The sequence below is a fragment of the Meriones unguiculatus genome, chromosome 11 (genome assembly GCF_030254825.1).
Source record: "Meriones unguiculatus strain TT.TT164.6M chromosome 11, Bangor_MerUng_6.1, whole genome shotgun sequence".
Lineage (NCBI taxonomy): Eukaryota > Metazoa > Chordata > Mammalia > Rodentia > Muridae > Meriones > Meriones unguiculatus.
This window is the reverse complement of record NC_083359.1, coordinates 90,719,031-91,187,467: the sequence shown is the minus strand read 5'-3', so window position 1 is coordinate 91,187,467 and position 468,437 is coordinate 90,719,031. Positions and strand designations below refer to the sequence as shown.

The 468,437-nt window shown below is 44.6% G+C and overlaps 5 protein-coding genes and 1 long non-coding RNA gene across 17 annotated transcripts; 3 read left to right on the top strand and 3 right to left on the bottom strand.

Annotated features, from left to right (window-relative positions):
* Nucleotides 1-45,821: 45,821 nt before the first annotated feature.
* Nos1ap (nitric oxide synthase 1 adaptor protein) lies at nt 45,822-333,319 on the top strand. Of its 8 annotated transcripts, none has more exons than XM_060364643.1 (12): nt 45,822-46,358; nt 124,347-124,418; nt 242,071-242,163; nt 257,097-257,170; nt 285,279-285,387; nt 295,156-295,297; nt 304,045-304,211; nt 305,650-305,835; nt 312,932-313,151; nt 313,930-314,082; nt 328,893-329,220; nt 329,870-333,319. In XM_060364643.1, exons 1-12 carry the CDS (start codon nt 46,254-46,256, stop codon nt 330,363-330,365), a joined length of 2,145 nt encoding a protein of 714 aa, XP_060220626.1. In that variant the 5' UTR covers nt 45,822-46,253; the 3' UTR covers nt 330,366-333,319. The 8 variants fall into 8 exon arrangements, with proteins under 8 accessions (XP_060220626.1, XP_060220627.1, XP_021496300.2 ...); XM_060364644.1 differs by having other exon boundaries at nt 45,823-46,358; nt 257,112-257,170; XM_021640625.2 differs by having other exon boundaries at nt 45,831-46,358; nt 312,932-313,097.
* LOC132646392 (uncharacterized) lies at nt 262,074-271,858 on the bottom strand. Its single transcript, XR_009584634.1, has 5 exons — nt 271,610-271,858; nt 266,620-266,699; nt 264,312-264,416; nt 263,672-263,728; nt 262,074-263,361 (listed from the first exon to the last, which is right to left on the bottom strand). It is a non-coding gene; the product is annotated as an uncharacterized LOC132646392 (long non-coding RNA).
* On the bottom strand, nt 319,937-322,971 carry Spata46 (spermatogenesis associated 46). The gene is made up of 3 exons (XM_060364649.1): nt 322,858-322,971; nt 321,173-321,269; nt 319,937-320,549 (listed from the first exon to the last, which is right to left on the bottom strand). Exons 1-3 carry the CDS (start codon nt 322,969-322,971, stop codon nt 320,011-320,013), a joined length of 750 nt encoding a protein of 249 aa, XP_060220632.1. The 3' UTR covers nt 319,937-320,010.
* Nucleotides 333,320-345,474: 12,155 nt separating the features above from the next.
* Sh2d1b (SH2 domain containing 1B) lies at nt 345,475-366,678 on the bottom strand. 2 transcript variants are annotated; one of them, XM_060364642.1, is made up of 5 exons: nt 366,431-366,678; nt 358,206-358,292; nt 353,730-353,793; nt 350,921-351,080; nt 345,475-348,819 (listed from the first exon to the last, which is right to left on the bottom strand). In XM_060364642.1, exons 1-5 carry the CDS (start codon nt 366,562-366,564, stop codon nt 348,782-348,784), a joined length of 483 nt encoding a protein of 160 aa, XP_060220625.1. In that variant the 5' UTR covers nt 366,565-366,678; the 3' UTR covers nt 345,475-348,781. The 2 variants fall into 2 exon arrangements, with proteins under 2 accessions (XP_060220625.1, XP_021496298.1); XM_021640623.2 differs by lacking the exon at nt 358,206-358,292.
* An 18,308-nt stretch (nt 366,679-384,986) lies between these two features.
* Uhmk1 (U2AF homology motif kinase 1) lies at nt 384,987-406,490 on the top strand. The gene is made up of 8 exons (XM_021640611.2): nt 384,987-385,428; nt 387,578-387,870; nt 388,463-388,654; nt 390,935-391,029; nt 392,503-392,579; nt 392,715-392,813; nt 394,559-394,647; nt 399,818-406,490. Exons 1-8 carry the CDS (start codon nt 385,161-385,163, stop codon nt 399,962-399,964), a joined length of 1,260 nt encoding a protein of 419 aa, XP_021496286.1. The 5' UTR covers nt 384,987-385,160; the 3' UTR covers nt 399,965-406,490.
* Nucleotides 406,491-434,068: 27,578 nt separating this feature from the next.
* On the top strand, nt 434,069-466,730 carry Uap1 (UDP-N-acetylglucosamine pyrophosphorylase 1). Of its 4 annotated transcripts, none has more exons than XM_021640613.2 (11): nt 434,069-434,264; nt 440,983-441,305; nt 447,475-447,679; nt 449,235-449,410; nt 451,174-451,346; nt 456,465-456,658; nt 457,133-457,273; nt 458,198-458,386; nt 459,551-459,598; nt 465,080-465,146; nt 466,156-466,730. In XM_021640613.2, exons 1-11 carry the CDS (start codon nt 434,182-434,184, stop codon nt 466,246-466,248), a joined length of 1,692 nt encoding a protein of 563 aa, XP_021496288.2. In that variant the 5' UTR covers nt 434,069-434,181; the 3' UTR covers nt 466,249-466,730. The 4 variants fall into 4 exon arrangements, with proteins under 4 accessions (XP_021496288.2, XP_021496287.2, XP_021496289.2 ...); XM_021640612.2 differs by having other exon boundaries at nt 459,548-459,598; XM_060364641.1 differs by lacking the exon at nt 434,069-434,264 and adding an exon at nt 434,407-434,804 and having other exon boundaries at nt 459,548-459,598.
* Nucleotides 466,731-468,437: the final 1,707 nt, after the last annotated feature.

Below are 468,437 nucleotides of genomic sequence, written 5' to 3'. Positions count from 1 at the left end.
GGCAGGCCTTGCCCTTCCCTCGTTCCCTCTTCCTTGTTCAAAGTTAGATTACATTCCTAAAGCTAGCCAGCGAGGTCTATTCCCTTATTTGGCCACTTCCTCCCTCTGAGGCTCTCCACCAAAGTCCAACAATTAAAAGCCCCCCCTTTGGCTGCCCTAATTAACCTGTGCGATCAAAATCAAACACTTCATCCTAACACAGGGTTTCCCTGTTTACCTTTATAAACTGCTTGTGTACCACAACTGTCTCTTCTCCATCCAGAGGCTGTCCTTTGGTGCTTCTGGGGCAAATATCCCTCCCCCCAACTCTCCCTTGTTTCTTTTCCCTTCTCCCTCATCCTCTATCTCTTGTCTTCATCTCTAGTCCCTGCCCTCTGTCCCCCTGGGGCAAACAAATCTTTGTGCTGAGAACTTGGGCTAGGGGTCGTCTTTGCTGAATACCAATTCCTTCAAGTTCAAAGACCTAAAAGGTATTCTACATCCTTGAGAAATCTCAACAGCTTGTTCCTAACGCTAAACAAAGAGGTTGGGATAATTTAAGTAATCAATCAAGCCGGCTCCAGCTTGGATGTGATGATAGTTGACAGAAGTGTAATGTTACCATTTATTATTACCATTATTATTATTTCAGTGCTAAGGAGCCAACTCAGAGTCTCCTGGATCCTGGACAACCTTTCTGTCACTGAGACACACCCTTGATCTCAGTAATGACAAATATTAGGGTTTTAGTAAAAAGATAAATGTTTATGGAGAAAAGTCCAAGCCTCTGGACTTTTGCAGGAATGCTATACACGTACCTTCCTACAAACACCGCCAAATCTTGTCTGAAACTAGATGGGGGCTAACACTGTAAATGCAGTTTTCATTTCTAGTTGAGGACAGGCTAAGTCCAAAGTGATGGTCAGCAGCTAGGTGTGGGCAGGAGCAGGGAAGTGCTACACAAGAAGCCTGGGGACCATAAGGCGGAATAACACCAAGTCCTTAAAGAAGAGATATGTCATGTCCAGTAGAAGGCCAGTAAGTGTTTCATGGACGAGTAAGGCAGAGAAGGGCCATCCTGGTGAGGAAGTTTCAACAGGTAGAAGACAGGTCAAGATGCAGGCAGGATCTGGGTAGACGGCAGCCTTAACCTTCACCTTCCCATTTCAGATGGCAATCACCTGTCAGGAGAGCTTCCCCCGACTCTGCCTCCAGGGTGGTTCTTCTGTGATATGCTCCTACACACTCCCAACCACTCCAACTGGTGGTTGGGAGTGTGTATCCTTCATGCCCGTCCTCCCCGCTGTGACCCCGCAGGGATTGTGCTGGCTTTGCTCACTGTTATATCTCAGAGCTCCACCAGTACCTAGAACACTGTCTTCCTTTGCTATTGCAGTGACAGAACACTGTAACCGAAGCAACTTATAAAAGAAAGCATTTAATTGGGGCTCTCAGTTCCAGAGGGTAATGGCGTCTCTGACCATCATGGAGAGGAGCACAGCAGCAGGCAGGCATGCCATGGGACCAGTAACTAAGCGCTTACTTACATCCTGGTTTCTCAGGCAACTGGCAGAGAAAGAAACTGGATCGGGCACAGGCTTTTGAAACCTCCAAGCCCATTCCTAGTGACACGCCTCCTCCAATAAGGCCACACCTTCTTGTCCTTCCCAAACAGTTCCACCAACTTTAGACCAAACATTCAAATATACAAACCCATGGCAGGGCGGGGGAGCATTCTCATTCAAGACACCACTGGGCTCAGCGGTCACTCAATGAATACTGTTTGAATGAACGGGAACTACAAATAGTCCAAGTGGATGTATTCCCCATTACCATCATCAACAGCATCTTTGTATCCACTAGGATGCATTTGACTGGGATATTAGAGAATCCTTACCAGCAACGACCTAATCAAGTACACATTTCCCCTCCAACAACACAAGTCAGCTGTGGAGCTGCTCAGTCATACAATCAAGGAGCCAGACTCTTTTCATCATCTACACTATCACTGCTCGGGTATTACATCAATCATACACCAATCAGGATTGGTGTAAGCTACCCATGATTGATTTGGCTACCCATAACTAGGTACTCAATTTCCTTCTGTTCTGGTCAACAAATAAAATAAATCTGCAAGGAGTTTTTTTTGGGGGGGGCATATTCTATTTTGATGAAAGAACAATAGGAAAGTGGGCTTTCTGGTGCCACCCCCCCCCCCCGCTCTCTTCTCTTTGAATATGGTCATGGTGCTCAGAGCTATAGTAGCTGTGTGTGAGTTCATGAAACTCTTGTTTCTCGTCTGGAATATCGCTTTTTCTAAGGTTCACTTTTTTAAAGTGTCTTTTAACTGTTCAGCCCTATGGTCCTGCATAGAATATGACTAAAAGGGTTCCTGCCAGAGAGCTTTTCTTTCACGTAATGATACGAAGTACAAACCTTCTAAACGGCTCCATTCTCAAACCAGGTCCCTGTTCTCTGTGTTCTTCCTCCATCTTAGTATCTTTCTCAGACCATGTGGCTTTCCAGATCCTCCTGTAAGGGATTTGTTTGTTTTTGTTTGTTGTTTCTGGGTTTTCCCCCCTCTCTCTAGAAAGGCCCCAGTTTGAAGAAAGGTCAGAGTATAGAGAAGCCAGTTTTTTTTTTTTTCTTTCTGAACTCAGCTCTTTTAAGAACGTTTAATTTTGTTTTATTTTGGTTTTGATTTTTGAGACAGAGTCTCACTCTTGCCGGCTACAGAACTCAATATGTAGACCAGTCTGGCCTGGAACTCACAGCAGTGTCTCTGCCTCAGCCTCTGCAGAGCTGGGATTGCTGGTGCGAGTCACCATACTTGCTTTCTTGGTTCTTCTCTCTCATTAATGCAGCACACAGCCAGGTCAGCGTTTTTGGCAGTCAGATCTCACAAGTGATTCACATTGATTTATTTTTTAATGTAGTTTTCTTCTTTTCGAATGTGAGTTTTACGTTGGTTTCCTCTCCTCTCTGCATTCCAGTGATTTTTGTTTGACTCAAGTATGGGCTTTTACATTTTTAACCACTGAAAAATATGGTGGGTTTGGCTCATCTTTTTCATCCTGTTGAAAGCTTTCTTTCTTTCTTTCTTTCTTTCTTTCTTTCTTTCTTTCTTTCTTTCTTTCTTTCCTTCTTTCTTTCTACCTTTGTTTGAACTTTGGTTGAGTTCCAAATTAAATAAGCACAATTTCTGTCTTCATTCAATTCTTTAACAAAAGTTCATTCACATGGGGTTAGTTTTATAACATTTCACCCATCATAAGAAAAGTCTCTCCTCATTTATTTCTCTTTCCCTGCCTGCCTCCCTCTCTTCTTCCATCCCTCTTTTCCTCCCTCCGTCCTTTCCTCTTGTTGGATCCCAGGCCTCACTCTGACTAAGCTTGTACTCTATCACTAAGCTACCAACCCCTTTCAATACTGATGCCCAGGCTACATGTCTTTAGTGCATCTACAAGCATTTCCCAAAAATTCTTTGTGATGAGTCTTTCAGAAATCTATATCCTGTGGCATCCTTCTACCTGGTAATCTAGTACCCTGATCTGAAGATACTGAGTTAGTTTGGCTTTCGAACATCAGAGTCACGTACTGTAGACTCCCCAAATCTCTTACTAAGAGCCCGTTGATTCCATGTCCCTCGCCCCTCAGCATGCGAGTATAAAGTAAATACGGCCCTCCATGCCTAACAGATGAAGTCACCGAGGCACCAAGACAAGAGTCTGCATGATGGCAGCTCTGCACTGAGTGCTAAGCCTATGCCAGGCATCAAGTGATGTTCAATCCTGGAGTCGATGACATCATTTCCTCTTACAAATTCGGAAATAGATTTGAAGTGGGACACACTGTGGGAATGTTCAGCAGGGTCTCTGAAGCCCCGAGCATGCCACTTCATCTTCCAGAGACCCGGGACCCTTCCCAGTTTTGCCTGCCAGCATATCTCTAGGTTCTGGGGGTTGCCCAGCTACTTGAGCCATCACCCACTCCCCAGCCAAGTTTGCTTCTGGCAGGAGCATCTGTTTTCCAGTTTACCCAGGAGCCCCCTGGCTTTCCTCTGAGACGTCTGCCTGTTGCCAGCCAAGGCTTCATTTGCCAGGTGGGGCTGGTGGCTAGAAATGACCCGCCACCCCCATGTGTAATTTAGAAAAAGCACCTGCCCCACAGCAGCAGAATCAAAGAGCGGAGCAAATTCCCAGGAGCTACATCATTCTGCCATCTCCCTGCCCTGGCTGACTGAGAGTCGGAGCCAGGCCAGGGAACTGCAATAAACGCTAGGGAGGGAGGGAGGGAGGGAGGGAGGGAGGGAGGGAGGGAGGGAAGCTCAGCCGAAAATGAGGTCTTTCTTCCCTGTTCCCTCTGCTTTGCTGCTTTCTCGTCTTGTTTTGCCCTGGATCTTCTGTGTTCTCTCTCCTCCCGTTCAGCTTAACTCAGTCCCTGAATATATACATGATGGCCCAGGCACTCTGATTCACTGAGCATGGCACAAGAGGGTGTGGGCCACGGGGCCTCCCTCTGACTTCAGGAGCTCATGTTCTATAGATTCTGAATGGCTCTGCAGATGAGGTACTTTCTGCACAAGCAGGAGGAGCCGAGTTTGGATCCTATCACTCAAATGAAAGGCTGGCACAGTGCTGTGTGCTTATAATTCCAACACCGGGTGGCAGAAACAAAGAGAATCCTGGAGGCTTGCTGGTCAGCCAGGCCAGCCAGCTAGTGAGCTCCAGAACGGTCCTGTCTCAAAATACAAAATGGAGATAACGTGGATAATAGAGGAAGACACTCAATACCAATGCCTGGTCCCCACCATATGTACTCATGTGCGCACACACACAAATTATTCATGTGGGATCCTAGGAACAGGAACAAAAGAGGTTCCCCCCCAACACACACACACACACACACACACACACACAGAGCAGATTTTTTTTTTTAAGTCAAGTGAAAGTATGTTTCTTCTCTGGATTTATCCATTTTTTGAGGACCTGTGCTTTGTTTTTAACCCGTGCCAACCCTGGAAATTTCTCTCTTTTTATTAAACCAAGTATTACATAGTAAAATGTAAATTTTAAGCCAATCAAAGTAAAATCAGCACGTGCCTATCAAGCACAAATCATGTTTTCAATAAAGACAATGCTGTTTAGGTTCTGGATTCTGAGCCAAAAATATGTTGCCAGAATTTCTGTTTTCTCACGTGTTCTGTGTATACCACAAGAGGACATTATTTGTCTCTGTCCCCTGAGACAACATGCCCAGGTGGATATTACCTTGGACAGACTCACCCTCCCGCCTTAGTGAATCTGCTCCCAGCCCAATGTCTCCCCACCCTTCTTGACAGCTCTGATTTCAGAGAGACTCTAGAGCTAGGCTCTGCTTTGTTAGTGATCTTGGGTAACTCACTTCAGAGATCCAACTTGGCCACCTTCACACTGGGGTTGGGGGCAAAGCTGTGAGAGAGGGGGTGCTGGCCATGTTGCTATGTAGCCTGACTTTCTCGCTAGCACCAGGACAGCAGGCATGGGGCACGGGCCCCTATGTTTGAGCAGGGAGGAAGTGAGCTTTCTATGTGGGCAGAAAGAGAAGAAAAATGAATAGAGGTTGGGCATGGTGGGTTACACCTGTACGCCAAGCATTCAGGAGGTGGAGTCAGGAGCATCAAGAGTTCAAGGCCAGCCTTGGCTACCTAGCAAGCTTAAGGCTAGCCTGGACTACATGACACTATGTCTAATTAGAAAGAAAGAAAGAAAGAAAGAAAGAAAGAAAGAAAGAAAGAAAGAAAGAAAGAAAGAAAGAAAGAAAATAAAAAGAAAAGTGAGATGGAGAAGTGGTGCTTTAGTCTCTTACCCTATTGCTGTGATAAATAGAAAAGAAGCTACTTTTAGGAGAGAAAGTACACTCAGCCCACGGGTCCAGATTACATCCTCTGTGGCAGAGAAGTCACAGTGGCGGGGGCTTGGCGGAGCTGCTCTCTTTACATCCACATTCAGGAGACAGAGATCAGTGGGTAAGCATTCAACCTCCCTCCTTCTTCTGCAGTTCAGGGTGTCCCGGCCAAGGAATGGTCCTGCCTACTGTAAAGATGGGTCTACCCACATTGATACAGTGACCAAGATTGCTTACTGCAGGCATGCTTATAAGCGGACAAATAACATTAGCCGTACAGGCATTCAAGACTTAGTTGATCTCAGTCTTTTCTGAAACGTGCTGTATGTACTTTGTCTAGCATGGGCTCCAGTGTTTGCCTCTAATGGCTTGTGATTGTCTGTGAGTCTCAGTTTCCATGTTAATGTCAGAAGGCTGAGATACACATTCAGGGTAACCTGGACTACATAATGTGACCCTGTCTCGAAAAACAGTGACAAAACTAAAATAAAGTTCTTCTCTGCTTCCTTTGTGCTGTGATCATCCATGAATATTTCTTTATCCTTTCAAAAGAAACCCCATCTCCTCCAATTTCTCCTCCTTCTCTTCTGCCCTCCTCCTTTTCTTTTTTCCTTCCTTTCTCTTTCCCTTCCCTTCTTTCTTTCTTTCTTTCTTTCTTTCTTTCTTTCTTTCTTTCTTTCTCTCTCTCTCTCTCTCTCTCTCTCTCTCTCTCTCTCTCTCTCTCTTTCTTCTTTCTTCTTTCTATTGTTTTGGGACAGGGTTTTAATCTGCAGCCTAGGGTGCCCCAGAATTTACTGAGTAGACTAAGCTGGCCTGGAACTTACTGTTCCTCCTGCTTTTGCTTCCTCAGTGCTGGGATTACAGGAGTGAACCATGCCCTGCCCTCAGCCAAACCAATAACTCCCTAAAGCTACAACAATGCCTGGGGGTGATCTCAGAGCCTATGCCACGGAACCAGCTGCCAGCACTTGCCTTTGCTGACAAGGCAGCCAGACACTGATTCCCAGGTAACTGCAGCCTAAAGGGTGGGGGACGGGGTGTGAAGGGGGAGTGTCCTCTCTAGAACACAGCTAGCGGCAGGGTGGAGCAAGGAAGGGGATGATCGAGTGATCGAGAGTGGGACCAGCACTCCCACCTAATCCTGGGTCCTGAGTAAAGTCATCTCACTCCAGACAGAAAGAGACCCAGCTATGTGTCTAAGAGCTAAAGTTCCCATCCAGGGAGACCCCTGAAATAGAAGCCACACGACTGAGATTGGGAGGTACCTATGGAGCTTCATCCCCAGCAGGCACCTCTTCTCCTTCCTCTGGAACCTGTTCTCCTTTTAGAACAACTCATCCTGCATGCCCACCCCCATTCTAACCTTCCATCACTCTCTGATTTCACTCTGTGCACCTATTTTTCTCTCTTCCTCACTTCTGTCGAGGAAAAAAACAAACAAACAAACAAACAAAAAACGACTAGGGTTTTGTTATCAGAAAGTGGTGCCTGTGGTTCCTGGGCAACTGTGTTGTTCAAGGACTCAGTTCCTTCCCCGGAGCGTCTCTTTATCCTTTTCTTAAGGACCTAGACGTGTATGCCTAGAAACGCACTGCCTCCGAGTACCTGCAGGGGAATCCTACAAGGTGCATAGTGTCCCTTTAGTTGGACAAGGTGTGGTGGTCTGAATAGGAATGGCCCCCATAGGCTCATAGATTTGAACGCTTGGTCATTAGGGAGTGGCGATGCTTGCCAGGGATTAAGAGGTGTGGCCTTGTTGGAGAACGGTGTGTCACTGGGGGGGTGGGCTTTGGGGTTTCAAATACTCAAGCCAGACCCAGTCTCTCTCTCTTCCTTCTGCCTGCAGATCCAAATATAGAACTCTTGCTCCTCTAGCACCTGCTGCCATGCTTCCCACCATGGTGATAACAGACTAAACCTCTGAAACTGTAAGCCAGCCCGAATTAAATGTTTTCCTTCATAAGGACTGCCATGGTCGTGGCGTCTCTTCACAGCAATAGAACACTGACTAAGACAGGAGGCTTTTAACAATTCATTCGACCCTGGAGGGCAGCTCGTTTTGTCTTTCCAACCATCATACAGGGTAGATATGACCTTCAGGTTGCAGGTAAGGAGAAACTGGGGCTGAGAGCTGGACTCAATTATTGAAGACAAACTCAAACTGGAAAGTAGGGAGCCAGCTGGTTTGTTTCTGAGATGTAGTGTAACCTCCCTGGTCCAGAATTCTCTGAGGACCCCATCGAGGCCACAAACTCGTAATTCTCTTCCTTCAACCTTCTCAGTGGTAGTTTTGCCCATAATAGCTTAACCTAAAAACAACTCAAATATAGCCGGTATAGCTAGTGACGGAAACAAAGCCAAAAAAACAGTGTGCTGAGCCAAGAATAAAAAGTAAAAAATAAAGACCAGACAAAATTAAAACAATACATACTGAGGATAGTGTGCAACTTCCTGGGGCTGAAGGAACACTCTGTGTCTTGATAGGGATGGCATTTACTTAAGTGTGCTTATGGCTAAAAGTTGATACACTTACAACTTGTGCATTTTTCATCTGAATTTTCTTATTGTCATTTAGAATCCCCACAGCACACCTGAGGCTTCAGAGTGTCCTCTGCCTTGGCCTGCAGTTGTGTCCAAGGGGTGGTCCCCAGACTCAGCTGAACTGCGTTCCACAAACTTGTTGAAGCTGGCGGAAGCTGCCGCGTGAGGCCACAGCATCTCCACAAAGTGAGGTGGAGAAGAATCCTGGATTGAGGAAAGAAGCCTCTACATCTGATTCCAGACTCAGCTCAGGCACACTGCTGGTGAGGACGACACCAGCTGTCAACCAGACAGGGGCTGAAGCTAACACAGAACCTCCGGAAAGGTCTGTGAGGCATTGACTAGGTTGGAAGTAAGAAGGATTTTCACTGTGGGCAGCGCCATTCATGGACCTGGGTCCCGGGCTGAATGAAAAGGGGAAAGCAGGCTGAATACGCATTCATCTGTCACTGAGCCCTGATTGTGGGCGCAGTGGGACCAACTGCCTCAAGCCCCTGCCACCATGACTTCTTATCACAGGGGATTGTAACCTTCAACTATGAGCTAAAGTAAGACTGCTCTTATGTTGCTCTTATAGGGGGTTTGTCACAGTAACAGGACAACTAATACAGTTGCTACAGTGCCCCAAGGCCCTTGGGATAAAGGCTTGGTCCCAGCCTGTGGTGCTGTTGGGGATAGGTACAACTTTTAAGAGGGGGACCAGAGGTCCTGTGTTCAATTCCCAGCAACGACACGGTGGCTCACAGCTATCTGTAATGGGACCTGATGCCCTCTTCTGCAGTGTGGGTATACATCAGACAGAGCACTCTGTCATTTAAAAAATACAGACACTAAAATATATTTTATATTTTTGAAAAATATATATATACATATATAACCCAGGCGGTGGTGGCATTCACCTTTAATCTCAACACTTGGGAGGCAGAGGCAGGCCGACAGATCTCTGTGAGTTTGAGGCCAGCCTAGTCTACAGAGAGAGTTCCAGGACCACCAGGGCTACACAGAGAAACACTGTCTCAAAACCAAACCAAACCAAACCAAACCAAACCCAAAAAGATGGACCTAGTGATAGGTCTTCCGGTCAGTCGGGGAGAGTAGAACCTCCAGACCCTCCCCTTTCTCTTTCCCATTCTAGCCATGATGTGATCAACTTGGCTCCACTCCCACCATGATTTATCACCTGCCCCGCAAACCTGATGTTTGAAAGCAACATGGGCGAGAGCCTCTAAAGCTGTGAATCCAAAGAAGACTCTAAGTGGATGAAATTGGATGTTTGCCTTAATGAGGCTTAAGCAGACTCAGTGACTCCGTATCTGCTACGTTGCTCAACTCAGCAGCACCCCTAAGTATGTGTACCTACTGCCCAGCAAGATGAAAGGACTCGGCACTGTAATCCTCCCGGACTGGGCTGCAGTAGGGTGAAGGCTCAGGATGGAGGAGCCTGCCTCTGCCTGACATTCCCTTGGAAGATCGGTACATGGGTATGTGGAAAGGCATGAGTTACTAATGGGCTCGCATTTTATCTGAAAAGGAGACCGTTTTCACTGTTGTGAATTGTTGATACTACGTGCATTATTGGGCGCTTGTCAAACGGGGTTTTGTCATTATCCGTATTTTTTAAAAGAAAAACAAAATGAAGCTAAGAGCAATGAGTGAGTTTCTCCCACAGTAGGCAGAGTCATTTTATAACTTTCATCCCCTACTTTTGCTGTTTCTTTTTTTCTGCTCTTGCAGTCTTCATTTGTGGTTAAGGGTCTTATTCTACTGGTAGGTTTTGATTCCTTGCGGATTCAAGTGTGTCTGTTACACAGTTTTTGTTTTGTAAGAGGCCGTGAGGCTTACAGAGAATACCTTTTGGTTCTAACAAGCTCTCTTGAAAAGTGAAGAACATGATATGGTCTTAAAGGAAAAGAAGAAAAAGAGGGGAAATGCGTTAATAAAATACCACGCTTGCATTCCACTCCACCCCTCATTTTGACATCCTGTTTCAAATCTTTCTGTGTGGCCCACGTCTGAGGCTAGCTTTGACTCCAGTTCATGCCCTATCCTGAATGCTTGCTTGGCTTTTAAAAGCACCACACCCACATACTGTCGGTCTTTCTACAATTTCACACTTAAAGATACTCTAACCACTGCATGCAAAATGGCAAACCTACACCCAAAATAGCTGACTGTAGCCTGTGGATAGTGAGATAGCTCAGCCCAGGAGAGCTGGCACCTGGCCCCAGCATTAACACTTCAGCTGTGTGAACTTGAGAAGCCACTGGCCTGAGAACTTGAGAAGTCCCAGACCTCGATTTTGTATACTTGCTAAGATATGGGTTTGACCAAATGATTTCCAAGTGGCTCATTTAAACTTAAGATGCCAGATTTTTTTTTTTTTTTGAGACAGGGTTTCTCTGTATAGTCCTGGCTGTCCTGCAACTCGTTCTGTGGACCAGGCTGGCCTCAAAGTCAACAGAGAGCCACTTGCCTCTGCCCCCCCCCCAAGAAATTAGATGAAACGTGTATGCAAGATGCCAGGTTCTTTTTTTATTATTATTATTTTAATTGTATTCCCATGTCCGTAGTTGTACCCTAGAGAGAGAAATTAAGACCATGCACCTTGGACACGGGGCTTAGGGGCCCTTAGACCTGGATCTGACTTGAAATCCTCCTCAATTAGGACTAGCTCTCATGATAAAAACGTCCCCCTTTCTCCCTGCCCCCCAGGCACCATAGAAGCCTCTGGAGGAGGGAAGCAACCAACATCTTTCCAGCTGTGATACCTGTGAACCACAGCAGGGGGCAGCATAAGATGCCAGATTCTCCAGCAACACGAAGAAGCTTGATTTATTGGTCCTATTGCATGTTCGAAAACACAGTGGCTTTCCACGTAGCTTCCCACAGAAAACTAAGGCCTTGTATCCGTATTTCTGTGGAGCCATCAGATGCTGCACAAAATGTTAAATATCCGAGGTGTGAAAAGGGTGGGTAACCTGTATTTTCATAGTATACTCCTCAACGACTCTGCGTTCTATGTGTCTTTAAATTCTGACCTGACGGATTGGATAGCTGCTGCGTGCCAGGTGTGTGTGTGTGCGCGCAGGGGTGAGTAGCAGGGCTCCCCTGAGGCTGGCTGCGATGGGAGAATTTTCCGGTCCGCTCTTGGTGGACATCTCCTGGTCTCGGGTGATCCTGGTGGCTGAGCTGTAGCTGGGCTGCTGTAGGCTGGGGGCAGGCTAAGCCGTGACAGCAGCATGCACGACTGTGTCACTTCCTGGATGTTTTACGACCTCTTGCCCTTTCTCTAAAGCCTTGCGGGGAAACGGATGTGCTTTTCTTCACGTCGCAGGGGAGAAAACAGAATCCCACGAAGTAATTAAACGACGGCTTGTAGTCCACCTTAGAACACATTCACACCTGTGAAGTGAGGGCTCGTTCAGCAGGTCTCTAGCGTGCGAGGTTCATGTTTCTGGGAGCACTTGAAAATACTTCGGATGCTGGATACTTGCTGTTAATTGTAACAGCTCTTTGGATTTGTTGTTGTGCTTTTCATTTTGAAGGGTGTTAGGGAAACAACACGTTGGGGGTGGAGAGGTGACTCGGTGGTTCAGAATGCATACTGTTCACAGGGCATGGCGGCACACACTTGTCATCCCAGCACTCGGGGAGGCAGAGACAGGCCTCTGTGAGTTCCAGGCCAGCCTGGTCTACAGAGCGAGTCCAGGACAGTGAAATCCACACAGAGAAACCCCGTCTCAAAAGAACAACAACAAAACAAAAGAATGCATTTTGTTCTTGCAGAGGACCTGAGTTTGGGTCCCAGCATCCATGTCTGGGCATTCACAGCCTTCTGTATCTTCAGCTGCAGCAGACTGTCTGGCCTCCTCAGGCCCTACACTCACATGCCCTCCCCCCCACACAGAAAAACCCCACACATGTACACAGTTTAAAACAAACAACCTCCTATCATTTTAAAAAAAGAAAAGAAAACAGAACACAACACTCATAACTCCATGGTGATTGTTTGCATCTAAATTTTTGAAAAGAACTGATTTAATGTCTAAAAACCAAGGTCTGTCTATTGTTACGGAAGCATGGGACAAGCATTTGAAACCCTTCGCAAACACCTGAGGTTTTGAGACGGCTGAACCCAGGGTGTTTCTTGATCCAGACAAGGCTGGATCATGGTCTCCCTAAGTCGCCAGTACTTCATTCCACCCCTTGGGCAATTGGTACCCTTCGAATGCGGAAAGAAGTAAACTATTTCTACAGAATATGCAATAATAGGGAAAGGCTCAGTTTATCCTGCTCCCAGTGTCTCCATCCCTCTGTGTGTCCTAGGCACTCAGGGCTTGTTTGGGGAGGGGGGAGGTATCTGCCAACATTTTCCCTGAGTGAATGGCTTGCCATAGGTTGCACGGTTGTTGACCTGCAGATGTGTTAGTTAGGCCAGTACCGGTATTATTTGGGTTTGTATGTGTATGTGTGTGTGCGCATTTGAATGACTTTAGGAGGATGTGTCTTAGCTACCGTTGTCTTGCTGTGAAGAGACACCATGACCAAAGTAACTTAGGAGAGAAAGAGTTTAAGTTTGCTTACAGTTTCAGGGGGCTAAGCGTGACTACCATGGTGGGAGGCATGACAGAGGCAGGCGTGGCGCTGCAGGCAGGCACGAAGGCAACAGGTAGAGAGAGAAGCTTGACCTGGCATGGACTTGTGAAACCCCAAAGCTCACATCTTCTTCAACAAGGCCACATCTCCTCCAACAGGGCCACGCCCCCTAATCCTTCCTAAACAGTCCACCAACTGGGAAACAAACATCCAAATATATGAGCTTGTGAGGGCCATTCTCATGCAAATCACCACAGGGAGCATACTCTGCTTTGCCTAGCCTTTTTCTGTCCCTGTAAGATCAAACTTGATAATTACATTAGCTTCCCCAGTGGCTCAAAAGGCTGGCTCTTCAAACATAGAATTTGGTGGCATGCTGCTCGGATTCCTAGGGAGCCATCCACAGCGTCCAGCAGGCCTTTGAATCTACAGTGCAAAAAGAATTTCTTACTGCAGGAGAAAGCATGGCAGGACGGAGCCCAGCCAGCAGATGGCACTCCCACAACTTTGGAAGATTCTTCGGCAGCTCAGTGGCTGCTTAGCAGTTTTCAGCCTTGGGGTATAGTGACACCTGGTGTTTGGTGTCATTTTCCAAACCCAGCAAATTGCCATCCGACTTCATTTTTTTTCCTATTCCAACCGGTTTCTTCTCCTTCCCCCTCATTCATCCAGGTAAAGGCAGCTGCAAGGCAGGAAAATTCACACGAATCCTGAAAACTCCTATCTCGTGCCCAGGTCTACCGGTGTGACTGTGCTATTTTATCAATTTGCCACTTCCTGCCTTGGAGGTTTATAAGCTCATCTTCCATTGTATAACTTTTCTAAGGCATTTCCTGTGGCTTAAATGTCCCCAGCAAAACCCTCCGCAGAGGGAGAGGGGAGAGTGATATAGCTATTGGAGTGTTCGGGAGATCTTCCTCAAGAGGGTGCGTCTCCCCCACCCCCTTCATTCGAGGAAATTTGGATCTATACACTGAACCAAGTCTGAGAATTCATTCAAGAGCCATGGTTCTACTCCGGTGATGAGTTAACTTTCAGTTGGTTAAGCCAAAAGGTTTCTTCTTATCAGTCAGGTAAAAATGTAGTAGACTCTCTACCCATTTCACCTCTAGGAACTCTGTGATCATCTAGCGCAAGCCAGGTCTGGTTATCGCTTTGTCTCTGCTGTCTATTAGGACAGCAATGCCTGCTTTGTCACTGATGGCACGTGGGTCCTGTCACTCCAAGAGCAAATTACTTCCACTGTATTTAGATTTCCAGAGTCGGGAGCCCACGTGCCTACTCTAAACCAAGTGGGATCAGGTATCTTCAGTTCACTCGGAGTCACCACCTTTGGATCATGTCAAAGAAAGGAGGAGACATTTCTCTCTTCCCCAAAACTAGGGCTCAAGGCTGGGTCTCTTCTAAACTGGACTGTTTCCATGAATTCCGCCTGCCTCAACTGTAAGCTCCTGCTACTGTTTCCTCCTACTTGGAATACCCGTTTCCATAAATATTCTCCTGATTTCCGCTCAGTCAGGCTTTTTTTCTCCTTTGATTAATTAATTCTTATATCCAGGGTCCCAGAGTTTGGCATGGTGGCACACACCTGTAATCCTGGCACACTGGAGGCTAAAGCAAGAGGACCACACATTTGAGGCCATCCTGGGACTCATAATGAGTTTGTTTATATTGATTTGTTTCATCATTGCTTCTGTGCATTTGTTTGTTTATTTGTTTGTTTGTTTGTTGTTATTTTTGAGACAGTGTATCTGTGTAGTCTAGACTGGCCTCAAGTTCCTGAAGTGCCAACCTCGTTCACCTGGTGCTGGTACTGTGTGTGCCTTACCACTTTCAGATGATACATAGCAAATTTGAGGCCAGCCTGGGCTATATAGTAAGACCTTAACACACACATACACACACACACACACACACACACACACACACACACACACACACGGAGGAAGGAAGGAAGGAAGGAAGGAAAGAAAGAAAGAAAGAAAGAAAACAGATCTCATTTTTTCCAATCAATGGCCTCAATTTTTTAATAATTTTTATTTTTTTACATTAATCACAGGTTATTTACTTTGTATCCCAGCCGTAGCCCCATCCCTCATTCCCTCCCAATCCCACCATCCCTCCCTCATCTCCTCCCTGCCCCTTTCCAAGTCCACTGATAGGGGATGACCTCCTCCCCTTCCATCTGACCCTAGCCTATCAGGTCTCTTCAGGACTAGCTGCAATGTTCTCTTCTGTGGCCTAACAGGGCTGCTCCTCCCTTGAGGGAGTGGAGGGGGTCAAAGACCCAGCCACTGAGTTCATGTCAGAAATAGTTCCTGTTCCCCTTACTAGGAAACCCACTTGGATACTGAGCTACCATGGGCTCTATCCGAGCAGGGGTTCTAGGTTATCTCCATACATGGTCCTTAGTTGGAGAAATAGTCTCATAGAAGACCCCGTGCCCTGAAATATTTGGTCCTTGTGGAGCTCCTGTCCCCTCCAGCTCTTACTAATTCCCTCTTATTTCATATAATTCCCTGCACTCTAATGGCCTCAATTTAATAGCAGACACCTCACAAGGTTCTGAGGTTCAACTTTAATTATAATTCAGCCAATCACATGAGGAAGATGCGGTCTTTAATAAAGAAGTCTCCCTCCTCGCTCTTCTCAAGTTTTTGGTCCATAGACTGTCTGAACCAGGAACTGAAACCCTCAAGCTCATCTTTTTCTCTCAGCAATCTGAGAGCAAACTGACAGCGTTACTTTAGCACTTAACTCTCTGCTACAGTTTGGTATGTTCAGCATCCCCAGTTCCCTAAATGTTTGGAGGTCTAATATACAGAATCACTGTTTCTTCTCTCTCTGTCTTTTGCTCTCCCTTCCACTCTTTCCCCCTCTCTCTCTCAGTCCCCCTCTCTCAGTCCCCCTCTCTCCCTCTCTTTCTTTCTCTTCTCTCCTCTCTCCCCTCTCTCTCTCTCTCTCTCTCTCTCTCTCTCTCTCTCTCTCTCTCTCTCTCTCTCTCCCCAGAGGAGCAGAAGTCCTTCTCTGTCTCTTTCTGCCTTGTTTCCTTGAGACAGGGTCTGTCACTGAACCCAGAGCTAGTGTGGTAGCCAGCAAACCCAGCGATCCTCTCACAGAGCTGGAGTTATAAGCACACTGGACTATGCCCAATTTTTAAGGTGGGTGCTGGGGATTTGAACTCGGGTCCTCATGGTTGCTCAGCAAACGCTCTTCGCCACAGAGCTTCAGAGGGACAGAATCTTACTACCTAGCCCAGGCTACCCTTAAACTTTGCATCCTCCTGCCTCAGCTCCTCAAGTACCGGGACTGTAGATATGTTCCATCAGGCTTGACTTCCTTTCCTCTTACAAGTGATGGCTTAAGAATGTCTGCTGTAGTTCCGGTGTGTGGTTTAAATTTTAGGCATAGAAACTGAGTTCTCAGTGCAATACTGTTGAGTAACGAGACCTTTAAAAGGCAATTAGATCCTCAGGGCTCTGCGAGCCTTGTTATTTTGGGAGTGGGTTCATTGGTTACCCCTCCACCCCACCGTGCTATGACACAGCCAAAAGCGCCTCACTAGATGTGGTTCCCCGATCTCGAGCTTGCTAACTTCCAGAGCCATCAGACAAACACATGTCAGCTTTTAACTTATTTTACTTTTATTAGGCACAGGGTCTTATTAGTAGCCCAGCTCGCCTCTGCACTGTGAGCCTGCCTCAGCCCGCCAGGCTTCGACTGCAGTTATGTACCATCCTGGCCAGCTTCTCCCATGGTTCCTAAATGATCCAGTCTGTGGCATTCTGCGTAAGAACAGAAAACTGACCAAGACAGTGCTCCACACCGATATGTCGTGGTTTTCTATAAGCAGCCCAGGCCGTGAGCTAGCCACATTGGCTGTACAATTGCGATTGGTGACCTTAGCCACTTTGAAACTGAATAAGATTGGAAAAATTAGTTCCAGAAACCACAAACCCAACTCCAGAAACTTGTCCTATTAATGCTAGTCTCCAGAACTCTCCTGGTCCAGAATCTGTACTAGCTGGGACTCTTCTGAGAGGCAGAATGGATAGGCAAGATGGGTAAGACAGGTTAATCGTGTAACTTATGTTAGAGAGGCTGAGGAGTCCCACAATACATCACCTGCAATGTGGCTCAGTCTCAGTCCGAAGTCTTGAGACCTGAGGGAGCCCACAATGACTTGCCGCCTGAAGTCAAAGGTCTGACAGCCTGGGGTTCTGGTGTCCACAGGTGATAGTTTGCTTTTCTCTGTTTACTCTGTCCAGGCTGGGCTTCCTCAGTTTATTATTCCAAATGCCAGTGTCATCCAGAAACATCATCACAGCTAACCAAAAATAATGCTTTGTGCTCTTTATCGCTATGAGGGCGATCCTCCTGACGATCAAAATAAAAAAGCAAATTCTGACATCCGTTCAGTATGTAAGAAAGACAGTGACAGGCTCGGGGCTCTAAAGCCTAGCTAGACCCACATGAGAAAAGGAGAGGGCCGACTCCTGCAAATTGTCCTCTGACCTTCACAAGCACACATATGCGCACGCGTGCGTGTACACACACACACAAACACACACACACACAAATATAATTTTTAAAAGGTCCTCGTACAGACCCGGCTCCATCTTAACACAGGCTCAGGAGTGGCATGAGGCACTGAGATGAAAATCAGCAGTGTTGAGGCACTGAGAATGGGGAAATCCTAATTGTGTCAGAACAGACATCAGCCCTCAGGAACACTCAGCTAAAGATTTCCCCATTTCCTTCACTAAAACTCATGAGGACTGGGAAGGTTGCTCAGTAATAGGGTGCTTGCCTGGGAGATACCAGGCCCTGGGTACAGAAATCTAGTGTTGGCATTCGTTATTTTCTGTATAAAATATATAACAATAAGGTATATAAAGTAACAAATTATGTCTTACTTTCATATGTTGGTATGAGTTGTTACTTTCAATTAATCCTTACAATCCTGATATAATCTCTCCAAATGTTATGAATAATCCTAGGACCAGTGGATCCCATCTTGACCTGTCAATCAAGGTTGTTTTCAGAGAGGGTAAGCCGGGGATTGTAAGTGCCTCTTCGCCGCTGAGTTTTGTGCAGGGTGATAAGTATGGATCTATTTGCATTCTCCTATGTGAAGACATTCAGTTTACCTAGCACCATTTACTGAAGATATTTTTTTTACTTTTCTGCCGTGTGTATTTTGGCTTGTCCAAAGTCAGAGGTCCATAGGTGTATGGATTTATATCTGAGTCTTCAACATTGATTCCATTGATCAAATTGTCTGTTTTTATGCCAGTACTATGCTCTTACAATGCTATTACAATGTCTGTGTGCTATAACTTGAAATCTGGTTGGTGGTACCTTCTACAGCTCTTTTATTATTTAGGATTGTTTCAGCCATCTTAGTTTGTGTGTGTCTGTTCATATGAAATTGAAGTTTTTATTTTTTTTAACTTTTTTGAAGAACTGTGTTGGCATTTTGATAGGAATTACACTGAATCTGTATATTGCTTCTGGTAAGATGGCTATTTTTACAATATTAATCCTACTGGTCACGAGCATGGATGATCTTTCCATCTTCTGGTGTCTTCTTCAATTTCTTCAGTGTCTTCAAGTTTTTATTATACATGTAAGTTTTTCACTTGCTTGGTTAGAGCTATCCCAAGTTTTTTTTTTTTTCCCAGTCTACTATGAAAGGTACTGTTTCCCGATTTCTTTTGTAATTTGCACACAGGAAGGCTACTGATTTTTGTGTGTTGATTTTGGTCAACGTCTGTCTACTTGTAGACCTGAATAAATCTAAAGAGTCAGACAGGAAGGGGACGGGCACAATATGAAGACAGAGACGTCAAGCATTTTATTCCGTTTTAGTCATTCATCAGATTTCGTCATGCTTTACTGGAGAGGCAGTGGTTTTGGCAAAAGCAGCCTTTATGTCTTTGCTAAACATTGTAGGGAGTTGTTGCAACCTGCACACCTGGTGCGTAAACACCAGCAAGCTGGTGGGAAGCTGATGATGGGCTCCTTGGCTCTGCAACCTCGAAAGTCAGTGATTTGCAAGTCAGCTAAGAGCAAATCCTGGTGCATGCAGATGAGCCCAGCCCTCGGGAGGCAGAGGCAGAGGCAGAGGCAGAAGGATGGACACAAGCTCCAGGCCAGCTAAAGCTGCATAATGAGCCCTTCTCTCAAGACAAAACAAATCATGAGTGAGTGCTGTCTGTGGTTGTGCTCTGACAGATCCTCCGTCTGAACCGACTGTGTGGCTTACCAAGGACATTTTGTGGGGTGCAGTTTTTCTTCATCCGTTTGTCACTTGTGTAGTGACGGTATAATCAAGCATGCCTGGACCGTAAGCATTCTGGGCTTGTCACCTAATCTGCGTTTTGAGACAATGTTGGTGAAAGCAAACTTTTAGTGGGTAACCGATCAGAGGTTAGCATTGTTTTGCGTTTTTCCTTTTCTGGTGGTCCCTAACCATCTTACCTCCAGGTTGTTGGACGCACTGACATGCTGAGGAGCACACATCTGGAGAGGGTATGAAGCATGGCACCTTACATACCTTGGCTTGTGTGTTGCTCCCATAAAGCCTTCTTCCTTCACTCCTGATGTCAGCAAAGCCCTTTTGTGAGTTTCTCAGGTCACATTAGCAAATCATACAGGAGGATAGGTGACTGAGGAACCCCTCAGTTGGGTAGCTTAGTTAGATGAACTGTGAATATCTGGGGAGCTATGAGAAAGATAGGCACAGAAAGGGACCGCAATACTATAGGACTGAAGACCTTGAACTAGAGTCTGATGTAAACTCTGAGTCACTAGAGTTAAAAGCTCAGGACACTGGTTGATGTCAGAATTGGTTGGTGGTGAGAGAGAAAAGAAATCCCACCAGTATCACTGAGGGAAACTGTCATAATGTTCATCATTAAAAAGCTAAATAAAATAGCCTCTAGAAGATTGAACTGGTATATAGATAATTTACCTGTCCCTTAAAGGAGACGTAACTCTTACCTCACAGGCCTTTAATGCCAGCACTTGGGAGGCAGAGCCAGAGAGATCTCTGTGAGTTCAAGGCCAGCCTAGTCTACATAGTGAGTTTCAGGCCAGTCAGAGCTATGACCTAAGACCCTGTCTCCAAAACACAACAAAGTTTAGACTATTGCTAAAGGGAAGCTATTGACATAATCTCACAGTGTAGTATTCTGAATGCTCAGCATCTAACAGAAATATTACTAAACATACACACACACCCCAAAACAAACCTAGGAAAATATGATTCATCATCCAAAGGAATATTAGTCCCAGCACTTGGAAGGTTGAGGTAGAAGGGTCACAAGTTTGAGGGGAGCCTGAGACACAGAACTAGACCTTATCTCAAAGGCAAGCAAAACAATATAAAATCAGTCAATAGAAATGGACCCATCTAATTGGAAAAAAGAAGATAGTGTAGCACTCAGTGTGTAAATAAAGGAATGTTGAGAATTTTAATGTCGGAGCTGGGATATAGATGAACTGTTAGAGTCCCTGCTCTTGTGCTCAATGTGCCCAGTACTGAGGCGGAGAGTGAGAAGGGGCTGGTAGCTTGCTTTGGTCTCAGCTACTACGTGTGGCTCCAATAGACGAGGGTAAAAGTGAAGATGGAAGAGCTCATGTCATACTAAGCTATACATCTGACCAGCCCAAGAAGTCAGGGGTAGAGTGATAACGGCTCAGCATCCCAAACAGGGCAGCTGCACTTGGCATGATAAGGAAGTGTTTCTGAAGTGACCTCATCCTAACCAGGCAGCTATTTTTAGACTCTCCTCCCTTGTCCCTTATGTGTGTGTGTGTACAATCTCTCCCCTTTCTGTCCCCATTAATATACTTATTCTGTTTTAAGAAATGAAAGTTACCTGACTCTAGAGTAAATTAAAGCCTTTAAATGTATGTAATTTTGTTCTTTGATAAATAGAAAACTTGAATATGGGGGGGGAGCAGACTCACTAGCGCTTAAAGCACATTTAAACATGAAAAAATTTGCTAGCCAGCGTACTAGGTACTATAGAACAACGATGGATAAACTTGACAATGCAGCAAGAAGGACCACCTGAAGAGAATGTCAGAGGAGAGCTCGGGGTGTGGGGAGGACCACAAGATAATCAGCGAACTTTCCCGAACACAGTGAGCTGCAGGATGACAGCGCGGAGCCAGGCACACCCGTAGCTGCAGCCACAGGCTGAGCAAGAAAAATATGTCAAACTACAACGACTGAAAACTTCCCACGTAGATGAACATCACAAAACGAATGATCTAATGAACTCCCAATAGAACACGTACATATGCACACCAAACAAAGGACTGTGATGATTACACCAATGAATAGGAAAAGAGAAAATCTTGAAAACAACAACCAGAAAGAAGACATATTCTATACTGTGATAGAAAGATTTTTTTTTTTTTGAGATAGTGCCTTATATGTCCCAGGCTGGCCTTGAACTCTTTCTGTAGCTGAAGGTGACATTGAACTTCTGATCCACCTCCCAGCTGCTAAGATTACAGGCATGCATCACAATACCTGGTTTAAGGTAGTGCTGGGGATCGAACCCAGGACTTTGTGCATGTCAGGCAAGCACTCTACTCACTGAGCTACATTTCCAGCCCCCATCCGAGTTGACCCCAACTTCTTATAACAAACAACACAGGCCAGGAGATGGTATAATACATGACTTAGAGTATGAAAGTCTCTATCCCAAGCTAAAATTCTGTACTGGCAAGAACAAGGTGGGAAAGATGGGAGAGATGGAGAGGAGGGCAGTGACCAATGTGTTTGGGGGTTGTTGTGACTCTGGAAGGAAAAAAATGGATATAAAACTGATATGGTCAGGAGGCTGAGGCTGCAGGATTGCTGTGAGCTTGAGGCTAGCCTGGGCTACATGGTGAAAACCTAGCCCCCACAAAAATAAAATCTCAAGAAACGAAAGAAAAGGAAATTTTGCTGGCATTTAAATCTCATCGGAATTTTTAATTTTAGTATTTTCATCTTGAAATTATTCTAAAGGTCATGTGTAAGGTGTTCTAAAGGAAGAAAGGCTGATGTGATTTTAGGGTTCGCATTCTCCCTCGCACTTACGATTGTGAGGTTCTTGATGATAAGCTGAGTGGTAGCACTGACTGTGTTATCTTTTATTTCTTTGTAGTTTGTCTCTCTGTTAGTTTACTTGAGGCAGAGTCTTGGTGTATTGCCCAGGCTGGCCTCAGCATTAGAGCAATCCACCTGCCTCAACCTGAGCCCTAGGATTACAGGTCTTCACTACCACACCTGCGGTAGCACTTGATTCTTACTTCGATGGTAATAAAGTCAGGTATGTCCTGACATCAAAATGACATTGACCCACAGCTGATGTGATCATGCTGAATTCTTTGTAAAGTTCAAAGACTAAGGTTTTCTTCCACAAGGATAGCTTAGGCTGTAAACTCAGTTATTTTTCTTTATCATAAATGCATGATTCATATTTTAAAAAAACTTCTAAAATAGTATTGATGGAAACAAGTTGATTATTTTGAGTTCAGCATAGCTGGGGATAACTCAGTCCTGCTCTCTTTTCCTCTCTTTGAACTAGCAGGGTTTAATCCTATATACAGTGTTGGGCTATGCCTGTGAAGACCAGCAAACACAGGCTCAAGTCTTGAAATCTCTGGAAGTGTTTGATTGTGTGTTGACATTCCAGATAACACCCACTATGCTTTTTTTTATTGTGTGCTTTACTTTTCAAACTGAAATGGAGGCTTGGGAATGTGAGGGAGTTCACGGTCAGCTTGGTACTGACCAGCTGGACTGTGACTGGACGGGATGCACGTGGCTCACGATGCCAGTGCTCCAGCTGCTGTGCCCACCAGCTCATACATCTGCTCGTCTTCCGTAATCATTAGGGCAGGAGTTTATATTTTAGCAGCGGCAATGGACCAGTTAACTGTGTATCAGAAGACATAACTTAGAGAGACCGACCAGCAGTCAGGAGCCCTGGCTGCTCTTTCAGAGGACCTGGGTTTGACTCCAGCACCCATACTGTAGCTCACGACCATCCAAGGGGATCCAATGCTCTCTTCTGGCCTCCATGGGCACTTCATGCCAGTGCCACACAGACATACATGCAGGCAAAGTGCCCACATGTATAAAAAGAGAGAAAACTCGCTGTGGAAGCTGTAGCATGTCACAGAGCATGCCCTTTTGCCCACACGTCTTTACTTACAAGTGTTTGCTGTAGTGAGTCCTATCATTCCTGGATCCTCACTGGGACTCCTCTTGGATGTCCTGTTGTTGCCCTGTGCCATGGAGATCCTGCAGCTCTGGATCTGCAGGACTGGCCCTTGCATATGCTCTGTAGTTTATAGATGGGTAGATGTTGGGGTGGGCCAACCCAAAGCCCTAGACCTGTGCCCAGTGGCAGCTGAGTTGGCTAGCCTGCCAGCTCTCCTGCTCCCACACCACCAGGTGAGCTTTCCATCACTGCCCCACCTAGCTCACCCAGTGCTGAAGTCAGCGAGGAGCAGGGTCATGCCCTCAGAGCCAGCTCACTCTACCCTATGTCACCAGAGCCAGCGCTACCATGCTGCCTGCCCAGTTGAGGAGCAGGGCCAGCTCTCCTGAATGCCATAACCAGTGAGGAGCAGGGCCAGCTCTGCACAACCCTTGGACATCAACATGATGCCAGGTGGCAGCCAAGACCAGGGTCATTCACATGACCTTTGGCGGTAATATGAGCCACAGACATGGACATCAACCCTTGCTGCTGCATGGTCACAGGCCCACACATGGCCCTCAGTGACAGCATGTGCCAGGACTTCAGGTGGCAGGGGAGGCTACTCACATCAGGCTGTTCCTCTCCACCCTCTCCTCTCCAGTCCTGCCTCTCTTCATAGTGCTTCCTCTCCCATCTCTCTGCCACATAACTTGCACATCATAGTGGTGCCTGCTACGAGCAGGCCACATGGCCGGAGGGCCTCTGGGTGTTTCTACTTGTTTTTAATTTATACAGAGTAACAGGTTTCATCATGGCATTTTCATACACTTGTGACATTATATTTTTTTATGTATTTATTCATCGTCTTCCTCCTTCCCTTTCCCATTTCTCAGGCCTCTCCCTCACTGATCCTTTTCTCCTTGCTAAGCAGTCCCCATTTTTACTTTCATGTCATGTCACATGTTCTTTCCTTTTTTCTCTGTCCCTTTTAATTTCCTTCCTAACCTCTCACAGTCCCTTTCTATTATTTTCTTTTTGCATTTTCGTGTGTGTGTGTGGTGTGCAAGTATGTGTTTATATGCGTGCGCGTGTGTGCGTGGGCACACGTGTGGGGGTGTGTATGTAGATTCTCATGAATGTGTGGACCCAAGTCTGAGGCGAGGTCTCTCAATAAAGCCCAGAGCTTACCTATATGCCTAGTCTCCATATCCAACATCCCCAGGAATCTGGGGATTCCTTTCTGCCTTGTAGAGCTGGAATTACAGGCAAGCCACCATGCCTGCCTGCCGTTTATGGGCTCCGGGGATACAAACTCTTCTAGGCCTCATAATTTTGCTACACTTGCTTTAATCACTCATCTGTCTCCTTAGCTCCCCTTTCTATTTTTAAGACACGCACATATCTGGAGTCCATATATGAGGAAAAATACAGCAGAAAATCTAATTAATTATATATTCGAGCTTTGGTTTTCTCAGATTTTTTTTTGCGCAAGTTATAGATTGTGCCATAAAAATCCACCCTAGGACACATAAAACAGGATATGTTCAAGCAAAAATATCAGTGTTTCCAATTTCAGTCACGGAAACTTCTGTTGTTTAAAATTATTGATGTTAAAAGTGGCATAGATCAGTTATATGGCTTTTTATAATGAGTGCTCATATCCTTCTCAGTAACATATTGAAGTCTTTCTTCTGTAAGTGCCGTGTTATTGGCAAGGTGTAGGAGAAGACTTGTTTCTCATCTGGACTGGACTGTAGCAATGAGGAAAGTTTACTCCCTAATATAAATACAGAGAAGCCTTTTCTACCAGAGAACTCGGTGGCTACTCACCAGATCTGTATAAATCGTCAGTCTGGCTAAAAGGAAGCCAGTAAATTCTTGAGGCTTCTGGTAGTAATGAAAAGCCTAAATTTTTCTTTTTCTTGGATGCTAACAGAAATCATTTTCATTTCTATTAAGTTGAAAAAAAACTGGCTCTGGGGAGTTTTTACCCACTGGGTAGAGTGATTGTCTAGAATGCTCGAAGTTCTAGGTTCCAGCACTGCATAATCACGTGCCTGCCATCCCAGCACTCAGGGCGTGGAGGCAGGAGCATGAAAAGTTCAAGGTAATCCTATACCAAGTGAGTTGGAGGCCAGCCAGGCAACATGACACTCTATTTTAAAAATAAATAAACAATAAATAAAGCCAAAATACATCATCTGTAAATTATCACCTCTAGATAAGTTATGGCAAACCATGTTTCACAGCAGAGAGCTTTTCAAATTGCCTGTGAGGTCTCGTATTTTAAGAGCTGGATGCCAGAGGCCCCAGTTCAGTTCTTTGGGGGGCTGGTGAAGGCACTAGAGGGGGTGAGGATTTCTTTCCCTCCCAAGCTGGTTCCTCACACCACTTCTTCCTTTAGTACTGAGGCCACATCCGGTTATCTGTCTTTCTCAGCTCCCCAGCTTGGGGAGCTGATCAACTGTGGTGTGCCCCCGTCGCTTGTTGTGCAAATCTATAAAGAAACAGAACCTTCACCAGGAACAGTATCAGTCTGCTTTCTAGACCGCCACACAAGCTTCCTTTGTCCCTCCCGTCTTTTCAGTAAGCCCTGAAGGGCAGTTTGGTCTACCTGTTGTCCCAATATTTGTAACTTCAGTGGCAGCTTCAGCTTGGTGGCTACAGAGGCTCCTTATGGTGCCGGAGATAAGGCCTCATTGGCCCGCCCTGCCCTGGGCTGTCTTCCATACTGTCTGTCTGGCTGCCTACTCACCTCCCCACCTACCTACCTGCTTATCTATCCACCTTGAGATAGGGTTTCATGTGTCCCAGGTTGGGACCTTGAATTCGTTATTAGCCAAGTATAAATTTTCATTTCTGATCCCCCTGCCCCTACGCCCCCAGTTCTTGGACTACAGGCCTGAGCCGCCACACCCAGTTTCTATGGTACTAGCAACAGAACCCGAGGCTTCCTAACCTAGGCCTTCAATTGAGCTGTATCCCCAGACCGAAAGAATAGCATTTCTATGACAAATACTGTTTTGCCTTCTCATCTCTCACATCAAAACTTCAGTGTCTACTTTTTATGATCCTTCCAAACATTGAGAATCCCTGACGGCAAACAGCTGTCCAGCCAGAGAATCCAGTTGCAGTGAGCAGTGCATGCAAATGGAATCAGGTGACTAAGCAAGCCCCCCCCCCGAAAACTCTGAGAAAAGGTGAGGCGTGCTGATGGCCTGAGGGGGACTAAGTTTTCTCCTCCCTGGAAAACAGTCACCTGACTGAATACAGAGAGTCTTGCGGGAGGGGATAGCTGGATAGAGCAGGTCCCTGAGTCATCATTTTATTCCTTTTCTAAAAAGCTTAATAAACTTTATTTTTTTAAAAAAAACATGTAAATAAAAAACATCGCACACTGATAATAACCAGACTCAAATACCTCTAAAGCAGCAGTTTTCAACCTGTGGGTTTCCGACTCCTTTGGGGGTGGGGTCACCCGGGGGGCATTGAAAAGTACGTATTTGTATTAAGATTTATAACAGTAGCAGAATTACAGTTATGAGGTAGCAATAAAAATAATTTTATGGTTGGGGGTCACCACAGCATGAGGAACTGTGTTAAAGGGCCATGGCTTTGGGAGGCTGAGAACCATTGTTCTATGCAGATCTTGTCTGAGTTCTTCACTTCTCAGTTTTGTCCCTTGAGGGCACCAGAGACTGTTCGGCCTTACAGAGCCGGTCACTGAAGTAGTGCTTGAGGAGACCAGGCTGCAGACAGCTGTGTAATTGTGAGGTCCACCCGGTGCCAGGCCTCTAAAGCCATCCCCACAGTCAGTGGATCACTCTTCAAATGTAGTGCTTCCAATCCCCTAAGTAATAAGGAAAGCCAAGCTTGGCGGAGCAGGCCTGGAGTTCCGGCTGCTCCGGAGGCTGAGGCAGGAAGCTTGCAAGCACAAGGCCAACTCAGGCACCTTGCTTAAGACCTGATCTCAAAAGAAAAAGCACAAAAGAGGTCTAGTGGGACAGTGGTTTAGCACAAACAAGGTCCTGGGCACCAATATGTTTTTAAAGATAGTGACAGTAAGGAATACTGGCAAATGATAGAAACAGCACAGGTCCTTGTTTCCTGAAGCCTTTGAAAGCACACCTGTCCTGGGCACTCTCTCAGCATAACTAGAAATCAGTTATGCCAAAAGATGGCTGGGATAGAGGAGTGACAGCTACATTGACGATAGACGAATATAAACCCCAGGAGCTAGAGTAAGGGTGGAGAGCTTGGAAGACCTCAGTGGAACACAGTACAATTGTAGCATGCCCAGGGCTGCCATCTCACTCCCAGCTCCCTGGAAACACGGGCATTGGTCACAGCTGAGCTTTCTCTTCACACCTGAGTCACACATGATGATGCTCTGCCCCGCAGCGACTCATTGGCGTGAACAGGGAAAACTCGTGTATACAGCATTACTCCCGAGTGAATGAATGAGTCGAGTCAACCAGATGAAAACAAGCCGGCGCTGTAGGGCTGGCCCCGGCTGAGGATGGAAAAGGAACACATAGGCCCAGACCTTAGGAGGGAATAATCGCTTCCGTGCCAGGAGAATGTGCAGGCAAGCAGGGCACCCCGGTCATTGCCCCAGATTCAATCTGTGCACAGGTTGGATTTAGAATCCAGGGCATCGCAAAGGACTCAAGAGAGCATGTGGGCAATGTGCTATGAGCAGCGCATCACAGGACAGGGGGGTGGGGGGGAGGAGTTGTGAGATTCTGGCTTTGGTGGTTGTTGTGCCAGGGACAACATGAAAACTGGGTTTCTTGCCTTGTTGGGGTTCCGTGCGGAACATAGGGCAGCAAAGCAGGAATGATGTTAGGAGAAGAAAATTGCTCAGAGGGTCATGGAGTCAGTGGGAGGGCAATGGGGCCTCTGGGAGCCTGTCTAGAAGGCATTGCCATCCCAGTGTATCCTTCACCACAGTCCCAGGGGAGCCGTATGGAGGCAACTTGGGTTTCCTTTGGTCTCGGCTTCACAGCTGTTCCTCTTTCCGGAAGGCTCCTCCCACAAAGGGAAGGGCAAACAGGTTCACAGAGCAGGTGATGGAACCTGAGGACTAACGAGAAGGAATGCCCGAGGAGGCTGCTGTGGACGCGCAGGGCCGGCCTGCCTTTGATCTACCTACATGCAGGGCTGGCCTCCAAACTTGAGCCCACCGTTACATTTACTTGATCTTGGAAAAACAAAACAAAACAGAACAACAACAACAAAACAATCTCATTATCCACCCGGGTCTCAGTTTCGTTGTCTACACAGGGAAAACCATGATCAACTTTCCCTCACAAGCGCTCATGAGGATCAGATGAGGTGAGAGATAAAAGGGGGCTTTGTAAGCTGTAAGGGGTGGTTGACACCATGAAAGGCAGAAGCAGTGGGGACGGGTCAGAGTACCGTAATCAGAACTCCTCCCACTCTGTTTTAGAGACCCCTGGGGTCTGGCCAGAACCAGTTCTCTTGGGTGACGGCAGGTGCTGACAAACTGGGTTTGTTAGTGGACTCAAGAGACTCCGTGTGGGGCTTGAATCCTTGCGCTTGTCTCCTATGGTCTGGCATGGTAGGCCGGCTGTCAGGAATCGCTTGTTGTCATAGGCTGGGGGTTGGGTGGCCGAAGGAAGCCAACATATACAGTCTGTAGTTCCATGCTTTGCACAGGAGAATCCCTTTAACCTTGTTTGGTTTCCTACAACTTATGGGATGACCAACAGCGGTGACCAGAAAACCATTAGGGCCATCAACACCTCTATGGAGCACGGGGCAACCCCACCTACATTACTGTAGATGAAGAGCCAGGTGGTGTAGACACTCATAGGCAAGTCTAGTCATAGGGCCTAGGAGGAGATATTCTGTGGGCCGTGTTAACAAACGGCTACATCTGGGTCTTGTTTGATTGTTTGGGGGCTGGGCTGTGAGCACACATGCTGGGGGGGGGGTTACGCATCCAGTGGCCTTGGACTTGTTAGGTAGCTGAAGACAACCTTACTCATGATTATCCCACCTCTACCCCTCCCCCAAGAGCTGGATTACAGTCATGTGCCAGTATGCCAGGGTTTAGGCAGGGTTGGGACGGAGCGTAGGGCTTTAATACGCTTGGTGAGCTAATGCACAGCCCTAACCTAAAATCCATCTCTGAAAGACTGGGTGGTCTTTCTTGCATGTCTGAGGTGAACACTCTGCCCGTGGGCTCCGTCTCCAGGTCGTAGGAGGGGCTCCCATCTAAGCGTGCCACTGATGCCGTCATGGTGTTCCTTTGACAAGTGTTAGTTAAGAGCTATGTACTTATAAGTGACGCATGATGTCACTGTCTTAAGGCGTATATTTTGGTAAAATATACTTAACAAAATTTATCTTAGCCTTTTCCTTTTTTGGAAGATCAGATTCATGTTTATCAGGAAAGAAAAAAGGAAATCCACTTTGCTAGAGTTCCCACAACATAGCACAAAACTCCCAAGTATCTGACCTTCAGTTGTGTGTTGGGGGACAGGGCAGTGAATGTAAAGCTGTGTCTCCAACAAGCTGAGAAAGAGGTAGAAGGCATAGTCCTCCCCACCACAGGCCCCAGACTCAGCCCACTCTCCAGCCCTTGAGCTCTGCAAGCTCAGATGCCAATGTGCTCCTGGCCCCAGATCTGCCTCTTCACCACAATCGCCCTCTGTCCTGACAGGGTTAGTACAAACATGTGTTCTCCACAGACCACAGACAGGCACTTGAAGGAGACGCTTGTGTCATGCTGTGATACAGCCAGAAGCCACAGACTATAACCACTTCCAAGATGGTGTTGGCTGCTTGCTCATCATTGTCAAGTACCTGTGTCAGTTTAATATACAGCATTCCCAAGTTTATAAAGGTGCCAGTTTCTTTCTCTTTCTTTCTTTCCTTCTTTCTTTCTTTCTTTCTTTCTTTCTTTCTTTCTTTCTTTCTTTCTTTCTTCCATCCTTCCTTCCTTCCTTTCTTTCATTTTTTTCTTTCTTTCTCTCTTTCCTTCTTTTTCTTTTTCTTGGTTTTTGAGACACAGCCTCACTATGTAGCACTAGCTGGCTTGGAACTTGCAGGCTGGTCTTGAACTTGCAACAATCCTCTTGTCTCTGCTCTTGAGTGCTGGGATATTAGGCCTGTACCACCAGGTGCAGCTGAGAGTTCTCTTCTTTTTCTTTTTTCTTATCTTTTATTATTCTATTTTTATGTGTTTGGTTGTTTTGCCTGCATGTATTTCCATGTACCACATTTATGCCTGGTACCCACAGAGGCCAGAAGAGGATGTCTGATCCCCTGGAACTAGAATTACAGATGGTTATGAGCTGACATGCGGGTGCTGGGAACTGAACCTGGGTCCTCTGGAAGAGAAACAGTATTCTTGGAGTGATTTCTCTAGCCCCCCCAAATTCTTTTACTTTTAGAGTTAGTTAATATTATTTGTCATATTGTATATCTACAACACATTATACTTATCTTTTCATAGATACTTGAATGGCTTTTACTTTTTGGTTGTTGTGAATAACACAGCCTAACACAGTATATACATCACATACATATAACACATTCTATATATGTATATATGTCTATGTGTATGTGTGTGTGCATGCGTGCGTGTGTGTGTGTTAGGGCCAACTTGTGGGAGTCGGTCATCTCTTTCTATTATGTGTGTTTCAGGAATCAAACTCAGGTTTTCAGCCTTGGTGACAGGTACCGTTCCCTCCTGAGACAGCTCACGGTCCTGGCTTTAAAACATTTTAAAATGGAAAATTATAAGCATAAAAACTTACACAATGATGGCAACAACAAAGGGAATTAAAAAAAAAAAACCTAAACTCAAATAAACAAAATGAGCTGCTACATACAACAGTAACTCACAATCTTGATTTGCCTGTGTTTCCACCTGCTTTGTCGGACCCTGTACCATTGTGAACCAGATACTATCCAAGCAAAAGCTGCCGCGTGGATGTTGGAAATGATGGGATGAGCTGAAGTCTTAGTATGTTTTCATTATAAATCAGCTCAGCAATCTCTGGCATCCAGTGTTGTGAGCCTAAGTGAGATAAAGGCTTTTTTTTTCCTGTTCTGTTCTTCGGCGCAGTGGAAGGTCTCGGAGTCTCCTCAAACGTCACCTATCAGTGCTTGTCTTTTCCTTTCTCTCCTTGTGGGGCAGCCACTTCTTTTCTCCACAGAAGCAAGTATTAATTAATAACCCTGAGTCAGCAGAGTGTGTCCCTCAGAGCTCAAGGAGGGGTTTGTGCTGTGAAATGCACGCTTTGAGCCTTTCGTCTTGAGATGTGTCCCTGCAGAGTGTGGGTGGGTGACTGGCTTTTGCTGTTGGAATCCTGTGTGTGTGTGTGTGTGTGTCTGCCCTTTGCCTGCCTGCCTGTCTATTACACGTATGTGTACAGTGTGTCTAGCGTTTACATGTCTGCAATGTGTGTCTGTAGTATGTGTATACATGTGTCTACACTGTGTGTCTACACCATATGTGTTTACAGTGTGTCGTGTATGTATGTCTGTGTGTGTGTGTGTGTCTACATGCACAAATACAGACACATTGACTTTGCTTGCCCAGAGCACTGCCATTTTTTTTTTTTCTATAAAGAATTGATCTCAAAATGAGCAACTATGTTTTCCTATCTCTTTCCCTCCATCGGTTAAAATATATGAGTGGAAGGCATTTGTGAAACTCTTCTTCCTTCTCTGGCCAGGTGTGTACAGTCACAGGACAGAGGGCTAGGCTCAGGGGAGTTGTGAGGCCCACTTAGGCCCCCCTAAACCTCTCTGACCAAGGTCTGGAGTTAACTTGGGAAAGGCCCAGGAGCTCACAGGACAACTGAACAGGGCTCATCTGGTAGAGCAAAGGTCAAAGCGTACCTGTGAAGGTGGCTGGGGTACGCTGGCCTCAAGCAATGGACTGATAACAGCATCCTGATTGGCTCTTCACTCTGTCCAGATGGTCTTGTCTGTTTTTGCTTTTGGAAGTAATATATTTCTTCAGTGCTAGACTCAAAGACTGCTTCTTCCATGACACTTTCCCTGCTTCTCCATCCCCAACCATGCCACCCTCAGCTGCTGTACACAAAGGGTGTAGAGCATCCTCCTGCTCTCATTCCTAATGACCCAGCTTCGACTCTCTTCCTGTTTTGTTTCTGTGCCATGTGGCTAGCTAGCTACCAATCCTTGTTATTTTGACAGGGCCTTGCTGTGCAGCCCGGGCTTAAACTCATGGCAATCCTGCCTCAGTTACCTACTGTTGGGATTACAGGCATGTACTACAACTCTGGGCATGATGCCAGTCTCTTAAGTCCTTCTTTAGATCAAGGTGAATTCCTTGAGAAGTTACATTATCTGTTTCTTTTTATTGTTCAGAGCAGAGTCAGCAACTAACAGATATCTGTTGACTATGTGGCCAGATGTCTGACATAACAACGGCATCTGGTAGGCGCTCACTAAATGCATGCAGAATGAGGTAGCACTGATCTCCAGGCACCTGGTAAATATAAGAAGTTTTTGCCCTATCCTTGGAATTCAGCTTGAAACCAGCTTTGTGTAATCCTTCAAGCAATAAAATCCGTCAAAATTTCCATGGAAGTAACCATAAAGGCACCTTGAGTATCTGTTGCCCAGGCCTCAGATGGAGTCTCGGGTGAATTTAATATGTGATATTTGTTTGTTATTGGTCTCCAAGACATTCAAGAACTTGAACGTCACAAAATAGTGCACATTTGCTTACTTCAAGACCATCTCAATTAGAATAGGATCGGCCAGGAAGTTTCTTCCCATCCGCAGGATAGGTATTGATTTTTACATTGACGGTTTGATTGTGGTTGTGTGTACCATGATGCTGCGTGGAGGTCAGAGAAAAACTTGCAGGAGTTGCTTCTCCCCCTCTCCAAGGAAGGTTGCAGGGGTCAAACTCTGGTCATCAGGCTCGGAGACGCTTGGAGACAAGTGCTTTTATCTGCTGAACCATCTTGCCAGCCTGATTGTTTATCTTCTGTTTTTGTGGCCCAGGGTGAACTCGGATCCACTACGTGCCTTTAACCACTGGGCCTTCTTATAGGCCCATCCCTGCCCATCTCTTAAACACCTTCATCATCCTGAACAGAAATTTTGTGCCCAATAAACTGTACCTTATTTAAGGGGGTGATAGAGCGTCTGTCATTGCACTTAGCTTCAGTCCTCAAGGTGGAGCCGTGCTGAAGCAGCCTCCAAGATCTCCCTCCTTTTTTTTTTTTTTTTTTTTTTTGCTATAACTCTGTTACATGTGACACCATGTAGCGTGGTCATCACCGTCTATCCATTCATCCTCCAATTGACAAGCTTAGTTGCTTTTTACTTCTTGGAATGGTCTGGGGGATAATGGTGCCGTGAACACAGGTCTATAAGTACACACCCAGTAAATGCCTCCGTGTTCTGAAAGGAGTGCGCTTCCATCACCCTCCTCGCTTGCTTTTTGTCAAAGTGTATACCCGTGGCAACTTCCGCTACCTCGGATATTTGATCCAGTAGCTGATTCGCTCCCACCATGGTAAAGACTCTTCCTGGGTGTGGCAGATGCACAGTATAGGAAGCCATGGCTGTTCTCTTGTTATCTCAGGAGAGGCGATGGGGGCTGCTGGGAGATATGTGGGCTGCGGTATCCAGTGTAGACAATCAGATTTGGGTTTGGAGATCCTCCTCACCCCGAGCCCTCACTGTCCTAGCAGTTAGGCTGGGATGCTTTTCCGAAAAGGTATGAACACGAGGAACATTTGTTCTGAATTAAACTTGGCTGCAGTGAAAGTGTTATCACCTACGTGAAGCTCAGGTTACAGAGGTTGCCTTCAGCCAGTGAATGGCACGGGGAGATCGCTCACAGAGGTGGAAAATTCTGAGGCCTCTCCAGCGTGATTGCAAGAAAAATGCTCCGAGTGGTGTGGAGAGGGGCCAGCTGGTGATGTCAAGGGATTTATAAAAAAGATTACAAGGCCTTTTAAGGGAACGAGGCAGCTGCTAATGATGGAAAACTGCTAAGGCTGAATCTGAATGCCTGCCTCCGCTGGCCGAATATCCTGAGGTGCCTGTAACTGTGGAAAAATATATTGTGCCACCACCTTTGCGTGAAGTTCAAAAGATAACACCCGAGTGTGCGGAGCAGAACCTGTTCCTGTGTAACCACTCGGGGCTCTTAAAGCCCATGAAGCCCGAAGTGGGGCCCTGGCTCTCTAAGGGGGAACACACCTGGTCGACTGACTGCACACCTGTGCCTTCCTTTCTTGTTTGCTTTTAAGTTTTATTAGTACTTACCATGCCAGGATGGAATCCAGGGACTTATCCTAGGAAGCGCTCTACCACCGAACTGTGCCGTTAGTGCCTTCTTTTTTTCTTTTTAGCACTCTCATATGTGTGTTTCAGGTGGTTTGGAGGAAGCCTGTTTGTTCATTTAGTTAGTTTTCATGGTGGCTGGAATCAAATTCAGGGCTTTGTACGTGCTAAGAAAATCACTCAAGTCCTTTACTTCTACATCTATTTAGAACCCAGTTCTCTCTCTCTCTCTCTCTCTCTCTCTCTCTGTGTGTGTGTGTGTGTGTGTGTGTGTGTGTGTGTGTGAATGGTGGAGGAGGCACGTGGGTAAGAGGTCCAAAGACAGCACTGTGGAGCTGGTTCTCTCCTTCTACCTTTACATAGACTTTGGGGATCAAGCTCAGGTCATCAGGCTTGAGTGTCAAGTCTTTTTACCTGCTGAGCTATCGCAATGGTTCCATTTATCTATTAAAACAGCAGTGGCAACAAAAATAGATTTAAACTGTCTAAAAGCTTTATATTGCCAAAGAGAAGTCTTCAAATAAAATATTATGTGCTGTACCACCATCACATTCCCAATTGTCCCTACAGTCTTTTTACGACCCTTGTATCATCTGAAGAATGTGGGTTTTATAAAGAGAAACGAAGATCCAGTACAAAGCCATGGGACAGATTCAGCGGAATAGACAGGCCCCAACTTTATAAATTTAGCAGCTGGTTTTTCTTGTGTTTTAAATAGATAGCTAATGAAAACAGTTCCAGATTTAGGAACAGCGCAGTTTAGAGGGCTGAAGGTAGAGGCCTTAATATCAATCTTCAGCAGAGGAACTAAACAAGAAAATTCTTTGTTAAGGGGTGTGTGTGTGTATGTATGTGTGTGTGTGTGTGAGACAGGCATGGGGCATGCATGCACCTCTAAACTCAAGTCCAGGAATTCAAGGCTAGTCTAGACAACTTTAAAAATACACCAAACAATTGACCACACAAATAGAACGCAACTTGTTTCTCAATGAAAGAGACCAAAGCTACAATGGAATCAAAGCAAAAATAAGAGCTATCTGGAAGCGAGCAGTGAAGAGATATTTTCAGGTCTGAGATAAATGAGTTGAACTGATCGAAATGGTCTTTTCATCAGCTTTCATCTGTAAATATAAAAGACAAACTCAAGATTTGTCAGGCCACTCTGTAACTTTTTTGTACTGAAAATCCACTCATTTCCTTTAGTGTCAAAACCTTTGTCAGCGGTGATGGTGGTGGCTGTGGGGATTGAACCTAGAACCTGGTGGGTGCTTGTCAAATGTATTCTTGAGCTGCCTTCCATGACAATAGCTTCTATTTTTTTCTTAAAACAAAAAATCAAGGCCAGTGGATATATACTATTTTTCCTCTCTACTTTCCCTTCCCTCTCTCCCTACATGCCTTCTCTCCCCTCCCCTCCCCTCCCCTCCACTTCCCTTCTCTTCTCTTCTCTTCTCTTCTCTCCCCTTCCCTTCCTTCCTTCCTTCCTTCCTTCCTTCCTTCCTTCCTTCCTTCCTTCCTTCCTTCCTTCTTCTTCTAATAAAATGGTAGTGGGGTGTGTGTGTGTGTGTGACAGCATTCTGGGTCATAGCTCAGTTCAGACACTTCTCATGAAATACAGTCAGCGAACCAAGTTCTGAAGCCCTCTCCCTGGCTGTCTCCAGCAGCTAGCAGCTTTATCACCAGTTACTCCCAGGAGAACCTCCTTCCTGTGAGCTTATCTTCCCACAGTCCCCTAAGGATATTTTACAGATTTAGTGTCTCCAAAGACCCCGTCTCCATGTCTGCTGTGCTATCAAACTCCTTTCCCCCTTTCAAACTCGACTCAAGCCAGACCTGTTCTTTGAACCTTACTTGACCGTGGGGCCCCAGTGATTTTCTCCCTTATCGTGCTATATAGAAATGCTGCCTTTCACTTTTATGCTTGGACTACATGCCACCTTCTGCACTTCAAAGTCACTTTCATCAAGGGTGCGATTTCTACTGGTGGAAAAATCTTACAGCAGGGACACTTGATAAAAGGGATGCTACTGTTATTGATCACCAACTAGTGAATCAGAAAAGATTTCTTGATAGAAATACAGAGTGGGGCGAAGAAACACGATTATTAAGTTTAGTGTGAAAATTAAGCTTGTGAGTTAGAAAAGCATGGGGTGGTTATACTATCTACGAGAGAGTATTGGATAAACCTACACAAGGAATGGAATTCTAAACATGCTAAGAACTTAACTTTATTCTTCAACTCAAAATTCTTAAGACTTTGTCCCCTTTCTCACCTCTCCTAATTCCTTACCACTGTTATGCAGCTGACCTCAGACCCAGGGGCTTAGGAGTCCACTTTCTCTCTAGCCTCTTTAGTTGCTGGGACCACAGATATGCACCATGGCACCCAGAGGCCATAACCTTTGATACATAGCACTTGTGTCATGTGTTTCTGGTCCAGGCATGTGTGTGAGAAGTTACTACAGGAAAAAGATGCTCCAGCCAGATGTATTCCCTGCTTCCCACTCACATTGCCTTCACCCTTCTTACTTGGCCTGGACCCACAGGCTATTGGGGAAAGCTAAGTGTCTCAAAGGCATTCCCATCAGGAAAGTGGATTTGACAGCATATTTGTTTTATAAAAACAGAATATGCACATACTTTTGTAGAAAGAGACACATTTCAAAATTATTGGTGGTGTAGTATTGCAGGTAGAATACATAAGTCTCCAACACAGTCTGTGGTAGCTTTAGGATACATTTTCTCTTTCTTTCTTTCTTTCCTTTTTTTTTTTTTTTTTTTTTTGACAAGGTCTCAACCAACTAGCCCTGGCTGGCCTTGAACTTGTACTAACCTTGTTGACTCAGTCTCTCTAGTGCTAAAGGTTATAGTCATGAGTCATTCATACCTGGCCATTTGTTTCATGATGAGTTCCAAGCCAGCCAGAGCTACATAGTGAGACCCTGTCTTACTAACCCTTTCTAATCCAAGTTTGGTCTGGGATGGTCTTTGCTCTGTGAGATGCTTTCCCAATAAGAAAGATTACCCTCTTGGGTGTGGTGGAGCACATATTTATCGGGAAGATTATTGAGACTGCAAAGCCACCCTGGGCTATTCACTATGTAGACCATGCTAGCCTTACACTAACAAGATCTGCTCGCTCTGCTTCCCAAGTGTTGGCATTAAAGGTATGCACCACCACACTGGATAACTATGCAACTGTGTTTCCCTAAAGGGAAATGACTTAATACCTTTTAGGTAAAGATTTTTTGTACCTATGTAATTTTATATATATATTATATATATCAGAAGAATGTGTCAGATTCCCTGGAATGGAGTTACAGGCAGTTCGGCACAGCCCTGTGGATTCCCTGAGAGAGCAATAAGCACTCCTAACCATTGAGCTATCTCTCCAGCCCCAATCACAGAATATATTCATTGTTATCCTCTAAGATGGGTTAATGATTTCTAGCTCTGGATTCCCTGCCAACGCTGTCAGGTAAAATGGCACTGTGGATGTAGGTACAGCACTACCTACATCCAAAGTAATGCCACTTAGGAGGTGCTTGACCAGGAGTTAAGGTAAACTGGAGCAATGTTGTGAGATCCTGTTTCAATAGGAAATGGTACTTTGAAAAATAATTTGCGCCTTTTGAGCCTAAGTATTACCCAATGGTGGGAAGACTATGCTGTCAGTGTATGATATTTTATGTATATCATAATTTGCTTTGCTCTATCCATCCATGTGTATCAGTTACTCTTCTGCGGCTAAGATAAAATGCCATGACCATAAACAACTCACATAAGAAAGAGTTTGATTGGGCTTATGGTACCAGAGGGATAAGACTCCATTATGATAGAGGGATGGCGGCAAGCTGCAGGAGCAAGAGACAGAGAGAACCACAAACACAAGCAGAGAGAGAGAGAGCTGGGCGTGGGGCACGGCTGTGAACTCTCAAAGCCAGTCCCAGTGACTGCTTGTTCCGGCAAGCCTCCACCTTCCAAAGATTCTGTAAGCTCTCCAAACAGCTACACCAAAAGGGGACCATGTCCTCAAATATGTGAGCGTATGGAGAACACTTCTCACTAAAACTACCACACAGGGTCTCACTCTCTGCTCCAGGATGGACTAGAACTTGTGACAGTCCTTCTGCCTTAACATTTCAAATGCTGGGATTGCAGGCTGAAGTCATCACAACTAGCTGATGATAAGAACATTTTAAGCTTTTTCTATGCTTGATAAATTCTAAAATTAAGTCTTTTTGTTGTTGTTGTAAAAACAAAAACAAAACTAGCTAGAATTTGCAGAGATTTCTCATGGATGCCTTCTCTGGGCTTGAGTGACCCATGATCATTGTGAAGCAGAGCAGCCATGCTGACCTTCAGGGGCTGTGGCAGCCATCATGGGGACAGAATAGAACTGAACAGCAGGGAAATGAGGATATTACTTTTTCTTCTTGGAGGAGGGGAGGGAGAGCCACAAGAGCTCCCAAGGACCCCCTCTTGATGTTATAACTACCACTGTCTACTTGCTCCAGAACCTAGAAACGCTCATGTGTCTAAGGGTTAGGAAACTGAGATAGGTTCCAATAAACCAAACCCAAGGATTCTCGCCTTGATCTGTGAGCTTCTCCCTATTTTTGTCGAATAGCCATGTCTTTTACATCTCCCCAGGAGAGTCATGAGATACAATGAAGCCCTCCCCCAAACCCCCATTCCAGTGTGACTGGTGTATGCTTTGATATAGGATCTTTTGTTCTGTGGCTATGAGTTCATGCCACCTCTTCTGTGGTAGAACATGCCATTTGGGGGGACTTCAGTCCACATTCCTTGGTGTTTGTCACTCCTGTTTAGCTCAGAGTAAGCTATTTTCTGACTTCAGGATGAAGCCTGACTAGTCCAGCAATGGCTGCCTCACACTGGAAGTTGTTCAGTCTATAAGGCTTGATCCCAGTTCGATGCTAGAGGTCTAGAGCGTTGCTAGTCTTCAGCCTAATCCTGAAGAAGTTAGTTCTAATATTGATGAAAGAATGCTGTGGCAACAGGACAGATGAATTTGGCCAGCAAGAGTGAGAGCAAAGCTGGGCTGTCGTGACACAGCCCTTGAGAGGTAGAGGCAGGTGAATCTCTGAGTTTGAGGCCAGCCTGGTCTACAGAGTGAGTTCCAGGACAGCCAGGACTATACAGAGAAGCCTCGTCTCAAAAAATCAAACCAAATGAAACAACAACAACAAAATAAAACAAAAGGGTGAAAGCAAGCAGGAAAAGAAAAGCTTCATTCTTCTGTATTCTTTTATCTGGGCTGCCATCAGAGTTGCCACACAATTTTCAGGTGGGTCTTCTTGCTTCAGATAATCCGATCAAGAGGATCCCTCACACAATAGGGCCTAGAAGCCCCGTCTGGGGTTTGGTTGAGTCCGTATTATGCATCACAAGATTAGCCATCACAGAGTGTCGGGGCAGTATTTAGAAAGCTAACACACATTTTTCATTTTTGTTGGCTGTGTTCATGCAAGGATTCCAGGGACTTACTGCTTCTCCATCAGTGCAAAAGATGTCCTTTTCTTAGCCTCGCTTTCCTCTTCTGTCAAACGACAATATGAACAGTACGCAGTTTGTATGGCCTAGTAAGAATCCACTAGCAAGTCAAAATATCCCCACAAAGTAGAAGTTTTGGGCAAGTTCGGCTTTTGAATTCCAATGTTATAAAAAATTTAGATTTGCTGTGAAATCGCAACTCATTTATTTATCACTGATACGAGTACTGAGCTGCTGGGCAGGTGTTCTGCTGCCCAGCTCCTTTCAGGTAAGGACTTTTTAATTTTTTTTTTTTTTTAGGCAGGGTTTTACTTACTATGTTGGCTCGGAACTTACTTTGCAGATTAGGCTGGCTTTGAACTCATGGAGACTCATCTGCCTCTGCCTCTTGAGTACTGGGAGTAAAGTTATGCAACAGTGCACACAGCTCGATTTTTTAAAAATTTTTTATTTGACTTTTATGTGTTGCAGTGTTTCGCCTGCATGTGTGTCTGAGAATCACTATCATGCCTGATGCTCACCAAAGCCAGAAAAGGGTGTTGGATCCCCTGGTTCTGGAGTTCCAGTTGGTTGTGAGCCATCATGTGGGTATTGGTAATGGAATCCAGGTCCTCTGGAAAAGCGGCAAGTGCTCTTAACTACTAAGCCATCTCTACAGTCCCTTATTTTTACTTCTTTTTTTTTTCACTTTTTCATGTTTTATAACTTATTTACTTTATATCCCAATTGTATCCCCTCCCTCATCTCCTCCTAGTCTCACCTTCCCTCCCTCTTCCTTTTCCCTAGACCACAGAAAAGGGGAGCCCTCCTCCCCTTCTATCTGATCCTAGCCTATCAAGTCTCATCAGGACTGTCTGGAGTCTCTTCCTCTGTGGCCTGGCAAGGTTGCCCTGCCAGGCGGAAGTGATCAAAGAGTGGGTAACAGAGTCCATGTCAAAGGTAACCCTTGCTCCCCTTACTCAGGAACTCACATGGGGACTGAGCTGCCAATCAGTTACATCTGAGCAGGGGTATAGGTCCTCTCCATGCATGGCCCTTGGTTGGTGCATCAGTCTCTGCTGGACCACCTTGCCCAGATTTGTTGGCTTTGTTGGTCTCCTTGTGGAGCTTCTGACCCTCTGTGTCCTTCTATTCCCCTACTCTTCCATAACACTCCCTGCACTCCACCCAAAGTTTGGCTATGAATCTCAGTATCTGCTTCAATGCCCTGCTGGGTGAATCCTTTCAGAGGACGTCTATGGTAGGCGCCTATCCTGTTCCCTCTTTTCAGTGGCTTCTGGTGTCTATTTTATTTGCCCTTCCGAGTGAGAATTAAGCATTCTCCACAGGGTCCTCCTTGTTTTTTTTTTTTTTTTTTTTTTTTTTTTTGCTTCTTTAGGTCTGTGGATTTTAGTATGGTTATTTGCTAATATCTGCTTGTAAGTGAGTATATGCCATGTGTCTTTCTGGGTCTGGGTTACTGCACTCGGGATGATTTTTTTTTCTAGTTCCATCCATTTGCTTGGAAATTTCATAATTTCCTTGTTTTTAATAGCCAAGTAGTATTCCACTGCTTAAATGGAATTGACTTTTTTTTTCTTTTTCTTTTTTTTTTTTTGAGCCATGGTCTTGCAACATAGCCCAGGCTGGCCTTGACCTCTTGACCCTCTCCTGCCTCAGCTTCTTAGCCTCCTGTGTACTAGAATTACTGGCATTTGCTATCACACAGACTCTATAATTAATTTTTAAACACAGTTGGGGGCTGGAGCAATGGTTCAAAGGTTCAAAGCACTGGCTGTTCTTCCAGAGGTCCCAGGTTTGGTTCCCAGCACCCACCTGGCAGTTTACAACTGTCTGTAACTTCAGCCCCAGGGCAATAAATGCAGTCATGGTGCGTATACATACATGCAGGCAAAACACATAAAACAAAATGAATAAATCTTAACAAAATAACTAGACAAAATTAGCAAAGGGAGTATTTTTATGAATAAGCAATTCTATATAAATGAAACATAATTCAAATTACCTTTTAATATGTAACAATTAAGATACAGAAGGGTTGACTGGGGGTGTAGCTCAGGGGAACAGAGCTTGCCTAATGGATATGAGGCCTTGATTCAGGTCCCTCGCACTGAAAATAAATACATTTTCTTCTTCATGAAAATACATAGATAATACTAATACAAATGAGTTCCTTGTGGTCATGCACACTTGCAGCCATAGCATTTGGTGAGGCTAGAGGCGGGAGAATCATGAGTTCCAGTCAGTCTGGGTTATACAGCAAGAGCTTGTTTCAAAAGCTGAAACAAGGTGGGCCTGGTGACACAGCTCTGAAACTGAAGCAGTTTTGAGACTGAAGGTGTCACATACACAGGTACTGTCTGGGCTACCTAGTGAGAGGGCCCATCTCAAAATAAAAACACAGACACTGAAACAACCGAAAAATAGAGAACAAGAGAAATCAAGCTTTTATTTGCTTTTTTTTTTTTTAACGGACTCGGAAATTCTGAGGTAATATTCAGTTGTATTCTAAGGTATTAACAAAAAGATTGGTATCGCTTTAAAAATATTAAAAAAGGAAATCACTGTGGATGTCCATTGTTTTCTGAAAGAAGGCTGTTTGCAGGCCTGTCTGGTGCTGACGTTATAGAAGGCAGAGGCCAAATCAGAACAGGCTCTGCTTTTTGGAACATTCCATCTCTCTGAAACAGGACGAACACGGGCTGACAACAATACACACCGAAACAGGCTGTAAACCTCGAATTTCACATGTGTCCAATTTGCAAATAAAAGCTTTGCAAGGTCAGTCTCTACCTTCTGAAACAGGGTTGACCTGGATGGGATTCTGGCTCTTCTCCTTTGTATGGGTGACCTGGGCAGGTTTCGAACCCTCTCTGTGCTTTAGTTTTTCCGTGCAATCTGTTACTTTGGGGCTGATACATATGTCATGTGAGGCAATGTTAAGATGCTAAGGACAGTGGGAGCTACACCAGAAAACTAATGAATATTAGCCGGTATTATTATCCAGCCTCATAAATGATTATTGGGTGTCTTCTATGTACTACTCTCTATGTGACTTTTCAGGCCTCTTGCCTTTTCGTGTCATGTCTAGACACAAGGTGTAACAGTCTTAGTTACGAAATCCTGCTAAATTCATCTGTCCAATTAGTTTAAGGTTAATCTAAAAGGAAAGGCCTCTTAGAGTCAGGGAACATTATTAATTTGGGGTAGAACATGAGATGTAAATAAAACAGTTCTTTAACTTCTTGCCTTTAAGTTTCTCAGTTACTGTGCCAGGTTTTACAAAGTGCATTTCTGATGCATATTAAAGCCACGGTGACATTCAAAGAATCAAATATGCCTGATTAGAGCTTTGGGTCTTGTATTTATAAAAAGGTTACTGGTGCATTTCCTCCGTGCAAATTATTTTTGGCTCTTACTAATATTTACGAATATAATAAAGTCGGCGCAGCATAATGTATGTGATTAATTTGTCCTAGTCATTGGCTCGCTTTTATTTAGGGAGATAGCCCAGAAAGATGTTATCTCTTGAAGGAAATTTTTGCAGACAAGGAACAGCAGTATACAGCAAAAGGTTGGCTGTACTTTCACCCTAGGAGACAAGATAAGAAATATCATCACGGCAATAATGTATTTGCTTGCATAAATTTATCACGGAGATGACACAGAATGGTTTCTTTGGGGATGTTTCATGGAGATGTCAAAGGTAGCCTGTGCAATAAACAATGGTCTAAGAATGGTTTGGGTGGATTTGTCCACAGAACATTAAAGGCCGGGTTATTCTGGGCCTGGTTGATGCAGGCCTGTAATCCCTGTCACTGAAGAGGATGAGGCAGGAGGACTGTAGGTTCAAGGCAAGCTTGGGTAATTTAGGGAGACAGTTTTCAAACAAAAAGAGAGGGCTCAATGGTAGACTTAACTGGCGAATAAATCCAAACCTAAACTAAGACAAAACCAAACAAAACAGACATACTTGTTACTTTTCTTGTTGCTGAGATCACATACCGGACAAAGCATGGCCTAAGGAAGGAGGATTGTTTGGCTTCACTATTCCAGTGTGGTCTAGTGGTCTGTCACACTGGGGAAAGCCTAGTGGCAAATGGTCACAGTGCAGCCACAGCCAGGAAGCCGAGAGATGAAGGCCGGTGCGCTCCTCACCTCTCACCTCAGTCAGCACAATGGTGCCAGCCACCATTAGGGTAGATCTTCCCATCCCAGTTACCCAGTATAGAGACTTGCTCACAGATAGATCGGAGGGTTTTCTCCTAGGAGATTCTAGATGTTGTTAGGTTGGCAATAACAGCGATCACAATGGGTCACTACAACAGAAGCAGTTCATGTCTGTCTCAGGGGTCTCAGCTTTGATACTAGCTGGGCTGGTTGCTGTTGGGGAGTCTGGAGCCCCAGGAAGAGGCAGACGGCAGCCACTCTGTATCTGAATGTTAAGTACTCGATATACTTTTTCTGGGGAGACACAGCAAACTCCTACTCATCCCAGGTAGGAAACTCACTACAGACCAAAGTATGGACACTACTGAAGTCCAGCTTGGTTAAACCAATGACTTTTACTGATGTTACTTACAGGAATCTGGGTGAGAGGTTACTTACAGAAACAAATGACTCAAAGACAGCTGCATCACCAAGGCCCACCCCAGAGTGGGTGACAGCTCATAAAAGCTGGGAGCCTGGAGCACACTCTGAAGACCCCTGGCAGCTCAACAGGTCGGAGCGTGTCCCTTCCAAATGACCCTGATCTAAACTCCTTGAAGGCCATTGGGCTGTTTTCTGTGTCTTCCAGGCGGCTGCTGGCCTCAGTCTTCTTAGGAGCTTTTCTCCGCGGAGAGTCTTCTTGGCAGCTCAGCTTCACATTACATGAGATGCTCTGATTTTATTGTTTACTGCAGACGGGGAGGGGCTTAGAGGAGCTGCCCAGTTTCAGGGACTTCCTGAAGTTACTTGGAGTTGTTTACCTTCCTATTTAAGGAGCTTCCCAGCAGGATGGAATGTTTCAGTCTTAGAGGAAAATGTTACACAATGCTGTATCTATGAAAATTTGACAGACAGTGAATATGGTCTCTAAATCCTCCTAGGACTATGGCTGCTTCCTTTGCTCACTATTAAGAAACCTCATGGAATTTTGGAAACCTTTTTTTTTAAATCAATAGTCAGTTATAGAAGGACATAAGGCCTTTCTGGAATTTCATGTCCTTCAGTGCTCCCTTTTCAGCCTACTCCAGTTCTACAAGGCTGACGACTTTTAAATATTTAAATGCTTCCCCGAGGCACCCTGCTGTACCCCCTCCTCCCCCAAATGCAAGCCACACATCCAAAGGGACAAAAAGCACTGGAAAGAGTCCCCCTTATTTGCGTTTCGCAGGGATTTCAGAACTATTGCAGGCCAGACCAAGGGTGTCTGGGACAGACCTCAGACCTTTCTGGGAAACAAAAACAATAAACATCGCTCCTCTCCCGCTCTCAAAACAAAACAAAACAAAACAAAAACAAACGCGAAGCGCTGCTGTTTCGCTGCTACTAGCTGAGCGGACCGCGCTCTCGCCACGGTCCGGTCCCGAGATCCGGCCAGGGCGAAGTTCCCGGGTCTGGCTCAGAGCTGCGGGGACTTTCACCTGCTGGGTGCGCGTGGGGCGCCCGGCGCGGGGCGGACGCGGCGGCGGCGGCGGGCGGGGCTCTGGCGCGCGCGGGAGGAGTCGGCCCGGGCCCGCCCCGCAGGAGGAGCCGCGGGCTGGCTGCCGATCCGGCGTCTCCGTGACAGGCACCCTGCTCCGCCGCCACCGCCGCCGCCGCCGCCGCTGCCTTTCTTCCTCGTCCCGGGCCGTGCGCGCCGAGCTCGGGATCGGGCTCCCGGTCTAGCCCCGCTTCGGGCCGTGCGCCCTCCGCTCGGCGTCCCGCTCCGGGGCTCCGCGCCGCCCGCTCCCGCCTGCCCGGCCGCCTGGCCGCCTCCCGGTAGCCAGAGCGCGGCCACCGAGCTGCTCGCGCCAGCCGCATCCGCGCCGCCCCTGCCGCCCGGCCCTCGGCTCCGCTCCGGGTGGCCCCCCGCCATCGCCTGGCACCCAGGCTGCCCACCGCACCACCCGGGTCCTCGACGCCGCCTCGCCCGGCCCCACTGTTCCCTCCCCCAGGTCTCCCCAGCTCTTTTTCGCCGCCACCACCGCCGCCCCTGGAGCAGCGGGTCCTCCGCGGGTCACCATGCCCAGCAAAACCAAGTACAACCTTGTGGACGATGGGCACGACCTGCGGATCCCTTTGCACAACGAAGACGCCTTCCAGCATGGCATCTCTTTTGAGGCCAAGGTGAGGGGCCACGGGGAGGGCAGTGTCCCGGAGGGGGCAGGTCTGGGTGGATGGCATGCCAGCGGTCCTGGACCCAGAGCAGGTGGGTTAGGCCTTTCTCAGCTCTTGGTCAGCTGAAAAGAGCACCTGCAAAGTTTGAGGTGTGCTGCCTAGAGCCCTTCTTCTCCCACCTGCAGACACCCCATCCTTGCCCGCCAAGGCTGGATTGAGTTACTTCCCGGAGAAGCCTGAGCAGAGCAGCCTGGATGCCTGCTTCTTTCTGAAAGCTTTAAGGAAGCGCTGGTGTTATTTACCTGCTGGGCTCCCAAGGGAGAGGTGCTTTCGGGAGGTCTTTTGAAAGGAGAATGCCTGTTTCCTGATCGGTTAACATACACATATATATTTTTAAAAAAATTCCAAGTGGCTGGGTCTAGGTGTTAAAGTTACTTCCCAAATGTCTGCTTTTGCACGACTCTTTAGCATGTGCCAGTCATTGGTGTGTGTGGTGGTGGGCTGAAACCTGTTTTCTCGTTCTGTGCGACACTGGTAAACCTCAGCAGTTGCTGATGAAGAATTTAGCGACTGGAATTTGCAGGGCCAAGGCCAAAGCCACCCTTGGGGGGAGGGGGGAGGAGTGGGAAGCTGCGCGCTGGACCAGCGGTTGTGGAGAAGACCTGCAACCCTGTGAGGGCGAGGCACCTCTCTGGTGAGGAGTTCTGGCTTCTGAGACTGCAGTGGAGTTTGCCACTGCTGTTCCCGGGAGTGGTTTCCTACTCCCCCACCTACAGCCTGAAGAAAGACGCAGGGACACTCAGCACGCACAGCACAGCGTTGCTTGTCACTGAGTGAAATTTAAGTTTGGGTGGTTTTGAGAACAGGACTTTTGACGAGGAGGCAAACTCTCTGTCCTCCTTCCTCAGTGACCACAGGTATTGTGCAAGGACCGCCATCAGGTGTCTTATTTCCTTCAACTTGCAAAATGTCTTTGGAGTGTCAGTTAGATGCCCGGAAGGCACCTTAGATTTCCTCCCCTCTTCTCCAGCAGGTTATGAATTGGTGAATTATTAACCCCCACTCCAAAAAACAACTTTTCTCAGTCGTATGCAAGTACTAGAGCTGTCGCTCCTTCACCCTGTTGATATCAGACTCTGTCTTGGAAGGCACAGCTGGATTGCTGGGCACAGCTGGAACCAGAGGGGAGCTGTCAGCCAAGATCTTATCTCTCTTCTCTATCACAGAGTAGATCTGGTTGGCCTAATTATCTGGGATGCTTGGGCTCATGTGTGTCTTGGCCTGTGGATTTGGTAAGCCGAGTTTTAAAAGTATAACTTCTTAAAATTATGCTTCTGGTTTACTTTTCTTGGATTCACATGCACTAAGAAATTGGCTTTTGTCTTGCTTGGTTCACCAGTGCTATATTACAAATATTTTAATTATGCCTGTGTGTGTTTACGTGCATATAAATGAAGGTCCTTCGGGGTCCAGGGACATTGGATCTCCCTGGAGCTGAAGTTATAGACACGTCTGAGCTGCTTGGTGTAGAACTGACTGCTGGTCCTCTGCCAGAGCAGTGTGTGTGCTCATAACTACCAAGTTATCTCTCCAGCCTCATCAGTGCAATTTTTTTTAAAGAGCTAGGGTAAAAGACTAATCAGATTTAAAGTTTTCAAATTCTTTTCTCACCGGCCACTGCCTAGGTAGGTGTCAAAATCTAAGGTGTGTACATAGGAATTGCAAGAAAAGACCAATTTTTAGTATAAGCTGCGGTTGGAATGCTGAGGCAGGGGGTTTGCCAGGAGTTAGTGGCTTACCTGGGCCACCTAGGCCTAGCAGAGAAAACCACCCAACCAACCAAATGATAGTTTTGGACAAAATAGTCCAATTCTTCTATAACCAGTAGAAGCTTGATGTATTTAGGGGGAAATGTGTATGTACCTTTAATGGGCATTCAGGTGACCTGACGAAGGTGATTGCAGACCTCAGGAAATGTTGTGCTTGAGGCTTGCCTCCAACTTCCTGGATCCCACTCTTTTTTTTTTTTCCCCTGTAGTACTAAACATGTAATTTCTTTTCTGAGCAAATGCCTGGGGGCTGCGTGGTGCAGTTTCTATAGTAACTCTCTGGATTCACAGACAGTGGTGGTCAATAGGAGGAGGAGGCAGGGCTGGTCTGAGTTGTGTTCCCTGTGCAGGTGTGAAGCAGAGTGGGCCAGCGGTGGGGTGGCGGTCAGCGTCGAGCAGGGTGCAGTAAAGAAGGGACAAGAGCTTCCGTAGGCAAAGGCCGACTTTATGGACTGGGTTCTGACTTCTTGCTCTTGGTAGCAGATGCTGCCATATTCAGATCCTCTGTCAGCCAAGACCTGTGCAGAGGTGGAGGCAAGAGCTCATCTCCCTGTGTGTGACACCCATCCCCCCACCCCTGCACCCCTGTAAATGCCTTCTATAGCTAGCTTCCACCTCTGATGAGCAGTGTCTGACCCTAGGAATGTGCCACTATGGGGATTTCAGGGTTAAAGCCACAGGCACTTGCTCCTTGTTTTGGAAAAACACAAGACTGTGAGATGCAAATGCATCGTTGCCTTGTTAGGTACCTTAGAAAATGAGCCCAAGATTTCCTCTTCCAAGGGCTGGCAGTTTTTCAGAAGCAAGACCGGATGGAGTGATTCTCTGGATGCATGCCTCTGGTTTTTCAGAGCTCCACAGGGACGGGTTAGGTGGGAAGGCGTGTCCCTGGCTGAACTTCTGTGTACTTAAGAAACGCACATACCTTCCGGGATCTCAGTTGGTAGAGTGCCTTGCCTAGCTTGCATCCAGCCCTGGGTTACATTCTCAGCACCACCGATCCCAGTGTGGTGGTGCCTGCCTGCACTCCCAGGACCCAGGAAATGGATGGAGGAGGATCTGGGTACCTGAGAACCCTGGGTTCCTGCCTGCACCCCACCCCAAATGCATGTGACAGTGACACCCAGTCTATATGTTTTCACCTGCGAGGCCTCATCTAAGTCACTACTTTTCTACCAGACATGTCTCCATACGTCTGTATGAAGTAGGCTATAGGCTCGGGGAGGCTGAGGCCTTCCATGGTCCTTACTGCCAGGTTGACAACACTAGCTTAAGTGCTTGACTTCAGACTCTTAACATTCAAACTCTTAACATCCTCCTAATGCTTATATATTCTGAAATTTCTTTCAGTGTCTTCACTGTATGCTGATGATTATTGCTTTGCATGGCACTTTCACAAAGACTTTTTTTTTTGTAGAAATAGGTACATTAGTGTTGTCTGTTTTTCAGGAGAAGAACTTGCAAAGCAAGATGAGACTCAAAGAGCTTGCAAGCATCAGATAATGGAAAATATTTTGTATCAGTCAGGCTTGGTCACTGAGATGGAACGCCCTATTCATACGACTTAAAGAAGGGAAGGTTTCTTTCAGCTCATGGATTCAGAGGTTTCAGTCCAGGGCTCCAGCTGGTGGTTCTGGTGGCCCTCCAGGATGGCTCACGCACCTGACATGCTGCTAACAGGAGGTGTTCACCTGCCCACAGAAGCAGACGCACCATTCGGTGGAGAGCTCCGTACTGCCCATCGGGATGGTGGGGACATGTGGCGGAAGTCATCCATCTTTAGGCATACAGGAAGCAGAGAAGGTGGTGGTGAGGAGGCTGGGGACCAGACACAACTCTAAAAGGCACGTCCTCCTTGTTTCCTTTCTCCAGCTAGAACCCACTTCTTGAAGTTTCTGCCAACCCCCAAAGCAGCGCCACCAGCTGGGGATGAAGATTTCAGTACACGAGCCTGTGGGGGACCTTCCCTTTCCAAACCATACATATTTATTGAACACTTATGTACCCTACGTTTTTCTAGCCTCGGTTGCCTTTGCTCGCCACCCTCCAGGGCATTTAACCTCTGGTCTGTGGCTGCCTTACCTACACCTGAAATAGTTGCTCCTTCTATACTCCTGGCAAACACTGTCTGGACAATGCTCAGGTTGGCAGAACTGAAAGGCACCTCAGCTATCTAGTGTAGACTCGCTTTATGGATGGAAATTGAGTTCCGGAGGGGAAGTCTTGACCCAAGGTTCATAACCATATAATAACAGAACTACCACTAACCTCTGGACACGGTTATCTGCTGCTGTCTAACAAACAACCTTAAGACTCAGCCTGAGCGAAATACACGGGCAGGGCTTGGCTGGGCTGTTCTTCTGGTGCCCACGGTGAACATTCTGTTGGGCTAATCTCTTTTGGTGACCAGATGGAAAGCCCCTTCGCTTACATAGTTTGTGCTTTATTGATCCACTGCGTGGCTGTGGTATAGTATCTGGTATATAGTTCTTCGTGGCACGGTGGGTCTTTTGTTTGGTAGTTGGCTTTCCAGAGGGGGTGTTGTGAGAGGGAGGATACTGTGAAGGCGTGGCCTTGTGAGCTCTACGGCCTCTCTTCGGCTACGTTCTGTCGATCATAACAGACTGTAGGGGATAGAAATAGATTCCACTTCTTTTGATGTGCGCCATGTGCATATACATACGTGTCAATCCAGAGTGCTGTCCCTCAGGCATTGTTCGCTTTTTTTTTTTTAAGATTTATTTTAGTTGTGTGTGTGTGTCTGTGAAACACATACATGCAGTGCCAGGAGAGGCCAGAAGAGGGCATTGAATCTTCCGGAGTTATAGACAGTTGCCATGTGGGCGCTGGGAACTGAATCCGAGTTCCCTGCCAGAGAACGTCTGTTCTTAACAGATGAGCCATCTTTCCAACCCTCTACCTCGTAGTTTTGAGTCATCCAGTAGGCAGGCCAGGTTGACTAATGGGCAGGCTCAGCAATCTTTTGTCTCTGCCTTCTCAGCCCCGGGATTACAAGCTTGTGTCGCAATTCCTGGCTCTTTTATAGGGGTCCCGGGGATCAGCTCTTTATGCTTATGTGACAAACACTTTACCAATGGAGCTGTCACCCAGTTTCCCAATCCCTCCTTCTTAGTGAGGGAGCATCAAAGTCAAGTTGCAAAATTGATTTTAGGGTGAGAGATCATTCTGATGCGTAGAGTTTCATCGTTCTTATAAAAGCAGATGAGCCAGATTGTCCTGGGATTTGATGGATAAATCTGTTTCTACCTTAGTGTAAATTTCATGACTTAATGGCATTTGGTTATGGTTCATTTGCCCAAAACATCTTAGTCCTTTTTAGTGATCAAAATTGTGCAGCCATGTGTAATGATGGCCCATCACATATATATATAGGACCCTAATTAGACTCAACTTACTGTTTGTTATTGCTTATTCATCATGGTGCTTCGGAAACGAGAACATTCAGTGCTGTCACTGGCTGTAATTACCCACCCCCTCTTCACACTTGTCACCTGGATGTTGCCTGTAGCTTCTTGGAGACCTTTTAGCTATTATTATACTTGATGCCCAAGAAACATGCTTTTTTTTTTTTTTTTCCTGCCCTACACTGAAAACTTGATTTCAGATACTTTTCTTTTTCCCTTTTTTTTTTGGGGGGGGGGAGAAGAACTTCCTCTTTCTCTCTACCTACCTTCCTTCCTTTCTTTTTTTGGGGGGGTGTGGTGTGTATATTTGGGTGCATGTGGGGACCAGGGGTTGGTGCCCTCTGTAAGGGTATGTACATGGTGAATACATGGTGGCAGGAGCTTGAGGGGACTGGTCACACGTGCACCCAAAGGCAAGAAAGAGAAAGCAATGATTATGAATACGTGCTTCTCGGCTCTCTTCTCTGGAAGCTCAGGACCCGTGCCCAGGGCGAGGGCTGCTTGTCCTGGCCACATTTTAGTCTCCATAACGCCTTTGCCTGGGTTTGCATCCCTCTGCCCCTGTGTCCTCAACGGTGATGCATGAAACGTGTTGCATGCATAAAACTGGAATGAATGAATGAATAAATGAATGAATGAATGAATGAATGAATGTAATTTCTTAGCTGTTCCCTCTGAGGACTGCCAGGGTCCTCCCTGGCCACCCCTGTGTGGGAGATGCTGTGTTGGTGCCTGTCTCCTACCCACTGCTCCTCCTTCTCCTGCAGTCCTTGGTCCCCAGTTCTTGAGGCACCCCTCTGTCATGCTGTCTGACATTCCTCTCACCCCAGTTTACACCGTGCTACTGCCCAGTCAGCTTTTTTTCCCCTCGGATGAAATGAAACCCCTATGATTGATGTGGGGTGGATTAGAGTTTCAATTAGAACACATGTTTAACTTCAGGAATAGGTAACTGTCATTTACTAATTGTTCTTTATGTATGTTTCTTTTAATGGATGGCTCTCCCTCCTCCACCTCACTATTTATTTTCTTTACTTTGTTATTTTATGTCATATAAATTTGTATGGCAAGAGTGCCTAAGCTTAGAGTCAAGAGCCCACACTGTGTTTGGCTTCAAACCCTGGCTCTGTCCCTTACTTGTTATGTGACCTTGTATGAATTCCTTAACATCTCTCATCTGGAAGGGAGGTTCCACGTACTATACACGCCATAAGGTAGGTGTGAGGGGAAGGGAACTGTCCCCGTAAATGCCCAGCGCAGTGGCATAGAGTCCAGTGCTGTTTCCATTAAACTAAATTCTACAGTTTGCAGCTTGTTTCATTTCTTTAGTCCGTGCATGGTTTAAGCCACAGAATAGCCACGCACAGTTGTCTTTTCTAAATGTGAGGTTTGGTAATGCATTATCTTCATCATACATGCCTACTTAAAAAAAAAAAAAAACAAAACAAAAACCCAGCTCTGGAATGACCCGGATTCCACAAGTTGCAAATCAGACCGCGAGACTGCTGTGTGGGCTTAAAATAACTGTCAGCTTTCTTGGAAGGGGGCGGAGAAGGGTTAACCAGGTTCTGGTGTAAGCCCCCATCACATTTGTTCCAGGCTTTTAATCCCTGTTATGATTAAAAAAATCACAGCATCTTAAGTATGGCGCGTTGTCTTCACTTGCCTTTGAGTTTCTTGGGTAAATATTTTTTTAAGCAGAGCTAATCTAAGCAGAAGGAATTTTGCAGCACGGGATTAATTAATACCTTGCGATGCTTACATTTCCCTTTTCGGTTTTTATGCTCAGCACCGTGTTTACTTTTAAACATCAGAACAGCTGGCTTTAGAGTTGTTTAAAAAGGCGCGTCTAGCAAGTTCTGTGCCCACAGAAAGCTAAATCCCCATATACCCATGCCTGTAACCCAGATGATTTTCTGTGGTAGGATTTGGGTGTCATCTGAGAACGTAGGGCAGTGGCTATGACCCACTTAGTCTGACTTTTAAAATTAATTCTCTGTGTGCATGTGTATGTGTGTATATGTGTGGTGTGTACTTGCTTGATTGCGCTTGAGCACATCTATGCACATACTCTGTCTGTGCATCCGATAACTTTTGGGAATTGGTTCTTGCCTTCTACCCTTGTTTCTGCCTTGATAGCATACTCCAGGTTAGCTGGCCCATGAACTTCCGGCTGGTTCTCCTTGCCTTTACCTCCCATCTCTCTGTAGGAGTGCCGGGATTAGAGATGTGTGTCACCAAGCCTGGCTTTTTATATCAGTTCTGGGAGTTAGACTCATGTTGCCAAGCTGGTGCTACAAGCAACCACTTTTCGCTGCTAAGCCATCTCCCTGGCCCCTACCCCCACTTATTCTTGGAGCCACCCCCTCGGGAGGGGACAGCGACTAGTTCAAATGACAGCCTCGAGTGTTGAAGGAGATGGGATCCTCACGCCCAAGGGTCTGTTGGCCTGTTAGTCGAGAAGAGAGCACATCCCGCCAAGCACAGTGATTTGAGAATGGACTGATTTCTGTTAGCCTGCGTGTGTCTGTTTGGGAGAAGAGAGGATGGGCACGGTACCGAGAAAGTGTCCGCGATGAATATGTCTACCTTATGGCACGTACCTGGGTGTACCCTTTTGCCCATTTTCACTGTAAACTCTTTTGCTCTGGTCTCTGGATGGAAGACACATGACCCATGTGGAAGCGCTTACTTCTTTCTTTTTTTTTTTTTTTTAAGTGGAAGATTAATGTCTCTCGTGGGCCAATGACAGCTAACGTATTATCTCATCCTCTGCTGTTTCCCATAAGCACACACAGCCTGAACTGGAACCACATTTTCAAGGCGGCTCTCTGATGTGTGTGGATTTTCTCCTCTTAATTTGGCAGTAAACACACACTCTGGGCACCCCATAGCCAGTGTCTGGTGGCAGCTTTGCCTTCGTCTTCAAGGTCACTTGAATGAGGCGCCTTCCTTGGGGTCAGGAGTTTTGCAGTTTTTGACAAATGAAGGGAGTTTTGCCTGTAGATGCCTTTGATCAATAAAGCAGCTGTTCTCAATTGTTGGCCTTACAGCAGAATAATCAGAAATTAAAAAATAGAGAATAAAGCCCTCAGGCTCAGGCTTGCTGAAATAGCGTGGACAGACTGTTTAAAGTTCTCTGGGCTGTTCTGATCGAGGGCTTGAGCCATGGCTTTAGAGCAGTATTTCTCAGACGTACTGCTCGTTGGAATCTCTGGGCAGGTACATGAAGCAAGAGGGAAAACTACTGATGGCTGGTGGTACGGTTTGGGCTTTGGGTCCTCAAAAGGTCCATGTGTTGAAGGCTTGTCTCTGACCCGTGTCACTACAGAGAGGTGGTGGGACCTCTTGGAGATCCGGTCTACTGGAAGAACGAGTACCAGAAAAGGTGACCATGAAGGTGATATGGGAACGCTGGCTCCTTACTCCCTTTCTCTCTCTGTTTCCTGGCCGGATGAGGTGCCACCTGCACTGTGCCCGTGCAGACCCTGAGCAACAGCTGATCAGCTGACCAGTTGACTACGGACCGAAGCTGCGACCAGAAGGAAGAGCTTCGGATGCCTGTCCTGCGATCGCCAGCGAGCAGAGGCAGGAACACGTCTTGAGTGGTGCTTTGTTCAGGGGCTGGCAGTCATGAAGGTGGCAGGGGAGACACTGTCTTCACATCCTGCCTCCAGCTGGCTGGCCTTACAGGGAGCGGTCAGGGCAGTCGGCCATCTCCTCCCACTCCTCTGGTCAAGAGCTCAGACGTGACTTTAAGACTTGTGATGTCTTTGTCTCTTTTGTTACCATCCTTGGTACCTTTTCCTCAATTTCTGCACCTCTGGGCTTTTGGGTCACCGAGTCTGGTGAGTGCCCACAGGCACCCACCCCGTGCTTCTCCAGGTGCCCCTGAACTGGAGAGTCAGAACAAAGACGCTATTAGCAGCCTATGCATGTTAAACTGATACAGCAGGCGTGTGTGGATTCTGTTCTGTGGTGTGCGAGGCAAGTGTGCCTTCATTCATCTCCTCACCTCCTCTCAAAACCCCTGAAACCAAGAGTCAAAAGAAAGCATCATTTAAAAAAAAAGAAACAAACAGTCGATTATCTCAGATATTTTGTAACTGACACCAAACTGACAAATACAGCTGAGTAATCCTGAAGATTTTAATTCATAGCATGGGCTAGCCTGGGGCACTGTGACTTGTCTTTTGATTCTCTGCTGACACTTTGTATTTTTCATTAGTGTCAGGGGTTTTCATAAGGAGTGAGGTGTTTCCAGTGGAGCCGTCACCTTGAGACTGTGGTCTGCTTTATCTTTCCGCATTTGTGCTGAGATGATTTTTTTGGTTCTTGGGGTGAGGAGGACGATGTTGTGGAAGTGGTTCTTTCCTTCCACTTCTGCATGGGATCTGGGGAGTGAACTCAGTCGTCAGGTTTGCATGGCAACCATTTTGCCTGCCGAGCTATCCACTGGCACCTGAGGATTTTGACTCAGCAGTTGTTTTTGCTTTTATACCCTGCTTTACCCCAAATGGTGCCTTCCCATTGCATAGAACAGTTCTCGGTGTATTAGATATATCCAATTCGGCTGTTGAACAGGCAGAAGAGTGAATGGGGTTGGTATCATTGAATTCTCAGCGCGTTTTTCTTGGGTACCTTTGTCAGGAGTGGAATCCTCAGCATGCCTCTTCTTTTTTTTTAAATGTAATTTAAAATTTCTGTGTATGGGCATTATGTCTGTGCACGCCTGGTGCCTGTGGAATTTTGAAGAGGGAGCTGGTTCCCTAGTTGTGAGCTCCTGTGTAGGTGCTGTGAATAGAACCTGGGTCCTCTGGAAGAGCAGTCAGTGTTCTTTTGTTGTTTTTAGAGAAAGGGTTTCTCTGTGTAGCTCTGGCTGTCCTGGAGCTCACTCTTTAGAGCTGGCTGGCCTTGAACTCAGAGATCTGCCTGCCTCTGCCTCTGGAGTGCTGGGATCAGGGTGCACCACCATGCCCAGCTGAGTTACTGTTCTCGACCACAGAGCCATCTCCACGGCTACCCAGCATGGCTCATCTGCAGTGTACTAGCTTTGCCTCCTGTGCCCAGCCCAGTTGTTGAAGATGGATTGATTGTACTTTACAAAAATGGTTTCTGGAGAGGATGTGATGTTAGACTCTTGCTCCCAGGCTTTCTTCCCTTGGCAGGGGTTGAGGCTTTCTATGGTGAGGCTCCCACTTGTCTTCTAAAGGTGAGCAGGCTTGTGATCTGAAGCCAGCTTTGTCGTTGGAGGCCTCAGCTGCTGAGGTTCAGCCTATCAACTACTGGTTTCTCTCTTTCCTCCATCTGTACGTGTGTTCCTCTCTGAATTGCCACTTTAGCATCTGGTTGATAGTCTTAGATGTCCTTGTGTACTTGAGTAGCATCGGCCTGTAGAAATGGTTCCACTTTTATGCTTCCCGCAGCAATGGCATGTGGCAGCTGCAGAGACACACAGAGGTGGCTGAGGTTTAGGGAGGCTCCTGCTTTTTTGGAGCGAAACCAATATCCTTAGAGATCTGGAGGTGTCAGACATCTTGTGACAGTGATGTGATGCCTCTTACTGATTCTTTATTTCCCTTCTCCAGCAGAAGCTGGAAATTGCTTTCCATTAAAAATATGCCAGAAGCACACACTGGAGGCTACTGACTCACCTCTTCTAAGTGAGGAGCCTCGGAGCCTTGGATGTGTCACCTGGAAAGCTGTAGTGTCCCGAGTCCCCAGTTTATGTTTTCCTTCCGTAATAAGAACTTTTAGCAGGGAGCCGGGGCTGAGGGCTACAGTGGGGACAGGGGGGCGTTCTGCATTGGCTGCAGAACCCATCCTAACCCTTGTTGCATCTATAGCCTTGAATAAGTCCCTTCCACCCCTTTGAACCCCACTCCCCTGATCATAAATAATGGAGTCGAGTCAGTATCTCAATCTTAGAGTGAGGCTCTGAGGTCCCTCTCTGGGGTACTCTGATTCTCTCTGTGTTCTCTGCAGACCATGTGCCCTGGCCCTGGTCAAGTGACATCCACATAGCTTCACACCCACAGCCTGGCTGACAGATCAATTAGAGCAAACAGCCAGAGCCCAGCAAGGCTGCACAGTGCTCACAGCCCGGGTCCCTGGGCTGTGTAAAGTGCCCTTAGTGAGGGGAAAGATGTGTGGTATTTCTTCCTCTAGCTCTTGGTCAACATGTGGCTCTCGCAAAAATTCATGCAGGCTGAATGGCTTCTCTTAAGTTCTCAAATATTTATACCGTTTATTGCTTCATGGTGTGTGTATGTGTGTGTGTGTATGTGTGCATGTTTGTGTGTGTGTGCACGTATGCATGTTTGTGTCTGTGTTTTGTGTGTCTCTGTGTGTGTGTGTGTATCCATGTGTGCGTCTTAGTCTTCAGTATTTCCCTATAAGAGCCAAAAGGGGAATTTTGAAAAGCAACAGAACTCCATTGGGTCAAATTCCACAGAAAGGAAAAGTTAAAAAAAAAAATTCTAGATAGCATCTTGAATTCTGACAAGTTCAAGCAAAAAGAGGCCTGTGCGTGCTTGCCACCCCCAGGGGCTGCCCCAGAGGCAAGGTCTTGACCTTAAGTGATGGCATTTGTAGCCCACAGTTCAAAAGCCTTGCCCTTATCCTTATCACTCCAGAAATGGACTTTTGTATGACAGTGTTTACAGTCTAACTGAACCTTATGATCATCTAGGGAACTTACAAAATATGGATCCCCTTGCACCCGGGGCTGCTTATTTCCTGCTCCTCCTGGGTGTGGGGCTCACATTATACTTTTTAGAAAGGTTCCAGGGTGATTACAGCATGCATCTAGATAGCTGCTGGTGTGCATGTGCACAGAATAGGGGCATTTATGGGCAGACCTGGGTTCTTCAGCTTGTCAAACCTGATTTATTAGTCCAGAGTGGCCTTTTTATGAATTTACAATGGGATACATAATTGCATGAGATCCTGGATATTCTCAGTGGTTATGAATTCAGCCCTTATCTCCCTGCAGGTATGGGGGTGCTGGTTGGGAGAGGGATGGCATGTTGTTTGGGAATGTGTAATGGCAGCAGGCCAGGGAGGCTTGGTGTGTTCATTGTGTAGTGATTCCTGGTGGGAATCAGTCTGCAGAGTCTCTAGGTCAAAGCTCTCTTCTGCAGTCTTGATTAGACACTGGGAGCAATTACCTTTTAAAAACATGTTATTGATTGATTGATTGATTGATGTCTCACAATATAGACAGCTCATGCTGGCCTCCAACTTGGAATCCTCCTGCCGTAGCCCCCGGGGTATGATCCCTCCCTGCTCTGGGTCTGTGCCTATATATCCAGGGTTGAGTGATACTCCCTTTTCTCTTGGGATAATGCCAGCCTTGATTTCTAAAATTTAATTTAATTTTTATTAATGCCAGGGATCCAGTCTAAGCCCTTTCTCATGCCTTTGTTTGCATTTGTAACTACATAGTCTAGGAACTGATCTGCTGGGCTGGAGGATTTTCCTCTCTCCCTATTATCTGTTCTCTCTTGTTCCTCTTTTTCCTTTTGCTTCCCGTAGACTTTGTACGCCTTTTTTTGTCTCCACCCCAGAACCACCCATTTCTCTAGGAAGACCTGGTATCTCTTAAAACAGTAGTGCAGAAGCACCATCTTGGGCACCAGGGATGCTCATTTTTAGTACATAGCCGCAGTCCTCAGAGGTGAAGCTAGGAAATGACAAAGAAATGCATGTGCTAAGAAGGGCATTAGTGAGTAGACACTGATGCTTCCAGATAGAATTTGAGTCTAGAAATTTGATACTCTTTTTCTTCTTTACTGGTTCCTTCTTTCACACCAAGAATCCTAGTTTTTGTGCACATAGGAGGAAGTAACAATTGAATATCCCATAATCACCCATTTGCTTTTTCCTGTAACACATAATTATCACTCTCAGACTAATGATACTAACATCAGTATCAGTTATGATTACTGAAAACAGTTTGAATACTTTTTTTTTTTTTGCACGTGCCACCTATCTTCTGCCATTTAAAAAGTGATCATATGCTGAACCTTGTGGTGTAGGCCTGTAATCCCAGCAAATCTGAAGGCTGAGGTTGGAGGATTGTAAGTTTAAGGGCAGTCTGGGAAATTTAGTGAGACTCAGTCTAAAAAATGAACGAAGGAAGGAAGGAAGTAAAGAAGAAAGGAAGGAAGAAAGAAAGATAGAAAGGACAGATGTACAGACTTGGCATATGGTGTAGAGTTCAGTGGAAGAGTGAGGACTTAGCAGGTCGGAAGCCCCAGGTTCAGTCTCTAGTACCATCCAGAAGAAAAGAAGAAAAGAGCATTGTTGAGATGGAGAGATGGCTCAGCGGTTAAGAGTGGATTCTGCTCTGGTAGAAGACCCAAGTTTAGTCTGTGGCACCCCACTGTCTATAACTCCCGCCCCGGGGGACCTGCCACTCTCGTCTCGATTCTGTGCATCTGATGTAATGTGCATCTACACACTAATATGCACGTGGCCACACTCACACACGTACACATAATTCAAGAGTAACAGCGATAAATACCAAAGAATGATTATTATTGGGGTCTGCCATATATTATTGGGGTCTGCAGAATGGCTCCCTAAAACCCACTGTTCCAACAGTCAGGCTGGGGAGCTGGCTCAGTTGATAAAATGTCTGCCCGTATAAGTGTGAGGACCTGAGGTTGGACCATGTGAAAAAACCAGATGCTGGGGAGGCAGAGACTCCTTGGAGCCTGCGGGCCAGGTGATCTGGTGGAACTAGTGAGCTCCAGGTTTAGAGAGAGATCTCCCTGTCTCAAAAGATGAAGTAGTGGGCGGCTGAGGGAGACATCCAACACAAGATCACGCAGAGTGGTGCTTATGGGAAGCCGTGAAACCTTTCAAAAACGGAACCTCACTTGGAGTGCTGTTCCACAACTAATTCTAATCCATGGGAAGGAAAGGCAGGAGGATCAAAGTTCAGGGTCATCCTAGACTTCAGAATGCGTTTCAAGCCAGTTTCCGTGACTAAGAGCACGGAAGAGGGCGCCGAGTTCACTTCCCAGCACTCATGCTGAGTGGCTCTCAACCACCTGTATCTACCGCTTCAAAGACCTGACACCTTTTCCTGGCCTCTGAGGGCACTGCACTCACGTGGCACACATTCACAGACACGCATGTACACATAACTAAGCATAATGCATTAGAGAAAAGCATAAATAAGTGGGGCCTCGTGGGACGCGTTTCAGGGATTGGAGTAATGCCCTCGGAGGGTCCTCTGGGACTCTGTGTGCTCTGTCTCACGTTCATATCCTGAAGGTGATATGAGCACTCAGCTTTACTCACGTTCTGGCCTTTCTGGGATAATTCATGCTTGTTCCAGGCCCCAAAGCGGCAAGGCCAAATTACTGCGACGGAAACACCCAAGACTGTGTGTGAGCTGAATACTGCTTATGAAAAGTTTGTCTCACGTGTGTGTTACAGTACGTGGAAAACTAGCAAGTCTTGCCATTATGAACAAAGGGCTGGATAGCGGCCCTTTAAACAGGCCTCCACTCTCTACTCTGGAACCAGTGCCTGTTACTGTGCGTGGCAACAGACTTTGCGTCCGTGATTGTGTTGAGGGTCTGGAGAAAGGGAGGCTGCCCTCCCTCCCCCCAATTATCTGGGTGGGCCTTAAATAGCTCCTAGTTGTCCTCACAAGGAAGACAGAGGGAGATTATACACAGAAAGAAGTGTAACCATGGAGACCGAGGTTGGGGTGGTTCTGTTACAAGTGAAGTTGCAGGAGGAGAGGCAAGAAGCGGACCCTCCCCGGAGCACCTTCAGGTAACACAGCCTGCCAACACCTTGGGGTTGGTCAGGTAAAATTGGTTTTGGATTTCTGACCTGTGGGAGGGAAAAAGAATGAATTCTTAATGTTGTAAGCCACTGACTTTGTAATGAGTTGTGGTGGCACAGTGCTTGCCCAGCCATTTCCCCAGGACCACATTAAAAAAAAAAAAAGTCTCCTTTTTAACCTTCATTTAATTCTTCAGCAATTATGTACTTAATGTTACTAAAACCTGGTCTGTGTTTGGTCATTTTGCTCATGTAGAGTTCTTCTCTGGTAGCCATAAGAAGGGCTTATGGGGATAATAATCCTTTTATTTTTCTGCATATTATTAAGCTTTTGTCTCTGAAAGGTCAAAACCACTGGATGTAAAATCTTTTATTTTACATTTTCCTTCGTGTTTCTTCCTCTTCAGTTGGTAAAGCTTTGTAGTATGATTTATTTTGTGTGTCTGGCCCTTTAAAGGATCCCCAGTTGGCCAGTCTTTCTCCTACCAGGCCCCGTTATGCAATGAGAAGATAGTATTTTAGAATGGATCTTCTTAGCACACAAACAAAGTTAAAAAAAAATTAAAGATTTATATAGAAAAGATTTCTGATTTAATTATAGAAGGAAGAATAAGACTTTGTCAAAACTTTTCCTTATAATTCACGAGCTTTCGGGGGGAAAAAAGGCACTGACAGGATGGTCCTTTAAAGAGCATTACTTTTACCAGAGGTGAAATGGAGTCTCATGTAGCTCAGGCTGGCCTACACTTGCTATGTAACCAAGGCTAGCCTTGAACTCCCGACCTTCTCAAGTGCTGGAATTTCAGGTGTGCACCACCACACTCAGTCCTAGAGAGTACCTTGAGACAGTTTTAGCTGGTACCCCAGATGTACAGTGTGTGCCTCCCGTTCCCACGATGGAGAGGAAGCTTAGACGCTGGCACGGGTTTGGTAAGGCTGTACCGCTGAGCTGTAGAGCCAGTGCAGCGTGCTCTTTTCTACGTGAAGTTTCAAATCCTTCTGGTTTTTATTTTTTGGAAAGCTTTCTCAAATCACTGGGAAGTTTTGTCCTTTGCTTCAGTTTTGTTCCTTAGGGATGTCTCTTGTCCATGTGTTGGTCCTTCACTTATCTTCAACGTTGGCCATTTTAAAATCTCTTCATCTCTTCCTATAATTTTCGTTAAAATTTCCCCCATGTTTCAGATGTCTGTTAGGTTTGATTTTTTTCTTTCATTCCTTTTACTGTAATATTCATCTCCTTGACCCCTTTCCCCCACTACTGGGTATCAAACTCAGGGTTTCATAACTTAGGTCTTAGTTTTTATTTCTAAACTAACTTTTCCAACTTCCATTTATTTTTTTTGAAATCTGTCATTTTGCTTGTGAATTTTCCTGATTCTAATTTATGTTTTTTTTTTTCTTCCAAGCCTTGCATAGTTTAAAATATTTATAGGCTGTTTTAAAATATGTTATATTTCATGTGCTTTCTAAAATGCCTTCCTGGCATGCTTTCATTGTCACATTGCTGGAGATATAATTTCATCCCTTGGCTTATCTTTTCCTTATAGAAATAGTTATAGATTTGTTGCTTTCCTGTTAATATTTATGTAGCTAGTTTTTATGAGTTTTTTTTTTTTTTTTTTTAAAGAGTCTTGAGTGCTGCAGAAATGACTGAGTAATTAAGTTGTTGCTCTTGCAGAGGACCTGGGTTTGGTTCCCAGCACCCGCCTCACATCTCACAACCACCTTTAACCCCGGGTCCATGGCTTCTGATGCCCTCTTCTGCCTGACATGGACACTGAATACACACAATTCATAGGCATAGATGCAGGCAAAACACACTTATACACACTGAAGAAGAGGTCTTGGTTTGGTGATTTTTCTAAACTTTACCAAGATTCTTTTTATCTTTTTCATGTTCATTATAAAGCTGTTGGTCTGGGGCTGGAGCTCATTTGTCTGGTATGTATAAGGCCCTGAGCCAGTGGTTCTCAGCTGTGACCTTTTACAGCTCCTCATGTGGTAGGACCTGAACCATCAAGTTATTTTCATTGCTGTTTCATAACTGTTATTTTGCTACTGTAATGAATCGTAATATAAATTCCTGATAGGCACATGTTCTTAGCTGAGAGCTGTGAAAGTGTTGTCCGATTTCTCAGAGTGGTTTTGACCCACAGGTTGAGAACCGCTGCCCTGGGCTCACCATCTTGGGAAAGAGAACAAAATGGTGGCCCTGCTTTCTTAGTCCATCTCTCACATTTATCTGTGTCTACTTTGTCTTTCCTTACTGTCGCCTGGCTGCTCACTTCTGATTCTGTTACTAGCCATTTCTCCTCAGAATGGTGTTCTGTCCGAAGGACTTGGTTCTGAGGGCTCCAATGGGTGGACACTCCAGCCCTTCAGGCCATACTGTGGGTCCCTGCATTTCTGTGTGCAGATAGCTATAGCTTTCCAGTTCCCTCTGTTGATTCTTTTGGGGTTCACCCAAATCTTCATGTGGCTCATCACTTTGTTTTTTCCTTTACCTTATTATTATTATTGTTTTGAATAGTGCTGGTAATGGGCCCAGAGCCATGCCAGGCAAGTACTCTCCCACTGTGCTGCATCCCAGGCCTCCTGGCCATTTCTTCATCTCACACAGACAGCAGTATCACACTGGCTGCTGGTGATTTGCTTGTAATTTGGGGGTTGAGCTAACACCTTGTCACATTCAACATTTTTTGAATGTTGTCTTAGTTTTTAGTTTCGCTTTGTTGCTTCATTAACATCTTTGTTGGGATGCAGAAGACTCCAAATGAATATTGGCGTGTCACGTTTTAAAAATTTCCCCATAGTGTGGCAAATCATTGTTTGAGGTTTTAAGTTTTGTTTTGTTGCCTGTTGTTGAAGCAGCAAAAGATGCAAATATTTACATAAGACATTTTGTAAGTCCGTTCTGCCTGCTTGGACTTCCTTTTTCTGTTTGATTCATGTGCCCTCCTTCCACAGCTCACAGAAGGCACTTTATACAGCTCAGGAGCCCATGGGGTTCAGCAGTCCTGCCGGCTGTTTGCTCTGATTGATCTAGTGTGTGGGCATGTTGATGGAGGCAGGCTTCACTGGGTCAAGGGGCCATGGTTTACAGAGAACATGAGAAGAGTCGGAATCCCAGAGAAATAGAAGAGATTCACTGAGGAGACCTCAGAGCTTTATTCTAAGTTTCAGGTTCTGAGTCAACCCCATTATTTATAGATGGGGGACTTGGGACTTGGATAGAGAGAGGTGTAAGGATCTTGTTCAAGGCTGCTAACGCATCAGGCAGTAGGATTGGCTGTTCAGCCAGTCCAGCTTCCCTCACCCACGCTAGACTGCCAGACCCCAGGCTTCCTGTTGAGTAGTTGTTAAATAGACCATTGTGAAGAGAAGAGGGCTTGTGCAGAGTAAATTGGAGTGTATTCACTCTTTTGTTTTAAGAAGTTCAGAGTTTCAAGTAGTGAGTTTACTTAAAATAGAGGCGCACATAATTTGGTGTTTGTGTGGAGTAATTATGGAGTGGGTTGGTGGATTTCCCAAGCAGTCTTACAGCTCTTCCATGGTAGAAGCAAGGGCAGGACCCAAAGGCCTGGCTGATGGAGTCCCAGAAAACATTAGCTCCACCAGGTGGCAAACATGGAATTGGTGACGTTTCCAAGGAATGGATTCTTACTGATGAACAGTTTGTGGCAGTTGACCTAATGAATTGGCCTATGTCTGTCAGCACCCATTCTGTCTCAGTGGTCTTGTTTCCTTGGTCAAGAGGATAGTAATCAAAGATGACAGCTGTGCCATGGTGGTGTACGCCTTTAGTCCCAGCAGAGGCAGAGGCCAGCCTGGGCTACAGAGTGAGTTCCAGGACAGACAGGGCTCTACAGTAAGTTCTGTCAAAAACAAAACAAAACAAAACAAAAACCCACCAGAAGATAAGAATTCATATTTGTGTATCAGTGCCTAATATGCGATTTGTGTTCAGTCTATATGCACTGAATGAATCTGTTTGCAAAAAAGGAAAAGATGAACAAAGTCACTGACCATGAGTGCATTATTGAGTATTAAGTTACATAAAGTCTGGGAAGAAAGTATGGGAGGCCTTTCTGTAGAACACAGTAAGGAGGATTGGTGTATTAAGCCCTATTCTGTACTCCCGGTGCATGCTTTATTCAGCTTCATTACTCTGCGAGAGATGTCAGATGAGAGGGAAGATCACAGGAGAGGTATACCTACTATTACAGTAAAATGACTCCACTAAGAGGCCTGCGTTCTGTTGCTTTTTTCTCCTCTTTCGTTTTCCTCCCTCTATACTAGCAACTTTTCTTTTGCAAGTTTTCAGACAGTTCCTATGGTGGTTTTGAAGAATGGCCTTATAGGCTCACATGTTTGAATAGTTGGTCCCCAGATGGTGGAAATGTTTGGGGAAGGATTAGGAGGTGTGCCATTGGGGGCAGGCTTTAAGGTTTCAAAAGACTTTTGCCATTCCCAGTGTCTTTCTTTCTTTGCCTTCTACTTGTGGGTTATGATGTGAGTTCTCAGCTGTTCCTGCCATTATGCCTTTGTTCCATGTCTTAGTCAGGGTTTCTGTTGCCATGAATGGACACCATGACCAAGGCAAATCTTATAAGACATAACAGTTAATTGGGGCTGGTTTACAGACTCAGAGGTTTAGTCCATATCGTCATGGCGGAAGCATGGTGGTATGCGGACAGACATGGTGCTGGAGAAGGAGCCACATCTTGATTTGCAGGCAGCAGGAGGAGACTGGGCCACCCTGAGTGTAGCTTGAGCATAGGAGACCTTGGTGATACACTTCCTCCAGCAAGGCCACACCCACTCAAACAAGGCCACACCTCCTAACAGTACCACTCCCTATGGGCCAAGCACACATGAGTCTGTGGTGGCCATACCTATTCAGACCACCACAGTCCAACATCATGGACCCTCTGAAGCCATAAGCCCAAGTTAACAGTCTCTTTTATAAGCTACATTGGTCATGGTGTTTTATCACGATAACAGGTACATAGCAAAGACAGTTCCTTTACTTGAGATAGTGGTTGTTGTTGTTGTTATTATTATTATTATTATTATTTTTACCTGTGGCTAAAATTAAAATTTAGCTGCTGCAGAGATGGCCGTGATAAAATTATCCCTCATCTGTGATCAGAGGACAAATGGAAATGCGTTAACTTGGAAGAGAATTCCATTCCTGCAACCAGTGCTTTCTGAGTACTGAGGTAAGCCAGGTCCCACACTGGGCGCTAGGGATGTAACCTTGGAGATGAGGTTATCATCAAGGATCATGCAGTGCAGATATGGACAGGCAGTGTTGGGATGTTCTGTGGATCTTTCTGACTTCTCCATACAACAGGTGACAAAAAAAAATTTTTTTTTTCTTGTGCTTAGTGAGGTATGCATGTCTTTAGTATGTGATATCTCTTTTGGGCTATATTCAGAGTAGTGGAAGAGATAACATGCACATTCTTGAAAAAAAAATTAAGAGGCAGTAGAGGGCTAGAGAGATGGCTCAGCGGTTAAGAGCACTGGCTGTTCTTCCAGAAGACCCAGGTTTGATTCCCTGCACTCACATGGTAGCTCACAACTATCTGTAATGTCACCTCCTACACACATGCAGGCAAACACCAACATACAGGAAATAAAAATAAATAAGTTTTAAAAAGAAGCAGTATAAAGGAGTTAATAAGCCAACATTAACAGAGATCACAGCATAGTTTTCTGTCCTTTAAGACCTGTATTTCTGATGATGGTGACCAAGAAGATGGAGTCTAAGATTCCTTCAGGGAGCTCCATTACTCTGTGACTTCTTATGAACTCTGGATGTGTAAAGGGCTCATCTGTAACCTTCCTGGCTCCCCTTGTGGCCCGTCACCCCAGAGTTTCTATCACAGGAGAGACTCCACTCATGGCAGGTGTTCTAAAGGACTCTGAGCTGATGGGTGGGGCCGAGGGAGGGAGACTTTATACTCTTTTGCCTCACCCTGCAAGTAACCTTGGTGCTCTGATGTGGTCTTCACAGCATCATAAATGGCTTGGCTATCTGATCCTCCTGCCCCGTGCTCCCAGTCTCCCATAAACACTCTAGTCTCCCAACACGACAGCAGAAGAGTTGGTAGAGAACACGGCGTTTGCTTGTTTTACAGATCTGGGTCTCATTTGAATGTTGGTGGTGTGGGCCTAGTCAGACTTGGCAAACTCTTGCTTGATTTATTCTTCCCCTGGAGCCCACAAAACCTGTAAAACAGAGTTAGAGAAGCATTCCTTAATCATGCTTGGTAAGGCTAGCCATGAGCATAGTCTCACCGATGGATGGATGGCCTAGTACACACATGCTCAGTGTCTAAGCTGGGGCTACAGGCATTGGGCTTGACCTGGCCAGGAGGCGGACACCTGACCGATTCCTGGATATTTCCAGGCCATTTCCTTTCTTTTCCTTTGCACAGTTTGAGACTCTGCCTTTAAATGGTGAAAATGAGTGTAGCAATTTACCTGAGATCACACAATTGCCTTAGGGTTGAGCAGAGAAGGACACATCCCTGTCTCTGTCTCATTGATGGTCCCTTCCAAACTTGGATTCGGGTGTCAAAAGTGTGGGCCAAGTATTTCATCCATTCTAGCGCTGCTGAATCTAATACCAGGTAGCCACACGACTCTTTCACTTTTTGTAGGCCTGTCGTCCAGTCCCTGCAGCAGTTAATACAAGTCCATTCCATTCATGTTCCCTGTGGAATTTTTATAGGTGTCTTGTGTCATACAAATGAGTCTCACCTAGTCTTCTGTTTTCCAGATTCCAGTGCAAGTACTTGCTAATAACCCAGAGTTAGGGCATGCAACTTCTTCCAGCAGAGACTTGATTAATGACCTAAGGCTAGGTGCTGTGGACTGAATGTTTATGTGTGTGTGTGTGTGTGTGTGTGTGCGTGTGTGTGTGTGTGCAACAAATTCATATTCTGAAGCACTGATCCTAGCCTGATGGCATGGCGTTCAGGTAGGACTTTTGATAGGTAATGAGGTTCTAAGTGTGCTTGGTGGGGTGAGGATACAGTGAGTGAGCGAGTGTATCTACAAGCTGGGAAGAGCCTTTGCTAGAGACCGAGTCTGCTGGCGTCTTGATCTTGGACCTTCTGGCCTCCAGAACTATGAGGAACAAATGTCTGTTGTGTAATCCACAAAGTCCATAGTTAGAACATCGGAAGCTAAGATGCGTAGGGGCTGTGCATATATGATCTGGCATTGGAAGAGAAAGTTGGGAGATGGGGCAAGAATGTGATAATGGGTGGTTAATTTAGACTGTTTTATTGTCATTTGTCCTGCGCTTGTCAAATTCTTTAGGGACTATTCAGGTCATTAACACATCTATAAATCCTGTACTTGGGGTCACATATAAGATGGAGGATTTTGGTGCCTGGACACCTGTGTTCAGAGGTCAGGCAATCACCTGCTCAGCTCTCGTTTCTTCTCCTTCCTTCCGTCCATTTGTTTTGAAGCACAGGGAATTGAACACGGTGCCCCATGCGTGGTAGCGAAGTAATCTACTACTGAGCCTCAGCTTTAGCTCCTTTACAGACAAAAACAGTAATAAAGCTGCCTCACGAGATTGGGGGGGGTGTTAAATAATGTGTTCACCTCCTCCTTCTCCATCTCCTCCCCTCCTCCTCCTCTTCTTTTTTTCTGGTTTTTCAAGACAGGGTTTTCCTGTGTAGTCTTGGCTGTCCTGGAACTCTCTCTGTAGACCAGGCTGGCCTGGAACTCACAGAGACCCACCACCCTCTTCCTCCCTGAGTGCTGGGATTAAAGGCATGTGCCACCATTGCCCAAGCCCCACACCAAAGGCTCTCAGGTAGTGCCTGCTAGCCTCAAACTTGCTATATAACTAAGAACATTCTCTTTAATCTTTGTTGATGAATGTCAATTAATATTCTTTTTTAAATTAAATTTTTACTTTTTATATTAATTACAATTTATTCACTTTGTATCTCAGCTGTAATCCCCTCCCTCCTCCCCTCCCAGTCTCACCCTCCCTCCCTCATTTCCTTCTATGCCCTTCTCCAAGTCTACAGATAGGGGAGGTCCTCCTTCCCTTCCATCTGACCCTAGATTATCCAGTCTCATGAGGACTGGCTGCATTGTCCTCCTCTGTGGCCTCGCCAATTAATATTCTTAATTGTTAGTAAGTTTTAGGGCTATCTTTCACTCATTCCTTTATTCATTTCAGTTTTCTTGTGCTGACATTTAAAGCGACAATTAGTGATTTAAAATTTTCATTAGTCAGTGGTATTAATCAAGGGCTTCAAGCAGAGATATTAGGGTTGTAAATTATTTTTTGCAGAGAGCTGACTTTTTTGAGATAAGATCTTGTTTTGTAACCTAAGTGGCCACGAACTAAGGACCTTGGCCTTGGCCCCCTGGGCGGTAGGGTTAAGATATATACCTCCATGCCTAGTAAGAAGATAGAACTATCAATGGAGACACTGATGGGCCTTCTGTCTTTAGCATCTTGCTTCTACTTATGTAACTCCAAGGATGTCAGAGTCCTTATTTTCTACAACAGAACATTTTATGTAGATGTTGTAGATATGGCTTTTGCTGTTAGAAGATTCCTTCCTTAGTTTGAACTGGTGCCTTCTATAGAACTTTGTTAGCACCACAGTCACACCTTAGGCATATGGTATAGATAAAGCTACAAACATCTGAGCATGGTGACACACAGCTGTAGTCCCAGCACTCTGGAGGACGAGGCAGGTGAATCTCTATGAGCCTGGTCTAAATAGTGAATTACAGGCATGGCAGGGAGGGATACATAATAGACCCTGTCTCAACCAAACAAAACACAGAAGAAATTACACACCCAGAAGCGAACATGCATAATTTGAATCCCTGTATATTCAGTTATCATTTTGAAAAACACGTATGTGAATTTGGTGTGATGACATGTTCCTATAATCCCAGAACCCTGAGACAGGAAGATATATGAATTTGAGAACAGTGTATCTATATGGTAAGACTCTGACGAAAGAAGCTTGCTTACCATACTTTAATTATTTAATAGCACACTTACTCTTTCACATTTTTTTTGTGTGTGTGTGTGTGCGTATATGTTTTGGTACTTGTGTGGTATACATATGCATTTGTATGTGGGTATATCACACATGTACAAAGGCTTCGCCTGTCTCTACCCAGCACTGGGTTTAGAGATGCACATTACCACACCTAGTTTTTATATGAGTGCCGGGATTGGAACCCAGGTCCGCCTGCTTGGGCAGCAGTCTCCCGGGGTCCCAGCAGTGTGCTTTTGAGGTTTAGCTTTGTATCTTTTTCTTTTATTGTACAAATTGAGTATTACGTGATGAGTTGACGTCAGGTTCTTCAGGCATGGGACTTTACAGATGAGGTCAGACTTTTAAAAATCCATTTTCCTTGCTCTCACAGCTGGAGGTGTTTAGGCCTTAACTTGAAGTATAGGGCCAACAGAGCAATGCCTCCATATGTGGCCAGTACACAATTTATTCTACCTGTGAGAGTATAAGACTGGAAATAGTTTTTTAATACCAATGAACTGGAATAGGCCATCACTTTCTGGACTGGCCACGACTTCAGGCTTCACCCAAGGCACAAATTCTGCCGCTGATGTCCTTCAACAAACCCAGCTACCAGCTCAGCCCAGCTAGCAGCTCTGCATCTTTCATTCATTTCTTTTCACTGCTAAGTAGTGTTCCATTGTGTAGGGTATACCGCAGTTTATGCGTTTCTTTTCTATTAGATTTAGGTTATTTTCAACCTGTAGCACATCGCAGTAAACCTTCTTATTTTAGTTTCTGCATCTTCATGAACACCACGGTAAGTTTTTAGGCATGGAGTTGGGGGTTAGAGTGGGTGCGTCCTCTGCTTCCTCCATTTCTGTGGAGGAAGATGTATTAATAGGATGAGCATCTCTGCTGCTTTGAGCCAGACACATGCTGCCACTTGGTTTTGTCAGCCTTAATAGTTTTTGCCAACATGCTTGATGTGAAATACCTAAAAGTGATTTCCTAATTGTCAGTCAGTGGAAGCGCTTCATTCATTCTTACCTTTATTGGTCATTAGTTTTCTTTTTCTTTTTATGCAACTTGTTCTCTCTCTCTCTCTCTCTCTCTCTCTCTCATCATCTGTCTTTTCTTGATATGTGTCATTCTTTAAGTGCATTTTTGTTTTTTGTTTTTTTTTTTGAGGCAGGTCTCAGTGTGTAGCCCTGGCTGGCCTGGATTTTGCTGTGTAGATCAGGCTGTTCTCAGGCTCACAGGGACCCACCTGCCTCTTCCTGCTTGGGATTTGGGTGGGATGCCAGCAGGCTTCTTTTTTTTTTCTTTATTAATTACACTTTATTCACTTTGTATCCCTCCCCCCCCCCCGTGGTTCCCTCCCTCCTCCTGTCCCAATGCCTTCCTTCCTCCACCCTCTGCATGCATGCCCCTCCCCAAGTCCACTGATAGGGGAGGACTTCTTTTCCTTCTTTCTGATCCTAGTCAATTAGGTCTCATCAGGAGTGGCTGCGTTGTCTTCCTCTGTGGCCTAGTAATGTTGCTTCCCCCTCAGGAAGAGGTAATTAAAGAGCAGGCCAATCAGTTCATGTCGGAGACAGTCTCTGTTCCTATTACAATGGAACCCACTTGGATACTTAACTGCCGTGGGCTACATCTGTGCAGTGGTCTTAGGTTATCTCCATGCGTAGTCCTTGGTTGGAATAGCAGTCTCAGGAAAGACCCCTGTGCTCACATTTTTTGGTTCTGTTGCTCTCCTTGTGGAGTTCCTGTCCTCTCCAGATCTTACTGTTTCCCACTTCTTTCTTAAGATTCCCTGAACTCTGCCCAAAGGTTGTCCATAAGTCTCAGCATCTACATTGATAGTCTGCAGGGAAGAGCCTTTCAGAAGTCCTCTGTGTCAGGCTCCTGACTTGTTCCCTCTTTTCTCCTTCTTCTGATGTCCAGCCTCTTTGCCTTTCTGGATAGGAATTGAGCATTTTAGCAAGAGTCCTCCCTCTTGGTTAGTTTCTTTAGGTGTACAGATTTTAGTAGGTTTATCCTATATTATATGTCTATATGAGTGAGTATATACCGTATGCATCTTTCTGCTTCTGGAATAGCTCACTCAGGATGATCTTTTCCAGATCCCACCATTTACCTGCAACTTTCATGATTTCCTTGTTTTTTATTGCTGAGTAATATTCCATTGTGTAGATATACCACAATTTGTGCACCCATTCTTCCACTGAGGGGCATCTGGACTGTTTCCAGCTTCTGGCTATTACAAATAAGGCTGCTACAAACATGGTTGAGCAAATGTTCTTATTGTGTACTTGAGAATCTTTTGGATATATGCCTAGGAGTGGTATAGCTGGATCTTGAGGAAGCGCTATTCCTAGTTGTCTGAGAAAGCCCCAGATTGCTTTCCAGAGTGGTTGTACAAGTTTACATTCCCACCAGCAGTGGAGGAGGGTTCCCCTTTCTCTACAACCTCTCCAGCATGTGTTGTCTCTTGAGTTTTTGATCTTAGCCATTCTGATGGGTGTTAAGGTGAAATCTTAGGGTCGTTTTGATTTGCATTTCCCTGGTGGCTAATGAGGTTGAACATTTCTTTAAGTGTTTCTCTGCCATTTGTTATTCCTCTGCAGAGAATTCTCTGTTTAGCTCTGTACCGCATTTTTTAATTGGATTACTTGATTTTTTGCTGTTTAACTTCTTTAGTTGTTTATATATCAGGCAAGGCTGTCCACTCTCTCCATATCTTTTCAACATTGTTCTTGAAGTCCTAGCTAGAGCAATAAGAAAATTGAAGGAGATCAAGGGGATACAAATTAGAAAGGAAGAAGTCAAAGTATCACTCTTTGCAGATGATATGATAGTATACCTGAGTGACCCCAAAAACTCTACCAGGGAACTCCTACAGCTGATTAACACCTTCAGCAAAATGGCCGGATACAAAATTAACTCAAAAAAATCAGTAGCCTTCCTGTATACAAAGGACAAAAGGGCTGAGAAAGAAATTAGGGAAACAACACCCTTCACAATAGCCACAAAGGACATAAAGTACCTTGGTGTGAACCTAACCAAGCAAGTCAAAGACTTGTATGAAAAAAAAATTTCAGTCTCTGAAGAAAGAATTAGAAGAAGATATCAGAAGATGGAAAGATCTCCCATGCTCATGGCTTGGCAGGATTAATATAGTAAAAATGGCCATCTTACCAAAAGCAATCTACAGATTCAATGCAATGCCCATCAAATTACCAACACAATTCTTTACAGACCTGGAAAGAAAAATTCTCACCTTCATATGGAACAACAAGAAACCCAGAATTGCTAAAACAATTCTCTACAGTAAAAGATCTTCAGGAGGTATCTCCATCCCTGATCTCAAGCTGTACGATGGAGCAACAATACTAAAAACTACATGGTACTGGCATAGAAACAGAATGGTGGATCAATGGAATGGAATAGAAGACCCTGACATAAATCCACACACTCATGGACTCCTGATTTTTGACAAAGATGCCAAATCCATTCAATGGAAAAAAGACAGCATCTTCAACAAATGGTGCTGGTCTAACTGGAAGTCTACATGTAGAAAAATGCAAATAGATCCATACTTATCACCCTGCACAAAACTAAAGTCCAAGTGGATCAAAGACCTCAACATAAAACTAGACACACTAAACTGCTTAGAAGAAAAAGTGGGGAATACCCCTTGAATTCATTGGCACAGGAGACAACTTCCTGAACAGAACACCAACAGCACAGGCTCTAAGAGCAACAATCAATAAATGGGACCTCATAAAACTGAAAAGCTTCTGTAAAACAAAGGACACTGTCCTCAGAACAAAATGACAGCCTACAGATTGGGAAAAGATCTTCACCAACCCTATATCTGACAGAGGGCTAATAGCCAGCAGGCTTCTTAATTGTATCTTTCTATGCTTTTAGTTGGATTGGCTTTTAGGTGCCTTACAGTTTTGGTTGCTACAATCTCTGAGGAATTTGGATTTTTCTTACTGTTGGGAGCACTTTTCTTCCTGGCATTTGGTGACTTCACCATGAAGTCCCCAAAATGCTTCTCATTTTAAATGTCCCACATGCATGCTTGTCTTCTCTATGCTGAGAAGACCCTTAAAGTCTGCTGACCTACAGACCCTTAAAGTTAAAACTAGAAACATGAGAGCCAGCCAAGTGGGTAAAATAAGGCATTTGGTTCCAAGCCTGACTGCCCGAGTTCCATTCCTAGCAGCCACATAGAAGGAGAGAACAGACTTCCCCAAGTTCCCCTCTGATCTCCACAGAGGTCCCATGGCATGGCGTATGTACTGGCACACACACATACATAGTTTACGTGTATATAAAATATACAAAAGATAAAAAAAACCTAGAAACACTGATTATTTTTATCATGAATAGATTATGACCATGTGAAAAGATGCTTGGCTTGACTCAGAGTGATTCGGATCATTCGAAGATGGCATATCTCAGAAACAGTGGGGGCTGGACAGCTTACCAAGCAGGCCTTGAGGCCTTGAGTTCAATCCCCAGCACTGTGTGTGTGTGTGTGCACGCGCCCATGCGTGTGTGTGCTTGTATGCGTATGTATGTGCGTGTGCGTGCGTGTGTGTGTGTGTGTGTGTGTGTGTGTGTGTGTTGGGGGAGGGGAGCACTGTATCTGCAATGGAGTAGTCTCTAGGCAATGTTAGGTGAACAGCACAAGATAATATTTATCTTAGAAGAGACTGTGTGGCTTTGTTTACTTCTTGTTTGTTTTTAAGAAATGGAAGAGTGAGTCATTTAATCAGAATAATAACAAAAGGCTGTCCTTAGGAGAAAAGAGCCAGCAGTCTGGACGAGGGGATGTGATGTGCTCTTCCCCAGCGCACTTGGTTTTGAAAATGTAAAATTATACATAATTTTAAAATAAAAAGCAATGTCTCTGAGAAAGACATACTGATATAACTGTTTTGAGGTGTTTGGCGTGACCCATCAGAGCAGAGGAACTCAGCCTCCTGGCTTCAGGACACCCAATGCAAAGATCTGCAAAGATCTGCATCCTCAAATAGCATGCCAGTATGATTCCGAAAACACTGAAAACATTTTAGACTGTTTTCCAGTTGTCACTGTTGGTGACAGTGTTGGTGTTATTCTGAGATTCCTACACGCTTTGCAGGGTAAACAGCTAATTATACTGGCAGGAGGAAGGAAATGCTGACACAAGGACAATGAGGTGACGGAAATCCCACAGTCCTGAGTTTGAGGGCTCGTGGTAGGAACTGGTGAAGCATTTCATTATTTTTTAAAAAATGCTCAAGTTCTGACTACTGGCAAGGCTCCAAATGACCGACCCCGGAGCAGGAAGCCTTCCTTTGGGCCAGGCTGTGATTGACAAGGATCATTTCCCAAGAAAAGCAGCCAGGACTCTTTGGAGAAGTGATGGCTTTCCGTTCTGGGACAAGAGGTAGGATGTGCCTGGAGCTTCTTGTCACACTAGCAAGCAGGGAATCCATCAAGGTCTTCCAAGGTCGTGTTGAAGAAGGCTTTAAAACCAACTTGGAGAGGTTTCTGCTGGCCAAGTGGAGACAGTTTGGGCATCATTAAATTAGCATGGCAATGAATTGAATGATATCCAAGAAAAAAGTTAGTCATTTTGTTGGGTGCTTGGACATTAAACTCATTACTTTGACAACTAGCAAATAAAGGGAAAGAAAGAACTCCCCTAAATGCCTTGGGAGGTGAGGGTAAGTGTGAGAAGAAGAGGGGAGAAACAGGATCGCCATGGTTCTAAAATCCCTGAAATAAATACATGGATGTAGGTAGTGGTTCAAAGACATTAACAACACATGGAGAAGCTAACTAGGCTTTGTGTGTCTCTGGATTAAAAAAAAAATTATTAATTTATTTGTGTGTGTATGTGAGGTCAGAGGGCAACTTGTGAAAGTTTTCTTCTTCCATCAGATGGATCCCTGGGATTAAACTCAGGCCATCAGGCTTGGCACTGAGTGCCTTTCCCCACTGAGTTATTTTCCTATGCCTTTTGGATTTATCTTGGCTCCCAAATGCCTTAATCTAACCAAACCTTCAGACTTAGGTTTTAAAAATTGTTTGTTTATTGAGACAGTCTCATTTAGCCCAGGCTGTCCTTGGACTTTCTGTGTAGCCAGGGCTGGCCTTAGACACTTGGTGCTTGCACCTCTAGTCCAAGTACTGGGGTTGCAGGCGATGCCACCACACGTGGCCAGTATACTGCTTAAAGGATCTACAGTGAAGAGAGGACACCCCCAATCCTACCAAGGGAACACAGTCAGCAAAACTCAGGTTATAGAAAACCCACAGGGAAATGATCTGGGTTTTCTCAGAATTGCCTAAAGTAAATTATCGAGAAGAAAATTCAAGATGAGCCCGAGGATTAAAAATAGATGAATTAAGCAGTTGTAGTTTGGACTTCATTTGAATATTAATTATAATGATTATATAACCATGTTTTTTGAGGAGGCGAAGGGAAAGCTGGGCCCTGATAAAAATGAAGGATAGTGGTAGTGAGGCTGTTTAAGGGTAGATCATAGCTCTGTTGGTAAAGCATTTGTTGTGTAAGGATGAGGACCCCAGTTTGATCCCTAAAATCCACATAAGAAGCCGGGTGTGGTGATTCACATTTGTAACCTCAGCACTGGAGAGATGGAGACAAGTGGATCATTGGGGCTCAATGACCAGCCAGCCTAGTCAAATGGGTGGACGGCGTCTGAGGGGCATTGCTGTTTGGCCTCCACATACGTGCACAGGTGCGTGTGCTCACACACGCCCGTGATCTTTATCTTGTACATTTTGAATTCCTTACTTTTGAAATAATTTGATACCTGGGATTGTCCGTAAGGGCTGAAGGGCTGAAGAGTTGGGGAGCAGAATGGAAAAAAAAACTAAAATAAACGGCTCTGAGTCGGTGGCGACTGAAACTGGGTCACCACTGGGGTGACCATTTACTGCATTTTCTCTACCTTTGTGTGTATTTGAGGTTGTCCGTGGTGAAACATGAAATGAAAATGGAACACTTGGAATAGATCTGGCTCAAACAGGGACTATCTGAAAGGCTCTGTGTAAATGGTATGGAACTTCATGCCATTAGAGACAAGTTCCTGGAGGGAGCAGAGCACACACGGCTGGCTTGGAGTTGTTCCTGTTTGGGTTCACTGGTTCAATGCTCACCAGGAGGTCAGCTCATGCTGATGGGAGGCAACCCAAGCCCGCATTCTCAGGAGGCCTTTCATTAGAGGACCTCTCGCTGTGGATTTTGATTCTCCTTTCCTCTGTTTAGTCTGCTGTTGTTCCCTCCAGCCAGCTACAAACTGCATGGTCTCTCCCGGTGGCTTTTCCATCCCTGAGTTTCACAGGTCTGTTGAGGGGCTCTGACCTCGCAACAGCTGGGGTTCAATCCTGAGTCCTTCCATTGCCCTGCACTCTGCTTCTTTCTTTGCATTCATCAAGTAGGTCAAATTCTGTATATTCTCTTTGTAAGGAGGGTGCCTGTGTTTGTTGCTGAGTCTCTAGCATGCTGTTTAGAGTTTTGTGCTAAGTCATTTATGGACCACTGTGGGCATACGTTCACTAGCTAGCCTCTCTCTCTCTCTCTCTCTCGCTCTCTCTCTCACTCTTTCTCTTTCTGTCTCTGTCTCTCTTTTCAGTATAGAGGATTGAACTCAGGGCCTCCCACATTCTGTTACTGAGTTGTATCTGAGAACTACTTTATGTTTTTATTATAAGATAAGTTCTCTCTGAGTTGCCTAGACTATCCTTGAATTCACTGTGTATCCCTGAGTGGGCCTTAGAACTGTGATCCTTCTAGTTCAGGCTCCTGACTAGCTGGGATAATGGGCTTGTCCTACTAGGCATGATAGCCAGAGAGCTTTGAAGATGTTCAAGAAAGTGAGCAGAGCCCGTAGGACCCAAAGAATATTAAACTATAGACAAGAAGTTTTTATATTGAACTCCAGTGCTCTGGAGTTTAGGAAGCTTTTCATATAAATGTACTGTCTCATGCATTCCTCCTTCGCACACCTGCGCTCAGTGATGGGGTTGGTTACTCATGTTTGAGACTCCAGTCATCATCAGCTGACAATCACTTCCTTGCTGTGTCTGCTTTGTCATACTGCCTCCTTCCCTTAGCAGAAGTTGAAAATATCCTTGGTGATGCCAGTGGGTGATCGATTGTATGGCAGAGGCCACCACAATTATTGCTGTGGCCAAATGAGTAGCAGTTGCTACTGATATCAACTCAGAATATAACTGTGCTCCAGGGACACTGGGAACTTGAGTCCTTAACCCTAACCCTCTTTAAAATTCTGTGGTACACATATTAAAATTACATTAAGTAGCTGGGTGTGGTGCACACATCTGTAATCCTAGCATTCAGGAGGATTGTTAAAATGGAAGTTAGCCTGAACTATGTAGCACTCTCAAAAACAAACACCACATTATCTTTGTGACTTTAGGTAAGATGAAATACTTACCCAAGTCATGGCATTAATGAACATCAGAGCCAGGATTTGAACCCAGGGGAATCCGATGCCAAGGCCCAAACTACAGCCATGAAATTACTCACAGACATTCATTCAGATAAGATCTATTGAGCATCTGTCTCCTGTAGTCCAGGTACCAGGAATACAGTCATGAACAAGACAGATAGTCTTTTGTTCTAAACAAGTTCAGAGGCTGATAGGAAATGAAATATTTTTTAGGCAAGGATAAATGGTTTGAAGGAAATAAATCTGGGCCAAATAACACAAAGTATTCAAGGGATATGACTGGGGCTACTGTTTCTGGTTCACTCGGGATTTCTTTAAGTTAGACATGACTTGAATGTTCTAGACAGACGGACCAAGTGGGAAGAGGCTCTGCAGTAGGAGCTGGTGTGTTGTGTTTGGAGGAGAGAGTACAGGGGAGAAGGCAAAACTATTGTAGTCAGGGTTGCGTGTTCAGTGATGAGGGTAGATCTGCAGGGATCCCTGAGATTAGCCTTGGCTGTGGTGAGGAGTGCTCCACCACTGTTGAGGGGTGCTCCACCTCCTTTCCACCCTTGACAATGGGGGAGAGCTCATTGACCTAGGATGGAACTCATTTCTGAGAAAAAGACTCCGTCCCACAAGAATGACGTGTTTTATTTAATCTCAAGGCTTTTGGGTCTCTAGTCTCAAAATTAATAGGATGGTATGAACAGCGGAGGCCTGGCTCACTTGCAAGCGTGAAAACCGTTTTAGGGTCTTAAATGATGCCAGTTGAGAGCAATGTCAACAGAGCAACTTGGTTGCCAGCAAGTCGTTGCAGCCAGAGGCTTTCCTGATGGATGAGGCACAGAGAGGCTGATGCTTGCCAAGTCGGAGGATGAAAACAGACACAGAACTTTTGGATGCTGCTGTCTTCCGTCATGGTTGTCAAGAAGTTCCCCTCTTTCTCATCAGCCTGACTGGAGTTGGGAGAGAACTTGGACCAGTTGATCTCTGAAGTCTTCCATCCTGTAGACCTGGAAGCCTTATTGTCCAGACATCAGTCCATAGGCAGTAGACATGGGTGGTACTAAAGATTCAAGAAAGATGCCAAAGGATGTCCCTTTGGCCTGCCATCCATGGTGGTATCTCCTCATGTCCCTGACCCTTCTCACTGTATTGCAGCTAGGGGGCCCCTGAATAATTCTGGGATATTTATTATGCTACCTCATTTTCCCACCTAACTGGTAGTCAGCAACTGCACTTTTTAGAGGTGCTTCATAAGGAGCGTGTCTGCCTCTTTGGTGGTTGGGGACCCCAGTGATAGTCTCTGAAGACGTACTGTTGTGCTTTAGAATTTCTCGGTGTGACCACAGAGGTACTGTGCAGTGCCTGGGTGCCAGAAAAACCCTAGAGGAAAGGCTTATCACCTCAGGAGTTTCTGGCGGATGATATTTGAGAATCTGTCATTGGGTTTGACTGCATAGTCCAGGCTACTTCTTTCAGTCATGTTGGTCTCCCATTAATACATATCTAAACATGTTGGGGAGTTTAGAACAGTGGCTCCCAGAAGGGCTGTCCCTAGCTCAAGTTTTTCTTTGCTTGTGCTTTTAACATCAGTGTTACGTATGAACTTTTAGACAGGTTTTCTTTCCTCAGAGCTTGTAATCTAGACATTCTGACACAGATGCACATTTAAAAGATAGACACCCTAAAGACTATTGTTTTGTCAGTCGTGTGCTAAAGCTGTCATTTATGAAAAAGAAACATTACGTTTTTCCTCTTTTGCTATTAGAGTCTTATCACTTGTCTTAAGTACAGTTGGACTTACAATAGAGACCGAATGGATTAGTGTTCTAAACAGGTTGGGGTAGACCAGTAGTCCTCTGTATTAGTTACTTTTCCCACTACTGTGACAAAACACCTGACAAAAATAAACTTAAGGATTTATTTTGGCTTGTGTTTGAGGGCATGTCCATCATGGTAGTGACATGGGTGTCAATCATCTTGTCACCTTTTGTCTCTAATTATAAAGCAGGAAGAGATGAATGCTAGTGCTCAGCTTATTCCCACCCCCGCCCCACCCCATTTTCTGCTTGCTCCAGGATGCAGTCTGTGAGACAGCACCACCCACATTCAGGATAGCTTTCCCTCCTCAGTTAAACCATCTTGGAAACATCCCCAAAAATAAGCCCAGAAGTGTGTCTCCCAGGTGGTTCTAAATCTGTTCAAGCTGACAGTGAAGATTAGCTCTCATTCTACCTTTCGCTTACATTGTTTGTGTCCTTAATAAAGCTATGGAGTGACTTGCTTGCTATGCTCCAGTGAAATGATAGAGGACTCTAGCGGGGCTGAAGCCACCAGTGCCTGGTGCTTTGTTAGCTGTTCTGTTCTCCATTTTTGCATGGACATGTAAGGCTGGCGAGTACGTCAGGAAGTGGATGGTGTCACAGAGGTCACTGAAAGAAGCAAGTTGACAGGATCCTAGTGCCCATAGACAAGGATGAGAGCACACATGTACATCTATTCCTGAAGGCCTTGGGGGAGGTGACATTTGGGGCCGGCAGCAGGCCTATGGTGGGTGATCTTGGTTCCTGTAGTGAGCACAGTTGCTTCTGAAGGAGAAGGACTGGCAGACGGCCAAGCGTGACTCAGTTGGCAGGACATCCACATACCAAGTGCAGAAACGAGTCTGGGTGCTCGGTGCAGCCCTGTCAGTGGGATGTGGTATAGTGTGGGGCTTAGGCTGTCTGGGAGGGCATCTTCTACCTTTGCACCCTTATCCTCTTAGGAGGCAGGGCAGCCACAATGGAACACTTTACTTGCCCCTAGTTGCAAGAGATGGGGTAGTAAATATGGTTTTGTTTGCTAGTGCATAGCATTTATACATATACAAAGAGTTTGAATGGGAAGGCCTGCAGTGGCTTTCACTTTGGGTGCAGGTGGTGGGAGAGGCTGGACAAGACCATCCTGATTAGCTGGCATAGCACTCAGGCTTCAGCTAGGGGAATGGACCAGTGGGCAGTGTTTATGGAGAGACATACAGGAGGGAGTTGTTGTGTGACAAGGCACAGGACAGTGCATCACACAGGAACATGGGGCATGAAGGTGAGCTGCTGTCTGTAGGTGGAGTTCCTTCAGGGGGTTTCCCATGCTGCTGTGCAGCCCTTCTGACCGAATCAGGCCTATCCAGATCATCACGGAGAGCCTTCTTCTACATCCATTGACTAGGGTTCCTAATCACATGGATAAGTACCTTCACTGGCAGCAATACCTAGACTCCTTATTGTTCGGCTGATTGACAGGGGCCTGTACCCTCACTAGCTTGACTCAAAGTCACCCCTATACCCTGTATTAATCTTGGGAATGGGATGCATTCACCCCCTCCTTCAACAGCCTTCCTGCTAAGACTGTTCTACTGATCTTCCCTGGCTCCACACACCCAGGATATTGTTCATTCGTCTGTTTAATTCAGCCTTTGTCTAATTCAGCCTATTCAGTTGTAGTTCTGTTTCTCAAGTGTGCTTCAATTGTACACCTAAGACCTCTTCCCTAGAATGGGTGGAAGGTGTTGCCAAGGTGGCATATCAGTTAATTTTCTTGTTGCTGTGACCCAGTGTCGGACATGAAGCAAACTAGGAAAATAAGAATTTATTTTGGTCACAGTTTGAGGAGATACAGTCTGTCTCGGCAGGCATGGCTGCAGGTGGTTCACAGTGGCAGCAGAGTACAGCTGAGAGCCCTCCTCTCCTCCTATCTCAGTGAGTCGGGAAGCAGAGACAGGGTAAGAGAAGGGACCTGGTTCCAAACCTCAGGGCCCTCCCCTACATCAACTCCCTCCTTCCAGCTATGTCCCATCTCCTAAGAATACCCCAACTCCCAAGGGAGCCCCCGCTCCCCGCAGAGTCCAGCTATTCAAATGCATGAACCTGTGGGAACATTTTGCATCCAAACCATAACAGATGGGTTGGCATCATCTTCATATTTGTCCCCTCCTAATCTGTGTCTGGGTTGTAGTGTTCCGGGTGGCTTCTTCTTAGAAACCAGGGACTTAACCCCAGCTTCTAGAATGGTCCAGTTCTTTGTTTATCTTTTCATAGAAGCAGCAACAATATATTTCATCTGTTAGCATTTACTCTTTCATTCAACAGCCGTTCTCCCGTGTCTCCTGTGAGCGGGATATTGTTCTAGGTTACATCAGGGGACGCAGCAGTGAAAAAGACAGAAGTAACCCGGGTTAGTTCTGAGAATTGCAAGCTAGCCTCAGTGTTAGAGGTGTGGGTAGAAGCAGAGGAAGGAGACTAATTATAATAGAATAAATAAAACGAGTAAGGTAATTTCAGATAGAGTTAAGTGCATTGTAGAAGGCAAAGCGGTTTAATTTGATTCTAAATTTGGTAGCTGCTTTCTGAGTGTAAATGTTTTGTGGCTGCATGATGCAGAGCAAATGGCTTTAGCCCTTAGAACCTCAGTTGCAATGTTAATAAGAAAGGACACAAATCCTTTTTTTTGAGCTATCCATTGTGGGAACCATAGCACGTGTTTATGAAGGGGTCCTGGGAAGATGAATTATCTGGAAATGTCGTTCCTTTGGGGTAGTTAGAGCTTTCCTTTAGAATGTGGACTATAGAACTGCATGAAATGTCACTGTAGTCCTTGTCAGAAATACAGACCCACTGAGTCAAATGTGCGTTTTACTAAGATCTTCCAAGTGGGCCTGATACTTAGATTGAGAAGCACTTCAGTGAAAAGCTGCTGGCAGTTTAGATGTTGGTAGAGTAACCTAGGTCTAGAACAATGCATTTGGCAGGGAAGTGGGGGTAGGCAGTGCTGGGCATAAGAAGAGAGTGAGTTCTAAAGGTAGTTTGATTGTTTATTTATTTATTTATATATATATTTATTTATTTCCAGAGTGAGGCCAGTCTCTGAAGAATGGACTTAAAAGGAACCAACTTTTGGGGCTGGAGGGATGGCTTAGTTTTTAAAAGCATTTATTGCTCTTGCAGAGGACCCAGGTTTGGTTCCTAGCACCCACATGGAGGCTCACAACCATCTATGACTCCAGTTCCAGGGGATCTGACATCCTCTTTTGGCCTTCACTGGCATTAGTCATGCATGTGGTACTCTGAAATACATGCACGCGAAAGATTCATACATATAAAAAAAAAATCTAACCAACACAACCGCCACCACAGAAATCAACCAAGATTGCAGGCTTATCAAATCGTAATGGCAAGTATGAAGGTTTTAAAGTCTGAGACTTTACTGTCTCTGCACAGAGTGCTTCTCTCTGAGTCGTCTCCGTGTGCCAGATTGATTGAAAGGAGCAGTTAGTTGGGATTGATCTTCACCAGAAGGCTGTTCCACCTGCTGTTGCTAGATAATTCACCCCGTGTCCGGAAATGTCTCCTTTAAGGTCTTTGATTCTGCCTTCCGCAGGCTCAGCCTGTGACCTGTGTTACCTTCTGCGGAAGTTCGGAGTTGGCAGGCCACGGCCTGACCATCTTCCTTGGTAAATGCCGTCTCATGTCTTACGTAGACTGCACCTTGATGCCCTGCGGCAGCAGAACTTCAGTCACCTCTGCCGAGTGCTTCAGAGCAGGATGCTTCCGGTACATTCCTGGGGTGGTTAATCTTACCCAGGAGGTGGAGATTTTTGCATACCTCATTCTGCAGGGGGTGGTCCTGTCCTTCAGGTTCTTCTCTTGTCCTTTTGAGACCCATCATACTAAAGATCTTACTTCATTCAGCTCTGCCTTTGGGCTCAGCATTGCTCTGGTCCACTCTAACTCCTAATGACAGCTCAGAAGGATCTTACATGAGGTGGTAGCTTTATATGTTGGGGTGCATGACCTAGGGATCAGTCCTGATTACAGAATCTGTGGATATGAGAGTTCCTCCACCTGAAATAGTTTTATGTCCCATTGTGGATGCAGAAGATGGGTAAAACTCCGTCTTTGGTACAGATTCAGGGCGGGTTGTGTCTAAGAAGCTCTATGGGGGAAGGCTTCCCTTTTCTCCCAAAACTTCTTTCGTAGATGCAGTCCTCTCGAGAGCTTTCAGTTCAGTTTTCTCCGATGGTCCCGGATAGATGTATGCCCTTCTAGGGCAGGGGAGCCTTTATTCCATTGTCTGAGTCTGAGTTAAACCCACTTTGTCTAAGTTACTTGGGCCCTCATGATGCTTCCTGAACATACATGTGTCTCTCAAAGCACCAGAGACCAAGAGGGGAGCTAAAAGTGCCCCTATGGATAGCATTTTGAGGTTTTCTTGGGTTTAATCTAATGATCAGAAAATGCTGGCTTCAGTTTCCTGGGGACGGGAGCTCATTTCACGCACCATCTTCTGTCTCTCCAGATAGCATGAGTTTTCTTACCTCCGTCTTGTCGTCAACAGATTGATGCTGGCCAGTTACAACTAGATTTGTGTGTGGATTTACTTGATGCTGCTTAACGGATTACAGCCTGTGCCTTACACTTTAGCACACACACACTCTCTCTTCCTGCTGGAGAGCTTACTGTCATTTCTTTTTTCTTTCTCTAGACAGGAAGCACAAACTGAGCCACCCAGTTATCCTGTTGAGGGGAAAGTAGAGGGACATAAAAAACCAGGGGTCAGTTGATACTCCCTGACAGAGAGATCTTAAGGGCTTCCAGGGACCTCCTCAGCTACCCCTCGGCCCGGGTGGCTGGCCTCTTTTCTCTTTTAGATATACTGCTGAGCCCAGTGGTGAAGGAATGTGTCATTGTGCATCCCATAATAAAAAGAGCTGGTGCCCTGCCAGGCTGCAGCTAGGATGCCCTTAAGTTCTTCCTGTGAGGAGACCAGCTATCTTTCCAGCTTTTCCAGGAAGGCTCTGAGCAGCAGAGAGAGGAGAGAGAGAGAGAGACACACACACAGAGAGAGAGAGAGAGAGAGAGAGAGAGAGAGAGAGAGAGAGAGAACATGCATCCAAGGATCTTCCACTGCCTTAAAGACCCTTTGTGGTTGCTGGCTGTCTGATGGACTAGCCCACATATCTGTCCTTTGTTTCTACTGTCGTACCATGCATCAGTCAAGACAACTTCCTGTAGCTTCTCTGTGCGGGGCAGATTGCATTGTCTTTTTCACAGTGTTAGGAGAAGAAGCAGATGAAAAGATTGTAAGATGTCTCCTCCATCCCAAATGCTTACAGAGTGTGTTGTTTTGCTGATACTACAGTCAACTCTTTACTTAAGAACAAAACCGCTCCTCCGTAGGGTTTCTGTATGACTAACCACTATCTGTGAGAGCTTTTACACACCCCACTGTTGTGTGAACTGATCTTGTAATCGTTCAGACTTTAAAAGCTGCTTGTACCTGTTACGGACCCCGAATGTGGCTGGGGCTGTGCACAGGCCGTGGTAGAGGTAGAGGTTGCACATCTCCTGCAGGAAGGTCTGAGTTCCTCTGAGTCTTGGCAGCTTTAGCCTCTGTCTCAGTTAGGGCTACCCATTGCTGTGATGAAATGCCATGAGCAAAAGCAAGTGGGGAGGAAAGGGTTTACTTCATAATCGTCACTGAAGGAAGTCATGGCAGGGACCTCACGAAGGGAAGTAACCTGATGGCAGGAGCTAATGCTGCTTACGGGCTTGCTCCTCATGCTTGCTTAGCCTGCTTTATTATAGAACCCAGGACCACCAGGCCGGGATGGCACCACCCATAGTGGGCTGGGCCCTCTACCATCAATCACTACTTACGAGAATGCCCTAGAGGCTTGCCTGCGTCCTGATCATATGGAGGCATTTTCCTAATTGAGGTTCCCTCCTCTCAGATGACTATAGCTTGTGTCAAGTTGACATAAAACTAGCCAGCGCAGCCTCTCCTCTCAGGAAACTACCCCTAAACAGAGTTTAACATATCATTTCAGGAAGCATATGGCTCCTATAGGAAAATTCTAGATTTTTAGATTTCTAGAACCCTAGAATGGGGGTCACTCTTCTTGATGATACGCATAGTCTTATAACCTACCATCATTTACAAGATTTTGGGGGAGTTAGAGATACCAGTGTTTTTTCTTTAAAAATATTCCATCTATTTATTTAGTGTATGCAACACTGTGTGTGTGTGCGTGTGTGTGTGTGTGTGTGTGTGTATGTCAGAGGAGAACTTGAGGGAGTTTCTCTTCTCTTTCCACCATGTGGATTCCAGGAATCATACTCAGGTCTTCAGGTTTGGTGGCAAGAGCTCGAACCTGATGAAGCATCTCACCTCGCCCAGGCGTTTTCCTTTTAAAGAAAGATCTAGAAACTAGAGCACTCTCTTGCCATATCAACCAAAGAGGGGCTACTCCAGGACTTTTGGCAGGAATTATTCTTGTAGCCTGTGGGACAGCACAGGCACTCTGGAGAGTCTGTGGACACTTTCCAAAAAGGGCTTTACTTTCCTGGTTTACAGACACAAGCCAACGTGAAACCTGATTAACTGGCAAGGATTTACTAGACATAACTATGCCGGCATGGCGCCAGGGTGAGATGGCACTGGGGTGTCTCTGCTTGAAGCTCTTGGCCCGATAAAAGTGAAATCCCTGCTCAGTTCACCCTACATCCTACCAAAGCCCCAAACAAAACACAACAAAAACAACAAATGGCAGAATGTAAGCAAAGGACTTGTGTTGCCGCTGCTCTTTTTGTTTTTATGCTTTGTTTAAAAGTTGCTAACACAAAGATGGCTCAGTTTAGAAGAAGTAACAGAGACCTACTTGCTTGGCTTTTTTTTTTTTTCTCAAGGAAGAGGGTTGTGACTGTCTTCCCAAATTTCTATGCAGTTCTACCTTCCTCTTCAATGGTGGAGCGTTTGGCGTCTAGGCTTGACACCTCAGTCTTGTTTCTCAAGGTACTGAGGGCAATAACAGGGATTCTTAATGAAACAAGGGGACTTGTTTACAGGGACACTTGGAATTGCCTGGACCTGTCCTCTGGGGACTTAAAGTGTGAGGCATATTAGGGATCTTTGGCTCGCCATGACGGAAACGGATGGTGAGGAGGAGGCAGAATGGGTCGGTAACAGCCTGTACACAGCACAAGTGAGAAAAATACAATCTGATGTGAGTGGTGGGATGTCCTTACGCTGCTGGTGGTGGGGGAAGGTTCCCTCAACCTGGTAAGAACGCTGTTGGGTTTTAGGTAGCTGCGTACGCCTTGAGTGTGGGCTGTGGGTGCTTTCGTATAGGTGCACGGATCAAGGCGCTTCATCCCATCAGCCTTTCACACCCTTTCATCCAATCAAGCTGTCAATCTGAGAACCTACCCTAAAGAAAGCCTAAATGCGGCCAGTTGCTTTATATTTAAAACATATATTTACATTCATTCGGTTTTATCAGTGTGATGATGGGAAGCAGAAATAACAGCTTGAATGTTCACACCCTAGGAATTATTCCTTAAGTGAAAACTCATTTGGCTGATGGAAATCTATGCGGTCACTTAGCTCATTGGCAGGTAGGAAACAAGGACAACACTGGCAAGCTGGCCCAGGAAGCAGGCAGAGGATTGGTCTAGATTTTCTCCTTCGCTTTTAAACACGTTCTTGATAGTCACTGTGTACAGTTTCCCCAGCGTTGTCTCTGTACCTTCCCCTCTCCTGACCGCCTCTCTCGGCAGTCTGCTGCTGCCCAGAGCATCGATGCCTCTGCCTCTTCCCCTGGGAGTTTGTTTCTCTCGGATATGGATTTCATGCTGGCTAGTTTTGCGTCACCTTGACACAGGCTAGATAGAGTCCTTTTAGAAGAGGGAACCTCAGGTGAGAAAAATGCTCCCACCAGATTGGTCTGTGGGCAGGTCTGTTGGCTATTTTCTTGATTGACATGAGAGAACTGTGGGCAAAAGTGCCACTTTTTGGGCTGGTCTTCTGGGTGCTATAAGGAAGCAGGCTTTCCTCAGTGATGGACTGCTTCCTGGAAGGGTAAGGTGAAACAGACCCTTTCCTCCCCAAGTTGCTTGGGATGAGGTGGTTCATCACAGCAATAGAAACGGTCACCGAGACAGATTCTGGAAAGAGCCCCACGCTAAGCTGGAGATGCAGCTTAGTTGGTGGAGCATGTGCAGTGCGAGCCTGTGAGTGTAATAAGCACAGTGCAAGTAAAAGCTAGGCGTGGTGGTGCTTGCTTGTAGTTCCTACCTTGGGAAGCTGAGCACAGGTGGGTTTCTGAGGCTCAGCTGGCCAGCCACGTTAACAAGCTTTAAAAAAACAAGGGGAGACGGGGCTGGAGAGATGGCTCAAGAAGTCCTGCAACAATTCCTAGCACCCACATGATGGCGGCTCCCTACTGTCTATAACTGTGGTCCCCTGGGATCAAGAATCCTCACCTGGTGTGCAGATGGACATGCAGACAAAACACCCATATACATAAGTAAATCTTAAAAATATAACAATCCAAGATGGGTGTGTTCTGAGAATGAAACTGAGGTTGATTTCCTGCTTACACACACACACACACACACACACACACACACACACACTCACACAAGACCTACACTGGGATTCTCTTTCACCCACACCTCTGTAGGAGCAGGGTTCCCCACGGCATGCAGGCTGAGTCTCAGGCTTTCTTCTGAAAGCTCAGCATCTTCCACCTCTTTCCATTTAGAAAAGAACACTGCCTTTGACCGGTAATGGATCCATTCATGGAGTCTGAGAGCTTTAGTCCAACCTCTTCGCTTTGCTGATGAGGAAATGGAAGAAGCCGCGTGACTTGCCTCAACTCTGACAGCTGGTGGTGATAGGAGCAGCAACCCCGCTTTCAGAGTAGTGCAGCGAAGACATGGTCCTTTCTTTAGTTAGCTCTGTTGCTACACAGAGGTTTTTTTTGGGGTGAGGGGTATTTGCAGAGTGAAGCCGTCCTGCTCAGCACCATACCTCCTCATATATGTTCGGAAAATGTGCTCAGTAAATGTTAGTGTCATCACAACAGTGATGGAGAAAACGAGCGAGAATTCCTTCTTCCTTTTCCTACCGCAGAGGAAGGACTCCTTCTGTCGTTATATGGACTGTGTCAGGACCTAGCACCTCACCTTCCTGTGGGTGTGGATAGGTGCTCAGGTAATGTGTCCACACAGGGGACATGAAGCAACAGTAAAGTTTGCAGCCGGGGCAGACAAACTCATTCATGAGCGGTTAAGGACATTTGAAGCGAGCATGTCACGACCCAGGGGAATGTCTGTTTCAGGACAATCTAGTATCTAAAAGCTAGAATTATGGACATGTAAATTTGGTTGAGTATCAAAATCACAAAATGGTCTCCCCCTTTACAAAACACTTGATTTCTGGGTGTGTTTAAATACAGAGCTCCAGCTGACTACTTTGAGGTTATTTACTGACATTTTCCCCTACGTGATAGTTAGCAAAAAAAAAAAAAAAACAAAAAAAAAACAAACCAGTAGTATAAAGCAACACACACACACACATATTTAAATTTATAATTGAGGTAAATCATAGTCATCGTCATTATCATCCTTTTGTGTTTTGACACAGGGCCTCATATAGTCCAGGCTGGCCCTGAACTTGCTACACAGCAAAGGCTAATCTTGAACTTCTAATCAGCCTGCCTTTACTTCACAAATTCTGGGATTTCAGGCATGTGTTACAACACCCACAGCTCCCCACCCCAAATATTTTGCTGTTTCAATATCAAAATACATGATTCTAAATGCAAAGCTATTTTCATGGCATATTCAGAGACTGTGCCGCTCTGTAGCCCCCTTACCTGGTAATACAAACATGAATGTATTAGTTTGGGGCCTTCTTAGTGTCTCTCTTGCAAACCTGGCTCTTTTCATGTCCTCCCTAAACCTCTACGTACTGCTGCACCCACCCCCTGCCCCTGTAGTGTTTTGAAAGAGGCTCTCGGTTAGCCTGGGCTGGCCTTGGATGGACGACTGATGCTCCTGTGAGCTGGAACTTAAGGCATGGGCTACCACACCCAGCGGGGTTTTTTTCCTGTTATTTTGAATTACAGAGAATAGTAGTTGCCAAACAGGATGAAGAACGACAGTCTTCACTTAGCATTTAGCTTTCCGTTTCCTTCTGTTCATCAGTCTACGTGCACATACACTTTCTTTCTCCTTGAACCACTTTATAAGAAGTTTAACTGTGTGTGGGTGTGAGTGAGCCCGAGTGCATGTGTGTGTACCACATGCTCGAGGTGCCTGTGGATGTTAGAGGAGGACATGGGATCTTCTGCATCTGGAGTTGCAGGTAGCTGTGAGCCCACCCCCGCTGCAGGGGCAGGGCACTGAACTCAGGTCCTCTAGAAGAGCAGCAATATTGCCCCAGCCCCTTCCTGAACCACTTGAAGGTGAGTTGCTAACCTGAGTTTCTTTGTCCCAAGAACAAGGGTGTTTTCTTACATGCTTATAGCACTGTCGTCACGCCAGGAGATGAAGAGGGATGCCAGACCTGTTAGTTACGTTTCTGGTTGCTCTAACAAGGCCAGCAAGATGGCTTGATGGGCAAGGTGCCTGCTGCCAAGCCCGAGGACCGGAGTCTGGTGCCTGGGACCCGTGTGGTAGGAGGCGAGAACTAACTCCTGCAAGGTGTCCTCTGACCTCCACGCTCGCGTTGTGACACGTATGCCCCCTCCCCCAAATAAATGAAATTAATCTGAAAAAAAAAAAATCGAACGCTATCTGACAGAACAACCTCAAGGAAGGAGAAGTTTATTGTGGCTCACAGTTCTAGGGTTCAGTCCATCAGGGCAGGAACACTACAGGTGGCCTGTTTGGATTCCCCAATGTGAGTGCTAAGACCCAGACTTCAGTCCTCTGCGGTACCTGTTCTTAACCACTGGCCAGCTCTCCAGGAGCCCCTGCCCCAGATCTAAATTATATTTCTCTTAATTGCAGTTCATTTTTCCCAGTAGTATTCGCAACATTAGTTTTTTCCACTTATTAGAATAATGGGCTTTATTATACATTATATTTCCACATGAATCTTGGGTTTTTATACTGTTATGTTACATTGCCTGTCCTTGGGGACATACTCATTCAATTGAATTGAAAATGCTATCTCCAGTCTCCCATGGTTTAACTCTGATCACGGAGTCTTCATTCCTTACACACATTTACAAAAATGTCATATCATAATGAAATATTCAACGTTGTATTAAATATTGATAATTTCATTCATCATCATTCAACAACTCTTAATGAAAACTCCTCATCCAAATGTCTGTACTCTAAACCTGTTTCTTTGTGCTCTTTCTTTAATTGGCGTTTGCTTTCCCTCCTTTTCGTTATCACCCGTGCTCCTCCTCTCTTGTCCTTATTTAAATGTCTGCCGTTTGCAAGGTAATTTGTCAGCAAGTGACAGCACACAGATTGTGTAAGTGGGGGAAGATTTGCTCCATGGTTGACCCCTGTCTCCTCTTATTGCTTGAAGAAATGCTTCTGAACCCAGGGGTCTCCTGAGAGTTGGAGCAGTCTGGGACTTCTTTACTGCTGCTGGTCATTTTGGTGGCTGTTGAGACACTCCAGGGTGGGTCTGCTGAATCCTTTGATTCTTTCTCCCAGTCTCTGGAGAGTCTCATTTTCCTTTGGTAATCCTTGGCTTGATTTCCCGCTTTTTTCTGCACACAGAGATTTATGAGGACTTAAATGAATTATGCTTTTTTTTTTGTAAGCTGAATTTACCAGTTTCTGTGAATTTTAAAATTGATTTTTAGATTTATTTATTGAAGCGCATGAGTGTTTTGTCTGCACATATGTATGTATAGCACATGTGTGCCTGATGCCTGTTTGGGTTCCCTGGAACTGGAGTTACAGGAAGTTGTTAGCCACTATGTGGGCACTGAGAATGGGATCCCAGCTCTCTGCAGGAACAATTGCTTTTAATCATTGAGCCATCTCTCCAACCTCCTTATTCACTTCTTTACTTACTTATTTAGGCAGGGTCTCATGTATCCCAGGCTAGCCTCAAATTTGCTGTGTAGCCAAGGATGGCCTTGATTTCCCGATCCTCCTGTCCACACTTCTTAAGTGTTAGGATTACAGGTGTGTACGAACCATCTTGGCCAGTTTTATACAGTACTGGGGATCTCATCCAGGGCTTCTAATACGTGTTGCAAACACCCTAACAAATTAAGCTACATGCCCAGCTGTCTGAGTGTTTGTTGAGACCGTGTCTTACTCCAGGCTAGCGTGGAGCTGACTGTGTAGCCCAGTCCCATGAGCACTCTCATGCCAAGTGCTTTGAACTCTCGGCTGCATTTTCTGTGTTTCTGCCTCCTCCATGATACCTCATCTGCCAATTCTAGCCCTCTGTGGTGCCCCTTCCTTGGAATTATCTGTCTTCTCGTTTGGCCTACGGTCACACATGCCTTCTGACATCATCTAGTCGTTTTCCCTAAGTGCTGTCTCTTTTCAGTAAGTAAAGCTGGCCTCTGTGCCGTCCAACTTGATTTTACGCAGCCCTCTCCCATCATTGCCCATTGGCCTGCAGTTCAGGCTTCCTATGCTGCTCAGGCCAGTGTTGTCACCGCAAGGGCTCCTAGCATGCTTTCCCAACATTTATGGCTGTCTTGTTTTCTGCCTCAGATCAAATGCTGCATCGCTGACATTGTGTCTGACCTCAGCCTCCTTACAAAGTCATGCCATCCCTTTTGAGTCCTCAGTGCGCTGATGTCAGTCTTTGAGGGTCCTCTAGCTCTTAGGGGTTGGAAATTCTCTTTATTAAGCTTCTGTCTCTTGGTAAGTGCAGTGTTGAAAAATGAATGAACTCAAATGTTTCCCAGGCACAAGAGTAACCTCCTTCCCTTTGAAAACCCAAGCAGTGTTTGGAGAACGCGTGACTCTACAGAACACAGATACCATGCTAATAGTATCTGTGATTTGATTTATTGTATTAATTCTCCCTATCTAAATGGCATGTCACTTAAGGCCAGCAGCCTCTCTAACTCCCACAGTAATGAATGTAATTAATAAATTGCTTGAGACGTCCATGCGCTAGCTGGCTTCATTGTGTAGCCTAAGCCTTCTGGAAGATGCTGTGCTGGATGTGGTGTTCCTGTACAGCTGCCTGCACCACCAGGTTCACCTTCTAAGTGTCAAATTTATCACAGTGCAGCAATGGCTACCATCTCTTGAGTTCCTGTGCTGACAGTGGCTCTAATACAAACAGGCTGATGCTGAAGGGGCCATTTTCTCTATTCTGCAGATGAGGAAACAAAGGCACGGAGAGGTTAGGAATTTGGACCAAGGTCTCCAGGCTCCTGAGCGTCAGCAGTGTGGCTTGAATACACGTTAGCGACTAGTCTTCTCTAGCAAGTTCAGGAATGGGCTTGTTTGCCTCCATGCTTTGCACCTAGAAGTCTCACGGTATCTCAGCTTTGGTACCGCAGGCACTGAGTCTTCAGTCTCCTGCTCCAATTCTTGGGCAGTAATGCTATGACCCTTCTGGCACTCTCTGCAAGCCCTGTTCCTGCTACTTCCCAAGAAAAAGGGGAACAGGCAAGGATATTAGAATGTCTCTGTTGTGGTTCCCATTAGGGCAAGACATTGGCCACGGCAGGGGAGAGTCTTTCTAGAAGCTTCCTTTTTATTGAGCAGAATGAGAACCCTGGGAGATTATACACCCGACTGTGGGGGCAGCTTCTCCAGGCAGGTGCTACACTGGTTCCATGAGAGTAAAAACGTTGCCTCAGGTGTGCCATGCATTTAGTGGGTGAACGGACTGCTACTCTCAAAATCATCTGGGGGCTGAACAAAAAATGATACCATTTAGGTTTCTCTCTCGACCTACCAGATTAAGATTTTCTAAGTTAGGACAAGTAGATCAGAATCCTAGTCTGTACCCCAAACCCTGTCTTTTTGTAGATAAAAAGAATTTACGATTTGGGGATGTGGATTAAAACATAGGAGAAGAAAAAAAAAATCTTTCCTATTTTCTTACATTATTTAACAACTAGAAGAGTTTCCTCTTCAGACTTCTAGGGTAGAGGTCAGGGAAGACAATGGGACATGTGAGCATTCAGGGCTTGTATATATTTTATGTTTGCTTAAACATTTGAGCGGCTGCTTGTGTTCTGTCCCTGGTGTCAAGTATGGGGGCTCACGATATCTCTTCAGTCTTGGGGCCTCACAGTGTAATTAGAAGTAGATACTTAAGCATGGAAGCTCCTCAGATGGCAGTGGATGCTGCAGTTAACTGACAGGGCCCAATAAGGTGTGACGTGAGCACAGCAGGGATGGTAGGCTCTTCAGCGCGTTTGCTGTAGAGGTAGGTGGAGGTTAGAACTGTGTCTTCCCACTGAGAGCTGCTTTGGTTGTGAATGGCCCAATCCAGGTGCTGTGTCCCCGCAGGGACATTTCCCTGTGTGACTGGAAAGTATTCAAAGGTGATTTAAATACCGCCCAAGCTCTACAGCATGTTGTGTGACAAAGCTATTCTCGGGGAGATGCAGATACTCACCCTGGATAGGAGCCCATGACAGAACAGAGTAGGGATACTACCAAAGCCCAATTTGGTGAACCAATGAATTGTATTAGGGTATCTGATAGGAATGTGGGGGAGGGGTTACTTGCAGGAGCTGAAATGACTGACTCAAAGATTGCTGCATCCCGAAGCCCACCCCAGGATGAGCGACAGCCCACAAAGCTGGGACCCTGGAGTATGTTGTGAAGCCTGCTGGCAGCTCACCAGGTTGGAGAGCCTCGGCTGGTCTAATCCTCTTTCAGGCAGCTGGTCTGGTCTCAGAGTCATCTTTGCCTCACTGTACAACAAGCGACAGTCCTTTTCATGGGCCTCTTGGACCATTCTGTGGGTTCGAGTACTGTCTGGTGGCATCTTTCTTTGGGATGTGATTAAGATAAATGGAAGAGGAAAACAATTTTCTCCTTTGCACTTCATTGGACACTTTGGGGGAAGTGTCTGTATTTCTCTGCTCCATCAGCTTCTGGCCTGTTGGATTAGAAGCAGCCATGTTGCTTGGATGAAATGAGAGACTGTGCATGGAAAGACTTTGAAACTGGAAACCGCACAACAAAGAGTACTTTAAATGACCATTGTCATTTGTCTAGTAGTGATGGCACACGTGTGTATCCTAGATGTGTGGGCCCAGGCTTGCATAAGAAGGTGGGTTGAAACCACATGACCATCATAGAGGATTATGGGAAGTTTTCAAGAGTGGTCGTTGGAAGGCAAAGGTTATAGGACACTGGACTCTGCCAAATACTGTATGTACCATGACAAATGCATTAGTCCTACCCGAAAAATGATAGTATCTAGTATCTTGGACTTATGTGGAAAGAGATTCTATATATCAGTTAGACCTCCTGAGGCAAGAGACTCTCATGAGGGCAGAAGTACTTCCGGGGAGGACAGGGTAGATGGATGCAGAGGGAGTTACTATGTAAATCATTTTCTGGCCACTTTAATCACAACTCAGGGAAAATTACCTTAATGGAGAGATAGTCAAGAAAACCCAGAGTCCTCCCTGAGTGGCCGGTGTGATGGAACTAGGAGCCTTGCCTTTAATTACCCAGAGTTGAGCTCGTGGGAATGTGACAATTATTATTCAATAAGATAACTTCATAATTATTCAGTTGAGTTCCAGCTCATTACAGTAACATGGAAAGTGATGGTAACCCTATTCTGAAGCCTTGCCACTGATATAAATGCTCTTCTCAAGTCACTGAAATGGAGAGCAGAGCTTCCCAGCCCATATCTCCGCATGAGTCCTGAAGCTATATGACACTGGGGGTGGCCTCTAAGCCCCTTCAGTGTACCTTGGTTACTAGGGCTCTGGGGCCATTATAGCACAAGATCCATTTCTAGAACTGGTACCCCATTCTTGTTGGGACTCCCCACTTTCTTTGAATCCTCACTTCCCTGTTTGCTCTGGCCATTCTCTTTGACCTATATGTTGTTGTTGTTGTTGTTGTTGTTGTTTTCCTTTTTCTTTGCGATCGCTTTTGATTGTCATGGAAATGTATGTGTCAGTGAGGTCTAGTGTGATAGTATTGGTATAATATAATATTACCTGTCGGCTTAGATGTCTAATCTATGGCTTAAAGTCCTCTTGAGTTTATTCTGTCACAGCTGTGGACCTAATTTTCTTCTAGGTGTGTATTTTTATCTTATTCATTCTGAGCACAACCAAGACTAGTAGATTTCATGTCCTTTTTTTGGTTACTATTGTGCCTGAATTCAGAGACTATTTATAGCTTTCTTTAGAAGTATATAAATAAAGGCAGACTATACACCCCTGTTTCCTTGTTCGAAAGCAGTGGTTCTCAGCCTCCCTAATGCTGTGAGCCTTTAACACAGTTCTTCATGCTGTGGTGACCCCCAAACACAAAACTATTTCTGTTGCTATTTCATAACTATAATGTTGCTAGTGTTCTAGATCATAATGTAAATATTTTTGTAGAGAGAGGTTTTCCAAAGGGGTCATTACCCAAAGGTTGAGAATCACTGTTCCAAAGTATGATTTAAACTTTTTATTACATTTGCTTAATGTATATGTGCATGTGTGTGTACGTGCGTGTGTGCATGTACGCACCTGCCTGCCTGACATGGTACATACACATCTGGAGATCAGAGGAAAGCCCACAGGAATTCAGTTCTGTCTCTGGGCTGTGGAGATTTAATGCAGGCCGCCAGGTTCCGTGGCAAGTCCCTTCACCCTCTGAGGCATGTTGCTGACTGGAAGTATGATATTTTATATGAACAAGATTCATTAGTAAAAACTGTTGATGCTTTTTTTACATGATGGATTAACCTGTCCACTTCTAGCTTATGGGTGATTCACACATTGTTAGCATTCTGCTGTGACATTGGGTGGTCTTTGGTATTTTATGGACTGTCTTACAAAATGTACCAAAGAAATACGTTGGAGCTGGTATTTATTGCCTTAATCTTGTTGTCTACATTGGGAAGTTGCTAACTAAATGTTTTTTACAGCTTTCCCTTAATTGCAGTGTGGTTAATTCCTCTCAACTGCAAGGAAGCCAAGGTATTTATAGATTGTTATTATTTTGTGGTTGGAAAGTAATCAGCTTTCACTGGGTGCCAGGAGCATGCCTGACAAGAAGGAGAACATAGAATCAGATATAGTCTTGCCCTGTGAACTTCATGTGAGATGGGCTAAGTGGGGAAGAAGGAAGGAGAAGAGGTGGTTTCACAAAATTCGTTTCTCAAAAGAAGGAAAGATGATGAACGTGAGTTCAAAAGCACACCAGAATTCAACTCAGGTGACCCAGCCATCAAGCCAGTATTTGTGATAAATCTGACTCAGTAGAAGAGTGAGTCAGAGCAAACCCAGGTATAACCAATAACTTATCTCAAAGTAAGACTATAGAGGTGTGAGTGGGGCAGAAGAAGAGAGTTGGAAAACAGCTGGTACCCCTTTGCTGTAGGGGAATCCTGAAATGTTGGGTTCTTCTCCCTAACTAGAGGCTACATTGGTGGACTCTGACTTTCTAGACATCCCCTCATCCTGTTCCCAATGCTCTTGTCCTGGTTTAGATCCTTCTTACCTCCCACTGATGCCACTCTCATTTTGCTCTCTCTGACCCATCATGCATGAAGCAGCCAGATACATCTGCTCCAAGTGTGCTGCTCAGGGCTGGAGAGAGAGGTAAGTGGGTAAAGGCAACTTGAGAATCTGAGTTGGGTTGCTAAGACCCAACTCCCACAAAGTTTGTTGCACAAAACCCTGAATGGCTGCCTGCGATTTCAGTAAGGATGTTAGGCCCTCCTGCCTTGCCCTGCTCGCCTGTTCTGCCTCATTTCGCTGGTGAGCCAAAGGCTGGTAGCATCTAAACACATCAGTGAGTCCTGCTGGCCTAACTTTTGTTTCTGTGTGTGCTGTGCATCTGCCTAGAACGGGCTCCTTCCTCTGTTTCTACCCAGGAGTGACTACTCATCCTTCAAATTCAAAACCGTCTCTCCGAGCACCTCTGGCCATTACCCAAGTGAATTAGGTGCTTGTCCATTCGAACTTGTGCTGGCCTTTGCAGCTATCACCTTATCACAGCCGTGACCCTTGCAGGCTGTCACTGCTGAAGCAGTGTCTATCTCCTGTGTACCGTTAGCACTTAAAAGACTAGTGTCCTTTCCCCCCAGCTTTGTAGCAATCATTGCTGGCTCCAAGAAGGACCCGGCCATGTCAAGCTGCCAGATCCTCAAGGACACAGTGTGTATTGAGAATCTGCAAAGATTTTCAACCTTAATATACTGCAAGGAGAATAGGCTTTTGGAATCATGAGAGGATGTATTTATCTCTCATTCTGGAAGAGTTCCAGTACTGGAGGACAGGAACAGTTGGTACAAATGTCCTGGATTTGTAGATGTCATCTTGATATGGGGACACCTGCTCTGGGTACAAAACTGGCATTTTCTTTGGATCCTGAGAAGCAGAAGCCTTCAAGTCTCCTAAGGGAACAGCAGAGCCTGTGTAGGTGGATGGTTGCCCCAGGTTCACTTTGTAACACAATTACTGTGGCCATCTGGGGATCTTCCTTAGAGCATGAGGATGTCTCGGGCACTTCTGAGTTTTGGAAACTCGGGGAAGGGAAATGATTTCAAGACTGCACGGCAAACGGGCACACATCCCTTTGAGAGCACCGCAGGTGTGTTAGTAAGTTAACATGGTGGAGCACGTTTTCTTTGACCTGTGCAGATCTCCTAAATAGGTGTAGGAAATGATATGTTATAAATAGACTTCTTGTTTTGGAGACAGGATTTTTCCTATGTGGTTCAGGCTTGCCTTAAACTCAAGATCCTTCTGCCCCAGCCTTCTGAGTGCAAGGATTAGAAACATGAACCAAGATGTCCAACCAAGTATTGTAGTACAGGAACCTGGATCATGATCTTCCCATCCACTTACTCATGCCCTTTGTCTTTGTAGACCTACCGTATCTGGACAGAAACAAAATGCAAGACACCATGCTTTCCTCATAGAGCTTAAATCTCACCAATTACTACATTGTATGGAAAGCGGAGAACTAGCTTGCCAGGTTTAGAAGTGAGAATGTAAAGTTAAAGCTTGAGATTCTGTTCAGTGGTCTGATCCCTGAGCTTGCTTGCTCATTTTCCCACTGTATTTCGTGTGTGTGTGTGTGTGTGTGTGTGTACCCCCTCTCAATTGCTGAAGTGTGTGTAAATATTCTCTGTATCTTTTATTATATCTAGTTATTGAGAAGTCCCTTTTAGCCCTTCTGGGATTAAGACTGCCCTTCCATCCATACCCCGCTTTTGCTAAGAAATGTGGATTATCAAGCCAACTAGAGTTAGGCTGGAGTTCAGCAGCTCCAGATCTGCTGCTGAGGGATGAGTGACTAATGAAAGCACCGGGGCTTGTTCCTGGACTCTCTGAGATTCCGCTCAACCTGGTCCTTGACCTTGACCCTCCATGCTTGCTATCTCCAGCCCTCTCAGAGTTTGGGTTTAGGAATGAAGGTGAGAATTGAGATTTAGAGTCTGTGTTGTGGGTTTTCTACTTTTGTGATTGGGACACACCCCCAACCCCAGAAAATTAGCAGGCAGAGCATGATTCACAGTTCCCCACAGCCTTCTGCAGCAAGGCCAGTTCCCTACATTTTCCATCCATTCATCTCCTCTTGGTCAGTGTCATCCTCCTAGCCACACTGATGAGCACATTTGAGTGCTGGACCACTCTTGCCACCCCCAGGACTGTTTCTTTTGTACTTTGTCCTCTGTACTTTTCCAGCACTATTGATTTGCCATTCTCTTGCAGTGTATTGTGTTGGCCTGTGTGTCTGGAAGCCTTTCTCTCTATCAACTGCTCTGAATTAATACCTATCACCATGGTTTCTAGGAGTGCTGTACAGGATCAACACAATGTGATTTTGCTATTGTGTTTTTTGCTCTAACACGGAGGTGGTCTGGGAACTCTAAGACCCTTGGAAGTAAGCCATAGCGCTCATTTTTACAACTTTACTTTATTTGGGGTGTTTAGGCCTCTACCGTCATCTCCAAACCTTTCTCTCTGGTCTCTTCAAACTGCTACTCACCATATGGCAACACCATATGACACAGCTTCTCTTTCTGGGCTCTCATATTTATATTCTGAGTCCTAGAACACACCCCTCTCTGTGCTACATGAGGCAGGCCATTACAGCTGGCAAAGGCCCTTCCCCGACCCACACGAGATAATTAACAGCAGTGGACAAACATAACTGAGTTTTTAAAGAAACCAGAACAGAGCTCTGCTTTCTCCCACTTGTCCTCACTTTTCATCCCATCCATCTCTTAAGTCCTCATGCCCCAGCACCCATTTGCTTGCTCCGCATTCTTCTCTCCAGCTAATGAAAAGCTTCTTCCTCCTTTTACCATGGTTACTGAGGTCTTTCTTAGTCTACACTTATGAACCGCTGCACGTGCAGTTGGGTGTTGCTGTGTTGTCATGTATGTAGAATGTTACGGTTGCTTATCTCTGTCTCCATCTTGTATATTTATCTGTGAATCCAGACAGGACAGCCTCCTTAACTGAAAGCAAGAAGCAACGGTTCTGCTTGGATTGGGGTATGCATGCAATCACATGTTGATCTGTGAGAGAGGCTAAGTATATAAGGGGAAGCTGGGATGGTCTTTGAAGTCACTCTCTATTTCTGATAGTTGATGTTACTTGCAAACCCAAGGAAGACTGTGGTAGGCAGCTCCCTCTTAACTATGCAATGTGTTGACTTGATATAGCACATATATACTAATTAGCTGCCAGCTGCCACAAAACTCATCAGATGAGGACCAACAAGATGGCTTAATAGGTAAAGCTCCTGCCACCAGTCCTGATGGCCTAAGTTTGATCCCTGGGACCCATGTGACTGAAGGAGAGAACCTGATCCTACAAGTTGTCCTCTGACCTCTACACTTCTGTTGTAGGCATGTGCACTTCTCTGCAAATATATATATATATTCATTACATAATGAATGATATATATATTATATATTCATCATTATATAATGAATATATAATATATAATTTCATTTATATAATGAAATCAATAAAATCCTCATCAATTGAAAGCTACTGTAGTCCACTTATTCTCATAGTTTCCATGGGTTGGTTTGACAGGAGGAAAGTAACTGTGTGGTTCTTGCTCGAGGTTTTTGGGAGATTATATTTAGTCTGTCCCTCTATTGTGCCCCGGGGCAGGGTGCTGATGGGATATGTGGTTTTCCTTTGGTTAGGTTTTGTAAATGTGGGTACAGTGACCCAAGAGGATAAGACTTTGTAGAGATGGGTTGGGTAAAGTTCTGGGAATTTGTATGAAAATATAAGAATTTATATTAATATGGTTATTAATAATTTAGTGCTTAATCCTTTATTTTCTTCATTTGTTCCCTATAGCAGATCCAGCCTTGGCAGGGGGTGAAGAAGCTGGTGTGACTGAATGCTAGTTTTCAGAGGGCATCCTGTAATCCTGGCCAGGCAGGGCCTCGGGTCGGGCAGTACAGTCCACTGCCTTGTTGTTATGAGGAAATATCCAAGGTTGGATTATTAATAAAGGAATGTGGTGTAGCTCAGAGTTCTGGAGGCTGGGAAGTCCAAGGGCATATCTCTGATCAGCATGCTGGAAGGGCTTGCCTGCAGGGTTGCAAGGAGGCACTGGGCATCACATGATGAGAAGGAACAAGTAAATCAGAAGAGCTTTTAGAACAAAGTCACTCCCACAACAGCACATCCATTGATCCATGAATTGGTAGATGCATTGATGGGGGATGGGGTGCCACGCCTTTCTCACCCAGTCTCTTCCCAGAGGCCCTACCTCCAGCTACCACCAAGGTGTAACTTTGAGGGTTGAGTTTCTGACACAAATCCTGGGGAACAAATGTTCAGAGCACAGCCAGTTTGGGTCATCCCAAAGGGCTGTTCTTTCCCTCTGGGACTCTCCCTTTATCCCCATTTCCTTGCAGAGCACAAGGAAGATGGGTGTGTGGCAGTGCCTTTGGTATCTCTGGTAGGTTAGGAGTGTTTCACTCCTTTGCTTCTGGAACCATTTAGGGCAGAGACGAGAGGACACCTTGTCCTGGCGTTATCTAGGGCTGGAGATTCCTGCCATTTGAGAATTTCAGTGCTCAAAGCAGGATGTGGCCTGGAAAACTGGACTAAAGTTGCTTCCTGTTGCAGCCCTGGGCCTAACTGTTCTTGCCCTAAGGAACTTCCCAGTTCAGGAGAGGTAAGTATGTAGCTGAGGCTTCCCATGACCCAGAGCCCTGTTTGGAGATATTGCAGCATTTCCCCTGACCCAGTAGCTGTCAATGCCTGGCTAAGGTTTGGCCTCAGCCTTTCCATGTCAGTATCGTGCTCTGAAACTTCCGTAATGCCAGGGGTGGGGTGATTCAACACCACAGGTTCTAACCACCAAAGCACCATGGGTTTTTGTGTGGTACCGGGCCAGACGCCAGCCCAAGCTCATGGCTTGCTTCCTGTTTGTCTCTGAGGGTGAGCTTTTCCCTGTCACCCATCCCAGGGACGAGCCTCGCCTGTGAGTGACTGACAGGTATTCTGTGACTGGCAGTAGCTTCAGAGCAGCAAGCTATGTTCTGTGTTAGGGGCAGTGGATATTTCCTCAGGGGCTCCCTTCTGAGGTTTTGCTTGTGTGGGATGTGCATAGTGACAGTTGAAGAGACTTCTCGTGAAGAGGAGAAAATGGGCTGTGGCTTCTGGTGGGATAAACGAACAAGAACGGCTGATGGAGATGGCATTTGGTTCTGTTGTAAGGAAAATGAGTCTTTCACACCCCTCCATAAAAGTTTTTGGTTAAGATATCAGTTTCTCCTTAAAATTGTCTTTTCCTTTTCCTTTTTGAACCAGTCATGCTGGTCTGGACCCTTGCTGTTGATGCTTGGTGTCTTGGAGTAGGAAGCAAATGGTGTGCTTGGAGGCTGTTTTTAAGACAGGCCCGGCACAGCACTACGTAGGTTTCCAAAAACATTTCTCGTTGTCCCAGAGAACACTCTTGTCTGTGTCTCTCTAGGATGGCGTCTTTCTTCTATGCTCGGTTCTTACAGAACTCATGCCAGATGCTCCTGTCATTTTTAAGCCCTGCTGTCTCCACATTTCTGTTTTCTTTTCTTTAACAACTATGAAGTGCTCTGCAACTTTCTCATAAAGGAAGTAGGGTACCGGGGTGGTGGCACTGCCATCCTTTCCAGCAGGGTCTCATTTAGCTCCGGTGTTAGTGTTCTTTTGTCTTGACAGATAAGTGAAAGAGATAGAGGAGGAGAGACATATTTTTGGCTCAAATCGTGGTCACTTGGGTTTGTTGCCTGTTTCTGGGCCTGTGGTGTGTCAGTGTGCCATGATGGCAGGGCACAGGACAGGATGACCGTTCACTTCCTGGCAGCCAGGAAGCAGAGAGGGAGAGAGGACAAGAGATACCCTTCAAAGGCATGTCCCCAGTGACCTATTTCTTCCATCTTGGCAAGCCCTCATAAGTCTCTGGCACTTCCCAATCATTCCATCAAATTAATTCATCAACGAAGCCAGAACCCTCATGGTCCAGCGACTTCCCAAAAGTCTGTCATCTGGCAACTGAGCCTCCAGTCCTGGAGGCTTCGGGGGCATTTCAGATACAAACACTGCTGGGCACAGCAGGGACACAGCTTCACATGTGGGCTGTAGCAGCCTATGGGATTGATTTCTGAGATCTCTGATTGGGTGAGGCTGGGGTTTTGATTAATGTTACAGGAAGAATTTAAGGGTGAGACAGGGAGAGCAAATTTGGGATTTATTAGGTAAAGAAAAGTATGCTGTTTAATATGAAACAAAACACAACTCGCACTTTGCATTTGCGCATGGGCGTGGAGATGCGTACACACATACACAGGAGAGCATAGTAGTATATAACAAGGAAGGGTGTAGACCTGCTTCCAAAAGGAGAGAACTGCAATAAGTGTCATATATGTGTATATGATACATATATGATTTTACATAGTTTATATGCTGTATGTTATTTGTATATAAATATATAATGTTTTATATAACATTTATTTGAGTAGAAAATATTTGAGGCTATTAAAAAATTGTGTGTGTGTGGGTGGGTGTGTGTGGACTAGCAACTGGCCTCAGATGTCTTTCTTAATTGTTGTCCACGTCTATTTTGAGGCAGGTCCTTTCATTCTGAACATTGAACTTGCCGGTTTGGTTAGTTTGGCTTGCCGGCTTGCCCCCTGGGAAGTCCTCTGTCTCCATCTAACCAGTGCTGGGATTTCAGGCAGCCCGCCATGCCTACTGGACATTTACATGTGTGCCGAACCATCTCCTTAGCCCCCATTTTGGATTTCGGTATCTTTTGACGTTACAGTGTCCAAAGGATTTAAAAGATTAAGTAGAACTCTTTTGGTTACTTACTGTCTTAAGATTACCGCTGGTGTGATAGAACATCACGACCAAAAGAAAGCTGGGGAGGAAAGGGTTTATTTGGTTTTGTTTCCGCATCACCATTCATTACTAAAGGAAGTCAGGACAGGAACTCAAAACAGGGCAGGATCCTGGAGGCAGGAGCTGATGCAAAGGCCTCGGAGAGGTGCTGCTTAGGCTTGCTCAGTGTGTTTTGTTTTGTTTTAAATAGGACTCAGGACCAACAGCCTAGGGATGGTACCTCCCACGTCAGTCACTAATTAAGAAAATGCTCCTCAGCCCCATTTTGTGGAGACATTTTCTCAATGCTAGCTCCCTCCTCTCTGAGGACTCTAGCTTGTGTCAAATTGACATAAAACTTGCCAGGACGTTTACTTTTATCAAATGAATTTTCTGTAATGTGTGGGATCAAAAAATGGTTTATAAAGATTAGTACATATTTTAGATAAGAAATGTTTACAGTAAGTTTGCTGATTCAAAAAGGATAACAGGTGAAAAAAGTAAAAAGAATTCTTACTACACACAGGTCAGAGAGAAGTCAAGATAAAGCTGGGCGCAGTGGCGCACGCCTGTGATCCTATCACTCAGGGAGGCAGAGACAAGTGGATGTCTGTGAGTTCGAGGCCAGCCTGGTCTATAGAGGGAGTCCAGGAGAGCCAGGGCTACACAGAGAAACCCTGTCTGTGTAGACAGAAAGAAAAAAAAAAGTGAAAAAAAAAGAAGCAAAAATATATATTTTGGCTGTAAATATGGTTCATGATCTTATTTGTAATATTTCCTTAGAAAAATAGATTTAAAGATGAGAAAGGAATGTTGATGAGGTTAAAATTAAAGGTCATGCACATATTGGCTTAAATGTGGTTTAACATTCCTGGTTGAAGTATCTATCAAAAAGAAAGAGGTGGCAATGATGTGAGACACTGTAATCTAAGTCATTTTGGTCAGCTGTGTCAAAAAAATTTTTTTTGAGAAAACATAAAACTATAGTTTGATAGATACATAAGATATATTAGATATATGTGTACTTTTTTTTTTTTTTTGAGATAGGGTCTAACTGATATAGCCTGGCTGGGCTGGACCTTACTCTGTAGATCAGACTGGTCTGAAACTCACAGACATCCATCTACCTCTGCCTCCTGCATGCTGGGATTAAAGGCATTCACCATCATGCCCACTGCTGTGTCAAAATTCTTAACTCTCAGCCAGATCCTTAGGGCAAAAGTTATACTTTCCCTTCCAATGTTCCCTAAAATTTCTCTGTCTTTTTATCCAGCCTCAAAACCATAGCATTCGATTTCATAGCTGAGAAACTGAGGTAGCAGCTGTCTCTAGCTCACAGAGCAGCCGGAAGTAGCTGAGGTGGATTTGGAGGTCTCTAGGCTGACGACATGTCTGCTCCATGGTATGGTTGAGGGGAAGGTTTTTATTATAGATGTGAGAGAGAACAGCCAGAGGCATCTGCAAGTGTCCAGAGCAGAGAGAGAAGGAAGCAGACTGAACATGGCCAGCAGACTGGACCTGGCCGTGTGAAAGAAACAGGAGCAGAGAGGTGGGGGTGGGGAAGAGGAATGGGGTTGGACTGAAAATAGCAATGTGATAAGGAAAAAGAATGGTTGGAGTGAGGGAAGCCCGTGAGCTGGAGGAAGTTTAGGGTCGGGAAGGAGGTGAGAAGGGCTAGGGTGCTAACGTGGACTTTGAATTACATAGCAGGTACTGGGGATACTGAGGGAGCCTGGAGGCCAGCATGCGCTGTGCTGTGCTCATAGGCACCACAGATGACCATTTGCTCCTTCTCCCTTTTGGACTTTGGGGAAATGGACCTGACTGGAAGCACTAGCCTTCTGCTGCGATTTTGTCTGGTGTGGTATTTATAGCACTGGCTTTGAGGCAGGGTCCCTGCCTGGGTCACAGTCTCAGGCCACAGAGATTGAAACGCTTGCTCATTAGACACCAGCACTGGGCCTTGGAGTAAAGCAAGAGGTAGGACTGAGAAACTTGGGCCAGGACCTACCTTCCTGGGTGTCTTCCTTTCATGCCAGGGTCATCTGTCTCAAGAATACAGTGTGCCCCTCACCATTGCTGGCCACTCTTTTTCCATTGATTAGACTTCGTTATCCTATTCTTAACCCTTTCCTTCCCATCTTTTGGAAGGAGGAATGGCCCCCTGGCTTCCTCTTTCCTATTGGTTACGTGGATTGCACCACTGGAAAACTCCTTGCAGAAGTATGTGCTGTTTTGTGATGATGGTTATGTTAATAGGCGTGATTAAGCCCTGTGCTATGAGGACTCCTGGGTGGGTCACTGTAGGAAGTTGGGCAACAGAGGGAGTCTTTACAGTGTGGGAGGCGTGGGACTGCCTGAAGGCAGGTAAAAGGATGAGATACCATCTTAAATGTTCTTGCTTAAAAACAGGAAAAGCAACTGCTGCCTTTCGTTTGGAGGATGGGCCAGGCTTTGGACCAGATGCTCAGGGTACGGTGGTACAGAGGGACGCTTAGACTTACCACCGAAGTCTGTCTGGGGAGAGACATTTAACTGAAGCAGATGTTAACTCTCAGGGCTCTGCCAAATGGGACCAAAGAGAGCCCGGAAACCTAACCCAGACAGAAAGCCAAGAGAAGCTGTGGGGCAAGCATTGTTGCATAGTTGCCACAGTTTGACTCCACCGCGGCTCTCTCAGGAAGATGATGCTCTTCCAATCCTATAAAAGATATTAGGCCCAAACTCCTGTCCAGATCCAATGCTAAAGCCCAAGCTTTTTCCGCCATTGCTCACTAACTCCCTGGAAGTCTTTAATCTCAGCCCCTGGAGTTCTCTGTGCGGGGAGCATTTGGTCAGAACATATTACGGCTTCTGCGCTGTGATTTCTGGCATCTCTGTCTCTAAATATTCTTTCTGCTGCCCAGCTACTTAGTTCCAGAAGTCCTGATGACCAATGACTAGCCTCTGAAGATACTTGATTCCTATGAAGTGCTAATCAACCAGTTGAGTGGGTGGTGAGTGTCAGTAATCCCAGAATTCGGGAGGCTGAGGTAGAAGGGAGAGTTTGGGTCAGACTGAGGAGCTCCAGGTCAGCCTAGGCTACGGAGTGAGACCCTGTTTCCAAAGTAAAGCAAAACAAAAAGAATAAGTAAATGTAACAGGGGCAGGGTGAGCCCAAAGTACATTAATTTGTGCTCATTCAGGGTTTGGGTGGTCCTGGATGGAATCAGGGCTGGTTTTTTATGCAGAGTACCTTCTTTGGCCCTGTGTTGGTTAGTTTTAAATGTCAACTTGATACAACCTAGAATCAAGGTAGAAAAGAGTCTTAATGAGGAATTGTCTAGGTCAGGCTGGCCTGTGTGTGTGTGTGTGTGTGTGTGTGTGTGTAAAACTGTCTTGATCCTTGGTTGATGTAGGAAGACCCAGCCCATTGTGGGCAGTCCTGCTGCATGGGCCAGCTTAGGATCTTTTGAGTAGCCAAGTATTAAGCAAGCAGCAAGGGTGCCTTTATTCTCTCTTTGCTCTTGATGGGTGGATGCTTGAGTTCCTGCCTTGATGTCCTCAACTGGGGAACTAAACCAAATTAACCCTTTCTCTCCTGTGGGAAACAGTCCAAGAATGGAGTTGTGTGAGAAAACTCCAAGAGCATGAGGCTTGTGACCTCGGTTCTTTTCAGAACACAGACTGGTTCTTGAACTGTGTTTTTGTGATCCTCCCAAGTGTACCAAATAGGAGTGGGTTTGCTTCAGCTGCTGTTATTCAAGTGCCTCAATGGAAAAACATCTTTTTGCCGCATATGGCTTGTCCGTGAATGCTTCATTCAGGTGATTCTTCTTAACCCTCAGAATATAAATTATCCGATGCTCTGAATAAAGTTGGCTATTGCTTGAGACCATAGCCTGCTTTGGTTCATGCCATCAGCTACAGTGCTAAACACTCCCCTACGTTTCTTTTTGTCAAGATGTCTTATCAGAACCACAAAGATAAACCTAGAACAAGCATTCCCTCCTCGGTTCCCCTCTCATGCTTTCTCCTCCATCCATTAGCATCTTTTCTTACTGTCAAGCACTGCTGCCTTCTGTACCCTGGCCTTCCACAAGTGATGGCAGCAGTCATGTTTGACAGGGCAGGTAGCGAGAGTGAGTTTGAATTTTAGAGATGAGAACATTTGCACTGCAGAGAAGAGAAGCCATGAGCACCACATTGACAGAGAAGATTAAGTCCACAGAGACCCTGGTTTGCTTGTGCATGGGGAATTTTGTAGGTAGTCTCATGATGTAGCCCAGGCTAATCTACCTTCCTTCCTTCCTTTCTTCCTCCTCCTTTTTTTTTTTTTTTCTTGTTATGTTACCCATGAAGGCTTTGAACTTGTGATCCTCCTACTTTTACCTCCCCGGTGGTTGGAGTACCTGTGTGTGCCACAATGCTTGGCAACATGTTTAAGATCTCCGTCTAACGCTGAAATTCTACTTCCCTTTCTAAATTCTTACCACAGTATGAAACAACCCCTAGTTTAGTCACTGCCTTTGAGTATTTGAGATTTATTAGTTGGAAAGTGTGTAATGTTTTTAATTCTCTCAGCGTGCCTTTGAAAACATGCTCTTGCCTTGAAGATTGGTGCTGGTAAGAAGGAGGTCCAGAAATGGACCCAGTTGGAGTCACCTAAGGCAGTCTGAGAGGAGGCACAGTGGCTGGAGAGTTTGTTCTGGAACCTTCAGTGTGGTGTAGAAATAATCCTATCTGTGAGCTTCTGTCCCGTTTACTACATCAGGGAAGAGACGTATGAAATGGGATCACTTTCTGTGAGTATAAAAAATATACTCATAATCTTTAGGAGAGGAAAATACATCTGGAAGAGCTGAGATTGAGAGTAGTTATGGCTCGGCTCCCCATGAATTATTTATCTGGTGAACTCAAGCATCCAGATGACGGCCGGCAACACAGAGAGCCGCAGAAGGGATACTTAGTGGGCGGAATGGAGGGAGGCTCAGAGTCTTTACTTGGAAAAGCACTCTTCAGAAGCTCGCAAAAAACCCATTTTGGTTGTAGCTGCGTTTACTGGTTCACAGAAAATGGGTAGAATGTGTGTGTACGTATGTGTGTGCGTGTTCTCACGCATGCACATTCATCTATATGGACGCACACACGCATCCGTATGGGTATGTATGTGCATGCATGCATGCTTGTATGCACATGTGCATATCGGTATGTGTGTGCATATGTGTGTTGTAGCTCCATGGAGATATAATTCACTTAGGACATTTAGCTTTTCAAGTGTATACAGTTCCATGGTTTTAGTGGTGTAACACAACTATGGAGTCATCACCACTAGAGAAGCTTATGTTCCTGCAGATGCTCTGGCCAGCAGGGAAATGAACCACGGGACATGAAAAAAGAAATCTGGGTCAGCCCACGTAGTTAGCTGGACAGTTTCAAACTTCTAGAGTCTGAAGTAGAAGTTTCAAACTTCTAGCCTGATAAATTCCAGGTAATTTATTTTAGACAGATTAAGTACAGTAAGTTTTGGAAAAAATTTGGTAACAATGATCTCAATCCCATGTGTACACTAAAGTTTAAGGCATGACTATATTGAATCTCTTTTGCAAAGTATATGTGAACTCTACCATGAAGATAGACTCTCTAGCTTAAGGGCCTAGGATCTGGTGTGGTCTCTTACTGAGAGAGCGTAGAGGTCACCAAGTTATAAAGCCAGTGTCTCCCCTAACTATCGGTCCTATCGACTGAGAAGCAAAGCTCAAGCTAAGTGTCGAGGGAAGAAGAGTCTGGGATCAAAAAAATAGTCCAGGGGATTTGGGGTGTGGCCTGGCCAAACACTGGTTGCCAGGCTGTAAACTACATCCACTCCCAGCTTTCTGGGTGCAAAGCAGTTATATGCCTCCCTTCTTCGGAAGAGACAAGTCTGTGAGCTTTCTCTAGTTTCTATGTGAGCATGAGGCCCTTGTGTCCTTCTATGCCACCCAGTTTTTAATTTGATAGATGTTTGGATTGTCTCTGGGTTGGCTGTTTTGAATAAAGGCAACATGGTTTTTGTGTGGCTATATGTCTTCCATTTCTCCTGGATTTTTAACTATGAGCTGAAATACTGGTTTGTATGTTAACTCTAACATCTGGGGGCCTGCTAGTCAGTTTCCCAAAGTGACTGCACTACTTCTCATATATAAGGATTCTGCTTCCACAGCCCTGTGAAGTCTGTTTTTCTCTTTTGAAAAGTTGGAGGTTATTAAAAAGAGGCTTTCATATGGACTTAAGTACAAACTTTAAGAGAAGGAGAGAGAGAGAAATGGAGGAGCACACACACACACACACACACACACACACACACACAGGACCGGCCTAACTCACTTTGTCTGAAGCCTTATTTTACTGCATCTGTGAAGTGCATCATAGTGCTGGTGCTGCTTTGAGACAGGTCTTGCTATGTAGCTTACACTGGCCTTTCACTCACCATGGACCACAGTCTGCCGTTGAGCTTGTGGTCCTGTCTTGAGTTGTGGGGATTACAGGCCTGCGTGTGGAGCCTGGTCTCATGGTGGTTTTGATTTGCATTTTCCAAATGACTGATGGCCTGGCCTCACTGTTGATGTAGCTCATTGGAGAAGTGTTTGTTCATGTTCCTTGTTTCTCTTTTCTTTCTTTCTCCTACTTTTTTTGGAAATGCTTATTATTATTTTTTTTTTATTGTTACGTTATGAAGAGTGTATTTTGGAGCTGTGTCCCTGAGGAGATGTGATTTGTAAAAACTTTGGTCCTGAGGTTAGAGAGATGTGGAGAGATGGCTCAGTTAAGAGATGGCACAGGGTGCTGAGTTCGTCTCTCAGCACTTATGTTGGGCTTATGATTATTTGTAACTCCAGCTCCACAGGATCTGCCTCCCTCTTTCTGGCCTTCAAGGATGGATGTGAATACACATCCTTTTCTCTCACACACACCCAAAATATAAATGAATAAAAATAAAAACTTAAAACTTCTGTCCTGTTCCATTGTTTTTCCACTCTATTTAAAAATATTTTCGTAGATTTGTGTTTGTGTGTAAGAGAAAGGGGGTGGGGAGAGAGAGAATGGCACAGCACATGGGTGGAGGTCAGCATGAGGGTGTTAATACTTTCGTTTTATTGTGTGCACCCTGGCAATCCAACAGATGTCTTTACCTGCTGAGCCGGCCCACATTTTCCCGATGTCTCGAATTCTGTTGAAGCTGTGGTTTTCATTTCAGCTAAGTCAAATTTATCTTCTTCTTTTGTCCTTTGTTCGTTGACGTATCCAGGCAACCATTCACTCAGATTCTGTTTTCTTCTAAGCATTTTATATTAAATGATACATTTTGAGTTAGTTTTTGTAGAGGGTTTGAAGGAGAGGTCCAACCTCATTCTCTTGCATGTAACTGTTCCGTGCCAGGCTCTGCTCCTGTCAGGAGTCAGTTGATGCTCTGGATGTGGTGGCACAAGCCTGTAATTGCAGGATGGGGAAGCCACGAGTGTTCTAGGTTGGCTTACTATTGCTGTGTTGAAACCCCATGACCAATAGCAGCTTGGGGAGGAAGAGTAGCTTGTACCTTCCACAGCACTGTTCCTCATGGAAGGAAGTCAGGACAGGAACTCAAACGGGGCAGAAACCTGGAGGCAGGAGCTGATTCGTCATGGAGGTGTGTAGGTTACTGGCTTGCTCACCATGGCCTGCTCAGCCTGCTCTCTTGTAGAACCCAAGATCACCATTCCAGTGGTGGTACCACCCACAACTGGCCGGGCCCTCTCACATTAATCACGAACTAAGAAAATGCCCTGAAAGCTTATGGAGACATTTTCTCAGTTGAGGCTCCGTCCTCTCTGATGACTCTAGCGTGTGTCAAGTTGACATAAAACCACCAGGGTCAGGAATTTAAGCCAGCCTGGGTTGCATGGTGAGAAGACAAACACACACATACCTAGCTGACCATGACCATGAGGACTTGTTTCTGGACTCTTATTCTGTCCATCTGCCTGTCCGGCTGTGTGCAAATGCCACCACTGTGTTAATTGCCACCATCAAATTAGGTTTTGAATCCCCCCCTGATGTCTTTTTTCAAGATTGTTTTCTTTATTGCAGGTTCCTTAAATTTCCACATGAATGTTAGGATTGGCTGGTTAATTTTGCAGGAAAGACAAGTGAGATTTTAATAGGGATTACGCTGACCCGGTAGACCCACGTGGAAAGTATCTTATCTTCATGGTTTGAATCTAACTCACAAGCATGGGATTCCTTCCTATTGATTAATTTCTTCTTCAGTTACATTTCGTAATTTTTCCTCCATGAGTCTTGATAGAATTTGTCCTGAATATTTTGTCCTTTTTGATAATGTAGCAGATGTAATTATACCCTTAATTTCATTTTGAATCCTCTCATTGGCTTGATGCTTTACTTTTGGTAGATTCTTAAGACTTTCTACGTATAAAATTGTTACCTGTGACTATGGATCATTTGCTCTTTATTTTCTCATCTGGGTGGTTTTAATTTCTTTTCTTTCTGAATTTACCCGAGTCATGTCTCCACTCCTGTATTAAGTAGAAGTGATGACTGTGGGCATCCTTGTCTTTTTCCCTTTACTTTGTAGCCCAGGCTGGCTTCAACCCCTGATCTGCGTGCCTGGGTCACAGCTGTACATCATCACCTGCCATTCTTCCTATCTTCCCCCTCTCCATTTTTTTTTTTTCCTAATGGAAAGATGCTTAATCTTTCACATTAGATTTGTCATGGAGTTTTCATAAATGGCCTTCATGAAGGTTGAGGAATTTCCTTCCTATTTACAGTTTATTGAGTTCTTTTTTTTAATCATGAAAGGATATTGGATTTCATCAAATTCATTTTCTTTGTGTTTTGAGAGTAGCACGTGGTCTTTTGTCCTCTCGTCTATGAAGTGGTATCTTGCATTTATTGATTTTCATATGTTGAACAAACCTTTCCTTCTTGACATAAATACCTCTTGGTGATTGTATATAATCCTGTTTATATGTTTATACATTGTCCAGGCTGTATTTTCTTGAGGATTTGGGATAGTTACTGCTAAAGGTATTCGTGCCATTCTGATGAGGGGAAGAAAGTACCAGAAGAATCCTAAAAGTCAGCTTTAGAGACTCAGCAAGGTGTAGCAGCTGCGTGGGGCCATGACTCGTAGGGTCGCCGCTGCTTTTTAGCTTACACACGGAAGGGTGTAATTAGTGGTTTCTCTGATCCAGGAAGTGTGTTGAATTCTTAACTTAGTGCAGCACATAATAGACTTTAGGGAGGCTTCTAATCAAGAGAGCTTACAATAAAGAAAGCTTTGATGTTTTCCTGATGTTACCTGCTGGTTATCTGGGGTTGCTGCTTACACGTAGGGCTTTGTTTAGCGTCAAGTCTGACGACTGATGAGTAACGTACTGTGGACCTCGCATCCCCAACCTTAGGAAAACTTCCTGTTACAGCCCGAAAGGAGGCAAGGTAAGCCGAATCCATCCTGCAAGCAGCACCACACTCTGCCACTCTGAGGAGGAGGCCTGGTGAGTCAGGCCATTTGTCAGTTGTCTGTGTGGTCTGGTCACTGGTGATGCTATCTGTTTGTGTCCTTCACCTCATTCCCTGGCAATGCTCTGCGGTTCTGTGAAGTCCGATTTCTTGGCTTCGCCCCTCATCTCACTTCTCCGGCATTCTGGGTCACTTGGCTCTATGCTCTCACTAGTCCATGCTGATTCAAAGGGGGATTGTCGTAAAGCCACAGATCATGCGTCCTCATGGTCTCGTCTGGGAACTGAGTAGGAATATAGAAAGGGAAAACCAACATCTCCAAAGCCAGACCGAATATTGGCAAACAGAAGGGAGTTGGACACCCAATTCCCTTCCTAACATTAGGTGATTGGTTAGTTGTTATCTGTCAGGAAGAGACACAGTGGTCAGTTTCTGTAAATGTGTAGCTCCTGCTAAGCTGGCCATGCTCCAGTAAGACCACACAACTAAGAATATTTTGGGCACTAAAAATTGGTCTTGAAGGAGGAAAAAAAAAAAAAAAACAACAAAGCACCCCTCCCCCAACACTCCTCCCACAAATGTCACAGTGTGGGGTGGATTGGGATGGGGAGGGGTAGATCTGGAAAGAGTTATGGGGTGAACATGATCAAAACAGGTAGAAAACTTCCCTCTCAACTAATTAAAAAGATTAACATCTCCCTACCATTGTATATTTTATAAATGATGCAACTTTGATTCTCTTAGTTAATTCTTATTTATATAATTTCTCCCTGTCTCTCTCTGTTGTCACAGGGAGAGAGGGAGGGAGGGAGGGAGAAGAGAAGAGAGGGAGAGAGAGACAGAGAGAGAGAGAGAACCAAAGAATTGTATAAACCAAGCAAGTGTTCTACCGTTGGCTTCCATGTCCAGCAGCTACTGTCTAATTTGTTCCTAGGACGGCTCTAGCATGTACACACACTAGGTGTGTGTGTACATGGGTAAAACAGGCTTAGAAACTTGAAAACTTGGACTTTGGCCAACTAGAATGTTGGTGTTGCCCAAAGCCAAATATCTTGATTCTGATTTGCAGAAGAAGAGGTCATTCTCAGCGCTGTTCTGGCGCCTCCTCGTTGCTTGCTTCCTTTGGTTTCATGCTTCTCAGGACAGTGTGGCTATCTCTCCCCCTCTGTCAGTGACAGGGCTCCATATTCATTGCTAAGCATCTTAAGTCCATCCTGATGGAGCCAAATAAGTTTCCTTTGTCCTTTCTCCATATACCTCAGTGCTCCACAGTTTTTACTAGTTTTGACCTCACTAGTATTTGAATGTCTGCACACATGTCCTTCCTTATTCAGCCTAATTTGCATCTAATGCAGCGAATCAGGAGTCATTGGGGCACTGGGCCGTGTTCTTCCTGATTGCTTTTATTTCCTGTTGGAGAATGGGCTGGGGGAGGGGACCCACACTGCTCTCTGAGTCTGCCACTCACAAGCCATGCTTCTATTCCTTCCCTGAGTCACAATTTTCCCCTGTGTGAAAATGAAGGGTTAGCTCAAACGCTGTTTCAGGCTACTTAAGCTATTGACCTAGCTTCCTGCTTCAGGTGTTCCTGCTTCAGGTCTGCATTCCTGGGTTGTCTCACAGGTGGTTTAATTTCTGTGCAGCATTCATCAGTATTTCTCTTCCCCATGCCTTGAACTTCCTCCTCTTCTCTGCCGACCAAGTGGGAATCCCAGGTAGGTAGGCAGCTCTCTGGGCAGGTGGAAGGTGCTGCCTGCTGAGGATGCTGCCCTGCCTCTGTGACAGGATCCAGGGATGTTAGTTGCACGGCTGAGGCTTGTATTCAAAGTCTGAAAATCCAGAGCAGTTTTTGTCTTGCAGCTTTTACCTGTCAAGTCCTCATAAAGGATAATCAGGCTTTTTGCAATGGTGACTAAGAGGCAGTCCCTTGATAGTTCTGTCCTGCCTCTGTCCCTTTAGAAAGATGCATAGCATTGGCCTCCAGACAGGTCAGCACAGTTATTTTGCACAGAGTCCCTGAATATTGAGGAGTAAGAAGAAGGAATCAGCTGTGACCTCTGCAAACTCATTGGCCCCACTGTGCTATTACTGATGTGACTGTCACATCAGGCAGCCATCAAACAATGCTTTTTTTAGGTGGCTGGAAGAAAGACAAGTGCTTCAGCCTTCTTTAACTAGAAGTATAAAGATGTGTACAGCTACATTTGAAGCTTTCCAGTGTGTATGTGCAATTGTGCATGTGTTCGTGCGTATTTGTGCCTATGTGTGTGCACGTGTGTGTGTGTGTCCATACACCAGTGTGCAAGGGAGAGTTGGCGAGGACTGGATACTGAGGCTTCATCCTGATTGAAGCTGAAAGAAAGAATTATTGTGTCCATCCTATGTCTCCCCCGGTCCCCTGCGCCTCAGCACCCAAGGACCAGCCTCCCAGGCCTCTGAAGTGGGAGTGAGACCCTGCGTGCAGTACTCTTTTCCTCTCTCCCCCCTCCCCCCAGAGTTACTAGAAGGTCATTTTCTGAGTGTGCTCTGGAATCTGGGCTGCTCCGGCCACTGCAGTTAATGCTGCTTTGTTCCATGCTAAATGAGGCGAGAACGTCGCCCAGGTCACATTGGTAATCCGGCTCAGCAGGACACTGTGCACAGAGCTGTGCTGTAGGCTGGGAAGGACTTTCTCTTTGGAGCAGAGCCACTGGCCTGCAGGAGTGTGTCCTTGGGCCCTGTGCTTGACTGCTATGGGCTTCACCTCACCGTCACTGATTCAGTGGGGCTTTTTCTTGTTGTTATTGGGTTTTTTTTATTTTCTTTATTTAGTTTGGCTGTGGGGTAGAGGTTGGGGCAAGGGTCTCACTGTAGCCTAGGCTGGACTAGTTCACTGTGTACCAAAGGCTGGCCTTGAAGTCGTAATAACACTCCTGTTGTGGCCTCCTAAAAAGTGTGTGTCACCATGCCCAGCTCAGGGGATGAGTGAGTCTTCTCTTTCAAGACCCTGTTCTAAGAGCTGGAGTACAGAATAAGAGCAGAGTCCCTGTTGGGGCCCACGCTACATTGGAGAGGAAATTAACCACGTGAACCCGATAGAACGCTCCTGGTGGACCACGCTAACTGTGGAGAAGGATATGAACAGGGCAGCTGAAGGAGAAGCGTTAGCTGGGATCACAGTAGTAAGCGTTCATGAGCTCTGGCAGGATGGCCCTACTGAGCGTGTGACGCTTTCCTCTCCAAGTAACCTCGGTGTAACTCCTACAACTCCCTGTGGTTCTACTCGTTAGTAGGGTATCAGTACAGAGGACAAGTCATGAAACTCACCGAGATGGGTACATTCCAGCTGGAGAGTTCTAGCCACACGCAGGCTGTCACGTGGCTTTATGCTTGTGTGTGTGTTCGAGAGAGGAGAGGGTGTGGCCAGGACACCAGAGGGGTGTGAGGAGATGGGCAGTGAGTGCATGGGACAGAAAGCAGAGCTGGCTCCGGGGTGAGGGTGGGGGCTCAGGGAAAGAGTTGGGAAGAATACAGTGGAGTGGGTCCTGCCCTGGAAATTGGAGACTCCGGAGAGATCTGGCACCTTTTCTCGAGTCCTCTGTAAGGGGAAGGGCTGTTATGACATCTTGTAGCACTATGCTATGACTGCACGTAAACTCAGCTGAGCAGTTTCAGAGAGACGAGAGCTGGGAATAGAGCAGCACCGTGAACTCTTATGTTTGGCCCATTAATAGGGGCCATTTTTGTTTTCAAAATAGGGTTTCTCTGTGTCGCCCTGGCTTTCCTGGACTCACTTTGTTACAAGGCTGTCCTCAAACTCACAGATATCTGCCTGCCTCTGCCTCCTGGAATGCTGGGATTACAGGCATGCACCACTGCACCCAGCTGTCATGCTTGTGCTGACCAGTCACTTTTTTTTTGTTTGTTTGTTTTGTTTTTAACAGATCCATGCTGGAAGATTCTGCTGTTTTCCTAAAAAGAGTTGACTTGGTTGCCCTTTAATGCTAATTCTGTCTCCACTGAGGGCAACTATGCAGCCATCTCATCATCCTTTTTGGACGATTCTGTTAACTCAGAACCATGTGTCCCCGAGAGTACTTCCTCTCCAGCATTGGAGACCTGCCAGTCTCAGCGTGGTTCAAATTATTCTAAACATCCGAATTATTACTATTTTAATTAATAGTCTTTCTTTTTAAAAATCCATTTTAGGTTCACATGGAAAACATGGGCTGGAGCAGTTTCCAGACGCCCCTCTTATTAACAATTGTATTAACATATAGTTGACCAGTGTGGGTGCCTGTTAGAAACAGCCTTAGCTTACGTTATACTTTGCTCTGTATGTTGTCCTTCCTTCTTTCTTTCCTTCCTTCCTTCCTTCCTTCCTTCCTTCCTTCCTTTCTTCCTTCCTTCCTTCCTTCTTGTTGAGTGAGAGTTTCTGTTGTTTGTTTTTGTGAGGCTTGTTCTGATACCTGCTCTTCCGGTCATGTCAGAAACAGAATCATATGCAGTCTTTGTCTTCAATTGAATTTTGACCTTGTCCCTGGAGACACCTGGCATGAGCTTTGTCAATAAATAGAGGGAGCCTCTAGAGGAGCTTAATGGCAGACGTCACAGGGGTCTGTGTATAATAAGTGTTCCACAGGTGGATAAGCCAAGGTGTTCTGTCTTTCTGCTGTTTGCATTATCAGTCACATGTTGGGAGACACTGCAGTTCATCACAGTCTACAGGAGTTAATTTCCAGAAAATAGGGTGGAAGCAAGATGATGGAAGTATGTTATGAGTCAGTCCTGGAGTACCAGGCTAAAGTTGCTGTAGTTGAAGTTCTTTGGTAATCTCACATGCAGTTAATTCCTGCTTATCTGAAACATGAAGCCACAAATAAATCATCTGTCAGTCTCTCAGCTCATGATCACTCACAGAGTTTACATCTTTTTAAAAAAAACTTCCCCTTTTCTTTTTCGTTGAGACAGAATCTCATTCTGTAGGCTAGGTTGGCCTCACACTCACAGTAATTCTCTTGCCTCAGCTTCCCAGATGCTGAGATAAGTATGAGTTACCACACCTGATGGCGGTGGTGGTGGTGGTGGTGGCGGCGGCGTCTTCTTCCTCTTTAAATGCTTTCCTTTTGGGGTTTATGGATTTTTTTTTATTTTAGATATTAATGAAGAAGTTGTAGGCTGTGGTATTTTTGAACTCCTTTGTTTGAGTCCTTTCTCTTCTCCGCGGTGGCTCTTCTGAATAGAGGCCCTGTGTGATGTTGGGTAGCAGGGCTTCCTGGAAGGAGGACACAGAAATGCTATAGATGTACTGAAGGCTGAGTGATTAAAAATCTGCCAGCAGCAAGGTTTAATATACTGCCATTCTTTGGTAAACTGGGAATTGTGTGTGGTACAAGGATCTGGCTTGGTCGAGCTCAAGCATCTGGGTGCCAGGTATATTATAAAGACACAACAGGATGGGAGGGGATGACTGACGGTGAGTTGACGAACAGTGAGGTCAGTGTCGGAATTCCAGGCAGAAGCTAGGGTTTAGGCCTTTCTTTTAATCTCTCCTCTAAGCAGAGATTCTCCCATGAGCACCCGGGGCAGGTCATTCTTGTGAGACTGCAGTCAGTTGAGTTTTGAATATCTTCTTTGTGTCTTGACCTGTGGTACAATTTATAGACATGGTCAGTCCATGAATACATGGATTTAGTCACATGTTGGTGCTGTAAAAGAGAGTTGTAGGGGTTGTCAAGGTAAGAGCTCGCCTTTTTTAGAAGTCAGTGGTGGAGAGGAAGAGAACCAGTCGAATTAGGCAGAGAGAAAGAGGGAGAGAGGGGGAGAGAGAGAGAGAGAGAGAGAGAGAGAGAGTGTGTGTGTGTTTTGTGTGCAGGGAGGAGCATGCTCAGAGGAGGTAAGGTATATGTGAGGAACTCCTTTGAGTAGTTGGAGAATCTACTGGTGTGAGGTGAAGCTGGACCACACAAGGCCATCTTGTGGCTGCTGTTTGTCATCCTCAGAGCAGATAGAAGCAAGCATAGGAGGTTCTTAAAGGTTTCTTAAAAAATAATTTTATGGGTATGAGTATCTTGCCTGTATGTATGTCTGTGTACCATGTGCATGCCTCATGGCCACAGAAGCCAGAAGAGGGCATCAGCTCCTCTGGAACTGGGATTATAGATGGTTATGAGCCATCATATGGGTGCTGGAAATAAAACCTGGATCCACTGAAAAAACAGCCATTACTTCAACTGCTGAGCTGTCTTTCCATCCCCAAAATGTTGAGAACAAATCTTGGTTACTCATAAGCCATCTTTATTTGGGGAGAAGCCCTTCAAGGATGAAGCCTCAGTTTCAGGCTTGAATGATTGGGGGCTCTTGCTTAGGTGAGGAAGGCTAGGAGGGTGAGAGGGATGAGGGAAGTGAGGGGAGGGATTGATATGGGGAGTTGAAGGAAAGAAAACAAGCTGCCATTTTGAAAATTATTCTTCTAATTTCCAGTTGTTGATCAAGTCCCCTTTGTTATCCTATGACTCTTTGGAACTCAGTATCCTGTAGAGGATGCAGGTAAATGGAAGGACATTTCTGGTTGGTAACCCCACCCCATCCTTTGACTGGAGAAAGGGAACAGTTCTAGCGTGATCCTAGCAGGAAGTGAGAGCAGCCACCATCTCTGCGGTTTGTTGGCTCAGCTGGGGGACAAGGTTTAGCTTGGGAACCACCTTCCTGGCCTAGAGCGGGAGGCTCCCAGCTCAGTTCAGTTTGTTATAAAAATGGCTCAAACTTGATCAGCAGGATGACCTGGACTTGTAGCAAGTGGGCCTGATTGTAGACTGTCTCACAACTTGCTCGGAGACAGAAGCGTTAGTTGGGGGGCTGGTCGTGGTTAGGTCAGGTACGGAGAGGCTCAAGTGTCTGTGGAAGAAGAGAAAGTTGTTTTACCCATCACACCTTCTGCTTCCGCCTGAGGCGATGGCTTTCTGACCTCTCTGCCTCCCTGGCATCATGGCTCCCCTTTTGATTCATGTTGTTTGTGTGGATATTTAGCTTTCGTCTGGGAGATGTAGAACCGAGTCCCGCTCAGTGTAAATCCTTCTCATCAATTCAGTGCAACTTGATAGAGCCACGCTAGCTCCTGCAGGCGTGTTGTCCGGAAGGCAGATTTGTGATTTTTCTCTACAGGGCAGGAAGTGGGTGAGGAAGGGAGAATAGGTGTGTGATGTGAGTGATCACACTCAGGGGTGTGCAGTACGAGTGGGTGTGTGTGTGTTGGAGATATGGCACCACACACATGTATACAGCAAGTGTGTGTATAGGTGTATGCTTTGTGCATATACCAGCTTGGGTGGGGTCTGGTGGAATGAGGCAGCCCCTTGTAGGGTGAAGATGGGTGTGTGAATAGGGGCCCTGTCATTACGTACAATTTGTGTGCCCCCTTGTCAGAAGACCTCATCAGAAGCTGGAGGGCTACCTCTCCTCTCTGTCTATGTTGACTGCCCCCTCCCCCATTTCCTTACTGTTCCAGTATTATCTGTCTAGTAGCACCTTTTCTCAGGAAGGAGAGGTGGATTGGGGCAGAGTAGCCCAATGGGTCCCCTTTGGGTGTTTGAGTTCAGGCTCCATGGTCAGCAGCCGATTCTCAGACATGTAGCTTCCCTTCCGGCTCAGGCTCCTCTACAATGGGTGACCTTGCTCAGTCCCGAGACCTTGGCCTTCACTTGATTGTAGGAGGAACTGAGTCCCAGAAGGTTTGTGTTTCTGACTGCAATGGGTTCAGCGAGGATCAGCATGGGACACATAGGAGATGGATCCTGGAAACTCCCCCTGGGCTGGAGGGCCTTTGAAGTTGAACAATCATGAATGGCACCATGCCAGCTCTGGCTGCATAGGTCACTGACATATTGCCAACCTTGCAGCTCCAGCAGGGTTCACTGGGGAGAGTCGCTAGTCGCAGAGAAGCCTTGATCACATATTTGATCCTGGGCTCTGTTGCCTCAGCAGGGTCCAAGGTCCTATGCCTCTAAGCCCATGTGCTGGGGTGGGCTCCCCCAGGGGCCAGACTGCAGCGCGCCCACGGCTTACCAACCAACTCATCTGCTGCCAGGAATGTCCTTCTTCAGTCAACACAAGCTTTTGGGTCTGTACCAGGGGAAATCCGTTCGTTCCCAGTGTCACTTGTGAAACCCTCTGACCGGAACCAATTCTTAGCTCCAAGTGTTGGGAAAAGCTTTCTTTTCTTGTACCCACAGGAACTATCGTCTTTCAAACATGACTGTTCCTATCTCTATCAATGCAGTCTTTGCATAGGTACGCAGCAAGCTCTCCAGGGCTGGCTCCTTGGCTAACCCTTGGATATGTAAATGAGGTGATTGGGGGAAGTGCAGTGATCCGGTGTGAAGGATCTGTCAGGAAGGGTGGCCTTATGTTGACTCTGCCTCACCTGTAGGTGTGGACACAGACCCCTAGGTTGTGTTTAAAGTCCTGAATAATACCACCTTTTCCCCCTTGGAACTAATTGTCTGAACTTAATGCCCATGGGTAAGCAAAAAAAAAAAAAAAAAAGGAGACTGGTACTGACGTGTTGCAAGTTGTGACTTAATTCTTCTGTTTGCTTGTTTTTGCATTATTTGAATAGTCGTTAGCAAGGAAATACATGTTAAACATTAACCTGAATGCCGTGTGGTTTGGTGGCTAGCTTTAAAGTATAATCAGGGGCAGGTGTGATGGTGCACACCTGTAATCCCGACACTCAAGAGGCTGAGACAGAGAACAGGTGATTTTGAGGTCAGCCTGAATTAGATGGTAAGCCTGTCTCAAAAGCCAAAGACAAATAGAAAATACAATTGGGTAATTTTTTGTACATAAAAATTATTAGTCCATTTTTTAATGTAAAAAAAAGATATTAGCTCATTTTGTTCTCCAATCAGGAACTTAACAAAATGTTGGAAGTCTCCGATATGTCTAGGGATAACTCGGTAAAATTCTAATAAAAAAAAAAGAGCAGCCGGATGTGGTTTTTCAAGCTGCAGTCACAGCATCTGGGAGTGTGAGGCAGGAGGAGTGCCATGAGTTTCTATACCAGCTTGAGCTACATAATGAGTTCTAGGCCAGCCTGTGTTTGAGAGTGGAGCCTTACAAAAATACAAACAAAACCAAAACATAACCAAAAAGACCCCAAACAAACAAGTAAACAAAGAAACCCAAACAATAACAACTCCCAAAGTGTCTGTCTTTCTCTTAGTGCATTTATTTTTGGCAAGCAGTTTTATGTCAGAGTTCTTTGTGCCTGTGTGTTTAATTTATTTGGTCTTACAGATGAAGTAATTGAAAGTAGAAAAAAGGAAAAAGCCACTTACTGTGCCATATATACAGTGGCAAGAATCTCTCCAAGGAGCCTTTCTGAATCAGATCCTGCTTACCCAAAGGGCTTTGCTACATTAGGAACAAGATGAAAATGGAAGCAGTAATTTCTGGTTAAGCTGTTTATTTTTTATTAACAGCTAGAAACTATTTCAAAACCAGAGGATACCCCCTTGGGGCTTTTAATTTCCTCATCTGTAAAATGGGGGTGGCAATAAACAGTGTGGCCTCAAAGTCTTTGTATGCCCAATGGTCTGTGATTGGGGACATTGCCCTTCCTCCTCTCAATCTGCCTTTGCTTCTTTTCCACAGTACGTGGGAAGCCTGGATGTCCCGAGACCCAACAGCCGGGTGGAGATCGTGGCTGCCATGCGCCGAATCCGGGTGAGTGGTCAGAGGTGAGGCTGTGTGTGAATCTGGAGTTCAAGCTTCCTTGCTGCTGGCCCTTTGAGCCAGACCTGAGAGCCAGGATGACCTCTTCACCCTTCACCCTTGCAGGACCCAGAGGCCATATTCCTATATCATCAGGGAAATTCTTGTGAACTGCAGTAAGGGCCAAAGGTTGAAATGGATGTGATGGCCGAGCGTTGTCATCCTCTCTCTCTCATGTCCTGCAGCTCTTCCACCTGAGACACGTGTGTGCTGACTGGCCTGGCAGTAAAGGGGAATGGTAAAATGTAGGGCAAAAGTTTAAAAAGCACCTAGTAACTGCTCAGAACGTTTTTCAAGAGGTAATTTATTGTGGTACAGAACAGGAGCTTTGCTTGAAATTTTAAGACTGGGCGGTAGATTTCAACAAAACTTCCTTCCTTGGTCAGTTTCTGGACGCTTCAGGATGTAGGAGCTTTTTGTGCGTGAGTGTGCGCCTGCACATGTGTACGCACCCCCACCCCCTCTTCTGGAAGAGTCGGTGTGTGTGGCAACCCCCTGCCCTCTGACTCTGGCCCGTGGAGCAGGGATTGTGAAGGAACTCTTTTCGGGAGCTCTGCGCCAGGACAAGAGAACCGTGGGCTTTTGGAGGTGGGCTTGGGATTGCTCGGGTGTATTGTAATATGCATCGTAGAGGGAGGTGGTGTTAGGATGTCTGGCTTGGTCATCTCCGGGTGCATCCTGGCTTAGGTCATTGTTCTTTGAAGTCGTCTGTTCACCCAAATGGAAAACAAAGGACGGGTATTTGCTGGTGGCCTTCTGCGTGGCTCATTGATGCTTCCAGTCCTTCAGCCTTTCCTTCGTTACAAAGTTGACTTACTTGAGACCACTATTGTATACGATGATACTATTTTCATGGAGCTGGTAATAAGGAAATTTGAGGTAGTTTCGTGTGACTGAGTGGTCACAGCATTAGAGGATCATGTCATGTCATTTTCTAGGTCAGCCTGAAGCTCAGAGGAGCATATGGAGAGGCCACGGAGGCCGAGGAATGCGCCTGTCATCTGAATGCGCTCTATCGCTTGCTAGCTGGCCTCATGGAAAAGCTCCCCTTTTGGCTGTAGATCGGGGCTCAGTCTTTCCCGGCCTCTGTACCTCCTCCTTTGCCCTGCTGCATGGTAGAAGAAGCCGAGATCTGTGTCTTGCACGCTGCTGCGATAGAAAGATGGGCGTGGACTTGCCCATACTCCGGGGTGTCCGCCAAAGTCTTCTTTTGTGTGTGACTGACTGATGGGCACAGAATGGCTGTTGCTGATACTACCGTCACCGTGAAAGCAGTATCTTCACCAACAGTAATAGCTACTTCTGTGTTGGGTGCCTTATTTTTTTAGATGTCTTGATATTGAATATTAAAATACTGTTTTATTATTATTTATAGCTACTTTAGGTGGGGTGAGGATATTCTTAGTACATTTCATGGATGAGGACCTGGAACCTTAGGCAGGTTAAGCACTTCTGGTAAGGATGCTGGTCACAGGCAGCCCAGGGGTTCATACTCAGGCCTCTAGTGTCCCTCCAAGGGTTTGTTGGAACGCTGATTATGAATTTTGACCCTAGTTGATGAAACCAAAGGACTGGGCCATGGCACCTTTCTGGCAAAGGAATCCGTGGCAGGCAGAAACACAGCTTAAAATGGACAGAGGCACAGGAAAATGTTACCTGGAAGTTAGGGCAGGCCAGATACGGCCTGGCACTCTGTGGTCACAGGATCTGCAGGAATCTGGGCCTGGAATGTGGCCGTCTCTTTTTCTCTCATTACCTGCCAGCTCTGGCAGCGGCGTTCCTCTTCCTACAGCCCCCTCTGTGGGAGCTGCTTCCAGTGCTTAATGAGCAGCTCATTACACGAGAGGGGGGAATTAATTGGTCAGAAAGTTGTTTGGGCTGGCTGTCCAGTTGCTTGTGTGGACTGGCTGCCGTTAGCGGCAAGCACTCCGATTGTGTGTCTTCCCCCGCGAGCCCCACAATTCACTGCTAGGTCCAGGCTGCTATTTTCTTCTTTCTCTTTGCCTTTCAAAAGCTGTTTGGGCTGTAATTACAGCTGTCAAGAACTAGGGCATGGGATTTCTGTGTACAGGACTGTAGCTGACACCGTCCGTTTATATTGAGTGGTGCCAGGCTAATTCTGGAGAGGACACTGCAGGCTTTGGTTGCTGGGTGCTCTGCTGGGCTGAACAGCCCCAGGCCCCAGGGCTTGGCCAGAGCAACAGGTAGTCCTGAGAGCAGCTATTGATAGGGACCACAGAGCCTCACAGGTGAGATGTGAGTGGATTGCCGGGGCCTTTGTTTTATTTCATTCTGTGGGAGGGGCCTCACTCTGTAGCCCATCCTGACCTTGAGTTGGAGATCTCCTTGCCTCTGTCTCCCGAGCGCTGGGGTGCAGGTGCGAGTCACCATGCCCATCGTTGCCTGACTCTGTAGATCTCATCTTCTGGTCCTCTCTGGAGAGCTGTGTTGTGATGTGGTGGTAAAGAGTCCTCTTTTTTCCAGAGGATGCCTTCAGGGAGTGAAGGGATCTGTCTGAAAGTGTCTGGAGAAGTCCTCTTGTTGGGAGTTGGGGCTCTGGTAGGAGGGTGTATTGTTGCCTGTCTCCATCCCCATGTCCCGTGTGGCCTCAGTTAAATACATACATGCTTCATCCCTGGCTGCTTTGCTTCTTCTGAGCCCTCTTTGTTTATCATTTGGTTCTTCACCTTCTCCATATTCTTTTCGAACTTATGATATCTGTCTTAGACATTTCTACCTTTCCCCTCTTAATATGCTTCTAAGAAATGGATGGTAAAAGTACACAGCATTAAAATTTGCTTTTAAAAGGTACACAGATCAGTTGTTAAGTATATTCATACTGTTGGCATCTAGGATCTCTAATCTTTTTTTTTTCTTCTTATAAAATGGAAACTTTATAACCAATAAATACAGTCTCCCCTCCCTCCAGCCCTAGGTGGCCATCTTCCTACCTTCTGTTTCTGTGATTTTGATTACTCTAAAATGTCACAAGAACGGAACCTTGCGGTATTTGTCCCTTTTTATTGGTATAATGTCATCATGGTCCATCTATGTTATATGATGTCAGAATTTCCTTTTTTTTTTTTTTAAGGCCTCCTTGTATTCCTCTGTATGGACAGACCACATTTTCTTATGTATCCCTCTATTGATGGGCATTTGTTCTTATCCTTTAGCTGTTGTGAATAGCATTGTGTGTACACTGGACTACAAATGCCTCTTTGAGAACCTACTTTGATTTTTTTTTTCTTGCCTATATCCCTTCAGAAAATCCCTTCAGAAAAGGGATTTCTGGATCGAATGGTAGACTAAATATTTGAGCTGGCATCTAGGCTGGTCTTGAACTTGTGGGCGTAGATGATCCTCTTGCCTCCACCTCCTGAGTAGCTGGGACCACAGGCTTGCCACTGTGCTTGCCAGTAGCTGAGTTCTCTGAGGAACCTCCAACAGACGTCTCATAATGCTTTCATTTTGCCTCCCTACCACTGACGCACAGCAATATGTACTCTGTACATTACTAGTGAAGGGAAGAGCTAAGAAGGTAGATGCGCAGCTGGGGGAGACAGGAGTGCAGAGAGGTGAGCCAGGGCTGATGAAGTGCTGGGGCTGGGTGGGTTCTAAGATGAGAGTGTCACAGCTCTGAGAGGTCCGGTCCTGGAGGAAGGGGCCACATCCTGTCACAACCATCTGTGGCTCTACAGTGTCTAACATGATGACCAGCCACCCTGTAACCTTCATTCTCAGATACCAACACTAGCCCCTGCCGCTTCGCCTTAGTCTCTTTGGGAAGGGCACTCAGTATAGTCAAGAGGGCTCTCAGCAAGGAGTAATGAGAGTTGGGCTTGAGTCTTCCCCTTGACTTAATGTGTGACCTTGGCAAAGCAGCTGACAGCTGTTAATCTCAGTTTCCTCATTTATAAAAGACAGCATGCTACTTTTCATCCTGTCTCCCTGGTGCTATTGTCGGATCTGGGATGGTGCGTGAAAAAATGCTTTATAAACCATAAAGGGCTATTTATATTCATCGCTATCATTTTTATACCTTTCCTTTGGGTTTCAGAGCATTTCCTACGTGCAGATAAATACCATGAGAGTTCTGGCTGCTTTTGGCAGCCAGCTGCCTTATCTAACTGCTTTTAAGAGCCAGTCTCTTTAGTGAGAGCATTTCTTCCTTGGGGAAGCCATCTTGAATGGTTCTTCTTGTCTGCTCACACTCCTGCTACAACATTCCCCATCACTGGCAGCATACAGGTGACTGTATTCCTAGTGTCCAGCACATGACCCTGACCTCCCATTGGCTTCTTTGACTAGGGATGGGGCATATTTTGGTCCACTCTGCAAATGGCTTCCAGAATGATGCAGTATGGGATCAGAGTTTCCTACCTAACGTGACTTGATTTCTGGCACGTTAATGTGGCTGCACAGGAGGTGTATGTGGTCAGTGGCTTGGTAACCAGGATCTGGCTGTGTCCACCTCCTCCTCCTGAAGCTGCCATTTTTGCCAGCTTTCCCAGAATTTTTCTCAAGGAAAACCAAAGGATGGGAAAACATAAAAGGCCCTGGGTACTTTCTTAGGAGGGCTTGCTTGCTCAGTAGCTCATCAGGGGCTGGCGGCTTTATGCAGGTAGTAACTGGAGTCAAGGGTCCCCATGGTTGTAGGTTTCTAGCATGGCCTCTTTATCACCTTGTAACTTTCTCCCTGAGCAGCTTGCCTCCGTTAGCACCGGGGTCCTATGTCATTAAGTGCTCTCCCTTTTGCCTCAAGTTCAGAGTCTTCGAGACGCCACCACGGTTGTGTTAGCTTGGCCGTGCTACTTCGCAGGATGGAGTAGCCAGTCACTCTAAATGTAAAGGCTTATAATAACTCCAACTGCTCATCTTGTAGTTCCGGGCCTCGGAAACCTGGAATGGGGAACCGCCAAGGCACTGGTAGGGCTGTTTTCCTGCTGGAGGCCCCAGAGAACAGTCTGTCCCCTGCTGGTCCAGCGTCCCGGTAAGGGGATCCAGCCTGTGGCCCATAGAGCACTGTCAGCCGAAGGTGTCACCTCTATGGAGGTGACCCGACACGCAATTATAAACTTAAAACATGATGAGGTTTAAAACAAATTGTTGTTAATCTAATTGCCTAGTCTTCACGTGTGAACTTTTCACGTAACAACATGGTGTCACATGTCAAAAGGTTAGGTATGCCCAAAGGCTGCCCATGATTTTGCCGAGTGCCTCCTGTCTGTCTTCAGGGCCAGCAGAGCTGCCACTGTGACCTCCGCTTCCCGTCACCTCGTGGCCTCACCTTCTGATGGGGACCTTTGTGGTCAGCTCTTTCTCCTCCATTTTCTCCCAAGAGTCTCAGATTATTTCCCCTCCAAGGTTCATCATCTCATACCTGCAAAGTCATTCTGTCGTGTAATGTCGCACCTTTAAGGGACGGAGAGGCATCATTTTGCCTGTCCCAGAGGATCAGAGCATTGGGCTCCAGCAGGAATTGGGAAGGTCTCAGCCTTACGGAAGTTCTCTAGTATGAGATGAAGCAGAATGAAATTCAGATTCCGTTTCTTCTGCACGAGATCCGGGGACTTTGGACAAGGCCCTCAACCCGTCAGTCAATGTTTAATCATCAACAAAATGAATATGGTATCTTTTCAGTAGATTGATTTAACCAGATATGTGTAAATGCATACAGAGGTGTCTGACACTTGGACTGCGTACCCTGTGTGCTGTTCCCATGCTGAAGCTACAGCTCAGTGGCAGAAGACTTACCTTGTGTGCACCAGGATCTGAACCTGCACACAAACACCCGAGAACCATTAGCTTATTAAAGACATGAGTCCTTTCAGTTTGAGACCAGTTATTTTCTTTAACCAGTTTGGAGATTAATGTCTCTCAAAATAGGTTCTCTTGAATCTTAGGGTCGTAATCTTAGGAGTTTGAGAAGTTCTCCATCAGACTTTCAGAAAGTTGTGTTCTCGTTTGATCCTCATGTGCACAAAGTCAAGCCAGCTTATTCCGCGCCTTTGAAAGGGTTTTTTATCCCTGACCAGCTCATTAGCTATTATGCTCTGCCACTGAGTTTGTCTGCTTGTGTCTTCTGGTGTGGACACCGACCGATTCTTTTGTCATGGTTTATGCTCTAAAGGAGAACAGGAAGGCTCTTAATATGTAGGAAATGAATTCCCATAAGGCAAATGGACTCATGGGCTCTTTGCACAGGTAGGAGCCAGGAATTAAGATTTTGTAGAGTCAAGATGGAAGAAAGTGAAGAGTGGAGCCAGAGCCTGGCATACAGGCTGTACAGAGGACTGGCAGTAGCCCACGCCCTGGCATGGCCATCTGGGTGGCTTGCAAAAAAGTGTTCGTTTTTGTTGCTTGTAGTATCCCTTCTGACTTGCTGGTACGTGCGCGGTCCTGGTGGCGAACACCCTGAGTATCACCACTGAGTCTGCTTATGCTGGACTCTGGAGAGCTCTTGTGAGGTGCCCCCCGTGCCTTCCTGTTGAGAGCAGTGATGTGATTTCAGTGTGGAGTCTTCTCTGACTTGTTTCAATTTATTCGTTATACAATACAACTTGTGTTTAAATTATAAATCTATATAGGGCCTGTATGCATAAATAGTTTATATCTAGATGTAGGTTTTACACATTTAAATGACATCATGATTTTCACCAATACTTTTTTGGGCAATGACTTAATTGAGATCTATTTCATATGCCATATAACTTATGCATCATATACTGTACAATTTTAGCAGTGGGACTTAGTATATATTCATGTAAGTGCTGTACAAGTGTCATTATAGAACTTATTTTTCTCCCCGAGGAAACTCTGAACCTCTATTGAATTTTTAAATTTTTTGCAGCATTGGAGATGAAACTCAGGACCTTCTGCATGCTTGACAAGTGTTCTACCACAGACCCATGCACTTCTAGCCAACTCTGTACTTTTTTGTTTATTTATTTGTTTGTTTGTTTTAAGACAGGGTTTCTCTGTGTAGCCTTTGCTGTCCTGGGACTCAATTCATAGACCAGATTGGCCTCGAACTCAGAGATCTACCTGCCTCAGCCTCCCAAGTGCTGGAGTAGCCTAGCTCGACTCTGCACTACTTTTTTTTGTTGTTTGTTTGTTTGGTTGGTTGGTTTTGGTTTTTTGAGACTGCAATTCTCTGTGTAGCCTTGGCTGTCCTGGACTCAGAATCACAGGCTGGCCTCAAACTCACAGAGATCCCCCTACCTTTGCCTCCCTAAGTGCTGGGATTACAGGCGTGTGCCACCACAACCCGGCAACTCTGCCCTTCTAACCTCTCATCTTCCAGTCTCTCTAAAGTGCCCAGCCCCACATACCCACCAATTCACTTTCTGCCTGAACAGATTTGCCTGTTTTGGGCATTTATTATTGATATTCTCATAAAGTATGTGGACCTTTCTGTCTGGCTTCTTTTAGCGTTTGCACAGTTCATCTGTGCTTTTTTTAATGTATCAATATCATTTATTTTTATTATTGGCTAATATTCCACACTATACTTTCTATATACTAGACACGAGCCAGTTAAACGCTGGATGTTTGCCTTTTGCTTTTCTTTAAGGGGACTTGGTTGTGTTTAAACTTAAGAAAAAACTTAGCAGAGTTTCAGTAGAGTATGATGGGAGTGTACAGATGTCTTCCTTTCAACCAAAGGATATAAATCAGCATCCCCAGGTGGGCGGAGGCAGGCATTCTCATCGACAGAAACATTGGTGCACAGATAGCCGACTTTAATCCCCCTCCCCCCACCTTACTCATTAGAGGAAAAAGTATTAACTCCAAGCCAACATTATTTTAGGTTCTGGAAAGACAGAGTCTTAGAAAGTGAAATCCCTGCCTGGATGAAGCTTACATTCTGATGACTGAGAAAGAATAGAAGGAGAGATTAGAAATACAGAGTCACATGTAAATCCTCTGCAGAATGATAAATTAGGACCCAAGGCTAGGTGGTGCTGGGAGGTGGGCTGAGTACTGTTTTTTTTTTTTTTTTTTTTTTTGTACCGATAGCTGGGGAAGACCACTTGGCTATGTCTTTAAATACGTGAGTAAGCAGAGGGAGTAAGCCATATGGTTCTCTGAAGAAAGAGTGTTTCACACAAAGGGACAGTGAGTACAAAGCCCCGAGCAAGGATGGGCTTTCTAGGTCCAAGGAGCAGCCTGGAGGGAAGATGAATGGTGACGTATAAACCTGAGGAGGAATGGTAGGTTAGCTGTAGGATTTTTTTTTTTTTCTGCAAGTCACATCTCGAGAGAATGTGGTTCACTAAGAGCTTGAGTACCTGGACTACGTATGAATAAACACATTTATCTTAAATTTGAACCAGAATGAAAAAGCGCTTAGCTCTGTTCCAACAGTGAGGAATTCAGGAATGACCCCCCCCCAAGTTTTTTTAAGACAGGGTCTCACTACGTAGCTCTTGCTGTCCTGCAACTTATTGTATAGACTGGGCTGGCCTTGAGCTCCCAGAGACCTGCCTGCCTCTGTCTCTGCCTCTTGAGTGCTAGGATTGAAGGTGTGAGATAGTACGCCCTGGAATGCTTTTGTTCTGTTCTGTTCTTTTTTTGTTTTTAACTGGGGCAGAGATTACTTTATTACAGCCCAGCGCTGTCAAAGCAAAACACCCAGTTGCTCTTAAGTAAGGTGCCTGGCTCTATTACAGCAGTGCATACCTAAGAGAAAGCATTGATGTCGTTGAGTTTCCACAGAATGCCAGACTACATCCTACTCAGTCCAGTTTCTTATAATGATTCTCTTGCTTCAGCCTGCTGAGTAGTTGATGCTGTTGGTTTACACCGCCGAGCCTGGCTAGTGTGTATCCTTTAATCAAAGTTTGTCCACTCTAGGAAGGAGGGGTGCCGAGTGCCAGTTTGTTACTACTACACTAAGAAGCCTTTGGGGACCCTTTGTTCATCTCTCTGGCATTGGCAATTAGTGACATTGGGCACCCTCGCCTTAATGACTTCTTTGTCTTTAGAAACATTCGTATATAAATAGATTTTTCATTTTAACCACGTGTACGTATACACCTTAGTGGGCTTAAATATACCATAATACCTTGTGTTCTTCACCACTGTCAGTATCCCAAGCCTTTTGTTATCCCTGCCATAAACTGTGCTCGTTAATCAGTAACTCCATCTCTGGCCCTGGAACTCTGTCCTGTCACTTGTCTCTTGAATTTATCCATTCTAGAGACATCACACAAGTGAAATCTTATGCCACGTTTGTCACTCGTTCCTGTTTATTCCACTGAGCACGATGTTTTCAGGGTCCATCTGTGTCATGGCGTGTATCGTCAGTTCGTTCCTGTGTATAGTTAAGAAGTGTATTCTCTTGGGATTTCTGTGAGCCAGCCTCTGACAGCCCAGGCTGGTCTCCTGTGATTTTTCTGTACTTAGCACATGACATGGGTTTTGATGAATGGCCAGAGTGCTCCTGGGAGAATATGCACCCTATAGTATAAAGATGCTAATTGCCTGGGTACCACAGTGAAGACTCGGCTTCCGAGAAGCACACTTCGCTGATCTATGTGGAGAGGTTCCCATTTGCGGCCTTCATCTTCTTCACAGTTTCTTAGGTGGGTTTTCATATCTACTGTGACTTGATCTTGGTTTCCAACAACCCCGTAAGGAATGTACTACTGCAGTTGTTTTGTTTGTGTGTTTGTTTTTGTTTGTTGTTTGTTGTTGTTGTTTTGACATGGGAGGGGCATAGGAGTGATGTCACTTCTCCATGTTCCTGTCCTTGTGCAGCCTAAGCAGGCCTGAGTCTAGATTGCACTGTACCATGTTGCTTGTCTGGCCTCAGGCAGAGAGCACTTCAAAAGTATCAACGACCACCACTCTGTGTGGATTTGAGTGTAACCATGACCCTGCTCTATAGATGAGACCACCTCATTTTACAGATGGTAGAGCAGAGGCAGAGAATGGTTAAACAGCTTGCTCTAGCTCAGAGCTGGTGAGCAGGGGACCTAAGATTCACTGCAGAGACCGTGAATGGTGCTGCTGTGATGGGGAACCAAGAACAGAGTCTGGCTCGGCAATCCCACAAGAGCAGGCTGGTTGTCCTCATTTTCCAAGTGTCTGGCCAGACAGCAGCATCTGTGTTCCTGATTTTGTCTGTCTTCCCTCTGGGAACACTGCCAGGCAGTGCATAGCACTAGATGTAAATAAGGCCATTATTTGATTTTTATAAACTTCTTTTTAGAGCTTGAAATTCATGTATCCTGTGTGGCACTCCCTCCCTGTGCGTTCTAAAGCCATCTTGCATCCAGCTTGTCAAAACCCAAATTCATTGTTTCTGCAGAAGTTTCTCCTCTTTGCTTTGAGCTCTTCCTTGCGTTTTTACTTATGCCAGTGAAAGTCATTTTACTCACTAAGAATGTAAGCTTTGAACCTCAGGGTCACCTCTCCAGATTTTACAAGAGCCATTCTTGCCAAATTGCCTTCTAAACAAATATTTCTCAGATACGTAGATCCTTCTCCACCTCTGCTAGTAGAGGGCAGCCCTGTCATTTTGTTGCACAGATGGCTGCAGGGGTTTGGGGTGTAGCTCAGTGGTAGGGAGTATGCTTTGCAGAGGAGCCTGTATCTGTGTGCCATGGGCTAGCATCCTTTTCACCCATCCTTTTCCCTGCTGCCCAGCTTGTCCCAGTAAAGGTAGTCCTATTGGCACTGTCCTGTTTACAGCTACTTGTGATGTCTCACCATTTTCAGATTGGACTCTGAGATCTGTGCAAGGTGTATGTTCAGGCTTCTGCTGGTAACTCAGGCACGCCCCAGGAAAGGTTGGGAGCATCTTCATATTCCCTCTCCCTTCTTCCTTCTGCCTAGGAGGCACTCCCTTCTCTGGGTGGCTGAAGCCTCTCTCCTTAGGACCCAGTTCAGTTTCGGCTTCTTCTCCATAGCCCAGTTCCAGTGTTCATTTTTGTCTACAGGTTTGTTTGCTTGTTGTTTTCTTGACACCTCCAAAGTAGCTTTCCTGTCTTTTCTGTCCCACCACACTCTGTAGAGACAAGTGGCTTTCCCCAGCTATTGTGGACATTGGAATATTTTCTCTGAACGGTTTGTAGAGTTCAGTGAGAGACCTCACAGAGGGCTTTGAAAATTGACAGGTGTGTATGCGTGGTGGCTGGACACAGAGTGCAACAGGAGTTGGCAACCCAAGCCCTTTATTCAGGGCCCTGGCTAGGAGAGGGTTCCCTGTCTGGTGGTCTTCCCCCTGCTTGTCTCTGTTGCCCCGTCAGGTCTGGATTGAAAGCCTGCAGAGCAGAGACCTGCTGACCCAGTGTGCACCGTGCAGCGCCCAGCCCTTTGGTGTTTAATCAGTGTCAGCAATACTCCATAGCTGCTGTTCCTCATGCTCCCCGGGCGGCGTGAGATCTGCTTCCCTCGAGAGGCCTTTAAAGCACTCGATGGTTGGCAGTGGGAATGACAAGTGGCTTCTCCACATCCCTCTCCACCCTGTTGTCACAGTGGCAGTTACCCTGTTAATGTGGTGTTAGTGGTGTGTTAGCAGGGTGCCGTCCTGATGAGAAGACCCGGCACCTGCTCTGTTATCCTTCCTCTCATTTCCCTAGGGCTGGTCAAATCCGAGAGCCCACGCCTACCTTTGGCCTCCTGAAAACAGTCGCTGAGGGAGCATGGCCTTGGGTCTCGCCCCCTTAGCTGCCTGGCTGAGCCCCAGGCCTGGACATAGGAAGGACTAGCAGTGGACCAGGGAGTCAGTGGTTTGGGTTCTGGCTTGGTCAAGATGTGTGTCCTAAGTGGGTTACTGCAGTGTGGGTGTGAGCTGAGGACGGTCTAGTGTGGCTCATTTTATTTTCCTCTACAAAAGCAGGCCTCTCCCCCCCCCCCCGACTCTCACCTTCATTGTGCTCTCTGCCTTCCACGTCATGTATCTCCCATTACCTCAGCCTCTCCCAGAAAGGTGGGACTCCCAAGTGGTCCAGATGCTTAACTGCTGTCACGTGTCCTTGCCAGTAGTCACCTTGTCCTCTGCTGCCTTGTTCTGTCACTTGTGGAGTCAAATGTGTCTTTGCTTATTCTGGCCCAGGAGAAGCTGGAAGGGGTGACAGTTGAGTAATGATGGGTATATGTGAGTTGCAAATATTTTTAAAAATGGTTTTAATATATCCTCAGAATTTTAGAGATATGAGCCTAAAAGCCATACCAAAACAAACAAACAAACAAACAAAACAAAAAACCAGGAAACAAGCAGGAATGGAGGGGTTTCTTTTAAAGAAATAGCTGTCTATCATCTACCTATCCATCATCTACTATCTATCAGCCTATCAATCATCTGTATCATCCATGTATCTATCATCTGTTACCTACTTATCACCTATATATTTTGATCATCTATCTATCCATCATCTGTCATTTATCTACCCAATCTATTGTCTATTTATCATCTACCTATCCATCTACCCATCGATTATCTATTTATCCTCTATCTATCTATCTATCTATCTATCTGTCTGTCTGTCTGTCTGTCTGTCTGTCTGTCTATCTATCTATCTATCATCCATTCATCTATCATCTATTTATCTATCATGTAGCTGTCTATCTACTTATCTGTCATCTATCTTTTTTCTATCATCTGTCTGTCTGTCTGTCTGAACCAGACTCACTTTGTAGAGCAGGATGGCCCAGAACTCTCAGCCGTTCTCTTGTGTACTGAGATTACAGGCATGAGCCATGTATGCCTCTTGGTGTGGCTGTGTTTTCAGGCGACCTGCTGAGCTATATCAGAATTTAAGTCTCTAGTTAAAAACCCCAGTACCGCGCATATCTTTGACAGCAGGTGTTATAAGAGAGGTACTGCTCTGTGCATTTTCCCCACAGTTAAGTCACTGAGCTTAGGGAGTTGGTTCAGAAGAGATGGTTCATCAGCTTGCTCAACATTGCTCCATTGGTAACTGCCCAGGATCTGGGATCTAGAACTTGGCTTCCTGACCACTGTGCTACCTCTCTAAGGTAAGGCAGAAGTAGCTGCTGCATCACACCATTGGGAGCCTCTGCTGCTTGGACAGTGCATGTCAGTCACTGTGCTTGCCAAGTGTGGCGGTGACCTCTCCTTAGGCATAGAGTCAACACTAGCCTACATTTGGTCTATCCGGTTGAAACTAGTCCCAGCTCTCCACACTTCTTTGGGCTGCTTGTTGAGCTGGCCTGCTCGGGTATGGATTTCCACACCAACCTGTTTCCCTTGGGCTACAGCCAAGCTTTGTGACATGAGCTGGTACACCTGTGGGGAGAGCTGATAAACAGAATCAGGTTAGGAAGCTGAGTGTTGGGACTCCTGCTGAGGCTCAGGGACAGGCAGGGGCCTGGGTCCAGAGAACACATTCTTTCTAACCTCTCCCTTTTCCTTTCCTTCCTTTTTCCATTGAGAAACCAAAATGAGGGGCTGGGCTCATGGCTCAGTGGGTAGAGTGATTGTTGTATAAGCATGAGGGCCTGAGTTCAGATCTCTGGCACTCAGGTGATTGACATGCATCCATTAACCCCAGTGCTGGATGAAGGTGGGTCTCTCCAGCTTTCCAGCCAGCTAGTCAAGTGGCATGCTCAAGATTCAGATAGTGGAGAGTCCCTGTCACAAAAATGGAAGGAGTGCTGGGGACATAGATCACTTGGCAAAGTGCTTGCCTCTCGGGCATGAGGCTCTGAGTTCAATTCCCCATACTTCATAACCTGGGCATTATGTGACACACCTGTAATCCTAGCACGAGGATCAGGCATTTAAAGCTATCCTTGGCTACACGGTGAGTTCAGGGTCAGCCTGGGTTACAGACGACCCCGCCTGAAACGAAATAAAGCAAAACTAGAAACACTAAACCAGCACAAAACAAACAAGGTGGAGGATGGCAGAAGTAGATGGCTGCTTCTGGCCTCCAAACGCGTGCCCACTTCTGAGCATGGACTCATACGTGTTCCTCCCTCAACAGAACGAGATGAGCCAGGGCTAGGCACGGTGGTGTGTCTGCTGTCCCAGCACTGGGGAGGTGGAGGAAGGACGATCATGAGTTTAAGACAGCTCTGTGCTCCACCACAGAAGTCTGTTCCCCAACAGAAAGGGGGAACTAAGATGAGGTCCTAGTGAAGGTGACATACCGAGGAGGCCTCCTAAGCGCTCTACTTCCCGTCTGTGGTAGGATAAAATGTTCCATGCTGCAGGCAGGAGGCTCTAGAGGATCAATTCTCAACCTGTGAGTCACGACCCCTTTGGAGGGTCAAATGACTGTCTCACAGGGGTCACCCAAGACCATCAAAAAACATAGATCTTTATGTTACGATTCTTAACATTAGCAAAATCAGAATTATGAAGTAGCAACAAAAAGAATTTTATGGTTGGTTGGGGGGTCACCACAACATGAGGGACTGTATTACAGGCTCACAGCTTTAAGAAGGTTGGGAATAGCTGTGTTAGGGGCTCACACAGTGAGGGGTTGAAGAGAATTCAGGCTTGGTTCATGCTGTCTCTGGAATGGCTTAGCCCTGGCTAATGTAAGGATTATAGCAAAGATTTTTCCCCCCCTGCCTGTGTTGGGAGCATGGCGAGGGCATGTGTTCTCATTGGACTTACAGGTAAAAATAAAAGACCGACTGGCTGGGATTTCTGAGTGTTGGGATCCTCCCTGCCTAGAGAGAAACCATAAGGCCCCCATGTGTGAGCTTTAGAACAGCACGAGCCTTCTCTTGCCAAGTGACTTGCCCTGATCTGGAGCCCTGGTTTGACTATCCCCCTCAGCACCTGCCCGCCTCTGTTGGACCCAGCCGTCCTCAGTTTTCTCACTTACAGCAATCCTTCCTTCAAACCTGATTAGATGTCTTTCTTGGCTTACACATCTGGTCTTCATTTAGCGGGGATGACACTTAATTTAAGTGCTAGTTTGGCTGCTCCTAAACTAAACAACCAAATCCTGCAGAGAGGCTGATGGGGAGTTGGTAGCTGGATTGTTTATTGAAAGAGATCATATTGATTTACGATTTTCACTTAAGAAATCTATTCCAGATTCTCTGCCTTTAATTGAATGGCTGGGCACCCCGATAGCTCCTTTAAGAGGCCGCTTCCCATTCCAGAGAGAGGGGAGCTTCTCTTCTGTGCCTGGGCTTGCATCTAAATGTCTCCAAAGAGCAGTCAGGCAGTGGAAAGCTGGGAGCTCATCTTATCCACAGAGGACCCCACTTTTGGTCACCCGCTAAAGCCTTAGGTCTGTGATGCCTCACTTCAAAATCCCTCAGGGGCTCCCCCTTTCTTGTGAGTGGACTGTGGAGTCCACACGGTCTCTACAATAAGGGGTCTCCCTGGGCTAGTGCTCTTGTGCCTGTCCAGAGTCACTTGGCCTTATGGTTCTGCAGTTCTCAGAATGAATTTCTTACTCACCCTCCAGGGTGACCTATTTGCTTTGACCTTCTTCTACCTTTGTGATTTTTCCTTTTCTCTGCAATCTCTCTCTCTCTCCGCCTCCCTCCTTTCTTCCCTCCTCTTGCCTGCTGATCCAGTTCCTTCAAAGCCCATCTCACACTGCAGACATTTTCTCTCAAGTCCTTCCCGATTTCTCACCTGCAGGTTGTTGCCCACTCCATTTTTCTCCACGGTTGTGTCAACCCGCACTGTATTATGATTTTAATTCCAGAGCTAGGGCCTTAATTAGCCCAGGCTGGCCCTGAATGTGCTCCGTAGACCAGGATGAGCTTGAATTTCTGATTCTTTTGCTCGGGTTGCTGGGATTACAGGGACATGCCACCGTGCCTAGTTTATATGGCACTGAAGACTGAACCCATGGCTTCAGGCATGCTAGGCAAGCATTCTAGCAACAGAGTTACACTCCAGCCCTGGCTGCTGTCTTGTCCCTGTGTGAAACCATCTGACAGTGGTGATCCTGTGTTCGTGTGTGTCCGCTGGAGGCACGGAGCTCAGGAAGCGGTAACTAAGATTCCCTGAAGGTTTTCTATTCTCAGGACTCCATGGCTGGTTGCTTTTTACGTCAGTGGTTCTCAACCTATGAGTCAAGACCCCTTTGGGGTTGTCAAATGACCCTTTCGTGGGGATTGCATATCGGATATCCTGCATATCAGTTATTTACACTACCTGATTCATAATTCGTAATAGTAGCAAAATTTCAGTTGTAAAGTAGCAATAAAAATAAATTTATGGTGGGGGGGGTCACCACAACATGAGGAACTGTATTAAAGGGTCATAGCTTTAGGAAGGCTGAGAACCCCTCTTTTATGTCTGTAAATCTCCTGGAGGGAGGGAAACACTTTGATCAATGCTGTTTGACTGATAAGGTAACTAGGACAAAGGGCAAATAGCTTGCTGAAGGCCACAGGGTGTGTGTGTGTGTGTGTGTGTGTGTGTGTGTGTGTGTGTGTGTTAAAGTAGCAGAGCTGGGGACTCCTCCAGGATTATATATGGTACTTTGACTGTAGTCTCTTGGTCTCTGTGCTATGTAATTTCTTTCATCACAGGCACTTGTTCTGCACATGCTCATAAAGAAAAATTGTACTGATGACGAGACAGGAAGATGAGCAAGAATAGAAGCAACGAAAGGGGAGAGGAGAAGGAGAATGTGAGTGATCAGGTAGATGACCGGAAACCCAAGAAACCACAGAGCAGAAGAGGCCAGGCTGCTAAGAGGGTAGTGCTAGCCCTGTGGGGAAGCTGTGGCTTTAGCCAAGCCTTTGGAATGAGGTGGAGTGTGTGAGGTATTGGGATGGTCAGCCTGCTGGTGCTGCGGGGACGCAGGAAGTGTTTGTTATTGTCCCTGGTTCTGCCACACTTCAAACGGTCACTCCAGATACTCCGAATGTGATGGCTGGAGTGGTGAGAGACAGAGACCAAAACTCAACAAGTCTCTCTCTGGTGAGGAGGAGTCGGAGAGCTTGTGGCTTGCTGTGGATCCGTTCTTAGGGCAACAGTGCTGGCCATTATCAATTTTACTGCTCTGGGCAGCCTCCGTGCTTCATCTCTTCAGCCAGAAGATGTTCCTGGGACACTGGTCTGCTCATTATCACCGCAGCCTTGTCTTTCCAGAATGTCATGTAATTGGAACTACAGAGGGTGTAGCCCTTTTCAGACCTGCTTCTTTTATTTAGCACTGTATAGTCATCATTGTCTTTTGTGGTATGAGAGCTGTCGTTTTGGTTACCAGGAAATAGTCTAGATGTATGGCAGTTTATACAGTCGCCCACTGAAAAGCCTTTAGTTGCTTCCAGAATCTGGTGATTATGAAAGCAGCTGATATAAACACACATGGGCATGTTTTCTTTTTTTTTAATGGAGATACAAATCAATTAGGTAAACACCTAGAAGACTCTTTCTCATTTGAATATCCTTTTAATGTCTCCTTTCCCCTAGTGCTACCAGGGCACTATCAGCACGCTCTGAAAATTGGTAATTTTGCTATTGACCTACCTACATACTCATCTATTGACCTATCTTTCTTCTCCATCAGTAAGAGGCAAATGTTGTCATGTCAGTGAACTTTAAACCTTTTTTTAAAGTTACATTTATTTATTTGTGTGTGACTGTATATAGGCACATGTGTGCCACATTGCATGTATGGAGTTCAGAGGACAACCTGTAGGAGATAGTTCTTTGAGTCCACCATGTATGTGGTGCCTGGGCTCAACCTCAGGCTGTCAGTCTTGGCAGCAAGCACCTTTACCCACAGAGCCATGTTGCTGGCCCAGAGAACTTTTTCTTTTAAATCCAGTAAGTGATGTGGGGAGAAGGGAAATGCTGTGAATGGATCTGAGGGTGACCATTTGGTTAATGAACCTTTCAGTCCCAGACAATGTTTTCCGTCTTCTTTGGTCTTTGGGCCGGTAGCCCTGGGTCCGTTATGCCAAGAATGACTCACTCACCTTGTGTGACTCAGGAGAGGAACTGGCCTTCACATGACCCTTTCAGGTCCCTGGACCAGGCTGTGATGGCAGGTCTTCCGGGTAGGATGGAAGGGAAGTCTGCCATTTGGGCAGTGGGCATGGGCATGGTGGCACTGACCCCGGGGCTAAGTGACTGCAGTTTATCCTGGCTGCTGGCTTTCTCACATTTCCATTTCCCGGCAGGCTGCTGCCCCACAGTTTCAGATGTTGACATCCAGAGTTTGCCTACTCTTTTATTTATTTATTTTGGCATGCTCGGGGATGGATTTTTAATTGTATAAAGGTGGATTATTTTCTCTGCTTGATAAAAATGAATAGACTAGTTTTTAAGAACAGCTTTAGGGACATTACATGGAAAGCACAGAGGAGTCCTTTAGATCTCTCCCATGTCCAGTCTCCCCTGCTACTGCCATTCTGCACGCAGGTGATACAGGGTTACAATCAGTGACCCTACAATGACCCACTGTTATCACCCAAAGTCCGTGTGTCACATCAGGTTCACACTTGTTGTCACATTCCCCGTGGCTTTGGACAAATAGAGGATGGTGAATGTTCAGGGTCAAAGGTCTGAGCAGAGAACTTTCACTGCCCTAAAACTTACCCTGTGCTCTACCTACCCTTTCCTTCGCTCTCCTTCCTGCCCTCAGGCTACTACTGATCTCTTCACTGCCTCCATACTCTGACTTTTCCAGAAAGTCACATCACACACAGAAAGTAGTCTGGCAAACTGGCTTCCTTAGAGTAAGGTATGTTTAAGGTTCCTCCATGTCTCTCCACGGTGACATGAGTGTCACTTTGTGTCTCTTGAGCCGTGATTACTACTTCATTGTTTGATATGCCATAGTTTATTTATCCATTCACCAGCTGAGGAACGTGTTGGCTGCTTCCAAGCAATTATGAATAAAGCTACGGCAAACATCTGTATGCAGGTTACTGTGTGGGTATAAATTTTCATTTCATTTGGATAAATATTAAGGCTTATGGTCTTAGGGGAAGAATGTGTTTAGTTAAATGCTGTTTTTAAACTATTCATACTTTAGAGGTGACCAATGCACACAAAAAAAAAAAAAAAAAGAAAAAAAAGTGAGCAACTTTGACCTGAGGCAGAGTTAGTCTTTGTTGTTGTTTGCCAATAACACAGTCCTACACACCAAATAAATAATAAAGAAAATAAAGAGGTTTTGAGGCCAAAGTTGGAGGGGCTACAGGTGGCTTTCTGTGGCAGTCCTGAGGTGGTACAGGGCATCATGTGACAATAAGCCGTGTGAGTGTGTGTGTGAGTGTGTGTGTGTGTGTGTGTGTGTGTGTGTGTGTGTGTGTTAAGCTATGGGGATTCCACTCTGATGACTTTATCTAATCCCAGTGACATCCTACAAGCTGGTCTCCAAACGCAGGCTGTGTGGCTCCTATAATCTGTGTCTCAGTCATCATGTTGGACTGGAAACGTGATAAATTCAGTAGCCATTGCTACTACTTATTCCTTAGTACTGCTGAAAATGCAGGAAGGAGAGAAGTTTCTAGCTTTCCGGCCTGTTGGGAAAAGCCCTGGAAACTAGTAACTGTTGTGCAGGGCAGAGGGAGTAAGGTGCTACACAGTCACGCAGGAAGTGGGAATACGCCCCACAGAGCATCCTGGGAGGTCAAGGCAGGTTTCACAGAGGCTCCGGCTAAAAAGGATAGGTGACAAAGAAGAAAGTCCAGACCGAGGGCACATTCTGGGCCTATAGAAGAGAGCGCAGGGAGACACGGCAAGCATGTGCTTGACATTTGATTGTTGAGTTGATAAGGTCACAACTCTACTGACATGTCTGTTGGGAGTAGAGTTTATCCTGCTGATGGCAGGGAGTGACTGAGATGTTTCTATCGGAGAAGAAACATGGCGAGAGTTGCATGCTCTTGGACAGTGTTTGAGGGCAGATGAAGAAAGAAAGACTGTAGGGGCTCAAACGAGAGCCTTGGAGTAATCATGGAGAAGATGAAGTGAGAGGGGAGGACCAGGCTTCAGAGTTTGGGTCTCTGGATTGTGATGTGTTTTGGAAAGCAGCAGTGGCCCCAATAATTATGTGCACAGTCAACTTCTGAGATGCCCTGGTGCATCAGGTTCTCAGCTGTGTGATGTAAAACTCCATTTTAGCAGAGCGAGCGCTGCTCCTGCAGGCAGTATAGACCCGAAGAGCCATGTTGTAAGAGGAATGTGTGGGTGGAACTGCAGGAGCCAAGAGTGGCCTCTACAGACTTCCTGCAAGGAAGTGAGGGTTATTTCCCCACACTACCTTTATGTTTCTGTGACAAAATTCTGGATTTATTTTGACTGACAGTTGGGAGGCTCTAGGTCCATTATAGAACAGAAAGCATGGTGGAGCTCGTGGTGGTGGGAGCAGTACCAAGGCCTGGGCTATGACCTCTAAAGACTCGCTGCCGAGTTCCCTACCTCTGTCAGTTAGACCCTTCCTCCACATGGTTTCTAGCCTTTCAGAATCACCCTAGCCACTGGGGAGCAAGTGATGAAAATATGAGCCAGTAGGGGATCCAAGTCATAATGGTCTTGTAGCTGCAAGGAACTGAGTTCTGCCAACAACCATGTGAGCTTAGAAGATGCCAGGCTCTTCAATGAAACACAGTCTCGTGGACACTGCAATAGAGCCTTGCAAGATCCTCGGTAAAGGACCCAGAAAAGCAACGTTGGGAAGGCTGACCCAGGGAAACCGACAGATAATAAATGTGTGTTGTTTTAAGTTATGAAGTTCGTGGCCATTTAGTTTTGAACGATGCGAAACCAAAGCGGTCCCTATTCTGTGAGTTTCCCCCCGCCCCCAGCACCAGCATCTATTTTTGTGCTTTCTTCTCTTAACCAGGGCTGAGCTTTCATATCTCGCGGTACAATTCAAAGTCCATCAAATACATTTCAAAGTCAAATTGCAAATCTTGTGGAAGGCATAGGATTATAGATAGTCAATAAAAGGATTGCTGGAGACTGCTCAAACCTGTCCACAGATAAATGAGAACTGGGCAGGGTGAGACCCACACATAATTGGTGAGAAAAACATTCAGCGTGCTGACAAGAAGCCAGCTTCAAAAGAGGAGGATTTGAATATTTTTGAATATTAAAACACACCTTTGAGAAAGCCCTTACATAACTTTTGTAAGGATTATCTTCTGTGTGGGAATGTTGTCATAGACAGAGGTTAAATAAAGGATGTCACGTAATCATGCTATGTCAGAAAAATTACAATAAATCAATAGTTAATTAACTCAGCCCAGTCTACAAATTTAGGCAAAAATTCAATATAACCTACATGTCCCATATTTTAAATAACGATTTCCATTTAAAATACCTCATTTGCATAATTCTCTCATTTGAAAAGATTAAGCGTCTCTGTCAGCTCTTTCAGTTTTTACATTATTTACTGGGAGGTGGTCCCTGTGTTTAGAGGCATCTCTGGGGCTTGGTGGTGGGAGAGGGAGTCCAGACTGCCCAGCTTCTTTCATCCATGGCCTCTATAGGCAGCAGTGCCTCAGATGATCCGCAAGCTCTGTTAGACACACTCCTCATGCCAGGCAGGAAGGTGGATGGACTTTCTGCAATGGGCCGAGATGAACTAAGTGTGTGCAAACTGTGAAGTTTCCTTTCTGCCTGCTCTCCTGAGAAGACCTGCTCTCCCAAAAGACCGGAAAGTTCATGGATTGACATGCAAGCTCTCCTGGTTTATGTTTGTGCTGGGCTTGTGGGTTTCACTGTGCTTCTGTGGACGCTGCTGTTTGGATCCTCAGAGCAATGGACTGAGATGGTTATGGGGGCCGTCTGCTTCCTTTATTTACCAGAAGAGAAAGCTAAGGTCTAGGAATATAAGAGTTAAAGTCTTCCTTACTCTGAATGGAGCAAGAGAGAGAGACAGAGACAGAAACAGAGAGACAGAGAAAGACACACACACATACACACAGAGAGAGAAAGAAACAGAGAAGTAATTGCCATATTATGGCAGTTACCATTTATAGTGTCTGCTCCCTGCCAGGCACTGTGCAGGGGGCTGTCATATGCATTTTTTATAGTGGTTACAGTATAATACTGTCAAGTTGGTGTTTTTACCGTGTTACAGGTAAAAAAGTAGACTTAGGTGTGTTGCTCGCTGCTTGGCGAGAGAGGAAGCTGAGATTTAAGGCCCGAGTTTCCTGACTCCAGTACCTCGTTCTTTTTCCCACATCATATGGTGTTCTAACAGTCATTTCTGCTCTACCAACACTGTGTCCAGCACAGTTGGGAAGGTCTCCAGAGGATGCCTGTACAGAGCTGACAGTCTTTTTTTTTTTTTTTTTTTTTTTTACAGTAGTTCCCACGACTGACTGATTGAGAGCATTGGATTGAGTTAAGAAGTCATAAGTCATGCTCCTTGTGCACAGTGGGGACCAGATTCTAGCCATTGACTAATCATGATAGTCATTGTACAGCTTGGTGTAGTAGTATATGCCTGAAATCCCAGCGCTCTGGAGGCTGCAGCAGGAGAATTCAGAGTCAGAGGCCTTCCTGGGCTACAAAGAAAAAAAAATAGTTTTAATACAAGTCCCACTCCCCAAACAAAACAAAACAAAACCCCAAAAGCAGTATCTATACTGTTTGATATTGCTGCTGTAACAAGTTATCACAAGCGTAGCAATTCAACAAGCTTATTGTAAGGTTCTGTACCTTAGAAGCCTAAAGGTCCCACTGGGCTAAGATCAAGGTGTCCGCAAGGCTGTATTTCCTTCCACAGCTCCTCGAGAGGGTCTTTTGCCTGGGGTTTTCCGGCTTCAAAGGATTACTGGCATTCCTGGCTTATGACCCCTTCCTGCATCTTCAGATCCTGGGCTGCTGCATCATCCTTCTACAGACCCACTTCCTCTGCTCCTCTCCTGCCTCCTTTTCCACACTTAAGACTTCTTGTTTTTGCATTGATCACCGGATGAACCGGAGTAACCTATCTTCAGGTGCTTAACTCAACCCCAGCTCGTCAAGTTCCCCTCACAGCAGCGGGTTCCATGTTCTCTGTCCCGAGAGTGAGCGTGGGAGTATTTTGGGAAGGAGGAAGTGCAGCCCCAGCCATCCAGGTCTCTGCATTAGCTGGCAGCTCACGTTTTTCCTGCGCTAACCTAATGCTGCCCTCCTTCCCAGGACTCATTGCTCTAAGAGTACTTGAGTCTTTGGTCACTACTCTAGTACCTTGAGGGACTCTAGGGTCTTGATCCGGGCCCTCTAAACAGCCAGTTGGGTACAGGGCAGGAAAGTAAGGAGGTGGCTGAGTCGGAGCTGTGTCCTTAAACTTGAGCTCTCACGTTAACTGTCCATGTGCGGTGGGACAGATTGCATTGGTTTGTGCTCCTGATTTTCTGTAGGAGCATTCCCACCCACTTCCAGAGCCGCTAGAACCTCTAGATTATAATCCATGTTCTAAAGGAGCATTACCACAGTGTGCACACGGTAGAAAAGCAAATATAATGAGGGGGGCTGCCACGGGTTTAGTGATGAAAGAGCCACCACCATATGCAAGCACAGTGTAGGAAGAACATACTTGGGTATCTCCTCCCAGTACCAGATTCCAATTCTGCGTCCTTGGCTAACACCTCCTACCCCCTCTGAGGACACTGAGCCTGTGTGGTTCCTCCTGGCTTCACCTGTGCCAGGTCCTGGGAAGGGAGTCAACTGATAAGCTCAGCCTGGGAGCCAGGGCAGATCACTCCCCTCCCCCCCTTCATTCTTAGTTGCTTTTCTTAACTTTTTGTTGATATAGTGTGTGTGTGTGCGTATGTTAAGAGAACACTGGTAATTATGGCATCAAGGCAGGTCTGTATCCAGCAGCATTTGTTTAAGCTCCGTGGATGCACACAGCAAAGCCACACTGTGGTTGGCACTTTGTTCTAGTGCCTGTCGCCGGGCAGAAATCTTAACACTGGTGCGCTTGCCTCTGAGATGCTGTGACAGTCTCCCACGCACGGGTTTTTAAAGCCTGTGAGATGTTCCATGGTACATTTAATTATTTTTAAACAGCAATTTCTGTTTGCTTTGAGGCAAAGCCTGAATCGCATTTCTTTTTTTTTTTTTTAAAGGTTTATTTATTTTTTTGGAAAGAAGAAATGCAGCTCTCCCCTGACCTAACGTAGTCACTGGGTGCTTTGCATTTTCTTGCTATGGCCTGTGTGTTTCTGTCCCCTCCCCCAAATTCATGTGTTGAAACCTCAGTTCCCAGTGAAATAATATCAGGAAGTAATATGTAGGTTCATGCACCATTGCCAAGGCAGGACTCTTAGGAGGGGCTTGGTAGTCTTATAAAATTAGAAGAGACCAGAGCTAACTCTTTTGGCTGTATGGAGAGACAGTTTGAAGGTGGCTATCAGGTTGTGGTGGTTTGAATAAAATTCACACCCATAGGCCCATAGGGATTGGTACTGTTAGGAGGTGTGGCTTTGCTGGAGTGGGTGTGGCCTTGTTGAAGTAGTTGCTGTAGGTGTGGCCTTGTCTGTCACTAGGGGTGAGAGCTTTGAGTCCCAGAAGCTCAAGCTAGGCTTAGTGATTCACAGTCTCTTCCTGCTGCCTACAGATCAGGATGATAATGAACTGAACCTCCTAACTGTGAACTAGCTCCAATTAAATGTTTTCCTTTGTAAGAGTTGCCATGGTCATGGTTTCTCTTCACAGCAATAAAACCCCAGCTAAGACACAGGCCCTCGACAGACATTGAACCTGCCAGCATCTTGATGTTGGCTTTTCTAGCCTTCAAACTCCAGAAGTGTTTGTCGTGTGAAGCACAAGTCTGTGTTGTTTCTGTTATAGCAGCAGACAGATACTTTCAGCTCATACTTTTTGCAAACAAAGTTGGTGATACATTCCCATAACCTCAGTATCCTAGCATTTGTGAGGGTCAGGAGTTCAAGGTTAACTAAGGTACAGAGCATAGCTGGAGGCCAGCCTACACTACATAATACTGTCTCAAAATCCAAACAGAAAATAAAATAGATGCTGCAAACATAGAGTGTTTGTTTTAATAAAAATGCGATGTTTCCACCAGAATATTTTTTCATCTTTATTCACCTAATATTTACAAAGTAATTTTATGTCATTAAATGTTTCTAGCATCATTTCTTTTTCACATTTTAAATAGCTGCACGTACTTTATTTTATTAAAATATATTAGTATGTACGCACATTTGTGCATATGTGTGCTCATACATGTACATACGCATACGCATGTCTGATGTGTGTGTAGGTCAGAAAACAACTTCGCAGAGTTGGTCCTTTCTTTGTAACCTACACACGGGTTCTGAGGATTAAACTCAAATCATCAGACTTGAACCTCAACTCTGCCTGCTGAGGGTATTTACCAGCCTCCTTTTGTTTTACTAAATTGAAATAATTTACTTAACCAGGCTCCACCGTTTGATATTTAGCTTGTTTCTAGTTTACCATAGACCATATTTTTTCTGGTTTATCATTGGCCACATTAAGAATTATTTCTTCAGAATAAATTTCTAAGTGGAAATGTATTCAAGGGTTTGCAAAATTCTAGGCCTTTTGCCTCCCTATCATGTCCTCCAAGTGTGTGACAATGCTGCCCTCCCTGCCCCCTCTCCAAAATGCAGGGCGTGAAGAGGCACAGACTCTGGCTGAGCATGGCGGATTGGAGGGATTCAGGCAGCCTCTTCCTGAGCTGGAGTCTGAGTCAGAGCGAGCCTATGGTTGCGTCACACCCAGAGCTGTGACCCTTTCCGTCTTGATCACTTGGCTCCTTGGCGTACCCTTTGCCAGTTGACCAGAGTCTGAGACGCCATGCCATGCTTGGAACTGAAGTCAGGCAGGCTTTTGCCTGATGGCAGCATACATTCTCAGTCATGGGAGATCAGAAATAAGGCACCTTGGAGGGTTCTGGGCACCATGTAAGATGCGTGGGAAAGCATCTCTCGTCATTGTCCCTGGCATGTCATCCTTCTCACTGTGAGGAGTGTTTTTCCTCACAAAGGGAATCAATCAGCAATGGTCAAAGTCCTAACCAATCTAATCACCCATTGACTCCTCATCTTCTGGGTATAGAAGGGGTTGGTCCTAAAAATTGGCACCAATTTTCACATTTAGGCCATCCGCAGAAACAGCCTCTACTCGGGTGGCAGGCTGCAGTTGTCATATAGAAGCTACTACTTTGCATCAGCAAATAACCCTTTTATAATCATTTTGTAAATTATCTGTGGCCCGCTGGGAGGCCGCTTGGTGGACTCCTCCACAAACTCTGCCTAATGAGATCGTTCTTCCCCAGATTTCTGTGGCTGCAGCCGGGCTCACCTGCTGTCTTCTTACAGGCCAATTTTATAATGCTTGATTAATGCTCTGTTGCTAATGTTTTATATGAGACCCAGATCACTGGCTTTACTGATTATTTTTTTAAGAGTTACAGGGCCAGAAATCATATTAATGGGCTCTGAGGTCCCTGCCGTACGGCCTGTGTAATCTGGCTGTCTGTTGAGTCTTTGGGAAAAGTGAACAGAGAAAGTGTGAACAGAGACGGTGTGTGAGGATGTGTGGTGGAGTTATAGACCAGCTTGGAAGGATGGTGACTAGTCCCAGTATGACAGACATTTCTATTCTATTCCTTCCCCCACCTTCCTTCCTTCCTTCCTTCCTTCCTTCCTTCCTTCCTTCCTTCCTTCCTTTCTTTTCTTTCTTTTTTGTTTTGTTGTTGTTCATTTGTGTGTGGGGGGGTTTGTTTGTTTTCTTTTCTTTCTTTCTTTCTTTCTTTCTTTCTTTCTTTCTTTTTTTTTTGGAGGACAACTTTTTACTCTGTAGCACAGGCTATCCTAGAAGTCGCTATGTAGCCCAGGCTAGCCTTAGCTTCCCAAATGCTTAGATTATGAGTTTAAGCCACCGTGCTTGGCTTCGGTTTTCATTTTCAAGTTATTTTTGGTTGATATTGAAATGAGCATTTTTGGGAGACACACAGAGTTTGCACTTGCACCGTGTTATAGTTGTGCATCGGGATGCTTACATCCTGCCCTTTGGTCTTCTGGGGTTGGGGACAGAGCTGAGTAGCAGGATAAATGCCCGGTATATCAGAGAGTCTGCTGTTGATTGCACACTGGTGAAAAACAAAAACTTAAAAGAGACCTGACAACGAGAGGATGGTCTTTTCATGCCGAACATCTCGTCTATTAATAACTACCCAGTAATTATCACTTGAAACAGGCATTATGAGAAACCAAAATAATGTGCTTATCTAAGCCGGCTTCGCCAGAAACAAGGAAAGCATTTAAAGTTCTTATTGACTAATGATTTTTTTTTTTAGCGGAGGTGGCATCGTTTCTGTTAGTGATCTGCTAATTCTTTTCTCTCTTTGTTCATTTTATGCAGCTAAAATGGCCTTGAACTCTTAATCCTCTTGCTTCTGCCTCCCAAATACTGGGGTTACTAATTCATTTTAAAAAATATTAAACCACTTACTTATTTGAATATGTGTGTGCACACACATGGGCCATAGCAAGCAGGGAGGTCAGGGAATGTCTTGGAGTGGGTTCCCCTTCTGCCATGTGGGACCCAGGGATTGAATTCAGATCACCAGGCTTAGCTTGGTGGAAGTAGGTCATGACTCCTTTGCTAGGCAGGCTGGCCTAATGGGCAAGCCCCAGATCCCAGCAAGAGACCCAGGCTCAAGAAACAAAACAATAAACCCAAGGTAGATAACTGGTGAGGAACAGTGTTTGAGCAATGACAGCGCTAAGGTTGACTTGTGATTTCCACACACTTGTACACCCCCTTACGAACACACATGTATACGCGCACACACACATACACTTAGACACACACACACACACACACACACACACACACACACACAGGAATATGCATCCAGAAATAATAATAACGGAGCAAGGACAAAAACTACTCAAAGGCCTTTTCTGCATGCTGCCTCTGCTTCATCAGCCTAGCTTTCGTCTTCCTGGGGTACTGTTGCCTTCCCAGCTGCTCTCTGAGCCTTCTCCTCATAGGGAGGAGGAGGTGTCTTACTCGGTTGAAAGCATCTCTGCCTTGTAGAGGTTTGTGCAGGGAAGGTCGTAGCTTGTTTCTTTTCTGTTTCTTCCCTATCACCATAGAACTCAGATGAAAGGTTCCAGCTAGGAGTTGTAGTGGGATAGCCCTGTATCCTCTCAGGACTGTTACTTTGTATTCTTTGATTTACTGAGTGGCTTGAGGAATCTGCGCTTGGCCTGGCAGAGAAGATAAGGGATTCCAGAAATTCTTGCTGCCTTCTTCCAGAGAGCTGGCCACATTCCCCTGCTCTGTTTGCCCCTGTAAGGAGGCCTGGGGGCTGGAGAGAGCTGAGCTCAGATTGACCCCGAAATTGACCTCTTTGTGTTTGGCATCTGCTCTTGATCGTACTGATCAAGATTTATTGGCCAATTAATTTTAATAATGGTGATGATGATACTAATTATTGTCATTGCAATGGCACCACTCATTCAGCCTCGGCATTGTCCTATTCATTTAGAATTAGATAATGTAAGCTAAAGTGTCTGCAAAGATTCTGGCTTGTGGTTTTTTGCTCAGCTGATCAGTTTGGTGTTACTGCTTCTCATAGATGTGTGTGTGTGTGTGTGTGTGCGCGCGCGCACGAGCGTGAGTGTGCTTGTCATCGTAAAAGGAAATTGTTAGGGGTATCTAAACAGTGCCTGTGTCTTTAAACTGAGAATGTGGTTCACTGGTGGATGGACTGTGTGCGGTTTTTGTGCAAGGTGCTTGCACGCACATGCACACATACACGTGGACAGAGAGACAGAGACAAAGACAGACACACACAGAGACACTCAGAGAGACACAGACACATACACATAGACACACAGACACACAGACACACACACACACACACACACACACACACACTGGTTGTAAGTGTGATGTAAGTTTACCATTGTCAGGCTCACCTGGGACTTTGCTAGATACGTGGAGCCTTGGGCCCTACCCAGGACCTGGAGCTTAGCGAGATGTACTCTGACAGGTCCTTCTGAGGTTTGCTTGTTGCATCATCTAAGCCTTCAACTGGGATTCTTTTCAGATTTTTGTTTGCTCTTGTTTTTGAGGCAAGACATTCCTATGTAGCTCAGGCTAGCCCCACACTTGGGATCCTCCTGTTTCACTCTTCCAAGTGCATGTGGGCTTTGGGATTTATGTGATGCCAGGATGAACGCCGGTACTCTTTTAAAAACGACTTACTTGTGTGTGTAACACACGCTGTGGTGTATACGGGGAGGTCAGAGGACAACATTCTCTCCTTCCACCGTGTGGACCCCCAGGTGTTGAACGTAGACTGTCAGACTTCAGGGCAAGCACCCTGACACCCTGAGCCAGCTCACCCAGCCCAGGTAGTTGCTACTCTTAAGATGGTTCTGTTGGATGGGGGAAGGCCTCTAGAGAGTTCTCCAAGGGGTTGTGTGTGTGTTCACTGATGGTGTGAGCCGGATGGAAAGGTGACATTTTGATCAGAGCACAAAAAAAAAAAGACCTAGTGAAGCAGGCTGAGGTTGAAGGAGAAGGAAAAGCCAAAGGGCTGCTGAGAACTACAGGTAAGTACATATTAGAGCAACCAGGGGAAGAAAGAGCCTGGAAGTCTAGTTTTACCTGCACAGCAAGGCTGCAGGCCTACGGCAGAGGGTCTCTAGGCCACAGCCACAGTTGCCCTTTGGTGGTCTGTGTCCCTGGGAATGGCTTGTGCTTAGCAGCCATGGTACCTTTCTTCCCTTCTGCTTCTTTCAGGTGATTTTGCATCTGCTGTGTTTGATTTTTAAGCTTAATGCACTGCAGAAGTCCTGATGTACTAGTCCTTGGGGGCCTGCAAGCTGTGACTTTATATAGTCGACAGACGAGCCTCTGAAGTTAGCTGGTCTGGTTTCTCTGCCTTCTATCCCACCACTTCTGAATATCATGGATGTGTCAGCGTGTGGAGGAATCAGCTAGTCACAGCTGATGACATTGCTATGTTGAGAGAGTTCAACTTGACCTTTGAAAACACTTGGGATCTTATTAGGATTGTTCTAAGTATGGTAGTGTCTTGATTGTAACTGGAAAGATGATGGTAGGACTTCAAGGAAATTAAGAAACAATACTGAAGTGGCCAGAACAGAGATACAGCCAGGATCCTGTGGCTTGTTCTAACAGGAGTGTTAGATCCCTATTTTACACAGACCTCTGGGCATGAGGTCTGGTGGTTTACCAGCTGATCAGCTGAGGCTCCTTAGATCCTTCACTTTATATTTATTTCCTTATAAACAGGTAGTGGAAGCTGGCCTTGAACCCCTGATGCCCCTGCCTCTACTTCTAGGTGCCGGAACATCTGGCTTAGACCTCCCACTTACATTCATTTTGACAACAGGTTGTCTATTGTGCATGGGCTTAATTAAGATGGATTTGAGGATTCCTCCAGGCTGAAGAGGAGGCCAAAGAAGGTGACGGGAAATAAGATTCTGTGCCATGCTGCATGAGTGCGTGTGCCCTGGCTTTTATAGCTGTTGGGCACGGGACTGTTGAGATGCTCTCAAAGAGATTAACAAGGAGCGGATGAAGGCTGGAAAGGAAGTAGGTGTGCAATCAAGTCAGAGTATCGGGAGGGGAGAGTGTTGGAGTATCTGTGCTGGTGGATAATATTAATTTGTTTCCTTTTTTTATCGTTTCATAAATGTTTGTCTGTCTTGCTGAATAGCAGCCAAGATTGTGGATTCCCACGGCTTTCATTCGTATCTGTTTGGGTTGTCTGTTCCTTTCCTTGACAATTCCCCCAAGGAATCTCACCTGCTTTCAGAAGGGGAAATGGAGAAAAGGAGTGTGTCTTAGAACTGAGACCTTTGTTTCATAGCTGGGGTTGTCCTTCCCTCACCCTCTGGTGCCTGAGAACAGAAGCTCCTTCTAGTGTTCTGTTCTCTGAACCTAGACGGATATTTTTTCCTTCTTTCCTTCCTTCCTTCCTTCCTTCCTTCCTTCCTTCCTTCCTTCCTTCCTTCCTTCCTGCCTCTTATTCTTCCTCTTCTTTCCCTCCCTCCCCCTTTCCTTCTCACCTCCTTCCCTTCCTTCCATCCATCCATTCTTCTCTCTCTCTCTGATTAAGAGGTTGCTTTTCTATCTGAGCTATTGGCAAGGCTTTGCTTGGGGACCAAGGCAAAGCTGCTAGCTCGCTGAAGTGTGACACAGCTGCCAAGGCTGCCTGTCTCACAAGTTCTGTGGAGATTCAGGGCTGACACTTTAGCTGGTGTCACATGACAGGATGCTTGTGGAGTTCCCCATTGGCATCCTTGAATGAGAAACCCAGGAGCATCGTTCTGTTTCATTTCTCCTTTCCTTTCTTCCTTCCTCCTTCATTCCATGGATGTATGTATGATATGTGCACATGTGTGCATAGAGGATGTCCAGTGTCCTGCTTATCACTCTCTGCCCTGTGCCCTTACTCTCACTGAACCTGGAATTAGGCTGGCAGCCAGCAAGCCTCACTGTTCTTCCTGTCTCCATGCCATGGCACTTTTGTCACACTCATGTCCCTGCTGCCATGCCTGGCTTTTTACGTGGGTACTGAGGATTTGAACTTGGTTCTCCTATATATCCACTGAGCTATCTTCCTAGATGCCCAGCCCCTTCCTCATCATTCTCTCCCTTTTTGCATGCCCTGTTCCCCAGACAGCTTATTCTGTAGCCTAAGCTAGCGTGTAACTCAGTGTGTAGCTCAAACTGGCCTTGAACTTGCAGCCGTCCTCCTGCCTCAGCCTCTCAAGTGCTGGTTTTAATAAGTGTGATCCACCATTGTTCTGTTTTTTAAGCACAGTTTTCTAGTTTCCCAGTGACCACTTCCCTGGATTGTCCTCTAGTTCCTTTTTTTCTCATCTGATAAAAGAAGGCACTCAAGCAGCCATTACCAGTTTTCCAAGCATGGATAGTGTGCTGTCTGCTCTGTCTGGCACAGGTTGCTGAGGGCCTGTCTGGGCCTTGCCCCGTGCAAGCCCATCTCTATCTGAGGGGTCTCCCCCTGTAAAACTAACTTCAGTTCTTTCAGTGCCCTGCTTTGAGTCCTTTTCTCAAAGGATGCCGTGGTTTTCTTCCCTACTGATTCCGTGTCTGTGGAAGTGTCCTCGCAACCTCTTGCGGTTTGTGCTGTGTTCCAAAGGGGACGCTTGGGTATGAAAACGCTCCTTTTTTCTTAAATAATCTCACAGATCATCAAAAGAATCACATAAAAACTGCTCCTGGGGCTTGGCAAGGTTGCTGTGTTCCCTTTACCTCTGGTCTGGGATTGTCGGGCTGAGATGGTGTCTTGCCAACAGCCCTTGGCTGTCCGTGGGGACAAGGATGGAAAGAGGAGAAGGGGAGGGAGGTGGGTACTGGAACGCTTTGAGGAGGTAGAGCTGTGTTTTTATCCTTGAGGTATTTGAAGCCGGGTTGGCATACTGTGTCCTGGAAAAAAGCAAACTTTCTGCAGCAGCAGTTGGCTGTTGAGCCATGTCTTGGAGGATCGCTTGGGTACATGGTGTCAGGCCTAACCCATCTCAGGAGTGTGTTTGGGTTGGGATTTCTGTGCTCTATGCCACTGGCAGAGGAAATGGCAGATGTAGTGCTGTTTCCTGAGTTCAGAGGCTGCCACTGAACTCAGAAGTTCTGTGATTTTTCTTTTTTAAACATTGCTTCTTGCCTAGTGCATAGAGGTAAAATGGTTAACTAGAGAGTCCTTCAATTCACTGAGGTAATGTCTAACCAAGGTGTTTGGTGTTGGATGCTATGGTGGGTGCCAGTAAACCTAATGCTGGGGAAGCAGAGGTGGGAGGACCTCTTGCTGGCCAGACAGTCTAGTAGAACTGGAGAATGTCAAGTTCAGTGAGACTCTGTCTCGAAAATAAAGTGGACAGCAGTGGAGAAGACAGCTCCACACAAGTGCCAGGACTGCAGGCTTGTACCAGCATGCCCAGTTTCTCTGATCCTGTGAGAGTGGTGCAGGGTTTTACTATCTCATATGTCCCTTGTGTTATCTGTTTGCTGCTCCTATCATCATCCTTCAGTTACCTGGCTTGTTCTCTCTCTCTCTCTCTCCCTCCCTCTCTCTCTCTCTCTCTCTCTCTCTCTCTCTCTCTCTCTCAATCTCTCTCTCAGACCCTTAAGAGTTCTGGTGACTCCACGTTAACCATCATATTCCACCATCTCTAATATCTGGCACAATATCTGGTCATAACCATTGTCAAATTAGTTCAGCTAACAGACTAAGGGGCTAGGGGTAATGACAGTGTCTGCAATGGAACAGTCTTTAGCATCGTACGAATACGGCGCTTTGAAGACAGCTGTCAACACCTAAGTATTTGGTTTGGTTTGGTCACAGCTCTTTCCCAGTTGTCACATTTAGACATCAGTTCTTTGCTAAGTAGGGAGGAGGTGTTTCTTCCAAGCATTCTTGTACTTGGGAAATGTGCCTGGCTCAAGGAACTACAGGACTGAAATATGGAAGGGACGCTCATCTTCCTAGATGCTGGAGTCATCTCATGATGAATTTTCCCCCACTATTTGAAGAGTTCATACCTGGCTAAAGATTGGAAGGAAAGTGTGGTAAAATAAAAACCTCTCATCTGGCTCTTGGTCAAGGGTGACATGCCTGGTACTTACCAAGGAGATAGGAATGACCAATAGCTCACTGAAGCTTACCCCTGCTTGCGGCTTACACCTGAAGACCCATGCGGCCTTCCTTTTTATTAGGCCTGTTCGTACCAAGCTTGTTTCTCAACTAAACTATAACTTATTAAGTGGTCCAGCTGACCTTTATTGAGACTAGACGTGTAGCAGGGAACTCTGTCTCCTGGGGGGACTTCTTGGTGTGGTGGCTCCTGCACTTGGGAAACGAGACAGGAGGATTAATGTCAGTTCAAAGCCAGCCTAGGCTACAGAGGGAGACCCTATCTCAAAAGTGCAAAAGGAAGCTGTGGTATGCAACACACAGCACCTGCTTTGTTAGTGTTTGGGGCTGATGTCTGCCCTCAGGAATGTGTGGCCTGGTCTGAGCTGCACCTCTGTGGCAGTGGCAGTCTGTGTGAGCATGTCTGTATGGGTGGGGATGGATCATGGGGTCAGGGAGTCGGGGGAATACATCTTCTGACAGGAGAGGATGCCAGCTCTCAAGGGGGAACTTGCAGGAGCCAGGGGCAGGAGAGATGCTAGGCAAACCTCCCATGACTGTGTCAGTTGTAGAAGGGTAATTGCAAAACAGATAAAACTGACTTGGAGAGGGAAAAAAATGTAGTATCATATTCTATTATAAAATAGACATTTAAATAATCCCAAGCTTCACAGAGTAATAGTGGTTTGAAAGGATAGTCTCCCTGTCCCTTAGCAGATGGCAGGGAGACATTTATTGTATGAACAAATCTAGGACACAGAGTGTTGGAGGCCTCGCCATGGTTTGACTTTTTATTTTTTATTTTTTGTACCTACTTCAGCTCCTGGTTCATTCTAACTGAGACTCGAGAACTTTGCAGAGTGGTTGGGTTAGAGTTTCTGGGCTGTTCTCCTTTTCTTCTCCTGTGAGGAGTTGCCTGCAGAGCTACGAGTATATGCATATTTACTGACAAGTGAGGAGAAAAGAACATCTGGGGCAGAGTCCATTCGTTGAAGTAATAATTAACTGCCTACTAATGGCACTGCCGTGTGTGTGTGTGTGTGTGTGTGTGTGTTTGTGTGTGTTTATAAAGGCTCAAGAAACAGTCCTCCCTCAGTGAGAGTTTTTAGGCCAAGGCAAAGGCCACACACAGACAGACTTGAAAGATGATGTTTGAACCAAATTGGATGAAACAGTGGAGGAAATGCCTTGGCTTTGAGCAGCCATGTTTAGCCCCTTCCCTTGGTGATTTCTCGTGCAGTAGAGGGTGCACATACAGGGGTGTCCTGCCCAGTGTGTGTGTGTGTGTGTGTGTGTGTGTGTGTGTGTGTGTGTGTGTGTGAGGAGGGTAGGGGGAATGGAACTGAGGTTCTTGGTAATGGCCACACAGGCTATGGATTCCTGCTGTGGCTGGATCTCAGTTGAGAATCCTCAGATCTGAGTCTATGCAATGAGCACGTGAATTGAGACTGCTCTGGTCAAAGAAATTAATCTTAAGATCCAAGTGAAGTGCTTTTTGATTGAAAGCCTGCAGAGAAAGATCCTGGAGCACAGATGAGCTGTAAGGCTCCTCAGGGCTCGGCTTTCCCAGCCATTTGAAGGCCCAGGAGAGAGGAAATGCTTGTTTCTGCTCACTTAGCAGCAGGCCCATAGGCCTGAAATTCTGAAATTCTGTCTGGAGTTCTTTTCCAACTACCAGGCCCTGTCAGCCATGTTGGAGTGGGCAAGCAGAGATGCCCAGGCCTCTGGTATGCCCCAGCAGGATGAAAGCACTCACCTTCCTGGCTCCTGCACTGCATGTTAGTGTCTGCAGCTTAGCTTTTGTTTCCAGGCGGCCATTCTTCAGGGCTGGGCCTGGAGGGCTGTGCTACACCTGCATCCTGAAGTGTCTCCGCCAGGCTGCCCTGACTGTGCCTCAGTGCTGCTGTTGCTGCTGCTCTGTGGCGAAGGGAGGTGTCTTGGGCCTGGTGGCTGGGTCCTGGGGTCACCTCCTCCAGGTTTGACCTAGAGGGAACATTTTAAGAAGCTATGAGGGAAGGATGAGCCTAGGGTGTGGGAGAGAGTGAGTCTCCTGTAGGGGCCTCGGGAGGGAGTTAGGGGAGCCAGGGAGAGAATGCCACTTTAATTACACTGTGAGCTGTCAGGCCTATAATCTTCCCTGATGGTCCTTCTTATTTTCCAGTCACCAGGGCATCTGCATATGAGTCAGGGGCTAAGAGCCGAGGCTTAAACTGTCTGCTCCTGGTGAAGCCGCCTCCAGTCTAACCTTTGTGATCCTGCCCTGTGTGAAAGGAGGGGGCTATGGTAACAAAACTGACAACCAAGGGAGTCAGGTCAGGCAGTTCTAGGCCACTTTTAAGAAACTGGAGCCAAGGTCAGCCCCCAGAGATGCCCGGAAAGAATGCAGGGCTATTCCTGCTGCCTTGACTTCTGGGAGGATGGCTGTCAGGGGCCTGGGACACTTTATTTCTCCTTGTGGGCATTAGAAAGGCACATGCCAGATCGCGTTCCGCCTACTAAGGTTGGATTTATTGTTTTCATTAATTCATCTATTAACCTGATGCTTGCTGAGTCCCTTGCCTACGTCAGCCTTGGGCCCTGAGAGGGCTGTGGCAGGCTTGGCTTACCTCCTGCCTGCCTTCTGTGCTCACATGGAGCCTGCAGGGCACTGTCTGGCCAGTGCTGCTCTGTTGAGATGCAGCCTCTGAGGTCACAAAGGAACGTGCCTTCCCCAAAGGGCCCGTGTTTCCCCAGCTAGCAGAGTAACAGATGAAAGGCAGAATCGGGGTTCGATTTCTGATTCGCAGCCCGCAGAGAATAGCCACATAACCAACACGGACTCATTCATTAAATATGGCAGAGCTGTTCCTCGCGGCATCTTTCAGGAGAGCCTTCTAGCTTCCTGCCTCAAAGCAGCCACGACTTGGAAATTTCTCCTACCTCATCGATAGCAGTCTCAGCCACCATTTGACCATTAGAGTTCCTTCTGGGTCTAGAATCGTGTGGGTCTCGAAGCAGGAGACAGGATGGCTTTGCTCTTTCACGAGAAACCTGCAAAGACGCTGTCATTAAAGAAAGACTGGCCCTGCTTCTGGGTTTCTTGCTGTAGGTCTGAGGTTGGGGCTCTGTGCCCCAGTACCCAAGCGGTGATCTGTGGCAGGTGAGTACCGCTCTCCTGGTAACAGCAGGCTAGCTGGTGCACAGCAGGTCCCTGGGTTAGGCCGGTCTGCGGGACCTTTTCCAGGGATATACTGGGTGGCCTAAGTCCATCCCCTTTGCTTCGTTCCCTGTTAGGATTTCTCCCAACTGTGACTCCAAGTCTCTGGTGCCCTGGGGCTCATGGTTCTGTCTGTGAAGAATAGTTGGTACAGAGCAGGTCCCTAGGCAAAGAAGATGGACATCAGAAGAAGAAGAAAACAGGAAACAAGCTAGGAACCTGCCACAGACGGCCTCTGAAAGGCTCTGCCCTGCAGACTATCAAAGCAGACGCTGAGACTTAATGGCCAACTGTTGGGCAGAGTGCATGGAATCTTATGTATGTAAGAAGTGGGAAATAGTAAGATCTGGAGAGGACAGGAACTCCATAAGGAGAGCAACAGAACCAGAAAATTTGAACACAGGGGTCTTCCCAGAGACTCATACTCCAACCAAGCACCATGCATGGAGATAACCTAGAACCCCTGCACAGATGTTGCCCATGGCAGTTTAGTGTCCAAGTGGGTTACATAGTAATGGGAAGAGGGACTGCCTCTGACATAATCTGATTGACCTGTTCTTTGATCACCTCCCCCTGAGGGGGGAGCAGCCTTACCAGGCCACAGAAGATGACCATGCAGCCACTCCTGATGAGATCTGATAGATTAAGATCAGAAGGAAAGGGAGGAGGACCTCCCCTATCAGTGGACTTGGGGAGGGGCATGCGTGAAGAAGAGGGATGGAGGGTGAGATCGGGAGGTAGGAGGGAGGGCCTTATGGGGGGGATACAAAGTGAATAAAATATAATTGATAAAAGTTAAAAAAAAAAAAAAAAAAGAAAGACCGGGAGAAGGGTCAGCACCGATTGTAGGGCCGGGCAGAGCTAGGCTCCTCTGCACCGGTTATTGTCCACACTGCCTTACTTTAATCTTTTAAACCTGTGTAAGGCCCTGTAGGTGGAGTCACCCCCCCCACCCCCCTTTGCTGAGGATAAGCAACAGGTAAGTGGTGGAGCAGGCTGAAGCTTCTGTCTTAGGTTTTCCACTCTGATTTGCAGCTGAAGACATGGACAGAGCGGTGAAATCATGAGCTTGAGTGGTTCCTGGGGTTTCTCTAAGGACTGCTTAGGAGAGGGGAGCTACTGGGGATTCTGAAGTTGATCCTAGACACGTGTATGTGTGTGTGTGTGTGTGTGTGTGTGTGTGTGTGTGTGTGTTTTCATCCTTCTTAATTCTCCAGTAAACTCATCCTAAAGTGATTGCAGAGAAACTGCCAGTCTCAATAGCCAATCCCCCAGGGATTTCTCATTCCCAGGAATATAACTGAACAAACTCGGTTTCACATGTACCATCTTGTGGCTGGATTTGAGGATGATTGCAGCAGACCTGGCCTAATTGTTTAATTTACCACTCGGAATCAGGGGCTAGTTTTTCTCTGTGCAAAGACAAAGACAGTGAAATGCAAGTGAATGCTTTGGTCCTAATGTCCAGAAAGCAGTCTATGCCGGAGGCGTCAGGTACTAGTGGAACCAGAGTGCCATGCCCAGAGCAGACACCGTTCATAACTGGGATGGCTTTCAATGTGAGGTCTGGGGAACTCAGCCCGCCCCTGCAGTCTGCCCATCTGTGTACTGGGAGAAGAAATGAGGCACTTGTTCTCCCATCCCCGACCTCAGGGCTGCTTTAGAAAGCTGAGGTGTTTCCAAGGAAGGTGGCATTCATCCCCACGGCCTTTCTACTGTTCATTTTACAGGCCCAGAATGTGTCATGCAACCGTCCCCTGAGCCTCACTCCAGCTCTGCTGAGGATACAGCATTGCCCTGGCTCATCTTAGAACCTCATTTCCTACCAGATTATTCCGAGACAACAGAGGTGCCGTCTGTGACTCTAGGGCCAGAGGCCATTCCTTTGCAGGCCCAGGCAAGCAAGTGAAAGCAAATCTCCCCCTGCCCCCAACCACCACCACCACACACACACAGCACTCCTGTGTGTTGTGAGGCTCTGGACCTCTGGCTTTGGGAAAGAGAGAGGATATCTTCATAGAGTTTGAAGCCTGGGCCTTCTGAAGGAAAGTATCTTTGGCTGAGTCTCGGGCCCTGAGTAGCTTTCTTCCCCTCCTGAGTTTGGGTTGTATTAATCAAGATGTGCATCTAAAACAAGAGAGGTGAAATTCAGTCTTTCTGGATATAATTTACCTTATATATTTGTATACATTATGTAATAATGTATATATAGTGTGATGAGGTAGGTCGGCATATTTTAGAGGGTAACACCATATTAGAACAGGTTCAGAGAAGAACTGAAGAGCTCACTCTGGTCTGCGAGCATGGAAGAGGTAGGGTAGTAATTGTAATGTCAGGTTGAGGCCATTAGCACACCCATGTCTGAAATGTGTCAGCGATGCTTACAGTGGTGTTGGAGGCTTTAAGCAGGTGGCCTTATGGAGGGAGCAGTCTGTTTCATCTAAAGAGATCTGCCGCTTTCATTTTGAGGGATATCTTGTTTGTTGTATTTCATTGCAAAGTATCTGATGAACGAAAAATTATAATGAAAAGACAGAAGACCTGCAATGTCTTATGTAGAAGCAATCACTACCTGCGTTTGATACAGTGTTTCTGTATTTTGCGTTTTGTTTCTCTTTACAAAGTTAAAGTCAGAATATAGGCACTTTGAATCCTTTTATTCACGATCACAGGCATAGTCTTTAGCATTAAATTTACTAATTTGTGGGAAACATACATTTTAATGGTTTCATTAAAAATTTCATTAGTATTTTATCCTAAAGCTGTGGAGTGATTTTATCTAATCATTTCTTCTAGTGTGGGTCATTAAGTTTATGCCCTAGATTGTCTTTTTACAGTAAACATAGTCATGCATAAATTTTTGCATGCATTTCAGATTATTTCCTCCAGCTAAATTTCTAGAATCTAATGTTCAGAAATAATAGCAACAAATTAAATTTGTTGACAGATCAAAGTATAGGAACAATTTAAAACTTAGTATACAATGCTATGTGGTTTCACAGAAACATATCAATTTTTTTGTTTTGTTAATAAACTAGTTGTATCTCTCCAGGCTGTCGAGATGGCCCGAGTGTTAAGAGCCCTGGATGCTCTTCCAGAGGCTCTGGGTTCGATTGCTAGAACCCAGGGGATCCAGTACCCCCTTCTCGCCTCTGCAGGCACCAGGCACCACCGTACACCTAACATACGTGCAGGCAAAACGCTCATACGTGTAAAGTAAAAATTAAACAAATCTTTTCAAAAAATGCTTTTCTCCAAATAATCAGAAGATTTAACCTTAGCTGATTGTGAATAAAAAGGGGCCACCACTCACCTCTAACCCCAGCACTTGTGTAATCACGGTCTTTAGGAAGCTGAGGCAGGAGGATCACAGGCTTCATGCTAGCCTGGGCTACATAGTGAGACCTTATCTCAAGTAGTAAACAAACAAAACCTGAACTAAAAGGCCGATTCTGGAGTATGTCGTCGTCATTAGCAGGCACAAAGCTAGTTTAGCACCCTGGCTGTTTGGATACAGGGCCTCAAATAATGTTTGCAGAATTCTGCGGTTCGCTTACCTCTGCAGGAAGGGCTTGTTGGTATGAAGTGTTTATGTGGCCTTGGGCAGGGTGGCAGTAGCTGAACTTGAGTCAGCAGGCAGTCTGACACAGTCAAATCTTGCCAAGGAAATGCTCATTTCTTTGGATCTAATAGGTCTGTTTTCTTGATGTGAACAAAATTGTTTTTCCTGTGAAATGTTTTATGAGCTAAAGGAGGTGGATCCTTGGACCTCATAGTGTTCATTGGGCTACTCATCTCTTGCTTGTTTGGTTTTATGCTCACTTCTCCAGCCAGTGAGGGATTTCGGTGAGCTCTGGACCAGGAGTTAGAGGAGTGGATTCTAATCAGGTCCCACCACTGTTCCATGCCTTAATTTCATTGACCAAAGCATAGAGAGAAACAGTTTTTTTGGGGTATATCCTCCAAAATGCTTCTCCTTCTTTTCCTCCTCTCTCCTTTCCTCCCTTCCTCCTTCTCTTCTTTCCTTTCTACACTCCCTTTCCTTTTTCTTCCTCTGAGATAGGGTCTCATGGACCTTACACTGGCCTTGAACTTGCTAAAGTAAACAAAAGTGAAAATGGTTTTGAGCTACTCTGATCTCCGTTTTTCCATGTCCCAACTACTGGAATTCCAAATGTTTGCCCCATACCCAGGTGGTGTCTTCGTTTAGCAGTTTTTAAAAGGTGAGATGACAGCATCGTACCAAAAACAGTAGAGAAAGGAGTGTCAGGACTACACAGGGAAGCTGGTCAAAGATGCTGTGGTGGGTTTTTTTCGGGAGACACAGGAAGACAGATGTGGTCATGGACACTGGGAGGAGAGCTGGCCACGTGGCTGAGAAAGGCAAGATGGTGATGAACACATGGCTCTAAGAACAGACTGATGGAGCATAAGCCGTTCTGGGAGCCATCAGATTGGCAAGTGATTGGCTTTATGTGGGTTTTAAAGGTACTAAGATTAGGGTAGCTCACAGTCTGCCTAATATAGTGCCCACAGCTTAAAAATAAATCATACCCTCTCTGTGTCAGTCCTTGGGGAACTAGCTGCTTAGAGAAAACTGCGGTCGTAATAATTTCCTATATTAATTAATATAGAGAGACTAAATTTTCTTTCTACATCACGCACTAGGACTTTAGCTCCTGTCTTTGAGTGTCTTTTCTGAACATTTCCCCATCGTTTAAAGATGCTGACAACACCTCTGCCTTCCTTAGGAGATCAAGTGACAAACGGTCATGTATGTAACTTGTGGGTTTCCTTAAGTGTTGATCACCCAGCTCTACCTTGCTTCTGAACGCATTTTCCCACCTGTTCAACACCTCCGAAGACTGAGTCTTTTTTGTTGTTTAAGAAGCACAGAAATCATTTTAGGAGCATGTGAAGATAGTGAGGCCCAGGAAATTCATGCCACATTCCAGGTGGGGCATATACCTGTGATCCCAACACTCAGAAAGCTGAGGCAGGGGGATGATGTGTTTGAGGTTGGCCTGAACCACACAGTGAGACCTGGTCTCAAAAGACACATGCACATGCACACACACACACAAATCAGCATGCCACAAAAGCAGAGTAGTGGTTTTTTGTTTGTTTGTTTGTTTTTGTATCATTTGTCACAAGTCCTTGAAGCTTGGGTTATATTCCTCTATCCTTCCTCCCTCCCTCCCTTCTTCCCTTCTTCCCTCCCTCTTTTTAATTTTTTTTCCTTTAAAAATTTTTAATTGGGCTAGGGAAATGGCCCAGGGATTAAGAGAACTGGTTGCTCTTTTAGAGAAACTGGGTTTGTTTCTTAGCACCCACATCATCCCCTGTAGTCATCTGTAACTTCAGTTCTAGGGGATCCAAGGCCCTCTTCTGGCCTCGGCAGCACAAGACGTGCAAATGATATATAGACCTACAATCAGACAATACACCCACAGAGCAAATCAACCAACCAACCAACCAACCAACTAACCAACCAACCAACCAACCAACCAACCAACCAATATCTGTCTATCTATCTATCCATCCATCTATGAATAAATAAGAGCCTTTTCATTTGTGTGTGTGTGTGTGTGTGTGTGTGTGTGTACCACCACGTGTGTGCTCCTGCACTTGTGTAGGACTTGGTTCTCTCCTTCCACCAATTGGTTCTTCAGAGAACTCAGACCCTGAAGCTTGGGTCCTACTTTCACTTTTATTTTGATTGAGGCAGAGTCTCCTGTAGTCCAGCCTAGCCTCAGACTTTGTAGCTAAGGTTGACCTTAACCTCCCGGTCCTTCTGCTTCCACTTCCCAAGTGGTAGGATTATAGCTAGCTTAGGTTTCCTCCTCTTCTGCCACAGTTGTCTGAGCGCTCCTATAATGTCTTGCCCTGCTCCACCTCCACAATGACCAGCCATTAGTGGTTCCTAGGCCTGCAGACTTCCCCTCGGATCTTCAGGGGGCACATGGAAATGACCTGGCCTGTTTTCCCCCTTCCTTCCCCACTGTTCCCTCTTGATGTTATGAGCTCACCTGCCTCAAGCCTTCCTGTATGTCACACACTTTTCCGACGCCCGGGCAACCCGGAAGTATTAGGTCACCTAATTAGCATGTTCCTATTAGCAGGTTCCTATTAGCATGTGGTGTCTTTTGCTTCTCATATGGGCATAGCCAGTCACTCACGGAGAGATTTGGGATTGTGCTGTGTGGACATGTGACGACTGGCCTGGAACCCAGGTCCAGCCACTTGGCCATTAGATGTCAGAGTGGTGTAGCTGCTGAGTTCACAGTAGGAGGTGGAATGGAGATACCCAGTGTCCTCTGCCCTTAGGTACCACCCTGTGCCCTTCTGTCTTAGGTGCATTCTGTTAGAGCCTCTTGCCCCATTGTGTGCGGGAAGGCCTTTTGGTCCTTGCAGCTGCTTTCATCGGTTTGAGTGGCATTCGAAAGTGGGAGGGGCGGGTATGTCAAGCCCAGGCTTTCTGATTTCCTAGAAACCATTATGTATCTGAATCACGGGTTGGTGATGCTGCAATTATCTGCAGACTCTACGTGCACATGTGGCTGGGGGTGCTTATGTGGGACATGAATGCATGGTAATTTGCTTACAGAGTAGGAGTAGGGGGGTTTGAGGAAAAGCCGCTCAAAATCATCCCAGATTTTGTTGAATCCGATTTTTTTTTTAAAGGACCCAGTTTTGGTGGAGTTGCTGTTGTTTACAAAACCTAATATCTATTTTATTTTGTTATTTTTTTTCAGACCGTGTTTTACACTGTAGTCCAGGCTGGCCTTGCATTCCTGCCTCAGTCTTCAGTGCTAGGATCAGAAACATACGCTGTCCTGCCAGGCTCCCTTCAACTAGAAACTGAATAACAGGAGGACATAGGAACTGCCTCTCAGTTTACCACAGACTTATGGCTAAGAGTCACATTGCTAATGAACTGGTCTTAGTGACAAAGCCTTGTGACGAATTAGGATATGAAAAGATTATTGAGTCCCAGACAGGATGTTGGTTCCTGGTGATTATTCATCCATTAGTTGAGCAAACATTTATTGATTACTGTGTATCAAGCATGCCTGCGCCTGAATACGCATCACCCCATTTTCAAAGGCGCTAGATGAATTTGTGCTCTATTTTAGGAATGTTTAGGAATTAGCATTTCCTTGATTATGGATGCCTGCGTGTTCAGTTCATAGGAGCGGAGCTTACTTGTGTCATCAGTTTGCAGGATGTTGCACTGAAAACACGTGTGTCCCTCTTTGCCTAGCAGCACACCTCTGCACTTTTCAGGTGGACTGTGACCATCAAGTGAATGGGGACAGGAGACAGCAAAGTTAAATGGGTTTCCTTCATTCTAACCAAGCACCGCTCTGGTACGGCTGCATTCACTTTTCCATTTGCATTTTCATGCAGAATAATATATGTCCAGGAAATCTTCAAATCTCATCTCTGTTGGGTCTTTCTTAAGGGGCCCCAAGAGATATGTTGACAGGTGACTGACACAGAGATCAGTTTGGGGATTGTAGGTGTGCTAGGTCAGCCCTGTTACAACTGCCTGCATGTGTGTGAGCCGACTTGCAAAGCAGGCCTCACTCTGTGGGCCAGCTGGGGCCTTGCATGTCTTTCATCGCTCTTTGTTGGTGTCAGGAGTAATAAAGGTTTGTATTTGGCTGTGTCATATTGGTAGAATCAGTGCTCCTGCTTGTGCAGTGAAGACCCCTCTGGGAAGGACCTGGCGACCATCTGTTCCCACTTAGAAAGGCCAAGCAGGGCCAGGAAGCTTCCTAGGGAATGCTATACCAGAAAAGCAAAACTGGAAAGAATGGGGAGGAAAGGAAAATGCTGTATGTGTCAGAGAGGGCAAGAGCTAGAGAGCAAAAGAGAGGGAGGGATAGCAGGAGACAAAGTGATACAGAGAGAGACAGACACATAGGAGAAACGCACCCAGAGGGAGGTTTGGCCAGGGGCTGGAATGGATAAAGAAGTGTTTAGTTCAAGGAACTCTGGAGAGAGATGGGGCTTGGGTATCTTAAACCTGTTCCCATTAGGCAAGCTCCACATGCCCAGCTCCAGCCTAGCCCGATCTTCCGTTAAAAGCATTGAGGAGGGAAGGTGAGGTAGGCAGTCTTTTCTATTTTCCAGGTTTCTGTTTTGTAGATTTGAAGTTTTATTCACAAGGTGGTAGGCCAACCATCTCATTTAGTTCAGGAGACGGCAAGCTAGCTCTGGACAGAAGCTCCGTGCTCTCCCGTCTCGTCTGTGAATTGTTATTTGAAACAAATCCGCACTCACCTGTGACTGCTTTTGCACAAGGGTGGAGGCGCGTGGTTGTGCTATGTGTCTCCAGTCTGTCCTGCAAAGCCCAAACTGCTCTGCCTGAGAACTTGGCCAAGCCTTGTTAAAGTAGGAGGAGGGGTTCATTAATTTCCCCTAACTTCCATATATGAGTGAAGTTTAAAGCCCACTGGTGTTTACTGAGTTAGTATTGTCAGAGTATCATGTGCCTTTATTGATGCTCAGGGATTGCAGTATAGAAATGGGAACGATTTATCACATCACATTAACTAGAGCAGTAGGACCGCCAGGAAGATGGTGTAGACAGACAGACTCCCCTGGTTTTCCTAGTGTTTGCTGCTAAATATCCCCAGAATATATACAGATTAGACTAAGAAGGTTCAGAATGGTAGATGGAAGATTGGCTAAATACTTTGAACCGTTAGGAACAGAAGGCTGATAGATCACGTTTTTCACCCTCTTACGTATCTAACACTGAGAACAGAAGAAGGCGACATCTCAGAAATGACGTAAATCACAGATTCAGACTAAAACAACTAAAGCATAACCAGCAAACAAAGAAAAAAAGATCATAAGTGCTGGAGAGATGGGTCAGCAGTTAAGATGCTTACTGCTCTCACAGAGGACCCAGGTTCAGTTCCCAGCACCCATATAGAGACCCCCAACCACCTGCAACTCCAATTCTTGGGGTCCAGTATCCTCTTCCAGCCTGCACCAGCCACATACAGAGCCCACATACATGAATTCTTACAGGCTCATATATGTAGATATACATTTTCTAATATATATATATATTTTGTAAAGATTCTAATTTTATTTTAAATTATGTGTGTATGTGTATGAGTATATGGTTAGGTGCGTGTGTGTGTGTTTATGTGCAACTGAATTCAGGTCCTTTGCAAGAGCGGGATGTGCCCTTAATTGCTGCACCATCTCTTCAGGCCCAAGCTTCGGTTTCTTTAGTTGTGAAATGGAGATAAGGCAAGGGGTCTTATGGTATGATTGCTTGGATCTAGTGAAGTTAGACCGTCAGGGCCTCCTATAAATGGTAGGAATGCTGTATAAATAGAAGGAATTAAGCAGCGCCCATTTGTGCTGTCGCAGCTGCTGCCAATACATGCCTTGTAAAAACTACCCTATTATTTAGAGACTGAGAACTGTTTGGATGGTGGCAATGTACTGCTTTGGGAAAAGCAGTTGCTGGTGGGATTTTTATCACATAATTAGAGAGTATGTTAAATGTGCTAGTGAGAAGTAGCTGCACTTGGCTGCCCGGCTTTAACACAAGCCAGGGTTTGCCCTTCATCCCCAAGGACGCCCTGGGATGCAGTCCTTGTCCTGGCTTCTCTTGTGGCACTAACTTCTGGCCAGCAGAAACCCTAAGAAGTTCTGGGTATGGGGTCGTGCCAGTGCCACAGTGGTCTTTGAGATGCTTTCACATCTGGTTACTTCGTCCATCTGAGTACTGGGCAGCCACTGCATGTGCCGAAGAGCAGAGCAGAGCACCTAGGGAGGAGTACGAGCCATCAAGATCCCAAGTTCATCTGTTTAGGCTGCTTCTCTGTTGGCGATTAGCTAATTAATTAATTAATATTTCAGGTTCTCTACAGTGTTACAGTGAAGAATGAGATACTACAGAAAAATCATTAAAGCAACAGGCTGGCATGGAGTAACTGCTCAGTGAATGGGAGTCTTTATCTCATTTCCTAGTCATCAAGTTCCTCTCTTGTCGAAGGCATGAGTGGCCGAGGTGGGAGGAACCATCTTCTGATTCCGGCTAGCCTTGGCTTCTGCCAGCTGGCTGTGGGGTGGGAAGAGCAGAGAAGAGTGTGTTTCATGGGTTGTCCCGTGAGGCCAGGGATGCTATGAATGCCACATAGCTCGACCTGTTCACCTCCCAGACTTCCCATCGTTTTTTATATGCCAAGATCAGGCCTGGCCCTTTCTTCCTGATTGATGCTGTCGATTAATGCTGGCTGTAAGTAGGCACACATGTCTCAGTCCTAAAGTGCTGTTGAACTGTGGATCGTATCTCTTCTTATCTGGGGTGGGCAGTGGGGAGATCAGGTTCCATACATCCCAGGCTGTCCTTGAACTCACTGTTCACGTGCACAAAGGTGAGGATGACTTTGGGCTTCTGATCTTCCTCATTTCGCTTCCTGAACACTGGCATACAGGGCAAGCACTCCATCGAACACGGAAGTGCGTCAACTCTGATTCGGCTTAGCCATCATTCCTTAAGCGTTCTCACCCCTATTTCTACATTTTGGACCAAATAATTCTTTCATGTGTGATGTCATCTTGTATACTGTAGGGCATTCAGTAATACTCCTGACTCCTGCCCTTTGCCCTCTGCCCTCTGCCCTCTGCCTCCTAATGGTACCTTCTGGTTGCGACCATCAATAAATGGCTCTCAAATTTGTCAGGTGTTCCCTGGAAGGGCACAGTCCCTTCCCTGGCTGGGAAGCATCAGTTCACTGTATTTGGGACACTGCATGTGTCCGGCCTCCTTACCTATGTTATGCATACCTGAGGAGGACTTTCTGCTCACTGCCTCTGGACCGCAGAGTCGCTGTCTAATGTATGTTTGATGACTCGATGCGCTCATCTTCCTTTCCTGGTTGAGCTACCTTCACAAGCCTAGCAGAACTGACTGTCTGTGGCAGATGGTAGGGACTGTCTGCATAGAGGTCCTTAGAACAGTGGTTCTCAACCTGTGGATCACAACCCCTCCAGGAAGTCAAACAACCCTTTCAGAGGGGTCAACAAAGACCATCAGAAAACACAGAGATTTACACTACTATTCAGAACAGTAGCAAAATTACGGTTATGAAGTAACGACGGAATATTTTTAATTAAATGTGTTTATTTTTATTTTATGTGCATTGGCGTTTTGTCTGAATGTATGTCTGTGTGAGGACGACAGACTCCTGGAACAGGAGGTATAGGCAGTTGTGAGCTGCCTTGTGGGTTTGGGGAATTGAACCCCATCCTCTGGAAGAGCAGCTAGTGTTCTTAACCACTAAGCCATCTCTCTAGCCTGCAATATTTTTATGGTTTGGTGGTCTTCACAACGTAAGGAACTGTATTAAAGGGTCACGGCATTAGGAAGGTTGAGAACCAGTCTCTTAGGATCTCCTGGCTGCCATTTTGCTTTCCTTATGGGCTGAGTCCCATACATTCAGAATGCAAAGAAACGAGGCATTTCTCGTAGTCCTTGTCAGATTTACTTTGTCAAGGATGAGTGTAGAAGCAAACTCCTGGAAAAGTCCATGTGGACTTGGGCTAAGCTGATTGTTCCCTTTGAGACTGGGTTTCACTTTATGAAGGAAGAGGTATAAACTCAGTGATCTCTGTGAAGTTCAATGAACAGAAATTTCATTCTGAAGACCTTTTCTTTTATATTCCCGGAAGAGAACCTGATAGAAGAGTCGCACCAGGGTTCTCCTACATACCGTAAGGGCCGGCCTTTTACTGGTTATCTTTCAGTCCTAAACAGACTGTCATACAGTGAAGATCCTAGGGTGTCTCTGTGCCCCGAGAGTAGAACCTGGAGAAAAGAAGCCAGCTTTTAGATAGATGTAAATAGAACTTTGTAGCCATCGGAATTGGGGGACCTTCCATCACTTGGGGTGATGTAGTAGAGGCTCCTGGAGGCTTGTAAGCAATGAAGTGATGCGACTAGCTGACTTTAAACCCTTTCTGGTCCTAGGGGTTTTAAAATGTTATATGTTAATTATATATATTTAGTTTATGTGTTAATTCTAGGGAGGTGGGGGGGATCTTCCTGTCGGGAGATGAATCCTTTGTAGGGATAGCTGCTAGTGTTCAGGTTTTAAGGGAAGGCACCCATGACCGCAGGTGTGGTGATCCTTGCTTTACTACTCTAGGGGTGTACACCAGTCTGAGGGCCTCAGGGCCACAGGGGCCCTGTTTTACCTGTAAGATTGTTTTTGAAAAGGCAGTTAGAGTGGGGAATAACCTGAAGTATAGGGGCTCAAGGGTACATTGAGTTAACACTGGTCTGGTCACTTCATTTGAACAGTGACCGGCCCCCACCTCAACCTGTAATAGCTCCAACTGCCTCATTCCCTGTGAGCTGACTTGCCTCACAGAGCAGCAAGCAAAAGCTTGTTTTCCCTGCTATCTACTGCCTGCCTCCTTATAGCTATAAATCTTTTGTCATAGGAGGTAGCTGGGACCAAGAGTCAAAATAAATCTATTTTCTGTGAACATTCTTTCTCCTGGGCTCATGATTGTCTCAGCTCTGAGCTGTCAGAGGCCAGCCCTCTTCTGTGATGCCCTTGGTTTTCACGTACGTGTTTCTGTAGGACGCCATAGAGCACCTGTTCCACTCTGTAATTGACTGGACATGGTTTTGCTACTTGTAATTACTTCTAGGTAATCGCCATCTGCCAGGCTGCAGCAGTGGCTCCTCATGAGTGTGGTTCTCACACACTCAAAACTAATGCTTCCTTGAATGTGGACTAGGAGGTCACTTTAATTCAGACCTAGGGAGAAGGTGACACGTCCAGATGGCGGTGTGACACCGGCTGTCCTCCCTCTACCCACTGCCTTTCTTTCATCTCTGTTGTTGTAGACAACCACCATGGCACAACATCTGAACTGACGATCACCCAACCCCCTTAGCTGGGTCCCAACCTGTCAAGCAAGATGCCAGTGTGCATTGCCGCCCTCGAGCCTGGAAAGTTTGGAAGAACTTTTTAAACTTCTCCTTGGCTGTCTCCTATTTTACTCTCATGGTGTCTATGGGAGACTGTTCCTATGCTTCCTCTCCACTAAGCATGTATTTCTATGTGGAAGTGTTGAAGGTATGTTTGGCTAGCTTTGGAAGTGAGGTTGAGTGGCGCTGGAGACTTGAAGAGATGGTGACTGGTTGGTTCTCCTGGCTTGGCTTGGCCTGCCATGGACCAGTGTCTTGAAGAGTAGAAAGTTATTTTCTCATCCTCAGGGAGGCTGGTCAAATTGAGGTGTTAAGTAGGGTTGGTCCTGGTAAGGATGTTTTCTGTGGATTGCACATGACTGACTTCTTGCTGTTTCTTCACCATATGCACATGAGGAGATGAGGGTTGGGGGATAGACGTCTTAGTTCTTAAAATTATATATATATAATAGTGTGTGTGTGTGTGTGTGTGTGTGTGTGTGTGTGTGTGTGTGTGTGTGATTCTCTGTGAGGGAAGGCATACATGCCATGGCAGGTGTGTAAAAGTCACAGGACAACTTAGTGCAGTGAGCTCTCTCCTTTCACTTTTTGTTTGTTTTTCAAGACAGGGTTTCTCTGGCTGTTCTGGAACTCCCCTTGTAGAGGACCAGGCTAGCCTGGAACTCATAGAGATCTCCCTGCTTGTGCTGGGATTAAAGGCATTTGCCACCATTGCCTGGGTTTCCTTTCACTCTTACATGGATTCTTGTTATCTAACCCAGGTCATCAGGCTTATGTGGTAAGCAGTTTACCTGCTGAGCCATCATGCCAGCCTTCTCTTCCTATTCTGATAAGCTTGCAGCCTTACTAGATTAAGACTTTCCCCACTTTATTTAATCATTGTTTCCTAAAAACTTAGGACGACATTAATAGACATCAATAGACAGATTCCAGGACATGTATAATTTAGTCCATGTTATTTTTTGTTTTACTAGAAAGCACTAACCTACTTTCTAGGGCTTAAAACAAACAAACAGCAAACTTAGTGAGGCTATTCCTATTAGTATCCTGGTTCTCTCTTTCCCTGGCATTTTCCTTACTATATGGGGAGCCTCTTTCCTTCCTCTCCATTTGATTCTGTTCTCACAAAATAGCTGACCCTTACCAGGAGAACTGGTAAGTGTGTAGGTTTTCTACATGACCTGCCATGGACACGTAGAAAGGAGGCAAGCTAAATTAAGTGTCCAGCTCTGAATCATCCTTGACCCCCAGGAGCAGTTAATGTTTTAAGTTAGTCCTTATAGTCTCCCTCTTCTTAAAGATTTTTTTTTTTAAAGAAAAACAAAGACTCTAAAAGATGAAATGGTTGGAATGAGATACAAAGAATAACTTAGCCTAGCCCCTCATCTCTGGTTCATGGTATAGCGGTGAACTTTTAGGCAAATTTGTGGAAGGTGATGTTTTGAATCGTTTGTCAAGTCACCCTTCCTGGCACTGGTTTATGTTTGAAGGGACAGTAAGAGGTGAACAAGTCCCCAAGCCAGCCTTCGTTATTCGTCTTAGTTTCACAGCTTGCTGAAGTTATAAAATATCACGACAAAAGCAATTTTAGGGAGAAGGGGTTTATTTGACTCGCAATTCCTGGTTACACAGCCCATCATGGTGGGACAGTCACAGAGACAGGAACTTGAAGCCGCTGGTTCCTTTATGTCCACAGTCAGAAGAGAGAAACGAGTAGTTTGCATTCCGATGCTTGGCTGGCTCTCCCATAGACAGGCCATAACTCCTGCCTGGGGAATGATCCTTCCCTCTGCCATTCCTGTAATCAATAGAGTCTCCCACAGTACTGCCCAGAGACCCTTCTCCCAGGTGGTTCTAGAGCTTTGCTAGGTAACACTGACTGTCGCAGTATTATTCTTAGCCACATTAAGAAGTAGGGGCTTCGTGACTACCAGGTGTCTGAGCAGGTCTCTGAAAGGTTTTACCTGTTACATTGAAAGATCAGTTAACATTATTTTTCATTCAGGTGACAATACCTATTTTGTATCTATCTTGGACGCTAGGATGGAGTGGTGAAAAAAGTCAGCTTGCACCACCTGCAAGGAACATAGTCCATCAAGAGCTGCTCAAAAAGAGGGAAAGCATGCCTGGTACTGGGAACCTAGCTGATCACTCAATGCTAGTGAATTCATGGTTATTGGAGAAGAATCTACAACCATTACTTTACTAAGCCAGCATAGTCTGTAACAACAACCTGCAAACATTTGTCCTTATATGCAGAGAAGTGTGGTCTTCACCCCACATGAGGAAATTTCTCTTTGCAAAGAAGACTGCTACAGAAAACCCACAACTAATCACAACGTAGAGATGTGCTTCCCAGTCCCAATGGGTACGCCTCCAGACACTGCTCTACCCGAGGCTCAGGGAACATTGAGGAAGAGGGGCGAAGAGATTGCAAGGGCCCAAGGATCCAGGAGTATGCTGTGAGATTGTTTCTCTAAGGAAGGGCAGAAGCTGCACACCCATAAAATCTCACCAGCCTGCCTGCCCAAATGTCAGCTGAACCAGGACGACACTCATGGACATGGTGATGTGGACCAGGAAACTCCCACAACGGCACAACCCTACACAGAGAACTATAAGCAACTGTGGAAAGCTCGGAGTAGGAGAGATGGTCCTCTCCAGGGAGGAGCACACCAATTGGTTGTCCAGTGCCAAATGGTCAGCCCTGAAAACACACATACAGATAACATTATATAGACTGAGCATGTTGTGTTTAGGGATACACACACACACACACACACACACACACACACACACACATGTATTCATTCAATAACCATTAATGAAAAAGAACCATGAAATTGGAGGAGGGGGTTGAGGTGGGTGGTCATGTGGAAGGGTTTGGAGGGAGAAATGTTATAATTATACCATAATCCCCAAAATAAAAAATAGCAAGGGTGGGGGGGAAGAAAATATAGTTCACTTCTGAACATCTGTCTGCACCCTCCTCACACACATCCTCATTGACTGTAAAGATAAATCTTCGAGCAGCTGAGGTTTGCAATGGGTGATTATGTAGGCTCTGACTTCCCCTTCTTCCCCCCAACCTGGTAACGGATGTGCGTTTAGAAATGGTGGTGAAACAAGAGGGCTACAACGAGACGCTGGATGGTAACTGTGAAAGCTTGGGTTTATTTCAGGCAGATCCGTTCAGGAGACCTAGCCGTGGGTGGAGGTCAGGGAAGGAGCAGTGGGGTGAGGGAGAGGATGGCTTATGGCGTGGCCATGAAGGTTATCCTGTCCCCATCCTGCTTCTGTTCAGGTTGTTCTTGCACCTTGGCCCCTCCCTGGACTTTGGCTGTTGTTGTATAAGGAGCGAACCTTATATAAATACAGCATACAGTTCATGGACAATACCAGTTACTGGGAGTCTGGAGATTCCTTTGAAAGCTTCTTCATGGCTACTTTGAGCTTAAAGCCACAAACTACAGATTCTTGCCCAGTGTAACCATTTCTGAACATCCCGTGACATGGCACAATGCAGGCAAAGCGGGTGGTTGGAGCCCCTGACCTCATGGCAGATTAGGCTGCTCACCCTAGTTGCCAGGAATCTATCTATACCCAGGCCTGGATAGCCTGGAACTCTAGCCTGTTTCCACAGCCCTTGATTAGTTCCATGTGTATTTAAATAGTATTTAAGTGGACTGGCAACACTCACTCACAGCACCGGTGAGATAACCATCATTTCCTGCACCAAATCTTCCCCCCTCTCATAATTGACTTCTTTGTTTTGCGCTTTTTGTTCAGTGGTGGATATACTCGGGTACTGCCCGCTCACAGAATGTTTGCATCATAGGAGTCTCCCATTGACCCTGTGCAGGCATGTTTGCTGACACATTTTGCAGCTGGAGTTGCCAGAAGCGGGAGGCAGAGCATTCTGCCTTTACCTGGATTGCGTGCTTTAGTGAAAGAGGATGTGCCAGCCCCCTGATTGGCATCCGATTGTCCCATCCGCCATCCTGTCCAGCGAATTGGATAGTTTTAAAGTTCACCACTGGATGAATTATGAGCTTTCTTGACTTTGGTCGGGATGCCTGGAGTCTGTCCCAGCTTGGGCAGGTGCTGTGCCAACCTCCCTGGCAAGTACCCATGCCAGCGGATTTTCCTATTGACCCCTAGCTCTCCTTTGGAAATACCAAGCGTGGATCTCTGGAGAAGGCGCTGCCACTGGTGTAGTTCTCAAAGGCCGCCTTTGTCCAGAGGAATGCCTGTCTCAATGGAGCCTGATAAATAGCCAGCTCATTCCTCCTGTAAGCTGAAATGAGAAAGCCTGGCCTGCTAGGAGTAACTCTACTCGTCTCCCCTCAGAGTCTTTGTTCAAGGCTATTTAATGAGTATCTGTTTAAGTCCATACATGCAGTGCAGTGCCAGGCTCTGTAGTGGGGGACAGAGAAATAGAAGTTTGTAGTCTCTGCCCTCTAGGACCTAAGACGTCTTGGTGGAGACATGGTTATGTACATGGAGCCATCAAAGAACATATAAAATGGAAGTCAATCAAATGCCAAGTAAATGTGTTGTCCTCTTCTGTTGGTTTTTGTTTTGTTTTGGTGGTGGTGGGTTTTTTGGTGTACATCATGGGCTTAGTTTCCCTCCCCCACGGTTTTCAGAGAAAGCCTTTTAGCTCAGTCCTTTTGTTGGATCTTTCATTCATCCATTTGTTCATTCATTCATTCATTGTCAATGTAACGTATATTCCTTGCCAAGCTCTGTACTAGATGCTGGAGAGGTGAGCATGCAACATGGCTCTCTCTAAGCTCACAGTCCAGTTGGAGGTCAAAGGAGAAAAGTAAGGACACAGCAGAGCAGCCATGGCTCTACCTGCAGGAATGACATGGTATGTGAACAGAAAGATGAGCGAGCTGCTTTGCTTCTAGGTTTTGGTTTGACTTGATAATTTGCCTTCTCTTCAAAGTAGCTCTCAGCATCTCTCTTATCTGCCCACCTTTCAAAGGGCCAAGAACCTCCATTTTCTGCCAACCCACTGGTCTTATTCATCCTGTGAAATCCTCTTCTGCGTTAGTCATTGCATATTCCTTTGCCTCTCATCTTATAGCAGACATTTACTGATTTTTCTTGTGCCTATCAGACACCTTACCGAGCTATCATTTTGCTTAATTTTAATATCTGAATCTGTTTTCTTTCATAAGGAATGGTTGACAGCTCATGGGATTTCTGTTTCTATGTTTAGGTTTGTCTATTTCTCTTGCATGTTGTAGTTGCTTGCCTCGAGCCACTAATAGACCATTGTTATTAATGAATTCTTAGCATTATTTTGGATTGTCACTTTTTCTTCTCTCTAAGGTATATCAGTGGTGGAGCACCAAGAATAGAAAACAGTATTCTGGTTTTGGTCCCTGTCCACTAGGATATCTTATGTTTTCCGTAAGAATTCTCCCAAGGATTCTTGAGTGCCCCTGGTAGATGCCTCATGGACAGCTAACCAGTCCCAGGATGTCCTCCCTGAAGCCCCAAGGTTCGCTGTGTCTGATGCTTGCCAGAGTTGAGGCTAGCACCCTGTTGTGGTCCTGGAACTGCACCGTTTGAGACTGGCTTGCCGGGATGCTCATAACCCTCTTGTGCCCTCTATTGAAATGGCGTCACCTTATCCTGCAGCACTGGGCTGGATTCATCGCTTGAGCCCAGGGCTATTGTTGTCTGTGGTTCCCAGACTTCCCTTTGGTCTTTCCTTGAGATGCAAATGTAAGAAGCTGGATGCCAACCAGATGGCAGTCTGGGTGGCTAGTGATGTGTTATGCTTGGAACTGCCCTGTGTCTGGCCCAAGCCTGAGCATCCAACTCTCTTGCCTCAGAAGAAGAGATGCTTCCAACAGGTTCTCCTGTCCATCATCTGGATGGTTCTTGACAGAATGGCTCCTTGGACTGTTCACTTACTCTCAGATCGGCCTGATTCTTCTGGTGAATGCGTTCTAGGTTCAAATGAGATACTGGAACCTTCTTGAAGAACATTTGGAAAACAGAGAGGGAAGAGGACAACTCACTCTCTGTATTTTGCTTGCATTGCTATCAGCCCTTCTAATGCAAGTATTCACTCTGTGACTATCCCATGCTCCTTCTAGACCATCCACTGGGGTGTGTGTTTGCGTCCAGCCTCTGGGGTATTTGCCCGTGTGTGGTACGGTGCAGAGCCCTCATGTGCACCTCTGTTTCTTTCTCTGAATACTCCGAATGCCCCTCTCCCATCATCACTCTTGGGCCCAGTGACATTTGTTTACATTCCATTGCCTCTGCCCTGTGCTCATTCCCGAAATGCCTTTGGAGGTTGTGCTCATTAATGGCTCACTATTCTGAGCCACCAGTTTCCCATTTCTACTCTCCCTTCTCCCTCCCCTCCCCCCGCTGGGTACTTTCTCTAGTTGTTGTGAACTGGGCCTACCTGCCAAGAGAAAAACCTAAAGTGGCAGGACAGGAGGAAGTCTAGGTTAGGGCTGGGGCTTGTCTTGGGGTCTGAGCAAGGTAAACTCAGTCCATATTAAACCTGCAGAGAAAGAGGTACTGCTGACGGGGCGGGGGAAACACTGATAACATTGATTTTTTTTTTTAAATCCTCTCTCTCTCTCCCCCCTCCAGGGACTTTATGTTGGCTAGGCTAGCCTTGAACTCATGATCATCCTGCCCCAGCCTCCTGAGGAGCTATTTAGGCTTGTGCTGTCAAGTTTGGCTGAGGTTGTTTTTGCCCATGCCTCAATCACTGAACTCTTCCCCACTAGAGTGGACCTGATATCTTATGGCTGGAATCTTGGAGACTTTAGTTTCAATTATAGTCTGATCTCTGTCATGTAGCCCTGTTAGATACCTTTGCTAAGCTTTGCTTGACCACTGTGGTTTAGTTTGTTCGTTTGTCAAACGGGAGTATAAACCCACACGTGTGCTCGCAGACAGCATGCGCAGCCTGTTGTCATTCTAGGAACACCACGGCGTGTAAGAGAAAACTAATCATATCACAAGGAAGTGTCAGGGTTAGGATGCGAGTATTAGAACATTGCCCGTGGAGCGCAGCAGCCCCAGTTCACATCTTGACACTGCCATCTTTAGCTCATCTTGGGTGAATTCCCTGAGTGCTCTTCGCTGGGACTCTTCTCCTTTCACATGGGTAAGGTGGGGTAACAGTGCTCAGCTCATCTGTATTGTCGCTGTTACCATCTCTCAAGGTGCTTTGTCAACAACCTTGGTTGGCTGTTTATGGAGAAGTCCCAAGTGACTCGGAGAAAGGAAGGGAGTTGGTGTCCGTTTGGTGCTCACTGCGTGATGGCACAGCTTGATAATGTCCGTGTTTTATCTCCCTTAGCAGAAGAAGCTGAAACTCCTCAACTCCACATCAGTCCCGTTGTGTTGTACTCTGCTGATCTCCATTCGGGTCCCCAAACCTGTGCTGTCAGCTTCTGGCTCATTCACTGCTGTGATCTCATGAACATAAGTGCCCTGATTACACTCCATGCCACTGAGGCAGGAGAGGCCCAATGGTACTGACTCAGTGACGGCAGAATGAAGGGCACAGCCCCCACTTTCACCCCTGGGTTATAAATGATCACCTGTACCCCTTTCCCTGCATCCTTGTCCCCTTTCCACCTGTTTCTGTGGGTAAGTCAGTGCTGCTTTCTGCAGTGAGCCTTTGGCCACTCTGCTGCGCAGTTTGCTGAATGCCATCAGCTTCCTTCTAATCTGTGGAGAGGGTACTAGGAGTAACAGTAACTACTGCCTCAAGCTCCTGGGGACTTTCTACATGCTTGTTTATTGCGTACAGCCAGCCATGAGATAAGCAGAGTCATTCTTATGAGAGACCGTTATTTACCTTTCTCATCGGTGTATCGCGATAACTGTCAAAAGCAACCTGAGGGAGAAAGGGGTTACTTTGGCTCATAGCTTAGGAAGAGTTGTAGTCTGACATGGTAGAAACAGACAACAGGAGAGAAATGGGGCATGCCTGTGAAATTGCAGCCACCCATTTCCTCCAACCAGACCGTGTCTCGGAACGGTTCTACAGCCTTCAGAAACGGCATCACTGTGATGTCAAACACATGGGCCTTGGAGCTGGGAAGGGGGTCCATCTCTGTTAGAACCGCCACAGAGTTGAAGACACTGAATCTCAAGGAGATGGATTAACCTCAGGCTAGCAAAGCTAGCAAGCTGCTGAGTGGGGTCTGCTTGTAGTCCGCTCCGTGCTCGGCAGTTCTGGAATCCTCCGAGACCATCAGAATAGTTCACCGTTGGACTGACTTAAAAGGTGAGCTTCCAGGGAAGATTGTGTTCGAGCTGGTATCAGGACTTCACCAGTTGAAAAGCGGTGCAGTAGAGGAAATGACTGATTACTTAAGGTCTTGCTCTGGGATGACGAGAAGTCTCTTGACCTCACTAAGCCTCAGTCTCTCCATTACACTGTAGGTCTCAGTTTAATGAGTGTGCCACTGTGATGGCGGCACGTTGGCCAAGTCCCATTGGTTGTACCTTCAGCCACCATAGTAAGGGTTTTGAATGACCATAGTTGCTATTGTACTATTGCTTTGACTCCTCCCATCCTCCAGGCCCCGGCCTGACAGTTATCATTTACAGATCTTGTGGGAGTATCTTCAAGACTTATTACAGGTTTCTTGGCCTTGGAGAGATAATCTCACGTTTTCTGTGTTCCAGCAGTAGAACCAGTCTAAGGTCGGTTTCTCTTGCTGACTTGTCTGTTGCTCTTTCAGGAAGGGAGTGGAAGAGGTTGACAGGACCATCTAGAGGACAGTCTCCCCACCCCCATCCACTGGTACCTGGGGCTGCTGACCAAAGACAGGTGTGGCTTCAGGTGCTAAGCCTCCCACCTTGCTTCTCCAGCTACTCTGGAATGTCTCTTTTCCACCCGGGCCTGGCTTGTTGGTGTCTGCCATTAGAACAGACTTTCCATTACAGGCTTTTAGCTGTCTTAGGACATTCACCACCATGCCAGGGGAAAGACTCAGGTGCGACTAGCAGCAGGGAGAAATCCTGAGGGACTGGGTGACAGTGCAGGTGCTAAGTGACGGCTGGATTCCTAAATCTGTTATTTATCAGCCCCCCACATAAACAACTCTTCAGCTTTCAGCCTTCTTGTAAAGTGGGGATGAGAATACCTCACCTACCTCACTGGGTCACTGTGGTTCATGACTTGAAGAATGTCAGGAGCACTGGACAGTGGGTGGCACTCTTGTTTATTCTGTTTATTATACTTGCAAAATTGGAGGTTACTAGTAATCTGCCTCCAAGGGTCTGAGGAGTCATGCTGAAACCACTAATGATATTTTTAGGTCTTGGATTGACTCGTGGTCTGTCTATATTTTATCTTATTGGTCCTAGAGGTTGTGTCCTTCTGTTTAAAAAGCAGCCATCCTTTATTTGTTGCTCTACCTAGGATCCAGGATTGTTTTTCATTCATCATTTTGTCTTTCTCCCCATTCCTTCCCTGATCCATCTTTCCCTCCCTCTCTTTCTCCCTCCATTCTTCTCTATCTATCTATCATGTGAGAGTGTTTGTGTGTGTCAGAGAGAGAGAGAGAGAACATGTGCAGTGGCATATATATGGAGGGAGGTCAGAAGACAGCTTGCAGGAAGTGGTTCTCCTTATGTCGTGTAGGTAGGTCCTAGGGATGATCTCAGGCCGTCAGCTTTGTCCTCTGAGCCATCTCTCAGGCACCCTTTCCTTTTTAAAGGGGTACCACTGAAGGCATTCTCAGGAAACTGCCTGGGTGCAGTAATTAGTCATTCACACAACTGCTGGGCAGTGTTAATTTGCAGAGCAGCCTGTCACCCGTGGGAAGCAGGGAGTGCTGAGAGAGCAGCCCCACACAGCCACAGCCTGCCATCAAGGACACAGGGCCCTCTAGGACTGACTGTGTTAAGCTTTAGTCTGTGATCCTCCTGACTTGGGCTGTTACTGGAGGGAAAGACTGATGGCTTGGAAAAATGTTGCCTGTAACTTCACACGCAGGAAGCAGCTTTAATCTGCTCGAGCCCCTGGGGAAGCGTAAATATTGACACATGAAGGGAAGAGCGGCTTTTTCATCCTGTGGATGTGAGGGAGGGATGCCGTGGGACTCTTCCTTCAGCAGAGTTTCAGACTTCCATTCCAGGCAGCTGCTAGGTGCATGCTCATATGAAAGGTCTGCCCCTGAGATCAGTGTTGTAATATGGGTGACCAGGAAGCCTTGGTATCCAGAGTGGGTGCAGAGCCCGTGGTTCTGGGTGGTCCATCAAATGGCCCTTCCCAGGCCCTCTGCTGTGTCCCTGAATGTGCCTTTCCAGCTAACTGTGAATTTCCACACCTGGCTTCCTCCAAACACACTTATTCCTTCCCTGGGGGCCTCATCCCCAGAATGCCATGTTATTTTACACATGTGTATTGTTTTTCTTTAACATACATTTTAAGAACGTTTGGGCAAATGAGAGGACACGCCAGTGTGAGCCTTTATTTGAATATGTGTATCAGTAATAGGTCTTATTATCCGGAATAGGTTAAACTAATAATCAGGGCTCTGTTCTGAACAAAACATAACAAAATCCCTTTAAACACTGTTCTTACATTTGGAGGTGGTGGTTAAGTTAATTGTGTGGTGTTAACCTATTCACGAATTCACAATGAAAGCTTGCTAGTTTGTGTTTCTCTCTCTCCCTCCTCTGTGTGCGTATGTGTGTTTCTCTCTCTCTGTGTCTCTCTCTCTGTCTCTTTGTTTTTCCTCTGTCTCTATCTCTGACCCCGCTCCCCCTGCACCCTTCCAAGCCTGGCTTTATCCCTCATTGGTTTCTTGATGTGGAAACAGGTTGCTAAGCCTCTCCAAGCCTCGTTTTCTGACATTTTCAAGTGGAGAACATTAACTAACTTAGCATCATTAACAACTGTTAAATTTAAAACTCATGTTGATATTTTAACATAGTGTTTGAAACACGAAGACTTAATGAATGTCAGCTACCGAGTTTCTCAAACATAATAAGATCACAGTATATACATATTTAAAGCTTCATTTCTCTCTACTTAGTTATATATCATACATACACTCCCATGTTGATACATACAGACACTCTATCCTTTTCTAATGGGCTCATAGTGTTCTGATGTATAAATAAATTTATAATAATCTAACCATTCTCCCATTAAAACTCTCCGCCATTATAAAAATGTCACGATGAATTCTTGCCTGTTGTTGCACTCTGTATTTTTATAGCTTTGTCCTGAGATGGAGAATAGTGGAATTAGACACTCTGGCAACATGTGTACCCCTGTGTATGTTGGGTTGCCTGTGTGTTAGGATGAGGACACCCTGGGATGCTATTCCTCAGGAGTGATCCCCTTATTTTTTGAGAAAGAGTCTCATTAGCTTGGAGCTTGGCTATGGGGCTAGACTGACTTGTAGATGGCGTCTGGGTACCTGTCTCTACCTTCCTTGGCTGGGATTACAGTGATAAGTCACTATGTCAGGCTTATTTTTAATGTGGGCTGTGGGGGTCCAACTCAGATGCTCGGACACTAAGCTGAGTTGTGACTGAGTGATGCCGATTTTGTTAGGTATTCTCAAACTATTTTTTTAAAGTTGCGTGGAGCTTTGAGCTTCTCAAAGCACAGTATTTGCCATCATCAGTGCTCCCCTTCTGCATCACTGTCAAACATGGTAGCAAATGATATCCCTGATGGACAGTCTACATGTCAAAGACACTGTGACGACTTGTTCAGAATGTACGAGCTACAGAAACTTTAGGATAATGGTACTAAAGGCCAGCGTGGTGGTGCCAGCTATAACCCTAGAACCTAGAAGTGGAGGCAAGAGGGCAGGGATTTAAGACCTGGTTTCACAGTGTGTTGAAGGCAAAGCCTGAGATAGCTAAGACCAGATCTCAAGAACTAAAAACAAACAATGGGGGATAAACAAACAAACAAAAAGATTCTTAAACTATATCTAATACAGTTCTGTTTTTCTCCGTACAGCTATGATTTTAAACAAACCAACCCACAAACGCCTTGTTTACAATAGAGAGAATATACTCAGGGAATTCTTGAGCTTTTGACTTCGAGGTGGAGTTTGGAGATCTGTCTCCTAACCCATGTCATACCTTCCTTTCCCCAACATTTTTTTTGGGGGTCCCATATTGAAAAGGAACCAGAGAATCCCAGTTGAGGATTGAAAAACAATGAAGATCTAACTTTTCCCATGCAGCCACAGTATAGACTTTACACAAAACAAGGTGTAAGAAGGTAAGAATGGGGATGGAGGCTTCAGTGATTACCATCCAGGAGGGCCTCTAGGGACAGATAGAGCTGAATGTTTGGAAGGTCTAGGGAATGGGGTGGCAGGGATAAGGTGTAGAGGAAATTTCAAGAACTTGAAGATTAAACTCTGAGCCCAACTAAACAGTGACTTAGGAGGAGAAATTCCCATTTTTACTTGTCATTGCTTACATAAAATATTTTGGTTTTAGTCATCTGTCATTACATTCAATATTATTTATTGTTAAAATTTTATAGTCTCAATTTTGTAGATGGAGTATGGAAAGTTAGCAACATGCCAAACCGCATGTCCTGTGGCTCTCCACACCTGTCCCATTGCTCGCAATGTAGGTGGTTTGGAAGACAAAGGCTAAAGATGATTGGGAGGACGAGCCAACATCAATATTTCGGTGCTTTTCGTGAGAGTGTGGAATGTGTGAGATTTGTTTTGAATCCAAAGACTCCCTTTACTCGTGCCTAGGTGCCTGGGGTCATGTGTTTTCTGCCAGGCTCATTCACTAAGGGCCACATCTTGTTCAATTTTAGGAAGTGTGTGTAAACAGTGAGTTTAATTTGTGGTAGATGGCAGTTTTCATTCTCAGGTTTAAAGGCTGTAGAGTCATTAACGTGTAATTAACTTTGCCATCCTCACACTTTGTTGAAGAGCACAAGAGTGTTTGGAGAAAAGAGAGAGAGAGAGAGAGCAGAACGTCTTCAGTTCACAAGACACAGCTTGTGACACTTGGGGTGTTTGTAGGTAGGAATCTGGGAGACAAGGCAAAGAGAGCTTCCTCCATCCTTCTCTCCTCCTTCTCTTTGTTTCTCCCTCCTTTCCTCCATCTATCTATTTCCCCTTATATCTCTCCCTCTCTCCTTCTCCCTCTTTGCCTCTCTCCTTTCCTACCTGTCTTATGGATTCTCTTATCTCAGCTTCCTAAGCAGCCCAAGCCATGTTTCTATGTATACAACCACGCTTCGAAGAATTGATTTTAATAGTTTCTTGCTGGTTTTGGCAGTCACACGTTCTTCCTTACTTTAGGAATGAGCATTCGTGACTTCATTACTTTTCTGAGAATGAAAAACTTTTTGGTAGAGGGGATCAAAAATTGTTAAGTGAGAACTTAAGATATTATTTCGTGTTTAAGGTCACTGAGCTTCATAAGAATCACTCTTAACCCTGGAACCACAGAAGCTGGGGAAAATAGCATAGAGAAAAATAAGCGCCGTGTTGGAAGCCAGCAGCTCCAATGTGGAGATGAATTACCCTTCTGATATAAACCCCAGTTTTGATCAATGAGAAATGAAATAACATTTCTGAACAAGAAGATAGGAAATGCTGTGGACCCGCCACTATAGTCTGTGGATTATGAAGCCTGATTTAATTTAGAGTGACTTTGCTAGGGAGTAAGAGAAACGTTGGGAAGACATTAGGGAATTGGCTGCCTTGTTGCCACCGTGACCGATTAGACTTTGCATTAACATGTTGGCTGAGGCTGCTGTTTCTTCAGTTTGCAAGTTCCTGCTTTATCTAAGTGATTCTAGTGATAAAGGCTCGGTCCTGGAGCATCTGCTTGAATCAGGGTCTCACTGTGTAGCCCAGGTTACTTAAGATCCCCCCCCCTCATTTCTTATCCAGGAATCTTGGTTCCCAAAGGCCCAGAGTACCGTCATCAATACAACCAACGCATGAGCACTCACAAAAGAGTACACCTCGCCTTTACACCCTCATCCTCAGGGCTTCTGCTCCGTTGACCTGGCATCCTCTACTGCAAGGGGTGAACCCGCGCCCCCTCCCCCACCTCTAAGGCTTCATTTGCTGTCCACAACCTGTGAACCAGGCCTAATAGTGCCTACAGTGCCTCTCCCTTAAGATGGTTTGTATAGCCACTGTCCTGGAAATGCTTTTTATTCACCAGGAGTTAAAAAACACGGCATTCCTTTCCCGGAGGCCATCCGAGGGCCACCAGTGTTTCATACGGAGCCAGCATTGTCCCTTGTTTTGTTTCCTCTGCTCTAGACTCAGAGAATCCAAGTTACAGATGGGAATTTGCAAACCTCTGAGGGTGGGGGCTTAGGAACCAGGACTCACAGAGGCTTGCAAATCCCCCCCCCCATGTCCTGCCCCATCTTTGCCATTCTCTGGTGGTTGCTGATTGTGCCTTCCAGGGTAGGGAAGGCCCGGGAGACCCTTCTGCCCCAGCCATTAAGGGTTCATAGCTCAGACTGTGCAAAATGATTTAAAGTAATTGATTAAATGTGTTTTCTGTTTGAAAAGGCACATTATAGAGGAACTGGAAAAATTAAAGCCAAATAAAAAATATTTTTGCTTTTCTCAGCTATTCCTGATACCCGCTCTAGTGACAGGCCCCAGGGATCTGAATACTAAGGCAAGCATTCCTTCAGGAGGTGTGACATTTCCAATGGTTATAAGTGCTATGGAGACGTAGCAAAGTGGGCAACAGGAGACTGACAGTTCCCTGACTGAGTCAGGACATAGCATAAAGACCTAGAAAAGTCATAACTAACTTTAAAATATCCAGTTTTCAAAACACAGACTGTTTATCCCCAACCACAATGCTCTGAAATGCTCCCCAAACTGAAACACGAAACCCAGAAAGGTTCACATCCCGGATCACTTTAGATTTAAGGCGTGTGGATTTGAGCTGTTTAACTGTCAATGTCTACGAAAACAGCGCCAGATCCGAAAAACTTGCTAATCTGAAACACTTCTGGTCTTAGGTGAGCATTTGGATCCCTTCATCTTGTATTTACCGTCCCCTGTAGGCCGGTTCAGTCATTTTCCTGGCTCTGGGCTGTATTTCTTTCTAAGCTCTGCAGCTAGTTAGGGAGCAAGTGATAAACACCCCCATTAGCACTCTCTGTCTTTGGAAGCTCGTGCTGCCCTCTGGGAGCTCTTAACCTCTCTCCTCTTTAATCGCCTCTGATGACAGGCCTTGTGTGCTTGCTGCTCTTAAGGCTTCTGTCTCCCGTGTACTTTATACGCCTCAGCTTGTTTGTTTGTCCGTTTGTTTTAATTCCCAAAGAGCAGTTTGTCTGGCAGGGGAGCAGGAGGGAATATGTGGACCCTGAAATCATACTGTTTCCTTTCTGGTTGTGCGGGGCTCAAGGGGAAACAACAGGATACATCTAGGTTGATAATAATGAACACGAAACATCACATATACACTGTGGTCCATCACCTATAGCTTCAACATTCAGAATCATCACCTAACGTCACAGAGTCTATATACTTAACATCATAGAGAAAACTTCTAATCTCCCCGCTGAGGCCCTTTTATCTAGTATATCTATATCTACAAAATGTATTCATAACTTTAAGCATCCAATTGTTTTGTACTTAAAATGGCCACATTAACCTTTCTTGGTAGGACTTCTTCTTTGTTGTTGTTGTTGTTGTTATTTACTTGTTTTGTTTTCTGAGACAGGTTTCCAAGACCTGGCTCTCCTGGAACTCGATCTATAGGCCAGGCTGGCCTCGAACCCGTAGATCCGCCTGCTTCTGCCTCCCGAGTGCTGGGATTAAAGGTGTGAGCCATCACCACCCAGCTTCCTGACAGGTCTCTTGAAGGTGGTAGGATCTGTACACTCGAATAGTCTTTCTTCTCATCTGAACCCACAAGGACAACTTATTTAAAAAGCACTCAGAAGTGATTTAAACATCAAGTAGGTTCAAGGGCAGGGATGGTGAGGGAGAACCTCACCATTCATAGTAAGATTTGGTGATAAACAGGACTCCTGTGACCCAGGGAGGAAGCAGAGGTAACTGTGAGAGTCAGACCCAGGAACCCTGTAGCACTCAGTGAGCTGTCCAGTGTTTTCCTGTCCATATTCCAGTTGGTCCTAACCATCTACTTTAGAGCCCTGTTCAGAGTTCCAGAAAATAAAAAGGCTATTAATGTTTATTATTAGTAGGCTATAAGTATTATGGCAGATATTAATTATTCTGCTATCAGTCAATGACAGACAGATAACTGTTGTATTTTTAATGTGCCTTAAACCTGGGGCTGGGCAGAATAAACCTCCTAAGCTACCCTGTTACCTCCCAGACCCACATCCTATGCGTTTGCATTAATCGTTCCCATCCAATATCCCCGTAAATATTTGCTTATGCTTTCCGTATGAGGCTGCTTCTCTCCACGCTGATCCTCAGGGCTGTGTCCTCCAGCCACGTGGCTCTTTCGTCACCTAACCCCTCTCAACTCCCCTTTCTTCTTTTCTCTTGTCCCTGTCTCTGCCCTTCCCTTGATCCTTCTGTCTTCCAAGCCCTCGAACCTTGGCCACACCCCCCTCACTTCTGCCCTGCCCAGGTATGTAGGCCTTTTCTTTAGTCAATTGGGGATAATTGTGGAGGCAAGGATTACAGTGCATTTCTTGAGGCGCATGACAGTGTGATAGTCTGCTCGTAAAAAACAGCAAACAGACCTCAGGGAGCAAAATAATTCACACTCAAATACGAAGCGCCAGACCATGCCTTTATAGTTCACAGTTGCATATTCAGATTTATAAGGGCCAAAATAATATTAGCAGCTAGGGAGGGACAAATGAGATCAAAACAAAACAAAACAAAAAAAACCCAACATCTTGGCAAAATGAGTTTTCAAACAAAAATCCGGTAACACTCAAGGAAATCTGCTATTTTGAGAAGCCTATGGACACCTCAAAGAAAGAAAATAAAAAGCCAAGAAAGGAAAATGATGCTTCAGTCTAAAAGACATCTTGAAAATTCATACATTAGGAATATCAGAGAGACAGAAAGAGGAACATTTCTCAAATGAAAATAGAAGCTATTGAGCAAGAGCAGACCAGCATTAAGGAGGTAGTTCCAACTGGGAATCTCTGAAGTGAGAAGTGCAGAGTTGGGAGTGGAACCACAGGGGAGGCTACAAATCAGAAAACAGCCAGGGGCCAGCACAGAGAAAGAGCCGGGCAAGTTTAAAAGAGGATGTGGCTGGAGGGACAGCTCAGCAGTTAAGAGCACCTGCTGCTCTTACAGAGGACCCAGGTTCTATTCCCAGCATCCACAGGGCGGCTCACGACATCCAGTGTCAGGGGATCTGATAACCTCTTCTGGCTTCCATGGGTATCTGTGTACACACGGTACACCTGAACACATTTAGCCACATGAACATCAAAAAATCTTTTAAGAGAGAAAAGGCATAGATGTAGATGAGTCTCGGACATTTCACTATGAATGGCTTCTTAGATTTCCTCTGATTGGGCTAGCCTCATTGATACCATAATATTACTTCCACTAGGAAGGTACATCTGCCTGCGGTGTGTGTAATCACTGTCTAGAAGAGGCTGTAGCCGTGTTACCAAGGGAAGGCAAGATGCCATACTGGAGGGCAGAGCAGTCAAGCGACCTCTTTTCCTCCAGGTAATTCCCAGTGTGGCTGTGACAGTGAAGAGGCTTTTCAGTAGGTGTTGGGAGCTTTTGGTTGTGTCAGTGCACGTGGTATTTCGTAGTCCAGGGCTAGCTCAGGAGGAGATACTCTGGGGGGAAATAGTTTCTCTCCGAGAGATCGAGCAGGCTTCTGGTCAGCTGAAGGAGATGGAGGTTGTTTCCTGGATCCCACCTGCCTGCCGTAAGCAAACAGAAGCCTTCCTTGAAGGGAGCTGGCGTCCCTTAGAGCCTCACACAGTGGCGCTACTGGCTGTCATAGGCAATGCCTGTCAGATATAAACCACCATCCGATATCTGAGAGGGTAGTAAAACCAAACAGTAGAAAACTGAGAGGAAAAGAAAACAAATGAGACAGACTTTTCAGGTGAACCCCATAAATTGCAATGTTCCATTTAAAAGGAAAAAAAAGTCTTAATAAATGTTCCTGTTGGTAGTTAGAGTACCCAGAGTAACAGTATATATTTCCTGCTTTAAGTTACTTTATTTTAAAAAGTATTATTTTTTATAAATGTACAGTATTATGTTTAACCTCCCCCTGTTACTTTCTTGTTGCCTGTAGTACCCCCTGCTGGCCCAGCCTTGCCTGCAAATATCCCCCTTTCTGCTTTCATGACATACATAGGAAAGGGAAATATATACATTTCTTTTTCTTTCACTACTTTTTCTTGTTCTCCCCTCCAAAGACTGCTTCTTTCCCCTAAAAACCAAATCCTAAATTCTAGATTCTGCATTTGGGAGGAAACAGAATATTTGACTGTCTGAATCTTACTTCCACTTAATACATTGATTTCCAGGCCCATCCACTTTTTAGGAAGTAACATAATTTATTCTTCTTTATGGCCAAAAATCATGCCCACTCCTGCATTATCTGTATATATATTGATGGGCATCTAGGCTGGTTCTGTCTCTTGGCAATTGTGAATAGTGCCGTGGGTGTCTCTGTCTCATTGTGGGTAGAATGTCTTCGTGGCACACTGACTTGGAGTCTTTTAGGTGTAGACCCCAGGAGCACTGTAGCTGGGTCGCATGATGGTTCTGTTTTTAGATTTTTGAGGAATCGCCGTACTGATTCCCAGTAATGGCTGCATTGCATATGCTTCCATAATTCTTTCCCCCTGTATCCTGACCATCATTTACCCTTTCTCCTCTTGATCATAGCCATTCTGACCGCACTGAGATGGGATGTCCGTGTGGTTTCAATTCTGTTGACTTTTTGTCTCTAAACTTTGAGACGAGATCTTACTATGTAGACAAGGCTGGCCTAGAACTCGTGGAGATCCCCCTGCCTCTGTTTCCCAAGGTCTAAGAGTAAAGGGATCCGTCACCACACTATTTTTTCCCATGCATTTATTAGTCATTTATATACCTTCTTTTGAGAACTATCCACTCAGTTCACTTGCCTGTTTGCTGGTTGGGTTATTTCCTCTTCTGGATTTATCCTTTGGAGTTAGACATTCCAGGTATTAATCTAATGTCTGATTTCTGGTTGGCCAAGATTTTCATCCTGTGCACTTGTCCTTGGCTTTGCCGAAGCTTTTCAGTTTCATGAAATACCATTTGTCAGTTCTTTCCTTTTCAGAAGGTCCTTTTCCTGTGTCCTTGCCTTTGCTTGTGGCTCAAAGGATTTCCCTTATGCGTTCGTTGAGCCGTTCCAAGGTTTCAGGTCTTTGATCCATTTTTTTAATTGATGTTTTTACAGAGCTGGAGACACGGCTGGCTAAAGTTTTCTTCTTCTGTGGGTCGATTCTAGTTTTCTCACCCTGATTTGTTAAAAAGGCTTTTCTCCAATGTATGTTTTTGGCACCTCAGTCAACATCAGGCGATGGTCTCAATGTGGGCCAGCTTCTAGTCTCTCTATTCTACCGTAACTGGTGTGACTGTTTTGGGGTGAGTGCTGTTTATTTTCTTACTGTGGCTTCTGTAGTATAACTGGAGAGCAGACACTGTGATGCCTTCAGCATTTCTCTTTCCACCTACAAGTGCTTTGATTATTTGGAGTCTTTTGTGTTTCCATATGAATTTCAGGGTTATTTTCTATTTCTATGAAGAATGTCATTGGAATTTTGATGGGAATTGCATTGAATCTATTGATTGTTTTCCGTAGCATCACCATTTCATAATGTTAGTTTTTCCATCTTATTATTAGAGGTCTTTCCATCTTCTGGCACAGTAGTTCTCAATGTTCCTGAGTCTGCGACCCCAACCATAAAATTATTTTGTTGCTACTTCATAACCGTAATTTTGCTACCATTATGAATTTCAGTGTAAATATCTGAAACACAGAATATCTGACACTCAGCCCAAAAGGGGTCACGACCCAGAGGTTGAGAACTGCTGTTCCAGGGGCGTCTTCAAGTTGTCACTACAGAGGTCCTTTCACCTCTTTTTTAAAGATGTGAAGTGCCCCCCCTTTTTCCTTGATTTCTTTGTCAGTAAGTTTGGCATTAGTAAATAGTATAACTGCCGATTTGTGTATGCTTATTTTGTACCCCGCTACTACTTTGCTGAAAGTATTTATCAGATCCGTGGGTTTTCTGATAGTCTTTAAACATCTTTTAAGTATAGGTTTTACTGTATTTGTCTAGAAATAATTTGACTTCTTTTTTTCTATTTTCACCACTTCTATCTTTGTCTTTTACCTTACTGTGCTAGCTAGGACTCTAGACACTATTGAATAAAAGTCTTATTCCTGATTTCAGAGGAATGCGGTCAGGCTTTCTTGCATTTAGTGTAATGCGGGGTACAGGTTGTCGTGTTGAGCCTTTATGTTGAGATGTGTCCCTCCCTTCCAGGGTTCTTCAGAGCTTTTACCAGGAAGGGAGGGTGGTGCAATGACCGTATAATTCCTGTCCTTGAGTCTAGGACTTACACCCACTGTTAGGGTTATGAGTTTGCTTGTGTTAAATTGTCCTTCCATCACAGGATGAAACCAACTTGATCATGGCGTATGTTTTTTTTTTTTTTTTCTTGTGTTGACTTGTTTATATTTTATTGGATATTTTTACACTTTGTTATTTAGGGAAAGTCATCTGTACTATGTATTCTGTTGTTAACTGGGTGTGGTGTCAAATCCTTTTTAATTTTGGTTGATTATTGTTTTGCATTTTCTTTTTCTTCTTTTTTTGTTTTTGTTTTGGTTTTGGTTTTGGTTTTGGTTTTTTGAGACAGGGTTTCTCTGGGTAACCTTGGCTGTCCTGGACTTGCTGTGTAGAGCAGGCTGGCCTTGAACTCACAGAGATCCTCCTGCCTCTGCTCTCCAAGTGCTGGGATTACAGGCTTGAGCCACCACACCCACTTGTGTTTTATTTTCTGTGGACTATTATTTGCAGCATTGTTTGTATGCTAGGTTTGTTGTGTGTGTGCTGCCCCAGGTTTCTGTTTTATTTGTTTTTTCCCCATTTCTGCAGTCACTTTTCTTTCCCTAACATCACCTACCATTTCACACATATAGAGCATCACCCTCCCATCATAAGAGCTAAAGTATGTGCCTGTGGAAGGAATGGCAGGAACCACTCATTAATTTGACTCTGTAAAGATTTCTGAATGTAAACTAATCCCAGGGGGGTAGGTATGTGTGGAAAACTCATAGTTACTGTGGGGACCTTAAAGTTAGGGGGAAGGAAGTGAGAGTCATTGAGAGGAAATAAAGGCTACATTGCAACTGTGTCTTTTCCTCCCTTAGCAACTTAATTCTCCTCATTATCACCTATATCTAGTGGGGTTCAGACCATAGCATACTTTTCTTTCTTCTTGATAGGGCCTTGTTACATAGCTCAGGTAGCTCAGTACTCATTATGTAGCTTGGGCTAGCTTAAATCTTGTAATGTTCCTGCCGTAGCCTCCTGAGTGGTGTGTTACACGCATTCACATGTATGCTTTGAAGGAAATTTTAATATGAATAATTATTAACCAGTAAATGATAATGAACCCACAGAAGGGCTAAAGAGAGCTATAAAATGAATGTGTGTGTGTGTGTGTGTGTGTGTGTGTGTGTGTCTTTGCTACAGCCTAGGCATGTTTTCAAAAGGTCTATGTAGCACCCCAGTCTGTGGCCCTTTGGGGATACAGTGGAATCTTTAGAACCTGAGTCTTGGTAGAATGAAGTAGGTTCACAGTGGCATGTCCCTGAAGAGGCTAGTGTACATCACTTGTAATCCCAGCACTGGGAAGGCCAAGCTAGATGGATCTTTGGGCTCACCGGCCAACAACTGTAGCCAAGTCTAGATCAGTGAGAGATACTGACTCAAAACAAAAACAAACAAGGGTGGGTTGTGCCTGAGGAATGGGCCCTGAAGTTGCGTTCTGACCCTTCTAGTTTTGCTCATACATATGTACGACACACACACACAAAGGCTTGTGTTAAATCACAGAATACAGATTTGCAAGTAGCAGAATGTCAATATTTAACAACATAAAACTCTAAACAGACATTTTGGTGTTGTGAAAGACAGGATAGGAATACACCATCACATCAACAGGGGCTCATGTATTCTGAAATGTTCTCTAATGAGACCACAATGAAAGTCACATGAAGTCCCTGTTCATAGCGCAGAGCTGTTATTTGTGACTCCAAGCAGATGTCCCTCTTTGGGGGTTCAAGTCCTTGGCTTTCCACTGTTTTGAGCAGAAAAGGATATAAGGGGCAGTGCCGTTGCTGTTGTAAGCCATCGCAGGAGGCCTCACCTCTGGGTTTGTGGGTAAAAGATGGCAGCCAAGTCCGCTCCAGCTAAAAGTTGCTCAGCGATGGCTGGCTTGGAATGCTTGGCATTGTTCATTTCCTTTCTTCCTTGGGGATCAGGAGATTAAAAGGCTGTTATTAGAACTGATTTATTTTGCCTCTTTTAAATAGAGCATTTTATCCTCTCTTTCATAAAAAAAAAAAAAAGTAAAGATGCTTTTGTGTTCTCCTCGGGGAAGCCGAAGATGGGAATGTTGTGATCTTTGGTGGGGTGTGCACTGGTTGGTGGGTCTGCGCACAGCTGTGAGAAAGCGTGCTCATTTTGTCGCGTTTCCTCTTGTGCTTTGATTCCGTACCTCGTCTTCTTGCTGGTTTGTCCTGGAAAGGCTGAAAGAACATGAAATCAGTACTGAATCTGAGTATACTTTCTTTAAAAAGCATTATATAGCAGGCGCTGTTCTAAGTGCTTGTCATGAATTAAATCATATGATCGTCGTAATAACCCACCGTATGTAATTGTTTCCCCCTGTTACATATGTGGTGAGCCGGCGCACAGAAGTTTGATGACTTACTAAAGAGCACGTAGCCTGTAGGAGGGTGTGACGCATGATTCCAATATCCAATCTGTCTCCAAAGACTGTGCCCCTAAGAACTAAGCTGTTCATCACATGCTACTCGCCTCCATAGAGAGAGACTTCCTGTCTGCTGTTGGAAAGCCATGAAGCTGAACAACAGGTGCTCTCTCCCTTCCGTGTGTAAGGTAGACCATGATAAAGACCATGCATGTGTGGAGAGCCAGAACCCAAGGCAGAGTGTGACAGGGCGCTATCATTCCTGGGTTCACACAGTGAGAGGCGTGGCTAGCAGACCTTGAAAAAGTGTTTTTTTTTTTTTTTTCTTTTCTCTTTTCCTGTAGATGAAGATGAGGAAAAGCTGTAGGCTGAGGGAACAGCATCCAGAATTGGGGAAATGCCAGGTACAGAGACTTAGCAGTGAGCTGGCCTCGGGAACAAGATGGAGTTGAAGGAACATAAGCAGGAAGCCAGGATGCGCTTACATTGCAGGAAGCAAAAACTGAGTGTCTGTGCTGAGACAGTAGGAAAAGTCAGTTTGTTTTTGACACGGAGTCTCACTGTGTAGCCCAGGCTGGCCTTGAACTTGAAATCCTCTTGCCTCAGACAACCAAGTCCTCAGGCCTTTGGCTCCATATCGGGCTCAAATCCAACATTTTTGGATCTGAGGATGGCCTTGTGAAAGCTGTGTTCCGAGAGGTCTTTTTAATAGAACTTTTGTTCTGTGAGGTTAGCAAGATTATCCTGGCATCTTCTCTAAGTGGCCCAAGGCCTCTATTTTCTAAATCCCTTCCAAATGAGGCCTGTCTGTTCCTCTCTCTCTCAATCTTCGTGATTGTATGCCCCAGTCCTTTCTAACTCTGCCTCTTTTCACGGCGCCGCCCTGTTCTCCATTGTATTTCTAGTCTGGTCCCAAAAGATTCCTTCCCACCGTGGGAAGAATGGATGCTGCTCCTACAAGGGTCCAATCCAGAAGCCTCAGGGTGTGTGTAGAGCTCCACAGAACAGCCTGTCTACACCCCTGGACCTCACTCCTGAAGCTAACCATGGTGCATGTTGCATTTGTAACCGTGTTCTTCCTGGGGTCCCCACAAGCTGTATTTTGCCAGCAGCCGCTGAGGCAAAGTGCACTCTGGTTCCAGCCCATCTTTGTCTTGCTTTGTGTGCAGTCCTCACAGGCCCCAAGTGTGTCTTTTACGTCATTGCCAACCCGTTCGTTTAGATTCTGGTGACACTAAGGGCTCCTTCCGGGATCCCTAACTATGTGGAGGAAGAGGTGTGACACAGAGAGGACGAGCTTTGTTTATTTATTATTATTAAAACTTGGCTTAATTTTTGTTGTTGCTGTTGGCAAGTGTAACGCTGTTCAGCTCCTGGTGTCGCACTTTTGGGACTTCTCTCTAGAGAAAGATTGACCCAGTGATGTTGAATTTGAACTCGGTCATTTCCCCTGCAGCAGCCTCTGTCGAGACATCATCGTACCATGTAGCAGTTAGCATAACTTGCTGGGACCCTGCTTAGGGCTTCTCCACATTCTCCCTGGGCTCCAGGCTGGGGGTGCTGTGGCACAAGCCCTCACTGTCCTTCTCTGCCGAATTCTCCCTGGCTCCTGTATCTTCATAGCGCCCCACCCCCCACCCCGACACACACACCACTGCACATACCTGTAGAAGGCCCGCCAGGAGTTTCGTCAAGGCTGAACTGTCAAAGGCTCTCTGGTCTGTGTTTCAGGCTCTTTGGAGTGTGGGCAACAGTGCAGAAACATGCCCCATAGGGAGAGCAAAGCTTTGATGGCAGACAGATGCAGTCATTGCTTGGCTTAATTAAAACCAGACTTATGTGCCTGCCAGGGTGATTAGAGGCAAGGGGTAGTTATCCACACACACAAAGGTAATGGTGAGCGGTTCCTGGCATTCCATCTTTTGGTCCATGGGGGGCCAGGATGCAGGGAGCCTCACCCACTCATGAAGTGAGCATTTTCGTGTCACACCCCCTGCAGACCCTTAGGAATCCATGTCTGTGGTCAGCTACGTCATACCTGCCCTGTTTGCTGAGTGAGTCTCATGGGAATACAGAACTGGAAACCTGGAAGGGACTCAGGGTCGTCATGCCCTATCCCTTTTGCGATGAGAAATGAAGGCCACAGATGCTCTGTGACATTTGGTGAGGAGCAGAGCCAGTCTTCATGTTACTTTTCCTGTCCCAGCATAGAGTCGTGTTTCCATTGTTAAATACAGATTGATTACATCACCCTTCCATGCCACGGGTGTTTATTAGTCAGTCACTGTCAAAGTCTTTGCTTTTGTTGCTTTTTATAAAATTTCCCCTTTATTGGGTTCCTTTGTACCTTGAAACTTTATATCAGGCCAATCCAGTTTCATACTCCCTGTGTGTGTTGCTAATGCCGAAAATAGTTCTGAATACCTGCTCCGTTCCGGGTACTGTGTGGACACTTTCCACACAGTGGCCAGTTTAGAAGCTTATAGTATTGACCCCTTATAAATGCTTGCATCGATATTAAGTGCCTTATAAAAACCTCATCATTTGTTTAATCCTGAGGGAAATGTGAGCTGGCTAACCCCTCACAACTTGCCACTCACGTTTTTAAAGACAAAGGGCACTGCTTGAGAGGCTGCCCAAGGATATCCAGACCGCTTTTCACTCCTGGGTGCCTAATAGGACGGCAGATGCCTGGTTGTTCTTTGGTAATCTCTGAGGAGGCAGAGCTAGTTTCCCTTTCATCCTGTCTCATCTTTTCATTCTCTTTCTTCTAATCTTGCTTTTCCCTTTATAGATTTATCTCTTTCTTTTTTGTTTAAAAAAAAAATTATCTATTTATTTGTGTATGTATGTGCATGCGTGCGTGCGTGCATGTGTGTGTGTGTGTGTGTGTGTGTGTGTGGTGTTTTGGGGAGAGCACACAAGCCATGGATCAAGTGGAGTTGGAGGACATTTTCCATCTTTACATGGCTTCCAGGGATGGAACTTAGGCTGCTGAGCCCCCTACTTTAAAGAAAGGGGGGAGGGTCTTTCTCTTTTTCTTTGGCCCAGGCTGGCCCTGAATTGTAATCTTTTGGCCTCAGCTTTCTAAGTGCTAGAATTATAGGCTGCTGTATTTGCTTCTTTGCTTTCTAGAAAAAAAAAAAAAAAAAAAAAGCTCCCAGCCATTGGGGGCAGGGATGTTGTTTCTCTGTTCTGCTTGTTTAGAAGTGCAGTCTGTATAAAATGGAACCCGTAACTTGAGACCAGTCCACTTCCACAGAAAAGCCTGCTATCTGCTGTCCCTGGACTGAGCTCTCACTGACTTGTGCCCACCTTCACCCTCAGAAGCACCTCATCTGGGTGAGCTGCTGCTTTCTCAGGAGCCGAGATGATTTCATCTTGGTGGTGGCTTGTCCATCAGTTCCGGACAACTGCAGCTCTCACAGAGGTGGGGGTCTGGTGAGGGTAGCACTATAAACATCTTTGACCTGCACTTACTGCTGAGGCCAGCTCGCCTTTGCCTTGAGGGCTCTCAAATCTTTCCTTGTGGCAGGAACTCCTGAGTCAAATGTTTTCAAGAGCTTCGGGCTGAAAGCCAGCATCCCTTACGTTAGATTGATGTTGGGATTTTAATTGGGTAAATTCTCATTAGGTTAAGGCTGGAGATTGTGTGCGTGGGGGAGGGGGCCGTGTCATGTCTTGTAACATTGCTTTCCAAGAGCAACACTCCTGTTAACCTGTTTGGCTGTGAAATTGGAGTTTGGAAAGGTAGTGCAGTTTTTAGGGTTACAGGTTAGACTGCTTAGGCTTGGTCGTCAGCTCTCTGCCAGTCACTCAGTTACTTACTCTCTCTTAGGCCAAGCCACTTTCTCTCACTGTTTTCCCATAGAGGTTTATGCATGAAGGCGTGTTGTGTCCCATTTTCAGCTCGGGGACTGGTTTGTTGAGGGTACTGGTAGTGTTAGTCAGTTTTGCTGTTACTGTAATGAAATACCCGAGACAGGCTGACTTTATAGAGTAAGATTTGTTTAGCTCATAGTTGTAGAGATTCAGAGGTATCTGCACTGGTTCAGTTCTAGCAGAGACCCTCTCTGCTACATCACATCATGGCCTGTACAGTATGGAGCAAAAAAAAAGAAAAAAAAGAAAAGAGAAGAAAAGAAACTGCCAATCAGGAAGTCTGGTACAGGCCTTTTGATAACCCTTGTGCAAAAACTACCAAAGGGATCTCTCTATAGCTCCTGCAGGGGGCCCAGTGACTCAGTGACCTCCCATTGGGCCTCACCTCTTAAAGGTTTCATCGTATCCAACCAATGGCACCCTAAGGTCTGAGCCTCTAACACATGTGCCTTGGAGGTTCAGACAGAACTAATATCCCAGCGTTGTTCCAGCTTGGTCTTACCAGTCTGGTGATTCTGGCTTAACTTTTTTACCAGTGCCCAAAGTGAACACAGGAGATTGTCAGGCGGCCGGGAAGACTGAAAATTAAAGAAATAAAGCATACATGAGTCTTTTATTACTAAAACAAATTTTGCGTGGACACATCCGTTTCAACCCTTCATCCCCGAAAGGGAGACGTTGTAAGCAGATTGCGGCCTGAATAGTTTGAAAATGAAAAAATTCTAAAATAAAGACTTTTTGTGGCTGTTATTTTTGGTTTTTATTAGAAATAGGAGTCCTTTGAAGAGAACACAAGCGAGATTAGAGTGGTTTGCAGTCTTCTTGTCTGTCTCTGGGGTGAAATGAGAGAATCAGGGTGCATAGCTACGGTGCAGGGTAGCTTGTGGTAGGTACCTTGGTGGTAGAACCATGGGAATATTGGGCCGGGCCTGAAGGAAGATCACATTTCCCTATGCAAGTTTTTTTGTTTGTTTGTTTTGTTTTGTTTTGTTTTAACGAAGATGTTTTCCTTGACTCTTGTTTCTAACAAAGGTGTTGACCTTTGAACATCTGTGACCTGCAGAACATCTGTCTGAGAGTCCTGCCTGTCTGTGTTCTTTTTAGAGCAGGGCTTTTCATCCCTCCTAATGCTGCAACCCTTTAATACAGTTCCTCATGCTGTGGTGACCCTCAACCATAACATTTTTTTGTTGTTACTTTACTGCTGTAATTTTGCTACTGTTATGAATTATGATGTAAACATCTGTGTTTTCTGATGATCTTAGGCAACCCCTATGAAAGGTCATTTGACACCCTCCCCCCTCAAGGGGTCTCGATCCACAAGTTGAGAGCCACTGGGTTAGAGTGTCAGCTTGAGCGACAGTAAAGAGAGATGAGGGAGGTTGGCTGTGGGAGCTAGGGAAGGTTGTCTCTTTTGGGGAGTTAGGTCCGTCCCAGGATGTGTGATAAGAAGAGAGATGTAGGATTAGATTTTATTCCTGACTGACTTAACCTTTCCCTGGGTATCTTTGGGCAGGCCCTGGTGGAAATGGAGTCCACAGCAGGGGCTGGGGATGGAGGTAGGGGCAGGGTAAGAGATCTGAAGGGGTAAGAGAGGTAGAGAGGACGTTCTCCTAAAGTGACCTGCATTTAAATTTGTTGTCTCCATTCCTTATGTGACCTTACTTAATACTGCAGTATGCTGGTGCTAGTGTCCATTATGTTTCTCCCAAAACTTCCTTCTTCCTCTTTGGGCTTCATGCCTACCAAGAGCCAATTGTGAGTTCCTAACCCTGCTTGTACCTGTCAGGTTTGCTGTTGTAATTGAATAATTATTATATATGAGTGACACATGAATGAGCACAGTAGCAGGCCTTCACTGATCACACTCCCTCCTAGGCACCCTTCTAGAAGCTTCCTGTGTATCCCTTACATTTGCTGTGTTTACAAAACCAAGTTGAGTGCTTGGAACACAGTTGGTAAAAGTGAATTGCTGCGAAAGAAGTTGCCAATTAGTTCATGGGTCAGGAATAAAGAAAATAACCGTGAAAGCTGGAAGGAAATGAAAAAACCATGGAAGGGCCCTGTGCTTGGATCACTTATTAGCAAATGCCTTTTAGCTCTTAATTCACTTGAAAGGATACAAGACTCAAAAAGCCAACACGCTTTTTGTGCAAGGAATATTGTGAGAAGTCATTTTGTACACGTCCACAGAGAAGACCTCTAACCTAAATCAACACTGCAGCGAATGAATGTATGTTCAGGCTCTCTAGTAATGTTTAAAGGTATACACATATTATTTTCAGTGGCTCTCTGCTTTAACATTTGTTTTGATTAATGTGCGAGCTTTTGTGGGTCATGCAAGTCAAATCTGGTGTGAGTGGTCCCATGGCGGGTGGGCCTGGTGCCTGTAGTGTGATCTGCGGAGACGCATCTGAGCCAGTGTCTCTGAAGGAACCATCTGGTTGACAGATCACGCTACCTTAGCACAAGCCTTCCTTTTTCCCTTTACTGGGTTGGATTAGATTTCAACATGTCAGGTATTCTTAGAATTCAGTGGACTGCACCAGCCAATGGTTTAGAGCGCTGTTTTGAGTGTAATGAAAATTTACATGTAATAACTCCACTGTTCACCAAAGGAATTTATTTGTTTTTTCCAATGATCTGATCCTCTGAAGCAAGTGTTCATCAAATCTGCAGTGTGCCAAGGGCTGTGTTGAGTCATAAGGACTCAAGAAAATTCATCATGTTCTCATTGACTCCAGGTGACCTGGGAATGTACCTGGTGGAGTCCTATACCTCTAGCTGAGAGAAATGGGACAGGGGGAGCCATTATGAAGGGTGAGAGCAGCAAGAGTGGATCCCATTAGAAAAAGCAAACCCAGAGGAGCGGGCCACGTCTGGAGGAATTCTGCAACTCAAGGAGAATAACAGTAGCCTGGAGAGTGATTTGCCTTCACATTATATTCATTTGTGTCTGTCTGGTTTTATTCTCAAAATAAGTGCAGGAGTTAGGAAGGTCTCCATATTGCTAGCTAACACGTGTGGACATGTGTGGAGAGCCAAGATCAGTTATATCTAGTTACACAAACCTAGAGCTCCCAGCTCACATTTTGGTGCCTCAGTTGGTACCTTTCCAGACAGAGTTGCGTCTTGCTACCCACTTGCCTGCCCCACCCCAGAGGCACTAATTGAAACCCATGCCCTTAGCAGTACAGGAGAGTGTTCTGACTGCTTTATTGTCGTGCCTCAATGAGTGACATCTACTCCCCGCTTCACAAATGCAGGGCCACACAAACTCTGTGTGGTCAGGACTCCTTCCTGAACCAGTGTGCAGCCAGTAGATTTGGGCGTTTATGTTGAGACACAGTGCTTACCTGGTGGAGAGGCCTGGGATTCCCATCTCTTACTCCTGTGAGCAGTGCCGAGAAGCACTTTGGAGGTGGAGGCAGGAGTATCAGGAGTTCAAAGTCACCTTTGTCTACATAGTGAATTTGCAGCCAGCCAAATGAAATCCTATCTCAAAAAAAAAAGAAAGGAAGGAAGGAAGGAAGGAAGGAAGGAAGGAAGGAAGAAAGGAAGAAAGAAAAGAAGAAAGAAAGAACAGCAAAAAGCCAAACCATGACCACCAATAACAAAAAGCACCAAAATCTATTTGTTGAGTGTCTAGTATGTATGAAACTCTGCTAGGCTTCGGAGCTATGGTAATGAACACATTTCCTAGCCTCAAGTGGATGAGGACTTTTAAATCATTGAAAACAGCCCAGAGTGAAATTTTGTAAATGTGACTGGCCTTCATGACTTGCTTCCAGCCAACAAAATGCAACGAAAGTCTGTGGTTTCTGAGCCTAGCTCTCATGGCCAGGCTGAACTGTTCACTGTAAGGAATACGAGCTGCTAAGAAACCCATTGGCCGGATCCAGACATGCTGGGGAGGCCATGCACCCGGCATGCTGGCGGCAGCTCCAGCTGGGCTCTCGGTTGACAGCCAGCATCCTCAGCTAGCTCATGAGTGAGCCATGCAGGACATCCAGCTGAGCACAGCCTTCAAAGAGTGAGGTCCCCGCCAGGAGCATACTGTGGCTTGTGGCTATGTGAAGACCCCAGCGCAAACCGATCAGCCAGGCCTCTCCGAGTTCCCAGCCCACAAGTGTGAGCCAAGTAAAATGGAGCTGAGAGCCTAGGTGCATGAGCTGTATGAAAGTTACAGTCAGAAAGCTGGGGTCTCAAAGGAAGAAGCAAAAAGAATGGCGTGGATAGAGCTCAGTGGTAGAGCACTTGCTTAGCCTAGCATGCACGAGGTCTTAGGAGCCACTGTCAGTAACACATACAGGTGTACACACACACACACACACACACACACACACACACACACACACAGAGCCATCTCAGCTCCACGATTTGAAGGGAGCAACAACCTATGGGACTCAGTAGAGAAATGACTCAAATTTTGAGAGGATTGCTTAAATCTTTCCGTATAGTGGTGAGCTTTGAATGATTTCCCCACTTTTAATTGGTCTTTGGGAAGGAGGAGGCAGGAAAAAGCAGAAAGAGAAAAGGGGGAAGGAGAATTCTCTAAAGGAGAGGAATTGATTTTTCGTGCTGTTCTATGCTCAACACCCTCCTCCCCCACGCCCCTGTTCACCACTGCACATCTACCCAAGTGTAGATCTGATGAAGGAGAAATCTGACCAGATGGGAACTTTTCAGGTCTTATATGGAGACCACTGCACTAGCCTGAAAGCTGTGGGTGAATCTTGCTCACGATTTAGGCCTGACTGTCATGGGTTAAACTGAAAGCCTGCAGTAGTTTTGCTGCTACTGCTGGTGGTGGTGGGGTTCCATGCAGGTGACTGTGGCAAGGAAAGGGCTAAATAGGTAAGAAGAGTAAGTGATCCATTGTTGGAGAAGAGCTCTCTGCTCTGAGAAGCAAGTGGGTTGGGAGTGTGAGGGCTAGTGGGAATGACCTCCCACAGAAAGAACCCCTCTGCCCAAAGATTACAGTATTCGCTTCTAGGACCTGTGTCTCAACTTTGCCTCTGATTTCCCAGAAACATGCAGATGGGAGCCTTCCCTTTCCTTCACAGGAGAAAAACAGGGAAGAGAGAAGCTGCTGTGAGCACAGTGCCTTCAACCTGTCGGCAGGAGACAGAAAAACAGTGTGGTCTCCTTCCAGACCACCTGCCCCGAAGAACAAAATCCCTCCATCCCCACCAGGAGCTGGCCTTCTCCTCTTCCCCCATTAAGTCAGGCAGAAGTCAAGAGGCTTTCCTCAGGGGTAGTCATCCTGGGGTAGCTGGGAGGATCACTTCCGAGAGGCAAGGCATTCCTGCTGACTGTACTTTAATGAATGTTTCTAATTTTCAGTTATTTTTTGAGATGGAAGAACCTTCCTCATGGACTGTCCATGTTAGCTGGCTGCTTCTCCTTGCAGGAACCCACAGGAGCCATTTCCCACCTCATTAAACCTGTGAAACAGCTGTTGCAAGGATTGTTGAAAGATCTCTTTCCCCTCCAAGGGGCCATGAGTGGCATAAATTGATGAGGCTTCAAGGCTGGCACTGACTGGTCAATAGGGAAGCCTGTCCTTTGACTGAGCACTGCCCCAGGGCCTGCCATGGGGAGGCCGCTTCCTCCGAGGACTCTACCTGGCTTTTCAAAGGTACCACGTCATTGACATAGTTTCCCATTCAAGTTGGAAAACAGCTCTACGAGGCCTGGAAGGATTTGTACCTGCTCAGCTGTGACAGTCAAGTTTGCTCCAGAATTCATGTTTCAGATGCAGAAGGGAAGATAGAGAAAAGCACGATATGGGATTCTCAGATCACTTAGAGCCAGCTACTTTGCAGACATTCTCAGAGCTATCCTGTTGAACATTTTGTGAAGCCCCTTAAGCACGTGACTTAGGACACCGTCATGACTGCTCTAAGAATAAACCATCATGGCACTGTGCATCCTTGCTACTGGAGAAGAATTTACAGATGACCTGAAGATGACTTAAGCTAGCTCCCTGTGTTCTACAGGGAAAGAACTGGGCTCTGTTTGTTGCTTTAATGGAGCAGAAGGTAAAGATAGGGTGATGGAGGAGAGGAGACCAGTAGGATGCTTAGGTTGCAATATAAAGCAGGCAGTTGCTGTAGACATAAGTCTTAAGGACTTGTCTCTAAAATACATAAGATACTTGGAACTCAATAAGAAATGATTTAGAAACTAGACAAAGGATTGGTGAGACAGCTCAGTCGATAAAATTCCTGTGCAAGCAGGAAGACTTGAGCTTGATCCCCAACACCCAAGTGAAAAACTGGGTGTGGTGGCTCCTGCTTGTAATTCCAGCATGGGGGAGATAAAAACAAAACAAAACAAAACAACAACAACAACAAAACAGCAGGAAACTTGGGGCTTACTGACCAGCGGCTTAGCCTAATTGATGAGCGCCAGGTCTAAGGGACAGATGGTGTCTCAAACAATGAAGTGAAGCATTCCTGAGGGTCAACACTCAAGGTTGACCTCCTATAGTTATACACACACACACACACACACACACACACACACGAATACATTTTCCCTGTACACACTTAACCCCTCACTGAACTGCAGTACACACACACCGCACATACACACGTGCACAAAGAAAATAATCTTTTAAGGCAGACAGATGGTTTGAAAAGACACTTCACCAGAGAACATACATAGATTACCATTAAACACTTGCAACAACTCTCGGCATCATTAATCATAAGAAAAATGAAAATTAATGAGGTACTACATGTAGCTATAAGATGACTAGTGATTAAAAACATGACCATATCAGGTACCGATGAGCATGTCGAGGAGGTGAGACTTTCAGGTCCTGTTGGTAGAAATGCATGGGGGAATGGCTACTTTGACAAACAACTTAACAGTCCCTTAAATGTTAAATGTTCGCTTACCATGAGACCCAGCCACTACCTGAGAGCAAGCATTTGTCTATGCAGAGAGTCCTCCATGGGTGTTCAGTAATGGACAAGGCTTGAAGCAACCCAGATGCCCACAACAGCTGCCTTTTTGACGTTACCTTGATATCCCACCAGCTAGTCAGGTTCAGTAGAGAAATGGGTCCGACTGGGAACATCTGTTTGGGCAAAACTATTAGGTTGATTTGGGGGGGTGTCAAAATGTCATTAAAATAAATATTTTCTTTGGCAGCAGAATTGGCAGTCGTTTTCTTTGCATCTCCCAGTTGGATTATTTACTGATGATGGATAATGATGGACCTTGTGTTCCTCCTAAAAATGAAAGTTTTACAAGAACACATCTAATTCCAACCACTCGATCCTTTTACTTTTTACCAGTATTAAAATAAACAATAGGGAAGTAGAGGTGCCGTTGGCCATTATTGATCGCTCCTGAAGGCGTCAGGCCAGATGATCTTGTGGCTGGAATTCTTTCTAAAGAGACAAACAGTACTGCAGGGGAGGAAAGGGGTGACGGATGGCTGTCTCCCACGTGTGATATGGCTAGGCATTTGGTGATGTGTGCAGATTACAGCCCTTTTGTAATCCACCTCTTAGCTCCGAGTGTATGGAGATACAGGAAATAAGACACGATACGATACAGTCTTGTCTTCAGAAAACCTTTACATTCCAGCAGAGAGGAGGCAATATGGCTGCAGAGGACAGAATGGAATGATGAAGACCGTGGTAAGGATAGAGACTGAATGCTGGCCACCAGGCGAGGACAGTGGCAGAATCCTTAATAAAGAACGGGTGGGGTTTGGTCAGGAAACACTTTAGCATTTTTTTTTTTCTAGATGTCTTAGCATGGTTTTTGTCTAGAACTACTAGAAAAAAATTACCATTCTTCCTACCCCAGCCTTTGTGGTGTGGTTAGGGAGAGAAGAGGTCGCTATACAGTTGGATGTCGACTACAGTGTTATATGGTGTAAGTATGATAATTCCGCAGTGAGGGTCAGTGAATATACCAAGGGTATCTCACTGGGCATGGGATGCCCACATGCTCACTAATAGAATTGTTAAACTGAAGAGCCACCTGGCGCTCCCTTAACGTGTTAAACATACACCCACCACATGATCCTACCTTTCCACTCCTTGGTATTTTCTCAAGAAAAATTAAAGCGTAGATAGGTGCCAAGACCCATACATGAGTGCTCATGGCAGCTATAACTGGCCTGAACTCTCGTGCCTCTTGGTTCTGTGACTGGGCAAATCACTGGATCCCTTGAACTGAGATTTCAAAACTCTTATGAGAAGTCTGGTCTATGTGTCAATTCCATCCTAGCTCTCTTTTCCGTGCTAGGTCAGGACACACCTGGGCAGGAAGGAGCATGGCCAGTATGTCCTTACTGGAGAGGGAGATGTGCCTTCATGGAACACAGAAGCTGTTGAAAGAAATGGTGCCCGTTGTAAGGCTGGGAGAAATCGTGGGACTGAGGGCTTTGTTGGTCTCTAGAAGTTCTTCTTAAAGCTGAGTTAGAAAATGAATATCAGCTCCCTGGGAACAAGGACATTCGCTCCCTCAGCTATTGTCCATCAGCAAGTCCCTTTCATTGTGTGTGCGAGGTTCCTGCTGACCACTGGTAGTTATCAGAGGGGACGTGCACATAAGGGCTAGAACTCCTGGCGTTTTGGATTGTCCTGGTTCCTGCCTTCCTGGCATCTAGAATTAGTCAGCGTCACCAATCCATGTTTGGAAAGGCACTAGCTCTCCCTGCCTCTTTCTCCCATTACCCCTTCAAGCTGATCCTCTGAGACAGACTACTGATCCAAGAGGAGTCCCAACAATGCCCAACAGTGTTATTTGAAAGAGAAACATAAATAAGGAACCAGAGGGACTGTACCGTATTTTCTTTTCTCTGCCCCATCCAGTGGCACCTGAATGCTCGCTTTGTCTGGCTCCTAGAGTGCCCAGGGGTGAGTAACCATTTCTTGAGCAGACCTGGTAAACTGCAGTTCCCTCCAGGCAGCTTTGGGAGTGCAGGTGCCAGAAGAGTAACTTATCTACATAAAAGACAAGAAAAGTCTGAAAGTTTGTTGGGAGTGTGTGTGTGTGTGTGTGTGTGTGTGTGTGTGTGTGCGCATGCATGCATGCATGCATGCTTTGTGTTGGTTGTGTTCATGCTGTTTGTATTGAGTGCATGGTTGTGAAATGCCCCTATATGATCATATAGAAGCCAGAGCTGGATGTTGGGTATTTTCCTCTATTGTTCTCCACTCTGCTGCCTTGAGACATGGTCTTTCATGGAACTAGAAGCTTGCTCTTCTGGCTAGGCTGGCTGGCCATCATGCTTTTGGGGTCCACCTGTCTCTACCACTTAGAGTGGGAGTCAAAGGCATATTAGCAGTGTCTGGCTTCTCATGTTGGAGTTGGTGGTTCAAACTCAAATCTGCCTGTATGCTTGCACAACAAGCACCCTCACCCACTGAGCCAGCCCTGGAAGGAAGTTTATTTTAGACTTGGGTTTCAGCAGTAGAGTTTCTAGTCTGTTCCTGCACTTCAGAACTTCCACAGCTTCCATTTCCTGACAGGTCTGTCAGATACCTTCATTCCCTTTCCTCACCTGAAATACTTCTTATCCGATTATTCCAGAGTACCTACACATGATGTAATATGTGGACTTAGTACCTACATATAATCTAATATGTAGGTTTGGTGCCTGTGCTACACATGACCTAGTTGTATTGATAAAAAGGCTGTGAACAAATAATCCCTAATCTCCACAATTTTGATATCATATTAATTGGTTGAGTGAGTCCCACCTGCTTTTTAAATGGAAACTGTGTGCCCACACTCCCACTCCATAATAACATCTCACACACACACTTCAAAATTTAAAAAGGATTTTAAAAGCCAGTGCTTGAGAAATAGTATTATAGGGTAGTAGCAAAAAGTCAAATGAACTTCTCAGAGTGTTTGCCGCTCTTTTACTGGAAATGAGTTTCCAACAAGGAAGGGATTAGGCAGACAGGTTGCCTCATTTCTTTTTTGTTTTTAACTCTAACTCTTTATGGGTTATGATGTGGGCCGTTCTGTGTCCCATGCTCTAGTGCCTTTGCTACAGGTCTTGTTGACAGGACTAACAGATAGGCGGAGGTCATTATCAGGTGCCACTTTATTCACCCCAACTCCACCAACACAAATAACAACAAACCGTCAACACTCATGTCTCTGGTTCATTTGCTTTGGAAATTAGACATTTTGTTGTTGATGCCATTGAAGTCTTCAGGGACCTATCTCAATATGTTTCTTTCATCTTGACTTAAGTCCAACTCTTCTTGTTTCCTTCTCCATCAAAACAGAGTGCCCTCCTTTCCCTTACTGTCAGGGGGTGATGAACAATAAATGGTAGCAATAGTTTCTATGGTAACAACATCTGACTCATCTCCTTGGAAACCTGCATAAAGGGCTTCCATCTCCAGACCAGCTCAGTTCAACTTGGACGGGCTTTGTTCCCTTGAATGGATCAGCATGGGGGAGCAAGCGCTCCCTCGGGCTTTGGCCACTACAGTTTCCTTTGGCTCCTGATGTGGGTAGCATTTTAGGTATAGAGTCGGATTTGACCAGAAGTGGGGGATGGAGGGGACCGAGAGTGCATTCTTGAACTAACTCATGGTGGGGATACACTTTTCCTGGTCCAGCCCCAGATCTCCTGCCGAGTTAGCCAATAGACATCTCACTCTTTTGGATGCTCACGTGACTCAACCCAGCCTCCCACAGTGACCGTCTATGGCTCAGAATAAAGAATATTCCATCTGAACACAGATGAGCTGGGCATTTTGGCATGGTCATGAAGAGAGTCCTGAAATCGGCACTGTCGGACAGCTTGTCAGAGCCCCTTCCCTTACAGAGTCCTTCAAATGGAGCAGTTTGTTACTTGAATGGAAGCAGAATGGTTTCCAGCAGCTAAGAGGATTACTTTTCACCATCCACACCAAATAAGAACTGTCAACATTTCCACTGTATTTTATATTTTTACAGATCATTTTCACATGCATGAGCTCATGCACTCAACTGTTGAACACGTTTTAATTTAAAACCACAGTCCACTGGAAATTGAGATTGAGTAGTGAGAGGGGAAATGGGCCTAGTTGCTATGCTAAATGAAGGTAGGGGTGAGGAAAGTGAATGATAATTCAGTAAGTACAGATGAATATGAACATTTGACCTAGATTTGCCCTCTAGGAGAAGGGACTGTGGTAGTCATATCTGTGATGTCCCCTTGGGGACACCTTCCTTAAAGTGAAGGATGAGGAGTAGTCAGGAAAGACTTAGAACTTGAAGACTTTCGAATAGTTTACACGAACTGTTGACAGCTATGGGATGTGACCCTCCAGGACTTTTGCAGTCAAAGACCTATCTGTGACCACATGCTGGTGCTGACAGCATGGATGGCCTGAGTCAGTCTGAAAAATAATCATAAGTCATACCCTGTATCAAAGAAATAATGATTACCATCTTCGGGACAATGTCAGCTGCTATGGAGGCTATAAAATAGTTGAATAAGAAGAGGAAAAAAAAACCTAACAGAATGAATGGATGCTGTATGTGGACATCTGAGACAGTTTACTCTTCCCATATGGACAGTGACCAATGACAAGTCTGTGTGTGTGTGTGTGTGTGTGTGTGTGTGTGTGTGTGCACGCGCGTGCTAAAATTTGGCCAAAGTGAGTCCTTCTAATTGTCTATAGATTGAATTCCCATTAAATGTACTCTAAGTAACTTGAAGCTAGTTTGTTTCTGTAACAGCAGGCCAGAGGGCTGGAATTTCCCATAAATAGCCTGGGATAATATGCCAGTTGTATATATAAGTGGAGAGATGTGAGTATTACCACTTATCCTGTTCTCATTGGAGGCTTGTGGGTGTGAATTGGGCTGCAAGAAGGCAATTAGAAAGGACCAGGGGTGAGAATATGTCAAGGGAAATGCAGTAGGGCCTTTAAAATGCCATGCAGAGCTTGAAAGGCTTGGGCCCCTGAGGAGGAGCTGGCAAGTGGACTGTACTGCCACCCTCCTGGGCATGATGAGAAATACGAGGCCTTATAAGAACATGGACGTGTTTAATATTACATGAGGATTGGACTAGTGAGTGAATATAAAGTAAGGATTTGAGGATCGAGTCTCTCAGTTACAAACTAGTATTTTATAACATGCTATAGTTTATGGAACATTACCAGTTTTGCTGTAAGTATAGGCCACTATAAACTGGAGAGATCATGACATTTTACTAATATTACCTTGAGGTTTGGTGGATTTTTGCAGATAAACAAGGTGAGGCTTGGTAGGTATAACTGACTTCCCAGGGCTCACACAGCTGGTAGATGCCTGATCTAGGCTTTTGCTGGTCCCGTTTGGTGTGGGCATTCTATAACGCTATCAAAAGCTGCTCCTCAAAGGGCCTTTTAAAAACGCTGTCGGAGCTCAAGAATAGTGCAGGCTGTGCTCAACTCCCTTGGCACTGTGGGGTCAGGATGGTTACTTGGCATTTGTCAAGCAGAGCTAAAGTCCGAGGCCACAGAAATGGCTGTGAGGGAGCTCACTAGGGATTCCCAGTGCCCTAGTGAGCTTTAATTGTCAGTTTTGATACAAGCCTGGAGTCATCTGAGAGGAAAGCCTTAACTGAGGAACTGCCTAGATCAGATTGGCCTGTGGGCATGTCTGTTGGGGATGGTCTTGGCTGTTAGTTGATGTGGTAGGGCCCCACTGTGGTCAACACCACGCCTCGGCTGGTGGTTTTGAACACTCTAAGAAAGCCAGCTGACCGGCTAAGCAAGCAGTATCCTTCCATGGTCCCTGATAGACATTTTAGGCTGTGGAGTGAGGTCCGAGTGGTGTGTAAAATAGCAATGAGTTGAGGTTCCTGCCTTCACTTTCTTAACAATGAACAGACTGTGACCTGGGGAGTTGTAAGGCAAAAGAAAATTTTTCTCCCCCAACTTGCTTTTTGGTCAGAATACTTTGTTATACCAATAGAAATGGAAGTAGGACATGGGGCTTATAGAATAGAGTGGTCGCCCTCTGCATTTTGTTTGTTTGTTTATTTGTTTTCCATTTGGTACTGGGTCTTTCTGTATAGTCTGGGCTGGCCTAGAACAGGTAATCCTCTGGCCTTAGCTTCCATAGTGCTGAGATCACAGGCATGTCCCATCACACTAGGTCTGGGAGCTTTCTATTTCTTCTCTCCTCCTCTCCTCTTTTCTTCCTTTTCTCCCCCTCCTTCCCTCTTGTACCCTTCCCTTTCTTGTGAGTGTATGTTATAAAAGTGTATGAATATGGAGGCCAGAGTCAGCCTCCAGTACTGTTCCTCAGGAGCACTTTTATTTTATTTTTTTACTCTTTAAAAAGCACTTTATTTTTGCAAGTTTATTATAATTTATCCACGTTGTATCCCAGCAGTAGCACCCTCCCTCATCCCCTCCTAATTGTGCCCTCTCTCCCTTTTCTTCTCCCATGCCCCTCCCCAAGTCCACTGGACAGGACCCCTCACTGGGACCTGAGTCTTGCTGATTCAGTGAGGCTGGCTGGCCAGGCGGCTCCAGGAATCCTCCTCTTTCTGCTTCCCCAGTTCTGGGATTGCATATGCTTCCCACCACACCCAGTTTTTTACATGGGTGTTTGATGGTTGAACACAGGTCCTCATGCATTCATGGCCAGGCACTTTGCTGACCGAATTATCTCTTCAACCCCTTTGAGAACTTTCTTTGATGACAATGGCTCTTTCACAGGAAGCCAGGGACTACAAATTTCTCCATTCACCCATTCCATATGGGTCTGCCCACACAGGCAGTTTCCCAGACCCTTTCCCAGGCAGTTTTCTTTTCTCTAATACAGTGGCTCTTAACCTTCCTAAAGTGACCCTTTAATGTAGTTCCTCGTGTTGTGGTGACCCCCAGCCATAAAATTATTTTTGATGCTACTTTGTAATTATGATTTTGCTACTGTTATGAATCATAATATCTGACATCTGATACACGGGATGTCTGATATAAGATTCCTATGAAAGAGTCATCCATCCCCAAAGGGGAAGCAACTCGAAGGTTGAGAACCACTGCTCTAATGACTTTTTCCAACTGTTTTATGCCCAAAGACCTGTGGGCCTGAGGAGGAGTGTGGGGAACATGGTTTAAATGTGGGTTATTTGCTGAAACAGTAATTTATTTTTATTTGTTTGTTTGTTTGTTTGTTTTTGCAGGGCAGGTAAGGAACTGCTCTGTGTTGATAGCCACATTCTGTGTTTTCCTCTCTCTTAAATTCCCATTGCTGTGTATAAAGTGCTCATGGCGCGAGCCAGCCAGGGTAAGCGCTGTATCCAGTGGCCTGGAACAAGCAAGGTCAACTGAATGCTTTGGAGAATGATTTCTGCAGGGTTGTAAGCTCACTGCACACCTGAGATACGCTGCAGCGGCGTGGGGCCGGGGAGCCGAACAGCCTGCCTGTGATTCTTTTCTTTTTTTCTCCGTGAGCAAGCAGGCCCAGATATGAGGGGAGGAATAAGATAAGAAGGAATTGGCCAAATGGCAGGAGCAGTGATGAGACAGGCAAAACGTCATCTACCCCTTCCAGCCCGCAAAGACACACTGACACAGTTCCATTCCTCTGCCTTCTGGCTTACCTACTAAGCCCTCCTGCAGCTGTTCTCCCTCTCCTGACTTCTGAATGGAACAGATTTAACTCCCCCACCAAGGTCTTTGTAAGCATCCCAGCTGCTCACGAGTCCTTGAGATTTCCAGGTGCTGGCCAAAACTGCAGTGGTTGTGAACCTTATTTAATGTCCTGTTTCCTCTGTAAATAAACTGTCCTTGAGCCCCAGGGTGACTCACCTTCCACAGACACAGCCAATCTTCCCCCTAACCGTTCACTTACCTTCTTCCTCTTTTGCATGCTCGTTGCTACTCCCCTCTTATAGACTCGCTCACACATGCGCGCGCGTGCGCACATGCAAATGTATGGCTTGGTGGAGCAGCAGGGACTTCTGCCCCTTAAGGGTGGAGTGGTTGGGACCAGAGAGATGGCTTGTCTCCCTGCACCCCTTATGAACCACAGCTGTCTGTAACTCCAGTTGCAGGAGATTTGATTGATGCCTCTTACGATTCCTGCAGGCTCCTGTACACAATTGTATATGGATATACTCAGGCACACACATAAAGTAAAACAAAAGTATGTATTCTAAAAGAATGGAATGGTTGATGATACAGAAGTCATGAATTCTTGGGGTCCCTTATGAAGGCTGAAACTTGAAATTTCAAGTACTTAGGATTCCTTTACTCTGTCCTCTTAAAAAATTTTTTTTAATTTTTTTGTGTGTGTGTCTGTGTGATATACATCCCATAGTACACACATGGTAATTATAAGACAGCATATAGGAGTCGATTTCCTCCTGTGTGAGTCCCAGAGATTGAACTCAGACCACTAGGTCTGATAACAAATGCCTTTACCCAGTGAGCCATCTCACTGGCCCCTGACCCTCTCACCTTGAGCCAGACATCCAGAATTGCTTGTAAATGGGCTCCTCCTTGAGAAATCACTTCTAAATGTAATCCTTCAGTCACTTAACACTTCTAAATCTTCCATCACATTTGGGATGCCAATCTCTATTCTCTGCCCTTCATTTTGGAGCCAGCCTCTGCAGGTAGCCCAGGATGGTCTTGAAATTATAGTCTTCCTAGCTCTGTCTTCTGGGTGCTAAACGACTTGTCTTCTTCTACAAATTATTTCTGGATGAAACTAGCCTCAGTTCAGCCTTTTCCTAAGAATTAATCAGAGGATAAAGCTCTTATAGATGAAAGGGCTAACTGAAGAAATAAAAGAAGAGAAAGATGGATGAGCCTAAAGAGCATTAAAAATTTAACAGTACACAACCAGACACCCTTAAATTTATGATAACTTTTGTTGGAGAATTGATTATTAATTGATTAAGTTACTCATTAATTAATTAGAGACAAGGTCTCTCTGTGCAGCCCAGGCTAGCCTGGAACTTACTTGTGTAGCCATGAATTTGTGGAATCCTCCTGCCTCAGCTTCTCAAATGTGAAGAAGATTACGTGTGTTAGCCCCCTCCATGCCTGGCTGGAAGGGTATCTTACAGATGGGCTTGCCTAAGGCCAAGGAGTTGCCATGTTGTGGGGAGTAGGAGGGAAGACAGGGAGCTTCTCTGATGCTCTCTGCTATCATTTTTCTGAGTGCTGCTACAAGTGACTCAGGAGGAGACAGAAAGCCAGACTCAAGTCGGGCACACATACGGAAAGACAGTACCTCCTGTAGGGGCGGTGGCCATCTGCAGCATCCTGAGGCCTGGGTAGCTGTCCTGGTCCCATGGATCACCATGAGTGTAGCCTGAGGTTGCTGGACTCAGCTTAATCTTCAGCTTCTAAGATTTTCTTCATTACCATAGCCATTTCTTTTTTTAATCCAAATTTCTAAGAGTGTATTTCCTGCCGTTATCAGGAAATACAAGCTTGCTTAATCAAGCATGTCAGATTTATTACCCTGTTTTTGTTGTTTTTTATTTTCAGATTGTCTGTAGATTGTTCCATGGCTAAATTTTTGGCAAGCCACCCCCCCCCCCCGTGATTTCCTCTTGAATAATGCTACTAGCATTCCGTCACTATTGTGTGGGTATCTAGAGCTTTCTACATATATCCTCACTTCCTAATCTTCTCCTGCCTTCAAAGTCTTCTGTTTCTGGTAAACAGCTAGTCATCCTATGTCATCACACAGTATTTATAGCAGTGGAATGTCTCTTAAGTTTTGCGAGAACAGGAACCACGTCTTCATAATTTTACATATTTTTGTTTTATAGGCAGCCTCCTTACCAGTAGGTCCCTCACTATAAATATAACCTGGAGAGATGGCTCCATCCACCCTCTTACTTATCATCTCTGTTTTCCATGGAATCTACCACATATCTTTTTCTGTTTATCATGGTGATAAGACCTGTGGTGGTCAATTTTATATGTACACATGACAGTTCTGCGTATCGTAGAACCCTTTCCCGGTAACCTTTGTGGTAAGGTTTAGTCCCACCATTGCTGATATCAACAAGAAAAGGAAATCTCTGATCGGTGGCTTGATAGGTGTCTGCTAGTAATTTTCGTCATCTGGACTGGCATTTTCCCTGTGGCCACAACCCAATTTCACTCTTGTCTTTTCTGAGTTAAATTGCTTTTGGGTGACTGGTTTGCGCAGTATTTCCACCCTATTGAAAGGCGATCCCACGTTCAGAAAGGCATTCCTAGGATGTGTCTGAAGTTGTAAATCAGACTGTTAGTTATAAACCCTTGAAAGGATGAACTGGTTTCCCTCTAAGCTCAGCAGTCTGTTCCTAACAATGCAGGCAGACACACTCATGTTTGAATAGACAATCTTAGGATGTGGCTGTGCCTGACTCCCTCCCCCTTGGATCTGTCAGTCACTGTGACTATTTTAGAAAATGTTTTGTTCAAAGTTTATGTAACAGTTTGACTTTGCCAACCGGTGTATGAAACTTCATAAACAAAGTTCTCTTATTCAGTATTTGTGATTGTGATTTTTGGTTTTGCTTATTATTGTAGCATTTAGCTATATATATGAGATTAGTTTTTAGTTGAACTGCCAAAAATTCATTAAAATATACTTTGAATTATATTAAATTTGCAGCATGTATATGAGTCAAAAGGGACATTCAAATATTTGATGTTTTAAAAGCCATTCAAGCATTATGGGCACTGGGGAATTATAAGTATTATCTTAAGAAGAGAATTTTTTTTCATATAAATCTGGATTATTTGAGGTACAATATATTCTATCACAGAAGGAAATTTAGCAGTTACCATTTCTATTTGTTTGTAATGTTTTAAAAATCTACGTGTTTTTTTTTTTTTTTTTTTTTTTCCTCTCTCCCAAGAAATTAAGAGACACTCAAAAGAGCACATTAGGTAATAGCTTACTTACTCTGGTTCAATTGTTCGGGTTCTGTCTTCTCTGAGGATCTCTTCTAGTCTCTCCTCCTTTGAAAATGTGATGTTGTTTCTATGGAAACAATGATGTCATGGCTATGAATGGGACTTTGGTGACCACCAAGGGTGCCATCTATCAATGCTAGTGATAGGGCCCAGCTTTCCTTACGAAGTTTCCAATGGGGGTCTGCTGTCAGAAACGTGAAATACGTACAAGTAAGAGATTGTATAGTAATTCCAGGCAGTTCATGTGGAAGTATTTGTTAAGCTGTGTGTGTGTGTGTGTGTGTGTGTGAGAGAGAGAGAGAGAGAGAGAGAGAGAGAGAGAGAGAGAGAGATTGAGAAATACATCCCACATCCCAGTAGATCGTCTGGGCTCCCATATACACAGGGTGGGAACCGGAAACCTGTAAATCTGTGTTCCCAGCATCTGTGGGAGGAATGGGGGACATGTATATGCCTATTTGGCGTATGACATTAGCACCAGTACACATGGGAGCTTTGTAAACGCAGGTAATCTGTAGGTATTAATGCAAGTAGATACCATCTGATTTAACTCACCCGAATGTGTATTTCTCTATGTAGATGGAATTGGATGAATGCTACATTTAGGTGGAGACCATTTACTTAATCACAAGCACCCATCACTTCTTTCTAAGGAGTGTGGTGCTGTTCATGGGAACTGCAGCGGTGATGCCACCTCTTTTGACACCTCTCTTACAGAGCTAGATTCCCCTGTCCTTGCCATCTAGATCTTGGATGTCACTCTTTGCATTTTAATTGGAAAAGGTAGCATGTATTTTTCGTGGGAATGAGTAAAAGTTCATTTTGAACCGGACCTAATGCTTGCCTGTCTTGATCGGTTCCCTTTATGCCTATTCTAGTTTTTTTTTTTTTAAAAAAAACATGAGACTGATAGCAATTGTTTGTATATTAGTTTTGAAATACCTTCTTAAGGGTCTCCTTCAAGTTTCAATCAATAATCGTTTCGTTAGAATTCATTGCATTTCTAAGGTGACTGCTTTGAGAGTTAACACCTATTTGGTCACATGAAGTCAAGAATACTTGATGGAAATAAATCCCCGATAAACAGAGTAAATATCATATCAGAGAATGAGGCTTTCTGGATAAGCACAATTTCCGGGTGATAAAATGTCTTCCTTTAAGCGCCAGTCCTATCTGTTAAAGTAATGCTCATTTAACTGAAGTCTTTTGTTTTCTGTCATACTCTTCTTAAGCCAAATAGGCCCTGATATTTGTTGCCGTGTATACATGGCAACGAGGACTTTGAAGGCAGGATTAAGAATCTTGTGATGAGATTAGCCTTGACTATCCAGGTGGGCCCAAGATAATAAGAAAAGTCCTTACAAAGATGAGGTCAGGGAGACATAAGGCACTGTCAGGACAGATGTAGATCTGGAAACTGTGCTGCTGGCTTTTGTGATGAAAGGAGGAGCTGGAAGCTACAGAATACAAGCGTCTCCTAGGAGCTGAGTCAGAAAAATAAGTGAATTCTCCCTGGGAGTCCCCGGAAGGAGGATCTCCCCATCCAGACTGTTTTACACTCTGGCCTTCAGAAGCAAACGAGAATACATCTGTATTGTTTTAAGCCAGTGACTTCATAATGCTATTTTACAGTGGCAATAAGGCGCTAATACATTGCCCTTCTTCCGACCTTCTGCAGTAGACAATATGGTTAAATTTGTTATCAATATGCCACCTGTTCAACAAAAGCTTGTTACATTGTGTGGCAGGGGTCCAGAATGGAAAAAGGTAAGCATTATGACCCCAGATCTTGCTTTAGGATGGAAATAGTCCAGCTGCAAGATTGGGCCGGGAAAAGACAGCAAACTGACCATTGCAATGCAGGGTATTGAGGGTGGAGGCCGAATTATGAATGAAGACTAGAAGCAATGCACAGCAAGGTGACTGTCTTATGGGTGGGGTCATGTTGATATGTGTCTGACAGGATGAGTGTGTATATGTGTGTGTGGTCACAGTGGCCATGGAGTCCAGAGAGGTTTCCTTGTCTGATAAAGTTCTAGATAGGAAAGGGCATGTCAAATAAAGCAAGAAGTACAGATTCCTCTCCTTTGGGGACTGTGACAACTGCATTGATTCCTGTGGTCATCTTTGCTTCTTGTCCTTCAAGTTGAAATGTCACTTGTGGGTAAGAGAAGCACGGAAAATATAAAGTAGAGTTAAACCTTTGTCCAGTGTATTTTCCATTTTATCCAGAAGAAGGAGCGATTCTGAAATCAGCTCCATTCCCGGACGCTGGAGATCCTCAGAGCTCTCCTATTAAAATCGTTCTGTAATGGATTGTGTTGCATACCAGCATCATTTTATAATGGACTCTTTTATTTTTTCTCCCCTCCCCCCCTTGGGAGAGGAACTTTATCATGGTAATAGTGCAGTAACATTTTGATGAGAGTTTTGCTAGTTCATAGAATGAGAATGAGGAACAAAGAATCATATTTATACTAACCTACAATTTTTTATGGAGGGAAAATAGGCCATCTGATTCTCTAGGAATATACAGCTCCTTTTAATTACAAATTATGTAGAATGGTTTAGAATGCTTTTGTTCCTACTTAACAGTTATTATCACATTCGCCATATTTACTGAGTACCAGTTAAATACAAAGCATTGTAAGTGCCTGAGACCCAAAGGTACCAGTAATCTTAAATACAACATAAAAATTATATTTAACCGTTTAACCACTTATTGAGCCCTTAAATAAACCCACTACTACTAAGCTTCTCATTTACTTATTCAGATTTTACTTCTTGCCTTTTTCATCTTAAATGGATTTTCAGTCACTTCTTTCTTTCTTTCTTTCTTTCTTTCTTTCTTTCTTTCTTTCTTTCTTTCTTTCCTTCTGCAGAAAATCTTGGTAAAGTAGATGGCCCTGCCCCACTCTCATCAGACCTACAGGATATGTTCAGTTCTCTTTCTTGGATTCTCAGGACCAGATTGTTAGCATGGATTTTGACTGTCTCTTTAATTTTTTTTTAACTTTCTCTGTTTATCACACTGTCTGTTTATCACATTGTCTCCTTTCGCCATCCCTCCCATTAATTTAAACTGTATAAAATTTCAGGTTGCCTTAGAATGTTTGGGTTTTTTTGTTTTGTTTTGTTGCTGCTGAAACAGAATGCTACAGACTAGGTAATAAAGACGAGAAAACCTTTCTCATGTTCCTGGAGTCAGGGAAGTCCAAGGTTAAGGTTCTGGCATCTGATGACAGGCTTCTTGCTGTTTCTTCACATATTGGAGGCGAAAGACAACAAGAAAGGCCTTTTAGAGTGGCATTAATCCACTGTGTGCTAGTGCAACCTAACTGCATACTGTTAGGCTTCACCTCTGTGGTTACACTGGGAATTAAGTTTCTGTCATGGATTTTTAGGAGCTGCCTTCAAACCATAGCATGGGTAATCAACCATGCAGTCTACAAAATACCATTTTCCTATTGTTTCATGGTGGATATCAGCAGCCTATTGCTATCTATACATTATTTGTATCATTTCCTCTCTCTTTAAAACCACTCCGCCCAATTTCAGATAATTTGCAACTTTCCACAGGCTTCCAGAAATCGTATTTCTGACTTAGCTCTCTTTTCTGACTCCTAGATTTCTCAAAGGCATCTCAAAATTGTTGTGCCAAAATCAAACTGTTTGGCCTTCTTTTTTTTTGAGACAGTGCCTCACTCTGTAGTCCGGACTGGCCTTGAGCTTGAGATATCTTTCTTCATTAGTCTTTGAAGGGTCGCCATCGCAAACAGGCACCACCAAGACTGATCCAAAATCAAGCCCTTCATCTTCCCCGTAAGTCTGGTTCTAGTTTCCCTGACCTGGTGCCTGATGCTGCCCGTATGCAATTGCGCAAACCCCCAGACCTCCCTCTTGGTTCCATCCTCTTGCCCCTGTGAGTATCCTACGTAGGTACTCCTGGACCAGTTCTTGAGTTCAGCTCTTTCTGCCCATCTCTACATGCCTAAGCATTTTGTGTGACTGGACTTCAGCAGTAACATCAGACTGGTCTCCCTGTATCAGCCTTGCCCCCTTAATGACGGAAGCGAGGAGAACCTGCCTCTGTCAGAATTTTAGCGTCGCAGACCAACACTGGTATGGGTAACTATACTTGAATTTCTCCAGATGGCCTCACCAGTGTTAGGGAACGTCAGGAAAAGTGTTCACAGCGAACTAGTGACTCCTCAAGCTCTCTTGTGTTTCTAGAATATTGACAGTGAAGGTCCCCTCCCCCTGCCCCATGCCTGGAGTAACTGAACAGTCCCAGAGGATGAACCAAAAAGGAAGCTACAGAACCAAGATGTTTGGGTATATAGTGAAGGGCCTCTGGGAAAGAAGCCCCGCCCCTAGGTGGAGGGCAGGGTGTGGTAGCCACGCCCTATAACAGGTAGGGACTTGAACAATCAGATTTCTACTTCTGAATGAAGAGGACCCAGTAAGTCCACAGGTGCCCTCTTTCAGGCAGAAGACACATGGGGATGGATTTCTTTTCCACACTGGTATGCTAGAGCATTAGCGCCCTGCCCCGCCATACACACACACCTTTCTGGCTTAGATGGGGCCTCCGTGTATCTAAAGAATCAGGAGAGGTTTGGGGGTGCCCCGCCAATGAGGCTCACTGACTTTGAGAAGCGTGAGCCACCTCGTAGCCAGTTTCTCAAGGTCGCCGTCGCTTTCAGGTCCTGACTGCACCCGTTCGTGCTCAGGCATAAAGATCCCTGTGTTGAAATTGGATTTGCCTTTACTCTCCGCTGTGACTGGAGAGGTTAAGTGATGAGGAGATGTCAGATGAGGGACATACTGTGAAGTGGTTTTCAACATTTTAAGAAATGGACAAACAGTGAAGTTAGAGAAAATTAGTGCCTATTTTTAAAACTGGGATCTAAATGTAATTGGTTGCAACTGAGTACCTTCCTAATTGCACATTTTTTTAAAAGCAGGCTGGGGAGAGGGAGTAGTTGAAATGAAGCTCCTTTTAGCCTGGAGGAAAAGTTTGGGGGGGCATAATTATTCCACACTGATAAATTGTTAAATGGCATAGTATTGTGGGAATTACTTGGTCCTGGAAGATACTCGATTTGGACTGAGGGTGTACTACAAAAACAAGTTGCCTGTTAGAGGTAAATTTTCAAAGAGCTGTCACTACTATTTTCCCTTTTTCAATTTTCTTCTGAAAAAGTAGGAAATAGAGCCATTTACCTGTGGTTCACTCAGTAGCTTCCCTACCTGAAAGTCATTAAGCTCTTAGGGAAAGAGAAATGGGCTACAGAGGCTGAGTCCAGGGTCTGTAGATGGAAGAGAATGGCCTTGGATTCTGGGAACTACTGGGCAACCACCACTGATCAAATACATAGATCCATTAGCGCTGAGGTTTTAGGCTCTGTTCTTTAGAGTAGCTGTTAGAATAGCCAGACAGGTTAAAAATAAACAGAAGGGAACAGCAGGGTGGCTTTTGGAAGACCATCACTCTTCAAATTAAATGGCAGCTACCCAAGGGGCCACCCACCAGACCCTCCTGCCTGTGGTCTTCCTTTCTTTAGGTATGGATAATGCTTAGAAGCCTGGGTTTATAGTTCTTGTATGCCTTTCTTGCCCCACTGGGGACAGCTGGGCTCTGAAATGCTTCCTTGATTCATCCCTTTGCTTCTTCATAGTCTTAACACAGCAGCCCCAGCCAGCCACCTACGTCAGAGGAAGTCCTTGTACTTGGTTGCAAATTCTATGAATAGGCACTGAAGAGGACAAGAGGCTGACCTTACATAACACCTACCTTCAAAAGAACATGTGTATCTACTTTCAGTGAGACGTATGCTGGTTATAAGGAGGAGAAAGAACCATGTTAAGAGCAGGAAGTACAGATAGATAGATAGATAGATAGATAGATAGATAGATAGATAGATAGATAGATAGATAGATAGATAATAAATACATACATAGATACATAGATACATAGATAGATTCATAGATAGATACATAGATTCATAGATAGATACATAGATAGATAGCATTATTCGTTATTGTAAAGCTAGCCTCCTGTGTACTAGTTGCTACTATTCCTTCAGGCTGTGATAGTCAGAGGAGGTCTTATTTGAAATAGAACTGTAGGATGTTTTAGATGGACTAGGAATTTGAGGGCATTAATTGCTAAGTCCAAGTATAGACATGGAAAAAACAAAGAACCCTCAAGACAGACGGAATACAGTAGTGCATTTGAACCACTGCAACAAATCAGTGTGTGTGTGTTTTTTTTTTTTTTTTTAATCTTTTTATTTTTAAAGGGAAAGGCTTTTGTTCAACAAAATATTGCAGGGAATTTCCTACACATAAATGCTAGGACAGCAGCTTTGGTTGAGGAGTAGGATGCAGAGAGCTACTATTGGTGCCAAGGTCTCAGCCCCAGCAGGGTCTTTGAGGTCCTCTGAACTCACACGGGACACAGACACAGTGTAGAAGCCACATGTTGTGGGGAGCTGCTTGATGAGGAAGAGAACACTGATTGTGTCCCGTGGTAGTGTTCAGTACCAGTTCTGATCATCTTGTTTAGGCAGTATATGGCGGGGAACATCTTCTGTCAAGTCCTAAGATGCAGTTTTAGAAAGATCAAGATGGGGAGGGGTGCCCCTTCTTCTGACACCCAGCATGATCTGTGGAATATTCCCAAAGGTCCAGTGAGGGCAGAGTGGCTTCTTTTTCACACTGAAATGCAATTATGTGTGGCTGGAATAACTTATGGGGATAAACTAAGGGCCAAGTTGCTAAGCACTAGATGATATTAAATCGGGTAATAGTATGAGAGTGCCCTGATGTCTATGAAAGATCAACGGGTTCACCGGCTAACTTTTGTGAGGACTGTTACGATGCTGTTGTGGTGGAGTGGGGGAGAACTGGTGGCCTTCGGATGAGAGAGGCCCTGTTTGTGCTGGTTCCCAAGGCTTGAGCTCAGCTCTGTACCCGTTATCACGGGCAGCCATCTCTCTTGCCTCTCCTACTGATAACTTTCATGATTTCCTCCAACAATTCTGTCTTAATCTGCTTGGATAAAAAAAGCACAGTAGGCAGGGTTAGCCAAATAGCAGGCATTTTTTTTTTTATAGCCTGGAGGCAGGAAGTATATTGGGAGCCAGCAAAGTTGATTTTGGTGTGGGCCCTTTTACAGGGGGCCACCTTCTTGCAGTTTCTTCACATGGCTTTTTCTCAGCCTAGTGCTCCTCCTCCTCACTCTCCTTTTCCTTTAACCTCCTCTTCACCAAGACCTTAGGAGTCCCCTCTTCCCAAACCTAGTCTAAACCCAGTTACATTCCAGACTTGCAGCCTCCTTGAAACTAGGCCACCAACATGGGGATTTGAAGGAACACAAAATTCTACCTCCTAAAACCTGCTTTCCCCTTGTCTCACGTGTGGAGGATAGGAAGGAAGTTCTTTGTGTGTTCCAGAATGCTGGCTGAAGTATGGGGCTCAAGCTCTCAAGCTCATAGATCCCATGTCTTCTGAGCTCCACAGAATGAAGCACAGACACCTGATGCTCTAGGTAGGAGAAACATGCAGAGGCAGCTATTGGGAGGGATTGGGTAAGGAAGGACTGGATACACCAGACTGCCCCCTTCCTCTGTAATCTATAATCGCCCAATGACTTCATCGGCTTCAACCCTGAGGACCTTCCTTCCACTGTCTGCCATGACACACATCTATTATTTAATGTGCTCTTTTGTCTGAGCTGTGTGTCTCTGTAAGAGTTTGTTTAACACACAACTCAGTGATGAGACAGAGATGTTCAGAAGCCAGTTAGGCAGTCTCTCCAGTGTTGCTGTGAGCAAAGCTGAGGTGGATGAGGCATCTCCCCAGGAAAATTAGACTGGACAATTCCTTACACACATGGAGATGATGGAGTTCTTTGTATGGAGTCTTGGAACCTACAGAGACATGGCCAGACCTGATGGCAACTCCTTGAGGTAATAGTGTGTCCCTCCATAATGGCTCAGTGGCTTCCTGCAGAGGATGCCGTAGTCATAGCTTGGTAGCAGATTGGGGTTGGGGGTGTAGCAGAATATTTTGATGACCTTCAATGCTCTGTATTCTCTCCCTGGGTATCTTGTCAGTACCTGGACTGACTGTATATGTGCTGGAGGGGACCCAGTGTCCAGGAAGTTTCACCAATCTTCTTTAGTGGTACTCTCTTTAGAGAGACTCTGTAAACCCTGATCTTGACCTTGGAGGCAGCAAGGCCAGAATTTTCACTGTAGTGTCTGCTGTGGAGGGCAGGGTACTCTTCAGCCTATGCTAGGCTTGGCAGCCTGCGAGCTTCCTGAAGAATAAGGAGGTCCTGGGAGGTGCTCCCCATCCTAATGTGGCCCAGCTGCATTCTCACTTTGTTTTTGAAACGGGCACAGTAAAATTGATTTTATGGCTATAGTTTTAGAAAGTTTAATCTTTGAGTTGTGTAATACCCCCCTCCCACAATGTCAGACTACAGAATATTCCCTCATCCTAAAAATGTCCCTGGTGCTGTCACTTGGTAGTCATGTCTTTTTCCTTCCCCTAATCCTTAGCAACTGCTGGTGTTGGTTTCATTCAGTTTGTTTTTGTAAGTCTTAAACTCTCAAATTGAGAGATTTATATATTTGGTTTTTTCCGTCAGAGGATTTTACCTGCAAGCATTCATGCATATCATGTGTGTCCCTGATGCCATTGGAGGTCAGAAGAGGGCATCAGATCCCCTCGATCTACACCTCCAGATGGCTGCAAGCTACCATGTAGGTGCTAGGAGCCAAACCCTGCTCTTCTGCAAGAGCACTATGTGCTCTTACCTGCTGAGCTCTCTCCATGCTGATCTGGTTTTTCACTGTGGTTTTGTCCTTTGGAGAATGTCAGCCAGCCAGAATCATGCAGAATGTGGCCTGTTGAGACCGGCTCCTACCAAGGAGTATGATGTCTTTGAGCTATATTATGCTTTCTAATACTTATATCAATAGTTCTTTCTTTTGTATTAAAAGTTTTACCTGTTACCCAATTCCCTTGTAACTTTCTGTAGTTATACCATGTGTGAACTGCATCGTTTCCATCTCATTCCATAATAAATATTTCTTGAAAAATTATTTGAGACAGAGTCTTATTATATTGCGCAGTCTAACCTCAAGCTTGTGATCCCCCTGCCTTGACTTTCTGAATGCTGGGATTACTTGTGGGCAACAATGGCTCATGGGTAAAATCTGACCCACTGCCCTTTTTTTTTTTTTTTTTTTTTTTTTTTTTCTGAGACAGGATTTCTCTGTAGAGCCCTGGCTGTCCTGGAATTCACTCTGTAGACCAGGCTGCCCTCGAACTCACAGTGACCCAACTGCCTCTGCCTCCCTGAGTGGTAGGATTAAAGGCATGTGGCACAATGCCCAGCTAGCCCACTGCCCATTTTTTCAAATAAACATTTATTGGTACAGGGCCATGTTCACTTCTCTGTGATTTGCTGATTGTTGCTTACATGTCTCTGTGGTAAACTTACATTGTCACACCAGAGAAAACATGGCCCTCAAATTGTAAAGTAACAATTTATAAGAGAAAAAAAAAATGTGCTAGCTGTGGCTGGTACTTGGCATGGGTTGGAATAGACACTTTGCTATGGTTAAAACCGTGTCCTGGGGCTAAAGAGAAAGTCCACTTGGTGAAGTATCTGCTGTATAAGAATGAGGATCTCAGTTTGGATCCCCAGCACCCACATGAATAGCTGGAGGCCACAGAGCATGCAAATTAGGTGGATCTCTGGAGCGCACTGGCCAGCCAGCTTGGTAGTCAGGTTTAGTGAGTGATCTATTTAAAGAAAATAAAGTAGGAGTGATAAAGGAGAGCATGTGGTGTTGACCTCTACCCTACACACACACACACACACACACACACACACACACACACGCGCGCGCACACATACTTGCATGCTCACGTGCACACACCCACAGGGACATGAACACTCACCTCTTCTACTCCCCTTTGAAAACAAAGGATGCTGCTGTTTTTTTCTACCCAAACATCCAGGTATCTTTTTACGCAGGACCATAGGTTGTCATAGTAATTTAGAGCACGCAAAAATCTGATGTAAGCTTGGAGCAGCCTAGGTAAGATGGAGGTTCTGTGTGATGCGTTGCATCACTGTGAGGATGGGAAGAGACAAGGAGGAAGGAGTGATTAGGTAACCTCTTCGCGGTTTCTGTGGTCTGCTGGAACTTTCATCACTAGTTGTCCTCAGACTTAGCTGCATATTCAGATCACCTTAAAAATTACATATCTCCCTCAGCACCCACGCTACCAATTCAGTCAGAATGTTTGGGAGTGAATCTGGACACCAGCATTTTCTATTTCTCACATGGTTCCAGTGCTCAGTATGTTTTGAGAACTTTTGTCCCTTTGACCCCAAGGAAGTATTGCCAGCTACTGACAGTAGGTGAATTCTAAGCTTGGGAAGCAGCCTTGCCTCTGAGAACTTGTGACATGGCTGCTTTTATCTTCACCATGCATGTATCGGGGCTGTGTGAGTTTAGTCATTTGTGTGTTAGAGTCTGACTTTTGGCTGTTTCTGACAAATCGCCTGTGCTATGTGTTTATATCACTTGGAATATTGACATACTCTAATGCCTGGATCATAGAATGTTAGCAGCCAACAGCCCTAGAGGCTTGCTACTCAAAGCTGGTTCTTACAGTGTCAGTGTCACTGAGACCTTGTTAGAAATTAAGGGTCCTTAGATTCCCTCGATACTGAACAGCTTATAGTTTAACAAGGATCCCTGGAGAGTCATAAGGGCCGTAACAGTTGCAGAACACAACTTTAAAGAATGGCGTTAAGTGTGTAAGTTGGTGGTGGAGCATGTATCAGTCGTACTGGAAGAAACTGCTTTTCAGAGACTGGGTTGTTCTGTAAGAGGCTGGATGACTGGCAGCTCTTTTGACTTCTAACATCCCTCGCAGTTCTTATTTTATTATAGTCTGCCTTGTAAGTTCTTCGGCATCTCCTTAGAATCCTTCCTTTATCCTGTCTTCCTTTCTACCCTGGGTGTTCACCAATTGCCTCCTCCGCCTGTCTGGAACTCTCAAGATCCTAAGAGATGGACACAGTCTACTGTCTTACTCTTTCTTACCTTCAGAGTCAACGTTTTAAGGACTTGAGAAGGACTTTAAAAGGAGTCCCAGTGAATGTTCAGTGTCTATAAATTCCTCCTGACTCTTCTTTCCTGGGCCTCTGGTACAAGGTGCATAGTACATTCTTTGTGTCCCCATGTGGGTCTTCATTGAAAGCACTGCTGTTTTTTCCAGGCAGGGGATTTAGAGACCATTTTCATCCTGCTTCTCAGCCTATAACTTAACGTTTGATACATGTTCCTACTCTTTCCTGGATTTCTTGTTTCCAGCGTCTATCCTTCTGAATCATCAGGGCTGGTGCCAAGATCATGTTCAACATCTGCCTCTGTTTTTTTTTTTTTTTTCTTTCACTCTTTAAAAAAAGGAAAGAAAACCCTTAAGCGTGAGACTCTCTCCTGCTTCCACCAGCATCAAGTCCCATTTCACGTTTCTTCTGTATCCGCATCCTTTTTCTCCATCATTGTCGCTTGCTTCTAAAGTCCATCCGAGGTCATGAAGCTCCTTCATTTCTTTGTTTCCGCACATTTACCTTTATTTCCTCAAATGTGCCCATCCTACCCTTCCTACCAGTGTTCTGGAGTTTGCATTTTTCAAGGACGTTTCTCAGATACAGTCTAAACCAATATACTCACCCCGCAAAAGGGAAATTGATACCCAGAGAGGTCGGAGAGCTTGTGAAGGTTGTATGAAACAGTAAGAATGTTTGTTAAGAAATTCACAAAAGACTTCTAAAAAAAGAAAAAAAGAAATTCACATTAGGGCTCAATGTGGCTTTGTCATAGAACTTCATGAAAGTTTTTCCACTTAACTTCAGAAAGTGTGGGATGTGTGCGGTGCATGTTGAGAAGTCCTGGAGACCATAAAACATACCTTTTATAGACAGAGGGCAATCAAACCTTAAAGACAGAAGGATCCATCATTTGTCTTGTGACCATTTTTTGTCATGCCCCCCCACACCCGAGGAAGAAAACCTTAAATCGTGGCTCCACTAACCCTTGGGAAAGTTATTCTTCCTGTGAGTGTGTAGCTGTGAATCATCCCTGCGAGCCATGCTGTGTTCCCCCACTTCTGAAAGACAAGCTCGATGTCTCATCTCCCCATTTGTGTGATACATCCTACTAGCCATTTCAAGAAAAGTCTGGCCTGCGTATCACAGGAGAATGATGGAATTGGCCAGAGTTGAGTTAACTGTTACGGTTTTAGATTGTCCTCCGTCTCTGCCTCTGATTTTACTTACAGAAAGGGACTCTAATGCAGTGAGCTCTCCCTGCTGCTGAGCCGCACAGCCATGGGGGGTGGAGGGCTGAACATCTGTCCTGAACACGTGCACACTTTTTTTTTTCTCATTAGTCCCTAAACAAACACGTACAGCAGCTGTTTCAAAACGTTTACATTGCATACTGGATTGTAAGTCACCCGAAGACGATTTAAAGTAGGCAAGAGAACTCGCAGAGGTTATGCTCTTGTGTTGCACTGTTTTATGTGAGGGATTTCAGCCCTTGTGGCTTTAGGGGATCTGCAGAGGATCATGCGGCCAACCCCTACAGAGTGAGGGATGCCTGTCACTGTGTCTAATGGGCTGTGGGGGGTGGCTAGAAGGAAAGGCAACCTGGAAGCACCGGGTTATTTTTAGCACTGGTACTTACCTTGCTTCATAAATCAGTCCGCCAGGCCCTCAGTCATTCGGGATGCTTGTTTGGCTCTCCATGACCTGTCAACATGCTCCTAGATGGGGGTGGGGGTGGGGTGGTTGGAGAAAAAAAAGCAATGGCTGTATTTCAGGGCATGTCTTGTGTTTTCACTACAGGGAGCAGCTGCCACTCTGGAACTCCCCTGAGTACACAGCCCAGAATTGCCTGTGCTCTGGGCTGCCTGTGTCTTTCCTCTGAGAGCCTGCTTAATTTGCCCTCTTCCATCATTCTGGTCTCTTGATGCCGTGAAAATGCCTCCAACCCCCCCCCCAAAAAAAATCTGTGTTTGGACAAACTTCTCCCCCACCTTTTCAGTCTTTGAGACAGCAGTGAACTTGGCTACTTCCTGTCTGGAAGCCATCTACGTTCAGAAGGTCCTTTCACCGAGTTTTCCTGACCTTGTTAGTATTCTGTCCTTTCCCCAGGTTATTGGCGCTTGTTCCTGAGTGTTGAAGCAGCAAAAGAAATGAGGGCAGGCTGTGTTATTAGGGTGGGAAGAACTAGTTGGAAGCACATTGCAGCTTTCCGTGTAACAACCCAGAAATGTCCCTGGCCCTATAATTTCCAATGAGTTCCTCCTCCTCTTCTCGCTTCCTGTTTTAAGATAGGGTTTCATGCACATCAAAGAACTCGTTAAACATACACTGAATGAATAGAGATGTTAATGAATAATTTTATTTCCTGGAGTAGTGATATGGGGCCAGTGAAAAGACAGATGTCAGTAAAAAGCGCAAAGCTAAGAATCAAGAGACGTGAATTCCAGGCTTGGGCTTTCTGCAGACGGACCTGAAGAGAAGTCTTGTATCAGCCTGACACACCAGCCTTTTCATCTGTGTGAGGGAAACCTTGGTCAACATTTGTTAATCCAAAGTTTTCAGACATAGGTTCCCTCTAGAACATTTTTAATGAGGTCTTACAGGCATACAAAAGGTATGAGACTGTGTGTGTATGTGTGTGTAAGTGGGGGGGGGGAGGAGTGATGTGCTGTGTGTGTGTGTGTGTGTGTGTGTGTGTGTACCTGTGCAGTACCATCTAACAGGATTTGCTTCTAGCATATTAATCATGATTTTAGCAGCCTTGAGTTTAGAAAATGGATGATGGCAGATCACAGTGGTCCTGTCTTAAGAATCTGTGTTTTAACTGTTACAATAATAGACATATTAAAAAGTAATATACATACGATCCAGATACATTGCTTTCTTCCAAGGCAACTCTTTGTATTGCTTTTATGCAAGCTTAGTTATATGAGTTTCTCATAGCCGTGATAAAAGCCTCCATCAGAGACATCTTAAAGGAGGAAAGGGTTGTTTTGGCCTCAGGGTCTTAGTGATTTCAGTCTATGGCCAGCTGCGTCTCTTAGTGTGGGATTGAGGCAAAACGGATGACCACAGCAAAGAGCATGCTGCCTACCTTGTAGTAGTGAAAGTGAGAGGTTTGCTTGTAGATTTGTCACACAGGACACTTGATGTCATGGGCAAAGGGGGAGCTTCTGGGCCAATTGAAGATAGCTGTGGGCAGGTCTTAAAATGATCATCTGAGGTAGCTAGAAGGAGGACCATCTAAAAGTCACTCGAACCTGTCATGGCTGAAGTGATGTTTCTAGGAGTCATTGCAGATAGTACAATGTTAGTGTAATGAATCTTGTGACTGGAATACACACATCTCCTTAGGTCACCAGTGGCTGTTTAAATCTCTTGCCTGAAATCAATGGGCTAGACTGGAGTTCCCAAACAGGCTTTATATTTTCCCGGTTTCATTTCTCTTTTTCGTTACTTTGCATTTTAATCCCCTCTGCTGAGGATTGAACCCAAGGGCTTGCACATAGTGTTCTACTACTGATATATACCCCTAGCCTTTGGTTATTGTTTTTCTTGTTTTTGAAGCCAAGTCTAGACTCTAACTTGCAGCAATCCTCCTGCTTCTCCTTCCCAAATGCTCAGTTTCAACTGTGTACCATCACACACAGCTTTCTGGTCCTTGTTTTTGAGACAAGTTCTTACTATGACACTCAATCCTGCTTAAACTTGGAGTGTTACCCAAGATGGCCTTGAACTTGTGATCCTCTTCCCTCAGCCCCCCGAACACTGGGATTATTGTTGTGTGCCACTATCTCTGGCAATCAGAATTTTGTATTCAGCCTAGATCGTGGGCTCTGTGAAAATGGTGGGCTGAAGTTGTGATTGGTGCTGGCTCAAGGGCCTTAGAAATGATGAATGTCGTACTTGACTTGGAACTGATAAGATAACAGCAAATCTGTTCTCTGTCTCTCTCTGGTTCTGCTGTCAACTGGCCAGATGTGGAGGAACAGTCAACAGTGCTCAATCAACCAGTGGAACTCTCTACTCCCAACTCCTTTCATCATTTGAAGCTCTAACATGAAATTAACCTTATTTACGTTCACCCAATATATAATCCCAGTCAAGTATATTTACAGAGGAAAAATGTGTCCCTTACACATGGCTGGGCCCTCCTGTCTTACTGCCACTCACATAGAAACAAAAGAAAAGCAACACTGGTCTCTATACCTAATGCCCTGAATGAGCATCTCTGAGATTAGGTCTGGCATCTTTCCTGCTGTTTGTTGTTATTGAGTGTTTTGTTTATTTGCAATGTGTAGTTTAGAACTTGACTCTAGTTCCCCTTGGTTTACAGAGCTGAACTGTAATTCTATCTGCCATGAAAAAGATGAATATCCTTTTAAAAATAACCTCACTGTTAAACACCCTTTTAAGGATTTTGCAGATGATAGAAATTATTTATATATAGTTTTGTTCTCTTAAGATAATGAAAAGTTGTAGCTTTTTATTAGGCCATTAAAAACTCTTGTTATATCAACACTGCTCAATCTCTCAAAAGTAAAATTGAGACCTTGTAGTAACTCAGCCCAAAGTTCAAGGCTAACAAATAGCTTGTTTTCCTTATCTGCCTGTGGCTGAAGTAGGTTGTGGTAGAGTTGAAGCTGACAGTGGAAAAATCAGTTCCTCTGTCCAGCTTCCCTAAGAATCCTAATAGATTCCACAGAGCATACCTGGTGTCTGTGTCAGTCTCGGTCTCAGTGGTGGTTCTGTGATTTCTTATAACTGACCCATAGGCCACCAAGATGTACAACAGTGTCAGGACCATGGCTCCCGGGCCCCTGTCTCTCAGGTTCTCATTTCATAGGTACCGGAGCCAGAACTAAGAGAAGCTGGGCTCTCTAGACGACAAGAGTTCATCTGCGAGCCTATTGCCCTCCTCATTTGTTCTAACTAATCCCTGTAAAGCTCAAGGTTCTTAAACTTGGTGTGTCCCCCTTGGTGGCCTTGAACTTGTGATCCTTCTTTTCCAGTCATGGCAGCTCTGAAGCTTTTCATTTGCAGGAGAGCGCGATGGGCATGTAACAGAGACTGTTTGAAGACGACCACATCCTGTTCATTTTGTGGGTTTGTTGGTCGATTTTTCAGACAGTGTCATGCTGTGTAGCCCTGGCTGGGCTGAAAGTCCCTCTGTAGCCCAGGATGGTCTCAAACTCACCATCCTCCTATCACAAAATCACTAGATGTTGTGATTACAGCCTGGCTAGGTTGGCTCTTATTAAAGTCCTTACAGCGTGGTTTGGTGTCCACGTTGTCAGTTAACTTCTGGAGATCTTATTTTCCCCTTGTATACAGTGTCCTCTTTTCTTCTGTGAATAACCACTGTTAAATTATATCAGCTCACTTATGTGACCTTTGTTTATCTCCCTGCTGAGGCTTCGTGCTGTTTCTTGTATAAAAATATATGTACGTCGTATTTCTTGCTCTCAAGGAAGGCACGACCTTTGGTGGGAACAAGTAAGCAAATCATCCACATTGGGTGGTAAACGGAGATTTTCGTTGACTGTAGTACCTGGGCTGGTGGACCAGCTCTACAGGGGATATGACAAAGGGCACCAGCCTGAAAAAGTGTCCCGTAGCAAAGCCTGAGCGGATAGCTCAGGAGCAAGAAGGGCTTGGCCAGCAGATGGGCCTTCAAGGCACAAGGATTTACAGGTGTAACTATGGGAGGTGCTGCTCTGGGTGGCACATTCACCTTGCTGGCTGCATGTGGAGGGATTCTTCCGTGAGTGGAGTTAAGGCAGACTCTCTGGGAACAGAGCTCCGTTTGCTATACGAGGCTTTCGGTCTTACACCTTGGAGAGCTTGTTTGGAGGTTCCAGCAAGGGCTCGCAGCTACTGTCTCCCTTCGGCTGGAGGCTGATCCTTCTCTATTTAGTGAAGGTCTTTGTACTCCTCAACTGAGCACACGGCCTGGGGAGGGACACACATGGAGTGGTGAGGGAGGATGGGGGCACACCGCCGGCCAGATCACCCAGATCAACCCTGGCAATCCATGGGGTGACAGATGTCACAGGCTGATCACCCTCACACCCTGTTTTGTGTCTGTGCATTGTGGTAAAGGATGTGTCACAAAAAAATTGTCATCCTAACCATTTTTAAATTTAAAACTGTGTGGTGGTGAGTATTCTATTGTAAACATGGATAGCATTTGGTGTGTCCATTTATCCATTCATGAGCACGGTTTGCTTCTGCCTTTTGACTATCGTGAATGATGGCTGTTATGAACATGGCTGCACGTGGGTTTTTCCATATCACTACGTGTGTTATTAAACTCTCCATAAGTGCAAATGCCTTCGTGAAAACCCTTTATGTGAGAGCCATCTCTTCAGAGGTGTTCACAGTTTGTGGTAGGCATGTGCTCGTGTTGATGAAACCAAAACTACTAAGCGGGGTAAATGCCCAGTAGCATGGCCACAATTCACCAGCAGATTTTCCATGCCTAGAGCTGGGGAGAGGCTCAGTGAGCAAAGTGATACCTCTACAAATCTAAGGGTGTGGTTCTGATCTCAAGCCCTAGGGTAAAAAGAAAAAGAAAAAGAAAAAAAGAAAAAGAAAAAGAAAACACGTGTGCCCACTCTTGTAATTCCAGTGCTGGTTGGGGAGGTGGAAGGAGGAGGACCCCTGAGGCTTGCTGGCCAGCTAGTGTCACTGAATCATTGAGTTCCAGGTCTGTCTCAACAAAACAAAAGCAACAAACATGGAAGCCTGGTGTGGTGGCCCACGCCTTTAATCTTGGCACTCAGGAGGCAGAGACAGGAGGATCTCTGTGAGTTTGAGGCTACAAAGTGAGTCTCAGGATAGCCAACACATACACACATACACACACACACACGCACACGCACACACACACGCACACACAATAGGGGTAGAGTTGTGGGGTGGAGAGGAATCGTTTGGCCAGTTGCAGAAGGCAAAGCCACAGGCTGCTCTAGAAAGGTAGCAAACCCAGGGCTCGCCCAGCAAGCCAGCCACTGTTTGCCTTTGCAGACCAATTCCTTTCTTCCTGGTGAAGTGAGTCACCTGTGAGCACCTGACTCCTCAGCAGGCCATGGCTCACGTCTGTAGAGAGAAGGGCCAAAATACTTGCCATCAAGTTGATGGAAGAAGTGAAAAAGTACAATCTGTAGAAAAATCAGTATTGGCGTCCAAGGATTCTTCAGGGAGCAGTGCATTGCTGTGAAAGTCAACTGGTGAATGTGTGTGGAGTGTCTTAGAGTCCCAACCCAGGTTCTGGATCTGAAGTCACTCTAGTGTTGGGTTCTTTTTTTAGTGGCTGTCAATCTCAGCTGTTTCTGACTTCCTGCTTTTGATCTACCTGTCCTTCAGCTACCTGGTCTGAAACCAAGACAGACGGGTTTAGGAGGCAGGACTGGGAATCAGTAGAGGCTCCGGAAGCAGGCTGCTGGTCTAGAGGCAGCTCTGGCGTCTAGCCAGTGTTCTTGTTCCTGTCACTCCTTGAGTGCTTCCTTCTGAGTCCTTTGACATCCCCTAGCCAGCCTCTGCTTCCTGGGCCTCCCTGACTGACACAGCATGCTAACGTCCAGGGCCTTTATTTCAATCCAAGGTCCCAAGGCTGTTTATGAACCTCAGACACTTTCCCTTGGACATCCCAGTGTTGTGTGGTTGGTGTTCCAGGACTTTATATTGTTTGGTTCCCTCAAAGGTTGGCTCCACAGGGTTTAATGTGGCCAGCAAAGTGAGGGTATCGGAACAGTCTGGCCACAGTGGGTGAAAGGCCTGGACTGTTGGCATGTCCTATGATGCTGGCCAGAGCTACAGCTGGTGGCACCAGTAATTTTGTTTATTCTTCAGCCCCTGGCAACTCCTGGGCACATTGGATTCCTGTCCCAAAGAACACAGATGCTTCCTCTGAGCCAGCTTACCCAAACAGCACTCTACCTCAGAGCAGCAGTGACTGGGAAAAAGGGAGACTTGTTTCTGAGAGCCCCTCCCGTGGCTACTCCGTTATCCTCCTCTCCTCTCCAAATCCATTCGTTCTCCCCGTGATGTGCATGAGAGCATGGCTGTCTAAGTGAAGTGTGATTGCCCCGTAAAGAAGTGGCTTAATGATAAATATTTAAGCATTTTTCTTCCAGCGGAAGCGGAGCCTCTTTCTAATTCTGCAGGTGGAAATTGGTTGGGACATCAGGAGGCGGGTGGAATAATGCAGAGTGTGACGAAGCTCAGAGCCCTTAGCAGTGGCACGCAGGCAGTGCCAGCAGCTGTGATGGGACCTGGAGGGCCTGCTTTCTGCTTCTCTCTCGTCCCTTTCATTTTGAAGCACCTCAGAGCATTCTGCCAGCCGTCAGCAGAAGCACCTGTGTTGACAATGTCATTGACTTCTGGGAGAAAATAGGGTCTCCCTTTTTTGTGTACTTATTGCGTCCACGGACCTGTAAGAGCCGTGCATATGGGAGTAAGCGCCGTGCATATGGGAGTAAGCGCATGCACGGTGATGGAAGCAGGCGAGGCTTTCCAGTTGTAAGAAAGCTGTAGTTCCAGTTTGTGACTTTGTTGTTGTTTCACATTTATTTATTTGTGTGTGTGTGTGTGTGTGTGTGTGTGTGTGTGTGTGTGTGTGCCACCCTGTGCAGCATATTTTGCGTTTACGATGAAGGAATTAAAAGACATAGTCTAACATCAAAAACACGAACTGTAAAAATACAGGTAAGACTCAGAAACACAGCAGGGAGCTAGCTGGGCCCTCCTTTCTAGGCTTGGCTGATAGGTCGTTTTTGGTCGACAAGATGCTTCTCAAGCTAGGAGGCCTCTGTGTGTGCAGCTTTAGCAGGCGATTAATTATCTGAAATCAGGGCTGTGGTGGGGAAGTGTTCAATGGGCTTGACCTTAAAAGTATGGGACCTGAGTTTGACCCTCAAAACCCATGCAAAAGGGTTAGGCAAGGTGGCGTGTTCTTGTAATCTGAGATGGGGCTCCTCGGATCCCTGAGGTTCACTGGCAGGCCAGCCTGCTCAGCAAGTTCTAGGCCAGTTGAGAGGCCTTGTCTCGAAAAAACAAGGCAGCAGTCTTCCGAGGAATGACCCCGGAGGTTGACTGCTGGTCTTCACATGTGCATGTATGAATGTGCGCCTGTACCCAAAAATAGACACCCAAATATAACAAAAGTGAAGGTAGAGGAAATGGCATATTACCTGGCAGAAATAGAAACTTGGTATTTCGGCTTCAATTTTGTTGCTATAAAGGATTAAAAATAATAATAATACTGTGAAAGTGGCATCCTTGAAGGATCCAGAGACAGAGAGGCAGTTGAGGCTGTCCTGTGTGAGACATGTTTTACCCCCTCTGGGTCTTCCTAACTCTTGTGCGGCTAACTCCGGCTGGAGTTCATTGGCATGCCTCTTGAGCGTGCGAGTGGCTGCAAGAGCAGCCTTCACTTTCAGGACTCACTCGGAAAGGGGTGCAGCTAGAAGGTGTGTTTATTCAAGTCCAAGTAAGCGGAGGTAAACGCAGGTGTGGTCAGGAACTGTGCCTGGCTCACCGCTCCCTGTCGGCATAAGGCCAAGGTCAGCTGTATTATGAGTTGCCACGGCTGTTTTTTTTTTTTTTTTTTTTAAACCCAAGGTCATTCTAGTTCACCCAGCCTGCAGCTGAACAGAATGCTGCAGTCCAGGGACGAACTGACTTGGAGTCATTCCCCAGGTGCCTGCTAAGCAGATCCAGTTCTGTCCACCCTTGGCAGGCGCTCTTGCTGCAGAGCTGGAGGGCACTGTGGTACGAAGCTGAGCTCCTGTCCCAGGGCAGGCTCCCATCCCCACCCTTCCACAGACAGACTGCCCTCTTCTTTTTGGCTTTTATTCTCCATCCGCTTTGGATTCTGACCGAAGTAGGCGTTTGTTCTCCCTCCTGTGTAAATGCTGCCCCTGGTTTGCTCTTCTCCCAGGCCCCCAGGAGAAGAAGCAGTTGGGCAGGGTGGAGTGATTGGGGCTGGGGGATGGGACCTTCAGACCGAGAGATGTATGGTGTTGAAACCTAGAGATAATTCGGCTGTGATCCGTAGCGTATGCTGACAATAGAAAGAGTGATGTACGGCCTTGTCTATAAGGAGCAGCAGCGTTGTGTGTTAAACAACAAACAGGACAGTTATCAAAATCTCCGTGGAAGGGACAGACTGTAGACAGTCAGAAACTATTTGTCTCATTGTTTTTAAATTACATGTGTGTTTATATGCATAGAGAAGGGACAGACTTTTGACAGTCAGAAACTATTTGTCTCATTGTTTTTAAATTACATGTGTGTTTATACGCAGAGAGAGGTCAGAGGACAACTTCATGGAGTTGGTTCTCTCCTTCCACTTTTATGTGGGCCTGGGGCTTGATCTCAAGGCGCCAGGTTTGCTTGGCAAGTGCCTTTACAAGCCCGGTCTGGCTCCAACTTGCTGTCTAGCCCAGGATGACCTTGGTTTCTGCTCCCCCTGCCTGCAACTCCCAAGTGCTGGAATTACAGGTGTGTGTCACCACACCTCCAGCATGGCAGGCGGGCACTCTTCCGGCTGAGCCTCATCCCCAGCTTGGCATCCCTTGAGATCTGATTGTTAAATGGTGTGGCCAGGGAAGGAAGGCTCTGGATTCTGGCAAGGTTTTTCAGTGTGGGTTGTGTCGTCATACCGCTGGGGTGCATTACTTTGATTCCTATCAACGTACTCACTGTCGAAAGGGTTGACTTTCGGATCTTATCAGGGAGCTTGGAGCCTTTAGCCAGCCTTTGACGACACTGGGTGGTGTCAAAGTTGGAGGTCTTGTCTCCAGAGGGGGCTGAGGCTGCTGATAACTTTAGTCTGTAACATGCATGTTTGATTGAGAACTTCCCAGGTAAAAAATTTTATGCGGTGATACTAAGATGGAGACCAAATGGAAGTGCTTTTATGTGTTCCTGTTTTGGTTTTTTTTGAGACAAGGTATCATTCTGTAGCCCACTTGAGCCCGGAGCTCACTGTGTAAAGCAGGCTGACCTCACACTCATGCCAACCCTCCCTCACCAGCCTCTTGAGTGCTGGAATTACCGGCATGGGTCTCCGAGCATCTCAGATGGGTTTCTACTAAATTGAAGGAGTACTCAGAATGAAGTTCCTTAAGGAAGATGATGAATTAGACCACCAGAAATAGACATCTGTACAAACATTTTAAAAAAGGCTGCGATTGGGGAAATGTAATGGAAAGACGTGGGGTATAGGCTGAGCAAGTATTGTGCGCCAGTGTGGAGTGGTCATTGGAATAGCCTGTCCAGGACTTCAAATTTGAGGGTAAAACACGGAGGTATGAGGTAACACAAGCTGTATGAATGTCATTGGTCTACCCCTCCCCCATCCATTCCCCATCACCGCCATCTTACAGCTTAACAGTCTTCAAACTGATGAGACTGTGGGTAGGTTTGGAGACTGACTCAAAGGAAAAGGAATTTGGGGATGGAACTCGTGGAAAACAATTTAAGATTCACAATGATTTTTTTCTTACGTAAAAAGCTCTGGTGTGAAGGTTGGTTCTGGTCCTTAATCTTCACCGGGGGTGGAATGACGTGCCAGTAGCACGTCATTTGGTTGGACACAAGGAGTATTTGCCTGACCGTGAGTCATTAAATGGCAGAACGGATTATTTAGGGAAGGTTTTGATATACAGAGGAGACTTTCAAAGCAGGCTGTTACTTGTGTCTCATTGGAATGGCTTAGGTCTGTCTTCTTAGGGTGTTTTAGGTATGTCCTCTTGGTCCTAGGTGATGGCCAGGTGGAGAAACTGATGACTTCTCAGTGCCCTGCTCTTACCTGTAGGACCCCCCCCCAGGGCCCCCCTGCAGTTGTCCACATGTCCGTACATCCCCAGAGGTGCTTCTTAGGCTGTGGACTGCATAGCTCTGCAGGCCTTGTTGCCAGGCCGGAGGCCGGCTATGATCCTGCAGACAGGCTGGTCTAATCGGAACCCACTCCTCTGTTCTCTCTTTGCAGTATGAGTTTAAAGCCAAGAACATCAAGAAGAAGAAAGTGAGCATCATGGTATCTGTGGACGGTGTGAAAGTGATTCTGAAGAAGAAGAAAAAGGTTAGTGACTCTGAACCAGACACTGGCAAGCTAGGCGTGGGCTGCATCTAGTTTTCCTTTTAGAACGTTATCTAGTGGTCTCTTCTTTGGCCAACAGTAATGTTGCTAAAGCCACAGCTGGAGCAGAGAGTGAGGCAGAGGCTAGTGGCCTAGTGGGACTGTTGTTGCTCAGAGTGGGTCTTAATAGCTCATAGCCTGTGGGTCATTTCCCAGCATCCTCATGGTCAAGGCCTCATCTCTATTTGAATACCTTTAAGTTTTGTGTGTGTGTTGAGACAAGGTCTCACTAGGCAGCCTAAACAGGACTTAAATTTGCAGGCCTCCTGCTTCGGCCTCCGGAGCATGGAGATGACAGGCATGTTGTCACACCTGGTTTGTCTGAGTCTCCATAGTTGGAAGTAATCCCACATTAAGTGATACACATTGAGCAAACCTCAAGTGAAATCCAAACTGCTTCGGAATTTGGAACTGTGGTGGTATCAAGTCAATAGTCCCAAGGTTCTGATGTTGGAGCATTTCCGAGTTCAGATTTTCAGTTGGGTCAAGTCTGCATATTCTTTGATTAGTATCCCCTCCCCGAACCCTCTGAAATGTGAAACTTACCAGCGTTAAATGTTTTGGAGAGAGATCAACCTGCAGTTAGGGAGTGTTGGGATTCAGACCCAGGACAAGCGGCTAAGGTCCCCATTTAACCAAAGTGGACCCGGCCTCCATGTTCTCCCAGCATCCTTCAGTCTCTACCTGTTACAGGGCATGGCTGGCATACCCTGCCCTCTGCCCTAAACTTTCCAGCCCAGGGACCGGGCTTCCCCTCCCCCAGAAGCTCTTCCCTCTGTAATCTAGACATTATGAATTTTGGTCTCTCTGTCTGTCTGTCTCTCTCTCTCTCTCTCTCTTGCTCTCTCTCACTCTTTGCATTTCCTCTCTCCTCCCTCTCTGTGCTCACTGGCTCTCTCTCTCTCTCTCTGCTCCCTCCACCCCATGCTTTTCTGTCTCCTTCTGCATGGTGACTTCACTGACCCCTTTCTGTGATGTCTGTGAACCTGCCTGAGGGCTACCCCTAATAAACCTGCATTTATACTTTACTTTGCCTTGAATTTGCCCATTTTACCTATGGAGAATAGTTTTCATCTCTAGTGCTGTGACTTGGATTTGAACCCAGGTTGCTGTGGCCGCAACGCAGAGTACTAACCACTGGATGATCATAGCAAGCCACACAGTTCATCATCAGAGAATACCTGTAGGGGAGCACATGGGAAGAGACAGCTACCTGGAGCAATACTCAGCCCCACCACAGGTGCCCCGCAGCCCTCATTTATGTGACCTGTGGCTTTCTGTCAACAGGGACCTCCTTGGTGCGTCCTCTCTACCCCGCATCTCTGCACCTTGAACATAGCCATGGGAGAGGGTTAGAGTGTCTTCCTCTGGGGGGCTCTTGAGTAAGAGAATAAGCAAAGGGATTTCTGTTAAGTGTCTGGGATTGGAATTCTGAGTGAGATGATGTTAGATTGAGTAAGACTTCTTTTCGGAGGGTGTATGGTGGCTGGAACCAGTACAACCCATATTCCTGGTTCAGGGAGGCTGGTTTCTGTCATGTGTTACGTTGCTGTCCTCGGCCTTTCACATGAGGGGAATTGGTGGCTTAGCACCCTCCACTGATAAAATCATTTGTGGATTTTTTCCAGGTGACAGGATGCTTTCACAGCCATTGTCACAAACAGCCCTTTAATCAGTCACTATGGTCATTTCCTTGGCAGGTGATTTCCTCACAGACTTTTCCTCATCTCTCGCCAGGGACTGAGTTATTAGTCTTTTAAGCCGCAAAATCCAGGGAGCATTGTAGGAAAGGGGGCGGGAAGATTGTAGGAGACTAAGAATGGGGAAGAGTGGCCCAAAATCTATCTTCTGGATGTGCTGCAGGTGAGGAAGCCATGAACACACTGCAACTTGGCTGCCTGCACACGCTCTACACAAAGACTCAACAGGACGGGAAAGTAGGAGGATGTGAAAGGAGAGACAGGTCAACAGGAACAGGAAGGAGGCAAGAGAGGGTGGTGGGGGTGAATATGATCATAATATATATGAGTGTAAGAAATTGTCAAAAATAAGAGAAAAGTATGTAATAAATTTGTTCCTCTGACCTTACAAAGGGATCCAGACTTACAGCTTTGAAGTTATGACCCTCAGGATGCTCAGTAACATTGATCAACTCAAGGTGGTAGGTGTGTAGACTGGACCAATAATTCCTTAATCCACTCTGAAACAGGATTGTCTTCTGGACCATGATCCTGACAAGCATATTATTTCCTATCAATTTGAGGCAGAGCACAGGAGAAGGCAGATTAGTACAGGGTTGCTGAGTGGACACAGAAGCCGGCCAGTTTTTAAGGTAGGAATGTTGGCTATACCAGAGGTTCACAATGACTTTGTTAGGGGGGTTTACAGTTTCTCAAGTCTATTTGACAGTCCTGGCCCATCATGGCTGAATGACTTATGTTCATCTATGGCTACCACTCCGAAAATCTCCCCGCTCCACCTCACTGTGCATATATATTACTTCTCATTAGGGCCTTTAGACAACTTAGTGTGTTTCTGCCATTGTCCACTATGGAGTCTTGTCCTTAATGTATAGTCTTTACTTCTAGTCTCACTTCCGGCCCTGCCTTGTATCGGGTGGCATGTGTGGTGCCAGCTCCGTCATGTATTGAAAGACAGGTTAGATCACACAATGACAAGGGCAGCAGGAGGCTGGGGTGTTTCCTGGGAGAGAAGCCACCGCTTGTTTCTCTGAGGACATGAAAGCTAAGCTAGAGCAGCATGTCCCTGAGGGAATCCTGGGGACCTGTGACTCACTGTGAAATTGCATGCTTGGTAATCTCTAGCGTTTGCCCTCCTGCCCTGGGAAGGAGGCAGGGTAGCACATCAGGTCTGCATCTGACTCTTCCCATGCCAGCTTCGGAAAGAGGAGCCTCCTATCTTGTTTCCTCCACCCACGCCTGGTGTCCATTTCAGGGCCTGGGCTGTGATGTGGATAATGCCTTTAATCACTGCGTGCACATTCTCCCGCCTCTGGCAGATGACTGCGCATTAGCAGCAATCAGCCTTTTTGTCATCTGCTCCCCATGTGACAGTCCTGGTAGCCAAGAGCTCTGCCACCAAGCTCAGGCACATTCTCTCTCTCTCTCTCTCTCTCTCTCTCTCTCTCTCTCACACACACACACACACACACACACAGAGTTGAGAAGGGTGTGACATGTCACAATGTAAATGTTCTGTATTTCTACAAGGAAATGGAACAGTCAGTAAGTGCCAGGAGTGGCCACCGTGGTTAAGGCCCGGCCCTCTTGCCAGCTAACCACAGGCAGAGCAGCAGCACAGCTTATGCTCAGCCTGGCATTCCTGCTTAGTACTCAGTAACTCACTTGTAAAACGTTGCATAGTCGTTCTCTCTCCTGCAGGAAGCATGTCAGTTTTCACTGGGTCAGCGTGACATGCTGGAAGGAATCCTTGGCAGAGGCAAGAAGACCTGGGTTCTGGTCCTGGCTCCCCCCTTCCTGGCCTTATGTTCTGAGCAATTCCTTTTGAGCTTTGAACTATGAAATGGAGAACTGGCATAGGGGGGGATTGCTGTAAATTTCAGTTCAGATCTCAGCACGAGCCATGGAGCCATGCATTTTAATGCTTCTATATAAATCCAGGTCACCTGTATGTATGCAAGCCTCTGACAACCGATTGGGCTACAGAAAAAGCAGACAGACCTCAGAGGCTACTGGTTGGCCGTATGTTTCCCATAACTGATCAGTGGCAAAGTTCTTCCCACCAGAGGAGACATGTTTTAAAGGGGCCCCTGCCTCCTTGTGAGCTTTATAAGGGCAGGGCTATCTTTGTGAGCTCAGCATTTTCCTGGATGGCCTGACACTTCTAGATTGTTTTCATGAACTGTGGCTCTTGGCTGGATGAATGTTATTTGTGTATGGTGGTGTCATGACATCCAGAAAAAATTAGCAGTGGGATATAGTGATATCCCACTATATATATGAATATATATAGTTATTTATTTTTATTGTATATACATTGGTGTTTCCCCTGCATGTCTGGCTATGTGAGGGTGTCAGATCCTCTGGAACAGGAGTTATGGATGGCTATGTGGATGCTGGGAATTGAACCCAGGTCCTCTGGATGAACAGCCAGTGCTCTTAGCCACTGAGCCATCTCTCCAGCCCCATAGTGAAGTCTTAACGTGTTGGTCATCACACTGTACTTTCTGTCAGTTTAAAAGACTGAGCAGGGACTGGAGAGATTACCAAGTTCAGTCCCCAGAACCAGCGGTAAAAAGTTGAGCAAGGGGCTTGAGAAGGCGTCAAGGACAAAGAGCTTCCTGTGTAAGCCTAAGGACTGGAGTTCAAGGTCCCTAACACTCGGGTAAAATCCAGACAGGCACCTTGACTGTCTGTAACTCTAGCACTCAGGACACGGAGACAGGCGTCCTGATTCCAGCTGCACAAGCTGGAATCAGTGAGCTATAATTTCAGTGAAAGAATTGGCCTCAGTAAATAGGGGACAAGAGCAGATGCCAACTTTGGGCTTTTATGTGTATATGTACGCAAATGCACACATTCACCCACATACACGCAAAACACATATGCACACATGCCACATATGCATGCTCCACCACAAATACAGCTGAGCTTGGCACAATCCCAGCAATGGGGAAATGGAGACAGGTGCATCTCTGGGACTTGCCAGAAGCCAACATAGCCACCTTGTTGAGCTCCAAGCCAGGCAGAGACCCTGTCTTAAAAACTAAGGTGGACGGCTCCTGCTGATGGAAACACCTGGGTCTGACATGTATAAGAATGTCACGCGCGCGCGCGCGCGCGCACACACACACACATACACACTAAAGAAGGATCGCTGTTTAGTAGCAGGATTTGTTCAGGAGACTCAGATCTTCGTACACATTCCATTAGCACAGGCAGTAGCCAGATACGTTACAGCCATGTCATTGGCTGCAAAACTGTCTTTTGGTTTTGTTAACAAGCATCTAGGAGTGCTCTCTTCCTGAACTGATGCCAGCAGATCATGAATCTTAAGTTGAATTAGTACGCTAAGGTAATTGGCTTTCTTTGATGTCTTCCAATCAGGACATCATTTTCAGTGTTCAAGGAGGCCCAGATATTTATCTTTTCTGTGTATCTGATCGTGGTTATTTATTATAACCCTGGAATCACACTATAGCACCATTTGCTGGGGAGTAGACTCCTCAGATTAACCTTGAACTTCATCCAAGGGATTTTTCTACTAAACAGCTCAGTTCCACATGATTTTTTTTTTTGGCAAACCACTAACTTTGTTGGGATTCTCTAAGGTGACAGATTATAATGGCTTCAGCGTTCTAATGAACACATACCACAGATCCACCATGTTCTGGGAACCCTAGGATTGGATGGGTGCGTAGAGGAATTATGGGTATGTGTGTTTGATTTTCACTTTGTTTTGGTTTTGCTCTCTCTCTTTACACCTTCCAAAGTAGATGAAGTAACATGGTAGAGAAGACATGTTCCCTTCTCACTACAGACCACACACAGGTGGGGAAAGAGAGATGGGGGGAGAGAGTATATATGTTGTATGTATATGTTTTGTACATGTGCATACACATGCATGGAGGGCAGAGACCAACGCTGAGAGTCTTCTCTCATTCTCCACCTGATTTTTGAGATACGGTTTCTCACTGATCCTAGAACTCACCGATTCTGCCAGGCCGATCCCTTGCCTCTGCCCTTCAAATGCTAATGTTATAGGCAGCTATTCTCTGGTGCCTTGTATGTGGGTGCTGGGAATCCAAATTCAGGTCCTTCCTGCTTATGGAGCAGGCACTTTGCTGACTCAGCACCTCTACAGCCTAAATAGAGCTATTAATTCTTTTAAAAAATTATTACATTAGTATGTGTATATATATGTTATTTGTCTGCCTGTCTTTTTGACTGTCATCTGTCTAGGAATCCAGAGTCAGGTTGTTATGCTGCCATAGCGTGTTTGACGGTAGCCATTGTCTCAGCCCCAAATTAAGTATCTCTTAAAAGCATTTTTATCACTTTTGTGTGTGAGCATGTGTATGTGTTTGTCAGGCTTGGTGGCAAATGCCTTTACTAGTAGACTGTATTGCCTGCCCTAAATGGGCCTGAGTTTACTTCTACACTGTGTCACAGCTCTTGGAAAACTGCATTAGAGTTGTTTTGTTGTATTTTGGGTGCTGGAGGGTGAGTCCAGCTCCTCATCCGTGTTAAGCACTGTACCACCAAGTTGTACCTCCATCCCCACAGCAGAGTGATTTATCTGTTTCCCCACCTGTACATGAGCCTCTGGTGGGAAGGGCACATGTCTTCTCTAACATGTTATTTCGTCTGCTTTAGAAGGTGGAAAGACAAGGAGCAAAGTGATGGCAGTAATTACGCACACATGATAATGGGATCAGCTGCTAATAATAGTGCTGACATTGAGTACCTACATTTTTCTAGTGGTGTTTGATGCACGCCGAATTCCTAAAAACTCACGTACCCCACAACCTGAAGGCCATTCTGACGCTCTGTTGCCCCCACCCCACCTGTTTGTTATTGTTCCAGACCTGGGGATTGAACTCAGGACCTTACATCAAACAGGCAAGCATTCTACCACTAAACTGCATCGTCTGCAAAACACAGTCTTTGACTCCTGGCAAAAGGCCATCACCTCACTAGGAAATTATCTTACCGTCCAAGTGACAGTGCTAACTATGGAAACAAAGAGTTCTTTCTGATCTGTTAAAAAAAAAAAAAAAGATTTACAGAGCCAGAATTTAGAAGGACTTCAGGTTGATTAATGTGGCAAGAGAAGTTGAGAGCTGGCCTACCAGGTCGTTAGTAACAGGGCAAGAGTGTGAGTCCACAACCCAAAACTAGTACAGCTGTCTTCCTGTTGGGTCCTGTAGGACTTTATTTTCTGCAAGTTTTAAAATAACCGCATGAACAATCCCAAACACTGTGGGGGCTCCCTAGCACCCCAGTTTTGAAATGTACTGTTCTATAGCCATACATTACCCTGAGTGTGGGAGACAGCTTTGTTTTCAGTCTAATAACTGTTCACCTAGAAACATGGAAAATATGTCAACCAGGGTTTATGTAGCCTATAGTTTATATAGCCTTGCTAAGCCTTTTATTTTTATTCTAAAATAAGTCACCATTGATGTCTGGTGAGTGAGTAATACCAAACTTCAGACTTTAGGATGCACTTACCTATGATCTCCAATGGGGACAGCAGATAAATTTCAGTTCGCATTCCTTCTCTGCTTCTGGGTTTTTAGGAGAGGGCCCTTCAAAGATGCCATACACATTTCTAACATTCAAAATAATTAGACCATGGTGCTAATTATTCTTGACTTTGTTTTCTCTCATTCCAGATCTCACAAAATATTTCCTGGTGTGAGCTTTTGGAATGACAAAAAGCCCATGGCTTTCCATGGAGGATCTGAAGTAAATTCAGTACATAAAGGCATGAGGGCTCTGGTGTCATGGCTGTACAGCAGTCTCACAGAAGCACTGCAGGCCCTTCATCACCACTCTCTGTTGAAAGCGAGACCTTCCTGTGGAGCAGTGCAGAGGAAAGGATTTTTATTTCATCACCTGAAGTAACAAAGAGAACAGGGTTTAGGAGTGGAAGATAAGGTGGGCTATTTACAACAGGATGAAAGGGCCTTGGAGGGAAATCACCTGCCCCCGGAGCCTCCCTGTTCAGCTTTAAAGTGGGAGGCCAGTTTTGATATGTAAATGGAAGTGTAATGCAGAAGCTGCCTACTTAAATACTTCAGAGGGGCCTGGAGATTTAGCCCAGTCAGTGGAGTAATTTGCCTGTCGTACGTGAAGCCTTGGATGTGATCTCCAGCACCACAGGAACCAGGTGTTGTCCTGCACACCTGTAGTCTTAATATTTTAGAGATAGAGGAGTGAGGATGCGAAGTTTAAGGTCATCCTTAGATCTGTATAAGCTCAAGGCTAGGCTTGGCTACAAGAGGAATTGTCTCATAACAAGACAACAAAAACCAGTGTGTGTGTGTGGGGGGGGGGTGATTGGAGAGATAGCTCAGCAGTTAGGGTCACTTGTTACTCTTGTGGAGGACCCAGGCTCCATTCCCAGCACCCACACGTTGGCTCACAACCATCTGTAACTCCAGTTCCGGGGGATCTGGTGCCGTCTTCTAGCTTCTACAATCACTAGGCATGTAGTGATACACATACATGTAGTGATACACATACATGTAGACAAAATACTCATACATACAGAATAAATAAATCTAATTTTTTAATTAAAAAAAAGGCACAATGTTCCTTTCATAACAACTAGGAAATATCCGAGAATAAAACTTGAGACAGGTGGGGCCTGGAGAGATGGCTCAGTGGTGAAGAGCAGTGGCTGCGCTTTCAGAGGTCCTGAGTTTAATTCCCAGCGTTCACACGGCGGCTCACAACCACCTGTCGTGGAATCTGATGCCCTCTTTGGGTGTGCAAACATACATGCAGACAAAATACCAATATACATACATAAATATAGAAATCTTAAACGAGATAGAAAGACTTTTTTTTAAAAATTGAGACAGGTAATGCTGAGTTCCCTGTCTTGGTGTGTGTTTGTTTGTTTGTTTGATCTGACCCATTAGTCTGAGAAGAGGTTAGTGCCAGGCAAAGGCCTAGAGGGAAAAATGTGAACAGCGCCAGGGAAGGCTATGACTGCCAGATGCCCGGGGCCACTTGCTTAGAGTCACTCGGACTGCCGGGTAGCCTCAGAACAGGCAAGCTGTCCTCAGAGGCCTCCCCCTGTTCCCGGGAGGACTGTGTTTGTCCCCCTCCTCAGTCCCAGGTTGGGAGCAGCCCAGCTATGTGTCATCCCTGCTTGACACTTTAAATTATTTACTTATTTTTATTTTATGTGCATTGGTGTTTTGCCTGTATGTCTGTGTGCGGGTGTTGGATCTCATGGGCCTGGAGACAGTTGTGAGTGGCCATGTGGGTGCTGGGAATTAAACCCGGGTCCTCTGGAAGAGCAGCAGTGCTCCCTTAATGGCCTAGCCATCTCTCTAGCGCCCCTGCTTGATTATCGTGGTGGGCTGCAGCATGCAGCAGCCAGGCAGAGTTATTTGACACTCTGGACCTGGAACTTATTACCGAATGCTCTGTGCTCACGCCTTCCAGTGTACGGATTTGAGCCTTCCTTTGAGTTGTACTACTTTTAAAACTACTGTGGAAGTTGAGGACAGAGGTACTCAGTCACCTTTGACTCTAGTAAGAAGGCAGGCAGATCGATATGAGTCTAAGGGCCAGCCTCATCTACATAGTGAGTCCCAGGCCAGCCTTTGCTACATACTAAAACCGTGCCTCAAAATAATTAAATAAACAAAATTAGCCTAGAAAAATAGGAACTTAAGAAAGAAAGTGTCTAGAGAGGTGGTTAGGCTAATGTGTGCCGGAAAAGGCTGCACAGTGCCCTGGGAGGCAAGCAGGGGACAAGGAATCAAAGGCAGGAGTCATACACCAGAAACTGCAGAATGGGGGTGTGGCCAGAGGCTAGGTATTTGCATGCACCTGCTCCACACTCTTGGCTCGCCTCCTTTCCATCATCTTTGCAGAGCTAGTGAGAGGTGAATGTTATCTTCCTGGGAACTAATCAGCCTTGCCTGCCCCACCCCCTTCTGCTGTTCATGCTTGTACTCCCAGAGGGGCCATGTGAGATGTGCCTGGGGGTAGAAGGAGGCTGAAGGCAGCCCTGCTGTTCCTCCATGCTATGAAGGACACCTTGTCCTCAGAGAGCTCCCAGAGGGGAGCTGCTACAGGGTTAGAGGCCTGTGCCCCCCCTCCTCCATCCTTCCACTCCAATCTAGACTGGGAATGTCTTCATTTCCTGCCTGTCTCAGAGACCACAGCTGGGCCAGGCAAGAGAGTAGCGGAACTAAAAATGCCCTCACAGCTACCAAGAATTGAAGCCCTATTTTCAAGCATTTATGTAAGGAGAAAGGGAGGGACGGAAGGCTGGCTTTGGGTACAGCTTGGAAGTTATGTGGGCTTGCTGAAGATGGAGGAACCAGTTTCGCTATGGTTACTGTTTGGTTATACCTCTGTAGCCTAAGCCTGAAACTAATGTATGATCTCATAAAGCCCACTCTTCCTATCTTCATTCTATCATCATCAACATTTTTCTTTTTCTTTATTCTTTTTCTTTTTTTTTTTCATGAAAAGAATATTTCCATTTAGAAGAGTAAGAGGGAACTGGCTTATCTGTATTGTTGTCTATTTAACTTGACAACACTTGCAACGTAGAGGAGATGAGAGAGATACTTCTCCGCTTAAACTGGGGGTGGAGCTCTGTGGTAACATCCTGTAGGAGTCTCTGGGTTCAATCCCTTGTGCTGTGGAAACACACACCCACAGGGTTCTTCAGTTAAGAAGCTGTTGACTTGATCGGAGCCTCCCCCAGATTAAGCCATTCCTAACACTGCATGGTTTCTAAATTGTCCCTGGCAGTGGGGTAAGCATGGTTCTAAGAACTGGGAAAGGTTCCTGACCTGCTGACCAGGAGCCACACCTTCCCCTGGTGGGTCCATTCTTTGGAATGCTATTTGAAAGAGGTGGGAAGGAAAAGCACCCTTCCATCCTGATGCTCTGGGAGTATTAGTGGCACATGGAAGACACTGGTTCTAAAGAGAAAAACCAAACAACAATAACAACAACAACAGCAAAAACACCTGAATTAGCCTTTTAGATTCTTGGACAACCAAAACACTGCGGAGGCTGCACTTTCCCCAAAGCCTTTGAGTTGCCTTGATCGCTTCTTGCTCTCTTCATGGGGTTTAATGGGGTTTTTTCAAAAAACAAAAATAACTAGAAGTACGTATTGTTCAGGGTTTTTTCTCCCTTCTAAGGCTATGCTCTATGGATGTGGGGATAGCTCCTAAAATGAATTTCTGATTTCTACGGACTCTGCCAGCGCTGGCTGATCCCCTTGAAATCCATACAAGATGCCTGGAGCCTGGCCTTGCCATCCTCCTTTCCAAGAATGCCAAAAAAGGGAAATAGTTTCTCTGCACTGTTTTCCCTCCTTATTCTGTCCTTTTAATGAGGGGATTAGTTGCACTCTTTAGAGTTGCAAAGAAGCACCCTCCCAGGTTTGTCTCTGACACTGGAAGGATATTGCTGGGCAGAGAAGAAACACAATCTCATGCCCAATTTTGATCTCAGCACACAGCTCCTTTGGATAGAAATATATGCAGCAGGTCACAGAAACCATCTGCCATTACTGGGGCTCAGAATCTTGAAACCAGAAATTAAGTGGTTGTGGGCAGAGATTTCTTCACATCTCATCTCTTCCAGACTCAACGCTGAGGAAGCTGGCAACCCAGATATGCCGTTGGGGGGACATGCAAGCCCGCTTTCTAGCCAGGAGGAAAAGATTAACTTGGCAAAGCAGAGCAGTGCTAAGCAGAACTACTCTTCCAGGCAAATGCTTAGAAAACGAAACTTCTCCAAAGCGTCACCACTGAGGCCAACCTGGCCAAGGAGAGCCCTGACTCCCCGCACTACTGGGCTACCATCAGGCACCCTAAGAACACCTTCAGAAAAAGGCGAGAGCCAGACTTGCATCCTGGCCAGCTGGTAATGAGGGTCTCCTCCCTGCACCTCACCTTGTTCCCTCTGGGATGTCAGGGGAGGCCTTTTGGGGCCTGGGTACCATCATTGCCAGGAGTAATAAGACTGAGCTGATATGCAATAACTGATGGAGGACGCTTGAAAGTAGGCACAAGCATTCTTGCTTCTGTGAGCAGGTGGGAAGCTGGAACTGCACGCACAGTAGCAACAACAGGAAGTGCCCTTGGGTGTCTGCAGAGGCCAGTGGGAAAGCCACCACTGCTTTCCACTGTTGGGACATGGTTGTGGGATGACAAGGTCCTGGCTTTCAGCTGAAAGTCCCTTCCCATAGAAGGATAAGAAAAATCTCACTTAAAAAAAAAAACTTTACTATAAAAAACATCATACACTGAAATTAACCAGAGGGCTGTACATCTTGGTGAGCTTCTTTACAGCTAAAATAACCACCCTGAAGATGCAAAGGTGAGAGAACAATCTCATTCTGAGCAGAAGACCAAATTACCTTTATGCCAGGTGTGTTAAAGTTACCTGACAAAGACTTTAAAGGGACCAGTCATTAAAATGTCTCTATGAGCAGCCACAAATACTCTTGTTTTGATTTTCACTTTGAGATCATGCCTTAGTATATTGCCCAGTCTGGTCTTTAACTCCTGGGGTCAGTGGTCTTCCTGCCTCAGTTCCCCTAAGTGCTCAAGACTTTAGGCATGTGGAACCATGTCTTGCTTCTGTCTTTGAATGAATAAAAAAGTAGGAAGTAGAAATATAAGGAATTAATATGAACCAAATAGAAGTCTTAGAACCCAAATATTTGACAGTTGGAGTGAGTGCATAGGAGAACTCAGAAGCAAGTAGTAGGTGCTTTATAAATATTGCTGGTTGAGTTGAAAGTGTAGGAAGAATATATTGTGACTACAGATGTGGCTTGATTAATGTTCATGTCATAAAAAATTCACCACCTCCAAATCAAATCACATTTTAAGGATAAAATTATATTTTGCTATTTAACTGGTGCTCATAGTAAACATTTGCGTGTTGAAAATAAGCATTCAAGTGTTTGGAGTTTTTTTTTTTAAGATTTTCTTATTTATTATTTATACAGTATTTTGCCTGGACACCAGAAGCACCAGATCTCATTATAGATGGATCTGAGCCACTATGTGGTTGCTGGGAACTGAACTCGGGACCTTTGGAAGAGCGGCCAGAGCCATCTCTCCAGCCAGTATTTAGACTTTAAACCCTGGAAATGTTTATGTTTGTTAGCTGGAAACAAGCTCCAATGGATGCCTGTACGGTTATGAAGCAACTAATGAATGTGGTGAACCTATGGGTGCAGAGTGGCGTCATGACTAGAACACGGAAGGGAATGAGTTTCTCCATGCTGACCAGGCCACAGATTACTTCAAAGAAGTAAGGTTTGAGGAACAAGCGTCATATAGGAAAAACAACAATGAAAATCAACTATGGTAGCAAAAATCTTGAAAAATGTGTCCAGTAAAGGTTGTTTGCAACCCCTGGGACTTAGTGTAAAGAAGTTGTGAACCTGCCATCTTCATGTATCTGAAAGGATTCTTAAAAAAAAAAAAAAAAAACTTAATGTTTCCCCATTCTGTGCTATTCTTAATAGGCCATTAGAATGTTGGAGGGCAGTGAGTAAGCCAGTGTGAAAAAGAACCTTTAAACGGTAGTGACAGTTCTAACTGAAATTTTGTTGTCTGTAAAGCTGTTGAAATTGATTGATACTGATTGCTTGTACACCAGCCTAAATCTACCTCCAGTGTTGGGTTGATGTTATGTCTTCAAGGATTAAGAGTCAACAACTGTGATTACTTGTACAGGATCAAGCCAGCCATTTTCCAGGCATGGAGAGATTCATGAAGTTTCTGTCCTTAGCTGAGGGGCTATTGGCATCTGATGGCTGCTAGGAAAGGGAGAATCATGATCCCAAATACGGTTCTATACCTATGCACATATAGACATCGCTAGGTGGACTCGGTGGATAGAAATAAAAGAACGCATTATGTTGGGAGGGAAGAGTGATAGATGGGAGAAGTGAATGGGAAAAGGGGTAAATTTAATCAAAACACATTACACTCATGTGTGAAATCCTCAAACAAAAATTTAAAGGAAAAAGTATGTGTGAGAGAGAGAGAAGGGGGGAGAGAGACAGAAAGACAGGGAGAGAGAGAGAGGGAGTATGTGTGCACACACACACTTGGGAGAAAGAGAGAAAGAGAGGGAGAGAGAGAGAAAGAGAGAGAGAGAGAGAGAGAAAGAGAGACATTCTCTGGGTAAAGCTGCTTGCTTCTTCTGATGTTACCCTCCGGGCCTGAATATGATCTCTGCAGTCTCCTGGAGAGCTTCCAAAACCCCATGTTTGGAGAGTGGCCAGCCACCCTGTGCCTTCTATTTACAGCTCCACTTTGCTAAAAGGCCTCGTTCGTTAATGCAGTGTTTCCCCCTCTCTTGAGTGTTTTTGTCCACAGATGGGTGCAGTCTTCCCCAGTTTCCTGGACAGCACCCTGAATCTGTGACAAAGAACAGGAAGGGGTGGAGCAGGATCCTCTGTCCCTGCACTGGGGACTCGGCCCGAAGGGAGGTGGTTGGTTGTTGACCTCAGGTGCTGACCTGTTGACCTCCCCCCACAGTGGGGTGCTGCTCACTTCTTCAGACACTTCAGTTTGAGTTTGCTCACCCCCATTGCTGTCCTCATCTATAGCTGCTTCAGCAGTCTCTTTTGTGGTCACTGGAAGTTGGTCACAGCCCGAATGAATGCCCTTTTGTGATTAACTGCACATGCACTAGTAACGGTCCCTGACTTACAGGTGAAGTCCCCGTCCCTTCCCAGAGGAGCCTGGGGTGACATTTCACTTGTGTCTGACCGCATCCTGCACACATTTTGAAGTTTTACCTTTGCTCCCTTCTCTGTTTTATTCTTCCTCTTCCACCCCTCTGGATTGATATATGGCCTCTTTTTCCCCATCTCTTAATTTCTCTAAGGTTATTTAGAGTCTGCATGTGCTCCCGTGAGGCCTTCTTGGCTTTCACCCGTCCTCTGTGCCTAGAGAGACACTTTCCTAAAGTGCTTGGAGGAAACTGATCAGACCAGACACATGACATTTTCCACTTGTCCTTTTGAGGCAATCAGCTCTGAGCCTCTTAGAGGAAAAAAGCCAGGAGCAGAGTGCATGTGTTTGCATACGCATTAGTAGCACAACCTGTGCCCTGGTCCTGTCCCGAGGACAAGCCTAACTTATTCATTTACAGCTTCTTTTATTGCAGAAAAAGGAGTGGACATGGGATGAGAGCAAGATGCTGGTGATGCAGGACCCTATCTACAGGTAAGAGCCTGATCCAGTGCTCAGAAGGATGCTGAGCCCCGGGGACCCTTGTCGTCTCCTGGAGCCATCTCTCATGCCGGTGGGTGCAGACCAATTTCAATAAAGTACTAATGCCTTTCCCCTCTGAGACCTGATACTTTTGTAAATGTAAATATCTCTAAGATAAAATGTTTTTCTGGTCATGAATTGCCCTGAGGGAGGCTTGAAGGATTTCTCCTTGATACTGAATTCAAATGGCCACATTGCCTTTGGAGACCTTTTCAATTTGTGATTTCTTTGCTACTTGAGATTTCATAATTGCATAGATATTGATCATGAGACGTGAGATAACTGAGTTATCTCATCCCCCATGCTTTCAATTTCCCAGTGGCTGTCTCTTCTACTTTCCTTCCTCTTTGGAATCTGAACTTAGTGAAGAGGTTTTGACCATGTGAAAAGCAAAATGTCCCAAATGAAACCTATAGTGCAATGCGTGGCCCAAATGCTTACGATCCTCCAAAATTCATCTGTGGAGCTCTTAATCCTCAAGGTCATAGCACTGGGATGGTATTTGGAGGTCATGAGGTCATGAGGGTGAATGTTTGGGATTAGTGCACTGATAAGAGAGGCCCCAGAGAGCTGTTAGCTTCCTCCTATCACCATATAAGAACAGGGCTTTTGGGTGCCATCTCCGAACTAGAAAACAGACATTTATTAGACACTGAGTCTGCTAGTCCCTTGATCTTGGACTGCCCAACCTCTGGAACTGTGTGAAGTAAAATGTTAACGTTGCAAGCCGTCCAGCTTACGGTGTGTTATTAAAGCAAATTGAACTGACATACACTCAGAAGTTGCTTTCACAGTTAGATTGGTATGACTTCCATGGAAGTCAGATGTCTGCCACTCATATGTTCTCTCTAGAGAGGAGAAAACTAGTAGTAATAACACACAAAACCTGGGGCTTTCCCCAGAACCGTGCCCTGACCCTGACTTGTGGGCATCATTCTTCTGGTCTGGATTTTGCAGATCAACTCCACCCCTTCTTCCTGTTTTCTCCACTGGGAAAGTAGTCCTTTATAGGAGAGTTGGGAGACCCAGAATTAGAGTTTTCTATCTGCCTGCCCTCATCTTATTGCCATGCATATGGCGATGAAGTGGATAATGGTTCTTGAATAGTTGTTTTAGTATGGGAATGCAACTTGTTTGTTTGCTCATTAGCTAATTGATTAATTCATCACCCTTGCTATTAGACTAATAAGGCTCTTTAAGGGAGAAACCATTCCCTGTTCACTTTTGTATATGTAGTGTCAAGCCTATGCCTGACCCAGATGAGGCCCTTAATAAATGTGCAATAGGTGGGTAGATGAATACATTAAATTACTATATGAAAATTAGCATAAGTTATGGTAATTCACAAACCTGGGACAATTACTTTCTACTTGATTGATGAGAAAAGGTTTACGAAGTAGATTGACTCAGAGCTGGGCTAAGAAGATATAAATAGACAAACCACTGCAGTGTGCATTTTGTAAAAAGGAAAACATTACTTTATGTGATTGTGTGCTGTATGCTGTGTGTGTGTGTGTGTGTGTGTGCCAGCCACATGGGTGCATATGCCCACAGAGGCCAAAAGAAGGCATCAGGTCACCTGAAGCTAGAGTAACACTGTCAGATACAGATGCTGCATACTCGGGGCCTCTGGTAGAACAGCAAGTAGTTTTAACACTGAAGCATCTGGTCAGCCCCCAGGAAGAGGGTTTTGTTTGTTTCTTTGTTTTTGTGGGATTTTTGTTTCTTGTTTGCTTTTGTTATTGGACCACCATATATAAATTAAAACAAAGATGACCTTTTGCAGATGCTGCTCATGATTTCTTTTCTTTTTTGGGGGGGGAGGTAGGGGGACAGGCTCTCACTATGCAGCCCTGACTATCCTGACCCACTATCTAGACCAGGGTGGCCCTGAACTCAGAGAGCAACACCCGCCTCTGCCTCCCAAGTGCTTAGATTAAAGGGGAGCATACTATGCATAATGATGCCTGGCTTGTTAGTGACTTTGAATTTTGCCTATTCTTGATTGGAAGGACTTTCCCCATTTCATATACTCCATTCAAGCTGCTTACTTTTAAGGAGGTTTATTGAGGAAGAGTGACGTAAAAAATGAGAACTTCTTTAAAGCGGATGACGTGGCAAATTTTGATAAATATGCACATTTGTGAAACCTTCACCTTAGCCAGATAGTAGACACTGTTGTCACTCCCCAGAGTGACCTTGTGCCCTTTTCTACTCCTTGCTCATCCCACTCCATCTTCTGCTAGCCACCACGCTCCACCATTGAATTGTGAGAGGCTTCTAGATAACTCTTTTCACATTTGTGATCGGCAGATCTCTGAGTTTAAGGCCAACCTGGACTACAGAGCAAGTTCCAGGATAGCCAGGGCTGCACAGAGAAACCCTGTCTCAAAAACAGACAAACAAACACACACCCAGGTAAATACTTTTTAAAATTGTGGTTTTGAATTTTATGTAATTAATTATTTAATTAATTTATTTGATTAATTTATTTGACAGGGGCTCATCATGTAGGCCAGGCTGGCCTCAAACTTGCAACCCCTCCTGCCTTGGACTGCCAAGCAGAGAGGCAAGGACCACTATGTCTTATCAAAGTTTCACATTTTGAGGGAAGTCAGATTCATCCAAAACCTTTTGACTCAAAAGCTTTCTGTTTTCACCTGCAGGTGTGGTTGTTAAGGGTTTCACGATGATGTGACTGATTGAGTTTGGTTCCCCGTGAGGGATCTAAAGTCTTCCCCTCCATTTCCCTCTGTCCACTGCTGCTTTATTACCACTACCCCTGGCTCCTTTTGTTGGAGATTATTCTTCCTCCACTGAACTGGCTCTGCATCTTTGTTATAAATTAGTCAGTCATGTCTTTATGGCCAGTTTCTATTCTGTTCTTCTAATTATACTGATTTTTGAAACTGCATAGTAATGGCCCTCCAACTCTCTTTTATTTCAGAGTTTTCTTTCCATTTGCATAATATATTCTTTCCCATCATCTGTTTATTTTTTGAGGAGGGGGGCATCAAATAAATTTAAAATTTTTAAATGATATTTTCTTTGCCCCAGAATGCTCTTACCCTGCTCTCTCTCTCTCTCTCTCTCTCTCTCTCTCATTCTCTCATACAGTATTTTTTAAAGTATTAGAATTTTATAGGCTATTTTATATGCTATATTTACTTCCACAGTGTGGAATTTTATGGTTCTTAATAATTATATCATGTTATCATTTATTTATATAACTAACTGTGCCAGCTCTTAGCTGATGGTGTTTTCTAGACTTGTAGGAATATTTATAGCAATTGCTTTGAGTTCTGTCTTATGTGTTCTTTAGTGTTATTTTTCTTAGCCAAAATACAGAAACCATTGTTAACTGCAACTTATTTGAACCTGTTTGGGTTTTCAATTTTGAGAATCAGCGTTCAGGGAGAGCCTCAGAATGACTACAGGGAGTATGTGGTAAGGACTTGCTGTGGAATTTAGACTTGCTCAATCGAATGGGCATTGCAGGTGGAAGGTCAGTGCATCCAAGAACAGCCATGCGCCTGGGCTAATCTGCTAGATTTCACCTGCAGAGGGGCAGGTTCCCCAGGAGGCTGCTGGCTCTTCATGGTGATGCTTTTAAGGTTGCAGTAAAGCTTCTGATATAGTACCTGGGTCCACTGCTGTTTGTCAGATTGGACAGTTGTGAAGGAGAGCTGGATACAGGGGCTTACAAAAGCGAGGACCTAACTCCAAAAACAATAACTCGGGTACCACGGTGCTTGTCCTTCCTATCACTAAGCACTGATGATCTCCAGAGGAGAACAGCTGAGGTCTCGCTTCCACTGGCCAGATTTCCCACCAGTTTCTCTGATGGGCAACTCCAAAAGGGGGCTTTAGAGGGAAGAAAAGCCAGGGACACACCGGGCTAGCTTGGCTGAGGTCTCTCAGTAAGAAAGTACACAGTGTATCCTAGTAGCCGGCTGGCTCTCCCTCCTCCTTTTCTGTTGAGTACTGATTTAATGAGAACATTTTATTCTAAGTCAGACATAAAGCTGTGGAATAAAACTCAGATAGGCCTGAAAAATGAAGAGTGTGTGGGTTTTTGTTAGATTTTACTTCCATCATGAAGATGCTTATTCTACCTTTCTTTAAATGACATAGTTTCTAGGAAAAAAAAATAATTTCAATCATGTATTTACCTATTTCACACTGTGGAAGCCATTGCCTTTGAATTTTAGCATGGCTGCCTGGGAATCACCTCTCCTACTCTCATTGAGCCCTGGCAGAATTGGCATGTTTGACCACATCAGTTCCCAGTGCTGTTTATATTGTTGGTACCAGAGACTGAACTACAAACAACCCCACCCCTTCTTTTTTTAATGCTAGAGAAGTATATGACTGAAAGCCTTCAGAAAGGATACTGGAGTAATTCTCTACCTCTTTAAATGACCAAACTAGGTAGATTTGTTCCCAACTGGTTTCTAGACACTTCTTAGAAATAGCATTATAGTATATATATTCTAGCATTGATCACAGTTTAAGGGCACAGTCCATTAGAGCAGAGAAGTGACAACAGCAGGAGCTTGAGACAGCTGGTCGCATCGCTGGTCACATCATGTGCCACCAAAAGCCAGAGAGGGCTGAATGCAATACGTTGGCTGACCTGAATTTCCTTTTATGCAGTATCTAGGGTTCCGAGCCTCCTACCCACAGCAGGCAAGTCTTCTCTCCTCAAATAACATCATCAAAATAATCCTCCACTGGCGCACTTATGGGTTCATCTCTCAGATGGTTCTAGATCTAATCAAATTGACAGTTAAAAGCCGGGCAGTGGTGGCACACGCTGTAGGCTTTGATTTTTTTAAACTTACTTTATTTGGGGTTCACAAATACCTCTATCTTCCTTCAAATCCCAGGACCCTAGGTATATAGACCTTTTTAGACTTATTTCCTTGAGGCAATTCCACTCCTTGACATCAGGATTCCAACAGCCTAGCAAATGGCAAACATCACCAGCCAACAGCCAGGGCAGCATGATCAGCAGCAGCCTCCTTGAAGTGTTCGTTGAAGCGTTTCTCTCTAGGAGCGTTCTTAAAGCGAAATGACCTCTCTCTTTCTCTGGGCTCTTATTTATCTTTTCTCAAAGTCCATACAAGGTTGTTTTTCAGCTGGCAAAAAACCATGTTCCCGCCCCTACCACCCTCCACATGAGACACTTTCCAGATTATGGGTAAAGGATTCCTGCATCCCACACTTGGGATTACAACAAAAACATATTTACGTAACATAACCAAAACTTCCACTAGAGCACGCCTTTAATTTCAGCACTCAGGTAGAGGCAGGCAGATCTCTGTAAGTTCAAGGTCAGCCTGGCCTCCAGAGCGAATTCTAGGACATCCAAGACGACACGGACAAACCGTGTCTCAAAACAAACAAACAAACAAAAACAATTGTAATTAATCATCACAAGGCCCCAACCCTCCCTGAAGACTTTTATATAAAGGATAGTTGATTGGAAAGGGAGGCATTTTCTTCAGTGGGTTGTAGCCACTGGCAAGGTGCATACACTCCTGTGAACAAAGTCTCACTCATGTACCTGTAACAACCCTAAAGAAAGTCTTTGGTTCACAAAAGCAAATAAATAAATAAATGACATGTAAGTAGAAGAATGGGGTTAGTGAAGGCGGAGGAGGGGGAGGGTGGGATCAGGAGAAGATGTACAACAAAGAATAATCGGAATGTAAATGAATATCAGCAGAATATATCATGTCTTTGTATTTAAATGTCAAAAGCTAATAAAACTCACTATTATGCATAATTAATAGATGCTAATTGTATGAGTCAAGGTTCTAGGAACAGAACTGAAGTTCTGCCCCACTGGGGAGCCAGGGAAACAGGTGGTTTTCACTGTTTTTGGTCACCTATCAGAACTGGTTGATAAGGCCCTATTACTGAAGACACCGGCTTCCGGCTTGCTCAGCCTGCATTCCTTTAGCACAGAGGACCAAGAGCCCAAGGAGGGCACTGCCCAAAGTAAGCTGGGCCCTCCCACATCAAGCACCAATCACCACAGGTTTGTCCGCAGGCCAATTGTTCGGGAGTATTTTCTTAAGTGAGGCTCCTTCTTCCAAAATGACGATAACGTGTGTTGAGTTGACAATTTGGCAAGCCTAGACTCACAAGAGAAGAAAATCTTAATTGAGGTTTTGCCTAGATCAGGTTGATCTGTAGGTGTGTCAGAGGGGGATTGGTTTTGATTGTTAATTCGTACTGTGCACAGCACCATTCTCTAGGCATGGGGTCTTAATCTATATAAGAGTAAAAGGATAGAAAAATAGCGCATCAGCAACATGGGTGTATTTGTCTCTCTGCTCTTGACTGTGGTTGTGATGTGACCAGCTGTTCCCAATTGCTGCCACTGTGACTTCTTAAAGTAACAGTCATAAGTTGGAGTTATAAGTCAAATATAGCCTTTCTCACCTCAGTTGCTCTTGGTCATGGTGTTTTAATGCAGGCACAAAAAAGAAACTGGAACAGCTGCAAAGAAGCACACTTTTTAGTACAGTGGAAGTCAGAACACAGTGGATTATTGTTAAGAATATGTTAAGTGCCTGTCAAGTGCTAAAGCTTAGAAAGAGCTCTTAAAACATTTTAACTATGAAAATCAAGCAGAGAAAGATCCATCAAAATGCCTCATCCTTCTTTCAGCACCAAGGAGAGTTACAACAGAATTAAAGGCTGTGTGAGGGTCTCTGGGTGGGTGGTGGAAGGAGCTCTTTCAGTGAGGCATGTGGATAGACCCTTTCAGTCATTTGGCAGTGGAAGAAAGAATCGTGATGTGATGAATTGAAACTTAATGATGAGGTGAAGCCGAAATCTATTTTAAGAAGAAGAGATAGTAATTCACTCACAAAGAGAGAAGGAATGGTTCCCAGGGGACAAAGATTGGCAGTCTGTAAGGTATATAAAACTTCAGAGTGTTGCTATTTTGGGGCATGTAATTACATCAATTCTGAACTCAGATATCTAGGTAGGATCACGTGATTATGAGAGATGGTAGATGTGCTAATTATTAGTCACTCTGTTATTTTACAAATCCAAAGAAAGAAGTTTTCAGTACCCTTAAAACTCTCCGGAATTCATATACTGTCCCTCTAGAATCAGGGATGATTCTGCATCCTGTCTTAGGGTTTCATGCTGTGAAGAGACACCTTGACCACAGCAACTTTTATAAAGAAAAAACAAAACAAAACAGTTAATTGGAGCTGGCTTACAGTTTCAGTGGTTTAGTACATTATCATCATGGTAGGAAGCAAAGCAGAGTGGAGGCAGACATGGTGCTGGAGAAGGAACTGAGAGTTCTACATCTTGATCCACAGGCAGCAGAAGGAGAATGTGTGCCGTACTAGGCGGAGCATAGGAGCCCTCAAAGCCTGCCTGCATAGTGGCACATTTCCTCCAACAAGGCCACAACTCCCAAGCATTCAAACACATGAGGCTATGGGTCCATACCTATTCAAATCACCACACTTCACTTCCTGGCCCCCATAGGCTTGTAGCCATAACATAATGCAAATTGCATTTAGTCCAACTTCAAAAGTCCTCATAGCCTATCACAGTGTTAATAATATTTAAAAATTTAAAGTTCAAAGTCTCTGAGATTCATGCAATCTCATAATTGTAATCCCCTATCAAATCAAAATCACAGCTCACACAGATCACACACCTCCAACATAGAATGATGCAGGATTATACATTACTGGTCCAAAATGTTGGGAAAGAAACACAGTGAGGAAATACTGGACCAAAGCAAGACCAAAACCCAGCTGGACAGACTCCAAACTCTGCAGCTCCGTGTCTGATGTCAAAATGCTCTTCAGATCCCCAGCTCCTTTCAGCTTTGTTGACTGCAGCACACTTCTCTCTGTTGGGCTGGTTCCACTGGTTTGCAGCTTTTCTCGGCAGGTACACAGCTCTGGCATCTCTAACATCTTGAGGTCTCCAAGACAATCCAGGCTTCACCTTCACAGCTTTGCATAATGGCCTCTCTGGGCCTCCATTCAGGGGCACCCCCTGCCCCTTCCTGGCCTCAGTGGCTTTCCTTAGTGGAAGAGAGAGATTCCAAGACTTTTTTTCTATCCTTAACCATATGGCCGAAGCTGCCAAATTTTGCTGCTTGCTGGGGCTGGATCATGGCCCCCTCATTCAGTTACATCTTCACCAGCTCTCCATTTTTCCATGGCTTCCTTCACTGCCTAAGCTTGGCTATCCTCTGTAAGACCAGGCTGACCTTGAACTCAGAGATTTGCATGCCTCTGTCTCCTAAGTGTTGGGATTAAAGGCTGTACCACCATACCTGGACCTAAACTGTTCTTTAATTTCTTCTCACAAGCAGTTTAAGTTGGGTGGGATCTTGCCCCAAGGTCACCACTCCCTTTATTCCATTTAATATCTTTAATATGTTTTTCTCCTTGAACAGAAGATTTAGCTCCATTCCACTTCCTGGTGCCCCTTTTCTCTTTGAACCATACATTTGGTATTTTTCCTTGTTCAGCTTGCTCCTTTTCATTAAAATGTTCTTCATAAATACTAGTAACCACACAACAGAGTCTATACTAAGTTGTTTTGAGATTTCTTTGCCAATGCAATTAATATAAATCTCTTCCCTTTAGCCTTGGGCAGACTCTTCATACAAGGGCAAAAAGCAGCCACACTCTTCACCAAAATATCATAAGAACTATCTCTAGGCTATGTATAAAATTCTTTTCCCCTGAAACTTCTTGAGCCAGGCCCCACATTTCAAAACATCCTCAGCACCACCATATTCCATGCTTCTACTAATATGTCCCATTAAACAGCACTTAAAGTGTTCTACTGCTTTCCCAACCTAAAGTCCCCAAATCTACATTCCACCAAAAAAAAGCATGGCCAGGGCTGATCAAGAGCAATACCCCAGTCTCCTGTACCAGCTTCTGTCTCAGTTCAGGTTTTATGGCTGTGAAGAGTCACCATGACCATGGCAACAGTTACAAAGAAATAACATTCAATTGAGTTGGCTCATAGTTTCAGAGGTTCATTCTGTTATCATGGTGGGAAGCATGGCTGTGAGCAGGCAGACATAGTGGTGAAGGAGCTGAGAGTTCTACCTCTTTATCCAAGGCAGCAGAAGGAGACTGTCTGCCACACTGGGCATAGCTTGAGCATAGGAGACCTCAAAGCCCTCCCCCACAGTGACATTTCCTCCAATAAGGCCACACCTCTTAATAGTGTCACTCCCGATGGGCCAAGCATTCAAGCACATGAGTCTGTGGGGGCCATTCCTATTCAAACAACCACACATCCTTTCTCTGTTAGTCAGATTTCAATCACAATGGCAAATACTCAACCCAGGTTACTTATGAAGCAAGATGAGGTTTATTTTGGCTCACAGTTCTGATGACTTCATTGCTTGGAACCTCTAGTGAAGGTTGCTTATCACTGAAGCTTACGATGCAGTCAGTGGCCACATCTTGAGCCAGGAAGCAGAGAGAGAGAGGAAAGAGAGAGAGAATGTGTGTGGATTCCATAGTTCCCTTTGGAGGTCATCAACATTAACCTAAATAACCTCCTATAAGACCCCATTTCCCAAATTTTCCCCATTTTCCATTACCAACCAATGGCCTCACACCAAAGACCATGACTTTCCATATGAATTGTTGAGAACAAAGCCACACCATAGCACCTTGCTCCAGATCACCACAAGCCCTTAACTCAAACTCTGGCATGCAGTCCCTTCTTTTTATTCCCAATGGCCTCTGGGAGGATCCCAAGCTACACAGGATCCTAAAAGGTCAAGGAAGGAGGTGTAGACCTGGAGCTTGATCCAGGCCTTGCTTATGACATCTCCTAAGTGACAGCGTAGCTATCTGCAGCTTCCTGGACTGTTTCTAGAAGGATGAGCACCTTCCTCTCCTCCTGCTCTTACCTCCCATCATTTGGGTTCTTATGGCGCCTCTGCTAAATTGGAAAAACTGATGTGAGGTGTGTGAAGGCATCCCAGCCTAGGGATTTCTCCGTAGCTCTCCTATGACATTTCTGGACAGCTCATTTGACTGATATAATTTTTCTATCACTCTAACCATGAGTAACGCTTCATGAAGAGTTCATGTTTTTATTTCTTCTGGCTTTGAGACCTTTCCTTGACAGTGTCTCATGCATATGCATGAGTCAGAATAACTCACCCAATTTTCTGCGTGGAGAACATTATGAAGAGAACTGAAGGGGAGGAGGACACCATTCATTTCTGTCTGTCTTTTACCGCCCTGGGGCTGTCCTGTGATCCCTGCCTTGGATCCTTGGCACCATCAAAATAAGTGAGTAAGTCAATAAAATCTTCAAAATGCTCATTTCAGAAAGGCCATTATGCTTATTTATCCTCTTCATGGTTGTCTTAGTCAGTGTTCTAACGTTGTGAAGAGACACCACGATCAAGACAACTTTTAAAAGGGAAGCGTTTAATTGAGGGGCTTGCTTACAGTTTCAGGGATTTTGTTCATGGTTATCATGGCGACAGCGAAGAGCTTACATCCTGACCCACAGGCGATGGTCAGCGAGAGTGAGGCTGGGACTGGTGTCAAAGCCCACCCTCAGGGACACACCTTCCTACTCTTCCTGAACAGTTCTACCCACTAGGTACTAAACATTCAAATATGTGAGCCCGTGGGAGCCATTCTCACTCAAACCACCACATTGGCCCTGTCTCTTATTCTTTTTGGTTGCCCAAAGCACAGCCCAAGAGTGGCACAAAGAGTGGCCTGTCTACCCACTGCAGAGTGAGTAGACAGGCATGGAGGAAGGCTGGCGCATACTCAGCATCCTCTCTGGGCCTGGCCTTATGGGGCATCTTTTACACTAATGATGAGAAATCCAATTAGGCCAACTTTAGGAAACATCACATAATTAACACTGTCTTCCAGGAAGAAGATTACCCTGTGGAGGAAGAAGCAGGGAATTAGGGAGCCAGGCTGGGCCCAGCTCTGCTGTGAAATGACTTTCATTACTCAATGCTTCACTTTTTCTTCTTCTTCTTCTTCTTCTTCTTAAATATGCAAAGAGAATTGATTTAGAGCTTGTGTGCGGCACTGAAGAATCTCAGATGGGAAAATGTGTGCAAAGGGAAAGCCCTCCCTCCCTGCTGCCAGGCAGTCATTGGCCTAGGCGTCCATTGAGTGCACTTGACAGTCCCTAGGGTGTTAAATATCATTGAAAATTTGATTAAAGTTGGAGGTAGGGGAGACTGCTTTTGTATGCTTCCAGCCATTCTCTTGCCTCCCACGTGCTAGGATCACAGATGTGAGCTACTTTGCCTAGGTCAGAATTTTCAATTTTAGGAAAATTTGTGAACTTTACTGTTCTTTTCATGCAAAGAAAGTTTGCCATCAGTTCTACTTCTCAGGACAAGTAAGAGCTGGCAAGCAAAAACAAAAATCAAAGAGATCTGGTTTTCTTAACATTTTAGTGTTTAAATGATGATGGATTTTACTTCGACAATCCAGGGGCCATTATATCTTGCTAAAGGAGGATTTGTTATTGAAAACAAATCAACCTTGTGTTGATGGGTTTCAAATAGCTTTAAAGGAATGGATTTGCATAGGAGGTAGGTAGCTCTTAAGGTATTCTCAGTGTCCTTAGAACCTTCTGGATTATGAGGAAGTTGGCCTAAGGTCTGGGTTTCACACCAGTCTAAAGAATAAGCAATAGGTTGGTACTATAGTGATAAGGCTAACTGCTTTCTAGAGACCAAGTAATAATATCTCATGAGAAGGGCTACCATGACCAAAGTTAAAGGCAAACGAAGACTGTCCTTGACTTGGTGGTATGGTCCCTAGCTGGCAGGTCTTTAATATTGATAGACAACTTCTAGGGTGGCAATAGGCAATGTCATTGCTTAGCACACAGTGGCCACGTAAGACACCTGTCATTGAAAAACAGTCCAGACCCTCTTACAATGCCCTGTTTTCTGGCCTGGTAAGCTCTCTCTGGGCTCTTTCTTGTGTCTTAGCACAGTTGGGAGCATGGCTGGATTGTAACCCAGGGTTTTCTTTCTGGAACAGTTACACATAGAATTCAAGGATGAAGGGATGGGATGGAGGTATGGGAGGATAGAATGAGATGGGGCATGATGGAGGATGATGGGATGGGATGGGATGGGATGGGATGGAATGATGTGTTGGAATAATTGGATGGGATGAAGGCTGGGGTGGACAAGAAATGGGATGAGATGGGATAAATATGAGTTGGCCTGTCAGGCTGGAGAGATGGCTCAGTGGTTAAGAGTATACTGTCTGCTTTCCTAGAGGTCCTGAGTTCAATTCCCACAACCATATGGTGGCTCATAAGACCCAGATTCAAAACAAGGCTACACAGAGAAACCCTGTATCAAAAAACCAAACCAAACAAAAACAACAACAAAAAGAGTTGGCCTATCTGCAAGGCCTATGCCTTTATTCAGAGCCTTTGAGATTCTGCCATTTGCTGGCAGCAGTCAAGATCAAGCTATGATTAATATAAGTATTCTCTGTGTTTGACTTAACATTTCTTCCTGTCAGATTCTTACTCATCTTCCAAGGTTTATTTTAAATATCATGCCCAACAGGAACTCCCGATTTCATCCCTACCTTTAGAGTGGAGATCTGTTAGCTTTTCCTTTGCTTTTTGTTTTTTTTTTGAGACAAGGTTCTGCTACAGTCTTGCCTGGCTTGTTACTTGCTCAGATTGGCCTCAAACTCAGCAGCAATCCTCCTGCCTCAGCCTCCTGACTGCCGACATTATCAGCATACACCACCATTCCCTTGTCTGGTTTTTCTTCGGCCCATAATTCTGTGCACCCTTTAAGATAATCAGCGATAGTTGTTTATCTTTCGGACACAATTTAGTAGGGACCGTATTTGAGGGCCAGCAAGATAGCTCAGTGAGTAAGAACACTTGCTGTGTAACCTGAAGACCTGACTTCAGTCCCTAGAACCCATGTAAAAGTGATAGAGAGAACTCACATGCACTGTGGCAGGCACATACCTACACACGCTCCCTCCCTCTCTCCCTCTCTTCCTCCCTCCTTATCACTCCCCCCCCCAAGCAGCAGTGATTAGTAAAATAAAATTTTAGGAAAATGGGACTATAACCTACTGATTTCCAGGATTCTTTGATCTCTGTCCTACACATAATAGTGCTCAATTCATATTTGTTCAGTTTAATTGATTTTTTTTTCTTGAATCTTTACAAAATTCCCTGAAAGCAGGAATGATCCTTTTGCAAATTTTGGTCTCAGATTGAGTAAACAAGTGAAGTGACCAGTGAACCTCTAAAAGCATTCACCGAACACTGAGTGTCTCCCCTGTGTGAACGTGTTTGGCAAGGGAAACAAACCTAATGTTAGACCAAGAGATGCTGTGTCCTAACAGAGAGCAAGCAGCTGACCAATTACTATTTCAAAGAACTTTGCGGTGGAAACATGGAGAAACAGGAGTCAAATGAGCCTGTTTACTGCTGCTCAGGGGATCCAGCACCTCTTATTGCTGTGGGATTAACTGCCAGGCCGCAGGCTGCCTTTGAAAATGTCCACCCTCCCTCCTGTAGCTGGCTAAGGCCTGTGGCTGCACAGTTATCAATTTCACCTGGTTGTATATTATCTTCACCTCTGACTTCACCTCCTGTTCTGTTTGTTACAATTTCACTGGTAATTCATGACATTCAGAGAATAGATGAGAGGGTGAAATCATAATAACCAGTAAGTGGGCTCATCTTGATCTTACTAATGGCCCTAATAAAATATTTTCTTCTGGAGGGGATGAGCCCTGGAATAGAAAAAGACCCCCAGAATGACAGCTCCTGATAGTCATGATGTATACGTAGGATCATTATCTACTATTAGCGCATAATTAATCTTTGAAGATGGGGGAAGCTATAGGTAATTTCCTCCTATACTTGGGGTACTCATCCAAATAGTAGAACAGCGGCCTGGTCAGTCAGTTGTGATACCCAAATCTTGATGTGTATATGTGTGTGAATGTACCCATGTGTAAAAATTTTATTAGGAAAAGAGCTAAGCCCAAATCTTCCCAATTGCCTTTGTTCGCTGAAGGAAAGACAGAGCCCTAAGGAAATAATTAACCCTGCCAGACACCTCAGTTGATGAAGAAGAATTTGATAAGCTAAATGTAAAAGAGAAACTCCAAGTGCTCAGAAGCCAGGTCCCAAGAAAGCCTGTGGCGCCTGCCTCCTGGTGTATCCTGCCCCATATTTATATAAGCCCCAGTTCCTCGAGAGCTCAGTGGCAGGATGAGCCAATCTACATATCCTCTCTAAGAAGACAGCAGCAGAACCTTCCGGATTCCCCATGCTTTCCTTCAGACCGGAATCAGGCCTGCTAGCTCTCCTCACCTTCAGAAAAGTCAGCGAAGCAGTGGACAGGTGAAGTGCAGACCTGGGCAATGAAGTCATCCTTGGCTTTGATCGGGACACTGTCCTCAGAGCCATGTTGGCCTCCCGCTTCTAGCAGCGCCACTCAGATTCCCACATCAGTCAGCTGCAGCTCCCTGTCAGGGGTGGGCGTGCGGGAAGCATGGCTGCTTCAGAAGGCTGCCGAAGAGCTCTCTGAGGAGGGGAGAGGAAGTCTAGGCATGGGTGGGACTAGCGCCTACCCTAGTGGCAGGTTGTCTCCTTGAATTTGATGTGAATCCTCCACTTGGACCCTGTCTTCTGCTGCCTCTCTGAATCTTGAGCCATCATATGCCCTGATATTACTCTGGGTCCTGAGACTGGTTTGTTGTTGTTGTTTGGTTTTGGTTTATTTGTTTTATTGTTTCTGTCTCTTTGTCTCTCTTTGCTGTCAGTCTGTCTCTGTCTCCATCTCCCTACCGGCCCCCAGGTTGTGTGTGTGTTTGTGTGTCTGTCTGTGTGTATGCCCAGCATCTTTTATGTGCGTTTTTGGAAATGAACTCAGGTTCAAGCAATTTATCTACTGAGCTGTTGTCCAAACTCAATCCATCCTTCCTTCCTTCCCTCATTCCTTCCTTCCTTCCTTCCTTCCTTCCTTCCTTCCTTCCTTCCTTCCTTCCTTCCTTCCTGCCTTTGTTTTTGTTAACATACTCCTTTTTTTTATGATCAGGTAAATTGTTTAATAATCACACTTTTATGCTCTACACAATTTTTTTCTTTTTTAATTTTTTTTACTTATTACAATTTATTCACTTTGTATCACAGCTATAGCCCTCTTCCTTGTCCCCTCCCAATCCCATCCTCCCTCCCTCTTCTCCTCCCATGCCCATCTCCAAGTCCACTGATAAGGGAGGTCTTCCTCCCCTTCCATCTGATCCTAGACTATCACAGGACTGTCTCAATTGTCTTCCTCTGTGGTCTGGTAAGGCTGCCCCCCCCCCTGCCAGGGGGAGATGATCAAAGAAGCAGCCACTGAGTTCATGTCAGTCCCTGTTCCCATTGCTAGAGAACCCACTTGGAGACTGAGCTACCGAGGGCTACATCTGTGCAGGGGTTCTAGGTTATCTCCATGAATGGTCCTTGGTTGGAGTATCAGTCTCAGAAAAGACCCCTGTGCCCAGATTTTTTTGGTTCTGTTGCTCTTCTTGTGGAGCTTCTCTCCCCTCCAGGTCTATCTCCCCCTTCTTTCATAAGATTCCCTGCACTCTGCCCAAAGCTTGTCTATGAGTGTCAGCATCTGCTTTAATACCCTGATGGGTAGAGTCTTTCAGAGGCCCTCTGTGGTAGGCTCCTGTCCTGTTCCCTCTTCTCTCCCTCTTCCATTTGCCTTTCTGAATGAGGACTGAGCATCTTACCCAGGGTCCTCCTTCTTGCTTAGCTTCTTTAGGTGCACAGATTTTAATGGGGCCTTCCAGGTTACTGCTCTGAGATCACTCTGGTGAAGAACACCAGCGGTGTCGACGCTAAGTCCACTTCCATCAGCAAACCCCTGTGATCTCTGAGAAACACTTGGCATTGCCCTTTAGTTCTCCTGGACCCTTTCTGAAGTGGTCTCTTCTGTGAGGCTCCTTCTCTGGTCCGCCCCCGGCTCCCCTTGCCCTTCCCTTGCTGACTCCTCTTCTACCTGCTACGGAGAGACTATTGACAGGACTCTCTTAGTGTCTTGAATGGGAAGTGTTCCCTGCAGGTCTGTGAACACTTGGTCCCAGCTGGTGGTCTTGTTTTGGACCTTTAGGAGGTGGGGACTGGCTAGAGGAAGTGTGTTGCTAAAAGCAGGACTTTGAAGGTGTAGGTCCTCCCTCGTTCTGGTCTAGTTCCCTGTCCGCTACAATGGGAGGGGCCCCAGTTGTACGTCCTTGCCAACCACACCTCTCAAATTTAACACTTCCGTCACCGACCACACTCTATCCCAGCCTTTCCATCATCGTCATCTTCCTCGTAGCGGAGTCCATCTTCTTCCCATTCCCTAAGTCATCTACGTCAGATTCCTCTTTCCCCATTACGTCAGGAGTACCCATGTCTAGCTCTTTATCCCTGCGATTGCAGCTTTTGCCTTAGGGCTTCGGCATTTTTCGCTCTGTCTCAAGGCACTCCATCTAGCCACGTAGACTGTATTTCTGCATATTCTCAGCGTGTACCATTCACCCTGCCCCTGCGGTTGGCATCCGACTTGATAAACTCAAATTGTCATGACAGCCCTGGAGAAAACCAAAACCTGGGAACTATAACTCTCACTGTGTCTCACAGTTGTAAGCAGAAGATCTGCGCAGCCTTTCCATCTGGCGAGCCCCAGGTCCTGACTCCTCCTGTGCGCTCACTCACTGCATGTTACAGCAGCCTCTTCGTCAGCAGGCCGTATGTTATCACCCTCCTCCAGTTTATCCATTTATCCTAACTTCGGCTACCACGTTGTCCTGCTCAGAGCTCCACCAGTGCCCTCGGCCCATGAGGTCATCCCTGAGCTATGCAGCTGGCTTCACCACTGTCAGCCCTGACAACTGTCTGGCCCCAGCTCCTACTGGTCCTTGGTATACCCTGGTGTCTCCTGCCCATGAACGGACTGCATCTCGTGACTGTGTGTCTCTCCTCATTCAGTGTCTACTCTGAGGACTGTTTCCTTCTGTTGCTGTGACTGCCAGCTTTCCACGGCCTCCCATAGACATGCTCTCCAGCTCTTCCTACCATCTTCCCTACCTAGAGAGGCTGATTTTGGGGGTTTCATTATGGAGTTCCTGCAGTGGGGCACACGGTTCTCTGAATTCAGAAATTTCCCATTGCCCTGTCTCTGTAGGTCTTAGGGTGCCCAGGGACCTGTTCTGTCTTCAGCGGTGCCTTTTCCTTTATCAGTAGTTCCATGTTAATTCTCCTCAGATTGTTCAAGTAATGCAGTTGCTTTCAGGACCCTGACCAAGGTGCCCACACCCCGGGCCTCCCCCTTATGGTCTTATTCTCTAGATAATACCGTGGGTTTCTGCTCCCATTTTGCAGTTGAAAAGACCAAGTCTCAGGGTGTTAATTAGGTTTGATGAAGTGGTGGAGATGCTGTGTGGCGTGTGGTTCTGTTCTGTCTGTCCTTCTGCTATTTTCTCTACAACATAGCAGTCTCTGTGTGCATGTGGGGAGCCAGGGGTTGCAGGTTCACACCTTTGTGTATAGTTTTCACTGGGAACATCCATCACTGATGCTTCTCTTAATGGGATACTTGAGGGACCGTGGTCACTGTCTTGCAAACAAGAGGAGAAACTGTCCATGAAGAAAGGAGAGGAATTTGCAATTTTCTAGGCAAGGGCCCTTAACATGTATCAATCAGATAACATTAATCTCTGCTTTCTGGTTCTGGCCAGAAATCCTGTCTCTGAACAAGAGTCTTCAGGAGGTGTGAGTTCCTCAAGAAGTATAGAAAAAGCAGGGATTGCCTACCACAAATCTGAGCAAGCACAGTGTGTAGTCTATGTTGGTTTTTGTCTCTGTGACAAAGGACAGGGACATAGCCATGGGCAAAGCTTTTGGCTCAGTGTCAGCTGGCTCCATTGTTTTGAGGACTGTGGCAAAGCAGAAAGATCATGGCAGAAGGGCATGGGGAAAGGCTTCTCATTTGTGGCAGTCAGGAAGCAAGGAATGGGGATGGGGGAACAGGGGGAGAGGGAGGGAGGAAAGAAGGAAAAAGGAACTGGAGACAGGTTTCCTCCCAGAGCATGCCTCCAGTAACCTGCTTCTTCCAACTAGGTTCAACCTCTTAGTTTGTGTCATCACCCCACAATGTCATCGAATTATGAATTTGAGGATTGATCCCTAACAAGGTTCAAGTTCTCATGATTAAGTTGCCTCTGAATCTTGCTTCAGGACCAGGCCTCCAACACCTGAGCCTTTGGGAGATGCTTCCTAGCCAAACTCTAACACTGCCTGAGAGGAAAAGAGAATTGGCAGGTTGTATAAGTGGATTTGGGTCTTGACAGCCAACAGCAGGTGAAGTTATTTTAAAGACATTTTGAGTGTTGGAAAGGAGTGAAAGCCTTGAAGTATATGAAAAGGATTTTTATATGTTTTTTTTAAGGGATGCTGACTGGGTTTTTTTTTTCTTTCTTTTTTTCTTTCTTTCTTTCTTTCTTTCTTTCTTTCTTTCTTTCTTTCTTTCTTTCTTTCTTTCTTTCTTTCTTTCTTTCTTTCTTTCTTTTTGCCTGCCTGTCAAGTACAGAACAAGAAGAAATTAACTTATCACGCACTTGGCATTTAGGGAGGACTGTGTGATGCTTTGTGGTTGATTCAAGCAAAGCAGGGGAGATTTTAGTGGGACATGAGAAAGAACTTGTTAACAGCTGTGAAATTAAAACATAAATTAACCGCTGAGATAGGCCACGAGGGTGCCTTAACTAGACTTTCAAAAGATAAATATACATTTGCCTGGCTCTCAGTAGACTTTAGAACTCATTAGAGTGTTTATTTCTTTCTCTAGGTGCACAGTAGATATTTTGCAACAGTAATGGAGACATTTATACATTTGTTCCTTGAGGGGACTTTATAAGCCAGCCCCTGTGTTTTCATTTCCATGCTTGCAGTTGAGGAAATGAGCTTGACTGTCAACGTTTCTGCCAGCCCTGGGATCCCAGACTTCCTTCTATAGGATACTGTGGCAGGTGACACATATCCCACTCATGGTGACAAGCAGACACTGGACAGTGTGTCACAGTACTTATATGTCATGTGGAAGTTCCGTGAGGGACTTTCCGGGGTTCATCCTCCTCCCTGCCCCCCTCCTCCCCCCGACACACACATTTCATGCCAAATAGTAGCCTCGGGAAAGTGAAATCTGAAGAAAGCATGCTTCTGTTTTGAGCAGGAGGGATAAAAGATGGAAATTAAAGTAACTGCTAATAAAAGAAGAAGAAGAAAAAGCAGCCAAAATGACAGTGGGCACTGTTAGTCCAGGAGACAGAGAAAGATAAGCAGACCAAGGCAGTAATGAGAGAAAAAACGATTGATGCGAAGGTAGGGCAATGTTATCTAAAGATTAGACTAAAAATAAACAAGTGGCTTGGGAAAGAGAGCAAGAGACAGCCCGGAACCAGCACACGAAGCTGCGCTGACGCTGGAACACTGTGTGGGAAGAGGAAAAGGCACACCAGTATTCCAGCAGTGTCTGAGGGTGGGGGCGAGGGCTGTGTTCCTTCCTGCAGGCGCTCCGGTGCGTGTGGTCTGCTGGCAAAGCGTAGAGGGCTTTGGACTCCCTCTGACCCGGCACCTGTTCTGACCTCTTCCCAGGCCACTGTGAGGACAGCACCTTCCCCTGGGGGATGGGTCAGCAAGCTTGTTTGAGATGTCTGGGAAGCCATTGTTCCTGAGTGCAGAGTCAAGCCGAAAGGATCACGCTCTTGGTAGTCAAGGTCACCCAGCTGCTCTGCGACTGTTTTCCTGGTTTGCAGTTTCTCGCCTCACACTTGCTGTCCTGGAGATTTCCCTTAAGAAGATGACTCGATTATGTCTCTTCCAACCGTAGGTTACTCCATCTCCTATCTGTCCCCGTGGTCTTCATTCTCTGCCCTGAAGGATGCCTTTCTCGAGTTGGGAATGCCCATGTCTCACAGAACCTCCAGAGAAAAGTCTCTCCTCCTGCTGTGATCCGAATGTGACTTGTCATTGATCCATCCCACCTTAAACTCTTGCAGAAGTTTGATCCCTAAAATACCGTATTAGTGGTATTGAGCGAAAACCTAACTGACAATGATGTTTAGAAGCAGGACTTTGGAAATGATTAGGTTAGATTAGGGTAGACTCCCCCCATCCCACCCCCCCCACACACACACACAGCATAAGAAGGTGCTTCCTAAGGAGAGGGAGAGAAACTAGGAAAGGTACGCAACTTTTCCAGTATGGTTGCACAGCCAGAGGGGATGCTCACCAGATCATATGCTATGGTGTCTAGACATCCGCCTGTGGAGCTCTGTGGGTAAGGCTGAAGTATGACATATCCGGAAAGCCATCTGAGCTCACTCTATTACCGTGGACTCCCTTTTCTCAACAGGGTTCTCTTCCCACCCTGATCTGGGTGACCCCAGATTTTCTAAGGATCGTCATATGGGCCTTCCGGGAAGACCCTTTCCTGATGAATATCGTTCAGCTAGAGATTCCTGGGCACACCCTATGCTAATAAGATGTTTGGTGACTTGACTTCCCCTGAAGATCTTCCCCACCCATAGGACAATTAAGCACAATACTCTCCTTCTTGTGATGGGGTAGTACTACTGCATGTAAATGAGGCCCACTACCACTGCAAGTAAATCAAATATCCCTGACCCCAGCGAATCAAACACCTCTACCCTTGACATCCCTCCCACTGCCCAAAGTTTATAAATTCATGATTTCAAATAAATGTGCTGGGGATTGCATACCGTGTGATACCATCAGCCTTCCACCGTGGTGTCTTACTGGACCTGCCTCTGGCCCACTGGGCCTGGGCCTTGCCAGGCCTGTGTCTTGGCAGCAAGCTGTCCAGGCATGGTCTTTCACACACACCTCTGCAGCAGCTTAACCAAAAGCTGTAACGCTTTGGTATCACCATAGGCTTTGAAACAGGAGTTTCCACTGCCACAGACAATCTCATTTTAAAAGAGCTAAATTGTAACACTCCGTGGAAACTTTCCTACCCAGCCTAGCTCATGAGGCCACCAGACATGTATGTGGCCACACATGTCTCCACCTGCCTGGCCTTTGTTCAGGCTTATGCTTTAAACTTTAATCCAATAACCCAAAAAAACAATGAATGAGCTTCTTTGTGCTCTACTTGATATTTCTAGGTTGATTTCCAAAGTTATAGAATATTTGTATATGGCCTACCATTGCTCATCCTTGTCTAATATGGACATTACGTCCACTCTAAATGATGTTTTTGCTGTTTTCACTTCAAAGATTAAGAATGAAGACTGAGAGAAGGAGCAGGGTTTATGCAAAGGCTCTTGGCAGGTCCAGACTGCTGGCCTCAGGTTCTTGCTTATGGCAGGGTTGGGGTGACTTGGATGAGACCTAACAGGGATTGATGAGGAAGAGAGTAGAGGTTTCTCTGTGAGTCTGGTATGGAGAGGACCCTAAACAGAGATCTGACAGAAAACCTTGCAGTTTTAGACTTTCTACATTCTTTGCAGCCAGTCTTCAGACTCAGCAGACAGTCTCAATGAAGATGAGAGGCATTGGAGGAGGGATATGGCTATATTGATTAAGGTTCTGTAGGAAACAGAGCCAACAGAAGGTATATATATGTATGAATATATGTATACACATTTATATACACATACATGCACACACACTCAAACACACATGCACAGATTTATTATAAGGAATTCACTCATGTGATTCTGAAGTTTGAGGATTCCCAAGATCTGTGCTTGGGACGCTGAAGACCCGGGAGAGTTGCTGTCTGGTTCCAGCCTGAGTCTGAAGGCCTGAGAACCAGGAAAGCTGATACATAACTTTCACTCCAAAAGCTAGTGGGTTTGCAACCCTAAAAGCTGATATTTCAATCCAAGTCTAGACACCAGAAAAGACCAGAGTTGTAGCAATGTTCAGGCAGGAGGAAGTCCCTCTTAGTCAGCCGTTATATTCTATTTAGGCCTTCACTGGGGGCCCGTACACACTTGGAGGGCAGTATGCCTTGCCAAGTCCACTGTTTAAAATATTAGCATCCCGAAACATTCTTAGAGATACACCCAGAACAGTGTCAGACCCATGGATCAAACAAGCTGACACACAAAACTTGGTATCAAACTGACCATGCCATTATAGAGTTCAGAGAGAGAAAGAACATGGTAAGAAGTGGCATTGTGGCTAGAGAGATGAAAACTTGAAGTTGAAGGTACAGCATAGTTGATTCAGGGCTCTAGAATATAAGACTATCAAGAAAAAATCGGATAGCTGTGTAGATTTTTAAGGAGTGTCCATTGGGAGGTACAAATGGTGAAAACAGGGCTTTGAAACAAGTACAAGAGAAAAGTCTTTAGTGAGCTAAGACTCTGGACACTGGAATCATGGGAAAGGCTGAAGATGAGGGAAAAAGGATAAGAAAGAAAAAGTTAGTGTGTAGGGAATGACTTTCAAATTTTTCCTCCAGTTGTCTCTATTCCTTTTTTTTTTTCTCCCTTGCAGTCAAGTAGAGAACTGATCTTCAAGTTAGAAACACTAGAACATATGTGATTTGGAACAACAGATTTTTATATATGTAATGTATAAAATGTATTATATACAATATTTATAAAAGCAATGAAGGTACCTCCTTTCAGTGTGCCCAGACCTCAGTCCCTCAAATGCTGAAAAGCATGATTCCAAAATGCCATTTGGTTGCCTTTGTAACATTGTGAAGCACATATATGAGAATAAAAGAAGTTATCCTGCCTTTAAAAGAGGGGGACATCTAGGTCCAGGAATGGTGGATTTGTCATTACCCATAGACAGAATCTGGAAGACACTGTTGTGCAGATGGTTCGTGAGAGGTTGGAAAAGGAAACAATGGCCATTGGGAGCCAATCCTAGAAGCCAGGTACCCAGATGTACTCAGCAAATCTGCCTCAGAGCAAATATGCATAAGAGCTTTGAAGCTGTGGGTTGACGGCCATGTGAGCCAGCAATGAGATGCTGTAACTAAAGAAGGTGGAGGGAGACTGATGAAAATTCAGCTCTCGGGCATAGAAAATATTCATCATAAGATATTCTCTGTGATGCTAGGTCGCTTTATGAAAGTGCATTCGGTTCTGTGAGCTACATTTCAAAGAAGTCAATGGTAAATTGTTACATGTATAGGAAAGGTTAACAAGGAAGGTGATGCTTCTGTTTACTGAGCGAGCAGCTTATTATGTATTGGGCATGGGGTTAAATACAATATACATATGTTTATCCTTCAGATAGTGCCAGATAGAAGTCGTTACTGTGCTGTTTTAGATGCAGGAACAAAGGTTTGAATCATTTGAATGTCTTGCTTAAGCCCAACAGCTAGATAGTAACAAACCTATGGCTTGAGCCTGGATCTTACTCATCCTAAAGCTCATATTCTTTCCATAGTACCAACCTGCCAGTGCAATAGGAGATCTGGAGATAGGCTAATTGAACTACTGAAGGAAGAGGAAATCATTACCTTTAAAAAGGAATTAACAAAATAAATATCAGTGTGGTAGTTGGATACAAATATTGAAGTCATTGACAACAGGGGAGAAGCTTTAGTTAAGGTTCCAGAGTAGAGAAGTAAGGTGGAAAACGTGACTTAGTCTGAGCAGCTGCCATTTATCAGCCACTTTGTAAGTCCGTCCTCTGCATCCTTTCTTTCAGCACTGTGACTGAGGGTCAGCAGTATGACCACCCCCATTTCACAGCTAAATAGCAAGGATGCAAGCAGAGAGGATGTGGTTAAGCACAGAATCCTTGCAGCTGGTCAAATGCAGAGCCTCTGCCGAAATCTAGGTCTGCCCTACCCTAGGGCCAGTGTACGTACCCACTTTCCATCACTGGATTCCTGGGGTAGATTTCCAATCAACATAAGGGAACGTTTCCAAATAATTAGAACCTTCCCGACAGAGAATAGATGCTCTCTCAGGGAGTGAGTTCACTATCACTGACAAATCTTGACTGGCAGGGATGTTGGTTTCCGAAACTGTTGTCCTAATGGTTGTTGGGGTTTGTTTGTGTGGTTTTTTTTTTTTTTTTGTTGTTGTTGTTGTTGTTGTTATTTTTTTAATGTGAAATTCTATCTTTATTCTTTAACTATCATCCTCAGCAGAAATATAAGTATGCTTGTAAGGAAAGGAAGGTATTGGTGGTAGGCCTTATGGGTCATTATCGCTTCTGTTTACCAGAATTTCAACATGGTGATAAACAGCAAATGTAGTTTAGCCAAGACGCTGTGTAGACCTCATTTGTTTTGAAAAGTATATGAACATAAGAATATGTAACGGTTCATTGTTCTGTTTCCTTAAATAAGTGACAGTTATAAGCCTATGCATATTATAAAAAGAAAGCAAGTATTCATTGTATTTGATGAGGAAACTAAGCCTTACAAACCTTAGAATTATTACTACTTCAGCATCCCACCCTTGATAATTGTGGTGAAGGATGAGAAGACTGACCAGGATACTTTTTAGAAGCACGTTCAGAACCACCCTAGTCTTAAAAATAAAGATAAAGGCGGAGGGAGGCAAATCCATAAAAACATTTTTCCTCTCTCCTCAGTTTTGATGCCCCCTCATCCACAGTTCTTAAGCAAACCAAGCAATGGGGAATAAAGGCCCTTGGTGTGTGTTTCTGTGTCTAGAAGTCTAGGGCTGAGCCTTAACTACTAGACTTAAATCATTTGCTGAGGAATGGGTTCCTGTGAGAAAGCTTCCTACTTCTCGGTTCTGCTGGTAGAAAGTTTCCTGTGTTCACCAAATAACTATTTTTGGCTACATAGAGATTGCTTACCTTTGATAACAACACGTGGCACTTCTGAACTCAGATACAGCAAGCAGAGTGGTCTCCCGAGAGATATGGTCCAAACAGAGCAACGGCTTCCTGCACAGGTCGTCACCAGATGATCTAAAAAGGATCTTTGTCTGTTAAGGTTACATTAACCTTAGCTCACCGCTGGCCCTGTACGCTTTTCACATCTCTGGTTCTTGTTGGCCTGCTGATTCACATTCATCTCTGCCCTATCGGTTTTAAATCCAGTGCTCTTTCCTTAAGGGTATTACATAATAAATTAAAACCTTGATCAAAGGAGTTTTATGTGCAATGCATCGGAACTAACTGGTCCTGACTTCCTGCAGGGAAAATGAGTAGCTAGGCAGACTACATTATAGATTCTCATTAATGATGGTGGGAATACCTGTCTCCCAAATGCCAGTCACTGTGCTGGCCCTGGGAATGCCAAGATAGATCCTTGTTTCTTCAAAGAGCTTCTGTATAAATGTCATGGTGTGATAGATGTTATGACACAAATGAGCCCCAGGGATTTGAGCAGCTCAGACTGCTGAGGGGAAAAGAAGGTTTCTCTTGATCCAAGTCTTAAAGGATCCTCAGGGTGTCCCCAGGGTTTAAAAACTCAAGGTGTGTGTTGCTAGCTCTATTGACCTGAGTAGGTCAGGACTCTGGAAGGAGATGAAAATAGGGCAGATATTGCATGCTAAAAGGTTTGGGCTCTATCCTGCAGACCATCGGAAACCTTTACATGGTTTTTGGATAAAAAATAGTGGAGTGTTACACATTTTTAAAAAAGACTACTGCTAGTGCTGTAAAGAATGGGTTGACAGGAGGGTAGGAAATAGACACACCATGATGGAAAATATTACAACAATCCTGATGAAAAATGAGAACAAAAGTAGACCACGGAAGGGAGAAAAACAAATGTAGAGACACTCCGGGAGCATGTACCAAGAAACTCGCTCATGAGGCACGGGTATTGGCGAGAGTGAAGGAAGGACTGAGGGCTGTTCCCTAGCTTTCTACCTGGAGTGGATACCAGGCCCCTTGGGATTGGGCTGAAGAGAATGATGGGAGGGGCTGATGGTGAACTCAGGTAGAAGACGGTGAGTTTGAAAACTTGAGAGTCTTCAGGAGGGAGGATGGTCTAGGAGGATAGCTTCATGAGCCCAGAGTTCAGTTAGGAGAAACTGAGGCTCTGTTGTTGGCTTCCGTATTCCTTTGATATAAACAGTTTGGCATAGTCAGAAGGCTAAGGGGGGTCGTATGGGCCAAGCAGCCTCGGATTAGCTCTCTGAGAAGCCATGTTGTCTATTGGATTATCATTGCAAGATAGTAAGTATGTGAAGTGCACAGAGAGGCCTTGGAAAGAGTTTAGCAGAGGAGTTGTGGTCCCCTTTCCAGGATCCTTTGCAATGTTCTTAGTCCACCCCAGCCTGCCGTAAGTATTTTCTCTGGCACTTCGGTGGGTAATCCCAGCTTTCAAACTATTTAGAAGCAGAATTGGTAAAGAGAAGTGAAAGGGCATGTTACTGAACATTTCATCTTCTTGCTAAGCATGCAAGATGTATCTATGAGCAGCCCCACTTTGTAGACAATGCATTTAGGCTTCTAAGTGGTTGCATCATTTCTGGTGTAGAAAACAACACACTTATGAAACTGTAGGCACTAAATTCCATCCTTTCCCCCGTGTACATAGCAGTAATTTTCTTTTAAATGGGCCTGTTGTCAGGTGTGGCCATAGACATCTATACACTTACAATTCTATAACTCAGGAGGCTGAGGCAGGAAGACAGATATGAGTGTAAGGGCAGCCTAGGCTATGTAGGAGTTTCAGAACTCCTATTAAAAAAAAATAAGGAAAGAAAGAAACTTACCTATCAGAGTTTCCAATGCTGTTAATATTGTTTTTGAGAAAAGAGGAAAAAAGAAAGATTTGTGAAAAGCTTGGGGCGCCAGTGGAATTCATCAAGAGAGCTATACTCCAGATGACTCAAAACTAACCCCACTGACCTCCTCCGCTCTCCATTTTATGCTCCAATACCACACTGGACCAGGTCTTGTTAAGACCCAGCCTCCAGGACTTCGCTTATTAACTTTTCCCTTTGACCTCTGCCTCCACTTTTGTCCCTACCTCTTTAAACTCCCAGCCTCAAGTCCTTTTAGCAGCCAGAGGAAACTTTCAGTTCTAAGTACAAGGAAGTTAGTCCTCTACTCAGTAGCCTCCAGTAGCCTCTCGTCTTCAACTTAGAAAACGAGCTATGAACTTTATCTGTGTTCTGACCTTTGGGTGTTCTGTGATCCTGTTTTGAGTCATATTGGCCATTTTTCAAGGCTTTTTAGCACCTTCTTGTGTTCTGTGGGGCTCGTAATCTTTCTGTTTCCTCTTCCTGTACTGCCTTTACCCAGCAATCTTTGTGATGGCATTGTACATGTCATTCTAGGTCTCTGCATCTCCGTGACATTGTCTGGCCATCTTTTCTGAGACAGCAGCCTCCATCATGCTCTGACCATTAGTTAGGTGGAGTTTTCACCACAGCACGTCTTACTTGTATGTTGACATCTACCCATGAGCCCTGTGAGCTCAGGAGTTCTCGGTCTGCTGCTGCTGGGGTCACACCTGGCTCTCATGCTTTCAAAGAATCATGTGATGAATTTGTAGAAACCTGGTTCACGTAGATGGGGTGGGAAAATGGAGTCACTATCGCCAAGAGCCCTGTAATGTTGCAAACATCTCACATGGTCATAACTGTTAATTTTCCAATTAACTCCTTCTTTGGAAATAAATGCGAGCAGGTCTCAGAAGACTTGTGTACATTTCTTTGGGTTTAATGTAGATTTATTAATCAGGCAAAGAAGAGAAACTTTTTGCCCTCTTCCGACAGACAAGTTACCAAAAATGGGTTTGCGACCTTGGGAAGGCGTCAGTAACATTGTGGTTTCCACACCTTACCAAGCCTGTGCTTCCAAATCTGGACGTCGCTCACAGGGGCAGCCATGTTTATAGAGCTTGTGGAAAGTGCCTCCTGCACAGTGGCTTTTGATCCCACAGGAAAAGGACTTCCTTTGATAGCTTGGCACCAGTGAGCTCTGCCTTCTGCCTCTTGTGATTAGAGGTTTCCTGTTGACACTCTGAACTAAATACCACATTCAGTGCGTTTTTCTGTTGTTCTTTCTCCAGGATCTTCTACGTCTCTCATGATTCCCAAGACTTGAAAATCTTCAGCTATATCGCTCGGGATGGTGCCAGCAATATCTTCAGGTGTAATGTCTTTAAATCCAAGAAGAAGGTAAAGGGGTTGTTGTTGGTCCTTGACTGTTTTTCTCTCGTGGGCTCAGCACAATCTATTATGGCTTGTCTTGCTGTTGAAAGTTTGGAGATAGATATTTTAATACCAGACCTGGTAGCACTTTGTCAGCCATCTATCATTACTCTTATATGACGAAACCCTCCTTGATTTTAGTGTCATCTGAACTTTGTACATGGTTACATATAGTCATAGAGTGATAGTCCATTGTTCTTTCTTTTGGAGAGAACCAGATAGACTGGACCAGTAATGATGATGACCTTAGGTTGCAGTAGGAAAGAAGCATTAACTAAAGTGACCCTTCACCCCAATCTTGCATGTAAATCAGTGGATCATCTCTTTTAGTAAATTATGATATGGGGACACTAGCTTAGGTTAGGATATGATACTGGTTGTCATGGAAAATTATTTTAATATGACAACCTTGACACTGAATAAATGCAATTTTCACACTTCTGTAGAGTTGTCTTTTTTTCTCTGCCATTCCTCTAGGAGCCTGACACACAAAAGTGGGTTTTGGGATGCCTCCCTGGGGAGTAAAAAATCTAGAATTTAGCCCACCCTCCTACAGTAATCCAGAATTATGGTAAGCGGATTGTTACCCCACTAAGTCTCAGATTCTTTGAAGATATATTGAGGATAGACAAAATTGGCATTTTCTTCTTAAAATGTTTATTAGCATATAGTAATTATACAATTAGACATAATAATGAGATTTCTTATGACATTTTCATACATGTACATAATGTATTTCAACCATATTCATTCCAGTTATCCTGTCTTGTTCCCATCCTACTTTCTCTAATGCTCTAAAAATCAACGTTTTCTAAAAGTAAATGTATTTCCTAACATTTATCACCTAAAATGTTTTATGTTAAAACTACTGCATTTAAAAGTTCCTGAGAGGCCCTGGAGTTAAAGAACCCCTTGGTGTTTTGTTTTTTGTGTTTTTTTTTGTTTGTTTGTTTGTTTGTTTTAATCTAGCATTTCACAAGCTGATTTGGCTACAGAACTATTTTTCCTCATACAGTCTGTGTTGATATCCTGGGAACATTTTTCCAGAAAAAAAAAAAAAAAAAAACTTTGGAAAGCACTGCTGCCATTTCTAAGGTCTACTCTTCTAGAAAGAAGCCATTGCACCTGGCCTCTTGGGAGACTTCAGTCCCCGTTCTAAACATTCCATCTTCTGCCTTCTGGTGTCTTCCATAGATTCGTAGGTACTTTGTCATTATCAAATGGGAGTAACATGAATAATGCTTGACAAGGTCAACATGTACAAATAGAGATGTTTCTTGGTTTATGATGGGGGTTATATCATAATACGTTCATATTAGGTTGAAAATATTATAAGTTGAAAATTGTTTAATATATCCAGCATAGCATACATCATTGCCCAACAGCACAGTACACTGGGGACTGGGGGTCATTTCCAGGAGCTGTTGCCGGACGCTACTGCCCAGCATCACAAGCATTTCCTGGTGTACACTGTTAGTCCAGGAAAAGATGACATCGGGAAGTACCATTTCTGCTATATATGTATAGACTTTGCACTATCATATAGTCAAAAGAATACCAAATCAAACCATCTTAACTCATACCATATAGCTGTCTTGTCATGCAGAGAATTATACATTGCTAACTAACCATACTCTCTAAAGGGACTTGTGTCCTTGCCCTCTCTGTTTTCAGGCTTTTTATTTATTTATTTATTTATTTATTGGTTAATTGATTAATGGACTGATTGATTGTACTGGGGATGGAGTTTAAGGCCTTTACAAAGGCTGTGTCACTGAGCTAGCTCTCAGGCCCTTTCAAAGTCATTGGATTTAAACAATGTATTCGATGACAGTTTTACAAAGCGCTAGAACTGGAAGGAAGGGTAGCAGCTAGAAAACCAGCAGTAACTTCTTTGGTGAAGAGGGGGAGACGTAGGCAGACTTGACTTTTATGTAACCATACAGACGAAAGGGGAGGAGATGTGAGTGAGGCCAGATTCGGCTGTGTATTAGAGAAGACAGGGGAACTTGAGTAGGAAGAAGGAGGGAAAATAAGAGTCTCACGATGTCCCAGTTTAGGGCCTAGGAGGATGAAAGGCCCCGAAAAGGAGAGGAAAGGAATTCAAAGTGTCCCTGAGGGGTGTAACTTGGACTGTCTGCAGTGTTTTCTAGGGTGCCACCCAAAAGTGCAATTCCCCTCCCTTGTTGAGTTCTTCCGTGGGTAGTGACAGCAGTCCTGGACACAGACTGTCTACAACTTAGAGATCTGAGTTATAAACAACACATAGTCATCTACGAAGTGCTTCAGTTGTTTATCTCATCACATCTTTAAAAAGCATGTGAGGAAGGTTAAAAAAAAAAAAGGAGCTCTTTATCCTCGTTATCATAGATTAGTAAGTCGACACTCAGCCCAAGTGACGCGTCAGGTTCTCCTTCAGGGCAGTGGCTAGAACGAGGGAAACATGCAGAACAAAGGAATTTTGAGCAAGGAACACAGGTAAAGGAGCGAACCGACGCTGTGCTCTGTTTGCTTTGCTGTGGGGTCTAGTCTGGGGGCACAGGCAGGCTGGGGAGCCCTGCTGTCAACCCACAGTGTGGGAATGGCCGCCACCTAGCATGTGGTTCTTAGAGTTAGGCACTGCCAAAGGACAAGCCCTCTGCCTCCCTTCACGCCCGGTTTTAGTCACCCCTTGTAGCTCTCAGAGCGGTCTCATTCTCCGACTCTTCTCTTTTCTCTATTCTTTCACCCTTACCTTCTGAGTCTGTAGCTAACTTGTGGGGTGGGTTCTCAGGCCCTGGCCTGGCCTGCAGCTATGCAATTTAGAGAATTTATTTCCAGACCGCCCGGACTGTGAGCTCTGGTGCTTCTGGACTCTAGACAGGAGGACCAGTTTCCAAGCCAGAAAAGAACAAGGAATTGTTCAGCAAAGGAAACCCAGTTTGGGAGGGGTGGGGAGTGTGTCTGGGAGGTTTTACACACCATCCTGGTTGGCCTCCAAATAAGTGTTTAACTTTCTTACAAAACCCTTCTGGTTTCAGGAGATAATAGCTTGTGAAGGCGTTTCAGTTGGCAAATCATGGTTATGTTTAAGAGATATGGGAGAAAGGGCTGTAGATAGACTCTGAGGAAAAGCATCTCACAAGGATGTTTATGGACCAGTAGAGTCACATTGGAGACCTATTGGTGGAAAAGCCAGCGAACGGATGCTCTCCCGAGATTCCAGACTGCTCACAATCTAAAAAGCCTTGAGTAAGTGTCTTCCTGTGTCTAGGATTTAGTTACCACTGTCCCCCACCCCACGCTGTCCCCTGTGTACCTCTGTGTGACTTGTTTCTCCGTGGCGGACCTCTAATGCAGCGTCACCCTCACCATGGAGAGTGGGTTATCTCTTTTGCTGATTGAGAACTCTGTTCAGGCTTCTCCGTCTACCTGTTGTAAAGAGTCTCCATCCCTTGCCTCCAACACGATGTTGTTCTGTACCTCCGGATCTTCCTCTAGCCACGCCCAGGCCTGGCCATTGCGGTTCTCAGATTGGAGATTTTACCGTACAGCTGTTTGTCTTTTCCCTAGTGGGCTCTCGCTGGAAGCTAGCAGACTGTCACGTGGCTGCCACATGCTGCCTGTACCTCTCTTGTCCTTGACGGTCTAGGTTGTAGCTCTCTGTTAGGTCCAGTGCTATCTAATATGTTTTGAGTACTTGCTGTGTACCTGAGACCGCTTTGTCGTGTATATATGACCTATTTCTGTTTTGTTCTCGTGGTTGCCTTTTAAGGTTACGCTCCTCACTTTACACATGGGAAAATGGAGCTGTGAGGCAGCACTTGACTTATGTAAAGTCTCGTGATGAATGGGTGGAATTGCAGCCGAACAACCATGTCTGCTTGGTTGTTCAGACTCCGAGCGACAACTTTGTTTCATTGTCCTTGGCTCATGAGAAAATTATATAACTAGCTGAGTGTGCTAGCGCATGCCTTTAATCCCAGGCCTGAGGAGGACAGAAGCAAGCAGATCTCTGAGTTCAAGACCAGCCAAGGCCACACAGGGAGACCCTGTCTCAAACAAACAAACAAACAAACAAACAAACAAAAGTTCAAAAAGTAAAGGAGTGGGGAAGAGAGAAAATTATATAACTGAAGTGAAGCCTTGGTCCCTCCCCAAGGCCAGTTAGTAGTGTCCTTCACTGTAATCGCTACTTAGGTATAAAGAACAGGTATAAAGAACTCCTTAGCTCCGAGTGCCCAATATCACTGTGACGTAGATCCCCCTGCCGACCTCCGACAGTATTTTTATATGGTAAACAGTGCTTTGTTCCCATTTAATATTGGCAGAGAAGGGGGGGCCCAGGACAGTACACTCTCCTTGGTCACACAAAGAATACATAATGCCACTAAGATTAGAACTAGGGCTAGGACTGCTTCCCAGCCCAGGGCTGTGACCACTGTCCCTGTGGCATGCAGGTGCAACCCCAGGGGCACCTCTCTGGGCTTGAGTTTCTCCTGCCATCAAACAGGTGAAAGACATGTTAGCAATGGTGGGAACTCGTGTGTGCTGGGAACTGGTGCTTCTGATCTTTAAGGAGCAAACTCTGCGTGTGGATTGGGATGAAGAGAACTTAGCCCCCTTCCCAGTGGTGTTAGGAAAGAGAGAGAGCTCTTAATGAAGACTTCCTGACAACTGGGTCTCTCCTGGGCTTCCCTCCATGCGGGATATCATGATAGGATCGTTTGCAAGGCTGTTCCCCTCTGGAGCAGCCTCTTGCCTGACCTCTTGACCTGTCCTGTGGTGTGGACATCACCCTCCTGGCACTTACTTCTTCACAGCCCCAGGAAGGTGCAGTTGGTGCCTGGTGCCCATGGCTGTGCTTATTAGCACATCACCATGGCCTTTGTTAGTGATTAGCAGGAGCTGTGGGGGAGCTCTACCAACCGCAGAGTCGACTCCCCTTCACCACTCTTTCCCTGCAGTCACACTTCAGTTGGCTTGGGAAAGGAGAAGCGGCTTCCTCCTGTCATGCTCTCATCAGCACACCAGAGGCCACAGCTGGAAAGCTGAACTGTCCTTTAGAGTTTACAGTAGATGTGGAAGGATGATGACAGTGAGGTGCTAGAGAAGGGCATGTGTCTGGTGACACTGGGAAAGGTGAGTCAGCTTGTCCGTTGTCCCCAGCTGCTTATTGACAGCCCTGAGATTACAGCTAAGTCTCGGAAACCCTGTGACCCGTTATTTCCTGCCGGCGTTGAAAGTCAGATCCACTTTGAAAGTAAACTTTTCTATACTGGGCAGTCCCTCTATTAAATGACATTATCAGGCCATCACTAACGCAGTGGACAAAATCCTGACCCATTCATCATTTCAAACCTTTAGCACCTTCCACATAGATGTCCACATAGAAATATATCCATGCTTCAGCTTGCAGTCATTTGATAACTCTAAACTAAAGGTACATTTTATTTTACTTTATTTTATTTTGCATGTATGGGGCATGCGGAGGCCAGAGGTCAACCTTGATACTGTTTGTCGGGCGCTACCCAGCTTGTTTTTTGAAACTTGCTTAGGCTAGAAGAGTTGGCCAGCAAGCCCTAGGGAGACATCTGTCTCCATCTCCCCAGCGCTGGAATTAATTATAAACTTGGGCCACCATGCCTCATGCTCACACTCTTTTTCTCTCTTCTACCCCGTGTGTGTGTGTGTGTGTGTGTGTGTGTGTGTGTGTGTGTGTGTGTGTGTGTGTTCTGGGAATCGAACTCGGGCCCCTCACGCTGATGGGCAAACTCTTTACCCGCTGAGCTATCTCCTTAGCTCCTTACTGGGATACTTATAAGGAAGACATTAAAGAAACATGGTGCTCTGCTCTGTTTCTGTTAGGATTCTGAGGTAGTTGAGGTCAACATTAAGGCACTGCAGTTTATTGCTGTGGCAGATGAGAATTATAAAATTCATTGCACGACTGACTTCGTGGAAGTCAATTCCCTGGAACTCAGGAGTACTTGGAAGACAAATCCCCAGTGCCCAGAAGATGGTGAAGTGGGAATCCACAGAGTGGAGGCAAGGGGTGGCGGCCCAGTAGCCAAGCCTTCTTTGACAGAGTGCGCCCTCACTCTTTTTCCTCCTTCTCGTCACTGGCCACGTCATCTTCTCTCTGTCTCATGTGGACCTTGCTTTCCTTTGTGCTTTTGTTCTCTGCTTTCCTTGCTCATCTGCTGGCTCTTAAATCATCTCTACAAGATGGAAAGGAGAGGGAACTTTGCCCGGGGCAATGAAACTCAGAATAGCAACAACAGTTACCAAGTCAACTTTAGGATCTGACTGATCCAACCATGTTTTCTGTGTATACAGCCCTGAAAAGAGGTCCCGAGTTCATACAGCCACCCAGAAACAGGCTCACTTAGACTGGGAAGATGAAAATGGTACTAAAAATGGCTTTTCTGTGGACCAGTCAAGTACGGGAATCAGCATCACTTAATTTCTGTCTTCCTAAAGCAGGGTGCCCTATGCTCACAGAGAACAGTGTTATTTTCATTGCAGCACTTTATCAAATACTGAAACCTGCTCTGTTGAAGCCCACATTGAGCATGATGAGGAGAATAGCTATTCATTGCATCTTGACTTGGTTTGTGTGTTAGGGTGAGGAGTGTCCTGGCCTGGGAGAGGGCTTCTATCAAGTGCACAGAGAGATGGTTTAAAGAAATACTGTGCGGCGGGATCAGAGGCATACGGTTCCGAGGTAGCTTCCCTTCCACGCCTGTTTTCACACAATTGCCTGTAATTGGCACTTCCAACGAGTGTCGGTGCTCTCCATCTGCAGCTGAGAGCCACTCGGATGCTACATAATCCTTTCCAGCTCTGAAAACATCAAAGCAGCCATATTCAAGCTAATCTTGATAACCACGAGGCCACACATGCTTTGAGCTGCTCAGCGAAATTGGCTGTCGGGCAGGACAACTTGGTCTGTGTGCCATCCACCACTTTCAAGGGATTATGTAAAACTAAGCTGGATTTGTACAAAAATCCTGCAGCATAACGGTGCTCTCTCTCTCTCTCTCTCTCTCTCTCTCTCTCTCTCTCTCTCTCTCTCAATCTAGCAAATCCCAGAGAGTGGCCAGATCTCTGAAAGCTGGAAAAGGCTGTCTTCCTAATAGTCCACTTTCTGGCTCCCCTGAATGCCTGTAATCTTTAAACCTCCACTTTGAGCTCCAAATGTCATGAGATCTGGGCAGCTGCTTCCATGTGACCCAGAAGACCTAGAGTATTCACGGAAACCCCTGAAAGAGCTCATTTTAAAGCTTCTCTTTCACCAGGCTCTGCCTCTTAGGTTCGGACGTGGCGTGCTGTCAAGTCTCAGCGCTTATGACTCCTGCATTTCAGGGCAGCGAACAGAACCAGCTTTCTTGCCTAAGACCCACCGAGTGGGGTTAGCCTGCAGAAAAGAACCCACTGGACTGTGCAGAGAGTAGCTGTGAGCGGATCAGCCCCTGCTGGCTGCCTTCCGGTCATTTACTCCTAAGGTCCTCTTCTAACGTGCTCTAAGAAGACTTCTCAGTGGTGACAAAGGGACAGTCCTGTAGGTCAAGGGGCATCTGGACTCAACATTGTCATTGACGAGTAGTGTTAGGAGCCTCCTAGCCCCCTTTGACCTCCAGAGTGGTGAATGGAAAGGACAGTCCTTTATGTGTGTAGTCATTCTGCAGAGCGGCCAGGCCAGTTTCAGGGTCCCAGGTCACCTCCACAAGAACACTGGGCTTTTCGTCAGACATGCTACCATGACCTTTTTTTTTATTGTGAATGGAGATGTCGCCTTTATTTTAAGAAGACTAAGAGGAGCTGAAATGAAGCCATTTGACACCAACTGTGTATTCAGCAGCTTCTAGGAGGAAGCCGTTTGGCTAGCTCAGAGCTGAGAGGCACCCACCCTTATGGGTTTTCCTCTTATGCTATGGAAAGGAGACATGTGGCTATCGCCCTTTTGACCCTAGGACAGATAAAGAAAAAGAGATTCTCTTAGGTTCTTCACACTTCTGCTATTGATTAAAAAAAAAAAAAAATCTAGCCTATCATGAGCATCATGAGCTACCTTTTTCTTAATTACCATTTGATGCAAGGAATTTTATAATAAGAATGAAGGTTTTTATTTTTTATTGTATTAGTGTGTGCGTGTGTGTGTGTGTGTGTGTGTATGTGTGTGTGTACATGAACACACACGCTGATATACATGTGGATGTCAGCAGTTTGCAGGAGTTGGTTCTCTCCTTTGACAGAGTAGGTCCTCACGATTAAACTCAGAACATCCCCACTGAGCAAAGACAAGGTCTGGCTGTATAACCCAGGCTGGCTTTGAATTCCTAATCCCCCTGCCTCTACCTCTCAGGCACTGGGATTACAGGAATATCTGGTGCTCCACCTATCAGAATAAAGCATTTCTTGCACACCACTGTACGGGGGCCCTGTGGGAGTACTAGCTTGCATATCCTCACAGGTCAGTCCTCTGTGCAGTGCTTGAGGTGCATTGAGACACACGTGCTACTAACTCACATCCCAAGTGAGCTAAATGGGAAAACGGTAGTAAGGGGAGGATACAACTTGCCCCTTCCAGCTTGGGGGAAGGCAAGACCGGTAACCCATAGTCGGCACTTTCTACATTTTCAGGGGAATCAGATAGAGCGCAGAGTCAGTTGTTGGTTCTAGAAAATGCACTGAAATTTAAAAGTCCCGTATGTATTCGATGTTAAAACCAGCACTCTTCCTTACAGCCATTTTGGGCTTCTAAACAGCTGAACCTCTAGATGTACCTGCACCTTTGTTCTTGCTGAATAGAGAACAGAGAGCCCAAGCCTGAGGCTTGAAGTGCTCAGTTCTGAGGGTATCCACTGGAGTAATAAAAGTCCTCCTGATTGCCTAGAAGCCCCCCGCCCCCACATTGGGCTCTCAGAGCAAGACGTTAAGTAGCAGAACAAAAGCAAGGGAGGAGCCGTACCATGTCCCAGAATGTCATTGCTCAAACCAGGACCCTGGAGCTTGACCCCTATTTTCTTTTAGTAGTTTTATGGCTTCAACCCTCAAGCCTTTAACCTATTTGAGTTCATTTCTGCATATGGTACAAGGTGGGAGTCTAGTTTCACTCTACGGCCTGTGAATGACCAGTTTTCCTAATACCTTTTATTGAAGAGAGTCTACCTCTGTGTGCACTCGGTGGGCACACCGGGGTAGGCAGTGTCTTCGAGAAAGGCTAGGAAAAGGCGTGCCTCTACTCTCTGCTGGCCACCATGGGTGTGTGTGGATGCCAGTATTCAGCTGGCTCTGTGGTCACCCTTGCCTCCTCTCCCCCACAGAGCCCTGTCTGTGGGAGCTCCTAGGAAAACCTGCCCTTTGAAGTAAAGAGGGCTGAGTACCTCCTAGTTGGATGGGCTCATCAAACTTGTGATAGTGGGTGGTGAAAGATTCTCAAGGATCAGAACTACTCCTACACTAGAAAGGACAAAGGACAAATGAGGCCAAGAAGTCCGGTTCTAAGTCCAGAATTGGAACACTTGACTCTGGCACTTGTCTTCCGCTGATGACTGCTTCAGAACTGTGGTGACATAGTTGCTATTTCCAGAGCATGCATACGTCTGAGAAACCCTGGCTTTTTTTTCACCCCATTCCTTCTCTGGCTGCCTAGGTTTCTGGCCACCTTGCTGTGTCCTCAGCTATGCTAACCTTGTTGTGTCCTTGGAGTCTGTGCATCCTTCACTCTTTCTTTTCCTTCTTCCTTCCCAGAGTCAAGCTATGAGAATCGTACGGACAGTGGGGCAGGCCTTTGAGGTCTGCCACAAGCTGAGCCTGCAGCACACACAGCAGAATGCAGATGGCCAGGAAGATGGGGAGAGCGAGAGGAACAGTGACGGCTCAGGAGACCCAGGTAGGCACCACAGCTGCAGAGGGAGAGGACACAGTATGGGCTGGTGAACCCTCCCCAAAGAGCCAGGCTCTTACGTTACCTAAAACTAATTTCCATAATTTCACCATGACATCAATTTCAGTTTCTTCTTTTGTTCTCTTTTTGTTTGTTTTGGCTTTGAGACGAATTCTTGCAGTGTAGCACAGGCTGACCTTGAACTTGAGATCTTCCTGCTTCAGCTTCCTACACGAGAGATAGTGTTAATCAATTCCAGGAATAACCAGTCAGAAATCATATCTACTATAATTTCTTCTATAGAAAGTCCATTAAAATGACAATTTGACAAAGATAAGTTATTTAAGAATAGATTACGTATTCTGTTTGAAAAACAGAAGGACATAACAGTATTGACTGTAAAACCCGCACATCATAAACATGAATTCCATGTTTTACATGGCACAGATTTCTAACAGCAAAGGCAACATCTAGGGAACCTTTGGTACTCACATACTACATTATTCAAAATGGTGAAAATGGTACTCAAAGGAAAATACAAAGGTTCAGTTATTTGCATTAGTAGATGAGATATCAATTAGATGAATTAAGCATTCGGATCAAAGAGTTCAAAAACCAAGGTGGAGCAGAGGCAGGAGAATCATGAGTTCCAGACCAGTTTATTTTATAGGTTTTTTGTCTCAAAAACAAATAAAAAAGAGTTAGAAAAATCACAAAAATAAGTCTTATAGTTAAATAGCAGTATCGCCATGTGTTTGGGTAGACAGACTCTTAGTTTGTGTTATAGCTACAAAGCTACATTTAATAGCACTTAGTCATGTGAAAGTTCTCCTCTTCTAAGTGTCTGCTTTCGAAAAATATCTCGTAGTGTGTGCCTTGGAGTCACATTGTAATTGCATGAGCTGATATATTTTAAAAGGCCAAGTCTGATACCTAGGACATAGAAAGCACTGGACACACCTTAGCTGTTACTGTTTGAGCACAAAAGTGCAAAAATTGTAAAAACAAAAGTAGAAAATTTCTAGAAAACATGAGTAACAGAGAACCGACTTTTTATATTTGAAAAAATATTCATCTATATGTGAACAGGTAACACTGTATCACTGTAAAGTACCTGAACAGCTCAAAACAGGAGGTCAGAGCCTGAGCCAGGCACATGTGCTAATTTATTACAGAATCCCTGGGGAGAATAATGTGTGAATACCTATGAAACTCAAAAATCTATATTTCTTTGACTCCTAAATTATCCTCAGACATAAGATGTCTAAGCCTGTATTCTAAAGATAGATCCATACATGTGAAATGATGAACATTCTGTATTGTTACATAAGTGAAGAATCAGTTATAAAACCAAAGGGTTATAAAAGGCCTAAGTTTCTCTCTCTCTCTCTCTCTCTCTCTCTCTCTCTCTGTCTCTCTCTCTCTCTCTTTCTCTTTTTTTAATGAGTCTCACTATGTGGCTCTGGCTGTCCTGGAACTTGCTATATAGACCAGACTGACCTGAGACTTACAAAGACCTGCCTGCCCCTGTCTCCACTGCCCCTCTGCCTCTGCTTCTGCCTCTGCCTCCTAATGAAAGGTGTATACCAACATTTAATTAAACTGGCTATGAAGTCACACTTAAATACAAGTAGTGAACTGTTTGCACCGCGAGTAGAAACAATGAACCAGTTGTCTGTGAAATGATATAAAGCTGTCTTAAGATACCCTGTTCACTTTTTGAAAATCCGGTTCTAGAACTGTGGCTATGCTTGCTACCAATTACATTTTATTATAAGAACATAGGAATAGTTACCGGTATATACATGGGTTTATGTGTGTGCTTCATGTGTGTGCATATACAAGCTTACTACGCATAGAATCTTTACAGCGTGATGCACAAGACAGTGGAAACACGGATCCTTCTGTAAAAGGGAGCTAGATGGCTGAGGCGGCAGGAAGATTTACTCCCCACTGTATTTACAACTTTTCTACCCTGGACATACATTAGGACAACCTGACATTTCATCTAGTGCCCCATTTCTGTGTGACCACAGGGAGCCGCCATGCTTTTTGCTTGTACCAACCGATGACGCCCTCTGGCTAATGCAGGCATCACAGTGATCTTGACTAATAAAAATGATCACTAGAAAGAGCCTTGTGTTTTCCTGTGTGTCCTGGACCACTTGTGGCTTATAGTGGGCCAAGGTACTAATGTAAAGTTAAAACCTTTACACCTCTGTGTACTTAGGGACTGGGGTTACAGGTAGACTTTGGCAAACACTTCCCACGCCTCTGTAGCTATGAGTGGAGAACACAGATACAGAACGGGTACCGTTCCTGGCCTCTCCTGGATGCCCAGTGAGGCCTATGCCAGACCACTTTGTGCAGAGAAAGGAAGCTGTCTGCTCGCTTCTGCGCTGTAAGATGCTATAGACTGCTGGCTGAGGAGATGGATTTCTTGCCTGTCAGCACTCCTTCTGTATTTGTGACTGTGAAGGTATGTGCATGCACATGTGTGTGCGTGTGTATGTGTATGCTCTGTACATATGTATGGAGGTGAAAGGCCAATCTTCGGTGCCGTTCATGTGTATGTATATGCTCTGTACATATGTATGGAGGTGAAAGGCCAATCTTCGGTGCCGTTCACTTTTTTGTTGTTTGGAGACAAGTTCTCTCACTGGGCTTACCACCTAGGCTGTGGTGTTGGCCAGCAAGCCTCAGGGATCTCCCTGTATCCTTCTCAATGCTGGGAGTACAAGTGCGTGCGCACACACACACACACACACACACACACACACACACACACACAGCCTGGTTTTTTTCCACGTGGATTCTGGGGACCAAACTCCATTCTTGCAAGCACCGAATAGACTGAGCCATATCCCCAGTCTCTATCAAAACTTCTTGCCAATTCCCCGCCACCTTGTCAGTGGAGGGTGGCAGCCCAAATCTCAAGAGTTTGCAACCCCACACTCACCTGTATACAGATACACAAAGAGATTACAACAAGAAAGTAAAGGACCCTGTGTCTGGTGAAGCCGTTTACTCCTAGAGTAGAAGGGGCTAGACGCAGGATGGTACCCAGAAACAGAGCATCTGAAGACCTTCATTTTGACATAAGTCCTGTCTGAAGCTTAAGGGGTTGGTATAATTTCCAAGTGGCTAATCAGCTCTGTCCCTCAGCCGCTGGCCAGGGACGTCAGGCTGTCCCCAGGCTGGCCCGTTTATGAGACCTGCCAGTGGTCTCTCTTAGAGGCAACTCTAAGAAGTGGGTCTTATTTTCTGCTGTAGAAACAGTGCTCTGCTGTCAGCGCCAGGCCCTGCAGCTGTCTGCTGGGAGAGTTGATGGGATTTCCTGGCATGCTGAGGAGGAGACTCCGGGTGATCCATGGTGTTCTCGATTGGGATCACTATTCTTTTGCTTTCAGTCTTATTTCCCTCCCATGTACCCCACAGGCTTTCCTTCCTGCTCTGGGCATTTCATGTACCTTCCAGCCATTGTTAATGCTGTACCCTCTGCCAGGTGGCCGAGTGTCCCCTTCATGCAGACTTCCTCCTCATCCTGTACTCCCTTTTTCTCCTCTGGGAAGCCGGCTTTCCAGCTCTTGCTCTCCCCTTCTTTTCCCTTCCTCTTTCTGCGGTATTCCTCCATCCTCATCACTCCTGGATGATGCCACTGGCATCAACCCTCAGCCGTCTGTGTACCAGGCAGAGAATGCCCTCTATCTATAATGGGCTGTGGGTCCTGGGAACATAGGGAGCTCCTAACACAACAGATACTTGTTGAAGAAACAGATGCTTGTGCGGCCAGTGACAGCAGGCCTATTAGTCCCTGTCACCAGTCATCTGTAAAATGCTTACTCTATGCCGAGTGTCCAGATGAAGAGATTTCAACAGGAGTTACTTTTAAGAAACCTCCTTGATGAGAAACGATGACACTTGGGCTGGGGGAATTAATAGGATTGAGGTGATAAACACGCAGAGAGAGCTCAGAGGGCTGAACTGAGTTTTGCTGAGAAGAGTCTAGCGTGATCACTCCCTTCTGGATGTAATATAAAAGTCAGCAACACTCACCTACCCTCCAGTCATAATGAGCACCACTACTTTTAATTCAGGGTCTCTTTATGTAGCCCCGTCTATCCTAGAACTTTCTATGTATACCAGGCTGGTATACATCAAACTCACAGAGATCCACCTACCTCTGCCTCCCAAGGGCTAGGATTAGAAGCATGCACCACCACACCTGGCCTATTCTATTGCCTTTTTAGAGACAATTTTTTTTTAGTTCACATTAATACACATGAGATGTCGGCTGCAGAGCATTTTCCATATACCTTAAAGAGGGTGTAATTATGGAGTTGGTGTTCCACAGGTAGTATCGGGTCCAGGAACCTGGCTCGTTTTTATCATCGTGACATAAACTGGCATCACCTGGGAAGAGTAACCTGCATCAGATTGCGCTGTGGGGCATTTTCTTGATTTCCTTGTTTAATGGTTGATGTGGGAAGGTCCAACCCACTGTGGCAGTGCAGCCCTGGGCAGGTGGTCTCTGGTTGTATAAGACAGCACGCTGCCAAATGGTAGTGGTGGCGCATGCTGTTAATTCCAGCACTTGGGAGGCAGAGGCTGGCAGATCTCTGAGTTCGAGGCCAGCCTGGTCTATAGAGCGAGTTCTGGGACAGCCAGGGCTACACAGAGAAATCTTATCTTGAAAAACCAGAGAGACAGACAGACAGGCAGGCAGAGACAAAGAGAGAACACACTTAGGAGGCCAGTAAACAGTGCTCTTGCATGGTTCCTGTCTGCTTCTACTTGAGTTCCTGCCTTGGCTTCCCATGGTGATTGAGATATGTAAGTGCAACAAACCTTGTCCTCCCCAAATTGCTTTTGTTCCTGGTGTTTGTGACAGCAATAGAAAGCAAACTAATATACCTAGCATGCTTTCTTCAAGGTTTAAGATGTCAGAGATTCGTCAACTGTGTCTTTTCAAGGTCAGCTGAGCTTGAGTTGGCACACTCAAAGTCATGCAGGCATCCCCGGGTGAGGGAGGGAGGCAGGCATCTGCTGCTACAGACGAGGATGTGGCCTTGGAGTAACGTGAGGGGAGAAGTGTGCATGACATTTCATTTGTGTGTTTATATTACTGTGTGGATGACTGTGTGTTGTGTGACTTTCCCTGCAGGGACAGAAACAAATGTTTATTCAGCCCAGATGGGAACCTGACCACAAAGAGCAATTACACCCAAGACTGGTTTAGTAAACCAATGAGTTTATTGGGATTCCTGGCAGGAGCGTGGTTGACTTAAAGAAAGCTGCATCCCCAAGAAGACCACCCCAGTTCCACTGAGAAGTCTTCTGTCCCCAGCGATCAAAAATAGCTTGAAATAGCCACGTAGAAATCTCTTCCCACCTCCCCATCTCTGTGTGTGTGTGTTTAATGGGAGGTTCATTTTAAGTCAGTTTCTTGTCAGTTTTACATGACAAGAAGCCTGGTAAATCAATGATTGGCAGTTTGGACCCCCAGGGAAGGGTGAGTTTGCGCCTGAAGGCCGTCTGCTGGTGGAATTCCCTCTTCTTCATGGAGACTAGCCTTTGTTCTGTTTGAAATTTCTTCTCCATAGATGAGCGTACTCAAGTACAGCGTCTGCCGATTTAAATATTACTTGCAACTGCAAAAGAAACTTCAAAGCAACCTCTAGAATCCATGTTCGGCAGTAGCCTGGGTTCTGTGGTGGCCTGGCCCTTTAGCAGCGGCTGTTGGCTGTTACAGAAGTGAGGTGCTGAGAGGTCACTGGAGTGGCCAGCTTGCTACAGAAGGCAGTTGGGCTTTCATTGCGGCCCTACCCTTGAGCTCTCAGGGATCTCCAGCAAACTGCACACCGTTGGATGCTGGTTCTCTTTCGAGGCGCTGAGAGAGTTCGGGGAAATGAACCCAGGGTCTGGTAGGTAGCACGCTCCCAGTGCTAGCAGTGTAGCTAGGGGTCTGCATATAGCACACATGCACACAGGAATGGACAGGGAGGTCTCTGACGGTCACAACACGTATGAGTGATTGACCCAGCTTGCCTGCGGCTGTGACGCTGAGTTTACTTAAGTGCCAGCAGTTGGTACCATCTGGATCTGGGCTTGGGACCCTTTCTTCTTCAGGAAGGTTGCTCAGTGCCTTCTCCTGGACACTTCCTTTACACCTCCAGCGTACCTTCTGGGTGTGTATAAACTGCTGGCAACATGTGTTCTCTTTTCCCATCTGTTTTCCCCAGAAGGATTTTCCTCTGAAAGTCCAGAGGAAAACGGATGGTTTCCTGTGGGGGATCTGCCTTCCGTGTTCGGGAGCATTTCTTTGAATGCAGTGTTTATCTTTCCAGTGGAGCCCTGCTTAGGATGGCATGGCAGGCCCTTTATTGTACAGAGGAAAGTTATTTACACTTGGAGATTGCCAAGGGCAAGGGCTGGAGGCTCCCCTGGTTTCTTTGATGCCAGTGCTTTCTCTTCTGGCACTCAACAGGGGTTCTCATGTCATTATTCACCTGCACCCCTGTGTCTCCCCTCTCCTCCCCTGCCCTCCGCCTGTCCTTCTTCTCTCCCTCATTCTTCTCCTGCTCCCCATGCTATTGGGCGGGTGGGTGGGGTATGTCTTTTGTATCTTTTGGCAACAGCTGCCCTTGGCTGTTCCCTGAGGCTCAGAGCAAGGTGGGGGCCACACCGCTCTCAAGGCCTCACTGCCTGTTTGCAAAGCATACCCCCTTTCAGAATCCTCCTGGAGAGGGTTTCCCGGGAGAGATCCTGTCTCCTTGGCACTACGCCTTCTCCCATGTAGCAACTGTCCAGCATGTGTGTGCATTGGGAGATCTCTGGAGGGGCTTATTCAAAAGAAAACCTGCTAGGGGCCAGCAGTAGAGCTCAGCAGGTAAAGATGCACGCTGCCAAGGCTGACATCTTCAGTTCGATCCCTGGAACGCACATCGCAGGAGAGTCACGGTTCATCCATGCAATCTTCTCACCTACATAGGTGCACCATGGTACACACTACCCCGTATGCATAAACACACATGAATAAGTGAATGCAATAGAAATAAGTGAGAAGCTGGGCATGGGGACGACACACACACTTATAATCCTAGCAGTCAAGGAGGCTGGCCCAGGAAGAGTGCAACGAGTTTAAAGCCAGCTTCGAAAAACCAAACATATGTACATATATGTATTCATGCATACGTAATTCCTGTGTGTGTTTTGCAAGAATGCCTAGTCTACTCCAAGCAAATAAGTCTGTATTTTAGTAGCGAGCCCCCAAGCCCTAAGTCAGAGCTGCCCCCATCATATCTGCAACGTTGTGTCCTTCTATCTTCTCCCATCTCTTTTCATCCATGGGAACCACCATTATATCCTCTATTTCTGTCGGCCTGACTTCAGTTTTAGACTCGGATTTCCATTCTTTCTCCTCTGTCTCTACTATCTGCTCTCAAGTGTCCCCTGCAGACCTGTCTTCTACCTTTTCTGTAAGTGTTCAAGTTTCTCCTGGAGGTGGTCCCTGGGGTCTTTTCTGACTTGGGCTTATGGCTTCAGGCTGAAACTTTCTTGATCTCCCCATCCGAATGCTTCATCTGCTGAGTCCTGAGCTCCTGTCTGCTGGTTTACCAAGGATCAGAATTGCCCTAGCAGGCTGCAGTCAGGATGAAGCTCCTGGAGCAGCTAGGAGGAAAACCAAGCATACTGTTGACTTGTAAATAAAATTAAAAAAAAAAAAAAAAAAACCTTAACCAAAACCCACCAACCCCTAAGCAACAATCCCTGAAAAACTCCACCCCCAAGAATCCCTATATAAAGCCTGCTCAGTTCCCTGCCCCTTCTCTCCCAATAAACGTCCTGTGTGAGATTTGTTGTACATTGTGACCCTGTGGTGTTCCTTGGTTCCTGACTGCCAGGATACCTTTCCCTTCAGAGCTGTAACCCTTCCAGGAGGAAATCTTCCCCTCCAGAACTGTACCACCTCCATTAAGGAAGCCTTTCCCCTCAGGGATGCAGCCTTCCCCGTCAGAGCTGTAACACTCACACACTTGTTCTGAAAGGCAGATACATGCCTGACAACTCACTGTCTGGACTAGCTCCATCATGAGGGAAACAGCACTCTATGCACCCTGCCTTCACCGTCCCGCTCTATCCTGCTGCTTGATCTCTAAAATGACTGACAAGCTGTATTTGAAGGCAATAGTGGCAAGCCTAGAGCACCACGGTGGCACGTGGCTGTACTTGCAGCACTCAGGAAGCAGAGACGGGAAGAGAGGCATAGGTTTGAGGCCAGCCTTGGCTAGGAGTGAGGTCTGGGCTATCCTGAGCTACAGAGGGAAGCCCCATCTCAAAACAACAAAACACAGTGATGAAACCTAGTCCCAAATAGAGGGTAAGGAAATATTCTCTGCGGACCTAAGAGAGTAAGTGCCAGGCTGAGCAACTGAGCCCTGAGCTGGGCTGAGGTAGAGATGACAGTCCTTTTCTTCTAGAGTCTCTGCAACTGGGTGGTAGAAATGTACCATGCCGTGGAGCTGGAGCTGTTGCTTCCAGCTTGAGGAAATGTTCATTTGTTTCTGAACTTAAGGATGATACTGAACAGAAGTATCAGCATGGGTTGAAAGGCATATCCGTGTCTCGAACAAAAGGATGTATGAGATGTTAGGGAACCCGTGGCCTGCCTGGGCTTGACTGACTGAGAACTAACGTGGTAAAGAGGGATGTTGTTTTACATGTCATGGTTCCCTTCCCTGTTGTCCCTGCAGGCCGCCAGCTCACTGGCGCCGAGAGGGCCTCCACGGCCACCGCAGAGGAGACGGACATTGATGCTGTGGAGGTCCCACTCCCTGGAAATGATATCCTAGAGTTCAGCCGCGGCGTGACTGATCTGGATGCCGTAGGGAAGGAAGGAGGCTCCCACTTAGACGCGACGGTACGTTGTCCGGTGCCTCTGAGAGTACAGTGTCACAGCTGGAGCTTTAGGCCAGCAGTTGCCTCCGTGGCTCCCGCTGCTGCGGCTTCACAGTGACAGAGCTAGGGGTGTTGCCCTGCCTCCTAGAGGAGTCTGACTCTCACAGATTCAGGGTCCACATGCCAGCCCTGACATGTGTGAGGGTGGTGTGGAGTTCATTCCTGAGGTGTGCCGCCCACCGGGGAGCTCATCAATGCTCTGTCCCTTTTCCACATACATCTTCTTGTATTTGTGGGGGGCTCATGCAGAAGTCCCATGTGCTTTAGGTAATCACATGACTTAGCTTTAAAAAAAAAATGTCTGCTTGAGCCCTCTCACCTTGTCTAGTGGTTGTGTGCCTTCAAACCCCTTGGCTAATAGGCCTGTTAAAACTGGAAATAAGCTCGCTGCATGTTAGAAACTGAGACCACATTAAGGCAGACCTTATGTCACCTCCAGCCCAGCATTCCGTGGGTGGGAGGAGCACTGGGGTGGGGGGAGCTTCTAATATAATCCAGGAAATGAACCCCAAGAGCCCCAAGACTAAACCCAAACCTGAAGACAACTAAACTAAGAAAAATTAAAACCAGAAGGGAAGTTCCTGGCCCTGAACCCAACCCTTGGCTTCCCACGAAGCTCACTGGCATCTTTTTTCATCCTTCATCTCAGATTAGGCCGGTTCATGAGGAAACACCTATGTAATTTGGCACATAGTGCTTCCTGTTTCCTCTGATGCCCCATTATTTCTCTACAAGGGGCAATAGGCTTCTTCCTGCATATCCGAGGATCAGCAGATTTGCCAGAGATGGAACATACCTCTATGACACTGGACATACAGGAGCCATCTGAGTGAAAGTGCCCACCGTGAGAAAGGGACAGCAATAGAATAGATTGCTTATGTTATGGTCGCCCAACTAACAGAGGTCCTTTGGGGTCATTTTTTGTGATGTCTAAATGTTCTTCCCTCACTGTGAGAAGAGGAGGGAGAGGGAAGAACATCTAGCCCCTAGATGTTCCTCTAGAAGAGGAAGTGAAGGACAGCAAAGGGAAGAACTAAAGCAATTTCCTGCTTGTTCTCATAGCGACATGATATGTAGCTGTGTATACAGACATAGATTCTAAAGCTAGGACCCCAGTTATATATCTCAGCAAGGTATATAATTGGAAATGAGGGGTACGAAACAATAGTTTATCAGCTGCCCTTGTGGCAAATGTTACTAAGGTATGGAGATAGAATTTTCTATGTGGTCCAAGCCCGGTGTGCCTGCATTTCGTACCTGGAGCCATGGCTATGTTATTGAAGACGGAGCATCTCCAGTGCACGGGTGTCACCCATGTACCCATTGCGAATATTCCAGTGACTATGGGGTCACCAAAGGTGGCTTCTGCCTATGAGCTGTGTTCTGTCTTCTCTTGCCAGGTCTCACCCCATCTTCAGGAGCCCATGCTGACAGCCTCCCCTCGAATGCTGCTCCCTCCTTCTACTTCCTCCTCGAAGCCACCAGGCCTGGGCACGGGGACGCCCCTGTCCACCCACCACCAGATGCAGCTCCTCCAGCAGCTCCTCCAGCAGCAGCAGCAGCAGACACAAGTGGCTGTGGCCCAGGTTCTCCTCAGCCTCCTCCCTTCTTCACAGGCTCCACTGTCATGGGCTTGACGCACCTTCCCAAGCAAGGGGCTCAGGGCAGGTGTAAAAACCTAGGGAGCTCTAAAGAATCGCTCATGCTATGGGATCATTGCTTGTTGGGGTTCCGGGAAGTGAAAGGGGAGGGGGACAGATGGGGACTACAGTGAAAATGAAAAAACACATTGGTTCCCCATGTATCCCTCGCTCTGAGCTAGGCTTGGCTGGCTTGGCTGAATGTTGTTGTATAATGACTTGAACTTACCAAGGGGCGGAAAATGTTTGCAGCCCCATCCTCCCTTCCGTACCCTGTTGCCTTGTGTTTGGGGTGGGAAGGGGTGCCTTTGGAGTTAGGACAGGTGCAACTGTGATACAGCTCTTAAAATGGCTCAAAGTATGAATCTGTGCCCAGCATCCTTGCCCAGACTGATGCTCTGGCATCCCAAACACTCTTGACCACAGTGGGTACTCAAGCCTCCACCAGTGACCTACTTATTTCAGACAGCATTTGATTAGGAATTCATTACAGTAGCAATGAACTTACAGGAATTTAGGTAGATGATCTGAGCCTTTTGAGAACTGGCTACCTCTTAGCATCCCGATGGAGTCTATACCCTGAAGTTGGGCTGGGCGATATAGCTACTTTGTGGGAGATTGGGCTGATTGCCCTTGCTGCTTTTGGCAGACATCCTTCTGTTTGATTTCCACGGAGGACAGTAGTCTGAGGTCTCTCTGTGTTATGGGCAAGTCAGGGAATGGCGAAGACACATGTTCTCAGTTTGAAACCAGAGCCGGGCTAGAATGGGGACTTAGGTGGGTAGGTGCAGGTGATCAGGAGGGTGGGATGGCTGGAGCATTGTCTGGAAGGCTGTGTGCACCAGCACTCTCAATCTTCTAGGCTTGACTGTGTGTTCGGATTGTCCAGGTTCTGCAGGACAGGGAGCAGGCGTCTCTGGGGAGAACTCGCTGATCTTTCTTGTGTGTTCTGCTCATTCTTCTCCTGGCTCCTGGGTGAAGGGAATTCCTCTTGGCAGAGGGATCATTTCCTCAGTACACCTTCAGGAAGCACCCAGCAGCCTACCCTTAATAAAATCTGCTAGGGGTTGGCTTTAAAGAGCCCTCTTGTCTTCTAGCCTTGTCTTCAGGTACCTTCACTGATTGTAACCGAGGTGCCAGCCTTTTGGGTCACTTGGCTGAACATTTCAGGAGAGTTGGAATCAGTGGGCTGCTGCTCCAACATTTAGAGCCTCAGAGGTGGGTAGGGGATGTGAGATCTGACTCTGAAACCAAAGGCTATGCCATGCTGGTGGGATGAGTTTCAGGTGTATCGAAAACAATGACAGAGGAAAGGGGATCTCACTAATGGCTTAATCTTATATTTAGAGAAGAAGAAAAAATCATTCTTTGTTAAATGAAAGAATCTAATCTCTGGCTAATGATAGAATGGCAGTCTGAGACACTCCTCCTCCTCAGGGTGGGGGATGACAGGAACACAAAGCCTGAGCATTTCAGCCCTGGCCCATCCCGAGGCTCAGCGTTTCACACTGAATAGAGATCCATCCTCTAAGTAATTTTCTTTCAGCATATCAATTCCCAAGTAATTATTTATCCAGGACTAGATCTAATGCACATGCTTATTATCAGAGGGCATCTGGATTGGACGTCTTGGCTACACACTCCAGAGAACCCAGTTGCAAGCGTCTAATGTGTATACAGTGTTGTGGCAGTGGAGGGGAGCACTCAGCCAGACTCACAACTTAACACAGGTCTCCCTCAGTTGAGACGAAAGCCAAGAGTGGGTCTCTGGCGTAGCAAGTATCTGTCTCAACAAAACATCCATGCCCTGCCCTATTCTAATTGCCTCTCTCTCGGAAGACAGGGAGTCTAAGAAAAGGGAGCACTATAGTGTTGCGGATTCGTTTCCTTTCTCTGCGTTCCGGGCATTTTTACCAGGTTGGTCAGCCCAAGCCTCTCATGTCCTCAGAATCTATTGGCTATAGCTGGCAGTGCACTGCTGGACTCTCCGTTCAGGCAGTGCTATGATGGAGGGCCACCACAGGGCGTTACTGTCCTGTACTGACACAATGACTTTGAGTGGTAGACTTCTAGATCTTTCAGTCAAGCTAGGCTTGAGGTCATTTGTTGGCTTCCTGAACATAGTCCTCCACCTGTCCTTGCCACTCCCCCTAGTCTGTCTCTGACCACCTTCCTTCTATCTTCATCTTGTCTTTACTGCCAGGGACACAGGAGGGTACAATTGCGCCTCTCAGCTGACTCCAGGCTCCCCGGTCTTGCTCGTGGGTCAGTCTTTAAAACCAGCCTCTTCTTCATGCTCTCTTCCTCTGTAGGGTTTGATCCAAGGACTTTCTGTTAATATCTCCATCCATGGGTAAAATCAGTTATGTAAGATATGCAGGTGGGTTGATGAGAGGTTATCCTGGCATCTTTCACACACCTGCCGCAGACCAATTGCACATCTGGTTCTTTCACAGGCTGATGAGTTTCTGGTGGGAAGTAAGCTTTTACTTGTTCCAGAAGAGTACTGCTAGCAAGCTTTAACATCTCTGTCCTTCATTGAACTACCAGTAGTCCTCAGAATTCAGTAGATATAACTGTCATCCCATGGTTTTGGGTGAGAACGTAGTTTCCGTTTCTCTTGAGTTTCCAAGCCTTCCTGTAATACTTCTCAGCTTAAAATCTAAGGGTAAGGCCCCAATTTCATGCAGATATGTGTGCTCTTAAAGTCACTTGTCGTATTCTTTATGTCCCCCCCCACACACACACACACACTGCATTTGCTCTCAAACACCGATCTAGTTTGGTTTTGCCTTTAGGACCATATTTAGTTCTTTTTGATGCTGCCATGACTTTTTCTCAGAAAGACCTCTTCCGGCCTCACCTCAATTCTTTCAGAGCTGATCTTGAACATGCCTTCCTTGGTCTTAAACACATAGGGTCAGAGATTATGGTAACTAACCGCTCAGTATCCCCAGGTCATTCTTCAGTGTGTAAATAGTGAATTACCCCAGTCCCTCGGAAGCCCTCCCAGCCCAGCATGAGGCTTTGCCTGGCTGCATTAGCTTCTGCTTTCAGAGGGACCAGAAGTTCAAGGGTGTGGATGAAAATACAGCCACACCTTGAATCATACCCGGGATGTGTCCAGTGCCTGCGTAGCTGCATGCTGGGCCTGCCTGGCTCCAGGATTGTGGCTGACAACGGTTAAGTGGGCCAGGTCTGGTTGTCATTTGCCAAGCTCTAGCCAAGCCCTCGGGAAAATGATAGTGATGCTCATTGCTGCTATTTAAAGACCTCCTCTACCTGCTACTTCTGCTTATTTAGGGACAAGTGATTTGTTACTTACGCTTTGTGGTCGTGTGTGCCGTAGTTAGAGAAACAGTGCTGAAAACGCTCTGCAGCCTCACCCGGGCCCTCCATGTAGCGTCTGTCCTTGTGGCTTTTCCAAGTCCCCAGCCCTGCCCAAGTCCCTGGCCTATGCATGCTGACAGCGCTGCCTGCCCCTGCTTCTGTCTGGTATGGGAAAAGGGGCGGGAGGGGGGGGGCAAATTGCTCCGGTTATCTCCACTGCCATTTCCATGTGCCTGCCACTCCCTAACTTCAGCCTGGCCCTGCCCCCACTTCTGATGGAGGAGCTGGAGTCCAGGCAAGTAGGCCGGAGAGTGAGTGGGACAATGGTCTGAGGTGGCTGGGTGGGTTGAGGGCAAGTGTCAGAGTCTGGGGAGCAGTATGGCGCCGGAGTGAGCAGGGATGGTGTTGCACATGTTGTTCCGGGATGGGCATGCAGAGCTGGACGCCAGTACTGAGTATGGCCATAGTGCCGAGTTGCCGCGTTTGTGCCACTGGCTTAGTCTCGAGTGGAATAGTCAATGCTCATGGTAGCCCAACTCCGAAGAGGAGACATTCATGCCTTTTCAGAAAGTACTGTGGTCAGGTTTGTGGGGCGGGGAGAATGTTCAATTATTTGAAAGAGTGCTAAAGCTAAGTGTCCATGATAGGAGGGGAGGGCGGGGGAAAAGGTCATCCCTTCCACTCCTGCCCAAACCAAGGGTGATGCTACCACCACCTCATTTGAACACTCCAGGTCTAAGTAAACCTGGCTTCGGAGTGTGGAACAGTCTAGGTCGTGTGGCCCTCACTAGGCCTGGTTTGAGTTCTGCAGCACAGAGTGACATAGCTGAGGTCTGATCCTCAGGCCTGATGCCACTTGATGGCTGCAGGAGCAGGAGGCTCATTAGTGCTAGCTGGGCAGTGACAGTAGTGTGTTATTTCTGTGCTCATGAAGCCTAAAAGCATCTGAAATGATATGGCTGTGCACTCACAGAGGTAAAGTTCTTATGTAATCTGGGACAAGAGGCTCTTACACTCTGGGGTGTTTGCTCATGGCACTTACTGCCAGTGGGTTTTACCAGAAGCATAGTATTCAAGGGCATTGATGGTGCTCCGCCTTCAGACCTTAGATACCTGCCAGAGAAGCATCCAGCTCGCCCCTGACTTCTACAAGAAGGAACAACTTTTTTCTTTTGTTCTCTTTCCTAATTCTCAGAAGTCACCATGGAGACCCGAGGACTTTTTTCAAGTGACCCTTTAGCAAGAGGCCCCTAATGTTTACAGCTGTCCATCTGAATCCAGAATCAACTGCCTCATGCCCTAGCGAGCCTTCTCTGTTGATAGATGGGGCAGCTGAAGCCTAAAGAAAATTGCCAATAGCTGTTTCAGAAGTAAAGACTCTGACACCCAAGCTGCTGGTACCATGCTAGCTAATGGTCTAGTCTGTTGGGACGCTGGGATGCTGGTACCCCAGGGTTTCCCAGGTGTATAGGGAGCTCATAGCAGATGTTAATTAGTGGTGTGCGGCCATGTTGCATATTTCTGCCTTACATTTCTGTTTGATCCTGAAGTAAGTAGAAAGCGAAAGATCTGATCAGTAGATGGTGGATTCCTCTCCCTGGTACTCTAATTTCATGTAAGTAACAGAACTGGCAGGAAGAGTTTTGAGCTTGCTTGTCTTAGGGGGGTATAGGTGGAGGCTTCCCACAGCCATTTTCCTGTTTCTTAGATTCAGAGAGATTTAGGGGACTCGGGTGAAATTTCTCCGTGCCTCATTTTCCATGGAAGATAAAGGTTTCCCGGCCACCCAACATCAGAAACTCAGGCTACTACTGACACTTCTTTTCCTGGTCTCACTCCTCTTCAGATTCCTCCTGTGAATATGAAACAGCAATGGGGGCCAGAATCCTGATCAAAACAAGAGCTCTGTCCTTAGCAGTCCTTTATGGAGGACAGATTTTTCTTTACATTCATTAGGCATCATCTCCCTGGGGAAAGATGAGCCCAACCTTGAGGATCTACTAATGGAAAGTGGCGGTAAATCTCATTAGTAGCTTTGCTCAGTTCAAAGCAGAGCCAACTACAAGGTCAGGTCCTAAGAACTGGGCAGAGAGGGAAGGATCCACTGTACTGGAGTTTAATATTCTTAGTTCTGTGTCCTGAGAAAGCAGATGTGGAGGCCTGTAGGAGCCTCGGTCAGCCTCAGAAAAGATGTGAATTTCTGCAGCATACTGCTTTTCAGAAACTGAGAGCATTTGCCTAAAAAAGACCCAGTGAATGCTTCCTGCTTTTTCTTGCACCCATTACCCCACCCATCCTGGTTCTTTGTTAGCACCATGGTGTAGGTCCAGGAAAACCATCTTCCCTATAGTCCGACTTGGTCCCAGGCGACCAAACTCATCCAGTCCCTTTCTCAAGAGCCTTCTAAAATCCTCCCACTTCCACTTCCTAGTTCAAGAGTCATGCATGTGTGAACACTGACCCTGTGGCTATTTTCTTGAAGCCAGAGTCCTGGATATAATATCCCCCTCTCTTCCCAGTGGTTTCACCACCATTCAAGGGTTATACACCAGGGACAGACATGTAAGCACCATTGGCATAGAGCCTGTTGAGTGTGCCATGGCAGGCCCCTGTACCTCAAGGATACAAATAGAAGAGGTGTTCACTATAAACAAAAGGCTCAGTTTTTATATGGTTGGCAGAAGAGCACTTGTGTGAGTCATTCAACAAGCACTTAGCTCCCTCCAAGGAGGACTCAAGGTTCTACGGACAGCCATTGGAAATAAGAAGAAAATAGGGAGGCAGAAAAGCTGGTACCCGCACATGAGAAGATAAGGTCTATTACAACCAGTTCAGTAATAGCAATGTATAGTTCTACTTCCTGTGTCTTGTCGAACTGATGTTCAAGAAACTGGAATGAAAGATTATATGGTTATGGGTGGAAGGTAGGGCATATTGTGATGCCAATATATTGGTCAATATATTAGCTTTTTTGTTTTATTTTTTTACTGATTTTTGAGACAGGGTCTTACAACGTCTAGACTTCTTGACTAACCTCGAAGTTGCTATGTAGACAAGACTGGCCTCAAAATTCTCCTTTTTTTCCAAGTGTTAGGATTACAGCACATACTAACCATACCCGGCTACTTTTGTTTTTTTTTAAAGATAAAGGTAAAACTGGGTCCAAAGCCACACTCCTGCAATCCTAGCACTCTAGATGCAGAAACAAGAGAGTGACTTCAAGTTCAAGGCCAGCTCGGTCTAAACAGCCATTTCTAGGCCAACTAGTGCTATATTTCAAGACGCTGTCTCAAAACAAACAGAGATTAGAAAAGTGTGCCTCCTTTAGCATGACTGTGCTGTGTTGGGCCTCAATGAGTTCTTAAAACAGGAATGGAGGGCAGTTTATCTGTGGGGCATTGCAGGAAGGGAGATAATGTCTACCCTACCTCTTGCGTTTGATGTGGGACCCAGACTGGTGCCTGAGTCACATCATGGCCCTTGAAGCATATAGAGAGGTCCACAGGGCAGGTGACCTGTCTTCTCTTGCTACTGTTCCAAAATTACAAATCCAGGTACCCAGTTTTCCATTCAGGGTTTCTTCCTCTCAACTTGAATATGGACAGGGGTGTGTCTGGTCCTGGCCGTCCACTGGCCACTGTCATTTATATTAATGTCCCTCTCTTTCTTTGTCCCCTTCTCCTCTCCTCTGCCTGCCTCCTCCTCTCTGCAGGTTCACTTGCTGAAGGATCAGTTGGCTGCTGAGGCTGCGGCGCGGCTGGAGGCTCAGGCGCGGGTGCACCAGCTCCTGCTGCAGAACAAAGACATGCTCCAGCACATCTCTCTGCTGGTCAAGCAGGTGCAGGAGCTGGAGCTGAAGCTGTCAGGACAGAACGCCAGTAAGCCAGGGTCCCGGCCAGCCTCGGTGCCTGTGCACAAGCTTCGTAAAACAAGTGATTTCCGTGACCCCTGGGGATGCTTTGCTTGGAGCCTTGGTGGCACCCTTACAGTTCAGAAGGACAGGCAGCGTGGTCACAGTCTTTGCATTTCATGAATAAGAACTGCAAGGCCAGAGTACGTCTTGGCTGTCCTCTAGCCACTACCCAAACCTGACCTTGAAAGTCCCTGGGAGACACTGCTGCATGTTCCTCCACTCTCTCCTTGCAGGGAGCTCAGCCACTCTATCTCCCAGGGAAGCCCGTTTCTCCCTCGGAGGGATTTCCCAACGAAAATATACTGAGCCCATATGGGGTATCGTGTTGTGAACTCTGCAGGCCCCACAAACTTTGTAGTCCTTCATTCTTTTCACTCCGACCCACAAACCCTCTAGCAGCTCACTATCCTATTGCGCAGAGAAACGTCTGTCCATTTGATTGATAAGGTAGCTGAGTAACTTTGGCCAGCTCTGCAGGTCAGTAACTAGACTGTGCAGTCACTGGTCTGAGATTCTTTGCTGCCTATATATGAGCTGCCTCCAAGCGTTGCTGGGAAGGCCAATGGGTCGGTACTGGGCATGCTTGAAGTCTGTGTTGACTGCGGGCTGACAGGGACTGCATCAGGTGCTTCAGGGATAGAAGGGAAGGAATGCGGGGTTAAGCTGTGCTGCTCCAGATTCCCTTTGAGGGACAGGCATTGTCAGAACCAGGCCTTTTCCAAACCACAGGGGTTAATAGCTCACATTTTTGAAGCCTTGCCTAACACTGCCTCTCCTTCCCCCTTGTCTCCCTGCAGTGGGCTCCCAGGACAGCTTGCTGGAGATCACCTTCCGTTCAGGTGCCCTGCCTGTGCTCTGTGAACCCACCACCCCTAAGCCAGAGGACCTACACTCACCGCTGCTGGGCGCCGGCTTGGCTGACTTTGCCCACTCAGCGGGCAGCCCCTTAGGTAGGCGTGACTGCTTGGTGAAGCTGGAATGCTTTCGTTTCCTCCCACCGGAGGATACCCGGCCCGTGGCGCAGGGCGAGCCGCTCCTAGGTGGCCTGGAGCTCATCAAGTTCCGAGAGTCAGGCATCGCCTCAGAGTATGAGTCCAACACGGACGAAAGCGAGGAACGTGACTCGTGGTCGCAGGAGGAGCTACCGCGCCTGCTCAATGTCCTCCAGCGGCAGGAGTTGGGTGACAGTTTGGATGATGAGATCGCCGTGTAGGTGCAAGGCAAAGAGCTGGCGGAGGTGGCAGCATGATGCCAAGGGGGTCAGGTCTGCCTGTGCCTGGCTGGGGATGCCCAGGGGGAGGCGCTGCCGACATTAACACCCAGGGCAGAGAGTGTAGGGTCTCAGAAGAGGTTCTGGGTTTTGCTTTGAAAGGTAAATGGGGGCGGGGGGGAAAACTGGATTCTCAGACGGGAATTAGCGCCTGAGTTCTGCTAGTGACTGAAGGGGGTGCGAGCAGGGCTTTCCAGGGCCTTGGGACGGGGTTCGTCTTCAGAACCACAGCTCTGGAAGGCCTGCTGCTCTCACCATTACAGTCAGGTTCTAATAAATCTGTCCCGTGATGCCTCAGTGACCCTCACACTCTCCTGTCTCTGTGGTGCAGACCATAAAGGGAAGCCATTGGAACCTTGTCGGGTACTTAGTTTTGGGATATCAGGATGATCCAAGTTGCCTAACCCTCCCTGGAGCTAGAGGAGAATTCCTTCCCCAGGCGCTGGCTGAGATTGTAGAGGCTGGATGCCCTGGGCTGCTGGGAAAGTGAGGCTATGCCTTTCAGTGAGCATGTTGTTGATCAAAGTCACAAGTCGCAGTGGATAAACAAGGAATTTTCTCTATCTCCGTGTCGGATGTTGCCGCAGAGGAAGCTGGGAGTGATAATAGGATTCTGGACCTGCTGTGAGAGCCCAGGGGAGGACCGATGGTTTGCTGCAGCTCACTTAGATCCGGTTCTTAGTTTGGAAACCCTTCCCCGACCCATCTCCTGCCTGCAACCCAGCTCATAGAAACAAGGCTAAGAACTCCCCTAATGCCCCTTTTTCTTGCCTCAGGGGCTGTGCCTGCCCAAGCTTTGGCAGGGCTATGCCCCTGTGCTAGTCTCAAAGACCCAGGGCCCCCTGCCGTACCTCTCTCCCTACCCCTCCACTGGGCAGCAGAGGTCAGTTTTCAACTGCAAAAGAAGAAGAAATTGAGGTAAGCTGATAGCTGAGATTGTCTACCTTTCAGAATCACTGCCACTTAGAACAGATCAGGGACCACAGCCGTGCCACCCCAGCCCATCTCTTTGTGGGTCGTGTGCCTTGAGCACAGGTGTTCAAAGTGCAACTTTACTCTCTTACCATCCAGGCCTTGCCTAGGGGTCTCCATTCAGTTCTAGGCTGGTGAGGCCCATGAGAAAAGTTCCTTTCCCCCTGTAAGACCTTAAGTGGGTAATGGATTGTTTTTAACCGTGAAGAGAGAGCTAAGACGGGGGTCAGAGTCGTATGATGTGGGGAGGGGCCAAGCCGTAGGCCAAACTGCAGTGTTATCAGCTAGGAAGGACGGAGCTGCCCAGATGGAGTGCTTCAGCCCCAGCTTTGCACTGAAACAGGCCTGATGGCAAGCATGGCCCTTTCTTATAGCCACAGTGGGATTTCTTTTAAACTAAGCAGTCAAGTTAAAGGAAATTAACATAGCTTTACATTATTGCTCCCTAGTGCACTCAGAGCATTGATTGTAATAAGATGGGTTAATGGGCGTGTGTGTGTGTGTGTGTGTGTGTGTGTGTGTGTGTGTGTGAGGGAGGTATGGACGTGCTTTTAGACTTGTGGAGAATGACTAAAAAGATCTCCAGGTGTTCCGATAAACAGAGTTGTATCCCTTTCCCACCCTGTATCTAGTTGAAGAGCTGTAGAATGCTGTTTGTTAATTTTCCAATTAACAATTGGAAGGAGGTCCAGATACACAATGAAGGGAGAATTCCAGATGTGAGGTCCACGAAACTGAAGGGGCAGCCGGCAGGAATCAAGTTAGGCTAACTTACTCAGTTCCAACCCAGGATTCCTTCAGTCTAGGACCTTTGGATCCAAGCTTTTGTGTATCAGAGAGTGGGTGGTCTGTTTGGTTAAGGTGTACTTGTTCAAGGTTAAAATCTGAGACAAGTGGAGGTGTGTGGACTGTGGGTAAAGAGGGCTATTGCCTTTATAGGGAAGAAGCATGTGGATGGGATATGGGTTTTAAACGCCTGTGAAGGAAAGGGAAAAATGAAAGTGAGATGGAAGAAGTGGAGAGAATGGTTAAGGATGGATGCTGACTTGAGACTCGTGTTAAGACTTTTGCTCTTGCTCTCTGCCTTCTTTTACCCTGTTTCCCTGGTTAAGGCCTGCCTTGGAGAATTCATTCATGTGCCATATCCTCCCTAGTAAGAACCAAATCTGGACACACTTGGAAATGGGAGACAATAGAATCTAGGGGCCTTGTGGGGTCACGAGCCAGCGACCTTTCATCTAGGCCAATGGACAGGACAGGGAATGCTGCAGACCTGATTCCCCAGCAGCGGCATACTCCTTCCTTGCTTCTCGTTCTGCTAACTCAACTCTGCCTTCCTCCTTTTCATCCTTCTACTCTGACCTATATGGAGGACACACGGACACCAGGGGTTTCCTTATTGGAGCCTGCCCTGGGTGCCAGAAAGCTCTTGGGCACACAAGGCTTCGCAGTTGCAGAGGCGAGACGGAATTTCTCCGCACAGGATGAACTGCATTTGGGAACTGAAAATTATATTCCTTATATTCCTGCTTATATCAATGCTATCTCTATCTGTAAAAAAAAAAAAAAAAACCTTTCTGAAACTCACTCCTCTCAGCTGACCTTGTTTACAAGTTGTACTTCCTTTATTTACTCTCTGCTTGATGGCTCTCCCACCCTCTAGCCCTCCGCTTTCTAAAACTGCTGTGTCATTGACTGTTGGATCAGCTCTCTGGGAAATGATTCTGTTAATGAAAGTGCACTTACTCCCTGGATGTTGTCACTAGTTAGTGGCTTTTGCTAAATAAACCTTTCTTATTTCTAAACGCTTTCCCATTGTCTCTACTTGCTTCCTCTATTTAACCTGCTCCTTCTGTCCCCTTCCCTCGCACCCACTTCCTAAGCCAGGTAATGTCAGTTCTGGGACAAGATACAGAAAGAAGTCATGTGTCCCAGAGGTTAGGACCAAAGCGGACCCTCGGTTGCAGCGTGTATGGGCCAGCTCTGCAGGATTAGACTGCCCACTGCTATTAACTGGAAATAATTTTGCTTCCCAAGGGGACATTTGACAGCCTCGGATACTTCATTTCTCTTAACTAGGGGTAGATGCTTTGGAGATATAGAGGGCAGAAATCAGAGATCCTACCACACATAGGACAAAGCTCCAACAGAGAATTATCTCTCCCAAGGGCATTAAAACAGAGATTGTAATGCCTGAGCTAACACACAGTTTTTTTGGGACCCCAGGTGTTTTCAGACTCCAGACATCATTAGAACATGAGAGTAGCAGCAGTGAGTTTGGGGCATGAAAACAGCATGTCATTGTTTCTGCCATAAGCTACGATGAAGATGATACAATTTCACTGACTGCTGTACTCCGTGTCTGAGGGTTCCTACTTGGTAGTTGCCCAAATGGGCCCATTCCAGCCATGTTTATACAGGGAACAAAACTCACTCCTCCCATGATCTTCCAGGAAGGACCATAGCATGAAGGAGTCACAGAGGAACTCTGGCACATGGAGGTATGGGCCTCCCAGCACAGAGCAGAACTGCGAGAAAGGAAAGAACGTTCCAGAAATGGCCTGCAGACTCTCGCAATGAAGCCAATGGGGTGGGGGGCTTTTTTTACCTCCCAAACTGTGACTTTTGGCTGTTCTGGAGGCAGGAAGCTTGTTAAGCATGGCGCCTTGTCATGCCCAGGCCCAGAGGGGAGTCTGGGAAGGGTGTTGACCAGGTCTATGCTTCCCCCGTTCTCTGACATTGAAGTGAACCAACCAGGCTGTTTTCTCACCTGCACACTGGCACTGTATATGCCACGTGCAGCTTTCATGAGGACATGGGAGAGAGCATTGTAAAAGCCTCGGCAGAGAGTACCTCGGACTGCCCCAGGGGACTGTCAAGTTCGCTCTTAATGTACCTCCTCCTCCCCGCTCCTGTGCTGCTAGGTACAGGCATCTGCCGGGCATCTTTTCCTGTGTGTTGAAACTACATGGGGCTGTGTCCAAGAATTTTTCCTGGGGTTTTGATAATAGTACGTTAAATGCAAAATGTGGGAAGCCCCTTCCTGTCCTTAGAAGATCCTGAACACCAGCTGGAGAGTGATGAGCATAGCATAAGTGATGGTCCCTCAGCTGGTCTCCTATCATCTGCTTTTTCTGTTGGCTCTTTGGGGTGGGTGATGCAGAGGCCCTGAAGCAGGGAACATGGAGTTGACAGACAATCAGGAGCCAGTCCCCTAGGCAGTGGTGAAAGCAAGAGGACCTCTCCTGTGTGTGCTCTCGCTGTACTTGCTAAGGAGCCCTGTCAAAGGGACAGGACACGCATGCACAGCCATTCACATGTAAGCAGCCAGCTTCCCGAGCCCAGTGGCTTTTCTAGTCAAGAAGCAGAGTAGGTTGCTAGAAAGGCCCGCCAGTCACTTCTCTCTCTTGGCAAGTGGCATCCAGGGAGTGATGTCATGGTTGCTTAGAGACCACCTGGCTTCTGAGTGGCCAGGTTGTGATCTGCAAATCTCGGCTTGTGAGGCTGACAGTCAGACTCTAGACTCTTGCTAAGTAGAGAGGACACAGACAAGGCAGTGAAAAGCAGAGACTGATGAAGGGCCAGGGTTGTCCTCATAACATGTTAAGTGATAGGGGTTTGAGCAGAGCATTTCTCATGCTGGGGAAAGATAAGAAGCATATACGATATTTTGGTAACACAAGGATAAACAGAAGCAGCTCTGCTAAAACCGTAAAGTCAGGCTCCAGGAAGAGTCGCTGTATATGGTGGGAAAAACAAAGGAGAGACCTACACGCACGATTGATACCCAGTCCCCAAGAGGAAATGCTGAGTCATCTTTGTGCTTCAGATTGGCATAGAGGCTTGCCCTGAAATGAAGCAGGGGTCGGGACTGTCCCTGTGGCACATCGTGTGGTGATAGCATGTAGTGTTGGCATGACTCAAAATAGCCATAGAAAGCTCTCCCTGGGGTTAAACGTGATTCTGCCTGCTTCAGCAAGAGGTTCATGTAGTGGAGATGGCCCACCTTCCTTGTGTCTTCCCTGCCTTAGGCTGAGAGTCAGGTTGTCCTCTCCAGAGGTTTACCACCCTCACGAGGTTAATAGCTAGGATGCCTGCAGGAATTCCTTCCCTGCCCTTTGTCCTCAGTGTGGGTAAGAACTGATCCCTGTAGATCACCACTCTGAAGCAGTGGTGTTTATCTCTGGACTTCTCCGATCCTAACCATGGAGGCTGCTTAGGGCAAAAGCTAGCTAGGCTCTTACCCCAGAGTTTCTGAGTGAGTAGGTCTGAGTGAAGTCTAAGAATTTTGTCTCCTCTTGGTTCCCAGAGGAGGCCACCACTGCTAGTCTCAGTACCTTGCTTTAACGGCCACTTAGAGGGTATTCTCAAACTTCTAGTATTGTGTTTATCTTGAAAGGGAGAAAGAAAAGGGAGAGGCAAAGAGATGGGTCTGGTGTTGATAGACAACCACTAATTGAAGGTGATGAAGATTCCCTGGGTACCAAGAGGAGCGGCACATGATGGGGGTGACCGGACTTGACAAAAAAAAAAAAAAAAAAAAAAAAAAAGAAAGGCTATAGCTAACTTCAATTTATTGTTTCCTCCCTAGAGGCATAAGTAAGCTTCATCCCTTTTTACCTGATGTGTCAGTAGACTATTTGAAGGCCTGGCAGCTGCCCAGGGAGATCCTATCTCCTGGCCGGGCCTTCTGCTCCTTTCCCCAGAGGGTTTTGAGCTTACGGTAGTATACCTTGCAGCTGAAACCTTCCTTGAAGCCCCCCTTGATGTGACTCTTGAGGGAGTGCAGAGTGGGGTACATGCGGCAACAGGCTGCACACTTGAAGCCATTCTGCTGGGCTGGGTGCCACTTGGAAGCCATTAGGATATCCTGGGATGTGATTGAATCCAGGCCATGCTTGGATTTCTTGTTGGACTCCCTGGGGTATGTGTTCTCTTGGGAGGAGGAAGACGAGCAGACACTCTCAGCCAAATCCTCAATAAGGCAGGTGTCCCCTCTTCCCTCTTCCCGGTCCACCTCTGGGAACCCATAGGCCTCCAGGTGGCTCTCTTTGTCTGTGCATACAAAGTAGCTGTAAGGGGAAAACCAGGGTCGGTAGATGGTACAGTTCCGCCTCAGCTGCTCCCCGTTCTGGGTGTCCCCCAAGTCTGCAAAGGAAAGGGTAGGGTCTGAGTCTGGCGCTAAAGGTGGTGAACAGTGAAGCAGAAGTGGCTAGAGGCAGTCAGGAGAAGCAGACAGACAGACAGACAGGACTACGCATGACCTCGGGGGAATTGTGCTCCACCTTGATGATGGCTAAGAGACCACAGGGGACCACGGGATGGAAAAAGACAGCCTAAAAGACATCCATTCCTGCTGCGTTCTTTTTTTCTGCTGTTGAAAATGCACGTATCTGTAAACATCAGATGTCTGGGCAGGAGACTGGCCCTTGCATAAAGACACTGTCTGACTTCTGACTTCTCTGAAGACAGGCAAGAACAGGTAGACATCTGATACAGTCTTTCTGCCACCAATGGTTTGACCACCTTTCCAGCCTCAGTGCCCATCCTGATCCCTCCAAAGACCACTCAGCTAGGAACAGGCTCTTCTCATGGGCTCGAGGGAAGGGACTTGGAAGGCAAGACGCCTTCATGGGCCTGTGGACCTCTACTGAGACGGGTACAGGTACAAAGGCAGCATGCGGGGTGGACTTGCCACATCCCTCCCTTAAGGGTACCACGCCTGTTCCTCTTTAGCTTCTCACATGCCCCTGCCCAAAGGGGAGAAGGCCTCAGATAGTAAGGGCACTTAGCTATGCCCCCATGCTGGAGATCACTTGCTTGGGTTTGGGGGGGGGGGTGCAGGATCTGAGCTGGGCTGGACACCTCAGTGAGTAACATTGTCCTTTGCAACATCTGTGTTACCAAAGAAAGAGTGGTGAGCTGAACAGGGTTGTGAGTCCTCTTTGGAGGACTCCCAAAGACAGGCTCTGGAACCTCACCTTCTGTGCACTCTCAGGGGTCTCAAAACTAATGAAAAATGGACACTTCTAAACTCCAACAAGCAGGCCTGTTAAAGGTGTTGTTCCAGGGAGTCACAGTTAGAGCAGCTTCTTCAGAGCTGCAAACAAGGTCCTCCAGAAATCAGGCTATGACTTGGCCAGGCCAGGGCCGGGAAGCAGTGAAGATCATATCTAGCATGATTTCAAACCTTATTACTGAAGACTTGTTTCAGTCATACCTTTCTCCTTGGCCCACCGCTCAACTGATGCTCCTACTCATCCTACTCATCACAAGTACCTTCACTTTCACAGGACTCAGGGACACAGGTCCCAGGATGGAAGCCCACACAGGCATTTTACATGGTCCCTTTGGGAATGAGAAACAAGCCAGGTTCTCCAATTGAAGGATCTCAAGTCCTCAGTCAGAGGGGCCGTGCGGACCCTTGCTGTCTGTTGTACGCTGAGGTAGCTACTAAATCTCCGATGAAAAGTTTATGGCCATCTAGGGTTTGAGGTTAGCTCAGTGGTAGAGCATTCACGGAGCATGTGTGAGGGCTTGGGTTTGATCCCCACCACAAGGTGGCTAGAAAGTAGAAAGTAGGAAGTAGATCTGCCTGAAACCCCAGGGCAATAGCTAGGCTTTTAGGAGAGAGATTTTAAAATGTTCTCTGTAGAAGCAAATGTATGTTTAGGAGAACTCCACAGCAGTCCAGCTCAATGCCTGTGTACATGGGAATTCCCTAGAACTGGTTCTTGACTGTGGGTCATGACCCTTTTGGGGATCTACTGACCCTTTCACAGGGGTGTCACCTAAGGCCATCGGAAAACACAGGTATTTACATTACCACTCATAACAGTAGCAAGAGTACAGTTATGAAGTAGCAACAAAAGCAATTTTATGGTGGTGGTGGGGTCACCACGACATGAGGAACTGGATTAAAAGGTGGCAGCATTAGAAAGTTGAGAAGCACTACCCTAAAGGATCTTGTTCTAAACAGGCTCCTCTCTGTGGAGCCTGAGAACCTGCCTTTCTCAGCTTCCCTGTGATGCTCACGTTGAAGAGCCAGGGTCACGCTTCGGTTGACAAGTCATGTGTCTACCTGTGTACCTCACTGTGATCATCAGTTAGCCTATTCCTTGCCACTTACTAATTTTTTTTTTCCTCCAGTTTAAGACCAAGTTAATGAGAGCACAGGCTCTCTATGTAGACAGACCATCACCTCAAGATTTCGTGTAGGTGCAGGCCCTGCCTGAAATGTGACAACAAATATATTCCCATCTGTCCCTTGCCAGAGACTGTGAAACAGCAAAACTTACCAGTAAAGCAGTTTTGGGTTGGTTTTTGTTGTTGTTGTTTTTTAACTTATATTCTCACCCTATATAATTTGGCTTTTTCAACCAATCATGATCCTATGGCATGATCTGACAGGATCATGTATTTAAAAAAAAAAACTCAGATTGGTTTAACGAACAACTCCCACATCTTTGTAGTTCCCAGGGACATCGCATTTACCTGGCAAGCTGGTGGCAAGTGAGGACGTAATGTCAGGAAAAGCAGTCAGGGCAGAGGAAGAGATCCGAGGTCTAGAGATGCTGAGGAGTGAGAAGTTCTCCATGTTCTGACCCACTGCAAGGTAACAGAGGTCACACAGCTCATGGGAAGCTGGCCAGATCGTCTAGGCAACAGACATTCTGAGTGGAGCTGACATCACAAGGTCCAGCGGTTCCATTAGCCAATAGGTTACAAGTTTGAAAGATGATGAAAAGTTGTGTACAAGACTTTTCCCCTTTTAAAACTTAACTCCTTTTTGTTTCCTCTTTAATGTTAAATTTTCAATTGGTATATAAAGGATCAGCTGTCATTGTAGAATTTTTGAGCAAAGTGTGTTTTGTTCAAAAAATTTTTTTTTGTTCAAAAAGATTCTCTTCCCATCTCCACCCTGCTCTAACTTCCTAACCCCCATGACCTTTCTGCTTTTGTGTCATGTGTGTCCTTTTGTCCTTTTCCACTTTCCTTAGCATCTCATATCTCTTTTTTTAATTATCTCTAATTTTCTAGGTTTTTTTTTTTTTGCTTAACCCACTTTTACACCTTTATACTATGTATGTATATATCTATGTATGTATATATTGTGAGTGTGTATACACATATATCTATATACATCACAAACCAGAATCTGCTCATGAAAGATCCAGTTTTAATCTTTCTGAGTTGGGTCACCTTGTTTAATATCTGTGAAAGAATAAACTTACTTAGATCCACTTTCTTTTATTCTGTGCAAAGGTCATTTCAGAGTAGATCAGAGACAATTACAAACCAGGAATGCTGGAATTGCTAGAGGAAATATAAGAAATACACTTAAGAAAGAAGAAAGAAAGAAAGAGAGAGAGAGAGAGAGAGAGGAAGGAAGGAAGGAAGGAAGGAAGGAAGGAAGGAAGGAAGGAAGAAAAGAAAGACACTTCAAGATATGGCTGTATACAAGAACTCTATGAGCAGAACTCTACTGACTCAGGAAATAATCCCAAGGACTACATAAAAATTAAAAGCCAGTACATATCAAAAGAAACTATCAGTGGGGAGCCAACAGCCAGTAACTTGTCATTGGCTGTCTTGGCTGAGAATAGCCAGCAAAAAGGAAGAATATTGTAGAGCCATATAGGTGGTGCTGTTGACCACCTATTTTCTGGGTGGTTGCCACCTCTTCTATGTGTATATAACTGTGTTCCCACCTCTAGAACCCTCTTTCCTCCTTCCTTTTGCTCTTCTTCCTTATTTTCCTGGCCTCTACCACTCAGAGTTTTGTTTTTGTTTTTGTTTTCTGCTTGTGTTGTTTGGGGGCATTTTTTTTTATATACTTTTGGGAAATAATTTCTAAAATTTGCAAAAGTTAAAATTTGTTCCATATACTGTAACTTTTTATCACATTTTGTGTTATCACTTCCTCCACCTACCATCGTGTGTGTGTGTGTGTGTGTGTATGTGTGTGTGTGTGTTCAGTCACTGAAGATGAAACCAGGACTTTGTGTATGAGCAACAAAGTCCAATCCTTAAGTGTGTTTTGTTTGCTTATTTGTCTTCCGAACTATTTGGAGGTAAGTTACCCTCTATCATTTTATACCTACATACTTCATATATTTCCTAAGATTGGGGACCAGGTATTGTTTCTAGTAGTTGGTGCTCTTCTAGGCAAGCGGCTTCCTCCATCCTGTGTTGCTCATTGTAAGGCACTATGCTAATGAGACTGTAGACTCCAGGGCCACCTCATCTCTCTGCCTTCTTTCTGCATATAACAACCTGGCAACCTAGCCGGATGAATAATAAAAGGTGATTGAGACACTTGGAAGAGAAGATGCAGGTGCCCCATTCTGGATCATCATGCCCCATCCACTTAGATACGTAGAAGTGCTGTGGGCGTAAATGGTGATGTGTTTACACTGGCTACAAAAGAGAGTCCACTCCTAACCTCCAACTGTGGCCATCCTGTAGCTCATGTCTGAGCATTAATTTCCCAGCTACTTAAACGTCTGCAGGAATGAGAGAACCTAATTTCTCCCCTTGGCTGGTTTAGAATGCTAAAATGTTTACAGTGAAAATTAAACTTGAATGTTTTGATGCCTCTGAGGTAATATGGCCATTTCGTTTGGGTCACCATGGTATAAAGCAAGCTCGTCAGGATGCATAATTTTGAATCCCCTTCTCCATCAGCTGCCTGTGTGATGGGTAGACTCTGCCACCTGGCTTTTCCATACTGTTTCTTTAGACCGAGACAGAATGATGAATGTCTTCCAGTGTGTAGCAATTTACGCGTGAAAGGAGCCTAGATGTGAGCTATATGCGCAGGACCCAAGGGACTTAGAAGGGTTTCTATTGCCAGCTATGTAGATGAAGTTCTTGTAAAGGGGGTGCAAAATGGGAGGGAAATTGGGAAGGCTGCAGTAGTGTCTTTTTCTTGTCTTGGAATTATGAACCTGTTTTTATTGAGCTATCGGAGAGTTTGTGGGAATTTGGTTATTTCCAGAGTTTACTGCGCTCCTGTGTGGCACAGCCTTTTTTCATGTGTTGGTGCTGATGGCTTAAACAGGAGATAACTCTCTAAAAGTGATTGGTCACTACATAAATGTGTCTTTCTCTCGTTTGTTTCCCACCTGCTTTTCGAGCCCTTTTCTTAAACAGGTAAGATCCCTGCTTTCTTGTGGATGACTTATCTTCCCAGATGCCCTCCTCTGCTTGAGTTTGTGCATGACATGTGGTGCTATCGGGAGGGCCTCCCCAGCTCGGGTCCGGTCATTTGTCACACCATCACCATTGTTCTCTCCATCACTAAGCCTCTATAGTTGTGAGGCTGAAGGGACAGAGTGTGAGAGGCTTGTCAGCAGGAAAGATGCCTGCTGTGGGGACGACAGAGGCCACCTTTGCAGAGAAGACAACTTTTTCCCCCTAGCATGACCTCACAATCCTTTGCAACCGCTGCCACAGAGAGGGCTTGGGTGGTTTCTGAGACTGTGCTCACAAGTCTGGAGATGGTTAGAGTGATTTCCTTCTCCTATCGGCCTATCAATAAGATATAGTTAAGAATTCACATAAAGGTCAAATTCAGTTAAACTGATTTATTAAACGCTTATTGTTATGGAAGGCCCTAAGCCAGGCCTTCTAGATGATAGAAGTGCTCAAAGGTTCTATAGCCCCTTTCAAGGGGTTTCTCATCCCACTATATAAACAAGGTGTATTTCCCAGAAAATGTGAGATAATGGTAAAGAAAGCATATACTAGACTCACTTAAATTACTGAGGAATTTAGAATCTTTTATAGACTGTGTCATAAAAAGTCGAGATAGAAGTACAGAAAATCCACACAAGGTATCATCTAAAGTTGCTTGTTAAAGGCATGTTTTGAAAGTAATAGATGCTTGTAATTTACAAATCAGTTTGATGGGCAGTTTTAGTGTTTCCACTTTTAAAAATGAGTGTGCTTAGCTGGGCGTGGTGGCGCACGCCTTTGATCCCAGCAGGGGAGGCAGAGGCAGTTGGATCTCTGTGAATTCGAGGACAGCCTGGTCTACAAAAACAAGTCCAGGACAGCCAGGGCTATTACACAGAAAAGCCTTGTCTTGAAAAACAAAACAAAACAAACAAACAAAAAATCAAAGAACAACAACAAAAAGTGGGCTTGCTCTGAAAATAGAAAGTTTACCAGAGAAATACGAGGTCCAGCAAACCGTGGAGAACTTGCTTCTCCTCACACCTGTGGAGCCTTGCATGCAATGGGCCTTCTGCCCCACACACTCTCTACATGGTGGGAGATAGTGAAATTAATGTCCACCTCTGCCAGCTTGCAGAGTGCACGAGACAATAAAACAAGGATCTGGGTCATGATAGGCAAACTATGTCAAAGTGGAGGACGTGGCAAGACGCACTCTTAAGAGAATGGTCAGGAGCAGCTGTGGGGTAGGCTGAGAGCCCTGCCAGGGTGATAGAGCACATCTGGAGTCTAAGCAGCTTGGGGTTTGTCTCGAATTCCCTGGCATATTCCTCCCACCACACAGTAGTTCCACCCCTGGAGACCCAAGGAGCTGTCGGCCCACATTCCACAGAGAAAATGTGTCCATGGTTTCAAGACGGGGCTCAGAGGTGAAGACCATGAAAGTCATCCCCACTCTTCCTCCCGTGGTTCTCTCCCTGCTACCCAGGAATCCTTGGAATACAAGTTATCCAGGTGTTTGACCCAGATGGAATCTCTCAAGTCAAGTCACAGAAAGTGAAGCATTCCCCCTGGCCTGGAGCTCAGCAGTGCAGGACAAGAGACTGAACATAAGGACTTAGCCTCGGGCAATCTTTGGAAAGACTTAGTGAGATAGACCCTTAGCAGGTATATTTACAGTGAGAGCCCAAAGATCACATACAACCTCTCCCCGCCTGGATAGACAGCAAAGCTAGAACAATGGCCATGGACAACTCAGGTGCAAAGTCTGGCTGCTTTGAGAATCTAGATGGGTTTTCAGAGAATATATGGACAGCCCAAGTGTCCTAATTAGAGTAACTATTGCGGTGATGAAACACCTTGACAAAAAAGCAAGTTGGGGAGAAAAGGGTTTATTTGGCTGTTTTCACATCCATAGACTATCACTGAAGGAAGTCAGGACAGGAACTCAAACAGGGTGGGAACCTGTAGGCAGGAGCTGATGGGGTGCTGCCTACTGTCATATCCCCCATGGCTTCCGCAGCCTGCTTTCTTATAGAACCCAGGACCACCATCCCAAGAATGGCACCACCCACAATGGGCTGGGCCATCCTCCACCTGTCACTAAATTAAGAAAACGCTCTACAGGCTTGCCTACAGCCCTATCCTACAAAGACATTGTCTTATGGAGACTTCCTCCTCTCTGATACCTTTAGCCTGGGTCAAGTCAACATAAAAGTATCCAGCATAGAGTGTGTGGGCAGCATGGCACAGAGCCTGCAGCTCCAGCCGTTTCAGCAACAGACTACCATCTTGTCCTTCATAACTCTCCACAGGCAAAGTGAATGTGGGCATTTTGTTCGTTTGTGTACTACTAGGCCCAAGCTTGGTGGTGAAGAGACAAACGCAAAGATGCATGAAGTGCGGCCTCAGCCTTGAGAGTGTTTCCCTCCCAGTAATCTAGCCCCTCAAGATAACCGTTAAAGCACCATACAGAGGTCCCAAGAGGGTCATCTTCTATTGCTATCCCATGTCCCTAGTAGAGGAAAAAGCTATAAACTCTGGATCAGAAGACCTGAGTTCTAATTCCAGCCAACCAGTAACTAGTGCTGTGACATCAGGTCCACAGTTAGTACTCTGAGCCTCTCTCTAGTCTAATGAGCTCCTTCACTAGGTTATCATGGGAGGCAAGTGAGCATGTCTTTGCCAGGACATTTGTGCTTCGCCAGTAGCAAGTTCCTGTCCATGTGGCACACTGGGTCTGACTGACTGGCCTCTGTGTCCACAAGCTTTTCTACTTTGCCCAGTTCTACTCCACAAGACCTTAGGAGCTGCTGGCTCAGATTTCATGGAGAGAATGTGTCACACAGGAGGCCAAAAGTAGGGAGCTCCCAACCCAGAATCCTCACCTGCCATTTCCTGCAGCAGCCCCTGTCCCCGGTGCCTGAGAAAGAGCGTGGCATGTGCTCCCAGCAGCGTAAACATGTCATGTTTCGCTGCTTCATCCTCATTTTCTCTCTGCTTCAAAGGGCCTGGTGACCCCAAGACCAAAGAAGTCAAGGAGGTTCGTTTAAGGGAATATGCTTGACTTTTCATGACTAGACGCAGTCACTGGTTAGCCCCCGATGGGGAACAACTGGAATTTTTGGTCTAGTGTCCTATCACAAAAAAACAAACAAACAAACAAACAAAAAACTATCCTGGAAAGTTTAAAAATACCTTTACTGGAAGCTTCCAGAAAGTTGTGGGGTGCTAAGCTTTGGATGTGATATAAAACTAAAACTAAGAGAGCCGAGAAACAAAGTCCAGAGTTCTAATCCCTTCCACTTACATGTACCCTTCTTTTTCCTTTGTTCCTAGTTGACCACAGCATGTTTGAGAATTTGAACACTACCCTCACTCCAAAGCTCCAGTCCAGCCATTCCTTCCCCCACCTGTCCAGATCTTCGGCCCCAGGCTCCATCAGCCCTGGCTCTGCAGAGCCAGGAGGACCAGGACTGAGGGTGGGCAGCAGCCAGCACCTTAAGAACCTGGGCAAAGCCATGGGGGCCAAGGTCAATGACCTCCTTCGAAGAAAGGAGTCCTCAAGCCTGGGCAGCGTGGGTGTGATGGAGATTAATAAGACCGCTGGGGCCCAGCTGGCCGGTGGGGAAGAGCCAGCCTGTGGAGCCTGGCTGGAGGATGAAAGGTGAGTCCTCTCATCCACCCATTATCCCACTTCTAGATGTAGGAACATGGACAAACCACAGCACGTTCAGGAGAGAATAAGCCCAAGGAAGGGATGAACATTTGTCAAGAAATACAGGGTTAAGCCTGGGTCTTGACAGCCCACTTCAGCCTTTATAATTGGAATTTGAACCCTGGTATTACCTGAAAGTTCCCCACGTGGGTTCTGATGCCAGCTGTTCCTCAAGACTGCTGCTATAGACTGAGTGCCTGATAGGGAAGAAGAAGCCTGATGTGGCTACTTCTGTCTCCATCAACAGCACCTTTCTGGGCCTTAATTCCAACACCTGTGACCATGAGCTCATGTGCCTTTTAATGGGGCCCAGCACTTGAGTTCTAAGATGAATCAGCGCCCTGGGTTCTTTCTCTAGCCTCACAGAGGCAACACTGTACCACTCTGAGCACTGAATAAGGAGGGAGCAGCCTCATAGTTAATTGTTGTGTTGAAGTTGCTAAGATCTACAACCTAAATCCAGAACAAGAGCTCAATAGAGGAAGCACTTGCTAGGTTGGGGGACTGAAGAGGCAGCTGGAGTAGAGAATTTAGAATGTGTATAGACTGGTATCTCACTGTCCATAAAACCTAAGTGCTTATTGTCATGGACTTTCAGGTCAGTCCAGGAAGCTTTCCCTCTGCTGGATCCTCCACCTCCCATAACCCGGAAGCGAACCCCTCGGGCCCTGAAGACCACCCAGGACATGCTGATTTCATCACAGCCGGTCCTAAGCAGTCTAGAATATGGGACAGAATTGTCACCTGGGCAGGCCCAGGACTCTCCACCCACTGCTCAGCCTGTCCCTGCAGATACTTCCCGGCCAGAGTCTACCATTGAAATGGGAGAGAAGGGCGAGGCTCTGCCCAATGGCGAGGTGTCCCTGTTGGTACCTGACCTAATACACAAGAACAACCAGGAAGAATCCAAGCTAAAGGCAACTGAGTGCAGAAAATCCTCCTCCCCTGGCCCCATTGAGAGAAATGGCCTCAAACTCAGCTTGAGCCCCATCAGCCTGGCTGAGTCCTGGGAGAAGAGCAGCCCACCTCCACAGACACGGACCTCCAGCTTTGACAATGAGGGCCTTCACCCAGACCTGCTGTCCTTTGAGTAGGGTCTCTTGTCTTCCCTGCTGAGCACCCTCTTCACTTTGTTGTCCACTACACAGACATCCTTTGTTCCAACTCTGCCACGTCCTCACCCTCCTTGCAGAAGGCACCCCAGAGTCCACTCTCTACCTGAGATGTTTCGGGACCAGATGGCCACAAGTAGTCCCAGTTAAGGAGTCTGCAGAATGGCGAAAGGATGCAGTGACGTGATGTCTCAGATCCTGCTGTTCTGCAAGCTTCCCTGGCTGCTGGCTGCTGGCTGCTGGCTGCAGCTTTGGCTGCTAGAACTCATGCTCCCTCAAGCTTGTCCCAGCTTCCTACTGACTTACAGGGCCACCAGCTGAGGAGGATGGAATCCTCTTTGCCTGTCTGCTCGGACTTATATGCTGTCTTTTCTTTTACCCCCAAACTCTGATTCTGTCCCTTTCTTCCATAATGGTCCAGGGACACCCTCCCCCTCCTCCCACCCTGAAGGGGATTCAGCTAGGGAAAAATGGTAGGCTTTGGCTTGATGATGGGACCTGGCCTGGAAAGCTACACCCTGACCGCAACTTTACCATAGTCCCTTCAGCTGTGTGGACCCCTGGCCACCATCATCTTTCCCCTGCTTCCAGCTTAGGGCCAGAGGAGGTGCTTCTGAGGCTTAAGGCCTTGAGAGTTTCCTCAAAGGTTGAACCTTGTCACCCAGGGTTTTCTCATCCAGTTTGATGCACCCCTACATATCTGGATAGGCGCTCAGGGTGATGATACAGGCAGCTGTGCTGGGGTTCCTTGCTATGTGTGGGTGAAGACGGGCAGGCAGGTCCCTGCAGAAGCAGCAGAGAATGTTCTGATGTTCAGAGAGGAGAGTATGGGAACACAGAAGGGTCCTACAAGAGCCAAGAGCAGAGATCCTAGGGAAGTGGAAAGTGAGGACTGAGAAAGGCATTGCTGAAAGTCAGAGCAGCTTTTCAGGCCACTCCACACCAAGAGTGAGACAGTGCCGGGGCCTGGGAACAGTATGTGTGAGAGCCAGGGCGGAGCATGTCAGAGACTGAATGTCGTGAGGACTGTGTGGGCAAAGCAGTTGCCGTTAAGTGAAAGTGCTTCTTTGTGCTTGTGCTGAAGTTGCCTGAATTGCTTGCAGCACCAGGCCGGCCCGGAGATAGCTGGAACCTCGGTCCTTCATTCAGGTAACAGCGATCCTCCTCTGCTTCTGCTATCGGGATCTGTGTAAGGAACCAGCGAGGCTTATCAACCCTTCACCAGTGTCTGCCTTCCAGGTTAACTTGCTTTGTATTCCTTTCTCCCTCCAGGGACCCTTTCATGCTGTCTTCCTGTGGCCAGGAGACTCTGTAGTGATACCATTCACAAAGGCCTTTGTAGCCAGAAGACATCCCTATTCTCAAACGAGGAGGCCAGAGCTCCACAAGGAGTCTGGGGATGGTGCATTCAGCCAGGGCTGCCCTTGCAGCAGTGCTCCTGTCCTGCTTCCCGTGGCCTTCCCTCTTCTGCTCGCTTGGCTTCCCATCTGTGACATGGGAGACACAAGTCTCACTTCCCAGTTGAACATCACTAGCACACTGCCCTCCCCTCAACCAGCAGACCTCTGAGCTAACTCCAGAAGAACCAGCGTAGGAGGCCTCAGCCAGATCCCTAGGATGAGGTTTCCCTCTGATATACTCACTTCTGCCATCTCTGCCCTCCGACCCTCTTCTCTCATCCCACCTTCCATTGCCGCAGAGGGCAAGGCTTCATCTTGCGCTCCCTGCAAATTCCTGTCTCTTCCTTTCAGATGGGAATCCATGCTTCCAGGAATCTGAAGACCCTGGTGGAATATACAGGGCTGTTAGCACATAGGTAGCACATGTGCCTTGCCCCAAGGGCATCCCAAATATGTGATCCTAAAGTCAGAGAAGCCCTGAGGACTAGCATCCCAGAATAATGTGGGATATTTCCCAAAACAAAAAGTTCAGGCTGTCCACCAGAGAGGAAGTCTGATGTAATCCGAGCTCTCCATACCAGGGTCTTGGTTGGTGCCTCTGATGGGAAGCTCAGCAGATAGCTGTCCTCTCTGAGCCTAGGTTGACTCAGCATGAGGCTTGGCTTGCTTAAGTGTCCAGGATACTGCTTGGAGCCCTGGCCCTCAGGCCCAGCGCTAAGCAAGAGACCCCATCACATTTGTCCCAGGACCCCTGAAAAGGGATCTTCTAAGTACTTTCGACTTGTACTCAATGTTGACCTAGATACCATGGATGCCTGCATCAACTCCTAGGATCTTGACTCTCCCTGCTACAGGAGTGATCCTGCTACCTCAGGAGGTCCTCCGAGACTGAGCCTTGTCTTAGATGCTGTAGATACTGCCTGGTGCTAGGGCCCATGTGTTTCCCAGGGACCAGCAGGAACAAGTTCTCCTGGGGGTTTTGACTCATGTCAGCTCTTCCATCTAGCACCCGATCAGGCCCGCTGGCCATCTCAGCAATGTAGACTGCAGCACGGCAGCCTTCACAGTGAACCCAGATCCTCTGGGGTTTGGCCTTTGGGTAGCTTGATAAGCATGGGGCGGAGGTAAGCCAATGGGGAGGAATGAAGGGTCTAACTTCTGTATCTGTTTAAAGAAGCTGGGGCCTTGAAGCCACCTTCTCCCTGCTTCTTTCCAGCCCTGTTGTATAGCTCTGTTCAGCCCATAGCTTTACCCTGATAGATCACAAAGTGAGCTTCCAGAAACATGAAAAGAAAGTATCTCCTCCTTAATCCTAGCCTACACTTTTCTCTAGAAATGTATCTGTGAATGTTCTGTCTCTGGGTAATATGAAGACATGTGTTTTTAATCCATCATCTTTTAAAGAACAAGTTTGGCCCCTATTTGAAAGAACAAGATTATATAGTTCTATTCTGAGTATTTTTTAGAGAGTTCATATTTATATTTTTAGAGATTTTTCTTGTAGAAGGAAATTGCATAATAAAATGATAAAATGTGTCTTGCTGGCTTGTCTTTTTACCTCTTGACTGGTGGAGAGTTCTGAAGTCCTGGGTTCCTGGAGGATACCTGGGTTGGGGTGGGGCTATGGCATTTTGCTTTGCAAACCCGAAAGACTCAGGAATGAGGAATCTGGAAGAGATAAGGAAGAAAAGTGCTACGAACAAACCTCCAGCTTGAGACTGTTAGGGTAATGAGGGTGAGTTAGGAAGGGCCATCTTTTATGTCGCTGGCTGGCTGGCTGCTGTGAGGGTCTCCACATGTCTGTTTCTGGATCATCAACATGATGTGTACACATCCAGCCCTCCTTGGGAGAATACTGTAAGGAAACAATGCTCCTTGGATCCTCCTTGAAGATCTTACCCTAGGGTCCATAGCCGCCTTCCACTGCAAAGGGATGCAACAACATCCTCGCGTGTGCATCCTTCCCCACAGGGACCACAGTAGCTCGCTCGAAGGGAGTTAGCATCAACAGTTATTAGAGAATACTCAAAGCTGTGGACTTTGGGGAACCCTCCCCCCGACCCCCAGTGGCTGCTTGAACTGGGACAGTCCTTGATGTTGTTTACTGAACAAGAGCTGGTGTCAGATTTCAGGAGCCGGAGGAATCACGCTCTAGAGCAGCAGTTCTCAACCTGTGGGTCCACAGGTCCACCCTTCACAGGGCTCACCTAAGACCATTAGAAAACACAAACATTTCTATTATAATTTATGACAGTAGCAAAATTACAGATATGAAGCAGCAGCAAAAATAAATTTATGGTTGAGGGTCACCACAAACAGAAATTGTATTAAAGGGTCACAGGATTGGAAAGGTTGAGAACCACTACCCTAGAGAGTCAGCCAGGCCTTTGACTTTCTCAAAAGGAAGAAGGGGAGGAAGGGGGCTCCTGTTGTGTTCACACGGCCATTCACATGACCAAAGGGGAAAGATGGGGGAATCTTTCTGTCTAGACCCAGGGTTTAGAGTCTGTAGTCCAGCATGCAGAAGCTCCCTCGTTCTGAAACAGGGGCATCTCTACATGAGGTGAAGGCTCTGACCTTTTCTGCATCTCACTGCAGTTTCCCAGAGGTGGCAAAGAAGAGGAAAAGCTAGGCTTAAGCTAGCTTGCTTTCCCCGCTGTGGGGCACAGCTATGTTATTCCAAGAAAGCATGGTAACCCAAAAAACCAACCCAGCGGTATTCCATGCATGGGAAAAGGCATTGAAAATACTTACAATAGCAACATTTTTCTTTAAGTGTGTGCTTCAGTGAACTTTCTTTAGACGGCCTCTCCCATTGGATGGCTCTGGATCTGCTTCTGTCATCAATTCAGGTGTGAAATGTGCCTGTTTCAAGCTCTCCTTTCCCACCACTGGGTAAAGTTTTTATTTCATTTTATTGCCTACCGTCAAGTATGCAGAAATGATTATGAAAAAAAAATGTAGGGAACTTTTTTAAGTGTAGAAATGGGTATGTAGACAATACTTTTTCAATGCTGTCCTCTAAGCTGAGCTACTAGTCCAGGAACTAGAGGGGCAAAGGTGCATTTTTATTCAGACACTGGTGACCAGTGGTACAGGGCCCTGTTCGCTAACAGTGGATGAGGATGCCATGCCTACCCTGCAGGTATTATGCTACCAAGATGTGTTAGAACACAGGCAGAACCACTCAAAGCAGGCCAATCAATTTCAGTTGCAAGAGTGTCTATTTCCTCTGGGCTTACGGCAACCACTAAAGGACACTGACAGTCTACTGGAGGCTGTGGAAAATTCTAGTTGGCTCCCGGGCTCTGTGCAATCCTGGTAGAGAGTCCCAGTTGACATTCAAAGGTAATAAGAGTTAGTGCTTCTAAACCTGCACCCCAGATGCTGATCCAGACTCAGAAAATGCCCTCACCGATTTTGGAATCCCTCTGAGGTATGTAAATGTTAAGAATGTTCAGGACCTTTGTATGATGCTTTCATTGTCTCTTCATTCCCTGCCACCCCAAGCCTCTGGGTTTCCCAGCTCAGCCTGTTCATAGTGATTATCTCTGAGGTTTTGGCCTCCGGGGTCTCCTAGGCATCACTGAGTAGTGCTCCCCACATGTCCTCCCAGGTTTAGAGTGTCTCGCGTGAAGCACCTCCTACCGTGACTCTCTCGGGAGTAGGGACAGGTACAGATAGCGTCTGTGGGCACATTTACGGCCTCCCTAAGTCCAAGTGGCATGTCTGCTTTCCATCTCCCGAGAAAGCTCCCCGTAGAAACTTCCAGTCGTCCAGGGAAAGCCCTGTGGAGGTCTTTACTCCTCTGGTGAGCCTTCCTCCCTGCTGCCATTTGCTCCAGGGGCCCATGGTGAAAGCTCAGGCTTCTCACCAAAGCCGACTTCCTACTAATGAGAAAATTCCTCCACTTTCTGTATCTAGGGACCGACCCTCTTGAGACACAAGTCTTTGTGTCCAGCTTATCTCCAGCTGCTGCCATGATGAATAGCCCAGCCCAAAGGAGCCTGGGGAAACTCTACCCCCAGGAAACTTAGTTATTAATACAAACAGGGAAACAGGCTTGAAGAAATATTTAAGGACCAACTCGAATACAGCAAGCTGCATTCTCTCCCGTGGGAGTTGCTTAAGATTATGTTGGTTGCGTGGAGCAGGAAATGTGGCCTGTGTTTCCCTTTGCTCTAGGAAAAGAGAAAGGCCCACAAATAAAACCTCCCTACAAACTGCAGCTTTTTTAAAAAAAAATCTCCTTTTACTGTTTGAACAATCAGCTGTTCCCAGTGCCATCTGCTTAGCTACCTCCTTCCTTAAACGTCCCTCTGTTTGCCACCTTATCTATCCTAAGCTTGTGCGTCTTACGTAATTCTGGTCCTCCCAGTCTGATGCTTAAGCACATCCAAGTGTTCAGCCCACACCCAGGGGCCAACTCCCAACTCCCCAGGAAGTTTGGGACTATCCCAGCAGCTGAGGAGTAATAAAGAGAACAGCCTGGACTTCTGAGGCAGAGGGAAGGAAATCCCATCAGCTTGAGCACCATGGATGAGGCCCCCATGCCTGCAACAGACAGGTCCAGGGTTGTATTACCTTCCCAGGCACTTCCTGGTTCTGGGTAAATTGTTACCCATCAGCCTTCATGGCTTAGCTTAGTCCTGGGTGCTCTGTCTGGGACAGACAGCAGAGCCGAAGAGTGTTCTGTTGTCGGGGAGGGTTTTTCTCTGGGAGCTTCATCTACTGGAGATGCTGTATTGGCCTGTGGGGGGTAACTGTACAGCTCACATGAAAGCCTGGCTGGAGTTAGGGGCCTTGGCAGGATCCCTCAGTTATCAGCCTGTGACTTCGGGTAGTATATGTTGTGAGACGTTTCTCTGTGCTCTAAACCATCGTCTGCCCAGTCCCAGCCTATCTACTATTCCAGGTTCATACACTACCATTCCATCTCTGCCCCAGGACCCCAAATCACCCAGAATTGCTTCTCTGCCTTTGTTTTAGTTTCGATTATTATTATTATTATTATTATTATTATTATTATTATTATAGGATTTCAAGCCTAGGCTAGGCTTGAACTTGCAGCTCTCCGATCTAAGCCTCCCAAGTGCAGGGCTCGTAGGCATTCACCCCCACAGCTGCCTCACCTACCTTTACACCTTCCTTCCTTTCCTCTGATTTCGTCAGGCTGTGGCAATTCATCCTTCACATTTCCACCAACACTTTCCCCTTCCTCTCTTTCCTTTGCTGTTCCTACTCTGTTGTGCTTTGAATGTGAAACCAGGCCGGGCTGAGCTATGCCTTCCCAAATAGAGCCATCAGCTGGGAAACCAAGTATTCAAACACTTAGCATCCGGGGAGTATTTACATTCAGACCACACCCACCCCAGCTCACATTTTTGACCAGGTATTCTCCACACGGTTTGCTGAGTAGTACAGCCTTCTGCGTCACTCCGAAAGTCTCTGAGCACTTTGGGCCAGGGGTCAAGCTTGGGAAAGATGTGCTTGAAGGGAACTAAACTTAAGAAACTTGCAATTTGGTTTGTGAGAAGCAGATGAGACCTGGCTTGCCTGCGTTCAGAGCAGACCAATGCTGCCTCTTCAGCCTGCCTTCCTCAGTGTCTCTATCTGGAGCAGCCTCTCAGGGCCTGGTTGTTCACTGAACAGGAGACGGTGGGCGGCTGTGCTCAAAATGGAAACTAATGGGTCAGTAAGTAGTTCATTTATGTCTATCCAGAGCCTTCATGAACTCTGCTCCGTTCCCTGGATAGGTAGGCATGTGCCACCTTGCTGAGGAGTGCCCAGAAACGTGCTGATGCCGAGTCTAATGCAAGTATGCTAGGCACCTGCTGATGTCCGATAGCTACTTACACCACTGAGCTCCAGGTCTTAATTCTCCCGCTTGCCATTCCAGGCATTCATCGATGCTTAACTGTATCTCCAAAGCTCCTGTGTAGTTACTGAGCAATTATTCTGATCAATTTGAACAAATCATCTCATTTGTAATCTTATTAAGCCCATTTTCCAGTTATAAATAGTCTTTTACTATGTTCAGAAAAAATTCACACATGTGATCCCGCTAATTCTTGTATCTCCAGAGGAAATATTTTGGCAGCAATGGAGGGAGGAGGTTGAACCTTACAACTGCTGAAAAGCAAAATGAACCCCACAAGGCCAAGGTTTTCAGCAAGGATCACTCATCTTCCCATCACACCATTTTAATGCACAATTCCAGAAACATCTTTTTTAGTTTAACCTTCTCCAAGAATAAATGCAATTTCCCTAAAGACTGAATATTCATTCAAAATAGGAATTTAGAAACCCTCTTCTCTGCCCCCTCCTTTTTCCAGAAGAGGAAACAGCAGACTACGATTTTTAAGTGGTGTGTGGCATCCCCTAGGAATCTTAGGGAGTGCCCATGGTAAGCCCTTTGCAGTAAGAGTCCTTATCCTTGGCTTCTAGGTATCCCAGAGCAGAGCTTTAGGGGGTTTAAGCACTGACATGATGCCGTCCATGTCAGTCAATAACAAAGTTGCTGTTAGTGTCTCCACAAAAGATGCGTTTTTCAGGGTGTTAGTAAGAAACCACTTACCTGGAGTTCAAGCATTCAGCCAGGCCCTGAGTCCTGTTTGACAAACACCTGCCGAGGAAATCGGTCAGGTTTTGCAGGTACCACAGTCACTCGACAGTGCTTGAAAAATACAAAAGTCCTCATGGTACTAGTTTTCTTGGTGGCTGGCTGACCCCTTGTGGATTGATTTAAGATCGCAGTTTCTCATCCCTTCCACAAAAGGAAGATTTTCATGACAAAAGCAACATTAATAAATGCTGCCCTCTGCCTAGAGTTGGTGGTACTTATGCTAAGATCATTCCATGGGTAGTTTGTAGAGGAAAGAAGAAGAAGAAGGAGAAGAAGAAGAAGAGGAGGAGGAGGTGGAGGAGGAGGAGGAGGAGGAGGAGGAGGAGGAGGAGGAGGAGGAAGAGGAAGAAGAAGGAAAATAGCACTTCATAACTAGACATTCTGGATGAAGAGATAAAATAATAGGGAAGAAAAATCTTGGAATAAAAGTATAGTGCCGGGAATGGTCATGAAGGAAATATACTGCCTACATGAGGCAATCTGTAGGGAAAGAGAAAATAAAAGGACAGTAAAAGCAAGGAATGAAGTTGCCACCAGCCTGAGGGCAGCCAGAGCTACATAGCAAGAGCCTGATTTAAAATAAATATAAATGACTGGCTTCGAAATGACTAAGGTAGAATTGCTTAATAAAGAAGAGAAAGGTAAAAATAAGAAATAGAGTAATGAATGAGACAGATCTGTAGCGGCAAAAGAAGCATTACAGTAAGAAAAAGGATGTCACGTCAATGAAAACGAAATGGCAATCATTATGGAAGAATCACTGCAAAAACAAAAGGTAATACAGCTGAAAATAATTTAATAAACCAATTATTTATTATTTAATTCGTAATAAAAGGTTTCTCTTCATGAAAGCCTCAAGCTTAATTATGCAAAAATAGTAACATTTTTAAGGAACAGCTAGGGAAAGGTGCAAAGCTTTAATTCATTTTTTTTCCTGTATTATGGCTCAGATCTGGAACATTCCCATGTTTTGTTGAGCTGCCTTATTTTTTTAATATACTTTTTACATGTAAGGGTGTTTTTGCCTACATGGATGTCAGCATGCCACATGCATATGTGGTGCCCATAAAGAACAGAAGAAGGTATTGACTCCCTGGGAACTGGAGTTTCATATGGTTTTGAGATGTTATATGAATTCTGCAATTTGAACCCCATCCTCTGAAAGACTAGCCAATGACTTTAAGCACTTGGCCATCTCTCCAGCTCACGTGTTTGAATACCTGGTCCCTAGTTGGTAGTACTATTCTGGAAGATTATGGGGCCTGGCTGGGGGAGCCTTTAAGGGCTATGGCCCAGCTTTGCTTCTGGTCCCATTTTCTCTGCTTCCAGATCTGCCAAGTGTAAAGAACCAACGTGGCTCCCTCCTATTGCCATGTCTTCCATGTGATGGACTAAATATCTGGAGTAATGAGCCAAAATAGTCCCTTTCCCTTTAGGTTACTTCTGCCAGATATTTTGTCACTCCAGTAACAAGAGAAGTAGCAAATACTGTTTTGTGAATTTTAATGTAGAAAACATAGATACATAGAAAACATAGAAAAACTTATAAACATAGAAAACTAAATACAACATAGTTTATTAAAATATAGCATATCAAGTTAAACAATGCAAGGATAGTTTGATACCTATTTCATTCATTTTAGTAACTAAACTTTATCATGCAGGAAAGATACAAGGAATGTGCCAATCTCAATAAAGGCAAGAAAGTAGAACAATGAACTATTGGAAATCCCTACTGCTAAGGTTACAGTCCACCATGACCGGAAAGCCCCGAGCTCATCGTGAAATAGCGGACGCCCTTTGTCATCAGGGCTTCCTCTTCTCTGCCTATGGAGCCCAGACCCCCACAAGCTCCACCTGAGGACTGTCACATAGTCCTTAGGGAAATTACAGGTTCAACCTCCTTTCTCCCAACAAGAACACACCTAGGGTTCCTGGAATGCCTCTCCATACAAAGGAGGCATTTCAGTACCTTAAACCTCCAGTCAGTGATGTGTACCTACCCTGGAAATCCCTACCACCTCTGCAGAGTTCTATATGACCCTGTTCACTCTAATAAAGCTGACCTGCCTTGCTGAAGCTGGTCCCGGAAGACGTATTCACAGCCACCCAGACCCTGCCTCTCACCACCATCTGTGCACACACACACTTACTCCCCTCACCCTCGTGGACTGTTGGTCTACAGTCCCTGAGAGAAGGGGAGAACCACAATAGACTTCAAACTCTTTCATGTAAAAATCCTAAAACGGGCTTCATTAAAAGTATTTACTAAAAACCCGTAACAATATGCTTAAATTGAGAATAATTTTTAAGCATTCCTGTCTCAGTTACTTTTCTGTTGCTATGACACGATACCATGACCAAGGAAACATATAAAAGAAAGTGCTTAATTGGGCTTAACGTTTCAGAGGGTTAGAGTCTATAATGACTGAGCAAAAACATAGTGGCAGGAAGAGCTAAGAACCCACATCCTGATCCCCAAACAAGAAGAGAGCACTGGGAATGTCACAAGTCTTTTGAAACCTTAAAGCTCATCCTCCTCCAACAAGGCCATACCTCCTAATCCTTCCCACACTGTTCACCAATGGGAAGCAAGAGTTAAAAACACATGAGCCCATGTAAACCATTCCCATTTAAACCACCACAATTCCCCCAAAATACCGCACATAAAACAAGAGTATCCATTATAATACCTAGGGCTAATTTGTATAGTAGGGGCCCTAGCCAATGAAGTAAACCTAAAAAGGAGACACGTCAACATTGAAAAGAAAGAGAACCAAATGTTATTAAGTACACCCAAAAGAAATTTGCACAGGACAAACTCAGAGCCAACAGGTAAACTAGTAGGTCTAATGAGAAAATATTCCACAACCCTCATAGGCTACCAGAAAAGTAATAAAATATAAGGTGACATTTAAGGCAACTGAAGAGAATTGATACAATGGAATACGCAAAGCCCTTATGGTAAAAATGTGGAGCCCCTTACAAACCACCAAAAACGACTGTGTAAGTGCAGGAAACATATTTATGTATAGGGAAATATGTCGCAGGATATTTGGTCCTATTGTGAGTCTTGAGATTGTGAACTGTAAAAAACCTGTTTCTTCTTTGGCATGGTTGAGCCATAACACACACCTTTAATCCAAGAACTTTCTGTACACAGGATTTAGTAAAGTTAACCCCAGGTCAAGAGGTTGAGCAAGAAATGAGCTAACAAGGATTAAGTAGAAATGAGGGACTTTAAGAGAAGAATATTTAAGACAGCATGGAGAAGGAGATAGAGGAGGAAGAAAAGAAGCAGGAGGAAAAGGAGAAGGAAGGGAAGGGGGAGGGAGAGATCTTTGACTTTTAGCTTTTGGCTTTTTCTACCTGGGTTATCCAATGAGCTAAGAGGCCTTTTCCTCCTGGGCCATCAGCTGAGCTAGCAGCTCAGCTTAAGCTTTCGGGTTTTTGTCTTTTCCTTCTGGGACATGAGCTGAGTAGAAAGGTCAGCTGGGTGCTTTCTCTGCCTCTCTGAACTAGGAGGTTTTCATCCCAGCATCTGGCTTCTGAGTCTTCATTGGTCAAATCAAACCATTTGAGGTTTTCTTTCTTTTTAACAACAGAAACACCCCCAGGATGTCCATATATTTTCTAAGACAATGGCAGTTTCATTCAAATATCTACCACAAAATCTTGAGCAAGATCATATATAATATAAAATGTATTGGAAGGTTCATAATAGCTAAGATAGTTTTGAAAAATAGAAAAGAGCAACTTGTCCTACAAAGCAGGCAATAAAACACAATTTATTATGGCGAAGATGTAAAACATAACAAAGATGGAGGACTAAAACTATTGTGATAGTACATAATGAAGGAGCCATAAATCTGAATAGGAGGAGATATGGATTACTAAGCAGATCCATTACTAAGATGGATTACTAACTAGTAGGGCTCCAACTAGCAAAATGTCAAAACTGGCTTAAATGTGAAAACTGGCTTAATAAAGTTTATATATATATATATATGTTTGTGCCTCTTATACAAAGATTAGGCCTAAATTCATAAGTTACTCAACAGATACTTATTGAGTATCTACTATTTGTGAAAGACTTTTCTAGACACTGGATATACGTCAGTGAAAAGAGGGAAAGCCTCTCAGTATTGTTAATCCTTAAATGTAGAGGGTAAAAGTTAAAAATCAATACAAGAAAATGTGGCATCATTTTTTTCATGACCTTTGAGTGGGGAAGGACTCCTTTCTAGACAAGAACCAGAAAAGCACAGAACATATGGGGGGAAAAAAAAGATAGGTTTCATGACATAATAATTAAATATGAGCATACTTTCTAACCCACCCATCTGGTCTAGAGAACTCCTCCCTGTTCCTTAGGACCCTTGGACAAAACTACCATCATCACCATGTTGTTTGTGGAAGCAGGAAGTTGGAACTAACTTTAATGCCCAGTTTTAGAAGAACAGGTGAGCAAAATGTGACAGATACAGACTGTGGAAAATGATGTGGCAGAGAGAAGCCCTGAACAAGATGTACACCCAAAGCAGCAGAATAGAATCATACAGTATTTCAGGAACCAAAGTAGTAACAAAATTGAAGGAATATTACCATGCTGTGGACAGAAGTGCCAGAGGCACCTATGCAGAGTCAGTGCTGTGTATTTTACATCCACATCAAATACCTTCTACCAAAAGTATAGAAGTGGCTCCTATGGGTGAAGATGACCATTATAATGGAAGTTAGGGATGGAAAGAAGACAAATAAATGAAATTAAATAAAAGGTTTTTATAAACTGGTGCTGATACTAAATTAAGAATTAAGAAATGGATAAGCTCAACTTTCTGTATCTAACTACAAAAAAAGAAAAGAGGAAGGAGAAGAGAGAGAGAAAACTTCTCAGTGTGATCACTAGAGATTGAAGTGATGGGTTGGAAAATATATGACCTAATATTCAGACCATTATGCAGCATAGACTATCAGGCTGTGTGTAGAGGTGACCTTCATTCACATTGTGTTAAGGTGTGTCTCTGTGTATTTGGTTGTTAATTGCTGAACTGGCAGTGAGCTAAATGTTAACAGATTCTGGTGTTATCTGCTATTGAGGAATCTTCTGTCTCGATGTTGTATTAAAAATTACTCTCCAGTTATCTCTGATTGGTTAATAAAGAAGTTGAAGAGCCAATGACTGGGTAGAGGATACAGGAGGTAGGATTTTCTATTCCCAGTCTGGAGGTCTCAGGTAAGAGAGAGAGGGAGAGGAGAAGAGAAAGGTTGCTGGTCCATGAGCAGCTATGGGCCATGAGGACAGAGACGGAGCAGGAGTAGTCAGAGTAAGATTAGATGGCAAGTAGCATGGGGCACATGGCTGGGAAGTAGCCAGGTTGGTGTGGACAGATTGGAAAAATCAAAATCTGCCCAGCTATAGTGCTCTAAAGCTTATTAATAAACATACTAGGTCTCTGTCTCATTTGGGAACTAGAACATGTATAGGAAATACCTTTAATTCCAATCACCACGGGCAGCTAGAGAAATGTAAAAGTATTCTTCATTCACCTGTAGTAAGAGAGTTCATCTGTTGTTGGCGAGATTCAGGTCTGTTAGTTGTAGATGTCATCACCTTGTTGAGTTTGTCCTGAAAGTCTCCAGTCAGTATGTCTGGACTATAGGCTGCTGTCACAGTCCCAGCATATCCAAGGGAGATGGCGGGTCCTGTTCTTAAAGGGAAGAAATATCTTATGGGGGAAATATATGACCTAATTATTATCTAGTCCCTGTCTTGCTTGTAGCGGGAGTGCTGCCTCCTCTTCCTAGTAGAGATGGACCTGTGGAATAATCACAACAGGGGTGGAGAACCCTGGCAGGGGGATGTTTATGCAGGGGTTACCTTACCTTATACTGGAAGAAGAAAGGGGTAATGCACAGGTTAAGCCAGTAACAGTTTGATTGGCAGTACATCCTTAGTCTGTTGGTATAGGTCTGGTGAATAAGGTGCTAGGCGCTGGCCAAGACAAGGCACTGAGCTTGGAAAAAAACAAGGCCTGTGGGACAGACCAGGCTGGAGAAGGCAGGTGCCGCCCCAACCCTTTCACCCTTGGGATGACAGAGTGGGAGGGGGCAGAAGAGGACCTGTAACAAGGGGATAAGATCCCTGCACGTGACCGACACCTTTCCATGCCGCACCTGGTGCCTTCTGGGCTCCCTGCCAAAGCCAGGGTGATCCACAAAAAGGGATCATGTTCCGAGTTGCCACCACTGACTCCTCCCTCCCCTCCCCTAGGTGTCCTGGCCCATGGGAGGTGGACCTGCTGACCCTGGACCTGCAGGTTTCAGCTGCCCCACTGCTGGCAGGACCCAGGATGCAAGTTGAAGCACCTCATTCTGGAATTCTAGACCCTCCTTTTGAGAGATTTTAAGTCCTCTTGACTTAAGTAAGGCTCTATGGGAACAAACATGGAATTCTCTCTGGTGTGATGTTGAGTTCCCGATGATGGAGAAAAGGGAGGAAGTATCACTAGAGGTGATAGTTTCCTGGGGAAATCATGGTGGAGGATTGAGAAAATATTTCAACAGCCACAAGCCTTAAGAAACTGGCAACTGTCCCGGAGACTTTTAAATAGTTGCTGTGTCGCTAGGTTTGTTTGTTTGTTTGTTTGTTTGTTTGTTTTTAATATAAGAGGCTATAAGGTTATTGCTAACACTCAGCTGGGCTGTCAGAGTCCAGAAAGAGGAGAGGAGGCCCTTGGGCCGATATCTGAAAGCAGCCCTGACCAAAAAAGCCTCAGAAATCCACAAACCATATCCAGTCACTCAGGAAGGTGCAAAGTGAAAGTACAGCAGAGGAAAAGAGACATCCAGGCCTCAGGTCGGGATGGTCTGGCAAGAATGCCGATACTCTGGAGGAGGTACTCACTAATCCTGCACATTCTGGATGTCCCTGATTGGGCACCGGGACAGCCCTCTCTTCCACTGGGGAAGAGGTTGGTCACCAGCCTGAGAGGACAAAGCAAGCAGAAGCAGTGAGCAGGGTTCAGACAGCGTGAGTATGATGGAATAACTTTCCAGAAACAGCTTCAGTGAGATAGCTCAACTTTATTCCAGGGAAATGAAGAGAATACATAGGATGGGGGTTATTTGAGGCATCATCTAATAGGTGCTGCATTTTGGCAGCACGGTCCTGTCATATGAACAGCAGCACAACCATAGTTATCCTATGGGCATCAGGCGATTGTTTGCACGGAACTGTGTCAAAGGTTATACTCCAGGTATGGTTAGGCATTTTTGCATAGAGATCCTCTCCAGACAAGGTCAGGCAGAGGGTGGAAGGCTCCTGTTGTGGGGAGGGAGTCCTCCATTTCATGCCGAGCATGAGGTCAACATCATGCATTGCCTTTGTTTGTCTGCAAAGTGCACCAAGAGTCACCAGGATCAAGCATCACACAACTCTCCACACAGGGAAAGAAAAGGAAATTGCATCTAGGAGGTGGCATGTGCCTATAATCCCAGCATTGAGAGGCAAAGGCAGACACAGGAGGATTTTCGAGAGTTCAGATTCAGCTTGGGCTGCATAATAAGTCTGGATTTAGAAATGTATAAATCTCTATCAGATCTTTGCTACCCAAAATGAGTGCACATGTCTTTATAGACCTATCCACTCATTTACTCAAGAAATATTCATAGAATATAGTTTTCCTAACCAACAACCACTGCAGGCTTCGGAAACTGAAGCTTGTTGGTATCACAGAATGAAAGACTAGGAACTGAAATTCAGGGAGCAGGCTCCCTTCTTTCTTCTTGTGCATCTTTTACTGAAGTTGCCAGCAGGATTTCTCCCTTCGGCTTCCTGAACACAGCTACGTTCATGTTTCTGCCTCTCTGCTTGGTAGCAGTGAAGGAATTCCTGGGACCCAGTTCACAGTTGTTCACATCCGGGGGCAATAAAAGGCAAAATCCATTTGTCTGATTCCTCTGGAGTTCCTCTCTTCAAAATGGGCCACTACAGTTTGAAAATAGAAGGGACAGAACATGTGTACTCCGCACTAACTGGCTTGATAGATATTTATTATTCTTGAGAAGGGGTATTGGGCATCAGGTCCCAAAGGAACTGAGGAAAGTTTTACTTAGTACTTGTGGTTCTTGCCAGCATTTCTCACCCTGCCCCCCTTCCCTAAACCTCTCCAGCCCAGGGGCTGGCTTCCTTTCTCCAGCTTCTCTTTTCTATATGAAGTCAGCCATTTGGCTATGGGCTCTCTTGGCTCCTGGTTCCTCTTTTGGCTTCATTGTCTCTTGTCCCCCATGTGCTGTCTTTGCTGCCTCTCTCTTCTCTTCCTCTCTTGATCACCCCCATGCCTATGGTCTGATTCATTCTGCTGACCTAGTTGAGCCTGGATCCTTCCAGATGATTCTGGCTGTTTTCTTCTTCATATCTACAATAAAACCACCTTAACCATTAACTTGCATCAGACATGGCCTCCCGTTCACTGTGAAGCCCAGGCGAACCTCAGACTCTTAATCCTCTGGAATAACTCCTTCCACACTTGGCTCCTAGCCAGACCTTACTTTGTTTGTTTGTCTGATTGTTTTATATATGCTCCTGATTGAACCCTGGGACCTTTTACACATGCTAAGCAAGTTGTCTACCATTGAGCTACATGTACAGCCATTAGTTTAACATTTTGAACTAGCAAAAACCATTCAAGAGACGAAGTAGTCAACTCAACAAACTCTTCAGAAAAAATGTTTTCCGTCCATAATTCCTGTGTTGAGGGAGTATGCGTCTCTGTGCATCATAAGCTCGGCACAGCCTTGCTTTGATGGCACTTAGAACCAAGGCAGAAATAGAACCACCCCCCACAAAACATCTTTAAAATAGCACACATTTGATACACACATGCAACGGAATTGGAACAAGAAACATAGGGCATTCATACACAAAAATGGACAAACACGAAGACCATTACGTTCACTAAAAGTTGTCAGATTTAGAAGGACAAGACACATTTTTATATACAAAATCTAGATTTAAATTTATATGTATAAATACATACGAACCAATGGAGGACTTGGCAGTTTAGAATGCAGACTGTGAGATGGGAGGAAGAGGTCCAAAGTGGCAGGAAGAACAGGAGGCAAAGGAATATAGGAAGAAGAGAGGGTCCCAGCATGGGGGAAGGATGGGGCAGTACGAGCCGCGGTGGTGCACATCTGTAATGCCAGCGCTCTGGGAGGTAGAGGCAGATGGATCTCTGTGCGTTCAAGGCCAGCCTGGTCTACAAAGTGAGTCCAGGCTAGCCAAGGCTACACAGAGAAACCCTGTCTTAAAAAAAAAACAAGAGAGAGATGGCGGGGAGAGAAAGTATTGAGTACATGCAGTCACTTGTGCCTGAAATCTCAGCACTTAGGAGTCTGAGGCAGAAAGATTGCTTTGAGTTTAGGGCTAGCTTGGGCTAGACTGTAAATCTGTCTCAACAAAACAAAACAACCAAAAAAAAAAAAAAAACCCAAAAAACAAAAACAAACCAAAACAAAACAAAAAGCCCGAAATATAATAATGGTTTATAGGTATAAAAAAGTTGGGATGCAGCCCATTTCTTTGTCTGATAACCAAAAAAATTAATAAAAATAAATATTTTTCAAATCACATTTATCAGAAGGCAGAGCTGGCAAAGTGATTACTGCATATGTTGAGTTGGGAAAAATCAGGAAAAACTGTGGCCAGAGGAATATCTAGCAGAAGGTCAACCTTAGAAAGAAGAGACGGGACTAGCCCAAGCTGAACGGAAAGAGAACGTGGGTGAGTCAAAGCCCCCATCGGGACCAAGACCTCACAGGTGGAGGACGTGTTCGATTCTTCAGTATCCTTAGACCCTCATCCCGCTGCTCAGACCCCAGCTCCACCTGAGACAACCAGACTCCACAGAGGATCCGGATAGTGTGTATCAACTGTTCAACCATTCATTTAACAGATGAAGACACTGAAAACAGGAGGGAATGATCTGTCCGAAGTCACAGAGCCACAGGACAGGAACCCTAAAGTCACTGCGGAGCACTCTTCCCTCTGTATGAAGTTGCCCTTCCTGCTGTCCTGTTGGAGGTTGTCAATCATGATGTGGGGGCCGGTGTCTCTGACCACTCAGGAGACTGGGTTCTGGCTGTCTAATTTCCAAGATCGAGGAGTGAGAGGTAAGAGGTGGCTTTGGAGCCGCTTGTGGAAGACAGGCATGAAGGTAATGATTCCTCCAAAGCTGCAGGACAGAAGATCCCGGAGGGTCTCAGTGGCCCACTGGAAAGTGGCGTTTTAGATTGACACATGAAGATGCGCTGGCAGCTGAGAGTTGCCCCGTATCTCCTCTGGTTTGTTTTGCTCGGTGTCCTAGTCTTCAAGGCAAGACATCCACATAGTCCTCGTCACTGTTCTCTGGGGAAAAGCAAAGGACAGCCGTGAGATTCCACACCCAGAGGTCCCATCAGCCAGCCCCACCAGGCACAAAGCAATGCCGAAGACACATCAGAGAGACAGCTTCCAGAGCTACAGTGTCACTGAGGAGCTTTCCTGGCCAGATAGGAGTTCCTTGACAAGTGGAGCCTGAGTTTCTAGTACCCAGCGTCCGATCTCACCAGTGGAAATCCCACGCCTTCCTCAAAGTAGCACTGCCTGGAGCTTGTTCCAGGGAGGGAAGAGGAAGGGAAGAAAGAATTCGGGCAATGGGAAGGCGCTTTCCGTAGGGTAGCTAAGTGCCTAGAGCGCGCTCTGCCAGGTCTGACCACGCTTGGAAAACTGGCGTGGTCAGACCCATGCCCAGTTCTTGGGAAAGGTCTCTCTAGGGATTTGGATTTCTCTCCCAGGGATTTGATTGCATTTTATTACTGTGTAGACAACACTATTGCCAGCACAACCACCTCCAGCGACTCATCTTGATTTGTGCAAGCACCTGGCCTTGACACACTTCTGCTTTCTTTCCCTTAGTGTGTGTGTGTGTGTGTGTGTGTGTGGTATGTAGGCATGTGTGTGCAGGTACATATGCACGTGGGTGCTTTTGTGTGTGGAGGCCAGAGGTTCACCTCATATGCCGTTCTTCAGGTTTCCTGTATCTTATTTTTTGAAACAGGGTCTTCCTCTGGCCTGGAGCTCTCTAGGTTTGACAATCAGGGAGCCCCAGGGAATCTACCTGGCTCTTCCTCTTCAGCATTAGGGTGATAAGCATGTGCACCATGTCCAGATTTCCAAAAGCCATCATTTCTAAGGATCAAACTCAGGTCCTTACACTTGCAAGACAAGCACTTTACCAACTGAGCTATTTCCCATACCCTTTGAATACTTCTTAATTTTGTAAATTTTGTTGGAAAGGGGCAGTGGGGCTGTATCTGTGGCTGGAACTACAGAAAATGATCTGATTATAACAGCCACACAATCCCTGAGTGAATCGTGGTGAATGGACATTAAAACAGCAGTAGAGGGCAGGTTTTTATATTTTTTTAAAAAAAAAGTGTATACATATTTATTTATTTTACATATATGAGTGCTTTCTCTTCACACACCCCAGAAGAGGGCATCAGATCCTATTACAAATGGTCGTGAGCCACAATGTGGCTGCTGGGAAATGAACTCAGGGCCTCTGGAAGAGCAGCCATCTCTCCAGCTGGGCAGGTTTAATCTTAATCATTAAAATTCCACACAAATCTTTTTAGGGAAAAGAGAAGCTTACTGTGCCTAAAGAGGAACTTTGCTCACACAGAGTAGTGTGGAGATGGATGTTTGTCGGCTCCCTGAGAAATTATGCCCTCTCATCTTTCTCTCTCATCAGAAGATCTGCTGCCATCACCTTTGCTGCCCACAGACAGCTGCAATCCCTCTCACGGAGAATGAAACCAGACATTTTTCATCATGAGAAATTGGGTGGGACCAGAAAGGTCTCTGAGCTCCTGTGTTTAATTCAGAAAGTCACTGCCATGGGCAGACGCACTGCCATGGGCAGCTGATGAAGGTAAGGAAGGGTAAGCTCCTGATATGATCTGAGAGTTGTGTGAATGGATTTGCTTCATGCGTGCTGACCGTCCCTCGTGCCTCTCGGTGGCTTCATACCTTTAGGAATACATGTGAAATCATTTGTCTCTGATCATTTTATAATGAATGCTTAGCAAAAATGGAGCAACCTATAACGGAACAAGCCTTGGTAGGTGATGTGACACGATTTTCTCAGTGAAAACCTACCCATAGGTGCGTTCATCCCCAAACTTGAGTGGACTGCACATGGTTACAGAATAAATTCAAAGTCAGCGTTTGGCCCAGGACCTTCACCCTCTCCTTCCTGGCTGTCTGGCCCAGACAGCTCTTTGTCTTGACCACATGCATGGGCTAGAAGATGCTGTTTCCCAGCACAGTAGGAATTACACTTAGTAGGGCGAAGCTCTTTAGAGAAATGTCATAGAACAAGTCACTGACTTCCATTGACCTGGCAGGGTAGGCCACAGGTGGACACGGGGTTAGGTCTCTTCTGACCCCATGTCAGGGCTCTTACCATAAACATTCAACTCTAACTTTGATGTCTCTCTTGGGCAGAAGCTCTTCCTCATTATTGGGTTTGAAAGGTGAACAACCAGTCCTTGGCCTGGTTTTTCATATTTGGAGACCAGTTCCTCTAGGTTTGGAAAGATCTGCTTTGGAGAACCTTCCTTGGTCTGCAAAGACATAAGAAAGATCACTCTTCGTTGTGCACCTGTGAGTAGCGCGAAACCCTTCTTGCAACAGTGGTTTTTAGTGCTGCCTTTAAGAGTCGACCAGCGGAAAGTAAGAGGCCAGCAGCTCAGGCCAAGTGCTCTCACCACCAGAGTGTCATAGAGGCCCCTTGTTTTGAAGGGGAACCTCTCACCCCAGCTACCCTGTATAAAGAGGACTTCTAACTCATTCACTGTAGTGAGTGAGCCCTATCCTCAGCAATTTGTCTGGGGCGGTTCTTACTGTAGATCCACTGTGAACAGCCCCCCATGACTTACGTTAGACTCTGCCATGCTGCTGGCCTTTGCTGAGTTAGGGGACTCCTCATAGAAAATGCAAAATATGCAACTGACCTATGAGATGCATGTGGACTCTCCATGAGGTGCAAATAAGAGAGACAAACCCCAGTTTATACTGGGGGTAGGGTGTCAACTGTGACTGAGTGAAACCACAGACTTGTTTTCTGTTTCACAGCTAGAAGAAAAAAAAAAATCCTCTTTTCTGATAAGACCTTACAGAAGGAATTTAGAAGCAAAAAGAATTTTCTTTCCCTGCTTTTTTGCGCTTTTTATTTATTTTTTAATTAGCACTATGGTGGCTCTATGGACCTTGCATCGGCCAACAGAGATGCTTGGATGGCCGGCAGGTCTTCTAAAGTGTGTGCTTAACTTCCGTAGCAGAGATGAGCGCTTCTGTGTGCCTTCCTTTAAAGGGGTCGCTTCAGCTCGAAGCATCACCCACAGCAGGCCTGTGAGTGCAAAGCCTGCCCCAGCCCAAGGCTCCTCTGTAGCTGAGTCCCGTGCTGTGTGGGGAGCTCTCCATTTTGTTCAGAAAAGGGACAAATGGGTTCTTAGGGAATATTCCCCAACATATACAAGAAAAAAGAAAAAAAAATATGTTTCAAAATGGTCAGTTTTTAGAAGGCATTTTACTTTGAGATGATTTCAGAGGTAAACAAACTGAAAAAAAAAAAAACAGTAAAAGTAAAATATATTCTCCATTTCTGTTCTATATAATAGTATATTTTATTTGTTTGCTTCTTTATTGTCTCTAAAATATACGAGTGCTTATATATCTGTTTTGTGTGTATGTATATATACATACAAACCAAACACATATGTATATTTTTGTTCTGTTTTTGAGACAAGGTTTTATGTAGCCCAAGCTAGCCAAAAATAGTTGAGGATGATCTTGAACTTCTGATCTCTCTGCTTCTAACCTCCTAAGTGCCAGGATTCCAGGCATGAATAATCACAGTCAGTTTATATATGTATCTTCTTTTTTAAAAATGTTTCTAGGGCTGACCATTTGGTAGTCAATAACTAGTTTGTTGTGCTTTTCCCTGAGGAAAAACTAAAGGAGTCCCTAAAACTTATTTAAGGCTTCTTTTCTATTTTCAAACAGCTGTGCATATGCTTTATATTACATATATAAATATATATGATATATAATACATAACATATTATACGTTATATGTTAAATAAAATTATATATTATAATCCTCCAAAATACTCGAAAACATTTGAGATGTTAAGTTGAAGACGTGATGTTTCTTTAACTAATTCTAAGTTCTTCAGTAGTCCACAAGGCAAAGACATTGCACCACCATATTATAACGAGAAATCTTAACTTTTGCGAAGTACTAATTGCCAGCCTTGTTTGAATTTTAAACTAATTCAAGTTTTACCAACTGCCTCAAGGATGTCTTCTACAGCAAAAGAAAAAAAATAGATGCTGAAGTATTTTAGGGGTCTTTGCATGTTCTAATCTCTTTTGGATATTCACAGTGAACATAAGCATATTGAAGATGTTTTTTCAGAACATATTTTAGGATCTTATATTGGTAGTTAAGAATTCCATTACATTTGTTGTACTTACTTCTTGAAACAGACAACTAAATTCAAAAGAGGCAAAGAGATTTTCCTGTTGAGTTCACAGTAAACCAGAAAAACTAAAGGAGTCCCTAGGACCTCTAGCTATTTAATGGCTTGTTTTCTATTTTCAGACTGCTGGGCATATGCTTCACTTTTGAGCATCTGAGCCTCTTCCCACCTGCCCTTTCCACTCCCATCCTGGGACATGGTTTAGTTTTCTTATTCAGTAAGTTTTAATTTCTTCTTCTTCTTCTTCTTCTTCTTCTTCTTCTTCTTCTTCTTCTTCTTGTTATTATTATTATTATTATTATTATTATTATTATTATTATTATTTTAGACAGGGTTTCTCTGTGTAGCCCTAGCTGTCCTGGAACTAACTCTGTAGTCCAGGCTGGCCTCAGATGCAGAGAACTGCCTGCCTCTGCCTCCTGAGTGCTGGGATCAAATGCTTGTGCCCAGACATGCAACAGTTTTAAATGGAGTCTAGATCCACATTTACAGGGGTGGGCTCGGCTGCCACTGTGGTCTGTAGGAGCATTCAGGTTACTAAAACAAGGAACACAACTCTAGCACTGGCCTATTTCTCTCAGAGGGAGACAAAGCTCACTGCTTGTCTAACGTGGTGTGGCACTCTTGTTTTTAAAAGCCACTGTGAGGTCACATCAAAGATTCAAGAGGTCACCTCACATTTTCCCTGATTCCCACACTATTGTTGTGGCAGTCCTTACGTAGTCTTACCTGTATATTGTAATATCCATATTTCTCTCTGAAGATTCGGTAAGTGTAGACAAACCTTTTAAACCTGTGGGGGGAAAATGTCTCTGTGAGTCATAATGTTCTTATATACAAACCTCCACGAAGGCTATCATTATTTTTATACACAACATCTTTTCAGTCTTAAATCCCAAGAAGAAACTGGCCATTCCCAGACCCATCTGAATTTGAAAGAAAGAAGGGTTTTGAAATGCAGGGTCTCTTAGAGATGATGGAGCGTGAACCCCAGCAAAGAGGATGAGGAGAAAGAATTAAGATCCTTTCTTAGGGGGTTGGAGAAATGGCTGAGTGGGTAAGAGGACCATCTGCTCTCTCAGCAACCACTTGGTGGCTCAGAACCATCCATACCCTCTGTCCTTCTCTGGCATGCAGGTACACACGCAGCTAGAGCACTCATACATAAAACAAATAAAATATTTAATTAATAAAATTTTAAAAAGCTCCTTGCTTACAACTTGACCTTTGTCAGGAAGTACAACCCATTGTTCTAGTATTTCTCATCTCTTTCTCTGACTGGATGATTTCACAGTTGCTTGAGCCATGATCTTTCCAATCCACCAATTCCCCCTCTTTTCATTGTTTTTACCTACAAGCCTTCAATTCATTCACTGGTTGTTCTGGTTAATTTTCTGTCAACTTGACACAGACTGGAGTAATATGGAAAGAGGGGCCCTCAATTGAGAAAATGCTTTTTTCACGTTGCCTTGGTGGAAAGCCTGTGTGGCCTTTTCGTGATAAATGATCGATAGGGGAAGGCACGACCCGCTATGGGCTGTGTCATCCTTGAGCACATGGTCCTATTAAATATAACACACGTAGCTGAAGTTGGTTTAAGAGTTAATAAAGCATTTTGGCCTGTTTGAGTAATCAACTGTGCCTGCTGATTGTTAATAACAAACATTGTTTTTCTGTGTCTCATTTGAATTCATGGTTTTACACATGAATAAATACACCAGATATGATGGTTTAAAGAAAAAACATGGGAGGTGTAGCTAAACATGAGTTTAACAAGCAAGTCAGTAAGCAGCTTTCCTCTACGGCTCCTGCTTGGGTCCCTGCCCTGACTTTGCTCAACGATAGACCGAGATCTAGACATGTAAACCAAACAATTTTCTCCTCGAGTTGCTTTTGCTCATCGTTCTGAATCAGGTAATTCTCCCAGCCTACCTTCAGGGGCTCATCACCTGTCACTGCCAAGTTCAGTGCATTTCCACTATACCTACCAGTTGCGTAGTTTCCCATGAGAGGTCTGTAGCCTTTAAAAGGTTTCTCTCCACATCATGGCCCTCTCTCGATCTCCCTGTCATCTGGTCTCTGTCTGTCTGTCTGCCTCTCCCTCGTGTCTGAGACTGCCTCCCCACCTCCTCCAATAAACCTCTTGTATTACAATCTGTTGCATGGTGTGATCTCCTAGAGGCACGCCTCAGTCCAGACCCACCAAGGTGCCTTCATCACTTACTCCTTGGAATGAAGGTGTTTATCAAAGCAGTAGAAAACAAGCTGATACATCTATCTTGCTTAGATCACTTACTCATCATCATCCTCACTTCCTTTAATACTCAGGTGCTATACACACACACATATGAATGTATAAGGAAGAATAGCCTAGCACAAACTTCAACTTTGTGGCTTCTTTAGTTTATATGTATAAAAATAACATGTGTCCAGTAAAAATTACACGTCCTGAGAGTTTAATCAGTATGCTACACCATCGGTCATGGTACTGAGCCACAGTGACCCCTGATCCATGCAACCACAAAGGGGAATAACCAGTTTTCTGACGTACACTGTGTTGTAAATAGACATTGTTCGTTATGTTTGGTGTATTATGTGTGATTTGAACAGTATTTTCAATATACATGGGGTTATTGGGACATAATTTTATTGCAAATCAAGGAACATCTACACTTACAATTATTGTTACCATCTTTTGCTTTATTTACTCAATCAGTAAACCAGAACCTTGATTAAGCTCAACTCTCCTCACCTGTGTATAACTGGGAGGAAAACACAGACCTGTAGATCGGTTTTGTTTTAAAGTAATACCGTCTCCCTCTGCTCTCACCGTCCCTCTTTCTCTCCCTTCCTCTCTAATACAGGGTCTCAATATGTAACCCTGTTAACCTGAAACTAACTGTATAGACCAGGCTGGCCTGTATAGACCAGGCTGGATCCATTTGTCCTTGATGCCCAAATTCTGAGATTAAAGACCTGTACGACCTGGCTGTCGTGGAACTAGCTCTGTCGATGAGGCTGTCCTCAAACTCAGAAATCTGCCTGCCTCTGCCTTCCAAGCGCTGGGGTTAAAGGCATGTGCCCCTACCACCTGGCATCACTCAAACTCTTAATGTTTCCAGGAAATTAGTTGTTTTCCTGTGTTCCTTAGAAACAATTTTCTACCCTGTCTTTTCTCCTTTTTTTTTTTTTTTTAAATGTGTATGGGTGCCTGCATGTATGCTTGTGTGCTGCATACCTGTCTGGTGCCTAAGTGCTGTTAATTGTTTAGCAGAGGGAGAGAGAGAGAGAAACAGTGAGAGAGGAGCAGCGAGCGAGAGAGAGAAAAATCTTAATCTCTTCTGGTTGCTCGCATCTTCTCAATGAGGCTGTCACAAGAAATGGGGACTGAGGAGACAGAAGCGACCAAGAGAGGATCCCAGCTTTCTACCATGTGCACATCAGTGTTCCTTCTCAGATACGCCGCCACACCGATGGCTGCTCGCACCCGCCAAAGCCTGCATTTAAATATTCTGCCGTTTTCACTGTAGACGGTGTGTGGTGTTCTCCAAAGCAGGTTCCTCTTATTTTCCCTCTCACCTATTCAAGGACACAGCTCAGGCCATTCTTTGCTCCCTCTCTCTGACGTTACCATTCTCTACTCCAGAGGCGACACGGTCCTTTTATAAACTGTGAGTCAGACCTTTATAAACTGTGAGTCAGATCACATCGTTCCTGTGCACACACAGAATCTAGGCTTTGAATAGTGAGGCCAGTTTTAGAAAAGCAAGAGACTGGAGTGTGTGCGGGGTGGTGGTGGTGGGGGTAGCGGGGAATGGTCTTGTCTCGACAGAGCACAAGGCTTCTTACAAAGCTAGTGAGGAGCTAGTTCCAAGGAAAAGGGTAGGAATAGCATAGACCACCTCGAGCATATGCCTGTGTGTGTGTGTGTGTGTGTGTGTGTGTGTGTGATGGCCTGATAGATGACAGCTCTGCCATAGCAGATTGGAGGGAAGGAGACCACAAGTGGCATAATTTTTATGTAGAAACACATACTCCAAAGACTCTATTATGGAAAAAACAAAGCATTAAACTTTGGAGAAATAACTATAAATGAGCAGCTTAAAGACCTTGAGGCAAGAAAGACTTTTATTTTCAATTGTAAAAACTGCAAGCTATAAAACAGAGTAATGTGTTTGTTTGTTGTTTAGCGAAAGCTTCGAGTTATTAAACAAAATGCCATTAATGAACCGAAAATGACCAGAGATTGGGAGAAGTCAACTACAGCATTCTATGTAATGAGGATACTAAGACAAAGGAAGCGTCGGTAAACACAGGAAAAATGTTCCGTTTCGCTACCAGCCAGAGACATGCACACTGAACCACACTGAGTTCTCATACCATAACCGACTAGACAGAACTGGAAGAATTCACTAATGCAAGATAGTGGCTTAGAAAAAGTTTAATACACCATAAGGTGTAATGTCTTTGGGAATAATTGACTTGATAACATTTAATGAACTTAGAGAATGTGTGTCTTAAGAGATAGCAATATTGAAACAAGGTAGATAATGCCAAAATGTCATCGCTCATTAAAAAGTAGAGACTGGTAAGCCCGAACATTTAATCCATTTAAAGTATTTAAAAGGAGGCTAGAAAGACTGCTCAGTAGTTAAGAGCACTTGCTGCTCTTACAGAGAACCCAGGTTCTGTTTAGCATCTGCGTGGTAGCTCACAACCACCTGAACTTCAGGCCCAGGGGATTTCAGCCTCTCTTCTGTCCTCTGTGGGTACTGGGCACACTCGTGGTACACATATACACAGGCAAAAAACTCAAACACTAAAATAAATGCATCTTTAAGATAAAATAAAAAAAAAATGTTTTAAAAAGTCATAAATGTAAAAATCAGTTAAAAGCATAAAGTGGTCAAAATGCCTAATTATTTCTAATATGATTAAATTAAAATGTTAAAATACCTACAGAATAGGGGCTAGGAAGATGTCTCAATGGTTGAAGCATGTGCAATGCCAAGTGTGAGGACTGGAGTTTGCATCCCCCAGAAATCCATGAAATGCCCTGTGTACTTGCTTTACCTTCATCCTCAGAAGAAATAGGCAGAGACAGGGGATCTCCAGTGCCAGGTTTCTACCTGCTGCTGGGCATGGGTGGCAAACCCCACCCTCTACCCTGAATTTTCCAGGGTGGAGGCTTTCTCTCTTTCTCACCTTGTAATCTGGACGTCTTTGTGCTCTTGCTTCTCTCTCTCTCTCTTTCTCTCTCTCTCTCTTCCTCCCCCACATTTCAAAAATTTGCTGTTTTTAATTAAAGAAAAAGGGAGGAATGTTAGGCTAGGTTGCCTAGCAACCTTTGATGTCATCACCTGCTAACACCTGGGAGAAAAGACAACCCCCCATCTCTTCTCTATTACTTCTCTCTATATATATCTATCTCTCTCTTCTCTTGCTCTTTCTTTCTTTTTCTGGGGTGCTCCAACCATCCTCTCTTCCTCTTCTCCTATGCTGTCCCACTGTCTTCTGTCTCTCTCTAACCAGACCAAACATGGCTTTGGCAGGCTGCCCCTACCCTCTTTTTTTTTTTTTTTCCCTAGTGCTAAGCCACTAGATTCCCTTACTTGGCCACTTCCTCATCCCTGAAGATGACTGAAAAAAAAAAGGTCCAATTATCAACATTCCTTATTTGGTCACACTTACCAACAATCAGGACTTACCAATTTACCCTAGCAAGGACTTCGTCTTTTTCTCCTTAAAAATCACTCCTGCAGTGATTTTTGGAGTGTTGGAAACTGGTGTCTGTGTTTGGGTATGGTCTGTGCCTAAGGTGTCTGCGACCAAAGGGGCCCTTCATTAAGACTAGCTTTATCTGTCAGCTCTGGGTTTGAGTCTGCCTCAATGAATAAGGTGAAAGGGCAATTCAAGATGATTCCTACATCAGCCTCCGGCCTTCACATACGTGTGCCTACCTACCCCTCTCCTCCCCGCACACAAATAGAAAAATATCCTTAAAAATAACCTAATATGCTCCTATTAATCATGAAAAATGAAAGAAAATGACTTTATTCAAATACAAATTTTAAGTTCAACACTAAGAAAAGGCAGAAGAAGGGATGAAGGGAGGGAAAGTCAGTGACTTCAGTGTACACTGAGGATCTGCCTTTGTGTAGATCCTCAGCTTCTTAGTAGACTGCCAGCTGTCACGAAATTCTACTTACCTTGCCTGTGGAATGGTAACGCAGGAGCCCTTCCCCCCCCACAAAAGCCCAGCACAGTGGTGCTACCTTTAACCCCAGCACTCAAGAGGCAGAGGCAGTCAGATCTCTGTGAGTTTGAGGCCAGCCTGGTCTACAGAGTGAGTTTCGACACATCCAGGGCTATGTAGAGAGACCCTCTCTAGAAGGAGGAGTGGGGGGGGAGAAACAATGAATCAATAAGTTACATGTTTTGTTCCATAAGCCTCTTGGTGATCTTGACGGAGTCTTCTAGATTCCAGCAGTTTCCTGACTGCTGCAGTCTTTATAGAAACTCAAAACAAGACGAACATATGAAAAAAAAAAAAGCTGCCTCTGCCTCCCAAATTCTGGGGGGCATCCCCACACCCAGCAGTTTCTACATTTACTTCTCTCTCCATTCTCTTCTCTCTCTCCTGGGAAGCTGAGATAAAGTTTATCCATCCTAGGACTTTCTGGCAACTAGTCGAGGTCCTGAGGCTATCAGGAGTCATTCTGTTGATGTATAAAAGCTACCCCTCACCCCAGTGATGCACATTTTAGGTATTTGTAATAGGAAATAGGATGAAGACCTATTGTGTACATACACAGGCATATACATAAATTATTATTAATATATTTAATTTTTATTAAAAATCAAACTATCATACCTCTCTGTCTCCAATTTTCCTTTTTATTCTCTGCTAAGTAATATCATTAAGCTTGAGATTAAAATAGTTGAGCTAAGTGATGAGCCCGGTGTATAGTGAATGCTCAATATATGACAACTATTTTTTTGTGGCTTAAACAGTATTTTTAAATAAATACAGGTGTTTGTGGTAAATACTAAAAGCACGTCAATGACAACTTCTGCTTCCAGCCAAGATGGAATAATAGGACCATGTCTATTCTCCCTGCTCAAAAACCCCCAAGAAACTGGGAAAGGATACATGAAATTGCAGCCTTTGAACATCAGACATTTCAGGACACTGATGCCTGAGAAAAGTGGAAGAAATCATAAGAATCTTGATACATGGGTTTCAACTGACAGACATTTTTCTTGTGGTCTGGCACAGATAATGGTGACTCACTTGTAGAGGCATATAACCGTTCCCTTAATGTGAAGAGGAACTAGAACTAGGGAAAGGCCAAGCCCCCAGAGTTTGTGGTATGAAATAGTTCTCTTTCTCATCGAACATTTTGTCTAGCCATCAGTAGGCTAGGCAACAAGACACCCAGCCCACTTCTACCCAGGAGCGGAACAGAAGTCACTCTGGAACCAAAGCTATTCTTGGTTCTAGTAAACATTCAAAAGATGAGAACATTTCCAAGTAACTTAATACTGCTTAGTACAAGGTTCAAGAGCATTCACAACTAAAAATTTGACACCCAGGAAGGTAAACCTCGTTCTGCCTGGCGCCTAGTCAAATTTTTCCAGGCACAAATAAAGACAGAACATAAAATCAGCAATGAGAAAAACTAAACCAATAATGAGAAATTAATCAATAGAGATAGACTCAGGAGTGATACAGGTAATAGAAGAAGCAGACAAGGATGATAACACAATTTTATTCTAGTTGTTTAAGAATCTGGAAAAAAGACGGAAATTTAAAGTATGGATGTTGGTGATACAAAAGAAAAAAAAGAGTAAGATGAAACTTAACTAAAAGGCTGCTGGGTCTGAACAGAAGAATATACTAAATGGGATTAACAGCTGAATAAATATATCAGAAGAAAAATTTTAGTGCAAAAAAAATTCAAAGATGAAAAAAAACTTTTGGAAAGGCTAGACCCTCTTTAGCTTCATTTATTTTGAACTGCATCATGGGCTAGCCTTGGAATGGTCACTTGGTGCTGATGCATGAAGCACTACGTGTAGATCTCTATTGGTTCAGGACCAGTTCATTCATGAGTATTTTGTCCCACGCTGTGGCCAGCATTATGGAAAATCATGCTTGAATTCAGGTTTTTAGTTTTGTTTTAGCCAAACTTTGAAATATCAGTGGGAGGAAATGGAACCTGTTGGGCCCTATGATGTCAAACAATTGTGGACTACATTTTTTTTTTCCATGCCATGCCTGGAAACCCTGGGGAACCCAAGGTAATAAGCAATGTTGTGAGTCTGCTGACACCCCATCTTTTTCCGGCTCTTGCTTAGAAGGTATGCCAGTGAAAGCTGGTCTGGTTTTAATTTATTGACATGCATGACAAAATTCAAATGTCTAGATTTTTTTAAGAGAAGCAAATCTCCAAAGAGGTAAGTACGAAACTGTTAATTGTTTCAAACTATATCTAATCCATCAAACAAAATGCAAAATAAATGGAAATAAACTAGCTGTTTGACTGTATTAAGTTATAGTAATTACAATCAGCAAAATGGTACTCAGTTGTGAAGAGATGGTAGTGGCAGTGGCAGCTCTGTCGGGTTGGGGAGATGGCTCAGCCAGCGAAGTGCTTCTGGGCAAGCCTGAGGAACTGAGCTTAGATCCCTAGCACTTGTATGGAAGCTGAGTATGACACTGGGTGTCTGTATTTCTAGCATTGAGGAAGAGGGAATAGGAAGATCACTGAGGATGGCTGGTAGGTTAGTCTGGCTAAATCAGTAAGCTCCAGGATCAATGAGAGATACTTTCTCAACAAATAAGGTCAAGAGCAATTGAGGAAGGTGCCTGACATCGACTTCTGGCCTCCACACACTCACACACACAAGCACATATATGTGCATACCATCCTGTAGTGAGAATTTTGTAATTTAGTTTCTTAAAAAAAAAAAATATATATATATATATATATATATATATATATATATATATATATATATATATGGATATGGGGTGCTTCGAAGCAGCTGACTCTAATTTGCCTCATGCTCTGGTCGAGGAGAGGGGGGTGGTTTTGCCAGCTGCAGAGAGTTTCTGTGAGTGTGTGATGTGATGTTTGGAATTCTGAGAACTTTTTAGAGGGTGTATAAACATGATAGAGCCCAATAGGTGGGTGGCTGGTTGGTGGTTGAACACTGTTGGTTGAGTTATGTCAAGTAGTCACATGCAAAGAAATGAGAAGAACAAATTAGATATCCCAATGATGAAGGTCAAACTTGCCCCAAGGAACTCAATGCCCTTAATCAGCAGAAAGTAGTCTTATCAATAACGATGCCCCCTTTTCCTTTTATTCTTTTTTCTCTTCTATCTAGTGTTAGGAGGTTAAAGGGGAAGAAGTAAAGGGTAGAGAAGGGTGGGAGAGAAAAAGGAAGCCACAAAGTAGCAAATACCAACTACACCACTCCCATACTAATACACACACACACACACACACACCACCAACTGAGAAAAACAGGTTTGAAAGTATCACGTATAGAGGGCCATTTGTTGTATATACAATTGTAACATGTGCATGGCAAAAAGTTTGCTGATATGTGTATTGAAATATAAGTGGCTTTTGAAGCAGACAGAAATAATTTCTGATTATATATATATATTTAATGATCATTTTTCTTCTTTCTTTCATTCCTCTCTCTCTCTCTCTGTCTCTCTCTCACACGTGCACACTTAACACAGGAACTCAGACCATATTCCAGGCTGATCTGAAACTCACTGTGCAACCCAGGCTGGCCTCAAACTCATGACCATTCTCCTATCCCAGCCTCCTACATACTAAGAACACAGGGAAGAATCACCATGCCCAGCTTTACATTTTAGTTTAACAATTATATTAGTAGTAGTAATTGTACATTGGAGCTGTAGTTGACCTCAGAGCCTTATGCGTGCTAGATAAAACAAGTTCTTTACCACTGAACTACATGCATCCCTTTGGTTTTTCTACAAGGAGTTTACACATGTCTTATGCACAATACATATTGTTTGGGTTATCGCTTTTCTTTCTGAACTCTTTCTCAGAATTTGGGAATTGCAAAGGGCTCTCTGGTGACAGAAAGGCATTACCACATTCCTCTTATTGCACACAGCACCTGCATCTCCCAGTGGCTACAGAAAGTCTATCCTTTCCTTGATGGAGTGAAAAGGGATGAATCCTTTTCACTCCCTAACATAGTTCCTATCTGGACTCTACAGGTTGCAAAGGCAGACCCAGTTTCAGTTTCCTCACTTTCACAAAGTCACACTACACAGGCATTTCACAAGTTGAGGTTTTCTGCCTCACAGGTGTTGAAAAATCCTGGTGCCATTTCCTGCCTATGTGTCCTGGAGCTCTCTGGTTAAGATGCCGGGGAGGCTTCTCTCCCTTTTCATTCTTCTGTTCTTCTCATCTTCTTTCTCATTTGTTTGTTTGTTTGTTTAAACAGGATTTCATATAGCTCAAACTTACTATGTAGTCAAATCTGGCCTTGGTCTTCTTGTCTCCACCTCTCAAGAGCTTGAATTAATTACAGGCATATATTACCTTGCCTGTACATTACCTGGCTAAATGATTTTCCCTCCCTCCCTTCCTCCCTTTCTCCCTCCTTCCCTTCCTTCTTTCTTTTCTTCTTTTTCTTCCACTTTTTGGAATTTTTGAGACATAGCCTCCCTCTATAGCCCAGGTTAGCATTCCAAATTGTTAGGCCCACAAGCATGAGCCACAATTCCTGGCTTCCCTCCTTTATCTCTAACTTTTCATCCTTTCTTCATTTGGCTCTGGACAGCTCAGAAGTCCATATAGTGCAGCAAAGAAGGGGCTTGTCTCTGGCAAGCAGGATAAGGAGATTCTGGATACAAGGGCAGAGTCAAGGCTCAGGTTCCTGTCTGTAACATAGTTCTGAGGTGACTACCCTGAACATCTTTCAGTAGCCTTGGGGGCATTAGTAAAATCAAAGCATATAATAATATATACAGTTTGATCTTGGTTGGGGATGGCACACACTTGTAATCACAACATTTCGGAGGTGGAGACTGGGTTTCTGTGATTTTGAGATCAGCCCGAGCTGCATAGTGAATTCAAGGTCAATCTGGACTTTGTGAGACCCTGTCTCAAAAATAAATAAATAACAGAAGAGAGAAGTTGTTTCTCTCTGCCCCTCCCCCCAAAGTAGGGTTAACATTAGTTACTACAAGGATCTCTGCAAAGGGATGTTTCCTCCAGTGCTTGTCACTGTGATCCAATGCCTAGGACCATGCCTGGAACCTAAAGAACTTCAGTATATGCTTACTGAATAAGTGAAAGAGGATTCCATTCATCTTCCAAGTCTCTGTACCAATATAAGGCTTTCTGTTCCTCAATGTATCGGTCATTCTTTGCTGTCAGCTCCCATCTTGCCCCATGATGGTCTAATCATCACAGCAATTGCATGCATCACAGGGTCCACTGACTTAATAATGGTGATAATAAGCTATCCCCAAGCCTGTGAAGAGGTCACTGGGGTCATCGGACCTACAGTTTATGTCTGAGCACACATGACATTTCATCTGCCCTTCTGTGACATGGGCAGAGAGGAGGATGAGGCTTGATCCATGAAGGTGCTCAGCAAATATTTATACCTTTATCATTTGACTCCTTAAAAAAAAAAGTCCAAATGAGCTTTGCTTTAGATTAATATAGATGTTGGGCTGACACACTTCAGGGAAGCTGGGAGTAAGTATTAAGAGTAAAGAGAATCTCAATGTATGTCATGTACGTGAGAGTCTGGCCAAGAACTGTCCTGTCTCTTGGCTGCCCCTGGCGCTTTTTTCCATTGCCATGTATGCCACCATAAGTAGCTCCTTACTGTCTCCCATCCAGAGGTGCAATGGGGTCGCCCCATAACCTCCCAGCTTTGGTATTTTCTCCTCACCAGTGTGAAGTTCCAAATCCCAGCACTTGTCACTCATCTGCTCGGTATGGCCCCAGTTCAGGTGAGGGTTCATTTTTGGCTGTATCACATGGTGGCAGATGGCATCATGAAGAGGGGGAGATCACATGGAGGAGCAGTAAACCAGAACAGGGGTCAGGGGAAGGGCTGGCCTTATTTATTTTATTACTTCCCTCTTAGAAAGAACTAACTCAGCATCCCCTAAGATCCTTCCCAGGGTAATAGTGTCAATGACCTATGGTTTCCCCTTAGGCTCCATCTCTTAAAGATCCTATCACCTTTTAACATCACTACATGAGGACCATGACTCTGACACACAAAGTACCAATGGATACACACAAAAACAAACAAACAAACAATCAAACACCTAAGCATTACTTTTAGCTTGAAAAATTAAGAGAGACTTACTGTTGTCTTTCTCACACCAGTTTCTCTGGCACCATTTAAAGAAATAAAGATCCCTATGTAGCAATTAGTAATGACAACCACTTTTGCCTTTTTAACTTTCTTCAAAGCTCTAAGAAGCACAAGAGCTCTCTACCACAGTGACAATGATTCTTCGTTCACCCAGACATCAGTCAGGCTCCTAAACCTCCTAGGCCCACCTATGCATTTCCTTACAAAATTCAGCTTTATCAAAGAATCGTGCTCCAATAATATCTGAACAGCCTTAGTGTCTCATGAGCTTCTTCGTCTGCTACCATCTCTCGGATGACATCTAATCACAGTGGCATTTCCTCAGCTAGAATCCTAGAGTTTCCCTTCTCTCTGAAGTTTCCTCTTAGTACGTTCCCATAAACTGACCCCATCCTTCTCTTTGCTATGAACCCCTACTTCTTCATACTGTATTCACATTTAAGGTCAATCTTTCTCCCCCACCGAAGTCACCGTTAAATCAATCACTACACCTGTCAAGAAGCCCCTTAATAAAGTCATCCCCAGTGTCCATAACAGGCGTGGTAAAGAATTCAGTGTTTTTCTATTTCTTCATCTATAAAATGACAATGGCTTCTGTTTGCCTCAAGAGACCACAAAAAGGATAGAAAGGGACAAAGAAATGCTGGTTGGTAAAACCCTTTACCAAACTGACAAAGTAAGAAATATTAGCACTTTAAACACTGCAAGTGAACACAGTCAAATACAGCAAAGCACCACTGTCCTTCACATCAACTAAGGACACATGTAGAGGAGATAATGTTCTGATAGTTCTTCTTTCTCCACTTCACCCTTAACACTTTCCTTCCTTGTCATCTCACCTCTGTTACCTCAGGGTCTGCTCAGTGGCATCCATAACTGAGAGAGGAAAGCAGCAGAAGAGCTGGGTAGGCATATCCTTCTATCCTCTCTGTGCCTGGCTCCTTAGCATTGCAAAGCAGAATGAGCTACAACTCCATGAGTATATGGCTGCCATCAGGATTCAACAGCACAAAGATAAGGCTACTCACGAGACACAGAGGCATAGGGCTCCTGGCACAGACTCGCTGTCTCTTATCAGAAAGTTGCCATCCACCCCTCCCTTGAGGAGCAGGGCTTCACACTCTCGCTTGGTCAGCTGGCCATGGTAGTAAGGCAGATCCATGGAGGGTTGTTATGCTTAAACCGCCTTGTCAATCTGAAACCAATTCCAGGCAAAGGGGCGGCTCTGAAGAGGGAAGTAGAGAGAGCAGTAGAAGGGAAACTTCCCTTCCTCCAGTGTTGCCCAAACAAGATGAGCTTGCTCTGTGGAGTTCAGTCAACTTTACAAGACTCAGGAAATGAGAAGGGAGGGGTGGTGAAGTGACCAAGACACTTATAGGTCTTGAGTGGTTGGCCTAGAGGTGGGTGGCTCAAATATGACTCACAGAAGGGGTGAGAATACAGTCCAGCTCATAGTCAGTGCTGTTTGTGGCTACAACAGCAACACTAACGTCAGGTTCCCTGGATCCAGGTTATAGCATATCTCGCACCAGTTCTCACCCATTCTGGCTCCTCGTGCTCTGCATTAATCGCTGTCTGTTAAAAAAAAAAAAAAGTTCTCTAATGAAGATTGAGAAATGCACTGACCTGTGAACACAATAATGATCAGTCATTACGAGTTGGTTTGATACCATGTCCATTTAACAAAGCAATGGTAGTAGGTTTTACCCTAATTACAAGGACCTCTCTAGACACGGGTTCTTAGCCCCAATAAGCAATGTCAAGCATGAATTTCTGTTTTGGGGCATCCATCAGAGAAGACTACTTGGATATGGGTTTAAGCCAGTAGAAAGTCTTTATTAGCTGGCCAGCAACTACACTGAGTGTTTGAGATCCCAGTGTAGCCCTGAGTCTTTCTTGGGGTAAACTTTTAAGTATGAAACCATATTGTGGGTTATATATATCAGCAAAAACAGCTAGTCTGAAGCATAACTACAGAGGGCATAAAACGAGATTAGTTGGTACCTTTAGAGACTTTACCAGATCTGTGGACTTTGACAGACAGGATCTTTGTTTTTGTTCTGACACAGTGGTTCTCAACCTGTGGGCTGTGACCCCTAGAGTGGTCACATATTTGTGTTATGATTCATAACAGCAGCAAAATTACAGTTATGAAGTAGCAACAAAATACTTTTATGGTTGGGGATCACCACAATATGAGGAACTGTATCAAAGGGTTGCAGGACTGGGAAGGTTAGGAACCATTGTTTTGACAGGTGGCAGTATCTGTATGCTGAATTTTATGGTCTGGATAGTATTTTCACAATGGCATAAGCTTTGCTAAGGCCTAGTGGCTTCCTAAGGTCTGGAGGCATGTTATAATTTCAATGAGTGGCGTGAGCCTTAAATCCAATCAGAAACTGGGTTGGTTACTTCTATGACATTTGTGCCGCCATTGCACCAGTGGACACATCTTCTGGGTTAGTCATCATTTTAGCTCACAGGCTGCACAGCTAGGTGAGAAAAATGATTACTTTTCTTTTCTAGTAGCCTGCTTACCACCTTTTAGTCCTATGGAAGATAGCCAAGAAGAATGGAGCTTCCAAGTGAGAGGCAGCTTAATTTCTCTTTGTGTTGGGACTCAAGTATATGTTACCTTCAGCAGCAGGGTCTTACCATAGAATTCTGGGGAATACCCAAGAACAATGCAATAATGTTTGGGGTCTATGGGATCTCACTGGACAACTCCAAAAAGAGGTAATTTAACTCATTCCTGGCAACAGAAATTTTAGTTGTTAGCTTGTGGTATCTAATAGGAGTATTGAGGCACAATCACAGGTAACTCCATTTTAATTTTTTTAGGTGTATAATATATATGTACACACGTATAGATTCTAGAGAAGTTAGGTTTTTTTTTCAAAGTGTCTAAATCAAATAATATTTAATTTAGCAAATTACAACATTTTCATTATCTGCTTATCATTCTATGGACATCTAGAATGTTTCACTTTTCTAGAGCAGCAAAGAGCATGGATGAACAAGTATATCTATAGAAGTACATAGAGTCCTTTGGGTTTATGCCAAGAATGCTATAGCTTGGTCATGTGGTAGATCTATTTTGGCGTTTTGAGAACCTCCACACTGGTCTCTATAGTGGTGACACAAGCTTATGTTCCCACCAGTAACGAATAAGTGTTCCTTCTTCCCCATAGTCCTGACAGCATTTGTCATCGTTTGTTTTTTGAATCTTAGCTACTCTCATTTGAGTAAGCTTAAGTCACAAAGTACTTTTACTTTCCATTTCTCAGACAGCTAGGGGTGTTGAATACTTAAAAATGTTGCTCTGCCGTTCATTCATATGTCATCCTCTGGGAACTCTTTGTTTAGTTCCATGCCCCACTTTTGAATTAGGTTGTTTTCTTGGTGTTTTAGTTCTTTGTGTATTCTGAATACCAGTACTTTGTCAGGTGTATAGCTGGTAAATTTTTTCCCCCTATTCTGTAGGCTGAGTCTTCACTTCAATGATTGTGTCCTTTACTGTATAAAAGCTTCTCAGCTTCTTTAGGTCTCATTGATCAATTGTTGTTTTAGTGGCTGTTTAGAGTCCTGTTCAGAAAGTCCTTTCCTATACCAATAATTTTAAGCATATTTCCAGTTTTCTCCTCTTTCACATTTGGGGTATTAGGTCTTATACTGAGGTCCTTGATTCATCTAGAGTTGAGTTTTGTGCAGGATGAGAGATAAGTATAGAATTTTCTTCTTCTACGTGTAGCTATCTACATGCTGATCAGCAACTTTTTTGTTGTTGTTTTGGTTTGTTTTTTGAGACAGATTTCTCTGTGTAACAGAGCCCTGTGTGTCCTGGACTTGCTTTATAGACCAGGCTGGACTAGAACTCACAGAGCTCCACCTGCCTTTGCCTCCCAAGTACTGGGATTAAAGGTATGCATTACCATGCCTGGCCCAGAATCAGCAACATTTGTTGAAGATGTCATGTTTTCTCCAATGTGTATTGTTGGCCTCTATCAAAAGTCAGGTGGCTTGTAAGAATGTGGGCTCTATGTGTGTTCTCGGTTGTATTTGATTGATCAATGTGTCTGTTTTTATGCCAGTACAATGTCGTTTTTAGTAGTATAGCTCTGCATTGTTTCAAACATGGCTCAAAAATGCCTAAACCTCCAGCTCTAGGGGACCTAATGTCTCTGGCTTCCTCATTCACATGTATTCATGTAAATGTACCCCCACCGCTACACATCATTAAAAATAATATAATTCTTTAAAATATTATTATGTTCACTGAGAAATGTTCCTTTTTGAGGTTCTATGTTAAACAAACAAACAAACAAACAAAACCTGCTGGGCAGTGCTGGCACATATCTTTAATCCCAGTGCTTTAATCCCAGGCAGAAGAGGCAGGTGGATCTTTGTGAGTTCAAGGCCAGCCTGGTCTACAGAGCAAGTTCTAGGACAGCCAGGGCTGTTTAGAGAGACTCTGTCTCAAAAATCCACCAAAAAACAAAACAAAACAAAAACAAAAAAACCTTCTGTGCATTAGGGTCATTGGTGGAGTCTAGTCTCATTGCAGTTACAGTCAAAAGCATCTAATGGCTCAATTTTTTCTTATTCACTGTTGGTTAAGATCATTATCAATTTCCTGACACTTTCAAGATTTTTTTGGCTATTTTACACAGAGAAATCTGTCTCGAAAAACAAACCAAAACAACAACCTTCATCTTCCATCTGCAGAGTGAGTCATAGTGATTGGCTTCTCTGACTGTCACTCAAAAGCTTGTTCTGCCTCACTCCTGACTGCATATTCATGACCGCCATGCTGTCTTCCTCCACTTTAAAGAACATCCTTGGGTAGGCTTACTTTCTAACTCTATTTTATTTATGTTTCTTAGGCCTCTTATTCCCTTCTCCATCCCAATCTCTTCTAACAGCCCAATTCCTGGTAGGAGAGAAAGGAGGTTAGTGGAGACAGGGGGCTGAGTTCTTTTTAGTTACTTCCTGCTGGTTAGTGTCCTCAGGTTCCTTGGAGAAAGTGCAATCTTCCTTTCAGGACATCTCCAACTTCTCATCTAACTGCATCAACAGCAATCAGGAACAGCAAGGGGGGAAGCACCGGCAGCCTTCTTCTTTCTTGGAGCGCTTCAACACTTTCTGCCCTCTGGCATTTATTCTGTCTCCAGAGTCCCCAGATTTAATCTCTTTGCAGCTGGCAAGAGCCCCTCTCAGAGCCCTCATGAGGCAAATAGTTTGCTGCTGTGGACTCTCTGAATCAATCCCATAATTCATAGGTGGGATTAAAACAAAAACACGTTTACCCATCATAAACCAAAACATCCACAACATCCCTGTTCTCACACTAGATAACTCTTTGACGAATCAGAATAATCTTATTTAAAAACAGACGGACTGGAAACCTCAATTCCATTTTTGTTGGAGGTGCCCTGCTGGTTGAGGTTGCAGTTCTTGCCTGAACCGAATAGCCATTACCAGCTTGGTGCTAAAGGCAGAACTCTCTCCCCTCAACAGGGTCCCCTCTTCTCTGCCCAACTTCATCTGGAGAGTGTCTTAACAGAGACTCCTAACTTGTTGTGTGGCCTCTGACACACCTCCCTTCTAGATCTCCCCTCCTAGTGCCTATATGTTAATTTAGTACTGAGATTCTATTCTTATGATAGGAGCGTGCTCTATAATGCAAATCAAGCATCCTTGAAGTGCCTAGTTCCAACCATTTATGTACACCTATTCTTGGAGCCTCCCTCCTCTCCGCAACACCCCCCCCCCCATAGGGGTATGTGACCTTTGTTCTTGGCACCCTCCCCCTGCCCCTGCCCACTCCCATAGGGGTGTGTAACCTTTGTTCTTGGGAATTAAAGTCGAACTAGCCATCAGAGGTTCCCTGGGTATGAGATCCCTTAATGATTCCCCCGCTTTTCCAGGCATTTCTCAACTCCTGCCCCTCTTGACTTCATGGGCTTCTGGGAGGCAGCCCCCAGGCAGGAGGAGAACTACACATCTTTTCTTATTTTATCTTATTTTCCAGGTTTAAAAACTAGTTTTAAAATCACTATTAAAAAGTATTAGGTTTCCTATGGAACTATCAAACAAAATTTGTTTTTGATTCTCCTCTGTCCCTTTGTTCCCTTTTGCACCCTAACCCAGTAGCTTCATTTCTGCTTCCATGTCACCTGTGTTTTTACCCCACCCACTTCCTCCAGACCATTTTGCTCTGCCTTGTGGTTCCCTTCCTAGTACAAAGCATTTTTTTTCTTTGGTCAAGGAACTTAACATATCCACAAAGGCTCAGAGCACAGAGAGCCATTATTCAGGCTATCATACTTAGAACATGACAGAGGGAGGTCACAGCCCCAAAAGAGGATGCAGAAGCAAATGTCAAGATCAAGCAGATGGGGAAATTAAGAAAGTTGAATGGCCATGGCTCCCTGTCTAGTTTCATCTTGTCTCAGAAGCTAAGCTGTCTGCCTTCTCTTGTAAGTTATCATTGACCCCGAAGTCTTCCGTCTTCCTCTGAAGAACATCTGTGGGCTGGGAACTTGGCCAGAGCCAGGAGATCGCCAAGAACTGGACATCTGGAAATGCTCTGCCCAAGGCTTTATGTAGGCTTAGGCAGGCTCTGATTGCTTGGGTGTATTATACAAATGAGGCATAGAATAAAAACCAATCAGGAGAGTCTGTTAGTCAGGGTGAGCAAAAGCCTGCCCAAACTGAGGAGTGTTCTCAATCATGGCTACTGTTCTATCTTCGTTCCCTCTTCCATAGATGCTGCAAGGGAAGCAGAGGAAACGGAAACAGAAAAGTGGAGGAAGTTGGGGAATCTTGTCTTTTGAGTTTGGCACTGACACTGATTTCCACAGGTTTGCGTTTTCTAGCCCCAGCTGTCACCCTGAAGCCTGAATGATGACTCTGGCTCCAGTTATCACGGAAGGGAATTACTCCCACCTCCCATCAGTCCCAGCACCAGGAAGTCCATCTGGAGATAATCTGGAGTTCCATGTGGATGCCACTGCCCCTTAACTATTGGTTCAGTGCCAGGAAGTCATTTATGAGGAGGAATGCCCCTTTAAACGCTGTTCTTCAAATTCTTGTAGATGTATTATGAGGAGATCCTTTAGTGGGCAGGGAATGCCCCTTTTAAAACTTGTACCTTGAGTCCCTTTCAGAAACCACGTGCTTGGGCTGCTGGTACAAGCCTATAATCTAGCACCCAGAAGAAAAAGTTAGGACTGTAGAAATCTCAGGGTGGAGATGGCATACACCTTTAGGCAGAGGCAAGAAGAACTCTAAGTCTGAGGTCAGCCTGTTCTATAAAGTGAGTTCTAGGACATCTATCCAGGGCTACACCGAGAAATCCTGTCTCAAAACAAAACAAAACAAAAACCAACAAAAACAAAAAGACTTCAGAAGTCACATTGATTATAATAAAGTTAAATCTTCGTATTTGACCTTGAAACAAAAGTTAACTATTTATTGAACCGCATTTCAAAAATAAATTAAAAACATAAAATCTCAACAATTTCCAGCAAGAAAACCTCTATATCAAGTTACCTGACTCACAATGTAAAAACACCTTAAGTTTAATATCAAAGGAAACCCCCCAAAGTCCTAGACACTTGGAATTCTGAGTTCTAAAGATCTTTGTGAATGAGAATCCTTTGCTGTAAAGATCTTCAATCAAATAGAAAGTTAAAATATACAGGCAGCAATAACACAAAGACAGCATAACAGACTATGGTAAAGCTTTACTGGAAAGTGTCTTACTGCTTTCCAAAAAGGTTAAAAGTCTAAAGTTGGGTTAGGCACTCAAGTGATGCCTTCAGCACATGTAAGTGTTTTTATGAACTGAAAAGCACACTACAGGTTACACCAGTGTCTCCTTTATTCTTTGCAAAGTTCTTTGCAACACTGACATTTGTGCTATTTTTGTGAGGAAAGAAACTGTAGCTCCTTTTCCAATGGTCTGTATGAGGCCAAACTGTTTATATGTAAAGGCTCTGACTTACCAGAGTCCCCAGGGCTGCTGAAATATGTTGAGAGGTCACTTAGGAACCATGTTACAAAGCACCCAAGCAGGAAACATGAGCCTTGGCTGGGGCCCCTCATATTCAGAATTTTGCCATCATGCTTGCCAGAGACAAACCCCTTCTCTGTTGTAATAGATTAGTAAACCATCATCTTCTGAACCTTTGCAGAGCCAATGAGAATAACACGAGGAGTTCAAAATGAGAGAGAGAAGCTACAGAGAGCGTCCACCTAGCAGAAGACAGCCAGACTAGAGAGCTGTGGCAAGAACGGATAGGAGACCATATCTGATCTCTCAACACACTAGATCTATCCAAGATCCACGTGTGAAAGGACATCTGTGTAGCGTTGTGGGGATGAGGAAACTGAAACTGGGTCTGACTTTGTAACTTAAAAAAATAAAATGAGATATCAAAGGGTGGGAAGGATTCCTTGCTCCATGTGAGGGGAGAGCAGTGGGGAGATTTTCTGTAGCCATAAAGAGGCTATAGGTGAGAGAGAGAGAGAGAGGAAGCTTGGCCTTCCACCATCTGCACTGAGGGGATCAGTCAACTGAAGGAGCAAGTAAGCTAAGCGCTCATGGTGATCTTCAACTTGCAGAGTCTTGTTTTTGTTTGTTTGTTTGTTTGCAAACTGTCTACATAGTAGAGAAGAAAACATTTGTGCAAGTTCATTAGAGAAAACAAACATAATCCAAAGGTATGCAGAAAAGAGCCGACACCTTACAATCTTACACTATTCAGAAATTATTAGTAATAGCATTCAGATGCTTTTTTTTTGTAGCTGTTTTTTCCTTCCTTCCTTTTTTTTTTTTTTTTTTTTTTTCTCTTGCTACTTTGTGGGTTCTTCAAACAATATCCTTTCTGGCTCACCTCAGCTTCTCTTTTCATTCTACTGCTTAATCTCTTTTCTGCATCAATGGTCTTCTCTTCTCACTCTACTCAGTCTTCTTTCTTCCTCTACCAACTCTCTTCTCTGACTCTACTCAATCTTCTTTCTGCACCTGCTGGTTTTTTGAAATCTTCTCATGTTCCTAGAAGCCTAAGAGGTAACTGACACTGAAGGTCACAGGGTTAAGCAGTTCTAACAGGTAAGCCTTTTCAGAGGCCAGTTGACTAGCACCTGGGAATCCTTTAAAGGACCAGGCAAACAAAATAAATAACACTACAATTTTTTCCTAGAGTAAGTGTGCACATACACACACACACATGCATAAAAAGAAGGAGCAATCTGGATTGCTAATCTCCAGCTCTAAATGTATCATGGACATTTTTATATATTCATTAAAGCGTATATTTCTAAACCTTATAATTGTGTAAGTAGTCAGTTGATCAGTTCTGTGTAGCTATTTCCTCCAAAGAAAACATTTATTCCTGAAGGGGAATTACTCAGGGCTCAGGAAGTAAATAAACTCACAAGTCTCGTGAAGTCCTGAAACAAGATTCACAAGGCTCCTCCCAAAAACTGAGAGGAGAGAAATCTGTTATTTGTGTTGCCCTTCCTGATCAGGTGGAAGGGTATCCTGGGACTTAGAAGCCCAGGAAGCACACAGCTCTGAGAGGAAGCCTCCTCAGCAGAGGTTTTGCAGTTCCCAGCAGAGGGTATCCCCAGCTGAGATGAGGAGCTCGGGAGCTTCAGCCCCTCTCCTCTTCTTTGCTTCTTCCCTTCTTCTTTTCATTGTTTTTTGGTTTCTTCCAATGAAAGAGTCACATCAGGCAGCAGAGATTTGCTGAAGGGACAAATCCAGGGAGAGGAAGGACAAATCAGGGTTGCCTGCCCCTGCACCTCAGAAAGAACAGAAGGGGACTGAGCAGACACAGCCTTTATGTAGGATTTCTTAGTGGGTGAAGCTTTCTAGGCCAGAGATTTCCAGGGTAAGGATTTGTGGGATTTCAAGTCCTGGGCTTGGGGGAGCTCAGGAACTGGTGGATTTTCCTGTTCAGGGATTGATGGAGTACCTTAAAGAAGAGACTTTGCAGGAACCCTCTTAACTTGACTACCAGTGATGTGCCTTAAATCCACTGTAGACACAGAAGGAAATGGAAAACTGTTCTTCTACAAGTCAGTGATGTGATCTGGGCCCTGCGACAGGACTACAACACATAGCTTCAGGGAGTAGAACAGGGGGAGGTCAGGCACTCTTTCCAAAGTCATGTGTTGTGTCTTTGCTTCTTTCGGATGAGAGATATAAGACCAATAATTTAGGCAAGGGATGAAATTAATGTGCTTCTTCTGCAGGGACATTGGAGGAAGAGACTCCTTCAAACTCTTGTCACCTTAAGTTTAGTGTGAAAAATTACATTTCTTATAGCCCAGAAGGGAATTTTCTACAAAAGTAGCTCTATGGACACTTTCCAACCTTTTAGGCAAGAGTTCAAAGGACTACCAGTAGCGAGGGGACAGGAACATAGATTCCCATTGCCATTCTCAGCAACCTAAGGATTCCCCCTATGCTTTTATGGATCTCAACTCAGGTCAAACCTGGGTTCATAGCTTCAAAGCTGAAAGCAGTTTCTCAAACTAGCTGGTATTGTGAAGCAGAGTTGGAAATTTTATTAAAGATATTTTTTTAATGCAGGCTTAAGCATAAAGGTTAAAAGAAATAAAAAAAAAAAGAGGAGCTCTAAAGAAAGTAAGACATACCCAAGAGCATGGATGTGGGCTTCTCAAAGAAGAGTCAAAGAAAGTAAGATGTAGGTATGAACTTACCCAAGAGAGAGTAAGCAATTCATTGTCCCAGCATTAGCCATGTATACCATTTTGATGGTTATGAGATAGTGGTTCTCAACTCATGGGTCATGACCCCCATAGGGGTTGAAAAACAGATGTTTGCATTATGATTCATAAAAGCAACAGTTATGAAATTACAGCAAAATAATTTTATGGTTGGGGTCACCACACACAAGGAACTTTATTAAAGGGTCACCGTATTAGGAAGGTTGAGAACTAAATCTGTGAGGCTACATCTCAAAACATTGCAGAGAAGCCTTTTGGCCCTTCTCTCATTTGATAAGATATGCGAGTTGGTCCCAGATGCTTTATATGTAGTTATAATATGATGAAGTGAAACCAGGAACCACTGGGTTACACAAGTTCAGTATGTTGTACTTTCCCTGTAAATGGGATTTTTGATAGATTCCTAGAAAACAGTAGGTTTATGGCTGGGATGTGAAAAATACCTTGCACAATTTTTATTGTGCTGGATTGCTGGTTTTCTGTTGGTGAGAAGCATCACCAGTTTTCTGAGTAAGGGAACAGTTTGCCTTCTCCTGTCTCTCCAAATGTTCTCTGCCCTTCTATCCTGTCTCCTGATCATTAGACTGGAACTACCAGCATAATGGACATAAACAAATATCCGTGCTTATGCTACGACTGTAATTGAGAGTAGCCAATGACTGTAACCTCTCTGAAGGTCCTTGTTCCTGTTAAAGCCTCCCTCCCCCCCCCACCACACACACATGCACACACACACATGCACACACACACACACACACAAAAAAAAAAAACATTTAAAAGTGGCAGAACCAGGAGTGGTATATGTCTTCCATCTCAGCACGTGGGAAGTAGAGGCAGGAGGATTAGAAGTTCAAAGTCATCTTTGGAAATAGTGACTTCAAAGCAAGCAAGGGTTACAGGAGATCCTGTCTCAAAACAGCAACAGTAAAGGACATGTCAGAGACGATATCATCTGACACACAGACTAGGGGATGAAGACTTGTGGTTTCCCCGTGCTGACCAGGTCGCCTCTTCCGTTCTGTTTTCTAATGTCTGAGTGCTAACCAAGCCCAGCCATGCTTAGCTTCTGAGACAAGATGAAACTAGACAGGGAGCCATGGCCATTCAACTTTCTTAATTTCCTCATTTGCTTGATCTTGGCATTTGCTTCTGCATCCTCTTTTGGGGCTGTGTTCTCCCTCTGTCATGTCCTAAGTATGATAGGTTAAATAATGGCCCTCTGTGCTCTCAGCCCTTGTAGATATGTTAAGTTCCTTGACCAAAGAAAAAAAATGCTTTGTACTAGGAAGGGAACCACAAGACAGAGCAAAGTGGTCTGGAGGAAGTGGGTGGGGTAAAAACACAGGTGACGTGGAAGCAGAAATGAAGCTACTGGGTTGGGGTGCAAAAGGGAACAGAGGGACAGAAGAGAATCAGAAACAAGTTTTGTTTGATAGTTCCATAGTAAACCTAATACTCTCCATTTCCATTGCAGGCAGAGGCAATCATTCCTGCCCTCTGAGGCTCCGCATTTCTGCCATTCTCATCTGTGACCTGCCCTCTGCAGACCTAGAGAAGCCTGTTCTTCATTGCTATTTGAAGGTCTACAGAGAGCTCAGAGCTGGAACATGTGCCTACAGCCTCCTGGTTGGTATCTTGCCGCTACCAAGAGTTCAAAATTTCCACAGTGCCATTAGAGTTGTCAGTTCCTGGTGGTGACATTCCATTTGCTCATTCAAATTGTTAGTCCTATGTTGATAAAGTCTTTGTTCACCTTTTGCTTTCTATGCAGTTCATTCTTGGACGGGGTAAGACAAGAGCCTGACTGAAGAATTTGCTCCCTCAGGATCAAGAGTTAAGGGCTCTGCAAAGAACAAAACTTGTCAAACTGATGTCACATGGTGAAATGATCACATCAATGTGTGAACATAGTCTGTCTTAGCAGAGGCAGTCAGAAGAGATGGGAAAGACAAACTGTATGACATCATCTCAATAGGACAGTCCACCACAAATGCACAGTTGGAACCTTTTTTTGAGAGCTGAGGCCTTGGGATTTCACTGAAGTTTTGTCCCAGCCAGAAACAGCAACCCTTAAGCCTCAGCAGAGTCCTGCTATGGTTTAGGGCAGCCAGCAGAGGTGAGTAGAAGGGAAGGATTTGGAGAAGGTAAGTTAAGGTGAGGAAGAGGCAAAGGAAAGAGGGCTAGGAAAACACAGCAGGCCATTTATTTCAGTAGCTTTCTTTCCTTTCAGTCTTTTCCTCAGACTTAGGATATTTACTTCCCCTAGGGTACTGTTTGAGCAGTGTAGACCTCTTAACCTCCCTGCTCTTGTCTCCACCTTCTGGTGGGAGTGTTAATAAACAGTAAAAACATGGTCATCTATACCAAGGAAAAACCCTAGTGCTGGGTAAATTAGAGTCATGCACAGCCATGACCTGTGTGGGGCTGAGTATACTTTAATATCATATCTTTTCTGATACGTTTATTCCACAGGGAAAGGGTGGGGGCAGAGAAAGGGTTGGCAGACTCTCCTCCTCCTCCTCCTCCTTCTCTTCTTCTTCTTCTTCTTCTTCTTCTTCTTCTTCTTCTTCTTCTCTTTCTCCTCCTCTGTGTTTTTTGGTTGTGCTAGAGCAGTATCATAATACAGAAAGTAATAATTGATTTTGTTAAGAACACTAATTTGATCTGCACTGAAAAAATGATTTGTATCCCACCTACCCTACGTAGCAATACTAATGAAGAAAAGCAGAAATATTTTTTTAAAGCTCCTTTCAAATGTGGCAAAGCAGAATGAGGAAGGCATATTTGGAATCTTACTCCTCTTTTAAAAACTTTCAACCATCTGTCTCTGTGGTGGCAAGGAACATGACTTCTCAATGTCGCTGCTTTCTCACTACTACCTTCTGGAAGTAGTGAAAAAAATATAAAGACAAAAAGCTCCAAGCATTAATAAGCAGTAGAAAGTCTTTGATTTTTAGCACCTGCCTCCAAGAAGCCAGAAAGCCTTAGATAAAATGATTAGCCTTTCCTAGTTGAATGTGGAAGGTGAGGGAAGGGTGGGGCTAGTAGACTCTTGAAAAGAGAAACACATAAATTGGTAAATACAGTCTCTGAAGAAAAATGTTATGGGTTTAAGAATAACTGCACATTGATCTATCAGATTGACGGAAATTTATTGAACACTGAACAAAAACTGACTGGTCAGGGCCATAATCTCGGCTCAGGTGCCAGACTATGATGCTGATCTGTTTCAAAGGGAGGTTTTTTTATATGAAGAAACAAAACAAAACAAAACAAAAACAGGTAACCAGGTGTAGAAAGCCGGGGGGGGGCAGCATTACATAATTTTGACTAGCTAAGCATATTGTATGTAGGTAGCTAGGCAAAGCACTTTAAACTGCTTGGGACTTTCCAGTTCCTCACTGTCCTGGGAGAAAGGAACATAGCAGGATGTTGCGGTCTTAACTATCATAGGACATACATTGATCTTTAACTCAAGTTGAACATGAATTTATCATCTATTGTTTTATTCTAAGCAGCAAGTATTGAACTATTGAATTGTATCCTGGTCTCATCTCAGGTACATGGGGCCTGAGAACTTGAACTTAATTTTACCTTATAATTAAAATGGAGACTTGGGAGGCAAAATGCCTTCTGTTATGCTAAAGGTGACAGCATGTGTTAACAGAGGAGCTACAGTATGCTAGGAATTAAAGTAGGTCTCAATGGAGGGGCTACAGAGTTTAAGCGGGTTACAACAACAAAAAAAAGTGTCTCTGATATAGTGGTCACTCTATTTTCTAAAATATTAGTTTATGGTTTGCTGCAAGCCTTTGGCGTCCTCAGCAGAACTGAGAGGGAATAGCATTTCTTGGTAAATGATGAATTACTATATGGTCTATAGAAAACAGAATACGATTTATATTCAAAAGCAAAGCTGAGAACATAGGCTTTGAAGTTGGATTGCTCAGCTTTTAACCATAAGTCTGTGGCTTTTTCTTCATACATGTGCCCTTAGACAAATAACTTCTGATTTGCTATCCATTTTTCCTACTATAAAGCACTACTGTGTTGTTATGGAACTGAAAGAAATAAGATCTTCATGTAGAATAAGTGTCACAGAGTAAGTACTTCTGGAGTCTGGATTATTTGTGATGATGACAGTCTACATTTACATGCGTGGGGAGATCAGACTGAAGAGGTTTAAACCTGTCTTCCTTGTTGGGACCTTCTAGTTCATCTTGGAGGATGTGCAAGGCTTCCTTGAGTGGGGCTCAGTGAAAATGGCCATTCTGCCAAAAGCAATCTACAGATTCAATGCAATTCCCATCAAAATACCAGCACAATTCTTTACAGAACTTGAAAGAGCAATTCTCAATTTCATTTTGAAAAACATAAAACGCAGAATTGCTAAAACAATCCTGTACAACAACAGATTGTCTGGAGGTTATCTCCATCCCTCATCTCAAGCTGTACTACAGAGCAATAGTAATAAAAACTGCATGGTTTTTATTAATGCATAGAAACAGAATGGTGGATCAATGGAATCGAATAGAAGACCCTGAAATAAACCCACATACCTATGGGTACTTGATATTTTACAAAGAAGTCAAAACCATACAATGGAAAAAAGGTAGCATCTTCAACAAATGGCGCTGGTGTAACTGGATGTCTATGTATAGAAGAATGCAAATAGACCCATTTATCACCCTGCACAAAACTCAAGTTCAGTGAATCAAAGCCCTCAACATAAAACCAGACACACTAAATCTGTTAGAAGAAAAAGTGGGGAAGAGCCTAGAACTCATTGGCACAGGACATGACTTCCTGAATAGAACACCAATAGCACAGGCTCTAAGAGCAACCATCAATAAATGGGACCTCATGAAACTAAAAAGCTTCTGTAAAGCAAAGGACACTGTCATCAGAATAAAATGACAGCCTACTGACTGGGAAAGGATCTTCACCAACCATATATCTGATGAAGGCTAATATCCGTAATATATAAAGAACTCAAAAAGTTAAACACCAACAAATCAAATAATCTAATTAAAAATGGGGTACAGAGCTAAACAAAGAATTCTCAATAGAGGAATATCGAATGGCAGAGAGATACTTAAAGAAATGCTCAATGTCCTTACTCATCAGGGAAAAGCAAATCAAAACAACCCTGAGATTTCACCTTACACCCAACAGAATGGCTAAGATCAAAAACTCAAGTGACAACACATGCTGGAGAGGATGTGGAGAAAGGGGAACTCTCCTCCATTGCTGGTGGAAATGTAAACTTATAAACAACCACTTTGGAAATCAATCTGGTGATTTCTCAGAAAATTAGGAAGAGTGCTTCCTCAAGATCCAGTTATACCTGTCCCAAGCATATATCCAAAATATGCTCGAGTATACAACAAGGACATTTGCTCAGCCATGTTCATAGCAGCTTTATTCGTTATAGCTAGAATCTGAAAACAGCCCAGATGTCCCTCAACTGAGGAATGGATACAGAAATTATGGTATATCTACACAATGGAATACTACTCAACAATTAAAAACAAGGAAATCATGAAATTTGCAGGCAAATGGTGGGATCTAGAAAAGATCATCCTGAGTGAGGTATCCCAGAAGCAGAAAGACACACATGGTATGTGCTCACTTAAAAGTGGATATTAGACATACAGTATAGATAAACATACTAAAATCTGTACACTTAAGGAAGCTAAGCAAGAAGGAGGACCCTTGGGAAGATGATCAAGCCTCAGAAAGGCAAATGTGATAGACCATCTTCCTAGCCCCATCAATGTTTTTCTTTTAAATATTTATTTATTTGCTTATTTATTTTATGTGTATGTGTGTATGTACACCTACATGCCACATAGATGCCTTCTTCTGGAATGTAGGTATACATACAGACAGTTGTGAGATGCCATGTGGTACTGGGAATTGAACTACAAGACCTCTGAAGGAGTAGCCAGTGAGCCAGTGTTCTTAACCACTGAGCCATCTCTTTGCAGCCCCAAGCCATCAACAAAATTTTAAATCAGGCAATGTCTAATGACTTCTTTGAATACACAGAATCAGAAAAATTGGTTCTGAAGAAGTCACTGCTAAGTGAGAAATCACTATACATTTTAACTTTTATTTCAAAACAACTTACAGTTTTAGATATATGATGTTATGGGGATACTAAAGATTTAATTTAGATCACCGTCATGCTAGGCAAATGTTCTAAACTCTGAGCTATAGCTCAAGAACTTTCAAACTTTTAGAACTAAATTATGAAATGGGGTCTTGATAAATTGTCCAGCTTGGTCTTGAACCTAGTCTAATAATCCAGGCTTATCCTAAATTTGTTCTTCCCTAGCCTCACCCTCCCAAGCAGCTGGATTACAGGCCCATGCCACTAGGCCCAGTTAGGGTTGTTTGCTTGTTTTTCAGGTAGAGTATATTTTAGTAGTGGCAGCCACCCATATTTGTGAAAACTGGGATTGAAAATCTAACAGCAACCCACTGAGTTAAGGGCTGGTATTTGTATTCAGTCTTCAGGAGGTTGTCCATGTGAGTCCAAGTGGTATGTGGTTGGTAATTTGTATAAACACTTGTGTTAACACAAGTTAACAAATAGACTAAAAAGAGGCCTATAGATATAAGAACCAAAATGAAATGGTAGCTTGTTAAGGGCTGGGAAAAAGGGATTGGAGGCTTATTTAATAAGAAGAGAGTTTAGGTTCTGCAAGATGAAACGAATTTTGTGGATGGTTGTTGATAATGTTTACACAGTGTGAATGCACTTTGTATTACCTACACACTTAAAATGACTGATGTGGTAAATGCTAAGCAATGTGTATTTACCTGCAATAAGAAAACTCTGTCATAGTGTTAAAACTTTAAGAGGCTTTAATTAAGTAGGTTGCCCCCACCACTCTGCCCACACATAGCAAGATGTCTTTGAAGATGGTTACAGCTAAGCATATGGCTAGCCAAGCACTAGCTAATAGGATAAGAGTAGAAAAAAAAAATAAGTACCATTGTAGAGGATTTCAGAACATGGCTGCTCTGTCAAGACCTTCTAGATCTCTGTGATCCAGCTGGAATACAGACATGTCTTTAATCCTAGGAGACTGAGGGAAGCAGATCTCTGGTTTCAAGGCCAGCCAGAGAGCAAATTTCAGGTAAAGAAAAGGTTAGGTCCACGCATGGTGGTACATGCCTTTAATCCCAGAACTCAAAAGACAGAGGCAGGCAGATCTCTGAGTACTAGTCAGTTCTGTTCAGGCAATTCGATTGAGTCAGTGAATCGAGAGGCAGGCAAAATGATCAATCAGAGAGAGACAGAATAGGATATGGTCAACTCTCAAGAGAACAAAGAGAAAAAAAATAGCAGCATAGAGGCAGAGAAGAAAAGACAGTTTTATGGGAGAGTTTCACAGAAAGAGGTTGAAGAGAGAACAAGCTAGACACAGGTGAAGACAGAATGAGCCAGAGAAGGAGAAGGAGACAGAGATTAGAACATATTGCCAAAGTTAGTATGAGGCCAAGCAGAGCAATTCAGTCAGAGTCTGAGAGAAGCCATACTCAATCAGCCATCTTGGAATTTAAGCCAGAACAGCTGAGTGGAACCAGCCAGCAAGTGTTCAGAAAGAACTAGAAAGGGTGAACTTATTAAGCAACAAATCTTAGAGGCTGAAAACATCCTAGGCCTACATTAGATTGTATGGAGGCCAGAAGCTTCCAGGACTAGGTCTAGGCTAGCAGACAGAGGCAGTAAGCCTCAAAGAGGACAATTACCTCAGGAGAATAAAATTTACTTTTTCATAACATTCTGGGTTTTACCCTCATTAGAGTCAGGTTTGTCCATCTCTGGTCTCTTTCTGCCTTCTCAAAACCATGAAATGCTGAAAGGCGAAATAAACACAAAGATAGATGCCCTATTGAGAATGGCAGAACCCTGTATTATTGACTAGAGAAAGAAATGTTTCTATATTTAAGGCACTGTACTTTGGGTTTCTCTGTCATAATAGGTCTATATCCAATTAATGTTTTTATCTGGCTTTCATTCTCTCAGTTGCTTCACGGACACAAGATGACTAATCTGGTCTTTAGCTTTATGCTTATTTTTTCAAGCAGGAGAAAGGAAGTGGCAGGGAAAAAAAACACCACATCCACGTGAGTCAAGCAAATCTTTCTAACAAATCCTTGGCAGTTATGCAGGAGGTCTCATTGATCAGACCTATGGGCAAGGTCACAACCAGCTCTGAGAGAGAGCAAGTATTTCTTCTGCAGACATCACTGTCCCAAACAAAATTAGGGTTATATTATAAGGGGAGGTAGTGATGATGGCCATCAAGAGGATCTGAAAGCACGTAGCACTGGGCTTGCAATAATAGGTAACGAAAAAATAAGACAGCAACTGGAGAGACGGTTCAGGGCTAAGAGTGTGCGCTGCTCTTCCGAGGACAGGAGCTCAGTTCCCAGCACCCATACCCACAACTTCAGCTCCAGAGGATGTGACACCGTCTTCTGACTTCTCGCGCACAAGTAGCATAAACACACAAACATATAAATACAAACACAGTAACATTTTAAAAGTAAGATACATACATACACACACAAAAAAAATCAGTAATTGACGTATGTGTTGCTAGGGATCCAGGGCCTTCCTTGCGCATGCTAGGCAAGCAGTTTACTACTACGCTACCCCCAGCTCAGTAATTAAGTTTAATATCTCATAAGCTTATAGTCCTTTTTTTGCTAAACAAATTGTTTTTCCCCAGGCCCCGCCCCTCTAAGGCCCGCCTCCTTCAGCCTCTAGGATTGGCTTTCCCCCCACTTCCGGATGCTGGGTCTGGGTTCACTCCCGCTTCCGGTGTCATGGCGGCGTGAGGTCCCGGGAGTCGGTGCGGCCCCTGCAGGCCCCTCCCTGCGGAGCGGCGGGTCCGGGCGGGGATGTGACAGCGGGCGCCGCGGGCCTGCCTGGAGCGTCGTGTCGGCTCGCGTGTCCTCACCCCAGCCCGCACCATGGCGGGGTCCGGCTGCGCGTGGGGCGCCGAGCCGCCGCGCTTCCTGGAGGCCTTCGGGCGGCTGTGGCAGGTACAGAGCCGCCTGGGCAGCGGCTCCTCGGCCTCCGTGTATCGGGTACGCTGCTGCGGCACCCCAGGCTCGCCCCCCGGCGCCCTCAAGCAGTTCCTGCCTCCGGGAACCACCGGAGCTGCAGCCTCGGCCGCGGAGTATGGTTTCCGCAAAGAGAGGGCGGCGCTGGAGCAGTTGCAGGGTCACAGGAACATCGGTAATTGTGGCTGTCTCCCATCTCTAGCCAAACATCATGCACATCCTCAGCCTGGTCCCTGGCCTTTGGTCATTTAGGTGGGAGGAGAGGATCGGGCCTCACTAGTTATCACCCGACGCGGGTCCCTTTTCCACCCGCCTTTCCTTTGCAGCTCTCTGAGGTACAGTCGAGGGGGATTATCACATAGCAGATGCTTAGCAAAGTCCTGCTTGCTTCGGTTTTCTTTCGGTGCTTAAGCATATAGAAATGCCTTCTGCAGTGAAAGGCATGACTTTGCTAGGTTGTCGTGTCTTGAGTGGAAATTTTTGCATCTTTTCCTTCCAGTAGAAAATGGAAACTATTCTAGGGGTATGACCTCGGATGACATCAGTGACATTTAATAACATGCTAACAATTCAGAAGATTCATATTTAGTGTGAATTTGGGAGAGGGACCCAGGATTACCTAGAAGTCACGGAAGTGTGAAATTTAGAAACACTGCATTTGCCTCGGTCAGACTTTCATGACTCAGATGTTTAGAATGTAAGCTTGTATGGTCATCGATGTCTGGAAAGTCTGCATTGTTATTCCACCAACAGAGAGCTTTTACGTAGTTATAACTTCGGTTAGTAAAGGAATGCCATGCATCTTGGCAAATAGAACCCATGTGTAGCTTGAAGGAAGACCTTTTTTTAAATAATACTTCGTTGAAAGAAGAATTTCCTAATACTAGTGTTGGTTTTTTTTTTTTTTTTCTTTTTTTAAGCTTGCTAAGTGGGGTATCACTATGACCTTGATGTTTGACAGGGACATTTTTTGCAAGTCTCAATACTTGTTGAATTTCTGTATGATTACATTAGAATGATATTTCCAATGTCTTGATTTTTTTTTTTTTCGACACATGGTTTCTCTGTATAGCCTTGGCTGACCTAGACTCACTTTGTGGACCAGGCTGGCCTCTAACTCACAGAGATCCACCTGCCTCTGCCTCCCAGAGTGCTGGGATTACAGGTGTACACCACCGCGCCCGGATTCTTGAGTTTAAATATATATATTTATATATTTATTTATTTATATATAAATATATATATATGGGCATGGGATTTGGTTTTGAATCAAGCAACCTTCAAATTGTTTTTAAGGGTTACTTAATATTATGTTTTTAAAAAATAATTTCATTATTATAAAAAAATATGAAGTGCATATTCAACTGCCTCTGAATGCTTCGTGGGACACAAGTTGAACCATTGTGCCATATACAGTACTTTATTTAAATAACCCAGCTGGCTGAAGATGGAAAAATAGTGGAAGTTTCTTGCTTATCAAAGTTATCATTATCGAGGGGCAGAGGTTAGGAGGGTGGCTCAGTGATTAAAGAGCGTTTGCTGTTCTTGCAGAGGACCTGAGTTTAGTTCCCAGTGCTTCTGCAGATGTTGGGGCACACTGCCTGACACTGGGGAAATGGTGGAGGACAATTTCATTAGCGTTTAAAAGAAAACCCCCAGGGCAGGCAAGATCTAAATCTCAGTAGCTGCCCTGAGGAGGATAAAAGAAAAGAAAAAGCCCTGCTGCTTATGGCAAGCCAATGTGGAAATCAGCCATGTTTGAGCAGGGAGGTGGTGGGGCAACCACATGGCCTGGAGGGGAGCGTTAGAGAAAGAGTGACTGAGAAAAGCATGGACTCATACTCCTCCTACCTCATTAGCATGGCTTGTGATGGGCCCTTAGAGGGGGCATTGTCCCACCCGACTTAACTCTTAAGGGTGGAGACAATGCCAAGTGTGCCTAGAGCAGTGTTTCTCAGCTTGTGGGTCCAGACCCCTCGGGATTGAGAGACCTTTTCACAGCGGTCACAAGCCTATCAGATATCCAGCATATTAAATATTTACATCGTGATTCATAACACTAACAAAATTACAGTTATGAAGCAACAAAATAATTTTATGGTTGGAGGTCGCAGCATTAGGAATGCTGAGAATAACTGATCTAGAGGAAAATCCAGTTTTTTACTGTAACTGTATCTCTCACAACAGTCTTTCCTGTGCATGTGTGTGTACACAAAAGTGAAATTCTCTTTAATCTAGACTCAAATTTATATAGCAGAGTTAACTGTTGTCATAGTAAGTTGCTATGAATTTGATTTTTAAGTCTTGTAATTTTCTTTTTCTAGTGACTTTGTATGGAGTCTTCACCATACACTTCTCTCCAAATGTGCCGTCGCGCTGTCTGTTGCTTGAGCTCCTGGATGTCAGTGTTTCGGAGCTGCTTTTATATTCCAGTCATCAGGGTTGCTCCATGTGGATGATCCAGCATTGTGCCAGAGATGTTCTGGAAGCCCTTGCTTTTCTTCATCATGAGGGCTATGTCCACGCAGACCTCAAACCACGGAACATACTGTGGAGTGCAGAGAACGAGTGCTTTAAGCTTATTGACTTTGGACTTAGCTTCAAAGAAGGCAATCAGGTAACAAATACCTTTTATTTTCCATTATGGTTTAAAATCCAATGGTCCAAGACAAAGATTTTTAAGACTTCCATAATACCAAAGTACTTCTAATGGAGTAAATGAAAAGAATTTTAATTTGACGCTTTGTGAAAGAAGGACGTAAATTTGGGTCAGGTAGAGGTAGTTAGTAAGGTTCAAGACATTTCAGAAATTAATAAACATACTTAGTCCACAAAAAGCTTTTCAGAGTCTGTCGGCAGTTGGTGAGTTGCTGGATCGCTGTTTCTGTTTCTTTGGTTGGAACTCTTATCCTTGGCTGATGGTGGGTGTGACAGTTCAGGCAAGTCTTCCTTTCCCTAAGCTTTATCAGGTTTTTGCAGTGTCTTCATCAGTGCATAATAGGTAAGAAATTATCTAAAAAAAAAAAAACAAAAAAAAACCTTCTTTTTGAGCAACTGTATGGCACATGTCCAGCTTTTCTGTGCTGTCTAGTTAAGAAACTAAGGAATTATGGTAGATAAGGACTTAAATTTATGGCATTCATTTTGTCATGGTAGAGGTGGAAAGTGAGGTACTCCTATTGACTGCAGTGTTTCTTCGTCTTGTATAGGATGTAAAGTATATTCAGACAGACGGGTATCGAGCTCCTGAAGCAGAGCTGCAGAACTGCTTGGCCCAGGCAGGCCTGCAGAGTGATACGGAATGTACCTCAGCTGTGGATCTCTGGAGCCTCGGAATCATTTTACTGGAAATGTTCTCAGGAATGAAACTGAAACATACAGTCAGATCTCAGGAATGGAAGGTACATTGCGTGAGAGTTTTGCGTTGTGGCTCTTAATCAGTTCAGGAATATTGGCTTTCTGAGGACCATTTGGGGGTGGTGGCAGGGATTCTGACTGCACCCTCCCCTTCCCGCTTCCGTGCCTTCAGTGCCTCTAATCTCCCCTACAGCCCCAAATACACCCACTACACTACGGCTGTTAATCCAGGTCCTGGGGTACAGCAAGCATTAGCTGAAATATTTGAATGCGTTTTCCCAGGCAGGCAAAAGAAATTGCTTTGTTGACTTTATTAGCTTTGGAAGTATTACTAGTGGAATTATAGGTGATAAATTAAATAATCTTTTAATAATGCTTTAAAAATTACTTTAAGGTATAATCATGTTAAATTTCCTGAGCAGTTCCTATGAGGGTAGAGTGGATATTGACTGCTTTTGTTTTACAAGTGAAAGCTAGAGGCACAGTTGTATAAAATAGCTTGTTCAAGATCACACTGGGTGATTGGTCTACTCCAAGCTTAAAAGCTTTCCATGATTCTGTGGTACTTTGTATTTATTAATATAATATAGGCTGTTAAACATTCTGGACTGGCTAGTTAGCTCGTGTGGCTATGGTATAGTGGCTACTGCTTTTGTCATTTCCAGGGGAGCATGGCTCCTAAGTTCCAAACCCCTGACATTGGGATGAACTTTTTGTATGTCTCTAAGTTAAGAATTAACCATAATTAGTTTTTCAAATGTATTATGAGAGTTTATTATTTTGATGGCCTCAGTATCCTTTAGGCTTGAGGTTTGATATATAATACTTTGAAATTATCAATGGATTTGGTTTTAAGCAGTAAATATTTGAAGTTAAATATTTTAATAGTAAACATCTAACAAATAGTAGGTGACCATTACAATACAGTTTTATTTGTGCTAAACCGTAGTAACTAATTTATGGTGTAGCAATTTTTGGAAGGAATACACTTAATTCTTTAGCAGGGTTGCCTTATGTTTATTTTTGGTTCCAAAAATGCTGCTGTGGGAATAAAACCAGTATCTTTTCTATTAATGATATTTCCAAATAACTCACAAGTTAAGTATTTTTTTTTCTTTAGTGTTAATCTGAATATAGATCAATCATTTAAATTAGCTTTGACTGTGTTTAGGCTCTTTGGACTCCATCTGATTAGTTCAGAAATAGGTCATACTCAAATTTGTGTGAAATTTGGAGGCATGACATATACTAATGGCATCTCAAATATATGTCTCTTTGGGTACAGTGTCTAAATCTGTTTTAGTACCTTCTGCAGAGGCAAAATTGTCAAGTGGATATGAGCACAGATTCTGAAGTCTAACTGTGTCTGCCTTCCTCCTACTAAGTCCTGCTAGTCTTCCCACTAAGTTACTTGGGTTTATTAAACCACCTACTTTCTGTAATATAAGGATGATGTAATATAAGAGTACTAAAAAAATGTTACATAGGTTTTAAACCTAGTGTGTAGACCATGAAAAGTAACTAGTAGGTTCTTGTGATGGTGGGTGTCTGATCTGGTCAGTTATTTACACAGTTCTGCATTCTGAGTTGTATAGTACCTTGCTTCATAGTATTAGTTACAATTTTGTACCTGGTAGAAATATTTATTTTGGATCTCAGTTTTAGAGGTGTTGGTCCATGCTGGCATGGAAAGCATGGCAGAGCAGTTTGCACAGTAGTGGCCAGGAAGCAAAGAGGGGTCATTCTAGTGCGTGGTTGCCTGTCTCCCTTTGTTCTGTCCCCACCGTGAGACGGTGCCATCTACAGGCTGTGCAGGCCTTCCCCTTCTGTCAGTAATCTCTGGAAATGTCCGAGCAGGCATATCCAAGAGGTGTACCCTACCAGTGTCCTCAGTGACTCTAAGTGGACAGTGAAGATTAACCACCTCAGTACTCACCAGAGTGCTGTTATAGCTATCAATGGAGTTGTGACTAATGTAAGGAAGGCAGCGTTTTCTGCTTCCTCCTTTTTCTCAATGACAGTTTATTTTCCTTGAAAACCAACAAAGACTTATCATTAGGCATTGTGACCTCCCTATTGCATTTATTCATAAAATTGCATCTCAATATGATTTCTTGAGTTTTACCCATTTGTTTAGGAGATGTTCTTAGGTCCGGGTATGTATTCGTGCTTCTAGAGATTCATGATGATGCAGTCTCCTCTGATAAGATTATAAGTTCTTGGAAGAGGCATCTCGTGTTACTCATGGAGTACTGTCACATGGCTACTGCTTAATAAATGCAAGCTGAGTTGAGTAACCTAAGGAAGACTTTTCTCCCTTTTAGGCAAACAGTTCTGCTATTATTGATCATATATTTGCCAGTAAAGCAGTGGTGAATGCCGCAATTCCAGCCTATCACCTCAGAGACCTTATCAAAAGGTATGTTAGATGTAGTAGAACTTGCTTTGCAGACCTTTACCAGCTAAACATTTTTTCTTAAGTTTATTTCTGTTATTATTACTGATTTGCCTAGTTATGTAGGCAGGAATTTTAGACAGTATTTTGAGACAGGAATTTAATCCAAGTGAATGGCACACAGCTTTAATTCCAGTACTCTAGGGCAGAAGCAGGAGGATCTCTGAGTTCAAGGCTAGCCTGGTCTACAAAGAGAGTTTTAGGCCAGCCAGAGCTACATAGTGAGACCTTGTCTCAAACAGAGCAGAACAATTCACATAGCTTTTCTGCTGTTTTCATGTGACGTTGAAGAGCAGGCGCGATGAGATGCTGTGTGCTCAGTGCTTCAGAGGCTGAAGCGCTATAGTTGAGGATACCTTGAGCTACATGTCTCAAAGCAACAAATGGGGGGAAAGGGTGTTTTCTTTTTTTTTTTTTTTTTTTTCTCCTCCTGCGATCTGGTTCATCATCCTCCCTCCCCCACGCCAACCTTTTATCTCTCTCGCTCTGTCAGTCTTCTTGTCTTGGTTTTGATCATCTGAGTTCTTTTACCAAGAGTTTTTTTACACTGAGATTTTCCATGGACAAGAGTTTAGGCTGGTTGGTTTAGGAAGTCTTAGAATCTTACTCTAGCTCTTAGGAGTTTCCAGAGGCTTGCTTGTATTTGCTGGTGTGGGTGTGTAGTCCCCTGTGCTTTCATCTGCTGTTTTAAAATTGGCTTGCTTACTTCCCAGGGAGTATCTGGCTTTTGTTTTGTTCGTTTCTTTTCTGCCTTATTTTCTCTCATTCATTAGCTATACACTTGTTTATTCTCCACTTTCTTATAAGTGAATGCTCATACTGTGTAAGCGTTATTGTTATCGATAGTCTGTTGATTTTTGTTGATAGTCTGGTGCCTGTTGATTTTTGCATAAAATTTTTGTAACATTAGAATTTGGCTAGATTCAATTATCTCACCACTATATTCTGGCTTGTATTTTTGTTTTTTTGTTTGTTTGTGTCTTTAAATTGTGCTACCATAAACCAGGCAGTGGTGGAATACACCTTCAACCCCCAGCGCTAGGGAGGCAGAGGCAGGTGATCTCTATGAGTTCAAGGAGAGCCTGGTCTACAGAGCGAGTTCCAGGCAGCCAGGGCTACACAGAGAAATCCTGTCTTGAAAAAAATAACAACAACAAAATGTGCTACCATAAACTTCTGTCTGCCCCCTTCCTTATGGTGATATAGTATGTGCATCACCTTCGTGCTTGTTTCATTTATTAGTTAGAAATCTTAAATCATAGCATGATTGTGTCAGAAATGTTTCATGGTTTACTGCACTGTTGCTCAGGTGGCCTTTGTATTCTCTGTGGGGGATACAAACAGACGTAGTGCTGATGTGAACTCTGAGCCTTTTCTTCTGATAGTTTCACTTCCAGAAGATCTGTCAGTAATCATAATGCTGCTGTTGTGTTTTAGCATGCTTCATGATGACCCAAGCAGAAGGATCCCTGCTGAGATGGCATTGTGCAGCCCATTCTTTAGCATTCCTTTTGGTAAGTTGAATCTGTCTTTATGTTTCCCCCTGGTCAGTTGGCAGTCATCTGTGTGTATTCTCAGGCTCCTTATTTGATTAGTTCGTCAGCTGATGGAGGATTTCCATTGAAGCTTATTGCCATTACTTTTCACAGCCCCTCATATTGAAGATCTGGTGATGCTTCCAACTCCAGTGCTCAGACTCCTCAATGTGCTGGATGACGATTATCTTGAGAATGAAGATGAGTATGAAGGTAGGTGCTTCCCACATGATTCTGGAGTGTTCTTCCTTGCAAACAGACTGTAGCTAATGTCTGTACAATATGCACTAATCCTAAGATTCTTCCCTAAACACACAAAATTTAAAAAAGCCATTGAACTCTGTGGTGTCTAAATATTTGCACTTTTTGATTCATAAAATCATTTGGACTCTGACATTTCATTCTATCACATTAGCAGAGATTTACCTCGTACGATTCTATCACTGATCTGTCTTTTCTATCCCTTCTCTGTGCTGTCATTTCTGCCTTTTAGATCTCTTTTGGCTAACTTTTTCATTCAGGGCACATTTACTGTGTCATGTGGGATTCATTCTTTTTTTTTTTAATGCAAGAGAGGCATATACAAATGATGATAGAGAAAGGACGCTCAGCCTAGCCTGAGTAATCCATGAGGGCTTTTACTGCAGAGGTTACCTCTGACCTCAACAATCACCTAAAAGCTGAGTGGGTAGGAAGAAGCAACTCAGGTAGAAAGTATGACGTGTTCAGGGAACACGGTTCAGGCAGTTTGGAGTGACTGTATCTTATTTGTTGGAAAACAGTTGGTTGAAGTTATAAAGTGGCCAGCGTGTACACGTCTCACATGCTTGATTCCTCGGATTAATAACTGGACCTTGTTCATGAGCTAGTAACACTGGAATGCAGCATCCTTGAAAGAATGCATAGCAGGCAGCCAATAGACACTTCTGGTAGAAGGAAGCAAATGACATGAACTCAAAGCAAATTGTTAAGTCTTTGTTGCCCAGCACATAAACAGCAAATTCCATGGGGAAAACAGTTTTGATGGCATTGCCTGAGTTTACATTAGTAGACCCTTAAGAAAGACAACCTGATGATTCTAACATCGCCAGTTAATGTCAGTTTTGACCTACCAATGTTATTCCTATAATAGCAGCTGTGAGAAATACTCAAGTGAGATGTGAACAGTATTGTTTATAATATCAAAAGGTTGTCATTGGTTAGGAGACATTGGATAATTTTTTTTGGGGGGGACGGTTCAAGACAGGGTAATTTCTTGAACATTGTAAACTGTCCAAGAGTATGAAGCCATAAAACAAATGAGATTTCATTTAATAATATGGGAAATTGTCCAGAGAGATGGATCTTTTTATGCCAACATGGCAGCTCACAGTGGTCTTGTAACTCCAGTCCCTGAAGATCCAGTGCCCTCTACTAGCCCCAGGGGCCACTGCATCCACTCATGAGCATAAATAAATAACCTGATTTAAAAATACATACACCCAGGAAGCCAGCGTACTGGCACACCTTTAATCCCGCTACTCAGGAGGCAGAAGCAGGCTCCTCTGTGAGTTCAGGCCAGCCTGGTCTACAAAGTGAGTCCAGGACGACCAAGGCTACACAGAGAAACCGTGTCTTGAAAAACCAACAAACAAAAAGTAAAGTTGATATTCTTACTTGAAGCAGACAAAATTGTACTGTTTGTGCACACTGACGGCACTCTGGCAGGTCGCAGAAAGAACTTCATAACACTGGCTTCCTTCAAGAGGGGACACAGAATGACAGCGGGTTGTTTAAAATTCTGAGTTATTTAACTGATATAATCACAACATTAAATGTAGACTTAAAAGAAAGTGTTAATCCATTGAATTTATATTCTTAAGCTTTATCTCCTAAGGTAAGAAAAATAACTACATTAACGTAGCTATGTGTCAGAAATTCTCAAGTAATAATTACCTACTGTGTGATTTTATAACCAGATGTTGTAGAAGATGTAAAAGAGGAATGTCAGAAATATGGACCAGTGGTTTCTCTGCTTGTTCCAAAGGAAAATCCCGGCAGAGGACAAGTAAGCAAATTTATTTATAATTGCAGAGTTATTTGGAGATTTATTACGCTTTGTATTAAATGGGCTCTGTGGAAAGGTGTGCCAAAAGTTGTTGTGGTTATAGATGATCATTACTTTCTTACGCTTTTTACCTTTCTAAAAGTTCTGCATTTTTTTGTAATCACTTAAATTTTGTTTTAAAAAAAGTACTAATCTGCTTTCGAGCTATTGGAAACAGTAATACCAACTGAATTGTGTGTTAATTTCAATTAGAGAACTATTTGGCTCACTTTTGTTCTAGTTAAGTAAACTTAGAAAAGCAGTTGGGTTAGGTTCTAACTGCAATAGAAATGATTAGTGATCATGTAAAGAAGAAAAGCATGCTGGGTGGAGACCCCTGCCTGAGTTGCATCTTGACTATCTTCTGTGAGTTGTCTGAGTGAAAACTATGATCACAGAATTATTACTAAAACTCTCTCTGATCAGATTACGTGGCAAAGAGGATAAGAAATGCCTTGCCTATATTATTTCACTTTTGGAGAAACAATATTGTTTTATAACATTTGAGGTTTCTCTTCTCCTCACTGTTAACATTGGAGCCCTGTTGCTGGGTTGAGGGAGCTGCCCTGGAGCTGTGGACTCAGGAGCAGCCCTAACACAGTAGCTGCCCTCTTACCCTGACGTGCCTCCCACTGGAGACGCCCGTCAGGAGTGGTGCAGTCACTTTGGTTATAGTCTTTACCAAATCCTCCGGTACCAGCTTCCTGAGGACTAGAGTGCAGGCAAGTGCCACCATGCCTGCTGATTGTGGATATTATTTTATCTTTAGAGCTCAGTGTTACAAAAATTTTTGGCAGCTAAAAAAAAACAGAGCATTTTATTGTAGTGCTGGTAAAAATAACTGCTAATTTTCTGTTCTTAACGATTACCTTACTTACTGTCAGGACCATGCTAATATAACCTTGATGTTTTGGGGTTTTGTTTTTTTGTTTTTTTGCCAGTATTTTATTATGTTCTAAGCCCTTGGCATAGGAGAGTGATCAAAGATTAAAAACTGTAGAAATACGTGCAAGAGAGAAAAATAGCTTGAGGAAGTGGCAGTGTTAGGAAGTGCTGGGGTAAGGTGGGTTGCCCTTTTGAATGGGGTGGTAGGAAAGGATGTTCTGAGAAAGTTACATTGGAGTCTAGATACGAAGGTAATAGGGAGAAATAAATAAAACAAACAGCATATTCTGAAGTCCCTTAGTATTCCAGGAAGATTTTAGGAAGGTGGTCTGGCCACCACAGAGTGAGAGGAGGAAGGACATCAGGTGAGATGAATATGACGCTGCGGAAAATAGGTCACGGACTAAGATGGAGCCATGGAGGTCACTGAAAGATCATTTGAATTCAGAATCAGTGTCATCTGGTTCACTACCAAAGTCATTGGTCAGGTGAAACAGATACAAACTAGAAAAACGGCAACATTTTCAGGAGAGAGGTGTCCAGTTCAAAGTTGATATGAAAAAGTCTTTTATTAGTGTGAGGAAGGTTTTCTTTCAAGAAGGTTTTCTAATCTTTTTATTACTTAGTCATTAAAGCCAGACTTTATTAAAAATTTAATTACATTTTTATTGTTTGTATGCATGTGTATATGCATGCCATGATTTGTGTGTATTTGTGTGTGTGTTTGTGGTGTGTGTGTGTATGTGTGTGTGTGTAGATCTGTTCTCTCTTTCTACCGTGTAAATCCCGGGAATAAATTCATGTTGTCAGAGTTGGTAGCAGGGTCTTTTACCCCGTGAGTCCTCTCACAAGCCCACTTAAAGAAGATAGGGAGAAAGGCAGGCAGCATATTTTAAAAGGGACACTGGGGGACACTTGAGATTGGAGATAACTAGTCTAGTCCTAGGTTTGATCTCCAGTATCACCAAAAATAAAATAAAATAAAAATAATTAAAAGAAAGAAACAAACAAAAAAAGACTGAAATAATGGGTACATCTTGTAAGTGTTACAAAAGCAAAGAAAGTTAATATGATATAATGTATAATTACTTAATTTTGTGGTAAGTTGTAAAACTAGATACTTCTTCATTTGTTTATAATATGATGTTGAGCTGCAGGTCATTTGTGTACCAGCCAAAGAGACATGACTTGGCTTTTGCAAATGAAATGTCTATATGTTGGACATTGATGTATTGATTTGGGAATAATGGATAATCAGATAAAAATCAGAAATAGACTCATTATTCTCCCTGGACACCATATTTAACTTTCTTTTTGTATTTAGTGAAAAGAAAGCTGCCTACAGCCAGAATATACTTTTTATTTTATAACAAGGACAAGAGTAAAGATAAAAATGAGCATCAATGTGTTAAATTACGTATATTATGACATAGTTGAATAATACAGATTTCAACTACCTTATTGGAGGTACACATACTCTTAACAAAAAATACATATAGTTGTATCAGTAGCATTTCCCCATACAATTACATTCAAACAACCCAGTAGATCACTGTGTTTACCATTTGGAAATGCTTTTATTTCCATTCAGTGACACATTTTAGAGATGTGGTTTTAGAATAGCTGGCAAGTATCACTTTATCTAATTTTCTATTTTCATTTTCACATGTGTGTGCTGTATATATGTGTGTATGTACGGTGTAAATGTGTGTATGCATGTGGAGACCTGAGGCTGACATTAGGAATCATTTCCCATCACCTTTTCTCATTATTTATTGAGGCAGGGTCTCTCAGTTAAACCCAGAGCTTGTCAGTGTGGCTAGTCTTGTCGGACTGGCTTATTCTGAGGATCCCTGTGTATTTGCCTTTGGAGGTTGGAATTCAAACAAGCTGCCGTGCCTGCCTGTCATTTCACGTGGTCTTGGGATCCAGTCTCTAATCTTCATTGTTGTAGGGCAAATACTTTAACCAGTGAGATGTCTCTCCAGCCTCCCACTTATGTTTTATTTTTATATATTGATATATATATATATATATATATATATATATATCATGTTTTATCATTGGATAATCTTCACATTGTTTTCAAGAGTAGTTTGTAGCTTAGAAATAGTTAATGGAAGGAGCAAAATTAGTACCACCTCTCCATTTTCATATATATATATATATACACACACACACACACACACGCACATATACATGCGTACATACATATATACTCAGAAAATTCCCTGAGAAGTCCAAATTTCTCAGGTCTTATGTTATACACCATGCTTAACAGCATACTTGTATAAGATGGAATGATTAGTCATAGGTCACATAGGGCTTGCTATATTAATGAAGGGGCTGGGCATATGGCACAGATTGCAAAGTGTTTGCTGTACAAGCATGAAGACCCATTTAAATCACAAGTATCTGTGTAAAAATCCAAGTGTGCAATCCAGCACTGAGGTACTGGAAACAGGAGAATACCTGGGGCTTGTTGGTCATCCAGTGTAGTTAGTTGGTGAGCTCTGGTTCGTTGAAAAGCCCTGTCTGTAAAAATAATGTAGGAAAGTGATTGAGGAAGACAGCTATCTTCAACCTCTGTCCTGAACCTGCCTGCACATGCACCTAGGTGCACATGTACAGACAGACTCACACACACATCATGCACATGGAACTCTATTAGAAATTTTTCTTTCATACCCCATGGAAACATTTTTTTTTTTTTTTTCAAATGAGAGAAGGGTTCTTGTGAAAAGAGAGGTGAAAAGTGTGACTGTGTCTGAATTTGTAGGTGGGTTAATTTGAGGAAAACATACAAAAGAAAGTGTGTAGAAGAGTTAGGCATGGTGGCACATGCCTGTTGTTCCAGCATTTGAGCGGCAGAGGCAGGACAATGATGAGGAATTCAAGGGAGTCTCAGCTACATAAATTTAGGTCAGTTTGGGTGACATGGACCTGTCTGGAGCAAGAGAGGATCTGAGTGTTGATTTTCTTAGGATCCATTCTCACATTTCCTTTGAAAGTCTCTGAACATGAAGCTCGGGTGAATTCTTGACATGAAGGGGCTCGGTGGATAGAGAGGGCAGTGCTTTGGAATGTTCTCGGTTATCCCACAGTGTGTTTCCACAATAATGTGTTGGGTAGATAACAGGTTGTGGGATAACTGAGCACAAGCCATTCCAAAGCACTCCATCCCTGCCCGTTTGTGTTAGGATACCACAGAGAACTTAAGGTACTGTGTCCCAGTCTCTACCTCTGGGAAGGGAAGTAAAGATGTTTTGAACATCTTTATTATAGTTTTGGTCTGTAGTTTGTACAGATCTTTTAATAGGCATAGTTTTCAGTAGCCTTGCTCAGATGTATCCGCTTCATGTACTTCTACAGGTGGGGGTTAGTATCACTCTTGCTTTTTCTTCATCCTCTCTCCTTGAACTTCACACAAACTTGTATGCTTTTTCACCTAACTTGTCTTTGACAGCTCTTAAGAATTTGATGAACTGAGCTGAGTTCTAAGGAAGTGTTTTTAAACCTGCTGCTGTAAAGTGCACTGAGTGGATTATCAGGATTGCCTTCCCAGTTTGTTTAGAAATGTGATAAAGCAGACAGAAGCAGACACAGGCAGTTGGTGGCTCAGGGTAGAGGCTCTTGTGAGCAGACCTGATGGCCTTAGTTCAATTGCAGGATCCCACAAGGTGGCAGGAGAGTTGTCCTGTGACCTCTACACGCACACGCACACACACACACACACACCTGCACACTCATTTGCATGCACACATTAACACTCTTGAATTAATTTTAAGGTAATTTAGAATTTAGACATTCAGACTTTGGGCTGATGAAAGCAAAATCTGTATTTTAACAAAATCCGTAGGTGATGTACAGTCATGCGTCATTTAATAACAGGAAATATGTAAGAAATATATCTGTGTGATTCTGCTGTATAAACTAACACACAGCACACTTATGCTTACATGAGAAAGCTTACAAAACACCAAGGCTGTATGATGTGGTCTGGTGTTGCTGGCCTACAAACCTGGGATAATACTGTCCTGAATACTGTGGGCAGCTGGTAAGCACAGTAAAATAGCAGGCAGGATGAGCTCAATCCTCTTAAAATCTTAGGGACTAGTGTCTTACATTGTCTTTTATTGATGTTGTCATGTGGCCGGTGTCTAGGTATTCATTAAAGTTGGTAAAGCGCTGATCTAAATTAAAGTCACTGTGGTGAAATGACATTGTCTTCTCTAACCTCCTTCAGGTCTTTGTGGAGTATGCAAACGCTGGCGATTCCAAAGCTGCTCAGAAGTTACTGACTGGGAGGATGTTTGACGGAAAGTTTGTTGTGGCTACATTCTACCCGCTGAGTGCCTATAAGAGGGGATACCTTTATCAAACCTTGCTTTAATCAGTAACCTAAGGACTATTTCCTGTTTCTCCTCTTTCATTTCTTGGATTATTATCTTCCACAGCTGAATGCAGGAGCACCCCTTTACCCATTTTAAAGGGTACCTTGTACATTTATTTAATCCTACTAATGTGCAGCCATTGCCCAAACAGTGACTGCATTGCAAACATTGGCACTGAGTAGGACAAGACCTCTCAGCTATACATTGAGGGGGTTAGAGCACCCATGTGGGCACCCTTTATATGTGCAGTAGGGCAGGTGCTGCTCTTTAGTATGTAACCTAAAACGATGTCATTTTGTGTGATGATGAAGCAAAGATGAGTAATTTGTCATAGTGAATATTATTAACAAATTTGTTAGGGTTGGTGACATCACAGATTATTTGTTTGTATTGTCAGGTGTATTTCCTTGTTACTCTAGCTGGCACTGGATGCTCTAATAATGTTAAGTCATTGTCAGGCAGCAGTTACCTACCGTGTTCTTAACAATGAGTTGTGAATTTTTCTAAAGGAGTACTGTAGGATTTATTATTCCTCTGAAGAAACTGCAGTGAGCCTATCAATGTTTTTAAAATTACTATTATGGCTTTTAAAATAGAAAGCTGATGCTTGATCTTGCACAATTTTTATGTCTAGTATGTGTGCTTGAGTGGGTGTGCGGGTGTGAAAGAGTAGAGAAATCTGAGTCAGTGTACTTTATAGTGTGAGTCTTGTGAGCTAATACAGTCTGTAACCATTTCTTCCTACCTGTTTCACACTTGAGAGACTTGGGATATAGGTTTCTCGAAGGTTGGTCTGACTAATAGAATGTAAATGACAAAACAGTTCATTCCTATGAAGTGCAGAGCAAACTGGAGTCCAGACCAGGGTAACTTTACAACTTCAAAGTGACTGGAACAGAAAAGGTTTTGGTACATGCAAATGATTCTGCTCTTCACTCTAATTTAGACCCACGATTGGCTCATCTGTTTTGTACTGAATCTCTTGTGATAATTGTAAGATTTCTCCGGATGTGAATTTTTTCACTATAATGGAAAATTGAAATGGCTCAGAAAAAAGTTAGATGTACAGTGAAGTAAAATGAGAAAAATGCAAAGAAGATAGCTAATCATGGGTCCTTTCCTCCCCAATCTGTCCTCCCTGCTGCCCTGTCGCCTTTGCCGCCTTTCCCCTTTGCCTCTATCTGCAGCTGGAGGGCAGTGTCCCAAGTCATCTGGCTTTTGATTGTAAGGGAGTAAAGAAAGGTTAGGGTACTATAAGGTGGAAGTAGGAAGGAGGAAGCACTCAACTTCTACAAGAGCCATAGCATCCTGAGGTGTTCTTGACAGAGTGTGCCTGTTGTCATGAGTTGTGGGCACTGGCTGACTGTGGCTTGATTGAGTGTGGATTCTTCTTACTCTACAGTAGATTGCCTTGAAAGGCGTAAACTTATGAAACCTTCGTAAAGCACTGATTATACAAGACAACCCACAGTTGTAACTTGTTATGAATTTTTTCCTGTCTTTTTACCTGAATGAAAGTTTTATTTATTTATTTTTCCTTAGAAAAGAGTGTTTGTTTTTTCCCTGCTTATATAGTCTCTTGTACATGTCATTCAAGTTCCTGAAAACCATTAAAATTTGCATCTTAGAGGATAAATTATTTTACCCTGTTCAGACATTTACTGTCCAACATTTGTTAGAATAATCAAATTATTCAGAGCTCCCTCTAACGAGGTTAATTTTGGTAGAAGGGGATTTACTGATGAATTACCTATTGCTCTTTTGTCATGGTCACTGATGTGTGCACTTAGGAAGAAGGCTCTTTCAGGGATTTGTTGGGTGGTTGGTTTTCAAGTCAAAATTGAAGAGCGTAGAATCAGTCCTGTGAGGCCCTAAGCTTTCCTAAAACATAAATATTTACATGAGGAGCTGCGTTTGTAGTGATTTGTAGCAGGTCTCTACATTTCTACGGATGAACACAGGAAACAAGTGAATTCTTTTGAAGGGCAGGTATGTTTAGCACATGTTCCCTTGCCTCATACAAAAGAGATCCTTGCAAATACACTGCAGATAGGCCTTCAGGCTCTCTTGAGCAATGTGCTGCTAACCGCACTCTGTGATCCTCATCTGCAGGTGTGCTTATGCTTATATGTAGTGTTGGACACTGTAGGCTTATTCCAGAAGATGCTAGCTAGATTTTAAGGGATCTGAGAAGTAAATGATGAGCCCAGTTAATTGTATTGAATTAAATATTTTATGCTGAAGCCAGAGAATTAAAAGCAAAAGACAACCTACTATGATTTAAACCATTGTTTGATAATTTTTAGCCCATTTTACCAAAGAGGACATCTGTAGATTCCCCCTCCTCATAGTATCAGGATTTTCATTTTAATGTATTTCTTAAACTGGGACCAAATACTACAAAAGATACAATTTTCGTAATTAGTGTCTGCACAGGAATTTTAATTCTTTGACGTTATTAAAAACCTAGAATTCTTTTTATTAAGATGTAAGGTAAAGAAGTGAGGGTTCATGTTATTTAGTCCCTGTTTCTGGGGGCACATTTTATCTCAGGTAGTTTTTCTTTCCCTATATTATTTGTGCTTCCTTCCCTCTTGCCTTCCCAGTTTCTTCTTTATTCATCCATGGTACTACTCTATGGTGGCACATTTTGTCACTGATAAGGCATAGGAAGCAATTGCCCCCTGGGAAATTTTGGGTTCTTTAGAAGTATTTGGAGGAGGTGACCAGTAGCCATTATCAAAACTATACTACTGTATTTAGAAGAGAATAATAGAGCTGGGCACCTCAGTACTGTGTTGGCTGCATTTCACAATAAATCTGCATTGATTGTCACTGAATAACCCCCTTCCTTTGTGGCCATTGGCACAGTAGCTCTCTTTGAGAACCCTCCCTTTCTTATATCTCTTGAGCTAAATTTATGGCTGCTTTTAGAATCAAATGACTAACATAGTTTTATTCATCTGTCTCTTTTAATTGAGAGAAGCGTGGCCTTCTCTTTGATATATAGCTGCTAAAGAGTGCTGACATATGTTAACCTGCCAACAACCGTGCTGCCGCATAGAGAAAGGTGCAGAGGTATTACGGGCATAAGCCTTCTTTCTGTCTTAGTACACTGGACTTTCCCTCAAGTAAGGGCATCAGTTACAGCGTAACTCAAAAGCAGGGTTAGAATCAGATGCTGTTTCATGGCTCTTTTGAATTTATTGATCAAAGGCAGGTGGCTGACAAGTTGGCATCATGTTTGGTAGTTCTTACTCTGGTTTATTAGGCAGTTTTATTTTGAAAAGTCACTGAAAATGAGCATCATTGTACCCAATGGAAATGATAACAGCACAGTGGGTGAGGGCAAGGGACACACTGGTAACAATATGTTTTACCAAGACTCTCACCCTAGGGCACAGGCTGGCCTGTTTATTCGGATTGGGGTACAAATAGGACCACATCGTGACTTTTCATCTGTTGGATGTGTAGCTAGCTCAAGTGCCTTGTGTTTCCTGGTGAATATAAAAACCTCATCTAGGCAAAAGCTCCAGGTGATGACTGACCTTTTTCTTGGAATAACTTGGGTTGAGTCATGTGAGTCCAGAATTGGCTTACTTTAAAAAAAAAAAATACAAAACTATTCAAATTCAACTTATTTCACTACTGCATATTGATGGAAAGGCCAGTTGTCTGACATCTCTAATTCTGGGATCTAGTCTCATCTGTCAGGTTTTTTTCCTCAAATCTTACTGCTTCTGCTCTCTATTTCTTGTAAATTGTGGTCACATGCAGACTAGTCCTTGGTCACCGCTAGCTCAAAAGAATTCCTATTTCTTGAGGTGCTCAGCAATTTGCCTTTTTTTTGCCTGGGGGTTTGGCCATTTTCCCACTTGGTCCTACTAGTGTCCTCAAAGAGAGACTGATCTTGAGTCTCTGTCGTATGGAGCTCATCTAGTGTGTTTAGATTTTAGATCTGTTTGGGAGGAGGGGTAGGGTGAGACAGAGGTTCTCTGTGTTACCTGGCTGCCCTGGAACTAGATTTGAGATTCTTAATCATGGAGAAACTTGGATATTTTAGTTTTTAGAGTGCCCCCATTGCTTTTTAAAAACGGAATTTGTTCCTTTCTTCACCTTATACCACAAGATGGATCATGATTTTTATCCTTATCACCTCCCCCAGATGGCGTTCACTGATAACTAATGCTTCATACTGTGACAAGCAGTTGGCAGCTACTAGGTATTTAAGAAGGTAAACAATTTAGACTATTTTTGCTATGACTTTATAGGAGAAATGAGCTGTCAAAGAAGTATGTACAGGCCAGGGAGCATTTAGGATAAAAAGGTTTTTAGAGCCCGGGGTTTACAGTGTATCCTAGACAGGCCTCCAGCTCAGGATCCTCCTGCCTCCAAGTGCTGGTTATCATAGGTGCACCATCATGCCCGGCTCTTTTAGGAAACTATTTTATAGATGGTCATTAAGGTGATTTTTTTTTTAAAGATGTAAGACCAACACAAAGGTTTACACAAATTTTGTTGTCCTGATAAAAACTATTCATTTTCTGCAGCTCAGCACTTTCCCCGTTCTTTGTGCTGCTTATAGGGATGGTTGCTTTAAATTTGATGTATCTGTGCCTTTCAGAGAGTCATAATCATGGCAGTTGTGTTTGTTGGTACCATTCTAAATGCTGGAGTTCATGGGAACCTCACTAAACGATTGCCTGGGTATTAAACTGGGTTGCTGTCATGGCAATGTGAAGAAAAATCGGTAGCTCTTTTGAAGGCTGTATGTGTTTTGTGAACAGAGTTCCTAGTGTTTCAGTGGAAAGGCAGTGAGACATGTTCTTTGCCTTACATGCCATTAATCTCTTCTGCAAAAGACAGCTGATTTTGTTCTATGTCTCTGTTTAATGAAAGCAAGTCACATTCTGGAAAAAAAACAAAACAAAACTGGAAATGTTTGCTTTTTTGTTTGTTTCTTACTGAGAAACTTTTGTGAACAGCAGGCTACTACCACCTTTAGCTACTGATTATCAGTGAGTGGATTTGTAAAAGTGGAGTCCTTAAAATCCTCTGTTGGAATCACTTCCCTTTTCTCTGTCAGCTCCTCCTAATAATATGATATTAAGACAACATGATACGTGAAACAACATGCATATGTAGCTCAGATGCTCTTCAGTTACTTGAATTACTTGCCTGTGTTACTTCATTTAGTGGGTCCTCAGAAGGCTGTCAAAGATAGGAGTAAGGAAGAGAAAGGGAAGATGGCTCCCTTACTGGCATCAGTAATCTTCCATGTAGAGCTCATGGTCTAAAAATCTAGACTTACTACCCTTCTTACACATTCCTCATCCTTGTTTCCCCCCGAAAGATGGTTGTCAGGGTTTATGAGGCCAGATTAAATATCTGTATTCATTTTGTCCCAATTTTTAAAGAAGTATTTGAATTCTAGCTCTGTGCATTTGGTGTTCACTGCTGCTGTTGTGAATCAGGGCTCGGAAAGAAACTGGAGTCAGCCGTCTCTGTCTTCCTTTTGCACATGGGGTAGTGGTGTCAGTCCACCAACTTCAGTTACAGTACCTCGTGAAAAGAAGTGTAAATAGTGCTTATTATCAGAATAAAAAGACTTTAAGCTGCAGTTCTGTAAACTAGCAGAGTATTAAGCTGTCACATTTTACCATCAGGATTTACTTTTCATTCTCAATTTTGTTTTGAAAAATCTTAAAATACTTTAACATTCCTTAATCTCCTTTCAGTAGTGTCAGATTTAGGGTAGAAGGCTTTTTTTTTTCCCCATCCAAAAAGGGCTCCATTTTTTCAATCTTTTTGTCACTCTTAGAAAGTTATGGTCAGCACATTTTAATAGTTTCTGGTCTCAACTTTGTCAGCTCTGGAGTGGTTGGTTGTGAACATCAAAACCCAGTACTATTTTCCCTTGGGAACATGGAATTGCTGTTTTGGGCATAGACGGGCTGGTTTAAACAACATGTGAAAGATCACCTAAACCAAAGCCAGTTTGAAGGAGTGTTTGCTCCTGTCGGTTACCTTCACCTCAGAATGACAGGAACAGGACAGTGCACAGTGAGTGTTTGTCCAGAACGTTTCTCCTGGTGTTTCAGTAGCCTGTTGGTCTTGCATTTCTTGATGCTATGGTTCTGTTTTTTGTGATGTTTTACTGCTTGTAAGTGGTTGGGGTTTTGTTGTTGTTACTGTTTGTTTGAACTAAGTGGGACTGTAAATGTAGATAGATGTGTTTTAGTACCAAGGTGTTCTTTTTTAAATCCCTAAATTTCTGGTTTCAATAGCGTCTTTCGGACGTCTGTTTTCTTGCTGAATAGCAGAGGACTTTATCTCCACCTCCCTATAAAGTGTGAGCACTGTGTTTCAGCAAGCTGCATTGAATACTTTTGCTGAAAACTTCTCTGTAAACACAATTGCCTTGTTCAGTTTTGTTGTAAACTGACTCACCATGTGATGCACTGTTGATAGCTTCCTGGTGTGTGGTGGATAAGAGTGATAAAATAAAGCTTACAAAGAAAAGAAGTGCTCTTTCGTTTATTTATTTATCGATTTATTTATTTATCTGTTTATTTTAAATGGGCTAGCATTTCATGTCACTCAGCTGGCCTTCAGCTCACTATGTAGCTGAGACTGGCCTTGAACTCATGATCCTCCTGCCTCTGCCTCCCAAGTGCTGGGGTTACAGGTGTACGTCACTGCCCTAATTCTATTTCATATGTTTCTAACAGTATAAATACTCAAGGTTATCTAATAGATACATGTATTTTAAGCTTTAATCTTTACTAAAAACTGTCACTAATAATTTTTTTAAAGTATGCATGGGGCCCTACGTTTAACCCATTAAAATTTTCCCAGGACTGGACAGATGGTTCAGTGGTTAGCATTTGCTGCTCCTTTACAGGACACAGATTTAGTTTCCAGCACCCATACAACAGCTCCTAACTGTCTATAACTCCAGTTCCAGGGTATATGCTGCCCTCTGTGAGTAACATGAGCACGTGTGTACATGTGTGTACACTGAAGCACACTCACATAAGATGAAGTGAAAGACATCTTTTTCTGGAAATCATATGATGGAAAGCAGACCCCACACGCTGTTCTTTGATGCATGTATGCACAGGCATGCACACACATGTCACTAAATAAATGGCACAAAAGAAGAATCTGTATTTGTAAGTAGTGAGTCAAATTAACAGTACTGAAATGTAATTTCCTAGTTTTAGGAAAAATGTTCGTGATATTGCAGAAAAAACCTCATTCAACAGACTGGGAGATTTATATGCTAATCATGTGTTTTACTAGATTGGATGGCTTTAATCAAGTGATGTTAATTTGATAGTAATTTGTGAGGAGTGAATGAAATGGCACGAGAGTAATAATGAACAGCCGTTCATGAGAGCATATCAGATCATGTCTAATGTTCTGAGATTCAACATCTCAAGAGACTGAGCAGATTTCCTATTGTTTAGGGGGGACACTGGCACCTTTTGTTTTTAAATGAAACAATGATGTGAAAGCTGAATTACAGGGAAAGCTAAGAGAGACATCTTAAGGACTTCAAGAACTGACTAGAGATTATGTGTGTTGAAATCAGTTTTCAGACCACACAACAGAATCAGCTCAGGAGAGCTTTCTAGAATACAGTTGCTTTGCTCCACTTTTGGGCTCTAACTAGGCCTGTGTGAAATTGGAGACTGCACTTGTTTTTTTTTTTTTAATTCATTCATTCATTTTACATCCCAATCATAGCCCCCTCCTTAGTCTCCATCTTCCACCCTTCTTCCCTTTTCCCCCCATTGCCATCCCCTGTTCCTCAGAAAGGGGGAGCCCTCCTCCCTTACCAACTGACTCCAGACTGCCTGTATCCTCTTCCTCTGTGGCTTGGCCAGGCTGCCTCATCCAAGGGCTGGGCATGGGGATAGTAATTGAAGAGCAAGCAACAGAGTTCCTGTTAGAGACAGCCCCTGGTCCTCTTACTGGGTGACCTACATAGAGACTGAGCTGCCCATGGGCTACATCTGATCAGGGGGGCTGGGTCCTCTCCATGCTCGTCCTTGGTTGGTTCATCAGTCTCTACAGGCCCCCTAGGCCCAGATTTGTTGGCTTTTGGCTTTCTTGTGGAGTGCCTGTCCTCACCAGGACCCCAATCTTTCATAAGACTCCTTGCTCTCTGCTCAGCGTTTGGCTGGAGACTGCACTTCTAATGTGTTCATGGGTATATACAGCTGCTGCTTGCCTGGAACCACACTTAGAACTATTGAACTCTTGCTCTAAGTTCAGCATTGGCTCACAAGCTACCTGGGGCCCCTGACAGTTTTAACTGCAACAGCAGCTATTCAGTTTCCCGCCATTTAGCCTTCTGAGGAGTGGTCTAAGTCTCCGAGTGTAGCAGTTAGTACTCATTTTATTCTATGGTTGAAGCAGGTTCACATAGCTTCCCAGTGAGTACTCTCAATCACTGTACAACCTTAGTCTTTGAGGAGGGTCTCGGTCAATCCCAGCAGAGCTTGCTAATATGGCTGGTCTAATTAAGCCAGCTTGCTGGGGGGGGGGGGGTCCCTTGCCTCTGCCTTTTATGCCTGGAATTAGAGGTGAGCTGCCACACCCACCCATCATTTATGTGGGTCCTGGGGATCCCAAGTTCAGTCCTTTTGCCTGCAGCATACATGCTTTAACCGCTGAGCCATCTCCTCAGCCTCCATGTTGTGTCTCCACCACTGCTGGGTAGAATCCCCATTTCTTCACAGTCCATCCTGCCGTCTCCGATGCAAACACTTCAGCCATTGAACCCTCCTTTTCGTCAGGTGCTTTCAAGGCCCCACTGCTGCCAGTTTTACATTTTCTTTTCACACTGCTGTGTGACATAAAAAATATTTAACATGTATTTGTGTATGAGTGTGCGTCTGTGTGCGCATGCACATGGAGGTCAAAGAGGACACCACATCTTGACTGTAGTTACATGCACTGTGAGCTACTTAATGTCAGTGCTGGGAACTGAAGTTGGGTCTTCTGCAAGAGCATCAAGTGCTCTTAATCGCCATCTCTGCAGTCCATTTGCATTCCTTTTTTAAAAGATTTATTTATATATTATGTATACAGTGTTCTATCTGCATGTACACTTGCATGCCAGAAGAGTGCACCAGATCTCATTATAGATGGTTATGAAGCACCATATGGTTGCTGGGAATTGAACTCAGGACCTCTGGAAGAGCAGCCAGTGCTCTTAACCACTGAGCCATCTCTCCACCCCCATTTGCATTTTCTTAACCATAAGCCTGGCCATGCTATTTCCTGCTTTGAAATACATTGTTCCTGTCTGTTTGCCTTTTAGTTACTGTCCAGACTTCTCACAACTAGCCCCACCTTCCAGTTCTGGCTCAGTGCCTGTCTCTCTCCCAGCTTGTACTTCATGCTTCAGCTAACTCAGAACTACTCACCTTTCTGCTAATTCTGAGTGCATTCCTGTGGCTTAGCCTCTCCTCAAAATGCCTTTTTGTTCCTTACCCCCTTGCCTTCTGTGTATGATGAGATTCTGTTTATTTGCTTTTTGAGACAGGGTTTTATGTAACCCAGACTGGCCTCAAACTCACTAGGTAGCCAGGATGGCCTTAAACTCCTGATCCTCCTGTCTCCAGAACAAAAGCACTAGGATTACAGGTGTACACCATCGTACTATTGGATCTTTTGTATTCAAATTATGAGTTTTGCAGTGTTCTTAGAACACTGTGAGAAATTACTTTGATTGTATGTTCATATCTGTCCTTTTCTTATGATTTGCCATATGCTTACACTTTTAGAAGCATGTGTTTGTCTGTTCACACTTTCATGTATGTGTATATATGAGCATGTGTGTGTGTATTTGTGTGTGTGCATGTGGGTATATTGGGCATGTTTTGTGTATATGTGTGTACATGCTTGGGTGCATAATTGTGATTATGAGTGCTTATGTCCATGTGTTTTCATGTGGGGTTATACCCATTTGTGTGTTCATGTGTGTATGTTTGCATATATGTGAATGCACATTTGTGGATATGCTTATGTGTGTATGCATGTGTGCTTGTGCTCATATATGTGTACATGTGTGCATGTACATGTACATGAGTGCATGTGTATGGTTACATGTATGCATGAGTATAATACATATGTGTTTGCATGTGTATGTATGTTTGTACTTGTGTATGTGTTTGTATGTGTGTGTGTTGGCTCTGAGCTCCAAAACCAGAAAAGGAGAACGTTCAGGAGTCTGGGAGATAAAATATGTGAGGACCACAGGCAGACGTGACCTGCTTTACTCAGGTAGGTGCTGGCAGGCACCCAGAACACATCAGCACACGGAGGCTGCACAGAATTAGGCACACAGACCTACAGGCAGACACTTGAAGCCTTTGATCTCAATGCCGTATTTAAGCGAAATCACACAGAAATGGCATTTTCCCAGAAATAGCTATGTGACAGATCATGTCACTGCTTACCCCAGGCTCTGGATTCCCAGTGTCAGCCATCATCAGCTGACCCACTGTCCCCCCAGATGTCCAGTGTGAGCCATCTTTGACCATTCTGGATATTCCAGTCAGCACAAGTGTCTAAGCTTTAATTGTCTTTTATGGCCTATTCCCTATAGTGTGCCTTAAGAGAGCTTATTTTATACATGTGTGCTTGTACATGTGATTGTGGGTTGAATTTTTGTGTACGTGTGTTTCTGTCTACATGTGCATGTATGCTTTGTGGATGTGTATGGGCAGGTGAAAGTGCATGTATTTCTGTGTGTGTGTGTGTGTGTGTGTGTGTGCATGCTGAAAATGACATACACTTTAGAGGCTATGCTTTAAAAAAATATTTTAATACCTGATAAAACAGTGTCAGATGAAAAGGGAGGAGGTCCTACCAATCAGTGGACTTGGAAAGGGGCAGGGAGGAGAAGAGGGAGGGAGAGTGGGATTGGGAGGGAATGAGGGAGTGGGATACAGCTGGGATACAGAGTTAATACAATGTAACTAATAATAAAAAAATGAAATGTAATTAAAAAAATATTTTAGCTGGGTAAGGTAGAGTATGCCTATATTCATAGCACTTGGGAGGCTGAGGTAGGAACATGGTGAGTTCAAGGCCAGTCTCGGCTGCATAGTGAGATACTGTCTCAAAAACTAAAGCCCGTGTATACGTCTATACATAGGTATTTAAAAAAAAAAAAATTGAGTGTAAATGGGAAAAAAAGAACAGATGTGATCCGAAGACTATCGTGCTTGACAAATGTCCTAGTCCAGTGATCATTTGCTAATAAATCAAGTCATATGACACAAAATTCCAAGACAAATAGTGCTGAGCACAGGCTTGGAAATCATCCAGATGGAATCCCATCTCACTGTGGCTTCTCGGGTCTGGAGCAGTGTGTGACTCAGGCGTTCTGGTTCTTATTTTAGCTAAGCTGAGGAATTACTCCCCCTGCCTTGAGCAAAGCCAGTGGCGTCATGGACACTGCTCACCAATAGCTGGTTTTTCCTAAGAAGAAATGGAAACACTGAATACAAGTGCTTCGCACAGCTGGAGTAAAAACCATGTAATGTTATGTCTGGTTGGTATGAGGAGGTTTCTCTTCATTAATACGTTTAGTTTTATTAGATTAGTTATATTTATATAATTTAATAGTATTAAATAATTCTAAGAAGGACAATTCTGTTTTTTACCACAAATACCCAAGGGATTATTTCTACACTCCAGGAAATAACAAGTGTTTAACTTTGCTTCCTAATCATTTAATGTCCTAAGTGACTTGTATTTTGTTTTGTTTTGAGACGGGGTTTCTCTGTGTAACAGTCCTGACTGTCTCTGGACTTCCTTCGTAGACTAGTCTGGCCTCAGACTCGCAGAAATCCCCCTGCCTATGCCTTTCAAGTGCTAGGATCAAAGGTATGTGCCACCATGCCCAGCTAGTGACTTGTATTTTTTAATCTTGCCCTTGACATGTGTTTTTCTTACATGCTTTCCTTCTGTTCTTCTGAGGTGACTATAACCCTTCAGATTCCGTGGGCATACATTTATTTTATATCAACTACTAGTCACATTCCATGTGCTATGCACATAGGTCAAGGCCTCCACTTGATGTTTTTACCTCAGTGTCTTCTGCCCATTTTAGTCTCCCTGTGTCCCAATCCCATTTGCCATCTCTTTTTCTAGACTGTCAGCAACAGAGAAAAATGCTAGCTGAAATGAACAGTTGACAAGAGTTTGCCTCAGGATGTGGAGAGCTGTGGGATGCAGCTACAGACAGAGCCAGCCTGAGAGACAGGCCCAGAAGCTCAATATGGAACTCACAGGGCATCCAAGAAAGGTGTGCCTGCCTTTCATTTCCAACCTGTATTTTAGCTGGAGAGTCCTGGATGCTCCAGGTAACCCGGAAGCCTCCAGCACCTGGACACAAATGGCCTGTTGCTAAAGCAACACACCTGCAGCCAAGCCTGACCAGCTGAGTTGGATCACTAGGACTCACAATGTGGTGTGGAGAGCTGCTTGTTAAGCTGCTTTGTTATGTTTTCACCTGGGGAAGTAGTTTTTGAAAAGAAGTTGGACGTTTCCACACCTTTTTCTTTTTGTGTTGATGTGACTTGTTTTTGCTTTGCCTATAAATAACGAACCCTGGGATAAACCCACTGCTGCTTCAGTCAGACTGACAGCCCTCTCAAGCCGATCCCGTGTGTAGTGTGGTTCATCCTCACTCCCCGCTCAAGTACTGTTGGACTCTGCCGGTGCGCTCCGGCAATGGGATACTTGAGTTTGTGAGGTGTAAGAATAGCAGTGTAGCCAGCTCTCACCCCCAGCCAGGACCTGGGGCTGGCAGGCTGCCCGTACTCTCCTTGATCCTCTCTTACTCAAGCACTTAGGCTGCTGCCACTTGCATGCATGCCTGCCTTGAGCTGGCAGTCTCTCCTGTGTCTGCCTCCTGCCATCTGCTGCCCCATCCACCGGTGGGGTAGGACGGCCCACTGAGCCACCCACCCCTTCCCTGTGTGTCAAGTACGTCAGTACATCACCCTCACCTTAAACCTCAGATGCCCCCAAACCTTACCGATTTGAATTTGCTATTATTATTATTTATTATGTGGGTGGGGTGTGTACGTGGCAGAAGACACCATCCACCTGTTAGGTGGGTTCTATCGATTGAACCTAGGTCATCAAATTCATGCAACAAATTCTTTACCTGTGGAGGCTTCTCCTTAAATACATTATTTAAGGATTTGTTGTTATTATTTTAAATTGTGTGTTATCTGTATGGTTTTGTGCCGGTGTCCGTAGAGGACGGAGGGCTTGGATCCCCTTGGAGCTGGAGTTAAAGGCTGTCATGGACTGCCTGAGGTAAGTGCTGGGCACCAAACCTGTATCCTCTGCAAGAGCAGTGCACGCGCCTGGCCACTGAGCCATCTCTCTGGCCCCTTACATGCATTTTAATGTAGCCCCTGAAGCATGTACTTACGGCAGCTTGTAGGACGCAATTAGAATCCGTTGCTTATTAATGTGGTGGTGTCCCCGATTTCAGGCTCCACTCCACAAACACAGTGAAAATTCTGTTCTGATTACTTTCCTGCTTTTGAAGTTCTTCAATGGCACTTCACAGATAGTGTTGCCCAAAGCTACAGAAGCCAGGCACAATGGTATATGTGGTTATAATACCAGCTCTTAGGAGGCAGACACCGGGAGATTGTGAATTGTAGGCTAGCTTTGGCCTCACAGTAAAACCTTGAGTAAAAAAATAAAAAAAGAACAGAAAAAGAAAGCCTGTTTCTTCATATGTTGATGCCCTGGCTACTGTCCTGGACAGGTTTAATTAGCAAACTTGTGGAAAAATGGCATTTTACTTATTTTAGTGTGTGTGTTTATGTATGTGTGTGTGTGAGAGAGAGGAGTGTGAGTTCACAGGTGCCACAGCATGCTTGCTTGTGGAGGTCAGAGGACATCGTTCAGACATCTGCTTTCATCTGGGGACTGAGCACAGGTCCTCAGGCAACAAGCACCTTTACTGCACCAACCGTCTTTACCTGCTGAGACAGCTTGTCGGCCCTACTGTGTGTTTAAAATTAGCATCTCATTTGCTTACAGTGTTTATCAAATTTTTCATATGCCCTACCCGCTTTTCATCAGCTTTGCTCTGGGTATTTCCTAGTATCTGCTGAGACTATTTCCTCCATTTTCATTATTTGGAAAACAACTAGCCTTGAAGAATCTATCCATGGGCCAGGTGATGGCAGACTGTGGTTCCTCGACTGACTCAGCTATTAATCTCCCCTGATGCCCCAGCACACCTGCCCACGCTTGGCCCACGCTCGGTAGGGTTTCCCTGCTTCTTTCCGTTGGCTATGAGATATCTAAGAGCAGTGATTGTTGAATCTTGCTTATTTTACAGCTAAAAAAGCTACGTTTACGACCAGAATGCCACGGGCTTTCTTGAAGAAATGTAGAGAGAAGGGAGCATAGCCATATTTACTGCTGGTGGGAATGTAAACCAGCACAGACTACTGAAATCCGCGTGGCACTTACTAAGAAATTAAAATGACCCTCATATTGTTAGACTCATCCTACCGAAGAGATAACTTACACAGCTAAACTCATTGCTGCATTATAGTCGTGATGGTAAGGAAATGGAAGCAGCCGAGATGTTCGTCAGCGGGCGATTGTGTACTGAAAGTGTGGCATATAAGCAAATGGAATTTAACCCAGCTGTAAAGAAAAATGAAGTTATGAAATATGCAGGAAATCGGACAGATCCAGAAGATATTGTATTAAGTGAGAGGATGCAAAGTCGGAAAGACAAAAATCATATATTCTCCTATGCAAATCCTTTGATGTTTGCATACATGTAAATGAAGGATGTGTGACTGCATATAAAATATGAAACTAGATGTGAGATCACAAGAGGGGAACAAGTGTCAAGGAAGAAGGGAGAGGAGCAAAAGGACATGTGCCATGAAAGCAAAAAGAAAACTGGTGGAGGAGAAAGGGTCTGGGAAAAATGGCCCAAACAAATTTTATTTGAAAAAATGCTCTAATAAAACCTAGTGCTTTTTATGTTAATGAATCAATACATGAAAGAATTAATAAATAAAGATCCTCTTTTGCTTCTGAGCAAGTCTCGAGCCTCCTGAGAAGCTGGTCCACCTGTGGAATCAGATGCCTTCCGGTACGGCTAGAACAGCTGGAGAACACAGCTTAGGTACGGTGGCTACAAGTTGGTTTTGCAGAACTGGAAAGACTGCCTGCTGCAGGCATGGCATGTTAACTGCTGGCACACCTAAATCTAACTGCACACACTTTCTGCAAACCAGAAGAGAGAAGATGTCACTGTGGCTGGATGAAGGCTATGCAGATCGCTAGTCGAGTGTTATTTCTGGGAATTTCTGAGGGTGTTCCTTAGGAGAGATTGACATTTGTGTCAGTGGATTCAATGGGAAGATCCGTCCTCCGTGTGGGTGGGAACTGTCTCATGAGCTAAAAGCTTGGGCAGAATAAAAAGCAGAGGAAAGGTGAATTTTCTGTCTCTCCTCGAGCTGGGACAACCTTCTCTGGTCCTTGAATCAGAATTCAAGTTCTTTGGCACCGGCAGTCTGCTGTCCCTGGACATACATGAGTCAATTTATCTCTCTTTCTCTTTATCCATGACCTGTTGGTTCTGACACTGCAGAGCCCTAACACACAAATTGTCTCTGCTCTAATCCCATTGTCCAGTGTACCAGGCCTCTGAACGGGCATAAAGAAGACAGCAGAGCCCCAAGACTGCTGCTACAAGGGACCTCTTTCCCCTTGGAGCACCAAGAGCAGAGAATAACTTCACCATTAGCATGAGAAGTGCAGTGGCCCCTAGCTGGTAGTCAAGCACTCAGTGTCTTCTCATGGCCCCACATTCAGCTTTTTGAATCAAAGCCAAGAAAGAATCTGGGGCTCAGCTTTGCTGGAAAGCCAGGTATTATACTTTTGACCCCATTTTTTTAATTTTTATTTTAATTTTTAGCAAACTGACAGTCTCATTCAAAATGGCATCCATTCTCTTATTCACATGCCAGCTTCATGCTCAAGACACAACTGCTTTCTGCTCTCCCAAGAAACTTGTAGGGAAACCAGCTGTTTGGCCAGCTGTTAAGATAGAGAAGACCCATCAAGAGCTGGAGATGTAACAACATTGGTTGTTACAAGCGGATGCGAATAGTCAGAGGTTAAGGAATAAAAGGTTTCTTTTTAAGATCACATTTCCCTAGTATCTCTTGGTTTGTTTTAAGACAAGGTTTTACTATAGCCCAGGCTGGCCTCAAACTCACTACCTTCTTGTGTAGTCTCCCGTCCAGCTTCCCCAGGGCTCCTTACTCTCTCATGAAAGCCAAGTTTACTGCAGGGAAGAGATGAAATGCCAAAAGTGGTTGTGTGTGTGTGTGTCTTGTTTGTATGTAGATAGACAGGCAGAGACAGAGAGACTGGCGTTCCAGATGGTTGTGAGCTGCTGTGTGGATGCTGGGAATTGAGCCCGTACGCTCTGGAACAGCGGCTCATGCTTCTCTTAACCACTGAATCATCTCTACATCCCCCAAGCTGAGCTTTTAAACAACTCTCCAAACCTGCTTTTAATTCTTTCAGTAGTGTCTTCATGCTTTCTGACAGTATTGCTTTAGTGCTCAGCTCATCCTGACGGGGATTATATGGAACACCCCCAATGTCAGATTTATTATTTTTTGAGCCCCTAAGGTTTGATTTCTGTAAAGCTTGTATCTGGAAAACTCAAATTTTAAAGATTAATTTATTTTTTTATTGTATGTATTTGCACATGTGTGCAGGTTTCCCAGGAGGCCCAGGGGTCATGTCACCTTGGAGCTGAAGTTATAGTGGTTGATTGTAAGCTTGCTCACTGTGGGTTCTGGAAACTGAAGCTAGGTCCTCTGTAAGAGCAGGGTATTCTTGTAATTGCTGAGCCATCTCTAGCCCCCTAACAATGCATTATTAATTAATAGTATGGACAACACATCATCTGCAGTAGATTAAAAAGCATGCTTGTTAATGTTTTTTCTTTTGTTTTCTTTATCATTATAAACTATAAATTATTTTTTATTTATTTATTTTTTTCAATGCAGTTTATTCAGGAACCTTGAACAATCCTCAGACCCTGGGGAAAGCCAGCCCACAGCTTAAATAGCCTCTGGGTAGCCAACCCAGGCGTGCCACGTGTGCAATGCAGATAGGTCCACATACATGGAAGCAAGCCAGATCCTCAGCCTTAGCCAAATGTGGAATTGTTCGTGACAGAGAGCACTCACCATCGGGAAGGTGGAAGGCGGAAACCAGCTCCATCTTTAAGGCATAGCATTCCGCAGCAAATGAAGACCATCTTTCATTGGGACCTTACTCTACACCATGCCTTTTGATATAGGAAAATTTTGATGCTTCTAACATTGATATTTTTATTTCATATAAAATTATTACATGGGAAAGACCAACTTTTGTCTTCGCTGTCGTTTTATTGCTGTGAAGAGACATCATGACCATGACAACTCTTAGAAGGAAAAGCATTTAATTGGGGCTCTATTGTTATCATTGCAGGGAACATGGAAGCGTGCAGGCAGACATGGTGCTGGAGAGTAGCTGAGGGTTCTACATCTGGAGTCACAGGCAGCAGGAAGAGAAAGAGCCACTGGGCCTGGCTTGAGCTTCTGAAGCTCCAACCCCACACCCAGAAACACACTTCCGCCAACAAGGCCGCACTTCCTAATCCTTGTCAAGTAGTGCCTCTCTCTGGTGACCAAGTATTCAAATATATGAGCCTGTATGGGGTCTATTCCTCTTTAAAGTAATACTGTGAACTTCAATAATGCAATTCAAAGTCAGGTCTGAATACCTGGATGAGCGTTGAGGATTTTAGCAATATCTCATAGCCCATAGCTATATGAATATGCCAAGGGGAACCCATTACTTGGATAAAAATCTCAGTAATAAGTGATTTTTAATTCAGAAAGGGTATTTTGTAATGAATGTAGGTGGGGTCTGTTGTTACAAAAAATGAAAATCCCATCCATTCGATTTTACCTATGAAGACTCAGATGCTGAAGTGAAAACATATTAGCTCAGAGAGGCAGAGAAAGCACCCGGCTGACCTTCCTACTCAGCTCACATCCCAAAAGCCCAAAGCTAAAAGCTTGCTAGCTCAGCTGATGGTCCAGGAGGAAAAAGTCAGCAGCTAAAAGCCCAAGAGCTAGAGAGCTAAAGCGCTAAAGAACAAAAGCTCAAAAAGCTCCTTCTTCTCCATGCATCTTAAACACCCTTCTCTCAAAGTCCCTTCTTTCTTTTGATTCCTCTCAGCTGCTTACTTGCTCCACCTCCTGACCTAGGATTAACGCTATTAAATCCTGTGTACAGAAAGCTCTAGGATAAAAGGTATGTGTTAGGGCCAAACTACACCAAACAAGAAACAGGTTTTTACAGTTCACAATCTCGGGGATCACGACGGGATCAAATATCCTGCAACGTGGGTGTATGTGAGCCAGTTGCTTGTCAGTGTGTTTGTTTAACGCCAGGAATAAGGCTGTAAAGATGAATTCAGGAAGTCTCTTTGCCTGTGTAGCCAGAATGGCAAACCGTAAAGCTCTCTTTAATTATGCCTTTCACAGTTAGCCTCATGATTCTGGACATGTGCCCCAGTATACCTATGCTTTACGTAGTCTCTATTTATTGGGCACATTTCACAGTCAGATTCATTACGCATGCTCCAGGAACATGACTGTGATCTGGTTAATCTTTCCTGACAACTTATTTAGGAGATTGGTGGGTGTGTCTGTCAGAGAATTTTCAGAGAGCATTAATTGCTGGGGAAAAAAGTCTACCCACAAGGTGGGTATCACCGTACCATGGGCTGGGAGCCCATGTGTACTAGAAGGGTGAAAGGACAAAGCCAGTTCAGTGTATCAGCAGTCTCCTCCCTCTCTCTGCCTCCTGTTCTGCCATGGCATCAGATAGCTGCTCGACTATGCCCTGTCCACCACGCCCTACCCACACCACCCTTCAGTACCCACCATGCCCTCTCCACTACGCCCTGCTGAAACCATGATCCTAAAGAAATCCTTCCTCTCCCATTTCTGTCAGGTATTTTGGTCATGGCAACTGTGAACAGATTAACACAATAACCAAAAGTTAATTTTCTGTTAATAAGAGAATATAAAAAGACACACATTAACGCTAATAATGACTAACCTCCAAGGTTATGAACCTGATCTGGGCATATCTGTTCTCTAGCTGAGTTCACAAGCCCCACCCCCCACCCCTGAGACAGGGTTTCTCTGTGTAGCCTTGGCTGTCTTGGACTCACTTTGTAGACCAGGCTGGCCTCCAACTCACAGAGATCTGCCTGCCTTTGCCTCCTGAATGCTGGGGTTACAGGTGTGCACTACCGTGCCTTTTTTTTTTTTTTTGACTAGCTTGAAATAATACCATCTCTATAAAGAATATATTTTTAATCAAATACTAAGTATAGCAGTAGTAACCTTTGTTAGAAAAATCCAGATGAACACTGCAAGCCCATGAGTGGGTAAACATGGGCTTGCCTGACCATACTGGGCAGGTAGCAGAACTGAAAGTCCATCCTAAAACAGCCAGGTCATGTGACTCTTGCCTAGGGATTTCTATGATAAATTAACGGATGTTTTTCCTATCCATATACATTGTTCATAATAAGAGTATTAATTTTTAAAGAAAATATTCTCAGATGGGCACAGTGGTTATGCTTATAATCCTAGCACTCAGGAGGCTAAGACAGGAAGGAAGAGTGCCATGAATTCAAATCCAAGGCTAGTCTGGGCTACACAGTGAGTTCAGTGCCAACCTAAGCCTAGGTGACAACCTATCTCAGAAATAAATGGAATAATTAGAATCCTAGAGACCAAAGTTAAGCTTTCAACAAGAAGCCAGGAAATTTTCAACCATTTTAAAACAAGTTTTGGATAGCAGCTGCAGATTGCAAAACCACTGTAATTTTCCAAACTATATTTTATAGCTCTAGAGAGATTTAATTAGCTTTTGCTTGGAGGAAACAATTCAATGGACCTTTGGAGAATGAAAAGACAGACACATGGAGTAGTGTGTAGATATGGTAAGGGCCAAGCTACTTCTGGAAGCAGTGGAAGATCAGCTGTAGGACCCTGGCCTAACATTCATGAAACCTTGGGTTCTGTCCCCAGCAACACACACACACGATTCTGTTAAGTGATTTTTTGATTATTGTCCTTGCGGGGGCCCAAAGCCATGAGACAGAGATTATTTTATTTATGTACATAATTAAACTATGATGCTCTCAGAAACAACAAAAACCCACCTAGGGTTTGCCTCTGATTTTGTGGACTTTTGAACTCAGGACTGGTACTCACATACAGTAAAGAACAGGTAACTTCTAAGACTGAATCATGGTCAGATCCTCCCCTGGCTACCAAATGGGGCTTCAGAATCCAGTTTGTCTAACTAATCTCTCTACCCTCTCAACGTTTCTGCCCTCAGGCCTCTTCTTTTCCTTCCCTGACTCCAGATTCCCCCATCAGAGAGGTTCCTTAGCCATTGTGAAATTTTAGTCCCAAATGCTGGAGAAGGAAATGTTTCTCTTCAGGCTTTGCCTAAGCATTGGGGGAAATGACTCAGGCTTTGGCAGTGACGGTCCCTGCTGCCTAGTCTGTGTCAGCTCCCAGGGGAATGGGAACCTCCTCTTTTTGGAGTGAAAGTGATGGAGGAGGGCGTGTGCTCCATTCTCAGTTCAGCACCCCTCCCACTGATAATCTGTCTGCCGATGACTGCTTACTGACTGACTTCACTCTAAAAATCAGCCCAAGTTCAGACTAAGAAGAATACTTACTCCATTCCCCTTGGGGATGTTACTCGTAAAAGTTCAAGAAACAAAGCAAACATTAAATGATCACTATTGGTGTGATTGCTCCTTTCAAAGTGCGTGTCCTAGCTGATGAAGCATTTGGTCTTTCCTGGGCTCCTATTCTATAAATTATGTTCTGGATTCTCCCATAAAGATGGGCAAGTGGGACCTCAAATTAATTTTTGTTTCCCTTTTGTTTCAAGTTTGCTCTGAGGGATGGAAGTCTATCCTACTATCAGCAACAATCGTTCAACAGAACATGATGGCTCATGTCTGTAACCTCAGCATTTTGGGGGCAAAGACAGGAGGATCACTGCAAGTTTGAGGCCAGTCTGAGGTACATAGCAAGTTCTAGGATAGCCATGGTTACACAGCAGACGCTGTCTCAAAAACAACAGCAACAACGCACACATATGCAAGCAAACATGCACACACACAAACACACAGGTATACACAAACTTAAAATCAATACTTTTTAAGAGCAGTCTCAAGCTGTATCAATATGACACATATGCCATATGAAAATTCATGATTATAAATATGTAGCCACTTGGATGAAACATTTTAGTATAAAGAACAGTACAGACACAAGACACTGTCTAAAAAAGTCAAACTAAATAAACAGAAATGCTATTTTTGGAGGTAAACATCTAATTTCTCCTTAAAATAGGGAATATTTTTTATTTCTATATAATCAAAATATATGTCTTTGTTGTACCCAGGTTTAGTCTATGCTCAATGGTTGCTAAAAGAAGAAAGGTTTTAATTATTATTAGTAGTATTAGCATTATTATTATCAGTAGTAGTAGTGGTAGTAGTTTGGTTTCTCTGTGTAGCCCTGAATGTCCTTTGTAGACCAGGCTGGCCTGGAACTCAGAGATCTGCCTGTCTGTGCCTCCCAAGTACTGGGATTAAAAGCATTACCACCATTTCACAGCTTTTACAATCTTAAAGCCTTGAAAGAGGCTATGATCTTGAGAGGACATAAAGATACATATCCCCTCTCTGTTTCACACATAGAGACACAGATCCACACACAGGGGTGGGATGGGGAGTGACGGAGAGGGAAAACGAAGGAAGAGGAAATATGCCAGGTTTGTTGAGTATGTCTTTTTTTCCTTTGAATTAATTTTTTCTTTTATTAAATTAATTTTTTATATTAAGTACAGCTTATCCGCTTTGTATCCCAGCTGTAGGCCCCTCCCAATCCTCCCTCCCTCATCTCCTCCCATTCCCCTCTCCAAGTCCACTGTTAGGGGAAGTCCTCCTCCCCTTCCATCTGACCCTAACTTATCAGATCTCATCAGGACTGGCTGCAATGTCCTTCTTTGTGGCCTGGCTAGTCTACTCTCCATTCAGGGGAGAAGGGTGGTTAAAGAGCCAGCCACTGAGTTCATATCAGAGAAAGTCCCTATTCCCCTTACTAAGGTACCTACTTGGATACTGAGCTGCCGTGGGCTACATCTGAGCAGTGGTTCTAAGTTATATCCATGCATGGTTCTTGTTTGGAGTATCAATCTCAGGAAAGACCCCTGTGCCCAGATTTTTTGGTTCTGTTGCTCTCCTTGTGGAGCTCCTGTCCTCTCCAGGTCTTACTATCTCCCCCTTCTTTGATAAGATTCCCTACATTCTGCCCAAAGATTGGCTAAGAGCCTTAGCATCTGCTTTTTTTTTTTAATTTTTACTTTTTTAATATTAGTTACAGTTTGTTAACTTTGTATCCCTGCTGTATACTGTTTCCTCTTTCCCTCCCAATCCCACCCTCCCTCCCTCATCTCCTCCCTGCCCCTTTCCAATTCCACTGATAGGGGAGAACCTCTTCCCCTTTCATCTAATACTGGTTTATCAGGTATCTTCAGGACTGGCTACAAAGTCCTCCTCTGTGGCCTAGCAAGGCTGCTGCTCCCTGGGGGGGGGGGGGGTGGCATCAAAGAGCCTGACATTGAGTTCATGTCAGAAATAGTCCCTGTTCCCCTTATTCGGATACCCACTTGGTTACTGAGCTACCAAGGGCTACATCTGAGCAGAGGTTCTAGGTTATATCCATACATGGCCCTTGGTTGGAGAAACAGTCTCATGAGCACATCTTTTGTTGGTAGCAATCTAAAATAGACTCAAATGTCAAACATGCAAACTTTTTTTTTCTGGAGTGGTAGCAATTTAAAATATTTCCAAAGGTGACTTTTTCCTGTGTTTTTCAAACTTCATTAAATAAAAGCCCCAGGTTGTTGTCATCATTATCATCATCTGGATTTTTGAGATGAGGTCTCTAAGTCTGTACGTCAGGCTGGCCTGGAACTCTCCTGCTTCAACCTCCTACCAAGGTGCTGAGATTATAAACATGAGCCATGACTCGGGACTTCCAAATTTCTATTTTTCAGGGCAGTAGTGCATGAACAACATGTAACACTAGAAACCCATCATGCTCAGGGAATCTGGGACCCTTCTTACCTCTGATGAAAAGATTATTTTCTAATTTCCAGCAGGAAAAGAAAAGAAAAGCTAAAGTGAGATACTCCAGAGGGAGAGGTTTCTGTGATCGGGCCCAGCAACTCTCACAAGTAAGCCTTCTCGAGCCAACGGCTGCTGTTCAAGGGTTAAAGCTCTTGAGCACGCTTAATCTGTACACACCAGAACAGTGAGAATGCCTTTTTCTCAGACTCTTACAAAATCACACATGCATTTAAGAAAAAGCAATTGTTTACAAGCTTGAGGCAAAGACCCAAAGCAAATAACAAAGGAAGGAGCCTCTGCTCTGAGAGACTGCCACACTTTTTGGCTGAGCATGGACCCGGTGGTGTTTTTTGCCAGGATGCTCCCACCTCCCCTAACTTTATACCAGGTGCCACTGGGCGGGACTCCCAGTACAGAGCACATGCTTCCCTGCTGGAGGCTGCTGGCTTATTTGGGTGGAAAGTGAGAAGCATGTTTCAGCAAGAATATGAAAGTTTATCAGAAAGAGACTATGACCTTTATATTCTGGAAAGCTATGCTTTAAATAATGAAGGCCAGCTAAATATATTCCCGGATTTAGATACGTGTGAGAGAATTCTTTGCAGCAAGCTTGCTTTCAAGAAACACTGAAGGAAATGGTTTAGGCTGAAGGAAATGGCCCAGATGGCATTTCAAATCCATAGGAAGAAAAATCCAGAGCACCAGACATGGTGACTATGTGCACAAATAAGACTGAGAAAGGCATTCTCATTTTTTCTCATCTTAAGTTTATATGTGTTTATTTTTGAGACACAGTTGCACGTGTTTCATTGCAAACTGGATGACCTCGAGTTTTCTGTTCCTCCTAGATGCTGGGATTGCAGTGAGCACCACCATGCTCAATTTGTGCAATGCTAGGGGTTATCTTTGAAGAGTCTCTGAAGCACAGGGAGAGAAGATGGCACAAGTATACAAAGAATGCTCTTCCTCCAGATCCAGACTCCACATAAAACTGGTTTGCTTGAGCCTTGTCAAATCCTATATTCAAGAAATGAATACTGACTACTTGTCAATAGCATGTTGAAGTGACAGGTGTCCTTCCTTCCTTCCTTCCTTGCTCCCTCCCTCCCTCCCTCCCTCCCTTCCTTCCTTCCCTCCCTCCCTCCCTCCCTCCCTCCCTCCCTCCCTCCTTCCTTCCTTCCTTCCTTCCTTCCTTCCTTCCTTCCTTCCTTCCTTCCTTCTTTCCTTTCTAAATTTAGGTTTATTTTAGAATTCTTTTTTCTCATCTCTTACCCCTTCTTTCTTCTCCCTTCCCCTCTCTTCTCTTTTTCCCTCCCTTGTGCCTGCCCCCACCATGTGTATGTGTGTTTACAGATAAGAAGTCATCCTTTAATTCCAGCACTCAGGAGACAGAGGCAGAAAAATCTCTGTGAGTTTGAGGCCAACCTGGTCTACAAAGTGAGTTTCAGGACAGCCATTGTGGTTATACAGAGAAACCCTGTCTCAGGAAAAAAGAAAAAAAAAATGACATCCTGGGATGTCTTTCCTCAGGCACCATCCACTTGGGATTTTGGGTCTCTGACTGTGACGTGGTGCTTGGTGATTAGGCTGGTTGGCCAGGGAGCCCCAATGACCTGCTTGTTTCTACCTCCTCAGGGCTGGATTCCACGCCTGGATTTTAACCACAGCTGCTTGGGACCAAGCTCATGCATATGCTCAAACAGCAAGGACTTGAGCCACCTGAGCCACGTCCCCAGCACCCACGCTGGTGCTTCTTGAGAGAAGTCATGATACCACTGAGTGACTTAAAAGGCACTTTAGCTTTGTTAGCAAAGGTATGAGTTAGACCTAACGTCTCATAACGTGTGTCTAAGAAATCATAGCTATATGTCATTTAAGCCAATTTTAGAAGAAATAAACCTTTTTTAAATCCAAGAAGTATTTTTCTATGCTTAAATCGCAAAGCAGTGTAATTAATGCTAAAACTCTGGGACTCTTCCAATCTCACATCAATAAATTACATTTAGGACACAGATTTCTGATAATGTCTAGATGAATTGTATCGATATTGAGCAATGAGAATACCATCAATTAATTATTAGAAAATGGTATTTTCTCTCTTTCCCCCCTTTGATTTTGGGGCTAGAAAAAAGCTTGAGCACATTCTCCGCTGTGTGCTGCTAACACAAGCCTTGCTTTCTTCATATACACTGTGGCAGCCACCAACTGCCATATGACAAGCTGCATTTGTGTTTTCATATTTATTAATAACTCGGGTGCAATGCATTTGTTAGGGTTCTCTAGAGTCATAGGACTTATGGACCGAATCTCTATCTATGTATACTTATTCATTTATTTAAAGGGGATTTATTGCCATGACTTACAGGCTGCAGACCAGCTAATTCAACAACAGCTGGCTGCGAATGGAAAGTCCACGAATCTAGTATCTGCTCAGTTCCACAAAGCTGGGTATCTCCACAGGTCTTCTGTATATGCTGGAATCCCAGAAAAGCAGGCTCCAAGGCCAGGGATGTGCTAGCAAGGCAAAGGCAAGCAGGTGAAGAGCCAGATCTTCCTATTTCCATGCCCTTCTATGGCTTCCAGCAAGGTGTGCCCCAGATTCAAGGTGTGTCTTCCCACCTCAGGATCCAGATCAAAATCGTGTGTCTTCCCCACTCAAAGGTCTGGACAAGAAGTGGATTCATTCACTTCGAACCAAGCCTGTGTGCCCTCCATTTCTTGATTGTAGTTCGTTCCGGATATAGTCAAGTTGACAACCAAGAATAGCCATTGCAAGTAAATTACTGCTTCAGTCTTTTAAATTGTGGCCTATAGTTGCTTTTTATGATCAATAACAAATAATTTTACAACACTTACTTAAATAGCAGTGATCATCTATAAACAAAATGTCACAACATTTTTAGTGGCTACAGTAGAACCAAATAAAACCTGACACTAATAGGACAGTTTCTAGTGAGAGAAGAAAAATAAATAAAAGAACACTGGAATTTATAAAAACAGATTAAGAGTGAAATTTCTCATGTTGTAGTTAAATGGTTAAGGGGAACAAAGTTCATATATTTTAACACCTTCCCCCCACCATATACATACTCTATCCATCTTCCTTTCTATCTTGAGATAGGGACTAGCTCAGGCTATCCTTCAGACTTCCATCCTCCTACCTCAGCCTCCTCACCTACTAAGATTACAGGCATGTGACATTATATCTGGTTTGTAGCATTCCTCCTTTCTTCTCTCTCTCTCTCTCTTTTCTTTCTTCTCTGTTTTTGTTTGTTTGTGTTTTTGAGAGAGGATTTCTCTGTGTATCCCTGAAATCTTGGAACTCACTGTAAACCAGGCTGGCCTTGAACTCAGAGATCCACCAGCTTCTGTTAAAGGAATGTGCCACTATGCCCAATTTTGTACCTTCCTTTCATTTAAAGAAATTAATCTTGCCGGGCACGGTAGTGCACTCCTGTAATCCGAGCACTCAGGGAGGCAGAGGAAGGTGGATCGCTGTGAGACCAGACTGGTCTATAAAGAGAATCCAGGACAGAGAAGGCTTTTTCATTGGAGTCAACCTATTCTGCTTATAGTTTCTCACCCATTTAGTTTACTTGTTGGTAATATAGTACAATGAAATTTCCTTCTCTTTCTAAACAAGAATATGGACAGCCTTACAGTTAAGAAAGCCTTGTCAGAAATTGCTTCTGTGAGGAAGTGTTGGGTAAGTTCTGGGCTCACAGACAAAGCAAATCCCAAGTTGTCTTTTCTAAAGTTTGTTGGCTAGAGATGAACTCAGCTGGAACAGGGCGTGGTTTGTAAATACCGAGTCAAGTTTTCAAAAACACACATTGTTCCTCTCATTCCCCAGGGGAAGACAGGGAGAGGAGGCAGACAGTGCAGATTATCTGTAAATGCTCCTTTAAAAGTACTTAGAATTTCTAGTCTGGAAGGAAAAAACTGGAGTATTGCTACACATTCTGCGTTCATACACACGTAGGCCATAGGGAGTTTCCCTTATTTTCTTTCTTCCTTCTCCTCCTTTTCCTCTTTTATAGATTTAAAGTTTTAATCTTTATAGTGTTTATGTAGTAAAGAGGAATATCTGAGGCTGGACATGGTAGTGCATGGTGGTAATCTCAGTACTTGGGAGGTAGAGGAAGGAGGATCGTCCCAAGTCAAAGGTCAGCTTCGTCTACCTAGTGAGGTCCAGACCACATAATGGTGAAACTATGGCTCAAATTTCCCCTGCAAATATAATTCTAAAAAACAAAAACAAAAACAAAAAACCCACACACATCAAAAGCCAAAATAAAACACCCCTACTAGGGCCTGAGGGATGGATCAGACGGTAAAATTCTTGCCTTGCAAGCCTGAGGACCTGAGTTCAATCCCCAGAACTCAGACAAAAAGTCAGGCGTTGGGATGGAGGGTTCGCTGTGTAGTTAAGAGCATTTGCTGCTCTTGCAGAGGGTTGGAATCCTTTCCCTAGTACCCACAGGCCAGCTCACAATCACTTGTAACACCCATTCCAGGGCTCAAACACCCTCTTCTTTGGTGGTGGTGTCTGAACGTTCTCTTATCGTACATGGTGGTTTGAATAGGCCCCCATACACTCATGTATTTGAATGCTTGGCCCATAGGATGTGGCACTATTAGGAGGTGTAGCCTTTGGAGAAGATGTGGCCTTGTTGGAGGAAGTGCATCACCATAGAGGTGGACTTTGAAGTCCTACATGCTCAAGCTATGCCCAGGGAGACAGTCTCCTTCTGATGCCTGCCAACCAAGATGCAGAACTCTCAGCTCCTTCTCCAGCACCATGTCTGCCTGCCTGCCGCCATGCTGCTCGACATGATGATAATGGACTAAACCTCTGAAAAGGTAAGCCAGCTCCAACTGAATGTCGTTCTTTATAAGAATTGCTGTGGTCATGGTGTCTCTTCACAGCGATAAAATCCTAAGATGTCATGTGTCATTGAAAGGAAAGAACAAGGTTATCTGTTAAGAGTAAGTATGTGAGAAATAATAGAAGTCTCAGGAAAAAAATAGGAGTCACCTAAGAGGATCGCAGAATGAGTGGACCAGAGAAGTTAAGTAGTATTTGTGCAATGGTTATGGATTACATTTTAAATGACAGCCTGTGTGTGTGTGTGTGTGTGTGTGTGTGTGTGTGTGTGTGTGTGTCAGCTCTTTCTCTCCACCTAGGGATTGAACTCAGGTTGTCAGGCTTAATGGCAAGCACCTTTACATGCAGAGACATCAAGTTTGCCTCAGTTGTGAATTTAAAGCCAGAAAGTCAGACCAGATGGCATGGTTGCCTAGTTTTTTCTGTCTACTCTTGTAGCCATGTCTTTGACTTGTTTTTCTTTTCTTTTTTCATTAGTTAACTTATTTATTTACTTTACATCCTGATCAGAACTTCCCCTCCTGTCTCTCCTTCTAGTCTCTCATACCTCTGCTTCCTCCCCTGTCCCCCTTTCTTTCTTCTCAGAGAAGGGGAGACTTCCCATGGATATCAATCCACCTTGACATATCAAGTAGAACTGGATGCTTCTTCTACTGAGGCTAGACAAGGTGGTCCTGTTAGGGGAAAGGGATCCAAAGGCAGGCAACAGAGTCTGAGGCAGTTCCTACTCTTGTTGTTAGGGGTCCCACATCTTTTATATATGTGGAGGTGGGGCCCTCGACTCTTCCCATGGATGCTCTCTGGTTGGTGATTCAGTCTCAGTGAGCTCTTCCCTTCCCTTCACTTTCTTTCCCTTCCCTTCCCTTCCCTCCTCTTCCCTTCCCTCTCCTCCCTATGCTTTCCCTCCTCTTTTCTTCCCTCCCCGCCCCACCCTTCTCTTACCCTCCCCTTTCATTGCAGCATAGGTCCTTTCTTTCTTAACTAATATTAAATGACACAGACCAAGGGAAGGTACAGGGCCTAGAACAAAAACTGCTTATAGAAGGTAGAACAGATTTAAAAAAAAAAAAAAAACCTCCCTTCTTATTTAAAGATATTACCTATAGGGGCTGGAGAGATGGCTGAGCAGTCACGGACTACTTTTCCAAAGGACCTGAGTTCAATTTCTAGCACCCAAACAACAGCTCAAAGACATCTATATCAGGTCTCTGCAGGAAGCATGCATGAAAATGGTGCATAAGAGCCAGGCATGGTGGCATACACCTTTAATCCCAGCAGAGGCAGGTGGATCTTTGTGGGTTCAAAGATAGCCAGAGCTACACAGAGAGACCCTGTCTCAAAAAAGCAAATAAAAAAACCTAACCAAACCAACCAACCAACCAACCAAACAAACAAACAAACAAAACAAAAACACTCATACACAGAAAATAAATTCATTAGTTTAAAGAGATATTACCTGAAAAAACACAAAGCAAAGTTAATATATAGAGATTCCTAAACACAAAATATGAGACTAAGAGATATCTCCAAAAATATCTTGGAATAACCTTATATACACCATTCATGTTGAGTTGACACTCATCCAAGTAAAATGCACAATAAATCTAAACGGCCTTTTGAGAAACATTTGCATCTGAGAGACAGTGTTATGGACAGTTGTACAACACACAGAGGTGGGTGGCTCAGCAGCTACTACATGTGTGGGGAGGCAGGTTCGGAACAAAATATATCTCTATTCTAGCTTCATCCATAAGTCAGGTATCATCACCTGGAGATAGCATCATCGAGAGGCTGTCCGCAAAAGAAGTTCCAGACAGGTAACTTCCCAAGCCTAAGTGTTCAGTATCTGACCTAGAATTCCCAATGCTGATGTCTTTCTTACTTAGTTTCACGGTTGAGACAAAACACTTGATATAGACAGCATGAAGAAAGAAGGGTCTATCTTGGCTCACAGTTCAAGGGGGCTCAGTCTGTTAAGGCAGGGAGGGTGTGGTGACAGGAGCACCAGGCAGCTTATCTGTGTGTCCGTGGTCAGGAAGCAGAGAGAGGTAAGTGCTGCCTCTTGGCTCCCAGCCTATGGAATGGTGCTGCCTATGACATTTAGAGTAAGTTCCAACTAAGCTAAAAGAACTCACAAAAATGCCCAGAGATTTGTTGCCATGGTGATTCTTGTCAAGTTGACACTGAAAATAGCTATCACAGGACGAACCACTCAGTTTCAAGAAAAAAAAAATCAGAGTATTTTATTATCTTGATTGAACTTTTTAATTACTGGATTATTTTCACACTCATTACCTGTAAAGAAATGCTGCTATATAGTAACAGCTTGACTTTGAATCTTGCTTTTAGTCTTCCTATCAATTTTGTCCTTAAGTAAATCACTTCCTTTTTGGCAAGTCTGTGTTGATTAAGGGGCAGACCAGATGGTGTCTAGCCAACACCCCAGGGATGGAACTCAGAGTTTTCTCTACCACTGTGCAAAACCTTGCCTCCATGTAGATTCCTCCAGCTTTGCACTCTCTGGAGTCATCACACACTGGCATTCTTTTTCACTTACCAGTTTATTTCATTCAGTGACTTGCATGATTCTCAGGTTAGCGTCAGTTGTGAAGGGCTGTGCATTTACTCATTCTTGTGTATCATTCCCAGCAGCCCACACATTCTACATAAACTGTCTAGCTCGGAATTCCCCGAAGGACTGTCTAAATGTTAGGAAGGTGAAAAGTCTGGGTGAAAAGCCTGGCATTTAACTGGGTGTTTTCTTCATTTCACAATGTTCCAAAACACACCCTGAACTACAGAGAATTTAAGTGTGGGAGGAGTGGTGAGCTAAGGCTATATCATCTCCCAAGGGAATAAAGTCCTTACGTCCTAGGAAACCGTCAGCAGAGTCAAACTGCTGGTCACTCCACCACCCACTTGTCTGCACCCTCCTGGAAACAGGGATGTCATAAGTGCTCAGGCTCTGCCCTGACCCATTCTGAGCCGAGCTAGGCTCTTGTGGTGTTTTGTGCATCTTGCTGGCGAAAAGTTTCATGAACCAGCTGAGACATCGCGCTCAGGACAATGGAGGGAAGACTCCTTTAGTGTGGCAGCCTCAAGTTCCGGCATACTTTGTAAAACAAAACAAAACAAAAAAAAGTCTCGGTGTGTCATAACAGATTCTGAGAAACAAGAACATGTGGGCACACTGGCACATGCCTGACAGGTCCCTGGGAAAATCAGTCAAGCCAAGTGGCTGTTTTTGTTGTTAAGCAGCATCTTTCACAAAGTTAAAATGATTTACAATTTAGCAAAATGTGTCCACCCAAAATAATATAAAAATCACCACAATCCCACTGTCCTCATAGAAAAACACATAAAGCCTATTGTTAATATATGACACTTCCAAATTTTAAATTGTTTCACAATAATGGTTCATTTAGGGCATCTTTTCTCAGAAGGCAGGAAGGAGGGAGGTTACTTCATCTATTTACAGAAAATATAATAAAAACAGATAGGTGGAAAGGAAATTCATTAGGATGTATTGCTAATATGCATAACAATTACAATAAAAATAAAGCAGCTCATATCCTGATAATACTTTTTGTCCGTGTGTATGTGTTTCTGGGGTTGAGCTTGTACACCCTAGGTAAATGCTCTTATCATTGAGCTATATCCCAGCCTTTCTGTAGTTTTACCATTTAACTATTCTACTTCTTTTCCTTTTCCCCTTTTTTTTTTTCAGTTAACATTTATTACTCTCACTAGCACATGCTAGCACTTTCTCCTTTCCTTTTCCAACTCTGTAAACTATATTGTGCTATTTTCTCAATTTTGTGTGAATTGAATTTTGGTGATTTTTTTTCCAGAGCTTATAATATCCATCTAAATATCTGTTCTCACCCACCTAATAGATGAAAGTATTTCCTGTTTATTTTTAAAAAAACTGTGTTGAGCTCACATTACTACAAAATATGTACCTTTTAGCAAGTATTCCCTTTTGATACTTAAAATTCAGAGTGTATTTATTAGCAACTCATAGGTAGATATTTTCCTTCCCAATTAAAAAACAATCTACGAACAGATTTCTTAGTATTTCAAAAAATTATTAGTATCAACGAAGTAACAGGAGTTAGCAAAGGCGCCCAGGCCACCAATGAGAAAGCTTAACAGCTTCTCTCATGGTGACTGAGTACCACGCGCCGCCTTCAGAAGCATGAGGTGATCACTCGCTCCTTCTGGAAAATATGGGCCTGTTTTGGAGGGAAATGTAATTCACCCTTTTGTTCTGTCTGAGTTCTGAGGGCCTTCATTTGAGCATTTGCTGCTGCCCTCATGGCCCTCCACTTTGGAAAAGGAAAAGCTACCTGCCTTGTCTTTCTTGCTGTACTAGCAATGCCTCCAAGATACAGATTCTTGATTCCCCTGTGGTGGCTATCAGAAGGTCTGGCATCGAATAACTCAATAAATGCATTTTGAACAATATGCTCTTTATTGAACACTGTCGCCACGAGGTTGTTCTTAGACTATGTTAGCCCCAGGGACTTGCATATGTAAAGAGCAAAGAGATTCTGGGCAATCCCCGTTGTATCAGGTTCAGTATTCTTCACTTAGGCTTTCAAAACCGGAAGTATGAAAACCTGAGAACACGCCCCTGTTGTTATTCTTGCTCCAGGAAGGCACAGCTGGCACTACCAGCAGCACTGTGGGTGGCCTTTACAGCTTCTCAGGCGACGTGGCATTCCGACAGGATATCAGAGTGCATGTGGGACTAAGGCCAAGCAAATACTGCTAACACATCACACCCATACTTGATCCTGCTCCACCAAGCTCTTTAACCAGCTAGCCATCTCACCTCTGGAGGTTAAAGATGTTCATTAGTTGTCTGGGCAGCCATCTCAGTACCCCAAAGCCACAAAGGTTCCTTATTAAATAGAAAACTGTCTTTTTACTTACAAAGGACACCTCTTGCTAAATGATAACATTTCTAAATGACATAAATTGACTGTAAAGTCTGAGTGAGATAGGAATATGCAAGAACGACTAAGAAAACATTGGAAATCTAACCCAGGAAGCCTATCTACCAGAGGGAAGAAAGCCATCTGACTTTCTCTAGTTGTTTTCTGACATCTCAACAAATTGAAATCTCTTCACAAACCGGCCAAATCCAACATAACTTCAAGTATAAATGTATCTGCATAACACAGAACGTAGCCTGCGTGTGCATGCCCGCTGCTGAGGGTAACAGGACAGTTACATTGGCTCTTTCCTCCCAGCTAGGTAAAGCCCACACACTCTGCGCTAAATCCTGCTCCCTGGACCCGTTCTCACTGACTGGCACACTTAGCACGGCTTCGGGTCATCCACTCTCTTTCGCTTGCATTTCTTCTTCCACTTGTGACTGTGCAAAAGGGAAAGGTTACCCGACAGGCTTCACACCTGTGATCCTCAGACAATGACCGAGGAAGCCTGGCGCCCCGCACTGGCAGGCAGGTATCTGGAGAACCAGTGACACAACCAGCCAGCCTGACATCCCAGGCTCGCCCCGGAGGATCTCTGCCCAGAGACCGGCGGGTCTTTCCCAACCACACTCGGGGGTGTTCGGGAATCCGTCACCTGAAGGCACGGCTTGCGCTCAGGGCGCGACGATCCACGCGGAGTGACCCTGAGGACCCTCCCCGCACTCCTTCCTCAAGGTGGCGCCACGCCTCGCCTCCCCAGGGCCACGCGCGCAGCCGGCCCCGCCCCCGCCAGTGCGTGAGGGGGCGGTGCCGCAGACTGACAGCACCCTGGGCCATCCTATTGGGCAGGAGTCTGGGTGACGTAGAGGCCCCGCCCTCCCGCCGCCGGCCCCGCCCCTCTGGCCGCGCTGGGTGGCTGACGTGTCCGGCCCGCAGGCTTCCGCTCCGCCCCGCGGTCGTAGCCACTCGCCGCGTCGAGAGGGGCGGGGTGGCCGGGGCCCGCGCTCCCCTAGGCAGCTCCTCGCGGCCCGCCCCGCCGCCCCGGCCCCCCGGATGACGGTATATATTCCGGGCGGGCGCGGGACGCCGGCGAGTATCCGAGCCGAAGGACCCGCAGCCGGGTCGAGCCGCCGGAGGTAGGGCCTCCCCCTTCGCGCGCGGACCGGGCCACGCGTCGCCGCGCCGTACCCGGCGTCGGCTGCCCGGGGCTCCGGAGGGGCGTGGGCTGTGTCGCGGCGGGGCGGGGACCCGGGAGAGGAGGCTGGGGCGGTGATGGAGACCCCGGCGCGGGTCAGTGCTGTTGAAAATGGCCCCTCGCCTAACGGGGAAGAGGAACCACGAGGGTCCGAGGCCAGGGCTCAGGGGTAGTTGTGCCATCTGTGGGGGTCACCAGGGGGAGGAGTAGGTGGTCGCTGGAACTGGCAGGGGAAAGCGAGTTGGAGTGTTTTGAACGCGCGAGGGTAGAAGCTGAGAGCTCAGAAAAGGATAGGGGATCCCGGTGGGGGCTGTGGCTAGCACCGGACCCACTCGCCACTTCCCCGCCTCGCTTGACGCCGGGACGCGGGAGAGGTTCGGATTTCAGGGTTTCTTTAGTTGGCCCGGGAGAAGGATGGGGCCTGGAGGACTGAGAACACGCGTCTGCTCTTAAAGATTTGGCCTGAGGCTGGCTTTCATTGGTACGCTACTTATGAAATCTGAAATCGCGTGGTAGTGATCATGCCAAATATGTATGTGTTTATGGGAGGCGAAAGGGTAGGGACTTGGAGGTGAAGTTCACTTGAGCTTGGACTCAAGAGTTTTCAGGGAACTGAAGGCATTTGTCTATTTCACTATTAGTTGACTCACTTGGCTGGGGGAAAAGACTTCATAGTCTTGTGCTGTTAGTGGTTAGGACTCAAGTCTCTGTACCATTTTTTTTTCCTTCCTTCTTCTTTCTGGTTTTTTAGAGACGGGGTTTCGTTGTGTATTCCTGGCAGTACTGGAACTCAATTTTTAGAACAGGCAGGCTGGCCCCCACCTCACAGAGATCCCTCTGCCTCCGGAGTTCTGAGACTAAAGGCCAGCACCACCACTACCAGCTGGCTACATACCGTTTTTCCCCCCTCCTTTCAAAAGGGCTTTATTAACCCATTTGGGGGACATATAGCAGGAGCAGAGAGGGAGATGGGGGGGTAGGAAAAGGGAAACCCTGGATTTCTTTAATATGTCATTTAAGTTCTAATAAAGGCATGTTTGATACTGGTTTGTCGTTTCTGTTTATCCAGGTGTGTTAGGTTATAGGCACATACCAAATGTCATAATTTCTAGTGCAGAGTTTTAGCTTAGATTTTTGTTGTTAATATAAAAATTGTCTTTTAAAATTCTCTTTGTTGCTATATACCATTATTTACACACCATTTATTTAACAGCGTCAGCAGGACATGGTGCTGTATGGTTATAGCTATGTCAGGTAAATAGAAGCCGTGCTTAATATGAGTGTTACATAACATGTAAAGGAGCAGATACGATTTTGGTAACCTTTGTAGACTGCTGATATTCCGGGCCCAGATATCAAAGTTTACCATGAATTGTTTTATTAGCATGAATACTTTTTTTTTTCCAGGCACCTAAAGAGGAAAGGTATTTATTGAATGATCTTTCTTTCTTTCTTTCTTTCTTTCTTTCTTTCTTTCTTTCTTTCTTTCTTTCTTTCTTTCTTTCTTTCTTTCTTTCTTTCCTTTCTCTCGTTTTCTCTTTCTCTCTTTCTCTCTCTTTCTTCTCTCTCTCTCTCTCTCTCTCTCTCTCTCTCTCTCTCTCTCTCCTCTCTCCTCTCTCTCTCACTGTCCTAGAACTCACTCTGACCAGGCTGGCCCAGAACTCAAAGAGAACAGTTAGTGCAGCTCTGAAGGACTTTTAAAGGAACAGTTCTACTGAACATTTGTCATCGTATGTGTGCATGTACTTTTAGTAGGAGAGCCTCTTTGTTTTTGAATCTTGAGTATATATGAAAAGGGCTGGGTTTTCTTATCTTCATGAGGAAATACATTGGGAAGTGAAATTACTTTTACAGGGTCAAATTACTTGTACAGGGAGGATGACTGGGGGTGGGACCAAGAACTAGGACCACTTCTTTGGTTACGTATGTCCCACTGATGTTCTGACTACAACATGTTCCCTCAAGTCAAAACAGGGCCAAATATGAGACACTGGGAACCATTCCTTGGAAAATACTACAAATCTACCTTTCCTACTGTCATATTTTTTTTAATTAGTTAAAAACAAACTTTGAGGATTTTGTACATGTGCCAACTATCTTATTAAATGCTTTAAAAAAATAACTGATACAACTCGTGAAACTTAGATGTCAATTGAAGTACGTTCTTTTTACTTTGGTATTTTTGGGACAGGGTTTCTCTCTGTAGCCCTGGCATTGAACTCAGAGATCTGTCTGCCTCTGCCTCCCAAGTGCTGGAATTAAAGATGTGCCCCTCTACCAAGGGTGTTTACTTTTTACCTAATTACCACTACTGTCCCTGTTAGCACGAACTCTTTTTGCCCGTTTATGTTTCTCCATAGCCTTTTCTCCTGTCTTTTTACACACTGGTCCCCTATATTGAGTGAGTATGCATTTGTTTCTTCATTTTACTTCCCTGGCACTCAGATCGATGTCTGATGGGCATTAAGTGCACATTAACTATTTGACGAATGAATTAACAACCACACACGAACGTTAATTTTCCTTCTTAAATTCTCTGTTATCACATGTGCTCACGAAAAGGCAGTTTTCATGGGTAACCTGTTCGAATAGTGAGGAGGGTGATTAAGGATCAATCACAACTCACTGTGGTTTCTTATCACAGTGGAGCAAACCATGTAGGGCCCATAGAGTATGCTGGAAATGAAATTTTTCCTAATGAAGTCATTGCCCTTGTAATGTCGCAGGGCTCGTTGGTACATACTTGGTGAGTACTACAAGTGAACCTGTGAGAGTTGACCGTAAAACCGTGTGTGTTCTACCAGCAACAGCCCATTCATCTTGTGTTTCCTATGGGTCTTGGTTCCATCAAGAAGCCATGCTGGTGATTACCCCTCCATGTTTGCTCACTGTGTTCTGTGATGTTCAGGTGATAAGGATTTGATTCTCAGAATCTGTCCTTTTGTATCGAACTGTAGCAGCATTTCTCCTGCCACTCATGTCCTGATCTTCTCTGAATATATTACTCTGGGAGACATTTTTTTCTTAATGCTCCCATTGAGTAGATTTTCTTTTCTTGTATCTTTGATAAAACTTTTTAGCTTTGTCTAACTTATGTAATAGCTCTGCCATGTTTGAAAGGTGATTTAGTGCTGTGGGGTTCAGATTCACATCTTTAACAGTATTTTATAGAGGCTTCTCGATGTCCTAGGCACTTTGAAAACTGCTTTTCATCATAGTAAGTCATGAATACCCTTAATTTTAGAGGTCAGTGCTCCTTTTTATGTTTGTTTCTATGCCTTTAAGACAGGGTCATGCTCTGTGGTGCGGACATATTCTTACTCTAGCCTAAAGGATCCTCAGATTCTCTATCATGCCTCATCTTCACAAATGCTAAGATTGTGGCATGCACTACTCCACCTGGCTAAGAACTGTCTTTGCTCCATTATGTAGACATGGAAAATTAGAGTATTGAAAGGTTCAATATCTAGATCAAAATCACAGACTTGGACCGTGGTAGAGTTGAGGTAGGAACCTAGCTGGTCTGATTCTAAAGCTCAGTGATGGTTGTCACCAAATTATTCTGCCTGTATTTAAGTGAGACCTCTCATTGGGTTCTCTGTATTCCCTCTGCTTTTGTGAGGAGAGAGAAAGAGGACAGGCCTGGAGTCACACACAACTGAGTTTAAATTTCCATCTTTCTAGGTGCTAGTAATGTAGCTTGAGGCGAATTATATAACTTCTTAGAGCCTCATTTTCTCATTGTCGTGAAGATTATTTAAGTTAGGCCTCAGCCTTGGATGAAAATTTTATTCCCATTTTATGGACACCGGTGTTTCATGCTTTGGTGTATACAATAAAATTGGGCATGTCCATCTGTTCCCAAGCCTGACAGTTTTGTGTCGGGCTTCTTGAGTGCCTCTAGGTATGCGTAGTACAAGAGGTGGCTCTGGGGTTGCTGCAAGGTCTGTTTTCATGTTGTAAGACCACTTATGGATACAGAAAGTTCAGGCGACCTGGGTCTCCTGGGTGTCCGCTGCTGCCTTGCAGCAGTAGCAAGAAGGGAGCTTCTTTTGACTTTGTGTGTGTGGTGTTGCAGTGGGAGCCTGTGTGTACTTCCTTTGACTGCAAAAGCCATAGTACTGTTATGACCATTGTCTTGATGGACACAAGGTGTAGGCTCTCTCCACAGCTTGTAAACGGTGTTTGATGCTGAATGGTTGTGATGAAATTGTAGAAATTGTTGGTCATCTCATTTTATAGGTAAGGGACCTGAGGCCTGGGGCAGCTCCGTGATGCAGATGGATTGTTGAGTGTTTGGACCATTTTTCACCATCCTGAGAGAAGCGGTTGCTTGTTTGGTACTCCTTCTTTTTAACCCCTGTATCTAAGCAGTTGGAATGCAATTATGTTTCTGAATAGTGAGCCTCAAATGTATCCCTTTCATTCTCACACCCCTACGGCTAGTCTGCTTAATACCCTTGATTTTTTTTCTTTTTTAGTTAGCATACAAAGTAATGGATGTCATTATGTCACTTTTAGACATGTAACATTATACAGAGTTCATATTTCCCAAATAGTCCCCTTTTCCCAAATAGTCTCCCTTCTGCTTTCATGACGTACATATGTATAAATTAGTGTTTATAGTTGAGTCTAGATTCTGCATACAGAGAAATAGATATTTGGTCTGTTCAGTTCTCATTCTACTCCCTTTAGGAACCCCCTCTGCCCAGCTCCTCTTTTACTTTCATGGCACATGTACATGTGTGTATGTGTGTGTTTTAAATCTAGAGTCTCCATATGAATGAAAAAAATGCAATATTTGTCTGCTTTTGACTTTCTTCACTAATGGTCTCCAGTTCTATCCATTTTCTGGAAAATGACATTTCATTCTCTATGACTGAATGAAATCCCATTGGTATAGGTATGTCTTCTTTGTTAGTTCATACGTTGATGGGTGTCTAGGATGGTTCTATATCTTGGCTGTTATCCCTTTGTGCTGACCTAGATTCCCAGAAGTGGTTATAGCTAGATCCTATGGTAGTTTTTTCCCCCCAAGACATGGTTTCTCTGTGTAACCTTGGCTGTCCTGGACTCACTTTGTATACCAGGCTGGCCTCGAACTCACAGAGATCCGCCTGCCTCTGCTTCCCCGAGTGTTGGGATTACAGGTGTATGCCACTGCTCCGTGCTATTCCTATGTAGTTCTACTTTTAGTTTTCAAGCAACCTCCATCCTGATTTCTACAATGGATACACTAGTTTATGTTTCTATTAGGATTATAAAAGGATTCCTCTTCCCACCCCACCCCCGTGCATGTTTACTTGGCATTGGTTGTCATTTTTTAAAAGTTTTAAAAAAGTTTTTTAAAATTTTTAAGTTTTCGTGTGTGTGGACGCTAGAGAACATCTTATGGAATTCATTTCTCTCTTTTCATCATGTGGGTCCTGGGGATAGATCTCGGCTCCTCAGACTTGGAGGCAAGTGCCTTTACCTGCTGCGCCATCTCACCTGTGTTTGTTTGTTTGATGATAGCCATTCTAATTGGGTCCTCTTGGTTTTTCACACCCACAGTTGTGTTTTAGCTTTCTTTCCTTCTTCTAGCTGTCTCTTTACAGTGTATTCTGTACCATTGCTTCTTTCTCTCATCTTTGTAAGGCACAATGATAATAGTGCCCCGTGTAGCATTCTACTGTTGGCTTCCTATCTGCTCTACCATCCATTGCCTGGCTTTCATGGGCTATCCCTGCCCTACACTGTCACTGTCACTGAGCTTAAGCCTTCACTTTCTGACTTCTTCCTATCTTCTTCTCCTGGGCTGTCAAGGTCACCTTGTTTCCTGCTCTTATCTAAGCAGTCTGTTTGACCCTGAAGGTACAGCTAGATTGTGAACTTTTCCCAGCCAGTGCTTATCTCAGATCTTGCATCTTCGGTACTAGGTAGGTGACAGGGTAAATATTTCTTTACTCTCTTACCTTTTACGGGTAAATAGTTCTTCACACACTTACCTTTTAGCACTGTCAGTGTAAGGTTTTGCTTTTTGATCATAGAGTGCTCATGTTTGTGACTAACGTGGTCTTCTCCCTCATTGTTATAGGAGCATCACTTTTTACCACCCAGGGTCCATGTTTTTAGTGAGTGATAATGGATGTGATTTCCCTGTTTTCCTGTGAAAGTTGCTATTGAAATATACTTTTCATGGTTATAAGTGGTCCTGTACTCCCAAAAATTGCTGTGCTCTGAACACAACAGTAGTTATTTTCATCATTAGATGCAAAAGGAGAACAGTAGAAATAGGACGAGGTAGCTAAGTGTTGAGAGGAATAGGACAGTGGCAACAGTTGTAAAGAGTGACAGTGGAGTGAGCGAGATTGTCTGGGCTCATGTGTCACTCCACTGGCCAAGTGCTAGAATCTCCACCGAGTTTTTAAAAAACGTTATACATAGCTTATTGATGTACTGAGAAATGTGTCATTAGGCTATTTCATTACTGTGCAAACATCATACTTTTATATTCTAAGGTAGCTAGGATGAGGTGATATAATCTCATGTCAAGTAAGTGGTCTTGTTGACCAAAATGTCATTCTGCTATATATGACTTTTCAGTAAGGAAAATTCTCCTCAGGTTTGGAGTTGGGCTTGTGCCTGTTCTTAATTCCTTTTCTCCTTTTGATTCACAGACCTCACAACTCTGTTTTCACAAAGCTTCACGGCCAGAGCGCCATGAATGTTAACGAGCTCAAACTCAGGTTGTCCAGAGCTGGGCAAGATCACCTGCTGCAGTTCTGGAATGAGCTGGAAGAAGCCCAGCAGGCAGAACTGTATACGGAGCTCCAGGCCATGAACTTTGAGGAGCTGAACGCATTTTTCCAGAAGGCCATTGGAGGATTTGATCATTCCTCTCCCCAAGAGAAGGTGGATGCACGAATGGAGCCTGTGCCTCGAGAGGTTCTGGGCAGTGCTACCAGAGACCAAGACCAGCTCCAGGCCTGGGAAAGTGAAGGTACCGAGCATATGCTCATGTCTTACATGGTGTATGAGGAGAGATGCTGAAATTATTCAAGGGGCTGGACCATGTAGCTAACACTGGCACATCATAACTAGAAACGCGGTGACCCACTAGCAAATAACAAATGGTCTTGCCAAGGTAGCTGCAGTGCCTGCCATTACTGACCTATGTTCTGCTGGAATTAGTGATGCCTGGTTTCAAAGTTCTTTTCATGCTGGTCTTTATTTGGCCTCAGTCTCTTTTTATGTCTTTAAACTCTATCCTTTTGCTAGGTTATTTTCCCTGAAATTTTGCGAAACAAGTTAAATGTTCCAATTTAAGCTGCTTTTGTCTGAAACCTCTCTTAAACTGGCCCTGTATTTCCAATTTTGTTTTCTTCTGTATTCTGTTCCGTTCCTACTGCTGTACATGTTTTAGCAAGGCAAATAATTCACCCTGCCTAGGTATTCTATTATGCATTCCTCCTGTATTTATGTTTCTCTTTAGCTTGGTCTGGACTGTGCCTTTCCTTTGCTTAGAGGGTCACCTTGAAGGTCATGGAACTGTGCTGGCTGAGGTTCTGCTGCTGTGGACCAACTTCTTTGTTTCATTTTTGAGGTACTAGAGCTCGAACCCAGGGCCTTCTGTGTGCTAGGAAAGCACACTTCCGTGGAGCCCCATCTCTAGGTCTCCGGTGTCTGCTGGTTTGAGCTCACCGTGTAGGCCAGGAAGACTTTGAATTCTCAGCCCTTCTGTCTCAGTTTCCTTGGTATCCAGAGTTGTTACAGGCCTGATTCTTACACTTACTCTTCTTTAAAATTTTTCTTTTTAAAAATTTTATATATGTGAGTGTTTTCCCTTCATGTGTGCCTGTACATCACATGTGTGCAGTGCAGAGAGGTCAGATCCCCTGAGACTGAAGCTGCAGGCAGTTGTGAGTTACTATATAGGTACTGGGAATTGAACTCAGGACCTGTACGAGCAAGTCAGTGCTCTAAACCACTGAGCCATCACTCCAGTCTCCTTATGCTTATTCTTTAAGATTCACCCTATTGGCAATTTTTAATGCTTTCTTCACTCTCTAGAGCTGGAATTAGTTGTTGATGCTTGCATTTGATTCCACCTCGAATAATAGTTGTTTGCGTTTGTCTGCATCATTATATCATAAACTTTTGAAGAGCAGCCTGTGTCCTGATTGTCTGTGTATGTCAGACATCATTTAGAAGGAAAACTTGCAGCCCTACATGGGTCAGTATTGTGTGTTGAATTTACACAAAGATTTTGTGTTCAAAACATATACTATAATTTATTCTCATGTCTAGTACTATAATTTATAGTTCTGAGAATGGCAGAATAGCTCAACTGTAGCTTTTTGGTAGAGTTGAAAAGTTTGGTTTTTGTAATCTAGTACTCCTCTGTAAATAAAAAGTTTGCTAAATATTGTACCCTGGGCCTTTGCATATCTCTGATGAAATGCCAGACAAATCAATTTAAAGGAAGCAATGCAAATTTTGGGCCAGAGTTTCAGAGAGTTCCCTGCATCCTGACCAGGAGGGCCTGCTGGAGCAGAGCAGTTCACATCGTGGTAGACCTGGAAGTAAAGAACAAAGAATGCCAGTGTTTCTCTGGCCCCTTCCCTTCCCCCCTTTATTCTGTTGGGCCTCCCCCTCCCCATAGGATGGTGTCATCCTCATGCACAGTGGGCCTTCTTTTTCTTTATTTAACCTTCTCTGGAAAGACCCTTCCAGATGTACCCAGAAACAGGCCTCACTTTTCCCCTAGGTGATTCTAGATCTAGTGAGGTTGACAGTAAAGACACACCCTTCTTGTTAACTCTGCCTCGTTTTCTTAACTGAACGAACAAATAAGACTAATCTGCTTTATTACAAAAAGTAATATCAAAGTATCAGAAATTGCTATAACTGTGTCAGATCCATTTTTATTTTCTTATATTATCTAGTTGTATGCATGTGAATAGTGTCAGAGCTATCATTTTATATTCGTGGCTATTTCTATCTTTCACTTTTTGACATCTACTTCTCTATGAAAAAAAAAAAGGAAGATAACTGGTGTCATTGGTATTGTCTATAGCTCCGTCTAGGCAGACAGATTTGTTGATTTTTAAATTGTGTTCCAAAGAGCCCGCAGGTGTTCACTTGTAGGAGAGCTGGTTCACAGGGAAGAGGAAGCATGTTATAACCTGGCAGATCTCTAACCTTTCACACCCATCACGGCAGTTCTACTTCCTTCTGCTTTGTGTAACTAATCATTTTATGAGTCTTTATTAAAAATATTCAAGCGTTAAAGAGCAGCTCGGGAAAGATGGGTTGTTCCTTTAGAGGATGCCTTTCAGATCTGATATGCTAATGCATAGCTGACTGTGACTAACCTAGCCTCTAACTGAGAGAGGCTAGCCTAGCTTCTTACTGAGAACTGGGCAGGGCTGCTAAGAATCGAGAGAACAACCTTCACATGAACCCTTGTGAACGAAGAGTTCTGGAGACTTTGGAATCACTAATCCTGCCATCCTGCTCTGGGGTTTAAAAAGTACTCCTTCAAACTGATAGTCACATGGGCTTCTTCCTTCCACATCCCAGCTTCCATGTTTCTCCTTAGGACTTGAGGAGGGTGGAGTCTTAGCCTTAACACTTGTATAATGGCTGTAAGCAACAAGCAGGACTCCTTTGTTTCTAGTGGAGTCTTTTTTAACTTCTAATGGACTCTGTAGAGCTAATCTGCATTCATGGTTTTTCATTTACTGTGTAAGCCACAGTTTAGAACCAAGTATGGACCAACTTCCTTTTGGCTCAGTATCAGAAAACAGTACTTATTTGTGGTTTAACAGTAGGGTGAAGGGGATATTGTAAGTGACTTTATATCTTCAATTGGCCAGATTTGCTGTGTGTGCATTCATAGCAATAGAAAGTGTCTGCAGTTACCAACCAGAGGGAAGAGATTGGCGTGGTGAAGATTATAGCATTGTATTTTATGTGCTGTGAGGAGTCTATAACTGTTTCAAGGACAATTTTGTTTTCTTTATGATGGTGGAAAAAGTATTGTGTAGTAATTTCAAAATGTCTGTTATTAAAATGTTAGTGAACAGTTGAAACCTACAGAAGAAAGTTATTTCTTAGGAGTTAATATATAATTTTCTTGTTGAAGAGAGATCGTACTTGCATTTGAGTTTTCAAGTTTTCTGGCTACACATAGTGTTACGTACAAGAGCGACTGGGAACTGTTGAGATCTTGAAAGAGAAGCAATTAGAAGCTTTGAGAAGAATGCCATTTTAGAAAATATACACTTGGAAAATACGATTGCTCAGTATAAACTATCATCCTTTATTTAAAAATGCATATTCAATTAAATACAAGTAAATTTCCCACTTATGCTACTAACTATTTAGGGTTACCCCCTTTCTTGCTCGTGAGACATTTCTATAAGAATTACAGAGCTGCTAGGAACAGATGCTGGCCTTAAAGGTGCTTGGTAAGCTCCCCACCATTAAGCTGCATCCCCAGTGCTGTGGACTGTATGGGTGTTTCTTCACTCTCTACAACAATATGGTAGAAAGAAATGCCCTCCACAAACATTATCTCCTCTAACTGTTCTTAAATCTAGCATAGTAATGTTTAATAGATTTTTTGTTTTAAAAATAATAATACTTATCTTAAAGAAATTATAGAAAATTAAAAATGTCAAAGAAAAAATCATAATCCAAAGAAATATAGCTACTAGTAATGTTTTATAGGCTATTGTTGTGTAGAACTTTATATGAATTTATTATGAAATATTTCAAGTATATTATGAACAGATATTTTGAGACAAATATGGTACCTACATATATATGCTTATTTGACTAAAAGTAACTTTTTTGCTTATGTATCCTTCCTTTTGTTTTCTTTCTTCTTTGTTGCTTTATTATAAGGCAAGCCCCAAATATGGTGTTGTTTTTATCACCATAGTTGAATATATGATTTTAACTACGTATACAATGCCAAATCTATCTCCCTAACCCACACTGATCACAAGGCTTTTTTCGTTTAATGCCCAGTGAAATTCACAGCAATGCGTTAGTTTATAAAATGAGTTCAGATAGAGATGTTCTTGATTAGTCTACTTTTTGCCCTTAACATTTTGGAAACAGTTTCAGTTGTAACATGTGATTAAAATTCAAAGACTTCAGGTGGGCATGGTGGTACATGCCTACAGTTCCAAATGCATGGATGTGGAGGCCGGAGTGTCAAGTCCATTGTTGGCTGCAGGGAGAGTTTGAGGCTACATGAGCAACGTGAGACCTTTGTCTCCAAAAAACAAAGCAATGTAAACATTTTGTGCTTCGGTATTTCTTCTGACTGGCTTTCTTGGATAGCTTTCCTTTATTTCTCCCAGTTGAATCACCTGTTGATGCCACATGACTTGTCCTGCATGTCCACCACTTAAACGGAAGTTCTGTTTTGCTCTGTTTCAGAAGCACCTGTGAGCCCTTCCTTGTTTTAGGCACCTGTTCAAGTTAAAGCACAGGGGAGGAACTAGTCTAACCAGGAAGTTATCCAGGAAGTAGTTGACTTTTCACAGGCCACTGTAAACCAGTCTGTTTCTTGTAATGTTATCAAGGAAGAGTGCTCAGATCCTTCTGGGCTCACAGTTCCCGGATCTTCAAAGAGAGATGTTCTCTAGACCTGGAACTGTCTCACTCTGGCTTATTATTATTATTATTATTATTTCTGTATTAAAATCCTTCCTGTAAGAAAGTCTTAACTCTTGGGTCCTGTTATGAAGAAGTGAAAAGGAGAATAAAGGGATATGATTTTTCAGACATTTCATATTTCTAAAGAATCTTGAGAACATACACACGTGAGCGTATGTATATATTCATACATACATACATGTATGTATCTCATAAACTTTTGAAATCAAGTTTTGTTGTGAAGACTAAGCTTCTGCCTCCATGTGCTGGGATTACAAGTGTGCAGCACCATGCCCAGCCTGCTTTAGGATACAAAAAGTTCGTGCTTTTCTGCTGCTACGTGGCAAGTACCTTTATGGTTAGTTAGCTTTTTTCAGTGCTGCCTGTATGAAATACAGACTGTTGCCATATAGACTGAGATCATGTCCTTTTGCTTTATACCTAGAAAAAGGCTCGAGTCTTATTTGCCTACTTAACTTGCAGTGCTATGTCATTTGTCATTAGAAGACTAGTCCTAATTTCAGTGCTACATGCAGGCGGTGAAGATGGCTGTGGCTGTAAAGCGGAAGTCGCTGACCCCGTCAGCAGTGTACCCACCATTGGATTCTGAACAACTACAGGAACTGCATTTGATTTTGAATTGTCCTGGGCTCAACTCTCCAAAGACTGCTTTTTCCTTTTTCCTTTTTCTCTGCCTTGTCATAAGCTAGATTCAAGAGCATAAAGAATATAAAGAAACTCTTTGTGCGTGTATATTTTATATGTGTGTGGTGTGTGCACGTAAGCATGTGAGTCCATGCATACACACAGGCGGTCAGGACATCCAGGTATCTCCTGGATGCTCCAGCGTCTATTTCTGACGCTCAGCTTTTCGGCGAGGCTGGTTGGCCAGTGAGCTCTTGGCATCCACCTGTCTCCTTTCTCCAGAGCTGGGGCTACAGGCATGCAGTCTTGCCCAGCCTTTAATGTGCATGTCAGGGATTTGAATTCAGGCCCCCTGCATACAGAGCAAGTTCTCTACCACGGAGGCATCTCTGTAGTCCAAGGAAAACCTTTCAAATCACAATATATATGGATTATATTATAACTCCTTATAATAGTGATTGTTATAGAGTAATTCTTTTGAAGTAAAAAAAATGATCTATTTTTAAATTATTTTTATGTGACCATGTGCACGCATGAGTGCATGGGTGTGTGTGTGTGTGTGTGTGTGTGTGTGTGTGTGTTTGCAAGTGCTTACGGGGGCCAGAAGCATTGGAGCCCCTTTGGACTTGGAGTTGGTATGACAGGGCAGCTGTGAGCCATGTTGGTAACTGAACTTGGGTCCTCTGAAAGAGCAGCTGTTAACAGCTGAGTCGATGTTCCAGCCCTAGAAAAACATTTAAAATGTTCATTGAAGCCTCCCACTAGTTTTTGGGTGTTTGAGTGGGTTGCCTAAGCCTAATTCTGTGTGTTGAATTATGGAGGTTTTGTGATGCAAGTGTTTTCTTTTCCAGGACTTGCCCAGATTTCTCAGAACAAAGTGGCAGCCCTTCTTCTAGCTGGTGGGCAGGGGACAAGACTTGGGGTCGCATATCCCAAGGGCATGTATGATGTTGGCTTGCCATCCCACAAGACACTTTTTCAGATTCAAGCAGAGCGTATTCTGAAGCTGCAGCAGTTAGCCGAAAAACAGCATGGCAACCAATGCGTCATCCCATGGTAAGCCAGGTCTCATGTTGAAGCGTCTGCTCTATAATAGTCAAATGTATATAAATTTACTGACAAAAAGGCACACTTCCTGTTCCCAGTGATCTTTTGTGGAAGTGTAATTCTGTGTATGTTAAAGTGATATACGTTATAGCTATCTATCTGACCTCAGTGCCTTTCCTGGGCATATATTCTCACTTTAACCTTTACAACCCTAGCTGAGCACTGTAGGAATACCTTTCAGTACCCAGTAAACCCCCAGTTCAGAGACCTCTCCTGACTGACAGCTTGTCTGGACTAGGCTTTCTGACTGGAAACCAGTTTTCTCCTGAAATCTGAAGGTGTTGCTTTATTGTTTCCAGAGTCGCTGCCAGGTGTCCCACCTTTTTTATTTGTATAAAACAAAGAATTGTGGCTCCGCCCATTACAAATATCATAATGCCTAGAATGATCTGTTTGGTGGTAGATATACTTACTGTGGTAGAAAATCATGCAATTTTCTTCATCAGTTTAAGTCTTTGTCTTGTTTGATGTATGGGACGGATGTTTTGACTGCTTGTATGTCTGCACTGCATGCCTGAAGTACCTGCAGAGGACAGAAGAGGACCTCAGATCCTCTAGAAATGGAGTTATAGGTTATTCACTACCAAGTGGGAACCAAACCTGAATGCTCTGTAAACACAAGTGCTTGTACCTGTGAGCCACCAGTCCAGCCCTGTTTTTCATCAGCTGATTTGTTTAATGATTATTAGTTGAGTTACTGTTTCTAAGTGGTAAGTATTAATCACTAACCAAAACAAAAAATCCCAGCTTTTATGTAGCTTCTAATTGTAGTTTTAGATTGGATTTTTTTTTTCCTCCTTTGCCATTCTATAGTGAATTCAATTTTTTAAAAATAAAAGGTTCGTTTTACTTTTTTATGTGTGTGTTTTATGTCTGAGCATGCTTATGTGTACTTGACGCCCAGGGAGACCAGGCGAGCTGCTGGACTCCTAGGACTGGAGTAGAGACAGTTGTGAGTTACCGTGTGGATGCTGGGAATCGAACCCTCTACTCTGGAAGAGCAGACAGTGGTCTTAACTACTGAGCCATCTCTCAAGATCCTGAATTAAAGTTTTGTGGCAACAGAATGTATAATTTTACTTCTATGATTGTAACTGGATGGTGAGCAGAGAGTCTGGAGTCTATTTCAAATTTTAATAAGAGTGACAAGAGAATATTAGCCTGCATTGCTATTATCCTTTTTTCCTCTATTTAGAATAAAAGGTTTAATTTTAGCATGTACTTTCATAGCATTCTAAGTGCTTATTTATGCCTCTAGATAGAGGTTCTCTGCTTCTGGAAATAGGTTTGATATTGTTAGAGGCTGATTTCGTGCATAAGGATTGATAAAATTGCTGGAAGAAGTAGAACTGCCAATTTGTGTGTCTGAGCCAGAGAAAAGATGAAGTGAGTCAAATAAGTAATTGCTCTCACAGAGGCTCTGTAGCTTGGGAAATAGAGTGCACTTTCTTTTGCTCTAATTCTTCCAATATCGTTGCTTAGAGAATGGACTTCCTTTTGTCAGGTATATAATGACCAGTGGTAGAACAATGGAATCAACGAAGGAGTTCTTCACAAGGCACAAATACTTTGGCTTAAAAAAGGAGAACGTGGTCTTCTTTCAGCAGGGAATGCTGCCCGCTATGAGTTTTGATGGGAAAATTATCTTGGAAGAGAAAAACAAAGTCTCTATGGCTCCAGGTTTGTAATCATCCTCATTTAATGGTGACTTATTTGATAGTAATCGAGAAAATCATTAACTTTTGATTTTTTTTTTTTGAATGTGGTGACTTGGATGTTAAAAATATCAGGGCTTTTTTTTTTTTTCCTTCAAATGTTTTTCTTCAAATTGACAGTGATTTAAAAAGTTGAAAATGTCCGTTGGTGAAATGGATGGATCCATTTACACTTCTTGTGGATATCTGCCTTAGAGAGAGCTATCTGGATGTTCATTCTCTTCCCTTACTATTTTATACATACAACAATGCCCTTGGCACACTATTTACTTAGTGAAAAGCTGGAAAACACCACTATCTAGTACGTAGGGGGCTTGGCTGATGGTGTAAGTCAGTGCTGGATTGCTTGCCTGGTATGCTCAAGCCTCTGGGTTCACATGCCAGCTCTGAAGAACAACAAAACAACAGAATGTGAGAGGCTAAATGATAGTTTACAAGTGGCTTTAGAGTTCTTAATTGTATAGAGGCAGTTGATGGAGACATGAACTGGCAAAGAGAACTCTTCATACATTAAAAAAGTACAATGCAGAACTGTATTCATTGTGAGTGAGGATGCTGAGTTGTATGTTTGTAGTTAGGATATGCGCATTGCAGTTTGCTGGTGGCATGTATTGGAACTGGACAGTGTAGTGCTTGTGTGACCACGTGCACTGTCCAGGAGAGCGATCTCAGCTGTGAAGCCTGTGTCCATGTGAGTATGTACTTGGAGGAAGGGCTGACAAGAATAGACCACCGCCACGTGTGGGCCTGCAAGTCATCTGGATCCCTGTTTGTAAAAGAACGTTAGAGTTCCTTTGCTTGTTTGTTTTGAGGCAAGGGCTCATGCAACCTCGGCTGGTCTGCACCTCATTATGTAGCTGAAGGGACCTTGAACTCCTGATCCTCCTCCTCTACTTCCTGAGTCCTGGGATTACAGGTGTGTTCCACCACACTCTGTTTAGAAGGTGCTGGAGATTAAACCCAGGGCTTCATGCATGCTAGCCATGTACGCTACCAACTGAGCTGAATTCCCTTTACCTACATTTCATGCTTCCTTCCTTCCTTCCTTTCTCTCTCCCTCCCTCCCCCTCTCTATTTCCTTCCTTCCTTCCTTCCTTCCTTCCTTCCTTCCTTCCTTCCTTCCTTCCTTCCTTCCTTTCTTGTTTTTATAGAAGAGTTTACTATTATTCTTAGCTCTGTTTTGGGAAGTTGTATAATTTTTCATTATTGTTTAATTAATGGTAAAATTGTTGGAAGAAATATATTAAAACAGCAATGAAAATAGAGAAAAGCTTTTACGTTCACTTTAAATCTCAATAGGTTTTTGTATAAGTCTGATTTCATAACAAGTAAACTAGTATAAAATGCTTAAATATTTTTATTTTGAGATAAGTAAGTCTGTTTGGACTATAAAGACAGGGATGATGTGAATCATAAATATTAATGAAACTTAAAATGGTATGAAATAATCATTGCTTGATAGCTGTTATATTATACTCTATATTATAGGCTAAATTATTGTTTTGAGGTTTCTGGGATTTATATTAATGATGTTATTCTGCGCACCATTATGCTTAGGGGAAATTAAAGCTATGTACTATATATTTTTGACAGCTGAACTTTCGGCGCTTCTTCAGTTTTGTTTGTTTTTATTATGAAAGCCATCCGAGTCTATATATGTTAAGCCGTGTTCTAGTCGCCTTCACAGTGGGTCATGGTATGCTACTAGTGGGTTGTTTTATTTTCCAGATGGGAATGGTGGTCTCTACAGGGCTCTTGCAGCCCAAAACATTGTGGAGGACATGGAGCAGAGAGGCGTGTGGAGTATTCATGTCTATTGCGTGGACAACATATTGGTGAAAGTGGCAGACCCACGGTTCATCGGATTCTGCATCCAGAAGGGAGCAGACTGTGGGGCAAAGGTAACGCCTTCTTGGCTGTGTTGAGGCTTTCAATGACCTTTCTCTGTAAGTTTTTTTTTTTTTAAGGTGATCTGAGTAATTTAGAACCATTCATCCCTCTATTTTTTTTCCTCCACTTGACAACACTTGGTTCTAGAAGTAATGCAGGCTTATCACAAGTAAGACTTTAAAAAATGTGAGGATGATTTGTAAATACTTGAGCCAGGGAATGATGGATATGCTCTATCTGTGATGGGCATTAATATCAGGTCATGCTTATTAGCCTGCTGGTTCTCCTGCTAGAGCAGGTGGGAGGAGAGGATGGTAGACATAGCAGGTGTGGACTGCAGTAAGGCATTTAGCAAGGCATCTCATGACTTTGTGAATAAGATACAAGTGTGGAGATTACGAAAAAGGACACCTGAAGGTAATGAATGACTAAACACACTGATGTAAGGAGATAATGCTGTATATAGTAACACTCCTTTTTATTTTCTTTTTGAGACAGGGTTTCTCTGTGTGTAACCCTGGCTGTCCTGGAACTGGCCTGCCTCTTCCTCCCAAGTACTGGGATTAAACAGGCCCGACTAGTAACAGTCTTAAATAGTTGGATTTGTGCATGTGTTGGGATAGATGAGGCTAAGAATGAAATAGTCAGAAGAGACCTTAACATTTCAGAAAATTTAAAAATATTGATATAAACACTGATTTTCTGAAGGTTTTAAAAGCTTCTGCTTTCAACAAATAAAACGTAATACAATCGTGTTAGATCCCATGGAGACTAATGAAGAGACATCTGGTGAAATCATTGCAAGATTTATAATAAACTGGGAAGATGGTAAAAAAATAACACAGGTTCACTTAATATAATGTCCAACAGAGCCATCTGTTTTCATTCAAATAATAGGAATCTTTTTATTCCTGTATATGGTTTACTAATAGAATGGTGTATGTGTGTATGTGCTCATGTGCATACACACACACACACACACACACACACACACACACACATATATATATACATATATATATGCTTTATTCACCCACTGATGGGTATCATCTAGGTTAATCCTGTATCTTACCTGTTGTGAGCAGTGCAGCAATCACACAGGGACACAGGAATATCCCTGATATGCTGACTTTAGTTCTTTTGGATCTGTATTCAGTCGTGGGTTAGCTGGGTCACATGATGAATACATTTTTGGTTTTTATAAGGAATTTCATATTGCTTTATATAGTTTCTGTGTAGAATTTATATTCCTACCAATAGTGCATAAGTGTTTCCTTTTCTAGAGCCTGGAGAGATAGCTTGGGGTTATGAGCACTTGCTGTTCTTCCAGAGGACTTTGCTTCAGTTCTCAGTGCCCACATAGCAGCTCATAACTGTCTGTGACTCCAGTTCCTGGGGATCTCATGCCCTCTTTTGGCCTCTATGGGCAGAGCATACATACATGAAGACAAAACATCCATAATCATAAGATAAAATAATTCTTATTGAGAAAAGTTGCCTTTTCTACATACCCTCACTGGCACTTTATTTTATTCATTCTAACTGGGGTGACCATAAAGTAATAATAAAGAAGTAGAAATGCTAATGACCCAAATTTGGTCATTCTATTACATATGTATATGTTTATTGAATTATACTTCATCATATAAAATGAAACAACAGACTGAAAAAATAGAGCATTTCAAATTGTAATAAGAATGAATGAGGAAACTAGCTAAGTAAAACATATCTCTCCTTCAAAGCTCATGTCACGATCACTGCAAAATGGGCACATATTTAAGTATAAGTGTGAAACCATAAAGGTGTTAAAATGTAGAATGTTTTTATGACTTTGCTGTAAAAGTAGAAACCGTGTGTGCTCTGACAAAAACAACGTGGACCATATATGAACTAGAAATGTCTGTTAAATATGAGAGCTCAAGAAACACATCATAATCTTGGTTAGAGATTTTTTATTATAAAAAAGTTTCTCCACTTGATCTTAGCAAGTACACAACAAGGACATTTGCTCAACCATGTTGGTAGAAGCTTTATTCATAATAGCCAGAACCTAGAAACAACCCAGATGTCCCTCAACGGAGGAATGGATACAGAAATTGTGGTACATTTACACAATGGAATACTACTCAGTAATTAAAAACAAGGAAATCATGAAATTTGTAGGCAAATGGTGGGATCTAGAAAAGATCATCCTGAGTGAGGTATCCCACTCAGAAAGACACACATGGTATATACTCACTTATAATATAGGATATTATATATATTGTATTATATATAATATTATATATTATATTATAGGTCTATATTATTATTATAGGTCTATATTATTATAGACCTATAATATAGGATATTATATAATATAGACCTATAATATAGGATAAACATGCTAAAATCTGTACACCTAAAGAAGCTAAGCAAGAAGGAGGACCCTGGGTAAGATGTTCAATCCTCACTCAGAAAGACAAATGGGATGAACATTGGAAGAAGGAGAAAATAGGAAACAGGGCAGGAGCCTACCACAGAGGGCCTCTGAAAGACTCTACCCAGCAATGTATCAAAGCAGATACTGAGACTCATAACCAAAATTTGGACAGAATGCAGGGAATCTTATGAAAGAAGGGGGAGATAGTAAGACCTGGAGAGGACAGGAGCTCCACAAGGAGAGCAACAGAACCAAAATATCTGGGCACAAGGGTCTTTTCTGAGATTGATACTCTAACCAAAGACCATTCATGGATATAACCTAGAGCCCCTGCTTAGATGTAGCCCATGGCAGCTTAGTGTTCAAGTGGGTTTCCCTAGTAAGGAAAACAGGGACTGTCTCTGACATGAACTCAGTGGCTGGCTCTTTGACACACACACACCCCTCCCACCCCCCAGGGGGCAGCAGCCTTGCCAGGCCACAGGGGACAATGCAGCCAGTCCTGATGAGACCTGATAAGCTAGGGTCAGATGGAAAGGGAGGAGGACCTCCCTCATCAGTGGACTTGGAGAGGGACATGGGAGGAGTTGAGGGAGGGAGGGTGGGATTGGGAGGGAATGAAGGAGGGGGCTACAACTAGGATACAAAGTGAATAAACTGTAATTAATATAAAAAATAAAAATTTAATTAAAAATATTTTTCACCACATTAGTCTAATGAGTCATAGTCAGAAGCTGAAGCCCTAAATTTAGCAGAGTGAGATTAAAGTGTTAGGTCTAAGAAGACTTTCTTTCTTGAGACAAGATGTTGCTGTTGGTCTAGGCTGGCTGACTTGGAACTCATGACAGTTATCCTGCCTCAGCTTACTAAGAAGGGGCTGGAATTGTAGGCCTGGGCCACTATATCCCACACAAGACTCTTTGACTCTGAAGAGAATAATTGATGTAGTTCATTTGCTTAAGGCATCTGCCTAATCTAATACTTGATGTTTTATGCCATCGTTATTTTTGTTGTTGTTATTTCTTTTTCTTTGGTAGGGGGCGGGGTTCAAGACAGGGTTTCTCTGTGTAGCCTTGGCTGTCCTGGATTCACTCTATAGACCAGGCTGGCCTCGAACTCACAGAGATCTGCTGCTCTGCCTCTGCCTCCTGAGTGCTGGGTTTAAATGTGTGTACCACCACTGCCAGGTGCCATCTGTTTTAATAGCTGCTGAATTGTAATGGAAATAGCATATTGAATTGTAGGTAGCTAGCAAGCTTAAAAAACACCAAAGCAAAACAGTGCATTTCTGTCTTTGTTCCACTTGGTGTCACTCTCATTTCGAAACAGAAACTTAATCTTTACTGATACAAGCTTCAGAGTCAATGTAAAGGCTGAGAGACCAGTGATGATTTGATCCGAGCCCATTTGATCCCAGATATTGGCACTCTTCATTCAGATACTTTCTAAGTCCCAGATAAAAGGTCACTAATTGTGTCTGCAGAGGCGGGGCTAGAATTCATGTTTCCCAGCTCTTACTCTCTCACTTCCTTTCTACAAGCCCATCTGGAGAATTGTCCTGTGTGTGCTGGCAGCTCAGAAACTGGACGCTGGTGTGCCGACTAGTGAGTGCACTGTTATCACAGAGACATGAGCGTTAATTTCCCCATTACTGTGGCTGCAGCTGAGGTTTCCTTCTGCAGACTCACCACTTAGTCTTAGCCCTGGCATTTAAGATTATAATCATTCAGTGAATAGATAACTCATGTGGAACTAAGCTAAGACTAGATTGACATGTTTAAAAATTTTACAAATGTTAGTTAACAAATATTTCTTTCCCCGTAGCTTTGTTTATTGGGATTTGACTTAAGTTCACTTCTGTTTTCTAAGTGGTGGGATTTCAGATATATGCCACTTGGCTAGCCTTTTTCTTTTAATAAGGCAATTAAGGTATTAAAATATATTTGACATATTCTTTTTTTAAAATAATTTGTTTGATTTTTTTTTTTTTTTTTACATTAGTGTGAAGGTGTCAGATCTTTTGGAACTGGCATTATAGACAGTTGTGAGCTGCCATGTGGATGCTGGGAATTGAACTCAGGTCCTTTGGAAGGGCGGACAGTGCTCTTAACCACTGAGCCATCTCTCTAGCCCTCATTTAACATATTCTTTAAAAATATATTTTTGTATTTAAAATATTACTTAAATTTAGATATATTTTAATCATATTATTACCCTCTCACCCAAGTCCTTCCAGATCCTTTCCCTTACTCAAATTTAAGTTCTTTCCCAAAAATAAATAAATAAATAAAAACCCAATACAATAAAGCCTCTTAAAATCAAGAACACAAGACCAGGTGCGGTAGAGCATACCTATAATCCCAATACTCAGGGAGGCAGATTTCTGTGAGTTTGAGACTAGCCTGGTCTACAGAGTGAGTTGAGGATAGTCAAGGCTACACAGAGAAATCCTGTCTCAAAAAACCAAACACCCCAAATACATATATATGGTTTAAAAAAATAAGAAGACAAGATAAAATACTACCCCTCCCCTCTCAAAAAAACCCATCAAACTCTAAGCTAATAAAAGTACACAAAAATACTAAAGCCCTCTCTTGAACTTAAAGACAATATAAGTAAAATGTAAAAGTGGTCTTTCATATGGCATGTTTCCAAAAGAGGCTGTAATTAAATTTCTTCCTTTATTGTTGTCTGTTTTGATGGGCAGGTGGTGGAGAAAACGAACCCCACGGAACCAGTTGGAGTGGTTTGCCGGGTGGATGGGGTGTACCAGGTGGTAGAGTACAGTGAGATTTCTCTGGCGACGGCTCAGAAGCGAAGCTCGGATGGACGGCTGCTGTTCAACGCCGGGAACATCGCCAATCACTTCTTCACTGTACCCTTCCTGAAAGATGTTGTCAAGTATGAACAGAAGAGGGACCCGGATTTTATTTTGTTGTTAATTAGAAACTGAACCTTTTGGGGAACTATGTAGAACCCCAACTACCATTCTGCAGAACTCGTTTTCTCTCTTGAGGATCAATGTTCTCAGAGGGAAAATTCACATTTGTGACTGTTCTTCATGAGCTGGGTCAGGTGCTGGATCTGGGCAGGAGGCTTTCCCTAGTGTGTGATCCTTCTGCTTCTAAGCGCTAGGACTGGGTATGAGCTGCCACATCTAGATTTTTTTTTTTTTAATGTAGAAATCATTATTTAAATTTTCTAGGAGGAATCAGCTCTATGATATTTCCACATGAACTGAAACCTAATAAATGCTTTTATCTCTGAAAACCTCACTGTTGCTTGTTGATACACTTGTGCCTGAGTATTCAGGTATTTTTTTTTCCTTTTTTAAATTGGAAAGTGACTATATCTTTTTCCTCCTTTATTTCTTAGTGTCTACGAACCTCAGTTGCAGCACCATGTGGCGCAAAAGAAGATTCCATATGTGGATTCCCAGGGGCACTTAATTAAGCCAGACAAGCCAAATGGAATAAAGATGGAGAAATTTGTCTTTGACATCTTCCAGTTTGCAAAGTATGCTCTGAATAGCACCAGTAAGATCAAATGTGTGCCCTGAAATGCTGCTTTTTACTGTTAGCCAATAAGCTGTGCTCAGGAATCACTTAGTGGTGTCTGTTTCAGCCAGACATCTTGATCAGGAGAGTCTAAATTCATTATCATTCTCTAGTCTAAAGCCACCACTCCAGCGGTGTGGGCTGATTTGCCTAAAAGGACAATTAAAAACAAAACAAAACTGTCACTATCTAGGTCTTTTTCAAAGTCCATAAAGTCGTTTATTTTTTACTAAGAGACTGAAGAGATTCATATAAATAGTTGACCAGTTTTGTTTAGTGTAACTGACCTATAAGTGCGTGTTGAACTCTTCAGACTGTGTAAAGGTCACATTGCATGTTGAGATACATGTTTCAGAATTTGGCCAATGTGAAAAACGCAGAGAACAAGTTAGTTGTATGACACCATTCTTGCACAACTGTGTGCCTTTCTTTCCTTTCCTTCTCCCTTTCCTTCTTTCCTTTCTTTCTCTTTCCTTTATTCTGTTCGTTGCTTTCAGACAGGGTCTCCTGTAGGCCAGGCTCTGTAGCTAGGATATGCTTGAATTCCTGATGTTTCTGCCTTGACTGTTTGGATTATGAGTGTGAGTCTGTCTGCTTCCCACATGCTTTATTAATGCCCCTTTTATCTCCCCCCCCCAAAAAAAAACATATTAATGTGATCTTTGTACATTGTTTTCTTTTTCATGTAAAATGAGTGTGTGGCAAGGAGTTTACATTTTGCAATGGAGAAGAAAGTTCTGTTTCTCTTTGGGTTAATGATAAGCATTATTTGTGATCACTTGGAATTGTCTGAAGAAACCTTGTCATTGAATCCCAGAGTCTTAGGTCTGCTGTGTGGGTAGTTTTATTTCCTATGAATGAAATGTCTGTGGCTCCATTCTAGGAAGTTTGTGGTGTATGAAGTGTTACGGGAAGACGAGTTCTCCCCACTCAAGAATGCAGACAGTCAGAATGGAAAGGACAATCCGACCACTGCGCGGCATGCTTTGATGTCCCTGCATCATTGCTGGGTCCTCAATGCTGGGGGACACTTCATAGATGAAAATGGCTCTCGCCTCCCAGCCATCCCCCGGTAAGTTACTGTCTTGCTTTTGTATGTATGTACCACTTTGAACTTCTTCTTCTTTTGTCTGGTGTATCCCTAGATCATGATTATTTGTTTTTAAAGTATCACTTTGTGAGTTGTTACTACTGTAAAGTAACCATAGCTTTGCCCGTTATGAAGAGAATGCCCATTTACTTCTCTTTAAGAGACAGCTCTTGAAGAGCTCTCAGTTGTTTTTTATTTTGAAATATCCTCATTGTACTAACAAAATAATTTCTATTAAATAATGATCAGGTGATATTATTTTGGTGTTTAATCTGATTAAAGCCATTAAGAATGCACTGTATTCCAGGCAAGGTCCTTAAACACAGAAGGCTGTCTGCAACATGCTCTTACCATGTCCCTAGAGAAGGTGCCATGAAGGGAAGTGAGTGCCAGTTACATTAACTGATTTGCGGACCTCAGGAATGTTTTGAGGAGGAATGTTTTGAGGATAAGAAAAAAGGCTTTGGGAGCTATTCAGATTTCAGATAAAGCACTTTTAACTAAACTTTTCTCTTACAATAAAACTTGCTCACACCTAGAATGTCCCTTTTTAAAGCTTTTTTTTTTTTTAGCACTTATTTATTTATTTAGGTTTTTGTTTTTTTTTTTGAGACAGGGTTTCTCTGTGTAGCCTTGGCTGTCCTGGACTCATTTTGTAGACTGGGCTGGCCTCAAATTCATAGATATCTGCCTGCCTCTGCCTCCAGAGTGCTGGGATTAAAGGTGTGTGCCACCACTACTTGGCTTAAGTTTTGTTCTTAAGAGGTAAAATTCTGGCTGCATGCACCCACGCGCTAGAAAGCCTCAAACATTGGGCCACTGGGCAGTGTAGTGCGCTGCCCCATGGACGAATTCTACTGAAAGGGACAGTGCTAGCTCATCTCTGAGTCCGAGGCCGCTTACAGCACGCTCTGCCTTGCCAACAAGCTTGCTTGCTCCTCGACATGTCACATTATTCTCGTGCCCATCTGTGACTATTGCGTTTGTTTGTTTTTTAATTTAATTTTTTTGTTTTTACTGCTTATAGTACCACCTTTATGATTTACCATAAGGACATACCATTTGATTCAGTATATTTTGCAGCGCCACTTCATTGTTGTTATTTGTTGCCATTCCCATTAATGTTTATTTATTCCCAAATAGCAGTGCTACAAATGGAAAGTCAGAGACCATCACAGCTGATGTCAATCACAAGTAAATATACCAGCCTGCCTGCAGTGCATGGTGATGGGGCTTCTCTCCATACTAACTGGCGTCATAGTTTAGTGTTCTGCCTTCTGGGGTTCTGGAGGGAGGATGATTGAAGCTCTGGTGTGTGGGTGCACTGCTTTCCTGGTGGCAGGTTTCTATCTGGGTGATACTAACTCAGAATCTCGGTGCATGCAGGAAGCGGGGAGCATGCTTTCCTAAAGAACCTGAGCATTAGGTGTTTGAGCCCATGGTGAAATGTTTACAGATGCTGGGATCCAGGGAGAGTTACAGGCTGGGAGAGCAAAGTTGGTTCCCAGGAGACTTTGTAGCATAAGCTTGTTAAAAATGGCATTCTGCAAATGTGTTTTATTGAGTTGAACACACACACACACACACACACACACACACACACACATTCTCAATATGGAGTTTGACTGTTCCTGATATTCAACAGCTTCACCAATATGGAGAAGACATCTTTTACTTGATTTGCACACTTTTTGGCTTTGTTATTGTTTTGAGAAAGGGTCTTAGTTTGTAGCCAAATCTGGCCTAGAACTCTATTCTCCTGTTTGCCTCCAAGTGCTGGGATTATGGCCACATCCCAACAAATATGGCCAGAGTCGCTGTGCTTTCATCATTGTTGAATTTTTTGATTCTAAAGCGTATATCTTTTTTTTTTTTCCTCTTTTCTTTATCAGCAGGCCATTTTATAGCTAGGAATAGCATAGCCTTTCTCATCTGGTTACTAACAATTTATTGTTTTGTTTTCGTTTTTCAAGACAGGATTTCTCTTGTAGCCCTTGGCTGTCTGGACTTACTTTATAGACCAGGCTGGCTTCAACCTCACAGAGATCTGCCTGCTTCTGCCTCCCTAAGTTCTAGGATTATAGGCATGCACGACCATGCCTGGCTTTACAATATTTTTTATTATTGTTTTAATATTATTTTTGCTATTATTTTTATAGTTAAAAGGTCAGCTGATGTTTTGCTGCCCTTTAAAGTTACTAGATTTCGTGGCTAAAGAGATGGCTCAGTGGTTAAGAGCACTGATTGTTGCAGAGGACTCAGGTTGAATTCTTAGCACCTACATGGCAGCACACAACTATCTGTAATTCCAGTTCCAGGAGATCTTATTACTTCTTCTGGCCTCCTGGGGCACCGGGAACCAGGCATGCATGTGGTATACAGACATACATGCAGACAAACCACCTGTACACATACAATACAGATTTTAAAAAAGTTAAAAGTTACTAGATTTAGTTTGAATTTTAAGATTTTCAGGTAATTTGGGAATGAGGTTCTGGAGGTGGAATTTTTCTGAGAAACAGGGTTGCCGTTGATGATACTTTCCACGTGCCTCATCTTGTTACAGTTCTCATTTGCCCAGGGGACAGGCCCTGCGAGCATTGTGTCTCTGTGGCACTGTAGACAAGGGACCTTATCTTATACATCTGTCTAGTTTCCCCCAGGACTCATAGATAACTGTTGCCACTTGTACAATGGGGCCTGGGCCCCAGAGCCCTTTTGTCACTTTCTGTCTCATCCATTATTTTTAATATGTAGACAAACTACTTTTATAATTTAGGAAATATAGCTTTGACTCTTGAGTTTCCTCATCATCGAACCATAGCTGTTACCTTCAAAATGAAGTAGGTGTTTTTTTTGTTTTTTGTTTTTTTTTTTAAATGATCTAGCAAAATGCAACATTAAAGATCCAGAAACAGGGAGGGAGGGAGGGAGGGACTGGGAGGGAATGAGGGATCGGGACACGGCTGGGATACAGAGTTAATAAAATGTAACTGATAAAAAAAAAAAAAAAAAAAAAAAAAAAAAAAAAGATCCAGAAACATTTTTATTTGGATTGTTTTCTTTAGTGTCTCTCCCCACTGCCCTTTTTTTGTAGGTTAATCAAACCAAATGACGTCATGCGCTTATAAATAATTCCTACTAAAATCTTCTGTACCAAAGGATGCCTTCAGAAAGTTGAAAAAGATTACCTGAAAGTGAGATGTAAAAGGCTGTCGAGATGGCTCAGTGGGTAAAGGCGCTTGCCGCAGAAATCTGATGTCCCAAGTTTGATTTCTGGAATCTACATGAAGGGTTCCACAAAGCTATTGTCCTCTAATCACCACATATGCACTGTGGCGAGCCTACATCCACACACATTCACATACATCTCAATAATAAAAATTTTTTAAAAGAAAAGGAAATATTTTATGTAAGACAGAGAAGAAATAGTTTGAAAAATAAAAGCAAGGTTGTGCAGTCTGGACAAAAGTGATATTTTTATTTTTCTTCTTTGCTTACTATTAGCTACTGGTTGCTTGGTGAGGGAATTAGGGGCCAGTTTGCAGTCAGGCTGTTTCTCTTAGAAGCTGATTGTCTACATTTAGTGAGAACTCCTTTTGTCTTCCCTCCTTCAGGTCTCTAAACTTGCCTATTGAAGTCTGTTTTCTAAGTTTCTTCCCATTTGGATTCAAGGGCTATCACTGCAGGTCTAGAACAGAAGTTAGGTATTGAGACCAGTTATATATTTGTTTCTTGGGTTCAAAACCACACTGTCATCATGATGACTGAATACTTCAGAGGTTCTGTGTGTCTTGCCGGTGTGATAGGCCTTCATTTCTTCTACTGGTTTAGTCTGACCTGGTGTGGCAACTCTAGACCACTTGTCATTAGACTGTGACACATTGTGGGGAGACCTATGTTTCTTTTCTTGACACTAGACTGTCATTTACCTTCAGAGATTTATCTAGAAGCCTTCAGGCCTATAGCTGCTGTTAGCATCCTAGGTTCTGTAGTATCACGTGCAGGAGAAGTAAGTCATTTCTGACAGCCTAATGGCATATGAGGTTCAGATCTATAAAAATTTAAGAGATGTTATCAGGCAGTATGTGATTATTCTGGCCATGTGACATAAGTAATATTTACTCTTGGAGACAGGGATTTCTAGGCATTCCAATACCTTTAGTTTCTCAGTGCACAGAAGCACTCACTCTGAAATGAATAGAGAGGGTGAGGGAATGTTGGGGCTAAACCTTGGAGGATGGGTATGGTTTTTGCAGTCTGTAGTTGAGATAATTTAGACTAATCCAAAGAAATTTCTCCATTATCCTATAGCAACTCATGAGAAGTAGTAGAAGGCTTCAGGAACAGGGCATGGAGAGCCCTCTGACTAGCCTTAGCATGCTTGCTCTGATTTTACTGATGTTGCCACAGTTTGAAAATTCATTAGTGGAAGAGGAGAGAGTTTGAGGCTACAGAGAGGCTGGGTTTTGTGTACTTTCTACTAAGATTTTCTGTTTTTAAGAAAGTAGCTCTTGCTATAAAAGCTCTTGTTGACCTCAAACTCTTAGTTTCCTCAGCTTCCTCAAGGGCAGGATTACAGTCATGTTCCATATGCCTGCCTGCTGTTCTTTCTTTCTTGCTTGCTTTTTTTCTTTCTCTTTTAAAAAAATATTTTTTAAAGATTATTTTATCTTTTAAAATAAATTAAAATATAATTACATAATTTTTCTTTTCCCTTTTCTCCCTTCAATCCTTCCCATATACCCCATCCCCCTCTGGTTTCTCTCAGAATCATGACCTCTTGCTGATATATGTATGTGTGTATGTGTGTGTGTATGTATGTATGTACGTACGTACATATGAATGTATGTATGTATATATTATACATATTTATGTAAAGTTATACACAGACATGTAAATATTTAATCTGTAAACATAGGCTAATCTGTCCTAGTTTGTTTACTGTTACTTGTATCTATGATTTCAGGGCTGACCACTTGGTATTGGATAATCAATTAGAGGGCTCATCCCTGGGAAAGATTGTTTCCCCTGCTCGAAACATTCCTTTATTGTCTGTAGTTCTTTGTCTAGGGGTGGGACCAGGTGTGATTTCTCCTTTCATGTTCACATGTCTATTGGTGTTGTACCTGTTCATGTCTTGTTCAGGCAGCCATGTTGTTCAGGTATCATGGGTAAAGCTTCCTTGTCATTTCTAGGAGACACAGTCTCACAGCAGTTTTCGTGATCCTTTGGCTCTTCCAGTCTTTCTTCCCCCTATTCTGAGATGTTCCCTGAGCCTTTGCTAGGGAGTTGTGTTGTAGATGAAGTAATTGGAGCAGGACAACCCACAATCATTTTTTCTCTGTATTTTGACCAGTTGTATCCTGTAATGCTTTCCTTCAGTTATAGAGAGAGGGTTTTTTGGAAAGGGATGAGAACAATACTAATCTGTGAGTATAGGATGAATATTTAGAATAGAGTTAGAAATTTTGCTGGTTTTGCCAAATGGTCGTAGTTGGTTCTCCTCTAAGGTCCGTGACGTCACTAACCTTGGATGATTGGCTTATTTTCCATTACCAACTATGTCTTCTTAAGTCCTGCTAAGTGGACTGTCAGTCCAGTCAGAGAGCTACTGGTTACTGTAAAGATTGTCATTATTGCACCCTTATGTAGTCCAGGCTGGCCTTGAACTTGCTAGGTAGGCAAGGATAGGCTTAAACTTCTGATCCTTCTGCCTCTACCTCCTGAGTCCTGGGACTACAAACATCCAGACCATGCTGGCTTTATACAGTGCTGGAGACTGAACCCATAGCCTCATGCATGGTAGGCAAGCGTCTACCAACTGAACTACATTCTGAACCTACCGTTGGCAAAATTCTTGAGGTAACAAATAACACAGCTCTCCAAGGACTGACTGTACAGAAAATAGTATTTATTGACTGTTATGTTAGATAATCTAGAAATTCAGAATACAAATATCAGAGTGTGACATAGAATTTGCAAATAATGCTTTTGTCCTTACCTTTTCGGTAGCTCAGTATTTTGAGACAGAGTAATAAATTAATTGAGCTAATACAGGAGATTCAGTTTGTATAGGAAAATCTTGTACGGGGAAATCGTGGAACAAGGAATGAAATGTTCTCTGTCTGTGCTGTTCAGTTTGGTTGTCATTTCCTATCTGTGTCTCCTGAGCACTTGAAATGTGATTATTATGTCCAAGAAACTGAGGTTTGAAAATTTCAGTGTAAGTAGCCCTTTGGCTACTATGTGGACAGTGCAGCTCCAGAGTATCTGGCAGCATTAGGGTCTGACTTGCAAGGTTGCGTTTTGTGAGAATTAAAATTAACATGCAGGAGTCAAGAGGCCTAGGTGGGTCTGACACACAGAGACTGCCTCATCTGTGGTCCTTTCTAATGAACTTTCTGAAATTGGAAATGGGACTGTGTGAGAGGGTAGTATATGGGGGCTGGTGGTGACTATAGGTTCTGGCTCAAGTGGTTTGCAGCTGAGAGTGAGAATGTGTCAGCCTTCAGGCGATTTAGTGAAGACTAGGATCCAGGGTGGGCTCCATTCTTTTTAACTAGAATTTGGTTACCTGCAAGCTTCTCAGAGGAAGACTATGGTCTGTATTTTTATGCTAGCAAGTAACGTGAGATGCAGAATCTTTAACATGCCTCTGAATTTTTTTCTTAGCTTGAAAGATGCCAACGATGTACCGATCCAGTGTGAAATCTCTCCCCTCGTCTCCTATGCTGGAGAAGTAAGTTAGTTTTATTTTCCTCTCTGTTCTTTTACAAACTACTCTATCTCCAAAGAGCTTAGTGTTTGCCCCACCAAGAAGTGATGAGTCTTTGAAGAGGTGGATGTGTTAATTAGCTCATCTGGATCATGCCACAGCATACACACGCTTGAGTTAGCACTTGAATATATGCTATTTATTACTTACCAGTTTAAAGTAAGCTTTATAGACGCGGGGATCTGGCATTGCTTCAGGTTGCAGCGGAAGTGTTTCAGAGAAAGTGCAGTGTTTTCCTAGGAGCTCTTCCAGGGAGTGATCGGAGGAGCTGTGTGTGTTCTGAACTCTAGACAATTTCTGCTGCATCTTTCATCTGTACCATAAATGCCATTAATAGAAATCTATAATGTTTAATATGTTTCACCTGTCCGTTAATACCTGCGTGTTAATGCCTTTAAAAATGAAATAAGTGTTTTATAATCAGTGGGCTGCTTTTTTAATGTAATGTAAATTTTCCTTCTAGGTATCTCTGTTTTGCTTATACACTTAGCACTTATACTTTATGGTCCTGTGGAGTGGAGCTCCCTACTGTTCTGGTTACATAAGTTTTCCTGGAATTTCTTACTTTGTAGCTGTAGCAGTAGAGATAGCCATCTTGCTTAGAAAATTAACTGTATTTAATGATGATTGTGGGGTGAATGATTAGCATCTTATTAGCAATTGCATTATAACCACTTGCCTAGCATGCACTAGGCTCAGGGTTTCCTCCACACTAGTGCAAGATAACAACAAGGAATGAACACAAACCAAGAAGGAAGAAATTAACATTTTGTTGTTGTTGTTGTTGTTATTTGTCTTTCAGCCATTAAGTCTAGTGTAGAAAGTACGTGAGGTGGATATTTTACTTCTACATTCTTACTCTCCAACCAGCTTCTGGCAGACAGGTTTTGAATGTTTAGTGCCACCAGGCCAGTGTTGTGTGACAAAAGCTGCTACTCTTCTGTGACATGCATTATTTCAACCCTCCCTTTAGGGGCTAGAAGGTTATGTGGCAGATCAAGACTTCCATGCACCTTTAATCATCGACGAGAATGGAGTCCATGAGCTGGTGAAAAACGGCATATGAATCTTACAGTGAGCGCGGCCCACAGGGAGCCTGTGTGTTTGATAAACCAGCTGTGAACCTGCGGGACCTCCCAGAAGGCTGAAGTGTGGACATTCACAGAGTTTCATTTTGCTTGCTGGTATCTGATAAACAGCAGACTTCCCACATCCAGATGACTGGACTTTAGAGAGCGTTTTTGTGATTCTCAACTCATTGAAGGTCTTATTTATATTTTTTAACTATATAAGTTCTTCCAAGCCAAGGCTCACATTGGCCATCCAGGAAACTTCCTCAGCTTGACTCTAGTTGGGATGTTCAGCATGACTTCATTTGGAGCTGGAAGCATTTGTTTTTGAAGTTGTACATAGTGATAATAAGTCATTGTACATGTCAGACGGTTTCTATGGTACTAAAATTTTGTTTTATTTTATCAAGCATTAAAGATTTTTTAAGAAAATAACTGGACAACAAAATAAAACTTTCTTCTTGTCTGTGCACTGTTATTTCTACCTTGAGAAAATTTCTGTTGGCAACACGCAAAATTTGGGAGACCTTTCAAGTTAATGCATAAAAACAAACGGATGTAGTCACGGCTTTGTTCCACAGGCAGCTGACTCTGGACTCTGTCCTCTGTCTTTTTACCATCTCTCCCCTAAAGACGTTTCACCTAGCCCTCTGCAAAGGGCACTTGGCCATATCTAGAGACATCTTTGGTACCTGGCTGGGCAGATGGGATGGCATTAATACCATCAAGCAGATCCATGCCAAATTCACAGGGTGACCATGTAGAGCAAGGACTCAGCCAGCTGGCCTGCCAGAATTTGAGGTTGAGAAGCATGTTTGTCAGTTATTTACCTTACTGTCCCTCAATATCTTGTAATACTTAAAGCTTAGCAAATTAATCACTGGAATTCTGATTTTTTTTTTTTGTGTGTGTGTGTGATTAGAAGATTGAAAAATAGAGGCAAATATGAATCTTCAATATGGGCCGGAAGTCATGGTTGTTGATGTGGGTTTTAAATATCTAAAAATTCTCTTTGCATGAAAATGCTGAGCATTGTGGATGCATTTAAATCACATGTATTGTCCCCCAATATCTAGCTAAATGCAAGAGTATACAAATTATATTTAGAGACTAACACCTTTTACTAAGCTACCGTAAGAAGGACCACATATGAACCCTTAAATGTTACCTTTTATAGAGCTTATGCATTGATCTTTGTTTTTCTGTTTTGTTTGCTTGTTTTTTGTTTTTTGTTTTTTACTAAGGCCTACATATGTAGTATAGCTAGCATATTTTCTATCTTAACAACAGCACAATTTTGCTGTTATCTATTCAAGAGATTTTTGGAACTTCTCTGTGGAATGAGCTCCAAATGGATTGAGTTTTTAGCATCTTAGTGTGGGATCCATTCTCGTTCTCCCCCCGCCCCCGAACATTTGCTTGTTACTTGTTTTTCTGTGTCTTCAGTTTACCAGTCATCTTGGAGAAAAGGAGGCATAGAACTGGGGATGGCGGTGCTTTTTATTGGAGAGGAACAGTAAAAGGACTCTGATGTAAGGAAAGAGCCTGGGAGCCTCTGAGCCATGAAACTGTGAGGAAAAACACATTCTACAGCACAAACAGTTCCTGTTGAATTCTGCCTTGACTGCAGAAGATGCAGAACTGGATAAAGTGTTTCTGAACTAGGAATTGGAGTCATTTGGCCACAGCACAGAGTTTGTGTGAGAATTAATAGTCACTTGGAGTCCACTCAGGTCACACTATGGTAATAACTTGATGGGTATTAACAGTGCACATGCAAGCCTGTGGTCATGTTCTGTGGCATCCACTGGAAGATGAACAAAATACTTGTCAATCCTGACTTCTATCCCTATGTTTAGAGGTTTTTTAGTGATGGGAAGTTTTATTTCTAGCTCTAGCTTATTCTAGCATTTCCTCTCAATGACTCATGACTACAGAGTCTGATCTCTGTTGATGAAAAGGTGAGAAAAAGCATTCATAATCTAAGAGTAGCTAAAATACAGCCATTCTGTTAGCTTTGGATTCTGGCTTTCTACTGCTTGAGGCAGGTGTTTTTGCAATTCACCATCTGTTGACAAAAAAAACACAACTTTACCTCAACAATCCTAAGAGATTATTTATTTATTCATAGCTCAGGAGCATAGATTTAGGTTACCCATGTTTCAGTGTGCATGTATTTATGAAG

What these genes read in the sequence shown, in the direction of transcription:
- Uap1 (XM_021640612.2), top strand. Translation starts at nt 434,182, where the DNA reads ATGACGGTATATATTCCGGGCGGGCGCGGGACGCCGGCGAGTATCCGA. An exon ending in GCCGGGTCGAGCCGCCGGAG is followed by an intron (nt 434,265 to 440,982) that starts GTAGGGCCTCCC and finishes TTTGATTCACAG; the next exon opens with ACCTCACAACTCTGTTTTCA. An exon ending in ACAGCTGATGTCAATCACAA is followed by an intron (nt 459,599 to 465,079) that starts GTAAATATACCA and finishes TTTTTTTCTTAG; the next exon opens with CTTGAAAGATGCCAACGATG.
- Spata46 (XM_060364649.1), bottom strand. Translation starts at nt 322,971, where the DNA reads ATGGAGAACTTCTCACTCCTCAGCATCTCTAGACCTCGGATCTCTTCC. An exon ending in GCTTGCCAGGTAAATGCGAT is followed by an intron (nt 321,270 to 322,857) that starts GTCCCTGGGAAC and finishes TTGGTAACACAG; the next exon opens with ATGTTGCAAAGGACAATGTT. An exon ending in AAGTGATCTCCAGCATGGGG is followed by an intron (nt 320,550 to 321,172) that starts GCATAGCTAAGT and finishes CTTTAGCGCCAG; the next exon opens with ACTCAGACCCTACCCTTTCC.
- Uhmk1 (XM_021640611.2), top strand. Translation starts at nt 385,161, where the DNA reads ATGGCGGGGTCCGGCTGCGCGTGGGGCGCCGAGCCGCCGCGCTTCCTG. An exon ending in CTCAGAGACCTTATCAAAAG is followed by an intron (nt 391,030 to 392,502) that starts GTATGTTAGATG and finishes GTTGTGTTTTAG; the next exon opens with CATGCTTCATGATGACCCAA. An exon ending in ATTCTTTAGCATTCCTTTTG is followed by an intron (nt 392,580 to 392,714) that starts GTAAGTTGAATC and finishes TACTTTTCACAG; the next exon opens with CCCCTCATATTGAAGATCTG.
- Sh2d1b (XM_060364642.1), bottom strand. Translation starts at nt 366,564, where the DNA reads ATGGATCTGCCTTACTACCATGGCCAGCTGACCAAGCGAGAGTGTGAA. An exon ending in GCCCTATGCCTCTGTGTCTC is followed by an intron (nt 358,293 to 366,430) that starts GTGAGTAGCCTT and finishes AATTAAAAACAG; the next exon opens with CAAATTTTTGAAATGTGGGG. An exon ending in GTTAGAGTTGAATGTTTATG is followed by an intron (nt 348,820 to 350,920) that starts GTAAGAGCCCTG and finishes GCTTTTCCCCAG; the next exon opens with AGAACAGTGACGAGGACTAT.
- Nos1ap (XM_060364643.1), top strand. Translation starts at nt 46,254, where the DNA reads ATGCCCAGCAAAACCAAGTACAACCTTGTGGACGATGGGCACGACCTG. An exon ending in CTGCCATGCGCCGAATCCGG is followed by an intron (nt 124,419 to 242,070) that starts GTGAGTGGTCAG and finishes CTCTCTTTGCAG; the next exon opens with TATGAGTTTAAAGCCAAGAA. An exon ending in GCCTGGCTGGAGGATGAAAG is followed by an intron (nt 329,221 to 329,869) that starts GTGAGTCCTCTC and finishes ATGGACTTTCAG; the next exon opens with GTCAGTCCAGGAAGCTTTCC.